The sequence below is a fragment of the Carettochelys insculpta genome, chromosome 10 (assembly GCF_033958435.1).
Source record: "Carettochelys insculpta isolate YL-2023 chromosome 10, ASM3395843v1, whole genome shotgun sequence".
NCBI classification, from domain to species: domain Eukaryota; kingdom Metazoa; phylum Chordata; order Testudines; family Carettochelyidae; genus Carettochelys; species Carettochelys insculpta.
This window is the reverse complement of record NC_134146.1, coordinates 21,778,264-22,288,495: the sequence shown is the minus strand read 5'-3', so window position 1 is coordinate 22,288,495 and position 510,232 is coordinate 21,778,264. Positions and strand designations below refer to the sequence as shown.

The 510,232-nt window shown below is 42.8% G+C and overlaps 7 protein-coding genes across 11 annotated transcripts; 5 read left to right on the top strand and 2 right to left on the bottom strand.

Annotated features, from left to right (window-relative positions):
- The first annotated feature begins 15,815 nt into the window (after positions 1–15,815).
- PAQR9 (progestin and adipoQ receptor family member 9) lies at positions 15,816–17,028 on the top strand. The gene has a single exon (XM_075004477.1). The coding sequence runs from the start codon at positions 15,964–15,966 to the stop codon at positions 17,026–17,028; it is 1,065 nt and encodes a 354-aa protein (XP_074860578.1). The 5' UTR covers positions 15,816–15,963.
- Positions 17,029–63,716: 46,688 nt separating this feature from the next.
- Positions 63,717–110,542, top strand: PCOLCE2 (procollagen C-endopeptidase enhancer 2). Its single transcript, XM_075004149.1, has 9 exons — positions 63,717–63,878; positions 66,112–66,220; positions 76,703–76,958; positions 78,192–78,316; positions 85,160–85,296; positions 101,893–102,044; positions 105,386–105,469; positions 108,238–108,405; positions 109,986–110,542. Exons 1-9 carry the CDS (start codon positions 63,796–63,798, stop codon positions 110,114–110,116), a joined length of 1,245 nt encoding a protein of 414 aa, XP_074860250.1. The 5' UTR covers positions 63,717–63,795; the 3' UTR covers positions 110,117–110,542.
- A 7,356-nt stretch (positions 110,543–117,898) lies between these two features.
- On the bottom strand, positions 117,899–161,583 carry TRPC1 (transient receptor potential cation channel subfamily C member 1). Its single transcript, XM_075004789.1, has 13 exons — positions 161,299–161,583; positions 159,276–159,430; positions 156,871–156,972; positions 153,534–153,736; positions 149,443–149,574; positions 142,962–143,157; positions 141,071–141,407; positions 136,558–136,697; positions 134,154–134,297; positions 128,321–128,496; positions 126,069–126,270; positions 125,283–125,477; positions 117,899–119,732 (listed from the first exon to the last, which is right to left on the bottom strand). Exons 1-13 carry the CDS (start codon positions 161,432–161,434, stop codon positions 119,505–119,507), a joined length of 2,346 nt encoding a protein of 781 aa, XP_074860890.1. The 5' UTR covers positions 161,435–161,583; the 3' UTR covers positions 117,899–119,504.
- An 87-nt stretch (positions 161,584–161,670) lies between these two features.
- On the bottom strand, positions 161,671–247,112 carry PLS1 (plastin 1). 2 transcript variants are annotated; one of them, XM_075004790.1, is made up of 16 exons: positions 247,055–247,112; positions 209,624–209,732; positions 205,823–205,986; positions 202,145–202,274; positions 201,528–201,660; positions 200,445–200,526; positions 198,177–198,342; positions 197,335–197,477; positions 194,897–194,992; positions 191,909–192,104; positions 184,254–184,332; positions 177,739–177,853; positions 173,206–173,339; positions 171,801–171,924; positions 165,799–165,923; positions 161,671–165,332 (listed from the first exon to the last, which is right to left on the bottom strand). In XM_075004790.1, the coding sequence occupies exons 2-16, from the start codon at positions 209,691–209,693 to the stop codon at positions 165,197–165,199; spliced, it is 1,893 nt and encodes a 630-aa protein (XP_074860891.1). In that variant the 5' UTR covers positions 209,694–209,732; positions 247,055–247,112; the 3' UTR covers positions 161,671–165,196. The 2 variants fall into 2 exon arrangements, with proteins under 2 accessions (XP_074860891.1, XP_074860892.1); XM_075004791.1 differs by lacking the exons at positions 161,671–165,332; positions 165,799–165,923 and adding an exon at positions 171,007–171,213.
- Positions 247,113–249,355: 2,243 nt separating this feature from the next.
- On the top strand, positions 249,356–347,759 carry ATR (ATR checkpoint kinase). The gene is made up of 47 exons (XM_075004354.1): positions 249,356–249,415; positions 256,082–256,173; positions 260,115–260,258; positions 261,240–262,129; positions 263,718–263,908; positions 264,805–264,993; positions 265,222–265,439; positions 266,690–266,842; positions 268,178–268,376; positions 268,982–269,241; positions 270,224–270,414; positions 270,527–270,627; positions 271,851–272,022; positions 272,781–272,951; positions 273,840–274,034; positions 275,184–275,369; positions 275,891–275,983; positions 288,374–288,504; positions 288,682–288,825; positions 291,048–291,141; positions 292,709–292,834; positions 296,175–296,381; positions 298,095–298,208; positions 298,474–298,589; positions 299,115–299,235; positions 300,557–300,694; positions 303,868–304,075; positions 306,523–306,701; positions 312,166–312,330; positions 313,748–313,839; positions 320,812–320,903; positions 321,301–321,478; positions 322,228–322,413; positions 322,824–322,983; positions 324,869–325,048; positions 327,402–327,544; positions 328,823–328,920; positions 333,654–333,886; positions 334,812–334,946; positions 335,663–335,863; positions 336,225–336,368; positions 338,755–338,905; positions 340,778–340,934; positions 341,154–341,307; positions 342,451–342,602; positions 343,309–343,414; positions 346,267–347,759. Exons 1-47 carry the CDS (start codon positions 249,357–249,359, stop codon positions 346,438–346,440), a joined length of 7,983 nt encoding a protein of 2,660 aa, XP_074860455.1. The 5' UTR covers position 249,356; the 3' UTR covers positions 346,441–347,759.
- A 3,203-nt stretch (positions 347,760–350,962) lies between these two features.
- On the top strand, positions 350,963–424,495 carry XRN1 (5'-3' exoribonuclease 1). Of its 3 annotated transcripts, none has more exons than XM_075004144.1 (43): positions 350,963–351,082; positions 359,838–360,070; positions 360,994–361,091; positions 361,496–361,605; positions 361,689–361,799; positions 362,026–362,108; positions 364,023–364,110; positions 364,192–364,360; positions 366,014–366,081; positions 368,687–368,821; positions 369,577–369,646; positions 371,347–371,452; positions 371,894–371,983; positions 372,633–372,789; positions 373,137–373,256; positions 374,536–374,705; positions 376,455–376,575; positions 376,673–376,771; positions 377,856–377,959; positions 379,275–379,406; positions 382,542–382,704; positions 383,259–383,372; positions 384,107–384,205; positions 386,572–386,687; positions 388,008–388,154; positions 390,668–390,757; positions 391,538–391,673; positions 396,779–396,835; positions 397,491–397,623; positions 403,580–403,649; positions 408,453–408,678; positions 409,333–409,434; positions 413,174–413,269; positions 413,585–413,699; positions 414,886–414,947; positions 415,467–415,577; positions 416,498–416,623; positions 416,900–417,035; positions 417,558–417,739; positions 418,654–418,767; positions 418,857–418,974; positions 419,844–420,004; positions 420,426–424,495. In XM_075004144.1, exons 1-43 carry the CDS (start codon positions 351,008–351,010, stop codon positions 420,720–420,722), a joined length of 5,310 nt encoding a protein of 1,769 aa, XP_074860245.1. In that variant the 5' UTR covers positions 350,963–351,007; the 3' UTR covers positions 420,723–424,495. The 3 variants fall into 3 exon arrangements, with proteins under 3 accessions (XP_074860245.1, XP_074860244.1, XP_074860246.1); XM_075004143.1 differs by having other exon boundaries at positions 416,495–416,623; XM_075004145.1 differs by lacking the exons at positions 403,580–403,649; positions 408,453–408,678; positions 409,333–409,434; ... (9 more) ...; positions 419,844–420,004; positions 420,426–424,495 and adding an exon at positions 397,831–397,888.
- Positions 424,496–429,994: 5,499 nt separating this feature from the next.
- Positions 429,995–498,812, top strand: GK5 (glycerol kinase 5). 2 transcript variants are annotated; one of them, XM_075004015.1, is made up of 17 exons: positions 429,995–430,406; positions 436,208–436,301; positions 439,595–439,670; positions 441,758–441,851; positions 442,943–443,074; positions 445,179–445,254; positions 448,550–448,611; positions 448,685–448,758; positions 449,096–449,156; positions 451,778–451,904; positions 465,909–466,013; positions 468,968–469,062; positions 479,839–479,942; positions 489,115–489,171; positions 494,458–494,591; positions 496,664–496,774; positions 498,560–498,812. In XM_075004015.1, the coding sequence occupies exons 1-17, from the start codon at positions 430,275–430,277 to the stop codon at positions 498,631–498,633; spliced, it is 1,608 nt and encodes a 535-aa protein (XP_074860116.1). In that variant the 5' UTR covers positions 429,995–430,274; the 3' UTR covers positions 498,634–498,812. The 2 variants fall into 2 exon arrangements, with proteins under 2 accessions (XP_074860116.1, XP_074860117.1); XM_075004016.1 differs by having other exon boundaries at positions 496,664–498,812.
- The last annotated feature ends 11,420 nt before the right edge of the window (positions 498,813–510,232 follow it).

Genomic DNA, 510,232 nt, shown 5'->3' with positions numbered 1-510,232 from the left:
GGCATAAAACCAAAGTATGACTGGAATAAGAAGCCAAGTGGGAGGTTGATAGGGAACTGAAAGTGGGAAGAAAGATAAGAAGGGAAGTTAGTGATCACGGGCAGAAAGTGATAAAGCCAAGGGGAAGGAAGGAAGAGATCAGGGCTAGAGAAGGGAAGGGGAATGAATGAGGAGAAAGACATGTTAAGAATTAGCATGGTACTTAAGTATATGAGTAAATCTGTTAACTTAAGTAAAACTAGATATGTGCTGCTTAAAGTTAATCCATGTTTTACTGAATCTTCACTTGAGAGAGGAGGAAGATATTACCTATGTGACTTTATTATCTCTGGATTGTATTACTGCAACAAGATCTACATGGCTGACTACAAAGGCCAGTAGGGATATGTCTACACTGCAATAAGAGTTGCAGTTGACCTGCGTCAGCTGATTGAGATTTGTAGCGCTCAGACTGTGGTGCAATAAAATAACACTGCAGATGCTCAAGCTTAGGCTGGAAGAGCCTGGGCTCTGACAATACGGGTGCATCTACACTAGCTAGCTACTTCAGAGTAGCTGGCACAACGTCAAAATAGTGCGCGTCGCGTCTACACGTGCCGTGAGCTAGTTCAATGCTGAAATTGACGTTAGGCAGCGAGACGTCAAAATCGCTATTCCTATCGATAGATGGGAATAGTGCCCTACTTCAACATTCAACGTCGAAGTAGGGCGTGTGTAGATGATCCGGGTCCCGCTACTTCGAAACCCCTCCATGGCAGCCATCAGCTGAGGTGTTGAGAGACGCTCTGTCCAGCGCCTGCGGGGCTCTATGGTTGCCACATGCAGCAGCCCTTAACCCAGAGCTTCTGTCTGCTGCTGCTGCAGCTGGGGGTTACATGCTGCGTGCACGGGGTCTGCAACCAGTTGTCAGCTCTGTGGATCTCATGCTATGCAGGCCGAGTGTGTCTGGGAGGGGCCCTTTCAGGGAGCAGCCTGAGGCTTAGGTGGCCCCTTATTTTGACGGGGAGCGCTTGTGTGTGTGGACGCTCCGTATTTCCTTCCTTGACGTTCTCCATTGCTACTTCGACGTTGAACGTCAATGGCACCAGCCCTGGAGGATGTGTAGACGATACACGTCGAAGTAGCCTATTTTGATGTTCTTATGTCGAAATAGTCTACTTCGACGTAGTCTGCTAGTGTAGACGTAGCCTATATCTACACTACCAGATTAGGTCAAATTTATTTAAGTCAATCTGAGTTTGCAAAGTCAAAGGTGCATGTCCCCACTGTGTGCATGAGTTCAACAGAATGCACCCCCAGTAGGATGAGTATCTTTGACAGCAATGCATTATGGGTAGCTATCCCATAGTTCCTGCTGCCCCCCTGAATTCTGGGTTAGGCCCCCTGTATCTGACTGGAGAAAAACAGTGCAGCGGGTGATTCTGGGTACATCAGCGTCCCATAATGCAGTTATCTCCTCTTCCTCCAGCTTGAAAGCAACAGTAAACAGGGCTTCTGCACCCATTTTTCATTGTTTAGATGTGCAGACATCATAGCAAGGCAAGTCTGGACCCTGTTCAGCTTCAAACTGTTGTGGCAAGGATTGTGAACACCGCACATATTATGCGTTCCCCACGTGACCGACTGTCCCGTATTGGGCGGGACAGTCCCATGTTTCAGATGCCAAAAAGGTGTCCCAACCTATTTTTTAAAAGGGACACATTGTCCCGTATTTAGGCCCTCAGGGTGTAGGGGTAGGAGTGTCCGTGGCCACCACTTCCCCAGGACTATGGGGCAGGGAGCATATATCAAGGAGCACTGCTAACCAGAGAGGCTATGTCTACGCTTGTATTCCTCTTGTGAAACAGGTATGCAAATGAGGGAAACTGAAAATGCAAATGAGTGCAGATTTGCATACCTGGCACCTCATTTGCGTATTTTTATTTCAAAAGAGCTGCTTTCAAAAGAAGAAAACCAGGGTAGGCACTTCTCTTTTGAAAGTAAGCCCCATCTTCGAAAGAATCCTTCTTCCCTTTTTTTATGGGAAGGATTCTTTCGAAGATGAGGTTTAGTTTAGAAAGAGCAGTGTCTACAATGCTTTTCTTCTTTCGAAATAAGAATATGCAAATGAGGTGCCAGATACACAAATCTAGGGCCATGTCTACACTAGCCCAAATCTTCAAAATGGCCATGCAAATTACTAATTAGTTACTCATTAGATTACTAGCAGCCATGGCTCTTTGAAATTGCTGCTTTTTGCTGCTGTGCAGCTCATCCAGACGGGTCCTTTTTGAAAGGACCCCAAGAGCTGCAGATAAGCATAAGGGGATTTCAAAGTTCCCAGGGTCTTTTTGAAAAGGACCCCCCTCTGGACAAGCCACGCAGCAGCAAAAAGCAGCAATTTCAAAGAGCCGCAGCTGGTGGCATGGTAACGAGGTGCTCCATATGCATTTAAGCACCTCATGAGTAGGTGCTAGTGTAGACGTAACCTATGCCTCATTTGCATTTTCAATTTCCCTCATTTGCATACCTCTTTCAAAAGAGGAATGCAAGGGTAGACACAGCCAGAGGCTTTGAAAAACAGCTTTGTGAATGACCAGATAGTAAAAGGACAGTCATGGAGGTGGTTCTTAATAAGGAGCTCCCTGTATCATGTGCTGGCCTGTAACCCTCCTGTGCCTCCAGCGTGCAACTCAAGCAATAAAGGTACTGTTGTTCAGAAATGAGGCATTTTTATTCAAGGAACACAAGGAAGCAGAGACAGAAAAAGAGTTCAGGGCAGAAGCTTGGGCGGGGGGTGGGGTCTGTGGAGAGGATGAGCATGGGCAAGTGGCATTTTGCAGTTCCCCTGTTCAGCAATCACAGGAGTGGGAATGTCAGCCTCCTTTCTGGGAGACATCCCTGGAGGTTGAGTAGAAGGCTGCCCTTGACTATCCCCTCCTTCCTGCATTGTAGAGCACCTGGGAGAGGAGGCTCTGGAGCATGGCAAGGAAGGCATGTGGTTCAGCATGGGCTGGAGGGAGGCTCTGTGCTCCGTCTGCCTCTCCTCTGCTCCTACCAGGTGTGTCAGCAACTCCGTTTGCTGCCCCATAAGCCTCAATATCTCCTCCTGGGACTTGGCTTTTTGTTCCCTGAGTGCTCTCTGCTCACACTCCACCCTCCTCCAGCATCATTCTCCTCCATGCATTTAATCACACCCTGTCCGTGCACATGGATTGCATTTGCTCAATGAACATGTCATCCTGAGTACCTTTTCACTTTCAGATCTGTGCTAGCGGAACAGGTGGAGGAGTTGGGGGGGTTGGGCAAGAGGCTTGCTGTTGCACCTGCTGTAACAAAAAATGAAGGGCAGGCTTTAGAGGAGATACATTGTAGACGACACAGAAAAAGCATCTGTCCAAAATAGGTATGTGTTATGCACAAGGCCAAAGTTATGGTTTTAAACAGCCACTATGCATCAGGTACACCACAGAGATCTTAACAGAGCAGCTGGACTTGGTTTGGTGGCAGGCATGGTTAGTAACAGGTTGGGGCTCGCTGTTTTGGTCCAGTTTGAAAGCAGGTGTGACACAGTGGCTGCAAACGGCAGCTTCTGCAGCTATGCAATCTTCTGCATTTGCAAAGGGGGAAGCTGTAGTGGCACAGCAGGGCAGGGGCTCTCATGCTCACTACATGTTCAACACGTCCCCCTCCCCCCTTTGCTGGGAGAGTGCAATTTTGCCTTCCCCCAGGAGCCTGCAGAGGGCAGTGGTGCTGGGCACAAGCTTTGTTGAGGATGAGCAAACAGAGATGTACTGCCTCCATAGTACTGCCTCCATAGTATCAAGTTATACAGCTTCATCTCAGTTGCCATGCATGGTATCGGCCTTCTCCGAATCACACACAATGACAGGGAGCAGATGCTGACTGAATGTGGCCAGAAACCTTATGCTCCAATGTTTTGTGCCGCAGTGATGCCAGATCACTTGCCGATGGCTTGGCCTGGAAAGGCATCAAATGTGCAGGATGAAATAAAGCAAACCTCCCCAGAAACTTTGTGACAAGGACAAAAAGAGTACAGTAAACCCTCGATTTTACGGACCCCAAATTAACAGACTTTGGAACAATGGGTGTCCACCAGACCCCCATTGATCCCAAAGTCCGCTTCACTGGGACCTGTAAAATCCTAAATCCTGCCCCTCCCGCCCCCACAAAAATAAAAAAAGTCAGGGGCTTACCCAAGATGCCACTGCCTGGACCATCACCACTGCCGGAGCCGGCACGTGCTCCTCCCACCAGGGTAGGGGCATGTACGCAGGCAGATGGCACTTACGCATGTCCCCACCCCTGGAGGGAGGAGCATGTGGCAGATCTGGTGGTGGCAGCGGCTCCTCTAGCCCCAAGGTGGGGTCTGGCAGCTCCAGCCACATAGCTCAGGTCCCTCCTGTGTTCGGGGCCTTCTAGCCCTTCCAGCTGTGAGGCGCTGGGGCACTTCCAGCCACATGGTGCCAGGGCTGCCTCCAGCCACACAGTGGGGTCAGGCAGCTCCAGCCATGCGGCACAGGGTCCCCTGCGCAGGGCCTCTTCCAGCCACATGGCACCAGGGCGCCCAGCTCCTCCAGCAGCAAATGAGCAGGGGGATTTTTTGTGGGGAGGAAGTGGGGATGGGGGGACCTGTTGCAGGTGGGTCTTAGTAAACCCTCCAATTTAATGGATGTCCGGGATTAACGGACACCCTCCCCCTGCATTAATCCATCAAATCAAGGGTCTACTGTACCTCCATGAGAGCTTTATGGAGATATGCAGAGAGGATTTTCGCTCTGGAACAGTTTGTTAATGTGTCTGGAGACAAAGAGCCCTCAGTGTGTAGGCAGACTGGCCACCACAAACCACACTCAATTGTCTTACCTCATTTACAGAATGATTAAAAATGTGAACTCACTAAAAGTGCCCTCCCTGTCCTCAGGGTCCATTAACAATACGTCCTGGGAGGAAGGGATTGGCTTCACAGTTTAAAAAAGCTCATGGCTGTCAGTGAGATCAGGTATCCTGCCTACCTACTGATCATTCTCCTTATCCTCCTTATCAACTGACCTCCTCTTTGTTGCCCGAGGCTGCCTAAAGAATCTCTTGAGAGGTATCCAAAGACAGCTTTGGGACTCTGGTCGGGTCCCCCCTAGAACACCATGCAGCTGCTCATAGACGTGGCATGTTTGTGCCAAAGACCCAGACCATCTGTTTGCCTCCTTTGTCTTCTGATGCGCCTGCCTGAGCTCTTTGATTTTCATGTGGCACTTCTGGGTGTCTTTTTCAAAGATAACAGCTTGTGTCTTGGATACCTCCTCTGTCAGCTCCTTGAGTACTCCAGGATGCAGTTAATCAAACTCTGATGAATTAAGAAGTATTTAGAAAAGTTAGATGTCTTTAACTTTTTAGTTCCCTATTTTAACTTCTTGACCTACCCCATTTTCACTAGCATTCACTCTGTTAAGCCTCCAGTCTCCATCATTCTTCCTGGTGAAAACTGAAACAAAGAAATCATTAAATACCTCTACCATTTCCACATTTTCTGTTAGTTTTTCCCCTCTTCACTGAGCAATGAAGCCAGCTACTCACCTGCTGCTGGACAAGCTGGGCAACCCCAGTGCCATGCAACTGGAGCTGGCCCAGGGTCGTGCAGCTGGAAGGGGCCCCATGCAGGGGACACTGTGCCACACGGCTGGAGCTGCTGGACCCTGCCATGTGCCCGGAGGGGTCCCTGTGCCATGTAGCTGGAGCTGCCAGACCCTGCCATGTGGCTGAAGGAGGCCCTGGCGCTGCATGCCTGGAAAGGCTGAAAGCCCCCCACCCCCATGGGGGGCCCTGAGCTGCATGACTGGAGCTACCAGACCCCTTTTCCTGTATCCTTTTTCCATCAAGCCCTACACAATCTTGGCAAAGATATGAGCATTTCTTTTGCTGCTTCATAATTCTACCTGTACAGATTCCTTTCCCCACATAACAATCAGGTCCAGGATCTACTACCTGCCCCATGCTGGAGCTCATCTGCAACCTCAGCATTCATGGTCAGGTACGCTGCTGCAGTGTGCTGCTTGCTCCACTCACCCTGTGGGCCAAACACGAAATTAAATTCAAGCTTTCCTGGGCCTTCTCCTGTGCACCAGGAGAGCAGCAGAGTTGAAAGTGCTGGCCAGAGTGGTCACAGTGGGGTACTGTGGGACACCTCCAGGTGGCTATTCACAGTGAACTACTCTAAAGTCAAAACATGTAAGGTCAAATTCAGCATTACTCCTCAGGAAAAGAAAAAACATTCTACAAGTATATTAGAAGCAATAGGAAGACCAAGGACAAGGTAAGGCCCATTGCTCAACGAAGAGGAAAAAACTAACAGAAAATGTGGAAATGGCAGAGGTATTTATTTTCACCAGGAAGGCTGATGGAGACTGGATGCTTAACAGAGTGAACGCTAGTGAAAGTGGGGTAGTTCAAGAAGTTAAAATAGGGAAAGAAAAAGTTAAAGACATCTAACTTTTCTATGTAATTTTTAAGTCACCGGAGTCTGATGAACTGCATCCCGGAATACTCAAGGAGCTGATAGAGGAAGTATCCGAGACACAAGCTATTATCTTTGAAAAAAGCATGGAAGACAGGAGAGATCCCAGAAGACTGGGAAAGGGAACATATAGTGCCCATCTATGAAAGGGAAATAAGAACCCAGGAACTTACAGGCCAGTCAGCTTAACTTCAGCACCAGGAAAGATAATGGAGCAAATAATTAAAGAATCCATCAACACTGGGAAGATAATAAGGTGATAGGTAGCAGTCAGCATGGATTTGTCAAGAACAAATGATGTCAAAGCAACCTGATAGCTCTCTTTGATAGGCTAACCGGAGCCTTGTAGATAAAGGGGAAGCAGTGGATGTGGAAAATCTAGATTTTCATAAAGTATTTGACACAGTATCATATAACCTTCTCATCAGTAAACTAGGGAAATACAACCTAGATGAGGCTAGTATCAAGTGGAATTCCACAGAGGTCAGTTTTGGGGCCAGTTCTGTTCAATATCTTAATCAGTGATTTAGATAATGGCACATAGAGTATGCTTATCAAGTTTGCAGATGATACCAAGCTGGGAGAAGTTGCAAGTGCTTTGGAGGAGAGTGTCAGAATTCAAAATGATTGGAACACACTGGAGAAATGGTCTGAAGAAAAGAGAATGAAGTTCAATAAGGACAAATGCAAAGTATTCCACTAAGGGGGGGAACAACCACTTTCACATGTACAAAATGGGATGTGACCCCCCTAAGATGACGTACTGCAGAAAGGGATCTAGGAGTCATAGTTGACCACCAGCTGAGTATGAGTCAACAGTGTGACACCATGGCAAAAAAAGCAAATATGGTTCTGAGCGGCATTAACAGGACTGTTGTGAGCAAGACATGAAAAGTAATTCTTCCACTCTACTCTACACTGATTAGGCCTAATGGGAGTATTGTGTCCATTTCTGGGCACCACATTTTAGAAAAGGTGTAGAGAAAGTGGAGAGGGTCCAGAGAAGAACAACTAAAATGATTGAATAGGAACAGAGAGAAAGCCGTGCTAGTCTATATACTATCAAAACAAAAAAAGCAGTCAAGTAGCACTTTAAAGACTAACTCTGTGCCTTAAATATTGAGTCTGTTCTGGTATGGCTATGGTCTGAAGAAGTGAGTCTGTCCCACAAAAGCTCACCTGCTTAATTATTTTGTTAGTCTTTAAAGTGCTACTTGACCGCTTTTTTGTTTTAACTAAAATGATTAAAAGTCTAGAAAATATGACCTATGAGAGATGATTAAAAGACTTGGGGTTGTTTAGTTGGAAAGAGCGAAGGCTGAGAGGGAACATGATATCTTCTTCGTGTAGTCTAACTAGAAAGCTGTTTTGTTTCTGGCCTTAAACAATGCTTCAGGCTGACTTTATTTGGGAGACCTCGTGCCTCTCTCTCTCTCTCTCTCTCTCTCTCACACACACACACACACAATAATACAGAGATTACGTGTTCCTCTTTCACTTTTCAAAGAATCACCTTGCATGGATTAACTTAATCTCTTCAGCATCTCCACATCAGGACTTCTGGTTAAAATTGCTTGCTAACAGTGGAAATTGTATTCCCATAACAAATTCTTATTAAAATTATTTGTGTGAATGTCTTAATTGACTTGTTTGCTACAGGTGGTAGCTAAAAAGCCTCTCAGATAACTTGTTCAAATGACATCCTGGGGTTCTATGTGTAGTTTATCTCGGTGATTACAAACCAAATTTGCTTAGTTTACAAATAGAGAGATGGATGTTTCCTAGCTGCCACCAGCCCAGCAGACTCAGTCAGGTTTTTCAAAGTCAGGACGGATTTTTTCTGATGCATTCATCGTCACAACTAATGAAGATTCTGAAGGAGAAATTCTTCAGAGTTACACCTATTGAATCCTATTATCTGCCAGGTTTGCCCGCAATTACCACTGTATAAATTGAAAGGCTGCAGAGAGGTAACAAGTGAAACTGAGCATAGAATCTGATCCAACTGGAATTTGTTGACGCACAGCAATAACAGAATTCAGCTCACTTGCTGATTGTTGCATTGGCAGTGAAAAAGTGTTCAAAACTTTTTGGAGCCTGTTGGGAGTACAGCTCTGTATACACACAAGGAGTTGATCTGTTGCACAAAGCCACTTTTCAGAGCAGAACCATACTTTGTATTATTATTCAGCTCCCACTAGAGGGCACATATGGCACAATTGATTTTCAAAAACAAAGTGAAATTACATCTAGACATGGCGTGGGTGTAAGCAAGCATATGTGGTGAACACCACAGGATGCAGATTTTAATTCCCAGAGGCAGCATTACTCAGGAATACTGGCAAGTTTTTTTTTTTTTTTTTGGTCAAGAATTTAGTTATAGCTAAGTGCACATGCTTTGTTAGTTCTCATATAAAGCTAAATTAATCCCTCGTGTCGTGCTGTTAACTTTTGTTGAGTTACTGCAGGGATGCATTGGCCCTCACTGTACATTATTGCTGGCCTACATTGGGAGATTATGGGCATGCATTGCTACTATAGTCATAGGCAGCAGATTGGGTATGGGCCCAAATTTCAAATTGCCAGACATACACAGCCTGTCACACATCTCCAAGAAGATGTTTAGAAGAAGAAATTCCAGTTATTCATACTAGTAAAAAGCGTGACAGCACTCATAAGGAAATCAGTTACCTTAATGGAGTAAAGGCCAACAATAAACAGCTAGTTTAAATTTGGAATGGATGTTGGCTTCACATTTTACAAGCATGGTTTCTAACTGGTTATAGTCACAGAACCGATAAACCTGAACAAAGGAAATTTAGCAAAGCAAACTGGATTCTTTTCCAATATGGTAGGGGAGTAGAAGGGTTGCACTAGTGTGATTGAAAAGTGGGTGGCTGGACATAGAAGAGGCATATGAGGGAATGGCCATTTCATTCCTCTCTGACTATGCAACTCTCCTCCACTCCACCCACAGAGAGAACAGCTCCCTAGCAGTGTATCTAAGAAGCTAGGAGCAGCAGTAGGGGCCCCTGCAACTAGCCTGGAGCACAATCCTTCCCTCGGGATTATGCTCCTTATTAAAGCACAAAGAGCTTATATTTAACAGGTCCATTGATTTTATTTAAGCATTATGTAATACAACCACCACCGCCTGCTGTAAACAGCCTGCCACAATCAGTTTGGCTTCCTGCTGTCCAGAACCCCACTGTTCACTCTGAAGAACGAGTCTGATCTTCCCAGCCTCACTTACCTCCTTATATCACCACCTCCATACAAAGACACGAGCCTTCCACTAGTCCACTGAGACCCATCCTGAATTTTGGAATGGAAACTCTGCCAATTCTAAGGAGAGATGTTGAGAAAAGATAATTCTTTTCTCTGACAGAAAGATTTAGGAAAAGCTCAGTCAGGAAAATGGAGCCTTTACATCTCTCCAAATCTGATCATTCAGGAATTGCCACAGGAAAGAGTGATCTGGGTCACGGACTCTTTATGGATGAGTAAAGAAGGATCTTTGTATTTGGGGGGGCTGGATGAAGGTAGACTGATGAAGGTGAATGAGGGTTCCCCCTCGCTCCTGCCTCTCGGCTTTTTAGTGGTTTTTGATGACCTACTCACTTGATACAGGGTTAAATATGCCTTGTCACCCACTCCTTGCCATTTTTTACTATGAAGCTGTGGACCCACATATAACCCTGAATTAGAGGCAGAGCAGAAGGAGAATAGAAATATAAAGGAAGTGCACATGGAGACGATGCAATGGGAGGGCTTGCAAGATGCTACTGGACTAACCTGCTGTTACACTGGCTGAGATACCCAGATTAGCAGGAAGATCAAGGACTCCAGACAAAGACACAGGTCCATCTGGCAGGGGGATTGTATTGTGGGAACATGAGCATTTTGGGGGAGCCCTGCCATTGTGATTATTGCAAGCCCCTTTTTAGCTTTAATCCCTTCATTTAATCCACTTCGTTAAGTCTTTTAATTACCCATCTCCCTGTCTCAACCTAGTGGCTTAATGCTCAGCTTCTGGGCACATGTAATTAGTAAATTGTGCCAAAGTAAAAGCAACATGATCCAGAGTGTGCTTGGCGTCACGGGGGAGGGGGTGATTTGACAAAGCCACAGCCAGCCTTTTAAAGGTTCTCTCTAACAATACATTTCATATTGAAGTGTATTCCTGAATACGTGCTATTTATAAAGCAATGCAGAAGCCCTGTAGTACAATGCCAGTGAGCGTACAGTGAGCGAATGACAATGTCATGCTGTCTCTTGGGCTTAAGTGAGGCATCACAGAGATGCAGAAGTCTACGGAGGATTACTAGTGGGAGGGATGAACTAATAATAAAATAATATTTGACACTTGTAATGAATTTTATATTTTCAGTAAAATATAGCCAGTTTGGAGGATTTAGGTACTGGAGCTGCTCAGTTGTTGTCATCACAATAACAACCGTCATTATCCACTATAGTACATAATAGTTACTAGAAAATTGTATCATAAATAATTAACATTAAACTGCACTGAGTAAAGCACATGCTGTGATGCATTAGCCTTGCTTTTTTACTGCCTCCGTTCACTTACTGGTAGAGTCTTCCACCCGTCTTCCTCCTTGGGCATGGGTGGGCCTGACTGCAGCAGAACAGCTATGATTCCAGTGCACAGGTGGGGAAGAGGAAGAATGTGGAGAGCCAAAGAGACTCCCTATGCCCTAGTACAGATACAACATTTGGGAGCAAACAAAGTCAAGCCAGAGGGCAGGCAAGGAAGTAGCTGATGCAACTGCAAATTTGCATTTCTGTCATGCATTCCCCCACACCCAGTATAGGGCATAATGGCATTAAAGGTGCAGTAATGGCTAAACAGTGGCTCTGCTCTTTCTCCATTTCATAGGAGATAGACAGCTCAGGAGTTCTGCAGAGGGATAAAACATCCACACAACGTGCAGCAGCAGTCAAAAAAATAAACAGAATGGTAGGACTCATTAAGAAAGGGATAGAGAAAAAGACAGCACATCTCCTGTTGCTTCTCTATAAATCCATGGTACACCCACATCTTTAATACTGAGTCCAAATGTGGCTGCCTCATCTTAAAAAGGATATCTTGTCATTGGAAAAGGTTTAGAAAGGGACAACAAAATGATGAGGGGTTTGGAACAGCTGCAATGTGAGGAGAGACTAATAAAGACTGGGACTTTCCAGCTTAGAAAAGAACGACTAAGTGGGAAGGATATGACAGAGGTCTATAAAATCATGCCAGATATGGAAAAAGTGAATAAAGAAAAGCTATTTACTCCTTCACATAACACAAGGAGTCACCAAATGAAATTAATAGGTGGTAGGTTTAAAACAAACAAAAGGAAGTACTTCTTCACATAACGCACAGTCAGCCTGTGGAACTCCTTGCCAGAGGAAGTTGTAAAGTCCACGACTAAAAATGAGATCAAAAAAGAAATAGATAAATTCATGGTGGATAGGTCCATCAGAGGCCATAGGCAGGATGGGTAGGGATGGTGTTCCTAGCCTCTGTTTGTCAAAAGCTGGGCATGGGCAATATGGGGATACATCACTTGACAATTGCCTGTTCTGTCCATTCTGTCTGGGGCACCTGGCATAGGCCACTGTCAGAATGACCCAGTATGGCCATTCGTATGTTAAAACTGTCTCACTACTCAGGCTGTTCCCTGGGAACAGGATTTGGTCTCTATTCTCTGACTGGCAAAACTTAGTAATTTGAAGTGCATCTTCCAACTACTATTGTGGATATCAAGTGAAGGATTGAATCCAGCAGTCCTTACTATGGCTGGTTTTTAGGAAGAGTTTTGCTTTACTATGGACTATGGGGCTGAAACCTATGCATACACTATACATACAACATCTGTTTGGAAGTGGTAATATTCAAAACCAGCGAGAACAGGTTACACCAAACCCTTCCCACATATTGAGTAGGGCTCCCCCTCCCATCTCCCCATAATCAATGAGGTTTATTGTGGCTTTTGTTTGTGTTCTTGAAGTACTTGCTCACTATGGCTATGGATAGGAATAAGGGGATTTTGAAATTCATGGGGTCCTTTCGAAAAGGAGCCCTGTCTGGATGAGCAATCCAGCAGCGAGATGCACCAATTTCAAAGAGTGGCAGGCCCCGGCATGCTAATGAGGTGCTGAATATGTATTTCAGCACCTCATTAGTAATCCTCGAAATGGCCATTTGCATGGCCATTTCAAAGATTTGGGCTAGTATAGACACAGCCTATGAAGCTGAGTCAGCCCACAGATGGACTTGAACCTGGGACCTCTGGAGCATAGTGCATGAGCCTCTATAGGAGTTTGAGTGAAAAGCCAGGTGATGCTCAGCTAAAGCTGTAAAGGAGAATCATTCTTTCCCTGTGTAAGTGGTCTAGGTGTCCCTTCATGGGACAGTGTACCACACCTATGTATGTGGATTACACAGGCATAGCACATGAAGGTCCAGCTATGTCACTCTTAACTGTGGAGAAGTAATATTCTCTTCTGGAGGCATGCACTGGGCTAATTATTAGTTCAGGTCACAGAACTGAGTCTTAAAGCAAGAAAGCACATACAAAATCTACTGCCACTTTCAAGGGCTGATAGCTCAATCAAAACACATGAAACAGTACCTAAATTATTAAAAATTATACATGTTTATATGATTAAACATCAGCAGAGCTGTTTTCTCAGGGAAAACAAAGCCAAATTTCTGATCAGTAGAGAACTGATTGCATCTACCTAAGGACTATGCAACCAAGAAGATATGAGCCACTGAGAAAGGCGTGTGGGTTTCCACTGTGCCCCTCCATCTTGTATATAAGAACCAGGCACAAAATGTTTAGGTCACCCTCCTCCCCTCTCCCTCCCCACTGACAGGACAGAACAAAGCCTGCACATCACTTCAAGTCCCACTTAAGCAATATATTGAGGGCCCAAGAGGTCCTTGACCTCCCCAGGAGTGACTTTCACTGGTCACATCACAAAGAGAACTTTGTGAATCTAAATTACTGGTTTTCCTCACTTTTTCTTCTTCTCTCTCTAGTGCTCTCTTCATATCTCTTATTTCCACTGAATGTTGGCAGGGAGAGAATTACTTACCATTTTAACCTCAAAAATACTGTCCAGAAGAGAGGAGCCATCTGTGGAGGAAAGCATGACAAATAAAGTGGGTACGGAATTTTGAACCAAGCGTGCTCATGTCCCAATCTGAATACGAAGTTAACCAGCTGTCATAAGGTGTGTCATAAAAAAATGTGACAAGTGGGAGCTATAATTTAGATCTGTGCTGATGTACAGACCGAGTGGTTTGAGGCAGTAGGAGTAAATTATAACATGCAGAGATCCCACAGCTAATACAATCTATGCACGTGGGCAGATAATACCAAGGTTGGAGGATGTGCAAACAATTTAGAAGATGGGATTAAAATTCAGAATGACCTTGGCAAATCAGACAACTGATCTGAAATCAACAAGATGAAATTCAGCAAAATCAAGTGCAAAGTACAACACTTACAAAAGAAAAAATCAAGTGCACAACTACAAAATGGACAATGATAGGCTAAGTAAATAGTGTTCTTAAAAAGGATCTGGGATTACAGTACAGAATTCACAAACTGAATATGCATCAGCAGCGTGAGCAGTTGTGAAAAAGGCCAATATTCTGTCATGTATTAAAAGAAGTTTCCTATGTAAGATGTGAGATAATTGTCCAGCTCTACCCTGCACTAGTAAGGCTTCAGCTGGGGAGCTCTGTATCCAACATTGGGTGCCCCACTTTAGGAAAGACACGAACAAACTGGAGAGTCCAGAGGACAGCAACAAAAATGCTAAACACTCTAGAAAACCCGACCCATGCAGAACCATTAAAACAATTGGGCACAGTTTTGGAGAAAAGAGGACTAAGGGGGACCTGAGTATTATGAGGAAAACCTGAAATATGCTGAGGGCCAATATAAAAAGAACTATGACTATCCCTGATTTTGCTGTAGCACATTTGTTCTTTATGTATTAAAGTGTAATAAAGACATTATTTTATAACCTAGATGTGGACATAAGTGTTTTTGAAAGATCTGTTAAAGTTACAAACACAAAGAGGAAATGTACCAGAACAGCAAAGAACACCCTACCCATTTGACCACCACCCTGTACCTGCACGCCTTATCAAACTTTCTGTAGTCGTCTATTATCTTTCCCTGTAGTTACATGCTTACAGGGCATTTTTTCTGTAGCGCTTTTTAATATTCTGATTACGTAACTGTACCAATTACATAACCCTACAGCTGATAAATGTAGGATTTGTCTAAGGATCAACCAAGAGCCTCTGCCGCAAGCCCCTTGCAGATTCTCACTGTCAGCCAGGCTGCAGAAAACTGCTGCTCACGTTGCCTGCCAGAAGTACAGTTTATATACTCTTCCAAGGCATGTGCAATAAATATTTCACAGCAAGTCTTTTACACAGATTGGTATCCATTGCACACTGCAATGTCACCCGAAAAGAAAAAGTAACCCAACCCTCCCGCCAACACCGTACCTTGACATAGCCACTGAAACCCACAGTGGAAAAATCAAACCATTTAAAGTTTAACTGGTTATCTCGCCTGGGGGATGGGGACTTGCCCGGCGATGGCTGGTTTGCTCAGCGATTCCGGGGTTTGGCACGGTTGTGTCTTCTCTCCCAGCGGGCCCCCTTCTCGCTGCGCTCAGGGGTGCTCACGCCTCTGAGCTGCGGCAGTGACTATGACTGTGCATTTACACGCTGCTGGGAAGGCTTTTAAATGTGCCACGGCCGTCCCACGCTGCTCCGATGGGGCCCATTGAAAAAGACAGGACAGTGCCGAGCCCCTCCCAAAGCACCTCGGCTATTGTGCGCCCCGCCCCGCCCCGCCCCACAGCGGCTGCTTTGTGAACAGTTTCCTAGAAGGAGCCGCCGGGGGGCAGAGCGAGGGATGACAGGGACCCGCCAGCCACAGCGCGGCGGGGAGGAGGAGTGGAAAATTCAGCCCCTGCCTGGCAGCGTATCGGGAGCTCCGAGGCAGGAAGAGACGGGGGCTGGGTGGGCGACCTCGGCCGCGCCGATCGATGGCTGTCCCCGCCCGAGCTTGCAGCCGGCGGCGGCCGCAGCGCTGCGATCGCTAAGCGGCGGGGGAGGCGCGCTCGGAACCGGGGCTGCGCCGCGCCGGCTGCCGGGCTCCTCCGGCGGCAGGGGCGGAATTACCGCGAGGCTGGGCGGCTCGCGTTGGCTGGGGCGATGCCGCTGCTGCAATGAGTGATGCTGGCGGGGGCAGGCGGGGGAGCAGCACGAATCCGCCGCAATTCCTGCTCCGGCGGCCGCGGGGAACGCGGCTTTGCCGCCGCCCTCCTCCATCGCCGGCCCCGCTCCGGCGGCGCCTCCCTCCGGGCCCTTCCGTAGCGCAGCGCCGCGCCCGGCCGAGGGGGGCACCATGCCCGGAGGCCGGCCGGCCAAGGAGCCGGCGCCGTCCCCTCCTGCCTCGCCACCCCTGCTGCGCTGGGACGAGGTGCCCGACGACTTCGTGGAGTGCTACATCCTGTCGGGCTACCGGCGGCTGCACTGCAGCGCCCAGGAGTGCCTGGCCTCGGTGCTGCAGCCCACCAACGAGACGCTCAACTTCTGGACCCACTTCATCCCACTGCTGCTCTTCCTCAGCAAGTTCTGCCGCCTCTTCTTCCTGAGCGGCGCGGGCGAGCTGCCCTTCCACCACCCCTTCCTGCTGCCCCTGTGGTGCTACGCCTCGGGCGTCCTGCTCACCTTCGCCATGAGCTGCACGGCCCACGTGTTCAGCTGCCTCTCGCTGCGCCTGCGCGCCGCCTTCTTCTACCTGGACTACGCCTCCATCAGCTACTACGGCTTTGCCAGCACCGTGGCGTACTCCTACTACCTGCTGCCTGGCCTGCGCCTGCTGGACGCTCGCGCCCTGAGCCGCTACCTGCAGCAGCGCCTGGGCTGGCAGCTGGACTGCAGCCTGCCCATTGCCCTCTACAGCGCGCTGATGCTGCCCGTGGCCTTCGCGCTGGCCCTGACCTGCACCGTGGCCTGCTGCAAGAGCCGCTCCGAGTGCTGCGCCTACCCCTTCGCCATCCGCACCTTCGTCTTCGCCATGCCGCTCAGCATGGCCTGCCCCATCATGCTGGAGAGCTTCCTCTTTGACCTGCGGGGCCACAACCCCACACTCTTCGTCTACTTCTACCGCCGCTACTTCTGGCTCCTGGTGGCCGCCTTCTTCAACGTCAGCAAGATCCCTGAGAGGATCCAGCCTGGGCTCTTCGACATCATCGGGCACAGCCACCAGCTCTTCCACATCTTCACCTTCCTCAGCATCTACGACCAGATGTACTACATCGAGGAAGGGCTGCTGCAGTTCCTCAAATCCCCCCCTGCCGCCCCTACCTTCCTGGGCACCGTGGGCTACATGCTGCTCTTGATGCTGTGCCTGGCGCTGGTCCTTAGGAAATTTTTGAACCTTGCAGATCTCTGCAAACAGGACTAGGTGGCCAGGCAGATTGAGTCCTGTTGTGATTCCTCTTCTTAGTCTTTCAGGGGACGCTGCAAACTGCAGGTGAAATAGATCTGCAGCAGAGGCTGGTACCTTTCCCTTGAATGTGACAAGAGGAAACAACCAATCACTGAACTGCTAGTATACTATTTATTAGTCTTAAAACTACTAGGTTCCCAAGGGAAGCAGTCAAGCACTGTTGTTTAATCTACTCTTGCCTTGTTGTTTAGGACGCAAGGTGAGCCCATTTAGCACTACTGTTTAATTTGCTAGAAAAACAAAATTGCATGAACTGTGAAGGCCCCTTTACCTCGACTGTTTAGATTATTGAATTCAGCAATATATAGGTGGGCACTTTGGGCACCATGACTATACCTACAGAGTTTTAATCAGGTCCCATGTGGAATTCCCTAGCAGACTGTGCACTGAAGTTATCCTTCTGTACTACTGGAATAGCCTTCTGAGATCGCATGCACTGGAACTGGATTTTAAACGCAAACTAGATGACAACTCTCGATAATTTCCGCCCCCACCCCGCCCAACACCACCACCAGTGTTATAGCCTTTGTAGTGACTAAGATATTATTAAGATTTTGGGCGGGGGGGGGGCGTGGAACCCAACTGTGAACTATCATGGAGCTATAATTTGATGAAGGGATTTTGATCAAAGCGTGTGACTGAAGCTTGGGTGATTGGTGTAGTCATTGCAGGCCAACACAGAAATACAGAGGTCCAGATTCTTAGCTGGTGTGAAATGGCACACTTCCATTGGACGAGCAGTGGGTCAAGCCCAAAGAAAACTTAGTTCCCTACTCAGGCAAAGCACCAATGGACTTCAGCAGGTATTTTGTGGAGGGAAGAAGAGCATGATTTTGCCCTAAACGCCCTAATCCAAGTTCTGGTTTATTATTTTTTAAGCTATATTGACCTGATTTTTGTTTCCTCTCTTTGACCACTCTTTTAAGGGCCAGATTCTGTCACCCTTAAACTACTTGAAGACTACAATACTACTGAATATGCATTAGAACTACTGAACACGTTACGTTATAGGTAGGGTTACCAGATGTCCTCCACAAAAATACTGGACACAAGCGGTGGGGGTGGAGGGGAGGGGAGGTTGAACAGGGTGAACTGGAGCAGGGGGATTAGCTGGGGGTGGGGGGGTAGAGCCTCATGTGCCTGCAGCGGCTGACAGCTGGAGCCCAGTGGGTATGGGGGAGGCATGAGCTGGGACTGGGGGGTTGAGCCGGGTGGAGGTGGGGTTGAATGGGGGTGAACCAGAGGGTGGATTAAGCTGGCAGTGGGGTTAGAGTCCCTGTGCATGCTGGCGGTTGTTAACAGCCAGAGCCCTGCGCACACAGAAGCTGGGAACCCAGCTGGGGATGGGGAGATTGAGTCAGGCGGGGCGGGGGGATTGAATGGGGGGTGAACTGGGGTAGGGGTGGGTTAAGCTGGCAGGGCAGTTAGAGCCCCTGCGCCTACCTGCAGCAGCAGAGCCTGACACATGGGGACGGTGAGTTGGGGCCACCGGCGAGAGGTTGAGCCAGGCAGGGGGTTGAGTGGGGGTGGGGTGGGGTTTGGAGCTCTGTGCAGTGTGCCGCTGGTTGAAGCCAGAACCCACACATGCAGAGGGGAGGTGATCTGGGGCCACGGGGGGGGTGGTTAAATGGGGGAACACCAGAGCAGGGTGCTTGAGTGGGGATGGGGTTTTGGAGCCCCATGCGCACTGAACCAGCTGTGTGGGTGGGTGAACTGGGGCCACAGAGGGATGGGTGGGTTTGGTCCAGGTCTGTGAGGGTCGTGGCTACGTGGCGGGGGGGTGGTTGGGTCCAAGTCCACAGGGGTCGGGGCCCAGGCATGTGGCGGGTTAGGGTCAGGTCCTGGAGCCCCCACTGGGGGGCGGTGAGTCGGGGCATGCAGGGGAGTTGGGGGGGTTGAACTGGCAGGGGGTTTAATGGGGGTGAACCAGCGCTGCTGTCAAGCGGTGCCACTCTGGGAAGCAGGGGGAAGGGGGCTTTTTGCCTGCCTGGCTGCCTTCAGCTGCTGGAAGCTAGGCAGGCTGAGAGCCCAGAAGCTTCACATTGCACAAAACTTGCGTTAAAGCAAGTTTCGCTCAACATGAAGCCGCGTAAAGTGAGAGATTACTGTAAAATTAAAATACAGGATGTTTACATGTCTGGTATTCTTTGATATTTTTTAATTGGACAGAGCCCAAATACTGGACTGTCCGGTTCAGTATCGGACACCTGGCAACCCGAGTTCTAGCAGGCAGAATTTGACTCTAGATTAAAGTACTCAGTATTACACTTTGACATCCTGCCCGAGCTGCTTCACAATTCAATTTACCTCTGCTGCAGCTGGACATTTTAAAGCCCTACTTAAGTGACTGCCTGATGGCTGTTCCGGAAGGCAGAAATTTTAAGCGGGCAACTCTTCCAGTTTACAGGTTAATACCACCATGAATAGATTTAAAAAAAAATGCAGTGTCTATGTACAGCAGCCCAGGTATTATCAGTAAAGAGCTGGCTTCATTATTGACAACATACTGTTGATACCGATAAGATTGTAAACAGCCAGGATTTTAAACAGAAATGTTTTAAAGTTATATTATTGGACAAACAATAAGTATGCAATAATAAAATATAAGGAAATTATGGTCTAAGTTCAGGTGATAAACTACTTGTTATGTTCCATTTTCAAAATGTATGAGGTTGCTCCTTATTGGAACTCTAGTTTTAGACTGCATGATAACTTAATTGCTCTTTGTACAGGGCAGATTCCTCTCTATCCGTGGAAATACATTTCTGCCTATGATTCGTTTTCATGTATGATGATGCATCAAGCCCCAAATGAGTACTTGGAGCCCAATCTTGTTGTGCTGATTTAGGGAAAAACTCCCATTGTCATCAGTGGGTATTTTGATTGGCTAGGGATCACAGGATCAAACCCTTCATTTGAGGTTGGAGCCTTCATACAACCACGATTTTGAAGGCTGAATACATCAGTGATTCTCATATGCAGGGCAAGCTTTGGGTTCTCAGGGTACCCAGGACAGAATCACCTTGCTGTCCCCTTGCTTCCAGCAAGAGAGAAACTTGCTTGTGTTGAACTGGGTGTCAGCTCCTTGACACAGCCAGCCTTTTAGTCACACAAGCACTTTCCTCTGGTCTACACCAGCCCTTACTTTACCTTGCAGGCTAACAATAGGTGTACTCCAGTTCCCAAACCCCTTTGAACTGTTCCCTTGTAATGTCCAACCCCTTATCTACTAAACTCTCATAGAAATACCAGGTCTGCTGTCCCTATCATCATCCCTTGCTGTGCAATTCAACGCAGGATCAGCAGCTTGCTTAATACCACAGCACACTTATAGTGAAAAACAACCATAAGTTTATTATCAAAGATTCACAAGATGGGGAGTAAGGATGATGGAAATACAAGGCTTGAATGTAAAACACACTCATAACACACTTTCTAGTGATTAAACTATTATCTGAATGGCCTTGGCTAAAGTTTCTCATCCAAAGCCTTTTTCAACATCTTCAGCCAAGGCTGGTTCTGATAAATGTTTACATACCTATAAAACACTGCCTGTTTACTTCCTAAAAGCAGGATGGTGGGATAACTACTCTGTTCACAAATATAGCAAACAGCAAATTTGTGAAGTATATTTCAAGATGAGGTTTTCTTTCCCCTACTGTTTTTTTTTATTAGTTTCTTCCTAAATTTTTACAGTCCATCTGCATTCATCTTAAATGGGTGATGGAAGACCCATTGTGATGCGACAATACTTAATTTACATTTCAACAGATAAACATCCCTTGTCTGACAGGAAACTTGTCTCCTCCCCTCTCCCACTGAGGTACCACAGGACTTCTTGTTGTGTTTGAAGAAACAAACTAACACGGCTACCTCTCTGATACTTGTCCCCCACTGCTGTGATATAGACTATAAAGACATATTAACAGAGGGGTAGCCATGTTAGTCTGTACTCCAACAAAACAAAACAGCAGAAATGTAGCACTTTAACCAAATAATTTATTTGGAGATGAGCTTTCATGGGACAGATGTTTATAAGGACATATGTTCAGTATTCATACATAACTCCTTGCATAGCATTTGTATATACATTTCACAACAGTGACAATAAGCAGTGTCACCCAACTTCATGTAACATTCTCTGTGAACCAAACTGTGCAGGCTAAAAATCAGGATAATCTTGTAACCCCATTGCCATTTGGCATTGAGGGAGTCTTGGATCACTTAAGCACCACCACTCTGATACAACAGGTAGATTTTCACAGCCACAAAAACCCTGTAGATGCTTCACTTCCATTGAAAGTCAATGGAAGTTGAGCATTTAAACTCCCATTTATGCCTTCGCACATCTTCCCCAGAATGCTTATCAGCAGGGTCCTTTATGTCTGAGCAGAAGCAGACCTTTTCCAACGTAATGACTTCTTGGTCCAATGACGACTTCTACTCTCCTCAGATAGAACTAAGCTGGCACTCTTTATGTCCAGAGAACTCTCACTAAAGTCAAAGAGTTTAAGTCTTTGGAGAAGAATTACACCTATCATGAGTTAGGGCTGCTTGAATCCATAGGTAAATTCCCCTCTTCACCACCTACTTTTGGAGTTGTTTGCAGGAGATACTGCATGCTTCCCTATTCCACTACATTGGTGATCACTGAGGCATGTTGGGCCAATGAGATGGTGGCTTTTTCATGACCCAAGAGGTGGATGATAGAAGGACAAAGACACTTCACCTTTTTTCCCTATGTATTTTTTTTACAGTTTATAGCTTTTGGTTTTAACAAGGTACAGTATTTAGTAAGATCTGCCCCAACACAAATATATCACATTCATTTCTGTGTCAGCCATGGGCAGGAGACAGCAACCAAAATAGCACGAAGAGCCATTTTTTCCAATTCGGTAACAAACTCAATAACTCAGAGCTGCATTGCATGTGAATACAAGATGGTCTTTAGTAAATAACGTCAAGCCATACTTTTGGTAACCCCTATTTTAAGAACAGCACACCCAAAAAGATTTCTAATGTAATACATGTTTACTGCAGGATGGTCACAATCTTTTTACATATTGAATAGTAACAGAGAGAAAGCCATCCTAGTCTATATACTATCAAAACAAAAAAAGCAGTCAAGTAGCACTTTAAAGACTAACAAAATAATTTATTTGGTGAGCTTTCGTGGGACAGACCCACTTCTTCAGACCATCTGGTATGGCTATGGTCTGAAGAGGTGGGTCTGTCCCACGAAAGGTCACCAAATAAATTATTTTGCTAGTCTTTAAAGTGCTACTTGACTGCTTTTTTGTTTTTACATATATAATTTCATCACACTTTACAAGTGCATTTGTACCACTGTCTTCCTGTCTTTCACTCCCAAACCCTCTCTCTCTCTGGAGTACACTAGGGGCAGTTATCCAAGTTTCAGGATCATATATTGTTTGCTATTTAGATGTCAGTTGTTAATTTTTCAGCTTTTAGATGTTTACTGTTTATCAAAAATAATCAGGAGAGTTTTTTGTTTTGTTTTCTTTTGTTTTGTTTTGTTTTAACTTTGCAATTATAGCTTCAGAAGCCACAAAGAAGTCCTTAAAGAGCTACATACAGCTCTAGAGCTGCAGTTTGCAGACCCTTGGCCACGGGGTTACTAACACATCACTTGTGGCAGGGCCACATTTGGAGTCACAAAGCATGTGATTAAACTGTATAAATCCATGGTTCCAAAACTGTGGTTCATGAGTATTTACTGGTCTGTAGGCAGCAGGCTGATCCCATGTGCCCGTGTCCTTGTTTAGAGCTGCTAACTTGCAGTAAAAGATAATAAAGCTACATGAAATGCTTTCCTGATATTTCTGTGTAAGTGATTATAGCTGTCCCAGCAGTGTTACTCAGTTGCCAGTAAGATAGGTGGCCTGCCCATTAGTTAGCAGGAGGGAAGACTTGTCCTTCAGAAACTCTTTCTATTAAGAAATGTTCCACACTCTGAAAAGTTTTGAAAAATCCTTTTGCTAAACAAATACAGAGCCAGATTCTGCAGCTGCACCACGCTCCAAACTCTCTGACCCTGATGCGAGTTCTGAGCGTGGAGCCGCTGCAGGATCTGACCCATGACACCGTTGAAACATCTCCATATATTATGCACATATATCCCGATTTGAAGTTAATGTGTTAAGAACAAACCTAATGGTTCCGGTGCGAGGCAACCACTTTAAAAGATGACATATTAAGTGGTTAGATGGCTCATCCAACCTTCAAAACAAATGATTTCTTTTAAAGATAGTTTTACGAGATTGGATTAGAGTCTAAACAGCAATTAAGAAATGTATGAGAAATAAGAAATGCCAGGAAGAACAGCTCTCAAAAACAGCTAAGAGACAGTTCAGAAACAGCTGAGAATATAAGCCAAATGTAAAGAAGGCTCTCTAAACCATATTATATAATGAGATTTATTTGTGCTTGTGTCAATAACAATGTAGAGGGCATCTTGGGAAGCAATGTCAGAAAGGCCATGGCTAATTTGTAAAAATACATTTGATATTTGCAGTTAGGCCATGTGAGATCATCTATATATATCCCAGTTACAGACAACAGTATATGGGGTTGGATTATCTATGGTTGCACGTGTAACTGGAATCTTATTTCCATTCTTAAATGGTGGCTGTGAATCCCACCAGATTTACAAATTTGTGCTTCATAAAGCACCTCACTAGTAATATTCTGGACATTGTCTGATTCATAAACATTTATATTTCAGCAAAGTTTGGAGGTAGAGTGATTTCTGAGTGCTAATGGCAAGGTCAGCCTTCTGATATGTTTGCTCTCTGTGCACTGGCTGTATCAAAGGGTACAGGTAGGTCTGCCTAGCTTTTCACAGTTGTAACCCATACTTTTTTTTTTTACAAATGCACATTAATATAAAATGGTTACAAAGAAAATTGCCATATTTCTCTGCAGCATTTCTAGGGAGCTGTTACTTTAATGTCTACATTCATTTGTTAAAGGGCACATATGTAGATAACACAATTTGATATATTTGCTGTCCAGTTTTCCATGAATGTAGACAAAATATACTTGAGTTAGGAGGCAAAATGTGGGACAAGCCATCCTCATTTACGCAACCCATTCCTACTCTAATTGAAATGAATGGCAAAAATTCTTTTGGCTTTCCATGGTGGTAGGAGCCATCCCTTGGCTTGCATGGATACAAATGAGAATACAGTGCATGTCCAGAGCTTGGATAGCAGGTCTGCTCTCTGATGGCTATGAACTTGATGGACATTTTAAGGGAGAAAATCTTGCAGGGCATTGAATAGGCACCTGCCAGAAACTCACACCTAGCATAAGGAGCAGAGACTGAAAGATTTCAGCTCCAATCCTTATGAACAGCTACTTTCCAGCCCTTATGTGAAAGGAGTCACGGTGGGCTGGGGTCCAGGGCTCATAAAGAAGCATGGCATATGCATTTTATGTGCATTTCCTTTTTTGGCCCAGCAGTGGTCTCTATCCTGACACACTTGTGCAGGTGTACACACACCACATATGAGGCTGCTGCTGCACAGAATGTTGGCACACAACGACATTGCAGTGCATGGGGCCCCAGCACTATTGACATGCCTGCGAGCAATGCCAAGCTTCCCAACTACATGTAGCATGTAAGACAGAGTAGAAATTACTCCCGTGATTTATAGAGCTGGCCCGCAGAAATTATTTTTGGTGCTATTCAGTGCTCTCTGTAAGCTGAGTGATTGGGCAGCCACCCAGCTGATTAGCAGAGCATCGACAGCCAGCAACATTTCCATTGGCGGTGCACATCCACACATGCTTCAGTGCACATAAATTTTCTTCCACACGTGGATGAAAAAATTGAGGGAACATTGGTGCTACGGAAGCATTTCATTCTTCACACGGGAAGTTTGGTGTATTCATCTGAGTGTTGGAATCTAGAATGCTGAGCCAGCTCACAGCTGTTTCACAGCAAAGCTAGCATATGAGCTCTGGAAACAAGGTGAAAGGGTATGGATACACAGAGTTCCAGTCTGCATGCTGTAACAGGAGAGATTTGGCAGCTCGAACTAGAATCATTCTATGTTTTCTCGTGTGAGTGTTGATTAGTTGTTTAAAGTTTCCTGCTCACTGTCTATGCTGAATTCAGCCTCATCTATCATGTTTATGTCAACAGCGCCCAATGAAAGTGCTAGTCTGCCAATTTGCTTTATTTTTATGTATGAATTCTATTCCAGTACAATAGTCCAGCCAGTGCAACTGTAAAGAATTACTGCACTTTGTGACTGGTTAAAGTCATTGGGTTGACATCCATATGCCCTCTAGTACTAACTAATGCATACAATAATGACCCAGATACCCACAGCATGTCTTATTACCTAAAACAGTCAATGTGATCAACAGAGGCTCAAGAACCAGGAGTTCCTGCCTTCTCATCCTAACTCTGCCACTATAGCTGCGTCTACACGTGCACGCTACTTCGAAGTAGCGGCACCAACTTCGAAATAGCGCCCGTCGCGTCTACACGCGTCGGGCGCTATTTCGAAGTTAACTTCGACGTTAGGCGGCGAGACGTCGAAGTCGCTAACCTCATGAGGAGATTGGAATAGCGCCCTACTTCGACGTTCAACGTCGAAGTAGGGACCGTGTAGACGATCCGCGTCCCGCAACGTCAAAATTGCTGGGTCCTCCATGGCGGCCATCAGCTGGGGGGTTGAGAGATGCTCTCTCTCCAGCCCCTGCGGGGCTCTATGGTCACCGTGGGCAGCAGCCCTTAGCCCAGGGCTTCTGGCTGCTTCTGCGGCAGCTGGGGATCTATGCTGCAGGCACAGGGTCTGCAACCAGTTGTCAGCTCTGTGTATCTTGTGTTGTTTAGTGCAAGTGTGTCTGGGAGGGTCCCTTTAAGGGAGCGGCTGGCTGTTGAGTCCGCCCTGTGACCCTGTCTGCAGCTGTGCCTGGCATCCCTATTTCGATGTGTGCTACTTTGACGTGTAGACGTTCCCTCGCTGCGCCTATTTCGATGTTGGGCTGAGCAACGTCGAAGTTGAACATCGACGTTGCCGGCCCTGGAGGACGTGTAGATGTTATTCATCGAAATAGACTATTTCGATGTCGCAACATCGAAATAAGCTATTTCGATGTTGGCTGCACATGTAGACGTAGCCTATGTGAGCTGATATCTTGGGCAGATAATTTAAATTTTCTGGGGCAAAGTTATTGGAAATACACCAGGGATGAATCCCCTCCACACACACACCCCACTACACGCCAGTGAGCATTAACAGTCTTTAACTAACTAACCAACCCACACCACACAAATCTCAGTTTCTCGTCTGTAAAATGGGTTTGATAAACTTCTTCTACCTCACAGAAGGGTTCTGAGGACTAGCTAATATTTGCGATATCTTAATAAAATGTAGGGAACTCTGGAGGTGCTAAATAATATTCCTAGCCCTTCACCATGAGGAGTGTCATATTTAAAAGGGCTTTTTGGCTCCTGGAGAAAGAAGCATGGCTGTTTCCAGAATCAGGAACTCATGGACAAAGAAGTGGGCAGACCCTATCTATATTCCCCATAGTCCCACCTGTAAAAAAGCATGATCCTGCTCCTTTTGAGGTCAATGGCAAAACTCCCCTTGACTTCGGTGGGGGTCTCAGAAGGCCTCAGATGAACAGTACACTTTCTTGTAAAGCAACTAAATGTGAAACAATCAGTGGAGGGGCTGGGAGGAAAGCATAAAAGGTTTGCCTTTTTTTCCCTCATAATGCTGGCTACTGATTTCATTTGTACAGAGCAGCCCTTTAACACTCATGGGGCCTGACTGTTCATTTGGGGCTTGATCCTGTTCCCAGTTATTGTGATGACAATGGGAAAAGGTTTCCATTTATGTAACTAGAAGTAGGATCTGACCCCAAATGCCCTCATGCCCTTTGTGCTCCACCACTAACTCTTATCGTACTGATAAAGACCTGCTGCACCAGTCCTGGTTAAATTAATGTTTAGGGAAGGTTAAACGTTATTTATTTGTTGTATCAATCTAACATCTGTACACGCCAGTGACTTCAGCCGACTCAGGCCTTGGTATTTACATGCATCAAAATGGAACATAATATATCTCATCCTTCTCTTCAGCCACTTTGCTTCTTTCTGAAAATCCTCTGTGAATCAGAGCTAGAAGCACCACAGCTGAATAGGTAAAAGAAAAATGTTTGTGGGAGCTTGTTATAAGTGGTGGTGGAAGAAGTAAGGACAGACATATAAGTCAAACTTCACCCTTTAGTCTTTAAGATGCTACAGGACTGCTTGTTTTTGTGACGCTACAGACTAGCACAGCTGCCCCTCTGAGGATGTGTCTACACAGCAGACTTATTTAAAAATAAACAGCTGTTATTTCGAAATAGCGGTTGACTTATTTTGAAATTGGTAAACCTCATTGCACAAGGAATAACACCTACTTCAAAATAGTTGCTGTTAAGACAGGAAATAGAGCCTATTTTGAAATAAGCCATAGTGCATTCAATGTCTCTATTTTGAAATAGGTTCTATTGCGTGTAGAAGCTATATTTTGTAATAGCTGAGTGTTATTTCAAAAAGCGTAATGGCCTTTTCTACACAGGCCACTTCCTTTGGAAGTGGCATGCAAATACAAGGAGCGAAAGATGCTAATGAGGCGTGGATGCAAATTCCCCGCACCTCATCAGCATAACGCCATGTGATCTGGAGTCTAGAAGACCGTTCTTCTGGACTCCAAAACGCTGTGTAGAAGCGTGGCTGCTGGGAGGGCTTCCAGAAGGAAGTCCTTCTTCCAGAGGCCCCTTCTTCCTGAAATTTCTGGGACGAAGGGGCCTCCAGAAGGAGGACTTCCTTCAGGAAACCCCCCCAGGGCTGCGCTTCTACACAGTGTTTTGGAGTCCAAAAGAACAGTCTTCAGTACTCCAAATCATGCGATGTTATGCTAATGAGGCACGGGGAATTTGCATTTATGCCTCATTAGCATCTTTCGCTCCCTGTAGTAGCATGCCACTTCTGAAGGAAGTGGCCTGTGTAGAAACGGCCTTTGTGTGTAGCAGTGTTATTTCAAAATAAGCTATTCCAGAATAGCTATTTCAAATAAGGCTGCTGTGTAGACATACCCTGAGACTATTCAACCTTTAAAAATTCATCTTACTCTAATAACATCTTGATTAGTAACAGAGAGTAAGCCATGCTAGTCTATATACTATCAAAACAAAAAAAGCAGTAAAGTAGCACTTTAAAGACTAACAAAATAATTTATTAGGTGAGCTTTCGTGAGACAGACCCACTTCTTCAGACCACAGCCACACTAGAACAGATGAAGAAGTGGGTCTGTCCCATGAAGCTTACCTAATAAATTATTTTGTTAGTCTTTAAAGTGCTACTTTACTGCTTTTTTGTTTTAGTAAAATCTTGTCTTCTACGGCACAATTAAAAGCTACGGATATGAAGTATGGGGTACCATCCTTTATGTACTCAGGTGAAATGTAAGATAATAAGGTTTTAAATGGATTAAACGATACAGATCTCCTTTCAGTAGGTTTATGTTTGTTGCGGCTGGGAGCAGAAAGAAACTAAATAATTTCTTCCCCATAGAGTTTGCTAAATCAGGGCCTACTCTCCTCCACTGAAATCAATGGCAATTTAGTAATTGGCTGAAATGGGAGTATGTTTAGGCCCATTATTATTTAAGGAGAAAGCCCACCAGTAGCCTTCCAGTTCCCTGGGAGCTTCTTCCTGGCTGGCTATATACCATAAAGAGCCTCCTGCTGAGTTTTAGAATGTAGAAGAATGCCTTAGGCCTTGCAGTTATCAATGGGAGACAATAGCATGGAAAATGTAGCTACAATTGCATATTTTTATCAGCTAGTGACACAAGCACATTTCAATATAAGAAACTCTTGCATTTTGTTTTGATAGTATATAGACTAGCATGGCTTTCTCTCTGTTACTTAATAAAACAGTGTGAATATTTCAGTTTGTGTTTGTTTTGAGGAATTTGCCGTCTAAAGTCTTGGACACTGTCTACTGTATACATGATTACTATGCACTTTTTAGAAAAGTGTGAGCTATAAATAAAGTTGTTTCTGAACTCCTTGTAGAAAGATATGTGTGTGGTTTATGCACTTCTTTCTCTAAACTAGCGTGAGGCATCTGAGAATAGAAATGCAGTAGATACAACCATTTAGATAAGTTAGATCTTACATTCAAGATGGCAGGGCCTGATGGAATTCACCCTAGAATACTTAAGGAAATATCTGAAGCAATCTCAGACCTTTTAAAATCATTATCTTTGAGAAATCAGAGGACAAGTGATGTCCCAGAGAAGGGTAAACAGCATTTAGCTTTTAAAATGGAAACAGAGCGGATCCAGAGAATTATAGACCAGTCATCTTAACCTTAATTCCTGGAAAGATATCGAAACTAACTAGCAAACAATCAATTTATAAGCACCTATGGGTTATCTAATAATAAGGAATCGTCAAATGGACTTGTCAATAATAAATCTTACCAAATTAACCTAATTTCCTTCTTTGACAGAATTACTGGCATTGTAACTAAAGGGAAAGCTATATGTGTGACACATCCTGAGTCTAATAGGGCTTTTGACATTTTCATTGGCGACAGCGCTTCCTGCTGGTGGGACACCAGCCACATGTCACTGCTCTGCGCAGGCTCCTACTCTGCTCTGTCTTGTGCCCAGTACTAGTCAAATTTTCATTAATGATTTGGATAAAGGAGTGGAGAGTATGCTTATAAAATTTGCATATGACACCAAACTGGGAAGGACTGCTGCACTCGGAGGACACAATTACAGTTCAAAAATGACCTGGATAAATTGAAGAACTGGTCTGAAATCAACAAGATGAAATTTAATAAAGACAAGCACAAAGCACTACACTAAGGAAGGAAAAAATCAAATACACAAATATAAAACAAGGATTACTAGACTAGGCAGTGCTACTGCAGGGAAGAATCTGGGGATTTATAGCAGATCACAAACTGAATGTGACCCAGCATGATGCCAAAACAAGCTAATATTCTGGATCATATTCACGACAAATTTGTCTATATGATGAGGTAATTGTTCTGCTCTATAGTCCACTGATTAGGCCTTAGGTACAGTACTGCATTGGTTGTAGGTATCACATTTTAAGAAAGATGTGGACAAATATGAGATAGTCCAGAGAAGAGCAAAAAAAATGACAGATTTAGAAAACCTGATCTATGAGAGAAGATTAAAGACACCAGACATGTTGAGTCTTAAGAAAAGATGACTGAGGGGTCTGGTAGCAATCTTCAGATATATTAAGAGCAGTTACAAAACAGCTGGTGATAAATTGTTCTCTGTGTCCTTTTTTACTTTTCTGAGACCTATGCTAGTCAATCTATGTTACACAAAACTCCATCCTAGAACTGCTAGTAACAGCTATACTTGAAGGATTCCAGCCAGCACAGTTCAGACTGTAGTAGGAACAGTCCTTTAATACCAACAAAATGTTGTAATTTTTCAAGTTAAAGCTATGAAACGAAATGTAGCTGGGTGAGATAAATGGCACTTCACTTAAATGTAAAACTGAAAAAGAGGAAGCTGACAGCTTTCTAACAAAGTCCAATTTAGACACAATCCCATACCCTGTAGGTATGGATTTGGCATCTGATGGATTACCTTTCTTCAAAAGCTGCACTGGTGTCTGTTACCCACCAACACACAGTAGCTATCTCAGGCCTAGTCTCTACTGGCAAGTTATAGCATAGTAAATCAGCTCACAGCACTGTAACTCTTGAGAGGTCCACACTGATAAGACACTTAGCATGCACTGGCTGTGCAGTGGGTGCACTATAGGCTAGTCACCTTGGCCAGAGACGTAGAGGTTGCTGTGCTCTGGATACAATGCTAGGGAGCCTGCAGACTCCCACAGGCACCCAATACATGCCATCCCCATCCCTGTTCAGTTTAGCCCCACTGAACTGCAGCACCCGTTGCACAGCACAGCTGAACATGATACCCAGACATGCCAGAGCCTCACCTCCTCCATCCTGCACCTTTCTCCCTCCTTAACTCCAGATTTATCGTGCTGCATGTTTTTTCTACATTTGAATTTGGGGAGGGGGTTTAAAAGCATTCTTTTGCCCAGCACGTGAAAGCAAGCAAGCACATCCAAGCAAAGCAACAGGCATACTGTATGAAGTGCATTGTAGGTGCCGACCAGAGTCCCCCATTAGCACATCAGGCATTGCACTCCTGTGCTTGGCAACAAATATTAGTGGTTTTCAGCATCAGAATTGCTGCCTCAAGACTTCTCTGATCTTCCTGGCCCTGCCCTGTGATCCTCTAATGGCCCTGGGCTCTGGCTGTTCAAACTCAGGCTCCAGGTGCTGAACATCAGCAGTCCAGACTTGAGTGAAGCTTTCATCCTTCCCTTCATGAATATTATGGAGGGTACACCACATGGTTACAAGCATAGGGATGTTGTCATCAGCCAGGTCCAGCTTCCTGCACACACCTGGCCTGTGGGCTGTACACACCACAGTTATTGTGCATCTACTCAGCCTGCTGTAGAACCACTCCTTGCTGCTTCAAGGCTCCGAGTGGCTGGCTTCATGAGCCGCAGCATTAAAGGATAGATGAGGTCATCCAGGATCACAATGGGGATTTCAATCATCTTCTGGTCCAGGAAGAAAGTCCCCACTTTCAGCTTCCTGAACAGGCCAGGGTTCTGAAAGACAAGTGTGTCACGCACGCTTCTGGCCCAGCCCACGTTAATGTCTGTGAAACATCTTTGGTAACACACAAGCACCTGGAGAACAATGGAGAAATACCCCTTTATGTAATAAATATCAGAGGGGTAGATGAGTTAATCTGGATCTTCAAAAACAACAAGAAGTCCTGTGGCACCTTATAGATTAACATATATTTTGGTGCATAAGCTTTTGTGGGCAAAACCCACGTCTTTCAAGGGACTGAGTTGTAAGCTCGCCACCAACCTGAGGTACAAACATGGCCAGTGGGCTTTTAAACAGCCAAAATCACACACCACAGTCACTGCTCACCTACTCAGCCTGTTGTTGAACTGCTCCACAAAAGCTTATGCTCCAAAACACCTGTTAGTATAGAAGGTGACACAAGATTTCTTGTTCATATTGGTAATGTATTCAGAGGCTAGCAAGTCTGGTGCCAGAATTGGATTCTCTCTAATCTTTTCCCTCCATGTGTGGAATAATTTTTTCTGTGCACCAAGGTGTGTGCAAATGTGCACTGACAGTAGAAACAAAACCTAGCTGTGGGCATTCTGCTAATCTTCTGGGCAACATTTAGATCTCTCCTGTGTGGCTGCAAAAGTGCACACCTTACAGAGAACGCTGATTATGAGAGCCATCTATCACTGTTAGAGAAATCCATCTGTGCAATGCTATCCACAATTTCAAACGTGGCTCAGAGTCATGGTCTTTTGAAGCAGGATGCAACTGATGGCCCTGCACATTTCCACCAACACAAAGCCAACATTCACCTTTCCAACTCCAAAATGATTGGCAATCTATTGGTAGCTGTCTGGAGTAGCCAGATTCCACAGTGTTATCATCACATGCTTCTTCACCAGCAGAGCAGCCCTCACTCTCATATCCTTGTACCTCAGGGTGGAGGCCAGCTGACCACACAGTCCCACAAAAGAGTTCTCATCTGAAAGTTCTGCAGCAACTGCTCGTCCTCCCAGATCTGCATGACAATGTGATCCCACAGCTCTGTCTGTTTCATGAGCCCAAAAGCAGTATTCCGCTGTGGTCAGCACCTCTGTAAATGCCACAAGAAATCTCATATCATAGGTATGACAACCTCCGTGTCCAATTACTCATCCTCACTTTGCAGCTTACGGGATAACTCAACTGACTTTCCTGATGTGTTAGGGAAACTTATCAGCATTTTCTTCACAGTTCAGGATCCATTCCTGCAAATGGAAGAGGCAGGGTGCACAGCACAAAAGCCATTGAAATCCGGTGCCAAACGGGGACAGAAGCGTAAGGATTGCTGGAACACGAAGTGCTGCATCTCCAGGCCTTGGGGCAAGACCCACAATGTCCTGTGGCCAATCCCCTTCCCACAAGCTCAGAGGAGCTGACAGACCTGCCAGGCTCTGGGCAAGGTGGCAGAGGCCCAATCCTGTGCTCCTGGAATGGGTGGGGGTCTCAAACAGAATGGGTGGGGCTGGGGGCAGTCAGCTGTCAGCACCATCCAGAATGCACTGCACTGCATTCCACTCCTCCCACCTCACCCTGGCAGCCCTTAGAGCCACCCAGGGCACTTGCTGCCCCTCTGTCAGTTGGCCTGCACACCCCTCAGTGGCAGAAGGGGAAGAGGTGCTGCGTGGGGTAGCTGCCCAGAGTGCACCTCTCCAAATGTCACTGCAGGTGCCACAAGTGTGGTCATGTTCATGTGCTGGCATCTGACAATGTGGGCAACTGAAGGTCTCTTTTCCAAGCTGGTGTCCTAATCTTTCTAAGCTCTCCTTCCATTGCCCTTCTTTGTAGCTGTACCAAAATACTTTTTGATGTGGAGGACCCAGGCCTGCACACAGTATTTCAGATTAAGGCAAGCATGGTTAACAAAATTTAGTAAAGCATGTACGCTCTCCAAAGGGCTTGGAAGAAGAAAGAGTTGTGTTAAGAGAAACACTAGGGGGAGCAAGAAGGCCACTCAGTTCGGTGCAGTGATGCACCATCTAGGGAGCACTGGGTGGTTAAAGCTGAGAACTCTTAAACAAGAGCACAGGTTTTCCAAGGTCGCTTGCTTGTTTTTGGTTTTGACCATGAATGAGAGCTAAGAACTACATTGCACTAGACACACCCAATGTGTACGCCCCTCATAGGGGATTGCTTTTGGGAGGGCAGGGTTTGGAGATGTCTGTACACTTGCTGGATGTACTTGGCATATGCAATAGTTGCTGACATGTGACATAAGGACTTGCAGGATCAAACCTAGGGTTTGCCAGCGATACTCTGCTCTACTAAGCATTTCTTTTGTAAATTAGACTTCACTAAGGATTTAAAGGAGGAATTGGCACAAACAGCTTGGAAATCTGGCAGAAGCAACTCCTAACAAGGCAGCTGTTTGGTGATGCAATTTATAATAAATGGAAATTGCTTTAGAGGGGATGAAACTTTAGCTTCCAGGGATGTCTGGGAGGAACAGCAGGGTGTGAATCAATAGCAGGTGGAGTATATGTCTTGCCATGTTGGCATCACAGCTTGGCTTGTTTAAAACTGATTTATCTGATTCCTGTTTCATTAACATGTATATAGCTCAGCAGAAGTTTAACATACATCTTAGAGATAGTCATCAGTCCACAATCACTAATAAAACAGTGCTAATAACCATAGGAAATAAGTGTAAACACCAAGTTAAAATTTTAAAGTAATAAAGTTTCTGGGCTAACTGTATGTTACACAACTCTTCTAGTGTTTGAGATTCATTCTCCTTTACCTAAAAGGTGGTGCTTTGCATATCTGAGATCCATGATCTTAGAAACAGCAACAGAAGTCACAACTATGCTGTTTCATTACTTCCTATGGTTCTAAGAAAGAAGCTATCAGAGCAAACTCAAAGCGATGGAGTAGAACCAGTCTGGATATAGCCTATTGTATCAGGCAAAAAAAGGGTAAATCTTTGGAAAGGTGCCTCCTTTCTTTAGCTCAAGCCTATGATATGCTAATGAACTAGCTGTGCCAGTGAGTGGGTTTTTTTTGAAATTCTAACTCTTTAGTTTCCAAACTGAGCCATTTCTATCCTCAGATCCATGAGATCAGTCTATGCATACAAAGTCTGTGCTTTCTCACATTAATTTTTAAAGCGGATCAGTATAAAGTCATTTAATAGATTTGTAGAATTTTAGGCCAGAGTAGCCAATTATCAAATATACTGACATATCAGATAAGTATAATGGCCTCTGATGAACTTTACTCTTGATTTAAGCCCTTTAACTTATGTTTAGCTAAGCCGTATCTTCCAGAAAGACATCTTGTCTTGACTGGAAGGCATAAAGGCTACGGCTACACTACAACTATCTGTCGACAGAAGTTACTGTTGAAAGAGATCTTCTAGCAAAACTTCTGTTGACAGATCACATCCTCACACAAAAACGGATCAAAAAAATCAATCCATTCCATCCACAAAGAGTGGCCAGACTGCCCAGCCACTCTCTTGTCAGAACGGCCAACTGGAAGCTCAGCAAACAGGGCTGCACCATGAACCAAAAGCCCTATCTGACAGAGGGCCCCCAAAGTGTGTACATGGCTTTTTTGTCAACAGTTTCTGTCAACAAAGGCATTGTTCCTCATCGGGGAGAGGCAGAATGCTGTCAGCAGAAGTGATGAGTTTTGTCAACTGTCAACACACAATGCATTGTGTATGTAGATGCTCTGCAAGTTTTGCAACAAAATCCTAGTTTTGTTGACAAAACTCTGTAATGTAGATGTAGCCAAAGAGATGGAGAATCTACATTTTGCTTGGTAACAAGTATCAGAGAGGTAGCCGTGTTAGTCTTTAGCTTCAAGAACAACAAGAAGTCTTGTGGCACCTTACAGGCTAACAGATATTTTGGACCATAAGCTTTCGTGGGCAAAGACCCACTTCATCAGATGCATGAGTGTGGGGGTGGTTTCAGAAGGGTATTTAAAGAGTGGGGTCCCAGTAAGAGGGAGGGCCAGAGCTGACAAGGTCTATTCAGCAAGGTGGAAATGGCCCAGTATCCACTTCCGCCTTGCTGAATAGACCTTGTCAGCTCTGGCTCTCCCCTCTCACTGGGACTCCACTCTTTAAATACCCCTCTGAAACCACACCCCTCACTCATGCATCTGATGAAGGGGGTCTTTGCCCATGAAAGCTTATGCTCCAAAATATATGTTAGTTTATAAGGTGCCACAAGACTTCTTATTTTGCTTGGTAGTTTGTGCTCATGGTTAATCATCCTTATTGTTAAAAATTTGTGCCCCGTTTTGGATTTGTTTCTAGACAAAACAACCAGTTAATATTTCCTTCTCCAAAAGAGATTTACACACTGCAAGTACCAGAGACACATACCTGTGTAACACAAACAAGAGGAAGGCTCTGCCTTGGTTCTCACCATCTCGAGAGAAAACTGGGCTTCAGAGCTATTCAAGTGGTGCCCAGTTGGGGGGTGCAACCCAAGGCAGCAGAGGTTATATTCAATTGGAGTGCAGGGCTCTGAAGGGGTGAGGCCCAAGGCAACCACCTGGCTCACACTGCCCTAAGGCTGGGTTTCTTAGCCCTGCTCTACACAACAAACTTTTGCTGGTGTAACTATGTTGCTCATGATATTGAAAATTCTGAGTGACGCAGTTGTACTACCTAACTTCCAGACCAGTCTTTGTCAGTGGGGGGAAAGGAGGAAGGAGACTTCTCCTCTCTGCCACTCAGGGAGCAGAACTGATATCAATGGGAGCCGCTCTCCTATCAGTGTAGGTAGCATTTCACTAAGCAATTCAGCCATGCAGTAGTGCAGACAAGCTCCCAGTCAGTGTCTTTCAAGGAATCCAGGATCCTTCTGCCCAGTCTTCCCAGGAAGCTTTTTTTAATGCTTCCTGAAGCATTCTGGGGGTCTTTGTTTATTTTTCCTTGAAAGCTGGAGCGCTAATGAAATGCATGCTACTGAATGGTGCTGGAAATTAGCAAGACACGTGTTCTGCTTCGGCTTCCTTTGTCCCCTTCTTAGTTAATTGCGTTCTTTTCACTTTTTTCCCCTACCAAATGTTAATTCACAGCTTCACACACCAGCAAAAAGTACTGGGGCAGGTGTGGTGTTTATGAAGTGTAACTGCAATACATCACTCTTGCATAGCAGCTCAGTAACAGATTGGTTTAGAAGCCATGGGCCTGCTGCAAGTTTTGACCTCTCTTGTGACACTCTGCTATGATATACTGTCCAAAATGAAGCAGTAATACATGTAAAACCATCAGGAAAGGAGAACACAAAGCATCTGAGGAAAAGAAGTTAAAAAGGTCCTCAACAACTTTGCACACAGCAGGTGGTGGGTTAACTCCTCTAGACCAGCCCACAGCCACATGTTACAGAAGCCCTCACGGTGCTCTAATTTAATGGCCCCAAGAGGCTGGTACAGCAGCCAGAGATGCTGGGGCACAGGACAATCTCATCCACACTTTCTTTTACCCAACCAGTGTCCTTTATTCAGCCACAGGGTGAGGATGTTAAGATAAAAGCTGTTATGCTAGCTAAGCAACCCCTATGTGATCGATTAAGGGTTAGCCATGGGTCTTCAATCCATTCTGCTCCTCTGATTAAAGGTCTAGAAAACGTGACCCATAAAGAAAGATTGAAAAAAATATGGAAAAAGAGGACTGAAGAAGGACATGATAACATCTTTAAGTATACAAAGGTCTGTTATAAAGAGGAGGGTGACAAATTGTTCTCCTTAACCACCAAGGATGGGACAAGAAGAAATTAGCTTAAACTGCTATAAGAGAGATTTAGGTTAGACATTCATTAGGAAAAAAATCCTACCAATAAGGATAGTTATACACTGGCACAATTACTCTGAGCAGCTATGGAATCTCCATCAATGGAGACTTCTAAGAACAAGGTGGACAAATACCTGTCAGAGATAGTGTGATAAGATTTACTTTTGCCTCAATGCAGGGACCTGGACTAGATAGTCAGTCAAAGTCCTCTCCAGTCCTACATTTCTGTGATTTATGATCTTTTCCTACTCAGTTACATGTACTTGAATACATAAGGCCTTCTCTGCTTTTCAAGTAAAAAAGTCACACAATCCTTCCTTTAGGAGTTTCAGCTATGTCAGTTTCATCTAAGATATTCATTTAGCTGGAGAACTTATTTTTTAAAGATTCTGTGCAGTGTATTTTTTATGCTTGGTTCTACACCATAGACCCCAGACAAGACAGCGCCTCAACAATGCACTCCCCTAAATCAGTGGTTCTCACCCTTTTTAATTTATGGACTCCTAAAACATTTCAAATGGTGTTACAGTGCACTTTGGAAATTCTAAATGGTGTTACAGACCACTCTGGAAATTGTGAATGGTGGTGCAGACCACTTTTGTCAATCTATTATCTGTATACATAGCTGAATTCTGTTCAGTCTATTTTCAGCGTAAGTCTTTCATGGACCCCTTAGAAACTATATTTACCCACAGATTGAGAACTACTGCCCTAAGTGACAGTCTAGGTAACAGGTGTGGTTCCTGCAGTCAGTTTTTATCAGATTTCCTGGGCACAGCTTTCCATGTTTCGTGCTTGTTCTGGAGTTTCATCTCTTTGACATGACTGCTATGAATCCATTATGTAGTGAACAAACAGCATTTTGTGACCTTTTTCTAAAGCTTTGCATGCTAAGCAACTTTTGCTGTGCCAAGCAATATATTATAGCTCCTCCATCTAGGATTTGTAGTTTTCAAATTAAAACTCATCATCATCATCAACCATGGGCTCAGCGCTCATTGGTGTCCGATGCCTCCCTCCCTATTTCCTTCCATCTTTCCCTATCCTGCGCAGAGTGGCTTAGTTTCTGTAGACTAGCTCTGTACCAATCTACTATATCATGTGCCCATTCTGTGTGGGGTCTGCCTCTCCTATTCAAACCGTTGTGACAAAGTCAGTCCAGTTCCTTGGCCTCTGTCCTCTGGTCAGTCCATTAGGACCCCTTAAGGGCACTGTTGCCCTCGCTGGGGCTAGGGGTGCTCTGGGGGGGAACCTGGCCCCCACCCACTCATGCCGGGTTCCAGCCCAGGGACCCTGTGCAGCTGCCAATGGAAGGAGCTGACTCCCTTGTTCCTTGGCATGACAACTCCCCTCCCTGGGCCACTTCCCCAAATGATTACCCCCGGTACCTTCTCCAGGCCGTAGCAGTCATAGGCCTTCACTCTTGATCTTGTAGAAGCTCCAGCTCTCTCTCTCTCTGTGATCTCCGGTGTTCCTGTTGTTCTCCTCTGCTCCTCTCAAACCTGTTCTTTCTTTCTTTCTTTCTTTCTCTCTCTTCCCACTGTGGTGGGTTTTAAAGGCCTCTCATTGGCCCAGTCATTGGGGCCAGCTGGCTTTCATTAGGCTGAGCCATCTCCCACACAGCTGCCTCTGATTGCCCTGCAGGTCCTTCTGTTTGTTTAGGCTTCCTTCACCGTGGCCCTGCCACACCGTCCATTATGCCAAATACCAGGGTCTTGACTTTTCACTCATCATTCATTCTGTCGATATGCATGAATAGCTGTAGCTTCCATTGTATAACCTTCTGCAGTAGGCTTTCCTTCGGCTGTACCTTCCTATATAAATTTCTCATTGGTAACCTTCTGCATCCATCCTATTCTCAAGATCTTTCTATAACAAATCCTCTCGAACGACAATATCCTTCTCTTTGGATCTTTTATTATCACCCATGTCTCACATCTGTACAACATGCTGCTAAATACACAAAATTTCAAGACACTCAGCTTCATTCCTAAGCTACACACTTTGTTTTTCCAGATCTTATCCTTTGCCTTCAAGCTTGCCCTTGTTTGCACTATTCTAGTCACTATTTCCTTATTACAATCTAGATAAGAACATTAGAACATAAGAATGGCCATACTGGGTCAGACCAAAAGTCCATCCAGCCGAGTATCCCGTCTGCCGACAGTGGCCAATGCCAGGTGCCCCAGAGAAGGAGAACAGAAGACAATGATCAAGTGATTTATCTCCTGCCCTCCATCTCCTGCCCTTGTTCAGAAGGCTAGGGCACCATACTTTACCCCTGGCTAATAGCCATTTATGGACCTAACTTGCAAAAATTTATCGAGCTCTTTTTTAAACCCTAATAGAGTCCTGGCCTTTGCAGCCTCCTCCGGCAAGAAGTTCCACAGGTTGACTGTGCGCTGTGTGAAGAAAAATTTCCTTGTATTGGTTTTGAACCTACTACCCATCAATTTCATTTGGTGTCCCCTAGTTCTTGTATTATGGGAGAAGATAAATAATTTTTCTATGTTCACTTTCTCCACACCATTCATGATTTTATATACCTCTATCATATCGCCCCTCAATCGCCTCTTTTCCAGACTGAAAAGTCCCAGTCTCTCTAGCCTCTCCCCATATGGGACCCGTTCCAAACCCCTACTCATCTTAGTCGCCCTTTTCTGAACCAGCTGTACAAGGTGTCATGTTGCTCCCTAGATACATGAACTTCTATACATTCTCTAGTTCAATCTCATCTACACTGATCTTCCTTCCTATTTCATTATCTCCAAATACCATTGTTTTCATTTTAATCAATGGTCATAGCCAGTCAGTACCACTTCCCTTCCTCACATAGCATCAGCCCTGTTCTTGATAGCTTCTCGTCATCTTCCTCGATGATAACTATAACATCTGTGAACCTCAAGTTGTTAATTCTCATCCCGTTCACCAATATCCCTTCTGCTTCTTCCTTGATCTTGTCCATCGCTCTCTCTAGGTGCATGATGAAGATACTCAGTAATACCGGATCTCCTTGTCTCGTAACTCTACTCGTTCTAAACCAACTTCCCAACTTTCTGCACATTCTCACCACTGCCTCCACATTGTCGTTGGTATCTTTCAACAACCGCATCAGTCTGCTATCCACGCCATATGATTCCAACAGTGCCCGAGTCACTTTCTGATCCATACTGCCAAATGCCTTCTGAAAAACTGATGAAGCAATTGTAGATGTTCTTGTTCTTTCGTCAAGCTTTCTCCGCTATCAATCTTAGTGCCAATATCTGCTGTACGGTACTTCTAACTTTCCTGAATCCTGCTTGCTCATCCACTAGATGTTCTTTGGTCTGTGATCTCAGTCTCTCCATCAATCTCATCACCAGCACATTCCCTAGAGAACTTGTTAGGGCAATCGTTCTGTAGTTTTTGCACTCCAGTGTGCTTTCTTTCTTGTGCATTGTCACTCACATGGATCTTGTCCATTCCTTAAGTGCCTTCCCTTCTTTCCACACTATATTACATAGTCAGTGTATTTCCTGAATCATACTTTCTCTGTTGCACTCAATCATCTTTCCTGCAATCTCATCATTTTCAAGACTCTTGTTGTTCTTTAGTTGTTTTACTGCTCTTTTTACTTCCTCCTTCAAAATATCAGTCTCGCTCTTGATGCTTGGTGGTGATATCTCCTTCAGTTCTTCAAAGTCTCTCTGAGACATTCGGGTCCATCTGTTGCGTGTACAGATAGGCGCACTATCTTGTCCATCGCTGCACAACCTTCTCCTTGTTCATGAGCAACTCATCATTCTCATCTTTAATCACCATCTGCTTCGGCTGCCACTTCCTATTGACATTCCTGGTCATCTTACAGACCTTCCTGGTCTTACACTTGCTTCAATACCTTTCTATATATTCACACTGCTCCTCTAACCATTTTGCCTTATCCATTCTAGCCTCTTTCCTTACTCTCTCAGAAGTATACCTTCTGATCGTCAACGCTCTCTTCTCTTGTATCAACTTCAGAGTCTCCTGCGTAATCCACTTCTTACTGATCTTTTCTTCTGGAGCTGTCTGCTCAATTGCCTCTGCTATCGTCGTAGCTATCCCTTTGATTCTCTTATTTAGGTCTTTCTCTGTGTTTGCATTCCTGATCTTCTCTTTGACCTCTGCTCTATAAGCTTCTCTATTTTTTCCTCACCTAGCCTTGCCAGGTGTCTTCGCTTCTTGAACTGTGTCTTACACTTTCTTTTGAGTTTCATCTTGATATTCCCAATCACTAGACTGTGGTCCGAGTCCACATCTGCTGTTTGGAAAATTTGGCACTGCTGTACTGATGTTGCCCATCTTCTTATCAAAATCATATCTATCATGTTCTTGGACCTCCCATCGTTCAATCACCATGTCCACTTCCTACAGTACTTTTGTTGGAATCTCATGTTGCAGACTGTCATCCCATGCTCCATAGCAAATTCTAGTAGTTTCTGGCCTTGTTCGTTTCTTTCTCTGTATCCAAGCCTTCCCATAACTCTTTCCTAACCTTTGTTGTCTCCTTCCGACCTTCATGTTCCAATCTCCTCTGATGATCAACACATCTCTCTTCAGTATCTCCTCCAGAGACTTTGTCAAATCTTTATAGAATAGTTTGATCTCTCTCTCCAGGCTATCTGACATGGGTGCATATGACTGAATGACCAAGATGTTAAACAGTTTTGCTTAGACTCTCGCTACCATCATCCTCACACTCACCGGTTTGTATCCTAACAATGCTCCTCTAGCTCTTTTGCTAAGAAGGAATCCAACTCCTGCCTCATGCTTTGTTTTGAGCCCTGACCAAATGACTTCGGAACTGCACATCTTTCCTAATGCCATCCAATGCATCTCTGCCTGTCCAAGCATACCACATCGCTATCTCTCCATCTCCTTCTGAAGCACCTCTAACTTTCCAGATGCCCACAGCATTCAGACGTTCCACGTTACGATTGACAGTATATGTGTTAGTTGTAATTTTCTTTTGTTAGCCGACTTATCTATCCAACCCTGACCACTTGACTAGTATCATGGACCTTGTTTAATCAGGCAATGTCCAAGCCAGCATCTGTTATCAGTTATTTGTACTGACATCAGATTTATTTCATACTATTGTTTTATGATCAGTGCATCAACACTCATAAGACCAACCCTCCTCCTTTAGCCAGGCTTGGGACTGGCATGGAACCCCTAGAGGCTTCATGATGCAGTTAAGACTAACATATTAATAATAAGTCCTTCTACTCTTGCAATAGCTCCATGAATGAGATTTATAAACTCATCTCATACTTGAAGTCGGAGGCAGAGAAACTTAGTCACCCAAGTCAGGACTTAGCACAGTTATGAGGTCCCAAATGTAAACTCAGTAATGCACTCCTGTTAGTCATTGTTGAGTCATATCCTTTTTATTACTCATGTTTTTCCAAACATATTTTCACAAAATACACATCTTCTAGACAGGTTCTCATGATGCCCTTATATATGTTTATTCACAATTCAGCACTAATCTGTTATCTCAGTTGCATTTCAATTTGATTATTTGATACTATCATCTGCTAGGTAACATCTACTAAATTTCACTAGGATGATGTTGCTATTCTGAAGCTATGTAATATTTCACTTTCCAACTAATCACTGAGAGTAAAATATTTATTGTTTTAGTTATTGACATCAGAATCATCCAAAATTGACAGATAGAGCCTGCCTGGCACAAAATCAATTTCACAGTTTTGCTAGGTTGCTATAGTGATTAACTGGTTAATTTTACAGAAGTGTTTTGAGTAATGCAACCCAATAATTTGCAAGAAATTCAATCATTGTCCCAAGGCTATAATACAGCACAAGAACATGCAGTCATACTGGGGTTTCAAATTAGACCACACACTTTTCTGCTTTCCAAGTACTGTGTGCTGTCATTCTTTCTGGAACAGATTGATGCCAGCACCACAAATATGCAGGCTTTGAAATATGCATGGGCCATTTTTCATTCTGATATCTAAAGGAAAGTGGCAAATTCACAAAACAGCATAGGAAATCCACTTAGAAGAGACATAAATCTAATCATAAAACATTAAATAATGCTGCCTGAGTGTACATTTTTACCTGGTTCATACTGTTAGCTATTTTGTTGACTTTTCTAAATAAAAAGTCAGAGGAAGCAAATTATATCTGTAAGGGACAATTACTTACCTGGTAGCTCTAATACAGATTATTACTTTTTCTGCCCTGCTACAGTAAAACCTCTTGGAATTGCAACATGCACTTTTAAGATAATAAATTCAACAGTGTGACATTGATTTGAAAGAGGTTCAGTGTTAAAGGTGACATGTAAACCTCTACATATATTTCTCTCAACTGTGGCATTATGTGGTAGCCACCAGGGCTGGCCATTTTTGGAGACAGGATACTGAACTAGATGACCTGTGAGTTACTCCAGTATGGTAATTCCGAAGTGCTGAATAGCTGACTGCACAGACTGTGACTAGAGACACAAATGTTTTGTTCCAAGAGCTCTGATTACTGATCAAATGCAGCCCTAGAGCCAGGCTGTAGCTACCAGAGCTGTGTTGAACTTCTGCATCTTCTTCTTCCATTGCATGAGACTCCAGTTCCATCTTAACATTGTAATTACTAGCATGAAACTACCAGGACTAAATTTATTTTTAAATGTAAAATGCACAGGGTGACCCAACAGCCAGGCTAATGGGGGCAGTCAGTATGCCACCTACTTCAGGTGCAACTTACCAATGACGGTTAGTACAAGACTTACATACCATTTTAAGCCTTATGTACCTCTTAAGCTTTGAGAGCTTAAGCGGTATCTTTTCTACTGGCCCCTCTGCACAGGGGTGAGTTTCACCCTCAGTGCTTAATGTGCCTCTGAAGGAAACACACATGTGTAAGTGGGAGGGAGATGAGGGCAGACAGAGAAGCATGGCTGGAGATACAGAGTTTGCACATTTTCTTCCATATTCAAGTTCTAACTGCTCAGAATATGCAAGTGAAACCTGACAGCTCTGCCACATGTAAACCAAGCTGCTTGGAAAATTAAAAACAGCAAAATTGCCACTGCCAAGATCTCTGGGTGTTTGTGCAGCAGCACCCAGAAACACACGCTCAGGTGATAACAATCTCAAGCAACACTGTACGTTATATCTCTGGTTGCTTTTACCAATAAGGAGGGGCAGATGCCCAACTTATAGATCAGCACTGCTTTTCTAGTACAGGGTACTGTCCTGCATCCAACCAGAGAAGATGGCACCGACATCTGCTCCTGATATCATTCTACCACAGTGAAAGCCATGGATTTTTATCTTTCAAGCAGATAGAGAGCTCCAGAAAGAAAAATCTGACTGTTTCAGAGTGGAGGAAGCCATGGTTTATCAAGCTGTCAAGCACTTTGAACCATTTGGCTGGGCAGGACTTTGTAGATGCAATGGTGGAAAAGAACAGCATTTCCTGTGTGTCAGTCACAGCACTGGCATATGACTCCATTATCATCTGTATGCCCCCACTTGGAATGCAGGCAAGGCAGTATATATTGCAACAGTTGAGAAAATTTTGTTAAAAGAAAACCAAGCAGCTCACCCTTAAGGGCAGACATGCACTTCTTGAAGGTTCCTGATTGTTTGCATATGTAAAGTCTCTATGCGCCAAACTGCTCTCAAAGATGCATGGCCGAGCCAAACTCTGCGCTGCTCTTTTTATTACCTAGCAAGTGCTGCCTGGATATTACTTTGGACTGGATTTCAGGTTTTTCCTACTCTCGAACAGTCTCCTCTTTTCTGTCACAGTTCCATACCATTTGTAATTCTGTGTGCCCCTACCAAAGCTCAAGTTCATATTGTATTTTTTCCACTCGCAGATTTTTGGTTTGCAATTTCACAATTTACTAAAGTGAAACAAAGGCAACTTCTGTGCCTCTTCACAATTCTACCCTTAGTACAGGTTGTAAATTGGAAAACAAATCACAAAAGTGCACTGGATTTTCCTAAAGCTTTTCATAAACTGTCTTATGCTGACTTGTATGAGGAAGTTTCACCAAAGAACATAAATCCATTGAACACCTTCTGCTCAGCTTCCAATCAGGCCCTGGGCATTCTTCACTTTAGATAGATGTGAACAATTATATTCAGCAGGGATGAGAAAACTTTTTTAGGTTGGGCTCCATTTTTTGTCCCTGCAGTGAGAAGGCCCCCCTCAATCTGTCTAATGTAATCCAAACTGACGGAAATTTTAGTTATGTTCACATGGGGGAGAAAAAAAACGGTTTGGCTTGTGTAAGAAAATAAGTATGGAGAATGCAAAAATGTTATTAATCAGTACAGAAATGTGAATACACAGACATAAAAACAGTAACATATTTCAACATTTTAAATGAGATGGATGAGCCTGAGACCCAGCAGCTGATCGTGTTGCGTCCCCCCCTTATGAAATTTCACACCCCCCAACAGGGCCTGACCCCCACTTTGTGCACCTCTGAATAGTAGCATACTGGTATAGACATCTCTCATCATGGGACATACAAAGCCTGTTTCTTACCTGGTAGTTTTAATACAGATTATTACTTTTTCTGCCCTGCTACAGTAAAACCTCTTGGAATTGCAACATGCACTTTTAAGATAATAAATTCAACAGTGTGACACTGATTTGAAAGCGGTTCAGTATTAAAGGTGATGTGTAAACCTCTGCATATACTTCTCTCAACTGATGTCAGTGGGAGCAGGAACAGAACCATAATGTTACGAGATGCCATGAACTTAAAATATGCCTCTCTGCTCTGGATGATTTCTAATCAAAGAGCTGTTTTGCTGGGAAGGACAAAAAGTTTGTTCACTGAATACTACATGGGGGTGAAAATAACAAATTTTTTACAGGTGCTGTACTACCATAACCTGCTTTAAAGAGGCAACGGAGGTGGCAGGGAGAGGTTGGTGATACAACAGTACCTGTAAGAAATTTAAGTATGGGCTAGAGTGCAGGTGGCTCAGGACAAGGGTTGGAGTGTGTGTGGGGGGGGGGCGGTGCAAAGGTAGGGGAGTGGGGCTGGGGACAGGGATGCAGGAATCACAGGGGTGAATGGGGGCACAGCGCACTGGGTATGAGGAGGGGCTCAGGGCAGAGAGTTGGGGGGAAGGAAAAGAGGCTCAGCCCAAGGGAGATGTGGGGGTGAAGGATTCAGGGCAGTGGGATCAGCCCAGGAGGCTGGGTGAATGCAGGTCAGGGATGGGAATTTTCTAGCTCATTATAAGGGCTCTTTTGCATACTTGCCTTTATCTAATTCTTCACTTCCCCCCCTTCTGCCCCTCTGCGCTCTGATTTGCTCACTTTGGTAATATTTTTCTGATCTGTCAATCTTGATTACTATTTTTGGTTCTCTGTGCCTTAAATATTGAGTATGTTCTGGTACGGCTATGATCTGAAGAAGTGGGGCAGTCCCACAAAAGCTCATAATCTAATAAATTATTTTGTTAGTCCTCAAAGTGCTACTGGACTGCTTTTTTGTTTTGATAGTTTAAACTGATTACTGGCAGACCTTTGGTGTTTATTGTTTCCTTTGCACTCCTCATTCCCATAAAAGGTATTATTAATATTTCTCTCTGATCTGTTCCATACACATTAGAACCTGATACATAAGAGACTCCAATTACCACACAGAGAATAGAAAAACAAGTTTACTTAAAAAGCATTCCATATAATATACTGTTTATCTACACAGGCTTCACTAACCCTGTATTTATTGTCTCAAATCAGACTGAGAGTGAGAAACAGCAGCTAATCTACAACATATCCCTAAAAAGTTATGAACTTTTACGTATTCTCATGAAATGAAGGGCTTCTGTGAGTGGGTGTCCTGGGAATTTATACCTCGGAAAATCGTCCAGTTTTACTGGCAGCTACTTAGGCTACAGCCTTCTGAGGTGGAAAACATTCAGTCCATCTTCTGAAGAAATCTGCAAAAATAAGGGTATTCTGATACCGTCAGTGTTTTAGGTAATGATCCCATAATAACTATTCCCACAAATAACTGAGTGGGAATTATTTTACCATTAGCTCTTTCTTGCAACAACTCAGTCTGTGGGCACCTTACAGAAGCAGCAGCAGATACAGCAGTATGGCAATGTCTGTTTCTCCCATTTTAACTCTCTCTTTTTAAGGGTTTAAGCTTGGATGTAAAAAGTCACACCAAAGGAAAAGTTAGCAACAGGGATCTAGCTGGAGATCAGGTATTTCTTTTACAGAAATTTATTTGGTCATTTTAAGGAGAATTACATAAAACTGCAGATTTGCGGTTTCTTGATGCGTTTTTGGGGTGTAGGGAGCTCTGGATAGAGGTAGTACCCTTGTTTTCTGGCAGCTGCATCCTATTCGTAGGATGGATGGAAACACTGGTCCTCATCCATCTCCTTTCTCTCACGTCTGGCTCCAAGTGCCACACCCTGGGCAACGGTCTCAGCTGGCCGGCTAAATGACGTGTCGGGGTGGTGTTAACACGGCATCACTGGGCGAATGTCTTCCATGTAGAAGTCACCAGCCAGGGCGGAGGGGCTTCAAGATAAGCTCAACGGCCACGCGTTCAGGACCAAGGCAAGCCACAAAGTTACTGTGGAATTTCGGCTGTGGTCAACAGCCTGAAGAGGGATGGGTTCTGTCAGGCTATCTTGCCCATGACACACCACATGATGACATCTACCACTACCCAACTCATACCGGATCGGTCACAGCCCGGGTTAACAATGATCGCGCCCACTGTTGTACACCAGGACGGAGATGAAAAGTATGTTACTGGTGACCAGTCAAGCAGGATCCGTGGGAGAGACAACATTGTTATCAGTACTTGGAATGTTCGCGCATTGAGAGCAGCTGGGAAGTTGAGAGAACTGACCCATGAAATGGAAAGATACCACTGGAACATCTTGGGTATCTGTGAACTGCGTTGGAAAGGCTCTGGTGAACAATCAGTCGAAGGGGGTCATAAGTTGTACTTCAGTGGAAAGGAGAATAAACATGAGCATGGTGTTGGCTTTCTAATACACAGCGACATTGTGAATACCGTCATTGGATGCCGACCAGTCTCCAACAGATTCGTCACCATCCATCTGAAAGTATCCCCTTTCAACCTCACCATCATTCAGGCTTATGCCCCAACATCCGATTACGATGAAAGTGAAGTAGAAGAGATTTACAATCAGCTACAGGATATCCTGGAGCAAACACCAAAAAAGGACATACTTATTGTACAAGGAGACTGGAATGCACAAGTTGGACCAGATGCATACAGTAACTGGAAAGGAACGTGTGGGCCATACTGCAACACTGAAACCAACGACAGAGGCCTTAGACTTCTGGAGTTTGCCAGATATAACGACTTCCTGCTGGCTAATACATTCGGCCCTCACAAGGCGTCCAGACGATGGACTTGGCACAGCCCCAGTGGAGACCATCACAGTCAGATTGATTACATCTTGGTCAAGAAGCACTTCCGAACAAGCGTTAACATTGCAAAGACACGCAGTTTTCCGGGAGCGGATGTTGGAAGTGATCATGATCTAGTGATGATGTCATTCCGCCTACGCTTGCAGAAGATCTTAAAATCAAGGCACACAAGAATTAAGTTTGACCTTGAAAAGCTCAAAGATCCTGAGGTGGCAGAAACCTTCCAAGTAAAAATAGGAGGGAGACTCGCACCACTGCTCATCCTTGGTGCTGAAGAAGCAGATGAGGACATAATGGCCTACATCTTTAATACAGCAGTAGCAGAAACAGCTACTGAGATTCTTGGCAAACACCACCCAAAGAAGAAACCTTGGGTTACTGCTGATCTGCTTGACCTCTGTGACAAACGGCGAGAACTGAAAAAGAAGAAAGGTGAAGCTGGTGGGACTGAGAAATACAGAGAAATCAACAAGATCATCAGGAAAGGCATGAAGGCAGCAAAACAGAATTGGGTAGAAGACCAGTGTAAGGAAATAGAAGACAGCCTTAACAAAAATAACAGCAAGAAGGCATACCAGACAGTAAGAGAGCTGACAAACGTCAGACAACCTAGAGTTTCCATAGTCCAGAACAAGGCAGGGAACTGCCTCACTGAAGAGAAAGAGATCTTTGGCAGGTGGACAGAATACTGTTCTGAGCTGTACAATGATAAGGTCGATGGAGACCCAGAAATACTGAAATGTCCATATGCTACTGAAGAGGACAGCCTCCCAATCCTTCAGAAAGAAGTAGAGGCAGCAGTGCGATCGCTGAAGAAAGGAAAGTCAGCTGGAGTGGACAATATCCCAGCAGAATTGATACAAGCAGGGGGAGAAGCCATGATCAGTGCCCTTACCAACTGTAGGAGTCCTGGGATGCCCGGCCCTTGGCCTAGGGCGGGCGGCAACCAAAAGAGGGTTATAACACCGGCCCAGCCCTCAGTTCGGGGCGGGGCAGCAGTTCACAACAGCAATACAGTACAGGCCCAGCCCTCAGTTCAGGGCGGGCAGCAGTTCACAGTTGTAACACAGTCCAGGCCCAGCCCGCAGTCCAGGGCGGGGCAGCAGTTCACAATTGCAACACAGTGCAGGCCCAGCCCTCAGTTTGGGGCGGGGCAACAGCACAAGGGTTTGAGCACAGGCCCAGCACGGGCTGGCCCTGTCAAGGAGGGGGTAGGGGGTCGCAGGCCCTCCCACTCCACTGCGACCCAGCCCGGGGCCCTGGGGGTCGCTCACACACGACCACAGCAGTGGGGATCCAGGCCACAACACACTGCCATGGGTTCGGGAGCGTCGTTCCCCGGGCCACTTCCTACCTCTACCTCCACCGGGGGAAGGTCCCAGTCCATCTGGTCAGGGGGTCCTGTGGGGTCGGTCTCCTCCAAATCGTCCCCCTTCGGGGGCTCCGGCCTGTCGCTCATGTCAATGTCATTGGGATAGTCTGGCGGCGGTAGCACGGTGGGCCCGAGGCGATCCTGGGCCTGAGGGCTGCAGCGGTCCGCCAGGACTTTGCAGCAGGCCGCTCCTGGGAACTCGTGGTCGCTCACCCTCGCCGGCCTGGCCGCGTCTGGGGCTTCCTCCAAGGTGGGGGTTCTCTGCCAGCATAAGGGTCCTGGCAAGTCTGGGAAGTCCAGGTAGTCCCCCTGGGGCATCTGGATCCGTGGTTGTTCGGGGCCGCTGGGGGCTTGCTCCTCCGGATTTCCATGACCAACATCTGATGAAGTGAGTCTGTGCTCACGAAAGCTCATGCTCAAAACTTTTCTGTTAGTCTATAAGGTGCCACAGGACCCTTCGTTGCATTGATATTATAATTAATAAAATGCTTTCAGATGTAACTTTAAAAATACTAAATCATGTCATGTTTGTGTCTAATTTTTAACATACACTGTCGTTTCTCTAAAATTTTATAGTCTTTATGCTCGTCGTTTTTGAAGCAAATTTTGCCACCCTATGGGAGATCATAAATTTGGCTTATTGCATTTCTCTTCAGATTTCATGCAGTCTTCAATTTTGTACCTACAAATATCCTTAGTGATAACAGAACAAGTTTTTTCCCTCTGCAAGAAAAGTGTTTTAAAAGAATCTTTTTTGCATACATTTATCCCTCTGTTTGGCCGTGTCTACACTAGCCCCAAACTTCGAAATGGCCACGCAAATGGCCATTTCGAAGTTTACTAATGAAGCGCTGAAATGCATATTCAGCGCTTCATTAGCACGCGGGCGGCCGCAGCACGTCGAAATTGACGCGCCTCGCCACCGCGCGGCTCGTCCCAATGGGGCTCCTTTTCGAAAGGATCCTGCCTACTTCGAAGTCCCCTAATTCCCATCAGCTCATGGGAATAAGGGGACTTCGAAGTAGGCGGGGTCCTTTCGAAAAGGAGCCCCATCGGGACGAGCCGCGCGGTGGCGAGGCGCGTCAATTTCGAAGTGCCACGGCCGCCCGCGTGCTAATGAAGCGCTGAATATGCATTTCAGCGCTTCATTAGTAAACTTCGAAATGGCCATTTGCGTGGCCATTTCGAAGTTTGGGGCTAGTGTAGACGTAGCCTTCATGTGTCTTACTTTGCAGTACAGCGGTGCATTTGGTGAATCCCTCAAACTAGGGGTGAACAAAGTGTAGGTGCTCTCCAGGGGGCATGACAATCTATAAGGGTGTGCAGCTGGTTATCAAGCTCATCCATCTCATTAACAATGTTGAAATATGTTACTGGTTTTATGTATGTGTTTTCACATTTATAGACCAATTAATAAAGTTTTTACATTCTACCTCTTATTTTCTTACACATGCCAAAATAGTTTTTTTATATGAACACAACCAAAATTTCTATCTGTTTGGATTACATTAGACAGATTAAGGCAAGCTGCGAATTGCAGGGATGAAAAGTGGAGCCCGACATAAAAATCTTTCCCACCCCTGCTTTACACGGTAAGTAATGATGGCTCTGTGAAAATCATTAAACAGCAACATAATCTATTCCAGATGTGTTTAACACACACACACACACGCACACGCTAAAGGCTAAAAATCAGCCTTAGAATGTATGCGTGCATCTCTATTGCCAGTCCTTTCGTATTTAGAAAATTTAAATTTATCGCTGCAGCACACATAGCTGATAGTTGAGTTTTAACCACTGGTGAAATAGATTGGCCCAAATTCCATATTCCATCCAAACTGCATTTAGAGATTAGGGACAGCCACAGGAAGCCTGATGAAATTCCCTGATTCAGACCTGTCCAGCCCTCTGCAAGGTCTCCCACCCCTCCCGAAAGCCATAGATTTGACAGACGAATAATAGTGAGCCAATGAAGGGATTCAGGGAGATTGATAGCTTGAACAGAACATACCCTGCAGGGGGGTTTTCTCCCCCTCATACTGTCAAATGTAATATTGTACATGGTAAAGGAGGGCTGCCTCTGTCTTCCTTTCCAAAATGCCATATAACTCTCTCTAACCAGCCTCATCTGTCTTCAACAACAACAACAAGTGACATGATCTATAAAGTCTCCTGTGCCGTATGAATATCACAGACAGATTTTCCTCCTGGAGAAAAAATAAAGCTACCAGAATGAGTTAACAGAATTCTCTCCAGTTGCTAAGGCTGCACAGAGATGCTATAACATTGTAGTAGCTTTCTGAGGTGGTATCTCCTTTGAAAACTGCTCTGCAGTGATGAAATAGCAGCTTTCTTGAACAACACAATACAGTATCTCCTCAAAGACATCACAGTTAACACTGTTTTATTATTAGGTTGCTGATCTATTAGAGAACATAATTATTTAAAGTCATGCAATACTTTGTTATAAAGTTGTTGACTCGCCACACATCACTGGCCTGGCACACCTGCAGGAGTATTAGGCAGGAGGAGAAGGGCATGCCTCCAGGTCCTGACCCCACTATGCCCCTACCTCAAACCATGCTTCACAATCATCACTGGTGAGGACTTTAATTCAATTGTTTAAAATTATTTGAAACGTCACTGTATGTGTATATACTGTACTGTCTTTTATCTGGTGGAAACATTCTTTGGAACTTAAACACCCTCCCCCCACCAACATTTACATTAATTCTTATGGGGAAGTTGGATTTGCTTAACATTGTTTTGCTTAAAGTAGCATTTTCAGAAAAATAACTACAATGTTAAGCAAGGAGTTACTGTATTTTATTGTTAGCTCAGTTGTATTACACGTTAAGATGCTATCGGGCTAGTTCGAGTAATAGAAAAATTTCCTTCTAAACATCTTTTCTCTGAAAGCAGTGTATGTCCATTGCTCCTACTGATACACTCATAGAATCTAGAAGTGGAAAACTCATCTAGTCCTGGTATTGGCCAATACACAATTGCTCCCTTTTGCAGTTATTAGGATTTGTTTCAGTCCAGTCTTCCAAGTCAGAAGCTTTGGAGCTTTTAAAACTGCCCTTGGGAAACTATAACGTGGTGTCTAGAATTGAATGCAATAATTCAGCTGTAATTGGACCATAGACAGCGGAAACATTCTTTCTCTACCACCCCACTATGTAATGCATCAGTGTATAGCACTCCAAATTGCGCTGTTCTTTACTTTCTTATCAGTGTACACTGGAGTCTCATCCACCCTTATACTTTTATCCCTTCTAGGGACTTGAAGGCTATGATTACAACAGCAAGTTTTGCCAGCAGAACCCCAGTTTTGCCAACAAAACTCATAGAGCGTGCACACACAAAATGCATTTTGTCGACAGTATCTGGACAAAACACAGCACTTTTGCCAGCAGCTTTGAGGCTGTTGACAGATTCTGTTGACAAAAAAGCTGTGTGGCCAGTCTGTGGGAGGCTTCTCTCAAGGGCAGCCCTGTCTTCTGTGCTTCTGGGTGCCTGTTTTGTCAAGAGAGCAGTCAGGCAGTCCAGCTGCTTTGTCTACAGACCTGAGCACTCTCCCAACTGGCTTTTGTGTGCAGCCACACTCTGTCAACAGAAATTTTCTCCAGAAAACTCTCCCTACAGTGACTTCTGTTGACACAGTGCTGTAGTGCAAGCATAGCCATACAGTTCCAACCATCTTATTATTACCTGTGTATATTCTTCAGCATCATCATTATACGTTTCTCACTCTCATGTAATACAGAGAGTTGCCTTTCATAAAAACCAACTTGCTTTTCCTAATAGTACTTCACTTTATTTTGGCTACATGTGGATGAACATTTAGTGTCATGTCTTACTTCCTTTGTGTTCTTTCAGTCTGATGAAATGTAGGAAAGGTATACACTAGACTGTATAAATATATGAAGAGTATCAGGCAGATAGATATCTGCTACCTCCAGCAGGATTACACCTTTCTTTAGACACTACCTAAAAGGAAGAGTTTATTTTACACTACTATTCAGTATCTTGGCACCCAGGGTGCCAATTGTTTCACCCAGGCTCAACTATCACATTTCTGAAGCTTATATGTGTACTCTCAAGAATTTTTTTGAACCCGCATGATGCAAACGGATCCAAGGATGGTTCTCTTACATATCCCTTTTGAAGATGATTTTACTTCTGATGAATAAACATAAAATAGAAAAGAAGTGCTCTAGCACTTTAAAGATTAACAAAATAATTTATTAGGTGACGAGTGGGTTTCTCCCATGAAAGCTAATACATTATTTTGTAAGTCTTTAAAGTACTACAGAACTAGTTTTTTGCTTTGTTTTGTGAAGATACGGTCTAACACAGCAACCTCTCTGTGACTGTCCAGTCATAAAAGAGATTATTTTTTAACATTTTTGTGACAGGATATCTCCTCTGCTCCCTTCCAATGTCTTTCCCTGAGGCAAAGAATGATTAATGCTCCTTTCTGCCAACACAAATGGATCCAGTTTTTTGGAATTTCCATCCATAATATTAATCTACTTGAATACTTGCCAATTCAAGCTATATTTGGCCTGGAATACCAATTGATTACTGAGACAATCTCTCTTTGTTTTTAGTGCTCCCTTTAGTGCTCCCTCCATTTAGTGCGAATGGCTTTTATTGACAGTGGAGGATACCCTGCCCAGTGCTGCAACTCCAATGCTATCCTACTGAGACTGACACTCCTTGTTTCTCTCTGCTCGTTGATGTATGAGACAGCAGTAAGATCGACATCAGTGACAACATTAATATATTTCTGGTCTTCTAATCTTATGGCTTTCAACTCCAGAGTTTTGTGCAGCTGTTTCTTTTGTGTCTTGACTATTTTCTTTGGACTTGTATCTGTAATTTGCACTGACGAAGTCTTTGGATAAATAGTTGTTATTATGACCCTTAGAAAATCCTACAGAACCCATTACCTTAGTAATTTCTTTTCTCTCTGTGGAACTCTGTAATTTTACATTCATGCTGACAGACTCTTGCATGTCCATTAGAAAATGCTGGCACAGTCTTATATGAAGCCTGGCCTATGATGAAATATCTGTGCACTGTACATCATGAGTCCTGACAACCTGAAAACATCTTGGTAAACATGGATTTCATATGATGCTTCTTTGGCCTCTTTTTTTCTTAGGAATATTTACAAATTTGTACAATAGTATTTGTACAGTAAAACCTCGAGTTATGCAGGGGTTGCATTCTTGCGACCCCTGCGTAACTCAAATTTTTGCTGCCTTGTTCCCAGCTCCCCTTGACTCCCCAGCAGTCAAGAGTCAGACCGCTGCCAGACAGGAGCAGTTTCCCCGCTCCTGTCAGGAGCAACAGTTGCGTTAACCCAAGACATGCAAGACAGCGCACATCTCAAAGGTTTACTGTATTATATCACACAAGTTATTAAGCAATAAAGCAATATTGGCCCTCTCAATCTCTTCCTCTGTCATGGTGACAAATGAACAAAATCAAAACTGACCTGGAACAATGGGAAGTAAAAACGGCTCAGGAAGAAGTGCAATTTTAATGTTGGTGTTCCTTGAAAGGAGAAAGGTAAGAAGTAATGAAGAAATCAAAAACTTCCTGCTTAAATCAGGGAGAGAAGAGCTTTGTTCTGAACACTTTTGCATCAGTTTGAATCAGGATAACTTGCCTGAAGTCAGTAGAGTTATATTTATGTAAAAACAAACATTAAAAAATTGAAAAAGCAATAGGAGTACCATAGTGATGGCTCTTTTCAAAGCAAAGGCAGAACTTCTGATCCAAAGTGTGTGCTGGAACTTACACTGAGTTTTGCATGACCCTCATTCTCCATTAAGAGCAATCTGAGGAAGTGGGTCTTACCCACAAACACTCATTACCTAATAAATTTGGTAGTCTCTAAGGTGCTGCAGAACAGCTTGTTATCCATTAAAAATGGCATTACAAGGTGCTTATATCAAGATTAGAAGACCTGTTGTGACCAATACATTTACAAAGCATGGTTCCTGATTAAAGAGCTATTCACTTCGTAGTGCAGGTGCTAAAAATGGGGAGGACCTCACCCTTTAGAGTGTTGCAAGAGAACAGCATTCATTAGTTAAGGTTTACAAACAAAGGAGACTGCTACATGCAGCTTTGCTTGGAAATCTCTTAAAACCAAATGTATACAGCTCGTGTCTCTGTCCTTCCAGCAGAACAAAACCAGGACTTCTAGTGCTATCATATACACAGCACCAGCCCGGCTCCTGTTTTCTCAGTTATACACACACAGCGTGGGTATTGTTTATAGTGAATGGTATCTATGTACTCTGCAGAATAAGTCTATTTTTATTTGTATGGGCCTTTTAAAAATTGTGCTTAAAAAACCTAACTTGGTGTTGCATGTTATGTAAAAATGCTGATTTCTGATTAAAAAATTGATTAATGTTTAAGAAAAAAAGACAGAGTAGCCAAACAATGGTTTGGAAGTTTTTCTCGTGTATATATCTCCTTTGGATGATTGGTAATGAGAGACACTCTCACTCCCAGGTCACTAGTTTAAGCATGACCCAGCATGGTAGACCTGGAATACATTTTACTCTTGTAAAGCTGTTTGCTTGCTTGAAAAAAATGCTGGTAGAGACAAAGGGAGCTAACTGAATGTGGGAGGAAAGGTAGGTGTGGCAGGGAATGGCTGGTTCTGATACGTTCTATATCAAAGAAAGAAGAATGTAGGTCTCTTTTTTCCAGTGGAGTGCAGCAGAATGAGTTCCGCCACCTTTTTTCCCAGCTCTGCCATTTCAAAAAGGTGGCTGGGCAGCTCTGAGCCCCATGTGGCTCTTTAAGAAGCCACTTGTGGCTCCCTCCACTGCTGCCGTTCTGCCTCCAGCTCCCTGCCTCCCGATGAAACAGCAGGACTCAATTTAACTGGTTTAACAGCTGGCCAGAGGGATCCACCTATTAAACCAACTAAATTAAGTCCTGCTCTTTCAGCATGGCAGATCAGGGAGCTGTCCTTGCTGCATTGTATGTCGGGGGAGCCGGAAGGCTGAGGAGAGCCACGCAGCTGCGCAGAAGTGAACATAGTGGCCAGCAAAGGAGCAGCAGGACGTGGAGCTCCATTTGAAATAGCAGTGAATCCTGGGCTGGGGGAGTTGAAGGCAGGGGGCAGTTTGGGGTGTGTGGGGGAGGAGCTAAAGCCTGGCACTGGGTTGGGGCTGCGGGGGGTGAGGGAGGGTTAAAGGCTGTCTGTGACTTGGGCCTGTGGGGTTGGGGATTAAGCCTGGTGGTGGGTTGGGGCTGTGGGGGACCGGTGGGGGGGTGTGGTTAAAGCGTGGCTGTGAGTTGGGCCCACAGGGGGATAAGGCTGGCACTGGGTTGGGGCTGCAGGGTACCGGGGGTGGGGTTAAGCCTGGTGGCAGTTTGGAGACTGGGGGAGTAAAGCCTGGTGGCAGGTTGGAGCCGCGTGAGAGGAGGGGGTTAAGCCTGGCGGTGCTAAGGCAGTGCAGCGCCCAGGAGCCACAGAAGGAGGCAGGCAACAGAACTGGAGCATATGGGGCTTGGGTGCCCAGGCAGGGGCAGTGGCGCTCAGCAGCAGCAGCTGCCCGGCTCACCTCTGGATGTGCCTCCTGCTGTGCAGGCGCTGAGGAGCCTGCTGGCCAGCCCCAATGAAGGTGACAGGCATGGGGTCCTATGGGGGCTGCTGGCTGTGGCAGAAGCTGGGAAACAACTTGCTTGGAGGCTGTGGGAAGACAGCAGAGACACCCTGGGAAGGCAGCTGACTGGGGGCCACCATCCACGCCCTGCACCTGGGGAGCAACTGTGCCTGGCAGGGGGCAGCTGTGCCCCCTTCACACTCGGTAGCACCGTGACCACCTAAAGCCCTGGGCCACAGCTCCCTAACTGGCCCCGCTGCTGCCTATCTCCAGACCCCTGCCCAGTGCCCTCTGCCCTGTTCTCCCAGCTCACAGCCTGCCCCACCTGCTGCCTGGTGCCCTACATGCGGTTCTCCTTGTTCACAGCCCACCCTGTTCCCCACCTGCTCCATGCCCTGCCCCTCCACCCACTTCTCTGCCTCTGCCCCCCCCATTTGGTGCCACAATCTGCTCTACCCCATCCTACCTGCTTCCCCTCTGCCCCATGCCCACAGCTCACCCTGCCTCACTTGCTCCATGCCAGCTTCCCACCCTTCCTTCCCATGCCCGGTGCCCATCTTCCAGTTACCACTCCCACGCCTCACCTCCCCTTCTCAGATGTAGGTCCCTGGCCAGGCAGTTGCCCTTCCCCAGTGTGCCCAGCTGGCGGCGGCAGACACCTAGTATGGTGTTGCGGGTTACGTGCGGCAGGGATCTAGTCTGAGGCTGTGGGTTTGTGCTTGGCTGTTTGCAGGGTGGGGACATGTGTGTTTGTGTTCCAGGGTGTATGTTTTTTGTAAGGCTTGTGGGAATTTTGTGTATGGGGATCGTGTGTGTGTTGTGTCGAGCACTATGGATTTTTTGTGTATTGGGATTATGTGTTGTGTTTTGTGTCAGGCATTATGGCTATTTTGTGAGTTGGGGGTTTGCCCGCATGTATTGTGTTGTGCTTGTATCTGGGTTGAGTTGTGCTTGCTCTTGTGTTCATTCTCTCTGTGTAGCCTGGCAGCAGCTTGGGCCACAAAGGGGGAGGGGGTTGGGGCTTGAGTTCTGGCACCTTTTTTCCTAGGAAAAAAGCACTAGAAGAATTCCAACCCTAACCCCTGCAGACAGCAGCCATCTCTTGCTACTGTTCACTGCTGTGTGGAAGGGTCAGCATTTTAACCCCCCTGACCAGATGACAGTGCATAATGGCACCAGGGAAGGGCTGCTAAATACAATGGGGTTTGAGTTTGCATTCTTTCTTTGAAGAGAAACTACTTACTTTCCTTTCCCTTGAAAGTTAAAGAAGGTGTGTGTAGGCACTAGGATAAGGTCACTAATTATACAAGCATGTACACATTTTGCACAGAATCCCTACCTCATTTAGTGCATAGGTGTCACACAAAAAGGGAAATAAGACTGAATGGCAAAGCATAAATAAGCAGATTTAACATATTTTGTATGCAATCCCAAAGTTCACTACTGTTCCTTCCAGTTTTCTCATGCAGAGATCTAACCTCCACAGGATTGGTGGCAATGCCAGCTCTAGACTCTGCTGAATTACAACAGCAGGAGAGTTTAAGATTAATACCAGTGGAAACATTTAAAAAATAGTTCTTTTGATTACTGAGTCTTTTTCCCTCTCTGTTCTTTCTACTATAGCTGATGGAAACCAGCTTGTCTCTGTTCTGCACATAGCTGAGTTGTTTGCTGCATAGTTTTAACTGTTTAATGCAATGCTATTTACATTTACCATAAAGATAAAGATATAAAAGGAGCGATCAAGGAAGACAGTGCCATTGCGGAGCGATTAAATGATTTCTTTGCTTCAGTCTTCACGGCTGAGGATGTTACAGAGGTTCCTAAATCTGAGCCAGCCTTTTTAGGTGACAAATCTGAGGAACTCACTCAGATTGAAGTGACATTAGAGGAGGTCTTGGAGTTAATTGATAAGCTGAATAGTAACAAGTCTCCAGGACCAGACGGCATTCACCCAAGGGTTCTGAAAGAACTCAAATGTGAAATTCCGGAGTTATTAACAGTGGTTTGTAACCTATCCTTTAAATCCACTTTGGTACCAAATGACTGGAAGGCGGCCAATATAACGCCAATATTTAAAAAAGGCTCTAGAGGAGACCCTGGCAATTATAGACCAATAAGTTTAAGATCAGTACCAGGCAAATTAGTAGAAACACTAGTAAAGAATAAAATTGCAAGGCACGTAGAAGAGCACGAATTGTTGGGCAAAAGTCAGCATGGTTTCTGCAGAGGGAAGTCGTGTCTAACTAATCTATTAGAATTCTTTGAAGGGGTTAATAAACATGCGGACAAGGGGCACCCAGTGGACATAATATACCTAGATTTCCAGAAAGCCTTTGACACGGTCCCACACCAAAGGCTTTTATGTAAATTAGGTGGTCATGGGATAGGAGGAAAGATCCTTTCATGGATCGGGAATTGGTTAAAAGACAGAAAACAAAGGGTAGGAATAAATGGTAAATTTTCACAATGGAGGAGGGTAACTAGTGGTATTCCCCAGGGGTCAGTCCTGGGACTGATCCTGTTCAACTTGTTCATCAATGATCTAGAAAAATCAGGTAAGCAGTGAGGTGGCAAAGTTTGCAGATGACACCAAGTTGTTCAGGACAGTCAAAACCAAAAGGGATTGTGAAGAACTATAAAAAGATCTCAGCAAACTGAGTGATTGGGTAGCAAAATGGCAAATGAAATTTAATGTGGGTAAGTGTCAGGTAATGCACGTTGGAAAAAATAACCCAAATTACACGTACTACATGATGGGGTCAAATTTAGCTACGACAGATCAGGAAAGGGATCTTGGAGTTATAGTGGATAGTTCTCTGAAGACATCCACGCAGTGTGCAGCGGCAGTTAGTAAGGCAAATAGGATGTTAGGAATTATTAAAAAAGGGATCGATAATAAGACAAAAGATAGCATACTTCCCCTATATAAAACTATGGTACGCCCACATCTTGAGTACTGCGTGCAGATGTGGTCTCCTCACCTCAAAAAAGATATATTGGCATTAGAAAAGGTTCAGAAAAGGGCGACTAAGATGATTAGGGGCTTGGAACGGGTCCCATATGGGGAGAGGCTAGAGAGACTGGGACTTTTCAGTTTGGAAAAGAGGCGATTGAGGGGCGATATGATAGAGGTATATAAAATCATGAATGGTGTGGAGAAAGTGAATATAGAAAAATTATTTACCTTTTCCCATAATACAAGAACTAGGGGACACCAAATGAAATTGATGGGTAGTAGGTTCAAAACCAATACAAGGAAATTTTTCTTCACACAGCGCACAGTCAACCTGCGGAACTCCTTGCCCGAGGAGGCTGTGAAGGCCAGGACTCTATTAGGGTTTAAAAAAGAGCTTGATAAATTTTTGCAGGTTAGGTCCATAAATGGCTATTAGCCAGGGGTAAAGTATGGTGCCCTAGCCTTCTGAACAAGGGCAGGAGATGGATGGCAGGAGATAAATCACTTGATCATTGTCTTCTGTTCTCCTTCTCTGGGGCACCTGGCATTGGCCACCGTCGGCAGATGGGATGCTGGGCTCGATGGACCTTTGGTCTGACCCAGTATGGCCATTCTTATGTTCTTATGTTCTTAGCCCCTCCTTCACTCTGCCAGTGTGAGCATCACTACCCATTCCATTGCCTAGTCTTCTATGCAGCATCTCTTTCCTCACCTGGTACCAGTGAGGCACACTCCCACCTCTACCCATTCATATTCTCCCAAAGATTTGCTCCTTCCATGAAACCAACAATAATCTGCACAAGCTCAGTGTCTTCTTCACTTCAACATTATGCCAGAGGAAAAAGGGGGGAATTATATTTTATTTTTTAATTCTAAATTTAAAGGGGTCTCCTGTGCATCTGATCTCATCTCTGTCTTTTAGAGTGAAAGCTCTTTCACATGGGGACTTCCCTTACTTGCATTCTGTACAGAGGTAAGCATGCCGCATACATAACAGATTACAAAATTAGTTAAAAACATACATTTATGTTATTAACCTGCTAGTTGCTGAATAGTTTTCTGAACTAAGGCAGGTCCGTCTCATTTTTTTCCATACAGTCTGCAGTTGGCTGCACTAAGGTACACACGTCTGTGCTTTGTAACATGACTAATGTGAGTGTAAAGTGTTATCTTCACGTGTACGTTAATAAAAGACTGCATACATTTTAGGTTATAACCATCACTGGTAATCATATAAGAAATATCTGTTCAAGTAAAGTTCTAGATTCTTGCCCAGACAATTTCATTTTACTATTATTCATGTGTGTATTTAGTATCCAATCTATCCTTGGGTTTTCTTTTTAAAAAAAAAATTATTTTAAGGATATTGATTTTAAAGGAAGGACATTGAAGATTATAATGTTGGTTGCAATAAATTGTTCCAAATAAAATACGTGTTTTAACTTCTGTTTGGTTCTTGGTAAACTTAAAATTAGGTACGATAATACTAAGATTTCATTTTTCCACTACTTTTCTCATTTAATTAAGTTAGGCTCCAACTCCACAAACACACATGCTTAACTTTACTAGATGAGTAGTCCCTATGGGGCCTCATAGAGTACCCTTGCTACAGTTAGATCTTAAAAGCTACCTTATTCTGATGAGTCAATATTTATTATAGGAAAACAAAATGACGTTTTTAATTTACTTTAGAATTGTAAAGAATAATTTAAAAGCAGTACCAGTATTTTACAAATATTGACAAAGCTGTACTTAATTGTACAGATGACGACACTGAGTTTATTTGTGTTCCCTATAAATAAAATTGGTGTGCCATGCCACACCAGGCAATGCAAAACCCTGCACTATAAACATGGTGCAATTATTCACTTCTCTGAAATAATTTGAAATTTTTTTAAAACATTCCTGATCACGTAAATTAATTCAGACTTTTTATGCATGTCCATTGGAGGCCATTTGTGTGCACAGTAAATAATAACAAGGATTATTCTCAGAACTAGACAGAGCACAGGCTCAGTTTCTGTTGCAGACTTAGGGCTGACCACTAGTTTCCCCAGGCCCCATATAACTGAACATGACAGTTTCCAAATTCCTTGTGAAATCTGACAGCTGAATTTACATACAAAATCCTCCTTCGGGAAATTATTTCCCCTTTGCCGCTGTTTAATTAAGGGGAAAAAAAGTGATTTTTCCATAATCAATTCCCACCTCTCAGAATCTGTGACTGTAAGAGTTTTATTCCCATCCCCCAGGGGCTATCAGAGACCTGCAAGTTTCTTGTGCAAAAAGACCCGCTGCTGCTGACAGGAAGAAACTGCCAGGACCGGTCCTCGGGACCAGGAGGAATCACAAAGTTAATAACCCCGCACCTCGAGTGACTGGTAACGAGCCCTCCCCACCCGAGCGGGAAGCTGACAGCCCCTGGGCTTTGGGTTGCCCGGCCCGAGCTCCACATAGGACCCCGGCGGCGGGGCTCGGGGGTGATCTGCGCCTGTGACACCCCGCTGGAACCCGCCTCCCTCCGCGGGCAGCCCAGGCCTGGGGTGGGGGCGGGCGCAGGCGGAGCGCTAAGCGGGATGCTCCTGCCTCGGGCGGCGAGGGAGCTTTCCAGGGACGGGACGGGGGTCCGGGCTGGGGAAGCCGCTCCCCTCCGCCCCTCGCCTGGAGCAACAAGGGGACATTCAAGCGGCGCGGCGCGCTGCCAGGGAAACTCCTCCAGGGGCACCGCGCGGCCGAGGCTGCAACCTGCCTTTAAAAGCCCCGCCAGAAGCCGCCGCTCCGCACAGGCGAGCCGTGCCGCCCGCCATGAGGCCAGCCGCGTGCGCTTGGGGCCTGGGGCTCCTGCTGGCCGCCGCGCAGCTGTCCCGCCAGCAGCCGCTGCAACGCAGGTAACGGGCCCAGCGGGGGCCTGGAGGGCGCCCGCTCGCCAGCCACGTGGGACGCGCTGCGCTCTGCCCCCGCCGCCGCGCCCGCCTTGGCCAGAGCGCCAGGGGGCGCCGCCGCAGTGCCTCGCGCTCTTGCCCCGGCTGGCGCCTCCCGCCGCAGCATCTTGCGCCTGTCAGCCCGGGTGAGGCGCGTGAGTCGGGAGGGCGGCGGAGGCGCTGCCCGGGCTCCCTGGCGGTGTCGGACGGCGCCTCTCCCATCGCCTGTAGCGGCAGGAGACGAGAGGTGTTAGCGCCCCTCTGCCCCGCGCCCCACCGCTGTCCTGTATTGGGGCTGAGCCTGGGCTGTGCGAACAGGGCGAGGGTCCAGGGCACCAGTCGCCAGCTAAACGGGGGGAGGGGCCTGCTGGGGTAACAGTCCCAAGGGGCCCCCCAAAAGATACTAACACGTGAACGTAACATCCTTATTGAGGCGGGTAACGTTTCTCCGCGCGCGTTAGTAATGACGCATCATCACAGTGACGTTAATTTTAAAATAATGACGTGACACGTTTCTTCTGCGCCGTTACAGTGATTTTTAAAAAAAAAAAAAAAAAAAAAGACAGGAGTGTGTCCCCAGCCGGCCCCCTGTCCCCGCCGCCTCCCAGCCCAGTCCCGTGGCTGGGGCTGCTGAGGTGCCGGTGCTACTAGCACGGAAAAACACTGGTTTGAATAAAATGGAGATAGGGAGCCTTGGGGTCCCTCCAGCCTCGGGCAACTGGCCCTTTGCCCTTATGTTAATCTGCAACTGCATCTAAACCTCCTCCTGGAATCAACAAGCTACAGTGAACATCACGAATTTACATGGAAAAATTGAAAGGCCCATGGCAGAAACTTAACGTGTCCCATTAGCTTATGAGGGGACAAGAACAGGAAAAAAGCACGTAAATTGCACCACAAGATCTACCTTGTGCATTTATGGCCCCTCACCGTGGTTGTGCAGGCAGTTCTGATCAATGCCTCCCCCTGGCCACTATAATTCAGTTCTCCTTATCTAACATGTACCCTATATGTTCTGCAATATAGCTAACAAAGTTTGGATGAGACATCACCCCAGCTGTTTTATGCTTGATGAGGAATGATCAGCATAATTTACAATCACCTAGTGTAAAACTTAGCCAGGGTCTCTTCTCTTCTACTTGCCTGTAATGAAAAAGAAACAAAGGAGCTCAGAAACTAGCCTTTTCTTGTAACATATGATAGCATGTGTGGGATTGTATAAAAAAGGCCCAGTATCTCTGTTTGTAGTATTTAATATGAAAAAAGATTCTAGTTAAAGGTTTTTGTTTGTTTTTTTTAACTTTTGGAGGACATGAACATTAAAACACAAACATTCTGTTATATAATTTATTGGATAAATAAATTTGTGAGCACTGGATTCAGGGGAAGAAGAACATCATCCACTATGTTGGCTATTTAACAAATTCTTGTCATTTAATACTGATTTTTTTTTCATTTCTACATATCACCTTTCAATGATTTCAAAGAGTTTTACAGCCACGGCAAAGTACTAGAGCATGTGGATGAAGCATAAGGATGTGCTTATCTGAAGCATGCACTCAAGTGCTCTACTGAACCATGACCTAATTACTCCTCAGCACCATTAGGCAAAATTAGGATCTATAATTCCCATCAGTGCAGCTCCAAAATTAATGCTGCCGAGCAGACAGAAGTTGCATTGATGGTGAATCATGGGTCCTGGTAGTCCCAGTATAGAAAAAAAAAAATCTATATGATGACTTGATTTAGAATTTAATAGAGTCAAAACCATAGGGGTCAGAGAATGTAAATTTATATTTTCTAATGATTTAGCTGCTGGAAAAAGTGTGCTTTTTTATAGAAATAAAAATTTGTTATGGAATTTGTCCCTCCTAATTCTGTTTACTATGAGCAGGGCAAAGTTTTTACTTGAATTAACAGTGCAAATATAGCAACATGCAGCATTATATCTCAGCTGTTTAAGGGCTGAGCTGTCAATTCTAGCCAGGCCTTAGTTTATTCATTGAAAGTTATACCGTGAGTTAAAATCTGTTATTGTTATGGGAGCATTAATTTAAAGTTGCTGTATGTTATTGTTTCAACATTTTAACTAACATGCATATCACATAGGTTAACAGCCTTTCCATCCGCAGTATGACATAATGTGTAGATGGAATATATTTCCAAACTAAGTAGTTTTTTGTTTGTTTGTTATTTCCAGGCCTGCTTTTACATGTGGAGGAAGTCTGTCTGGAGAGTCGGGGTTTATTGGGAGTGAAGGATTCCCTGGAGTTTACCCTCCAAACAGTAAATGTACTTGGAAAATCACAGTAAGACTTTAATATCACAAAAGCACTTCTGAAAAGAATGAAGAGCTTCCTGGTTTATAATGCCAATATTTTATATGGGGTGCCAGATCCCTCTGATAATGGATTGTTCGACTTAAAGTATTTCAGCTGTCTGGAACATTTTTAGGGTTATATTAAAAAGTGATAAATAGTGACTGAAAATTGAAAAATATAGGTTTAACCTTGCTCAAGTAAGATCAACAGGTCTCCCACTTAACTTCAGTAAGAGCACAAGCTATGGTTTTTAAACCAAAATTGATGAAATCAAACTTTTCATATAGAGTAGTGCCTTTCAGCCTTTCCATACTACTGTTTCCCTTTCAGGTGCCTGATTTGTCTAGTGTACCCCCAAATTTCACCTCACACGATCTGCTCACAAAATCAAATATAAAAATACAAAAGTGTCAGAGTACACTGTTACTGAAGAATTGTTTGCATTTGTATTTTTAACACATATTACAGAATAAATCAATTGGAATATGCTTATATTTCAGTGAATAGTTTGTGTGTAGTTATATAGTATAAAGAGCAGTATAAACAAGTCATTGTATGAAATTTTAGTTTGTACTGATTTCTCTATTTCTTTTTACATAGCCTTTTGTAAAATTAGGCAAATATTTAGGTGATCTGATCTGCACCCCTGGAAGACCTCTCTGTACCCTTGGGTATGTGTACCCATGGTTGGACTCAATAGGGTAGCATACGGTCAGACATGTTATATTGTCATTTGGGGTACAGAGATTATATGGCAAAATAAAGTTTGTTATTTTGTCAGTCATGTTTTGAACAAAAAAGACCAGGAAACTGTTTGGTTTTGACAGTTTCAGGCTGAAAGCCATTTAAATGTCTTATAGGTACTATCATATTGCAAACTCACCCGGGGTGTTGGAGGCCTCTCAGGGTTGGAAGTTGTGTGGTGGGGGATGATACAACAGTGCCTGTTACATATTTAAGTATGGGGGGCTCAAGGCAGGGGATTGAGGATGGGGGGTGCGGGAGACAGGGCAGGGGCTTGGGGATGTGAGGGCCTCAGGGCAGAGGACAGCAATCAGGGTTGGGCGTCACGACAGGGGCCTGGAGGTGTGGAGAGCTCAGGGCAGAGGACAGGTGTGTGTATATAGGAGGCTGCGTGGGGACAGGCCTACCGGGAAGATGCTTGCTCTTCTCCTTCCTGTCACTCTCAGGGAGCAAGAGGAAAGCGCACAGATTGTCCCCTGCTAGCCAGTGGGAAAGGAATGCAGCAAAGTGTGCACTTTCCCCTCCTCCCTGATGGGAAGGGGAACAGCAAGCAGTTTCCTGGAACAAGTTTTGGGTGGGGTGGGGAGCCCAAGACCTCCCTAACTGGTGCCTTGGGGGCTAGAGGCTCAGGGCTGGGGAATCCTGGGCTGGTAAGAGGGCACACCTACAGCCAGTCCCTTTTACCTACTTTCTGCTTATTGTTGGGCAGCCTGTGGTCTGGGAGTACACCCACCTCCTCTTGCAGCCGAATGCCCCAGTTGGCCAGTTTCTTTTTTCTGGAGTGGTACACCAGCTAACAGTAAAACCCCTATTTGCGTGATTTTGCCTTGCGCGTTACTTGGATTAATGAGTCAAAATCATGAGTGGTGGGGAGCTGGGAACCAGGCTGCAGCCTAGCTCCCAGCTCCCCTCTGCTTGTAACTGCTGGGAAACTGACCAGCACTCCTGCACTGGTCAGTTTCCTGGCTCCCAGGAGTGGTGGGGAACAAGGAGCTGCCTGGTTCCCAGCTCCCCACCACTCCTGGGAGCCAGGACACTGACTAGCACAGCAACACTAGTCAGCTTCCCAACTCCCACCAGTACCAGAAACCAAGAGCCTGGCTGCCACCTGGTTTGCAGCTGCCTACCAGTCCTGGGAGTTTCCTGATTTCCCCAACTTGTGCAAAATTCAGCTTACGCGTGGTTGCTGAAGAATGCAACCTATGTGTAAGTTGAGGGTTTACTGTATTTTCACATCTGGTAACAGTGCTATATTTTGACATTATTGTTGCTCACCACACCCTCTTGTCAGCCAGTCTGTCCTGAGTACTGCCTCATATGCATGTGATGTTCAGTGGTAAAGCAAGATGACAAAGCTAAAAGAGGAAAAAAAGTGATGACGTATCATTCATGAATGACACCGTAGACATGAGTTATATAATACATGGTAATGAAATGAATTTGCAGAGCAGCTACTTTACATCCATGAATGATGCCATTAAATGAGCAAACACTATTAAACTGAATAACCATTCAGTGCTGGACATTTTGTAAAGCAGGGACTACTTAGAGAAGTTTTAAATAAGCTCCTTTTACTTTTCCACGAGCATGATTATACAATTATGCTACTAAACAGATACACATTATTCACTTGCTGCATGCACAACTCCCATTAACGTCAGTGAGTGTCTATGGGGGGGGGTCAGAGTCGAGGGAAATGTGTGCTCTGAAGTTGCCACTAAAGAATGTGTTTTTTAAAAAAAAAAAAAAAAAAAAAAAGAGTGGTAGTGCAATAGGGCATCAGAATAATAGGCTCTTACTGCAGCCTGGTTTCCATCTCCCCGCAACTTGCTCAAAAATCTGAGTTACGTGAGGGGGTGCAGAAACACAACCCCTGTGTAACTCAAGGGTTTACTATAGATAAAAATAATCCTCGAAGTCTGAATACACTGCTTCAAACTACCATCCAGTGTATTGTATTGATATGCACCCACTTACTTGCACTCAGCTGCTCATAGACACTCCTTTGAGCCTACCCAAAGCCCAAATGTGGGATGCCACACAAATGACAGAATCTTCATGTCAGAAGTATAACATGATGTGGGGTTTATTCATGTAAACTTTGTATTTGATGTATGTAATTTACAATGGTAAAAGTTAGAAGACATCAAATCTTTGCAGAACACACATACTTGCTCTAAAGTTAGCTATGCCCTTTCAAATGAGGGATATGTAAGAGATGCTCCTGCCCCACATATCAGGTGGTAGGAAGATTATCCTGTATCTCCTGCACACTTTGAACAGATTATACTGTGGTGGAAGGGGTAGGGCAAGGATCTGGGGATGTACTGCCTCTGACATTCTCACTCGAATTTGCTCCTGTCATACAGAATGCCCTCTGTCACCAACAAGGCCCATGAGGCAAGGCCTGACCACTCTTTGCCAGGTTGTCCTTTATCCTCTATCCACACTCCATTTGTAAAGGAACAGCTTACATTGTTTTTCCATTTTCTGTGGCACCCCTCGACAGGTATTCCAGAATCATAACTTGCAAGGAGTAAATGGCAGCACAGCTAACAGTACAGGTCCTGTAAGAGGAGTGCCAGGGAATTGCCTTGGTGTCACTCAGGGTCAGGTCAAAAATGACAGCAAGTCTAATTAACAGAAAATTCTGGCTGTATTAGCCAGGCAATTATAGCTGTGTGTAGGACAGGAAGCAGACTGGAACAATTTTTAAGAGACAGGATTTGGCTGTGGCAGCAACCAGTAAGTGTCTGATGAAATTGCAAGCTTATAGATATCTGCTATCCTCCCAGAAGACTCCGGTATGTCGTCAGGAGGAGTTTGGTAATTACTATTAGAGATACAGAAGCATATTGGACTCTTTAAATTTCTCCCAGCAAGCAGATGATTTGAATGCAAGTTGAATTGGGACACTAGAGACTGATTTCAACAACAAATGGCCCAGCTTTGCCAGTCTGTTAGGGCTTTAACAAAGAAGCCAACATTTTATTCATCTGGGACTTACTTTATCAAAATTATTTTTTTGATGAGGCAGCATCCTGCAGTGATGAGAACAGCAAACCAAGACATCAGGAGTTCTCAGTTTTGTTCTCAGCTCAGCCATTGACTTGTGGTATAAGTTATTGCTCTGTGCCTTAATTTCCCCATCCCTATATTAGGGTTCAGGATACTGGTCCACTTTTGTAAAGTGGTTTGAACTCTCAACACTGTACTTAAAAGCAAATATCTAGAAGTGTTTGAGACAGTGCTGAGCACTGTGGAAAAGGTAGAATTTGGAGGAACATCTTGGTGTAAGCAAAAAAAAAAAAAAACTCTTTAAAGCTGTAGTAAATTATGATTCTGGAGCTAAAGTTGACTCAGAATGGGCAGATCCCTGTAGCCGGGCCAAGCTATGGAGATAATTACAGACAGAGTCCACCCTACAGATCCAGCTTCAGGATTAGTCCCTAAAAAGGATACACGGAGTTAAGTTAAAATTATTTTAAAGTGTATCACTCATTATACCTTACATTATTAACTTACCCTAGATTTGTGTACTTTTCACCATGTTTAGGTCTTTAATTTATCCCTGTATATCATACTCTTACAAAGCCAAGTATGTCAGGTGAGCTAAAGGGAAATACTAAGTATCAATCTATCAATCCTATCCTCCATTGTCTCACCTTCCTTTCCTCTCTGACCTTTCCCAGTGCTGGAGCAATATGGGAACAGAGGAGTGGAGGCTGGATTGCTGGTGTTTATGTGGTAATTTCTGGTGTACACATAGGAGAGAGGGAGATTGTGTGGCCGCACAAGGGGGTGAGATACCTGGACTGCAAGTCTGTGTACACAAGAGTAAAGAACAACAATTGCACACCCAGTCCTCTCTGTGAGCAAGAAGATGGGGTGTGGGCTGTGTGTGCCCTGTCCCACAAAATACACCATCTAGCAGAGTTCCCAGGAGCAATAGACAAACTGCTACCCCATGAATGAGGTAGACATGGCATAGTAAGGGAGAAGCAGGGGAGAAATAGTGACTTAGCTGCAAGCCCTGCTCAGAACTTAGTTCTTAGGAGTGGCAGTTGTTTTTGCAGCCCAGGCTTAGGACCACACCCAAAGGCTTTTTAGTCTTGTCCAAAGTAAATAAAACTGAATCATGTTTGCTTTTGCTCCATTAGAAAGAGAACAAAAAAGTGATGTTTGGAAAATGAAGTAAGAACATTGACAGGTTTGAATCCAGATTAATTTTCAATCTTTTAAAATGGGATTATCCGTGTGGAGAGCAAAGAATGAGATGCTGCTGCAAGCGAGTTGCATGCAGTGAGTACTGCTGCTGGATCTAGTTGTAGGAGTGAGCTGCTGGGTATTTTTAAAATGAATCTACTGCCCCATAATTTGTATGTGAGTTGAGCATCATGCTGCAGATTTGTTTTCCAAATGGTTTAATAGCTGATTTAGTCTGATAAAATTACTAAAATAAAATATTGACACATTCCTTAAGATGAAGGGTCAAGTTCCTCAGCCTTTACTCATAGATGTCCCATACTTGTCCCATGGACATGCAACTACACATGTGAGTAAGGGTTATTCTTATAACTATGGATTGGATCAGGCTATGTGCTCATTAAAGTTTCATAACTTTAAAAATCCCACTTTAAATGCCTGCTAAAACACACAGTCTGGACTGCTCCTCCCATTGAAAACATTATTGCCCCACCCTGATTTATGCCTTCTGCAGATCTGCCCTAAGTATCTCTTGCTGCAGAAAAGTATCTGCATCAGTACTAATGCACTCTGGCAATGCCTTGCCACTAGATATTGACAAAAAACAAAAAAAGCAGTCATGCAAGACTTTAAAGGCTAACAAAATAATTTATTAGGTGATGAGCTTTTGTGGGACAGGCCCACTTCTTCAGATCTGGAAATTCTGATTGAAGTAAACTGGCACAATGAAAATATAACAAGATAAAAAAAATGAACTGAAAACTGACAAATCAGCTAAATAAGGAGGAGGGGGCAAAAGGTAGGGAAAAGGGAGAAGAAAATTACTGCGAGCATCTGTTAAGTGACTTGCCTGAGATCACTATGAATATCAAAAATGGGGAAGCTGTCTTTGTAATGCATAAAGTAATTGCTGTCTCTGTTAAAACTACGCTGCCAAGTGTCAAATTTGAGAATAAACTCCAGTTCAGATGTTTCCCTTTGTAATCTGGTGCTAAAGTCCTTTGTTTTAGGACACAGATTTTCAGGACTTTAATACTATGGCCTGCTCCATTGAAATGCTCACTGACAAGTTTATGTGTATTCAGATTCCTAATGTCTGATCTGTGTCCATTCATTCTTTGGCAAAGTGATTGTCCAGTCAGTCCAATATCCATAGCAGAGGGACAATGTTGGCACATGATGGCATACATAACATTAGTGGAGGTACAGGAACATGAGCCACTGATTGCATAACTGATTTGGTTAAATCCAGTGATGATGTCTCCTGAGTAAGTAAGTGCATAGAGTTGGCAACAGGGTTTGTTGCAGGGAAAAAGTTCCAGGATTAGTATTTCTGTGGTATGGCCTGTGGTTGCTAGTGAGAAATTTCCTGACATTAGGTGGCTGTCTGCAGGAAAGCACAGGCTTCCGATACTGCTGTGGGGCTTCCACTAGATATTGGTGCTAGATACTGCTTGGAGGCTTCTGAAGCCAATGTAACCAGCAGCCAGTTAGTTGGCTTGCTGTAGGCTAGGCAATTGCCAGCTACACAGGGCTCAATCAGGACAAAAGTCTTTGCAGAGTATTAGATCCTATGTAGGAAGTTTTAGAAGCTTGTATTATAGTTTCTTTTTTCTTTAAATGTGCATATACAAAGGCAAGTCATGAATTACTCAGCAACCGATAAAAGCCAGGGCTGAACTTCCAGTCCTAAATACAGTCCTGGTGGTTTGCCTCTACTCTTTTTATGCACAGTAGTGCAATTTAAAGTTGATGTGCCAATCTAGACTTTCATCCACAGCTTTTAATTTGTTTGCATTTGAGGTTTTAAAGTACACTTTAATGCCTTAATGACACTTCAGCACGTTTGCAGCTGAATAAGTATTTGATAAAACATCTGAACCCTAATCGTATAGTGTTCTAAAAACAGCTCCTCCCCCCTCCCCCCTGAGAATACTTGTGTAGAAAGTGGACAGCACCCTTTGATGCTGCGTCCAATATTGTGGTAGGGAAGAGTGCCTCTCATCATATTCCCTCCAGGTCCTGCCTTAGGGGAAGGCGGTTGCCTTGGGCCCTGTGCATTCAGAGCCCCATCCTCCAGCTGATTTCAGGGTCCACTGCCCACCCACCATCTGGGCCCCTCTGCCAGTGTGCCCTTGGGCAGAGTCTGATTCTCTTTTCCCTCTCCCTCCCCCACAATTTGACTTTAGTATCAAAATTAGTCAGGATGCTGTCTAGCCAAAAGTGAAATGGCATTCCTTTGTAGCTGCGGGTGCTAAAAGTGACTTTTTAAAAGTTAACATTTCCTTTGCAGATAAGACCTCAAGACATCACTTTCCCAGACCTTAATCAAAATATATATTACATCAGTATAGAGACACTACATATTTAAACTATTATAATCAAAATGATACTACAGGATAAGCTGGTTATTACAGAAACTAAGTTTTAAATACATTTCCTTAAAGACCTACTGCATTCACTGCCTCATTTGTAAACACTTAGTATTTTTGTTGTAGTTTAACCTTAAAGGAATACAGGTCAGAAGACCAGCATGAGCTAGCGTAAATGTTGTTCTTCCAGTTTCCTTGCCACTTATCTCAGCAGCCCAAGATTTGACAGTGTTCTACTAATTGACTGTCAACTAATTTAACTATAGTAACAAAGAGGAAGCCGTATTAGTCTATACACTATCAAAACAAAAAGCAGTCAAGTAGCACTTTAAAGACTAGCAAAATGGTTTATTAGGTGAGCTTTTGTGGGACAGACCCACTTCTTCAGACCATAGCCAGACCAGAACAGACTCAGTATTTAAGGCACAGAGAACCAAAAACAGTAAGCAAGGAGGACAAATCAGAAAAAGATAATCAAGGTGAGCAAATCAGAGAGTGGAGGGGTGGGGGGGAAGGTCAAGAATTAGATTGAGCCAAGTATGCAGACAAGCCCCTATAGTGACTCAGAAAGTTCCCATCACGATTTAAACCATGTGTTAATGTGCCAAATTTGAATATAAAAGCCAGCTCAGATGTTTCTCTTTCCAAAACAGTGCGATAATTCCTTTTCTGTAACACACATACTTTTAGGTCATTGACAGAATGCCCCATTCCATTAAAATGTTGACAAACTGGTTTGTGGATCTGGAGTGTTTTGATGTCTGTTTTGTGCCCATTTACCCTTTGTCTAAGGGAGTTAGAAGTCTGTCCAATATACAAAGCATGTGGGCATTGTTGGCACATGATGGCATATATGACATTAGTAGAGAAGCATGAGAAAGCGCCTGTGATTCTGTGGGTAACCTGGTTAGGTCCAGCAATGGTATTTCCAGAGAAGATATGTGGACAAAGGTGGCAGTGGGCTTTGTTGCAGGGAAAGCTTCCAGGACTGGTATTCCTGGGGTATACACTGTGGCTGTTAGTGAGGATCCTCATGAGGTTGGGAGGTTGTCTGTAGGAGAGAACAGGCATGTCACCCAGGGCCTTCTGGAGTGTAGCATCGTGATTAAGGGTAGGTTGTAGGTGTTTAATAATTCGTTGCAGTGGTCTGAGTTGGGGGCTGCAGGTGATGACCAGTGGTGTTCTGTTCTTGGCTTTTTTGGGCCGATCTTGGAGTAGCTGGTCTCTGGGTATTCGTATGGCCCTGTCGGGTGTGTTTTTTTTTTTTTTTTTTTTTTTACTTCTCCTGGTGGGTAATTGAGGTTTATGAATATTTGGTAAAGTTCTTGTAGTTTTTGGTCTCTGTCAGTTGGATCAGAGCAAATGTGATTGTACCTAAGAGCTTGACTGTAAACAATGGATCTAGTCACGTGTGCAGGATGGAAACTAGAAGGGTATAGATAAGTATAGCGATCAGTAGGTTTTCGGTACAGTGTGGTACTGATCAGGCTATCCTTGATTAGTACTGTAGTGAGCAGGAAATGTATTTCTTGCATGTTGTAATGGAGGCATAAACCTGAATTACCAGACATCAAAACACTCCAGATCCACAAACCAGTTTGTCAACATTTTAATGGAATGGGGCATTCTGTCAATGACCTAAAAGTATGTGTGTTACAGAAAAGGAATTATCGCACCGTTTTGGAAAGAGAAACATCTGAGCTGGCTTTTATATTCAAATTCGGCACATTAACACATGGTTTAAATCGTGATGGGAACTTTCTGAGTCACTATAGGGGCTCGTCCGTATACTTGGCTCAATCTAATTCTTGACCTTCCCCCCCCACCCCTCCACTCTCTGATTTGCTCACCTTGATTATCTTTTTCTGATTTGTCCTCCTTGCTTACTGTTTTTGGTTCTCTGTGCCTTAAATACTGAGTCTGTTCTGGTCTGGCTATGGTCTGAAGAAGTGGGTCTGTCCCACAAAAGCTCACCTAATAAACCATTTTGCTAGTCTTTAAAGTGCTACTTGACTGCTTTTTGTTTTGATAGTTTAACTATAGTGTACCTTTGGGTGTAATATAGTTCTTATCAGTAGAGCTTTTCTAAATGTGCTATCCCTTTTCTGTACGCATCCAGAGAAAAAATATTTGATTGTATTCCTAATTAACATTTGTTGCTATTGAAAATTTCTATAGTTCCCCAGTTACAGTATATTTAATAATACAGCAGTGGTTCTAGAGATCAGACAACTTATACAAAGTGATTTACAATCAAAACAAAAAGCAGTCAAGTAGCACTTTAAAGATTAGCAAAATAATTTATTAGGTGAGCTTTCGTGGGACAGACCCACTTCTTCAGACCATAGCTGTAGAAGTGGGTCTGTCCCACAAAAGCTCACCTAATAAATTATTTTGCTAGTCTTTAAAGTGCTACTTGACTGCTTTTTGTTTTGATAGTATATAGACTAGCACAGCTCCCTCTCTGTTACTGTTCAAAGTGATTTACAGTGTGTGTTTATTTGATTCAAACCCATTAAGTAAACCTGTGAATTTCTCCCCCTTAGCACCCTCTAAGGCCTGATTACTGCAGCAGCACATTACTTTGACTCTGTCTTGCTTTACATTTTTCTAAAACATAGCTCTTGTACTATGGGTGAGTTTGCCTGTATTTTGCCTCTCACCCTTTAATTCAACATAGGGAAGTGCTGGCACACTGCTGTCTCTTTATAGACTGTTCTGTGGCTAAAGAAAAAATCTCAGGCTCAGTATAGTCTGTTTAACTGTGTGAATTTTAAATTTAGTCTCCTAAATAGGGAGATGTTTCAGGAACTTCTCTTTTATTTAAAGCCATGCATGTGTGAGCCCTACTAGCCACACTTTCATTGGCGTTAAATATTTAAGACAGGACATACTGGTGACACCTTATGCAATGTGCATTTTTGTCAAAGCTCCATACTGAAGGGAGGATGCTCTGCAACAGGAAGGGATAGAGCTGGAAACAGAGAGGGAGCATCCCTCATTATTTGTTTGAAATCTCATCTGGTTGATTGGTGAGCTGGAGAAAGGAATTTGAAAACAACAACAAAAGTTAGGCAGAGCTCCAGAGCAGCTAGTTCTGTGATAATTGCAGTGTTGTTAAGACACTTTACTTTCTCCCCCACTACAGGTGCCTGAAGGAAAGGTGGTAGTTCTGTCTTTCAGATACATAGACTTGGAGAGTGACAACTTGTGCAGATATGACTTTGTGGATGTTTACAATGGCCATGCCAATGGACAGCGCCTCGGCAGGTTCTGTGGCACTTTCAAACCAGGTGCCCTTGTTGCCAATGGCAATAAGATGTTGGTACAAATGATTTCAGATGCAAATACAGCTGGAAATGGATTCATTGCTATGTTTTCTGCAGCAGAACCACATGAAAGAGGTATTTTACCAGTATGTTAAGGCAGACATTTAAAGGCTGTGCTAGCACAGCAGGGGTGCTAAACAGAAATATTTCTAGGGCTATGTCCTACCTTTTACCCACTTCCTAAATACAAATTGCATTATTTCCACAAACCGAAAAATAGACCGCCACATCACATGTTAATAAACTGTAGTTATTTAAATGTCCATGTTAAATAAGATGAATGGTATTTTAGGGATAAATAGGGTACCCGAAGCGACCGTTATGAATGTTAATTTGTCTTTTATAGAATATACTGAAAGACTGAGGCCAAAGATACTTTACAGTTAAAGTTTTTTACTTCTTTAAAAATGATAACATCCTGACCTCTACATCCTTGTTACTGAGAGGATATAACAATGAAAAACCTGCACCCTTGTGCTGTACCCAAGGATAATGGATTTGTTATAAGTTTTATTATTTTAGGGCTGGAAGAATGAGAAATGGCACCTGAGACTGGCATTTAAAAAAAGGCAACCAGTTAAGTTATAAAGGTTTTTTACTCCCTCCTCCTTTTCCTTCTCAGTCGTGGATATTGATTCCTCTGAGGCACAGATGCCAATTCACAAGTTTTTCCCTCGCCCTCAATTTTGCCAAGGGGGAAAAAGAGTTTTAATTTTGTAGTCTGGGAACAAAGACTTTTGATCAGCAAAGGTAATCTGAAGACAACGACAAGGATCGTACAGTAAAATTGGAGAATGTTAGTCTCCACAAAGTGAAGAGATCTATCACAGCTTTTAGTTTCTTCATTACAGTATATTCAAAATCCCCCACAAGAGCAGGTCTCCAAATGAAGTGAAACCAGCAGGATCATGTTGCACAAGATGCTGTGCCTGCAGAGGGACTGTATACAGAGGTCTCTAACACCCCTTGTACACCATGTGGGTCTGGAGAAAAGTGTCAAGTGACAGTATTTTCAGCTACACTTATTTCTACCAAATTACCCTCTCCTGGAAAGGGAACACTAGGACCAGGGACACTTTTACAAGCCCTAAGTTTCCTGAAATAAGCTTTTGCTGCTCAATCTAATGGTGAAATCTGTTGCTGGACAGAGGAGACCTTCTGGCTGGGAGTATTTTCTAGGGATCTCATTTGAGAACCCCTACTCAAAAACTTGTTTACTTGGGCTATGCACAGGATTGGGAATTAGGCTGTAATGGGAAAGTCTGAGAAACCCTGTGCTTTTGGTCATGTTATCTTTTGTTTTTCTAGGGGATCAGTACTGTGGTGGACGGCTAGACAAGCCTTCTGGGTCATTTAAAACTCCTAACTGGCCGGATCGAGATTACCCAGCAGGAGTCACTTGCTCTTGGCATATTGTAGCCCCAAAGAATCAGGTGAGTTTTGCTGTCTATTTGCCAGTTACCCACAAAAGTTAACATGTAGGCTAGCAAGTTATACTAAGTGGTCTGACACTTCATTATGCCAAAGGAGCATAAAAAGAAAAGGATAAAACTATTTTACAAATATAGAAGTTGAGGGCATTGGAGGTGCACACTATACACATGTACTTTCTCTTCATATGTTGTAGTTTTCTTATTTCATGGTTTTGTGCTTCTTGCATTTTTCTGACATTATTTGCAGTGTTTTCTGTTTCTCAGCTACGTATTACATCTAATCTAATAGGTAGATTCCCATATACTCAACTGCCTATATGCTACTATGTGGCCAGTCAGGTTTTTTGGAAGGATTTTGTTTCTTTTGTTAATTAACGTAAGTCCAGCAGTAAATTAGATCAGAGTGCATGTGATCCATCTCAGAATAAACAAGATTCTGAACATCAGGTTGAACAAAATGTATAAGGTTTGAGGTATATGCTCTAGTGGATCCATCCATGCATACCTTACTGCCTGTTAAAAGCAGAAATTCATTATTTCAATAATGACTCTGCCTGTCTTTTTAAGACATACATGGGAGTTTGTTTTACTGAACTGTTTCTACCATAAAAAACTACTGTTTGTTTCTAATTTCTTATCTTGAAGTCTCCATCATCTTGATCAAGTTAATCAACTGCCTTCGTGCTATGATTTCTGACATTTTATAAGGCTCTAAGCCACTTTTGCCTTGTTGCAGATCCATTTACTTGACTCTTGTCACCCAGTGTTATTCATAGAATACATCATTCCAGGCTGCCTTGGGTTGGTCTGAATCTTTGCTTTGTTGTTGTTGCTGTCCAGGTTTCTGATCCATAAACTGTATCATGGCAGGAAATACACAGTGACTGAGGCATGTTTGGTAGGTTGTTTTTCATAACTACATAAGCTTTTTCTCAGAATTCTTTTACCTGCTATCCAGATTTGCCAGTTAATCTCTGGCCCATGACCATAGTGTGCCCAACAATAAACGTATTATTCATATTTTTAATTCTTTTCCATTTACCAAGGTATTTTTCCTTGAACTAGAGGCTGCATGTCATCTTAATCTTCCCTGTGTTTATTTTTAACCCTTATTCCTTGCTTGCTGTGTACAGGTCATTTAGCAAATTAGGCAATGATTTCAACAATATTATTTGTAAATTGCAAATTAGTTGGATGCTTCCCATTTATCTCCAGATGAGCCTGAAACTTTCTACAAGCTTATAGTGAAGACTTAAGAAGGATTTTCTTTGTTTTCTTATTCTTGAGATTCAGTTCCCATAAATGTTTTACGTCCAAATGGACACATTTTTTCCTCAGTTCCCATAGTGCTTTTCTGAATGCTGTATAGTTTCGAATGACTCATCCTGGCTAACATGAAGGTATTCAGCACTAGAAGTGAACCATTCAATGATTCACCATTCCAATGGATGTATTTTCTGTAGAGATAGGGTTTCTACCTTTTCATTAGACAAGGATTGAATCAGGTGACACCACTTTCCTTCCAGACCAGCATGTGGCCATTAAAGCAAGCCATGCTCTAATTTAGACCAGTAATTGTTTTGTTAACTTCAATTAATAAGTCCTTTTCTATGCTGGCCTCTTCTCTCCTTCTATTTCATCATTAAACTTTCTGACCGAACAGCAAGATGCCCAGATACAACAGACCAGGCAGCTATTGCTTCGCTGCATACACAAATTGTTTTTATTCCTTCACCATTATTCTCTTTCTCCTGTTTTGTGTCCCTTTTTCTCTTCCTCAGTTTGCGCTACACACAATTCTCCAACATGTCTACTATCCTCTTTTCCTACCCCAATTACTCTTTCCCTTATTCTTCTCAGGTCTCTATTTTGTTTCATCTAGTACCGTCCTTTCTCCCCACCCTCCAAACCAGACCCCTTGTCTTCCCCCACTTTCTTTTTATTTTAACTCCATTTCCCCCCCCCCAACACACACCCCCAGCCAACAGAGATTCTGAACTAGAACACCAAAGAAGCAGCTAGTTGAGCAGCACTGGTGAGGGTCCAGTGGTAAGAAAACAAAGGAAACCTTGAATACTCAAGACAGTCATTATACTTTTTATCCCTTGGGTCAAAAAGAGCAGGTTATAGGCATCGTTACAGTCAGAGAGATCCCTCAGCAGCTAAGTAACAGCCAGTAATCCCTGTGTTTTAGAGCTCTGCTTCTCTGCTTTTTACAAACAGTTCATTATTAAAGAATGACTCACTGGAATCAACTCTATGGTTATATAGAATTATGCATTGCTGAAAGGTATTTGATGGGTCCAGTATAAGAACCTAAATACACATCACAACTTGATAGCGGACTCCACTCAGTTATTGAGTAACTGAAGAGCTGTGACATAGAAACTCTGCTATTAAGCCACTGAGAGCTCCATGCCAGACCCAAGCCTGGATGAAGGAGGAGGATTGGTCAGATGCGTGTCGATGCGCTGACCGTCACAACAATACGAATGAAATCTGATGCCAGTACAACTAAATGTTAAAAGACGCCGGCTCAGACATTGCCTGGATAAACAAGGCCCACGATACCAATCGAGCAATGAGGGCTGGGTCGATAAGTTGGCTACTGAAAGAAAATTACACCTAACACATAGGCTGTCCATTGGAACATGGAATGTCTGAGCACTGTGGGCAACTGGAAAATTAGAGCTGTTTCAGAAGGAGATGGAGAGATACCGATGTGATATACTTGGATTGGCAGGGACGCATTGGACAGGATCAGGAGAGATATGTGGTTGCGAAGTCAGTTGGTCAGGAAATGAAATGAAGCATGAAGCAGGAGTTGGATTCCTTCTTAGCAAAACAGCTAGAAGAGCATTATTAGGGTACAAACCAGTGAGTGCAAGAATGGTCACGCAATTCGAAGCAAAACCGTTCAATATCTCGGTCATTCAGGTGTATGCACCCACGTTGGACAGTATGGAGGAAGAGATTGAGTTATTCTATAAAGACGTGACAAAGACGGTGGAGGAGATACTAAAGAAAGATGTGTTGATCATTGCAGGACATTGGAATGCGAAGGTTGGAACAGATAATGAAGGTTGGGAGAGAGTCATGGGAAGGTTTGGATATGGAGAAAGAAATGAATGGGGTGAGAAACTGTTAGAGTTTGCTACAGAGCATGAGACGGTGATTTGCAACATGGGATTCCAACAAAAGGACTGTAGGAAGTGGACATGGTGATTGAGTGACGTGAAGTCCAAGAACATGATAGATAAGACTTTGATAAGAAGAAGATGGATAACATCAGTACAGCAGTGCTGAACTTTCCAAGGAGCGGATATAGACTCAGACCACAGTCTAGTGATTGCAAACATCAAGATAAAACTCAAAAGAAAATGTAAGACACAGTTTAAGAAAAGAAAAGATGTGGTGAGGCTATGTGAGGAAGAAACAGGGAATGCGTACAGAACAGTGCTCGAAGAGAAGATTAAGAATATCACCACAGAAGAAGACCTAGATAAGAGAGTCTCAGGGATAGCCATCGCTACAGAAGAGGCAATTGAGCAGACTGTTCCAGAAGAAGAAAAGAAGTGGATTACCCAGAAGACACTGAAGTTCGTTCAAGAGAAAAGACCGTTGAAGATCAGAAGAGATGTTTCGGAGATGGCAGAACAGCAATATAGGATGAAATGCAGTGAGGTAAGGAAAGCAGCCAGAAAGGATAAGGAGACATGGTTAGAGGAGCAATGTGAAGATATCGAGAGGTATTATGGCGAATGTAAGACCAGGGAGGTGTATAAGACAATTAGGAATATTAATAGGAAATGACAACTGAAGCAGATGGCGATCAAAGATGAGAACAAAGAAGTGCTCATGAACAGGGAGAAGACTGTGCAGCAATGGGACGAGATATTGCATTGACTTATACAAAGCACAGTTGGACCCGAGTGTCTGAGAGACTGATTGAAGAATTGAAAGAGATCTCCTCCAAGCATCAAGAGCGAGACTGATATTTCGAAGGAGGACATAGAAAAAGCAGTGAACAACCTGTGACGAAGTCCCTCGTCAGCCTCTGTGGGTCCCTGCGCTTCCTGGCAGTTCTCTGTTGTGCCTCAGAGACTCACGGAGACCCCTTATCTGCCCAGGCCTTTCCAAAGGCAGGTGTCTCCACTTAGTGAGCCATCCTCATCACAGGCAAGTCCAGAGTGGGGAGGATAAAGCCAGTCCCCTTGCAGGCCCGCGCCTGCTCCAGTGGAGTGATCCCTCTGGGGAAGGGTTGGGGGGGAGTCCAGACCCTCCCTCTACCCTGGACTCCGGCCCAGGGTCCCTAAAAGGACAGGAGGCAACTGGCAGGGCCTTCACCCCTGCCCCAAAATAGCAACCTCCCCCTGGGCCACTTCACCCACCGCTACCCCGGGGTACCTTCTCGCTCGCTCGTTTGTTTGTTCGTTCGTTCGCTCTGCTCCTTTGGTACACCTTCCAAAACCTTCCTTCCTGCAAGGAGCTAGGGGGAACCTTTTATAGGGAGTGCCAGGCCTCAGCTGACCAATGAGGACTGATTCCTAATAAGACCCCAGCTGGCTGTCCTAATTGGCCTAGTCAGGGAACAAGAATGCATTAGCCTGCCACCCTGCATATCTTTGTTCTACAAGGTTCCTGAAGCTTCCAGGTAAGGGGTCTGCCACAAGCCAAAGAACAGCAAGAGCCCTGGAAATGATAAGATCACGGGAGAGATGATCAAATTCGGCGGAGGAAGCATGAATCAGGAAATACACCGACTATGTAATATAGCATGGAAAGAAGAGAAGGCACCTAAGGAATGGACAAGATCTGTGCTAGTGACAATACCCGAGAAAGGAAGTACATTGGAGCGCAAGAACTACAGAACGATTGCCCTAACGAGTCATCTGGGTAAGGTGCTGGTGATGATACTGACTGAGAGATTAAGATCACAGATAGAAGAACATATAGCAGATGAGCAAGCAGGGTTCAGAAAAGATAGAAGTACCATACAGCAGATATTGGCACTAAGACTGATAGCAGAGAAAGCTCAACGAAAAAACAAAAACGTATACACTTGCTTCATTGATTTTCAAAAGGCAATTGACAGTATAGATCAGAAAGTGACTTGGGCGGTGTTGGAGTCATACGGAGTAGATAGCAGACTGATACGGTTGTTGAAAGATATCAGTGATAATGCAGAGGCAGTGGTGAGAACATGCGGGGAGTTGGAAAGTTGGTTTAAAACAAGTAGAGGTACAAGACAAGGAGATCCAATATCACCAAGTATCCTCATCGCACATCTAGAGAGAGTGGTGGACAAGATCAAGGAAGAGGTAGAAGGGGTAGCTGTGCACAGGAAAAGAATTAACAACTTGAGGTTCGTGAATGATATAGTTATCATTGAGGAAGATGAGGAGAAGCTGGCGAAAATGGTGTGGATGTTAAACGAAGAAGGGAAGCGGTATGGACTGATTATAAACATTGATGAAACAAAAATAATGGTATTTGGAGATAAGGAAATAGGAAGGAAGATCAGTGTTGATGATATTGAACTAGAAAATGTAGAGAAGTTCACATATCTGGGGAGCAATATAACGTATGATCTAGACCGTAAGAAGGAAATAGCGACTAGAATAGCGAAAGCAAGAGCGAGTTTGAAGGCGATGGATAAGATGTGGAAAAGCAAAGCAATTAGCTCAAGAACGAAGCTGGGCGTCTTGAAAACGTGTGTATTTAGCAGCATGTTATATGGATGTGAGACAGGGGTGATAACAAAAGATTCGAAAAGAAGAAAGGAGTTGTTATAGAAAGATTCCGAGAATAGGATGGATGCAGAAGGTCACCAGTGAGGAATTATATAGGAAGACATAGCCGAAAGAGAATCTGCTGCAGAAGGTTATAACAACGGAAGCTACAACTATTTGGACATATTTGCAGAATGAATGACAAATGAAAAAAATCAAGACCCTAGTATTCGGCATAATGGATGGTTCAAATAAGAGAGGCAGACCCCATAGAGAATAGATACATAATGTAGTAGATTGGTGTGGAGCTAGTCTGCAGAAACTAAGCCACTCTGCGCTGGATAGGGAAAGATGGAAGAAAATAGTGAGAGAGGCATCAGACACCAATGGGCGCTGAGCCCACGGTTATTGATAAAGATGATGATGATGATGATGCGTCATAGACTAGGGATTAATTTCGTGTTATATCTGTACAGCTTACATCTCTAAATTATACACAATAATCAAAGTAATGCTTTGCCATAATAAGATCCACATATGCTACAATGGGTCTTCTGCATACCTGCAGCTTTGGGGCTGAACTAACATCTGTCAGTCACTGGTTGAAGGATATGCCTCTGACTGTTAATTACTAATTTAGAACATAGTCTATGACAAATATGGTATCCAGAGAATCAGTCAGAATACAGAGGCACAAGTCTGTATCATTATCTGTTTTACCACTGGAATCAAAATCTGTTCACAAACTCCCATAAAACTAAAATACATTCCTTCTCTAGCACTTGGCTTTTTCATAGCAGTCCTGTCAATCAAATCAGGATCTGAATAAGGAACTTTATTCCAAGAGCCCTCTACTGTTGTCCTCTTTACTCCCAACACACACACACACACACACACACACACACACACACACACACACAGTTCTTAGAACAAACCTTTGTATTTGTGTATTTACGACAGCTAATAGCTTGAATATGCAGTCATGTCATTAAACAATTTTGTCAGCTGACAGCAAAGTGAATCAGGCACACTAATATTAGCTTTATTATGCCCCTTTTTATCTAATCAAACTATTAAAAGCCTTAATTAGGTTCTTGTGTTTTTCCTGCAGGTTATAGAGTTAAAGTTTGAGAAGTTTGATGTGGAGAGAGATAACTACTGCAGATATGATTTTGTGGCCGTGTTTAACGGTGGGGAAATCAATGATGCTAAAAGAATTGGGAAATACTGTGGAGACAGTCCACCTGCGTGAGTAACTTCTTTGGATTATTGATATAGCTATTACTGTGTGTCCTTTTGTCATCAATTCTTCACTAAATTTTTCTTGGTTATTTTGGCAAAATATTTTCAACATAAGTGCATGTTGTGGCTTTTCCTGTTTTCTCAGCTATATCACAGGTATTACACTGAGTAAGATTAGATTTTTAAAAGCTTATATATATGGAGAATTAATCACTTAAAAAGACTTCCTCTTTCTTTCACAAGGGCTGCCCTGAATGTGGAACATGCTCCTTAGCTTTGCTTTTATTTGCACGTAACTTGATAAAATGTAGTTGTTCAGTGACAATTTAATTTACTTATTTCTAATTGTGCTTTTCACCATTACACAATGTACATTACATCTGGTCTGACCTCATTTGAAATCTGGTCACATGTCTCAGTCTCCTTTTTCTATTCAGTTAGTTGATGATTTTAGTGATTTGGATCTCTGATGTTCTCTCATTCTGGTCCCAGTACAATTGCAAAATGCATCCTTGGCTTTCTGTGGGCTATAGCCTTCAGCTGTGCTGATGCAGGCCTTTGCTAGTTGACCTTTGCCCTTGCCCAAGCTAAACAATTCCTTGTTCATTTTCCCATTGGTGCTGGGTTGACAGGTCCTTCACTCCTGGGCCAAAGAGGTTTCTACACCACTGAGCAGTAGAAATGTTGAGGGGCTCGATCCATTTCCAGTGCTATTTCCAGCCATGAAGGTCGGGCCTGTGTTCCATCAAAACACAAAAAAAAAAACCACCTACTTCATGGTTTGAGAGTCATTCCCATTGCTCTTTTTAAAAAACATCCTTCCTCCTGACACCTTCCTAGGCTACGTTAGCACAGCACTTACTTTGCAAAGACTCCTCTCCAAAGCCTTATCAGGCCAGCATCTTCCTAGCTTCCACTTCCTTCCAGGCTGCTGCTCAGAGGCATATCAGTTGAATGTTATTATTAACTCCCTCCTAGTCTTGACTTACCCCAGATCTCTCCCTGCAGTTTCTCTTTTATAATCTCTAGAACCTAGTACACCTTGCAGCAATCAGCATAATTCCCAGAGTCCTTTAAGGATCCTCCTTGAATTCTGCTTGGAGTAGGGACAAAGACGTTTGCCCTTAGAAGGCCAGTATGCCCTGTAACAGTATTCTTTCATCATCATCTCAACAACATTCTTTAATATGGTAGTTCTTAGTAATATTTAGGTTTTTCTTTTACTCTGTATACTGAAGCACAAGTCAAGGGTTTAAATGGCATGTGTTTATTTTCTCAATCTGTTATGGGCTCTGTAGCATTCCACATCAATGGTCTTTCCCTGGTAAGACACAACACAAAGCCCATTCTAAAAATAACATTAAGTGGGGCATTAAGTGGCCCTCAGGTCTGTTCCCCCACCCCACAAATGCATACATTATTTTTTGGTCCTCAGCTCTCTGATTCCCCCCTCCTCCTTTTTCAGCAGCTGCTACCTATAATTCTCTATGTACTATTGACCTCCTTATTTTGGTAATTTTCTCTTCAACCTTGTCCCACTCTTTGGGTCCTCTGCTTCCCCCTATACCATAGCTCACCTTCCCTTCACTTAGTGCCTATGCTTGTCCTCTTGCTCCATTAGGTTTTGTGTTCATGAAAGTGCTACATTATTTGGCGCTGCCTGCAGTTGTGCTGGCCTACTGCAGTAGCACCTGTGCTTGTTAACATCAGAGGGTCAGACATTAATGGCACAATCCCATGGCCTAGGATGAACCTGGAAGATACAAGGCAATGAAATAAAAAGAATGTTTCTGATCCAGTTAGTATGTTTGTTACATTCAAATACCTTTAAATGAACTCATAAATGAGTTATCTGAATTTATTAAACCCTTAAACTACCAGAACTTTTCACCTTGCTAGTCAAATGAATATGGTAGAAGAACACAAGCATTTGAGACAACTTGATGGTTACAGCTTACTCTGGTTTTGAAGTAGGACAGTAATTGTTAATGAATGTTTTTTCTCACTGCATATACTAGTTACAGGTAGACATCCATTAGTTGACATAAATCAGCAAGAGGCTGACGTTTCTGGATTCTTAGTTCTGCAATTTACATTTCAACAGTTTTAATTCAACATTCAGATATTGTGAAAATGTGATGTATGCTTGATTTTTCTTCTATTCTGTGACATTAACATGCATTCATATGTCATAGTTACTATAATTCTCATATGCCATTATATTACTGCAAGGACTAAAACCTAGAAAGAATGATTTTTTTAATGCATAACCATAACCATGCCTCCCTGAGAAAAGCCTCTAAAATACAGATCTACCAAGGAGGTGGATGGAATTAAGTGTACTCAGCCTGAAAAAAAAAACAGCCAAAGGCACTGTAAGTATATAATCAGGGCTGCAAAGCTGACAGTAGTAAGTCTGCACGCTAGAAAATGTGCAAAGTTTCTGAGTGAAGTTAGTAATTAAAGTATCTCTCTTCAGCTAAACATGTGACCTCTTGATTCTGACCTGCTTCAAAAGATGCCATGTTGCATTTTGTTCAAGAAATACAAGCTATAAAAAATTATAAGCCTCTTATTTGAAGTGAGTCTTAGACCTGAGAATGGTCACTAATTATATCACCAAGAGGAAATATTTCCTTGCACAATGACTCTTTTAAATGACAAGCTTGGTGGACTGAGACAGATTGTCCTTTGTTTACACTATACCTCCATGAGACTTGTATGTGGTTCCATACAAAAACATAGGTTTGTTAATGAATTATCCCTCAATAAACCTCAATTAGTAACTGCTATTCATGAGACTTATTGTGAAAATGACCTTTCTAAATAAAAAGTTGGCTTGTAGTAATTCCAGAACACAGAACAGTTGCATGTTCTTCCCCCCACATGTAATGTTTTAGTGTTAGCAGCATGAAAAAGACAAAATCTCATTTCCTTAGAAGTAAAGGTCTGCCAACCCCGGGGATCAGTGGAAAGGAAATCTTTTCTAATCTTTTTCTCTTCCGCAGGTAGCAGCCACATAAATAGGTGACCTGTGTATGTAATAATCTGGAGTTAAGATGTTTTACATCAGTTATGGTAGTTACAATTCCTTAGTTGCCTGGCATTACCAGTAATCAAGGGTGAAATCTTGACCCTGTTGAAATTACTGGTTTGATTTCAGTGGGACTCAGATATCATCCTGCGTATCTGGTTAACTTCATTTTTCTCCAACCACTACTCTTGGCTTCAGGTTGAGTTTTGGGCTTTAATTTATAGTTTTCTGAGAATAAAGACTTGGGGTTTTTTCAGTTGTATGGGCAAAGGTCCATCGCTGAAGCATAGCTAAAAACAGTAGCCTGACGTTGATTTAAAAAAAGACCCTTTGCACATACTGGGCTGGCTTCTGCATTATGAGACAACCTCTTCATGATACTCAGAGGGTGCAAAAGGATCAGGTTTGGCTGTAGCTGGAGAGCAGAGTTTCCATGCTATTCGCAGTGATACTGCTGTGTACCTATGTAATCCATGTAGCTAAAAGGGAGATATCTCTTTATGAGATTCCTGCAGGGGAATAGGAGTGACTTGTATCTGGGTTATTGTTGCCAGACAGAGTTAACACTCCACATGCAGAAGGTCCTGGAATTAGGTGTGGTAGTTGTGGGGGTCTGCTCCAATAGGCTCTGTGTCTGTTGCTGGGATCAGACTCCATAGCCGCATCTACACTAGCAAGTACTTTTGGAAAATCTGGTCCTCTTTTGAAAGAGCACATGAGCATCTGCACACACAATGCACTCTTTCAAAAGTAAATAGAAGGTAGCACTGCTTTCAAAAGCGTTCCTCCAGTCCTGTATTAGGAAGAGTGCCATTTTCTGAAAGATTCGTGAAACGTGTAGATGCTCCATGGGCTGCTCTTTCCAAAGAGGAGTCTGCCATGGCACCAGCCAGCTGTGCTACAGAGATGCTCTGGTCAGTAGCAACAGAGCTCTATGGTCCCTGCGTCAGGCTGCCCTTAAAGCCACACAGACCCATAAACCCCGTGGCAAGAAGCTGAGAGCGTGCTGGCAGCAGGCACGAGCCACAAAGCTTTACAGCCAAATCCAAACCCTGACAGCCAGCAATGGCCAGCCTCCACAGGAGCCCCAGGGCGCCCCCCGCCGCCAGAGCCCTCACAGGAGCCTGGGCAGCTGTCTAAAAAGTGGATTCCCTACTGGATGGAGCTGGAGCTGCAGGACCTCCTGGGACTGTGGAAGGAAGAGGAGGTCCTGCAGGAGATGGGCAGCCACTGCCATAATGTGACGGCCTTTGCTCACCTAGCCACTGGACTGGCTACCTGTGGACACCCTCCCTGAACCCCAGACCAGGTGTGGAACAAGGTGAAGGTGCTCTGGCAGGGCTGTGCCTGGACCCACGACAAAGCCAGCCAGCCAGGAGCAGGTCCCACAACCTGCCCCTGCTACTGGGAGCTGCGGAGCCTCCTGGGGCCCCAGGACACCTCACCACCATCTTCCATCCTGGACACCGTGGCAGATGAGCCACACCCAGAGGCTGAGGAGGAACTGGGACCTGAGGACTGCCTCACGTAGCTGGAGCTGAAATCATGCACGAAGCAGTCGAACGAGGAAGGGAACCTCATCATTGACCTCCCCTCACGGTCATCCAGCCACACAACAGCCAGCTGGGCATCGCCGGACCTCAGCAGGGGGCTGTCTGGTAAATACCCGGCAGGGCACACACCCCAGCTCACAGGATGGGGGAACCATAGCTGCCACTAGGCACCCACATGCCCAACAGCCCTGGACTGGAGACGTCCCAGGCAGCCATGGCTCCTGGCATACCTCAGTGCCTGCAGGCGACACTCGGCACCCATGAGCTGCATATGCGGAGAGGGGCGGATGGGACCGGACCATGCCTGAGGCCTGCCCCCATGGGCAGGGACCTTCTCAGCACCCATGATACCCCATGGCCACTGTGCCATTGGACAGGGTTGGGGAGCTGCTCCCATGGGGAGGTGAGGGGCGTGGCCTTTGGGGTGGTACTCAGGGACTGACATGCCATCCATCTCTTCCTTTCCATCCATACAGCTGCACCGTCAGAGAGCTGGGAGAACCCTGTCCCCTCAGTCGTCCCAGACAGCCCATCGGAGGCAGAGGAGAGGGCCCAGCCACCACTCCCACCAGCACCACGACAGGCCTGCACCAGGAGGACCCAGCACCAGTCAGGGGATGTTGAAGCCATCCACTGCTAGACAGGTGGCTGAGTGGCGCCTCCACCTGGAGGAGGAGGACATTGCCTGGCAGAGGGCAGCGTGGGAGGACCTCATGTCTAACCTCAGGAACATAACTGGAGTCCTGAGGGAGCAACCTGGTCTACCTGGTCCTCCCCTGCCCCTACTGACACCACCCCTACTGCCTCCCCCATCAAGCCCAACCCTGCCAAAGCACTCCCACGGCCCTACCTCTCCATGCTTCCTGCCCCATTCCAGCCCCTCCGGGGACCTCGAACCAGGAGTGGGGTTCCTGGCCCACCCCCAGGTTGAGATGCCCTCCCATTCCATAGCCCCCTTATGTATATAGTTTGCTCCTGTTCCTCATTGTACATAGTTCTGGTCCCCGTTTCTAATAACCACACTGTTAACAGTTTTCGTTAAACAGTTTATTTTTGCACCATCCCTGTGTCCTGTGCTGATGGTGGGGGGGCGGTGAGGGGCAGATTTATGGGGGAGGGCGGCAGGGTAGGAGTCACTGGGGCCTGTAAGTGAAGCTCTCACGGAGGGCCTCTCTCATGCAGGCGCCGTCCTGGTGGGCCTGACGACCTGGAGCAACAACTGGCTGCTCATAGCCATGGACAGACTCAGCTGCCCACCCCTGGATGAATGCCTTGCCCTTTCCCTCCACAATGCTGTGAAGGGCGCAGCAAATGCCCACCACCTGTGAGATATTCTGCAGCCTGACCTCCAGGTGCTTGAAAAGGCACCTGAACCAGCTCTTCAGGCACCAGTATGCTCATTTGACCACATTGCGGGTCTGCTTGAGCTGGGTGTTGAAAAGCTCCTGGGTGGGGTCAGGGTGGCCAGTGTAGGGGTGCATTAGCCAGAGCTACAGGGGGGAGCTCTTGCAGGGGAGACATATGTCCCAGCCTCCATGTCACAGCAGGACCCAGAGTTCCAGAAACCTAACCTGCTCAGCCCACATAGATGTCCATAAGTTGGCCCTTGGAGTCCACCTGTGCCTGAAGCACTGCTGAGTGGTAGCCTTTGTGGTTAATGTAGCTGCCAGCGCTGTGTTCCAGGGTGCAGATAGAAATGTGCTTCTTGTCCAGGGCACCAAAGCAATTTGGGAAGCCAACTGCAGCGAATCCTGCAATGGCCACATCCACATCCACATCCCCTGTGTGGATGACCCTAGGCAGCAGCATGGTGTTGATTGCGCAGATGACCCGCAGGGAGGGAGGGCATGCACTCTTGTGAGGGCATGGCAGGATGTGCTCCAGGTGGCTAGTGCTGTGGGATGCTGATGGGGATCCATTGGGTGTTGCTGTCCGCCTGTTCCCTGCACAAGCTCTGCATTGCTTAGAGCAGCTCGCCAGGCCTCAGCGTGCACAGGGTAAGGGTGTTCAGGAGGAGCCCTTTCAGGGAGCAGCTGGCTGTGGGCCCTGGAAGGCATTGTCAACCAGGCAACCCCCTCCAGGGTATTTCCTGCTCTGCTCTTTCAAAAGAGCACCTGTAGCTGTATGGACACTCCCTTTAGAAAGAGTGGAGTGGTCTTTCGAAATAGCGGATTGAAAGCTTGATCAGTTTTCTGTGTGTAGACATGTAGACATGTTCTTTCAAAAGACAATTTTCCAGGAGATATCTTCCAGAAGCTCATCTTTCGAAAGCATGCTGTAGCATAGACATAGCTCATGAGGGACAGCAGACAGGGAGAAGCTGAGATCAGGAGCAGAAAGCAGGTGGATTCTTCACTCCAAAGCACTTTGCAACAGGATTTTCTTTAACCTCTGTACTTGTGACTCATCAGTCACTCAGTTAAATGTGTTAGCTGGCTGTGTGAGCTGGCTGGCTAGTAGTGATCCACAGTGGAGGCAAATCTGCAGGAATCCCCACTGTAGAGTCATAGCAGAAAGTGGAGGGAAGATAGTTCACTCAGCAAATTGTACAGATTTGGTGATCAAAGACACTGAGACTGAAATGAACAAAACCCAAGTTGGGATCTCGGTTTCTGCTTCCTGTGTTCGGTGTAGACAGAACTGTTCAAGTTTTACCTTTGTTTCCCCTTGTTTATGTTCATTGTAACTGTCAAGACAACATCTGTGGATTTATATAATAGTTATGTTGTAAAAATTTATATTTGTTTCTTCAGCATAGATTTTTATAACATTATTTGATTGCATTAGTTTCTTTTGTGACTGGAATGTGAGGATGCTGACCCCATGCAGTCCTTGCAGAAAACTCTAGGTCTCCAGTTCCCTTTCTATGGGAATTGGGGCTTATTTTTTTAAGGCACAGGAAAAGGGAAACGAAATGTCCTCCCAAAGTTACACCTACAAGATGTAAGTTATGACTTAAGACAAAAATGGATTGTAGTTTTTATGCTATAAATGTGAAGAAGTTTGTAGCTGGGCACTGAGGGTGAGTCTTGCTTTGTGTTTGTGCCCTAGCCATTGCTGTGTCGTTGACATACTTACTCGGGTTCTGATCCATTTCTTACAGACTTCAGTGAAAATTTACATGGTCCCCCGTAGACCTTCCTTTTTCACTTTATCCGTCTATAACATGGCACAATATCTGCCTCACATAGCAGTATGAGCTTGTTAATGGTTGTAGATGCTAAAAGAGTGCAACATAACATTTCAGGAAAGGCAGCCCCCTATCAAGCTGAGTTTTCTAATACATGGAGTGTATTTGCTTCACCATCAGTAAACCTTTTCTTAAATGACCAGCACTATCCCCAGACAAGAAGCAGTCTGATCCAGGATGTGTTCAAATTTGTGTGTTGACATGTTTTCATGTATACTGAGAACAGCTGCCTCTGATCAGGAGCATCTTCCCTTTTGAAGGCAGACTCCCACATTGCTGGTTTATTTTGGGAGAGCAGTCTGAGTCAGAATTCAGATTTGCTGGTATGATCCCGTGCATGCTGTATGTTCTGGGATTTACCATGAGCAAGCTTATAGTACATTTTATGGTGTTGTCATAATAATATAAAGGTCAGAATTAGATGGTTTTGCAGAATCATTCATATATCATTGTGCATGTGTTTATTAAGTGTGACAGACCCCCTTAATGCCCCTTAAGGGTTCTGCACTTCCAGGCAGCTCCTTGTGTGCCTCAGAGGCCCCTTTCATTGCCCTGAGACTTCCCCAAGACAAGGGTCTCCCTTTACCAAGCCATTTTCATCACAGGCTAGTCTGAATTTGGGGTGGAGCAGGTCCCTCTCTGCTGGCCTCAAGCTCTGCCCCAGTTAGCCTGCCCTCCAGGGAAGTGGTGGGGGGAATCCAGTCCCAGCCACTGCCCTGCACCCTGGCTGAGGGACCCTAGGGAAGGAAGGAAGGAGCTCATGGGGCTCTTTGCCCCTGCCCCATGGCAGCAACCTCTCCCTGGGCCTCTTCAACCACCACTACCCTCTGAGGTCTCCTCCCCCCAGTACCATGGTGCTGGGGTACCTGGCTGTGCTCTGCATGGCTCAGTTCTGTCCAGTTCCACTCTCCACCTCTAGCCTCCTTCTCTGGGGGCACCACTCCTCTCCCTTCCTACTGCCTAGGGAAAGTCTTTTATAGAAAGCCTGGGGGGCCTTAACTGGTCACAGGTGCTTTAATTACGGTCAGTTGCTGGCTGACTCCTGATGAGCCCCAGCTGCCTATCCAGCCTGCAGGACTGCATCCTCTGTGAACTTACAAGGGAAACAAAAAGGGGTTCCTCCAGCACCCAAAATGTTCCCTCTGCATCAGACACCTGTTGGCTGCAGTCTGTGATCTGCCACATAAAACATAGTTCAAGGTAAGCTGTTCCAATATTCTATGAGTGAAGACTCTGATCCTGCACCTATTGATGTCAATGGCAGTTTTCCCATTGATCTCAGAGACACAGGATTGACTCTGCTTGTAAATGTGTAGATTAATCTGGCCTGCAGAGCTAAATTAATGCTATAGGATAGTAAGTTCTTGACGGTAAAGGTTGAACCTCTCTAATCCAGCATCCTCAGGACCTGAACAGTGCTGGATGAGAGAATTTGCCAGACCATAGGAGGTCAATATTTTCTAGCAGCACTACCAACACTTCTTTGCTTAACCTGTATCTTAGAAGACATTGAGGGGCAACTTACAGCTAAATAACAGTTCAGACCACTGAGGGCCAAGACTCGTGGCTGGAAACAATTTTATGGGACCACAGGAAACTTGACCAGACCCAAGAAAAGTGGTCATCTAGCTAACTAAAATCATGCCAGATTACAGAGAGAGTTCAAGATTAGAGAGATTCAACCTGTAGTATAAAACAAGTATTTAACTGAATTTGGTACTATATAAATATTGTGTGTGTCTGCTATTAATAACATGTTTTATTTGTATTTTATTCTGTGACTGTTTCTAGGTCCTAATTCAAAACCTGTTAAATAGGTATATTTCATAGTTTCATGAGTTTAAGTCCAGAAGGGATCAGATCATCTGGTTGCACCTGCTGTATATCATAGGCCATTACATTTCACCAAGTTACTCCTGTAGAGAGCCCAATCTCTTGTATGTTTGACAAAGCACAGCTCATGTTTGGCTGAAGCATACATAACAAAAAGACATCCTATCTTAACATCCAGAGATGAAAAATCCATCAGTTTCCCTGACAGTTTGACCTAGTGTTTAAAACAATACAGACTGTGGGGCTGGGGAAAGTGCAGCCACACTTATGGGTGGAGCTGTTGGTGCAGGCCACTGGCTCTCACGTGCAGAAGGACCACACTTCTCTGTTAGCTGAAGTGGCTCTTGGAAGTGGAGCTCTGTAGATCTGCAAGCCCACTTTCTATCCACATCTGTGGGTAGACATTTGTAGCCATGCAGGGCTCTATATGTACACACCGTAAACACGTCTACTCAAACTTTTGATACGTTAACAGATTGAGCTCCAGTTTTTTTCAGTAAGTTTTTAAAGCATTTTCTTCATCATTCAAATAATTTTTATGGCTCTTTTCCTCACTCATCTCCAATTTTTTTCACCATCTTTTTAAAAATGCAGCCAGCAGAACTGTTACATGATATTCCTTTTTGCTCCTTCTGCTGCCATAGGCAGCAGTGTCCAATAGAAATTAAAGGATCACCATAGCCACACACCCACCCCCAACCACTGATGATGCATCAGAGCTGTGCTGGGGCTGTCAGAGCTCCAAGAGGAGCTGCCGCCATCAAGTGGTGGAGTGTATGAGCGGAGTGGGTGGAGGCCACTCCATGTGTGTGGCTCTAAGGAGTCACATTTTGCCACACCACGATGTGCAGTTTGTTGCATGTGGTGAATGACAAGCGTATTGAGACTACGGCGAGAGAGAGGTAAAAATCACAGTATTTTACTGGAAGCACATGTTGAGTTGCTTGTCCAACAGGATCCTAAATCCATTTCAGAATTATTGCTTTCCAGAATACAGTTCCTCATTAACCAGGTCTGGCCTACATTTTTTGTTCCTAGATGTAAAACTTTGCATTTTTATTGAGTTAATGCACTTTGTTTTAATAGACTCATGATAAGCAATCCAGATCACTTTGTATTATCACCATGTTTTTCTCAGTATTTACCGCTCTGCATCATCCACAATTCTACAGCAATATTTATTTCTAGATCATCAGCAAAAATGTTGAACAGTCTGAAGCATAGTATAGATCACTTCAGAAATGCAGTAGAAACATCCTGTTTGACAGTTCCTCAATGATGACTGTTATCTGAGTTCTGTCAGATAGTCATTCTTAATTGATGTAATGGGTGTTCTATTGGTATACTATAATATCAAGTTATTTTTAGTCAGACTTACTAATAGACTTAAGTCTATTATATCTATGCTGTTAGCTGCGTCAAACAAACTTGTAATCTCCTTGGAGAGACCAGAAATTGGGTTTGTTATTCAGGATCTATTTTCCATAAAATTATGCTGTCTTGAAAATCATATTTCAGTTGACTGTTGGGCTTCAGATCAGGCTGATATTAAGATATTACATATCCATTTGTATGTTATATATTGCAAGCCCTCCTATTCAAAGGCTATGTCTACTTAAGCAACTGAATGACAGAAGTTCTCGTGTTCAGAGGTGTTAAAATGATACCCCCACAAAAGACAAAAGTTCACCAGCAAAAAGTACCAGTGTAAATAGTACTTTGTCAGCAGGTGTGCTCACTGGGCATGGAAGTGTTTTGTCAGTAAAGGAGCCAACAAACAGCTGTTACACTGCCCAGCTTTCAGCAACATGGAGTGTTGCTGAAAACTGCAACAAAGCCAAACTGCAAACATCAGATCCAGCTACAGGACTTGAACTCAATGGCTGTGTCTACACAGTGCTCCCTTTAGTGCCACTGCCGGCAGAGTTATGCAAAATGAGCTTCTCGGGATTGCAAATGGTTACCATTTGCATACTCCCAAAGCTCACTACCATAGCCCTGCGAGAGTTCGGCGTTGGCACAAGGGGGTGCCGACACTGAAGAGGCCGTGTGCATGTGCCTCTGACAGCTAAAGCCCCACTCTGTAGCCAGTCTCTTATGCCTGAAACATTTGAGGCATAAGGGTCTGGTGACCAAGGGGCTTTTTGCCAGCAGAGGCACGTCCACACTGCCTCTTTAATGCTGTCAACCCCCCTCTGCTGAGACTGAGCTCATGCAGCTATGTTAATGAGCTGCAGGACCATGCTAATAAGCATAAGAATGGCCATAATGGGTCAGACCAAAGGTCCATCTAGCCCAGCATCCTGTCTGCCAACAGTAGCCAATCCCTGGTGCCCCAGAGGAGGTGAACCGAAGACAATGATCAAGCAACTTGTCTCCTGCCATCCATCTCCCGCCTTCGACAAAAGGCTAGGCACCATACCTTACCCCTTGCTAATAGCCATCTATGGACCTCACCTCCAAATATTTATCGAGCTCTTTTTTTAAACTCTGTTAGAGTCCTGGCCTTCACAGCATCCTCTGGTAAAGTGTTCCACAGGTTGACTGTGCACTGTGTGAAGAAAAACTTTCTTTTATTAGTTTTGAACCTGCTACCCATTAATTTAATTTGGTATTTACAAGTTACAATTTCGAGGCCACTCATTGGCATGGACCTGCTGGGAAAGCCGTGCCATGTTGACCCAGCCAGTGCCTCCCTCTTCTGTTGGAAGTACTATCTAGGAAGAGTATTCACCTCATGAGGGGAAGACAAACATCTCCTACCATTCTACACCAGCTTTGGAGAAGAATTACAAAAATTAACCAGCCCAAGCACCAGATCAACTCACTTTCCCTTGGCATGACTTCATAATGAAAAATATCCAAAGAATGTAGTCATGCAGGACAGCAGGACAAATAGAAGTCTGTAAGGTTGCTCTATATTGGTGTGTCTGATGGCTCCATTTATAACATGAATGTGCCATGTCCAGTACTGCTCTAACATAAAGCCAGATGTTGTGAAGCACTGAGGGTGCAGTAAGTGAATGGACTCAAAGGACAGGAATGAAAATATTTGCTTTATGAAAGGGGTTCAGTTGTAAGGCTGCTTTCAATAATTACACAAGACAGAGCTGATTAACCAATTGTTACAAATAATTAACACCACTGTAACAGAATTAATGCAGTTCAGGAGGCTTCAGTGGGGTTCGATCCAGGGCCTGGGCAGTGGGGGTTGGAGTGTGAGCTAGAGCCATGGGAGGTTGAGCAGGACCGCTGGAGCCGGCGGCAGCGAGGTTGAGCTGAGCTGTGGAGGTTGAAGTGGGAGCTGGGGGGTCCGGTACAGTGGAGAGGGTTGAGCAGGTCCGCAGGGGGTGGGGCTGTAACCAGAGCAGCAGCTGCAGGGTAGTGGTGAGCCAGTGAGGAGGGATGTGTGTGAACCATGGCCACAGTGGGGTTGGAGTGGGGCGACAACCCTGTTCCCAGCACACTGATAGGTTGACCATCTGTCCCGTTTTGGCCAGGACAGGGGTCATTCCCCAAGTCCCATATTTGGCTGGGGGAAATATGCCCATCCTCCTCATAGCGAATATTTGGGGTCCTTGTAATTCCACTACTCTGTGCCAACCTTGTGGAAAAAGAGCAAATTCTGTGCAACTCCAGAATCAGCTCTTCAATACAGAACTCCAAATAACCAGTTAGAGTGTATGTGTGTCTTAAACTACACCCAATTAACTGGAGTCATATTTCACTGTAGAATTTGAGCCAAAAATTGAGATATTCACAGGTTTTATTTAAAGAACCTAATGAGGAGTGTTAAGAACAGCCACTGAAGGCTTATGAAAACAAACAAACATCGGATTTGTTGCGAGTGGTAGGGAGGCAGGCAGAAGAATTTTATAAGATTTACTTTTTAAAATTGTTGAATCTTCTTCCTCACACAAATTTTTTCTCCTCTATTTTCTTTCTAATTCCTCCTCTTTCCTTGGGATCCTTCTTTTATATGTAAAATGCACATTGATAATTATTTATGAAAAATCAAACAAATGTCTCCAGGAAATACAAGAGTAGGGGAGAAGAAAGGAGAAGGGACTGCTGCCAGCCTTGCGTGCTACAAGAGATGTTGTAACAGAAGAATCCATAGTCACAAAAGCTTTTACTGAATTACAGTGGTACCCTGAGGTAATATGCACTGCGGTCCCACTTTGGTAGGTGGTATACAAACATTGATGAAATGGCAAATATTACACTGAGGTATCTACAATTATATATATTTAAATTTATACCTTACATTTCAGATTTGGGGGTATGTACCCAATTTTTTTAAAAAAGCTAAACCCATAGAAGGCAATAATACCTGAAGTTTTCCTTTACTTACTGTTTACTTTTCCAGGAGTTTCAGGCTCCTATATCAAATTAAATTTCTCCATCTTTTCAAGAATGGGTAATATTTTTTTATTTAGGAGAGTTTGGGAGAGAAGAAAAAGACTTTGCCCCATATTTGTCAGTTACCAAGGCCTTTTGAAATCAGTTTCCCTCCCTTTCATTAGTCAAGCCGCTCTTCCATACTGCTGTTGTGAAGTCACAGCTGAAATTAACAATACTCATTTTGAAGTTAGTCTCAGAAATATGGGACTGATAGTTAATTGTACAAGAAAACAAAGAGCTGGATCATGAACTAACCTCTGATCCAAGCATGAGTATCTGAAATGCGAGGGAGAACACCAAAAATGAGTTGCATTCAGCCTTGATTTATCCTCCTCTCCATCCTAAGCAGACCCCTTGAAATCACTGGTCCTGAATGGGTGGAAGGCCCTATCTCAATATGACTTATACAGATGCTTAACATTATGCTCAAGAGGAGTTTCCAGTTAACTGCACCATGAAGCCTCTGGGAGTTCCATTCCAGTCCCAAGCCTGGATAAAGGAGGAGGATGAGGCAGATGTGTGGTGATGATCTGACCATGAAACAATGTGAATAAAATCTGATGCCAGTACAACTAAATGATAGAAGATGCCGGCTTGGACATCGCCCAGATAAACAAGGTTCACATCACCAATTGAGAGATCAGGGTTGGGTTGGTAAGTTGGCTACCAAAAGAAAATTACAACTAACACACATACTATAAATTGGAACATTGAACATCAGAACACTGCGAGTGTGCCTGGAAAATTAGAGGTGCTTCAGAAGGAGATGGAGAGATACGAATGCTATATACTTGGACTGGTGGAAATGCATTGGATGTCATCATGGCAGAGAAAGTATGATTCAGGAAATACACTGCCTATGTAATATAGCATGAAAAGAAGGGAAGGCACCTATGGAATGGACAAGATCCATGCTAGTGACAATACGCAAGAAAGGAAGTACATTGGAGTGCAAGAACTACAGAACGATTGCCCTAACGAGTCATCTAGGCAAGGTGCTGATGATGATACTGACAGAGGGACTAAGATCACAGATAGAAGAACATATAGCAGACAAGCAAGCAGGGTTCAGGAAAGATAGAAGTACCATACAGCAGATATTGGCACTAAGACTGATAGCAGAGAAAGCTTGATGAAAGAACAAGAACGTCTACGCTTGCTTAGTTGATTTTTTTCATAAGGTATTTGACAGTTTAGGTCAGAAAGTGACTTGGGCAGTTTTGGAGTCATACAGAGTAGATAGCAGACTGATATGGTTGTTGAAGGATAACAACAACAATGTGGAGTCAGCGGTAAGAACATGCAGAGAGTTGGGAAGTTGGTTTAGAATGAGTAGAGGTACAAGACAAGGAGATCCAATGTCGCTGAGTATCTTTATCATGCATGTAGCAAAAGCTATGGACAATATCAAGGAAGAGATAGAAGGGCTGTCTACGCACGGGACAAGAATTAACAACTTGAGGTTCACAGATGATGTAGTTTGCACTGAGGAAGATGAGGAGAAACTAGCAAAAATGGTGCAGGTGCTAAACAAGGAAGGAACTGATTCTGAACATCAATAAAATAAACAAAACAATGGTATTTGGAGACAAGGAAATAGGAAGGAAGATCAGTGTAGATGGGATCCGAACTAGAGAACAGAGAAGTTCACATATCTGGGGAGCAACATAACGTATGATCTAGACGGTAAGAAGGAAATAGTCACTCGAATAGTGAAATCAAGAGCGAGTTTGAAGGCGATGGAAAAGAAAGCAATTAGCTTAGGAACAAAGCTGAGTGTCTTGAAAACGTGTATTCAGCAGCATGTTGTATGGATGTGAGACATGGGTGATAATGAAAGATTCGAACAGAAGAATATTAGCATTCAAGAGGCGTTGTTATATAAAGATCCTGAGAATAGGATGGATGCAGAAGGTCACCAACAGGGAATTATATAGAAAGAGGCAGCCAAAAGAGAACGTACTGCAGAAGGTTATACAACACAAGTTACAGCTATTCGGGCATATCTGCAGAATGAATGATGAACGAAAAGTCAAGATCCTGGTATTTGGCATAATGGGCCATTCAGATAGAGGCAGGCCCCACACAGAATGGGCAGATGATATAGTAGATTGGTGCAGAGCTAGTCTACAGAAACTAAGCCACTCTGCAGTAGACAGGGAAAGATGGAAGGAAATAGCGAGAGAGGCATCAGACATCAATGGGCTCTGAGCCCATGGTTGTTGATGAGGGTGATGAGCTTCCAGTAGAAGTTTGCTTCAGTGAGTCTTCTGAAAACAGCTTCGCATAACAATACAAGTTACTGTCACTTGCTGAAAATAAAACTGTAGCCTTTCAGAGCACTATGGCCTACTGGAAGATACACAGGGTTGTAACTCAGACCTGGGTTCTATGTCTGCCAGTGTCACTGGGCCTGGTGGCTGACCTTGGATGATTTTCATCACCTCTATATTCCAGTGTGTCTGTCAATTGCGGATGATACTTGCCTGCTTTGAGATTCACTGCTAAGTAGTTAGTCATTTTGTACCACGAATGTGATAATAACTTCCTGATTTAAAGGCATACCAAACTATTTTCTTCTGTTTCAGGCCCATTATATCCGAACGAAATGAGTTGCTTGTTCAGTTCTTGTCTGATTTAAGTTTAACTGCTGATGGCTTTATTGGACACTATAAATTCAGAGCCAAAAAGTTACCCACAACCACAGCTCCAGCTACGACCACCCCTGCTGCAACATCAAGTAAGGTGTACTGGTTTTATTTTATATTGAAGAATTCACTCCAGAAGCAAAGAGGCAGGGAAATGGTAGAAAAAAGCAAAACTTGGTTTTGTGGTTTGTTTGTATTAAAAATGTTGAGGGAGTGGATGAAAATTAATGCACCCCAGGGAGTCACTAGAATCCATTTAACATAATTAAAGAAAACTCCTCCAGTCTAGAGTTTCCTGTGCCTGTAACTGTCACAGGTGAAAAAAATTTCTAGCTCAGAGTCTGAAGTAGCATGTCCTATGTTTACTCATTTTTCTGGCACTTAGCTAACGAATACCTTTCACTGTGGTAATCACATTGTGCAATGCAAGACTGATATTTTTAATGCTAAATGAAATTCTGGTTACTCTTCTGAAAATTGTTCTCATATAGGCTTCCAAGGAAAATATGAAATAGTTTCAGGCTGAGTTTGTACATAAAAATTGACCAAACTCATCTGCAGCTTTCCCTTGGTGCATATAACAAAATTTATTCCATCCATGAATCTAAAAAAATTAGAGGGAACATTGCTTGTCTGTTTGTCTAGCTGGTGAGATCTAACAAATAATGCAGATGCCAGCCAAAGTGTCATTAGACCCTGCTGGCAACACCACAGCAATGCTTTATCTTTAAGATTAGGTTTGCACAAAAGATTGAGGGGCTGTTATAAAATAATGATGCAGTACTAAAAACGAGAGCCCCTTTTATACTTACCTTACTAGAGGCAGAGTGTCTAAGATCAGTAGAAATTTTCCCATATGGTTCACCAAAAACATTTCATTGCTGGGATTCTGAAGGGCTTAATGTTTGCAGTCTTCGTATCCTGAATGAGGGATTAAACGTACAGTAACAGCACACTCACAAATTATTTATCATGCTTTTTTACAGCATGTGGGCTGATTTATACTTAAAACAGATTGAATTGTCATAACAAAGATCTCAAAGGGCTGTCAGACTGGATTCTGAAAATACATCATGAAAAGCTATTAAAATAGTCATTGGGTGAAAACAGGCATTTTAATGTCAAAATAATGAACTATAGAAGCAAGAGCTTTTTGACAGGACGGTGGAGCCCTCGTAACAATGAATAAAATTCTTCTTCAACATTAAAGTTCTCAATTTTTAGGTTGTTACTCCCTATGTCTCCCAGGCCCTAAACTTGTCAGAGGTCCCATTTTACATCAAGGGTCCCATTCATCTATTTTGGTATGTTTTTTGTTTTACTCTTTATAAGATTTGTTAATTAGTTCTTAACTTTTTAAACCTGCCCTTGTGGCACCATTGATGATAAAAAAATAAACTAGTCCACTAATGATTTCTCAGAGTACATAACAGAGTTGAAAGGAACCACAAAGGCAAACTTGTAGGAGGAGACAAACAGGAAGACCCCTCCATTTGTGATCTGCTCTCCATGATTTAGACCTGTGTAAGCAAAAACAATCGTCCACAGTTTAAACTTTTGGTGAATCACCAAATAGCATGTGGAAAAACATTGTGGATATTTTGTCATTAACAGAAGCCTTAGTAATAATAGGCATTTGTTACCTTGCAAATCAAAATAGTCCAAACCTGCATTAGACTCATTAAACCATTAGTGACCTTTAACTTTTATTAGGCACTTCCATTAATCATGTGTAGTTATACACATTTACAGTGCCATTATTAATAAGAAAAAGTACAAAGTAGTGAAAAACCCTGCCTTGTTCAAAGGATTAAAGTGGGTCAGTGATTATCATTCAAATGTTTCACATAATTCTTTGTAATGAGTTGGGTTTATGTTTAATTTAACTGTATAGGAAAATCATGTCACTTCCAGCATAGCTACAAATAAAAATTATAGTGATTAAAGGTTTAATTACAGCCAGATGCTCTCTAGTCCATGCTTTGCTAAATTGTAACATTTCTCATCCACATAAGCATCTTTCCACTTCTGCTATGCTATAGTGAAGTCTCGTACCAACTAGACTATCGTTTTTACACAATACGCAGTATTACTGCATAGAGTACACTTCTTGGTATCTTGAATTGTTAACAGCGGGCATGCACAATAAGTGCATTTCATTCATACTCAAATAGATGAAAGGAGGAAAGAGTAGAGAAACAAATTACTGTTTTATAGATGGGTAATTGAGGCACAGGGAGATTAAATCACTAATTCGGGCTCACACAGGATATGTGGCAGAACTAGGAAATTGAACCCAAATTGCTTGAGTTGCATTGCAGTCCTTAATCTGCAAGATTATCTTTTCTGTCTGAAGGAGGCTGTCTAGTGATAGTACTGTGTCTCACTGGTATTTTAAGTGCTCTGTGGTTGGAGCACCCATAGAGAAAAATTAGTGGAGGCTCAACACTCACCATCAGCCAAGTGTCCCCTCTCCTCCCAGCTCCTCTCACTTGCGGGTAACCCAGCTAATCAACTCCTCCCACTCCCTCACAGAGCCTCCTGCCCACCAGCTGTTTTGTGGGGTGCACAAGGCTCCAGGAAGCAGGAGAGGAGTAGGGACAGTGCACACATGGGGGGGGAAAGGGCAGATGAGACAGGGCGGAGCAGAGAGGGGTTTGGGATAAGCGGTGCAGTGGGATGGGGTTGAGCAGCCCCAGGCTAGAGGGCAAGTTGGTGCCTATTGCACTGGGTAGGAACACAAGGAAATAATCTGAATGCATGTCTCAGTTCACATTACATTGTGAAATACATTTTTGCAAATTGTTACCAAAAAATGAAAAAGCATGCATTACAATAGCATGTAAATCCACAAAATTAAATCTATTCAACAATAAAGCTGCCACCATGTCATCCTGGCATCCCTATTTACTCCCATCACTTTACATTTATATTTGAATGTGTAGATACTGTAAGGATTCATTAACATGGCACTTGCATTTTTCATGAATTTGTCACCAAATGCGTCCTAAAATAATGTCTCATAGACAGATTATAGCATCCTTGATGCTTTATGGTGTGCAGTTATGTAATCTCACAAACAAGTAGGAACATAAGAATGGCCATAATAGGTCAGACCAAAGGTGGGTATCTAAAAATCTCCTTATAGTATGCATACTGGATTGTACAAGGCATTTTCAATTCCACTCAGTTCATATTGCCATTAAAACAGACATGTGAAGACATGAATATAATAATGAAAAAACCCAAAGATCGAGTGATGAAGTTTGAAGATGACAAATATTGAAACATCTTCAGACCATTGAACCCTTGGAATCCCAAATCTAATTTGCAGATTGAAAATACCAGGAGGAAACTTGAAATGATTATTTAAAATGTTTTAATATACTCAGTATCAATTTCATTCATTCACTTTTTTGTCCTATGAAAAAAGCTTTGAAACCTACAGTTGCCCTCTGCCAGCAAAAATGCAGAAGGAATGGGACTCTTGAGAGCAATTACTGTTCAAGTAACTTTGGTAAGAACAAAGATTATTTCTTTATAATTAGTGGCTATGTGTTTAGTCTCTGGAATTAGTCTGAGGAGTTACAGAAAATGTAGCTGTATATTGCTATTAATGTAGAAATAAATGTTTTCATATCACTATCTGTCTCTCTTACGCATCTATGACTCTGTACATTCCTGGTGATGTTTTGAAGCAAAGACAGTCAATCTGTGTCAGAAACAAACACTTTCTCAGTCTAAACACAAATGACTACACAGAAGGAGAACTGTTGCTAAATGAAAGTGTCAATTCAGATACTGCACTGGCATGCTGTCCTGCTGGAACAGCCTGTATGTATTTTATTCACAACGATAGGTTTGTTGTACATACTTGCATTACTCACGATCCATAATTCAGTTTGTAGATGTGCAAACTTTTTGAAAAGAATCTAAGGTGAAAAATGGAGAATCTGAAGACTTATCAGCAGTTTTCCTTATTCAGTTATAATATGATTAAATGGTGTTTTACTGTATTTGCACAGTACTATCAGTTGGTGACTTTTCGTTAGTGCCCAAGGAAATTCCCCTGTATCACTGTTTTAAGCCTCCTCTTAAATCTCACCCCCTTCTACTGATATTGAAAGCTCATGCTGTGGACACCATATTCTCTACCAAAGAAAGTTGCCCACAGTACCCTTTCCAGCTAATCCAGTGAGCATGTTGCTAATTGTCTTTCCTCTGGGTGGAGCTTTGTGACACTTCCCCATAGCAAAACAGTCTTAAAAACAGCAGAGCTGGAGGTCCTTGAAAACCCTGTATCAGAGGTAGATCCTTAGATGATACTGGGCCATTTCATAATGTCTTATACCACTTGCCTGCCTGCCTGCAAGCGTAGAAGGAGGATTGCAGGTGCAGATTGGTTCATGATCAGAGGGACCTAAAAATGGCTTTAAGTTGCATTGTCTGTGCCCCTTATTCATTAGGGTGACTATCCGTCCTGTTTTTACTGGGGGACAGTCCCTTATTTAAGCTGTCACACAGGCATACTGCCTTTAAGAAAACAAGCAAATTTTCTGGTGTCTTGGGTTGGCAGCCACTCCTCCATTGGGTGGCTGCCCTGTTCCTTGGAGCTCTGCACCTTGTGGCAGCAGCTCCTGCTGCAGGAGAGCTCCTCTGTGGGGCAGCTGCCCCATTCCCTGGCACCTCACGGTGGCAGCCCCCACTGCTGGTGAACCCCACAATGGGGTGGCAGCCTTGTTCCCTGCTGTCTTACACTTAGGTGAGGCAGATCCTGGTTCATTCCCTGCCCCACTCACTGGGAGGCTTTGGAACCCCCCTCCACCAGGGGTTTCTGGAGCCCCCATCACCCATTCACCCCTGGTACCCCCCTCTCTTTGGAGGCTGTAGAGCCCCCATCCCTGGTGCCTCTGCCAGAACAGCAGCCCCCATTGCCAAAGAGCCCTGATCTGGGAGAGCAGCCCCGCTCCCATCCCCAGAGGCTGGCATCCCATATTTGCCATAGGGCAATGTGGTCACCTTATTATTGAGGTGTGCTGACAACAACTTGATCACAGCCCAGGCTCTGGGTCAAAGGCTTTTTGGCCATTGGGCGACACAATGCAAGGCACCTTCCTTCTCTCCTGTGAGGTGAATGTAGAGTTTTTGATACTATGCCCAGCTTCTGATAACCTGAAATTTCACTTCCCCCTTGTGATAAGATTACTAAGTATTTACGTAATCTAGGGTATGAATCAATACAGACTTTTTAAATTTTGCTAGATTTGACACCCTTGGAAAATAAGAGTAATTTTTTTTTTTTGTATCTGTTGTATACCTGTAGTATTTGCTGATTATTAAAGTATAGGTTTTTTAGTCTCCACTAATAGAATATCTATAGTCCTATCACAGTGAGTTCCAACACTCATAATTGAACTGCTTGCAATCTAAATTAAAATACATTTCATCAATTCACATCTGAGCTGAAATATTGGTTACACCAATGTTTAAATTATTCATTCAGCACAACTTAGATAATTCCAGCTCTGCTTAAATTGTTAAGCAGAGTATAAAGCAAATCACTCATTAGAACAGTGGTGTATGTGAATTAATATACCTAATGTAAAGAAACAAGGAGAAGCGAGCGTTAGGCCGTCTTTATCTCTCTGAAAGGAATGACAAATGGTACAAGAGTTTTGATCCTTTGCAGTACACCTTTGAATGAGATACGATAGAGCTGGAATATACATTAGGTATATTAATTCACATCTCTGGTGCTGCGGACTCTTTGGAGGATTAGAAATCAGTTAGGATGGTGACATTACTTATACACATTTAAATTTTAAGTAGCAATCTCAACAGAGTTCTCCCCAGTTAATTGGTTAACTGTTTAAACCTACCAGTTAACTGGTTAACCAATTAAATGGGATTTTTACGTACCTAATGCACAGGAAGTCAGACTAGATTGTATGGGGGTCCTGTAGGGCCTTAAACTCTGATTTTTCAAGTATCCAAGCTCAGAATTGGATTTCCAAATTGCTGTTTTTCTAGAAAAAGTTCTGTTTTTAGACAAACCTCAATATGACCCTCAATATTTACCCATAATGTGTGACCCATTCACAGTACTGAACATTTTGAAATGTTGCAGCTCTTGTTTTGGTAGCTGTCAGTTTTGAGTACCATTTTATTCTTCTACTAGGATTAAATTTCTGGATCTGTCAAGTCTTGATGCTGCTGCTTTAAATCTTGCTTATTTCCAAAGGATAAGGTGGTAATCAAAATAAACTAAAATATTCTTTCTTCCAGTCATAACTGGAACTGTTATTACAACAGTCACACGTGGTGGCAGCTTACATGCAACTATATCAATCATAAATGTATATAAGGAAGGAAATTTAGCTATCCAGCAAGCAGGCAAGAATATGAGCGCCAAGATCATTGTTGTTTGTAAGCAGTGCCCTGTCATCAGGAGAGGTAAGTAAACAAGAGAAATAACCACTTTATGTTTCTGTAAATCTTTGCTCATGTTGACTTCTATTTTCATAGCATTTCTAACAAAAGTCCGCTAACATATCAGAATTACTGATTATGAGAAAGAATTATCTAATGTTATAGTACATTTTTAGTTTTAAGAATCACTGGACCTAAATGACAGACTTCACAGCTAAACATCTATTTCATGGGTGAGCAAAGTGTGGAGGGTGGGCCCTTGGGGGGTGTAAAATTTCAGAAGTGGGGGGTGCAGCATGATCAACTGCTGGGTCTCAGGCTCATCCATCTCATTAAAAATGTTGAAATATGTTAACTGGTTTATGTATGTGTATTCACATTTCTCTACTGATTAATAAAGTTTTTACATTCTACAGAGTTATCTCCTTACATATGACAAAAGGTGTTTTTTGTTTTTTTCATATGAACATAACCAAAATTTCTGCCTGTTTGGATTATGTTAGACAGGTGTGTCTGTGGGAGGAGCTGCTAATTGCAGGGATGAAAAGTGGGGCCTGACATAAAAAGTTTGCTCCTCCTGATTTATTTAATTGTCAAACCTACACATAGACTTTTTGAATCTGATAGTAATCGACTGGAATTCGTCTCTGTTTCTAAATAAAATTTAGCTGGATTTCAGTTTTGGATTGAAGTCTTTGGGAGCCTCTTTTTTGCATGCAGTCATTTAGAGGACTAACAGATGAACAGCTTAAACATGAGTACTTAATATGACAGGCAAGACAATCCTTTCTTCTCCAAAGCTGTTTTTACTAATTTATCTAATACCTGCCTACCTCAGCCATCTTAGAGGCAGTGTAGTAGTAATAAATCCACTCGATAGCTGATGACAAGTAACATCACGATGGTTTTGCCAGACTAAATTCTGTATCAAGCATGTCCATGAAGGCAGCATCTAAAATGACCAATGTGGCATTGTAAGAAATGGCTACACAAGGGTTTAAACTAACAAGTAATTGGGAACAAACCTCAGCCCTGCTTCCCAAGTAAACTGCAGTAAAAAGCAGCTCAGAAGTCAAAAATGGAACCAGAACATGGGGAAAAAAATCAAAACAATTTAAGCAGAGTATAAAGCAAATCACTCATTAGATCAGTGGTGTATGTGGCCAAGTGGCCAGCACCGAAGAAGAAACAGTCAAACTAGTTTTTGCTTTTATGTTTTGCTGCTGGAATAGGGATGTCTGGGAGATACAGCAATGTCTTGGGTGAAGCAAATGGATTCTCCTTAGACAGAGCTGGCTCCAGATCACACTGTTCTCTGCTTCCCTCTAAATCATTACTTAAAATGTGTTAATTTGTAATTTGATTTCTAACTGTTCCATCTGTCTTACTTCCCTCAGTCCCTCTCTACTTTGTTTGGTGCCTTACAAGCCCCTACCTTTCTGTGGCCATAAGATATCGGATTCTATTTCATGGCACTGTAGTAACAATTAATTCCTCTGACATATCTCTAAGTCCTCAAAGTTCCTTTTTTCCATCAGTAGTTTACCTGTGATATGGTCTCCTCTTTTTGTTGTCCAATTTTTACGCTAACTTCCTTTCTGTAGGTCTAAACTACATCATCATGGGCCAGCCAGAAGAAGATGGCAGAGGTAAAGTCCTGCCCAACAACTTTATCATGAGTTTCAAGACTAAGAACCAAAAGATTCTGAACACATTGAAAAACAAACGGTGTTAAAATGTGAATTCTGTCACTGCTTTCAGTTATCTCTTTGCAAGAAACAGATTTTATACAGGAAAAAAAATCAGGTCAACAAAATTCATCATAACCGAAAAGAGCTACTGTCCCTTTACATGTAACCACATAACTAGCATTGACTGTCAGTAACATTAAGATACTGAAACTAGACCCCGAATTCTAAACTCCAAGATTCGCAGCATAAGCATCTGATCTGAAACATACCAAGTTTGGATTCCTTTGAAGACGTTAATTTACACTTGTCTCAGAAGGATTTTTTAGGAATGGATTATGTGCTGATGTAAAATAAGAGTAAGTGCAATATTTATAGACGTTCATTTTAACTTCACCTTTTCTTCTAAAGTTGTTTTATTTTATGGATTCTTGCATTATTTTCTATGCTTAATAAAATATGTTAAAATCACACACTACAAAGAATTTTCAAACTGTTTTAAGTGGGTCATCCTAAAAATATAAATGCTCTGATTATGCTGGGACACACTGGCACTTGCATTGCAAGAATTTCAGCACATTTTTTTTGTAGCGTATACATTAAAGACCTGCTGTCTTTAAAGTCAGTGGGAACTGGATTTGGGCTTTAAAAATTTGACACTGTACTACAGTGCAATGCTTTTATCTAGTGATGTTTTATCTAAGTTACTTTATTTTGCAGTGTTTCACAAATAATAAACAAAATTATATAGTTAACCTTCACTCCAGAGGTAAGGACTAAGAACCAGTCCAGGGGCAGGTTGCCCTAACTGTGAAAACCTGTAAACAGTTTGCTGTTTTCTTTCATATTAGCATGTGAAACTAAGATTCAGAGTGACACTCAACTTAGTACTAGGGATACAAGTGATAGAAGATCTGTCCCCATAGGCTGATGTGATGAGAAAAAAATGCCACAAAGTCAGAATGGTTTTCTTTTAAACATTCTTCTCCCATCATCAGTCTTTAAACATAAAGGGAAGGAAATGACTAGCAGGGAAAGGTTTGTGATAGAACACTAGTTACTGTTTTAAGTCGGTTTCATCCACTGCATGCTGTCTGCCATATCACTTCATATTGGTGAGAGTGAGGCCAAGGGGTTTGAGTGTGGAAGAGGGTTCAGGGATGCAGGAATGTGAGGGGCTATAGGCTTGGGCAAAGGATTTGGGTGTAGAAGTGTGAGGACTCCAGATGAGGGTGCAGGAGAGGGCTCCAGGTCCACTATGAAGAGAGAGAGGGGATTCTTCCCCCTCCCCCCCCGCCCCTCTGATCTCCTTCTCCCAGCAGCAGCATTTGGGTTCGGGGGCTGCATCTGCAGGATGGGTGCCTTGAGCCCAGCAGGTTGCAGCTGGGGTTGGACGGAAGCTGAGGGAGGGCTACACTGCCTGCAGCAAATCCTGATGCTGTGGCTGGGCCAGGCCTCTGGAGGGGCCTGGCCTCCTGGGCTGGCCTGCTTTGGTTGTAGTTATGTTCCAGTCATCCCGGCCACAGCTGGGTTCAAGCTGGTGGAGAGATGCTGGATTCAGGCCGTCCCTGCCCTGGTCAGAGCAGGCTAGAGCCTGTTCTAGGTTGTGGGTGAGGTGGCCCTGTTTTGGCTGTGGCAAGTCCTCACCTTGGGACGAACTCCACAGTCAGCTGCACAGCAATGCGACCATGTAACTTACAGGGAAGTTAGGTCTGATCCATGTCTGAAATAAAAACCAAGTTAAAGTAGATGGAGAAATTTAGAGTTCACTGATACATAATGGAGAAACCAAAGAACGGATCTGTGGTCAGGCAGACAAACTGTTTTGATTTTTGGTTCTACAACTACACACAGTCTGAACTTTGTCACTGACAAATTACATGTGGCAGTAGAGGCTCAGGGTTTGCTGGGCACTTGAGATATTTTTCATCCTTTTAAATAAATACTATTCAAATTCCTGGATGCCTCCCATTAAAGAAGTGACCTTACTCTAAGGATAACCAAATAAAAAGTGAGAATTCTTAAAGGGACAACATCAATTTGAAAACCATCTTTCTAGATTGTTCCCCCTGCACCACCACCAGCATCTGTATCGTGGTGGTGCTTAAAGGCACCAACAAAGACAGCCCCTGCTATAGTACAGAGCACACAATGAATGCAGCACTAAAGAGTAAACCGGGTGGGCGGGGGAGGAGGCAGTCAGGGGAGAGGCTGTAGAGGTACAGGGAGTTTATGTATTCAGCATCACACAGCAGTTCAATGAACAGCCAGCAATAGAACCCATGTTACCTGGCTCCAACACTGAACCAAGATGCTGTGATGCTTTGGTGATTTTCAAGTGATATTTGTTTTCAAACCATATTTGTAATTCTCCACTTTTACACTTCATTTTCAGATAGTGGTTGTAGACCATTTGTGCATTCTTGTGCTTGCATGCCTCGGTAGCTGCTTGGTGACACCTTTTCACTCCTGCAGGGCTCTGGAAGCCACGTGTACTTCCCACCGTTTACTGGGCAGGGGTGGGAGGAAGAGGGAAATAGGAGAAAAACAACTGCGCTAATCTCTGTGTTAGAGGCTGTGCACATATTAGATACTATTTTGTTAATCACTGTTCACCTTTGTATTTCCCAGCCCCGCAAATGAGCGCTTGGCTCACTTCCACAGTTAAGTATTTTAGATTGCATCCCTGTTGGGTTTTTCTCCCCTCCCCATCACAGGCAGTTTTATTGGTTTGGTTTTGGTGGTGGGATTCTTTTCCCTAGCAGCTAGAGAAGATCTAACAGCTTACTATAAATCTCTTTTCTCCACTCATGGCAGAAAGGGCTCCTGAACAGGTACTATTTCCTCCACATCAGCAACACAGCCTGAGCATATCACCTTATTCCCTGTGACTTCCCTAAAGATATCTTCCCTCCTCTTTCTGAAGAACCCCTACTCCCCATATGTCCTTCATCTTGTTAGGAAGGGTTTTCTGTAGACTACCCCAAGATATTTACCTATCCCTCCTCATCCCAAAAATCCCAAAGCCCCACTTACAATTGGAGCAAAGTAAAAGTAGTAGACTATTCAGGGGACAGTGATTCCAAATATAAATTTAGGACTAGTAAATTTGAGATGCAGTAACTTAGATTTAATCTGTGGCAGACCAAATGAAGATAACTAGAACAAACCAACTCTGAAACCATGTTAACCAGCAACATAATGAAAGTCAAAAAATCTCTGTTCTTGACTATTTGCTAGAAATTGTATAAGCAAGAAGAAAGTGCTTTTGTAGAAGAGAAGGGAAGCTTCATTTACGTGATACAAAGAAGAAACTAGTTTGATCAAGACAAAAATAAATTTCCTATGAGCCAAAGTGACAACTCACTTGAAAGGAAAAAGATAAAGTGCCTGAAGACATCAGTAAACCCCAACAGTCTCACTAGCAGAAACATTTGCAGCAGTCATGCCTTATATAGTATTATAGTTTGTATGAAGAAATTCCCAATTCCTATAGCTAAATTAGCTCTAATTAAGCATCTTGCAGTATTCTTTTTGTGTCAGTTGGGAGCATTTTTGCTGCAGTTGAGCGATGGTAGAGGTAGTCATGTGGCAAGAAAAAATACCCAAGATTCCAAGTCAATAGGCAGAAGTGGCCACCAAATTAATTTCAAAAGAGAAAATGCTCCTAATAGAAAGAAAATAAGAAACAGATTATAAGCAAAAAGAGCTTGTCATGCTACTGTCCATTACACACAACCACGTATCTAGCACTGACTCTCAATTACATTAATATATTGAGACTAGACCCCGAATTTTAAACGGCAAGATTTGTAGGATAACCATCAGATCTGAAACATACCAAACATACTCTTAACACTGCTAGAAAGCAAATAAACCACAGGAAAAACTAATGGCAGATCCACTAGACTAAGAGTTGTGTTACTATACCAGGTGAAAAAATGTTTCCACATGATCCCATCACTTACAGATTGAAGATTTACCTGCTAATTTCAGAAGAAACAGTATCATGTAGACGAAGGAATTGCTGGTGTTGCATAAGCTCGTCACTGAGCTGTAAAGAGCTATTGTCTCTTCAGAAAAACATTTCAGCCAAGTGTTTCCAGACTTTATAGATGCACATATTACTTAGTAGACCAATAAATGTTGCGTGGATGAAACCCAGAAAATCTGAAAGCCAAGCATCATGTCCATGACAATACCTTGAGGATCCTTTCATCAACAAACCTGTTTGAGACTGTGGCTAGAAGTGAGCCTGGAACATCAATTCCATTGTATGAGAAACACAGTTGTGAGCAACAGTAACTTGTCAAGTAAGAAAAAGCAATCACTCTCTTAAAGCTGCCAGAGAGAGAAAATCTGAAGGCACTGACCACAATGAATATGCATCACCCAGAAAGGTTGTGTGTACACCCCCCGCCCAGAAAGGTTGTGTACACACACACACACACACACACACACACACACACACACACACACACACACACACACCCCTACTTAGAAGTTAAACTTCGAAATAGGGCACTATGCCATTCCGAGGAATGGAATAAGGACTTAGAAGGTGGGCTCCCTACTTCAAAGTTTGCAGTAAGGGAAAATGTGTGTAGACTCTCTGCTGGCTACTTCAATGTAGTGCCTAACTTCAAAGTTAGTTCTAGCGTAGATGTACCCATAGGCTACATCCACACCATAGCGATCTTTTCAAAAGTGATCTTCCAAGAGATGCCTCCTGGAAGATCTCCTTTCGCAAGAGCACATCTACGCACAAAAAGCAGATTGAGCTTTCAATCCACTCTTTCAAACGTACAAGTCACTCTTTAGAAAGAGGATGTCCACACAGTGACAGCTGCTCTTCAGAAAGAATGGAGCAGGAAACGCTGTGGATGGGGTCGCATGGCTGCCAAGCCTTCCCTGGACATTCAGCCAGCTGCTCCCTTAAAGGGCCCCTCCCCAACCCCCCTTCCCTGCACATGCTGAGGGCTGCCAAGCTGTCTGCAGCACAGTGGACCCTGTGCAGGGACCAGACTCCCAACGGAGAGCCCCTGGTCTCCAGCAGCTCGCTGGCAGGGAATTCCTAGATCTCGTGGTCCACCTGCTGGCCATAGTGCTCATACCAGCCCTCCAGCAGGGAACCCCCTCAGCCACAATCCTGCAGAACTCCTCTGTGGGACAACGTCTGTGCCCTCTCCCCTGGGTGATTTGGCGCCTATGGAGCTATCCCATCAGCGCTCAGTGGTGGGACCGGCTTGTGATGGGGGAATGGGACCATGACAGCTGGCTCCAGAACTTCTGCATGCATTCTCCAAGCAGATGTTTCTGGAGCTGTGCCAATAGCTGGGCCCTGCCCTATGGCACCAGGACACCTGCATGCAGTCTGCTCTCCCTCTGGAGAAAAGGGTTGCTATCATGATCTGGAAGGTGGCCGCCCCAGACAGATACTAGTCTGTGGGGCACCAGTTCAGGGTGGGCAAGGTGACCACTGGGGCTGTCCTCATGAAGGAAAGGCATGCTTGGGTCAGACACCCACCATGGTGGACCATTGGAGACGGTGTGTGGAGGTGCGAAGAGTCTGGGAGGGGACAGGGAAGGAGAGCCCTGGAGGGGCCAGAAGGGAAGGAGCATGGGGAGCAGGGACCAGGAGTACCCCGCCATGCAGTCACAAGCACATACCTTCTCCATCCTGTGCAGGTCATCAGGGTGATCAACACCATCCGCCTGTGGAGGGTCATCCGTGTCAAGGACCTTGACGCTGCTGTTGCAGGATCTGCTGCTCTGGGGTTTCCCAACTGTTTTGGCACCCTGGATGGGACCCGCATTACCATCCAGGCCCCAGACCACAGCGCAGGCCGTTTGATCAATAGGAAGGGGCAGCACTCCATGCTGGGGGTGCCCCAAGCCCCCTCTGTAGCTGCTGCGGGGCTCCCCATCCCTTGGACGGGGCTTGCTGGCCCTCAGATGGTGAAGCTGTTGGAGCAGAAGGGGAGAAGGATGATCCATCAGTCCCGCAGCCTAGCCCCGAGGGCTGTGCCCCACCCTGCCCCGCTGTCCACTGGCCCAGCAGCCCTGGGGGTTCCCAGGCACTCAGGGATCCCTGTTTGTGTAGGACGTGTGCTGGGCATGGTCCACCACCTTCCCTGGGCATGCGGCTGGCGCTGTCATCCACAGGAGCAGGTACTGAGTGCTGCGCACCGCCATCTCCATGGCCTGAAATACACAGCTGTTCAAAGTGCATCCAGAGTGGGGCTGGCAGCCATGTGGTTGGCCCGCTGCCAGCTGTGGCACAGGCAGGTGCCCCCTCCCCACATTCCAGAGGGTGCAAAGAGGCCAGTACCTACCCGAGGGTCCCTCAGGGAACTCAGGGCAGTCCCTGGTGGCGGGTGCCAGACTCAATAACCTAGATGGGAGGGCGATTGTGAGTGCCATCTCCTGGCGGGTGGTCCAGCCCAAGGGGCCTGGTAGGCATTCCAGCTCTGGCTCTGGCCCCATGGTGTCCACCATGACAGGAGGGGCTGTTTCTTTGGCCCCGAGGAGGCGGTCGAATTCCTCGTAGTGGGGGCAGCTTGTGGGTACGCTGAGTGGCCAGCCACATCCCTGGCCCTGATGTAGACCTGCCGTGGTTCTTTCGACTTACTTGGTCTCTCTCTCTCTCTCTCTGTGTGTGTGCGCACGTGCGTGCGTGCGCACGTGCGCACACACATGCATGCGTGCACACACACATGCATGCGTGCACACACACAAGGGTGGTCAGGCCAGTAGACAGCCAGGCAAATGCTGCAGCATTCTGGCACTGGCTGGTGGCCTGCAGCAGGACCTCTTCATCCCCCCCACGCCCCTGGTTCCTCAGCTCCAACCATGATGGGGCCCACTTTTTTGTTCCCTGGACGGGCTCCTGTGAGCCCTCTGCTGGCTCAGTGGGGTTCCTGGCGGCACAGGGCTCCTGGTTGCTGGCCATGGGGGTACTGGTGTGGCTCAGCAGGCTTGAGAATTGGTGGGGGTGCTGCCGCAGGCTCAGCTTCCTGCCATGTGGTTTCTAGGTCCCTGCGACTTTACCTGTGGCTGGACACAGGGAGCATAGTGCTCTGCTCGTGCTGGCCACGGCATCTCGGCGCACCAGCTGGCTGGCACCATGGAGGACTGCTCTTCTGAAAGAGCGGTCCATGGAGTGTTTACATGTTTTCTTTCAAAAGTGCCTTTGAGAAGAAGGCAGAAACAAGAGGGGAAGAGAGCTTTCAAAAGGAACACCATGTTCTTTCCATTTAATTTCGCAAGGACACTTTTTGTGTGTAGAGGCTCTCCTGGATGTTTCAAAAGAGCCCCTTCTTTTGAAAACTATTTGGAAAGAAATTGCTAGTGTAGATGTGGCCATAGAGCCTACTTCAAGGGGGCTCCATTCCCTATCTTAACTGCACCTATTTAATAGGTACAGCCCTCACAGAATGAGGTTTACCAATTTTGAAATCAGACAACTGCTATTTTGAAGTTATTTCAAAATAGGAATTGTACTGTGTAGATGCTAGTATAGTTTTTTTTGAACTAACGGTGGTTATTTCTTTGCTGTATAGACCTACCCCAAAAAGCCGTATGTTTAAACCCAATCTGGGATATGCATAATTCCACAGTACAGAAAATATATTATTTTCAGAAGAAATATTTTCATAATAAGAATTTCTTCCAAAAGAGGGAACATTGACATAAGCCTCATCATCTTCCTATCAACCATGGTAATAGGCTGTTGTGGCTACCTGCTCCTTCTGGCCTTAAGACCCACTAATGATCTGCTGCCCAACCCAGTACATTAGAACACTGCATCCACAGGATTACTGACATAACTGTGATAAATATAATCTAGTTTTCATATTAAAAATACAGGCGTTTCACATTTTCTCAATTATAATTTGTCAACTTGAATGATACACAAGCATAAGATACACTATAACCTCTATCACAGAAGACTTGCCCAGAGCTTACTTTCCATTTTAAGCAAACTTCAAGTCACAAATAATTTTGATGATTAATGATGATTCTGATACACCACCTTCAAGTTGGAAGCAATAAATCCAGGAAGAACACAAAATATTAAGATTGTAAAATTAGGGTATGAAAAAAATCCCTCCTAAAGAACATCTACAATGCAGCAGAGAGGGTACTTCTCAACACAAATAGATAGACTCTAGCTCTGCTCAAGCTAGTATGATAGAAGTAGCTAGGTAGTATTGGCAACAGCTTGGGCTAGCTGCCCGATTACAAACTTGCCTGGGCTCCCTAGGTAAACCCCCAAATGGTTAGCCCAGGCCATGCCTCTGTTACCGCGGCTGTGCTGCTCCTTTCAGCAAGCCTGTACATTGTGCTGGAAAACACACTCCTAGCTGCAGCATACACGTACCCTAAAACACAGCCTTCTGAATGCACAGTCACAGTGGCTGCTGTTATACAGAAATAATAGTACAGCACCTCCATTTCTTTTAATAAAGAGGAAATATTTAGCCTGGCAAACACGTTTTTATTTTTTATATATATATATATGTACATGTGTGTGTGTACGCGCGCGCGCGCTCTCTAGACCCATATCTAATTTTTGTTTAAAATTATGTTCTCCTATGCCAAAGATGTGTAATGCATATACCCAATTTTCTGAACACTACTCAAAATTAAGAAGCTTTTTCTTTTCTTTTCTTTTTTTTTTAAAAAAAAAACACAACGTAAGAGTTACCCTCTCCAAATGGGCAATGTGCACACAGTGTGCTACCTGAAAAATCCTAACATGTTTGTAGAGGACTAAATATACTATTTTAAACGGATCAGTTGGAATTCTTGAGATGGACCATTTACTTTGGCTCTATGTCCAAGATTTCAACATCTCCACTACCTTGCAATTTTCAGGGAACAAATCGCAAACTTAACTTCCCAATGTTCACAGTTGTTAATGTTCAGAACATCATGTACAGAAACTGGCACTTTTACCATCATGCAGTCTTTAACTTTCTATTGCAAAGTATTTTAAATCAGACACTGGTTACATTTATACTAAAAAGGCACCAGGTTTAGATTTTTAAGATCTCCATCTTTCCACACAATTTGAAAAAAAAACAATAACCAAGAGGAACAAAAGAGCAAAAATTGGTGGCAAATGCAACATGCCAGTTATGAAGACCTCAAGCCTAACAGCTAAAGTGACCTGTCAAAACCCACATTTTGGGGAACATTTATTGTAAAATGCTATACACATATTTTACATACTGTACATTACATACTTAAAGAGCTTTACAAGAATGACACAGTTCCACATCTTTTGAATTTAGCTGAAACTTGGGCAAATACATTTTCAAATTTAATGTGCAAAGAATTTGCTTTTCTATTTGGTCTAGCAACAGAATTAGGCCAACGCTTTCAACCATGGGTACCTAGAGTAGGACATGTTCCTTTTAAATCTGAGCTTCAGTTTCTTGGATAAAACATAGCGTATTTAGATGTCCGAAAGCCAAGTAGATCCCTCATTTCATTTCGGAATTTTGATAAATCTTGCCGCAGTTCATTGAGATTTTCCACAGTTGCTTGATCCATGCTTTGCATCTTCTGTCTCATGGAAGTTAAGTAACGATGGACTAAACAACACATCACCTTTTGGTAATTCTCGTCCCTCTTTTGCTTCAGATTTCTCCATTCCTTTAAACAGAGACAAAGATTTACTGAACAAAAGGGAATTATTTTTATGTATTTATTTAATTCAGTTTTATCCTTGAAGTCTGTACGTGACTGCATGGACAGCAACACATATGTGCATCCAAATTGGACATCTGTACATAATAATCCTCACCTTATGTACATGTACAACGTACATTATCTGTGCATTGTGTGTGGCTTTTAGCAATAAAAATGAGGCCCACAATGCTCAATTCGTGAAGCAGAAATGAAGGTCTTTTAATCTGTGTGGCCTGGAAAAGGTTATAAAAAAATTTATGTGATTTCTGATTTAATAGTACCACTATACTTAAGTGTATGTTCTGTACAGTCTTTCAATCTGGTTTGCTTGAAATATTTTTGGCTGCAAGAAGGAGCAGTAGCAATTAGTATACATAATTATAGGGTACATTAACTATGTTTTTTTTTTTAAAGAAAATGTAAACCCCAAAAAATTGAGAGACTCCAGTGTTCCTTTTTTGGTTATTTATTTTATGATGTGTTTATAATTAGTCATCCCCTCCACTCCACCTCCAGCATATTTTAACTGCACCATTATCAAAGTTACTACAAAATTTCAGCACTGAAGAAAAAAGTGTGAATAGGATTTACAATAAGCAGCAGGCCACTAAAGATTTTAACAGATTTTGTTGTAAAAGGAAAATTATAAACAGTCTTAATTAAAAACCTCAATTAAAAACTTAAATAAATATATTCCTGTTCTGTGCTTACAGTTATATTTTGGATTCACAGACTAAGAATTTATGATTAAAAGGGACCATTTAATCATCTGGTCTGATTTTTAGAGCCCTGCAAATCCACAGATATCCACAGCTGTGGATAACTGAACTGTGGCTCATTATTATGGATGTAGATACAAATTCGCAAATATTCACAGATCATTTTTGCAGATGTGAATGCACAAACAAATTTTGTATCCGCACTGGGCTGTACTATTTTTATCAACATCACAAGCCATTATATTTCTCCTAGTCAGCCCATGTTGAGCAGAACAACTTGTGCTTGGCTAAAGCATCTTCCAGGAAGACATCCAATTTGATTCGAGGACATCAAGGGACAGGCACTTCACCACTTCTCTTGGTAGTTTGTTCCAAAGGTTATACATTCTCCAATTAGAAATGGGGAACAAATTTTAAACAATGAACTTCCTGCCTTCAGCTTCCAGCTATCCCTGGTTCTTGTCATACCTTTTTCCACTGGACTAAACTGGCTTTTAGTAGTCTATATATTATCCCTGTGAAGATACTTTTGTGCTATATCTTTTGATAAGACATACAGACTGAGATCTTTAAATTGCTCACTGCAGGACATTTTTTCCAGCCCTGGAATCATTTTTGTGGTGCTTGTTTCCACCCTCTTATATAGTTCAACACCCTTTTTGTAGTGCAGGCACCAACACTGTTTACATGGAATTCTATTACTGATTTCACCAATCCCCTGTTCAGAGGTGAAAAATCACCTCGGTATTTCTAGTTACTACTCCCTTATTTAATGAGCTGAATATCACAGTAGCTCATCTCATCACAGTATGACAATAGGAGCTCATGTTGCATTGTTTGTCCAACAGGAACCCTAAATCCTTCACACAGGCATTGTATTCCAGAATTTACAGCCCCCACCCCCCGGGGTCTACAGGAATGGCCTGCACTGTTTGCCCCTGCCTATATGACTTGGTATTGGTTATACTAAAAACATATTTATCCGAATGGACCCAGGTTACCAAGCCATTCCAATCACTCTGTATGACTGGCTGAGCAGTTAAAAATGAGGTCAATCTTTGTGCCAGTTGCCAGTTTTATCAGCAGTGGTTTGTTGTTTACTTCCAGATCACTGACCAAAATGCTGAATAGCATCAGACTTTGTACTGATTATTGCAGAACCCTAGATTTCTGTTCCGCCATTTTATGAGGATTCTGCACTGACAGCTATTTTTGAGCTCTGTCTGTTAGCCAGTTCTTTTTTTCATTCAACATGGGCTCTGCTAATACTCTGCAGTGCTAATTTTTAACCAGTGTGCCACGTGGCACTGCAAAGATCTTACATAAGTATATTACATTTACTCAGCTACCTCCACCAGCTGAACAGATGATCTCTTCAAAGAGTTACATCAGATTTGTTTGACAAGAATGGATTTCCAGAAAATCATATGGATCGGCAATTACATTTTTACTCTTTAATTCTTCATCAACTGAATCCCCTGCCCTCTTGACCATTATTTTGCATATAACTGAGAATATGCTTGGAATATATTACAGTCAAAGCACTTTCTTCTGGAATGATAAGACGGGAGGGGGCACAGGACTGAGTCACAGGAAGGGGAAGGAATACAGGTAGAAGAGAGGACTTGGGGCAGGAGGTTGGAATGTGAGTGTGTTTCAGGTTGCTGGATCCAGAGGGTGCTCACCTTAGGCAGTTCCCTGCAAATGGTGACCTGTCCCTGCTGTGTGTGGTGGAGATGCAGCTAGGTGTCTCTGCGCACTGCCCTCCCAAACTGCTGACTCCACAGTGCTTCTCGGCCAACAGTAGCTGCAAGGGTGGCACCACCAGGCACTAAGCTGTGCCTGCTTTAGGAGCAGCACGGATAGGTTGCTGTCAAAATGAGCATGACCTGCCCTCCCAATCCAGCACCCCAAAATGGTTCCTATGCCCTCATCCCATCCCCTAACACCCTCATATAACCAGCGCACGCCAACCCCAACCATGGGCAGAAACAGGGTTACTTACCTCTGTAACTGTTGTTCTCGAGATGTGTTATTCATGACCATTCCAATTCAGGTGCATGTGCCTGCCCGGGTGCCAGAAATTTCCTCCCCTAGCAGGAAGGCGTTGGGTTGGTGCAGCAGCCACTGGAGTGGTGCCCTTCAATTTAGGCACCACAAATCCCTCCCCTTCCTGTCCTCCCCTCCCCCACCCCCTTCCTTTTTACTGGCTACTCCAACAGAGGAGAAGGCAGGAGGGTTTTGGAATGACCGTGAACAATACATCTCAAAGAACAACAGTTACAGAAGAAGTAATGATTTTTTCTCTTTGAGTGACAGATGCAATTTAGGTGAACGCGAAGCTAACGTTAGGAAGTGGGTTCGGAGTTCTGAACCAACTGGAGCACTGCTCTACCTATCTCAACATCCCCCCTCACTCGCTGCGTGACTGCACTGTGGGCTGGAAATGTGTGAACACAGGAGTAAGTAGCTGCCCTACAAAATTCCTGAATAGGAACATGGACCAAGAAAGCCGCTGAGGATGTCTGGACCCTCGTAGAGTGACCTGTGATAGGAGGAGGGGAAATCCCCGCTAGCTTGTAGCACTCCTTAATACATGCTACAATCCATGAAGAAATCATTTGGGAAGACATTGGGAGACCCTTCATATTATCTGCAACAGTTGTGCTTTCCTAAAGGGTCTGGTCCTGTCAAAATAGAAGGCTAAGGCCCTTCAGAGACCTAGCATGTGTAAACTCTGATCCCTGGAATTGGAATGTGGCTTGGATAAAAAACTGGCAGCAAAGCGTCATGGTTTTTAAATCATGTAAGCTAGAAAAGCACGTAAGTGGAAAGAGGAGACCACCTTCAGTAAGAATTCCAGATGGGGTCTCAGTCTAACCTTGTCTTTGTGGAAAATTGTGTAAGGCAGGTCCACCGTGAGAGCTCTCGGCTTGGACACCGATGTGATAACCACTAAAAAGGCAACCTCGTATGACAAATGCAGAAGGGAACAAGAGGCCAAGGGGCTCAAAAGGAGCACCCATGAGCTGTGATAAAAACAAACTGAGGTAGGGGCTCCCGACTTCGTGGGAGCAACCTATCCAATCCCATAATGAACCTTCTGACCACAAGATATGAGAACACCAATCAGGATCCATAGTCCCCTGGATCCAAGAAAGGGATAACAAGAGCTAGGAAGACCATGCAGAACCTGATTTTTTTTATTTTTTAAACAAACTTTTTCAAGCCTTGCAGGTCCAAAATGGACTGCAGCCCCACTTCTGATTTCAGAATTGGGAAACATGAGGAGTAGAACCCCTGAATTCCTAAGGAACTTCCTCTATCAGCCCTAAAGCTAGGAGCAATTCAATCTCCTGCATAGGATTCTCCTCATGAGAAAGGTGCCTGAATAGGGACAGGGAACATAGAACATGGGTGTGAACTGAACTGGATAGCACATCCCCTTTCTACTAAGCCTACAACCCAACAAGCCAAAGTCATTTGTGAGCAAGCATGGCAGAAAGGGGATAGGTGGAAAGAAAATGTAAGGTGGGAAGGATCCAGAAAAGGAACTGGTGTGGCATCCTTGATCGCACCTTTAAAAGTTCTGTTTAGGGCCTGAGGACAGCTTCTGCTGGCCCTGGCCAGCTTGCTGGGAGCACCACTAGCACCTGGCCAGCTTGATGGGAGCACCTACACCTCTGATGCTCTCTAGACTGCTGATTGAAAGGCTAAGGCTGAGGCAGGGGCCGAAATGCCTACGTTGCCTAAATGCCGTGTGGAGGCCATGTGACCTAAAGGCGATTCTAGAGTCCTGATATTTTCTAATTCTGAAATTAGGACTTCCTGCTAAGGTGCCTTCTGGCCATTTTCAGTCCCACCATCTCCCCACCCATGGAAGCAGGGGATCTATGCCTCATGCCTCTTCTTCTTATGGGACATAGGGGACTGAGACTTGTGTCTCCCCACTGACTGAGCCATCAAAGTCTGGCCATGGTGCTGCAGTCCCTTTTCCTTTGATGGTGCCAATGTGGAACTTGGTGCTGGGGTGCTATACATCAAGGACAAAGTATTCAGTGCCAGATCTGATGAGGGTCTCTCCTGCTACGATGCTACCTCCATCAGCCAAACTTTTAGATGCTGAGCTCTATCCTGAAGTATCATGGGGGTTAAAGGTTTTACAAATCACACAGTGATTGTGTTGATGGCTTTCTCCTAAACACGTCAGGCTCAAAGTGTGGGGATGACTCTTGGGCACATGCTTGCCACAAACAGCACAGACTTTAAAGCCTGGCAATTTAGGCATGTCCTGGAGCTGGGGCCTCAAGAAAGGGAAGAAACCCTCCCACGGGCCCAACACTTAACACTATTCACTAACTAAATCTACAACATCTATTAATACTACAAAGAATTATTTACACTACAGACTACCAGCTAACTGCACAAAAGTACTTACTTGAACAAGCCCGGGGAGTTCCAGCTTGCCAACATGGGTGGCAAGAGGGAACTGAGCGGGGGCAGAGGGAGGCAGATTGGCAGTGCCTCTATTGGGTGCCATGAAGGTGCCACTCCAGGAGGCACTGCAGCAACCCAACGGCTACCTGCTAAATTGGAATGCACATATCACCTGAAGAAGAATAGAGCTTTTGAGTTGGTACAGGAGCTTTTACTGTATTGTGATTTATTTACGATAGCACTCACTGCATGATAGCAGCATCCCGGAGTACAGAAGATAAATGGTCTTGGGTTCATTTTAGGAAGGAATATGTAAATGATTGTTAAAATACATGGAACTTTCCAGACCATTTCTTACCTTTAGACTATTCTGACGCTTGACTTTGCCAGCTGAAGTATGAGAGCTGATCCATTTACTTAGGCTGTTAAAGAGATAGCAGATAGTCTTGGGAGAAGGAATAACATTGAAAGGCGGAGGTAGTGTGCATTTGTCATCAAAGTAGCTAAGCCAAAGCTTGGCACGGGCAAACTTCCATTCTTTGTCTTCATGATTCTAAAATATCAGAAACATTAAGATAACAATTGTAAAATGAGCAAGAAAGTCTGCAAAAATGTTAGCATTTATATTACTAACTTATATGGTTTAAAAATTTCCAGCACTTTAAACACTAACACTGAACATATTCAATAAATGCGATGGCACAAAAAAGGTCAACTACTAGTGTGTATAATTTACATATACAATGAACTTTAAAGAAATATCTACAATAACCAAAAGGTTCAATGCACTGACAAAAATAAATTCTAGCATTAGGTGCCATTAGACTTACTCGTCAATTCCCACAATTCTGCATCTTTAAAATCTTAACATTACTACACTTAATAAAACAGGATAAATTAACAAAAAGCCAGAAACATTCTTATCTGATTACTGCCCTTCAGTGAATGGCCCTGCAAGCATTTATGAATATGAACTGAATGAACCTACTTGCGTGCATAAAATTACGCATGGGACATTTCTACAATCAGGCATTACACTAGAATCCTCAGTACAGAGATTAAGTTTGTATTGTACAGCACTAAGAACATAGCTGATACTTTGACTAATAAATAAATAAATACATACATACATTTCTTTACTTACCGCTATCAGCTGAAAGCTTTTATGAAGCATTGCAACTAAGAGCTTGGTAAGGACAATCACAACCACTACATTGTAGGTACCAACAATAACGGCGCCCACAAAAGACTGCAATTCTTGACCATACCTAAATCTAGTGACAAAGATTGCTACGTGTGCTAGGGAGAAGATGTACCAGAACAGAGCAAAACAGGTCCCAATAAACCTACAAAAAAGAAAAATCATTTCTGGTTAGATAACATTTTTAAGCACCAAAGGGAGAACAATTCTTTACATCCCACTTAAATCAGCTGTGCTTCTTGTAGAGTAAGTTGCTACAGTCCGTCAGCAAGGGTCTCACACTCTGGCCCTAACTAATTATTCGAAATGGAAAGAAATGCTCTGATTTATCATCGCATTTAAAACAGTAATTTCCCCTACAACTCTTTTATCTCAACCCCTCCCATCAATAAACAAAGAAACCCAGACAATATCTAGATGGAACATTGAGTTAATCCAGTGACCAAAACAGTGACTATAAAGACTCTCACTGACTTAACTGAATTTCAGATTAGGTCCTACATGAGTGAGTAAGAGCAAGGAGGTTCAGTATTCCTGATCCACATAACATGGAATGCCAAAACACCATTCAAAAAGTTATAGTTCTCCCAGAGAGACAGCTACCAAATTCACAATCATCAGGTAATTCAAATTTCTAACCTCAGAAGAATATGAGATTTTTATTATTTGCAGATTACCCAGTTCTTAAAACATATTTTCAAGGCACCTTAACTTCAACTTGACACCCAGCATCTGTGGAAACAACAAGAATCCTGTGGCACCTTATAGACTAACAGGTATTTTGGAGAGAGTCCCAGTTAAGAGGAGGGCCAGAGGGATACTCTCCTTTTCATAAGCCAATAATTTAGACCCTCCTATGGAACCCCCAACTCATGCATCTGACAGAGCAGGTCTTTGCCCATGAAAGCTTCTGCTCCAAAATACCTGTTAGTTTATAAGGTGCCACAGAACTTGTTGTTTTTGAAGATACAGACTAACTCAGCTACTCCTCTGATACTTGACCATGCAAAGCATCTTTGGAGACACTTCTCAATATACTAAAATATAATGAACTTCAAATTTCTAATCACTATATTTAAACAGGTATAACTAAAAACAAAAACAAATGTATTTGGGTCTTTTATAGTTCACCTTGAAGCTGTTAGTTTATGAAGGCATATACAGTCAACCCAGAGCATGCCAGCTTTCTGCTTATTAGAATTCCTTATGAAAAACTGTTAGTGTCCAAAATTTAATGTATTTCTCATTCTACAATCTAAAAATGCCAAAGAACTCCAATCTACATTATTTTAACAGCATTGAAAAATATATTAAAACCCACTTTAGTTTACTGAAATGAAAGGAAGAATCTATAAACTGAAACTTGTCTGTGTCTTTGGACAAGAATAAAAGCCAATTGTAAGGCAGCATTGTAGGTTTCCGTAGTAGCTTTCCATCACTTGATATCCAAATACTAATCCAATTTTAGAGTAAAAACAGCACATGATTAAGACATACTCTCAGAGAAGTACAGAAATGCTTGTGTAACAGTTCTTTGCTCAAGCTGGTGATATCAATTCCTCAGTTCATAGGCAGTAAGTTTGCTTATAAAATTTAAAAAAAACTTTACTTACCTAACTAAATTAATATATTAAAGCTTACTAATGGTAGGACTTTTAAGCAAATATTTAATAAACAGAAAATAGAATTTTGTAATAGATTGTTTGTCATCATAGTACTCCCCAGACCTGTCCCCTGCATGGTAACAACAGCGTGCTAGTATTGTTATATTGTTATATAGTATTGTTATAATGGGGCTGAATGGCCACGTTATACATTTTTTTTTGTTACATGTATGGACATGAGAATCAGCTTCTTAATTGAATCCGGAAAGGGTGTTTTAGCCTCCTAGGCCGCATTTACACTGTGGTTTTTGTGTCACTCAAACCACTCAGTCTTGGTGAATCACCAGAAGTGCTAGCATCTGTGAGAGTACTAATATAGACTTGATGCTTGTGTTTCTACCACTTTGATATCTATCCTTTGAGACCAGTCTATACATCTATGTTCAGTTGTTACTATTAATGCAATCACAGTGGTGAATCCAGGTCATAATCTTCCACTATATATGCACACCACACAAGTAAATATCCTGCAACGTCAGAGTAAATGTCCTGAAGCAGATTTTAAAAAATATTTAACATGCCAAAACTCACGAATGGAATGTATCATTGCTTTGCTGTTCACAGAATATCCCTGCACAGTCCTTATCTTCCTCTGGAGGAAATCCTTTGTCATACAGTTGGGTCAATCCAATTGTGAATGAGAACAAAACAAGAAGAAACATCCCTAGGAATTTTCCAAAGTCTTGCAACATCTGGCCCATTGAAATCTGAGGAATAGATTACCAATTTTCATTAACAATGAAATATCAATCACTTATCAGTATTATTCTGCTCAGGTCCTATCAGAAAAAACATTGTGTATGCTGTTTTTTTAATGTCAATGCCATTGTATCAGAATTCAGGACTGTAGTCAAGAATAGGCAATACCTGGTATATTTAAGCTACAGAGGAGAAATATTAACATTGCAACATCCAGTTGATTTGAATAGCTATCACGAGGAGGGACTCTACATCACAAGATGAAACAATTACAGGAGTAAGTGTGTCAAACTGCTAAGTATTTAGGAAGTGTGTGTGTGGTGTTCTATATTATCTATATATTGTGATGTCCCAGAGTATTATGGGGATATTTTCACACATAGTTGTCAACAAGATATCCGATGACTGAGTAATATAAACATTAACTTGTTTGTTCTCCATAAAATTGTTAACTTATGAAAAGTGGAGCATCCCAAAAGTAATGGATTGTCACAGTTCAAATAAGGAAAAGGGGTTGATAGCTTCAGAAATAAGTATGACTTCTGTGGTTTCAGCATAACACATTACAAAAGCTGTATCCTGGTCTGTGTACCTTGTATACGCTAGAATGATATTTGGCAATGAAGATATGAAAAAGATAATGACTGATGCTTATGCTTCAGGTTTCTCCAGCAAGAGAGAAACATGAGTGCTGCCAATCACTAAGCTAAACACTTGGCACCCTCTCTCCTGTTTTATTTCAGTTTTTGTGGGACCATTTATCTACTTTGGTGGCTTCTTCTCAGGACAGGTGATGAATTGCAGCCATTTCTCATATGCTTTATCAATTTTATTCTAATTACATGGCAATCATCTTTATGATGCCATACCCATGTATGAAACTGAACGCTTATTGATTACTGTGGTCTTAGAAATTAATTGATTATGATATGGAATAATTAATGTGTTACAGATAATGTAGAACAACTTGACTGCTGAAAAACAATTTAAGTTCTTACAATCAAACCAAATTTAGTATTTTTTTCAGGTACTAACAAAGGTACTACCTTTCTATGAATTGTAAATAATTAATTTACAAATAATACCCTGCACTCACAAAGTGCAAAAAAAGCAACAAACATCAGAGAATGTGTTGCCTCTAAACAGTAATGTCAATACCAATTTTAAAAAGACAATTTGGACACTGAAGCCACCAAAACTGTAGGTACCATAATTCAGGACTGGCCACCAAGTACCATTCCTACACCCTTTGGGGAAGTACACTCTTACTCCATATAAAATACAGCTAATTTGACAGCATTTCCCTAAGTTATTACTATAAGTGCACCTGAAATAAAAATCTGCACTAGGGTAACTAAATTTTTCAAAACAAATTGCAACATCTTCTCCAGTAAAACTAAGGCCTAAGTGCATTATTAGATTTATGTAAATTGTATGACATTTAAACAAAAATGTAGTATGTGCTGCTTCCCATATGTAAGTACGACAAAGTTATTCCACTGTCTAATATTTACAGCACATACGATGTCCCTTACATCAGTGGCTAAGTGAGCTCTAAAAATACTTCATCATGTAGAAGGACAGCGTAACCCTATATCCATGTACACGATAGGCAGACAACTGACTTTCTCCAGAAACTGCAACATTAACAATCTCGCTCAGAACACCATGCTTGCCTCCCTCTACATCAGTGGTCACAAAGTGGTCCATCAAGATGGACTATTCAATTCTGGGGTGTCCTCCAGCCTGTCTCAGCCTCCTACTGACAACCCATTCCTGGAAGTGGCAAGCATGACCCCACCTGTGGTGAGGGGAGGAGGAGAGAGAAGGGCAGGACTCTTGACTTGATGTTCCTTTCTGCTAGCACTGCCCCCCTCAGTTCCCATAGGCCACAGTTTCCCATTCCTGGCCTCTGGGAGCTCAGGAGGTAGTGCTGGCAGAGGGGGATAATGCACAGAACCATGCACCCCCTGCCCTTGAGGTCAATGAGATGCATTGGGCCCTTCTGGAAGTGGCATAGGGCTGGAGCAGGCAGAGGGAGCCTTCCTCATCTGTGCTGCTGACTGGGAGTGTAGTGGGGAGTTGCACACTAACCTCCACAGCCAGCACCCCATACCCTCTTCTGCATCCCAAGCCCCATCCCTGAGACTCCTCCAAGAGCCAGCACCTCCTGCACCCTGAATCCCCTACAGTACCTCAGTCCCCTGCCCCAACCCTGACACCCACCTTAGAGGCAATACACGCTATCCCCTCCTGCTCTCCTGTATCCAAAGCACCTTTCCCAACCCTCATCTCCTCTCAGAGCCACTACCCCTACCTCCCTGAGCCCCAGCCCAGAGCTCTTTCCCACTGCACCTCAAAACTAATGATATCCCTGAAATGCATCAATGGATGTTTCCATACCCTGGAGAGACAACCAAAGCACCTCTTTAATTTCCACGACATTTTCAACCACCGCCACCTGTCCATTAAACTCTCTGGAATAGTCCTCACCAGTATCAACTTCCTGGACACCATAATCAGATGCAACAGTAAAACCCTACAAACAACCATACAGAAGAAACCCAGACACACTAACCTTCAGAGACTGATAACCACTATAAAAACACACCAAGAAATTGGTTTTCTACAGACAGGCCTACAGAATATGCTCCAAAAAAGAAAGTCAGAAACGCTGTTAAAACCACCTTCACTAAACAAGGACAGCCCATCAAAGAAGCAGGTCGCATCATGGAATGGGCTACTCAAATACCAACAACATAATCTGCTTCAATACAAAAATAACACATTCCCCACCCCCACCTCGACCACACCCCATAACTGTCACTTACAATCTCAGATTGGAGCCCATGAGGAACACCATTACACCACACAACAGAGAACACATCTTCAAAGAAATCTTTCCAGAGCCCTTCCTCTTTTGACCTTCAAACAACGGTCCAATCTCACCAAGCACACCATCAGAAGAAGGCCCAAGACCAGGATCCACCAACTAAAAATAGCACCACACCTTACCATAACATCAGGTACAAAACCTGCAGACATATCTCCACAGCTGCAGAATTCACACTAAAATGATAAAACAGAAACAACATAATCCTCTGTGGGTGAATATTTTTCACAAGATGATCACTCTATCTGACCTCTTAGCCTTCATCCTCAAAAAAAACCTGCAGAACACTTTCAAAAGGCAAGCTTGGGAACTTAAATGTTTACCTTGTCTAGACACTAAAAATCATGGTCTTAATAAGCAATAATTCCAGTGCCTTTATTATGAGAATCTGTAATCCACTAACCCATCTTTTTGTCATATGACTATGTTACTAACGGCACACTACACCTTCAATGACTCCTTAAGAATGTGGGTTAATTACTTATGCTAAACAATCTGTTCCAGTTTACAATTAGTTGTGACACACTAAGTACCTTCCCCAAACATTGAAAAGCAGCTCTGTGTAGAAAGGCCTTTCTGTGTCACCAACAGAAGTTAGTCCAATAAAAGGTATTATGTCACCTGCTTTGTCTCGCTGACAACCTGAGACGAACACAGCTACAATACCACAGAAAGACAGATATAAGGGCAATCATATGTGCTGCTCCATGGTTCACTGTGCTCTAAAAAAGTGGTTTTAGTTTTACTTCCATGCAGATTTCATGGTTGGGGGGGGGGGGGGCAAGATTAGGGGCATACTGCTGTTTCATACACCAGTGGTCTTCAACAGTCCTCCCTCTAGTTTTTTCTATCCATGGGCAGAATAAACTCTGTTATGAGCACCCAGGCACATGGGATGTGCACCACCAGGAGAAACATATTGTGCCAGCTGTGGGTGCTCTGCTAATCAGCTGGGCAGCAACTGAATCTCTCCTGGGCAGCTGCCTAAGCATTCAGCTTACAGGAAACACTGGTCTCCAACTTTTTTAAGCACATCAGTTTTTGAATCTAAGGCAAGCCAGGATCTACCTCAAACCCAAATCACCTTGCCCTGCTTCCTTCCTCGAGGCCCTGCCCCACCCCTTGTCTGAGGCCATGCCTTGCTCATTCTATGCAAATGGGGTACAGGGGATGGGGAAGCCCACTTCTTCTGCCTTCCTAATTGCACAGCAACCAGGAGGCTCCTGAAAGTGAACTCCAAGGCAGAAGGCAGGAGCAACACAACAGTGAGGCAGGGGCAACTCAAGTACTGGCACCTGACAGCCTCCCAGCCAAGATCACTTGTCAGAGGCTCCAGGATCTACCAGTAGTGTATACATACTGGTAACCACTGGCGTATACATATTGGAACTATACGAAACCAAGGGATCCTTCACAAGCTGTGACCTAGGACAGAGTAAGAGCTGTCAGATTTAGGACTTGGAACTGCGTTCACCAGAGTATTTTCCAGACAGTCATAATTCCCATCCTCTGAACACAAGTTACAAAATGATATCATGCGTCCAAAACAAAAAACTCCATGGAAGTAAAGAAAAAAGAAAAAGTCACTTGCTTCAGCATATGGTTGACCAGGCAACTAGTATGCACACCAGATGTCTGTTATGCTAGCTGTAATCAACAGTATATGTTTCCAAGTGCTTATAATTTGCAGGCAACTTGAAAGCTGAAAATGTTGTAATATAAAATGAATTTTTCAAAGAAGCTATTTTTAATATACCTAGTATTAATAAACTCAAGTGACTTTTTTTCTTTAAATAGGTTTTATAGGCCAACAACATGTAAGAAGATTCAGTACTTAAATATCTTGCAGACAACAGAACACAGTGGCTTCCCTTCATTTTTCACCGCTGGGTTGCTCTACCATGTTTAATTGCTACTGTTTGAACTTGTGACCTACTTTCGGAAAATACTGTAAGAGTTGTTGCTCAAGTTGTACTGGTCAACACTAATAACATAAGATTCAGTGTGCAACTGAATGGGGTGACTGTTGACTGTTTTTGTTTACTCAGAATTTTGACTTCACTACATAGCTGCCTAATAAAAATACATAAGAAAGATACTGTACATAAACAAACAGGTATATTAAACAGTAAATCTCTTTAAAATGTAGGAGAGACTTTACTGCTCAGTCTATTTGTACCATAAACATAAGACTCTCACTTTAACAGGAATATGTTAAGCAGCTGCATGAACGTATACAAATACTTTTTCATTGTGTGTGGGGAAGAAAAATGCAAAGAACAAACTTAAAAAAAAAAAGGTGACAAAGTAACTGAGATACAGAACCTAAAGTAGAGAGAGACAGACAAAAGAAAAGAACTGCTTGTTTGGGAAGACAACAGAAAGAGGCTGTTAACATTCATCACCTACAAAACACACAAGTAGTCTTTCTAAAGTAACTTCTATCTTGAATTTTTAAAAAATTCAACATGGGAAATTTCTATTACTTTTCTTTCTCGAAGTACAATTTAAAGGCTATGTTTTATTACACAGCCAAAATAAATTTGTTGAAAGAATGTTAGGTGACAAAGTCATGCACTCTAATGTTAGGAAACACCACATATGAATGCTCAATCTTATTACTGCTCTGTCCTCACTCGTGTCCAGCCTGTACCCTGAATGAGGCAGGGATATATGGAAAAATACTATCTGGATCATGCAATTAAAGACTAGATTATAATACACACGTGCAAGATCAAACCTGTCATCTTCTCTGGATATAATGCTATTTACCTGAAGTGGTCCTAGGATAGAGCTGGTTGTGTACATGAAGAAGAGTCGAAGGTAACTAAGAACGTTAGCAAAAGCAAAAAGACCTTCTGCCACCAGTGTAGGATGGAATGCATCCCAGTCCTTTCTCTCAGCAGAATCATGGAACTAGAGTTTCAAAAGTACAAGCTGAAGTTACTTTTATTATACATACATACACATGCACACGCACACACACGGAAGCTATCACAAGGGTAGGTATGCCGCAGTAAAAATTTGCTTTTGGATTACATTCAAAGTACCTAACACACCACTTTATACAGATAGGTGCCAAAGTGGTGAGTAGATAGGAAATTGAACTGGGAGTTGGGTGACTCAGGTTCAGTTCAAGTTTATGACATTCACCTACACCATATAAGCCAGGACAAGTCACTTCTCTTCTGGGTGTTTGTCTTATCTAGTTAGATTGTAAATTATTTGAAATAGGGACTCTCACTATGTGCATGAACAGTATCTACTACAAGGGGCCCTGATATAGGCACTACTGCAAAACAAGTAAAAAAAAAAAAACTGTAAAACACAGAACAAACCAATCTATGTACCAATGACATAACCGTTTTTAATCGTTTTGGAAGAGGAGATGACTTAAGGGTAAGGGAGTTGCCTCCAGAATGATGGATATCTTACAGCTGTACACATACTTCCACCCTTAATACATCTGATACCTGCCACTCTCCAGAAGTAACACCTAAGACATCATAAGCAATAAGAAAAGGATCCAAAGAGGAGAAGGGCAGGAAGAAGCACAAAAACTTTGGCATTCGTTATTTAATAGCAGGCCATAAACGGACTGTGGTATGGCACAAAGCTGAATCTACAGACAGAAGGACACCTAGCCCAAACGATGGCAATTCAGCACAGGATAACTTATACAAAAGATGAAGGAATACACCAGTGATCAAACAACTGCCCTTCAGCTTTCTTTATGCTCCGTTTCTTTCTGTCCAAGATATGGAAAATGCTCTGATTGAATACACTTTTGTGTCTTGAGATGGACTTCTGCCAGAAATGTGTCCAATGGCCAATTTGGTATCAGGAAGGTTTCTTCACAACTCCCAAGCAGAGATAACAACACATAGGTTTATTTACAACTCCAGGAGCTTACTAAATAATCCTTGAAAAACTCAGCCTCAGAACCTCAAAAGCAACCAAGTTTTGTGAGAGGTTTTGGTGAAATGGATGATAACGCAGAATACTGCTACAGCTCGAAAAGAGGATTTCTGACTCAGTATTCTGATCTACATCAGAGAGGCAGCTGTGTTCATCTGTATCTGCAAAACCTACGAGAAGTCCTGTGGCACCCTACAGAGTAACAGATTTTTTGGATCATAAACTTTCATGGGCAAAGACCCACTTTGTCAGATGCATTGGAATGAAGATTCCAGAGGCAGGTCTAACTATATAGGCACATGAAGAGAAGGGAGTACCAATCAAGAGGAAGGCCAGAGTTGACGAGGTCAATTCAATCAGGAAGGATGTGGCCCTCTTGCAGAAGCTCATGTGCAGATGTGAACGCCAAGAGAGGAGAAACTGCATTTGTAATTAGCTTGCCATTCCCAGTCTTTGTTCAATCCTTGATTGATGGTGTCAAATTTGCAAAAGAATTGTAGCTCTGCAGTTTCTCTATGGAGTCTGGTTTTAAAGAAGGTTTGTTTGTTTTTTTTTTTGCAGGATAGCTGCTTTTAAATTGGCCTTCCTCTTGATTGGTACTCCCTTCTTTTCATGAGCTTGTATAATTAGACCTGCCTCTGGAATCTCCATTCTAATGCATCTGGCAAAGTGGGTCTTTGCCCACAAAAGTTTATGCTTCAAAAAATGTTAGTCTATAAGGTGCCACAGGACTTCTCTTTGTTTTTGCGGATACAGAATAGCACAGCTACCCCCTGATACATGAACTTTTCTGGTTTCCTGGTATCCCCTGCTCAATTTAAAAGGCCTGCTGCATACAACTGAGGTTTTAGAGTTTCTGTAAAAATAAAAAAGCAAGTTTTCTTTTATACTGGCAAGCAACCTAAATATGGGGTCATTAATAATTAAGTGCTAAGGAATCAGGGTAGCTGACGTTACAATTTCCGGCAGAGTCATGTGTATAAGTTCACACCCTATTTCTGGAGTTTAAAAAAGTACAACAAAACAACTTTACATCTAGAAAAAACAATTTCAAAATAGAAGCTGCTTTTAAGCCCTCACATGCTTATGTTCTGCATCAGTGTTAAATAGGTGCAGACTGAAATGAGACTAGGGCCTTCAGTATGTAGGACTGCAGAATTACTTTTCCTAATCCCTTGCCAAAGGGGAAAAAAACAACAACCTGTATTTCTCCCAATCAGCCTTAGATGGGCTTAAGATCTGAGCCATGGATATTCACCTTGTTGTGAGCAACTACTTTGAGAGCAAAAGTTGCCAAATAGAGGGAATTCATGACAAAACTAAGCTGATTACGAGATTCTTCTAAAAAGTCTTCCAGGCCATCATACCAAAGTCTTTTGACATCTGACCACACCATTCCTGGTGAAGAGAAAAAGAAAACAAAATGACATCACCGCATTATAATATACAGGCCAGAGGACAGAAACTTTGCTGAGGTGGAATGTCAAAATTTGACTTTTTGTCCTTTATGTATGGTCTGAACACCGGTGATACTTTTTCAAGTCACTAACAGTCCTACTTACAACACCTTCATTAATAAATAAAGATGCAGAGCTTTACCATTTAGGCACTGTTTGGTAGCACCTGGCTTTCTTCCTGCTGTTATCTTTTGTTAATCCACAGGCAGCATGCCTTTGAGTAAGCTCCTGTCTGCATGGGGGAGGAGGGCCAGGGCTGAGCTCCTGCCTCGCATGCTGATGAAAATCAGTTCACATGCCACTCTTGCCACCCATGATGGGGGTCGCTGACCCCCATATAGGCTTTCTACTAGTTCTAGTTTGTCCTACTTTTTTTGTTTGCTTGTTTTTAACTAAAATAAGGGCACCTATTTCTTTTAAAAGGCTATGTCTACACTAGAGAGTTTGGTCAACAAAACCAGGTTTTGTCAATAAAACTCACAGGATGTCCACACTAAAAATGCTCTCTGACATACTGTCAACAGAACTTGGCACGTCTGTCGACAGCCTTCTGCTTCTCCCCTTTCATTGGGCAAAACATCCTGCTCAACAAATTCTGTTGACAAAAAAGGCTTGTGGACACTCTCGGGGGACCCTCTGACAACAGACCGGGCTCCCAGGTCATCAGGCAGCCCCGTCTGCTGTGCTTCTGGTTGGTCATTCTGTTGAAAGAGTGGCCGAGTAGTCTGGCCTCTGTCTGTCGACAGAGCGATCCTCTTTTTTGTGTAGCCGCGATCTGTTGACAAAAGTTTTGTCAGACTTCTGTCAACAGATTGCTGTAGTGTAGGTGTAGGCAAAGCATCTAAAGTGAAAAGAAGGGATGAAAAGATTTTGTACATCTATCTGAATAGCACTGAGAGTGGTCATAAAATGCCACAGTGAAATGGTAAGTATAAGTAATTATAAATGTTTACCTGCCATAAGTGTACTTTTTGGCTGAAGAAAAATTGTATTAAACAAGAGGGGTGGGGAAGAGGAGTGTCTGATTTAGGAAAAGAGTCTAAGTCCTCACTACAGTTTCCATTTTTAAAAGTCAACTTCACGTCAGAAAGCTTGGTACCACATCACACTATGATACAAATTTTGTGAAGGTATTTGTATTACAAAATGACCCAAGAAAAAACAGACTTAAAACTAAACTTCTCTTGTGACAATTTTCATCATAGTTTCTATAAAATTAATGACAGTAGAATTTTTTCCTAGGGTTTTTGTTTTACCATGCAAAATATATAGGGTTAGCTTAGGACAATATAAATTAACAGATCTAAAGTCTTCAACAGTTTTTCTCCCTACTGACTCAAACACTTCAATCAGATGTTAAACTTCTACCATTATTAACACTACACTGATTCAGAAAAATTCAGCATGACTGAATGTCAGTATCACAACAGGCTACTTCATAATTTGAAATGATCTTTTGTAAAAATATACCTGCACATTTAAGATACATAAATAATCAGTTATCTTATGTTATTCTGATTATTTGGATATTTTAGATGATTGCTATCATATTAAAAATTAGGAGAAAAGTTGCTTTTATATTATTAGCAGCTAAAAACTATTGGACTTGGCACAGGTTTTCAGAAGCTTTCCATTTTGCAGGACATCCTTGTTGTTTGGTGAGAAATATTTTGTAGTTATGAAAAGATCAGCGCCAAGCAGAAGAGAAACCACAAACTTCAAAAAGTTAGAAGCAGAAGGTAAAAGACCTATTCTTCCTGATTATGAGTATTAGTTCAACAGTATTTTTTGGAGTCCCCTTACTTCAGGAAGGAAGGTGGTAGAGTAGACAAACCATTGGTCACTTAAGTGTTTACACTTTCTGAAAGGAAAGGAACTGTAGTTAACTTTATATAATCTATTATTTTTATTATGTTTTTCCACCCCTTTTCATTAAAACTGTGTATATATTAGGCTTCTATTCAGGCTTAAATTCTTCAAAAGGACACTGCCTATTTACAATTTACTAAGTTTCAATAAGTGTGTTAAGGGTACTTTCACATCGTACAGCAAAGAATAAGGAATTAACTTGCAAACAAGCAGCTGGCCTTCATCTGCAGACACTGCTTTCCACTGCTCTCATTGGCTGGGAACAGAGAACCACGGCCAAAGAGAACTGTGGGGGGCAGTATCTGCAGAAGGTCAACACCAGCAAAATGTTCTGAAGTCAACAATCAGATCATCCTGATGAGCCACAGGTTGCTCAACACTGACCTATTCAATCACCAATCCACAATGTAATATTACCTGCTAGCACAGTACTTTTGAATGAATACTATTTAAAATGCTTATGAACAGTTTTTTAGATTTCTCATAAAGTATACATTTTCCTAAAAGGAACAGAATCAGTTTAGGCACAAACTGCAAATTTTGCAGCACTAGTTCTTTTTACAAACTTACAGTCAAACAAAGGAGGATACAGATTACATGACTATGTTCTTGTAGGAGTTAACATACACTAAGGCTGTTGGAATTTGATAATCAAAGTCTTACAGATTCTGTCTTTAAAAGAATACCATTAAAAGGGCTGACACATTCATAAAATAGAGGAGTGAACGTTTTGGAAAGACTCTACCCAAAAGCAATGTCTGTGCTCCCTCTACTGGTCCTGCACAAACCACAATTAACTTGCAAATATGCTTCTCAGTGATGTGCTGATATTATCAATGATACTGGTATATAAAAATGAAGTGCACACAACTGAGACAAATTTAAAATACCACTGTGAAACAAAAGGAGAAAGAGGGAAAAAAATCAATGGTTTTCATGTACTGAATAAGAAGGTTTTGCATGAAAGACTAAAAAAATATTTTTCCTTCTTTATCCATTTTCTAGTCTGCAGTGGGTCTACCTTTCATTTGAAATTGAACTAAAAATCAACTGCCGATCTGGAAATGCAAGGCTAAATTTACCAGTACTTTTCTACACTGCTACACAGTAAACTGGGTTCAGTTGGTGGTCTTTCCTGCGTTGTACAGGATGAAATTTCTGAAAAGGTTTAATTTCTAAATCTTCAAAGGGAGACATTTTGCACTGCTTAGCAGCAAACATTTGAACCAAATTTCATCTTTTTTTCTTTTAAAGCTGTATCAATATGGGGCCATCAATAGAGAACATATAGGTAATTCTAATGACTTCAGAAACCCACATTTCACACAGCAATAAAAGCGATTTGAAATAGAAGAGAAAACAGCATAGGAGTTGACTGAGTTGAAATAATTACATATTTATTCTCTGTTAGTCTGTAGCTTCACAAATAACAAGCAGTTCTGTAACACCTAAAAACTAACACATTTATTTATTAGATCATGTGTTGGAGAAGTGGGTCTCACCTATAAAAGCTCATTACCTAATAAATAAACCAGTTGGGCTTTAAACTGATACAGGACTGCTTGATATTTCTTCCAAGAATCTGTAAGTACTTCAACCCAGAGAAAGTTTATCAACTTTCAAAAAGTGCATGGAAAAATTTCAACCAAACGTGCTTTTCCAAGAAGCTTGTATGACCTTTTTAATGACACTGTATTTTTTGAGACTTTTAGCAAACAATATTGAAATTTTAGCAAACAGATTAATTTTAAACCTTTCCCCAAGTCACTAGAGAACCAAAATCACTTTAAAAACTCTTAATGAAAGTTTTTTGAGAAAATTAAAAGCAAGATACAGCAGAGATTAAACAGCTACTAGACACATGACTGACCAAAAAGCCTCCTGTAACAAACTATTGGCTCACAGTTGTTCATCAGCTGATATAATAAACAAAACTACCTTGTTATGTAAAGGCTGTTAGAAAATCACAATGACCTTTCCTTTTATTTTCAAGTTGGATCAATCAAAAATTGCTAGCAATATCTCACTGTTTGTTATGTAAGCAGCAACTAATCACAGCACTTGTGTTCCTCATACCTGTTATGCTGTTATTGAAATTATTCTACTAAATGTGCGAAGTATGTATTTTAACTATCTTAACCTTCCAAAACATATCCTACATGATCATTCTTGATTGAGACAGCACTTTACCAACCCTTTCAAAACAGCATTCCTGGTACCTCCTGCTGGCAGAAAGCTCTATGAATTATTATTCTCTGTGACTATTAAGAACTGTTAGAAAAGCAGATCATAAATGTCATTTCCTTCACTCTTTATCCTTCATCTGCCAAGGACTGATTGGAATTCTGATTTTCTACAGAGTAGTACATAAAACTCTATTGCTAAATCAGTGAAATAGCTAACGTCAGAAACTTTTGTCTAATTCTTTATCCATCGGATACTTACCAATAAGCCATATTATCAGAAGATAGTCTATCCTCTCAAGTGCTGGCCCCATTGTATTCTTCTTATCCTCATTGTAGACCAGTGAATACAAGTTAAGTAACAGCAGGAATGTGAAATATGACGCTCCATGAATAATGAACTTCATAAAAGGAGTGTGAATTATTCGACCTACTCGAGATTTAGGGGCTAGTAAGTAACAGAGAGACAGAACTGGCCAAAAGATGCCAACTGTCAAAACAGTCAAAATCTTCTTAAACGTGTGCTTGCGTCGGTAGCCTGCCATCTGTCCAAACCACACAGTGTTCAGAAACTGCTGGCAGTTAGACTGGGCAACAAACTGGTGGGGAAAGAAAAAGCCCAAGAAGTCAGGCCTCTCAGCATTATTAAAGGTAACTATTATTAAAATTTATATTCAAACCATTATAAGTTACAGTATGATCTATATTACTCATTTTCTGCTAAGCAAGTAGGAATAATTCTCAAAAGAAAAAGTTACTTTTTAAAATTTAATATGGAGGCAAAAGGCAAAAACTAGTAAGATAATCACAGATATGAATTCCTTCCTCCTCCTTTCCCACCTATAAGTTTAGAAAACATAGATTCCACAACATGAGTCTTCTTATGGTTATCAAGAAGGGATTTCTTCAGAGACCAGGATAAACAGTAACAGTAAGAAAGATTTAACTTTTTTTTTTTAAACAATTTAGAAAAAAAAAACATTATACAGCTCTAAAAGCCACGCCATTCTCTAACGCTTGCTGCTTCCCATGGGACTGATTCTGTGAGGTACTATGTGCTCCCAAAAAATCACTAATCATTGTATAATGCAAGGTGTTGTCTTTGCCATTAAGAGGAATTGAGGACACCCAATGCCTTTCAGAATCAGGGCTAAAATTATCAAATAATCCTATATCAGGCAGATCTTTTTAATTTTTATGGCTATATTTCAGCAAAGCACTTAAGCAGTTACTTAAAATTAACCATTCATCTGGGAACATACAAACAGGAACTTTCAGTCTGAAATATTATGTAGATCAGTGTTTCTTCAACCTTTTGAGACCACAGAACACCAAACAATATGAAAATTTTCTTCAAAAAAATTGTTGTCAGACCAAAAAAACCCAACCAAACAGCAACATATACACAAAATGAAGTAATCAATCAGTTATCATAGCAATGAAGAAGTAACATTGTATCTGGTTTTAATAACAGAAAATATATACCCTCAGTATCTGATATCAAAGTGTCAGATGCTTGTGGCACGCCTGCGAGTTATTCATGGAACACACTTTAAGAAACATTGATGTAGATCAACATATTTAAACTACAATTGTGATGGAAAAGTAGATGTCTCAGAAACTGTTTGTATTTCAGTACATTTTGAAGTTTAATTTCAGGATGAATAAAAAAAATTCCTCCTTCACAACCATAATAGTTCAAAAAGCCTATCATGAAAAATTCTCAGTATAAGAAATCTCCCAGCAATTAAATATTTATTTGTAATAGATGAATAAATAGCTCTATCCATTGATCTTTTCTAATACCACACAGGAAAAAAAGCTATATTCCTCCAGTCACAATGGCAATAAAAGTATGATCAAAAATAAAAGTATATCTGAAACTCTTTTGTGTATTTACTTAACAGTTACCTCATTCTTTAAATGGGCTTTAAAATTTTGGTTTAACTGTTGGGTACAGTATGCGAGTGCTGGTGCTGGCCTGTGATACACAGGAGGTCAAATCATACAATTTACTGTCCCTTTCAGCCTTAACCTCTATGACACTGTCACTGCAAGCATGGAGAATTCACTCACTGTAGCTATTTAACTGTCTATATTTTATACGACCTATCAATTTTTTCTTACTTTACCTATCTCATAGAGATATCTACCTCCTTTTGGTTATACTTGATAGCAAGTTTTAGGCGACTCAAATTCATCCTCTCTTCTAGCAACCCTCGTTTGTCCACATGCTCATCACTAGATGTATGATTTAGGATAACTTCCAGCTCTCGAGAGTTCCGAGCCTGTGCAAGCAAATCTTTGGCAAAGGTTTTACACTGCTGGGCTAGTTCCTCATAGTCATTTCTAGAAAACAAAAAACAAAGAGGTAGCAGATATTAGTGCACTTCTGACTCAGACTTCAATATACACATTCATTATCTCTCTTCAGTGGGGATGGAAGGATATGCTTAACAAAAAAAATTAACTAATTCATACAACTCCATTAAGGCCCAACAGCAGTTCCTAGAGTAATTTACAGTGAAGACAGATCTATGCAAGTTTCTAATGTGGCAACCTACTACGATGGTGTGTGCGCTATCCTCTGTATCTTAGCCTTACAGATCTAAAGAGATGAAATTACTAAACAGAACCAAAGTTTAATATTCCTTGCCTTTTTTTTTAACTCATAACATAGAGTTTTGATCTCTACAGACTATAATGTACACTTCCCAGCTTCCCTCATAAAAATTAACTATTAGCCATATAATCATTTTACGACAATTCAGAGCATGGGAAAAAGTTGACCATTTCTGATGTAAGAATTCTTTTAATCCCATCATCTGAAAGTTAAATCTATTTGTTGGAACTCTTATTAAATTCATAAAAAATCACATTTGCTGCTGATCTTAGCAGGGGAAATGTAATATACTTTGTACAATTATCTTCACATAAGAGCAAGAGATAGAAAATAATGCCCAATGAAGAAACCAGATTTAGAAAATAGGTATTTTACCTTAGACAAACAAAGTGTATCTGTGTGACATTAGGAAAAGATGGCTGAGATAGATTATATTTCTGTGCTCCTTTTAATCACAGGAAATATAAGGAAAGCAAGTTGTAGTTTAATGGATGTGAATATGCAAGGGAAAGCTAGCAAAACTTTCAAATTATCTCATCCTTTATAATGCAGTAGAGAAGTACTTGTGTCTTGGGGAGATAGGACAGAGAAACTCTGAAACAAAAGTTTAGATTGGTTCCATTTGTATCCTCTTTGTTCAAAGAGTTCACTTTTTTCTTTCAATTGTTTTATTAAAACAAAACTGTGTCTAAGATACAACCCCTTCATTTTTGCTGGAACACAGAGACTGAAACAAGCATTACAGAAAAGTCAAGCAGCTCATGCAAAAATTCAAATGTAAAGTTTATAACGCCTTCTTACTGTAACATTTGCAAAAGTACTGATGTTGTTTTAATCAACCATTCCAATGCACGAAAGGTATTTCTGAAAAATTACTAATAATGGTAAATAATAACAGGTTGCATCTCCTTCATCTGGCACCCTGAGTGGTACCAAACAAGGAGATTTGCCAGAAGAGAGGAGGTCAGGCATCCTGGCTGCCCCGGCGGGGAGGGGAGGGGCTGTGAACCAGTCTGCTCCCTACCCCCAGGCTGCCTAGAGCAGGGAACCCATTCCTGCAGCCACTCCTCGCCCCTGCTGGACTGCCAGGCTCCCACACCCTGGTCAGGTTCCCTGCTACAGCAGGGCTGCCAGTGGGGCTCCCCACCCCAGCCAGCTCCCCAGTGTGGGGAAGCTGGGCTCCCTGCCCCTGTCCACTGTGGGACTACTAGGCTCCCTCAGCCCCAACTGGGGTACCTGTCAGGCTGCGGCACTGCTAGCTAGGCTCCCTGCTGGCTCCCCACTACAGAGCTCCTGGCAGGGGTCTCATCTGGAGTTCCCCAACCCCAGCCAAGCTCTCCATAGTGGGGCTCCACGACCTGGGTCCCTGTCACCAGCAGAGCTCCGCCCTGCACAGTTGGAGCAATCTGGTCCAGGTGCTCTCCAGTACACCAACATCCATAATCCTTCTGAACAACGGATGTTGCCAGACAAGAGTTTCATCCTGTAGCTTTTTCAAAGCAACTTAGTATTTTAAAAAAATTGCACTGATGAGTTCAAAATAGATTAGGCTACCAGTATACTTTTCAAAAAAATGGAGACTTCCTAAAGAGCTCTCCATTTACAACAGATAGCAACAATTAGGCACAAGTTAACCTATTCTATCAGAAACACTTCCCAATGGAGGCCAATGAAGACTGATGTACTTCAGCTACTGGTCTCAATATACACTGGTTATATCACCCTGTCACACCCTCATGAGAGCGCACATCCTCCTTCCCTCTCATGCAAGTCATCCATGTGATCAACATGATGCTGCTGCATAGGGTTGTCCGCATGAGTGACCTGGGAGTGGTCGTTGCTGTGCTCAGCTTCCCACAATGCTTTGGCACCCTGGACGGGATGCACATCCCCATCCGCGCCCCGGAACAAAGCACAGGCAGCTACGTGAACCAAAAAGGCTACCACTCAGCTCCAGGCACTGGTGGACAGCAAGGACAACTTCATGGACACCTATGTGAGGTGAGTGGACTGGACAAACAATGCCCATGTGTTCCTGAATTCCGGGCTCTGCTGCCACATGGCAGCTGGAATATACGTTCCCCAGCTAAAGACATCAATATCCCTGTGCATGGTGGCGGATGCCGCCTACCCCCTGCAGCCCTGGCTCATGCAGCCCTACACAGGCCATCCTGACCTCACCCATGAGGCATTTAACACCTGCCTCAACCAGGCCCACAACGTGGTGGAGTGGGCCTTTGGGCACCTGAAGGGTGGTGGCTGTGCCTCCTCACATGCCTGGAGGCTGACCTGCACAACATCCCTGCTGCCTCCTCCACAATATAGTGGAGGGAAAGGGAGAGGCCTTCACGCAGGGGTGGGTGGCTGAGACAAGTCCTGCCCACAAGCAGTCGCCACTGCCCCAAACTGCCAGGCAGACAGGGATGGGGTCCACATCAGAGAGGACCTCTGGGAGACCTTTTCCCATGGGTCCCAGTGACTCAACCCACAGCCACCCTCTATAGGCCCCTCCTTACATGCATCCCCCACCGCCCTCCTTCACTTTCCACCCACCACAACCCCCCCTGCACAGATACCCCCCTCATCATCCACCCACCATGAGCACGTGAAACAGAAATGGTGCAAAAATAAACAGTTTAACCAACAATATAACTTCTGCAATTGTAACAAACATTGAACAGAACTATATACAGCAGGGAATGGGGGCAAACTATGCACATAAGGGGATGGGAACAGGGGGGACCTCAACCTGGAGGGGGGCAGAGGAGAGGGCTCAACCAGGAGAGTAGGTGGGGTGCTACTCTGGGGTGGCGGAGGATGGCCCTGAGTTCCGGATACCCTCCCATCCCTAGTCCTGGGTTCCTGATGGGGCTGAGACGAGCGGGCAGCACAGGGAGGTGGGGTGGGAGATCTGGCAGGGTGAGGCTCGACAGGAGGGGTGGGTCTTCTGGTCCACCCCTACTCCCAAGTGCTCCTGCAGGACTGCTGTCTTGTCCCACAAGTGGGACATTAGATCCTCCCATGCCATCCTCCACCACATGTGGTGGGTCTCGTTCATGTGGACGCACCACTCTGCCATCTCCGCCAGGCGGCAGTGGCGCCCTGTCGCTGCACTCTCCGGCTGCAGGCCCCTTGTGGTGCTGGTGGGGGTGGTGACCTGTCTCCCTCCTCTACCGGGCTGTCCAGGGGGACGGGACTTTCCTGGCCCTCCAATGGCACAGCTGATAGAAAGGGAGAGATGGATGGCACATCAGTCCTGCACTAGTGCCCTGAGGGCCATGTCCCCCACCCCGCAGGAGGCAGAAGCCTCCCACCCCCTCCATCCAACAGCACAGTGACCACAGGGTATTGCGGGCACTGAGGGGGTCCCCACCCATCTGGGGCGTCCCCAGCCACAGTCCAACCCCACCCATCCACTGTCCATGTGCGCAGCTTACAGTGCTGCCCACAGAGGGGGGTGCTGAGTGTCGCCAACAGCACTGCGGTGTCCTGGGAGCCACAGCCATCCAGGAGGTGTCCAGCCTGGGTCCACTGGGTGTGTGGGTGGACCGCTGGCAGCTGTAGTGCCCTTGGCCCAACAGCCCGAGTGTGTATCCCACCAGGAACTTACCAGAGGGTGCCTTGCCAAGGTCTGGTGATGCCCAGCTTGCTGTTCAGCTGAACAGCTGTGTGTAGGCGGGTCAATGACCAGGTCCCCCTCCTCACTGGATCACTCTGTGGGCGGCTCCATCTCCTGCAGGGTGATGCTGCCTTAGGGTCCCAGCTCCCCCACATCCTCGGAGTGTGGCTACTCTGCCATGGGGTTGAGGACAGCGGGTGGTGATGAATATGTTCCGGGCCTATGTGTAGCCCTGCCAGAACTCCTTCACCTTGCTCTTCACCTGGTCTGGGTTGTGAGCCGGGTGTCCCTGGGTGGCCAGTCCAGTGACCAGGCAGGCAAAGGCAGCTGCATTACAGTGCTTGCCGCCCATCTCTCTCAGGACCTCCTCCACCTTCCATAGTCCTAGAAAGTCCCTGAGTGCTGGCTCCATCCAGGACAGTGCTTTTTTTCAGGAGCTTGCCGGGCTCCTGTGAGGGCTCTGAGGGGGGCAGTCATGCTGCCCATGACTATCTTTCAACATTTGGGTGAGGGTGCATGAGGGCACACAACTTGTGGCTCGGGCCTTTGCTGCCAGCATGCTCTCAACTTCCTGACACTTGGTTTCTGGGTGCATTCAGCTTTAAGGGTGGCTGGACACAGGGACCATAGAACTCCACTGCTGCAGGCTAGGTGCCCCAGGTGGTCAGCACCATGGCACTCCTCCTCTTTGGAAAGAGCGAACCCATGGAGCACCTACACACATCTTCTTTCAAAAGAATCTTTTGAAAGAGGGAGCTCTTCCCATTACAGGACTGAAGGAATGCTTTCGAAAGCAGCAATGCGTTCCTTTGATTTACTTTCGAAAGGGCACGTTGTGTGCGTAGACGTTCCATGAACTCTTTCAAAAGAGGGCTGGATTTTCCAAAAGTGCTTGCTAGTGTAGATGTGGCTTCAGTGTTCTGTAATGTTATTTACCCCCAAATGTCTTCTGAGAGCTCGGTAAGCAGTGGAAATGTTGATAATGCTTCCAGACAATATTGACTGCCGGTGGCCTGGCAAATTCTTTCTTTCAGCACTGGTCAAGTCACAAGGGTGCCAGAAGTTCAGAGAAGTTCAACCTGTACTACAGTATTAAAAATAATATTTTGGGAGTGTATTTTTTTTTTAAACTTCCACTGCCTCCCACAAACAAGCAATTATCATCACTAATTCTTTCAAATATATAGTAATGTGATTTTGGCCACTGCTGCTGGAGTTTTCAGCTCCACATCTTCCTGCTCCCTTCCAACTCCATATCAATTTTGTCCTCCAACTTTCCACATCACATCAGTTTTGTCCCTGCCCCAAATCTCAGATTTGCTCCTTCTGCAGCCTGTGAGTGAGTGAGAGACCAACAGAGTCTTTCCAGATTTCTTTATTACAATGAGGCCTTCACAGTTTTCCTCATTACAATTTGTTTTAAGACTGTTCATGCTGGTCGTATGAACTAATATCTAGCAGCAATTCTTTAGTTGCGCCATTTTATTCCCTTCTCTTTACACACAGTTAAACCCAACCTCTATATGAATACCTTAAATAAAAGTGGTAATCTACAGTTGCCGAATATTTGCAAATTTTTAACAGGAAAAAGCCTGGTTAGCTTAACACAAAATAATGCAGTGCATCAGGTTATAATACAGATGTGATACTTATGTTATCAAGATTTATTTATTTTTCACATTTTAGTGTTCATATAGACTAAGCAAAGAGGGAAAAAAACCTATCATTCAGTCCCCATGTGGACAATTCCTGTATACTGTATATGTGAACCCAAATCCGCATTGGTACAATTCCTTGTTATGTTAGTTCTGGCAAGTTACAGAATATGTTTGCTATATGAATCAGTTCAGAATTGTATGGGCTAAGGAACTAGTAGTTTGTGCAACTAGTTTTTAGTATCAATTCAATTCAAATTTCATTCCAGATCTGGAGATACGAGCAGCTGTTGACACTAACCGCGCTGAAATGTCTACCTCCTAAAAATGATTCAAATTATTAAGACCATATCTACAGCAGCACCATTGTGCTGATATTCCACTCTAAGATCTTCTAAAAAACTTCTTACTGCCCAGAGGAGTTGCTCACTTGCTAACAGTGTTGTACACACTACCACTTGTGTTGGCATAATTTACGTCACTCTAGCAAAATACACACACCTTTGACAGACTCAGATGGCAACATGAAAAAATTCTGACAGGCACTTCTCATTATCACTATTTTTAATGTGTTTTATTACGCCTCAGTTTTAACGCATTCCCCCTCCCCTCCAATTATTCTCACTTGGATTCTTTAATAGCTGACAGCACAGTGACAAACACAATACCCAAAAAACGTGAGCTATGTAAAATATAAATAGAAATATAATTAAGTTTGGGTTTCTTTTCATTCCTACCTGAATTCAACTTCAACCAGACTTAGCTCTTTTAAGTCTGCACTAAGTTCAAAAGCTCTTAGGATTGGATCCTCCTCTGTCAACATTATTAAGGCAGGACTGGCCAAACAACGATAGATGTCAAGACGAAATCTGAAACAAAAGTTTCAGAGATTAAGTCAATTCAACATGAAGAAAGCTTTACTTGATTAGCATTTGCAAATCACAGTATATCCTGAAATCTCAGAAAAGCTGAAGCTAATTTAAAGAGAGATCACAGCCATAGATTTGTGGGGAGGGGCTCATAAGTTTCATTAGAGTGGTGCTCACATCTACTGTGAAGCAAACTGAAAAAAGACAAAAGAAATTTAAGTTGAATTTATCTCTCCCAGAGCATTTACGCCTGCTGATTTTTCTTTTTTTTTTTCAGGCCTGAAGACAACGTACTGGATCACTTAGAATTCTGTAGTGAGAAGCATTTAATGTACTACAAAACTCCCATTATTTTAAATGGCGTTTACATCACAGAAGGGCTGCTACAGTGGTTCACTTGCTCCTCCTAACTACTATTCCAACCACCCTCATAGTACAGCACCAAAAGACAACAGTTAAAATCATGTTTGTTCCAGGAAGACAGAGGTGACGTAAGTGACATGAATGTCAAAGATGAACCGACATGGAACATTAATCATGACGCATAACAAGAAAGACAAAAGGAATGTATTAAAGAGGGGAGAGGCCTCAACTTTATTAAATGCATCTCAAAACAATGGAGACCAGAAACTAATATGCCTCTCTCTTCAACTACCAGGCAGCTATTTGGATCCAGTATGGTAAAACTGTTTATAGCAGTGGTTCCCAACCTTTTAAATAGTGTGGACCCCTAATCATCCCCCGCTATGGTTTGCAGACTCCCAATCACCACGGACCCCGCCCCCACCACCTTATCCTCACTGAACCCAGGATGAGAACCACTGCATTTGTGCGCTGCTGAAAACTATAAAATCAGATCTCTTAAAAAAAATGTCATCCAGCTCCCCTCCAGGCTGCTATTGGGTCCCCCTCCTCAGGGCTCAGTGGGGCGGGGAGAGCTTCACCTCCCGGACCCCATGCTGCAATGGGGCAGGTGGGAGCTCCAGCTCTTGGCCCCACTGCTGTGGGGCAGAGTGAGGGTTCTGCTCCCAGGCTTGCTGCTGCTGGGCAGGCAGAGCTCCTACACTGGCCTTAGCCCCAGCCCAGTACTCTCTTGTCTGGCAACATCCATGGTGTGGATGTTCCTGGATGAGAGTGTACTGGATTTGAGAGTAACAGAGAGATAGCCGTATCGGAGAAGTAGCTGTGTTAGTCTGTAGCTTCGAGAACAAGAAGTCCTGTGGCACCTCATAGACTAACAGATATTTTGGAGCATAAGTTTTCATGGGCAAAGACTCGCTTCGTCAGAGACAGCCGTGTTAGTCTATATACTATAAAAACAAAAAAGCAGTCCAGTATCACTTTAAAAACTAACAAAATAATTGGTTAGGTGGTGAGCTTTCATGGGATAGACCCAACTAGGTCTATCCCACGAAAGCTCACCACCTAATAAATTATATTGTCAGTCATTAAAGTGCTACTGGACTGCTTTTTTGTTCAGATATGAGAGGTACAACCTGTAGTAACTGAATTGCTAAGAGAGTAGAAAAATTCTGTGCTGGATCCATAAAGGGTCTTCTTCTTTAGAAGACAGCTATGGCTAATATACAAAAGGACAGTTATGCTCATTCTTTCATCTAATCAAAATTTTATGAATGGCATTGCAATGGAAATTAGAACAAGTTTCTGTGGCAGACAAAGACTTCGGAAATTTCACTGAATATCACCAATACAGAACTGAACAGAACTGAGGCAAACAACGACCATACTTAAAAACAATGGAATCTTCTTCGTAATTTATGAAATGGCACCTACACATTGTCTCTATATTTGTTTAAAAAATTAGTACTCCTAGACAATTTGGCATTCCCTTTGTATACTTATCTCAAAGAAATATCCAAGTCACACTCTTAAAGTGTGGGCAATGAGATGCAGTCATCTATCACTTGTAAGTGCTGCCCACAAACCAAGCTGAGCTGGTTTTTTTTTCCAATTCTTCCATAGTCTTATTTTGTTCAAAATATGAGACTACGCCCAAATATAATTCCAGAATACTTTCCATGTGGTAAAAACATGAAGATAAGGTTCAGTTTAACAAAACAACATTTTATCTCTTGCTAATTTGTGTGTGTGTCTGCAGAACATTTTCAGCACAAAACAGATAATTAAGACATAACTGCTCACATGATCATTTTGAGATTATGCTAACATTTTTAGATTAATAATGATAAACACAATCAAAGACAAGGACAGCTTAATGCCACAGTAAAGACTCTTCATGCTTGAACCATAAACATCCCAAAATAATAAAAAAGATAGATTACTTTTGCCAACTGAGTTGCTCCAAAAGCATACCAAGACAGTAGCAGACTTAAAAGTAGCTATCCTACAGCAAACAAATTCAGGACCAGACTCCAAAGAGAAATTTCTGAGCTACAATTCATCTGCAAATTCCATGCCCTCAGCTCTGGCTTAAACAAAGACTGTGAATGGCTGGCTAAATACAAAAGCAGCTTCCCCTCCCTTGGTGTTCACACCTCCAGATCAATTGCTGGTACTAAGCCTCACCCTTGCTGACTGAGCTAACCTTGTTATCCCCACCGTTGCTCTGGCTTATTTATACCTGGCCCTGCAGATTTGCAAGACCAGCATCTGATGAAGTGAGTCTGTGCTCACGAAAGCTCATGCTCAAAACTTTTCTGTTAGTCTATAAGGTGCCACAGGACCCTTCGCTGCTGTTACAAATCCAGACTAACACAGCTTCCCCTCCGATACAAGACAGTGTAGTTCAAACACAAGCATCTACTTTGTATTTCAAAAGAGACTGCTAACAGCTCTCTTGTTAAATATATGCCTACTGGGACTGTGTGCCACTATGTAATTCACATGTGCCTACAATTAATGTTCCCTGCAGAATTTTTATTTTTTCCACCATACAATTTGTGATTTTCCCCAAGATCCTAGTCAGCCAGGACTGAGAACAGGAGCATGATTATACTGTGTTATTTTGACAAACAATATGTAGAATTTTTAATATTTTGGTGCACAATTTCCCCGCAGAGTACAAAAAGACTACAACCTGACAACAGTACCATAAGTGTAAGGCATTATGGTTCTGCTTCAGAACTGCTTAAAATGAATTTAATCTGATTTTACACTATTCAACTAATATTAAATTATATTGAAGACTCCCCTCCCTCCCCCAAAAACACAGAATCTCTGTCATGGAGTACAAAGTGCTTTCCCCATAAGTTTTTGGCTAAGAATAAGTTCCATAAAAACAAGGAAAGTTTCTCAGGGGCTTGTGTTTATTCTTTTAAGTTAGTGGAGATTCATGTGAGACACTAAAAAGTTACTTAGTGAGGCTAAACCAATTAATGTACCAAATAGCAAGATGTGGATAATTCACCTCTACACTTTGGTGTCTCACATAATTCTCACGGAACCAATGAAATCAAGCACCGACATTAAACATCTTTTGTTTCAATCACGATCTGTCATTTAACAGATTTTGGTATTTTATGTTTGGAATTCTAGTTCTCCATTTTTCAAAGTAAGCTCCAATAAAATGTTTTCTCAGGTTTAAAACCCTCACTTTACCATAAATTGCAACTCCTGAAAGAAATTGGATAACGTAATAGATATGAATGTTCTCTTTTTTTCCTTCATCATATAAGCTACATATTTAAATGCAAACTTTATTTCTATGGCTCCTACTCCCAAATATCCCCAACATTTACAGAAAGACACATTCAAAACAAATCTAAACGAACATCTCCAGATAAGACAATGAAAGGAAACCCACTCACCACCACTAAGGCGTAAGAGCTTAATCTATTCTAAAATAAACATAGGATAAAACACCCCTAAATCCCAATTTAAGGAGAGACATGTTGAACTGACTAAATGATACCACAGATGTATGCAGTTTGGTATACCTTGAGGATTTTTAGCTGTTACAAAGATCTGATATTTCTGACCTGGAGTGTCGTAGGCTATCTTTTTTGTTCTTTGCAGTGCACAATGTACATTCGCAGCCAACAGCATGAGGTTTGGGTAGAGATACATCCTGTTTTAACAGCATAGTAAGGATTTCATAGTTGTTACGATGAGCAGCTAGAATGACAGGTGCTACATCCATAGTTGTTGAGTACTCTGGGTTCTGAATGCGCTCCATAAGTTTCTGAAAGAACATTCAGACAAGTGTTTTAGATTATCACCTACATCTTTACTAAATGTTTATCTGTGAATTAGTCTACAACAAGATTGATCAACATAGGCCCCAGTGAACTTCTAATTAAAATATTCCCCATATCAGTAATTGTGATTTTACAAATTTTAAGCTAAATACTCCTGCCTCCCAAAAAATACATTTACACCGTTGTCTCATTTTAATTCTCAAAGGACAAATATATACTATGAATTATAGTCATTAAGGAATAAAAGACAGAACCCTAGCATCATCAGAAAGTGTTCCTCTGAATTAAGATTAAAGAACATTAGCACCTGTTCTGAGGATAAAGCACAAACTTCTAGTCTTCTGGGTGATCATTTTGGTGCCTTTCATAATACAAAATTAATATGAGCGATGAAGATTTAATTTTTGCGACCTGTATTAACTGCAAAGACCTACTTGAAAATAGCAGCATTTTCTTCCCAAACACTGTAAAGGAGCTCTATAACGTTCCATTATCTGACCCCTTCTATAACATAATTCCCCACTTAAAAGGAGAAAGTTTCTCGAATTCCTAAACATTGGCTACCTCTACCCTACGGAGATCTTTCGAAAGAAGCCCTTCCAGAAGATCTCTTCCAAAAGAACTTCTTTCAAAAGAGTGCATACACACACAAAAAAGCAGATCAAAAGAGTGAACTGCTCTTTTGAAAAAGAGCCTCCATACAGCCCCCCACTCTTCTGAAAGAACATGCCGGGTATTGAAAAAAATCAGGTGCCACAAGCACTGCTCTTTCAAACGAAGGACCCTGAGGAGCGTCTACACACATTTTCTTCTGAAAGAAGCTTTCAAAAGAAGGCATTCCCCCTAAAATGGGAGTGGAGAAGCACTTTTCAAAGGAGCACCACAATTTTTCGATTTACACCCATTTCTCGTTTAATGAGTACTTTACTTATGAGTACTCACTAAAATGAGGAACATATATACCTAACTTTATTCACTATATGAGTGAACTTCCCCCATAGGAAAAAAACCCAAAAACTTCGGCTGGGGGAAGAGAGGGAGAAGGCTCCTAGCCTGGTTCCCTCCCCTGTAATGGCGGGAATGTGAGACTGACGACCCATGAGCTGATCAGTTTCCCAGCCCCGCAAGCCATGCGGAGACTGGAACCAGCCTGCCCCTAGTTCCACACTCCTGCCATTCTGGGAGCCAGGAAACTGACAAGCCCTGGTGGTTCCTGGCTCCACTCCCCTTACAGGAAAATTCAAGTTACCCAGGGGTTGTTCCTGCAACTCCTGCATAACGCCAAGGTTTATTGTATTAGACCCCCTCCCCACCCGCCCCACAGACCTCACCCTCAGCCAGGGTTTAACTGCCAGCCACGGTCCCAAACTGCCTCCAGCCTTAAACTCGCCCAGCAGCCCCAAACCACCTTCAGCCTTACACCCCCCCCGAACAGCCCTAAACCGCATTCAGCCTTACAACCCCCCAACAGCCCCAAACCACCTCCAGCCTTAGATGTAGCCCCAGCAACCACAAACCACCCCTAGCCTTAGAGTGCCCAGCAGCCCCAAACTGCCCCCAGCATTACACTCTCCCTGCAGCCCCAAACTTCCCCCAGTCTTAGACCCGCCCCGCCCCCGCATCCCTCAACAGCCCCAGCCTTAGGCACTTCTTCTCCTACAGCCTCTTTACTGGGGCTGCTAGGCTGGGTGGCTCCCCCAGCCCTCCTGCTCCCAGCAATTAACTCAAGTGTTAAGGTTTCAGCACCTAGGCATAACGTAACTGATACCCTTAGTGATAGAGATAGCTGCCATCTCCAGCAGTTATCACTATTGATAGATATTTGCCTGAGGCAGCAGAGTTAAAAAACTGCAAATGGCTTCTTTAACACTCACGTACAGCTGGGAACTGCCCAGCTGGTGACCTTTAACAAATCTAATGGGACCCATGTTTGGGTCCCAACCCATAGGTTGGAAATCCCTGCTCTACATACATACACTATGTTCTATTTCTGGTGCCAAACTGTTCAAATACATCAGAAAAGTACCTAAACTCAACTGGTTTATGTCAAGTTACAAGCATTTGGAACAAAGTGGAAACTTTTACATGTATTTTAATGGGAATTTAGTGTCGCTCTTATGAGTTTTCGCCTATGAGCAGAAATTTGGGAACCAATTGTGCTCATATAGTGAGGGGTGAGTGTACTTTCGAAAGAATGTTTTTTGTGTGTTGATGCTTCGCATGATCTTTTCAAAGAGCCCCATTCTTTTGAAAAATCTTTCAAAAGAACTTACTAGTGTGGACGTAGCCTCTGTGAGAAACATTAGATAACGACATTAGAGAAATAAAAAGACTTCAGAACTGCAGGAAATCCTGCCTGCTGAGAAGGAAATAATTTATATTTCATAATAAAAGCAGGTGGTCAGAATCACACAGTTTTTATGTTCCTGAGTTAGAGAAGATATCATCCACACTCCCCTCACTCACGACTTTGCTTCATTCCACAGTCTGTGAGTCAGTCATCCCCAACACAAAATGAAATATGCAATTCATAACCCACACACATGCAATCACTCCTGAATTCTGTTTTGTACTGTACTAACATGGAATGGTCAGCTATATAAACTGTAATCAATATTATACTGTCAGGAAACATCGTTAAAGTAAATGACATCTACTTAACCATTTGTGAACCATTTACACAAAAAACCTGCAACTATACTGTAGTTCTGAGGGAAAGCACCTTGCTATCTAAGAATTGTGCAGAAAACTCCTGTGTTATTAGTCTTAAAATCATGATAGAAATCTCAGGCAATTTTTAAGTTCAGTGAAGGTTTATTTTTGTTTTTTTTGTTTTGTTTTTTTCCAGCATTTTGTATTATAGAGAAGATTTACAAGTACTTCTTTTTTTGTGGTGTGTGTAATATGATCATTGTCACTAACATAAAAAAAAAAAACACACCACAAGGCTAAGGGAAGTTTCAAAAATTAAGTGAGGACTACGATCTAAATTCAGTCCTGTTATCAATGCAAGTCTTTGTAGAAGTATCTTGATCTGAATAGTATATTTACATTATTAATTTAATTTCTGGTGTCCCAAACAGAATTCACAAGAATTAAGAGAATTAAGACTACTAACTACAATAGTTGGTCTTGACGATCGTTTTGGTCGATGATTAAGTAATATATCAACAGCTCCCACGACTTCTGAGTCAATTGCCACCAAAAGTGCATCTGTTGACTGAACAGAAAAAACAGGAGGTTAAATATGAAGAAAGAGTAAATTATATTGTACGCAAAAAAGTAGAATTTTGAAGTTAATATAACTAGCAAATTATGGTCTCAAATATATTACAAAGAACTACAAGAGAGTTTTTTAAAGATTTCCCTAAAACCGTGATGATGCAGGAACAAATTACTTTTATTCTAAATTTAATGTAATCTTAAAATCGTCATAATGATGGATAGATAGCTCAGTGATTTGAGCACTGGCCTTGCAAACGCAGGCCCTGAGGCCACTTACTGATCTGGGGCAAAGAGATTTAAAAAAAAAAAAAAAATCTGTCAGGGATGGTTCTTGGTCCTGCCAAGAGGGCAGGCAACTGGCCTTGATGACCTCTTGAGGGCCCTTGAAGATTTATGAGATATGTATAATATGGTGCTAGTGATAATTTTGTTCCACTGCAAGAGTGACCAACAATGATCTGAAAGGGAAATTGATCGCCCTCAATGAGCTTCACTCTTATGCCCTGGATTAAAGGGGTTAAAAAAGGTAAAATTTAAAGAAATACAAGAGGAAGACTTGAGGATTATTTAAAATGCCAATGTTGTATCCTGCCCAGGATGAGATGGAGAGAGATATAAACCATTCTCAAGAAAGGATCATGGAAAAGTCTCTGGCACCTTGCTGTTTTAGCAACATAAAATATAATTCCTGTCTGGACAATCTCTATTTAGTGTGGTACAATTGTAGATAGCCTCCAAGAACCACAAAAGAAAGAAGGCAGCTGTATGAGGTTGTAAGGTTCTCACACTATTCCTTAACTATTCCGTTGCTTTGTAACTCTTCCCCCAGCTTCTACCATTTTTCAACTTTACTCCTGATCAGTCACAAATTTGAAAATCATAAAATTCTAGAACTCGAGAAAGCACCAAGTCCAGGCCCTGCCCTCATGGCAGGACCAAGCACTGCCTAGAGTCTCTAGACCATCCCTGTTAGGCGTCTGTCTTAAATATCTCCAGTGGTATATATTCCACAAACTCCCTGGACAATTCATTCCAGTGTTTAACCATCCTGACAGCTAGGAAGCTTTTCCCAATGTCCAACCTAAATCTTCCTTGCTGCAGTTTAAGTCAATTGGTTCTTGACCTATCCTCAGAAGGCAAGGAGAACAACTTTTCTCCCTCCTTTTAAACATCTTAAGTTTCCAGTAGTCTGCATGGAGCAGATCATTTTATTTGTGAAATGGGAGTAAATATCAATTTCTTTACACTACCATCATGGCAAAGGTGAGAGAGTAGGTTCTGTCAGAGTTGGTAACTTTCCATGAGGCTTCCATAAGGCTAAATTAAACCACCTTTTAAGTCACACGTGACATTTTTTATAAACTTTACATTTTTGTTTAAGAACAGGGGGGAAATTAGAAACTGCCCCCTCAACAGCAGCAGCAGATGTAGCATCTCATCCAAGAAAGCTTAGTAGGCAGGCCATGCTTCAAATCCCTGAAAGACAAGGGAACCAGCTGGCTTAGAGGGAGAGTGAGCCATTACCACAATCCCCTGAACAACCTGAGAGTGAATCAGAGTTGAAGGATGGCAAGCGATTCAGACAGAAAGCTTGTATGTCAAAATTAAAAATTCAGAGGCAGATGCATTTCCACTGTTCTAAGGATTACAAGCACAGTCAGTCAAAGATCTACATCACAGCGTATTTTAACTACAGTATGGGAAAAAAGCAACATTCTGCAATTCTGAAAGTAAACAGGAAAACTGCACTAATTATTTCCTCACTAACTTTTAAGCTATTATAAATAAAATTATTTAACTATACATAGTACATGAATTTGAACTACAGAAATAAATGTTTGCTTTAGACTAGAGTCAAGATATTTGAAAAGAATATTTAATGTTCTAACTCCAAACTTTAAGCATCTTAAAAGTTGTTATAATCTAGTGGCAAAGTGATATTTCCTTATAAATATTTTAAGAATTTACAGTTCCATTGCAGAATACTAAAAAGCAGTCAATAATTAGTTTGGGGAACAATGTGCTCATTTGCTCTGCAGCACAGATTCCCAAATTATTCTCAGAGCACTGCTGACATCAAAGATGATGATGGTGCACCAATATGAAGGGGAAAAAAACCTCAAAACAAATCTTGCAGGTTTATTTAAACTCCACTAGAAACATGCAGCAGGCATGGAGGGGGGGAAATATTTTGTTTACCAGCTGTAAAAGGATAACAGTGATAGCATTTTTCTTCCAGGTTCTGAAAAGATAAAAGAAAACAATAAGGACAATAATGACTGTGTAGTGGTTCTGTACCTGACAGCCATAATCCAAAAGAAGCTGTAGTATGTCCAAATTTTCATTTTCAATTGTAATAGTTATAGCATTTCTCCCAAGCACATCCACACAATTTATGTTCATGTCACCTGCACTGTTCTCCTCCAAGAGTTTCTTAACCATGTAATAGTCACCTAAACAAGAAACATAGGAACATGTCTTAGTATTTTGGATTCATTTTACATGTATATATTTTGAATTTTAAGTGAAACATAATATTTTCATTAATCAGGATAAAATGCAAAACGTGCTCTTTCTAAAATTTAAGATGTCATTAAACATGAAATAATCTTCAAAATAATCTGACCAAAAACATTTAACAAGTAAGGCTGCTAAACATCAAAGCTATAGAAATGGGTTATTCACACTAGGTGTCAAATTAAACAACACAATTAAGCCACTCCTCTGCATCCCCTTATAAATACCAGCTCAGGAAAGCACTTAACGACATGCTTAAATACGTTCCTGAACAGAGAGGCTGCATCTACACTAGCAAGTTCTTTTGAAAGAAGGGTCATCTCTCAAAAGATCCCACTGAGTGTCTACACTCAAAAAGCGTTCTTTCGAAACCAAATCAAAGGAATGTGGTGCTCCTTTCAAACTCACTCTTCCTTTCCTGTTTCAGGAAAAGCGCCCCTTTTCAAAAGCCTCTTTCAAAAGAAAATGTGTAGACACTCCACAGGCCCTTTTTTGTAAGAGCAGTCCTCATGGATCCTGATTTTTTGATCCCTGGCCTGTTCTTTCAAAAGAGTGGGGTCTATGTGGATGCTCTTTTTTGAAAGAGCAGATCACTCTTTTGATCCGCTTTTTTGTGTGTGTATGTACTCTTTCAAAAGAAGTTCTTTTGGAAGAGATCTTACAGAAGAGCTTCTTTGGAGAGGTCTCTGTAGCGTAGACGTAACCAGAGAGTTTTAAGTTACGCTTAGGTCCCATCAAAACAAAAGTGTAAATGCTTCTCAAAAAATGGGGTAATAACTGTATTACAGTAAACTCTTTCATATGGGACATTCTATCACCCAGAACTCTAAAAATAACTGTCATTTTAACTATCAGTAAATTTTAGTTACATTTTCCATAAGTACAGTATAGAGAAAGTGAATGAAAATAAATACAGCAAATACAGCATACGCTTACATTGTACAATACTACTGTTGTTAGTAAATAAAGTACTCTGCATACATTTTTGTTTCTTTCTTACTATCTAATCTGTTTTTTCTTCAGTGTTATGCATTTCTAGGTATTCCTCTCCATTATCCAGCATATTTAAACATCCAGCAAGCTCATGTACCTGAGGCTTCCAGACATGCGAGTTTATTCTAAATGAGACCAAAGAGGAGCCCAGTTAGACACTGTGATTTTCAGTGCTATTCTTTAAAAGACTCTTTCCCAAATTGACTCTTTTTACAGCCCTCCATCTTTTCAATTATAAAAAGGGGGAATACTAGGATTGTGACACAGGATTACTGAACCCACTCCCCCGCATTCACATGGGAAAGAAACCACAGTAAATACAGAACTGCCCCTGATGCTCAGTCATGAATGTTACAGGACAGGAAACAATTTCTTATTCACAAGGGCCTCCAGGGTGCACCCCGCGGTAAAGCCCGGTCCCCGCGCGAGATCGGTTCTTTCCTCTCTATTTTTATTGCCTTTTATGTCCTTCAGGTTTCCCTGCGTGTGCGAGCTGACGTGGTAGCGAGCTGCCTGCTGTGCCTGCTAACTGCGGCGCCGGGGGCCGGGCTTCCTGCCTTGTGCGCTTCAGTAAAATCCGCGACCGCCTCACCGGGCAGGGGAAGGTCTCCGGCAAGAGGCGCGCCGCAAAGATAGGACAACAGGCCCAACCCACTGAGATCTGACAGCGCTCCCGGAGAAACGCGCCCTCGGGCCCGCTGCGCTGCCCAGCCCAGCCCAGGCACAGGCCGCCATCGGCCCCGACCACCACAGCGGAGGCCCCTGAGGGACAGCGGCGTCTCGCACCGGCCAGCCCGGCGCGCGGCCGCACCTTTGTCGCAGGCCAGCAGGAAGAGCTTCTCGTCCAGGGTGGTCTCCTCCTTCACCTGCCTCACGTCCTTCAGCGCCAGCAGCTTGTTGGGGGAGGCCGAAGCGGACGGGTCCGCGCTCTGGTACAGGGCGGCCATGGCGCCGGCTCCGCCAGGCCCATCGAGGTGCGGGCCCGCCTCGCTCGGGGGCAGCGGACCCGCAAGCCCAGCACTGTTGACAGCGAGCGGGGCGGGGAACGACCTCGCGCCCCCTTGCTGCGCAGGCGCGGATGGGCCGAGGGGCTGGATCTAGCGGGGCCCGGGACTCAGATGCCTCAGGCTGGGGCAGCTGTTTGGCTTATTACCTCTCTCCCTCCGCTCAGCGGCACGGGTGGCTCGCAGGCCCGCGCCCCCCCCGCTAGGTGCCTTCACCGCTCCCCGCTGCGTCAGTTCCCCACGTTTGCCTGTGGGCTTTGCCCCTCAGCTCGCTGTCCCTCGGATGAGCCCCTCTCCCTTGTGCCCAGAGGTGTCCCCCCGCCGGGATTTGTCACGGGCTTGGACACACCAGTGCACCCCACTCCCCCCGCCCAGTGCTGGCGCAGCTTGTAACCGCCCCAGTTCCTCGGCCGTTCCATCCCTGCGGTTTGTACCCCAGCCTCAGGCGTGCTCACCTACAGCCACCCTGGGGTGACTGTCTTACTAGCTCACTCTTATCCTGTGCCCTAAGCGGTCATTTCCGTAACCCGCCCAGCTGCCTTCCCTGAAATCCCCCTTCCCCCTGTAGAATAACTGTTACCAGGTACAGTGAAGCCCATGTGAGCGTGCGCCACCAGTATACACCCAGCCTAGCTGTGGTTACTCTGCTAATCAGATGGGCAGCATTTGAGTCTCCTCTGAGCAGCAGCACAGCCACCCAGCTTATAGGGGACACTGCCCTGCCCTCCCCCTCCGAAGCCACACTACTTGGAAGGGTCCCACCTTTCATCAGCCTATATATTATTTTTGCCATGTCCATGTGTCTGGGCATGGTTCTACCACGTTCCCCCATCCCCTCCCTGCACTGTGCTGGCCTCTGTAAAGCACACACACAAAAATAGAACTCTAAAAAGTGGCGGGTGAGGGGGTGTTACTGCAGACCCTGTTCCCTGGCACAAGATGACAGTTCCTGGCTTTGATCTTACATCTGGGCAGTGTTCCTCTGGACCACTGTCTTCCACAGGCTCTTAGATATCTTTGGGTAGTAGGGGGCACTGTTGTTCAGCTATCGATGCTGAGCATAGGTATAGACTTAGTGGGTGTGCTAGGACTGGAGCACCCATGGAAAAAGATTTGTGGGTGACTAATACCCAATGACCGCCAGCCCCCTGCTCTTCACCCAACATCTCCCATCTGCTGTAAACCCACTCATCAACCCCCTCTCCCTCCCAACATCTGCCTACCACAATCAGCTGTGCTGTGGCATGCAGAACACTTGAGAGGGATGAGAAGATCTCTGGTGGAAAACGATGAGGTAGCGGATTGAGGGGAGGGGAGGGGAAGGCCTGAGGTGGAGTGGGTACAAGTACACCTGAGGCCCAGAGGAGGTTGGCCAGTACATGTGCTACAAGTTCCGCTTCAAGTTCTCCAGTTTTGGCTGAGTGACCTCACTCCAATTCCTGTTTTCTTATTAGTTATCCTCCAGAATCATTTGATGCCCAGGTTCAGTTGCTCCTCCCTCATTCAGATGCTCCCCTATATTAAAAGATGGTTATTGCTAGAATGCACATTCACCAGAATGAGTAACTCAGGACATCTGGGAGTGAGCCATGCAGGACTATCACATCTTTTCTAGTGTGACAATATTACAGCTATGGTTTATAATAAATGGTTGGGCACAGAGAGCAACCAGTTGTCAGAAGCCTGGACAGAAACAATATAATCGCTTTGGAGCTTTATATGTCATGAAGAACACTGGCACTGTAGGGCAATACTTCCTGTAGTATGGAGGTTGAGCAAAAAAACCCTCACAATTATCTCAAATAAAAATATCTCGCTATGAACTCGTGTTTCTCCAGAAGTATGCTAAGTGCATCTAATTTTTAGTCAGACGTTCTGTTCCCTGGCTAGGACTTCTAATACACTAAGGATAGAAATAATAATAGAATAATATTGGCAAATATTAACAGCTCTAAAGTAGACCAAAGACGTATTGTCCCTATGAAGCACCAAGCAAAGAAAGGCTCTGTGCCCCATCATTAATTCTCTGAACCATTCTGTATTACCTTATATAATATTAATATTTAGACTAATCCCATTTATTCATTGTGTTTGTATCTTGTTTTTTACTTTTATTGTCATATTTTGGGAGACAGCGGCTCCTTTTACTTTTCTATTTTTCACTACAAAATTATTACTTATTTACTTGGGCATTCAGCCTTATTTGGCTGCTTTTAAAAATAATGTTATTTAATATTAAAGTACCATAAGTGTTTGGCTAAAATTAACAGGAACAGACAAAGGAATATAAATGTTCATTTAAAAATCATAATTAAATAACTATTAGGCAGAAGATATTGCAATGTGTTACTTTCTGATTATTTCCAGGAACAATGTCTTGCAGTAAAGAGACCGTTTCTGTGACAGAAAATTATATATAAATATGTTCATTTCAAATAAAATTCCAAAAAGAAATGCATTAAATCCAGGCTTAGTCCCCAGACTTGACTGGCCAGCTTTCTTTATTGCTTTCTGATAAAACAATATATGAAAATTCAGATATTTATTGCAGCTTCAAGGGGTTAATATAAACACAGATCCTTCAACAATGCCAATTGTACACACTTGTCTTACTATTTAGTTTACTTTGATGCAAGTTTGTTTTGTAAAAGCATTTGTATTTAAGCATTTATTCGCATATGAAAGATTCAAAAACTTTATGCATACCATCATGAAGTTCTAGACAAGACAGAGATCACAGGGTCCAGACTAGCTCCAATAAACTCAACGGCAAGACTGATGAGTTCAACAGGAATTGGATCAGGCCTTCAGAGAATAAGGCAATGATGCTGATTTTTGGTCAGTTTGGGGGAAATATAACAGTGTTCTAAAAGACCTTTACACAGACTATATGTAAACAGCACCCACAAAAAATCAAGTCATTTTCACAGCAGATCCTAAAATAACATTTTAAAAGCCACTGGTCCTTTTTCACACTATGGCTGTGTCTACACTTACAAAACACTTTGAAATGGGCACGCTAATGGCCAAATTGAAGAATACAAATGAGTTGCTGAAACTAATATTCAGCGCCCCATTAGCATGCCACCAGCCGCGGCACTTCTAAAGTGCTATGGTTCGCTCGCCCATAGCTTGTCTACACAGGTCATTTTCGAAAGGACCCTGCCAACATCAAAATCCCCTTATTCCTATAAGCTGACTTCCTATCAGTTAACTTTGAAGTAGGGAGCCCATGATCAAAGTCCTTACTCCATTCCCAGGAATTGAGTAATGCCCTACTTCAAAGTTTAACTTCGAAGTAGGATGTGTGTAGACACAACTTTGAAGTTGCTTACTTTGAAGCTGTACTTCAAAGTAAACAACTTCAAAGTTATTTTTGTAGTGTAGACAAAGCCTATGAAAAGAGTATGTACCACGCTTGATTTACAAGATTTTTTAAAAAGCAATGCGTGAATGTAACCTTAATTTAGTAATGAACATATTCTGATAGAACTATGAACCCATTTATAATTCATGTAATATGAAACTGTTTGCATGAAAACTTCACTAATATAAACAAGCTATTAAAATGTAATTAATTAATATATATCCATATTATGTATACACATTTATCTCTGGTTTTATATCCACTAAATTTCAGAATCCTGAAACGGTGAGGCATTCATCATGTTTTAACATGGCAGAAACTTTTATTAAATGTCTTCATTATTTTATTTTGTTCAGTCCTCTTCCCATCAAGCATGCAAACACTGTCATAACCATTTTTGGCTTCACTTCTACCAGGTCATCTGGCAGTGCATAAATACGCGCACCAATCTTTCGAGCAACTGAAATGGCATATCTTGAAGAAAACAAGAGAGAAAATAATGTTACTAATTTCTATTGTTTTTGTGTTGAGATATACCATAACTATTAATACTTTTTAACAGAAAGGTAAAATATACACATCCCATCAATATTTCATTGTTGGGGAAAATGAATGTAATTTACTGGATGAAAATAAGTATTAAGCAGTAGGACTAAGGCATTTATTTTGCTTGAATCTAATGGAGCATTTATTTTTTCTTTACTAGGGCTCTATCAGACAATTAATATAACAACTTCATTGGAATTGCCAGTTCACAGCAGCAGTGAATTTGGCCTAGTATTTTCAATCTGCTGGAACAAATGTCTAGAAATTTTACCATTTAAAATTTAATTTATGCATAGTTCAAAAGAAAATTGTATTCCCCTACATTTTTAAATTTATCAATAATTTACAGGCTTGATTGCTATGAAGGAAAATAAAAAATATAACAAAGACTTACTTAGCATTATTCAATTTGTCTTCTTCAGAAAGATTTTCTCTCTTGACCATTTCTTGACGAATTGCTTTTGGTGCAATGGCATCTATTAAATCTAATACGGGTAAACTGGTACTAATAGATTTGTCCTAAAAGAAAGGGTTAATTAATTAATTAATTAATATCAATAGGTTTTCTTTAATTCTCCTAGTAATATTTTTACAATGCAAACAAAACAGGCATAGTGGTCTCAATATTTTTTTGCAGATAATATCTTATTTTAAACGCTTTCATATCTGGCGTTCTATCATCCAGAACTCTAAAATAACCGGCATTTTAATTGTAAGTAAATTTTAGTTATGTTTTCCATAAGTGCAGATAGTGAAAGTAAATACAGCAAATACAGTGTAAGCTTACAATGTACAATACTAATGTTGTTGGTGCATAAAATACTCTGCATAAATTTTTGTTTGTTTCTTAATATATAATCTTGTTTTGCTTTAGTGTTATGCATTGCTACGTATACCTCTCTAGTATCTAGAATATTTGAATATCCAGCAACGTTCCGGTCCTGGGTCTGCTGGATAAGAAAGAACTGACTATACTTTATTTTCTCTTCCTACTACTTAGAAACATAAAACAAGGTGGGGCAGTTGCCCCAGGCCCTGTGCTTTTGGGGTCCCACCGCGGCTGCCCTAGCCAGTGTATGGACAGGAGTGGGGAGGATTACCCAGGGCCTGAGCCATGGGATTATTGGGAGTGTGCATTGCACACATGAGTGGCGGTGGCAGCAGGGGGTCACCTCCCCGCCCCCACACACTCACCATACAGGTGGTGGAAGCTCAGCAGCCTGTTCTGCTCTGCTCCACTCCCACTCTCTGCATCTGTCTTCTCTGCAGTAGTGAGAAGCACAGCAGAGCGGAGCAGGCTGCAGCTCCCCTGCCCACATGGGCTCCGTCTACACATGCATGCTACATCGAAATAGCTTATTTCGATGAATAACGTCTTCACGTCCTCCAGGGCTGGCAATGTCGACGTTCAACTTCGACGTTGGGCAGCACCACATCGAAATAGGCACTGCGAGGGAACGTCTACACGTCAAAGTAGCACACATCAAAATAAGGGTGCCATGCACAGCTGCAGACAGGGTCACAGGGCGGACTCAACAGCAAGCTGCTCCCTTAAAGGGCCCCTCCCAGACACAGTTGCACTAAACAACACAAGATCCACAGAGCCGACAACTGGTTGCAGACCCTGTGCATGCAGCATGGATCCCCAGCTGCAGCAGCCAGAAGCCCTGGGCTAAGGGCTGCTGCACACGGTGACCATAGAGCCCCGCAGGGGCTGGAGAGAGAGCGTCTCTCAACCCCTCAGCTGATGGCCGCCATGGCGGACCCCGCTATTTCGATGTTGCGGGACGCGGATCGTCTACACATGCCCTACTTCGACGTTCAGCTTCAAAGTAGGGCACTATTCCCATCCCCTCATGGGGTTAGCGACTTCGACATCTCGCCGCCTAACGTCGATTTCAACTTTGAAATAGCGCCCAACACGTGTAGCCGTGACGGGCGCTATTTCGAAGTTGGCACTGCTACTTTGAAGTAGCGTGCACGTGTAGACGTGGCCATGGTGAGTGTGGGCACGAAGAGGTGACCCCCTGCTGCTGCTACTGCCACTGCCCATCCTCTAAGCCCAGGTTCTCTGTTGCTGTGGAAAGGGGAAAGCAGTGGGGCATGGGTGGAGCAGGGGAAGGGTCTGGAGCATGAATGGGGGGGCGTGCCCCAGGTCTTGCACCTGGGCACTGGGGGTAGGTTGTCCCAGGCCCTGTCCCCCTCTTGGGATGGCCCAAAATCCTGATTTCCTTGTCTGTGAAAAACTAATGGTAAAATCAGCAGGGACTTTCAAAGACCAAGCTAATAATCCGTGTAGTTTCTCACCAAACTGGTACTGCTAAACAAATACAACAGTTTGTTTCCTTTTGTGATGCCTGTCTATTATCTTTTATATTGAAGAACTTTAAGCCAGCCTTGGTCTTAATTTTTATATATCGAGCATATTGTTGATACTAAAAAAATTTAGAAATCCTTAGTTAATTTATTTAATCCTTAGTTAATTTATTCCAAAACTGACTGCAGGCAATGTATTTGTTGAGATTTGAGACACAAATTGGAGTAAGTGACTTGTCTCTTGGGACATAAGGCCACGTGACTCTTTTGTTATATTTGCTGTATAGCAACCAATGAAGTCCAACGTGCTTGGTGGCAAGATAGGCTGAAATACCCAAGAGTCTGTTGTTCCACTGTAAGACCATTATAGTGCTTCAGGAGTTCACATTTGTTACTGGGTTGGTAAAATGTAATTACAGAATGTATAACCCATTTGGAGTTTGTCACCAGCCTTTTCCACAGTCTGCCCTGATGCAGGCATTCATGATCATGAATGACTCCAGACAGTATGACAAAAGCAGAGATGGTGTCTCAGCTGCTCTAATTTATGCCTTGCTGCCAGCATCCCCAAAGACAATTTTGGCCGCTATGGGTTGATAGAGCTTAACTGACATTCAAGCCATGCCCGCAAGTTTATGTCATCTTGTGATTCCTTATGCAAGAAACAGTCACTGTTGTCCAAACAAAGTAGTTTTGTAGCCCTGTGATAAGATCTTGACCCCACACCACCCCTGAAGGAATCAAAAATCACTCTGAAGGGCTATGTGACAGGGTGGATTACCCTTGAGTGAGCTGCAGCAGGGGTAGGAAAGATGCACAATCCCAACTGAACATGAAGCCAGCAGGCACAATAGGCTGGATTTCTGTAAAGCCAATGAGAGGAAAACAGAAGAGTGGGGACTGTCAAGAGTTGAAAGAAAGGAGCAGGAGCAAGCCTAGGGGAAACAAGCAAACGTGAGACCACATGGACCTTAGCTGCTGACTCAGAGATCCTGAGAATGGAACTGAGAGTAGAGGGTAGACCTGGCCACTGGAGGAGAAGCATGGACAGGGCACTGGACTGTGAAGATCTGCCAGAGGCAGTTTGTTTAGAGCCGGGATGGCCAACGAATTAGGGATGAAGAGCTACGTATTATGTGTTTATTTTTATCTATCTATCCATCCACATATATTTATAGATAGATAGATAAAAATAAATATATAATATGTAGCTCAATGCCTCCCTGCATCCTCAGACCCTGTAACCCGCATGCCCCTGCTCTAATCCAATCCTCCTCCCTTCCTCCAGAACCAGGAACCCTCAGCTCCCCACTCTAACCCAATCCCCCTCCTTTCCCCAGAGCCAGGCACCCTCAGCCATTTCCTCCTCCTTCTTGTGACTCAATGCCTTCCCCTTTCCAGGCATCCCATCTGCCATCTGCACTAACTCGATGCTGGCAACTCACCAAAGCTGCCGCCACCACAGTTGCTGCTGCTGCCATGCACTTCTCCCGCCAAGCGGTGGGGTGCATGCGCAGAGTGGCAGATGGCACTCCTGGTGTTCAGCTCTGAGGAGGACCTACATTTAAAGGCCCAAAAAGCTTCATGCGGCTTAAGAGACACGAGTTGGCCATTGCTGGTTTACAGAGAGACTTTGATACCCCACAAGGGAGAACTATAATGACTTGGCTGGAGGATGCTGCAGCTCAGGAGACATAAAAGAGGCTGCAAAGTGTGAACCTGGGACAAAGAGCAAACTATGCAATCATCAAGTATTGTGCTTCTCTCCAGAAACAATCATCTTATGCTATGGTATGACTCCTCATGTACAACCGTGCACTGTCCATTCATTAAATAGTAACTCCTCTACCTGGACTTAATGCTTCTCAAACCAACAGTAACATCTGCAGCAATTTGCTATGGACTTCAATCCTCTATCCCTAGGGGACCCTGCCACTCCGAGATGTTGTTCCTCACCATCTACTGTTACAGTGGACATGAGGAAAGCAGCATAGCTGTTGCTGTCTGTCCAGCCCTTCACCCAAACATACACTTCACATATGCAGCTGTTCTCTTCACTCCACTTATAAAAGAGAGAATATCACTCCTCATTATTTCCATTTTTCCTTTTGCCCTGCTTTACAGAGTCGCCTCCTTTCTCCAAGTTTATAAGCTATTTTCCTTCTGTAAATAAATGACAAAGCTTTGAAAGATATTCAAGCAGTCCAAATACTGTTAAAGATTTTTAAAATCTTTTAAAAATCAGAATGTTAATTCTACATCCTGAATAAAATTTTAATGTACACGAGTATTTTTATTTTTTCCCTTTTCTCCTAATGTAATTATTTTCTGCTCCAGTTTATGGCCTACTCTGTCTATTTCTAGAATTCAGATGGTATTTTGAGAATTCTGCTTCTAATACATGCTTCCTCTTAAACTAAAAATAGCAGGTGCCTTTGAGGCAGTTGCTTCCTTTCAACTTTTACAGCTGATGAGTTGCCTAATGCAAGGTGCCTTCAAAAGATCAATCATCAGGAGGTACAAAGCAGTGAAGCAGTTCGCTCCATTCCCTAAGAGGCTCGTCATATAATCCAAGTGATGTGCTGCCCCTCCCCAACCAGATTAAAATTTAGGCTTCCAGTTCACTCCAATTCTAGTGCCACCAGAACGTGGGCATTTAATCATATCACATCATTCATTTATTTGAGATTAAGCTAAGGTGTGTCCCTTCAAATTCATAGCTCAAAAAAAAAAAAAGAAATCTCTGTAATTCTGATTTCTTGGGTTGTTGCCAGTCTATCATGGTTCTATTTTAACGGTCTCTAATGAATTTCAGTGACCTATGACCTCTTTATTCTACAAATAGATGCTATTTGGTTCTGTTGGAAATCAAGACCGAAGAAGAATTCAAAAATTAAACATCTAATTTTTCTTTACTAATATATGTGTAAAATGACAGATCAGTATATTTTTAAAGTGGAAAGGAAAAGATATGTCTAGTACTATATCCTTAGATCTAAACTGAGACATTGAAAAAACACTTTTCAGCAATGTCAGACCAACCAATTTTTAATAAGAGTTTATTAAAATTAAGAGATTGGGCCACATTATCTTCTCATTTAAATCTGCTTTACATGAGTGCTACCACTGATTTGCACTGACTTAAGAGAGGACACTCAAGCTCACAGAGCAGGACTTGATTTTGAGACTTAATAAATTATCTTCCCTAAAGAAAACTGGATATTTTGTTGAGCAAAATCCTGCATAACTGTTGAACACAGTCTGATCTCAAATATTTAGAGTCAATATAGATGCCTAATAGCTCGAAAGTGTTCAGTGAAGTTGCATGCTTATACTGTGGTTACAATGGCGTGCAAGTGTGGTTATCCGTCTGTCATTTCAAAAGAGACATAAAGACACTCGAGATTTGTGATTGGGCAGATGCGTACTAAATGCCGAAGGATTCACTTTTTCTATCAATCTTCTCCATTTCCACTTCACAGATACATTTCCCCTGTGTTTTTACAAAGTACAAGTTGACATTGAACTGTTTTGTTAGATCTCCTGTACGGTCATAGAAGTATCAGCACAAAACTGAGACACGTTTATGGTTAATTTGTGCTCCATCTGCTGGCCCTTCTACAGCCTGGGAGAAAATAGTTTCAAGGGGCTGAAATATTTCTAAAACACTGAGAAATTGTTTCAAAACAGGAAATAATTTCAAAATTGTAGTCTATGTTTCTAACCCTAAATCTCAGAGTGCCTAAACCTCCATTTTTGCACAGGCAAATCAGGACATGTCTAGTTAGCTGCACTGGCACATGGAAAAAGTTCTGATAAATTAAAAGCCCCTTTGAAAATAATTTGGCTTCATAATCTTACATAAGCCACAGTTAGCATTTGATTTTGCTTTTCATTTCTTATCAGAAGAGTTGTGGAACATTTCTGAAGATAGAATCCCAAAGGAATTTTTTTAAATAAAATTATGATAACTGAAGATAGAACCAATGTTAAATCCAAAAACATATAGCACTGTCCCTTTAAAAATCCCACATCTGATTAATACACTTATCTTCTGCTCTGATATAGGGTTTTGATTACCTTGAAGCTGGTAATTGAGGTCTCCTTATTTGCATTTGCAAGAGTTTGATTCACCCATTTAATAATAGTTTCATCATTTACTTTTTCCCCCTCTCCAAGGTCCGATAATACATTCAGAGTATATCTGTAATAAAAAGAAATCAGTGTTTGACTTTAAACATTAATTATAGATCTATTCACTGTTCCTAATATTATCCAGTAAAATATAGCAAAATATTTCTTCGAGACAAGAGTATGTGGAAACATTCACCTTTTCATCTTCATTTTATACTATAAGGTACTTTTCTACTTTAAAAATATTTTTAATCAGTCACAAGAATATACTCATGTGCTAGATAGCGTGCCATCCACCTTCAGATTTTCTACATATGTTTTATTTGCCACATTATAACTAACTTCATTTAGTGAAATTAAATGTTACATCACAATAACATCTTATCACTTTAAAAAGTGGAATAAAGTTGTGTACACTGCCTTTTAGTCTCTGCCAATTTTTGTGGTTTATAACAACATTTTCGTTTATAAAATAATGCAATTATAATACAAAAATATTGTAGAATTTCTGGCTAGATTTACTGAGAGAACTTTGATTCCACAAACATTTTTCTCAGTCTTGCTTTGGGATCCACCAGAGTGAATTGCTGCTCCACACAATAAAGCAGTGTTTCCCAATTTTATTTGGCCATGGAACCCATTTTAAACTCAAAATAATTTTGCAGAACCCCATTCCCAGGCTCTACCCTCCTCAGCTCCCAAATTCACCCCACATCTCCAGGCTTTATCCCCCTCAGCCCCCAAATCTGCCCCACCCCTCCAGGCTTTACCTGCCTCAACCCCCCCAAATCTGCCCTCCTGTCTCCAAGCTTTGCCCTCCTCATCTTGCACACCTGACTGCCCATCCTCAGGCTTAACCCCTCTCAGCCCCAGCCCCTACCCCATTCCCCAGGATAAACCTGCCTCAGCCCCAAACTGGCCCCCAGGACTAACCCAGCATCAGCAGCAGGGCAGGGAGCTGCAGAGGAGTCAGCTATTGTAATAGAATTTTTTTGCAGAACCCCGGAGTTCTGTGGAACACCATTTGGGAAACACTGCAATAAGGGGTATTGAGAGTAAAATGAAATAAATATACTTTTTGGCATTAATTCTATCCAAGTAAGGAGTTTGTTTTGGGTTTAAACTTTTTTTTTTTTTCAATTATTGCCATAATTTTTCTCAGCATATAAACTAGTTCTTCAATAATGGTGCATTGTAAAAATTCTAAATCTCAAATACGTAAGGCCAGGACTTTTCCAGATTTCCATCATCATCCAATACATAAAAATGCACAAGAAAAAAAATCAGAAATGTCAGAAGAATCATCCAAGAGAACTTCTGCATGCATATAACAATTGTAAAAACTCCTCACCTTCTCATCAGCTGCCATACCAATGCCAAGGTCAGAGTTGGATTGCCATCATTTAGATCCTGTCCAGCAATACCAACCAGGGAGAATTTGGCCTTTGTCTTCCCAATTTCCACTGCGTAATTACAGTTCTCAATCTAAAAATTAAATATTTAAGCTCTATAGCCATGAAAAATACATCACATATAGGCTTAACAATATTTTGAGCTATCATGGTGCTATCCATGCTGAGATTGAGGACCATTTAAGGTCTGTTAACACTTTCAGAACCACTTTTAAGTCATCATACTGCTGAACTATTTTAAAGATCAAAATGCATATATACATATACAAGGATCCCTTGACAATCTTATTCCCAGATGAATGAATGAAAACATGACATTTGCATTGTCTGTCTGACAGAGCTGAGCACATGGAGTCAAAGTGACAGCTAGTATAAACCACTGCACCTCCACTAAAAATCAGTGAAGTTGCACTTGAATATACCAAGGCTGCATTTGTATTGTTGAAATAAAAAAAAAGGAAAAGACAGATCCAGCCTTAGGAAATTGGAGAGGAGGTTATGGAATTCACTGTAAAAATGTAAGATCCTAATTATAGATATTGAGATTCTAAAATATAAAAGAAATATTTCTATTATAAATTCATCTAAGTGAATTCATCTGTGTTGTAATCTAAAACTGCCAATGTACGTATAAAAAACAAGCTTGCACCTCACCATACTCTAATCACAAAGGTCCTTTCTACCTTAAAAATCTATTAATATGTATCCAAAACCATCAGAATGAGTCTATTTTATGTTTAGCATACAAAATCATTATAGGCTTGTTTAAACAACAGCTCATCAATCCAATTTAACTCTGCCATGAAGCCTCTAGGCTAGGAGTTCCATGCCAGTCCCAAGCCTGGATGAAGGAGGAGGGATGATCAGATGAACGACGATGCACTGATCATAAAATAACAATATGAATGAAATCTCATTCCAGTACAACTAACTGATAAAAGATGCTGTCTCGGACATTGCCTGGATAACCAAGGTCCGCAATACCAATCGAGCAATTGGGGTTGGGGCGATATGTTGGCTACTGAAAGAAAATTACAACTAACATATATTATCAATTGGAACACAGAACATCCAAACACTATGGGTGACGGAAAGGTAGAGCTGCTTCAGAAGGAGATGGAGAGATACTGATGCAATATACTTGGACTGGCAGAAATGCGCTGGATGGCATCAGAAGAGATGTGTGGTTATGAAGTCATTCGGTGACACAAAGCATGAGGAAGCAGTCAAATTCCTTCTTAGCAAAAGAGCTAGATGAGCATTGTGAGGATACAAACTGGTGAGTTTGAGAATGATGGTAGCGAGATTTGAAGAAAAACTGTTCAACATCTCCGTCATTCAAGTGTATGCACCCATGCTGGACAGTACAGATGAAGAAACTGAGCTATTCTATAAGACTTGACAGAGACACTGGAGGAGATACCAAAGAGAGATGTGTTGATCATCATAGGAGATTGGAACACGAAGGTTGGAACAGATAACGAAGGTTGAGAGAGTGTCATGGGAAGGTTTGGATATGGAGAAAGAAACGAACAAGGCAGGAAACTAATAGAGTTTGCTATGGAGCACAAGATGGTGATCTGCAACACGGGATTCCAACAAAAGCACTGAAGGAAGTGGACATGGTGATCAAATGATGGGAAGGCCAAGAACATGATAGATATGATCTTGATAAGAAGATGGGTAACATAAGTACAGCAGTGCCAAACTTTCCAAGGACCACAATCTAGTGATTGTGAACATCAAGATGAAACAAGAGAAAATATGATGCTGTTTAAGAAAAGAAGAGATGTCACAAGACTAGGCGAGGCAGAAATAGGGAATGCGTACAGAGCAGCACTTGAAGAGAAGATCAGGAATGTGGGCACAGAGAAAGACCTAGATAAGAAAGTCAAAGGGATCGCCATGGTGATAGAAGAGGTAATTGAGCAGATGGTTCTAGAAGAAGAGAAGATCAATAAAAAGTGGATTACACAGGAGATACTGAAATTGGCAAAGAGAAGAGAGTGTTGAAGATGAGAAGAGATGTTTCAGAGGGGGCAGAAAAGTAATATAGAATGAAATGGAACAAGGTAAGGAAAGAGGCCAGACTGGATAAGGCAAAATGGTTAGAGGAGCATTGTGAAGATACAGAGAGGTATTATGGCAAGTGTTAGACCAGGGAGCTGTATAAAATGATTATGAATATTAATAGGAAGTGGCAGCTAAAGCAGATAGTGATCAAAGACAAGAACAACAAAGTGCTCATGAACAAGTAGAAGGTTGTGCAGCAACAGATAAGATATTGCACTGATCTGTACAAAGCACACTTGGACCAGAGCATCTCAGATAGACCAATGAAAGAACTAAAAGAGAGATCTCCACTGAGCATCAAGAGCAAGGCCAATATTTCAAAGGAGGAAAAATAAAGAGCAGTGGAACGACTAAAGGATCAGCAAGCCCTGGAAATGATAAGATCACAGGAGAGATGATCAAATATGGTGGAGAAACTATGATTCAAGAAATGTAATATAGCATGGAAAGAAGGGAAGGCATTTAAGAAATGGACAAGATTCGTACAAGTGACAATACACAAGGAAGAAAGCATGCTGGAGTGCAAGAACTACAGAATGACTGCTCTAATAAGTCAGCTAGGCAAGGTGCTGCTGATGATACTGACTGAGAAACAGATCACAGATAGAAGAACATCTATCAGATGAGCAAGCAAGATTCAAGAAAGATAGAAATACCATACAGCACATATTGGCACTAAGATTGATAGCGGGGAAAGCTCAAAGAAAGAATAAGAACATCTACAATTGCTTCATTGATTTTCAGAAGGCATTTGGCAGTATAGATCAGAAAGTGACTTGGGTTGTGTTGGAGTCATACGGAGTGGATAGCAGACTGATATGGTTGTTGAAGGATATCACCGACAATGCAGTGGCAGCGGTGAGACCATGCAGGGAGTTGGGAAGTTGGTTTAGAACAAGTAGAGGTACAAGACAAAGAGATCTGATATTGCAGAGTATCTTCATCACACACCTAGAGGGTGCGATGGACAAGATCAAGGAAGAGGCAGAAGGGATATCGGTGCACGGGATGAGAATTAACAACCTCAGGTTAGTGGATGATATAGTTCTTATTGAGGAAGATGAAGAGAAGCTAGCGAGAGCAGTGCAGGTGCTAAACGAGGAAGGGAAGCGGTATAGGCTAATTATGAACATTGATAAAATGAAACAATGGTATTTAGAAATACGAAAATGGGAAGAAAGATCAATGTAGATGGGATCAAACTAGAAAACAGAGAAATTCACGTATCTGGGGAGCAATATGACATATGATCTAGACTGTAAGAAGGACATATCAACTAGAATAGCGAAAGCAAGAGTGAGTTTGAAGGAGATGATAAGGTCTGGAAAAGCAAAGTGATTAGCTTAGGAACAAAGCTGAGCATCTTGAAAATGTGTATTTAGCAGCATGATGTACAGATGTCAGACAGGTGGTAGCGAAATTTTGGGTGTTTAATTTTGTTTAATGATTGCATTAATGAGTCATCTAGGTAAGATGCTGATGATGATACTGATGGAGGGACTGAAATCACAGATTGAAGATTTGAAGAGAAGGATATTGGCATTCATGAGGAGTTATTATAGAAATATCCTCTGCATAGGATGGCTGCAGAAGTCACCAACGAGGAATTATATAGAAAGATACAGCCAAAAGAGAACCTACTGCAGAAGGCTATACAACGGATGTTACAGCTATTCAGGCATATCTGCAGAAGGAACAACAAACAAAACATCAAGGCTCTGGTATTCGGTGTAATGGACAGTTCAAATAGGAGAGGCAGACCCCACAGAGAATGGGTAGATCATATAGTAGATTGGTGTGGAGCTAGACTACAGAAATTAAGCCACTCCGCACTAGACAGGGGAAGATGGAAGGAAACAATGAGGGAGGCATCAGACACCAATGGACGCTGAGCCCATGGCTCTTGATGATGACAATACAATTTATTTTCTTTTTTGGTATTGCAATAAGCATACAGTTGACCAAAAGACCTAGATTTTGCAAGCAACCCTCATCAAATATGTAAGTCCTTTTTTTTTTTTTTTTTTTTTAAACTTTTCACAAGGATTCTAGTGTGAACAAATGGTACTTTCTGAACAAACAAGTGTACCTCACTGAGCAGGACTCAGAGCACGCACTAGCATTAATAAATTAAATGAATTTTCCCAGCTTCTCATATAACCACAAAGTGATGTGTGTAAAAACCAAGAGATATGTTTATCAAAATAGTACTTCTTCTTTGGGAAAATATCCCCAGGGGACTTTTAAGTAGAATTGTCTCCATAAAACTGAAACACATGGCCAACTTAACTATGAGCTAATACTCCAGGGACATAAGGTCATGCAATTCAAAATGATGCAATATGATACAGTGGTAGGTGGCCATTATAACTGGAATGCACAACAGAATATGTACTGACTTTTTTCATGTTACCACCAAGTGCAGGATATGGAGGTTTGTTGACATGGTTCCATTCTACTGGCACACGAATCATTTCATAAAGCTGGAAGATCACTAAAGCATCAGCAAGCCCACTAGATCAAAGCAGAAAAAAAAACAATTGAGTGCTTTGTAAGTATCTTAACAAGAATATGAAACCCCTGAAAATTAACAAGTGACTGAGTATAACAAGTAAATTCAGTTCACATAAATAAAAAACAAAACCCTGCAACAGTTTTTGAACAGGTTTCTTCATATTCATACCTTCCACTGAGTGATCTGTCCCATAAGTTAAATTAATTCCATAGTTTTGTTATATTCACCACTCTGACTGAATAGGTAGGACCACTCACTATCCCTAGATATTTATTGCTGGTGTGGGGAAGCAACCACTAATACAGGTTGCACCTCTCTAGTCCAATACCATTGGGACCGGTGCCAAATGAGATAATTCGCCAAACCCCACAAGGTCAATATTGTCTACCAGCATTAGCAACACTTCCACTGCTTACTGGGCTCTTAGAAGACATTTAGCGGTAAATTAAAGGTAAACAACATCACATAACACTGTGAGCCAGGATTGGTGGCTATAAATAAATTTTATGGAACCATGGGAAACTTGACCACCTCCATGATAAATGGACAGCCAGCTAACTAAAATCACGCTAGACCATGGACATTACCAAACAAGAAACTGCCAGACTAGAGAGATTCAACCTGTAGTTAAGATTGCCAAACGGCTGCCATTAAAAAATTCTCCATTTTGAGTTGTTCAGACCTTTCTGAAACACTCAGGGCTGAAAATCTCCATGCTTGGTTTCAGTCCATAGTGCACACAGTGAGAAAGATTAAGCAAAAACAACGTAACTGTCTTTGAGTAAGAAGAGAGTTGAGAAAACTATTATTTTCTGCATTACAAGTAGCATTTTGAGTTTTTTTAAAGAGGCCTACGTTTGGAAATAAGTCATTAGTTGTAGTTTTTGTCCGTTTTAAAACAAACAAACAGTCTATAGACAACCTCATTTTATATGCATTTTAAAACATGGAATCAGGTCTTTACCAACAACATTTAAACAGACACATCACTGTTGCTCCCTCCCTATATTGTATTTCATTTACTATTTGATTGGCTATAACTGAACTGTATGCACAGTACAATTTAAAAAAATGAGAAATATCAAAAAGTAAATTTCAGGTTCTTTAATCCACTATATATTCAAAAATCTTTTCTAGTTAGCTTGCAGATATTACTGTGAAATTAGTGGAGGCAGTGCTTTTTTTGTAAGGAAAAAAAAATAAAAGGAGCTGGTACACAGCTGCCTTTCCCCCACCCCAGGGTTCCCATGGCTGGGGCTGCTGGCAAGGCTCTGTACCCCAGCTGGGTCCCCACTGCAGGGCTGCCGTGGACCCCTGCTGCCTGGCCATCTCCCAGTCCCTGGGCTGCCAGTGTTCCCCCAGCCAGGTCCCTTGGGCTGGAGCTGCCGGCAGAGCTCTGCACTCTGCCTGGCTTCCAGCTCCGCGGCTGCCAGGATTCCCCCAGCCTGTCTGGGTCCTGAGGGCTGGTGCTGCTGGCAGGCTCTGCACCCCAGCCAGCTCCCAGATGTAGGGCTGGTGGGGTCCGCCCGCCACCCAGCTGGGGATCCCACTTGGGGCTGCCAAGGTGCTGGTACAGCATACCAGTCCATACCAGCACAAAAAAAGCACTGAGTAGATGTGAGCCATATGAACCCTCCAAAAATCACACCACCTTTAACTCTTCTACTATGGCAGTATCAGTATTTTCCGAGGAGTTCAGAAAGGATCACAATTCCCCACATCACTTACTGAAGCAATGAATAATAATAATTTGCACTTTCTAATTTCTTTCATCCAAAGGTCTTAGAAATCTCTTATAAACCTTAAGACTCACCAAAATCCCTTTGAGATAGTTTAAATGGTGAATAAATGGAGACACACAAAAGGTTTGTACATGGTCACTTTTTGCTCAAGACTTCTTCCTGGATTGTCCTCTGGGGTTCATGCCTGGTTGTGGCAGGACAGCCTGCATGCTCTAATAATCCCCAGAATCTGTGTCAGTGGGGGACTTTTTGTTCCTGGCAGGTTCAGCCATGCCAGATTGATCTGTGGGGAAGGGCCCAAACAAAGTAGACACCCTGATCCTCCAGCTGGGGGCGAGGCACAGGGTTAACAACCCTGTCCTGTAAAAAGCGAAGTATGTTACGAAAACAGTAATGGGGAAAGCAAACATTATTGTGTGTCACAGCTGTCAGGAGTCAATGACCCTTATGACTGCCAATGGTGAAAACCAAAAGGAAGACACTGGCTTGAAGACAGAAGTGCTCAACACCAAGACAGAAAACAGCCTTTGATTTTGGAATGTGGAGATAATGTCCGATACAGGGAAACTAGCTCAGGTCACAGCAGAGATGAGATACCACAGTTACACTTCTGGGGTAACAGGGAGAGCAGACAGATGGGATCATGAAGGTTAACAACAGCCTCAGAAGAAACTTTGCTGTATTTTGGACGGCATGATGGACAACACCATGAGGTGTTGCCATCCTTTTAAAGAAGGTAGTGGAGCATTCCCCACTGAGTGCAAGTCCATCAACAGCAGTCTTATGAGAGCCAGACTGAAAGGAAAGCACAATAATATCACCCTGATTCACTGCTATGTTCCAACAAATGTCAGTGATGAAGAAGCCAATGACAAATTCTGCTTTGCATTATAGGCAGAGTTGGAGTACTGCATCATGACCTAACTATTGTCATGGCAGAAGAGAATGCCAAGGTTAGTAAGGACAACACAGACAACAACTGAGCGATCAGAAGACATGGGTGTCACTCTAGGAATGAAAATGGAGAGAAGCTTGTTGATTGCTACAATATAAGTGAAATAGTCATAAGCAGAACCCTACTTCAACATCCTGAAATTCACAAGATGACATGGTGTTCTCCAAATAGTAGAGACAGAAAAAGGCAGAAGATCTTGATATCATCAGACACACCAACAAAGGAAGAGATCATTCAAGTAATCAAAGCTTAGGAAATGGGAAAGCTCTTTTAAAGGATAACTTGAATGCAGAATTGTTCAAAGTAAATACTGAGTTAGCAGCACCTATCCTGGCCCATCTATTTACATCAGTCTTGGAATGGGAAAACATGCCAGATGAGTGAATCAATGAGGTTATAGTGACGATACCAAAGAAACGAACTCTTAGGCTGTGTCTACACTACAAAACTAACTTTGAAGTTGCTTACTTTGAAGTTAAGTGTCTACACAAACCTTACTTTGTAGTAGGGCACTAATCCATTCCTGGGAATGGAGCAAGGACTTTGAAGTAAGGGAAAATGTGTGTAGACCCTCTGCTGACTACTTCGAAGTAGTGCCTAACTTCAAAGTTAACTTCAAAGTTAGTTCCTAGTGTAGAGACACCCTTAGTGATTGTACAGGTTGAACCACTCTAATCTGGAACTCTCTCATCCATCAACATCTGTAATCCGGTATGATTTTGGTTAGCTGGATGACCACTTATCCAGTTTTCCATGATCCCATAAAGTTTGTTTACAGCCAGAAGTCCTGGCTCTCAGTGTTCTGTGCTGTTATTTACTGGTAATTTACCACCAAATATTTTCCAAGAGCCCAGTAAGCACTGGAAGTGTTGGTAATGCTGCTTCCCTGGTCCGGCAAATTCTCTTGTCTGGCACTGGTCCAGTCCTAAGGGTGCTGTATCAGAGAGGTTCAACCTGTAATAACTGGTGTGATATTGCATTTTGATCTGTGCCAAGCTAAGTATTGTTTAAAATTCTAGTCCAGCCTATATCAGAGGCATTTGATAAGTGTTCTCAGAAAAGAGCAAGCTAGTTTTCAGAAATGGCATGGATGCACAGACCAGATCTTCAATCTACAAAATATAATAGAATACTGCTTAGAGTGATAATGGTAACTCTATACAAAACTTCATGGATTTTGAGAAGTCTTTTGATAGCATTCACAGAACCAAGCATATGAAATCCCTCTCCATATCAAAAGATTCTGTTTCCACTTTACATGAAATATTTATCACAGCAAGCTCAGTTTTGAAGTCAAAACAGGGTTAATGTCAGGGGTGTCCCTGCACAGCTTCAGCCCTGGGATGCGGCTCTAGACCTGGGGCCCAGCATGGCTCCACTCACAGCCTGGAAGTGGCTCTGATGAGTCAGTGGCAGTTGGGGGGTGGGAGTTATTTTGGGCCAGGGGAGCTGTGGCAATCCTTTAATTTCTGTTGCACACCACTGTGACAGAGGATTGTGTTCTCACCATTCAGCTACTTGGGCAATACCATCAACCAGGATGATGGGACAAGCCAGGACATCCAGAATAAAATCAATACAGACAGGAACACCAAAACCAAATTCCAAATTTAACAGAGCTGTGTTCTTTCAACAGTACTTTATAGTGCAGAATTCTGGGGAATGAGAAAACATCACAAGTCAAAATGGTTTTCATTCCATACAACCTGCCTCAGAAAAATCCTCCATCTCTTTTGGTCCAAATCAATATCAAAACAAAGACAATTGCTATTGACAGAGTGCAGCCAAGAGGATATTAGCACAATCATTACCAGGCAGTATTGGAGATGGATTGGCCATAAGATTCAGGTGAAACTGATTCTAGCCCTAGATTATCAATAAGATGGAAACTTGAAGGCAAGCCAAAATGAAGCAGACTGAAAACATGGTGAAGAGCTGTGGAAGTCAAGCTGAAAAACCTGGGGCACAACTGAGAAACCAGTAAAAGACCTGTCAGAAACAGACAGGAGTGGTAACAGAGAAGGAGCCGTGTTAGTCTATATACTATCAGAACAAAAAAGCAGCCAAGTAGCACTTCAAAGACTAACAAAATAATTAGGTGAGCTTTCGTGGGACAGACCCACTTCTTGAGACCATAGCCATACCAGAACAGACTCAATATTTAAGGCATAGAGAACCAAAACAGTAATCAAAATTGACAAATCAGAAAAAAAAATTATCAAGGTGAGCAAATCAGACAGCATGGGGCGGTGGGGGGGGGGGGCAGTCAAGAATTAGATTCAGCCAAGTATGCCAAAGAGCCCCTCTAATGTCCCAGAAAGTTTGCATCCTGGTTCAAACCACATGTTAATGTGTTGAATTTGAATAGGAAAGAGAGTTCAGCAGCTTCTCTTTGTAAAGCAGACTGGAAATTCTTCTTCAATAAAACTCAGACTCTTAAGTCACTCACAGAATAGCCCATTCCATTAAAATGTAGACTAACTGGTTTGTGGATCAGGAATGTTTTGATGTCTGTTTTGCGCCCATTAACTCTTTGTCTGAGAGAGTTTGAAGTCTATCCAATATACAAAGCATCTGGGCATTGTTGGCACATGATGGCATATATGATGTTAGTTGAGGAGCATGAGAATGTGCCCGTGATTTTGTGAGTAACCTGGTTAGGTCCAGTGATGGTATTTCCAGAGAAGATATGTGGACAAAGCTGGCAGTGGGCTTTGTTGCAAGGAAAAGTCCCAGGACTGGTATTCCTCTGGCATAGACTGTGGCTATTAGTTAGAATCCTCATAAGGTTGGGAGGTTGTCTGTAGGAGAGAACAGGTATGTCACCCAGGGCCTTCAGGAGTGTGGCATCCTGATTAAAGATAGGTTGTAGGTCTTTAATAATTTGTTGCAGTGGTTTGAGTTGGGGGCTGTAGGTGATGACCAGTGGTGTTCTGTTCTTGGCTTTTTGGGGCCTATCTTGGAGTAGCTGGTCTCTGGGTATTCACCTGGCCCTGTCGATTTGTTTTTTTTATTTCTCCTGGTGGGTAGTTCAAGTTTATGAATATGTGGTAGAGATCTTGAGTGCAATGGAGTAACTTTGTCACTGCCCTAAACACCAGAGACATAACAGGAACATGATGATGATAACAATTCCTCCTGGAATTATTACCAATACAGATCCACTGTTGGTAACAGTAGTAGAAGATGTGAGGTGCTGGAAACAATCACTCTTTTAAACATCATGTTACAATATAGTCATCTACCACATGCCGGCTACTTATGCCATGGGACCAGAGAAAAGTATTAGAGTTAGATGTAAATTTCCTGACGTTCACTCTTATCATTTAATAGTTAGCACCTATTATGATAGCACGTTTAATTGCTGAACAAACAGGCATATCAACGTGTAGTCTGAAATCCTCTTCCCACAGAAAAATTAAGATTACTTCATCTTCACTCCTGACATTCCATATCAGGTTCTGAGTAACATCTAAAAAAATGTTTAGCCTTCACTTCAGTAGGATCACTATTTGATTTTTACATTTTAAAAAATATTAAATGATTCTGTTTTCTGTTAATAGCTCTGTTGGAAATGCAGCTTCATTTCTGGATATTATTTTTGTGTGCTTTTCCAGTGCAACTAAATGTCTATTTTCTTGCATCTATGAAAGCTTATGCCTAAATTCATAACTAAATAAAAATCAGAACACAAAGTTTTACCTGTACAAGTGGTTAACATATGGGTTTACACCCAAAGAATTCATCCAGTTGCGGAATGTCCTCTCTTCCTTACTTTCACCTATAGCAATACATATAATCCACATTAATGATTTGGAGAAAAAGTTTAAATAGCCCAGATTTAAATCATTTATACGTATACACCAGCAAAAGTTACTCCGAATAGATTTTCCTTGAAAATGTGGTATCTTTTCTATAGGTGTAATCTCTATTGGCCAAAGGATGGTGAAAGTCCCATCACATTCAGCAGCTCTGGATTCTGGGCACAAGGCCTGACACATCACAGGGAAGACTACGAGAATTTTTTTCTATAAAAATATTTTTCTATATAATATCTGACATATTATTTTCTCGTATGTTAGACAGTTAATATCTGTACTGTGGAACATGTGCTGAGGAGTAATAGCAATGTTAATGATCTAGTGTAATCCACTAAAAGCTAGTTTGGTTGATACTTTGATAAATAGCATGTTTAATTTTGTTTTATATGGCACCTGTGTATAGCTGCATACTCAATGGCTACATCTACACTAGAGAGTTTTGTCAACAAAACTGGTGTTTGTTGACAAAACTCATGGAGCATCCACATTACAAGGGCGGCGTGTAGACAATAAATTGACAGAAGGCAGCACTTTTTTCGACAGCATTCTGCCATTCCACCAGGAGGCAGAATACCTCTCGACAGAATCTGTTCACAGAAAGCAAGTGTGGACATTCCAGGGGGGGCTTCTGTCGACAGACAGGGCTTCTGGGACACCGGGTAGCCCTGTCTGCTGTACTTCCAGTTGGCTGTTCTCTCAAGGGAGCAGCCAAGCAGTGTGGCCGCTTTCTGTTGACAGAGTGGATCGACAGAGCGATCTGCTTTAATGTGTGGCAATGATCTGTCAACAGAAGTTTTGTTGGCAGATCTCTTCCGACAGTAACTTCTGTCAAGAGATCGATGTAGTGTAGATGTAGCCCATATGACAGCACTTCACAATCAAGGGGGCTAGAAAGTTCTTGCAGTTTTAAACAGAAGCTTTGCTCCTGGGGATCCAGAAAGTTATGTGGAAAGACAAATGTGTGCTTTCCAGAGATTTAAGTTGTCCTTTTTTACATTGATAACTAATACCTAAATTAATGCCCCTTTCTCAATAAGGCTGCTTTCCAACTGTGGCAGAGTAATGTTTGTCTACTGTTCTCCCTTACTACTTGAGACTCTACCCTTCCCACGTTCACTCTTTTTTCCAGCTTCCTCTCTCACACCTCCTTGTTTATTGACCAGGAAGTACCTGGTATTACAGTACCTTTTTTGTGTACTTTTTCATTAAACATCTGTGTTACACCATTTATGATATAATACAGCACATGCCATTTGCTTTTCAATAAATATTGGTGTTTCTTAAATGTGCTAAAAACAGAAGATGAAAATACATGCCTGGAAAATACTTATTTTATTTGGATGATGATCCACACTACACTTTTATTTCTCCCTTCTAGGGATGTTTTTATTTAAAAGAAATGAACTGTTCTGAAACAGTGGAAGAATGTAATCAACAGAATTTGAATGCAGCAACACCTGAATTGAACCTGTTATTTGCTTCTTGTTTGTTTCTTAATAATTAATGTTATTGAGCTGATTCAAACTGGCTTAAGCAATGGCAGAAGAATTCATTTAGTCTTTTAATTACAGCTGGCTGAAGGACAATTTCATTCTTCAATGACTTTCGAAGTTTTGATATTGGTTTTCATTCTCCCCTGGAATAAACTGAGCATCGTCCAAATGTTTTCTGCAATATGGAATTGTGTCAAAATGAAATAAATAATCAAATAAAACGTTGGGGTTTTCAATTCAATATTCCTGGTTTCACTTTCAAACTGATGTCTCCCAATAAAAACTCCCCCTCCACACACACACACACAAAAAGTATTTATTGATCAATGTGTGCTAAAACAAAACAATATGAAACTATTTTAATACTAAACCCACTCCTGATATTTCTGTCCTTTTTTCGCCAATTTTATTGTTGAAGAAATAAGTGGAAGGCTACAGGATGCCAAAAAGTTGCCAAATTTTTGTTGTTGTTGTTGTTGTTAAAAATGCTCAGACTAGAAAGACTATCTATCTATTAAGAATGTAAGAGTGGCCATACGGGTTGGAACAATAGTCCATCCACTCAGTATCCTGTTTTCCCACAGTGGTCAGTGCTAGGTGCTTCAGAGGGAATGAACAATCATCACGTGATCCACCCAGCTTCTGACATGCTGACAGCTACTAATTTGAGGAGACTATAAATGAAATATACTGGACCTACATTGGATTAGTGGAGATTTTAAGATCTATTGATCTCTTGGTTAATTCGGGATAATTAAAAATCAGTCCCTGACTGAAATGTAAGACACTGGCACATTCCCAAGACAGAAGCCAAATTCTTTCAGGAAAACATACTGAGGAAACGTAAATATTAAAAGAAATATTCAGCAGCTCCACTCACACTGAGAAACTTAAAGAGCATGCTAAACACTGCCAAAATAATCCCAAACTAGACTAATAGGAACAATAGCATGCAAGTTGAAAACAGCAGTTCTCACTAATAGAATTCAGGAACTAAAAATAGCTTACTATATTTAATATGCCACTTTAAACAAGATCTCTATGATGTACCACATGAGAATTCTTAAGCTTTCCAGATGGTTGAAAACTGATCAGCCATGTTCCATTTTCTTATTCAAAAACACTTTGTGAAAAACTGTGGGGGTATAAATTCTGCTGCATGGTGGAAAAGAAAGCCAAATCATGGGAAAACCCACAGAAATAGAACAGTGAGCCAGCCAGAGGATAAAGGTGGCTAGGAGATAACTTCCTACAGCCACTTCTCTCTTCTCTGATTCCACTGTACTAGGCAGCTAATTGAGGAGTAGCCAAGAGGATGGCCATAGGAATAGCTATTTAGCCTGGTATAGGCCTGTCTCTGAACCCCAGAACTTTTGGTACAATTTGCATAAGTTACTATTGACCTGATTAGAAATAATTTCCCCTCTTTGGCTTTTAACAGCCAATGGAAGGGGTATGAGTTGCCAGTTGGCCAGGCACTGACAGCACAGCAGAGACAAAAAGCACACTGGAGGAACATGAATGGGCCATGTTTCAAAGACAGCTTTTACTTCCATGGAACACAGCCTGCTATAGCACATAGAAGCCCTGTCCCCAGCTGTTTCACTTTGCTGACAGATCCCCTCTCAGAGGGCACAATGCAAGAGAACAGTAGCCCAGTAAAGTGCATGCACCAAGGGGCTCAGTGCTTTTCTTCTGTGCAATTTTATATGGGAAGGAGAAGACTGATTCTAAAAAAGCACCTTGAAAAGGCCTGCCCTTTGTCCCTGTACATGCTGCTCACCAGAGGGATGATGCATTATCCAATACTTGGAAAGGAAAATAGAAATAATGCTCATCCAGCTTTTATTAATTTAAACTCAACACAGGAAAGGACAGGGAGGCCTACACTGTGCTCTTCCAGAGAGAAATAACCTCTGGTAGGAACAGCAGGAAAATTAAGCCTTTCCTAAAAGTAGATAGCTGAAGTTTCAACCACTTTCCAATGAACTTTTCCTAGGCTTTAGATTCTGGATCTCGGAAGGGTTCCACTTATGTCAGTAATTTACAGAATTTGATTGGTAATTCCACAGAAAAAAGCTAGATGGCATTGGTTGATGATTAATCTGAAGAAGTGGGTGTGTCCCATGAAAGCTCATCACCTAATAAATCCTTTGTTAGTCTTTAAAGTGCTACAGGACTGCTGTTTTGTTTTGTTACAATACAGACTAACACAGAGGCCTCTCTGTTACTATTGGTTGATGGAGTTGAGGAAGTTGTGGCCCCACATTATAAATGCATTATACCATGCCTGTGTTTTTCATGACAGTGACGGCATATTAAAACAAAGATAGTGTAAGAACAATGCAACACCAACCAGGAGAAAAGGACTGAAGTAGTTATAGTAATAGAAAAATCAAAACAATTTCAGGACATATGCATTTATGGAGTACAGAAACTGCTAAATACAGTACCTACATTAGGAGGGGTCAAATCTGCATTTCATGAAGCAAAACAGGAAAGTATTATAAATTATGAGTCAGATTATGACAGTCATCAATGACAAAGCTATAAAGAAATCAGTATTTTATCATATACACAACAATGCTGAGGAGGACCAGTATTAATGTGAATGCTGCTCATACTGCAGTATTTGAAAGGAAAATGAAGAACGGAACAAAACACTACAAGTAATGCCTTCTGTCTGAAATACTTATTTTAATAATGCAAAGGTATATTACCATATAGTTATAATATAGATAGTAGAGGAGAAGAAAGAGTTGTACCATTGCCATGATACATATAACAGATAGAGATATAGCTTGCCATGATCTAGATAACACCTCTAAAATGGATATTATATGATTGTGAGTTAAAGTTGCCTGCCACTTTCCATTATAAGATCCTACATTCAGTAGTTTCTAATTTTTTCCAAATTTTAACTGCAAAGGAAGACATTTTCCATGCCAGATCTCTGACTCAGTGTAAATATTTTTGCAAAGTTTCAGCACGATTCAACTGTTTTTGAGAATGAGTTATAAAAAAAAAATGTTGTTTGTCTACATTTAAAAATAGGTACAAACCATCTTAGTGAGAAGCTTTAGTACATCTCCATGTTTTGGTATAGAGACTTGAAATTTGGCAGAGGTATTACACTAGCATGAGGGATGTGCCTTTTGCTATCCATATGAAAATCCGCCTCAATTTGGCCAGCTTTAGAACCTCTAAAATCTACAGCTCATTAAGGCCACGTCTACATAGGCAGCTTCTGTCGACAAAACTTGCTGACCGTCTACATACAACATAGCATCTCTGTCAACAGTGTTTTGTCAATGGAGTGCATGTGTAGACACTTCTTTGTTGACAGAAATCTTCCAGTTCCCCAGGCAGCCCTGGTTGCAGAGCTTCTGGACAGCTGTTCTATCAAGAGAGGACAGGGCAGTCTGGCTTCTCTCTGCCGACAGAGCTGCTTGCTCTCGCGATCTGCTTTTGTGCGTAGATGCTATCCGTCAACAAAGGCACCACTGAGGTTTCTCTGTCAACAATGACTTTTGTCAACAGAGACTGCCCATGTAGAGGTGGCCTAGAGGTCTCTTAGCATTCAGCAGTGCTCTTTTGTGGAAAAAAAAAAAAGTTGGGGGTGTCAGTACCCATCCTCTGGCTGGGGGGACCCTGCAGCACCCCCACCCCGCATCTGGGAGCCATTTGAAGTGAGGAGCACCGCAAGAAGTCCCAGCTGCGAGATCCCCAGCTGGGGGTGGGGAAAACTGCACAGACCCACAGCAGAGAGCCAACTGGGGCCTGCAACCCCACTGGCAGCGCCAGCCATGAGATTCCCGTCTGGGGCGCTCTGAAAAAAGGTGCAGGTACTCTGTACTGGCACAAAAAAAAGCACTGGCATTCAGCAGCGTTATTTTCTGAAGATTCTAAGAACTGTGCATATTCCATCTCCACAAAGCTGCTACTACATGCCAACTGCATGAAGCACGGGTCTTCCTCACAGAATGACTAAGCATGCAGCACCCCAAGTCTTTGAGGAAGTATGGCTACAAATCCAGCCCCATATTTCCCAGTTGCCACTTATCTCCATACTAGACAAAATCAAAACCCCACCTCCATACTAAGGGCCAAGAGCTGCTATTAAAGTCTGTTAGAGATGGTTGCTCATGAGCAAGAGCAAAATGAGGGCCAAAAGTTGAGAAGTTTATTTGCTATGGATTACATGTAAATGTGAATCTGAGATACAGTAAAACTCAGCAGAAGAGAGAACTCAGTAATGAATTTTGCTTACAGGTTGACCATATAAGGACACCCTCCTCCCCATCCCAGCTACTATCTATAACATATGAAGTGTACAGATATGAAACCACATTCTGTTATATCTGTTTTACATTGTTATAGGCTGTAGCTAGCTTCCCAAGGCCCTTAGCATGAAGATGTCTAGATCTGGGCTTTTTTCGGAAGAAGGGGCCTCCAGAAGAAGGACTTCCTTCTGGAAGCACCCCCAGGCCACGCTTCTACACGGCGTTTTGGAGTCTGGAAGAATGGTCTTCCAGACTCCAAATCACAAGACATTATGCTAATGAGGCACGGGGAATTTGCAGCCACACCTCATTAGCATCTTTCACTCCATGTATTAGCTCTGTGTAGAACCAGCGTTGGTGTTTAAAAGTGCTTAAAAGTAAACGGAATTCTGTTTGTGATGTGAAGGGACCAGCAGGAAAAAAATGCAAGATTATTGCTGCCTTTATTCTGCCCTTTTATGAGAACAGTGCAGTTCTGCTACATCTATTCCCTGTTCCTAAAAACAAGTATGGGTATGTGCAATGAAATGTTTGTATAAAGAGCGTGTCACACAACACGCACTGGATAAGCCCTTCTTGGTATGCCACCCAGGTAACAGTATTGGCATAAACCATGGAGGAAGACACCTGCCCTCCTTCCCATTCCCAACCACAGTATAAACCCTATGGTCATGGCAATCAGACATGAAAAGTGGGTGGGTGGGGCAGGGTGGGAAGAGTTAAAGAACTCAAGGGTGGAAGCTTTGTGTGTATAAACTGAAGTGATTTGAAGGTTATTTGGGAATCAGGGTGTATCTACAATAGAGGGCCTTTGCTGCTATAGCTATGCTTGTATTGCAAAATCAGCAACACCGCCTAATGAAGAGGTGGCATATGTTGACAAAAAGAGCTTGCTGGCACAGCTACACCTCTTCCCTGAATGATATTAACTATGCTGACACAAGCATTTTTCTGTCAGCATTGTTGCTTCTATACCAGTGGAGCTGCTAAGTAGGCTGGGGCAGCTTCCACACATGCCACCTCCAGTTGGAGGTGGCAAGGTAATGAGACAATTGGAAGCAAGCTAATGAGGTGCTAACATGCATATTCAGCACCTCATTAAGATAATGGTGGCCGCAAAAATTTCAAAGTGCAGACTTCGAATTGCAGATTGACAGTGCAGATCCAGGCAGCTTCAAAATAAGCGCCCCAGTTTGACATTCCCTTATTCCACCTTGTTTTGTGGGAGTAAGGGAATGTGGGAGTGGGGCGCTTATTTTGAAGCTGCCTTCATCTACACTGTCAATCTGCACTTTGAAATTCGCGTGGCTGCCATTATGCTAATGAGGTGCTGAATATGCACATTAGCACCTCATTAGCCCACTTTGAATTTACTCATTACCATGTCACCTCGAACAGGAGGTGGCATGTGTAGAAGCAGCCGGGGTCTGGGATTGTTTCACAGTCCCAACCAACATAGCTATATGAGCAACACTTGACAGAACTGACCAAGAGTTAATCACTCTTTTGTGAGGGCCACCACTATTGAGGGAAGCCCCACTTTCTGATATGATATCTCGAACAAGAGAGGATTGTTCAACAGGCTAATATTGAAAAAAAAATTAAATTGTGTATTTATATATGAGTCTTTACATAGTCACAATTACATGGGAATACTATCAGACAATCCAGTCAAAAGACTTAACTTTTATATGTTGTACCTACTCTCTAATGCTCTTATTTCTCAGTGCTCAAAGCCAATATGGGTTGAAAGAGCTTACCTTCTAGTAAATTGAGATCATACGTAGAACTGTCAGGCTTGTGCAGGGCTGGGTATGTGTTAAAGAGATTTGCAACAAAAGCCAAGTTAAGTTTAGGATTGCCTGCAACTACATCAGCTGGAGTAACAAACTGCCTGCAGCCCAATTTATCTGCCTGCTGAAGCATATATTCAGCCCTCTTCAGGTCATTTGTCTCCTAGAAAAAGAAGTAAAAACGTATTTAGTGAATATTGGCTTTTCAGGTTCTTTTTAGTTTCTATAGGCTTATATCTTAATTGCATGATAATTAAAAATTAGGCCCAGCCTATAAAGTGTGGATACAGACCTTGTTCAGAACCAAGGTATTAATTTGGAACTTTTTCATAAGGCGACAGTCTGGCATCCTTTTTTCTTCTAGAACATAATCAAACACTTCCTGAATCCTCTTAATTGCTGTAAAGTTAGTAAACATAATCTGACCATCAAAAATCATGTCGTTAGTGAGTGAGCAGTTTCTACAGGTTGACCATCTCTCATCCAGCACCCTCAGGTCCTGACTGGTTCTGGACAAGAGAATTTGCCAGACAACAAGAAGTCAGTATTTTCTAGCAGAATTACCAACACTGCCACTGCTTATAGGGCTCTCAGAAGACATTTAGGAGTAAATTACAGTTAAAAACAGCACAGAACACTGAGAGCCAGGACAGGTGGCTGTAAACAAACATTATGGGACCACATGAAACTTGGCCACACTCATGATAAGTGGTTGTCTGGCTAACTAAAATCATGCCACATTATGGAGTTTGGTGGACAAGAGTGTTCTAGTTTAGAGAGGCTCAACCTGTATAACCTCTAACAGGGGTTTCTGATGATTTATATTATTATTTTACCTAGAGGAATTAGGTCTGTCCAATCCACATACTATATCGCATGTACATATAGTCCCAACAGTTACTGCTCATCTCTGCTCAGATCATAGTCAATAAATATCCATGGCCATGTAGGTTGTACAAGACCTTGGAAAGCCATGGCCGTCACCCAAAATCCAAACAGGTTTTTCCATTATAGAGCTTTGACACAGAAGTAGCTTGATGGAGAAGAGCGCCTTTACAAAAAGTGAAGTATATATTTAACTCTTTTATTCTTATTGTTGTACTAATTGATATATTGTTTTATAATAAAAATCTTATAAAATTTGTTTTACAACTTAAATAGAGATAAACTTAATATATACACAATTATAAATTGGTCTATATAAGTCCCTATAGTAGAACTTATGAGGCCTGCTAATAGTCATTCTCTTCAACTTTGTGATTTTGATCACATATTTTGAAATAGGTGCTATTCTTCATGGAATGAGTTTTCCCAATTTCTAAATAAGCTGATCACTATTTCAAAATTATTTCAAAACAGCGGTTGTGTTGTGTAGATGCTCACAATGTTATTTCCAAAGAGTGGCTGTTATTTTGAAATAACTTTGCTGTGTAGACATACCCTAACTGAGTTTGTCATTTTCTGAGAGGAGTCTCTCTAAGCTGGTATTGGAGTAAGCCCTGTGTATTCAGCCACAGAGATGGTCAAAATATAAGATGGGAGGCATAGAAAAAAAATCAAATTTTGATAGACATATGAATATTGAAAAATTTCAACAGAAAACAGAAACGTTTTGGGTTTTAGCCAAAATATTGCAGTTTTTTGGACGTGTATTTTTGACAAAAAACTAAAAAATTTCCACAGAAAACAGACATGGTGTTCACGAAAAATTGTATTTAGATTTAGATTTGTCAAGAAACAAACAGTTACAATGGAAAAAATGTCAATCAACTGTACTCAGCACCTTCCAGAGAAGAAATGTTATGACTCTCAGCTGGGTTAAGGCTTAACAGAAGGTTCTGAACACTCCTTCCTCTTTGGTGTTGTGGTGTGAAGTTTCCCATGCCCTCTATCACTGCTGATGAATGGAAGGGAACCTTCCTACTTCTAAAAGCTATTTGGTTTGATGGAGCAGCAAGAAGACACAAGTCTTCATTCTTTTTTCCAGGCTGAGTTCTGGAACAGAACTGGGAAGCTCAGTTAGAATTCTTCAGCTGGGGAAAAGAACAGGACCCCAAAATAGGATGTTAAGTGACACCTATCTTGAGGCTGCATCTACACTAGGAGATAAAATTGATTTTAAGCCCGATTTTTCCCAATGCCTGTCCTCACTGTAAATTCCATTAGTTTGATTTATAGACCACTAAAATCGACATGATATCAAAATCCTAAAATCGCAGTAACTCGGCAGGCGTAGCATTCAATCTGAATTTAAAAATCTAAATGAAGGGTAGTGAGGATGCTGCATGTCCATAAATGAAATTCAATAGCCTCCACAGATGTCCTGTATGTGCCCCACAATGCACCACAGTTCTCCACTCTGGCCTCTTACATCTCCACTGCTCTCAAGTGCGTAAGAATCAGGCAACAGAACCGTTACAACTTGGCACCTGCCAAACTTCTTTGAAGCCATTGACATGTTGTCACAATACACTGCAGCAGCACTCAATTTAAGCTCGATTTAAACTATTTGTGTTTGGCAGCAGTAAGTCGATTTTGTGGGGAGCGTGTGGGAAGGTGAAGATGCTCAGAATCGAATGGATAAAACCCAGCATTAAGAAAACAATTTTAACAAAATCAATTTTAACTTTTAGTGTAGACTCAGCCTTAGAGAACCCAAATACCAAAAAACGGTTTCCCCTGAAATATTTCCACCTTGTACAGTAGAAGACACTGTGACAGATACTGGAATGTTGTAAAATGTCTTGGGGACCCTGTTGTATTAAGCTTATGACTGGTTTATGTACTAGTCTTGTAGAGTTTAAAGCTTTTCCATGGTGCTGGAATTTGATTGTGCTCCTGTCAGCACTACAAAATGAAACCACGTTCTGGGACAACACTAGTTTAACCAAGTTCCTGAATATGCAGATTGTGTCTATGAGACCCAGGTAACTTTTTAACTCTCAGAATACTTACATTAAACCCTGAAAGGTCAATGTTGATGGGAATTTCATCATCTTTGTCTCCTTTGGGTGCAATCTGATTTAGCAGATGATAATAGGCTCTTGAATCCTAAAACAAACAATATAATAGTAGGAAATAAACAAATATTTACTCTGCTAAATATAGTATGTTGCATTTAGGCTCTGATGCAAAGATCATTGAAGTCAATATGACTCACATTAATTTCAATGGGCTTTGGTCAGTCCCTTTGTCAAGATCTATTTAATCAAGAAGACCACTTCAGTGGGACAATTCACACAGAAGAAGTTCAGCTCAACGATAGTGAATAGGAATGACTGCTGTCTAACCATGACAGAATAAAATTCTTCCTCTTGGGAATGCACTAGCCACCTTTAAGAGTTATACAATTTTTTAAGGCAGGTATCAAACAGGAGTAAAATTCTAGCCCGTCTTTTCATACAAAAAATACTGAATAAAGTTTTCATAAAAAGAAAATAAAAATGAAGTGCAGTGGATTTCATTTTTGTGATTCAGTACAACATTTTATTTAATTATAAGTCTTTTCAAATGATCTGATTTTTTAAAAATGGCCTCTCCTCTTAATACGCCAATTAACTGGGACAATAGATGGTGGACCAAAATTTCCCAGTTAAAGGGAGTGTATTATTTCTTTTATCATTCATTATATTTATTAGATGCAATGTTCATACACATTTTAACTTCCCTGTTCCCTTAAAAATTAAAAAGGCAGAGAGATAAACCTGTTCTTTTTATAAAAGCACCTAATATTAAAAATGTTTAATATTTGTCCTGAATAATAAAGACATTTTGACTAAATGTGCACCTGTTCATTAAAATAAAACAAATTAGTTATTTTCTTTGTTGATAGTTTCTTCACTAATATTTCATGAAGAACATAGAGATAGCTACAAAATTATCTCTAATGGTTATTCTGAAGTTAGTGGAGAGATGATCTTCATGGAATCCCATCACTTATTACTCACAGTACACAATGCTCCTTCACTTTTTATTTTAAAAGTACTGCTGTCTCCTATTGCACTTCATGCAGTACTGAGCACACTTTATACTGCATGACTGATACCAGAGAAAAGAGAAGCACACATCCACCAGCTGCCACATCAGAACCAGGGTGTGTTTCAGCACTATGAATATAGTAAACTGAATCAGCAGCCAGGCACAACTATGCCTCCTTTCTTGCCGGATAACTTGGGATTGTGACTTGGAGGGAAGGGCCAATAGGCACACCAGATGTCTTCTTTGGGAGTGGTGTCTTGAGCTGTGGCATGGGGCAATCACCTATGGTTACAGATGAGCTGGGGATTAACTACAAGCCACATTCTCTTCCCCACAAGATAACAAAGGTGAAGAAAAGCCTCACGGCAAGGGCTAAAGGGCACAGTGTAAAGTTGTAGGAGGGAGTGGGCAACACATCCCAAACAGTTCTAAATACAATTTGGAGATTTGGGCTGCGTCTACACGTGCACGCTACTTCGAAGTAGCGGCAGTAACTTCGAAATAGCGCCCGTCACGTCTACACGTGTTGGGCGCTATTTCGAAGTTGAAATCGACGTTAGGCGGCGAGACGTCGAAGTCGCTAACCCCATGAGCGGATGGGAATAGCGCCCTACTTCGACGTTCAACGTCGAAGTAGGGACAGTGTAGACGATCCGCGTCCCGCAACATCGAAATAGTGGGGTCCTCCATGGCGGCCATCAGCTGGGGGGTTGAGAGATACTCTCTCTCCAGCCCTTGCGGGGCTCTGTGGTCACCGTGGGCAGCAGCCCTTAGCCCAGGGCTTCTGGCTGCTGCTGCTGCAGCTGGGGGTCCGTGCTGCATATACAGGGTCTGCAACTAGTTGTTGGCTCTGTGTATCTTGCACTGTTTAATGAAAGTGTGTCTGAGAGGGGCCCTTTAAGGGAGCGACTTGCTGTTGAGTCCGCCCCGTGACCCTGTCTGCAGCTGTGCCTGGCTCCCTTATTTCGATGTGTGCTACTTTGGCGTGTAGACGTTCCCTCGCTGTGCCTATTTCGATGTTGGGCTGAGCAACGTCGAAGTTGAACATCGACGTTGCCAGCCCTGGAGGACGTGTAGACGTTATTCATCGAAATAGTCTATTTCGATGTCGCAACATCGAAATAAGCTATTTCGAAGTTGGGTGCACGTGTAGACGTAGCCTTGGACTCCTGAATAAGGGCTGCTACTTGCGCTATGTGGAAAGTGGTTGGTTTGGACTACATAACTTGAATTGATACATAGCATCAGCAAATGAACATTATAATCATGTGTGGTCAAAAGAATGTGCAGTGTTAGGAGACATTTGGTGAAAATGGATCTATAAAAAGCAGTTCATTAATTCTGATCTCCATCTTTTGTTTTTTTAAAATGTTACATTTTGGCATGACTGTATTCATAGAGTGACATGCATATACCTTAATGTCTTGACTGAAGTTATTGATTTTTTGCCATCCTGCATTGGCCAGATGATAGTTCACCCAACGTAGCAAGAGTTCTTCTGGAGAAAGCTTCAGTAGCTGCTCTAGGTCTTCCCCTTCATTTAGCAAAGCAATAAGAGCTAAAAGCAAATGTGAAAGAAAGCTAAATTATTGCTATCATGTTCACAAAATATTTACTTTCAAATTGCATACTTCATATAATCTGACACCAGATAAGTATACTTTTATATGTACTTAAGAAGCTTAATCAGTGCCAATGGCTCCACCAAGGATGAAGTTCAAAGAAGATGTGCCTCAACCACAAGAGCGACACAGAAAAGGATGAAATTATGTATTGATAAAAATCTTCCAGTCATAAAGTGAAAGTATCAAATCCGTGTACTGGTCTTAAAACAGCTCTGTTAAATTAAGCAGATACCAGGAAATTAGAGGCAGTAGAAATAAGAGTTCTTTGAAAGATGGAAGATGTAAAGTGGATTGGTTTATAAACCAGTGAAGAAGTTAGGATAGTATGATGTGAATTCAGGATACCTGACTGGCTGCAGTCAAAGATTATGATAATGGGCCACAACAGGAGAAAAAACAAGTAACAGGATGCCAAAAAAAAAATGGAAACACAATGAAAGTCAGTCAGACCCGGGACCAACCATCAACCAGATGGCAAGACTTTGCACACAGGGACATGACAGGGCTGGGCTTAAGGGAAAAGCAAGTCATGGGCAGGAATGAAAGTTGACACTACATTGTTCCCCAGGTCTGTCAAATTGCTTTGAGATGGGGGAGGGGGAATGAATACTTGATATGACTTCCTCTCTTACCTTCATTTCGGGAGATCTCAATATCAGCAAAAAGACCGACTTTAATGATCTGCCACAGGAGACCTAATACCAAGTGTGGTTTTCCTTCCTTTAGATCTTGTGATCCAATGTTGACCACTGTACAGCCAATAGCCGATGCAGAATTCAGGGCAAGATTTAGGTTTTCCTAATTGAAACATCAACATTAGCTAAATTAACCAGTCAGTTTGTTAATTTTAAAACAGCAATCACCACTTTTGTTTCTTCTGCTTGTTTATAAAGTTATACAAACCAGCGCGTTAGAAGAATAGTCAGATCAGGTTTTGTAGTTTACTAGAATGCAACACAAAATACCAGTTTTGTGCAAAAATCTCAAGGACAGATCCTGCAGACAAAACTGCTTGAGTGGGCCCTTATTTATATTCAGAGTGCTAATTACTTCTGTGCAATTTCATGTGGGATTGAGTGCATCATTTCTTTGCAATATCCAACATTCAGACGGTAATTGGATAGAAAGCATTAGCAAACTGCAGCAATGCAACATTTGTTGACACTGGAGCAAAACCCCACCGTCATTGCAATAGCATATTCAGGAAAATCATTAAACTCTGATTAGCTCTCATGCCCCCACCCCTTTTTATTTTCCTGTACTACACCTTATCCCAGACCCACAGAAAGCATAAGGACATATACCAGCATCTTCACCGACATGTATTTCTTTAAATAGCAGAGATTACTACACACTTTGGTGAAAGATTTAGAGCTTGGTGTATTTAGAGCATTTAACTTTTCTTAAATTAACCTCAGGTTCATGATAAGCAGTGAGAGGTCCATCTTTCCTTTAAAGGGTTTTAATTGGCATTCTTTTCATTAGGAGACAACTCACAGATTTACCTTTCTGCTCCAGGCCTGGCTCCTGTCCAAACTAAAATCTCAGCACATCTGAAGTCTTTTCATTGATGTCAAGCTGTCAGCTAAAGCTCAGCATGACTAAAACAGAACTTCTAATTTTTCCCACTCAACCCTCCCCGCTACACACACATTCCTTTCTTAATTACTACGGATCATGCTACAGGTTGCACCTCCCTGGTCCGGCATAGCTGGGACCTGACTGGTTGTGAACAAAAGAATTCGCCAGACCAGGGGAGGTTTCCTGTCACTGGCTCCCAAGCCACCAGCTTCTCTCTGCACGCCCCCTGCCCCACTGAGCTGCTCACCCATTCAGTACTGTGTGGGGATCCTATCCTAGGCTGCTGCTGGGGCTCCCACCCCATGCTGGTTTTAGAAAGTGAAACCTGCACTAGCCTGTCACTCAGCCCATAATCTTCAGATCAGTATTCTCACTAGGGTCTTCAGGATAGGTCTAAATCTTGCATAGTCTCTCTGAATAATAGCTCTAGAATATGGCCTTTCCAACCCACATCAGCAGTTAAAACTTCTCCAGGCTCTCATCGTCTCATATCATATTGCACCATCACCTTTTCTGGCCTTGACAAATACAGTCCTGCCTCACGTGGATCCATTCAGCATACTGCTACAAAGACAATCTCCTTGCCCAACCTTTGACCATCTGACCCCTTTCTTGAATGCCTCCTCTGGTTCTCTTTCCCTATTGCTACCTTGCTGGAGGTGTCAACCCCCAGAAACCACCTCCTCAGCTGGGCTACCAGCAAGTCCTTCAGAAGCCTAGAAGGATGAAGAGGAGACACTGGCCAATTAGGAGCCAGCAGGCCAGTGAAGAAGGCTTGCTTGCAGCTGCTCAGGAATAGCACTGAGACTAAGGAAGAGCTGCCTGTAGCAGGGCCTTATTTTCATGTGCTATAATTGAATACTCACCTTTCTGGTTTGTTTGTGTTTCTTTAAAGACACAAAAAGCCAAATTCTGAGCTTGATCTTTCAATTGAATTGTTCAGAGCCTGATAGCTAGCTAATGGCATGGGCAGTCCTACTTCTAAGCTGGTGGCCCAATATATGACTTAACATGGGATGTGCAGAGAGTGCCTAAAAACAGCCCTATATCTGACACCTGGAAAGGAGATAGATGAGGAAAGTAAAGAAGGTAGGTAGCAGCCAATGAATTTATGAAAGACCTAGAAGCTGAGGGGAAAAATTCTGCTCTGTGCATTTCATCAAGTACCAGAGTTTCCCATGTATCTCCAGAAAACAGAATCTACACACAGAACCTGATCTGCTCCCATTTCAGTCTACAGCAGAATTACCATTAAATAAAGCTTTACCAATAGCCTCTCTAATATAATTAGTTTGTACCAGAATATAGTTCAGACTTACAGAAATAGTGAAAGGAGTGAGTTTCTTCTTATTAATAGCTCGCTCATCAATTGTATCTGGTTGGGAAAAGTTGATCATTTTGCTGAGGAAGAAAAAGTCAGAATTTATTCCATCTTTCTGAACAATGGTACTTCGAGCAAAACGCTGGCATCACTTTTTTATGGTAAGTCCAAAAGTGTTGCTTGATATATTGAAAGCACTAAGGGAAATTCCTTTTCTGCCCCTGCTTCAAAAACAACGTCTAATAAAACCAGAAACCACAGAACTTGACATGGGAATAAGAAAGTGGAGCAGTCAGACTTACACTTAGGAGTCCAGCTCTGATTGCTCTGTTAGCAAAGTTCTCTGGAAGATTCCAACCAGCAGAATTGGAAATACTTATGCTGAAGGTCTCTCTAGCATGAGACTGTAAATACTAAAATTTATATATTGTACTTCTGTAGTGCCTTCCACAGAAGGGTCTCAAAGCCATTTTCTATTAATTAATAATGAATTAAGCCCTTAATTATCCTGTGACATGGGCACATACCAGTTTTATTAACTGGGAAAACTGTGGCAGTGAGAAACTTAAAGACCCCCTGCAAATCTATAGGAATGTCTGAAGTAAAACTCAGATCTTCTGACTCTCAGTCACATGACTTAACCACTAGACACTGTTTCCTAATATTGGAATCTGCAGAAATGTCTAACTATGTCTGTTAATGAGCAAGATGGGTGATACAATGATTTGTTTGTGAAGAGTCTTTTTATTCCTGGCATGTGAATTAATGAAGATATAATTCCATTGGCTTGAAGTAGAATTCTCTCCAATCAGATATATAACAACAGCACACACAGTTATGCAAAGCACATAATTTTTAAACAGGACTCTTTAAATAGATTACACCTAAAATATATACACACTAGAGAAGGATTTATAAGATGATGACTTCCCCCAATCCTGTGTTTGTTAGAAATACTGATTAAAGATCGACCCCTGGTGTTATTGAAATCAATAGCAAAACTTTAACTGATTTCAGTGTGATCAGAATTTAACCTTCAGAGAACAGCTATCTTATTTTTTTTCCTTAGTTCTTGACTTACCAAAGGAGTATGCCATCTGCAAGTGACTTAAAAAGACTAGCATCTGATGGATCCATGGGAAGAAGATGCTTACAGTCAGGGTCATCTTTAAGAGCTTTATTTACCCAGTTAACAAAAGCAACCTTTTCTTCTTCTGAAAAACAAATACTGAAATGAACAACCCTACATTGTCCGGGACACAGATTAGATGATCTAAGAGACTTTTCCCATCTCCAACCTCTATCATGAAGTAGTTTTATTTTTGATTCTGTACCACAGAAATTAAAATGTGAGTTCCCTTGTATATATCTCAACAGGAGCATAAATGAAAAAGAAAACATCAGTTCACAGAGTAGACTAACAAACCAAACACAAACTCTTGGTATCAATCATGCTACAAAAGGCTTTCTATTTTTAATTCTTTTTACCTTGAAATCAGAGTTGTCTTTCTGCCTTCTGCCCCGGCAAAAAAGTTTGACACCCAAAGCAGCATAGAACTGTGACAAGCAAACTGAACAGTACAGTCTTTAGACAGTAGAGCCCTGACATCTGCACTGCAGAGGTTCACCTTCTACTGGTTGGTTTTCCAGAGCACTTTCTTCCCCAATGATAGCTTCTAGTACCAACAGGTGTTTTACCTGAGTAAGAGTGCTGTGTCCCCTCGCTGGAAATTGCCGAAGTTCCTCCAATTGATGTAATACCCTGTTTTCTGTTTATTGATTTTCGAAATGATTTGCTAACATCTTTACTTTTCAGTTCATGAATAACCTAGAATAAGACACACAAAAGAGAGCATTTCATCAACGATCATAACCTTAGATTGACTCAAACAATCAACTCATCTAACTACCGAAATATTGATCATTATTTTGACTTTCCTTCTTTGAAGAATATCATTTTGGTATGGTGCAATATAAGGAGGTTATGGAAATATGTTTGTTTTGTGAATAACTAATCCATGATCTTTTCAAAGCTATATTATTAATCTCCAAATTTCAGATTCACAGACAACCAATTTTTTCGCAGATGTTCTGATTTTTTTAAATAAAACAACCTGTTTAAATCAAACAAAGAATCTGCGGAAAACAGATTTTTAATATTTCCTCACTCATTTTGTCTTGCTTCTTATTCTAGGCTCTTACATATCACTTACAGAGACGCATATTGTTAGGGAGATAGTTGGTACATCCCTCCAGGCATAACAATGATAACATACTAACATCAACATGAACATTAAAATTTATAACTCAAATTCCTACCAAGACAAGGAAATTGCCAGATAAAACTCTGTTCTGTATTTATCTGCTGTACCTGTGTGTTGTAGGGATTTCAGGTTTGATTATGAAGTTACGTGCTATGTGGACTGCAATATTGGCACACAAATATTTATGGTTCAGTTATGAGCAGAGGGGCCAACTGACTTCTTCTTATACTTTGCTCCCAAAAATGAAACCCAAGGACCACAAGAGCTGAGAGAACAGATCATGCAGTGTAAAAATTGTATGCCATTTAAAATATTACTTTTAATGCAGTAATTCTTCGGCACCCGACTATGACAGGGACCCCACTAGGCTGGGTACTATACAAACATTGTAAAGAAAGATGGCCCCTGTCCCAAAGAGCTTACAATCTAAATATAAGAAAATAAATGACAGGTGGGTACAGGCAGGCAGGAAGGACAAGAGAAGAGACTATACTAGTCAGCATGATCGAGGCTGTTGTACCACCATAGCAGCTGCTTTGCTGTTGGCATTGGTTAAAATAGTTATTTGTTCCCTTTCCCAATGCACAGATGGAAACAGCAGTTTTCCAGCTTTAGTCTAAAACAGTTATTGAACTGAGAGAGAATAGAGATAAATCATCTAAGTATCCTTAAAGAGTTGCTGCATAATAGTCAATCAACTATCATGCTGTCATAATTATCTTCCCTTTCAGACATCAATGAAGGTTTATAATTACTATATATACAGCTCTCAAAATATTCTCACTTTTCATTTAATTTTGCTTCCCTATCCCATATTCTTAGAGATGACGGGCACTTTGGAGAGTTCTATCTTTTCTTAGGAAAAAAAATTGATCCTTCAATGTGAATATAATACTTTATCTATGTAATATGCTAGAAAAAGAACTAACACTGGAATTTTTGAAGCAGCTGAAGGGAGTGAAGTACCCAATGCCAATTAAGAATTACAGCGTGTAGCATGAAATTCAAAGCGTTGATTTTCTAGTGCCTTATATGTAGTTGTGGTCCTTTCAGAACACTAAACACCAATGAACAGTACTGGAAGAATGGCTTTCCTATACCCTTGAATGAACATCATGAATCAGTGCTTTCCAAAACCCGGCAGCATAATTAAATTGAATGCCCAGTGATACAAAAGATCTGTTTGTGTTCCCTGTATGGCAAAACTATACCATGTCACGCAATATGCCCTTTTAAATGCAGCTTCGTAATTATCTCTGTGACTCTCTGTATCATGGGGGAGCACCTTGTAATCCCTTTATTCCTCATCTAATTATGATATTGCATATGAAGCACCCTGTGTGGTATTGGGAAAAGATTATAATCTGCTGAAACATACTGGTCCATCTACATTTGTTTACCATTGGTGCATATAAAATTATAAGAATTGGGTTGTTTAGTTTTCACTGAAATATGTTGTGAGTTTGGGAAGTGCTCAGAAAACTATCAGTTCAGTAACAAAGGCAAGGGAGGTAACCAACACTTAAGTGGGTATCAATCATGAACAGCCCTTGTCCAGTAAGGGAACTACAATGCAATGACTCACTTGCACAAAGCCACATCAGTGGAATTCTCATCCTTGCCCGGGGACTCAAATGATCACCAGATGTGCTTGGACTTGTGTTCTTCAAACACATGGATTAAGGGTATAAAACAGAACACAACACAGGAGCCACATCCTTTACTTTTCTCCTGCCCTAACCTATGCTGCAAGCAGCTGCAGGTTGAACTTCTCCAGTCCAGCCCTTTTGACACCTGACCAGTGCTGAACGCGATAATTTGCTGGACCACAGTAGGTCAATATTGTCTAGAAGCATTACCAACACTTCCACTGCCTACTGAGCTCTTAGAAGACCTTTAGGGGTAAATTGGAGCTAAATAACAGCACAGAACACTGAGAGCCAGGACTCGTAGCTGTAAACAAACCGCATGGGAGCACAGGAAATGTGGCAACACCCATGATGAGTGGCCATCTGGCTAACTAAAAGCATGATGGATTACAGACGTTGCTAGACAAGAGACTGCCAGTGTACAGAGGTCAACCTGTAGGATGTGCAGAAGACTGCAGACTCCAACCGAGGAGACTGGCCCAGGTTTCAAGAATGAAACCTGTATACTATGAACTGAAATGTCCAGTGAGCAACAAAAACTCCTCAGTCTGGTTGCTGAGAATGTAGGCTGTGTGCTTATATTTTCTTTTCTTTTGATAACTACCCTGACTTTTTGCCCATCAGTTACAAATCACTTAAAATCTATATTTTATAATCAATAAACTTGATTTACTCTTTACCTTTACCAGTGAATGTGCCTGAAGTTTTTTTCATAAATTTGCTCAGGTTTACAAAGGTTGGTAAACCAATTAATAAATGTTCATTGTTCGTCTTGAGTAGTGCAAGATAACATATTCCTGAGGTACAAGGCTGGAAGCTGGGGGGATTTGACTGGTGCCTCTCTCTGTGGCTCTGTCTACACTTGCATTCCTCTTTTGAAAGAGGCATGCAAATGAGGAAATTGAAAATGCAAATGAGGTACAGATTTACATCTGACACTATTTGCATATCCTTCTTTTGAAAGAGCTTCTGTTGAAAGAAGAAAAGCAGTGTAGATGTAGCTGTTTCAAAAGTAAACCCCATCTTTGAAAGAGCCGTGTCTACGCTGCTTTTCATTTTTCGAAAGAATATGCAAATGAGGTGTCAGATATGTAAATCTGCACCTTGTTTGCATTTTAAATTTCCTCAATTGCATACCTCTTTCAAAAGTGCAATGCTCGTGTAGACACAGCCTGTATGATTCATGAGTAGTGTGGGAGCAGTTATGCAATCTAGGTTGGTATGGGCCAACACATACATTTATGCTGACACACAACAGTGCCTGCAGAGGTTTGCTGCTTGTAATGAGCAAAACATTGTGAGAAATAGCCCAAGTTGGTGAATTATGGGGACACAGCACTCCCAGTTCCAGGCTGCACCCTGAAGACCCCATAACAAAACCCATCACAAACCCCAAAACTGCATGATACCAAATCCAAGTAATTCTGAATTGAAGGGTAGCCTGAGAGAACTGCCTTACTTACCGATACAAATTCTTCAAAGTTGATTTTCCCATCTTTGTTGCTATCTGTTACTGCTATAAGTTTTTCTACAATCTCACGCACTTTGTAGCCCGGCAAGGGAAGGCTTGCTTCTTTAAAAAGATCTTGAAGCTCATAATCACTGACATACCCGCTATTGTCAATATCTATAAAATAAAAACATTGTATTTATTCTTTTTACTATAACACAAGCAACAATCAAAGGAATGGAACATAGAACAGAGATGGTATAACATTATGAGAAATGCATGATAGATTACAGACCAATAACTACAAAGGAGTACACATGGACTAAATATCCAGCTGGTATAAATTTCCGTACAGCAAAAATCAATAGATTATGCTGCTTTACACCAATTGAAGATCTGTTCCATACATTTTAAGACATGATTTGTAGTGTGGTATCACCGAGAGACAAAGGCTCAATAGTGCTATAGTCTTCTTAGGCACCTTCTGAAATTTTCATGTTAAAGACATGGCCCAGTCACACATGTTTATTAATAGCAAAAACTTTGGATGTTGAACACTTTCATTTATATCTTGAGACTATGCGAAAATCCTCTATTATCTTCTAAACAGAGTGGATGGTCTGTTGTTAATTCTCTTCTCACAAGATATCATCTGCATACAATAATAGTTTATAGGCTAAATTCAGGGGGGAAGCAATCACTTGCACTAGGACTGAATTTGGACCTCTGTATTTTGTCTCCTCTCCTAACATCTGTTGTTTATTTAGAATGACTGTGGCAAGACAGGCTCCTGAAGCATAAACCCAATCTGGCCTGTGTTTCATTATAATATAGATGACCTGGTTTAACCTCTTGTCCTCTTGCTTCTGGTGGACACTAGTATGTGTTGGGAGTGTTTTGAATATGCTATAACAAAGCTCTGGAAGATTTTCTCTGCAAAGGAACTGACATGGTCTTACCAGACATTAAAGTATCTTTTCTAATTTAAACCAAGCACATTGTTACATAAGCAAAATTTATATGTTGCTAGTGGCAGCACTTTCCTGACATGCAACAAATTGTTTTGCTGTTGGGCATTATTTCCTCCATGCATTATTTATTCAAAATATCAATTAATAAATAGTGCATGGAGTTAAGTCTCAGAGGGGTGGGGAACATATGTTAAACTCCATGAAAAGAATGTCAATCATTTTAGTTTACTAAGTGCTAACGTAGCAATTTCATCAGTTAACCTGTCAAAATGTTATTGTAGACTAAGCCTAATGAAGAAGGAGAACTCCTTTCTCTTCCATGAAGTGGAAGACTTCTTAATAGAGATTTTCTCCAGGGCTTCCCGCACGGGAAACATGAATAAATGAAGGGGCATGCAGTGGTGCCACCAGGTGACATGGGCCTGGGGGCAAGGTGGGAGGGGGCTGTCTCTCCACCTCCAGAAGGGACAGGGCTAAGGGCAGAAGGGTGGGGCTTCGGGCAGTCAGCTCTGACTCCCCCTCCCCGGCACACACATGCACGCTGCCTTTGAGCCCTTCAGAGCAGTATTTCAAAGGGGTCCGGTGGTTCAGATTCAGTGGGGGCTCCAGGCCCTTTTGAAATGCCAGACCCAGGGCAATTGCACCCTTTGCCCCATCATCACCACCACCACCACCACCACCACCACCGGCAGGCCTGGGGCATGATCACTGGGTCTGTTGTTAAATGTATCCACTGGCCAAAATCAATAAAGAAACAACAAAAAACACCACCAAATAAAAACTATACACTTAAGACTGCCATCTGTAATACACAACATGGCATAACATACTCAAGGAAAACATTTTTAAACTTTAGAATTAAACTGTAAACTCAACTGAAATGATAACTGATAACTAATGGGGGAAACAACACTTACAAGGCAGTGAGGGAAAGCATGAAAACAGGGTGAGGAAGAAAGGGGAGAAGAGTCAAAGAGGTGGAGAAAGTGGAAAGGGGTAGGAAGGAGGTCTAGACTGGCCACTTGATAACTGGATGTTCCTTAGTCAATTACTTCTAAAAATGGAGCCTTGATTCCTTCAAACTTGTTTGACTGATCCGCGGGCACTAGATTTGGATGTATTTGTTGTATTCTCCGGATTGATTTACTTTTCAATCTCTATAAAAGCATTTGCTTTGTAATCATGGCTACTCTTAGAAACCACAGAAGCTGTGCTAAAAAAAGGCCCTAATTCAAGGGTAAATACCCCAATGTGTAGTTCCCATCTGATGTTTGATTGCTAATGCCCTAAACCATTTTCACTCCAATGTCAACTTCTTTCCACTTTATTTTGGACCTGGTTGGCACCCAGTTATAGTAGGGAAGCATCTATTATTGGCTTTGGAGGCTTATTAAAATAGCATGCTGTTACAGTGGGAATGTGGGTATCTCAGTGCAGCTCAATAAGCAATCCATGAAAAGTCTCTGTCAGCTTTGCCATATATATTAGCAAGGATCATTTCAGACCTACTCACTGTGTCTCTGACTATAAGATGACTACCCTGACTATCCAAACAGTGGAGTAATATTTAATAGGAAGAACAGAAGGAAAAGTAAAACAAACAAACCTAGATGTTCAGAAAGACACAGCAGTGTAGAGGTGTTGTTGTTAGGCTATGGCTACACTGCAGAACGTACAGGGGTGCCGCTGCACTGCTGTAGCCCAACAAGTGCTGATGCTTTAACGGATGGGAGAGAGCTCTCCTGCCAAGTTAATTACTTCAGCACCCGTAAGCAGCCATAGCTATGTCAGTGGGAGGAGCTCTCCAACCATCATAGGGCTGTCACACCAGTGCTTAGCATAACTTATGTTGTTCAGAGGTTTCTTATTCACACTATGGAGAGACATAAGTTACGGCAATGCAAGCTGTCCTGTAGCCAAAGCCTTTAGCATTTCCCATAGAAACCTTATTAAGCATATGAAATTATACTTAGCTATTTATTAACATGACTTACTCTCTACAAAAACAAGTTCAAGGATCACAAAGTTCAGTTCACTTGGAAATGTAAATCAGGCTTAACTTTGTGCAAGAGAAATAGTTATTAATCCACTAAAACCCACAACCAAATAAAAAAAGGAAATTGTCAGGCTTATGGGCCAAAACCCAATACTAAAATAAAAGTTTTAAAGAGTCTTTTTTAGAATCAACTACAATAAAATTTTAAATATTTTCATTTAAAAATTCCCCTTCTAGGTTTTAAACCATAACATAGCAGCAAAGAGCTACTGTCAAAAATAAATAAATAAATATTGTGTGAAATTCTCATGTTCTTATCTTCTTAGGGTTTATTAGCAATACAAGGGAGGAAATATGTTTTTTTAAACATACAGGCTAAAACTGGTTTAAAACCCGCAGAACATCTACATGCAAAATGTGCCTTGTTGACAGTCTGTTGACAAAACTTGGCACATCCACCAGCAGCTTTATACCTCTCCATGTTGAGGTATAATGAACAGTTTTCTGTCAACCAAAAAGCCACGTAGATGCTCAGGGGCCTTTTGTCGATAGGCAGGGCTTTCGGTTCCCCAGGCTGTGTTTTTTGCAGAGCTTCTGGTCAGCTGTTCTGTCTTGACTGGGCAGTCTGGCTGCCCTCTGTCAACAGAGTGGATTACTCTTTTGATCTGCTTTTATGTGTAGATGCAATCTGTCAACAGAAGTTTTGCCGGAAAATCCCTTCCGACAGTCACTTCTGTAGACACATGCTTCTCATGTAGATGTAGCCATGATGTTTAACTTTACACTATCTCTGTAAGATATATTGTTCATGGCATGCTGATTATTTTCTCACATCTAGAAAACATACCTATTTTATTGAATGCTTCTCTGAGTTCTTCCAGCTCTTCACGAGAGATTGTGGTTATGTTATTTTCCATCTTCTGACAAAGACAGCAATGGCCTCCAATTCCTTATACCTAGGAATAAGAAATGGTCAACATTACCATAAAGAATCAATTACAAAACAGGCACTTACTTAATCATTGAACTTTGTAATGAATATCCTCAAAGAAATTGCTCAAGATTGCCTCCATCTATAGTGCTGTGAATAGAACTTTTGAGAGTATCAAACCTCTAGCATTTTCTGTGTTGTAATAAAGATTAAAAATTTACAATGGCAACATCTATTTCCATACACCCTGCATTTTCACTATCCATAATAAATCATGTACCTATAGTCTGCATGCTTTTCATTGAACAATATTTCACTATGAAACAGATACCTAAATTTTAGAAATTTCAGGCTACTGTGTAATTCATTTCCAAATGCAACAGGTTATTGGTGTATATCAATGACCGGCTCAGTCCTGCAAGGTGCTGAGCATTCTGAGACTGATCCAATGAAGTACTTAATGTCAATGAGGTATCTTATATCCTGAAAGTTAAGCATATGCTTAAGTGCTTTGTTTCAGTTAGAGCCAGCATGCTCAGCATCTACAGGTTGAAGCCCTATAAAATGGACTATGATGGATAGGCTGTGAAAATAATTCTTAACTCAGAATCTCCCACCATATCCATGCTCAGAGGACTCTGCATCCAGCTCTACCCTTCCTGCATGGAGAAAGGTGGCTGCTCGCCTCTTCCATAGCACCTTTCTTCATCTGTTCCAGACCCGATTAAAAATGCTTTGTGTGGTCTGGGGTTCACACTGAATAATGAAAGACAACTGGGCAGTTGTGGAGCAGGCCCTTTGGATATTCCCTGGAAAGACAGTACAGTCTTGGACTTCATTATTTTCTGTCCCCCTTCCCCCTCCCATCACATTCAAGGAGTAGCTGCAGACATGGGGAGTTCCTGGTAGTCTGGCTCCAATCACACTCCCTACTACGTACCATCAGGTTTGCCATAAATCAGGCAGCTAAGCAGGCCCTGGTCTCCTGAGGATCCCAAGGAATTGGGGTGGGCCTCATAGCAGTTCCATGGGAAACCAAAACACCATCCTCACAGGGAAAGACTGATGAACTCTGTGAGGGATCCTCTTGAAAATTCCTCTCATTGAGAGCTTTTCTCCCTGGATTTTAACATTAAAACATTAGACCCTTGCTATTAAGGCCACATTTTCAAAGGAGCCTCGTCCTATTCTCTTCATAATAGAATCCTAGACTACTGAAATGGAAGGGACCTTGTGAGGTTATTGTGTCCAGTCCCTTACACTCACTTCAGAGCCAAGCACCACCTGGATCATCCCTGATAGATGTTTGTCTAACCTGCTCTTAAATAGCTCCAATAATGGAGATTCCACCATCTCCCTAGGCAGTTTATTCCAGTACTCACTACCTGGACAATTATGGAGTTTTTCCTAATGTCCAACCTAAACGTCCCAAGAAATGCAAGGATATATTTGTACCTACAATTGTGCAATATACAAGACCCATTTGTACACACAAATTCAGGCCTTCGGACCACCTGTCTTCTTGCATTACATGCAGCTGTTAGAAGTCTTTACAGTCCCAGCATAAAGCTCACCGCTCTGCCTACAACTAAGCAATGAATCTTTACTTTTTATTAAAAGAAAGAAAGATTTGTATCTTGTTGGCACTTGTCCAGTACATCAAAGCTGCAATGCATTAAGGGTTTTAATTTAGATCAATAGTCATCATCTCATTAATTTCAGGGGGACCAGGATTTGCTCATAATAATCAAATTCAGAACTGCTATAAGCAATTGCATCTCCGTTGCTGGTGCACACAAATAATGATTAAATGTCCTAAACTATACTCTGTATTCAGAACTGGAAAGTGGCCAGTGGACAGGAAACTGGACTCAGAGTTCTATGGGTTCTGTGTCCAGATCTGCCATTGAACTGCTGCATGCTACTGGAAAAGTCACTTCAAAGATGTGTGCCTCTATTTTTCTCCTCCTGTTTATCTGGCTTATCTACTTAGGCTGTAAGTTTCTCAGGGCATCAAGAGTCTGTTTACAGCAGGTGTGTCCAACCTGCAGCCCACAGGCCGCATGCGGCCCTGGACAGCTAGTAATGCGGCCCCACAAGATCGTAAACTTTTAACATTATTATGTGATTTATATACATTAACTATATTATATATTTTGTACGTGGCCCAAGACTATCTTCACTCAATGCGGCCCAGGCAAGCCAAAAGGTTGGACACCCATGGTTTACAGGGAGTCTGTACGGTGTCTCCCACAATGGGGCTCCTCTAGATATTGCTCTCTATATATTTTAGAAATGTGTTTATGTCTGTCTGTCCATCCATCTGTGAGCCTGTCTGCTCAAGAACACCTCCTAAACAGTAACAGCTAAGACTACCAAATTTGGTAGGCAGCTTCCTCTTTTCATAACTTAAAGCAAGGTCGGGGTTTGACTGTGCTAGGATAATGGGATGTGCATGAAATGTGACTGTTTCGTGGCAAATTGAAAAGGAGAGGTGGGAGAGGAGGGATGCAGGACCACAAGGGGCAGCATGGGGGACAGTTATACCATGGGGCACGGGGGAGTTGCAAGCACCCCAGTGATCAGTCACTGTTCAGCAACACAGCCTGTCGCGCCAGCCACTCTTGAGGAGCACCACTGAGCACCTGAATGACTCCCCCAAGCCCAGGGAGCATTGGCTGATGGCCTGTATGACCTATCTAGCCCCAAGGAGCACTGGTGGGTGCCCTGTGCCGCCTCCACTACCCAGGGCTGCAGCTGGACCATGTGCCTCCCATGCTCTGGGCCAGCCCTGGGGGAAAGGCAGTGGGAAGGGTGTGTGCTCCCTCTGACTTCCCCATACATCAGTCCTGGATCCAGGCAAATGCCAAGTGAGTCTTCTAGTAGTATAAATAATAAATACAAGTCTCCCGGTGTAACTGAATCAGAATTTGGTTTATATAAAAATATTCTTGTCCATCTAAAGTCCTACTCACAAAAAAAAGTCCCTATTTTAACCACTTACATTTCCTCCCCATCTTGTTTTCTGTTTTCTTGAGTTTCTATGTTTGGATTGTGGCTGCTTAACCACATTAGGGTGAAAATAGTCAGCAGAAGCAATTCCACAGGCATTCTACCTATTGCAAATGGCCAGATCAATTCCTCCCACTAATGGGGAGGACAGCATGAAGGAGAGGCTGCTGAGGTTTTTGTTTTCTCTGCCAAAAGGGGCATTTTTAAACCCTGTGGATAACTGGTGCCTTCGCTGTCCCGCTGTGGAGAAAAGTCACTTCAGTTTTACCACAGGTAAGCTAGACAAGGTCAGCCATGGGCAGGGTGGGCATCAGCTATCTCCCTCACAATGAACATGATATGTGCTTAGTCTCCACTCAAGAACGTACAGCCACACAACTTGTGAGCTAGTTGTCTTGCTACAAGAACACCACCTTGTTGACATCAAAAGCCTGATACACCCAATAACAGAATGCAGCGTGTGCTCCATACCCACCAATGAATGAGAAAAGAAGCTAGTGCCACAGACTCTTGCTCTGCGTCGTAACTCATGTGGCCAGAGGGTCACCAGGCTCCACCTCTCCACCCAGTGCCTTACTGGTGTTTAGAAAGAGGATATCTTGAAGCCCAATTCAGAGAAAAGATTTCATCCACCCACGGGCTCCAACTGTTGGAATATGAGAACTCCTGATAGTCACACTTTCCATTACATTGGAGTTGGGGGAGAAGTAAATATGTTTAAAAATCCGTGCAAACCTCTTCAGGTCAAGTTGTATTCTGTCTCATTTATTCATTATACTCGTGTTCTGATTTTCCTAATGCTGGCCTCATGTTTTCCTAATGCTGGCCTCATGTTGTCAGTATACTAATATTCCTCACACTTACCGCACCTATCAAGAGAAAGAGGAGCCAGAACACATGCTGACCAAAAAAGATTAAACAAATTCCAATACATATTTTTAAAAATATGAAAAATATCATATTTGGGGGGCATTTAGGTAGGTGGAAAATGGGATTTAGCCAGCCTGTAGGGTCTAACAGCACAGTGGTACAAAAATTGTTATAGACTCTCTAAAGATCATGACCTGGCTCCACCTAGGATTATGGGCTATTTTAATGTGTGTGTGTATAAGTTATATAAAATTAAGGAGCTTACCAGTTTTAGGTGCTCCTTCCTGAAGGCAGCTGCGGTATCTATTTAAATTGCTAGAGGTTTGTTTGCTTGCTTGCTTGCTGCTTTGTGTAGTATTTCTTCAAATGCAAAGGTATTTTAATTATTTTTCTAATGGAGGACACTCGAGGCCATATTCTATTCTTGCCAATATACAACTTCCCCACTGATGTCAATGGAATCAAGCAACCACTGAAGGTACCAAAGAAAGAATCTTTGCTGAATTAGTAAGGAAGGCATACTCAGCAGAAAGTATTGGGATGACCAAAGAAAAAAAGGACGCATGTCTTTGCTACAGATGGTTGGCCATATCACAAAGGCCTTAGCCATGTGAGCAATCGTATGGCTCAGACAACTAGTGTAAGTAAAGCATGTGATACTATATGAATAACATGACAATGAGTGGAAAACATCTGAATGAAGTATAAAACCAAAACATTTATCCAGGCATTACCTCCACCACAAATATATATTAGCTCTTTCACCCTTCAAACCTAGAATTTTTCAGCTTGTAAGGGAAAAATGGTATCATACATCTCATTAACTTAATTTCATTCAAATTGCTTTATTTGTTTAAATTTCTGTTTTTCAAATTTTTTTTTTATCTTGAAAAGTAAATGACTGGAAAAATGTAATTTAGTTAACCATTAACTACCAGTATCTTGCTGTCTCATGCTGTTTACTGCAGTATAGTCAAGTTTTAGTTAGTTTTGAAGTGGCTTGAATACAAGTGTGTCGTGCATAAATCATCTGTACAGACATTATCGCCCCGGAGAGTCAGGGACACCATGATTTTGGCGGAAAGGGGCTGTGTGAGAAAAATCCCCTCAGACACATGAAGCTTCAAACTGTCATTGCTTGCCCGTTGTCAGCACTCTAATGGTTCTTTTTGAACGGTAGCTCCCCCGGGAATTTGAATTGTTCCATGCACTCATCCATATTTATGAATCAAAGGTGTCCAGATTTGCATATGGGCAGTTTGATTGGGTGAGCCTGGATGGTTTCCAGAACCTTCCACCAGGGGGTGTACCTGGTTGAGGACTTTACCTGTATGGTAATGGACTAATGAATAATTCATGAGAACTGTCTATATAAGCAGGGCTCGCAGCCCATTCTACTCGGCCCTGGATGGGAAGGCGTGGCTGAAACAGCGTCCACCAAGTCCCTAGGCCAGCCCTCTGGGTGAAAATTGAAGACTAAAGCACAAGACTGTCACCTTTCACTGAGGTGCAAGACTGTCACCTTCCAGGAGGTGCAAGACTGTCACCACCCAGAGTCCCTGAGCCAGTGTCTTCAGCAGCCAGGCAGTGTCTCTGTGGGCGAACTTGCCAGGGGTTGAACTGACCTTCGTTCGCGCAGGTACTGCGTCCCTGGCGTAGTGAACCCCAGAGCCTGCCAGGAGCAGCCTAATACCGGACCTGACCTTTTCACCAGACAAGTATCCTAACTCACCAGCAGGCCTGCGTTTTGCGCAGGGCCTACAGACACAGCTTCACCACTTCAGCCAGTAGCTGAGGGACCCCTAGTGGGGGAGCAGGGCTGATCCCCTTGCTGTGTGCCTGCCTGGCAGGGCAGGTGCAGTACCCCGAGGACCGACCTTAGGCCAGGTCTTGTTGGCCTCTGGCTGAACTCTAATCCAGAAAGACATTTATTTAGACTGTTTATAATTTCAAACTGTTATTACCTTAATTGATTTGTCCCTTAATAGTAGTTAATAGTTGAATTATTAGTAGTAAGTAGGATTGTTTGTAATAGATAAGATAAGATTATTATATTATTTTAGTAGTTAATTATAGATAGTAATTGTTAGTGATACTTAGTTAGAGGGGAATTTTTAGTAACTTGTTAGCAAAATACATACCAAGGTGAAGGCGTGGTCTCCCTTTCCCTGTTTTCCTATATTTGGCGCAATTGAGAGGTTAACACCCCATCGGCCTTGTATAAAACTATTTGGATCGGAGTAGCGACCCAATCCCGGCAAGGGTCAGAGGAGTAGCGCCCTCTCCCTCCTTTCAAAATATATATATATATTAGATTACTTTCCTTTAAATTTACTTCTGCACCTACTTACTTGAGACCTCGTCACAACCTTGTGTTAAATATGTTCACCTCTCGTTTAATTCAAGTAAGTGTGTACTGTTATTAGAACAAGAACTAGCTATAATATTCCCGTTCCTCCTCTGAGTATTAATAAATTAATTTGTTTGTGTTCCATAAAAAATTCTGTTGCCTGCCTCATTGTTTTCCCCGGCCCTATTCTGCCCAAGGGGGTGCCAGTGTGGGTCCATGTCTCCTGGAGGCGCACCCTCACAAAAGCCAAAGGGGTGGGTTCCGGGACCTGAAAGGTGGTGAGGGGTTGCTCTTTAGCGTCCTCCCATCACCTGTCGGAGGCCCAGCATTGCTGTCAATTTCTCGGCATTGCTGGAGAGTCTCTGGGCAAAGTGTTGGTGTGACATACTACATGGTAAGTGTTGATTAAAATATATACACTGGTGGGTTTTGTTCATTTGGAAATTTTAATTAAAATAAAATATTTCAAATTTTATGAGTATTTTCAACCTTCCACATATGCACCAGATACATGCATAACATAATTATGAGCTATTTGATCACCGAATCATAGAATATTAGAACTGGAAGGGACTTCAAGAGGTCATCAAGTCCAGTCCCTTGCCCTCAGAGCAGGACCAAGTACCACCTAGCTCATTCCTAATAGCAGAGATGGAAAAAGTATTCAAAGGGTGTGTCTACACTAGCTCCCTATTTCAAAGGGAGCATGGTAAGTAAGGTGTCGGGAGATTAATAACGAAGTGCTGCACTGCATATGTAGCACTTCCTTAAGCTAATTCTCCCCCGCGGCAACTTCAAAGTGTTAAACTTGGAAGTGCTGGTGTGCGTGTAGCAGCGGTTAACCCACCGGTACTTCAAAGTGCCTGGGCAACTTCGAAGTCCCTTTACTCCTCGAAATTTTGTGCATATGCAGCACAGCACTTCATTAATAATTTCCCAACACCTTACTTACCATGCTCCCTTCGAAGTAGGGAGCTAGTGTCGACAAGCCCCAAAAGTTACTTGAGTAAAACCTCGGCTTGATTAAGTACTAGTCACCGATGTCCCTCTGGAAAATTACTTGAGTAAAAGTATACACACACCACATCTTGATTGTACTCGAGTATCCAGAAGCAAAAGCATCTGCACTTTTACTCAAGTAACTTTTTGGATATTCTGCCTGTTATTTATCCAACTTGTCCTTAAATATCTCCAGCGATGGAAATTCTACAACAACCCTAAGCAATTTATTCCAGTAATTAACCACCCTGACAGTTAGGAAATGTTCCCTAATGTCCAACCTAATCCTACCTTGCTTGCAGTTTTAGCCTGTTGCTTCTCGTCTTATCATCAGATGGTAAGGAAAATAATTTTTCTCCCTTCTCCTTGTAACCCTTGCACACTTTTAGGTACTTAAAAGCTTCTATCATGTCACCTCTCGGCCTGCTCTTTTCCAAACTAAACAAACCCAATTCTTTTAATCTTCTCTCACAGATTATATTTGGTAGGCCTTTAATCATTTTAGTTGTTCTTCTCTGTACCCCCTTCAATTTCTCCACATCTTTCCTAAAATGTGGTGCCCACAACTAGACACAGTATTTCAACTGAGGAATAAATCAAAGCAGAAGAATTACTTCTCATGAAAAATAATATGAATACAAGTGAAAAGGGTTAAATTTATTTCAGTCAAAAAAGCAGGGGGCATGAGGGTTTAGTGAAAACCAAAATGGGGGGCTTCATGTAAAAAGTATGGGAACCGCTGCTAAAGCAGGTTGCAACTGGAGTACTGCTCTGCCTGCATTCCTGTAGCTTGAGACAGGGGCTTAACAAGCCTCAGTATCCCCGGAATAGCTGTGAAAGTACATTTTGCTTCCTGTCTGTCCTTGCATGAGACGGAGTGACGGGAAGCATGTGCCCTTCTGCCAAATCCTGGCGCCTCTATACAGTGGGCACTAGGACTGTCCAAAGCTATGCTGCCTGCACCTAGCATCCAGAGTGTGGCTGGAGAGCATAGAGGGAGATCCCACCAGTCACATTTCCTGGAGCTGTCCCTATACGGCCATGAGTTGGCAAGAGGGCCCAATAATTTCCCCTCTCCCTGCAGGCAACAGGCAATTTGGGTTTTTCTCCAGCTCTGCCCTAGCCTGTGTTTTAAATTCATCTGCCTGCTTTTCAAGCAGCAGCTGCCTTTCTAACTATAATGGACATGACAAATGCTGCCTGCAGAGACCATTTTCTTTTGTGAGCATTCTTTTTGTCTGCTTCTAATGACACCTCTCCTAGGCCAGGTGCAAATATCTAATCTTCCTCATTATAGCTCTGCTTCCTCCTTGTTCCATATTGGAAGCAAGTAAACATAATTCTCCAGATGAACATTGTACAGACAAATTATAGCTTCTAAATTAAGTATTGAACGTTTGATGCTATTGGTATTTCCAAAAGCCACAGAGGGGCTTCTGTCTCTTTATTGTGAGGCTTTGAGACAGACTGTTGTGTTGTTTAGTACAATGTTGTACTTTAACCTTTGACATCTGTCTTTCAGTTCCCTTATGATTCTTTAATGTTATGGGCTCAGAATTGATCAAACTTTCTAAAATTGCTTTTCTTGGACTCTTTATTGAGCTGAGATCTGATTCAGCTATAGAGTTTATGCTTTCTTAAAAAGGTTGCTTCTTCTAGCCAGCAACAAGAGCATTACAAAATCAGCTTTCAGAGGGATTTTACACAAACCTTGAGTACAGCTTGTGCTGTAGGGAGCCATGCAGATTCTTAGTACTGTACTGAACATGTATTAAAGCTCCAGGGTGACATTCTGGCCCCATTTACAAAGGCTACATCTACACTAGCAAGTTTTTTCGAAAAAGCTGGGGCTTGTTCAAAAAATCCTGTGGAGCATCTACACACGAAATGCTCACTTTCAATATTAAATCGCAAGAATGCAGCACTTTTTCCCAGCAGCCCTCTTCCACTCCCAGATGAAGAAAAAAAGACTTGTGTAGACACTCTGGGGGCCCTTTTTCCAAAAGACTAGTCCTCCTGGTGCCAGATTTTTTGATACCTGGCCTGTTCTTTTGAAAGATCAGGGACTGTGTGGATGCTCTCTATCAAAAGAGCAGATCGATTTTTTTGCGTGTAGATGTACTCTTTTGAAAGAGTTTTTTTGGAAGAGATCTTCCAGAAGAATTTATTTCAAAGGATCTCTGAAGTGTAGACATAGCCAGAGAGTTTTGCCATTATCATCAGCGGAGCCAGAATTTCACCCTGATAAGAATCAGTACTAGGGACTGTCCCCACACAAGTTAAAAATATCTTACAATATAGGTAGAACCTCTCTAATTTGGGACTCTCTCGTCTGGCAACATCCATAATCTGGCATGATTTTAGCTAGCTGGATGACCACTTATCTTGGGTGTGGCCAAGTTTCCCATGCTCCATAAAATAAATAAATAAAAATGCACCAGTCCTGGTTCTCAGTGTTCTGTGCTGTTAATTAGGTGTAATTTATCACTGTGTGTCTTCTAAGAGCCCTGTAAGGAGTGAAAGAGTTCGTAATGCTGTTAGACAATATTGACCTCACATGGTCCAGCAAATTCTCTTATCCAGCACCAGTCAGATCCTGAAAGTGCTAGACTAGAGAGAAGCGACCTGCACAGCTGAAAGATGACCTCAAAAGGAAAAAAAAGGAAGGGGAGGGTTGAACCATTTTTCTTTTACATAATATACAAATGAGGATTTTTTGTTTCAAAGAGATTTGTGTGTTTTTTTTTTTTAAACACATGAAACTTAGGATCTATGTAGCCTGGAAGATGTTATGGATATGCTTACACTGAAAAAACAAACTAAAGGTAGCAGTGTAGATGTTCATGATCAGTCTAGACTCTGGAGCCTTCTAATACCCTCCCAACTCTATGGATAGCAGAACCTAAGCCGAAATATCTGCACTAGTATTTTTAGCCCCATCACACGAGCCCAAGTCAGCTGACCTGGGTCCTGAGACTTGCGGTGGTGAATCTTTTTTTACAATGTAGACAACCTATGATAACTGGAGCATTAGTGAAATAGTGACACATGTGAAGAGAGTAATAGCTAAGCAATTAAGAAAAGATTGTGTTTAACAATTAAAATGCTCTTTTGCTTCTATTAATGTCTTAACTTCACTTAATTAACTTTCAACCTTTGTGAAAGGTTCAGCATCCCTGTCCCTTCATGTAAAGGATCAGAGCTAACCGTAGAGGAGCATTGGAACCAGGGGGAGAAGTGAGGGTCACTGCTCCTATAGTATTGATCTTGTGGGGGCCACTCTCTGTTTCCTCCCTTGTGTATCATTCTTCACTGAACTGCTTCATGCTCTCAGGTGCAGTGGGACTCTGCATCTCCTGGGGAAGAGGCATGGGTAGGACCCAGAGAGGCTGGAGTATCTGAGGCACTGTTGGGGAGAAGCTTGGAACCAGGGTGACTGGGCTGAATCTCAGTATTTGAATGGGCTTCCTACACCATGCACCAATCACCCTCCCATTTCTAGCCCTGACATCCTGACTGTCCCATGCTCCCCACAGAGAGCACCTCATTTCAACTTCCTGCTCGCCAAGCTTAGTGTTGTGCATAGAGAAACCTGAACATCATAAGCACCTCTGTCCTACCATTCAAAGCAAATTTCTGCTGCCACTGGACTGATCACCGAGATCCCACAGGAGGCCCTACAACACAACCATTGAAGCCTGGACTTGTTTTCATATCATAATGAAAGACAAAAGAACTTGTCTAGAAAGAAAAAAACAAAAACTTACAGTGCTTGTGTTATTTTTGGGGGAATTCTGCACCACTGTGCAATGCAGAATTTTGCAGAAATTAAATTTTGTGCATTCACAATTTTCCTTCCCCAACAGAAATGTGCCGCAGAACTTCTGGTCACCACCTGGAGGCTGCTAGAGTGGGCAGTGCCCAGGTCACATATAGAAGATACTGCCGAGGGAAGGACAGTGTTGTGCAGGAAACTCCAAGAAGCCTGGGACTAGTGTTGCCTGGCATCCATTTTTGACCAGAATTATGGGTCAAAAAGAGGCCCCTGGAGGCTTTTGTCAGAACCACGGACAGGTCCACTGTAAGTATGGTCTGCAGCACAGTGGGGCTTCCCAGAAACGGCTGTCATGTCCTGCCCCTAAGCACAGGGGCAGCCATGAAGCACCACATGCTGCCTCTGCCCCATACACCAGTTCTGCAGATCCCAGTGGCCAAGAACCAGTTTTTAAATCTCTCTACTCCTTGCTGACTGATATAGGTTGAACCTCTCTACTCTGGAACTCTCTCACCCAGCAACATCTACAACCTGGCATGATTTTAGCTAGTCGGACAACCACTTAACATGAATGTGGCCAAGTTTTTCATGGTCCCATGAAGTTTGTTTACAACCAACAGTCCTAGCTCTCAGTGTTCTTCTGTAATTTACCCCTAAATGTCTTCTAGAGCTCAGTAAGCAGTGGAAGTGTTGGTAATGTGCTAGACTGTATTGATTTCCCATGGTCAGGCAAATTCTCTTGTTTGGCACCAGGCAGGTCCCAAATATACCAAAATAGAAAGGTTCAACCTCTACTTTGAAATAAATTACCCACATAACTGAAACTGGCATGCCTATCCTTGGATGAATGCATCAAAAATTAATCATTGAATTATAAGACAGCTGAAAAGGTAATTTTAAAAGATTAGGTATATGTTGAGATTTAAATAGGAGAGACACCAATGTCAGGGGCATTTTGATAGAAAAGAAGCTGCAGAAACACAATTAAGGTACATTATCCTCAGTTATTAAGACCCAAGTACAAACAGGAACACTCCTTTTTATACTCTAACACAATATAAAGAACAAGAACATATTCAGTGTAATTGAAAAACAATGCAATAGCAGTTGATCAAGATATAAATTAATCAAAAATGGAATTTTCCCATCTGTTGCATGTCTAGCATTCTGAAAGTAGACAAATACATTACTGAGGGTGGGAAGGTTCGTTTGTTTCTCCTGCTTCCAAAACATTACATATTGGTTTCTAACAGAGGCAGATTAGCCAAATTAATTAAAATGATTAATGACAAATGTATTTTCTGCCAATAAAATGTATTTCTTGCACTATATAACAATGACTGTGTAATTCACAAACAGTTATTCATTCTTTATTCAGCACAGCCATTCTGAGATGTTTAATGTGATCAACATTTTTCATTACACTGTGTGTCACCTTTAAAAGTAAACATGGGTGGGTCAAGAATTAGTATAGTCAAACAATGACCTTTCTAAAGTAGAAATCACAGTTTATGGACCTGATTCACTTATATTGCACAACTGGAAGCAACTCCACTTTAGTTTTTGGAATCACTCCAAGGTAAAACTAATGATTGTTAGACCAGAATCAGGCAATTTTTACAAAAGGGCAAACTATCCTTTTCAAAAAGCTAGCTTTTCATTTAAACAAAACACCGCAAGTCTCCTTTGCCTGCCGAGTACCTAGAACAGCTATGCAAATTCATTAGCAGTATCAGTTCTCACAGTTTCCTTAGCATACATGATTCAAGAGGATCTCAGCATACACATGCTTTGTACTGCTGTACTGCGAAAGAAAGGCTGAGTACTGCAGCAGGACCAACACTTAGACTAGGTCTATATTGGTTGCAGAAGATCAAACACTTACATTCAATCTTCCAGGCATGTTCCTGGGTCAGTGTTGACCCCATAATTCCTTGTGAGACACAAGAATGAAGGAACGTCAGCAGAAGGAGTGTTCCCGTCAACATTCTGCAGTGAGGACAGGGATCAATGTCAATGGTTGCAAAATCAATTTTAGGTATGCAATTGGCATACCTAAAACTGTGTAGCAGCCGTTGACATTCCTGGTAAGTGTAGACGTAGCCCTAGATAACATTATTTCAGAATTATTACTGCAGACAAAGTGGGTAGTGATGACTACTGTTAAGATTATCTGAACACTCTGCATTATAAGATCTTGTTTTCAGTTGCTTATATGTTTATAAAATTTTTATGATCTGGGTTAAAATTTTTCATGTGGGGTGCCTGTCTTCGTCTGACTTTTTGAACAGTATCAGCAAAAGTGGTTTAGTGCTCTCTAATGGGTTTAGGGGAAAAGACATAGTATTTTCTTATTTTGGAAAAACTTTGTTTCATTGAGAAGCTCTATCACCTCTATGCACTGGAGCATGGCTGGAGAATCACATGTCGAGTGCTATCCCTGTGAAAGTTCATTCAAATTTAGCTGAGTTATAAGAGGTCTTTGTACTCCCTGTTTCAGCTGGGGACCAAATCCCCACAGATCCCTGACCAGAAGTCTTCCATTTGCTACCCAGGATACATAAATCTAGAAACTGTGGACATCCTACCATCTCAGGTACTGGCATCCTTACAGCAGGACTATCCTCCTATGTTGACTCTCTCCTCAAATCCTACACTACCAGCACTCCTTGCTATCTTCTAGATACCACTGACTTCCTGAGGAAACTACAGAATATATGTAATCTTCCTGAAAATACCATTCTTGCCACCATGGATGCAGAAGTTCTTTACACCAGTATGCCACGTGGGGATGAAATACAAGCTTTCAGGACCATCCTCCCCATGTCACATCTGATGGCTGAACTATGGGACATTGTCCTCACCCACAACTATTTCCAATTTTGGGACAATATATACCTTGAAGTCAATGGCACTGCTATAGGCACTCGCAGGGGCCCTACAATATGCCAACATTTTTATAGGAGACCTAGAACATTTCCTCAGCTCCTGTTCCCTAGCACCTGTCCTGTACTTATTCTACACTGATGACATCTGACCATGGTAAGGAGACCCCTGAAAAAGTTCCACAGGGATTTCAACAATTTACAACCCACCATAAATCTCAGCTTGGACCACTCTACACAAGAAATGGATTTCCTGGACACTACAGTACAAATCAACAAAGGTCACATTAATACCACTGTCTATGAGAAAGCCACTGACCACTATTTTTATCCACATGCCTCCAGCTTCCATTCAAGACACATCACATCACATGATCATTGTCTACAGCCAACCCATAAGATACAACCATATCTGGCTCAATCCCACCAAGAGAGACAAAAACCTACATGATCTTTACCAAGCACTCTTAAAACTTAATTGCCCACCTGGCAAAGAAACAGATTGACAGAGCCAGATGAGTATCCAGAAATCACCTACTTCACGATAGACCCAACAAGGAAAATAACAGAACACCACTTGTCTTCATGTATGGCCCTCAGATTAAACCCCTCTGACAATTTACAACCTATAGTGGGACACAATCCCTTGCTCCCACAGGCCTTGGGTGACAGGCCAGTCTTAGCCTACAGACAGATGCTCAACCTCAAGAAGATACTCCCCAGCAGACACACAACTTATCAAAGAAACTCTAACCCACGACCTTATCCCTGCAACAAACCCCGATGGCAACTCTGACCAGGTATCTATACAAGCAACACCATCAGAGGGCCTAAACACATCAGCCACACCATCAGGGGCTCATACATCTGCACATCCATTATTGTGATATGTGTCATCAATGCTCCTCTGATATGTATACTGGATAAACTGGACAGTTTCTGCGCCAAAGGATGAATGGACATAAATCCATTATCAGGAATTGGAATACTCATAAACCTGTATGGGAGCACTTTAATCTGTGTGGACATTCAATAATGCATTTAAAAGGAGTCATTCTTCTACAAAAGAATTTTACCAAAAGATTACAGAGGGAGACATATGAATTGGAATTCCTTTGGAAATCTGACACATTTAAATTAGGCCTTAACAGAGATCTCAATTATCTCATGCATTACAAGGGCAATTTCCCCACTTACGATATTTTCATGAATGGGACACATGCTACTTAACTTAATTTGCTCTATCTGTTGGTCCTACTAGTGACAAGAACTTCCACCCCCATTTTTCCCCTCCTTCTTTCGCCTCAGACTCTGTCCCTGCTACATAAACCCTGGATTCTAACTGTCTATTCTAATAATCTGAGGAAGTGGGTCTTACCCACTAGTGCTCATAACCTAATAAATGTTAGTCTTTAAGGTGCTACAGGACTGCTCATTATTCAGCAGACTCTGCTAGAAGGCAGCAGCAAAATTTTCCAAAGATTCCATCTTTATGGAGCATGTTCTATATCAGGACAGCAGATACTTGGAAAAGCTCTCCACGAAATCTCTCCTCCTTGCTTCCAGGAGTCATTGGAGCAGAAATTTAGAATTGAGAACAGAAGGCCAACAGCAGAGAAGGAAAGTAAACTAGAGCTCTGACCACTGGAGCATTCTTCCTTCCTTCCAAAGCAATTCCTGATACGCTACTATGGACACCGTCCACGGAAGAGCTGCAGCATTTTGAAACGGGAACACTATCTGTGGAAATGTGGGCAGCATTGTAGTAGAAAATAATGCTGGGTAGTCCATGTGGGCCTCAAAAATGGTTTCTACAAAAACTCTTATGTACCCTGCAGTCTGCACACCTGATTGGTGCATGATTCAGATCTTTTAACTACATATAAACACAAAGGTAGTTTGAATAACGTATATTGGCTTCAGGATAGCAAGAGAATTTGATTAATAAAATTTGTACAATACCACAGTACATCCTGACCTCCCTGTCTGGCACAGATCTGGAATAAAAGTGATATAAACCATAAAAGATTAGGGTGAGAAGAGACCTCAAAAGGTCATCTAGTCCCACAGTGTCCAATACGCTGGCCACTCACTACATGTGGTGAACACAACACCGCAGTGTGGCGATTCCCAGGCTCTGTAGCCACATGTGGCTCTGGGAACCTTTAAATACGGCTCCTTGGAGCGGGACATGTGACATGCTCTCCATGCACTCCACACATGCAACCCCCGCTGCTTCAGCCCTGGCGCGGCCCTGTCAGCCACAGCTCCAGCAGCCCCAGCATGGCTCCAGTGGCTGAAGCTCCAGTGGCCACAGCATGGCTCCAGCTCCAGCAGCCACTGCAGTTCCACCAGCAGTGGGTCTGGTAACTTGCCGGCATTCACTTGCAGGCTAGGGGGACTGGGAGTACCCGGCTCTGGGAAAGGGGGAGGGCATTCAGTTAGAGGGGGGCTGGGGTACCTGACTCTGGTGAAGGGGTAGGGCATTTTTGGGGGGTTGGTGGGGCTGTGGCAAATATGCAAGGATGACAATCACAAGTGTGGTGACCCCTGAATTACTATTGGACTCCACTGCTCTAGACCAATCCCTTGCTCAAAGCAGGACCTAACCCCAACTAAATCATTCTGGCCAGGGCTTTGTCAAACCTGGCATTAAACACCTCTATGGAAGGAGATTCCAACACCTTCCTAGGCAAATCATTCTAGTGCTTCACTACCCTCCTAGTAAAGTAATTTTTCCTAATATCCAAGCTAGACCTCCTCCACTTCAACTTCAGACCATCGCTTCTTGTTCTGTCATTTGCCACCACTCAGAATAATAGCCTAGTTCCATCCTCTTTGCCACTCACCTTCAGGTAGGTGATAGCTGCTATCAGATCTCCCCTCATTCTTATCTTCTGTAGAATAAGTAAGCCCAGTTCCCACAGCCTTGCCTCACAAGTCATGTGCCCCATCACCCTAATAATTTTTGCTGTCTTCTACTGGACTCTCTCCAATTTATCCACAACCTTTCTGCAGTGGGAGGCCCAGTGCTAGATGTACTTCCCCACATATGGCCTCATCAGTGCCACATAGAGGGGAATAGTCACTTCCCTCAATCTGCTGGAAATGCTCCTACTAATACACCCCAAAATGCATTTGGCCTTCTTGGCAATACTGTTGACTCATATCCAGCTTCTCATTTGGATCCCCAGGTCCTTTTCTGCAGAACTGCTGCTTAGCCACTCAGTTCCCAGCTTGCAGCAGTGCATGGGAGTCTTCCATCATACTGCCTGAGAGGCAGGTGCTTTTTGCTCAGAACAAGCTATTGTATAGTCAGAATAATGTGCTGTACAAAACATGGATTTTCCCGGGCTCCTTGGCATTGTACAGCACAATTTCCTCTACTTCTGCTAAGCTGATTTCGAATTCATTAGAGGTTTTTTGCAAAATGGGACAACATGGCCTTTTGTCTGGAACAACTTTTTCCACAGTAGATAATTCTGGCAAGTTAAACTGCTGAATTTAAAATTTTACTTAATGAAATCTTTCACACAGAAAAAGTGCTTTGAATCATTTTGTTTTTATTTATACAAAATGCACATAACTTACCTTGCATTACAAACATCTAATACCTAAAAAGAATCACACAAAACCAAACAGTTTCTTCCCACTAGCTAAAATAACCAGTGTTCCAGTGTGTCATATACTGCTAATGGTAATAGGAATTTGGTGTGGATGAGTGGTAGTATAAAGCTCCTGAATTACACAGATCTGTAAAAGCTGTTTCAAAATATCAAAATCAAGAACCATTCACAGGCTTTTTCAAAACTTTGAAGTTGTGACATTATGAGGTTACTGATTGTATAAATAATCTGAAAATATCTGAAATAAAGATAAGACAAAGGAACTGTAGCTGGTGCAAGAAGGGCATATTAACTCTTTCTAAGACAATGAGATCTCTTGTTTGGGAGAGAGGTGGCGGGGAGGGGGAAAGGAGTATAAAGGAAGTATAGTTCCTGTTCAGAAGTGCCAGAGAAATCAGCAAGTGGAAACCACTATGGTAATCAACCAGTCTCCTGGCTGCGCCTCTTCTTGGTTGGTGCTAACCACTTCTGACGCTACAACAGCTCAAGAAAAGTTCTATGCTATTTGTGCACCTGCAACTTCCTTCCTGGCTGAACAGAAGCCAGCTTAGCTAATAAGGTGATTATGGCCCAAAGCATTATCTCAGGAGTTTCTGTTATAAAAAGACAAATTAATTAGCATACCTGTACTAGTTGACAGAAAATACAGTACCACCAAGAAATCACTGTTCAGATATATGTTAAAAATCAGTCAAGTCAATTGTGAATCTTGTACCATAGGATTCCAAATAACTCTTCCCCAAACTGACTGTTTGAGAAAAAAAAAAAAAAAGTAGCTAAATGCTCTGTCTACTCTTGATTTTATCATAGACCTTTGCCTTGGTAAAGTCCAACCTACTCTGCGGGTGTGGTAACTAACCTCTGTCAGCAAAAAACACAGAGAAGGAAAATGAAAGAGCAGATATGGTAAGAATCTGAACTTCTTAGGCTTTAAAATAGAATAAATTAACATCTTTCACCATCTACAAATTTAAATAATTTTAACTGTCTTTTTCTTCTAACATAAATAGTTAATGTCATTTTATCAACTGAGGATTCATACAAAAAGTGCAAAGGGTAAAATGGCAAAAAAATAACATCTATTCCTCTTCTGGCTTTGCATATAAGGATCTTTTTCTTAAAGTTTTTTGCCTTTACATTACCACTCAATGGTGGTATTAATGCTGCAGTTTGGGAATAGATACTACACCAGTGCTTTTGCCACCATGTTCTTTAACCGCCCCCCTTCAACAGTAAATTTATGTAACAGGATGACAAAAAACAGTTGTGGCTGGCAGAACCTCATCAGCTTTATAGCTCCCTTTTCTTGTTACTATAAGTAGAGTTACATGGAGCAAACTTCAAGAAAAAAATCAGAAATCACTAGGTACAAATTGATACTAATTAACTTCCTGGATTTCTATAGAGTAAGAAATATCATTAGCTGGTGATTCATAGACAGAATTTCAATTATTTTGATTTTCTGTGTAACCAGACACATGTGGCACATAATAGGTAATATGGTCTCCATTATGGGCCAAATTTCTATTCTTTTAAAATTTACCTTACTTTATATAAATAAAACACAATATTATTTACCAATAAATTGTAAATTTGGCAGGATATACAAATGAACACAGCACAATTTGATTTAATCTACAAATAATAATCACTAATAATTATTTAAAATGAGTATTACTGTTATTTGTCTAGTTAAAGCATGCTGGCATCTCAGTCAGACAAGGAATCTGTTTTACCAAGTAACGTACAAACACAGAACAAAATAGTGATCCCTAATTCAAAGTGTTTATGACACAAGTACTAAAAACAAAAACGAACAGTTCTTTATAATCATCAGTATCAACAAGCGTACAACTTATTTCAATCTGAATTTCTCCAACTTCTGCATCTAGTTATTGGTTATTGTTATACTTCATCTTTACACTGGAAATCCCATGATCAATGTTTTGTTCCCCCCAAAGATACTTATACACTATGATCAAATTATTTCTTCACTTTCTCTTTGTTAAATTAGATATAACTACTTGAGTGTATCACAGTAAGGCATGTTTACCAAACTTTAACTATTATCGTGGCTCTCATATGAACCCTCTCCAATTTATCAATATCCTTTTTGAACTGATGTCACCAGAACTGGACGCAGTATTCCAGAAGTGGTTGCATGAGTGCCAAATACAGAGGTAATATAAATTCCCTACTCCTACTTGATGTTCCCATTTAAACATCCAGGCTACATCTACAATAGAAAGTTTTGTAGACCAAACTGGGGTTTTGTAGACAAAACTCGCAGAGCATCTACGCGCAAACGCTATGTCTACATTAGAATCATTGGTCGACAGACGTTACTGTCAACAAGAGACTCTCGACAGAACCTCTGTCAGCAGATGTATCTACCTACAACTTGCTCTGTCGACAGAGAACTGCCAGACTACTCAGCCCTCTGGTGCCAGAAAGTGGAATGGCAGCTCTAGAAAGAGGGCTGCCCAGCAACTGGAAGCCCTCTCTGTCGATAGAAGTGTCTCCACTACACTTCTGTCGACAGTAGATGGTCGACAAAATGCTATGTAGATGCTCTGTATGTGTGAGCATTCCCTTTCTGCATCCGGAGTGGCCCCTTCCGATGTAGCGTGGGACTACTTTGACATTCAACATTGACGGTGCCGGGCCCGCAGAATGTGTAGACGCTACGCGCCTAAGTAGCACATTTCAATGTTGCTACTACAAAATATGCTACTTTGACGTAGCGTGCTAGTGTAGACGTAGCCTATATTATTTATATAGGCATCTAAGATGAACACTAACATCCTCCCAAGGGTATCTAATACTTGCTAGGCCAGTAAGTGCTTATCCTAATACATTTCACAATCATTGTTTATTGCTGCTACCAGTAAATTACAATGACATATTTTTAGATCCATATAAATCATCTTTTCAGAGCTTCTTACTGGAATGCAAAATCCAGAAAACAACTGTAATTTATTTAAAGGTGCAGTCTAAGATTATCTTTTACAGAAGTTTTTCTGTAATTGGAACATCACTCATATTTCTTTAATGCCTTTTGGCAACCAACAATCCCTCTTCCCCCACATTTTCAAGCCTATATTTGTTTTATAATCAGTACTGTTTAAGAGGTAGAAGAGAGTATACACAGTTAATGTTTTCACTGAAGTCATCCTTACTAGTCAGAACTTCAGAAATTTGTCCCTTCAGACAAAATTATGACCCATTTTTCCTCTTTTTGAAGTATGACAATATTAATGTGGTTAGCCTTAGATATCTTAAAATCCTATGAACAAACCTACCAGTGAATAAGTAGTAGGATAGGCAGTAGGTGGTCTAAGTTTGGCATAGTTTTCATCAATTCCTGAGAAAACACATCTCTCTCTCAAGATGCCTTATCTCTGCTCATTTCTGACGTTCTTAGGTCCCTACAATCATTAGAAATCCTGCTGATACCCCAGGGCTAGTTCTGTCAGCTTGTTTTAAGGTCATCCAAGAAGTTAATTATGTAATGATCATTTAAGTATAGTAGTAAACAGGTATAAAGATCTCCCTTCAGTGGTATATCTGACATATACATATATAGAAACGTAATTAACTGAAAGTATTTTTAACACACAGTAGTACTGAGTGAAGCTATTTTATTTTTTTAATACCAAAGAAAAATGGCCTTCTTTTATCCTGCTAATTCCTATCCAACCCTACCTGCTTCAAAAGATTATTAAAAGATTAGACTGACCATCAGATACTGCACTATCAGCAAGCCAGGATTTTTCGTCATGGAAAATTCATTAGGATTATTTTTCATTGTGGAAGTACCTCCTTCCTCCCCAGCCCATTTGACCAATGTGCAAGTGAAAGTTAGTGGAAATGAGAGTTCTTTAAACCTGTATGTCCTCTGTAGATTTGATGGATTGAGAAATTGTCTATTATTCAGTTTGTAGATATATGTTTATTAAATTTGGCTGGACAACTGGTGTTTGGTGACAAAGACGAAGAAGAGAAATTTTATTGCTCAAAGCCCCAGAAGTCAGTTTGTTTGAAATGCATATGAGGTTCACTTATTGGTACTGTACATAAACAATAAGTTTAATCCTGGTAACGGTTTATAAAATCAGTACTGTCAAACCTGATTATTTTATTGTGAGTCTCGTGATATTCGATGTTTTTCCCCAAAGCTTCAACTCCTCATTATTAGGTGAGAGAATCTTTTACAAAAAAAAAAGAGTAGGTTTTAGCCTCCAGAGATCTGAAGAAAAACTTGAAAATGTGGCCCATGTTCACCCCAAAGATCAGAAAACAGAAGACAAATAAAATGATTCCCGAACTGGTCATTTAAGCAATTCCCAAAATGTCATAATTGCAAGCAAAGTTTACATAGTGATGACCTGATTTGTGATTTTGAATACCTATGATTTGAAAATACTTCAGATTGGCATTCCTCAATATTTGCTACCAGACCACGTGTAACAAAGGCAGCAGTAGGGGAAACATCCTCCCAGGGACACCAGAAGCTCCTGGGAGCTGAAAGGAAGAAATCTATATTACTCAAAAGAGTAGCAGGAGGAATGGGTGGCATTGCAGATGTCTCTTGCCTATTGCAGATCTCTAAAGTTACTGAATACTGAATTCTTTGCCACGTCTTCAGTGAAGCAAACAATAACTATTGAGGAAAATCAGACTATAAGTTTGGCTAATATCCTCTTCTTTCTGCGTATGGAGCATAGGTACTTGCGATAGGGTATATAAACCCCGCACTGTATAACATACAGTTAACAACCTAATGTGGGAGAAAGCTCATTTGGTGCCAGACAAGCAAGAAGAGTAGATTTCCACTCCTTAGCTCCTGAAGAAACACCTGGCCGAAGGCAAAAACTCTTCAGCAGACCACTGCCAAGTGACCTTATCAGAAGAAAACGAAGGAGGAAGGAAAGAGCTGTTGTGACTCCATTTATGGTGGAAACCATGAGGTAGTATGTACACTGAAGACTTAGTGTCACAGCCACTGCTCTGTCACTCCAGCCTTTTAACCACATTTAGAACCCTCAGACGATTTTAAAAATTCATCTTTTTCACTGTTAATCTCACATCCCTTTGTGATGTTTCTTCCTCCTCACTACAGACTAAAATTAAAACAAACACACACCTCAGTTCTCATTTAAACACAAAGATAAGTTTAAAATCTGGCCACATGTGCCACAATGGAAGATGCTAGGCACTGAGCAGTTTGACAATCTGCCCAGTTATAGATAGCGACAACCTGAAAATCTGGTCCTGAGTCCTTGTCAAAACCTGGCTAAACTGATTACTACTTATAGGTGTGCTTGTGTGGGCTGAATTGTTGATTTTTTTAAATGATCACTGCAGCGTTTCTTCTAGAAAGAGTACAGACTCTTTTATCAATGGCTGGAAGGTTGACCAGTTTCAGTGAAAAGCCTGTACAGTTTACTAAAATCTTATTTTAATCTTCCTCACTGAATCACAGAAAAAAAATCAAACATTCAGCTCAAGGATATATTATAACAGCCATGAAAAATCAGGATGTGAATTTACCAGCCTCAGCCTCACAAACTCATTCATCCTCACTATTGCATCCAGTGTTTCAAACACTGGTGGCAAATCAGCAAGTAGAATTTTATATGGCTGGATTAGAGAGGTTTTTTTCTGTTTTCCAGCAGTGGAAGAACATTAACCTCACACAACTTTGTTGCTCAGGACACACAAACTTGAAATGCAGTCTTAAAATTTTTCAAGACATTATTTGATATTTAAAGATTTTATCATCAGTCCTCCTGCCCCATCAGATGCAAAAGGTCTACTAAATGTTTACTCTAAATTAATGACTTAGAGTTCCACCAGATGAGGTAAGGTATGCCTTTAATTTCACCTTACCAATTTTAGAACACAACTTTTTATAGCTCAAATTCTGTAAGCCTGCCAAACCAGATCACTCTTACATTTTGATTTTTCGCTCAGCTAATCTTGGATTCTGAGTATTCTGAAGATCAACATAAATGTGTAATATCCTTGTTTTAAAATACACTTTGAAAATATTTAAAAATGAAATATGTGCCAGTTTGTGCAGATTCACACTCTAAATACAATGCTACAAAATTCCCTGAATTTGCAAGACATAATAGTAATAATTATAGCTTTCCCAAGGTGTGATGTCATTTTGCTTTTTAGTTAATTGATTAGCATTTCTAATTTTGCAATATAAAATCAGGAGTGCTCCAAATTGACATGGAATGTTTCAATGAAGAACAACAAATTTTTCATGACAGCCGTTCCAGATTTTGTAGCACTTGAAGAAGCAAAGTTCCATACATGCAGCAAAACTAAAAGTTCCCCTTGCTGATAAAGTAATAAACTATGCTTTTCATTATCCTCCTACTGACAGCCCACTTCCCTATCAGAGAAAAGATACAGTTTTCAGAGAGAGGACTTTGTGATACAAAATCAGTTCAATTTTCGGTATTTATGTAAATACTTCATCTCCTGCACAGGATGGTAGTTCCTGAATTTCATGCACCCTGGCAATCCGTGTATTTGTAGAGTAAAAGGAAGGCACATGCAGCAATCGTTATACAGATCATGCTGTGGCTTTACACGTTACTGGAGCTTACTGACAAAATGCTCTGTCAAAGCCTCCCTGTTTGAATAATCCGCTTTTGAGCACAGGGGCACCATATAAGAGGAACTAGAGAAGTCTGTGGCTTCCCCTGAAGTTTGAACTCCTGTATTTCATACTTATGTTTTAAAGCACACGCCCTAGCCTAGCCCTAGCAGCAGCTTTTAACTGCAACAGAGTTTGTGCTGCTCCCTGCTTTGTCTTTGGGGCAGGGAGTTTGTTTCTAAACAGAGAGAGAGTGGGCACGGCACTTAACGATAACAAAAGGCTTGTCATTCAAGTAGCTGAAGGATCATTAAATGATCATGAAAACATTGCCAAGTACTCCACTTAAAGATAGGAAAAAAAGAGTAGTCCGCATTGGGATTAGTGCTGTTCAGTTTATTCATAAAAGGGGTAAACACTGAGGTGGCAAAATTTGCAGATAGTATCAATTACTCGAAATAATTAAGCCCAAAGCTAACTGCAAAGAGTTAAAACAAAAAGCAGTCAAGTAGCACTTTAAAGAGTTACAAAGGGATCGCAAACTGCTGGGCATTGGGCAACACAATGGCAGGTAGAATTCAATGTTGATAACTGCAATAGGAAAATATAATCCCAATTCTACATACAGAACGATGGGGGTCTAAATTATCTGTTATCATACACAAAAGAGATCTTGCAGTCACTGTTGATAGTTCCCTGGAAACATCTGTTCAATGTGCAGTAGCAATCAAGAATGCTAAGAGAATATTGTGAATCATTAGGAAAGGAATAGACAATAAATCAGAAAATATATTGCCTCCATATAAAGTCATGGCATGCCCACATTTTGCCTACAGTGCATGTACCTGGTCAGCCCATCTAGAAAAAGACATACTGAATTTGGAAGAGGTATAGAGAAGGGCAACAAATGATTAGAGATACGGAAGAGCTTCTATACAAGGAGAGATTTAAAAGACTGTGACTTTTCAGGTTGGAAAACAAGTGACTAAAGGTTAGAGGCAGTGTTCCTTGTAAGCTGTGCGCTTTTGTGGCCCCTCAGAAAAGATTCATATACCATCTATCTGATCAACAGAACACCCACCACTAAGTTTTCTCCACAGCCATGACAGTTACGTGCCTGAACCAGCAATGAGGGGCTCCTCCCTGCTGTCTTTAAAGATTTATAATGTGTATAATCCAAGATTGAGATCAGAAAGCTCAGAGAAGAAACAGTCAAGAATGCTAAAAGATGATATACTGTACGCACTGACCTAAATAGTCAAAATAAATTGTGGGTCAGTAAGACAAAAGATAACAATGGTGCATGCTCAAGAAAGATCACTGATTAAAACAATTTAGTGGTTGTAAATGATGGCACACCAACTAGATTGCAGCACATAGTGTTTTTTCTTGCTTAGATCTGGGAAGTGTTAGCAGCAGGTATTCCAAAGAGAGGGAACTAGGATATAAATAAGCAATGGGGAGTGATCATTTCCCTATACTTACTGCTTTTCTTGGGTAAGGTAAGGTTGAAAGTAATGAAAAATCACTTAACCTGGAACTTTTAAGAAAGCTAAATAGAAACTATTAACAAGTAAATGTATGAATTTGGGGTATTCAATGAGTAAGTGATGGCATGGAGAATTTCAAAGTCAATGTAATTGAAGGATTATAGCAGCAGCTACAGTAGCTGTAAGAAAAGATACTAAAGTAACTCAAATCTAAATATTCACTTTCATGGTGGAAGGAGGAGCGCAAAATGGCTTTGAAAGAAGAATTGGAAAGCCTTGAGTGAAGTACAGTAAACTCTCCTATTCAGCAGCCACGGGACTGGGAGGTTGCCAGATATTCAAATATTCTGGATAATAGAGAGGTATACCTAACAATGCATATCACTAAAGAAAAACAAGATTAGATATTAAGAAACAAACAAAAATGTATGCAGTGCTTTATTTACCAACAACAACAAGTATTGTACATTTTACCAACAAGTATTGTACACTGTAAACCTATACTGTATTTGCTGTATTTACTCTCACTATACTGTACTTATGGAAAACAGTAAAATTTAATTATGGTAAAAATGCCAGTTATTTGAGAGTTCCGATGATAGAATGCGAGATATGAACGAGTTTACTGTATAAATGAAGTAAGACAACAGCAAAGAAATTAGAAACTTCTCATGGATGAGTAATGATGAAGACCAAAGTTCAGGTTTTCACCAGATTAAAAAAGTTCTCTGAAGAGAGTCATGATCTTACATATAGGTTGAGAAAACATGAAGACACTATACTGAAGAAATAGTTTTGTATCTAGGAGTTGGAGAAATTTATTCAGCAAGAATACATCACTGGGTAAAAATAATATACAAGAAACAATGTTAATAGTTCTCTAAAAGCAGTTTTAAGGTTCTCTAGGAATTATATAATAGTATAAGGACTAAAGGACTCATAGGAGTAGGATCAAAGTATGCAAAACAACAAAAAAGAAACTATCCACAAAAATGGATGCTTATTGATTTGTTACCAAGTTGGTCTGTCTGGCTAAAATTATAGAGAGAATGGTGAATGAAACCAAGTTGGTCTGTCTGGCTAAAATTATAGAGAGAATGGTGAATGAAGGATTGGTTACCTATACGGAAAATAATGGCATTTTGGATTAGTTGCACAATGGTTTTAGGAGAGAAAGATAGTTTACTTATCATTGATCACACTGAGAAACTATAAAATGAAATATAAAGATGTATGAGGCACAAAGATTTCATTATAATTATCTTTCTAAATATTAAAAAGGCATATAATGTGCTAGGGCTTAAGGACTTGTACAAAATATGTTCACTAGGGAAGAACCTATGGGTGGATTATAGACTTTTTGAATAAAAAGACCACACATATCATTGTTTGGAAAGGTATATGAAATAAATATAACAATACTTCCTGTTGGTGTACCATTTTTATCAGCCCACCCTTATTTAGTGTAAACTATCTCCCAAAAGAAATAGGGGTGTCTCTATAGCAGTCATCACTCTATTCACAGATGGCTATGCTCCACAGTGATGTATTCAGGTGACAGAAAAGAGAATCAATGAAGTGTTACAAGAGACTTCTGACTAGCTAAATGCATGGAGTTTCACGTTCTCCTTTGCATAACCGAAGGACAGATCTTTATAAAAAGGAAAGTTACAAAAGAAGACAAACTGTATCTGTTTCTTAGAATAGATATAATTAAAAAGTCTAAATTCCTAGGCATCCTGGAGGCCATTTCTGTCAACAGAAGGCTCCCTGGAATGTCCAGAACAGCGTTTTGTGGACAGATCTCTGACAGCAGTTTTCTTCCTCATGGCGAGCGGGATACAGCTATTGGCAATAGTGCTGGATTCTGTCAACTTAGTGTCAACATAATGTGCTTCGCAATCTGGATGCTCTGCAGGTTGTGTCAATAAAAAGGCCATTTTGTTGACAAAACTCTGTAATCTAGACATAGCCATTGACTATGGCTGCTGACCTATTCGTGGGAGCATGAGCACCTGGTGGCTGGGCCTCACTCGCAAGGCAGAATGACCATACACTCCATCTTGGAACACTATCATACAACGGCGGGAAGGCCTGAAGCCAGGCCAGGAGAAAGAAATCAGGAAGTTGACAAGTAGTGGGAGAGTCCCCAAAGAGAACATCCTGACAAGCAGATAGTAAGTCCCCAAAGAGAACAGCTGGGGCAAGTAGCTGGAGGCCCCCCAAAGAGAACATCTTGGTTGTGCAACATCAGAGGGTCCCAGGGGGAGGTTCAGAAAATGACCAAGGACAGAGGAAATCTTGTAACATGTTCTGACAGGCCAGGAGGATACAAAGCCCAAATTAGGTAACAAACGCTTTAACTGGCCAGGTATTGAACCCCCAAGTAAGAAACAGTATAAAAGGTGATTTAGCAGGAATAAGGGTGTGGGCTCCTGGACACTAGGCGGAGGCTAGCAACTTCCAGTCCAGACAGCAGACCGCGGCCTGATCACCTGGACGTCACCACCACGAAAGGTCCCAACCAAGCCGTATCTCTCACTTGAAGGGCCGCTGTAACGTAGTTGTTGGTGAGATGTGGGAGCATTGGATGTTATTGGTAAGTCACATGTAATTATATACAGCTATATGTAACCTAGTGTTTAGCCTATGCCAAATAAATATATATATATATATATATATATATATATATATAAAGACAAGTGTTAAGTAATTGTAGTTACGAATAAATGAATCAATCACTATTGGTAAATACCACTAGCTGGAGTAGCTGGGACTGTATAGAGAATTATTGGGACTTAGAACAGCCACAGGGCATTGTGGCATTCACAGTTGGAATGTTATTGTTCCTGGTACTCATAATACTGTGGAAACCTAGGTTTTAAAGTAGATACACTGAATCACATATTGCTGCTACACTATATAAGGCTGCTATAAAGGTGGGGTGGTCGGTCCCAGGCCACCCGACTCCCCCCGCTGTATCAAACCCCACGCACACCCACAGGACCTGGAGTAGGTCGGCACATCGTCACTACTGAATCAGCATCAAAACTCAAAACAGATTTAATACCTGCCCAGGTTTTATGGATTGCTTGTGGTACATTTATTAAAACACCAGTGAGAGCAGAAGGTACCATAGGTTGGAGGAGGCTAGTTGCCTACTCAAACAATTGGGTGTAGCCCAGGAATCCATGCAGTGCCCCCAGAAAACTCCTACCAGTTCCCCAGCTGGGGCTTGAGTTGGGGCTGTGACACCTGCCCTTCCAGTCCTCCAGGGCTCAAGGGACTCTGGTCACACTGTCTGCCCTCCCAGGGCTCCAGTGCCAGGGCCACACCACCCATCTTCCTGGCTCTCTTCCTAGCCAGTGTTTCACGCACTGCCGTACTCATATGCAGTACTGAGCTTCTAGTTAAATGCCACTTATCCTACCAATAAAACTATTGGACCTAGTTTTCTAGGCCAAAGTTAACAAGAATTGTAATGCTAGAAGCACCAAACAAATATGAAGATTGTTGGGAATTCGATAGGCACGCTATAACAAAACTCCATATCCCCATTCAATTTAAAGTATGGATGCAGAAACTGACAGATAAGGAAAAGCTGAAATAATGTCAAAACTTTTAGTCATAGGAAAATTTAATTATGGATGGCAAACTGCTTGTCCAAGCATGACTTTAGATTTATTTTATAAACTTAAAGAGTAAAAAAAGAGACATAAGTATAAAAAATGAAGTATACCAGTATACTTATTGTTGAAAAGTGGAGTCAGTTTTGTCTAATATATGCACATGGGTTCAGAAAACAAAACAAAACAAAAAACCCCAGAAATAGTATAACATCTTGCATAGCAAAATTTTGAACAAGTACATTTTTGTAGCTGACATGACAGCTAAACTAATAGCTATTATGTTAGTATTAAACTGAATCTGGGGTGTGCATGGCAGTCACTTTTTTAATACAGTGTCAGGCCTTATGGAGTTTAAAAGAGTGTCTCAGTATGAAGTAGTGATTTAATCAATGAAATTATATTTCTAATAACAGTGCAGTTAAGAGTATGAGTAGCACAATAGCTGAAATCTCAGGCCATGCTGGGATGTAAGGAAATGAAATAGTAGGCAAGGAAGACAAAAATACTACAAGAAATTGAAAGACACAGAGAAATGCCCTTAGGTAAACTGAAATGCAGAAGCCTCATACAGAAAAAAAAATAGAAGAAAAAAAAAGGGACAGAAAAGGATTATTTTAAAAATTGCACTCTAGAATTGAAGATACCATCATTCAGAGCTTGGACAGGAAAAATGAGCTGATTTTGGTTAGAGTATGAATTGGCCTTTGTGGCATAAACAAAAATATATTTTGAATAGACACTAAGATGGACTATTAAGCTGTGTCTACACTTGAATTCCTCTTTCAAAAGATGAATGCAAATGAAAGAATTGGGAAACGCAAATGAAATACTGATTTACATATCTCACACTTCATTTGCATAATTTCTTTTTGGAACCGATTCTTACAAATGAAAAAAAGCAGTGTAGATGGGGCTCTTTTGAAAATAACCCCTGGTTTTGAAAGAACCCTTGTTCTCAATTTTTTTTTTTTAAGTTGGGTGCGTATTTTGAAGCCCCCATGTGTAGACTGACTGTCAGCACTTAGAAATTAACAGCTTCTAAATTTCCATGGCCTTCGTTATGCTAATGAGGTGCTGCATATGCATGACAGCACTTCATTGATATTACCCGGTCTGTGTCATTTCCTTGCCCCCTTCAAAGAAGGGGACTAGAACAGACACGGCCTTTGTGTAATGAGGCTTACACCTGCTGGTGGGGAGGCAAAATCAGTCAGTCAAATGATAATTATGGGAAAGGAATCTGCCAAGAAAATCAAAAAATAATTTTTCTTCACCAAATAAAAATATACATTTTATGTACAACTTATAGCAGTAGCTTAATTACACTGGGCCAGGTTTGAGTTGAAAAGAAGAAATTAAGGCAGAATTTGGCTATCACTTTGTACCATTATACTGAATAACCATGGTTTTATTTAGAGCATTTCTTAACCTTGAATATACTAAGGAATTTGTTTTTTGCTACATCTCTTTAGAAAAGGAAGACTTGTGTTTTTGGCTAATATTGGAAAAAAACACAATTACCTTTAATTCTAGAACAGTAACACTTAATAGGGTATGACTCTCATGGAAATAATTTACTGTGAAGCTGCCTAGCTGAAAAGAGTTATGACACATAATACAGATCAAAGTCCTTACTAACTCTCTGAAATCTACTTATCAAAAACAATTCAATCCTACAGCTCATAGGGCAAAAAAATCCTTTATATTTGCTTGAATGTTAATTTAATCTCCCTGGTAAATCAGTTTTACTTTATGTCAGAGGTGTTACCAGAGAGGGTGGCTCATAAATGTAGACTGAAATTTACCAATGACTATCACAGGAAAAAATATTTAGCTAATTTTAAATGAATTAATAAGCCTACTTTGATACCTGAGCATATTACTTTGGCTACTACCAGTCTCTGATAAAGGAACACACACACAAGAGAGCACCAGAAGAAAGCTGATAATCACCTCTCCACACACACATCTCTGTTGCTTTATAAATAATTTATCCCTGAGGCTCAGTTCGGCTGTAAATGAATCTACAGCAATCTCACTGATGGGGTGTTACCATGCATCATCTTTATTTCTTTAGAAACATCTTACTAGAATAACTCAGAACTCTAAAAACCCCAGGAACTCATCCAATATTTTATATTTAGTAATATGAAAAAGGGAGTATAAGTAACAAGCAGTCCTATAGCACCTTGAATACTAACAGATTTATTTATTAGGTAATGAGCTTTTGTGGGTAAGGGCTCTTGTCGACAAAAACTCTCTCTCATGTAGACGTAGCTTAAGAGTTTAAGAAGGTGATAGCTGGTACATGGGTGGGTGTCTACACTCATTCTGATTTAATGGAAAACATTCAAAAGATCACTAAAATCAAATGGGTCAGTGAAGCAAAACTTAAATCATGTAACTAGTAATTATGTTACACACGTATAGGAGGATAGAAGAGAAGTCCCTTTTACTAAATGTTTGATTCTGCTGCCCGCTCACCCTCTATTCTTCACATCAATAGCTCCAGTAAAGTCTCCCAATAAAATTCAACATGACATATTACAAAGACTTGTAGTTACCCTATAGACTTCAGAGGTGTTATTGTCTTCTACACAACTCCTTACTTATATACAACTCCATGGCTGTGTCTATACCAGCAAGTTCTTTTGAAAGTTTTTTCGAAAAACAGGGCTCTTCCGACAGATCTTGCAGAGCATCTACACACAAAATGGGTTCTTTAGAAAGTGAATCAAAAGAATGCATGCTTCTTTCAAATGTGCTCTTCCGCTCCCAGATCAGGAAGAGAACCATTTCTAAAAAGAATATTTCAAAAGAAAATCTGTGTAGACACTCAGCGGGTTGCTCTTTGGAATGAGGAGTCCTCCATGGTGCTGGCCAGCTGATGCACAGAGACACCCTGACCATCGCTAGCAGAGCTCTATGTTCCCTGCGTCCAACCATGTTTAAAGATGACCCTGCGGGCTGGGCTGCAGAACTGCCGGGTCGTCTTTCTCGCAATATGGGTCCCATCCATCATGCCAAAACTACTGCAGAACCCCAGCGTGGCGAATCCAGCAACGGCTGCCTCAAGGTCCCCAATGTGGACAACCTTCCATAGAAGCACAGCTTTGATTGCCCTGATGACCGGCATGGGATAGAGATTGCACACACTCATTGGTGTGTAGTGGGGTGCTCCAGGCCCCCTCCCTCCAGGGCCCCCCTCTCCTCCTCCCTCCCAGCCCCCTTGCACCCCTTACCGAGGGTCCACCTGGCCTGGGAGCCCCCCACCTCTCCCCATGGTGGGTGTCTGACCTCCATGAGGACAACCCCAACCGTCACCTTGCCCAATCCTAACTGTTGCCCCATAGATCGGCAGCTGTCCAGGGTGGACACCTTCCACACTGTGATAGTGACCACTTCTCCAGCAGAAGAGCGGGCCACATGCAGATGTCCTGGTGTTGGAGGGGTGAGCCAGTGGGACAGCTCCAGAAATGTCCACTTGGTCATGTGGAAGTTCCGGAGCCATCAGATGTCAATCCACTTGCCCATCATGAGTTGGTCCCACCAGTCTGAGCTGGTGGGATAGCTCCATAGGTGCCAGAGGGGGCACGGCTAGAGCCCCGTGGAGGCCTGCACGAGTGTGGTGGGGGGTGTCATCCACTGCAGGAGGTGGAGGGCAGCAATGACCACTGTGGCCTGCAGGCAGACCACGGCGTCTAGGAAGCCCCCACTGGAGAGCTGCTGGAGATCCATGGAGCTCTCCACTGGTGGACCGGTCCCTGCACGGGGTGTGCTCTGTTGTGAATAGCTTAGCAGGACCCAGCCTGTGCACGGCGGGGGGGCTGGGAAGGGGCCCTGTAAGGGAGGGGCTGGTTGAAGCTCGTGGAAGGCCTTGGCAGCCATGCAACCTCATCCATGGTGTTTCCTGCTCCGTTCTTTCGAAAGAGCAGCCAGAACAGTGAGGACATTCTCTTTTGAAAGAGTGGATTGATCTTTTGAAAGAGCAGATTGAAAGATTGAGACGCTTTGAGTGTGTGGACACGCTCTTTTGAAAGAGGATCTTCTGGAAAATATCTTCCCAAAGATCTGCTTTTGGAAGAGCACTGTAGTGTAGACATAACCCATCTGACTAACAGTTTGTTTTTTTTTTAATATCCTTTTCCCGTATCATAATTAGAAGTGGTGAGCATTAATCAGGTGTGTGAAGGTCAAGCCTGAAATGGATTCATGCTACAACATTCTATGGCAGGGGTCAGCAAACCCTGGCATGGGTGCCAAGAGTGGCACACAAGTTGATTTTCATTGGCACGTGAGGCGTGAGCTCAGCCCTGGCCCTCCACCCCCATGCAGCTGGGAGCTTGTTCAAAGCCATGTGGATTAACGAAAGACCAACTAATACAACCAACCACAACTTAATAGTAAAGCTCTGTATCTTAATGTATTTATTAATGAAGCTGTTGTAAGTAGGACTATTAGAGACTTTAAAAAGTATCACCAGCACTGGGACCATACCTAAAGGTCAAAAGGTCAAATTTTGGCACTCTACTTCAGAAGGGTTGATGACCCCTGTCCTACAGGATCCGAGGCAGTGGATCACACATACTAAAGCTTATCACCTAATAAATTTGTTAGTCCTTAAAGTAGTATAAGACTTATTTATGGAGCCACAGATGAATATGGCTACCCCTCTGAGAATACAAACCTCCCCAAATTCTCTATACCGAAAAATCATGGTGTTGGCTTGACCAGACTTGTATAGTATTGCTTGTAGAACATATTGCTCTCTAGCTCCTTAGCTACTGTGATTGTTTGTTTGCTGGAGTCAGCCTACTACTAGTAGGAACCAAACAGCCTCTGTTTGTTGATTAGTTTGAGACCTAATGACTGTTTTTTCTTACAGCAATAATTACCTCCAAGGATGTGAATAATTCCCATAAATATTCCCATTGTCCTTCTGAATGCTAATAAAATAGTCTCTTTAATTAGTCAGTGGTATAAAAAGGCAGGTCTTGCAAGATAGTGGTATGTGATATGAGTGCTGAATGTAAGGATGTGGGTGCAAAATTTTGTATGAAATAAAATCTCTTCCATCCACACAAGCCCCATGTATTTTTGGCTGGTGGAAAGCAGAAGTTCTGGGAAAGTGAAATCCACTCCTCCAATTCAATTGTAAACATGGGTATGATTTGTTGAGTTGAAGATACTTACTTTGTATGTTTTTACATATAATGTAGACAGTTTGTGAAGCTCTAACTCTTCTAGTCTCATTAGCTACTGGTAAATAATAATTCTTCAGACCAACCTTCATAATTGTGAGCAACTCTGAAGCACTGAAATTATCCATAAAATGACATAGGAAAAAAAAATGTAGATAGGCTTAGCAGAATTCAATTTTATAGCACCCAATAAGGGTCCTTGTTCACTGATGGGAAGATCGATGTACTCGTGGTCTATTTTCTGGGGTTCGATTTAAAGCGTCCCCACTAGCCACGCTAAATCAAACTATTACGGTGCCACTGTTGACACCAGCACTCCTGGCAGTTGTGAGGTATAAGGCAAGTCATTGGGTAGCTGGATTTGTATATCTAAAATTTATTTTGCCTCCTAGTGTAGACCTGGCCTCAGATGAGTCCTACACCCAAATAATTTACTAATCATGCAGGCAGCTACACGTTTAAATTTACACTGTGAGTAACCAATTTAATCAGTGGGACTTCCAATGTAAATTAGATTGAGCAAAAGCATACGTGTTTACTAGATTAGGGCTTACAGAGATACCATATTGATATAAACCAAGAGAGACACAAGAAATATCTTTATTTGTGATGTGTAATAGTTTCTTTCCTTGCTATATCTAGTGCAACTGTTTGCTTTTGTCGTACAGTTGAATTTCTATTCACTTGCTTTTCAGTGGCCAGTTAGTTTGCAGTCCTTCACACAATGTTTTATTTTTTAACCTTTTTTTCTCCTAAATTTTTTTATTTATCTCCTATTCTATTTTCAGTAATCAAACTAGTATTACAACAATTGGATTTATTTTAAGGACTGGATTTTACTTTCATTTTTACTTGTGCCAGTCCAGTCTAGTTTTATGATGGACAGGAAACAAGTACAATACACGAGGCAATCAGCCATGCTGTCAGGTAGGTTGGTGCCTACCTTCATGACCATATATGGAAATAAACATTCATGTAATCTCACAGGTTATCAGGTGTATTTGTAGCACTCGTATAACTGATAATTTATCATCAGAACTTTGCTCTCACATTAAATGTGCATCTATAGAGCACCAACCTGAGTGCCCTTGTGCTGAGCAGGTCTGACTGTGATGCCATCCTCCATTCTGACACTATGCCTTACTGCAGCAAATGCTAGCACAGCAGGTGCACTGTGAGTTGGTATATGATGGAGCGTACCAGTCATTCTGTACTCCCTGCCAAAGACCTGACTACTATAGTGCATCCTGCCCTCAGAAGTGGTCCTGAAAGAGGTGAAAAGAAGTGAGTTTGGCCTTTCAGGGGATTGCCTGGGGCAGTACTACTTAATCCGCCTGCAGCAAGAAGTGTTTGGAGCAGGCAGAGGCCAACCAGGGTTCATCAGGCCAGATAAAAAAAGGCAGGCTGCTTCTATTCAAGGTTAATTCTGGGTGAAGTCATGCCTGATCAGAGACTACTTCTGCCTGTACTTTTTGTTTAGATCAATGAGAGACTTGTGATTTATTTTGTGGTGAGTGTGGCCCGAGTGTCTCATCCTGAGTTAGACATTAACTGGACTCCTGAAAATCAGACGAGCTCATTTCTCAGATGCTCCCTCATTCAGGTGAGTCTGTGACACAGTTGTGAACCAGGAACCTCTTTACTTCCAACTGAGAAAAGGCTGAGACATGTGTTACAGGGATCCACTGTGCCTAGTGTCTACACATTAATCTGTATGCACTGAAAGTCTGTGTTACCCTGGTTATGATTAAAGCTTACATTCTGCAGAAGTGTACGTGTGTATCAGAAGATTGTAAAGCTCATCTCTGGTCTTTTCATTCCAAAGTTCAATGCCATTTGGTCCTCCATCAGGCAAACCTTAAGGCTTCTGACTACACACTGGGAATGACACTAAAAAGGGTTAGTGTATATGTTCAACTAGCAGCAAATACTGCAATAAATAATTTTAAAAATAAAGATTGAACACAATTGTTCATGTGAAAATCTGAAATATCCCACTAGAACAAACAGACCCAAATTTAAATTTAGCTGAACATTACATATAATAGAAGGGAAAAATGGTGATCAGTTATGAATGAAAAGTTAGCTCCCTACAATTTCCTCAAGAGCACTCATTTAAAACATGATTCAGAAATTGGGGCAGAAGCACACTGATTTAATTTCCTCGTCTGTTTTACATGCAACATTAAAGCTTCCAGGCTGGGAAACTGGCCCCAGAAACAACCTACAGCAAGGATTTTATTTCAGCATGTTCTTACATTCACCACCATAAACAGGGCAAGCAAAAGCTTCATAGGATTGAAAACAAACACAAAGGCATTACCTCTCAATTAGGAAAGCAAAATCAAAACTACTATTCCCACTTCCTTAGCCACCTGGCTATTAATATCCGCATGTATTGAGAAAACTCATTCTTTGTTTCCATATCCCACAGACTGACTATGTAGAGCAGTACATGATTCCTTGAAGCTCCTGTTCTCCATCATATCCGAGTCACTCTGTTAAAATATACCTTTAATTTGTGCTTGGTGTAAGAAAACAGGTTGTCAAAGCAAGCAGCTCTGATCAGTCTACTTCCTCATGATCAGTTCAGTGCAAGCGCCTTTTGGGGAAATTGTATTCTTTCATACTTTGTGTGTCAAAGTCTGTTTGTCAAAAACAACTAAAATGTGAATCTAAAAATTACCTGAATCTTTTAAATAGATTGGAATATAACCCTCCAATGACAGTAGCAGCTGGCTGGCTAGTCTGAATTGTAAAAAGCGTAAAGTTCACCAGAGCGAGAGATATTCTGGGAACCACATTAAATGCATCTTGTCAGCAAAGCCAAGGACTCCCCCCCCCGGAAGTAGAGTGGCACATTTAACACGCAGGTTTGTCCCAAACCCCTTTACCTGCTGCTGGTCTTGTAGCAGCTCCTCCTCCTGCTGCTGCAGCGTCTGTACCACCGCGGTTATAATACTTGCTGCGAACTAGAAGGCACCTGCTGCCGGGAGCAGCCGACCATCCCCGGGACAGGCAGCTGCCGAGGCCAATCCCATTGCGTCCCTGAAGACAGGGCTCGGCTGCGAGTGGTGAGATCCCTCCGGAGGGCTGGGCAAGGCACCACCCAGCGCCTTGATTAGACTGAGTCGTTGGGAGACACCTAGGAACCTTGCCCTACAGGAAAAGCAGGGGGCTGCCTTTGCTGGGGCAGTGGGAGGTAACGAGGCACAGAGGCATCAGAAGGCAACAGGCTGCCCTGCTAGAAACCCCCTGAGCAGGCAGCGTCCACGCGCCCATTCCGGGCAGTGAGTGAGCAGCAGCAGGACTCGCTGCTTCCCGAAGAAGAGCTCCAGTTTTGCCTTTCCTCGCTGCGCGGCCGCCGAGCACAACGATCAGTCACCGGTCCGCTCGCGCGGAGGGACCCCTTTCCTCTGGGTCCAGGGGCCCGCGCCTAGAGTCAGCTTCCAATTTTAGGATTTCCATAGATTCCTCGGGCTGGAGGGCACCTCCGGAGGTCCTCGAGTCCAGCCCCAAGATTTTATCTCCACCTTAAATCTCCTGGGGGCGGGCCTCCGACTAGCGCTGTGCTACGCCTGCTGGTGGCTTGAAGGGACTTTCTCTGCATAATTATTCCCGCCCAGACCTCATTTTAGAGCCAAGTTTACCTCACCCTCTATCATTCCTAGATACCACACCAATGGGTCGGGGTCGGGCACTCACGAAGTGGAATAATGTTGGTGATCGCTGATTAGTTACCAAATCTGACTTCCCTCTCAGGATGACTCTCCTGTCTGCATTCTTCTTTTTTATGTGGCCGTTTTCGCTCCCTCTTTTTGTTTAACATAACACACGTGATCCCCGCAAAATTGATAGGTGGTGGTTGGTTGTGACAAATCCCTCCAGAGCTAATTAAAACCTGGCATTGAAACTGCATGGCTACTTCTACAGGAGAAGCATCTGTCTGCAGAAGTCGCTGCCAGATGAGATGTTCCAACAAAACTTCCATCAACAGATTCTGTCTACACCTCAAACTGGCTCAATCTTTTGATTTGCTCTCTTGGCAAAAGGGCCCCCTGGAGTGTCTACATAGCTTTGTGACTACAGTTTCTATGGACAAAATACATTTTGAGTGTAGCTGCTCTGAAGTTTTGTCTACAAACCCCGAGTTTTGTCTGCAAAATTCCCTAGTGTAGATATAGATGTACTCTTTGAGTTTTAAATGCGGTGTCTAACTACATAGGCTATGCTTACACTGACCCAAACCGCTGTCAGCAGTATGCAAATAGGTGGGCTAAAAATGCAAATAGTCATTTATTTGCGTATTAACTTATCGGCAGATGCTGCCACAGGCCCAAAAAAAGCTGTGTAAATGTGGTTTTGTCTGCGAAACCCGCTCCTTTGCCAGCAGCCTCATATGCCTGGAAAAAAAATCAGGCATAAGAGGCTACCGACAAAGAGCGGGTTTCGCCAGCAGAACCACAATGACACAGCTTTTTTTTGTGCTGGTTGCAAATAAGCACTGCTTGCATCTTTGAGACCGTCTATTTGCATACTGCTGCTGGTCGTTCAGGTCAGTAACCATAGCCATAGTACTTTTAAACATACTGTCTAGATTGAATGGTTTCAAATATTGGCTGCACGATACCGTAGCCAGTGTAAAAGAAGAGAGCAACTGCAAGCGGTGTGTGTGAGACACTGGAGCGCCGGTATCCCAGTGGCAATACAAGATACGAAGCGCCACCCCACCCCATACTCGCCAGGATGCTAATTTGTGCAGACGGCGAACACATTACCTAGCGACTGCGCTATTTCTGCGTTATTAAGACCTGAACATGCACCTCCTGCAGCCAGCACATGGGTGATCTGCAGTGAATCATCAGAGGTAGTAGATTATGCACGTAGTTGTAAACAAGCCTCTTCTCCAGTCTCCCAGCCTGTACAATAACACGTTCGTCACGGGCCTCTCTCGCCACAGAGCATTCAATGCATTGCTCGCGGGGCTCAAGCAAAGCTCTGCGTGCGCGCGTCGCGTCGCAGTGACAGATCAACCGGTGGTAGCCGCCGAGCGAGGAGAACGCGTTTAGTCTACGGCCTGCTATCAACTGAGTCAGTTTGAGTCCCACCGGCCACCGTCGAGAGTTAGTTCTCCCGCCTCCAAGAGGAGCGCGCGAGGCAGCGTTTTCTAAACAGCCGCAGGGCTCGTCAGTCGCTATGGCCGAGCAGGGGCTGGAGCTGGCCTCTATGATCCCCGCCCTCAGGGAGCTGGGCAGGTAGGTCTGCAGGGCCCCGGCCGCTCAGAGCCAGGCCCCTCCGGCTGCGCCCGCTGTGCTCTGGGGTGGCCCGTGGCGACGCACTGAGCAGAGCCGCGGTTGTCAGCGCTGTTCCCTACGAGCTTTGTAGCAGAGCCGGAGCACGGCTGCGTCCCGGACTGTGACGGTGACTTGCAGGCGGGGCTGTTAAAGCCGCTAGAACTCCCCTTTTGAATGTTCGCTGGAAAAAGTTTGCCAAAAAAAAACCAGAATCCCCTGGTGGTGCTTGTTGCTCTCCTGGCCCAGCCCGCTTCGGTCTTTTCTACCCGCCGGCTCTCACCATCCGTGAAACTGCGTTCGGTGTCGCAGCCGCTGACTGTCTCGCTGTTGCCGTTTGACGGTGCACGTTGTGTTCTTTAACTCTGCAAAGCTTTTTGGACTATTTGTAGCAGGGATCTTGAACTCAGTCTACCTTCGGGCCAGTGCCGGGGTGAAAATAACGAATATCTGACGGGTATTGTCAGGTGAAAGCGGGGGCGGGATCAGGGCAGGGGGTAGTTGTGATATGACAGTATCTGTAACAAATTCAAGTGGGGGGAGGAGTCTGGGGAACTCAGGGCAGAGGGTTGGGTTGTGCGGGGAGGTGCAGGAGTCAGGGCAGGAGGCTAAGGGGGTGTGGGGGAGACCCTGACGACGTGTTACCTGCTGCTGAAGGGCTGTGTATTAAGGAGAGTTACTGAGCATGCTCAGTTCATCTAGCCTGCTCTATGCGCCCTGGGTTGCAAAGCGTTGCAACCAGAGTACCAGAAAGTGAAACCTACCAGTTCTGTCCTTCTGTCTTTAAAAGTGCGGCAGCTTGGGTGGCTCCCTGGCTAGTGCAGTGCAGGTTATGGTAGAGGCAGCCAGCATGGCTTCCCAGGAAAAGTGGTGCATTTTGCAACTAGGACTATGTGTGTGTTGGAGGCCTATGTGTTGCTGAGAGCAGTGTATGTGGGTGAGCCCCTGTGTGCCCCCAGGCCGGCAGGCATGATAGACTAACTTTTTTCAAGAAACTTTGTGGGCTGAATTTGGGAAGTACTTGAGCTGTAGATGATCCTTGGGCCAGGACTTTGAGGCCCTGGTTTATAGGGTTATCTATGATGCTGATTCTCTGCTTTATTGTAGCACCTCAGAAATGCTCATGACTTACCCTGTCAAAATGCTATTATGTAGGAAAGTGCTATATTAATACCATTATACAGAGAGAAAAATTAACATGCAGTGAGGTTAAGGTGTTCTAGGTCACATGACAAGACTAGCAAAGCCAGAAATTTGCTGCTAGAAAATGACGTCTCGGTACAGTCAAGTCTTGATTTACAAGGTGGTTACAGTCTTGAAAGAACATGATGCAAATAGAAATCATGTAAAAAGATACCAAGGGTCTATGAAAAATAAGGGTTTAAGTTCCAGGCTCAAAAGATGGCCACTTTAATTTATCCAATATAGGTTTTGTTTAAAAAAATAATTAAACTTGCTGCTAATCTTTACTGAGGTTGAGGATTAAATTGTTGTGAGGATAAGAACATAACATAAAAATGGTCATACAAGGTCAGAGCAAAGGTCCAGCTAGCCCAGTTATCCTGTCTTCTGACATTATTCATTAAAAGGTGTCCCAAAGGGAATAAACAGAACATATGATCAAGTGACCCATTTCCTGTCTGTCATTCATTCCCAGCTTCTGTCAAATAGAGGCTAGGGACACAATCGCTGCCTTTCTAGCAATTGGTGTTTATATTCTCCATGAATTTATCTAGGTGTTTTTTTTTTTTTTAGCACTGTGATAGTTTTCACTTTCACAACCTTCTCTAGGAAAGAGTTCTACAAGTTCACTGTGCAATGCATGAAGAAATGCTACCTTTTGCTTGTTTTAAACTGCTGCTAATTAATTTAATTTGGTGACCCCGGCTCTTGTGTTATGAGGAGCCGTAAGTAGTGCTTCCTCATTTGTGTTTTCCATACCAGTCATGATTTTATAGACCTAAATCATAATCCTCCTTAGATGTCTCTTTCAAGTTGAAATATCCCCCCAGGTTAATCTCTCATCGTGTGAAAGCTGGTCCATATCCCCATCTCCCTGCTCTACCCTCCTGTTGCTCCTGGTGGGGAACAGAGTCGGGGCTCATCCCACTCCACCAGCCTGACTGGTGTCGAACTGAAGAGAACAGTCAGGGCCTGGGTTTCTTGCCTGCTCCCCAGTTGGAATGCTGGGTGGGTGGAGTGGGTTAGATCCTGTGGTCCAACCACGCTCTGGCAAGAGCACTGGACAGGTCGTACAGGGCTAGTCTCCGTTCCTTGATCGTGCTTCCTGGCAGGAATGCCAGGCAGAACGGGTTAACCCCATGTTCCCGGATCCTCTTTCTAGCTGTGGGTGGGTGGGCTGAGTGGGGTGAACGTTCGGCCTTACTTTCAGGCTGGAGCTTGGGTGGGTGAATGAAGTGGTGCAAGCACTAGGAGTGGAGGACAGGGTTGTGGCAGAAGACTTGTGAAAAAAATAGATGATGATCAGTTTGGCTTTTTTCTGCATGTCTTTGTAAACTTCCCTAAAAGGAGCCAGCGTACGTATGTACATATGCACACAAAATCTTGTACCTTGGCCAATCAGAAATCCTTACCTGGACTCTTCATTGTCAGATAGAGCTTCCATGCCTCTTCCATGTCCTCACTGTCCTTGTCTCTGGTGCTTGATTGAATCAGCTCTTCCAAACTGAGCTCAGTATTGTGGGATTCAAGTAACTCTCTCTTTTGCCTCGAGTTCATCAAATCCCTACCCGCCAACATGATGGCACAGCTCTGAATTTTCTCCATTTCATGACACATTTCAGGACCTTTTACCATAATTTTTTCCAACATTCATTGATGTCATAAAGTTTTATTTCATCCAGACTTATCTTTTTAAAAACACCCTGCTGTGTGTAATCTTTCCAGCACTGGTTCACAGTTACTCTTGGATTGCTGTCCATAGCATTTAGGGTGGGGGTCTGCAACCTGTGGCTCTGGAGCCACTTGTGGCTTTTTAAGGACTTCTTTTTGGCTCCCAGTGATATAATCGCACAGGGGAAAAAACCCCCAACCCTTCTGATTGTTTCTGATCATTGGTGAATGTCTAAAAGCTCCAAAATGAACAACTCATATCTAAATAGCATATGATGTGTTAACTCAAAATGTTGGATACATCCCCTTTAATATGTGTAGTGCATTGTGGGATATGATACTGTATCTGTGTTTTGATTGTGTTAAAGTCTTGATTTTGAAAAGGAAAAGGAAACCTGTGGCATTCCTGCTGTGAAAGGTAACATGTATTTTAAGAAAGAAAACTGAAACTGAACGTGAAATAAAATTGGCATAATTAATGTGGGATTGGAATGGTTTCAGAAAAGAGGAAAATCGAAGATGAAAACAAAGGATTTAAAACCAAATGGACCCAATTCTTCACGTTATATTGGGTTTATCTGGGCTCCCTTTATGTCTCATTTGTATTGAGAAATTTGTCAACAACAAAAATGCACCCTTGAGAGAATATGTAAAAATTTTGTGGACGTCCTGCAGTAAACATGTCTCACATTACAAATCATCGTGTGTGCTGTTTTTAAAATAGGGGTTACGAAAAGTATGGCTTGACACTATTAAGGACTGTCTTGTATTCATATGCATTGCAGCTCTTGAATTATTGAGCTTTTTACTGAATTTAAAGAAAAAAAAAAAGGCTCTTCTTGCTCTTTTGGTTGTTGACCCCTGATCTAGGATATGGCAAAAGGTGTGGTGAGTGTACTGAACTTTAAAGTTGCTGTCATGAATGAATGCCTGTAAAGGGTAAAACCCAGAGGAGTGGTGGTGGTGGTGGGGTCTGTGTAGGAGTCAGCCTGGTAAACCAATGGGAGAAAAGAGATTTTGTCTGAACTGAAGAAGTGGCCTGCTGAAATTCTTTCTGTGTGGCTGATGCAGAGAAGACAGACAAAAATGATTGATCTTAAGCAGCTGGAATGAACCCAGTAAATATTCTGGCCACATCATGATCAGTGCATAGATATGTAAGTGGAAAGGAAATGTTTAGTTAGATGCAATCGGGTTATTTTTATTTTGGATTTGGTGTTGGACTTTTCAGGGTGGTTGATGATTTTCCATGTACTCTGTAATTTCTGAGATAAATCCCAGGGAAGTAATTCTCTGTGCTCTAATATTGCTCTAATATTGATAATTACATCTAGCAACTAAGTATGCTTATTTACTTCCTTAGTATTTTCCATCTTTTGTTTTATGAATAAATTACTTTTTTAAGTCAATGATTTAATTTCTATGTCCTAGAGGAGTGTCTGTGTGTATGCCTAGACCAAAGGGTCAGCTATCATATTACAGCTCTTTGCTTCCAAGCTATCCCTTCAGGAAAGGGTAAAGCTTGGGGGTTACCACACAGGCAGATATCCAAGTTTGTCTTCCTGGCTTTGTAGGGGGGGCTTTTTCATTTGCTGGTGATGGTGAGATTACCCCCTAAGGTCAGGGAATCTGCAACCTTGGGGAGCTTGTTAGAGAGAGCTTATGGAAGCAAGGTATTTTTACATTTTTACATTTCTTCTCACTTTCTGCATACTGTGTGTCAGAATGGGAGTCAGCTCTGCCAGTTGCAATGATACTTTGGACAAGGGAATGGAGGAGTGATGTGTTTGGAGGCAGAAAAAACTCTGCCATACTGGGATGTGCAGCATGGACTGGAGCCTTGTCAAGGATAAGCAGGATCTTAAATGCCCCAGCTCTTTGATGCCAATAATGCATAAAATAGTTATAAAACAAGTCCATTAAAAGAACCCGTGCATGCTGATTAGACCTCCAAAATACTGGTAGCTGATACTTACCTTTGCCTTTGAGTGCTTGGGGTTTTTGCCTCGGTAAAGGAGCATTGGCTTTACTATAAAATCCCCTGCTGAATTTCCACAGCTGAGAAGGGTCATTTGGTCTTTTGCAGCCTTGAGCTCTGCAGTGGATTTTTTACCTTTTGAAAGAGAGGTTCTCTTTGGCTTCCATTTCCAAAATAGGCTAGTCTCATGTGTGTTAAAATTTGCTCCAGCTTGTAACCTTTCTCTCAAATTTGTTCAACCAGCTAGGGTGGGAACGTTACATCTGCTTCATGGCCTGCAGATCAAGCTTCACTTAACAGTTTGACATTATGCAGCCCATGTCTCCTTTTGAACTTTTCAAACTATGCCTTGCTAGCTATAAAAGTAGATTTCTTAGCTACACTTCTGTCCCTTAAGAGTTGATGCCACATACTGCTCTAGGTGATTGTACAGTCTTTTTTTTCTTATCACTGGAACTCTTGCTGTGTTTGGTCCTCAATCCAAATGTTCAGCGCTTAGCTCTGTCTTTCGTGTGGCAGTGTCATGAGTATAGAATGACACTTCAGCATCCTTAGGTGCACTTGCAGCAACATTTGCACCCATTTTTGCCTGATTTCTCTTTGCAGTATGTACAGGTGTTTCATTAAGGTGACAGATGATGGACCTTTGCCCTTAGCTATCCTATATAACATATCCACTTTCTATACTGAAATCAACACTTCACTTTTTTCTGCTTCTTCACATGTGACGTATCACTTTTTGCTCCACTTTGTTAGGTTTCTCCATTAGCATGTAGTAAACACTTATTAAGGGCACTAAATAGCAGCTAAATGCAAGTGGATAATATGTTTGACACAATATCCAATCATACATACAGCTCTGTGGAGGAGATGGATCAGGGAAGCAGCCAACAGATTCAGGCATATGTTTGCATCTTGGTGCAATGTGGAAAGCATGAACCAATATCATGTACAAAAGTAAAGGGTCAGAATTAATTTACTGTGCATAACTGAAACTGTGCAAAAATAAGATTTAAACTGAGGCTTGACTGTACTGCCATTGTAGAAGTTGCAGCCCACTGCATGGGAGCAAAAGTTGAAATTAGGGCTTGGCTATATGATAAGTAAGTACTGGCAAGTCAGGATGTTAATCTGGAGTGTTTGCTAGCTTGCCACACATTAGCTCTCTGTGCTACTACACAGTAAAAATCTTGGATTGCATCTTAGTGTATTGTGCATGCTAAATTGCAGGTTGGCCTTTTACTGCCTAGTAACAGCATCCACATGGTGAGTTAAAGTTTGGTAAGCTAGTGTGCTGTAGATTTACACCCTGGCGTGTTGCCCTATAACTACTCATATGGGTAAAGCCATAGTCAGCTGAACACTTGGCATCACTATGTCCTGTGCTCAGCTGAACAGCTTGAGTAATTCCTGTTATGAAACAGTAGCTTTTTTCTTCCTCCTGTTTAATATCTCTGCAGATGCAGTTAACATTTATTGTAAATCACTCCATCCTAAACTGACTATAAATATTCTCATAAGCTGGAGGCAGACTGAAATGTTTATCAAAATACTTTTTTGCCCAAAATTAATTTCTTCAATACTATGTAAAAACTAATATTTTGGAAACTGATTCAGTTGGTTGGTCTGGTAACGTAGCAGTCCGCAAAACAAAATAAAAATAACCTTTTCTAATTTTAAAGACATAGAAGGACCCAATGCCAAATTCACTGTATTATAATGTATTACTCAGGGATTTTCATAACTGTCTTTAAGATGGAAAGTATTCATTTTATAACTAGCTTTGTTTTTAATTTTAGTGCTAGTCCAGAGGAATATAATACTGTTGTGCAGAAACCAAGACAAATTCTCTGCCAGTTCATTGACAGAATACTTACAGATGTAGATGTTGGTAAGTAAAGTGGGTTTTAGTTGCATAGTCCTTTCTTTGAAATACAGTTGGACCTTGATAATCTGTATTCATGTCAAAATCTTTGTGCTCTCTTTTCCCCATTTCAACACAGATTTAGTAATAAAAGGAAGCTCAAGTTGTCTTGGCTTAATTATGTTTATAAGCTATATAACAAAGTACTTACTAGTTTAATACTAAATAGTATATTTAAACCTGAACTATAATTGTCAGAATAAACGATGCATTAAATATGAAGGTTTCTGCATTGTAAAATGTATCTTTGTAGTCTCGATCCTGCACATCCTTACTTACAATAAGTACGGCCATACCAAATTCATGATCCATTCTAGTCAATTGGTCAATCTCACAGTGTTTACATCTGAAATTTCATGGTGGTGTAACTGGGAGTCCTTATCCAAAATGGAATCATGTGGGGATTGCAAAATTGTTACAGGGTAGTTTCAAGATCACCGCACTCACTTTCTGAGTTAGCAGCAGCCTCTGAGCTTTTGCAGTTATGGGAGGTTCCTTGCGGAAGAGATAGGTAGCATCTTCCCCCATGCTGGTTGGAGCACCCCAGCCAGGGGCTCCTGTTTGCTAGCCTAGGCCAGTGACAGATTAAGGCAGGAGTTCCCAGTCAGTCTGGGGGCCTCCTGGAAAAATAGATCATCCAGCACCAGAAGACTCCTCCCCCCCCCGCCCCAAAGGATGAACACCCCAAGTCACCCCAAATCCCAGCAGGAGCCTGGGGGAAGGATCCATGATCCCAGGTGCCCTGAGTCCCAGGTGCAGCTGCAAGGCTGAAGCTGTGAGTTCAGGCAGACTTGAGCCCAGATTACCTTGGCTTGGGGGAGGCTCTGCTGGGGGTGGTGATAGCTGAAGAAGCCCTGAATCTGGGCTCTCCTGAGCTCTGGCTGAAGCAGCAAGGGGTAGAAGTTCAGGGCCTGGGCTGTCCAGCCACAGTCCACAGGAACAGACCTCCATAGTCCCAGCCAGAGCTGCTGGGGAAGAGGCCCAGAACCGCACCAGGAACCCTGGCTGAAAGGGCTGGGGCAGAATAGAAGTCTGTTTTGGACTGGAATGTGCGGTGAGCCCTGAGAGCCAGCTGGAGCAACATGGAACAGAAGGCACCTTGGTTGGGAGTCAGAGAGGGTGGAAGTCCTTTCCCAACTTTGGTTGGAGCGGGGAGAGAGCCCACGTCTTGCACAAGTGAAAGCCTCTGGCCCCAGGAGCTGCCATGAGAAGAAGACCCAAGCTTGGTACCCTCAGTCGTGGCAGCGGATGTGAGGTGGGGGATAGAGGCCAAGAGCCTGGGCTGCTCCATCTGCCTCCACCAAGAGTAGAAATTCCCCAACCCCGCAACAGAAAGCCCTGAGCTTGTTGCCCAGAACTGTTTGGAGTGGGAGACAAAGCCTAAAGCCCCACTCCTGGATTGGTGTAATGCAGACGTGAGCATGTATCGCCCTCATTTCTGTTCTGCCTTTGAAAGTGGTCTGATCTCTCCACGAAGGCCTGTCCAGACTAGCAGCTTGGAGTGGTGGGCTCCCAGCAACAGGAGAGACCAGATTTCATGGAGAAGGGTTGATTTCATGGTCTATGACATGGTTTTTACAGCTGTGATATTGGTAGAGCTCTGCAGATAGCGAATAGCAACATAAAAAGGATTTGCAAGATTGAGTTCTTATGTTGATACAGTAAACCCTTGATTTAACAGACTAATGGGGGCGGAAGGATGTCCGTTTAAACTTGAAAGTCCATTAAATTGAGGGTTTACTGCCCACCCACTCCCGCCAGGCTCCCCCAGCTTCCTCTGCCCACTCCTCAAAATATGCCAGCAACTCACCAGAGCAGGTGCTGTTGGAGAAGCCGCTGAAGCCCACTGCCACTGTTGGAGGAGCTGCTGGGGCTCGCTGCCACACGTGTCTGGAGTGGCCAGAGCCCCCTGTCACACGGGGCTGGAGCTGCCGAATCCTGCCATGGCTGGAGCCGCTGGAGTGGCCCCACTGGAGCCCCTGCAGCTCGAGCTGCTGGAGCAGCCCCGTTGCTGCATGGGTTTGGAGCAGCCATGTTGGTACAAGGGGCTGGACCTTCTGGAGCAGCCCTGCTGCAGGAGCCACCAAAGCGGCTCTGCTGGAGCCTGCCATGGCTGGAGCTGCTGCCACATGGGGCTGGACTGGTTGGCCTGCTGCACTGCTGGGGGAGCTGCCCCGTGCACCTCTCACCGGTGGTGGGGCACGTACACCAATGTCATTTGCCTATGTACGCTCCCTAGCCCTAGTGAGAGGAGGACATGGCAGCTCTGAGGCAGCAGTCCAGCCCACGGAGGAGGGTTCAGCACTGGCAGCTTGGGTAAGTCGCCCTTCTTTTTTGGGGATGGAGGTGGCATTTAGGATTTTTATGCGCCCTGACTAAGCGGACCTGGGGAACAATGGGGGCACTGGCAGATGTCTGTTGTTCCCGAAGTCTGCTAAACTGGGGTCTGTAAAATTGAGGGTTTACTGTAGCTGTAGTCTAGTTTTTAATTTTAGAATGTTGTTATAATGTGTAATGATTGATTGAAGTATTTTGGTTGTTCGTTCAAGATAACTTCGGCTGTGTCTACACTACACTACACTGTGTCTTTCAGCAAATCCAGCCCCTTTTTTGAGAGAACACATGGAACATCTACACACAAAATTCGCTCTTTTGATCCGATATCAAAAGAATGTGTCTCTTCTTCCAGAAACCCTCTTCTGCTCCCAGATCAGGAACAGCACTTTTTTCCAAAAGATTCTTTTGAAAAAGAGCGTGTGCAGACGTTCCACAGGCCCCTGCTCCACGGGCCGCTCTTTTGAAAGAGCAGTCCTCGTGGTGCCATATTTTTTTATCCTCCTTTTTCCAAAAGAGCAGGGGCTGTGTGGATGCTGTCTATCGAAAGAGTGGATCAAGTTTTCTATCCACTTTTTTGTGTGTTGACGTTATCTCTTGAAAGAAGTTTTTTTGGAAGATCTCTTCTGGAAGCACTTCTTTCACAGGATCGCTGTAGTGTGGATGTAGCCTTTGGGATAATGCAGGATTTTTTAATTATTTTATTAAATGTATTAGATTCAACAGGCTATGGGGGTGGCAAGAAGTGTCCTATGTTCCAGCTTTAGAATAATTTTTACTTTGTTTTCTATGTGGATTTCTCTAAATTTCTTCAAGTTTGTATTGGGAAAAACAGTAAGTCTTACTGTTGGCCATTTTCTACTAGTTGTGACTATAAGGGAGTGTTAAGAATTACATGTTAATATATGTTGACAGTACTTGTTTGAGTATTTAATTCAAATATCTTTTGTATTTTGAATTCTTCATATAGATAGTCATGTGGCATATTATAGAATGTTGTATTTGCAGTTGAGAAAATGTATATTATGACCATTTAGTAATGAAATAGTTTCCTGATTTGTAGTCATACAAAATCCATATTCCATATTTTGTTGCGCTACAGTAGTTTACGTAGCTCAGGGATTCTCAGACTTCATTGCACTGTGACATCCTTCTGACAACAAAAATTACTATATGACCCCAAGAGGTGTAGTCTGAACCCAGTGAATTCCCACTGCCCCAGCTGGGGAAAACCAAAGCCCAAGTGCAAGGGCTCCAGGTGGTGGTGGGGAGAGAATCAAGCTGAAGGGCTTCAGCCCCAGCGAGAGAACCTGTAAACTGAGTCCCACCACCCAGGGCTGAAACCCAAGTGTTTTGTCTTCAGCCCTGAGTAGTGGGTCTCAAGATTCAGCTTTGGCCATAGGTGCCAGCAAATTTAAATCAGCCATGGTAACCCCAGTAAAACAGGGTTGAGACCCACTTTGGGGTCCTGAGGCACAGTCTGAGAAGCCCTGCCATAGCGGAAATGTTTCTTTCTTTGAAGTTTGATGTTACTAAGGTGCATTTGTAATGTGAATCTTTATTTGCTTTTTCAGTTGCATTGGAACTTGTCAAGAAAACTGATTCTCAGCCAAGTTCTGTGATGCTCCTTGATTTTATTCAACATATCATGAAATCTTCCCCACTTATGTTTGTAAATGTGAATGAAAATCACCAGAAGACTGAGGATAGTTCCGTTGGTGAGTTTGTTGAAACACTTTTGCTTAATTTTAAGCACTGAATATGACCTATTTAAATCTCAGTATGGTGTTATATCTAGGAGGTTACACGAATATCTGCTTTCCCGTTTTTGCTCTCTTTCATGTGCTTGTTTTACATATTATGAATTAAATGAATATTTGATAGCTTGTTATAATTGTATGCTGCATTAGATTTCTTTACATGAGGATTAAATAATACATATTCAGGGATAGAATTGGCCCTCTTGTTGATTACTGTAGTTTGTTCATAGTGACACTGGTCAACTGCCATCTGGGAGGTATCCTGAAGAAGTGGTAATTTATTGGGTTTTCGTAAGCATGCTAACACATGACTTGCCAAAAGAAACAAAAGGAGGATCTGTAGCTATTGGGAGTATATATTGAGGCAGGTGCCCTGGCCTAAAATCAGTTTCTCTTCCTGAATCCTTCTCAGGGAAAGCCCCACTGCTGGATGAAACTGTGTCGAGGAAGCGTATGGTACAACAGAGGCTAAGGGAGGAAAGTTCCTTGCATGATATCAAGTACAGATCTAGGCTGAAGAGTAGACTAGTTGCTGAAAACTGTTGGGCACTGAGGCTAATGAGCTACTTGCCTAAAAGGAAGCAGAGACCACTTAGAGTAGTCATCGTGAAGGAAGAAAATTGTTGGAATAGGCTGTCAGTCATGGGCTGTGGCATGAGATGGATGTTTTGAACAAATGTCCTAGTTACCCTAGTACAATTCACTGTAACCAATTATATTAATCTTTGGTGGGTTTATGATATTTAAACATAGTTGTTAATGAACATTATGTTGGTGTCTCTAAGTAGTAAATGCTTTCGCATATGATTTATGGGGTTACGAACTCTCAGAGCAGATAGATCAGATGTCATTGCTGCAAATGTTAACTGGTCAGGAGAGTTAGCGACATGACGTAGGAAATGTTGTAATTCATTTGTATGTTGTTCTTTTTCTGTTTAGAATTTAGTAATTGGATTATAACAAGGCTTCTGCGAATTGCTGCAGCTCCAAACTGTCAAGTTTTACAGAAGAATATCTGTGATGCTATCTGCTCTCTCCTGTTCCTATTTAAAACAAAAAGCTGTACTGCTTTTGAGGTGCTGACAAAAGATTTACTGCAGCTTTTCCAAGATCTGATTTTCTTGCATGAAAGAAATATACAGTGGCAACCTCAGAAGAATTTGTTAGTGTGGCCAGTGGTGGTAAATAGATTTTTAAGCAACACAAACGAAAATCTAAGTTATTTAAGCTCAGCCATGTTACAGCTGATGGACATGCATGACGTGGAATGCTTGGAAATTACATTAATGACCATTCTGATTGATGTTGTTTCTGATGTGTTTTTTGCGAGAGAGGACCTTGTTCTGTGGGGGGTAGGCTGCTCACTGTTGGAGTATGGTAGTCCAAAAATTAAGGCTTTAGCCTTGAACCTTTTAATAAAATTGATCCAATTAGGAGGGCCACCAGAGCAACCTGCCGGCATTTTCTTCACAGTCTTTTTTGGAATCTTACAGTCAATACTTGAAATGGATGTTGGAAAATTAGAACTCTTTGGAGAACCACTATTGCTCTTGGTGAGGACATTATTTCCCTTTGAAGCAGATTCTTATTTAAATATTGAACCTGTGTACCTAAATATGCTATTAGAGAAGCTTCAAGTACTCTTTGAAGCGAACGTGCTTAGACTTCTTCAGTCTGAAAAGTTGAACGCTGCTTTGTGTCATATACTTCAGTACTTTCTGAAGTTTGTTCCAGCTGGATATGAATCTGCTTTACAAGTAAGAAAGGCCCATATCTGCACCATCTGTGGAATTTTTGTTGATGTAATTGGAAGTCAAGAAGACCAACAGGTAGGTTAATCTGAAAAAAGTCTGTTTCTGTAATCCATCTGTGTAAGGAAGCATACCTAGAAACTACATGTTTCAGAAATGCCTTAAGGTAAATTATTGGGGTATGGGTAAATCATGTCCTCCTTTCTATATCTGTTAGTATATTCTACACATAATGCTTAAATTCAGGCATTGATTCTGCAATATGTTATGTGTATGGGTGGACCGTTATGGCTGCATGCAACCGCACAAAGCCAGTAGGACTATGTGCAGGTAGAGTTTTGCCTACACATATCATAATGTAGAAATGAGGTTCATAATTGTTCATGCCCTGCATAATGTACAGTGTATCTGTATTTACATGTCAGTGTCTAACACATATTTAGAGTTCTATTAAAAATATTGTTTTTAATATATGTCAATTGGTCATCTTTATTTATGGATAAAAGATTAAGGAATTAGATAATATTTTTTCCAGGCAAGATGCAATTTAGGTGTTTGTATGGTGGTCGGGGAAATCTTAAAGAACTCATTTAAAATATTCTGTTAAATTTGGGAGAGGCTACAGATGTGCATGTGATTGAATATCTTATGAAAGGGCATGATAACAGTATACAGGAACAGATAACAATTTTATACATCTCTGATAAAATTACCTCACTAAATAAAGACCAAGTCAAAAGTTATCAGTATTATTATCAGCCTAGCAAGCTGGAAGCCTGTTCTGGATTTTATAGGTCTTTAAGCAGTGTAGTTTCTTAACCTGAGTAGAGTACAGGTTGGACCCCCTGGTCTGGCACTCTTGGGATGTGACTAGTCCCAAACAAAAGAGTTTGGTGGACCAGGGAATGTCAGGCCTCTGGGTTCTCTGGTGGGAGAAGTGAGGGGGTGGGGACCTCAACATGCCAGTGGGCTCCTTCCTGGCTGCCATCAGAGCACCCTTCCACTGACACACTGGTTGGGCTCTGCTCCTTGCAGCTGGCTGGACTCCCTACGCCTGGGCTGTTGGTGGGGCTCTGTTTCCAGATGGGCTGCCTGCCCCTGGACTGCCATTTGGGCTCTGCTACCAGCCTGCCAGCAACTTCTGCCTCCTGGGGCTCTCTGGTCCAAGGGCTCTTTGGTCCAGCAACATCCATGGTCCTACCCTATACAAAAATAAGTGGTATAGAAATAACTTGCTTCCCTGATGTTTATTTTATAGGTAAAAGTATAAAATGAACTGAATGGATAATTCTGATTAACTGCTAAATAACAATTAGAGACCTAGTAAAACCAGTCCTCCTTTCAGCAAAGAGCACAGAAAGCTGCACTGATATATGAAAGCTTTTGACACATAACTGAGAGACCTGAAAACACGTATTAGTAATTCTGTGTAGTTGTGCAGAGTTTAGTGGGATTATTTCCGAAAGTAAATTTTCCATCTGCATAACTGTTTGTGGAATCAGATTCTTAAAAAGAAATGCTTTTTCCACTTTCTGGAGCTGCTTAAAGTTGTAAAATATTTTTTCCTTTACAGTGTATGAAATAGTGCCACCATCTCATCTCTTGACAGAGCAAGAAACAACTTACATAATACTACTTTTGTCTGTTGCACATTTGTCTTTTGTAGTATCTAGTGAGTCCACTCTATGCAGCATTAAAAACAGAAGGGCAGGAAATCATTCAGCAACTTCAATCTCGGAACCAGGTGGATACTTCTGATACAGATGGATGGAGCAGCAGTAGTGATGAAATTCCAGAAAAAAGGCAACGACTAAGTTTATCAATAAAGCACCCAAAGAAATCACCTGTGCCAACAGTGTATGATTTTTTTATTCAGTAACTATTTTCTATAGAATTTTGGTTAGATCTTGCCAGTTAACTGGATGGTGAATTAGTTGCATTCATGGTAATTTTTCCTGGCATTGTACAAGGTTACACCTGCATTGGATCTATTTTTAAATTACTTTTTCAAAGTAAAAATGTGTTGAGATCACTTTATGGATTAAATCCATTATTTGCGAAATTTAATTTAAAATAAAAAGAGTAACTTGTTGCTCACTACATCAAAATCAAACAACCTTTAGTAGTTTTGTATAGCTGGAAATTAAAATAGCAAAAGAGAGTATGTAATATTTTAGAATTGTCTGTTTCACACTTTTAATGAGTTTGTATGTGCCATATACAACACACTTAACCTAGTCTTGTTTGTTTTGGCGTTTCAAATACTCCATGTTAACATACAATCTACATGCATTTAATTTTCCTTGTAAAATATTTGTGTAGATATTTGTAATTTTAAAAGCAATACAGTTTTGTTTCTATCTAAAATTTACGCATTATTTGTATAATTGAATGTATATGTTTTAGATCCTGATCTTGTGGTTTATGAACAAAAGAGACAACCAAAAAAAACCTTATTCTATCCAAGGAACAGCATTAAAGCACTTCATTGTTCTATTGTGTCTCAATTAATTACATCTTTGACCCATTATAACACCTTAAAAAAGGTGATTGTATCTGCTACAGCTAATGCTAACATTGTAAATGAATTAATGCTTCTGAAGTTGATGTTTTTTCTCACAAAATTTAAGAACTTATGACAATTTAACAACTACATTAGTGCTTCCAAAACTGGCTAGTTTGAACATTATTTACAAGGAATTATGTTGCTGAATGACTACTATTCAAAACTAAGATAATGTGGTTAATTACAGGTTTAGTCCCTTGAACATGAAAATAAAGAGTATGTTGTGGAACGCAATAAACAAGAAAGCTGCCTCTTTAGTATTTCTCCTGGAGCAAGATGCTCTGAGAACAGACGCTCTTCAGATTGTAGAAGGGATCGCGGTAGTACTACGACTAGCTGCCTTGTGTACGGTTCATTGTTCTCAAAATTCTAACAGGTAACAGACTAAATTGACCATTTATCTACTGATGTCTTGTAAAGATGCAATTAGCCCTTTGCACTTGTGCACTGTATATAAGATTACCTGTGTACATGTCATGCAACTGTGGGAAAGGTGCCTGCATTTGGAATAGCTGCATTTTCATAAATAAGACTGATAATTTAGGAAAAAGCCTGAATATTACAATCACCAAGTGATTTCTAATCCTTTTGCTTTTGATCATAGAATTGCCTATGTGTGCAGCGTAAGCAGACACAACTGTAATGCTGCTTTGTCTGACAGTTCTGAGATGAATGTGCAGCTGATTTGGATTTCTTCTGACTTTGTCATGAGGATAGTGACAGTCTGCAAGAACCTTTTAGAGTCTGCTGCTCAGATTGCAAATGGGGAGTTGGTGATTGACAGAATAGTGAAAATCTTTGATGCTCTATTTTATATGCAAGGTAAGAAATTGTTGAACTTAAAAGCTCTGTCAATTCTGATACTTGTAAATTTATGAATTCAGATAGAAGTTGGTTTATTTTGATTAATTGTCTGGAGTTTGTGCCTGACCTTAATGCTCCGCTTCTCAATGTACAGAATAGGAATCTGGGTTGCCTTAAAGGCAGTTTCATCCACTGAGAGGTTGCGGAGAGGAACTTTCCTCTCTGGAATGCGTCCATCTTGCAAACTGTTAACCTGTATACCTTTTTCACTTTAACTGTGCTTCTGTTTTTGCTGTTCTTCAGACAGAAACAAATTGTGGACAGTGAATATGCTTAAGAAATGAACTTTGTAGATAGAAAACTATGCAAAATAGTACTAACGGTTTTGCTCTAACACATTACAGTAAAATCCCAAGTTACACAGGAGTTGTGCTCCTCACATCCCCTGTGTAACTCAAGTTTTGTGTAAGTAGGGAAAGGTGGACCCCTCCCTCCACCTCCTCCTCCGAGCCCCTTGGAGCCTGGAGCTAGGTGCAGCAGTGCCTGATCTCTTTCCAGGATCCTGCTCAGCCCTGGGGAGCGGGAGCTGGGAAACTGACCAGGCACTGTTGTGCCTGGCTCCCTGCTCCCCAGGGCTGAGGGGCTTCCTCTCCCTCCTCCTCCAAGCCCCCAGGAGCAGCTACTGTGCCTGGCTCCCCAGGAGCTTGGAGGAGAAGGGAGGGGAGAGGAGGGAGATGTGGCGGGGGGAAACACCTCAGATGCAGGGAGCCAGGAGCCAGGCACTGCTGCGCCTGACTCCCAGCTCTCTGACGTTGAGGGGCTTCTCCCTCTCCTTCCCCCACCTTCCAGCAGCAGTGTCCCCCTGGCTTCCCCCAGCTAGAGAAAGTGGGGGGAAGCTGTGAGGCTGCTCCTTTCAGTGCTCTGCTGCTGGTTCTAGTGCTTGGACCCAGCAGCAGAGCACTGAAAGGGGAAGCAGGGCTTCCCTCAGCTGGGGGAAGTGGGCAGCTGGAGCCCGAGATTTGGACATTCACATTACAATGGTTAATACATGTGTCAAATTCGCGTGAAGCGGGGGCATAGTGTATTGCTTTACTGTTCCACTTCTAAAATGCAGAATTCTGATATATGGGTGGATTGTTACTGTACTGCTCTATAGAAAAATACAACGTATTCTACTCTATAACTAAATAAGAAAGTATAATGTACACATTCATTTTAAAAGCCTAACATAGACTAACAATTATGGTTTTATGTGGATTTTTCCTTAGTAAGAAGCCATCTTAATGATCAGACTCTTGAAAATTTATGTGGAATGTTATCTTTGCCATGGATTTACAGTCATTCTGATGACTCTTCTTTCAAGTTGTCTCCTTTCGACTCTGATCTTCTACGTCTGAGCCAACATATTGCAAATAGTTTCTGTAAGTATAGATACTACAAAGTTCTTCTGTCATTACCTGTTTATGTATTTAATATGTAATATATACATTGCTGCTCATTTAATATAGGCTTCATAAATTCATTTCCTAGTGCCTAACAGGAAGCTTACCTTGGTATGTGCTAAGCCTTCTCTATCATCTTATGTTCAACATTAAATTTTAATGAAAATTCTAGCCCAGATGGTTGTTTGTGTAAACTTCTGAATGTGAACTGATGCAATGTTCTGTCTCTGAATATTCAGTCAGCCTGACGCACTAGAGAACAGTGAGTTGGCCAATCAGATAATAAAATTTGTATCTTTTTCCAGCCATATTTTGCACTCAAGAGGAGGTGTTCACAGTGCCAGAAGGTTAGCTGGTTCCTTATGATTTATAAGGACTCCCAAGTCTAACTTTCTTTTTAATACTAAGTGCATTAATTATCTCATTAGACACCAATCCATCGCCAAAAGGATTTTTCACTTGAAAATACACATTATGAGAAAAAAAATCCCTGAACATGTATAAGCATTTTAAATGGTAAAAGTAGAATTGATGCACTGGTAAGGTTTGGGGAAAAAGTTTCTTACAGTGCTCACTTGGCCACACCGAATCCCTTTTTTTTTTTTTTTTTTTTCTGGCATGTGTTAGTTGTTCATTAAAATTGACCTTTTAAGAAGGAAAACAGGAGTAAAAAAGATTAGATGAGAACAATATGACTAAGTTAACAGTGCATGAGGAAAAAATAACTTATTTAAATGAGAAAGCAAAGAGTGTGTGTGTGTGTGTGTGTGTAAGTGTAAAAAACCAAAACACTTTACCTCTGTATGGAAGGAGACATAGGAAACATATCCCTTGTATTAACTGTCTTAAAGAAAATATCTCACATTTCCACAGTGTATTTCTTTCCATCAGTTTGTCTTGTTCTTTCTACCCAATTGGCAACAGCGAAGAAATACGGGTTGAACCTCTCTCATCCAGCAACCTTGGGACCTGACTGGTGCCGGATGAGAGAATTTGGGGGACAACTGGAGATCAATATTTTCTAGCATATTACCGACACTTCCACTGCTTTTTGGGCTCTTAGAAGACATTTAGGGGTAAATTACAGCTAAATAATAGCAGAGAACTCTGAGTGGCTATAAACCAACATACCTTATGGGACCACGGAAAACTTGGCCACATCCATGATAAGTGGTCATCTGGCTAACTAAAATAATGCTGGATTACAGAGTTTGCTAGATGAAAGTGTTCTGGATTAGAGAGGTTCAACCTGTATTATTCAAAGCCTTTTGTAATGTTCGGGTTTTTTTTTTTTTTCCTGTCTCTCCCCCTCAGCACCTCAAACTCAGTCGCACTGTGTATTCCTTCTGTCTCTGTTCCCAAAAAACATCTGTTTGGATTGGAGAAAATGTGTTTACCACTGTGCACTACAGAGTCCCCATGAAGTCATCCGAGCTAGTTGCGTTAAAGGATTCCCCATCCTCCTGCACCACATGAGTGTGACATCATACAGCATAATTCCCAAAGCTCTCTTGTATGTATTAGTGCTGCTTTCACTTTTCTGATTTCATGGTTGAAAAAGAAAGTGAGTATAGAAGTTAATGTTGATGGATTGTTACTTTATTATTTATTGATAACATGTCCAGATTGTGCTAGAAGGACTCTCAGAATATATGAAAAACACGTTTCTGGCCTTTAGATCTTAGTCTAGATAAACAAAAGCAAAGGTGGGAAGGGATTTATTGTGCCACAAAATGTGAATAAGTTATGATAGTGCCTCAGAGCTTTTTATACTGCACTATTCTGCTTTCTTTCATGCCCCACCATACCTTCCTTAACCTATGTTTTGCCCAATTTTACGTGTACAGCCTGCCAATGTCTATGTTAGTTACGCCAGATTAAAGATACCTTCTTTCTCCATGTGCGTTCTATCTTGTCCACTCATCTCGTAGATTTAGCACAGAATTTGAGGCAGTGACAACAAAAAAAAAAAAACCAAAAACCCCAATTTGCCATTTTAGAGAGCAGCTATTTATATAAACACTTTAGCATGTTAAATATATGGAAATATTTGTTGCATGTATTGCATATAAAATTCAAGTGATATGCTGAAGATTTTTCTTTCTTCTTTCATTACAGAGACCAAATCAATGATGTATCTGAATTAGTCAAGAAGGCTTGTGCCAGTATTTCTGGAAAATTAGCTTGCTATATTGCTGGGACATTTAATTTAGGTCCTCACTTATCAGAACCTGACATTGAGCATGTAACTTATGATATTTTATGTGGCAGCCTCACTGTGATCTCTTCTCATGAAAATACACGTTCAGTGAAAGCCTCCATTTTCAAGCCATTTTTCAGTCTTCTTGAAAGCAAAATACCTAGTTCAGTAAAGCTAGGTATAGTGACTTTATTTTTATTTAGACTTTCTGGTCTTGTGTGGTATACTGAAATTACTTGTACTATAATTTTTTGCTACTCGACTTCTGTGTTGTATTCCTTCCTTCTGTTAGCCTGGAATTTGTACAATAGGTAAGAAGAATGTTTGCTCATGGTCTGACAACACATCTCGTGTTAGTAAGTCTAACCTGTGATACCTTACCGCAGAGTGCCTTCAACTCCTGAAGAAGTCAATGAGAATTTTGGTTGCTTAGGATTTAGTACTAAAGGGCATCTCCTTAACTGTTAACTTGTATCTTCTGTTTAATACCTTCCACTAATTCTGTTCTTTTTTTGTCTGCCATCTCATTTTCCCAATCTTAATGTATAACCTATTTAAATTAAAAGCAAATGAATACTAGACTTCTTCTCATACAGGTCAAGTGCTTGAGTTTTGAAATGGTTGATGAATAAATACACAGCTTTCCAGAAACAAAAAAATTGTGCTCATCTTATTTTCCATTGACTTGTGTTGACAGAAGCATCAAAAAATGAATGCTTGACATATATCAGCTTCTGTTGCTCAACACACGCAATTGACATCTTAATATTTTATTACCTAACGTACAGTCAACATACACAAAATTGTTATGGTGATGCACAGTGCAGGCAAACTACAGTATCCTCTTGTGTACCCGATATTGGCTTAACAGGTGTCAGTATAGATGTGAACTTTCAAGAATGGTTAACTTAATATCAAATGTTAGTTTTAGATGCTAAATCCCAATTAAATCTAATACCTACTGCAGTTACTCATTGTGTACATATTTAATGGAAGTTTAACGTTTGATATAAATCTAAATTATAGTAATTTTGACACTTTTTAATAGCTTTGTGAAATATAGAACAGTCTGATGTTTTTGTATGTTATTTCATCATTAACTTATCTTGCATGTTTTAAAAAAATATTAAACACTTATCTAATTTTTCCTTCTGTCTTAGCATTTATAGAAAATATACCTCATCTTTGCAAACATCTGGACTTTAGAGATGATGAATCGGATGTAAAGATTCTTATTGGAGCTGTACTGAATCTAATGGAAGATCCTGACAAGGATGTAAGAGTGGCATTCAGTGACAATATTAGGAACATACTGGCATCCTTGGACTCAGAGGAAGGATTCATAAAAGAGGTGAACCCATGTTTTCTTTACTGATGTCAAGTATGCAAAACTGTTACAACAAAAACAATCTTGTTTTACTAATGAGTTAAATAGTTTGTCCATTTGAAATTTGTCTTTTCAGCTTTTTGTTTCGAGAATGAAAGAGGCCTATACGAATGCTAAAATATCAAGAAATAATGAGTTGAAGGATACGTTAATTCTAACAACAGGGGATATTGGAAGGTACCTTTTGGTTGTATGTTAAATTTTGAACACTGATATGTATTTTTGGTTTATAGTTCTGACACTTGTTGTGCAAGAGTGATTACAAGAACAATACTGTTCAGAGTTCCCATCTTCGCAGATAGATCCACCAGGCACACCCTTACATCTGTACTGAACCTTAGTATATCCTCAGGGGTTCCATGTGGAAGAGTCTTCTTCGTAGGTCCAGTTGTGTAGGATTGGGGCTCAAGTGACAGTATTTTTTTTTTTTTGTTAGAAAAAGATATCATAATGAGGTTTGGAAGGATTAGATTTTTATTGATAAACAGTTATTTCACTGTCCATACACAAACAACAAATATTTCTATCTGTGATTATTGAAATTTATAGATGGGTATAGTTTTAAAAAAAACTGCTTGAGAACTCTAGCTTGATTTAAGGATATGTATTTTTGTAAGTTCTGAGATGTAATATTGATAGTTTGTGTTTTAAAGGTTAAGTATTTTGGTTTTCAAATCTCATCATTTGCTATTACTAAATAATGGTGTGACACTCATAATTTCTTAAAATTGAAAATTTAAATTGATAAACTAGAAAATGCTTAAAGATAAAGATATTATCCTTCAAAATTAATTTAGAAGTTGAATTCTGCCAACCGTAATTATAATTAATGACTCATTGAAAGAGTAAGGCTACATCTACACTACAGTGATCCTTCAAAAGAAGTTCTTCGCGAAGATCACTTCCGAAAAAACTTCTTTTGAAAGAGTACATCTATACGCAAAAAAGCAGATAGAGTGCGTCTACACAGCTCCTGCTCTTTTCCAAATAACAAGCCAGGAATCAAAAAATCTGGTGCCATGAGGACTGCTTTTTCAAAAAAAGGGTCTCCAGGGTGCCTACACATGTTTTTTTCGAACGAATATTTTAGAAAAAGGCACTCTTCCTCATCTGGGTTAGGAAGAAGGTCAAAGAAAAAATGCTACGTTATTCCTATTTAATATCAAAAGAGCGCATCTTGTGTGTCGACGCTCTGGGATTTATAGTAAATGAGAGAGTACTATATGTTCATATGTGTTGAAATCTTTTCCCCACCATCCATTTTGTGTGCGTTAGGAAGATACATGGAAGGAGTAAGAGATTGGGTTTTTCAAGGTAACCTGCATATGTTGAAGTAACGTCATTTGTGTTACTAGCTTCTCATGCTAACAGTATATTTTTTTCTCCTCACTTTTTGAAAGGGCAGCGAAAGGTGATTTGGTGCCATTTGCACTTCTGCATTTGTTGCATTGTTTGTTGTCAAAGTCAGCATCCGTGGCTGGAGCAGCATATACAGAGATTAGAGCACTGGCTGCAGCTAAGTCTCTAAAACTACAAGCCCTTTTCAGTCAGTACAAGAAGCCTATTTGTCAGGTGAGGAAAATGAGTATTATTTTTTGCGAACCCACACTATAGTGCTAGGTAGCAAAGGAAATCATTGCCTCATATATTAATTTGTATGGCGTCATTTTCCCCCTTCATTTTTAATAGTGGTGCTGAAAGTAAAATTTACATAATGATTTTGTTGCATGGAGGGTACAAACAGGAAGAGTCCTATTTGACATGATACTTTTCTGAAAGAAATTAAACTTTTCAAGGAAGACTTTGACTCTTGGATTTGGGATTCAGTTTGTGACACCAGCAGTGCCATTCTGTTTCCCTCTTATGTCTCACCTCCCTAAGTGCTGAAATAGTAGAATCACACAATCTTTTATGTTATATGGCACACTTTCTATTGGGATCTGTTCTTAAAATTGGTACTACATTTGATTTTTAAGTTATAGACCTAATGTGGCAGTAATTTTTTTCCAGAGGTATTTAAAAAGCTATGTTCTTCTTTGGTTTTTAAATATTCACAGAAGGTAGTAATATAACATCAATTTCTAGTTAAATGAAGTGCTGCCACTAAGATTCTCAATGTAAAACTTTAAACTGCAATCTGAATATTATCATATGATCCATGGTTTTCAGTGTGGAGCATCCTTAATTTAGTGTACATAGAAAAAATGTGGACAGAAAGAAAAGGAAGCTATAACTTTTCCCCCTCAGATTAAATGTTTGGCTGGATATCAGTGAGGATTTTATGTCCTGGAGTTGAGAAACCAAATTGAACATTACCTTTTAATGCTTAGTTTCTAGTGGAATCCCTGCATTCCAGCCAGATGGCAGTATTATCTAACACTCCATGCCAGAGTAATGAGATACAAAAACAAGAAGCGGCTCATCAGAGAGAGATGGCCTTGGACACCTTATCTGAAATTGCCAATGTATTTGATTTCCCAGACCTCAATCGCTTTCTGTCTGTGAGTTGATAGTTCTTTTTTTACTTCTGAGCTTGGTGTGGTTTTTTTTTTTTTTTTAAATTGTAGTTGGCTCTCTTTCTGTGAACATTAAATCCAGAAGCTGAGGCATATTGATCTGTAGTGGTGGCTCAGAGTATGAGGGGAGGCACACTGCTCAAGTATTAAATGAGTACTGGTTCACTCAGCGTATTTATTAGCTTCTGCAGCAGATGAAATGTTCAGTCATAAGCCTCTATTTTGAGGTAGTTTTATGAGCCCTCATTCATACTACTACTTTGCTCCTCTCTAAGTATTCTTCTGTTCTTTGTTTGAAACAGAAATTAACAGGATGCTCAAGTTAGATGACATCTTCATTTGTTGCCTCTTGCCCCAATATAAACAATGTTTATTTTCTTTAGAGTCAAAGGGCTTCGGATGTGAAATATAGGTTCCTTGTTTGTATTGTTGGTGTCCTGTTTGAAAAGTATTACTTCAATACAAACTAGGAATATAGCCAAAGTTTTCACACAAGTTCAAACTTTTTTTGATCAGCATGTGGCTTGATGATAGTGGGGAAATATGCAACTATTGAACAGGACAAAGTGTTTTAGCTGTTTTGTTTTGTTTTTTGTTTGTTTTCACTGCAGATTTCCTTTTATTAGACAAAACTATACAATCACTTGCCATTTGTGTGCATTCATGTCTCCTGTCATTGCAGCCCTATGTAATTACTTTTTCCATTAGCCTTTCCATGACTAAGAAAGATTTACCTCCCTAGTATCCTTGTTGATTCATTTTCAATAAACCAATCTTAACTCAAGATGCTAGCTGTACTGGTATATTTTCATATTGGTGTAACAATATTAAATGCAGATTTTTTCCCTAAGTTCTGTATTTTTTATTGGTCAGCGAACCCTGCAAGTTTTACTGCCCGACCTCGCTGCCAAAGCCAGTCCTGCAGCATCTGCACTTATTCGAACCATAGCAAAACAGCTGAATGTAAACCGAAGAGAAATCCTAATCAACAACTTCAAATACATCTTCTCCCACTTGGTCTGTTCCTGTACTAAGGATGAGCTGGAGCGAGCACTTCACTACCTCAAGGTAACTTGAGCATTTGCCAAATTATTACGAGCAATAATAGATGACAAGCTGGTGTGGCCAGTGGATTTACTGCCATTGTGTCCTCATGGATCTTTGGTTCATTGATGATAACCCGGGGGGGTGGGGGGAAGAGAGAGAGGGAGTGTGTGTGTGTTCAGTGATGTGGGACCAATGATTGCAGCAGAGGTCCCCCAAAGACCATGGGCCAGGTAAGGATCAAAGGCACCCAACCAAGATTTATTGCCAAGCAAGGTACAAATAACAGTTGACAAGTATAGCATGCTGTACCAATACCTTGTGTATATGTACCTGCCGCAGGGGACTGGCAAACACAGTGGGAATTCCACTTCCCTCCTTGGTCAGACAAGGATGGTCCCTCGCAAGATACCACGTTTTATATAGGTACAAACAAAGCACACCTCACTGCTGACGTATCAGGTTGTCACCCTGTGATGTTATCAGGTGATCTCCCATCACCCTGTACTTCATGTTTTAGTTAGATCGTATCTTATCCATCATGCTGTCATTTTAGTCTCTTTCCTGAACTTAGTTCTGTATGTGTGAGGAGTAAGTACCAAGGTCTTTTTTAATGAGCTGCTGGTACCTTATGATTTCAACTTGTACCAATTATTGTCTGCACCTGGGCCAATTACCAATTAATGTTCTGTACTTTCAGCCCTATTTGTGCCAAGTTCTATTAGCAGAGGCCTGCCTCTTGCTTACAGGTTACCTTTGCTTTGAGACATGTTTTTGTCCATTTTTGCTAGGCCTTAGGTCTCAAATCAGGCCTGTGCTGCATGGGCTTAGGCCTTCATCTTACTACAGCTGGTGATCTTTTTTTTCCTCTTTAAGCACAATATATTAAAGATATGAGAACTTTATAATGCTATTTTTAATTTTTTTTGTACATAGAGAATAGTTTTTGTCAGCTTATAGTCAGTCCCTTATGGGTTGTAAACCAATGTGTTCAGAGCTGGCAGCTGAATTTGGCAGCTCTGTCTTGTGTCTGTGTGTGTGGGGGGGGGTGTTCCCCCCCCCCCTTAGAACTCTTGGACTCCAAAATACTTTCCATACACAATCTACCGTGCATTATACATTTTGAGTGTAATAAAAATTTGTTTTTTCTCTGCCATCTGGATTGATTTACAGAATGAAACAGAAATAGAATTGGGCAGCTTGCTGAGACAAGACTACCAGGGATTGCATAATGAATTATTGCTACGAATAGGAGAGCACTATCAGCAGGTCTTCAGTGGTTTGTCAATTTTAGCTTCATTTGCCTCAAATGATGATCTTTATCAGGGACCCAGAGACATAACATCACCTGAACTAATGGTAAGGAAGAATAAATTACATATCTTTTTAATTTAGTTAATTTAATTCAATTAATCCCTTTTCATTTCTGAGGGAGGAGAAGGGCAATTTAGCACATTTTGAACCCCTGTAATCTACAATAATTAGAATTTATTTAATGTGGAGACAAAACACACAACTGTTGAAGATACTTCCATATAATTGAAATAATGAAATGGCATCTGTGCAGCTAGTGATATATCTATAAGTGCTTTTCTCAAAGTAAATTTATATATTTCTTTTAGGGGATTTTGGTTTGTCCTTTGGGTTGTGGGTTAAGTCATCTCCATATGTTCTCTTTTTATTTTACCGCAAACGTGCTTACAGTTTAATGCCTTTCCATTCACTTCGGACGTTCAGGCCAAATGTGAAGCTGACATGCTTTTCAAAAGTTATTAATGTTCTGTAAAACTTATTTAAACCAGAAAATATAATGGATAAATTGTCAGTTTAATCTCTAAATATTTCAGAATGTCTTAAAGGTTTATTTTTAAAATTTTTAGGCTGATTATCTACAACCTAAATTGCTGGGTATCCTGGCTTTCTTTAACATGCAGTTACTGAGCTCCAGTGTTGGCATTGAAGATAAGAAAATGGTGAGTGAACATCAGTTTCAACCGTAAAACAAGGACAGGTGCACAGTGTTTTCAGGGAATATGATGACCAACAAATTAGGCTGCCTTGCAATGATTAAGCTGATCCTTTGAAATTGTTGGTAAGATCAACATTTCAAAATTCTGTAATTCTGAGCTGTATCAGGGTTGAGTCACCACTGTGGTGTCTCTTGCTGGTCACACTGGGAGTTAGCTTTAACCCTCAGCAGGGCAGTCGGTGTCTTACTAGTTGTTGCTCTGCTCTCTGATGTCTCCCCGTCTGGTCTGGGCCTGTATTGCGCCCTGGACAGCGGTATCCACTTCAGGACAGTGCTCTCTAGCAGTGCCCACAACTTGGACTCTCACTGGGTATCAGCAGCCGAGTTCTATTCCCTCACCTTGGAGACAAGCCACACACTATAAAGGTCATGCTTTGTGATGGCTAGATGTGGTGCAAGGTAGAAGGGGTGACCAAGGCCTGAGCACTTTTCTGGGTCTTGAGGCAGGGACCTGATGGTGGCAGCGTTGGCCTACCTTTCTTCACTCCCTTTACTGCACGCTCCCCCAGGCCACTTTCCTGTGACCCTTGCATATTCATGGCCCTTGTGTCAAGGCCTATAGCCTGGCAGGTGTCAGGCTGGGGCTCTTATGCAGCTCCTTAGGGCCTGCCCAACAATGCTTTGTCTAAGGTGCTTCTCTTTCTCAGAGAGCTCGTCCTCCATCCTTGCTGGTCAGGACCGAACTGCTCACTGTTTTGCTGAGCAGCTTTTTGTAAACAGGAAGGCACTTTCTGATTTGCTCCTTATGAGCCTTTCCCTGACTGGAGGAGATTTGTGCAGGCCCTCTCCAGCCTACTCTTAACCATTCCCTTGCCAGAATGGGGCAAGTGCCCTGCTGTCTGAAGAAATATCTTTTAGCCTCTTTGGCAGATGAGTGGTGCTGACGGTTTCAGCAGAAAGCTGCTTCCAGTTGAAAATAAAAAAAAAAAAATCTTTATTCTGCTAAATATAAAGGTTACATTTGCACTTCTTTCCTGTCTTTTTGATAGTGCAGAGTTTTTGTTGAGATACTCTGATCTTTTTACGTTATGCAGTAAACACCAGTCTGGAATGCATTAACAGGAGTGTTATAAGCAAGGCACAAGAAGTAATTCTGATCTACTCTGCGCTGATTAGGCCTCAACTGGAGAACTGTTTGTAATTCTAAGCATCATGTTTTAGGAAAGATGTGGAGAAATTGGAGAGGGTCCACAGAAGAGCAACAAAAATGGGTAGAGGCCTAGAAAACATGACCTCTGAGGGAAGACTTAGAAGAAGAGGGGTTGTTTAGTTTGGAAGACAGGAAGGGGACATGGTAACATCTTTCAATACCTAAAAGGGTGTTAACAAGGAGGAGGAGGAAGAATTATTCCCCTTAACATCTGATGATAGGACACAAAGCAATGGGCTTAAATTGCAGCATGAGTGGTTTAGGTTGGATGTCGGTAAAAACTTTGCAGCTCTCAGAGTAGTTAAATACTGGAGTAAATTTTGCTTACTGAAGTTATGGAATCCATTATTGAAGATATTTAAGAGACAAACACCTGCCGGGTATGATCTGGATGGAGCTTGGTCCTGCTGTGAATAACCTCTCAATGTCCCTTCCAGTTCTAGTAGTCTCTCCTTGCCTGATTTTGCCCTGTAGGTGATGAAAACGCTCCTTCTGCTTTATCTGCATTACCTTCTCTTCTTCTCCCTCGCAGTTGTTTTGAGAAGTCTTTCCTCTTGATTTCACATCTTGCTTCCAGGCTAATGAGACTCAAATCTTCCTTTTGATGTGTCCACCTTTGGGCTCACGTTTCTTCCTAGATGCTCTGCTGCTCTCTCAAATGTAGCAAGTCTAAGACATCTGCTAAGCTTTGCAACTATAACTTCTTTTTCCATCTTCACTGGGGCCATTGGTAACTCCACTATTTTCCTAGTCATTCAAGCTCACTAATTCAGTTCCACACGGTTGGTTTGTTATTCATTTTTTTTTCTAGTCTCTTCGTAAATGTTATTACTCTTACTATGCAATTTCTAATACCTGCCTCCTCATCTATCCCATTGTTGATTCATGACAGGGTTATTTTGTGGGCAGGGGGATGGTCACGGGAGTGCAGTAGCAATCACTTTCTATGGCCTTACTGACTCTTCCTTCATTCTGTCAAACGCTGATTCTAAACAAAGTAACCTTGTTTTTGTTGTCACCCCTCACGCCCCTTTTTTGGCTCCCTGACTATTGGAGCATCAAGTTTAAACTTTATTCTCAATATCTAAGTGCTGCATAAATCTGCCCCTGGTTACATCTCAGCCTGTGTTTTCCCTGATCTCCTGTCCTACTTTGTGGCTCTATTCCAGTGAATCTTTCCATTCTCATCTTTTATGGCCCTTTTTGTCTGGAATAACCTCTTTGTGGAAAACCTCTTCAACCTCTGCCTTTTAAAATCAATATATTATAATCTTCTCCTTATATCTAGTGTTTGTTTACCTCTGAAGTTACTTGCATATCCTTCCTTATCCTAACTTATTCTCAGATTTCTTCTTTCATGCTTCATACATATTTAACATTCTTTGTTTATTGTAATCCTCATCCTTCCCTTCCCTTTTTATTTGTCATTTCTCTCTCTCTCTCTCCTCCCTTGAAGAGCTTGCATTTTAAAGTAATCATATTTTTAAATTGTGTAATGTGCCATGCATATTAAGCACATTAGATAAGTAGTAAACAATACTCCAGCATGAAGACTTCTAGAAAGGAGTGAGTAAACTTTGGGGAGTCTGGAAGATTCTTTCCCTGCTTCTTAAAATGTGAAGGGAAAGTTTATTATCTTTCCGAGTAGAAAATTTTTATGCAAATGGTATTTGTTACATGTGTATATATACAAGGTAATGTTTAATGGAAAGATAATGTGGATTTTGTGAAATGTAAATAGTACGTATTCTATTTATACTATTTAACTTAACAACCATGTCTGAAGATTGAAGCTTTAAAAGAAAAGAGTCAAATGAATATTTACTTGAGGATTTTTATTTCCGTTCTTTTGTAAGAGAAGCTTGCTAATTTTCTGGTTATTGTTTTCCAAAGTCTACATAAAGAATGACTATGAATTCTCTAATGGTAAAAGTATATGGCTCTTATTCTGACTGTTGCAAACTATTTTTATTTTGAGAAGAGAATTAGTTGTGATGTTCTTGTAATGGCATGGTTACAGAATCATTATGGGCTTTCAGAAAACATTATAGCTGTGCCTACGTGTGCCAAATGTCGAAATATGTGGCCCTCTTTCAAGAGAACGGGAGGAGCGTCTGCATGTGCAACACCTCCTTTCAAAAGAAAATCGGAAGAACAGGGTGCAGACGTTGAACTCCAAACCCCGATCCTCTATCAGGAAGATCGTCCCCTTTCGAAAAACTAAAGTGAAAGAGTACACAGGTAGATGCTCCACATCCCACTCTTTTGAAAGCGGTGTCTGCCATGGTGCTGGTCAGTTGGAGTGCGGGGGTGCTTCAGCTGGCAGCAGCAGGGCTCTGTGATCCTTAAAGCACCACGCATGCAGGAGCCCTGTGAGAGGAAGCTGAGAGCATGCTAGGAGCAGCCCCAGCACGAGCTTCAGCTGCACGCTCTGTGTGAAGCCTGGGAGGAGCAGCAGGCCACGATGGCCAGTACACAGCCCCCATGGGAGCCCCAGGGACCCCCCAGCCCTCTCAGGTCTCCCAGGGTTCTGGGGCTGGGGGGAAGGGAAAAAAAGGGCCCCCTACTGGGTGGAGCAGGAGCTGAGGGACCTCCTGGGCCTCTGGAAAGAGGAGGAGGTCCTCCTTGAAATGTGTGTTTAAGCATTCGCCCACCTGGCCCAGGACCTCTTGATGAGGGGCCACCCGGAACGTATAGCAGAGCAAGTATGCTCCAAAGTAAAGGAACTTCGCCAGGGCTATGGGATCACTCTGAGGCAGCCCAGCTGCCTGCCCCTAATACAGGGAGCTCTGGGGCATCCTGGGGCCCTGGGACAGCTCCCCACCCCCAGCGGTCCTTGATTATGTCAGCGGATGAGCTGCAGCCTGGACTGAGGACCCAAGAGGGCGAGGGCACCACCAAGTAGTCAAGTAAGGAGGGGGACCTGATCATCTACATCCCCTCCCACTTGTCCAGCTGGGCAACTGGGAGCTGGGCATCCCCGGACATCACTGAGGGACCCTCAGGTATGTACAGAGTGGGGCACACATCCACTCCGTTGGGGTGGGGGTGCGATGCACTGGCTAGCTGGCCGCACACAGGACCAGTGGTCTCAGGTTGTGCACACTGTGGCACGCAGTGGTACGTGGCAACCCATGGTAGCCCGCCAGCTGATTGGGGCTGGACAGCTCCCGGGGACCATACACCACAGGCTGGGAAGGCTCGTTCGTCTGAGAAGCCCCCCAGCCGCCGCATTATCAGATGGGATGCCCAGCCTGTGGGGTGGGGAGATGGGGCGGCCCAAGGCCAGACTCCCCCAGGCCGTAGTATGTTACCGACACGCTGTCGCTCTCTCCATACAGCTGCTCCATCTGTGGGCTGGGAAAGCCCAGCACCATCCCTGCTCCCTGAGAGCCCCCTAGTGGATTTTGAGGGCCGCCAGGCCCCACCGTGCGCCATCGGAGCCGCAGCTGGAGAACTCCCCGCCAGGCAGAGGATGACCCAGCCAGCCGCCAGGCCAAGGTGGCTTAGCGGCACCTGTGGCTTGCAGAGGCTGACCTGAACTGGCAGAGAGTGGCATGGGAGAGGCTGCTGACCATCCTGGCGGGCAGCGGCACAGTGTGCCAGGACCATGTGCCCAGTGTTTCCCACCTCCTGGCCCTCCTGGCTGCCCCCACGCCAGGCCTGCTCCTGTACCCCCTGCCAAGCCCCCTCCCTCGCCTTACCTGCCAGTGCTCCTCACTCCCTCCCCGCCCCACTGGGGACCCAGCACCCAGGGAAGCAGGGGATTCTGGGGGGTGATGGGGCTTACAGCCCACCACGTTGGCCCTGGAATGAGCTCCCCTCTGCCCCTCCAGGTTAGATGCCCCTCCACCCCACTCCGCATCATCTGTCCTCCCCACCTATACATAGCTGCACATACTGTTCAGTTGTGCATAAATGTTTATTTTCCATATGCCCTCTCGTGCTGTGCTCCTTGGCGAGGGAGGGTGGGTGGCGGGTGTGGTGTTGGTGGGGGCCGTGTTGGGGGGGGTGGTTGTGGTGGTGGGGATGGCAGGTGGTGGAAGTGCGTAGGGGTGGGTGCAGGTCACAGGCAGCCATCCATAAAGGCCTGCCTGAGGACCTCCCTAATGTGGAGGCCATCCTGGTGGGCCTGGAGTATGGGGGTGGCACCTGGCTGCTCATAGCCAGCGCCGGCCGCATTGCCCCCTCTTGCACACAGACATTCCCCTTGCCCTCCCCAATATTGTTGAGGATGCAACAGGCGCCTGTCACCTGGGGCACATTGAGGACTCTGACCTCCACCGCCCGTTAAGGTGCCCAAAGGCCCACTCCACAACCTTGCAGGCGTGGTTGAGGTGCTGGTTGAACGTCTCCTTGGTGTGGTGTAGGTGTCCCATGTATGGCCACAGGATCCACAGCTGGAGGGGTAGGCCGCGTCCGCCACCATGCAGAGTGGCGTGTTGACTCCCCCCACAACGGGATCTCCCACTGGCAGATGAATGTGCTGGCCCCCATGCGTCGTCAGAGCCCAGTGTTCTGGAAGACCTGGGTGTCGTGGCCGTGGCCGGCCCAGCCCATGTAGATGTCCGTGAAACAGCCCCTAGCATTCATTAGGGTTTGAAGGACCACCGAATGGTAGCCCTTTCTGTTGACATGCTGGATGGTGCTGTGTGCCGGGACGCGGATGGGGATGTGCATGCCATCCAGTGTGCTGAAGCACTTTGGGAAGCCCAGGTACTTGCAGCCTGTGGTGGTGGCATCTGGATCCCCCAGGCGGATGATCCCGTGCAGCAGCATTGCGTTGATGGCTCTGACGACCTGAATGGGGGGAGAGGGGAACGTGTTCCTATGAGGGCGTGGTGGGCCTGCTGCCTGCCCCCTGCAGCCAGGGCTTCCCTTCGCCCCAGCCCCACCACCCGCCCATGGGGGGGCGTATGACCCAGGCCTGCCTTACCTCTATCAGAACAGCTCTGACAGTGGCCTTGCCCACCCTGAACTGGTGTTCCGTGGAGCAGTAGGAGTCCGGAGTGATCAGTTTCCAGATGGCGATTACAACCTGCTTCTCCAGGGTGAGTTGGCCACATGCACGTGTTCTGGTGCTGGAGTGTGGGGTCGAGCAGTGGCAGATCTCATCAGAGGTCTACCTCAACATGCGGAAGTTCCACGACCACCTCTTGTCATTCCACTCCCTCAGCACCAGGTGCTCCCACCAGTCGGTGCTGCTGGAGTGGGTCCAGAGGCACTGGGGGGGATGGGACCCAGCAGTGCCCTGGGATGGGGGGTCTCATGGCCCAAGGGAGACTACTCAGCCACTTGAGTAAATGAAGGGCATCTGTGGCAACACTGCAGAGCACTGCAAGAACGGTCTCCATAAGACAGTGTCCTCAGCAAGAAGCAGCTGCTGGGACTCCATTCCGGGCCACAGGTGAGCTCTGTCGGGCTGGAATCAGCTAGGCAGCACTCAGCTTGTGCAAGGTGGTGGGGTGGAGGGAGGAGTCCTTTAAGGGAGTGACTGACTGTGGCCCCGGAAGGGCTTGTCAGCCATGGGACCCCGTCTGTGGCGTTTTCTGCCTCCCTTTTGAAGGAGACCTTGCAGCTGTGTGGATGCTCCCTTTCGAAAGACTGCAGCAGCCCTTCAAAACGGTGGATCGTCACGGTAGTCTGCTATTAGTGTGCAGTCATTCCCTTTCAACAGCCGCTATTTCGACCTCCCCATGTGAATTTTCACCCTTTTGACGGAGTGCTCACGTGTAGACCCAACTTTTATGTGACTATTTCCCTTTATTAAATTACTGAGAATTCATTCAAGTACTAAACTGGAGGATGGGAGGTTTTGAAACATCTATAGAAGTTCTCGTCTGGTGTCCTGTGGTGGGTGGTGCCCCCCAGAATCCTCACCCAGAATCCTCCCCAGACCATGATTTTGTTTGCCAACAGAGTCCTTCCCTGTTTGTGGCGCACAGGAAATTCTCTAAATAAAACAGAATAAAATATTTTTTTCTTTACCTCATCTCAGGGTGGGAGAATCAGAATAAAAGAGACAAAGGCGTAATCAGTCTTTTTGTCACTTCTTTAAGGATATATGCAGATATAACGTCTTTAATTAGGGTTAGAGTCTGCCTCCAGCCCCTCCTTTTGTGTCAGTCCCACTTTAAACTTGGTCAGTGAAATCTCAGAGTCACAAGATCCAGTGACTCTTTTCCTTATTTTTGATCTAATCTTATCACTTGCAGTCTTTGGCTACTTCTACACGTGAACGCTACATCGAAATAAGCTATTTCGATGAATGACGTCTACACGTCCTCCAGGGCTGGTGCCGTTGATGTTCAACGTCGAAGCTGGGCAGCACCACATCGAAGTAGGCGCTGCAGGGGAACGTCTACACGCCAAAGTAGCACACATCGAAATAAGGATGCCAGGAACAGCTGCAGACAGGGTCACAGGGCAGACTAACGCTTCCGGGGGAACAGCTAGCCGCTCCCTTAAAGGGCCCCTCCCAGACACACTCAGCCTGCACAGCATGCGGTCTGCAGAGCCATAGGCACGCACACCTCGGGCGACGCAGTCATGGACCCCCAGCAGCAGCAGCAACCAGACGTCCACCCAGCCGCTCCTGCAGGAGCAGTGCTCGCTCTGCTTGATGCCATGCAGGAGGCAGCTGATCACATCCTAGCCACAGAGGAGGAGCTGCCCACAGGGGAGGAGGAAGCAACCCCAAACACTGCAGCCCCTACCGCCCGCCCCCCGGCCGCACATGCCGCCGGCTGTGGAGCTACCCCATGAGCACCGACTGGTGGGAGTGGCTGGTGCTCGGAGAGTGGGATGACGACCGCTGGCTCCAGAACTTTCGCATGAGCTGGCAGACATTTCTGGAGCTATGCCAGTGGCTCACCCCCGCACTGAGGCACCAGGACACCTTCATGCGGCGTGCCCTCAGCGTCAAGAAATGGGTCGGCATCGCTGTCTGGAAGCTGGCTACTCCAGACAGCTACCGATCCATGGGCCAGCAGTTTGGCGTCAGCAAGGCCACCGTCGGGGCTGTCCTCATAGAGGTAAGAGGACCCACGGGGGGAGGGGGAGGGGGAGGCAGCCCTGGCAGGGGAGGGGAGGGGAGCCCTGGCAGAGGAGGGCCACACACACGCTGCACACCCCTCATTGGTGGTCTCCTATGTGCTTCCCCTGCAGGTCGTCCGCACCATCAACGCCCTGCTCCTCCACAGGCTCGTGTGGCTTGGGGACCCGGATGCCACCATCGCGGGGTTTGCCACCCTGGGCTTCCCCAGTTGCTTCGAGGCTCTGGATGAGACCCCACATCCCCATCCGTGCCCCGGAGCACAGTGGAGGATGCTACTTAAACAGGAAGGGCTACCACTCAGTGGTCCTCCAGGCCTAGGTGGACAGCCGGGACCGCTTCCTGGACATATATGTGGGCTGGCCTGGCAGCACCCACGACACCCGGGTATTCCGGAATTCAGGCCTGTGCTGCCAGGTGGAGGTGGGGACCTTCATCCCCCAGCAGCAGATCCCTGTGGGGGACACCACCATGCCCCTCTGCGTCATCGCAGACGCGGCATACCCTCTCCGGCCCTGGCTCATGCACCCTTACACGGGCCACCTGTCAGCCAGCCAGGAGCGCTTCAACATGCGCCTGAACCACGCGCGCCAGGTGGTGGAGCGCACATTTGGCTGCCTCAAAGGGCGCTGGAGGTGTGTCTTCACCCACCTTGATGCAGGCCCCACCAACATCCCCCAGATTGTGGGCGCGTGCAGCGCCCTCCACAACCTCGTCGAGAGCAAGAGGGAGGCATTTGTTCAGGGCTGGGCTGTGGAGACTGGCAGGGCCTATGTGCAGCCACCCACTGCCCCCAGTCGCCAGGTGGACCCTGAAGGGACCCAGGTCCGGGAGGCCCTGCGGGCCCAGTTCGATGAGGCCGCAGGGTGAACGCTGGCAGGCCCCCCACTGCACCCCCCCCCCATCCTCTACAACACTCACTGACCCTACGCCCACACCACAGAGCACCCAAGAGCACACCCCCCACACTTTTCTTGCAAATAAAAACAGACATTTGTTCGTCAAACCAGAATATATGTTGAACTCTTATTATTATCATAACTAACTATTTACAAGCAAAATAAATATTTTATATATATATATATATATATATATATATATATATATATATATATATAATAAATAAGATAAGATGAAAATAAAAAAAGGGGAAGACAAGGAAGGGGAGAACTATTTACATGGGGGGGCAGGTATCAGCATAACAACAGGGGTCTAATACAAACTATTTACAAAAGATGATAACTGAAGGAGATATATACAAAGCGGGGGGGGGCCACGTCTTGGGCCCCACACCCCCTAATGTCCAGCGTTGGGGGTGGGCGGCCGTGACCTGCGCCTCGGCCTCAGCGCTGGCTGGGGCTGGCTGGGGGCAAGGCAGACTGGTAGATATGGTCGGCGGGTGTCAGCTGGCCCCAGGTTCCCCTCGGTGGCACGGCCCTCGGTGGCAGATGGCGGTACGACGGCGGGTGGAGCGGCGGGTGGAGCAGGCAGGGCGGGCAGAGTGGCGGCCAGCGCGGCATGGGGGGGCCAGGTAGTCCGCGATGTGCTCGAAGGTGCGCATAAAGGCCCCCCATGCCTCCTGGCGCCAGGTCAGTGCCTGCTCCTGTAGTTGGAGGTGCCGCTCGTCCACCCACAGGCGCTGCTTGGAGACCTCCAGCTACCGACGGAGGATCGCCAGCAGCTGGGGGTCCATCGCCGTCCGTGGGTGGTGCTGGCTCTGCCGTCGTCCCCGACCTGGGGCCGGTTGGTGCTCTGCCGAGGGGCTGGCCTGGAGTGATGGCCCCGGTGGGCTCTCTGGGACCACTGACACCTCGCTGGCGCTCTCCAGTCCTTCCGATGGTGCAGCTGCAGAACACGGGGGGAAGAAGAGTGGAGACAGCCATTAGTGTGGGCCCCGAGCCGTGGCCCTTGTCCCCCCACCCCTCTGTTGCTGGTTCCCCATCCCCGTCCCCGAGAGATGCTGCTTCTGCTGATGGGTGTCCCACCCCCTCCCCCCTGGGGGACCCTAGGTTTCGCTCCCCCCACCCCCAGGGATGGGGCATGGCACTGTTGTGCTGGGGGGACGGGCTGATGCACTCCTGTGAGGGACATGCCACTGCTGTCCTTGGGGCCGTGGTCATCTGGGCATGTGGAGGGCCCTGGTCATGTTTGTTACCCCCGCCCATCAACCCCAGGGGTGTGCACCAGGAGAGGTACATACCTGATGGTCCGCTCCCACGGTCGGGGGACACCCGGTGGGCGGGCGCCCTGCTGGAGCTCCGTGACGGCAGGATTATTTGGAGCCCCACGTCACTGGAGGAGGACTCCCCCTCCTCCTTCTCCAGCGTCCCAGGGATGGGCTCCTGGGGGGCCCCTGGGGTGCGGGGCTTACCTCCGGGGCGGACTCTGCCTCTGGGGCCTGCTGGGGCTCATCGGCCGAGGTATCAAGAGTGGCCGGAGGGGAGGAGGTGTGCTGGGGGCCCAGGGTGGCCCTGAGCTCCCTGTAAAAGGGGCAAGTGACGGGGGCGGCCCCAGATCGTCTGGCTGCATCCTGGGCCTGGGCGTAACCCTGCCGCAGCTCCTTCACCTTACTGCTGATGTGGTCAGGAGTGCGGGCAGGGTGACCCCGGGCGGCCAGGCCCTCGGCCAGCTGAGCGAATGCATCCGCATTCCGCCTCTTGCTCCCCATTACCTGGAGCACCACCTCCTCACTCCAGAGCCCCAGCAGGTCCCGAAGCTCGGCCTCTGTCCAGGAGGGGGCCCCGCTGCTGTTCCCCAGCCTGGCTGCCAGGCTGGGCGCCCTGGCTCCCCTTGGGGGGTGCCCTGGGGGCTCTTGGGGGGCTGGCGGGCGGCCATTGCAGCGGCGGGGGGGTTTCTGTGGCTGCAGAGGGGCGTGCAGGCTGGCCGTGTGGCTGGGCTGCCGCCTGCACGCGCTCTCAGCTTCCTGCACAGGAAGGCAGGGGGCGGGGACCTTTAAGGGGCCGCTGCACACGGCAACCATCGAGCTCAGGGGCTGGAGAGAGCGTCTCTCAACCCCTCAGCTGATGGCCGCCATGGCGGACCCCGCTATTTCGATGTTGCGGGACGCGCAACGGCTACACGTTCCCTACTTCGACGTTCAATGTCGAAGTAGGGCGCTATTCCCATCTCCTGATGGGGATAGCGACTTTGACGTCTTGCCGCCTTACGTCAATGTCAACTTCGAAATAGCGCCCGCCACGTGTAGCTGTGACGGGCGCTATTTCGAAGTTGGCGCGGCTACTTTGAAGTATCCGGCACATGTAGACGCGGCTTTTGAGTTACAGCAACTTTCACCCTAGCCATCACCCCTTCCTGTGGCAGGCTTTCCTTTTTTAAGCTTTTTCTCCCCAGACAGAGCAAACCTTTGTAGATATTCCTGGTTATTGCTGACTGAGCCCAGAAAGGCTTGTTAGGTTTCACTCACTGGAATGAGGTTGTACCCCCTCATAAGTCCTAAAAAGCTATTAGGCAGAGCGATCTCCTTATGAACTATGTTGTAGTTATAACCATAAGCTGTAAGGAGGGATGGCAGCAGTAAAAGCTTTTCATCAACAATTGCAGTATTCATTGCTGGGAAGACTATGTCAGGTTGGTGACAACATCTGTTACTTTGAGCAGCCAAAAAGATACTCAAGAAAGCTCTGAAATGGAAATTTTCTGAAGTGGTGGTGATAACACATATAGGAGTCTCAGACAATCAGTACAGTGATGAATTCAAATGCTAAATAATTAGCTGAGTAACTAAAATGAAACTGGATTCCAAATTCAGATACAAATTCTCTGTATGGTGGCTAGCCCCATTTTACTGCAATCTTTTCAGATCAAAGAGACCTTTACTCAGCAGCCTTACTATTACAGTTGATCAAGACACTGTTATATATAAATTCAGTATGAATTTAGAAGTTTCTTTAATTGCAAGTTGCTTTAATGGTTTAAAGGAAATGGGAGGCATTTTTAATTTGTACAGTAAAGTTTTAAATTAGTATTAAGTCAGCTGAAGATGTAACAAATGTATAAAACTTTCTGCTGCAAATTATGGACAAAATTTAATGTAACAGTTTTTATTTTTTTCATTATATAGTTAATTTAAAATATCTGCAGTTTTCAAGAGAGCTTTCCTTAATTTTTAGGCATTAAGCAGTTTGATGACTTTAATGAAACTCATGGGTTCCAAACATATCAGTTCAGTGAGAGTGAAGATGATGACTACACTGAGAACAGGCTTAAGATACAAAGATGACTTCCCAGAGCTATGCTGCAGGTGAATTGACAATGTAATCAGATAGCAACTTAAAATTCTGTGTACAGGTGTTCTGATGTATTTTTATGCTCATGAAACTAACATTTTAAAAATACTTAGTGTTTGCATCTCATGATTTGCTTAAAATGCCCAAATGCAGAACATAATTATTTTTTGTTGTTTTTCCTCTTTGTTTAGGTCATGGGACTGTTTTGTTCGATGCCTGGATCATATTTACCTTGGCTCCTTACTCAGTCATGTGATAGTAGCTTTGTTGCCTCTCATGCATGTCCAGCCAAAAGAAACTGCAGCAATATTTTATTTTCTCATTGTTGAGAACAGGTATTGAGAGGAAATATTTTGCATGTGCATTGTGACTGTGAAATTTGTTGGGGAATGATCCGATGAGATGCCTTAGCAAATTCTCATAATTTTACATTCCAAACTGTTGAAAGATTACCATTTTCTTAAATGTGTATTTCTTAATAGGGCTTGATCCTGGCTTGTTGCCAGAATCCATCAACAATTCCATTAGCACAGCATGTACATGGGCCCACTGTCTTGGCTGTATTCTTTTGTCTTGTCATACTGCAACAATTGCGGTCATGTGGTGAGTGCTGGTTTCCTCATCAAACTGCCCTTGGACTAAGGGGAAGTTTGTGCTGGGCTCAGAACCAAAGGCTTGTTTGTTCTAATGTTAGGTTTACAACCAGGTTACTGAGTATGCCCTCATAGCTGACTGAGAGGTCATGCAAACTGGAAATAGAATACAGGTCTCAAACATGATAGACTCAAGTCTTAGTGATTAACTGTACTGCATTTTAGAAAAAGTCTTCAAAATCTTAGTCAAGAATTGTTGCATGTGAAATATGGCAGTTACTGCCTGTGGAGCTTACTCATTCTCCTTTAGTAGTTGGTCCACAGTGGATGTCAGCTGTATTCTCCTTTTTTAAGGTAGTTAATGCTTTTGCTCACGCTGCATAACTGTGTGCTTCATCTGCTTCATTCTCTTCATGACATCTAATCTGTGTGCTAAATGTTGTATGGGGGGAGAGTGATAATTAATTAAAGACTGTGGCATAATGGTCTAAATTAAGATGGGTTTTATTTCTATCACTTCGTAACTTTTGAGTGCTGAACTGTGCAAACTTAATTACATCCCTTTAATCATAGTTTTTATTTTCATGTAATTATTTACAATATACATTTTGATATTTAGCTTTTATAATTTACTGTTTTGGTCTTTGGAAGTGGCAGCAAAGAACCTTCTTCTGATGCTAATAATCTTGTTTTGCCCATGTATTTTAAAGGGCTCCAAAAAGCTCAGCATCCCTACTGAATACAATGGCTATGGTGTGGTGCAGAGGAAGTGGAAGTGGCTGTGATATGTAGGGCTTTGTAACCCAAGACAGGGATATCAGTGATGATTAAGTATAGGTTAAGCAACAGCTGGATAACATTGGTTTGATATATTAGCTCATATTGGGTAAATATTCTCAGAGGGGTAGCCCTGTTAATCTGTGGGTAAGTATGTTTGTGTTATGTGCCTTTTCCCAGCAGTGAATGTAATAAGTGGCTCCCAAACAAAGCTAGATTATTCTCACCCCTTTCCCAGTTCAAGCAGAGCTGTACCACTTTGAGGGTATACCTACTAGGGTGGTAAAATCCTCATTAATTGATTAACCAGTTGAACGGTAGGTAAATCTACCATTCAACCAGTTAATCAATTATTTGGGGGGCTGCCTGGCTGGGCTGGAGAGGCGTCCCCAGAACATCTCCTCTCCCCCATCCTCTGCAGTCAGGGGCTGCTCAGGCCATGCTGGAATGTCCCCCACCTGTGCAGCCCCTTGGGGCTGGAGCAACCTCCTGCCCTTGCCAGACAGGTGCCTGTTCCAGCCATTACCGGTTAACCTGTAACATCCCTATTATCTACAGTTCATCTGGAGAGTGTGCTTCCCTGCTTTGGTGAGGAAACGAGCATTAGCTTTGTGCCAGCTGTTCTAAAGTAGCAGTTGGTCAGGGGTAGCACAGGTGATGTCTCAGGTTAGCTGTCTGAGTACACTCTAATCTACTTGGTTTTGGTACATACTCAAACAGCTAGTCTGAGGCACCACCCATGCTACTGCTGGCTACGCAATTATTTTTAGCACACTAGCTTAAGCAGAGGTAGTGTGTATTTGTCTAAGGGACCTGGAAACAGTGCAGTGTAGCTGTATCTCAAGAGGGGCTGAGTAACTGATGGAGGAGTTAATGTCCTCCCACATTTTGAAAGGATTGTCTTTTAAGAGATGAAGTTGATTATGGAATGAGGAAAGAACAGTATTGTTTCAGATGAAGTCCTGTAGCCTGAGAAGTAAATGTATTTGTTTTGTTAATTAGGTTAACTAGTTAAACAAAATCTCATTTCCAACATATTGAATGCGTTTTGTCCTACTTCATACCAAATCTCTGTTCTATTGCTACTACATTTTATTATTTTATTTTGATGGGACTGTAAAAGTTTCTGACCCAAATTTAAATGCTACTAATTTCTTTCTCTGTAATATTTTCTTAAAAATTACTAGAGATGCAGTACAAGACTTTCTTCATGAAATATATTTTCTGCCTGACCATCCTGATCTAAAAGAAATTCAAATAGTCCTTCAAGAATATAGAAAGGTATAGCTTTATTATTTTTATGTACTGAAAGAATTCATGACCTAAACCAAGACGTGGCAATACTGTATTGTATTTTATGCTGGAGATATATTATTGGTGAGTTTTTTTCAAAGCAATCTAGAGAATTTTGCTAACACAGCTTCCCTTACATTTAATTTAAAAGATGATATGTGTCTAAATCTCTTAGACGAGTGGTTCCCAACCTTGGGTCCTTACTGCAGGGTGGGGAGTCTGGGGGGGGGGAAAAAAAAGAAAAGACAAATAAAAATGGTCATGGAAAATAAGTTTTAAATAAACTGCAAAGTTACAATCTATTATTATTTTTAAATTAAATATCTTCCAATAATGTTATTAATTGCTGTTCGAATGTTTATGTTGTGGTTTCCTTTTTCATTTAATGAAGTGTACCTAGTGATAGAATTAGCTTTGATGAGGGTCTGTGAACAGTTGAGGGGCAGGGTGATTGGGTGTCTGCACTAGTGAAAAGGTTGGGAACCGCTGCCTTAGACTGTTTTGAAAACCCCAGTCATTGTGGGTCTCTTTGAAAAGAATGTATGTTCACAAAATAGCAGGCTAATAAAGTGAAAATGTAAATATATGCATGTGTCATTATTTTAATTGAAATGAAGCATTATCCTTTAGACAGAGCAGGAGACTGGAAACGTAGAGAGAATACTGGGTTCAGTTTCTAGCTCTGCCATGATTCTCTGATGTTAAGGAAACTAAAGTTACATGCATGCACATCTGTACAATGGAGATGAGACTACCACAGATTAAGGAAAACTTGGTAAAGTGTATCACACGAAAGAGCCAGATTCTCTTGATACAGTACATTCCTAGTGTAGTGTGAGAGTTAATATTTCAGTGATTAACTGTATCTTAAATATTTCTTTAATTAACTGTATACCTGTCTCTTATGTGCTTTGTTTAATATTCTTAATTATCTTCAAAATATATTGCTCCTTACCGGCTTAGGTTATATTAATGAAAACCTGTCAGAATAGCTACCACTTCAGAATATGAAATCCTAAACTGGTCCCTATAATATATCATCTTGTAATGATGGCTAGTGTAAAGAAAACCATTACTTTTTGGAATGCCTGTTTGCCCTTGATCTAAGAGAGCCCAAAATTTGTTACTTGCAGGGCACATTGCAGGGACTGGTTCTTTTGCCTGGCCTTGGGGAAGCATTACAAGATTGTGGGGAGGGGAAGGGGGTAGTACCTGTATGAAGAGTTACTGTTTGGTAGGAGGAGTGAGAGTATTTCATTTGGTAATGCTAAATTTTTGGCAGGGTGCTCAGCCTGTGCATTAGAGCTCTTCAGTGTTCTAAATTAAAAGAAAATAAAGCTAAAAATCTTCTGTCAGTATGACACCTTTTATGAGAACTCAGTTACTTTGTTTTTCTCCCACACTGAACAAAAAACTATGGGGTAGTGATCTGGGTTTAGGAGACTTACCCTTTTAAAGGTTGCTAGTGTACAGTTTCTCATGTTTTTGAAGTGCACTGTAACCAGTCTCCTGGTGTGGATAATGATTGTATTATATGTTGTTTATTTTTATCCAGGAGTCCTCCAAAAGCACAGACCTACAGGCAGTACTTCTGCTGTCCATGAAAGCTATTCAGCATGAGAATGTTGATGTTCGTATCCATGCACTGACCAGCCTGAAAGAAACCTTGTATAGAAATCAGGTATACAAAGCTTTTATGATGAATGCACTTAAAGATGAACTAATGGTGCTGTTTGGACCAACTGTATAATTTTCCTTTATCTTGGGATGCTCTTTTCTCTTGGGGTTAGCAGCAAGATAGATGAAGTGACTGTGTGTTCTCCTCAGTTTACCAATACAGATGTTCCTGGGCTTTAGAATGTGTGAAGTGTTAGGTTCTCATCTAACTTTCTCTTCTAACAGGGTTTTCAGACTCTGTGTGTGGAATCCTTGCTGAACCAGTACTAGTTAAAACGTTCTCTTCCTTTGGTGCTTGCTCAGCATTGCAAAAAATAAGTCAATCAAGAGCTGAAAAGGGATTTTGTAATGGGGCTGTTACTTGTAAAAGTAGTCTGCTTCTTTGTTCTCTCTTTAAAGCACTCGCTGATTTAGCAGGCTGCATTAACAGATCCATCATTGACCAGTATCAATTTCTAACTCTCAAATGTAGAATTTCTTTCTTCTTCTTCCTTACCTTCCCACCCCCTCATAACAAAAAGTTTTCTTAAAACGTAATATGAAGATGTCTGCTCTTGGGCTCATTGTGGAATCATAGACATGTAGGACTGGAAGGAGCCTTGATAGGTCATCAAGCCTACCCCCTGCAGTAAGACAGGATTAAATATTATCTAAACCATCTCTTATAGGAGTTTGTATAGCCTGATCTTAAAAGCCTCCAATGGCAGAGATTTCACAACCTATGTGGTAATTTGTTCCAGTGTTTACCAACGCTTACAGCTTGAAAATTTTTCCTAATGTGTAACTTAAATCTCCCTTGCTGTAATTTAAGCACATTATTTCTTGTCCTGTACACAGTGGGTAAGGACAACAATTTTATGGCCCTCCTCCTTATAACTACTTTCTGTATACTTGAAAACAAAGACTCTTGCCAAACGCTCAGACCTCTGTCTTCTCTTAGACTAGACATCCCCAATTTTCTTCTTAGAGAGATTGCACATGTGTATTCCACTCTAAGCATGTGCCAAGCCCTGAGCACAGTTGCCAGAATATTTTTCTGCAGTAGTTCAAGCAAACTCTGCTGTTGCGTGACAATAGTACTGGTACAAAACACCTACACTCTCTGTTCCATCTTACTGCATGTGACAGATGGTTGCTGGAACAGCTAGCTTGCAAAAACAAGGATCTCTTAGTGTTAGCCGTTACCTCCTTTCCCAACAGAATTGTAGTCAATTTTAGCTCATTGTAGTGAAGTTCTGCAACTTTAGGTTTTAGCGGAGTTCTTATCCATTCCATGGTGCCATGGCATGTACTATGGCTTAAGCCCTACACGGAAGGTGTGCACCCAAGGAAACTGCTCTCAAACTGCTTAAGGAGCCTGGGGGAAGCTCACACTGAGGGTCATTGCCAAGTCTGCAAGGATTTTAAGCCTTGTGTAAAAAAAGGGTTCGGAGGCCATTCCTCCTCATGGCAGTGACGTTGAGGCCTCCATTGGTCAGAAGTGACACTGAATGCCCCAGAAACAAGTGCTTCTCCTACTGCACCAGAGTCCTAGCACTGAACACTAGCCCCATAACTTGGAAAAAGGCATAAGAAACTGTCTGCCAAAAGGGGTGATCCCTGCCACCAAAGATCGCCAGGCATGGGAATCAGAGTTAGATTTGATCTCAGCCAAAACACTCCTTTTCTTCAGCACTAGAGAAGTTGGCACCCTTGATGCTGGAACTTATGCAGATTGTATACTAGAAGTCATCTACATCTGCAGCATAGCAAGGTACCGATACTATCTCGATGACAACCTCAAGGGAGGTGTTTGCTGCTGCCAAAGACCTGTAGTGTCACTATTGGAACTGCCAGCACTTCAGGACTCAACGTTATTAGTGCTGGCAGACAGGAGGGAACCCCCTGGATCTTACCATTGTCCAGTGCTGTGCCCTTCTGCACCTTCAAAACAGAAAACTAGCTGTGTTCACCACAATGTGGACATTACCACCATGGCACCAGTCTCTAGCAATAATGGTAGCAGCACCACCATAGTCAGCAGATGGAGACTTGTCATCTCCTGATTTGGAGATTGGGTCTTAGTCCTTCCATTCAAAGAGTTGCTTTTCCCTCTCTTCTGGGCATTTCCACCTATCTGTGGTCCCTTGGCTGACAGAAAAATTCTTCCATCAACCTACCTACTGCCTCTGGGGAGGTACTATGACAAGAAAACTACTTTCATCCACATAAGTGCTTAAGTGCTAAAACATTGTAGTTGTAGCTGTATCACAGTAATACTTCAGTGCAGACGTTCCCTATGCTGATAAGAGTTGTTCTGTTAGTAAAGGTAATCCATCTCCCTGAGAGGTGGTAGTTGAGTTGGTGAAAGAAGTCTGCCATCAACCTATCAGTGTCTGTACACGTACTTAATCCATTGTAACTGTTCTTGGGGACTGTAGATTTTTCAAGCCCCATGTGATGTAATTAAGTCAACCTAATTTTCTAGTGAAGACCACCATCCTAGCTTCAGTAATTCTTAACTTGTTCTTTCATTGTTTAGCCTCAGATCCTACCCATATTGTGTCAGTCATTCATTTCTTGCAACCTTTTTGGAGAAAATTTAAAGAAAAAATTTGCTGCATTTCCTAAATCAACCATATTGTGCACACGTACAGGTAAAAAGGTGGTTGGTGGATGACAGAATGTATTTCCACATATAGTTACTAATGCCAGAACTATTTACAGATGGGCATGAATAATATCAAGGCATTTCTTCTATTTTTGAAACCCCATAAGAGATTAATTTGTTTTTGTGTATTATGACTTTTGTTGTGTTGATACGTTAATAAATGTCTGTCAGAGAAGAGGTCTTTTGTGGTGGAAAATTGTGCTGTGTTACTTCTCTTTAGAACAAATCCTTCCTGTAATTATATACAGTGGTGTGGTTAACAGTAATTTCATGAAATTAAATAGGTAAGAATAAGATTTAAAATAATGTAATGAATTGGAAGCAAACTTTCTAAGAAGGCATTGGACCTTATGCCATGTCCTACCCCATGCAAATAAACTATTTGTTTCTGTAGTACCATAGATGTATATGATTCTTTATAGATAATCCAATAAGAGAGAAACTGAGGGCCAGATCCTGTGACCCTTATTCGCATAATCACTTCCATTTTCTTCCGATGCGGGTAAGAGTTACAGGGACGTGACTCAAGAGTTGAGTTGCAAATTAAATAGTAAATGCAGGAGATGACAAACATAAGGGTTAGTGGATGGTGAAATATGGAGGAAAGAATCTTTTACTGTTGTGTCCCATGAAATACATTTTGCTATAGCCACATTTATGTTTATTTGTTATTTTCTTTTCTTTCATTTTTTAGGAAAAATTGATAAAATATGCAACAGACAGTGAAACTGTGGAGCCAGTCATCTCCCAGTTGGTGACTGTTCTTTTAATTGGCTGTCAGGATGCAAATTCTCAGGCCCGACTACTTTGTGGAGAATGTTTAGGTGAGCTGGGAGCCATAGATCCAGGTAGACTGGACTTCTCAACAAGTGAAACCCAAGGAAACAGTTTTACATTTGTGGTAAGGAGTATTACACTGGAGTTTCTCTCATGAAACTGTGAACTTCTAAAACTTCAGTAAGAGAAGTGTTGCATTGAATTAAATAGTTGGCTAATAAAATGTTGCAGAATGGCACAAATTAAAAGCACCAAGTTTGTTAATTCACTCAGAGTAAAAGTACATCAGTACTCGTTCCAGATGGCTTCACAGCAAGCTGTTTAAAACATTTACAGTAATGTTCTTGAGAGACTAAATCAGTTTATAATTCAGTTTTAAAAAATGAGTACTTTTTTTCAAAACAGTGGTGAAAAGTGAGTATTTTATTGTACACGTGAACATTTCTTACTGTCAGAAAACAGTTAGGTCCAGAGCAATGTTGGTTTCAAAGGCTGCATTTATAAAGTCTTACAGAGGAACGTAATGATAAGGTCTGGGTAACATTAACGGGAGTCATAAGACACCATTTTGTAACATTTATGACTAAATATGAGATGTGAAGATTGCGAATGAACATTAAAATCAATAATATGGATTAATAGAAGTAGAATGGATATGGAGTGTATGTTTTTGTTTTAATATGAATTTCTTCATTGTAAAATACATAATTTGTAGGTGGGGAAATTTCCAGAAAGTTAAGCTCTTAAGAGTAATTCATGCTGAACAGTATAGACAGCTGTTGTGCAGGTAGTTTGTAAAGAACTGCTATCTCAAATGTAGCCAACAGTAACCTTTCTTTGTCAGTAGCTTACTTCCAGGAGTAATTATTTACATTTGTGCTATATTTTATGGTGATTTTTGTAATGACTAATGCCATTAGCTAAGACTTGTTCAAGCACTTCATTTAGGGCTAAACGCTAAGAGGTGCTGAGTTCAGTGTATGCTCTGCACATTTCAGGATTGGAGCATGAATTTGGAATGAATTTACTACTCAAAGAACTGAAGGACTAATAGCACCAGCTTGAGTTAGTCATGTGGGCAATGGTCACCAAAACATTCTCAAAGTACCTCAGTCCTCAACGTGCTTGCTGTTCCAAACTTGGGGTTGCTCCATAGAGACTTACAAGCCTATTAGTATTATAGTAGTCTTGTAATGTGTACAATTTGGGATTAAGATCATGCACCAACTCCTTTTCCGCCCATTTCCCCAGAAACTGGAAAATTTTATTCTCTCACTGTATATTTCATTGGCTATGTCTACACTTGTCCCCTTCTTTGAAGGGGGCATGATAATCAGGCTGATGGGAGATTACTAATGAAGTGATGTGCTGAATATGCAGTGTCAAACTTCCAGGTGCCTGCATGCCATGTAGCCACGGGGGAGAATAAGCCTAATGAAGTTCTGTATATTCATCACAATACTTCATTAGTAATCCCCCATCAGCCTGATTACCATGCCTTTTTCAAAGAATGGGGCAAGTGTAGACATAGCCCTTGTTTTGTTTTGTTTTTTGTTTTCTTTCTGTCTGGATTTTCTAAAGGGCCTAAGGGAGTTAGGTCCTCCAATTCCTTTGAAAATGAATGTGACTTGTGGGCCAAATATATCTTGATGGTCATTCAATAAGGAGTAGGACATCTTCATGTCACCCTCCTATTTGTGAGTCTGTTGAGGGTCCAGATATCATTGAATATCTGACCCCCAAATTGAAACTGGATTCCCAAGGCGATAGACTAAAGTTCTTACCTGAGCGAGTTACCAACTTCTTAAATAAATTTGACTTTTTTTTTGTTACTGAGGCTGGAGTGGAAGATCCAAATTTTGCCCATGGATTATTAATGGAACTAACCAGAGCATTCATGGCTTATGCTGATAACGTCCGTGCTCAAGATTCGGCAGCGTATGCCATTCAGGTAAGACAACCATGTTTGTTAGATCACCTGTTTGTATTATTGACTTATCTTTTTGTTGTATTGAAATGCAGAATCTGTACAACTGACAGTTTAAATAACCATTTATATAATTAACCTTTCTAATATTTCCCTTAAAATACTGGTGGGCTTGTTATGTGATTCAGTACACTGTCAGCATTTTTAACTCTTTAATCCCATATGGCCATTAGAATTCTGAGTAATTTGCAATTTTAAAAGGTAGTTTTTCTGCTAATTACCTTTTTAGGAATTGCTATCCATCTATGACTGCAGAGAGACAAACACTGACTGTCCAGGCTCCAGACTTTGGAGACGGTTTCCTGAGCATGTTCAGGAGATCCTAGAACCTCACCTAAATACGCGGTACGTGTCATTTAAAATAAAAACAGATAAATTCAGATTTCTTTGGATTACAGTTTTCAGACTAAATCTTTCTCCAATTTATCAGTGATTTGGTTTTGTTTATCTGCATGCCAATCATCATAACAAATACACAAATATAGCTCTTTTCTTTCTGCATGCTGACTTGTTTCTCACTTGATTATTTAAAAACTCTTGAGCATTTAAAAGCACAGTAGCCTGTATATCACAAAGAAAAAACATTCTGTGCACACATAGCACATTCAGGTCTGGTACTTTGTCCACAAAGGGAGATTTTAAAAACTTTCATGAAATCATACTTGTCTCTTTTTTTTTTTTTTTTCATTGAAGTACAGGTATGAACTCCAGTAGGATTCAAGCCTTTTTACAAACTGTATGACATTTTTTGATTCTCATAAATCCATAGAAGTTAACTTCAGCTCTTTCTGGTTACTTGTGCACTGTGTTTCCTTTTTTCCACATAGGAATACGATACGTGTTTAGTGAATTTGACTTTATAAATTACAGGTACAAGAGTTACCAGAAGGCTATAAACTGGTCCAAGATGAAGAAGCCAATTTACTTAAGCAAATTAGGCAACAATTTTGCAGAATGGTCAGCAACCTGGGCAGGTTATCTTATAACAAAGGTAATTGAAAATTAATGTTCTGCATATATTTGAGTAAAAAAGGTAACTGGTGAACCAGTGTATTAGCATGTGTGTGGATCATATTTCGTCATCTTCAAATCCTATCTGTTAAAAAAAATGAGGAAAAAACTGTGGGCAAAAGCCTCACTTAAGACTAGTCCGATATCAGACTTGGTGCGCTCAACATCTATTGCACTCAATTGAGGCTAAACTATTTAGCCCTTTGAGGGATTTTTTTTTTTTGCACAAATTTAAAGCAGTTTTTATATGATCAAGCTCTAAGCATGTAACCATCCACAGTCCTTTTATGAAGGCATATTAGCAGCACCATGGTTAAGATTCTTTCAAGCACTAGGCTTTAAAAAGATTTTAACACCTCTCTGTAGATTTTAGAAAACTAAAAATATAAAATATATTATTAGTACCAGGAAAACTAATATCTTAAGTGTGTCTGAGATGTAAGATAAGCCTTAAATCTCCTCAGAAATGTAGGGAAGGAAGCCTGTTGCCTTTTTCATATACCTATAAGTGGGGAGGGATTGCTCAGTGGTTTGAGCATTGGCCTGCTAAACCCATGGTTGTGAGTTCAGTCCTCAAGGGGGTCATTTAGGAATCTGGGGCAAACAGATTTAAAGAAAGAAAATCTGTTAGCAATGCTGGTAGATCCTGCTAAGAATGCAAGGTCCTTTCTAGCTCTATGAGATAGGTATATAAATTGCAAAATCCCAGCACATGGAAACCACTGGTGTCATCCTCCTTTTCCCACATCCACCCTTTGCCATCATGTGTAGGTAATACATTCAAAACTTTTGTTTTTAAATGAACCTCACCAAAAGGGAACCACCCTTATGCACCAGCTGCACTGACTTTTTCCACTTTCTGATAGAAATATGACTAGATTAGTATCTCCTTTTCCTTGCCATCTTTGTGAGATAGAGGAAGTGGTGAGGGTTCTAAGTGTGGCAGCGTGAAGAGTCCTGCTCTCCAGAATTTATTTGTAAGCAGAGTTCTACAGTAGCATGCTAATACTAGTGTGCCAATCCTGAAAACATTCATCATGGTCCAAATGCCAATGTAATTCCCTCCCCATTTCCCTAGCTCTCACATATGTTAGTCCCTAATTTGTGCAAGTGTAAATCAGATGATCTATGGTTCATTGACCTGTGAGTATGAGGTACCAATGAATTGGATAGGATAATTTATCTCCAGCAGTAACAAGAACTGTATTTGTATACCTTGTCTTAAACTTTGAACAGTTTTGATAGGAACATACATTTCACCTATCAAAAACTCTTCCTGAAAAATGCAATTTTTGTTACAGGTACGACACGATCTTGCCAGCAAAGTCTTCAGCTGTTGTAGTATTATGATGAAAAATGATTTCAAAGTGACAATCTACCTTCTACCACACATTCTTGTCTATGTTTTATTGGGATGCAATCAGGAGGACCAACAGGAGGTGAGGTGATGATTTTCAGCATTCTTCATAAGAAATAAAATTGAAACAGCATAAAAGTATATTTGGAGGGCTCCATATAGGGCAACAATGTAGGTATTTAACATTCTTGCATTAATAATATAATTGTTCAGCCAGCTTGAAGTAAACCTTAAAAGTTACTGCTAATAGGTGATGCACCAGCTCCCCAAAGAAGCTGTTTCCTTTGAGTAGTCTACAGCGCTTCGACATCAAAAGCAGGAAACCTGTGTACCCAAATAAGACTGCACTAGCATCAGATGCTAGATTGGCAGAATGAGAAAATAGGCAATATATTGGATTGATGCATCTTCCTGGTTCTCTGTCCTGTAATTTTCCCTGCCCTAGTCATGATTTCCATTTTAATGAAGAAGCTGATAGGCCACAGGCCCCCTGTAGAGGTAGGTTTGTGGGTATCTTGTGCCCCAACCTATGTGTGGACTTATTATTAGGAGTCCACAGGCTGGGTTCCATTTCTGTGCATATGTTTTTGGGGATTTCCTCTTAGGAAAACATGAAATTAAATCTGTCCCTTAACATTGCTGTAGAATATGTTACAGGGGGAAGTAGCAGAAATCAAAATAGGGGAAGAATGGGATAAAGAATATTTAGATAAGTTAGATGCATTCAGGTAGGTGGGGTTTGATGAAATTCAAGGATACTTAAGGAACTAGATGAAGAAATCTTGAAATCATTAACATTTATGTTTGAGAACTCATGGATAGGTGAGGTCCCAGAAGACAGGAGAAGAACAAATAGAGTAGAGTATCAATCTCTGAAAAGAGGAACAGAGATCACCCAGGGAATTGTAGACCAGTTAGCTTAACTTTAATAAATTGGGAAGATATTGGAACAAGTTATTAAATTATCATTTTGTAAGCTTATTGGGATAATAGGGTTCTAAGGAATAGCCAGCATGGATTTTGCAAAGGCAAATCACTCCAAACTAAACTCATTTTCTTCTTTGACAGGATTACTGGTTTAATGGACTCAGCCAGGGGGGAAGGTGGGAGTGGTGGCAGCAGCGACGGGCGGGAGGAACAGTAGACATGGTGTATATTGATTTTAGTAAGGCTTTTGACACGGTTCCACATGAGTTTCATAAGCAAACTGTGGAAAAGTGGTATAGATTGAATTATTATTAGATGGGTGCCTAGTTGGTTGAGAGACATACTCTAAGAGTGTTATCAATGGTTTGTTGTCAAACTGGGAGGTCATATGTAGTGGTATCCAACTGGGATCAATCCTGGGTTTGGCATTGTTCATTAAATTCTATTCACTATTTTCAATACAGATTGAACCTTTCTAGTCCAGCACATTCTCGTCCAGCAACATCTGTAATCTGGCATGATTTTAGTGAGCCAGGCGACTACTTATCATGGGCGTGGCCAGCTTTCCAGTAGTCCCATAAAGTTTGTTTACATCCATCAGTTCTGGCTCTCAGTGTTATTGTTGAGCCGCAATTTACCCCAAAATGTCTTCTAAGAACCCAGGAAGGAGTTGGAGTGTTGGTAATGCTGCAAGACATTATTGACCTCCCGTGGTCTAGAAAATTCTCTGGTTCGGCGCTAGTTAGGTCCTGAGGGTGCCGGACTAGAAAGCTTCAACCTGTAGTGACTTGGATAACAGAGAGGAAAGTATGCTTAATATAAAGTTTGCAGATGATGCCAATCAGGAAGGCATTGCAATCATGGAGGACAGGATTAGAATTCAAAATGACTTTGATACGTTGGTCTGAATTCAACAAGATGAAATTCTGTGAAGTACATAGTTCTGTCCTTAGGAAGGAAAAATCGAATGTACGACTAGAAAATGGCAAATAAATTGCTATGTAGCAGTTGTGCTAATCAAGTTATGACTGTTACTTTGGATCATAAATTGAATATGAGTCAAAATATGATTCAGTTGTGAAAAAGAGGCTATTATTCTGAGATGAAATTGCAAGAATGTTGTTTCTAATACACAGGAGGTAATTGTCCCACTCTATTCTGTAGTCCCGAGAGCTCAGGTGGAGCGTTGTGTCCAATTCTGGTTGCCACACTTCAGGAAAAATGTGGAAAAATTTGAGATAGAGTCCAGATGATAGCACCAAAAATCATAAATGGTTTATAAAATCTGACCTATGAGGAAAAGTTAAGAAAACTGAGCATGGTTAGGCTTGAAAAAAGAAGACTGATTCAGCAGCAGCTAAGTTCTCATACACATTAAAGGATTTTATTAAGTGCTGCTACCATTTGTTTTCCATGCCCACTGAAGGTAGGAAAAGCAATAAATAGCTTAATCAGCAGCCAGGGAGACATAGGGTAGATGTTAGTAAAAGCTGTATTTAGGACTATATCAGTATTTAAGATGTAGATAGGCTTCTAAGGGAAGTTGGGCAATCCCCATCATTGACGGTTTTTTAGGATGGGTTGGAAAAATATCTGTGAGGCGACTTCTGCTTTTATTTGTTCCTTATTTGTTCCTGCCTTAATGCAAGGCTGGACTTGCTGCTTTCTCTAGGTCCCTTACAGCTCTACAAAACTCAGAGTCCACGAAGGTATTGCAAATTAATCAGACTTACCAATGTTTTGTAGTCTTATAGTTAAGATGTCCTTTTTCTTACAGTTAAGATGTGCATGTTTCATTTTTGGGGAAACTTCCATTGTTAAACTGCCAAGTTTCTTGGAACCAGGGCTGAGGGGGAAAGATCATTTTTGCTTGTATCCCTACTGGTCAAAGCTATCAACATCTCATTAACTCCAATTAAAGCAAAAATAAAACTACCCATCCCATGATTCACTGACCAGTAGTTATCTTTTTAGTCATTTTACTTAAGTTGGTGTGTCTGACTTGCATGGAAGTACCATTTACTTACTATATTCTGAAGACATTTATCTGAACAGTAATCTGTTCATAAAGCTGTTCAGAATCCTTCATCATACTTTCTGTGTACAGTGTAACGTGTATAGTGTCTATTGCTACGCTTTCCTTTACTATCTGTCTTTGGACCCTGGGGGCAAGAACTCTACACAGCCAAAACACTGCCAATACTTAACAAATATTGCTGCAATGTGTAATATTGCTAGACTGACCTCTGTTTCATATGTTGTCCCTTAAAATTTTACAGACTTTATGATAAAACCAAACTGATTTTTTTTCCACATTAATCTCTCTAGGTATATGCAGAGATCATGGCTGTTCTCAAAGATGATGATCTGTGTACTAGAAGACACCAGGATAGTGCATCAGATCTGAGTCAACTGAGTACACAGACAGTGTTTTCAATGCTTGATCATGTAACACAATGGGCTAGACATAAATTCCAGATGCTTATTGCTGAGAAAACTGTTAGTAAGTCAAGCAAAGATAGAGCCGATCTGAAAGGTTAGTGATGCTCTTTGTATTGTTTATAAAGGGATTTTTTTAGTCTTAAAATAAGCATTTAGACATATTCCTTCAAACTGCAACCATGTAAGAATATACATCACTGCCAAGATAGAGTTGGACTATTGCTGTGATTTTTTTAAGTCCATACTACTGGCAAACTAACACTGTATACATTTACCATACTTATGTTGTTCTCTAGCTATTTAAAAAACCTATAGATGCATAAAAGAAGTCTTAGAACATATGTTCTTCTTTGAGTGATTGCTCCTCTGCATTCTGATATGTGTGTGTGCATGCTGCATGCATGGTTGCTGAATGATTTTTCCCTAGCGGTACCCACCAAGTTAGCTGTAGCATCCCCTGCAGCGACTTCATTATACACCGGCCAACTCGACTCCTGCTCAGTTCCTTCTTTCTGCCTACTGACGGTTGTTGGAGCTTCTACTGCTGCTTCACAGGTGGTGGCATTCCCTAATTAGCAGTTCTTTTTTAAGCAGTTGTTGATTGCTGTTAGTCTTTGAGCGCCTTTTCCCTCACTTAACTGCCTCAGGATTTCAAGCAGTGTGAGAGATGTGGGAAGCCCATGCCAAAGGGTGACCTGTTCTCTGCTTGTCTTAAGTGCGTAGGGGAGAGCCAACTTCAGGGTAAGTGTTCTCTTTGCAGGCTGTTGAACCCTACAGTCCCAGGGGGATGACAGGTTTGGCAGGACACTCCTGCAGTTGGCTTTCAGATATAGGTAAGATCCAGTTCCACCTATGGGGCTAACTGCTGATAAGTTGTGTATTGGAATGCATAGGAACAACAACTTGAAGAAGCAGTAAAAATGGTTACTCACATTGTAACTCTACTTTAAGATGTGTTGTCCCTGTCCATTCTGACTGCCCCGCACTCCCTTCCCATCAGCCCAACTGGATCGTCCAGCAAGAAGGAACTGAGCAGGGGTTAGGTCATCAGGTATATTTATAGGCAGTGTCAACAGCGTCACCACAGGGGGGCGCTACAGCTGACCTAATGGGTACCCCCTAAGGCAGGGGTGGCCAACCTTGGTATGAGAAGGAGCCAGAATTTACCAGTGTACCGTGTCAAGGAGCCACAGTAATATGTCAGCAGCCCCTATCAGCTCCCATCTCCTGTTGATCAGCACTTCCCTCTCCCTTCCTGTGCCTCCTCTCTACTGTGATCAACTGTTTCACAGCATGGAGGAGATGATGTGGCAGGCTCAGGGGTGGGGCAGGAAAGGGTGGGACTTGGGGAATGAAGAATCATAAAACTGGAAGGAAATCAAGATGTCATCAAGTCTAGTCTCTCGCACTCATTACAAGACCAAGTGCCACCTAGACCTGTGGTGTTCAACTAATTCTGAAGCTATAGAAAACTAGACACATTATTGTGAAAAATATATTTATTGTTCAAGCCAACTAACCACATTCATCTGGCCAAACACCCCTATGTGGCTAGTGTGTTGGACACCACAGACTAAACCATAAAAGATAAAATGGAAGAAGAACCTGGGGTAGAGCTGGAGGTTGAGCCACAAGCACTCTTAGCACATTGGAAATTTGGTTCCTGTAGCTCTGGCCTAGTAGTTGGTCCCTATGCAAGGAGCCACAGGTTGGCCATCCCTGCGCAAGGGACTAATCTGACAACTATGTACACAGTGTGTGTGCACATGTCAGAATGGACAGGAGCAACACAATTTGAAGAATAACAGTTACGAGGTGTGTAACTGTTTCTTTCTTACTGTATTTTGAATTTATTTTTAGTAATTCGCTATAAAGTTGTTTGACATATTTATATATGTATACTGCCTTGAAAAGCTTAAGAACATGAAGTTAAACTGCTTATAAGAAATTATATTGATATAAGAGAAAAACTTAATTATTATCTAAACTAAGGGGCTGTGCCTCCTGCCCCCTATGCCAACCAAACCTCCTCTCTTCCCGAGGTGTTTGGGGAGCTGCGTGGCCAGCACCGGTATTCCCAGGGGCGAGTGGTCAGGGAGCTAGGCTGCCAGCCCCAGCCTTTCCAGGGCCCCCGCCCCAGCTCAGTTCCTCTCCCTGCCTTCAACCCCCGGATGACAGATTGACATGATGGGAAAATATAGATATATTGACAGATTGACATTGTGATGATGGGAAAATATATATCTGTCAACCGGGAGTGGGGGACCTGGGAAGGCTGGGACTGGCAGCCTAACTCCCTGACCACCCGCCCCCGGGAATAACAGGACTGGCCATGCAGCTCTCCAAACACCCTGGGAAGAGAGGAGTTTTGGTGGGCATAGTGAGCAGGAGGCAAAGCCCCTTAGTTTAAATAATAACTAAGTTATATAAAGAGAGAGAGAAATTATTAATTTGGGGTAATGGATGAATGGAACTTTATTCTTTAATAACTTTGTAAATGAAACTTGGATGATAAAAAAAACACAACTGTGTTTTTCATAGCATCAAGTGAGGATTATGCAGAATATCAAAGTGTGACACGTTTTCTAGACCTCATACCTCAAGATACATTGGCTGCTGCTTCCTTCCGCTCAAAAGCATATACAAGGGCTGTAATGCACTTTGAATCATTCATCACCGAAAAGAAACAAAATATCCAGGAGCATCTTGGATTTTTGCAGGTTTTGAATTTTTTTGTTCTCATTCAAAATGTAGAAACAGAGACAGGCCATTTTTAGAGTTGTGAACAGATGAGGTACGTCTACAATATGAAATTGGTCGAATTTGTTAAGGTTGATTTTCTAGCATCCTATTATACAGAGTCAAGAATGTTCATCTGTATGGGCATAGAAAGTTGATTCAGTGTGTTCCCATTAGCGTTGACAGCTTCGACTTTGTCAGCAATAAACTGTTCCTACTGCCCCATTGCATTGTGGTTTTCTGTCAGTATCTGACTGGACAAAAATGGACCACATGAGGTTATGGGTGTGTGTCGTTAGCATCTCACAGTGCACTTATCTTTCAGTAAACTTAACCCTCTTTTAAAATAAATAAAAGCTAGTCATGATTTACATAAGTAAAATATCATAATTATGAAATCTTTTTGCAAAATGGAGTACTTTGTGCCAAAATACAGGATGAGTGCACAACATGTATATTACAAAGATAAGAATTATTTTCAAGTAGCATAGTTAACTTACATTAGCTGATTTCCTGTTACATTTCACTTCTTCTCATGATTGATATTGCCCAATAATTTACTAGTTTGAAAAAAATAACCTAGAACACTACTTCTGTGATGTGTAAGAGTCATAAACATTTGCAACTCTTTATTATGCAACTTATTGCATAATAAGCTAATCTATTTTGTCCTTTGTGCTAGTTGCTTCAAATACATTTGATATAGTATCCTTTCTAAGTAACATGAGGTTTTATTTATTGTACCGTATGAAACTTAAAGAATGATTTGAAGTTCATTTGGAAGTTTGGCCAGCAAAATCTGCTAAGATGTCTAAAGATTTAATCTTTCAGTTATATAATCTTAGGCCTGGTCTACACTACGAGATAAATTTGAATTTAAGGCACTTAGTCTGATTTTATAAAGCATCAGTCTTCTCCACAGGGCTCATTAAGTCGATTTTAAGGGGCTCTAAGGTTGACTTTCGTAAACCTGATTTCCTAAGGAGTAACAACAAAATTGATTTTTCAGTGTTCACCTTATGCTAGTGCTAACAACAGCATTATTAAAATAGATTTTTATTAGCCTCTGAAATTATCCCACAAGGCCCCCCATGCGTCCTTTCTGGTCATTGTTTTCACCTCTGCTGCTCTCTAATTGGGCAGGAAGTCGGTGACAGGAAGCCGGGATCATCAGGTTGGGAAGTTTGAATTCATTTCCTGTCCTTTCTGGCTAGCATGGCTAGCAGAGCTCAGGGGCACACGTACTAGCCATGAGTTCACAGCATTGCAAAAGAGCCCCATCATGGAGCTATCTGGATATCCAGGACCTCATCTCGGAGGACAGGGGATGAATCTGTCCCCATGCAGCTCAAAGCCAGCAAAAGAAATGTAGACACTTGTTGGAAGATATCACATGTGAATGCTTCAGGAAGGGTACACCAGGAACACTCAGCAGTGCCACGTTAAAATCAAGGAGCTCAGGCAGGTGTACCAAAAGACCAAAGAAGCCAATGGGTCTTGGTCATCTCCCCAAGCATGCTGCTTTTGTGAGCAGCTGGATCTTATTCTGGGGAGAGACCCAATCACTTCTCCCAAAAATGCCTGGACTTCTCAATAAATACTGCTCTGCAGACCTCTGGCAGCAGCAAGGAGGATGAAGTGGGATCTGAGGTGGTTGATGAGGAAGAGGTGGATGACAGCAGAGTGCAGTCCAGTGGAGAAGCTGATCCTACAAGCCAGGAGCTATTTATAATTTTGAAATGGATCCTCTCATCCCAGGAGGCTTTGGAGGCAAACTGTGATGCTGGAGAGAACACTTCTGGTGAGTATGCTGGTTTTACAGTGATACTAGTATTGGTGCAAATGTAGTGGGGATCTATGTCCATCTTCCCTAGAACAGCTTGTTAATAGTTCTGGGGATGGCATGGTGATCCTGCTGAGACATCTCACTGAAGGCTTAAGGGACTTTTGATTCTCCTCATGAGATGCTTGGAGAGATCTGACCTATTCCTGCTTCCATGGTAAGACACCTTTCCATGCCAAGCCACCAGAAAGTGATCTGGAATCACAGCACCACAAAGCATTTTTGCAAATTTTCCAGCCTTGTACCCAGACAACACAAGCATTATTTATCTCTTTTTCTTATTCTGTGGAGGCTGATGTCTCTTTTTATAGCCTAGAACACATGGGCTGCCCAGAGATTGGACCCGCAGCACGCACGCACACACCTTGGGCTGGCAGGCGATCGGGTGCATAGCATATATCTTGGCTAGGCTGCTGGGCGATCGGATCCTACCCTGGCTTACACGTGCACCTTCGGTGACTTTAAATGATTTTTTCCCACGTAACCCAGCACTGAGGAATACTCCTGCAGCCTACCTACGATTTTTAAGTAATGGCATGGGTCAAAGTGCTTCCTAGTGCTCAGTGGCATGCCCCATGCCCATGGGGATTGGGGCACTTCTACATTATCTTTTCCCTAATATACAGCAAGCAACCACTTATTTAGCTGAAAACACCTTATCATTGTCTGCAAGGCAAACGTCAGCTGTAGAAGATCTTGAATCCTTCTGGTTAGTTTCATTCATTCTCAGCCTTAAGAATCCAAGAGTGACCTTGTTGTGGACATATGTTCTTCCACAGAAAAAGATGGCCATTCATTCTGTCACTATGCTCATTGTTCTGACTAAAGATGAAAATGTTGCTAATGATGATGTACTTAATATTTCAACATGACTTTCTTTCACAGGAACAGGCCTTGAAAGTAGGAGTGTGAGGAATGGGGGGGCCACCCGCTGCTGAAGTGAGACTATCACAGATACGGAGGAGGAAAAAAGACAAGACAGGAACTCATGGCTGAACACTTGGAAGAGGCGCACAAAGAACATGTTCAAGCCACCCTGAACAGGCAGGACATGACAGAATGGAGGAAACAAATGATTGAAAATCATACAAAAGTGCTGTTCCTAATAACAAGGCAGATAGAGCTCATGCATTCAGTAATTGAACAAAGTAACTTTAGGTCCCCCATGCTATCCATGTCCCATTTTAGTCCTCTCTCCCCATGTTCAATACCCTCCCCTTATTGGGGCCGCAGAACAAGAGGGGGAAGGTCACGGAAATCCATTCCGTCCACTCCCAAGGGATCACCACCCAGCAGAAGGCTTACACTCACCAAACATGAGATCATTATCCTCTTGCTTTCCCTATACTCACCCCTCTGCCATTAGGACCTCCTGAATAAAACAATGTAGGTCAGAAAAACAAAGTTTTGTGTATTTGCTAACATGCTTTGGGGTTGGGTGTGGTGGTGTGGGGTGTCATGCAGTTGGAGGCAGTTTCATAAAGGACAAGCGCACATCATGAGGGAGGACACTACTTAATGGCAGCAGATTCAGGTACCTGCCCGCTCATTTATAAACCTTATTTTCAAGACATCCCTGACTTGCATTGCACCTCTTTGTGCTCTCCTGATTGCCCTTGTGTCCAGATGCTCATAATTACTGGCCAGGAGATATGACTCTGCCTTGCACACTGGCTTGAAATTCTTGAAATTCCCCTTTCGCCTCTCAGATGTCATGAAGAATACATCAGGTTCCTATGACAAGGGGAATGTTGTCTTCACTCAGGTCTAAGCAGGTCAGAAGGCACCTGAACCTGGCTTTTAAATAGCCAAAGGCACATTCTACCACCATTCTGCACCTGCTGAGCCTGTAGTTGAATAGTTCCTTACTGCAGTCCAGGGTGCATGAGCCAAGGAACCAAGAGGTAAGCAGGGTCACCAAGAATTACTATGGGTATTTCCATGTCCCCAGTGGTAACTTTCTGATCTGAGAAGAAAGTACTACTCTGGAGCTTTCTAAACAGACCAGAATTCCTAAAGCTGCACCTTTCCCGACCATCCCATGTTGACGTCGGTGAAACAACTGTGTACTCGGAGGCCAGGTGCCCAGATGGGGATGTGCATTCCATCTATAGCCCCACCGCAGTTAGGGAATCTCATGGCAGTAAAACTGTCCACTATGTCCTGCACATTCCCCAGAATCACTGTCTTTTACAGGAAAAGGTTAGTGATCACCTTGGCTAGCTGGATGACAACAGTGCCCACTGTAGATTTGCCCACTAAAAATTGATTTTCCACTGACTGGTAACTGTCTGGCCTTGCAAACTTCCACAGAGCAATTGCCACGCTCTTGTGAACTGTCAAAGCAGGTCTCATTTTGGTGTCACAGAGCTTCAGGGTGGGAGACAGCAATTCAGAGTTCCATGAAAATGGCCTTACACATTCATAAGTTTTGCAGCCTCTGCTGACCATTTCCTGCCTGCATAATGATGTGGTCCTACCAGTCTGAGTTGGTTTCGCTGAACCGGAACCTCTGCTTCACGGTGTATGATGCATCCAGTGCCGACACCAAATCTGTGTTCCTCCTCTCCATAATGCAGTGTGGGAATACAACAGAAAACACTCAGCAAAAGATTTGAGTGTTTCTGGATCCATGTTATCCTTGTAATGGCATGTGGCAGACAATGTAAAAGCAGCTTGAAAATTCCCTTGGCCTTTTTTTTTTTTTTTTTCCGGTGGGAAGTGGGCGAAATGCATTCTGGGATGATATCAGACACCCAGGACCACTTGTGACTTTTTTTCCCCACAAGACACTGTGAAGAGATGCAAAATGCAATGGTGCTGCAAGAAATGTGGGATAGATGCCCACAATGCACTGCTGTTACAGTCAAACTTAGGTGATTTAATGGGAACATACTGTTGACTTTGTGAGCAGATGTGGACACTCCACTTCAACGTTTTAAATTCTAAAATCTAAAAGGTCAACTTTAATAAATTAAAATTTATTCCCAAGTGTAGACTTACTCTTAGGCTATGGCCGCACTGGGTCAAAACTTCGAAATAGCCATGCAAATGGACATTTTGAAGATTACTAATGAGGTGCTGAACTGAATATTCAGTGCCTTATTAGCATTAGGATGCTTCCAGCCGTGGCACTTCGAAAGCGCTGCTTTCGAACGCTCGCAGCTCGGCGCAGCTGCACGGGGGTCCTTTTCGAAAGGACCCTGCACATTTCAAAATCTCCTTATTCTTCTCAGCGGAGGGGAATAAGGAAATTTCGAAATGTGCAGGGTCCTTTCGAAAAGGACCCCCGTGTAGCCGCGCCGAGCTGCGAGTGTTCGAAAGTGGCGCTTTTGAAGTATCGCAGCCAGAAGTGTCCTAATGCTAATAAGGTGCTAATATTAGTAATCTTTGAAATGACTATTTGCATGGCCATTTTGAAGTTTTGGCCCAGTGTGGCCACAACCTTAGAGTCACAATTTGATTGAGAGCTCAATTTTAGAGTATTAAACAACATGCTTGATTCTTGATGCATTATACAAGTATCTTATTGTTGGCCTTTAAGGCTGAACCACTGTTTGATTTACATTTTCAATTGTGATGTTTTTCATATTTGAAAAAAGAAATTGTATGCTGCTATGCATGAACCAGATGGAGTAGCTGGGGTGAGTGCAATTCGGAAAGCAGAGCCATCGCTCAAAGAACAAATCCTTGAACATGAAAGCATTGGCTTGCTGAGAGATGCCACGGCTTGTTATGACAGGGCTATTCAGCTGGAACCTGACCAGGTAAAATGAAATACACATTCTTGTTCTGTCATCCAACAAAAAGGTGAAAAATATAATGATAAAGGCATAGAATAGATATGCAAATTATTACTGTATACTGCTGCAATTATTGCATATGAGTTACTGTAAACAGTACAGTAGACCCCCTGACTTACGCAGAGGTTGCGTTTTTAGCAGCCCTGTGTAAGTTGAATTTTGCGTAACTCAGTGCTGGTCAGTTTCCCACCTCCCTTGAGCAGCGGGGAGTTGCGAGCCAGGCTTCAGCTCCCCACCATTCACAGAAGACCATTTCCTGTCTCCTGTGAGCTGCGGGTAGCTGGAGCCTGGCTCAGAGCTTTCTGCTGCTCATAGGAGAGAGTTTCCTGGCAGTGGTGTTAACCCAAGATATTTGCATTTGAGTTGTGCTAATCTCGGGGTTTTACTGAACTCGGCAACCTACAGCAAGTCATTCTCTAGGTTCTAAACACCTTTAATTTAAAAGTGAATGTGAGATGTGTGGAGGGGGATCTGGTGTATCAATGCAACAGGAACCTCTTTGACCAAATGAAATGTTGCACCCAAATTTGCTCCATCTGGCCAGGCAGTCAGATCCTCTTCCTAGACTCCCAGTGAGATGTGGGGATTTTTGCTTTCTGACATCATGTGGTCCTGGTCCCCAAGCAGTCTGGAAACCTCCTCACTTCTCAAGTTTCAGAAACTGGTAGGGGAGCCAAGCCAAGGCTCTAACGGGTTTCAGCTATGGTCCCATAAGCCAGAGATGATTTGATAACTCCTGCTGTGCCCTGAGTTCCTTTCTGCTTTTCTTGGTCTGTGCAGGCTTTCCTCCTGTTGAGCAGATCATCCCATCTAAGGGTTCTGTCTCTGTGCAGTTACTCATCAGCTTGCTGTCAGTTTTCTCCTCTCCAGCCTGCTTATTCCACTGCCAGCTGCTCTGCCCCTCTGCTTCTCAGTTCTTTTATTGTCCCAGCTGCTGTGAGGCTGCCAGTCCCCACATTAACCCCTTGATTGCTAGCCAGAGAGGTATATTACCCTGTGACAATGTGTTTGTCACATCATTGTTCTCAATTTTCCCTAGCAGTTCTCAAATGTGTTCTACAAAACCACTAATTTCAAGCCTGATTTATTTTGTTCTGAAACACCTTAGAAATTACTGATATCAACAGATTTTTCCAGGGAGCGCTGTTCAAATTTGATTTTTTTTTTTTTTCTGGTGTGAATTTGGTTATTCTTTTAAGCTGTGATAATTTAATTATTTCAACTTCTTTCTTTTCATGTATTATTCATAACAAGAAAAATGTAAAAGAATAATGAAAACAACCAAACTTGATGTACTTGCAACTAGAATATGTACCAACATGTTATCTCTTGATTATATGTTGTGTGTATTTTGATTTTTTTTTTCTATCTGCATTTCTAGATTGTTCATTATCATGGTGTTGTGAAGTCCATGCTAGGTCTTGGTCAGTTATCTACTGTAATCACTCAAGTGAATGGAGTACTTGCCAATAGGTAATAATATAACCCCTGTTTGAGTAATAAAAAGTTGCGATACTGCAGGTGTGTCTTAACAGCATGGAAATATGATTTTATGGATAGAAAGAAAACATTTAAAATTTTTCTAACTTCAGGGTTTCAACATGGCCAGAAATTCTGCTATTTCCTTTTGTGCATAATACTTAGTGGAGATAGATACATACTTTAATTTATTCAAGGAAAAAAAATCATTCTTTTTTTTTGAGTTTTCCAGTTTTCCTTGCACAGTTGTGAATTTTGAACACATAGTTCATCTTTTTTATTATGCATTCCTAATGAATTATATATACTACTTGCAGACTCAGTTTATAGGATGTTGATTTCAAATTATTATAAATTAATCACATTTTTAGTTTTACATAATGGTATTCATAACAAGTTAACCTGCCTATGATTTTTAAGTAATGTAGGGGTTTGGTTGTTTTAAAGTTAGCTAGTTTATGTCATAGAATCATAGAACACTAGGACTGGAAGGGACCTCGAGAGGCCATCGAGTCCAGCCCCCTGTCCCAATGGCAGGACCAACTACTGTCTAAACCATCCCTGATAGACATCTGTCTAACCTGTTCTTAAATATCTCCAGTGATGGAGATTCCACAGCCTCCCTTGGCAATTTTATTCCACTGTTTGACCACCCTGACGAGGAACTTTTTCCTAATGTCCAATCTAAACCTCCCTTGCTGCGGTTTAAGCCCATTGCCTCTTGTTCTATCCTCAGAGGCCAAGAAGAACAAGTTTATTCTTTTACGAGTGTCCCCATGGGTGCTCCACATTAGGTGTCGGGCTCGCCCCAGCGCCGCAGGTCGGATCTTTCCAGCAGTTTCTGCCGGACTGCGCATGCGCCGGCGCGTGCCGCTCCCTTGCGCGCTCCCAGCCATGTGCGTGATCCGGTCCCCGCCAGTTCCTCTTTAACCACCATCGGCTGCAGACGGAATCCGCTCAGGCTACGGCCAGAGTCAGCGTATTTAACATTCTTAAAGTGTTTTAGAGTTTCTTTTTCAGTCTTTTAGATTAAGTTAGGTTGTTATTGTTTTCCAAAAAAAAAAAAGAGGAAGGAGTAAAGCTTCCAGTCTTAGTAACAAGCGGAGCACCGGAGGCCCGGGGACATAGGGCCATTATGCCTCCTGCCACAGCTGGCTGAGTCAGAGAGGGGAACAGGCACGGAGAAGGTGCTAAGTACCCTATTAACATCTCAAAGACTCACCATAATGTCCTCTTCAGGATTCAAAAAGTGTGAGTCCTGTCGCGAAGCGATGCTGGCCTCCGACGGGCACAGTCAGTGTATAAGGTGCCTTGGGGAATCTCATGTCACCCAGAAATGTTCCTTCTGCGCTAAGCTCACAGCCAGAGCAAGGAAGGACAGGGAGATGCGGCTCAAAATGCTGCTCTTCGACAAGGCCCTCCAGCCAGACGTGCCGGAGCGGCCACAGCAGGAAGGACCCGCAGGGGCCCATAAAAGGAAAGCTGCCTCCCTCACCCCGTCAGTGCAAAAACGGAGGAAGCTTTCCCAACCTGATCCCTGCTGGCAGCCACAGCGAGCGGGACGGGTGGAGTGCATAGCCCCCAGCCGCAGTTACAGCTGATCGGCGGCGGCGCGGAGACATACGTGGCAGAGGCTGAGCCTCTGATAATCAAACAGCCGCCCCACACCGCTGGCAGGGTGGCGGCCAGGCAAGCGCCGGAACCGGCGGCACCGCAGGCAGCAGCACTGATGCCCGGGGAACCGGCGGTGCAGAGTGCACAAGCACGTGGCCTGCAGGCACCGGGGGAGACCACCCGCGCGGCACCGCAGCGGAGCGTGCTGAGTGTGGCGCAGACAACGGGGCCGAGATCCCCGACATGAAACGGGGCGGAGCCAGCCTGGCAGGGAAGGGGAAAGGCAGCACAGAAAACCCGGCACCGCAGCCCTTCTCCAGACAGGGCTGCAGGGCTGCTCGCTCTGAGCCCTCCACTCATGCTGCGGACCCCAACAAGAAGGCAGGGGTCACCCCCAGCCTATCCTGAGCCCCCATCCCCGTTCCTACAGCCAGCCTCACCATGGCTCGGACCACCTTCGCCCTTTTTGGGCTTTGAACCCTTGGAGTACTACCAAAAGTCAGTCTCTCCAGTATCTCAATTATCTAGACGATCTCGCTCCACCAGGCGCAAGGGGGTATGCACCTCGAGAGTGGTCCAGGTTCCCATCTCAGGAGCAGTGCCTGTGTTGCCATGGTCACCCCTATCACGCGGGGCATAGACACCATAGGCATACTCCCAGGGACAGATCCCCCCAGACGGTTCCATATCCCCGAGGGCAATCGCGAACGGGGACAGAGACACAGACATCTCAAGGGGAGGTGATTCTGGAACCCCGAGATTTTCCCTCGCAAGCTTCCAGCGAGCGGATGTATCACCGTCAACAGGACCCAGAGGGGTCCAGAGAGGCTTACCCTAGCGGTTCCTCGCTATCTTCCCCTGACGAGGTCACAGCGCCAGGGGACGTCCATCCTCCGGACGATCTCAAACAGTTCCAAGAGCTGTTTAAAAGGGTGGCCTTCACGCAAGGCATCCAAACAGCAGAGGTGCAGGAGAAACACCATAAGCTCCTTAAAAACGTGAGACCTCCTGCCTCCTCCAAAATAGCTATACCACTCGACGAAGCAATCATGGAGTCCGCCACCACAATATGGCAGACCCCTGCGTCCATTCCGCCTATAAACAAGAGAGCGGACAAGAAATACTTCGTCCCGGCGAAGGGCATGGAGTTCCTGTTCAGCCACCTGCAACCAAATTCTCTGGTGGTGGAATCGTCTCAACAGAGGTCGAGAACTTCTCAGTTCAAGACAGGGGGAACAGACAAAGATGCCAAGACACTAGAGTTGTTTGGCAGAAAGGTCTACTCCTCCTCTACCCTACTGTTGAGAATGGCGAATTACACAGCGCATCTAGCGAACCATAATTTTGACAACTACTCCAGGCTGACTTCCCTCATGGATTCGCTTCCAGAGGACAAGAAACCGGTGCTCAAGAGCATCGTGCAGGAAGGCTACGCAGCCTCGAGGACAGGAGTTCAGATCGCCCTACACGTAGCGGACAAGGCAGCATGCTCAACAGCTACGGCAGTGGTCACGCGCAGGGAGTCCTGGCTCCAAACATCGGGTATCCTGAGGGATTTGCAGGCGAAGATCGTCGATCTCCCCTTTGACACGCAGAAGCTGTTTGCTGAATCAACCGACTCGGTCCTTCATTCCGGTAAAGATTCAAGAGCTACTCTTAGGACCTTGGGGATTTACACCCCTCCATACAGGAAGAAAAAGTATTACCCTCAGCAAAGACAGTACCAGTATCAACCACAGCATCCCCAGTACCACAGGGGTTACGAGCAAGGGCGACATCAACAGCACCAGCAATACAGAACTCCCAGGCGACGTTCCCAACAGAGCCGTGCGTCCTCGGGGCAGGGCCAAAGGCCACAAGTTTGACACACAGATCCAGGGCTGCACCATCACTACCATCGCGCAATGTCATCCGAAGCTATTATTCTACCATCGCCTCCAACCATTCTATGACCAGTGGCAAAGGATCACCACAGACAAATGGGTGCTGGAGATCATAGCCATGGGGTACGCCATCCCCTTCCAGTCGCTCCCACTGCCACGACCTCCACCCAGGCCCCACCTAAAGGATGCCTCCCACGAAGCGAGACTCAAGCAGGAGGTAGACCATCTCATACTCATAGGGGCAGTGGAAAGAGTGCTGAAGCAACTTCGAGGGAAAGGGTTCTACTCCAGATATTTCCTCACGGAGAAAAAGACAGGAGGCTGGAGGCCCATCCTAGATCTTTGGGGCCTCAACCGGTACCTGCACAAGCAACGCTTTCGGATGATTACAGTCGCCTCTATACTTATGGCACTGGACGATGGAGATTGGTTCGCAGTCCTTGACTTACAGGATGCATATTTCCACATAACTATCCACCCGGCTCACAGACGCTTTCTCTGGTTTATGGTAGGCAAAGAACATTTTCAATACAAGGTTCTGCCGTTCGGCCTCTCCTCACCCTCCAGTCTTCACCAAGACCTTGGCAGTGGTGTCAGCCTACCTGCACAGACGGGGGTGTTTATATTTCCATATCTGGACGACTGCCTACTGAAAGGGGCCTTGAAGGAGGAGGTACTTCGCATGATACGCATCACAGCAGGCACGTTCTCTTCGCTGGGCCTGGTCATCAATCTGGCAAAATCAAAGATAGACCCCACACAGGACATAGAGTTCATAGGGGCACGTATAAATTCTATCACAGCAAGGGTTTATCTACCAAAGACACGCTTTTGAGCCATCGGTTCCCTCGTGCAGGTCATCACCTTCAGCCCTACGGTGCCAGTTCTGACGTGCTTACAGCTGCTGGGCCACATGGCAGCAGCGACGTTTGTAGTACAAAACGCCAGGTTACACATGCGCAGCATGCAGCACTGGTTGGCGAGCATCTACAGACCGGCAGCACACACCTTTCACAGGGTGGTGTCGCCCACGACAGAGGTGCGCAGATCCCTGCAATGGTGGGTGAACCCCAAGAACATGCTAACAGGGGTGCCCTTTCACCAACCACAAATATCGTTTTTCCTCACTATAGACGCCTCCCACATAGGGTGGGGAGCACACATGGGCGAAGAGGTGACGCAAGGACTGTGGTCCTTCATGGAACAGTCACTGCACATAAATATACTGGAGCTCAGAGCAGTGTTCAACGCCTGCAGACACTTTCGAGACCATATACAAGGCAAAGTAGTCGGGATCAGTACAGACAATACCTCCACCATGTTTTATATAAATCGGCAAGGAGGAGCTCGGTCCCGTGCCTTATGTGCGGAAGCAGTCCGATTGTGGAACTGGTGCATCGCCCACAATATAACCTTGAAAGCCTCGTACTTACCAGGCGCTCACAATGTGAAGGCAGACCAGCTGAGCAGGCGCTTCGCACTCACGCACGAATGGCAGCTCTGTTCCGATCTGCTACAACCGATCTTTCACGCATGGGGTTTTCCCCAGATAGACCTGTTTGCCACTCAACACAACAAGAAGTGCCCACGATACTGCTCCAGGGAAGGACTGGGATGGGGGTCCCTGGGGGACGCATTCGCGATCTCGTGGAGGGGCCCCCTGCTTTACGCATTTCCTCCCACAGTGCTTATCCACAAAGTCTTGCAGAAAGCCAGGAGAGAGGGAGCCCGAATGATCCTAGTAGTCCCAATGTGGGATCGACAGCAATGGTTCCCCTTACTCCTGCGCATGTCGGACCGTCCACCAATGCCCCTCCCGGTGGCGCCGGATCTGCTCACGCAAGCCCAGGGGTCCATAGTGCATCTGCACCCCCAAGGCCTGCGACTACAAGCGTGGTTAATCCATGGCTCAGCTCCCTAGAGAGCACATGTACGGAGAAAGTGCAGCAAGTCCAAGAAAGCAGCAGGAGGACTTCCACCAGGAAGACCTACAAGCAGAAATGGACTCGCTTCACTGCATGGTGTTCTACCAAACATTTAGCCCCCACTTGCTGTGCCTATCCTGTAATATTAGAGTATTTACTGGACCTCAAGAGAGGAGGACTCTCCCTATCCTCGTTAAAGGTCCACCTTGCCGCTATTTCGGCTTTCAGACGTGAAGAGGAAGGGCACACGTTGTTTACCCATCCCATGGTTACCAGGTTCCTCAAAGGGCTGGTAAACCTATACCCCCCTGGGAAACTGCTTCCACCTTCGTGGAGCTTGGACCTGGTGCTTAGTGCGCTAACGGGACCACCGTTTGAACCTTTAGCCATGGTTTCCCTCCGTCTCCTTACGATGAAGACTACCTTTCTTCTCGCAATCACGTCAGCTCGCAGGGTGAGTGAGCTTGCAGCAGTTATGGCAACACCACCCTGCACAGTATTTTCCAAGGAGGCGGTAACCTTACGGCTGCATCCAGCCTTTGTTCCCAAAGTTTCTTCAGAGTTTCATATTAACGAACCTATAGTTTTACCCTCGTTTTATCCAAAGCCTCATAACTCTAACAAAGAGGCACGCCTACACCTCCTGGACGTGAGGAGGGCGCTGGCTTTCTATATAGACAGGACTAAGTCCTTCCGGAAAATGGATAGACTCCTAGTCTCTCTCGCTCCCAAATCAAAAGGAGAAGGTCTCTCTTCGCAGCACATTGTATCCTGCATAAAAATGTGCTACAAACTCAAAAAGACTCCTTTACTGGCCCCGCCCAGGGCTCGCTCCACTAGGGCGGTGGCGGCATCAACAGCCTTTTTCAAGGGCATTGCGCTAAAAGACATTTGTAGAGCGGCGACCTGGTCATCCTATGACACCTTCGCCAAACATTATGCCCTTCACAGGGTATTCCAAGAGGATACCCGTCTCTCGACAGCGGTCCTCTCGGGGACAAGCTGCACATAATCCAGTTACCCACCTCCTATCTTGGGTTACTGCTGGGTAGTCAACTAACGTGGAGCACCCACGGGGCCACTCGTAGAAGAAAGAGAAGTTACTCACTGTAGTAACGGTGGTTCTTCGAGATGTGTCCCCGTGGGTGCTCCACCACCCGCCCATCCTACCCGCTTCAGATCTCTGTTTAGTGTTTTGCAGGAGCATCCGAGGCGGTTGGTCAAGGAACTGGCGGGGACCGGATCGCGCACGTGGCTGGGAGCGCGCAAGGGAGCGGCGTGCGCTGGCGCATGCACGGTCTGGCAGAAACTGCTGGAAAGATCCGACCTGCGGCACCGGGGCGAGCCCGACACCTAACGTGGAGCACCCACGGGGACACATCTCGAAGAACCACCATTACTACGGTGAGTAACTTCTCTTTCTCCCTCCTCCTTATGACACCGTTTTAGATACCTGACAACTAATGCCTTTTGCACCAAGAAAATATAATGGATATAGCACTGGCTGTTTTTGTATTGGGTTCTGATTGTGTGTACTTTTATAGGCCGGAGTGGACATCTGAATTGAACACATATAGAGTGGAGGCAGCCTGGAAACTAACGCAGTGGGATTTATTGGAAAATTATCTGGCGTCAGGTAGTAACTAGACGTCAATTTTTGTGCAATTATATATGTTCAGAGTTAGCCAGCTTTGACCAGAAGGCATTTGTTGCAGATTTCTTTATGTGTGATGCATCAGCTGATGTTAGCTTTTCAGATTTTGTAAATTTATCTGATCCTTTATAATTTGAAATGTCAAGAGATCACTAGGCCAACATTCTTAGGCTCCTCTGCAGATTCCACCTATAGGATTTCTAAAATCATATATTGGCACAAATTGCTTGAAATCTCTTGGGAATAATAAAATTATAATATTTCACTCCTTTGTAAGTGGTCATAACATTTTTAAATGTATTTGGATCTATTCTGATGAAAGTTGGATCAAAAATTTCTGCCAAACATTTCTCCACATGTTAAATTGTTTGCCCCCTAGATGTGAAGTCAAGTACTTGGAGTATCCGACTGGGACAATTGTTGTTATCAGCCAAAAAGAAAAACAAAGCAGCTTTTTATGAGACCTTGAAAGTTGTTCGAGCAGAGCAGATTGTACCCCTCTCAGCTGCCAGCTTTGAAAAAGGGTCCTATCAGCGAGGATATGAACATATTATCAGGTATTTTGTGGCTTCTGTATATGCTTCACTGTTCTCAAGGACTATAGACCTCACCGTAGAATGCATGTATCTTTCATGTAATAAGCAGTAAGAACTTTTCATTTGGAATGATAAATGGTGCTGTCCCAAGGGTGTCTTGGTTTTTTTGACACTTTCTACATAAGTAATATGTACAATACCAATTGCAATCCTGAAATTAAGTCAAGTGTATTAACTCCACTAATCTCAATGAGATTTTATATTTACACCTCTCTGCGAGCATAATTTGTTCCTTCATTTTTAGACCCGACACAAGTAGAAATTATTTGTCTTTTAATGGAAGTTTAGTATAGTTGACCTGAAGTTTGACTTAAACTGCTGGAGAACTGGTAATGCATAAAGCAAAAGATTCAGTATTATCCTCTACCTCCATTTGGCAATGACATGTGGCTTCATGCAAAATAAACATTTTAACTTGCTTACCAACTCAGTGGGTTTTTTTAAGTGTTTTATGTTTATATTGAAAAATGCCGTTCAGAAGAATTCTGCATTTCCAGATACTCTTGATTATTTCCGAGACTGACTGAGAGCAACACCCTGTTCGCGCTCTCTTATATATTCTTGATGTATTTTATTTTAAGGAAGCATGGTATTTGAATTATTCATGTAGTCAGATTTCGGAAAGAATTGACAAATGCTAAATGTAAGATACATGTATCTGAAAATGTCAAGTAATTTCTAATATACGTTTCTGTATTCTTTCCCCATAGATTACATATGCTATGTGAACTGGAACACAGTATTATACCCTTGTTTCAGCAAATAGATGGTGATCATGGAAAAGAGGGAAGAGATTCTCTGAACTGGCATGCTCGTATAGAAATGACACAGAACTCCTACAGAGCAAAAGAACCCATCTTAGCACTAAGAAGGGCTTTGCTTAGCCTCAATAAAAGGTGAAGCTGTGATTATTTCTTGTCTTTCCCTGTTTCATATCAATCAAAAACTAGTTTTTCTCTTACAGTAGTATTTTTCCACTTGCACATATTAGTGAGTTATGGGTCTATTGACATTTGCATTATAAACAAAACCAACCCTGTTACATTTCAAATACAAGACAAAAGCAGTGTTTTCCAAGTGAGAGAGAATGAGTTCAACAAGGAAAAATAATTACAGTATATTTCCACACTTTAGGGGGATAAAAAACAGAAAACAGAAATATTACAAATGTTCATTTAAATTGAATTTCTTAACAGTTTGTCACGCTATTTGTGTTTTGTGTTTCATTACATCCATGATAATGTATTTGAGATTGTAATCAGCACTCATGTGTGGAGCATTTTGTTTTGGATATACATCACCACAGAGAGGAGTACTGTGAACTGATTGGAGAATGTTGGCTCCAGAGTGCCAGAGTTGCAAGAAAAGCTGGTCATCACCAAACTGCATACAATGCTCTTCTGAATGCTGGGGAATCCACATTATCTGAACTGTATATAGAAAGAGCAAAGTGGCTGTGGTCCAAGGTAAGCCAAAAAGAAGTGAAATGATTCAAATTAAGATGCTGTCTTCCCTATAAGAGAGTAAAATTAAATATAATTTAAACAAAAATACAATAAAGTGTGTAGTGTTAATGCATTTGTAAGGTCTATGAATTGACTCTGAGTGCTAGAGTGTTTGAGAAATGCAATTACAATAAATATGGTAAATTGAACAAGTGCAATTGAAGGAGGTCAAGTATGAAGTAAATAAAAATTTCTAAACATAGTTCCTAGACAAAAATGAAGAAAATTAGTAGATGTTCTATCTTTTGTTATTAAAACTGGTATTTATCAGCGGCTTAGCCTATCCTCGCACTACAGTGTAATTTTGAAATGCAATCTTCTTCTGGAGGGTATCTACACACGAAAAGCAGATTAACCCTTCTCTTCTTGCGAAAGATAGCGGCCACAGCTCTGCATGCTCTTTTGAAAGAACAGGCCAGGAAGTGCTGCAGACGGTGTCGCATGGCGGACAAGCCCTTCTGGGGCTGCAGCCAGCTGCTCCCTTAAAGGGTCCCTCCCAAGCACCCTTGCTGTGGACACATTGGGGGCTGCTTTGCCACACATAGCACTTCAGACCTGGGGCATGGAGCAAAGCCATTGTGGAGACCATCAGGGATTCTTAGCAGCTCCCAATGGGGAAATCTGTGAGTCTGTGGTTAGCCTGCTGGCCACATTGCTTGGGGCCATCCTCCAGTGCTCCCTACCTGCCTTCCTGCAGGCTGCCTCCATGGGGCAATGGCTGCACCCTCTTCCCCAGGCCACAAGCAACTGGGCCAGTTCCATCAGGGCAGCTGTGGGGAGGTCAGCTGGGATCGGGGCAGTGAGATCTGAGACTCGGGGGGAGCTGCTGCAGGAGTGCCTGGCAAGGGAGCGGGAAGCTGGGACATGTGAGAGGGCACGGCCCAGGAGAGGGCACAAGGGGTCTCTGCATTGGTGGGGCACGTGCCAGGTTTGGTCAGGCCCCCCTTCTGTCCCCAGGCATGCAGTCTGTGATGCTGTCCATGGGGGTGGGTGCTGAGTGTCATGCATGGCCCTCTCTGGGGTGCATCTGGTTTGGGGCCAGTGGCTGTTTAAGCCTTTTGCTGCCAGCTGTGTCAGTAGCAGGCGCCCCCTCCCACACCCTGGAGTGTCCGGAACGCCTGGTACCTATCTGGTGGTCCCTCCAGGAACTCAGAGGAGGCCTGGGTGAAGAGGGCCTGGCTGGATGTCTCTGAGGGAATTGCGATGTTGAGGGTGCCATTGCTGGAGCCCTTGTCATTGCTTGGGGAGCTGCATCTTCTTCTCCAGCTGCTGGGGGATGGTGACACCCGAGGGTCCTGGGTGGTCCTCTGGCTCTGGTCCAGTGGTGTTAAGCACCACAATCAAAGGGGCCACCTCTCTCAGCCTGAGGAGGCAGTTGAGCTCCTGGAAGTGGGGGTAGGTGGTGGCTGCTGCCCCCGAGTGGCTGGCTGCATCCCGAGCCCACAGCTCCTTACCTGAATGCGGACCTTGTCAGCTCTTCCCCTCCTGAAATGGGGGAAGACAAAAGGATGTGTTTTGCCTGTAAACGCTCCTCAGGATATTTCAAAAGAGCACCTTCTTTCAAAAATTATTTTGAAAGAACTTGTTAGTATAGACACAGCCTTAGTGAATGACATTAGGAAGATGTTTCAGTAGAGAAAGTTAAAGTGATTTTTGGAGCTTCATTTGTGGAATCGGCTATTGAGGCTTTTTCCTTATCTGTTCCCAAGGTATAATAGCTGTGTTCCTGAACAGTGGCTTGTGAACCTAATATTGTTTTTTTCTTGGTTAGTAAGAGGAAGCTGTTGTTTTCCTTTAAAATAAATAGAAGGCATATGTTGAATGATGTTTTCCCTCTTTCTTTAAGGGAGAGGTGCACCAGGCTCTTATTGTTCTTCAGAAGGGAGTTGAATTATGTTTTCCTGAGAATAAGGCACCATCTGACAGCAAAAGTCAGCTAATCCATGGTCGGGCTATGTTGCTGGTTGGCAGATTTATGGAAGAAACTGCCAACTTTGAAAGCAATGCAGTTATGAAAAAATATAAGGTGAATATAACATAGCTTTTAGTAATCATATATTCAGACATGATTTATTATGTGTATTGAAGTAAAATCTAGAGACCTCAAACAGAGATACAGGCTCCACTATGTTAAGTGCTCCATGAATATGTAAAAATGCATCCCTTGTCATGCAGAGCTTATAGTCCGGTTATTTTACTTACATCTCTTGGAACATATGTTGTATAACTTTCAACAGGAGCTAAACCTGTCTCTGGTGTAACTTCATGAAAGTCAATGAAGTTATATGAGAAATAATTTTGTAGGTTTTGCTACTGAATGTAGGCGGTTGGAATTTTACATTGGTATGTCATTGGGTTGCTGTGTAGGAACAACTTGGCAGATATTCTCTACACTGGACAATATGAGAGCACTGGCTACTGATGCTCTTCGTTCTTACTGTAAGAGTGTCATAGAAGTGATGTTATCACCCTTTGGGGAGCTGGATAAGAGTACAGGATCCCATAACATCGTGAGGGACAATGGTTAAGTATTGGGTGGGAAAGAAAAATGTCACCTACTGAATCACTAGTTTATCAAACTTTTTTTTTCTAGTGCAGGTATAAATATAAGGTATTTCTAGTCACAGTTTTAGGATTTTTGACGTTCATATTTCTGTTTTACTACAGAACTAACAATAATAATTCTGTGACTAAGTCACTACAAAAATAAGAGTAGAGAGAGCCTCAAAATCAGATTCACACTGCTCCCCATTTGGAAAACAGTGGAATCCCATTGGACTATGTTCTAGGAATTATTGACTATTTACTACAAATCCTGTCTGTTTCACTCCAGGTGGTAGGATGAGCTCAGAAGAATCTTACCTTTAATGTCAACCTATTCCTGCAGTATTGCTTTTAAAAAATTAAAAGCATATCTCAGAGTTCACTGTCAATAGCTTTGTCTTTCAGATCACAAGTTGTATGTGGTACTAAATAGATCATGAATTTAGTGGACTGGAGAATCTATCTCTGTATGTTACGTGTACGGAATTAAGAAAGGAAATGTAGGATGACAGTGAAATCTTTGGCTGTCATGTCCCAGAAAGTCTGAAAAAAGAGGCGAAAAAAGAATATTTAAAAGCCAGAATATGTCCCAGTTGAACTGGCTCCTGTCCTTCAAGATGAGCTGGGACTGACTCCCCATTCCAGGCATTGCAACTGGATGCATGAGGTTGCAGTGCAGTTCACTCCAATTTAGGCTGTCCCCTCTTGCCCCAGTCTAGGGCTAGGCCAAACATTAGCAGTACTGAAACATAAACTCGTATACCAAAGGCAAGATGTTATCCAGTCCAGGGAGCTGAGTCTAGCCAGCCCCAAAGGGTGGGAGCCAGCACTGAGGGAGAGTGTAAGTGGGTTCATTCTGTAACTCCCCAACCGCAGAGGCAGGAACCATTTTTTGTTCTTTTGATTTTCTGATACCCTCTCTCACCTTTTAAACCCTTGGGGTGGTTGCAATAACAGATATGAGCCCAAAAGTGGTCACACCATGAAAAATTTGGGAGCCAATGTCTTAAGCTGTGTGCTAGTTTTCAAAGAGAAGGGATGGAAGCGCTTTTTCCAGTAAAATGTGTGTGTGTGTGTGTGTGTGTGTGTGTGTGTGTGTGTGTTTGCACGCACGCACGCTACAAGAGGTATTGTTTGGAACAATTCACCATTATTAGAATCTGGATGACTTACTACACCCTTTCCCCAATTCCATTCATTTATTTGAAAGACCTTACCTTAAAAAAAAGGAACAAAGAACCAACGAGCGATTCTGATGTTGGTCTAGGCAAAAATGAGAGGGAGGGGGAGAAGAAGAGAAGTTGACATCCTGTCTGTAGATGAAACACATGGCTAGTTTTAAAGAAACTATAATTTCCCTTCTTGGAAATATTTCCAAATATCTTTTAGACTTTCAAAGTATGTGAGGCAATATCTTTTATTTGAACCATTTCTGTTAGAGAAGGAAGCTTTTAAATTCCACCTGGAGTCCTGAAGAAGCTTGTCTCTTCTGCCAATAGACGTTGGTCTAATAAGAGATTACCTCACCCATGTTGTCTCTCTCAATCTCCTGGGACTATTACAACTACAGGAGCACTGAATACAGGGATCATTTTGTCACCAAATCATGGAGGTGGACCAAAAACAGATGCAAATGATCTGATACCTCACTGCCTTACATCTTATGTAGTCACATCTGTGCAGCACTGATATCAAGCACTACTTACTGGATATAATACTCTTATACTCACTTTGCACAGAGGTACATAACAAAAGTTTTGTTGTAAAAAGCAAAATCTGTTTTATTTTAAATCCTCTTCTGAGAAATATAACTTTTGTTTTTATTTTTATTGCAGGATGTTACTCTTTTCTTGCCAGAATGGGAAGATGGACATTTTTATCTTGCCAAATACTATGATAAACTGATGCCTATGGTAACTGATAACAAGATGGAAAAGCAGGGAGATCTGATTAGATATATAGTTTATCATTTTGGAAGGTTAGATGATGCAGTATATTTGTTTTGATCTCTTAGAAAGATAATTATATTGATGACATAATCAAATCAATTTATTTTGCACAAATTGTTCTTGTTTTTGAATGCTAGAATTTATTCACTTATTGTCATGGCTCCTTCCCCACTCTAGCAAGACAAATGCAGAAGTGGGGGCCAGCAAAAGTACCTCCAAAACCTTATCTACCAGGTTTTGGTATAAACTCCACCCCCCAAAATCCTAAAAACCTTAGATTTTGGGGATAAAATTCGCTGCCACCACCCAAGTAATAATAAGGAAACCAGGGAGAGACTACTGGGAAATCTCAGCCCCAGAAGTAAAAAACCAGGACATAAACATTAACCAATACCAGGTTTATAAAAAGAAAAAGAGAGAACTTTTATTATTACAACAATATTCATGTTGCAAGCCTCGTGACTAGATGGAAGAGTCACGAAGTAAAACACATGGGGAGTCTCCACCATGGGCCTAGAACTTAGTTACAAGGAGAGTAAAAGAACATTTCTAAAAAGTGCACAGACATCAGATGCCACTTCCCAAACCATAAAACAAGAAAGCCTAACGGACTTATCTAAACTTTACCCTACTTACAGAAGATTGAAGGGCCTGTTCTTGGAGGGAGATATTCCGTGTCTCTCTCCCTCATGGCTGGAAAGCAGAAGAAAGGACAGAGCACAGAAAAAGGGAGGAGCCAAAAAATTCAATTCTTACCTACATTCTTATTGGCCAACCCCACCTGGCTAAGGAAATTAACCCTTTTACTCCCAGGCTGCTGGCTAACCCTCATGATCATGACACTTTTATGTATGACTTCAAATTTTTCTGCAATAATTCTTAAGAAGTATGAAATCTTAGAAAATATTGTTTATTCCAGTTTCTGAATGAATTATATATTGTATTAATGTTATTATGAGGAAATTAAGACTCATGTTTTAGACTCTTGTTTTCATCTATTAAAAATGACCTGGTGTTGTCTCATTTCAATTTTAAGAGAAAGTTAGCCATTACCCCAATGATTATCTTTGTGATCTGAACTGGAGCAAATCTCTGAGTAATAGATGCAGATAATTCCTGAGGATGTCAAAGGGTGAACATGAGGTATTAGAGTTACAGGTGTTAAAAATAAGTAATATAGATATATACAAATACCAACATAGATATGAATAGATATGTACATAATTTTTAATCTGTTTGTTTGCATATTCTTAAATATAGTGTATGACAAACTGAATATTATTATAGGCATGGATATATAATTGCAGGTCTTTGCAGTATGGAAACCAATTCATCTATCAGTCCATGCCAAGAATGTTATCTCTGTGGCTTGACTTTGGAGCAAAAGCATATGAATGTGAAAAAGGTAGAACTTGTTTAGTACTGTTTTTCTGTTACATTACATTTTTCATAAATGGCTATAGAAAGAGCTGTGAAACCAATATAAAATCATGTTGTTTTGGTTTATATTCCATGTATTTTGAAATGCAACCAGACTAACCCAATCCATTGTAGAGTCTAAAACAAGAAAGTGCCTGAGACTATATGCACAAATATATGTGGTAATCTTTAAACTCTTACCCCTAAATTCAGAGCAAAAACAGTTATAAATTACCAGATGTCATCTATGAGTATCTACAAACATTTTTACATGTGGTTATAACCCTCCTTAGAATTGAATTAATAATTTGTAAATATTTGTTAAAGCATGCAACATTAATTTCACATTAAAGTTGCCAAAAGATAGGAAACAAGAAGGAAAAAGAATGTTACATGTACACTTTTGCCAGTATCATGGCAGTTCACTGTAATAAATATTTGCAGTGACGTATTCAGGATTTTTTCACCTTTATGGGACTCAGTAGCTGAATAAGCCTATGTCTACTATACATGATAAAGTTGATTTTAAGGCAGTTAGCTTAATTTTACAATGTCTCTGTCTTCACTCTTATTACCATTAGGTTTATTTTAGGAAGCGCCAAGTTTGATATCATAACACACACAAAGCGAGTAGTGCCAAATGTGAATTTAAATGATTGGATTAATGCCAGTGTGGAAACTGTAATTATTTACATTGACTTTATTGTCCTTTAGAGGTGTCCTGTATGTATTCCATAATGCCCCATGGTTGTCCTCTCTGGCCCCTTTCATCTCTGCTTTTCTCCAGGGGCGCAAGAAGTAGCTAACAGGAAGTCTGCAAATTTGAATTCAGCACCAGGAAGTCTGTGGGGATCATGCTTGTATGAGAGCCTGAGAAACTTCTTTATTATCAGTGTGGTGATCTCATCTAGCCATGAAAAATAGCCTCAACACGGAGTGATGGACTCTTCCCTGTACAAGATGTAGCAGGAGAGGCCTAGATTTTTTTTTCAGCACTGGTGCCAGCCACCGCCCCATATGGCAGCTAGGCCGTGTGTGTCATGCTTGTATGAGAGGCTGAGAAACTTTTCTGTGGCTCACAGTTGTATAGGGACATTCCCCTCCCGTCCCCAGCACCATGCAGTTGAGTAACAACATCATGTAGCTAGCCCCTGGCCCAATAAAAGCTTGTGCATGGTGAGGGCTCCAAAGGCAGGAAAGATTTTCAGGGACTGCCTGTCGCCGGGGAGATGTCTCCCTTCCTTGGCAAAGATTTTTGAGGGCTCACTGTCATCTGGGGGGAAGCCACTGAGGGGACCCTGTCAACAGGTACCTCAACTATACCCAGCTGCTGGAGAAAGCCCCCAAAGAGAGCTGTCCTCTGAAAGGACCATCTCAACAGGGCCCTCAGCTACTTATCCCAGATTAGGGGGAGGGATAGCTCAGTGGTTTGAGCATTGGCCTCCTAAATCCAAGGCTTTGAGTTCAGTCCTCAAGAGGGCCATTTAGGGATCTGGGTCAAATAGATTAAAAAGGGGTGGTGCTTGGTCCTGCCAAGAGAGCAGCGGACTGGACTCAGTGACCTCCCAAGGTCCTTTCCAGTTTTATGAGATATGTATCATATGTGGGGGGCTGCGCCCCCTGCCAGAGAAGGTCTGTGAAGGGACCCTGTCAAATGGCCCTTCTACTACTCTCCCACCCCAGAACGAATGTGTCGGCGGGGAGGGGGAGGGCTGGTCCCTGCACTGAATGAAATTTGGGACTTGGCACCTCCCCTCCCCGCACCAGAGAAAGCTTCAGAAGTTTGGCTTCGTTTCAAGAAAGCAGTGTTTGTTTTCATACCATACATACTGTGCTTTCAAGGGGGGAAAAGTAGCTGTGGGACCAGTTGAGATGGCACAGTCACGTGGGTGATCCCAGGGTGGTATGGACCACCTTTGTTTTCCCAGGCATTGCAGCTCTTGAATTACTGAGCTTTTTACCGAATTGGAAAAAGTGCTCTTCTTCTTATTTTGGTTGCTGACCCCTGAGCTAGTGCATCTTTACAAGAAGAGGCAAGGGAATCTCTGCTATTGGCAGGCAAAATAATACTTGAGTGAGGCAAATGGGTGCCGAATGACCAGGATGCTCCATGATCTCCCAAGGAGCTTCTGACAAGCTCCATGGCCCATGCTGGACACAGCTGTGTAGTGATGTGGGAAGCCAAAAATCCTTTCTAACTCACTGCACCACAAATTGTCTTCTTTCCATTCATGAGTACAGGGAGCGGCAGGCTTGTTACTGTCCTACTCTTTCCTCACTGGGTTACATTCCAGCAAGCAGCCTGAGTCAGGGGCAGGTTTTGGAAATATGGTGTGAAAATTCTTTTGGCTATTTATTTTCAGCTGTGAGGAGGGGAGAGCGGCTATCTCAAGCAGTAATCTGTTCCTGTTATATTTTCAGGGAGGATGTTTCTGGTTTCTGAGGATAGGGAAGTGGCTGGAGGGCCCGTTGAGATGGCATAGTCACTTGGGTGATCTCAGGCCACATTACTTGGCTGATAACATAGAAGTCATAGGCTACGTCTACACGTGCACGCTACATCGAAATAGTCTATTTCGATGAATAACGTCTACACGTCCTCCAGAGCTGGCAACGTCGACGTTCAACTTCGACGTTGGGCAGCACCACATCAAAATAGGCGCTGCGAGGGAACGTCTACACGCCAAAGTAGCACACATCGAAATAAGGGTGCCAGGAACAGCTGCAGACAGGGTCACAGGGCGGACTCAACAGCAAGCCGCTCCCTTAAAGGGCCCCTCCCAGACACAGTTGCACTAAACAACACAAGATCCACAGAGCCAACAACTGGTTGCAGACCCTGTGCATGCAGCATGGATCCCCAGCTGCGGCAGCAGCAGCCAGAAGCCCTGGGCTAAGGGCTGCTGCACACGGTGACCATAAAGCCCCGCAGGAGCTGGAGAGAGAGCGTCTCTCAACCCCTCAGCTGATGGCCGCCATGGCGGACCCCGCTATTTCGATGTTGCGGGACGCGGATCGTCTACACGTGCCCTACTTCGACGTTCAACTTCGAAGTAGGGCGCTATTCCCATCCCGTCATGGGGTTAGCGACTTCAATGTCTCACCGCCTAACATCGATTTCAACTTTGAAATAGCGCCCAACACGTATAGCTGTGACGGGCGCTATTTCGAAGTTGGCGCCGCTACTTCAAAGTAGCGTGCACGTGTAGATGCGGCCATACTGTTCTGGCCATACAGGGGTGGCATGAAGTGGAGACGGGTAAAGTGGCTGGGGGGCCAGTTGAGATGGCATAGTCACCTGGGTGATTGTAGGGCACAGAGTCATTCTGGCATGTAAGTATGACAGTCTCCTGGCTGGCGTGCTTGTTAGCTGATCAGGCAAAAGTCATACCTAAAGGTGTTCTTTCGATGAATGAAAAGCAGCTGAGCAACTGGTTTACATGGGTCAGTCACCTTCTGAAGCTAGCGTATTGGTTTTCTTTTGCCTGGGATTCCCTACTTTTCCTTCTGAAAAAATGACCCTTTGCACTTCCCTCATTCCCATTCTGTGGAAAGCAATGTGGGAAGATGACATCACATACCCACAACCACTTGTGGGGCATTTTTTTCCACACTGCAACAGCAAAAAAAAAAAAAAATGCTGAGGGAACTGTGGGATGGGTTCCCACAATGCACTGCTGCAGCAGTCGATGCTTGGCGATTCAGTGTGGCATTACTAACTTGACTTTGTGGGGAGGTGAGGATAATCAAAACTGAATTTTTATAAAACCAAGAATTATGAAATTGAATTTAATAAAATCAGATTTATATCATAGTGTAGATGTAGCCTGAGTTTTGTTCAAATGTCAATCAAAACAAAACACAGTGTTTTCCTTTAGGTAATGTCCAAGCATGCGAGGTTTTTATCCAGATGTCTGGAAATTTCTCAGCTGGCACAGGGTGAAATGCAAAGGGAGCTGCTTTGGCATATGCCAGATGATTATGGTTCTTCATTGCTTGCATGTCATCATGTGATTTTTCAGAGTGCTGTAGCATTCCAGCCACAGTTCCTCCTATTCCTGATATCTACTGGGTGCTGTAGTGAGCAAAGTGATTAAGGAGCTGGTATGACTGCACACTTTCTAAGGACTCTTTTCTCCCACTCTCTTTGTCTTGTCCACACCAGAATCCCCACCTGGAGAGATCTGATTATTTTCAACCCCCATGCACTGCTTTGGGGAAGTAATCTGACTTTGTGAGTTAGCGTTAATAGTGGTTTTATGCTCTTAACTGTAACGTTATTTCCTATCAAGTAAGGAAATACTATAATAAAATCCCTGTTGGCAGCTCAAACTATATAGCAAATATACTATAAATCACTTATTCTTGCACATACTCCAGTTTAATGTGTGCCATACAGAAAATATAACTGCACAAAAGCTGGTTAACTTAATCTGTTTTCAGGAGCAATAAATGGAGCTGAGAGAAGCAAATAAGTTTTCAATTTAAAGGCTTGGTTATCCGTGAAAATGGAAATTTCTCAAAGCAAATGTAGAATTGTGCCTTGAGTTTGTGTATAATACTCAGTGAAACTTTAGCGGGAAGGATTTTTGTTTAAAAAAGTAAAACAAAAAACCATTAACAAGTGAGCATAGTTCTCTAGGTTTGTAACTGGTTTTTATGAACTCACATTTCAGAGAAATACGACTATAACCTTACTTTAATGTGTTTTTTTTCCAGTTGGTCGTGCTGATCGTGTACAGATGAGAAATGATTTAGCTAAAATAAATAAGGTGATTACAGATCACACAAATCAGTTGGCTCCTTATCAGTTTTTGACAGCATTCTCCCAATTGATCTCCCGAATCTGCCACTCTCATGAGGAAGTCTTTGTTGTTCTGATGGAGATTGTTGCCAAAGTGTTTCTAGCCTACCCTCAGCAAGCAATGTGGATGGTGACAGCTGTATCCAAGGTAATTTGACAAGGATAGCTGTATTTTTTATAAAAGTTCATAAAAAAATCTACCCACAAGAGAGAGATTTGAATAATTTGCTTACTGTATGTTTAAGCTACGTATTTAAATGTGCAGCTACTGAGATACCTTTTGAACCCCTCTTAAACTGGGACACTCTGGTCTAGCAACGTTCATAGTCCTGCAGGACCACGGATGTTCCTGTAACAGAGAACCCTGGCAGCTGGGAGTCTGGCAGCAGGAGGGCCAGGAGCCTGGAGCCCACCTGTGTTGATGGCAGGGGGCTGATGAGCCAGCAGCTGGCAGCCTGTCTGGGGCTAGACGCGGTGACAGAGCTTGTAGCTGAGACCCTAGTGGGGCCAGCGATCCTGGCAGGGACAGTGGTGGTAGGGCCAGGAGCCTGGCCAGGGCTGGAAGAGGAGCTGGGCTGGCGACCAGGGATGGAAGACAAGGGGCCAGCAGCTGGGTTAAGGGGCTGCTGGCAGGGGACCAGTATTGACTTCTGGTGCAGCAAACTCCCTTGATTGGGACTGCTCAGGTCCCTAACCAGGGAGGTCCAACCTGTATGACAATGTGGTATTCTGTTACATTTTACACAATGCAAAGATTTTCATTGTGCTCTAAAGTTCAGACACTGTAGCTTAAAACTATGTACAGTTCAAAAATCTCGTTAGTTTTTTTCTATCACTTTAAGCAGTTTTGTTTCTTTGACAACTTTACTATCTGGTCTGAAAATATGAAGCCCCAAAGAGCTGTGGAATTTTAATGAAAATTAATACTGAATGCCTTTTGATTTGTGCTCCATTTTTTAAACGTCTAACTTCAAATAGCCTGCAAAAATACAACTTATCAGTCACTTCAGGAGTCTGTAATGGAGATTAGGTATATAGATATAGTAAATTTTAACTTTTGTCTTCTTTTACAGTCCTCTTATCCAATGCGTGTGAACAGATGCAAGGAAATCCTAAACAAAGCTATTCATATGAAGGCGTCTTTAGGAAAATTCATTGGAGATGCAACACGCCTAACGGATAAACTGCTAGAGCTGTGCAACAAACCGGTATTTGTCCAAAGTACAAAAGAAACAAAACCAGCCAAACTTACAAAAACAAGACTTTGAGATTGGACATAGTAACTAATGTTACATATTTTTAAATGCACTGTGCAAAATATTTTTGCAGCTTTTATCAGCTAATTAAATTAAATTGTCTTTTAGTAGTTTTATTCAATTGGAGTGTCTTGTAAAATGTTCTCTTAACTTTTGAAATCTGTTAGGAGGAAATTAATGTTATGGAGATAAAATGTAAATAGACAACTAACATGATTGTTTTACAGGTTTAAGTTTTGTTGGACGAGTGCCTGTCAGATACATTTCTTTTGATTTATGTTAACAATATTTTTTAATAATGAGCCATTTTTAGGTTGCTTCTATATTCACTGACCATATATAATTGATTTTTCTCTCCAATAACTTTCAAAAGATTTTTTAACTAAGCTGTCTATAATGTTAGTGGTGAACCCTTGAACTGATTATCTGGGATAAAATTCAACTGAAATTAATTAACTAAGTGGGAGAAGAACTGAAATATAAAGACCTAACAGAGATTAAGATATTCTATTGAAATGGGCCACCGTTAGAACAACTAGAAATATTGAAACATATTTTAAACTGTTTGGTAAAAAGTATTCCATAAATGGAAGAGAGAGACAGTGATATTATGAGGCCCTTTTTATTTTAAGCAAAATGTTTCATGATTGATTTTCTTTTTATTTTAGGTTGATGGGAATAACTCTACATTAAGCATGAGTGTTCATTTCAAGACACTTAAAAAGCTAGTAGAAGAGCAGACATTTAGTGAGATCCTCATTCCTTTACAATCTGTAATGATACCTACTCTTCCATCGATTCCTGGCACACATTCTAACCATGATCCTTTTCCTGGACGCTGGGCCTACATAGCAGGCTTTGATGATATGGTAAACTTCTTTGCTCTAGCTGGTGTCATTTTAATAAATTGCAGCCAAGTTTACTTTTCTGTTTAATTAGCTTGAAGTGAGCTGGGGGACCACGATGAGAAGTTTCTTAATAATTATACTTACTGGTCATATAAGAGTGCATATTATTTATAAGGTGTAGTGAGGACCAGCTTGATGGCTAGCTTTTGGTTCTATGATCTGAAAGTGGCACACTCATACTAAGATCTCATTCTGGCTAGGGACAAATGAGTTGTAAACCAGCTAAAATAGGAAGTGCAAATTAATAAATGTGACTGTTAATATTCCACTTGTTTTGAAGAATAACCCCAAGGTTTAATGATGACTTCCATTTTTCATTTAGGTGGAAATCCTTGCATCTCTTCAAAAGCCAAAAAAGATTACTTTAAAAGGTTCAGATGGAAAAGCGTATATTATGATGTGTAAGCCAAAAGATGACCTAAGAAAAGACTGCCGACTCATGGAGTTTAACTCCTTAATTAACAAGGTTTGAGGATGATTTAGAAAATCTTCTCTGTAAAATCTTCTTGTTGACCAAAACAATGACAAAGTAGTCAGCTAATAAAAGGATTTAACTTCCTCCATCCTTGGGAAAAAAAAAATCTTCGTGGGGAAAAATATTACTTTGGTTAGTGCCCAATCCTGAAAAACATTGAGCGTGTTCAATTTCCACTTATTTCTGTGAGAACTGAGGATGCTCACAAATTTCAATGTCTTTCAACAAAACAATAGCCCATATAATATTTGGAGGAGCTGTTTGTTATCTTTCTGTCCCTACCTACCCTAACCCTGTCTACTGATAATTTTACCCCCAATCTCGTAGTCAGTGATGGATAGATTTAAAAAATTCTTTAAGGCAAATAGGGAGGAGATGTAAGAATTCTAGTTACTTTTAATATACTGCAAATGTGGAATTTCAGATTTTAAAACCATGGATCATAATGGGGCAAATTAAAATGTGGACATGAGTGACCATAGAGGAGATCAGACCGATGGTCCTCCTAGTCCAGTGCCCTACCTACTGACTGAGGCCAGTGACATATACTTCAGAGGGAGTAAATGGAGGAGAGCAATTTCAAGTGGTCCAACTGTTGCCTAGACTTAGATTCTGCCAGTCAGAGGATTAGAATCCTTGGCCATCATGGACCTATCCTCCATGAACTTATCTAATTCTCCTTTGAATCCAATTGTACTTTGGCCTTCACTGCATCCAATGACATTGAGTTCCATAGGTTGATCATACGTTCCGCAAAGAAATACTTTTCTTTTTATTTCAATTTTGTTTGCCTTTTAATTTAATCGGGTGACCCCTAATTGTGTTTTGTGAAGGGATACTTTTTCTGTTTGCTTTTTCCGTAACATTCACAGTTTTATAGACCACTATCAGATTTCCCCTTAGTTGTCTGATGTCCAAGCTAAGCTTTTTAGCATTTCTTCATATAAAAGTTGTTCTATACTTCTGTTGATTTTTGTTGCCCTTCACTGTACTTTTTCCAGTTCTAATGTATGTTTTTGAGATGAAGTGACCAGAACAGCATGCACTATTAAAGGTGTGACTATATCATAGATCTATATGGTGACATTATATATTCTCTCCATTATTATCTATCCTTTTTTCAATACAAATTGAACCTCTCTAGTCCGGCTTACTCGTCTGGCAACATCCATAATCTGGCACTATTTTAGTTACCCAGGTGACCACTTACAATGGGTGTGACCAAGTTTCCCATGGTCCCATAAAGTTTGTTTATACCTACCAGTCCTGGCTGTCAGTGTTCTATGCTGTTATTTTGCTGTAATTTACCCCTAAATTTTTTCTAAGAGCCCATGAGGCAATGGAAGTGTTGGTAGTGCTTCTAGACAATATCCCGTGTTCTGGCAAATTCTCTTGTTCAACACCAGTCAGATCCCGAGAGTGCTGGACTAGAGAGGTTCAACCTGTAGTTCCTAACATTTTTTTAGCTTTTTGACTATGGCTGTATATTGAGAAGCTATTTTCAGAGATCTGTCCACAATGACTCCAAGCATGGGCGGAGGGGAGGCAAGCCTGGTGGCCCCACCCCATCTGCCCAAAGCCCAGCCCCTGCAAGCCAGACACCCTGCCCCACTCCGCCTCTCTTATTTAAAAAAAAAAAGTAGCCCTGAGGGGTCCCCTGGACTGGAGGAGTGCTGGCCTGCCCACCCCACTGTAGTTGGCCAAGCTGCCCGCCCCCGCAGCACTATATAGCCTTCACTTCCCTGACCCCTGAGTACTGAGCTAACCCCAGCAGCAGCCTCTGCAAGTGCAGTGCCAGCCCTTTTTCTTGGAGAAGTTGGGGGTGGGGGAGGGTGTAGAGGGTGGAATTGCAATCCACTGTCCAGCAGCAGGTCAGTGGCAGTGTCAGGGAGGGCATGTGTGGTCACCTCATCTTGAAAATGGCATTAGAAAAAGTTCAGGAAAGAGCAACAAAAATTACTAGGGGTATGAAACGGCTGCCAGATTAGGAGAGGTAATATAAGCCTGGGACTTTTCATCTTGGAAAAGAAATTACTAAGGGGGGGATATGATAGTGATCTATAAAATCATAGCTGGTGTGGAGAAAGTGTGGTTTTTTCAGAGATAAGGGACGGGCAACAAAGGGGTGTTCGCTGGCAGAACCACTTCTACACTGCTTGTTTTCTGCTGTTGATTTGCAAATGAGCCTTGTGAATATGCAAATAAGTGGCTGTTTGCAGTTTTTTGAGCCTTCATTTGCATCATGCTGCCGGCAGACAGACTGAATCTAGATGCAGCCATCATCTTTAAGGTGGCATAGGATTCCTCAATTGGTGAGTTTTGAGCTGGTGGTTTTTGGTCATATTTAGTAATGTTATTTATTTTGTTTTATAAATAGTGCTTAAGAAAGGATGCAGAGTCACGTAGGCGAGAACTTCACATTCGAACTTATGCAGTTATTCCACTAAATGATGAATGTGGGATAATTGAATGGGTGAACAACACAGCTGGCCTAAGAAATATCCTGATCAAATTGTACAAGGAGAAAGGTAACAAAACAAAGATTTGTGTGAGGGGGATAGAGAGGGGGAAGAGCAAGGAGGGGAGATAAAGTGTATCTATGTGAAAATCTTTTAGATTTATGAATTTTTGGCAGAAATGAGATCAGTGATGCATTATCTTACATCTCAAACCTTGAGGTAAGTAGATGATTGTTGCTGCATTTGGATAGGATCGTGTCTCTCAGTAAATGAGACATAAATCACATGATCAGACACCAGACTTCTAGACCAGTGGTAGTAAAACTGTTGCTCATGAACCACATTTGGCTCTTTTGCAGTTAAAGTGCAGTTCACAGACTTCCCATCCCCCTACCCCAGCTACCTGATTTAGGGAGCTGAGATGGAGAGAAAGCTTAGCATTTCAGCCCTGCAGTGGGATGGTGGGGTTAGCAGCTCTTGGTCTTGGGTCTTGAAATCCATGTGCACACCAGCCAATGCTTGGGGCTTTAACAGGGGTGGGGCTGAAGCCCTGACCCTCACCAGCTGGCTCCTATGCAGCTGAAGCCCTCCTATGCAGCTGTTCCCCACCTCTCAAACTTCTGAAGGTTGTCGTATGCAGCTCAGAAGGTCAATAAGTTTGGCCACACTTATTCTAGACAAAACTGAGCTGTAAAAGATGCGATAACTTCAGCCAGCTGCCTCTTTTCATACAAAATAAATGGATAATGACTCTTGTCTGTGGAATTTGGAGATGTTCCAGTATTGTTGCTTGTATCTCTAGAACTAAGCCCTGTCCTTCAACTGAAACCCCAAAAGGAATTTCCTATTTGTTCTGAATGAGGAGAGAAGCTTCTAGCATGGGGGATCCAGATTGTGGCTCAGTGGGAGCCTCAGCCAGGCTCAGTGCATGACTCACCCCTACACACTACTTACAAAAGCTGGGTGCAGGGCCATGTGTGTCTGTGAATGCTGCAAGCCGCCGGGGAGGAGGGAGAGAGGCACTCCATTTCCTCTACCTCTCCAATGATCTGCCCACCTCCTGCATCCATAACTCTTCCCAGACTCTGACCCCCATACCCTGCCCCAGGTTACAACCACCTCCTGCCCTGAGTCATAACCCAAACCCTGGCACACAACCCTGGTGTTTCCCCAGTCCCACGCCCCAGGTCACAACCACCTCTTCAACCCAAACTCCCTCGCAGATTCTACTCTCCGTCCTATATGCAACCCTGGCCAAAGAGTTTGTGAGGCCCATGGTGGCGTGCTGACAGCAGGGCCTGGCCAGGTGATGCAAGCACAGGGCTTTGAAGGTGCAGGGCCCAAGGCCAGTCTTGCCTACACACCAATCAATTATCCCAAGTTCCCTTCCCAGTCTCCACCCCAGACCCTACACCTTTTCCAATAATATCATGGAAGAGTATGGTCCTTGACCACTTCTCAAATTCTTACAGTGGCTCCCCCATCAAAAATTATTTCTCCCTCATCCTTTCCCCCCACCCCAGTCTAGCAAAAAATTATCTTGTACAACATTTCTTTATCCTGTCCTGAATGTGTGCGTGTGTTCTAATTTTGGTATTTTAGGCTACACTTGGACTATGTATAGATTTGCCAACATTTCTGTCGGGAGATGTTTTTCCAACATTTGGCCCATCAATGTGGGGCCAAATGTTGGGGGAAAAACCCTCTGTCGAGACATCATTTCTTCCTCGTGGAACGAGGTGTACAGGGATGTCAACAGAATGCTCGCGACTGGCAGATATCTTCCAAGGTCAACAAATCTCTTTTGAGATCAACAAAAGTCTTCTCAACAGACTCCTGCAATCTAGACATAGCCTTGATGAATGCTAAATAGTAGTTGGGGAGGGGGAGGACACCATATGTAAGACTTGCTTTTTTATTTCTGATTGAAATCTTTTATAGGAGTCTATATGACTGGAAAGGAATTGCGTCAACATATGCTTCCAAAGTCAGCACCTTTGTCTGAAAAGCTGAAAATGTTCAAAGAAACTCTTCTGCCCCGACATCCTCCTATTTTTCATGAATGGTTTCTGAGAACATTCCCTGATCCTACTCTATGGTCAGTTGCTGCAATCGTGATAGCTCAGTGATGCTAGTTTCTTTGCATGTACTTTAGGAAAATGTAAATGAAGACAAAGCAGATAGAAAATGATAATAAAAGTAAGACAGGTGGTTTTCACACAGAGCAGAGAAGCTATTTAAAATCGTTAAATTGTCTGAAAAGTTGTGTAAGGGAAAGTGATTTTAGGTTTTTACACTGGATCCTTATTTTCTGTAGGTACAGTAGCAGATCTGCCTATTGTCGTTCCACTGCAGTCATGTCAATGGTTGGTTACATACTGGGACTGGGAGATCGCCATGGTGAAAATATTCTTTTTGATTCTTTGACTGGTGAATGTGTGCATGTGGATTTCAACTGTTTGTTCAACAAGGTGGGAAATGTCTTGCTGGAATTGCTTCTTATGCTGTAAATATTTGTTAGTTCAAAATCCACAAATCTCTCCTACTTCTTCAGTATTTCTTGTTGTTTGAGATTCGGAATATCTATTATGAGAGCCACGAATTGTTGTTTCTATTCAGATCTATTTTTATCTATTTTTATATATATATAAAAAATATGAAGAATACCTTTTATAAAGTCATTTTCGTCCTGTATGTCTTGATAATTAAAGCAGTCTTTTGCTTCAGCCTGTGTCACATGAGCTTTCTCTGGATACACTAAAATGTCACCAAATGTGAGAGTGCAGTCTTATTAATTCTTTTTGTCTTTCGGCTGTTGTGGATAATGAAGTTCTGTGTATCACTCAATCAACAGAAAAGTTGCCATGGAAGAAATAAGCATTTTCATCTTAACTGTGGCCAGAATGGGCTTTGGGATTTGCGTAATGGGATTTATAGTGCAAAATTTGTTTGGTTTAATTCAGAAATATGTAGTATGGGTCTTGTTCAGCTTGTTTCCCAGTAATGTCTTCTGTTGGTCGGCCTTGTTGGTTTTGATTATCTATAAATTATGAGAATAATGAGGATTTTAAAGCCATCATCATAATTTGTGTTGGTAGTGGAACAAAGATAAATATTTATAAAAATTTAAATCTTGAAAGCTGATATATGATTTGAAACAGAAAAAATTAAAGAACATTTGGTAGTTAGATGAGAAGATTAATGGCATAGGCTAGAATACAGGCACAGACAGACATTTTGCCGATTTTTCTCATCAAATTTTCACCAGACTCCTAGTCTTTGTCACCTTTATGATTATACATTCCATATCTATCTTCAATTCTTTGTTCATGCCAAATTTTCCTAAATGGTGAGCTGGACTTGTGATATGGCCACGTTCCCCTTTGTAGGAAAAGACGTCCTGTAGCAGTGCTAAACTAATCCAGTTTCAGTCAGTGCAGTAGTCACCTGAATTGGATTTACTCTGATGATAATAGTTAGGTAAGATAAGCTAAGTCTTTGACCTGGAGTGGACTGACATACAATTTGGAAAATAAATTGTTAATAGAAATAATAAACAAGAAAACTGTCCTGAAGTTAAGTTCAGATTTAATAAACTTTTTATTCATCGGCAGGGGGAAACTTTTGAAGTTCCAGAAATTGTACCTTTTCGTCTCACTCATAATATGGTCAATGGAATGGGACCAATGGGGACAGAAGGTCTCTTCAGAAGAGCTTGTGAAGTCACAATGAGGCTAATGCGTGATCAAAGAGAACCTCTGATGAGGTATCATAATGATCAATATTTTAAGTATTTTTTTATAATAAAATTATCTGTGGGGAACACGCAGCACTTCATTAGGCTAATTTTCCCCCATGGCAACTTCAAAGTGTCAGACTTCGAAGTGCCAGCATGTATGTAGCCTGTTTGAGAAAGTTATAAATCACTGAGTTCAGTGCAAAGAAGTTTGGGGCAGAAAAAAAGATCTGACTAATTATCTGCTGCTACTGTGGCTATAAAGCTGAAATATTTTTTAGTAGCTTTCTCACCATGAGCTTGAATCCAAACATTTTAAATTGATTTGTTCACAGGTTTTCTTCAGTTGCGTTTAACTGAAAATGTTAATTTTCTTTCTGGTCATGTTGCTGGATGTTAAATGAATAATTTAATTTTTCTCTAGAAAACGTTAGGTCACTTTCTTTTTTTTAAAGCTAGCAAAATATAGTAGTAATCTTTTGAAAGGAGCTCTGGAAAGCTATGAAGAGTAACATTTCTCATTAAACTGGCATTTATAAAATATTCACTTGGACTCAAACAAAATTATCAATTTAAATAAATGTTAGTTTTATTTAGTTGTGACTTGAATCAGTGTCTTGGATTTTAAAAAATTCAAGTTAATAGTCAAAAGAGTCTTTAATTTTTCATGGCCAAAAGAAGTTTATAACTAATTCTTTTTCCATGCAATGTATTTTAATGGTTTGTATGTTTTTAGTGTCTTGAAGACTTTTATCCATGATCCTCTTGTAGAGTGGAGCAAACCAGTGAAAGGTAATACAAAAGCCCAGGTGAATGAAACTGGGGAAGTTGTCAATGAAAAGGTCAGTTGCAAGTTTTGGTCTATTCTGGAACTAACATTTCATTATTTTATATTTCACAGTGGCTATGTCTACACTAGCCCCAAACTTCGAAATGGCCATGCTAATGCAATGCAAATAACAAGGAAAGTAAATTCTTGGACAAATTAGAACAAAACAATTCATACTGGCTGTGTCTACACTAGCCAAAAACTTCAAAATGGCCATGCAAATGGCCATTTCGAACTTTACTAATGAGGTGCTGAAATACATACTCAGTACTTCATGAGCATGCGGGCGGCCACGGCACTTCAATATTGGCGCGGCTCATCCCGACGGGGCTCCTTTTCGAAAAGACCCTACCTACTTCAAAGTCCCCCTATTCCCATCTGCTCATAGGAATAAGGAGACTTTGAAGTAGCCGGGGTACTTTCGAAAAGGAGCCCCGTTGGGGCGAGTCGCAGGGCGGCAAGCCGCGTCAATTTCGAAGTGCTGCGGCCGCCCGCATGCTAATGAAGCGTTGAATATGTATTTCAGCACTTCATTAGTAAACTTTGAAATGGCCATTTGCATGGCCATTTTGAAGTTTTTGGCTAGTGTAGACACAGCCAATATGAATTGTTTTGCTCTAATTTGTCCAAGAATTTACTTTCCTTGTTGTTTTTGTCTAAAGGTATTTTAGCCTTCTTTAAAGGAGTGAACTCTTTGCTATTGTTTAATCGTCTAAATTATGAGACTGGGATTTCAATAAAAACTTTCATAAGACAACTGTATCTTTCTAGCATAATTCTGTAAGCCTGATCTATATTGGTAAAATTAGGATCCATAATGGCTGTTCCACCTATCATGGAATCTGTAGTGTAGAAAGGGCTAATTTGATTTTTACCAACTCTTTTTTTAGGATCGGAAGAGGGTGCCACAATATCTTGGAATCTCTTTTTTAAATTATCCAAATGTAGATCACAAAACTCAAGCCAGCATCCCTATGAGGCACAGAAATTTTCAAGACTACGCATGAATTTTACAGTACTAAGGCTATTTCCATACTAGACATAGGAGGTCAACCACGGATACACAATTGACGTATCTGTGCTCAGCTAACTTTTCTGTCTTTACAGGGGAAGGTGAACGGGAGAGTTTCTCCCTTTTACCTCCCTTACTCCCTGCGTTTCTTCCACGGTAGTGTATATAAGCCTTTAGAAGAAGTGGACCTTTAAACAAAATGGTTTGCTAAAGTTTGTAGGTTCTTTTTTTCCCCCTTCTTTTTCTCCTAGTCCTCCCCCTGGCTAATCTGAAAAACCTAAGACCTGATTTTTCAGAGTTCTTGGCATTATTTAGCATTTTATATGTTTGGAACATACATCCATCGATTTCAGTTGCAGTGTGAGTGCAGTTCATTTTTGAATGGTCTGAACTTCTACAAATCAGATTCTCAGGGTTTCAAGTTAGGCAAGGTGAAAATGAGAAGTGCAAGTGACTTGGCTAGCATCACAAAGAGAGTCTGTGGGACAGACTGGGATAGTAGAATCTTGTCTTCCCAAGCAGTGTTCATCTGTCTTAATTATGAGAGCAGCCTATTTCCCCCTGCAATCACCTGCTTCATTCACAACACACCTTGTGACCTCCTCAGCAAATGAGGCGGAGGCCCTACAGACAAGTCTCTTTTAGTTCACAACCCTGATTCATCCTCAACACATCTGTCATGTCCCTGAATTAGATCCTGTGGAAGATGGTATGTGCACAGCATCAAGAGAGAGAGGTTGCTCTCAGTAGTGACTGATCACAGAACAAGGAGCAATGGTCTAAAGTTACAGAGGGGGAAGGGGGAGGTTGGATAGTAGGAAAACTATTTCACCAGGAGAGTGATGAAGTACTGGAATGCATTACATACAGAGGTGGTGGAATGTCCATCCCTAGAGGGTTTTAAGTCCTGTGCTTGACAAAGTCCTGGCTGGGATGATTTAGATAGGCTTTATCCTGCTTTAGGCAGAGGGCTAGACTCAACCTCCTGAGGTCCCTTCCAGCCCTAGGATTCTATGATTCCAAGCAAGTAATTCAAGTCTGTATCATAGTGGGGGAGTATAAGGGAGCTGAATTACACTTGTACAGTCAACCTTAATTCTGTCATTTCCTAATTTTTAAGAGTTTGACTTTTTGCAATCTTAATATTCCTTTAATGCAGTTTTTGTGTGTAATGCAATATATAAGATAAATGAGTGAATGATCTTTTTAAGGAATATAGTATAAATTCACCAGCCAATGAGAACAGGTGCTGATGCAACAGATGATACCTAAGGAGGGTACCTCACAATAATAGCTGTGTGTTCACCTATTTTCGTGGTTGAGAATTAGTCTGATTCATTTTTGACATCAGAGAAAAATTCTTAGACTCTTGCTCACATTAGATCAGTCAGCCCAATCCCACCCACCATGTAATTATTTACTTGAAAATGTTTTTTTCTGAACTTAAGAAGTCTGAATATTTTCTGGAAAATATTTTTTGTACAGTTGTCTTTTGGCCTCTTTGTTACTGAGCCATATACATGTTGTGATAATGAAAATATTAATATGGAATAAAAAACATTTCATTGCTATCTGTTTCAAGAGGTTGTGAAATAAACTCATTCAATATTTGATAAGTTCTAGTTATAAACTTAATGCAGAGGCTGTAGTTTGTCCAACCTGCAGTCCTTGAGAATGATTTACTTTGTTCATTTTCTTTGATTTTTTTTTAAATAGATTGGATACTTGTATATTAAATCCATTTATGTGGGATCAGGAATACATCCTGTAATTGGCCAAAACTTTATTTGGAAGAACAGGAAATGTTTCTACTACCTATCTGAATTTTAAGTTTTCTTTTCATTTGCTTCTAGGCGAAGACTCATGTCCTTGACATAGAACAGCGGCTGCAGGGTGTGATTAAGACTAGGAATCGGGTAAAAGGCTTGCCCTTGTCTATTGAAGGGCATGTTCATTACCTTATTCAAGAAGCAAATGACGAGAACCTGCTCTGTCAGATGTACTTGGGCTGGGCTCCATATATGTGAAATACTGTCTTCACAATTTAGGCTGCTGTAATATTTTTTTAACCAAAAATTGTTTGTTTCTTTCTTAGTCCCTGCAGTGTTTTCTACAACTACTACTTCTGTTGATTCTGATATTGTGCATGTGTGGTTTGCAACTTAATATGCAGCCTATGTACTATATATTGAAAGTTACGGTACATGTGCTGCGTACATATATAAATGAACTCATTGCATTCTATGAGTTTGTATTTATGCAGACTGTTTTAAATATAGAGAATACAACACATGAACTAGTAGAATAGACAGTCATCTCCCCGATGCAATTGTGTGTTTTCTATATACATGTATATGTTCACTTCCATATAAGAGCAGGGTCTAAATTAGCTTTATAAATATTTTATGTGTGTGTGGGTATATATATTTTTTTTCCTACAGAGTGAAACATTCTATTTTTAATTACTTTTGTAGGAGACATGAGTTGATGTTGTATTGAAATTACTTTTGTATCAACATGGTTGACACGGGATTTGTAACTGTAGTATTTAGTCTCACCTAAGGCTTCTTGGAAGTATTGCTATTGCTGAAGAAAGGCCCCAGGGATACTGAACTAGTGCAGTGGTGTCCAAAAAAAAATCAGTGGATCACCATCGCGCCCCCCCGCTCTACCCCTCCTGTTAGGTGACTCCCTCCTTGCCATGCCGTGTGATGTGCCCTGGGCTGAAGAGCCCACTGGGGCTGGAGGAGCTGCCTCTGCTGCTGCCACCACACGCGTCCCAGCATGTGGTGGGGCACATACATGGAGAGGCACCCCATGTGTGCGGTTGTCATGAGCCATATTCTGCCACTCTCCACTGCCAATACGTGGAGCGTATTAGACACTGCAGAATGAGTCGCACTTGTTTGACCTCTTTTCATTCTAAACCACCCAGTAGAGAATGATATAGATTGTCACCTAGAGGCAGGTTTATAACAGACAAACTCCTCCAACTGAAGACAACAGCATTTCTTGATTTAGCCCACAGAAGTGACTGAGATTATTTCTGCCCTTAATTTCCTTCTTAAATTGGACTTTGTTTTTACACCTCTCCCATATTCTAGAAAACATCACGTGCACTTAGCCTCAGGACCTTACTTTGAGAGGTCCCTCAGCCCCACAAAACCACTATAGCTTTCTACTAAAAACCCACACAAAAAACATTTGTTATACTATGATCATTATTGCCCCGAGCACCATTTGAAAATAACACTCTCTCTCTATTTTCCCCATTCTCCCCCTCCCCTTCCAAAAAGCCCCCCAACCTGGAATTACAAGGTGCTTATATAAACTGAAGTAATCAAATGGCCTATATTCTAATTCCCTGCTCATTGCATGTGTTATCATTTGTATATGAAGTGTCATGAAAATATATCGTAAAGTAGAATTCTTTGGGATCTGTACAAAGACTAGCTCCTCCACATATGCACCTCCATCCATCTTTAAGGAAGGGCATTTGAGGCATTTTTGTTAGTTTCCCTTCCTATTGGAGATGTTTTTGCTGTTGGTGAGAAGCACACTCCTCTCCACCAGCACGTTATTGGGAATCTGCCAAAATGTTAACATATCCTAAAGCTCCACCATTTTCCTTGACCCAGGCAACTCATACTATGAAACACAACTGGGAGAAGTGTAGAAGAGAAGTGGTCAGAGGAATCTTTAGTATTGTGACTCCATTGCAGCTGCAGTATTCTAGAGCTACAGAAGGAAACAGCTCTTCACAGTCAATGCTCAGACACAGGACCCTGTGCTTTTAGCAGCTGGACAGACCCCCTTGGTTCCTCCACTATTGGCAAATCTATTTCCCATTCCTTTCATATAGGGCTTTCCAAGTGAAGCAGTTTTCTAATCTGTTATTTCCCCCTCAAGTCAAAGAGTTTTTCTGGAAACAAAAGTAGGTAATGTGTTTTTGAATGTGTTTAGTTTTCACTGATAGTAGAACCAAACCACCAGGAATCTTACTAAATCAGTAAAAAATAAAGTGTTAGTTTTGTACCACTGGGCTAGAAAATATTGTGAGAAAGCTAGTGTATAATTTTTGCAAGTTTATTCTGTTAAGAGGCAGCTGTACATATGTAATCTTCCTTTATGTAGCAACTATTGCTCTGTTGCCAGATTCAGACAGTTATTCCTAGTTAAGCTGAATTTCAAATTGGCTGCAAAGTACCTCTGAATTTAAATACTATGTGGAACTGTAAATGTCTTTCTGCCATGGTTCTTTTGGAAACCTGAAGGGTCACCTAAAATGAGAGAACATTAAAGACGATACTGAAATGGATTAATGCTGTCCTGTGAATGCACTATCGTGCCCAAAACTGCTTCCAAGAATATTTAATACAGTTTGTAAAATGCTATCACTAGCATCCTGTGCTGCTGGATAACTTCTGTACTTGAAATAAAGTGGTGCTGTATTATATGTCAAACTGAAATGTAAATAATGCTGCTGAGCTGCAGCAAGCTTGGGAATCCTTACACTGTTTCTTTACATATTCCAAGTAAGATCTACAGGACATTTAAAACATAAGGAAGTATTTTTTTAAATAATTCAGAGTCAACCTGTGGAACTCCATGCCAGAGGATGTTGTGAGGGCCAAGACTATAGGAGAATTTAAAAAAAATAATTAGATAAGTTCATACACAGTAGCTCCATGAATAGCTATTAGCCATGATGGGCTGAATGTCCCTAACTGCTGTTGGCCAGAAGCTGGGAATGGCCAGTAGGTGATGGAAGACAGGATATTGGGCTAGATGGGCTTTTGGTCTGACCCAGTATGACCCTTCTTATGTTCGTATGTTTGAATTAGAAACCGTTAACTATGTAGTTTCTACTTAGTCCCTTTATACAACCTGATTTTTCTAACTACCTATGTCCTCTTGTGTGTTGCCTTGTTATTCCTGATTGCTCTACTTTGTCCTTTTTAATTTTAATAGACTTTCTATGTGTTGTTCCCACTTTTTCTTCTTCTTCTCTACACTCTATGTTGTTACCCCTAGAACATTGTGTACAGATGCTGATTTCTCTTTCCTTCTTTCTAGTCTTGATCTTGGTATTTACTCCTTTCATTTCCTCTTTTCTCTTCCTTGAGGTGGCCAAAGGAGAACCTGTCTGGTTTGACTGGTGAAAGAGTAGCCCACTTCAAGGGGAAGGGAATTTATAGGGCTAAGGGACCAAAGGCTAGAAGCAAAGTCACTGTGCTGTAGTCACAGCAACTGCACATCTGTAGACTCTGGGAGGCACGAGCCTAGCTGGTGCTTCTATGATATCAATGTAGGAGCTGCAGTGCAGGAGAGAAGAGGAACTTTTGCACCCAGCTGATGACTGGTGCCTCTGACATGTAGAAACTGGAAAAAATTCCCACTTCAAAACTTCTCCCAGAGATAGGGATATCACTAAACTTTGGTAGTTACTCTGCATATTGTCCTGAAGGAATAAATCTAAAGTCCCAGTTAAACTGATTCCCTTGATTTTCCCCAATTCCCCACCCCCCAGCTTTCTTTTTTTTCTTGGAGAGTATAAGTAACGCTGATTTGGGAAATACAACAGTAGCCTTTCAGTTCTTAGCTTATGGTTCAAATCTAGCTCAGCCCCTTATTTAGCTTTGCCTTGCAACATTCTGCTTCCCAAGCCTGATCAGTAGCACAGAAGTTTTTGAAATGCTTCTTGTTTGCAAGTTCTGTTTTCAGTATCTTGTTCTTGAGGTCTTTTCCCAGTAGGGTTTTATAGCTTAGTTTTTGCCTAGCAGCTGTACAGCCTGTACCCAGGAGCTAAGTGTAGCAGCACTCTGCACTCCTGTGGCCTTTGGCTGGACTGGTGTTAAGTAGGGGGATATTGTCAGGTGTTTCACTAGCACAGGTGAACTCCTCAGAGCGGGGTTTCGTTTTGTACAGGTATTAAAGAGGAAAGTGGATGAATGGCAGCTGGGTTGGTACAGTTATTTTCGTCACCCGTGTGCGAGCTTCACACAAATCATTGTCCCTACTGCAGCGCTGGGACAATGTCTTGCCAGGAGCCTCCAAGAAACCTTGTTCTCTCTTATGGGCGCAAACTTGTACCTCCGGTGCGGTGCCTGCTAGTACGCATGCCTGTTCCCGGCTGCTTCGGGAAGGAGGTGCAGAGTTCACACTAGCCATTAGGAGTCACCGACCCCCCGCACCTCGGCCCGCGGTAGCAGAAAGGGCCGGGTCTGTGCGCGTGGACCGCTACAGTGGGGGCCCCTTGCTCGCAGGAGCGTGCTGGGCTGCAAGCTGCAGCCTCCCCGAACGGGCTATCGGCGGCCGCGGACCCCAGAAGGTTGCGAGTGGGGTGACGCGCTGACTCAATTCTCGGGGGCGGGGAAGAAGCTCGCACATGCCGGTAGGGCTGCCCCAGCCGTAGCCCGGGAAAAGAGCCGCGAGCGAGGACGCTCTGGCTCTGCCTCTCTATGGGCGTGGTGCCGCTCTGCGCCGCTCTCTGTGGTGCCTGGGCGGCCTAGCTGTCAGCAGGCCGCGCCGGAAGGAAGCCAGCCGTGGGGGAGGGGCTGTGTTTGGGTCCGCTCGGGCTTGGAGGCGGCGGCCATGGGGGTCCCCAAGTTCTACCGGTGGGTCTCGGAGCGGTATCCCTGCCTCAGCCAGGTGCTGAAGGAACATCAGGTGAGCGCCGTAGGGCCGGGGGCGGCGGGCTGGGGGCGCGCCCCGTCTGGCCGCGGCTGCTCCCCGGCTAGGGGAGATTGTTCCTGCGTCTCGCTGCCGCCAGCCCCCCTCCCCCAGCGGAGGGGGGCTGGGGTCCAGCGCGGGCCCGTCCTGCCAGTGGGGTAGTGCCCGACTCGCCGGTGACCTGCCTCGGGCCTGCGAGGCGCCAGGGAGCGAGGGCCGGCAAAACAGCTGCTGGGGCTGGCGGCAGCGCTGCAGTTCTGCCGGTCGTTGATTTTCCTTTTCCTCTACGCGCCTTGGTTCTTAGTGCGCCCGTGTAAACGCAGCCCGGGAACCCGGTTAGCCCACAGCGCGGGCTGCGGCGCCCCTAGAGAGGCGCCTTTGGGAGCCGCCTTCCCCGCGACAGAGGGTAGCTGTTCTGCTTCACAGTGTGGCTGGCGGGGGGCGGGGGTTCCGAAGGGCTTACCCGGGGGCCCGCTCTGCTTCGCTGTGAGCAACTGAGAGCAGTCTGAAAACAAGTAAAGTAGGCGTCTGACTAGGAAGTGACTGGGAATGGGGAGATGTATTGCTACAGTCAGCCGTTTTGTTTATTGAAATAACAAACTCCAGATTATAATTTAAAGAGGAAGATACTGAAAATCATATAGTTAGTGGAGAGCCTTCTTTATTAATGTCCAACAAATCAGTTTATCCGTACTGTGGAACAAAGATCTCGTTTATCTGATAGTACTTAATTTGCACATAATCTGCTTGTACCATGAAAATCAACTACAAATTTAACCTCTCTAATCTGGCACCCTTGGGACCTGACTGGTGCTGAGAGAATTTGCTAGACGATGGGAGGTCAGTGTTGTCTAGAAGCATTACCGACACTCACTGCATACTAGGCTCTTAGAAGACTTTGGGGGTAAATTACAGCTAAATAACAGTAGAGAACACTGAGAGCCAGGACTGGTGTCTATAACTTTATGGGACAATGGGAAACTTGGCCACACCCATGAATTGTGGTCATCCAGTTAACTAAAACCGTGCTGGACTGTGGATGTTGCTGGATGAGAGAGTTAGAGATGCTTAACCTTTATTCAGTTTCACTTTTCTTTCTGTTGTGCCTTTTCTTTGGTCTCTTACTTTCTTTTTCTTAAGCACTAAAACAGTGTTACAAAGTTTTGGTTACAAACATCAGGGTTATGTTTAAATCCAAACAAGCATTTCTATAATGTTTCTTTTTAACTTAATGGAAACCTTTATATTAACACTGTTTCTGAAATCTTTTAATTTTTTCTGCAACATTAAAAAGTTTGTAAACTGCCTGATGGCAATCTTTGTAAAATACTTCTAGATGCCTATTTTTTGTGCTGTTAAAAAAATCTGTTTTTAGTTGAATATTGTACCACCAGCAAATGTGTGAATTTTGCTTTCTAGTCCAGTTTCAATAAAGGGATAATTTTAGGCTGGGGATACAAAGTCTATGCTAGCAGTTTTTCTGAAGTGTTTATGGTGTTTTTCTGCCAATGTAGGTACACTGCCCCCCAGAAGAGTCCTATGTGTGTTTGTTGCAGGGGACTGAGAGGGAGACTGTGGCCACCATACTGGAAGGGACTGAGGGCAATAGGGGCGGGGCTGAGGGCAGTCAGTCTTTAGCATCTCCCAGCCTCCTACTTCCGGTCCTCATGGTGGAGTGGTGCTCTGGCAGTAGTTCAGACAGAGCTGAAGAGCTCTGGCCACTGCCATAGAAGCAGTAGCAGCCAGGAGCTCTGGGGTATTTGTGCTCTTAGGGCCCAACCCCCACCCCGTCAGTGAACCTGCTACTGCACAAAATGAAGAGACGGTAATATTGTAGTGTCTAAAATTACCAGAGCCCATGCTGGATGTTCTGAAGGCATTGAAAGCATAAAACAATGTTTGTTTGCAATGCCTCATAGAATCATAGGGTTGGAAGAGACCTCAAGAGGTCATCAAGTCCAAACCCCTGCTGGAAGCAGGACCAGTCCCAGCTAAATCATTTCAGCCCAGGCTTTGTCAAGAGGAGTCTTAAAGACTTCTAGGGAAGGAGTGCTTACCATCTCCATAATTAATCCATCTCAAAGATTACCTACTCTTCTAGTGAAATAGTTTTTCCTAATATCCAGCACAGACTTCTCCCACCACAATTTGAGACCATTGCTCCCTTTTCTGTAATCGTTTACCACTGAGAACAGCCTCTCTCCATCCTCCTTAGAATCCCCCTTCAGGTAGTTGAAGGCAGCTATGAAATGGCCCCTCACTCTTCTCTTCTGTAGACTAAATAAGACCAAAGCCCTCTCCTCATAAGTTATGTACTCCAGTCCTCTCATCATTTTTATTGCCCTCAGCTGGACTCTCCAGACCATCCATTACATCCTTTATTTAATGGGGGGTCCATAATTGGAGGGAATGCTCCAGCCGTGGACTGACCAGTGCCGAATAAAGGGGAAAAATCACTACTTTAGGGTTACATCTACACTTACCACGTATGAGCTCATAGGAATAAGGGATTTCGACGTTGGTGGAGTCCTTTCAAAAAGGACCCTGGTGTAGACAAGCCCTGTGGGAATGAAACACGGCAATTTCTGAGTGCTGTGGCTGGTGGCATGCTAAGGAGGCACTGAATATGCATTTGTGCCTCATTAGTATTTGCATGGCCATTTTGAAATTTTTGGTAAGTGTTAGACGTAGCCTAGATCTGCCGTCAGTGTTCCTACTAGTGTACCTCAGCATGCCATTAGCCTTCTTGGCTACAGGGGCACACTGTTGGCTCACATCCAGCTTTTCACCTACTGTAATCACCCAGTCCTTTTCTGCAGAACTGCTGCTTAGCCAGTCAGTTCCCAGCCCATAAGTGTTTGGGATTCCTTCATCCTAAGTGCAGAACTCTACTCTTTTCTGTGTTGAACCTCATCAGATTTCTTTTGGCTCAATCCTAGGCTATGTCTATACTAGTCCCTTCCGTTTGGAAGGGGCATGGTAGTGAGCCACATTAGCAGATTCTAGGTAAGAGAGCAGTATGATTGCTTAGAGCTCTAGTATATAGAGGGAGGAAAGCATGTTGAGAGTCTCTGGGTTAAGTTTAGAGGCAGGAACAACAGAGGTGATGTTGTGGTTGCTGTCTGCTGTAGACCACCAGAACAGGTGGATGAGGTAGACAAGGCCTTCTTCAGACAACTATGAGACACTTAGAGATCATAGGCTGTGGAGTTCTCTTGGGAGACTTCAATCACCCTGACATCTGTTGGGAGACCAATATACCAGTACACAGACAATTCAGGAAGTTTTTGGAGAATGATGGGGACAACTTGCTGGTGCAAGTGCTGAAGGAACCATCTAGTGATGTGCTATCATGAGTATGCGGTGCCTCATTAGCATAATGCTAGCCGCACTCAGTTCAAAAATGCCGCTTTCACCTCGCATGCCGCCTGTGTAGCTGGGGGTCTTTCGAAAGGACCAACCCCCCAGACTTTGAAAGCCCCTTTGGTTTTAGGAAGAAAGGGCTTTCAAAGTCCAGGGGGTCCTTTCGAAAGGCCCCCGTCCACACTGCCAGCATGCAATTCGAAAGCAGCCCCTTGAAACTGTGTGTGGCTGGCATTATACTAATGAGGTTTTGCATAGTCATGGTAGTGCCTCATTAGCATCTGCCAATGTGGCTCATTACCATTCCCCTTCCAGAAGGCCGCGGCTAGTGTAGACACAGCCATAGAGTGCAACTCCTCCATCTTTTCTACCCATCCTGTCAATCCTCCAGTTTGTCTGGATCTCCCTGGACCCTATTGCTACCCTCCAGCATATCGGCCTCTCCCTGCTAGTTTAGTATCATCCACATAAGAACATAAGAATGGCCATACTGGGTCAGACCAAAGGTCCATCCAGCCAAGTATCCCATCTGCTGACAGTGGCCAATGCCAGGTGCCCCAGAGAAGGAGAACAGCAGACAATGATCAAGTGATTTATCTCCTGCCCTTGTACTGAAGGCTAGGGCACCATACTTTACCCTTGGCTAATAGCCATTTATGGACCTAACCTGCAAAAATTTATCGAGCTCTTTTTTAAACCCTAATAGAGTCCTGGCCTTCACAGCCTCCTCCGGCAAGGAGTTCCGCAGGTTGACTGTGCGCTGTGTGAAGAAAAATTTCCTTGTATTAGTTTTGAACCTACTACCCATCAATTTCATTTGGTGTCCCCTAGTTCTTGTATTATGGGAAAAGGTAAATAATTTTTCTATGTTCACTTTCTCCACACCATTCATGATTTTATATACCTCTATCATATCGCCCCTCAATCGCCTCTTTTCCAGACTGAAAAGTCCCAGTCTCTCTAGCCTCTCCCCATATGGGACCCATTCCAAACCCCTAATCATCTTAGTCGCCCTTTTCTGTACCTTTTCTAATGCCAATATATCTTTTTTGAGGTGAGGAGACCACATCTGCACACAGTACTCAAGATGTGGGCGTACCATAGTTTTATATAGGGGGAGTATGCTATCTTTTGTCTTATTATCGATCCCTTTTTTAATAATTCCTAACATCCTATTTGCTTTACTAACTGCCGCTGCACACTGCGTGGATGTCTTCAGAGAACTATCCACTATAACTCCAAGATCCCTTTCCTGATCTGTCGTAGCTAAATTTGACCCCATCATGTTGTATGTGTAATTTGGGTTATTTTTTCCAAAGTGCATTACCTTACACTTACCCACATTAAATTTCATTTGCCATTTTGCTGCCCAATCACTCAGTTTGCTGAGATCTTTTTGTAGTTCTTCACAATCCCTTTTGGTTTTGACTGTCCCGAACAACTTGGTGTCATCTGCAAACTTTGCCACCTCACTGCTTACCTCATTTTCTAGATCATTGATGAACAAGTTGAACAGGATCGGTCCCAGGACTGACCCCTGGGGAACACCACTAGTTACCCCCCTCCATTGTGAAAATTTACCATTTATTCCAACCCTTTGTTTTCTGTCTTTTAACCAATTCCCGATCCATGAAAGGATCTTTCCTCCTATCGCATGACCACCTAATTTACATAAAAGCCTTTGGTGTGGGACCGTGTCAAAGGCTTTCTGGAAATCTAGGTATATTATGTCCACTGGGTGCCCCTTGTCCGCATGTTTATTAACCCTTTAAAAGAATTCTAATAGATTAGTTAGACACGACTTCCCTCTGCAGAAACCATGCTGACTTTTGCCCAACAATTCGTGCTCTTCTTCGTGCCTTGCAATTTTATTCTTTACTATTGTTTCTACTAATTTGCGTGGTACTGACGTTAGACTTATCGGTCTATAATTGCCAGGGTCTCCTCTGGAGCCTTTTTTAAATATTGGCGTTATATTGGCCCTCTTCCAGTCATTGGGTACCGAAGCGGATTTAAAGGATAGGTTACAAACCACTGTTAATAACTCCGGAATTTCACATTTGAGTTCTTTCAGAACCCTCCGCCACCTGCACAACCTGTTCTGTCTTTCCGATATAATTTATATCCCTGTATGATAGTGTCCCACTGACTGTCCTCATTCCACCATGTTTCTGTGATGCCTATTATGTCAACTTCCTCCTTTGATATGAGGTACTCCAGTTCACCCATCTTATTAGACAGACTCCTAGCATTTGTGTAAAAACACTTTAAAAAAACTACCACTATTTATATGTCCGCCTTTCACAGACGCCTTGGATTTTTTTATATGCGATTGTTTCACATCTGATCTTGCCCATATATTATTTCCCACGTTCCCTATCTGACTAACTTCTAGGGCATCCCTATCTATGGAGCCTCATCTAAGAGAAGTCTCCGTCCGATCCACGTGCTCCCCCACACCAATCGGCTTTACCCCACCTCTTAGTTTAAAAACTGCTCTACGACCTTTTTAATGTTTAATGCCAGCAGTCTTGATCCACTTTGATTTAGGTGGAGCCCATCATTCCTGTATGGGCTCCCCCTACCCCAAAAGTGTCCCCAGTTCCTAATAAATCTAAACCCCTCTTCCCTACACCATTGTCTCATCCACGCATTGAGACTCTGAAGTTCTGCCTGTCAATCTGGCCCTGCGCGTGGAACTGGAAGCATTTCAGAGAATGCCACCATAGATGTTCTGGATTTCAGTCTCTTTCCTAGTAACCTAAATTAGGCCTCCAGAACATCTCTTCTACCCTTCCCTATGTCACTGGTACCGACATGTACCATGACCACCGGCTCCTCCCCAGCACTGCCCATAAGTATGTCTAGATGCCTCGAGAGATCCGCAACCTTCGCACCAGGCAGGCAAGTCACCACACAAATTTGCTGAGTGCAGTCCATTTCCTCATCTAGATCATTAAAGATGTTAAACAAAACCAGCCCCAGAACTGACACTTAGGGTGCTAGATACAAGCCACCAACTGGACATAGAGCCATTGATCAGTAAGGGAAGGAGGCAGGCAGCCCTCAGTGGAGAAAGAACAGGTTAAGAACAATTTAGAAAAGTGAGACGTACACAAATCCATGGGGCTGGATCAAATGCATCTGATGGTGCTGAGGGAGTTGACTGATGTGATTGCAGAACCACTGGCAATTATTTTTGAAAATTGTGGTGACTGGGGGCATTCCCAGCTGACTGGAATGTAGGCAAATGTAGTGCCCATCTTTAAAAAAGGGAAGGAGGAGGAAAATCTGGGGAACTACAGACCAAACAGCCTCACGTCACTTCCCAGAAATATCATGGAGGGACTCCTCAAGAGATACATTTTGAAGCATCTAGAGGAGACGAAAGTGTTCAGGAATAGCCAAGATGGACTCATCAGGCAAGTCATGCCTGGCCAACCTGCTTGTTTTCTATGATGAGGAAACTTGCTCTGCGGATATAGGGAAACCAATAGATTTAACATACCTGCAGTGTTCCTTGCCTCGGTTTGTCAGAGACTGAAAATGGATGGCAGGAGAGAGATCACTTGATTGTTACCTGTTCAGTTCACTTCCTCTGGGGTACTTGGCATTGGCCACTTTTGGCAGACAGGATACTGTGCTGGATGGCCTTTGGTCTGACCCAGTAAGGCCATTCTTATGTTCTTTTCCAGCGTGTATTTTAGTAGAGCATGAGGAGGCATTGCTTGTGGATAGAAACAATTGAACATGAAGGGCTTAATTCTCTTTTCTTGCTGGTGTTAGTCAGGAGCAACTCTGTTCAAGTTGAAGGAATAATACTGGTGTAAAATGTGGGTAAGAGATAGAGAATCAGGCCTGAACAGTAGTAGTACAGAAGGAAATACTATTAAAAACTTAAGCAGATGAGGTGATGTTTATCAGAGATGAATGTTCAGTATTTGATATGAAAGCAAAGAACTTTAACAGATTCAAAATACTAGGAACTATACCCGAAGAGTGTATATAGGTAAGACCTATTTTTCTCGGCGTTCTTTTATATTCATTGTTCATAAGTGAAACTATTAGATTGATGTAAAATATTGGGATAAGTACTCAAATATTGAAGAAACAAGCAACACATGGTGTGTTTTGTTTGAAGTAGGGGGAGGGAAGGCTACTGGACACCTCTGTTTGCTCTTGCTGAGAAGTTGACAGAGAATAAAAGGCAGTTTCTATGTAAAATAATTATTTATAAATTCAGTCAAAGTATGATTCTTCATATGTATTAAATGCCATCTGCTGTCCTTCCATATGTTCTGCTTCATGTGGAAAGGTCAAGTGGATATCTAGATCTTGCATCCTTTTTAGAGTGTTGTCAGCTGGTGTCTGTGTGGATATGGTGGATTATGGACATGCAGTTTTACTCAGACCACAAAATTAGGCTCTTTATTGGAGGGACTAAATACCCATTCCAAGAAATTCATAAAAATAATTACTGAGCACTGTACGTCAGCTGCATTCTAGTATGTTGCAGATCCAGCTCCACACATAAGGTGCTAGAGATTAGACATGTATTAGTTCTGTTATAATCTTGCCTCTTTCTCTTCCTTTACTCCATGTTTTCCAGTCCTGAAATAGAACTCTGCTTCTTCAGAATCTAGAACACAAACACAGAAACAGTCCCCTATTGAGAGGGTGGTTCAAGAACAATACAACAGGTTATCACAGGAAGGGAGGGAGCTATCCTACAGAAGCTGCAAGGGGATTCTCATTATCAGGTTTACATACAAATCAAGCAGTAGATATGCATACAGAATGGATCTATGTTCTTTTACAAACTGGCTTTGCTTGTGTTGTATTTTTTGAACAAAAATATAGTAGTACTATTGCCCCTCGGCCCAAGCAGCTAGCTGGTAATTGTAGCCATGTTGCTTTATTTATAAGAGCAAGATATTTCTTTGCGATTCTGTTTCTTTACAAAGAATGTATACAAAGTGCTGTTTTCTTGAGATCAGTAGGAACAAGCAGCAGACAGCTTCCTTGCTCACAGTTTGCAAGTCTCCCTTTGCAGAGTCTTGTCCCCCAAAGAAGTCTGTCTTTGCTGATACTCAAGACTATGGTTGCTGCATATCTTTAATTGTCTCCAGGTTTTCTGGCAGCTTTTGCACTCTGATAGACTCAGCTGGACCCAGTCAATGCCCAAGGCCCTATGTTTACAATCAGTCCCTAGGAAAACCCCTTGGCTGTCACATGCCAGGAACTGCTGTGGTTCTCCTGCTTGAAATTCAGTGTCCGTTTCAGCTATCATAAAAGAGTGGGAATTTTTTCTAGGTCTGTGATTGGTAGGTGCCATACTAGAGCTAAGAAAACTTCATATAATATTAAATGTGATTTCTTTTTTCCCCAGATTCCAGAGTTTGACAACTTATACCTGGATATGAATGGTATCATCCATCAGTGTTCACACCCTAATGATGACGATGTTCACTTCAGAATCTCAGATGATAAGATCTTTGCTGATATTTTTCACTACCTGGAAGTATTGTTTCGTATTATTAAACCAAGAAAGGTTTTCTTCATGGCAGTTGATGGAGTGGCTCCAAGAGCAAAAATGAACCAGCAGCGTGGGAGACGTTTTAGGTGAAAACATTTTAATAGTTTCCTGTTTATAAATCCTTGGGATAGCTCATGATGATGCCCTGATTTACATATTGTGCTTCATTTGCATAATCCCTTTTCGGAAGAGGTTTTTTTGAAAGAAGAAAGCAGTGTAAATGGGGCTCTTTTGAAAATAAACCCCATCTTCGAAAGAACCCTTCTTCCTATTTTTTTCAGGAAGAAGGGTTCTTTCGAGGATGGGGTTTATTTTTGAAAGAGCCCCATCTACACTGCTTTTTTTTTGTTTTTCTTTTGAAAGAATCTCTTCCAAAAAGAGATTATGCAAATGAAACACAAGAAATGTAAATCAGTGCCTCATTTGCATTTTCAATTTCCCTCATTTGCATTCCTCTTTTGAAAGAGGAATGCAAATGTAGAGGAATGCAAGTGTGGACACAAACTTGCTGCTTATTTGCTGTCAGTTCAAAAACACTTTAAAAATGTTTGAGTGAGAAGGGACTTAACATACTTTTTGTGTGACCCATCTTATTGGGATGTTGTCATTCTAATTTTCTATTGGAAACATTGATGTATATGATGTCTTGCTAGTGTCACTAGATAGGTTTATTCCCCCTTCATTCTAATGTCTTTTACCCGAACACTGATTCTGATGACCACTGTCTGTGTCTCATGTCTCCAGCTGGTTCTTTTTTCCTCCCATTGCCTCCCAGTGGTCTTTTCAGCCCTCTATATGCTACTAGTATGTGCATACTAAGGTGGCAGATATATCTTATCCTTGTTGTAAAAATATTAGGAGCATCTTTTCTATTTTCTGGGTGTACTAAACACAAAATTAAAAGACCATTGGAGAGTTATATTTCTTTTTCTACTGAGAAGTAAATCTAAGTTTAACTGTTGGAGGAAAAATGGTATACCTACAGTGCTGTAAAATGCATTTTTTTTAGGTCAGCAAAAGAGGCAGAGGACAAAATAAAAAAGGCTTTGGAAAAAGGGGAAGTTCTTCCTACAGAAGCCAGGTTTGACTCCAACTGTATTACACCAGGTAGGAAAATTTGCTAATTACTTACAAGAGAATTACTGTGGTAAATCATTTTGCCTTTTGGTCATCTGAAATATTTCCTCTTCTCCATCTCTTGTGTATCTGCTTTGGCTATGTTTGAATTGAAATTATGGTGTTTCTGAAAGTGCATGAGTGAAAAAGGAATGTAAGTCAAGTAATTTTTTAATAAGATTTGTTCTCCGAAATTACTTAGGCACTTTTGAAAACCCCACCCAAATGTAATAATTTAAACCTGAAAACTTGTCAAAGTACTCCACTTTCCATCTTTTCAAAAATGAATTGTTTTTCTATCACTAATATCTCTCATAAATGTCCCAATGGAATTTTGAAAAACTGTTAAAATGGCAGTGTATCAGAAGATGTAACTTACAGATTTCTGTTATTAGGGACTGATTTCATGGCCAGGTTGCACGAACATCTGAAGTATTTTGTAAATATGAAGATTTCCACAGACAAATCCTGGCATGGCGTAACTGTCTACTTATCAGGCCACGAGGTTATTTTGTTTATATTACTGATTTTTTTTAATTATGATTTTGCAGAATGATGTTTATTGAATTGTTTTGTCTTTGAATTTAGACACCAGGTGAAGGAGAGCATAAAATCATGGAATTTATCCGATCAGAGAAAGCAAAGCCTGATTATGATCCAAACACAAGACACTGTCTGTATGGTTTAGATGCTGATTTGGTATGTGCGAATGTAATATAGTCTCATAAATATTGACTTGATGCCCAAGTCACAGATATAATAGCGTTTTTTCATTTGGGACTATAAAATGTTATTAAATAAAAATCTTACTTTACAATTACGGCAATCTAAAATTTACAATGAGGAATCACTGAATATGGAAGTATGTTAGGACTGGTCACTTCTTGAATAATAATAAAAAAACCCTTCTTAATTATTTCCACAGATTATGCTTGGATTAACAAGTCATGAGTCACATTTCTCACTCTTAAGAGAAGAAGTCAGGTTTGGTGGCAAAAAATCCCAGAGGTAAACTGCTTCTAAAAAACAAAACAAAAAACCAAAAACAGCTCACACTATAGTGATGGGCTACATCTGCATTAGAGAGTTTTGTCAATAAAACATGTTTTGTCTACAAAACTCACAGAGCATCTATAACAAGTTGTGTTTTGTCAACAGAAACTGTCCACAAAAAAAGCCATATAGATGCTCCGGGGGTGCCCTTTTGTTGGCAGGGTGGGTCAAAGCATGATACGCTTTATGTGTAGACCCCATCTGTTGACAGAAGTATTGTTGAATCACCTCTTCCAACAGTAATTTCTGTAGACAGATGCTTCGAGTGTTGACATAACCTCGGTGTTTCCCACAATAGTATCCTAGTTCCTGTAGTTCATTTAAAAATGGGGAAATAGACCAGAGAGGTAGAAAGGAACTTCGAATAGCTCCTCTCTGGACATTCTTAAAGGCACTTTCTTCTGGGATTAAAGTGTCTACATGGGAAGCTATCCTTCTCACTATCCCATTGAAATGGTCCTAAACTACTTGGTTGCAGGGAAGGGAGGGAGAAAAAGAGAGAACAACTTTTTTATGTGCAAGAAAATTTTCAGATACTATGGTAATGAGAGCCATGTAAGTAGCTAAAGAAGTACCTAACTCTTGTGGGTGTGCTCTAGGAAAGAGCACAGAATACATTCCAGTGCAAAAAGACTGGATGAAGCTATATAGAATTTAAGGTCTGAAGAGACCTCAGGTCATCCAGTGTGATCTTCTGTACATCACAGGTTCTGATGCCACACACTAAACCCATCAACCAAAATTAGTTCTAGGTAATATAGCCCACAGGAGACTCTATATGTTCAGATGATCCCAGCAAATGACCTGCACCCAGGCTGCAGAGGAAGGAAAAAAATCTCAAAGCTCATTGCTAATATGGTGTGAGGGGAAAAATTTTCTGGACCCTACATCTTGCCAATCAATTAGACCCTGAGCAGGCATACAAGAATCAGCCAGATAAGTACCTGAGAGTGAATGTCTGGTGCATTTTTACTTGCCCGCCTTGTCATGGATCCCATTTCCTTCTGTGGTCTTTCTGGTGTTACAAATGGAAAACAAAAACAAAGAAACCCAAAGCCCAGACAAAAGATACTGAGGAGACGGGGAGAAAAACCCTTCCTGATTGTCTGAAGCCCTTTTGAATTTATTCCCTTAACGTGAAAATGTTATGTAGGGCTTTGTTCACAATCCTCACGCAGGTTTGGCTTTCACACAAATAAATTTCTGACACAGGATATTTTATATTCACAACAGACTCCCAGGCCAAAATCAGTAGTATATTATGTGTCCATGCAGTGGCTTGTCCACAATGGGTGATCCCCAACTATATTAATACTTGAGTTACCTAAACTTTCTTTTATTCAGACCCCTTCGTAGATGCTATCTAGTTTATCTTGTCAGACCTTCAAAGTGGGTAAATATGGATTTTTCACATTTTACTAGTGGGAAAGTCGACACATTATAGTGACTTGTCCAGTGTCATGAACTGTGTCAATGTCAGAGCCAGGATTAGAGCACAGGAATTCCCAGTTACCCTATCTGTGCTGAATTCTTTAGACCATGCTCACTTTTGTGAACTGAGCATCTCAGCTTTCGTAAAAAGAGACTTCTGCAAACAATTTTGAAGTCAGTGTTAAAATTTAGCAAGTGTGTAAAAAGTCTCTTATGGGTAGCCCATAAAGCAAAATTATTTTATTGAAACAGAATCTTATAAAATCCACTTAGTGTTTGTTTATTCCTGACTCCAAGTACTCAGACATCATAACATTTAGCAATGAAGCCAAATATATATGCTTTCTGCTTGGTTTTTTGATAACTATACTGGACTGTTGTATATATAATTCTGAAATATTTATAAGTAGTCGATTTCATGTTTTGAATAATTTGCAGAGTATGTGCCCCAGAAGAAACCACATTTCACTTACTGCACTTGTCGTTAATGAGAGAATATATTGACTATGAATTTTCACCAGTAAAAGTAAGTATTAATGGAACCATAGGCAAAAGAGATTAAAACTTTGTATACAAACTCGATCATAAAGATGTTCTTGTTTTTCAGGACAAGATTTCCTTTGAATATGATATTGAAATGATCATAGATGACTGGATCTTAATGGGGTTTCTTGTAGGCAATGACTTTATTCCTCATCTACCTCATTTACATATTAATCATGATGCACTGCCACTACTTTATAAAACGTATATGGCTATCCTGCCAGAACTTGGAGGTAAGTAATTGAATCTGAAGTATTACCTATACGAACCTTACTATGGTAAATTCTTTCATATCGGGCATTCTATCACCCAGAACTCTCAAATAACCAGCATTTTAACCATAAGTAAATTTTAGTTGAATTTTCCAATAGTATAGTGAAAGTAAATACAAATAAATATAGCAAATACAGTATAAGATAACAGTGTACAATACTACTGTTGTTGGTGAATACAGCACTCTGCATACACTGTTAGTTTCTTAATATCTAATCTTGTTTTTCTTTAGTGTTATGGATTGCTAGGTATACCTCTCTGTTACCCAGAATATTTGAATATCTGGCAACCTCCCACTCCCAAAGCTGCTGGATATGAAAGGGTTTACTGTAGTTACAATATTGTTTCATGGTATTTGCTGAAGTGTGATCCTAAACAGTTTCTTTTAGTATCTGGTTCCGTGGGTATTAATGCTTTTTCGTAGCATTATTGTTTGTTGTTATTGATCTGGCAATAATTAAAGAAACCCCACAGATCCAGGAAGAAAACAATGGGTTGGGACAAACACTACAATGGAAAGAGTGATGTCTGTCACTTTCTCACTGATTAATCTGCGTGCTACCAAAACTTTTTGTCTTTTACTCCGACTACTTACATGATACATCAGTTTTATTATTGATATCGTAATATTGTTAAGATTAGTTTTAGTGGGAGAGCTATATTAGTTTTTCCAATGTGGTTGTAACAAGTTATGAAGTCTATCCATAAATTGTAGTTTTTGAGGTTATTTATTTAATCAGTAGCATGGAGCAACCACAGCTAAATATGTAGCCCTTTAGTGAGATTATTATATTGCATCTGTATTGGGAGAACAAAGAATGTTCAGTTTCAATTCTATGTGCATTAACTGTTCGTCAGTTTAAAAATTATTATGAAGAGTTTTAGCATGTACGTTAACTTCAGATACAGTTTTAGCATGTACATTAACCCCTGACATATGTGGGGGTTGTGTTCTTGCAAGCCTGGCATAAGTCTAATTATGGGCAACCTGGAGGAGCCAGGAAAGTTCTTGGCTTCAATGAGTGGTGGGGAGCTGTGAGCCAAGTGGCAGCCTGACTCCCATCTCCCTTCTGCTTGCAGAGCCAGGAGACTGACCAGGGCAGCTGCCCTCATCCATTTTTCCACTCCCGTCAGTGGCAGCAGCTGAGAGTCTGACTCTTGGCTGCCACCACGGACAGGAGTGGGAGATTCAGGCTGCCACTCTTGACAAGAGCAGTTTCTCTGCTCCTGTCAGTGGTGGCATCTTGGCTGCTGCCACTGACAGGAGCGGGGAAACCTCTCACTGTCAGTGGCAGCAGCCGGGAAACTGACCAGCTCAGCAGCGCTGGTCAGTTTCCCCACCACTCAGAGTTGTATTAACTCGAGATACACACAGCTCGAGTGTACATATCTTGAGGGTCTACTGTATTTGAAAGTAAGGGGATTTAATTTTGTTGCTATTAGATTTGATTGTCATCGTCTGTGTATGTTTTGTTAGGAAACTTTGAAATTTTTCTGGACAGGATATTATTTGGTGCCTAAAAAGGGGGCAGTTGTTGTATATAAAGCTTTAAGTGAGTTTTAGGAATATTTCAATGTAAACTTTGCATATCTACATTATGTTTCTCCAATAGGCTACATTAATGAAAGTGGGCATCTGAATTTACAGCGCTTTGAGAAATATCTTATAAAACTCTCAGATGTAAGTAACTTTTTTTTGTATTATGATATAGGGCTGCTCATCACTACAGTGTCTGAGTTCCTCATTGTTTTAAAAATAAACAATTCAAATACAGTCTTCATGGTGAATTTAAGCCTCCTATTTTGCGGACAAAGGCTAAAGTGCTTTCACAGAAGAAAACTATTTCCCAGCTCCGTAGAATTAAATCAGTAGAAGTCTTGATACTTAGCGTAGGCTGAGAATCTGCCCTTGAGTCTTTTACAAAATGAAGCTATGGAAATTGACATCGGATGATGATTGGTCCCTGAGCTTTATAAAAAAACTGATTTAAACATGCTTTGGACTTTACCCAGGAAAACATCTTCTTGTAGCTCTGATAAAATATTAGATGGAGCATAATCTGTAGATGCGGGCCTTGCTGCCAATTGTAGTTTTGTTGTACAGTCTAATCAATTGCCATCTGATCTGATTGTCATAACAGATTGTGAGGAGAGAAGCAGAAAAGTTAAGTAATTGGTTGTAGATTAACCAGTGTTTTACACTACATCTGAAGTCAAATAGTGAATCAGTTTAGAGTATGGAAGTGTTTGATACTCACAGATATTGGCAGTAGCAGCAGCCTCCACCAGCTGAAGCAATCTAGGTGGCTTTTAAGGTCCAGCCTCTTTACAGTAAATTGTAGTAATCTGTTCTAGAGATGACATGTACTATATCAGTGTGGAGAGGGTGTTATTGTACATGACTGTTTGACCCAAAAGCTATTGCCATTCTATAGTGTACGTAGACATTGAGTGGTACATTATATCACATTGATGAAATTCCAGGGGACTGGAAAAAAAGTAAATATAGTGCCACTGGGTAAAATGGGAAATAAGTACAAGCCGTCTTAACTTCAGTACCTGGAAAGATAATGGAGCAAATAATTAAGCAAACACGCACATAGAAGATAATAAGATGTTTAAAAAAAGCATGGATTTGTCAAAAACGAATTATGTTCAGCCAGCCTAATACAGATTGAACCTCTCTAGTTGAGCTCCCTCAGGACCTGACTGATGTCAAATGGGAGAATTTGCTGAGCCATGTGAAGTCAATATTATCTAGCAGCATTATAACACTTGCACTGCTTAATGGGCTCTTGGAAGACATGTAAGGGTAAATTACAGCTAAATATCAGCACAGAATACTGAGAGCCAGGACTGGTGGCTGTAAAGAAACTTTATTGGATCCTGGGAAATGTGGCCACACCCATTGATAAGTGGTCCCGTGGCTAATTAAAGTCATGTTAGATTATGGGTGTTTTTGGATGAGAGTTCCAGATTAGAGAGGTTCAATTTGTAGCTTTTTTGACAGAATGATAAGCCTTGCCGATAGGAAGGAAGTAGTACATGTAGCATAACTTAACTTTAGCAAGGATTTTATACTGTCTTGGATAATCTTCTCATAAATAAACTAGGGAAATGCAACCTATGTGGGACTACTGTAGAACTGGTGCATAACTGATTGGGAAAATATTTCCAGAGTTGTGTAGTGATTTATAGTCAATCTGAAAGGGCATATTGAGTGGGGTCATGTACACATTGGTCCTGGGTCTGCATCTGTTCAATATCTTCATCAATTATTTAATAGCAAACAAAATTTGTGGTGGTACCAAGTTGGAAGGGGTTGTAAGTGCTTTGGAGGCTAGGATTATATTTCAAAATGGGCAAATGGTCTTAAGAAAATAGGAAAAAATTCAATAAGGATAAATGTGAATTACTCTACTGAGGTAGGAACAATCAGTTGCACGCATACAATGGAAATGACTGCCTTGGAAGGAGTACTGTGGAAAGGGCTCTGAGGGTCAAAGTAGATCACAAGCTAAAAATAGTGAACAGTGGAAATCATGTTGGGGGGCGTGGAAATCATGATTCTGAGCTGTCTTAGTAGGAATGTTGTAAGCAGGACACAAGAAGTAACTCTACTCTATTCCACTAATTAGGCCTCAGCAGGAGTGGTGTGTCCTGTATTGGGTTCCACATTTCTGGAAAGATGTGAACAAATTGGAAGAAGACCAGAGAAAAGTATCAAAAATGATTAAAGGTTTAGAAAACATGACATGAGATAACATTGAAAAAATAGGGTTTGTTCATTGTGGAGAACAAAAAGTGCAGTGTTCAAGTACATAAAAAGTTGTTAGGAGGAGGGAGAAAAATTGTTCTTTTTAACCTCTCAAGATAGGATAAGAAGCAATGGGGTTACATTTCAACAAGAGCAGTTTATGTTAGAAATTAGAAGAAAATTCCTGTCAGGATAGTTAAGTACTGGAATATATTGTCTAGAAATGTTGTAGAATCTCAGTCAGTGGAGATTATTAAAAGCATGTTAGACATGGAATATCTAGATTCTGTGTAGTCCTGCCTTGAGTTCAAGGGTCTGGTCTAGAAGATCTCTTGAGGTCCCTTCCAGTTCTGCATCAGTTCTTGGATTAAACATTCATGTGCCGATAACACTTTATGTAATTCAGTGCAACTCATACAGATGATAAAGGTGGCTTGCACTTTCCATTTCTTACGCTACTATGTTCTTTCAACAATAATTTCATTGCCTTTAAATTAATTGTTCTAAATTTACTTTAATCTCTACACAGTTTGATCGTGAACATTTCAGTGAAGTCTTTGTAGACCTAAAATGGTTTGAAAGCAAAGTAGGCAATAAATACCTCAATGAGGCAGCTGGTATTGCAGCAGAAGAAGCAAGAAACCATAAGCAAAAGAAACAGAAGGTTGGTATTAAGTCTCTAACTTTTAAATGTGGTATTTCATTTTTTTTTTTTATTTCTGGCTTTTCAGAAATGATGGAAAATAGTGTGTGTGTGTGTGTGTGTGTGTGTGTGTGTGTGTAAAAAAATACTCAACATGTTTTACACATACTTATATGTTCATACACACTTTTCATTGCCGTGTTCTCTCAAATTAAAAGAAATCAGAGTGCCTTTCCATCAGCTACTCTGGAACATAGTTCAGAGGCAGAAGTCCTACTGTGAAAATTAGCTTTGGCAGCTCAAAAGATGGGTCTGTCAGTCAGCTGTTGGATGCTGATTAGGTAAATAGTTTGCTCCATCAGAGCTCAGATCTTAGATTTTACATTAAGATGGCATCACTGTGAAAGTAAATTAAATGATATTTCCTCCTTTTTCTCACAGTGACATTTTCCTCTATTTTTTGTCTGTTTTGCCACTCTGGTTTTCCATTTTGTCTACCCTTCCCATATGCCTTCACGGCTGTGATCAACTTGATCCTTGTACTTAGTTCTGCAATTTACTAGTATTGTTTAGGTTTTATAAAAGTAAGACGTCTGCTTTACTGTTCATATGTTTTCATACAACTACCTGTACTCTTGCAATGTGGAGGGTAGTAGCACAAATTTGTTTCAGCATCTTAGTTTTAAGTTACACATTGAATGGTAATGTGCTCCGTTACCTACATATCACCATTTATTTCTTATTTTATCTCAACTGTGAATTCATAATTTTAATAGATTCAGGAAAACTCCATATGTTTGGCTGCTCTAGAGAAAACTGAGGATGGAGTCACGATTTCTCCGAAACGTAAGTGCAAATTATGCTGCTTATGTTCAGCAGCAACCTGTTGATCTGTACAAATATTTGGGAAATCAGTTATGAATTGGTAAGGAAGTACTAACAAATAACAGTTTAAAAAATACAGTCATACCCCAAGATACACCCATTCGGGTTATGAGAATTCAGGTTTACAAGGAGTTTGATTTAAAACCCCGACCTTGTTCTTACGAGGTATTTCCTTGAATTTACGAGGACCGATTTCAATTTTGTGCGCCTGAGCAGGACGCGGACGCCCTGCAGTGGGAGAGAGGCTGTGGCTCCAGGCAACAGCTGCCCACAGCTGCATCCCGCCTGGTGCGTCTGTCCGGAGTGCCCGGCGGCGGATTCTCAGAACCCTCGGCCCAGCCTTTACCTGTGGCTGGTCTGGGTCTCCTTCTCGGTTCTGCAGCAGCGGCGCACTCCAGCTGAGCCGGCAGACGTGAGCTCCCAGGTGCTACCACGAGATGTGGCTGCTGGGCGTGCAACCCATCCCGGCCCCGCCCCTGCCGCTGCCCGCCCTGCACAGCTGTGCCGCAGGCATTGCTTGCCACCTGTGGCATTCCTTTACATTTAGAGCCTCGGCTGCTGCTGGCAGGGCCTCTCCACTGCGTAGCCCGAGTGAGGTATTGCCCCTTGCCAACTGGGGGCCTCCTGTGCCTGCCTAGCTCCCCGCGTGGCCAGCCCCTGACACTGCCCCTCCCCACTTAACCTAAGTTGCGCTCAGGCTGGGCTGCCTCCCCATGCCCTGCTCTGCCCTGCCCTGCCCTGCCCTGCCCACCCCCTTGCACTGGCCCCGCTTCTACAGCCCCAGGCAGCTACCTGACTTTGCGCCCCCCTCGCAGGCGCTCTTTGATTTCCGTTCCCCTGTCTCTGCAGGTAAACAAACATATTGTAGAGTAATTAATGAAGGGAAAATGCCTTGTTATATTGTGTTATGATAACTAATGTAAACTATTGAAGTAATTTTGTTCATTTTAATGGGATTTGGTGGTGTTTTAGTGTAAATGGGTGTAAATTTTGGGGCTCAGGCACGCATAACATTTTTTCCCATTGAAATGAATGGTAATTACATTTTCGACTTACAAGAATTCACCCTAAGAGGAGTTTTTCAGGAACGAATTACCCTCGTAAGGCGGGGGAAGACTGCAACAGCCATATTATTGTTTCCTAATAACCTGTGTGGGTGAACACAGGATAATAGATTTACTTTTTTGCTTGTGAGTTTTTGTTTGTTAAAACTAGTCCAAAGCACCTGTAAAGGCTATGTCATTTTTTTTGTTTATAAATTTGAAATATACCGGTCAATTTATTAAAAAAAAGTTAAGTCATATTAGAAGTCACTATTAGATGTTTTCACATTTTGTTGCAAATTATAAGTGTTCACATTTTTTTGACATTGTTTAGCCTGCTTCCTTAAGTTTTTGATCACAGAACATATAGTGGCAAATATAACACACAAATATATAACATTTATAAGCTTTGGCCAGCTACAGACTCTTAATTCAGTAAAGTTTGGGACTGACTGGTACATGTTTTATGTTTCATTCTCTTTTTATAAAGAAAGCAACATTTCTGCTCAACTGTGCTTTAGTAGTAAAACTACAATAACAAGGTCTACAATGAACAGACTGAAATCTTTTGGCTAAGAAATGATTTGTAATCCAGACTCTTTGTTGGCTTCATTTCAGATGCACTGGAAGATGAACAGGAAGATGAAGACTTATTTGAGACTGAATTCCGGCAATACAAAAGAACATATTATATGACTAAGATGGGTGTTGAAGTAGTTTCAGAGTAAGTCTATACTTGAGCTTGTGTTCAATTTTTAAAATACAGAAAAGTCTCTGCGGATACATTGTAATTAAAGATCCGTGGCTGGTTGGGCCAGCAGACTGGGATGGTTGGAGTTTAGGCTAAGAGGCTGTTTAATTGCCTGAGTTCTGGGATGCTCTCATGTTGCCGAGTCGTAGAGCCTGGATTCCAGTCCAAGCACTGCAAGCCTAAGTCAGCTGGCATAGGCCAGGTACAGGTGTTTAACTGTAGTGTTTACGTACCCTTAGTATTTGGAAACTAAGGCAACATATCCAGTCCTCAGAAAGATTGTTTGATATGATTCTAAGAGGAGCCCATAAGTAGCTGTAGTTGCTAATTGCTCGAGAAACTTTCCCTTGAATCATACGTTAATAAAAAGTATATACGAAGGCAAAACTTGGTATAACATTTTTCTCTTCTAAGTGACTTCCTGGCTGATCAAGCTGAATGTTATGTCCAGGCAATACAGTGGATTTTGCACTATTACTACCATGGGGTGCAGTCATGGAGCTGGTAAGAGAATGATATTTTATGAGAGATCCTGAGTTGCGCTGTGATTATGTAAATGAATTAGTATGTTGGCAGTATTTAATAAATGGTGTTTCATGGAACCCTGGGGTCCTGCGAAGTGAAAATAAGATTTCTGCGGGAAAATTCCATTACAATAACGTTTTATGATTTGAAAATAATAATATTTAAACATTTATCAGTTTTATTAAAAACAATTTTCATGTGTATTTGCCACAATAAATGTCCCTGTGTAATGCCAGCTTAGACAGAGTGGGACCGATGATGTCACTACTCAGAGCTGCAGACACAGTCAGTGGTGAGATTGCCTGTTATATACCAACGTAAATCCCCATACTCACTGTATTAAATGGATTAAATGTGATTTTTGTTTTTAAATATGTGCAATTAAACTAAATGTTGATCTCATGACCTTGTTTAGAATGTGTTTGTTATTATCTTTTATTATTTGTGGTCTACTTTTTCAGCCCCATATATGAATGTTATTACAGGTTCCACAAAATTCTTTTGAGTTTGAAAGGGTTTCGTGGCCAAATAAAATTGGGAAACACTGATTTAATGTATTTTTGCTTGCCTCCATATTGTATATGTTGCAGTGCTGAAATGAACTCAAATGACTTTTTTCCTTCTATAGGTATTATCCTTATCATTATGCACCTTATTTATCAGACATACGCAACATCAGTAAACTGAAAATCCAGTTTGAGTTAGGAAAACCTTTCATGCCATTTGAACAGCTTCTTGCAGTGCTTCCAGCAGCTAGCAAAGATCTGTTACCTAAATGCTACCAGGTAGGCTTTATAATTTCAAGGTACATTCATCTGATCTTTGAGGTTTATTCCATTGCTGCTATTTGTTTTGTTATCTTTTCTGTTCATGTCATCAAACTGAGCTTGATATTTGGATTGTAATTATATGATTTTATAGCATAAAATTTACTAAATTCTATTACAGACTTTGGATGCACTGTGTAGTTTCTGAACGAGACAGCTAAATTATCACTTCCTTCTGGTTTAACCTATACTTTGAGCTGACAGCATGCTTCACCAGTTTTCTTATCCTAGACTGAGTCATAAATTATCTATGAAAAATATAGTCAAGCTGAATTCCACTGTTGTATTCTTTTCCTATTTTTTAGCATTTGATGACTAGTGAAGATTCTCCAATCATAGAATACTATCCACCAGACTTTAAAACAGATTTAAATGGAAAACAGCAAGAATGGGAAGCAGTAGTATTAATTCCATTTATTGATGAGGTGAGCGCTTTCAACTCACGAAAAAAATTGTAAACCAAACCTGACAAAGTGCATAAATTACAATTAAGATTATAAGTAGAAAAAGTTTAAACTGGTATATGATTAGGATATTGAAAACGTGCATGTGTTGCTGGAAAATTCAAAATTAAGTTGAAAGTTTAAAATCTAGTACTTTTGAGTCAGAAGGCTAATAGTTAAGGTTCTACAGCCACCTTAGCTTTGGCCAGAGAAGTAAACTTGAAAAATTAACTTTTTTTGATTGTTGGCATTGTAAATATGTGGCTTGTTCTACTTTGAAATATTTATTCCCATAAAGACTAATTTTTTTCCTAAATATACCAATGTACAAAAACGTAGCGTGGACAAAATCTAGAAAAATGACTTGCTATGAACAAACTGCAATGGACAAGAATTTGAAGACTTCAACTTTTCAATTTGATTCAAAATATTTGTCATTATTTTTAAAGCAAAGGGAAAAGTAGTAAAATGATCATGGATCTGCTTTTGTTTTTTTCGTGCAATGTAAGAATTTACAGCATATCAGATTGCATGAAATTAAAATTGAGTCAAAGAATGACAAATTACCATAACAGGAATACCCAGAAAGGAAAATAATAACTACAGAAAGAAGCAGAGTGGAGTCATGAAGAATCAGATTCTGCGCTGAGATTTGGAAGACTTTGTGTGGTTCTCAGAGCTTGATTAGTTTTGATGAATTTCTGATATAAGGACAACAAATGATTTGTTCACATGGGAACTATTATAGGGAAATTTAGGGGGGGACTATAATGATTACACATATGAGTATTTGCATCTTTAGTAGTCAATACACGATTTCTATGAGGTCTTGCAGCCTTTTTACCTGGCATCGTCCAGCAGAATCTGTTAAGGTTTTGATATGTATGTTAAATTTAAGTGGGAAAGGATGAGGTGCATTTTAAATTGTGGCAAATGTGTGTCCAGTTTTCATGTCCCAGAGAGATTCCAGGTTAGTCATTTTAATTTCTTCTAGATTAGAGCAGGATATAAAGCAGCAAGCACTTATCCACTACTTACGTTGGGCAGTGAAGTGCAGATAACCTGTGGAGATAAATTCTTGAAGTGAGAAGGCTGGGATGATTGACTTGAATAGCAGGTGCAGATTTTAAGTAGGGTGGTGGGAAGCTTGAGTCAAGACAATACTTCTTTCTTTTAACATATTTTTGATTGCTCATCTCACTTTGGCTAAGAGTGTTAAAATATTGAAGAAATTTAACAACCAATGGAATTTTAAATTTAGAAACGATTGCTACAAGCTATGGAACCCTGCAACTTGTACCTTTTGGAAGATGAGAAGCGAAGAAATACTCACAGTGAGTGCTTGATGTACTGCTATGAGAAAGACACAGAGTTCAAATACCTATCACCATGGCCAGAGAAGTTCCCTGTCATACAAAGATGCCACACCAGGTAATTCTGTAGTGATTATTCTATGGTGGATATAGTGTTTGGTGCAGAAGCAATAAAACCAGACACTTCTTGTGCTGCCTAGGATGAACGGTAATAGTCATATTTTCTAAAAGCCAGAGTAGCCACATTTTGCAAAACAAACTAACCAGACATTAAACCACTTGCTGTACATAATGCTCTGCAGGTTTGGTGATTCTCAGGGCACCAATGGAAGCAGATTCCCAAGGTGGGATTCTCCAAGAGTGTTGCTACCAGTCTTATGAAAATAAGACCCTGGATGTGCCTTCAGGAAGATCTCAAAAATTTTATTTGTAGCATGAGCTATAGGGTGAGGACTGTGAGGAGTACGATGAAAGTACCTGGGTAGAGGTGGTTCCTCAGTTGATCAGTTCTAAAGCACTAGTGTGCTAAAGATTATCACTAGCATTCTGAATCATGATCAAAAGTGCAGAGAGTTGAGCTCAGGAATTAAGTGGTTTGTTTGCCTCACTTATGAACCAGACCGCTCTGCTTATAAACTGGAGCGTCCAGGTGATCTTCAAGGTCAGCTCCAAGAGAAGTATTTGTATTATAATCTTGGAAGTAGGGAAGGCAGGAGTTTATTATTGCAAGGTTCCAATTAGAGAGGAATGAAGTTTTGTAGATGATGAAAGATACTGTGTGCCACCTCTACTAGCTTAGAATTTTGTGGTAAGAATGTACCTGAAACTTTGACTCTGTAAAATACTTGGTTAAAAGGCAAGCATTACACTCTCGGTAAAGGATGTATTTATTGTTTCCACCTATTATTGCTATTTCTTCCTCTGATCAGCAGACACTACTTCACTTTTCTCTGAACAGAGTCTGACAAGCTGTCCTTCATCCATATCCCCATGTGGGTCATACATGGAGAAAGAGATGAGCCCATAACCTCTCTGGTTAATTAGCAGTCAACACAACTGAGTAAATCAGTGACACAGAACTGAGTCTCCTCTCCTAGCACTTCACATATTCATTGAAAAGGCGGGATAGCAAGATGAGATTCCACAAGTGAGGGCCTATATGGAGGTTTTTAGTTGACTGACAGTACTTTATGGGACCTTCATGTGTGACTTTATTCATAGCTCCAAGATCCTACGGACTTGTTGGCTATGCATCGAGGTTAATGAAATTAAAAGTTATTAATAGATCAAATAAAATGAACAAGAATTCAATATTTTTGTCTGTTGTGAGGAGATAATTCATGAATAACAGTGGGTCTGTCCCACGAAAGCTCACCTAATAAATTATTTTGTTAGCCTTTAAAGTGCTACTTGACTTTTTTTTTTTTTTTGATAGTTTTTGTTCCGGTCATAGTCAAATAAAATCCCAAATTGATAGGATTCAAAGAAATTGTATGAATTAACTCATCATCATCATCTTGATAACCTTTTAAAAAAGTCAGAGATGATGTCAATTATTGAGACTGTTTAATGTCCAAAAATTGTTTCTTGATCATGGGTCTAGCCACTGCTTGTATAAGCATAACTGGCAGTTTATTGATAAAGAAGTCCTATTATTAAGGTCTCTTTGATGGATTTAATTATCCATGAAGGACATGTTCAATGGGAGAGGGGTTTTTTTTGTTGTTTGTTTTTTTGTTTTAAGGAAGGGGTTGAAAGCAGTTTTCTTCAGTCCACATGTTGAGAACTAATTTTTCCTTGATATCATATTCTTTGGTGGAGCCGTTGTACAAAATACATTGTTTTTATTAATATTTTTATTTTCTAGGTATAAAACAATATCCTTGGATGCCTGGCGTGTAGAAATAAAGCACAATAAAATAACTAAAGTTAACAAGAATGCCATGTATTTTTGTGGATTTCCTACTCTAAAACACATTGCACATAAGGTAAATGATTATTATATTTAGGCATTTTTCTCCAATTATTTTACAAATGATGAGGGAAAGATTTGACACAAGTTTTGTATGCTGCCTTTCTTTCTAGTTCTATCTTAAAAAAAGTGGAGTACAAGTATTCCAGCAGAGCAGTCATGGTGAGAATATGTTGTTAGAAATCATATGTGACAAGGATTCAAAAGAGCACGTAAGTATCTCTCTTCTTAATGATGGTCCTAGTCATGCACCATATGAACTTAACATTAGGTTATTTGTATCACCTTCTGTATTATGTTATCATAGGAAAAGAAAATGAAAGGAGAAAAATACAGGCAGTGAAATACAGGCAGGGACCACCATAGGCAACCACAGGTGTAAATAACCAATTTAAATGCTTATCAAAATGTTTGGTTTAATTTTGTTCAGTCACTGTTAGGCAACCAGTAATGCATGGCATTTATATGGAGTGTTGCATAAATGTGTTGCACTCTTAATTTCTCAAAACCACCTCCAAGGTAAATAAATTGTCCTTACCTTTGTACACAGAGAGAGACTGTGAGGCACACCGAGGCTGCTAGAAGCCCAAGGGCAGAGAACAAATCACTAGACAAGCTAGAATTAGAACTAGGTAGATGTCTTGTCTCTCCATCCCAGGTTCTGACCTCTAGGTCCTATTAGGGCCTATTACCTTCTCATTTATATTGGCTCTTCAGGTATTCTGGTGACTGGTTTCACTGTATGTTTGGAAATTGCTACCTGTATTAATTCACAGCAAAATATAAAAGGCTGTCATCAATAGTAAAAGAGGTCACTTGAGATTGAATGATAAAGCGCTGGAGAAGGTAGAAATTATATGATTACATGTACTGGACTAATGGGTTAATATGTTAGAGAATTTGGATTTTATCCTAATTTCAAAATATTTGAGGTTGCTCTCACTAAAGCTAAGTGTAAGTCTCGTGAAAGTCAGCCTTCTAGTCTGAGTTGCTTTTACACATGGACTTGTGGATCTTACATTACTGCACTAAAAATAGCTGTGTCGGTGTCTGGTTTAGGGTCTGAAGCCTGGGGAGGATGGTGGGCTTCTTTAAGTATGCAAAGTAAGTTCCAGAGTACAAAGTGAATATGTTAAAAGCTCTCCAGGCTTGTCATTGCAATAAATTGCTGCCACTTTCAAATTAACATTTAATATAAAAATTCTGTCATGTTAATTTCATGTTTTATAGACAAATATTGCAGTAATTTTATTTGTTTGATAGAATAGCTGAAGTAGCGTAACTATTTTTTTTCAGACTGTAGAAAATGTAGCCAGTTTGGTGCTTGGAAAGTCTGTCTTTGTTAATTGGCCACACCTTGAAGAAGCCAGAGTTGTTTCTGTGTCAGATGGAGAAACAAAGTAAGAAAAATTGCATGGAAGGTTGTCTGCCTATGTTGTTCATTTACTTTACCAAATGTTACACAGTAGTCAAACTATTTTAAAAGCACCTTTTCTCTCCTCATACCTCATGCAGGTTTTTCACAAGTATGGGGGAATCTGGACTGTTAAGTGGTTTGTGGAATGGAATTCATTCTATAAACCAAGGATGGGGAACCTTTTTTAGGTTGGGGCCACTGAACAATAGAAAAATCAGTTGGGGACCACACGCAAGTGAGAAGCCAAGAACAAACAAACAAAAGCAAAAACCCAGCCCTCGCTGACCTGGTCCCCAACTGAAGCTGGGTTAAAAAAAAACCCTTCAGTCATAAAACTTGAAGTGCCAGGGTTCCCCTCACACTTCAGCCTGTGGGACAGGGAGTGCCCAGGGCTAGTAGATGTTGTGCTGCCCATCTGGGATGGAGCCAAGAATGAGGGCTTCAGTATGTGATAGAGGGCTTCTGGAGGGCAGGTTTGGTATGGGAGTGCCCAATCTGGGTGGTAGGTAGGATGCAAGAAGGGGCCTGGGGAGGGGTTCTGAGTGGGAGGAAGAGTACAGGGGTGGAGATTGGGGGTCTGGGAGGGAGTCAGGGTTCATGGGTGGTGGTTTGGGGTGAGAGAGGGAGGAAGAGGGTTCAGGGTCTGGGAAGGAGGAAGGGTGTGGGAGTGGGATAGGGTCTGTGAAGGCTGGGAGGGAGAGAGGATAGCGGGCTGTGCCAGGTCTGGGGCAGAAGGAAGGTGCAGGAGTGTGCTGTGGGTGTGGGGTCGGGTAGGGAGGGAAGGTGCAAAAGCAGAATGGGGTACAAGATGTGCGAGGGGTGTAGGAAGGGGCAGGGAATAGAGGTGTTTATATGGTGCAGCTTGGGGAGATGGTAGGGCAGAACGCGTGACTCTGCGTGGCCCTGCTCTTGCAGGCACTGCCCTTCCCCCAGTGCTTCCATTAACTGTGATTCCTGGGTCAGGAATGCAGGCAGAAAAGCCTGCAGGTGAGCACTTCTGTGCACGACCTTCTCCCAGCTGGAGGCAGGGGGAATGGCAGCACACAGAGCAACTCCCTCCCCCCCCCACCGCCAAGCAGAGGTGACCACTTGGGCTTTAGTGCTAGCTACTCTTTTGCTTCCCCCTTGTGGGGTGGGGGTAAGCTCCAAGGCTTGTCAGCTGCATCAAGGGAAGCTGAGGGCTGGATCCAGCCTGAGGACCATAGGTTCCCCATCCCTGTTATAAATTTTCCAGTACTTGGGGAAAAAAAAACTAATTAGTGCAGATCTGTCTGTAATAGTTAATTATACACTTCAAGGTTTTATTTGGAAGAGCCGCATGGCACACAGAAGCTTTATCTGGGAACCACTGTGCCACCAACCAAAGTTGCATATGTTGGAGAGAAAGAACAGAACATCTGGCTGAAAGAAGTTCAGGGGATTTCGGAACAGTAAGTAGTTAAAAATTAAATTTGTAATTTTGCTGTTTAAAGCTTATGAACTTTTTGTTGTTTCATTATGGATTTACTTAGAAGACTAGGCTGTTGGATACAGATAATAAAAGACACCACACTAGTAAATAAGGGTGTTGGAAGATAAGAATTAGGGGTGAAACATTAAATACAGTCTCTTAATAGTAACAGAGAGGTAGCTGTGTTAGTCTGTATACTAACAAAAGAAACAAGCAGTCATGTAGCACTTGAAAGACTAACAGAATAATTTATTAGGTGATGCGTTTTCATGGGCAGACCCTCTTCTTCAGATCTGGAGATAGTGCTGTACTGGAAATGGCATGATGGTATTGTAACACAGAGATTAAAAAAAAATTGAAATAAAAACTGACCAATCAGATACATAAGAAAGAAGGAGGGGGGGAAGGTGAAGCCTTGGGAGGAGGGGAGCGAATTAGTAACTGTCTTGCCTGAGATCATTGCAAATATCAAAGATAGGGAAGCTGTCATTGTAATGCGTGAAGTAATTGCTATCTCTGTTAGACCTAGCCTCAACAGATCGAATTTGACCATAAACTGCAGTTCACATGTTTCTCTTTGGAATCTGCTGTTAGAGTGTCTTTGTTGTAAGATGCATGTTCTCAGGTTTTTAACAGTGTGGGCCCACTCCATTAAAACGCTTACTGGCAGCTTTATGTGTATTCAGATTCCTAATGTCTGCTTTGTGTCCATTCATTCTTTGCTGAAGTGGTTTGTCCAGTTTGTCCAATATACATAACAGAGGTACACTGCTGGAATATGATGGCATATATAACATTAGTTGAGGTACAGGAGAATGAGCCCCTGATTAGTTTTGTTAGTCTCTTAATAATTACTTCTCCAACAGTGGCATATAAGTTTGTAAGTCAAACTGGATTTTATTAGCAGTGTTGCCTAATAATTCTTCTGAAAAATCCCTTCTGTGATTAAACGCCTACTTCTCCTCCTGTAGTTGCAGCAACCCTCAGGGATCCTTCCAGAGGATCCCCACATCTAGCTTCATTCACTCTTCACTGTACTCTGGGACTTCCAAGGCTTTCAGAAATGCATGCATTTTCTTCAGACAAGGGAAGTCTATACAGCTGTACAGTGTGAATGACTCCACAGCAGCAGAACCCCCTGCAGATGTTACTGAGTCCTACTGCATATTTGCAGTAAACAGGAAGGAAGTGGGTTTCCCTACAAGGACTGTTGGACAGGTCTTTCAGCTGCATAGAGTTTGAGGCGCTCATGCAGTAGCAAGATAGTTGATTGTATATTGACATACAGGGTGCACTGCCATATTTGGTATCATAACCTACAATTTTTCTTTTTTCTGGAGCCCAGTGTCTCCCAAAAGTTTTAACGTCTGGACTGCTCTCCTCTCTCTGAACCTCATGTAGGTGGTGCAGAATTTTGGAATGCTGTGATCTGGCCACACTCCCTTAAATCCTGCTTACTCCTCATTTCTTTATGTCTATGTAGATAGCAGTTTTTTCCAACCTTTGCATCTGTTCAAGGGGTTTTTAATCAAAATTTGGGTAGTGGTGAGTAGCCCTCCCAGTAACTCCTCTGCCTTGGACCCAGTTTTTAGCTGGATGTTGGAATCCCCCAGAGCCTAATTTGCAGTGCCTCACTGCTGGCTCATGTGCCATTGGGGTACAGGAGTGCAGCCTAAATATCACTGAATGAAATCTAAATGGTGTTCCATCTGTGAGACTGTCCTCCCAGGCTAGGAAGATAGTGTGTTGTACCCACTCTGCACTCAGTCTTCCATCACTAATCTTGTTAGGTTCCAGGGCTATGAGTGAGACAGTCACGTGGGATCCCCGTCCCATCAGAGCAGCTGAGACTCTACTGTGAGACAAATGGACCTGAATTCTATGGGAAGAGCTGGCAGAGTGTTTGAGTATTACTCAAGGATTAAGTTCCAAGGCATCATGGAAGACCATAGAAGGCAGACTTATAAGGTCCAGATCCTTACCCCAAATCCCACGCTGGGTCCTCAGCACTGTGGAAGAAGAAGCAGGCTTTTAAAAACTCCCCAGTTTTCCTAAAAGAATAGCTCTGAAAGCATTTCCCTTCTCCTTCCAGGAAGGAATGGGATCCAGGAGGACTCAGAACAATAGAGGATTTTCAGGCCCTTACCAAATCTAGCTGCAGAAGGCCTAATCCGATCTGTGGTCATGCTCCTGTGCTCTGTAAGCTAGCTAAAAGTGCTTTAAAAAGCAAAGAAAGTGAAAAAGGTGAAGAAAATGTGTCAAAGGTCTCAGAGGTATGAGTCCTTTGATTACTCTTCCTCCTTCCCCTCCTCCACAGAGGGTGATGAATTGTCAGGCTCTGATTCCAAGCAGGACCAGGGAAATAAAGGATTTTTTCCCCTCTTGAGAAATTAAAGGCCCTGTGGAACAAAGTTGTTGTACAAACAAAATACAAAGACTAAGCCTCTTAAGGAAATTTCTCCCCTTGAAATCCTCCTTGGATGCCATGATTCCCCTACACTCCTTCATGTAGGTAATTAGGGATGAATGAAATAAGCCAGATGCAGACAAGCACATTAACAGCAACATCTTTGATTCTACTGGGTCCAGAAATCAAATGTTTCATTTACTGAGATAACAAAGGTTGACAATGCTGTAGCTTCCCTGGTAATATTAGTGAATGATGTTAGCAAGTTTTGCTATTTGGGAATAACTCATCTGAAAGCACGCAGGAGCTGAGGGAATTTGCAAGACCATGTGGCTTCTAAACTCTGATTCACCTTCCTGAGCTGCAATAAAAGGAGAGTAGCCCAAATGTCAAGAATTGAGGGAGATGCTGCTAGCAGAAAGGAAATAGTGATAAGAAATTTTCTGATCTCAGGCCCATATCTTGGAGTTAGTAGTTCTAGGTGTTCACATAGTAGAGTGACTGGCTCACCTAGGATCTAAAATATCTTCTAACTTTAGCTTCCAAGTTGATTAAACCTGTATATAGGTCTTACTTATAAAACAGGAAACAATTATGTACATATTAATAATTTTAAGAATAATTTCTGTTTGGATTTTATCTAACTTCTTTTTTTGTGAGGCAGTTCTGTGTATTTTAATCAAAATAAACATTTTTTTCCCCCTTTAGTTACCAAAGGAGAAAAGGAATAATTATAAATGAAACCTCAGTACTTGTGTACGCCCAGTTACTCACTGGTCGTAGATATCAGCTAAATCAAAATGGTGAAGTTTATTTGGAGAAGCAGTGGTCAAAACAAGTTCTGCCTTTTGTTTACCAAACTATCGTTAAGGTGAGTATTCCACATACTCCTAATCTTTTACAAATTTTTTCTTTCTATTAGGAAAGCATTAGAATGCAGGTTCTTAAAACAGACAGTTAAAAAAAAGTTAATCATGTCTTAATTTTTATGGTACTATTGCATATTTTCAAGTACAAAAAATGAATACTTTGTCAAAAGCAACATTGAAAGGCATATATTTTTCCATCTAAGCTCCCATTTGAGAGCTGGACTGAAGTTTCTTGTCGCAAAAGTTGTGACCCTGCTGAACAGTTTAATTTTATTGCCATGAACTTTTATGATAACATTTCAAATGAGATACAGTAGCCATCTTGGAACAGGTGCAGCCCATTAGCTTCATATAACTTCACTGATAGTTACTTTCAAAAACTGAGCTGATGTGTGTTTTAGGTAGTGAGATCTGCATTCAGGAATAGTTTGTAGTTTTTGATAGTGACTGTTAGATACTTGGTAATCAATATTTATCAGATGTGTTTAAAGAATGTATTGGGATTGACGGATATTTAATGTTAAGACTATAGATGTTTTCTTCTTCTTTCATATAGGATATCAGTGCTTTTGACTCTCGTTTCTCCAACATCAAAACCTTGGAGGATCTGTTTCCTCCTGGAAGTACAGTCTTCATGCTGGGAACTCCTTACTATGGCTGCACAGGAGAAGTTAGTTTCAAACATTTATTCTTGAAAGATTTATTTTCTTCCAAGCTGGTAAATGTCAAAGTCCAGTTTCTCCAGTGCTGTGTGGCAGAACCTAGCTCTGGAGTCAGTCTAACCACCCTCAACTGGATTACTTTAGCAGCTTAGTTGAAATACGTGTGCTTCTGTCTCTCCCCTCTCATGTCCTCACTTAATAGTGAAAAGGGAACCTAACCAGAATGTCCCATCAACATCTAGTTTCTCAGCTATGGTTTTCTTCCTAGGGGTCTGTTTGCAGACAGCCTGAGAGTTTATCTGACCCAGTGCAATGACTTAATGAAGCTGCACCAGAATGTGAAGGTGGGGAGGGGCAAAGTTGAGCTTTAAGGTGTTTTTGTCCTCTCCCACACTTGGGCTATATTCTATATAGATAAAATGCCCTGCTTATCTATACAGAGGATAGACACCAAGGTTTTGTGCCAGGTCTGTGTTTAAATGACCTCTTTTTGTAAATAAAATGTTTGTCTGCCATCTCTTCTAAATATATCTCTAAATCCCTAAGAAATTGATCTTGTAATTTCTGTTTTTAATGGTTACAGATCATACGTTAGATTTTGCAGTGAATTTACATATGTAGCTTAGGCTTCTCAAAAAGTATAAGGTTGTATTTTTTTACCTGAATTATTCCAGCAGAGAGTTGAGTGAAGAAAATGTAGAGAAGTAAATGAGGTTTATGAACTAACTTTGTTTCCTGCCAGGTGCAAGATTCATGTGATGTCATCACAGAAGGTAGAATTCGTGTAGTTTTCAATATTCCATGTGAACCCCAACTTGATTCCTTAATACAGAATCAGCATGTAAGTACTTGCATTTTTCAGTAACTACTTAAATAGTGTACCAGTTATTTTTGTCAATGGCAAATTTCCTTCACAGATTCCAGTTGTCTTCTGTGCAGCAATCCATCTCCTTCTGTAAAAGACTGAAGTACAGGTTGCATCTCTGAAAACCCCAGGTTGGGAGGCTAATAGGGTGTGGGCCAGGTGGAACCCAGTGATAGGGGTTCAGCAGCTCTTGCAGCAGGGGTGGAGGAGCGCTGGGGGGGGCACTGGCCCAGGGCTAGTGTCTGTGTGACCGGGGCTGTGTCTGGCAGTCTGGCTGGGGCCAGAACTGGCCTCCTTGTAGCTGGGACCACATCAGCAGCCTGGCTGGGGCTGGAGCTGGAGCTGGCCTCCATGGGGCTGAGCTCCATGGCTGAGGCTGGTGTCAGCCAAGCAGGGGCCATGGCCAGGCAGGAGGTAAGGGAGCCTGGGGCTGAAGGTGGGTCGGGGTGGGGGGTCAGTGGGGTGAAGCAGAGCCAGCAGCAGGGAGAAACAGCTGGGATTGGAGGGACCAAGTGGCAATGGACCTTCCCTCATCCAGCAAATTTCCTTGTTTGGGATCAGTCAGTTCCTGAGGGTGCCAGACAAGGGAAGGGCAACCTGCACTGAAACATTCTTGTTGAAGGAGACAGCCCCAGCACTAGTGTAGTGGTAAGGCTGAATAAAGGGTTCAGTTCAGACCACTGAACTGCCCTCTTGCTGTGCAGTTTCATACCCCGTCCCATGGCTGGCATCCTGTGTGAGATGATTAGGGCCCTACAAAATGTATGGTTCACTTTGGTCAGTTTCACGGCAATATGATCTTTACAGTTGCTCAGTTTCATGAATTCAGATGTTTACATCTGAAATTCCACAGTGTTGTAACCATGGGGGGGCCCTAATACAAAAGGGGATCATGGGGGTTCCCAAAGCTGGTACAGTAGGGCTGCCATACTCTTTTTTGTGTTGCCTTCAGAGCCCAGCAGCAGAGTTTCTTGCAGCTGGATTAGGCTCCCAGAGGTGGAGGTAAATCTAATTTCACCACCCCAGTTGGGATCTCCTGACTGCTAGTCAGGTCCAGGAGTGGATTAATACCTGGTCCCATGGGTCCATTGCCCACAGGGCTTGGGCACTCTGAAAAATAGGTTTCCCAGCCCTGGCGGAAGCCATGGAATGGAAGCGGGTACTGCAGGGGCAGAAGCCCCATTTGTGGACAGAAGCCGGGGGAGGGTGGGGGTCAGAAGCCCTGCACCCAAGCATCATGAGACCCAGTTGGAGCCATGGAAGAGGGGAGCCGGGGAAGGAACAGCCCCAAGCCTGGACAGGAGCCAAAGGGAGGGGAGGAAGCCTGGAGCTCACGCAGCATCTGTTGGGAGTCGGGGGGAGGGGAGAGGGAGAGAGTGAAAGTCCCAAGTCCTGGTTGGAGTGATGGAGGTGGGACAGCCCTGAGCCTGGCACAAGACACAAGGGGTGGAAGCCCTGATTCATGACTAGAGCTGTAGGGGGTGACAGTCCTTAGCCTAGGTCCTGGAGCCCAGGCAGCAGTCAGGGGGGTAGGGGAAGGTGTGAGATGTTCTTTCTTGGTTTAGCTCAGTGTTTTTTGGAACTCGTTCAGCTCAGGGACTGTATTGTTTTATATTATTCAATATTTATATCACCAAAAGGTCCCAATCTGTATCATTACCTTGTTCTGCTAAGTTTGTGGGGGTTTTCAGGCTTCATTGCACTGCAATCCCCTTTGGATAACAAAAAATATTACACAACCCAAGGAGAGAGGACTGAAGCCTGAACCTGCCTAAGGTCCACCACCCCATGAGCAGGAGACTAAGCCCAAGCCCCAACCTCACCTCGTTGAACTATGAGGCCAAAGCCCAATGGCTTCAGCCCCAGGCAGGGACCCTGTAACCTGAGCTTCTGACCTGGACAGTGAGATTCAGGCTTCAGCCCTGGGCCCCAAGAAGCCTAAACCAGTCCTGCCTACCCCATTAAAATGGGATTGCTACTCACTTTGGGATCCTGACTCGCTGTTTGAGAACCATTGTGCTAGATGCTTTACCAACATAGTCCCTACCCCAAAGAACTTTGTAAGTTGCTCTGGGCCTGGCATGGGATGGGGAAAGGGGACATGTTCATTGTTTGGCTTCTCTCTGGATCCTCTGACTGACGGAGGGGGTCTTCTGCAGCATTCTGGGAATTGGTTTGGTTTTCTTCCCTCTACTCCCAATTCTCAGTCTAAGAATAGCAGAGAAATACGTTGGGTTGGAAGGTAATTTTTAAAGGGAAAAAATGGGTTTTAAAAAATAATTATAGTAATTTATTGCCTCTGTCTTGACCTAGTATATAGTAATATATTTTTATTTTTAAAGAAATATTCTGTGAAGTACAATCCTGGGTACGTTTTAGCCAGTCGTCTTGGAGTGAGTGGATATCTTGTCTCCAGGTTTACAGGAAGCATATTTATTGGAAGAGGATCCAGGAGAAAGTATGTTTGACTGTAATTAATTTCTTTGTAATCAAAACACTGTTAAGTTTGTAAAATTGTAGATTATATATTTGCTATTTTTTTTCTAGTAGCAATCCTGATATTAGCAACTTCTAGTGAATGAGAATGTTTTGCCAGGAAACTGTCCCATCTGTTAACATCAGCTTTGCTTGTAGTAGGATACTGGCACTAGCATGTTGTTTGTTAGCAACTTTTTTTTTTTTAAGAAAAGCCCCACCTTAAGGCAGGCTTTCAAGACCACACCCAGGGAAGGAAGTACTGAGATGTGCTGAGTACTCAGCTCAGATAAGTTTATGAGGCTGTGTCCAAGAATGGAAAAGCTGGAGCATGCTTTCCTCACACCAGCACTGAAAACCTGTGCTAGTTCTGTCTAGGGTTACGCTCCACTATCATGATGCCCTTCCTGCTTCAATCAGAAGAGAAAGAGGTAGGCTGGGAACTAGTACATTTGAGATTGTAATTTTAAAATTTCAAGAAAGCAAGTTACAAAAATAACCCTGAACAAGGTCCTTTAGTATTGAAGGCTTTTCTATCAAGTGAGTTTTGGATGAGAACTTTTCTGTAAATCACCTGTAAACATATTTCACTATCATAACCAACCTTCCAAAGCAAGGGGATCCCAAGAAGGCCAAAGGTCAAAGACCTTTATCATTTTTTGATTGGCTAGAAGGATTACTGTTGACCAGCCCTAGATACCTGAGCTACTTCAGCCCAGGGAAAATGTCTCTAAAGTGCATGCAACCGTTGGTAACTTTGAGGAGAACATGAGAGCAGAACTAGGACTCTATTGATATCCCCTCTTGTAGTACAGAGCACTAACTCCCTGCTACAAAGATGACAGTCTTTGTTTGTAATTTGTATATTTATTGAATAACAGTTACAAGTATGTTTCAGAAGGGTAGCCATGTTAGTCTGTAGCTTCAAAATAACAAGCAATCCTATAACACCTTAGAGACTAACTATTTTATGAAGTTGTCAGCTTTTATGGGTAAAACCTACTTCTTCAGATGAATGGAGTCAGTTATGCAATTGCATAACACTTAAGACTTTTAGATTGCTATCTTTTTCACATTGTATGTTATCCTAAAACTCAAAACACCTGTCATGTATTGCAGCCCACAGGATGATTATACCCAGTTTTATATAGCACACTTCATCAGCAGTTCTCAAAGTGCTTTAGAAAGTAGGCCAGGGTCAGGAGTAGATAAAGATGTTATCAGAAGTAACTTTTCTGAGACTCAAGTTAGACAGTCATTTTTCTGTTCCAAAACCTAATTTTTTTGCATCTTTATTTTGCAGCCCACATGGAGACCACAAGGCAAATGTGGGCTTGAATTTGAAGTTTAATAAGAAAAATGAAGAAGTCCCTGGCTATACTAAGAAGGTTAGAAATGAATGGATGTATTCTTCTGCAGTAGAGCAGCTTCTTGCTGAGTATTTAGAAAGGTAAGAATTGAATATACTTTTGTATGTGTCTGAAATTATTGTACTGAAATTGTCAGTGGGTTTTATTCATTGTGCAAATTTTTATTATTGATGACTCTGGGGCTGGAGGGAGGGTAACTGAAATCCTGGTTTAATGAGAGATAAGTGCATCAAATGAAGATTGTGAGATAATTTTGGCTTTTAGACTTAAAACAGACTATAATTTAGCACAAAATAGCAAAGGAACATTGTCAAGCTATGCCAAAAGGAGAGAAGATGTTTGATATAGGTTTAATCAGGCTGCAACTTTTATTATTAGATGTCTGGGGCTACCTGGCAGATAACATGTATAGTGCAAATTCCCCTGCCCTTTTTTCACCCATAATTAATCCTGGGGCTGGGGGGGAGTCCCTCCCTAGTTTCCCACCCATATCCCTCCAGGAGATCCACTGTTGACACCTTACAGTTCCCAGGGTCTTTAACCAACTCCCTCCCTTTCCATCAGGGTCCCTCTAGCAAATGTATTGCCAGGGCCTTGCCAAGCACTATCCTTGTAGAATAGTATAGTAAGCTATAATGTTGGGGGGTTGTTGTCGTAATGCCATGCTAATCATAGAAGTCTCCAACTACCCCAAGCTCACTCGGTTACTGAGCACCTCTTCTTAAATACTTTCCCCAACCCAAGTATTAGTTACTGTATGTCTTCCTGTATGGAGTATCTACCCTGAACATCCACTATGCACTTGGGCTGTGTCTCAACTGCCTGAGGTCTTTATTAGTTTTCGTATTCTGTGATTTTATGCAGAGCAGTGACATTTCCCAACTCCAGCTGGGCTCCCAGAAGCGGGGCTCCCTGCGCTGGGGCTGCCCAGAGTGGGCTGACAGTGGGGCTCCCTATCACCAGCAGGGTGCTGCTGCACTCTGCACAGCTGGAGCTCTATGGTCCAGGTGGCTTCTGATCCAGCAACTTCCATTGTCCTGGTGGAGGGCAGCCTGGTGGGAGCTGGCTCAGCAAATGCACCTGAGCCCTGGGCCTGTGCCCTCCCTCACTCCTGCCCCACCCCTGCAGAGTCTATGGGGTGAGTGTGTCTTGTGTCCACCTCCCTCCTCCCCACATAAACAGATGGGTGTGTCTTGCATCTGCTCTCCCCCCTCCCCCAGCGTGGACAGGTGGGGTTGTGTCAGGGAAGTCTCATGTCCTCCCTCCACAGATGGACAGAGGGTGAGCAGCCTGAAGGGGCTGGGACATGTCACATTCCCCTTCCAGATGAGGGATGTTGTTGGATCAGAGAATCCAGGATAACAGAGGTTCAGTCTATATTAAAATCCAAGACATTTTTAGATATTTAAAATACCTGTCCAGCTGGAGATTTGAGGACAGAAATGGTAAGGTTCTGCACAGCGGCAGCAGGACCCTGAATATATTAGCCGGCGGGGAAGGCTTCCCCATGGAGGCAGCAAGGCCCTGATTATTTTAGCTGTTGGGGGAGACTTTCCCATGGCAGTAGCAAACCCCCCCAGTATCTTAACCACAGTGCTAATAGCAAAGACAGACATTTTCAGGCTCTTAAACATGAGCCCACAGCCAAAGGCTTGCTGCTCCTGCTTAGAAATTCACAGTCTTCCTGTTACCAGAAAGCAGCAGACAGAGCGGAGCAGTGAGGGGCATTGTGGGTTACATACAGGATACCTTTGGAGGCTAATAAATTTCAATTTTAAGATGTGGCGCTTCCACACTGGCCTTTAATCAAATTTCTGAATTCAAACTTGACACTATACCCGTCAGGTAACTGTGATTTTGTAATTTTGGTATTAGTGCACCCTAAATCAACCTAATGGTATTTACAGTGAAGATACGTGGTAATATTGAGTGGACTGCCTTAAATTCGAATTTATTTCACAGTGTAGACGTAGCCTTCATCATTGTCTAGCCCCTTAGTTATTGCGAGAGGCTGACTACAGTTACGTTTGAAAAAAAACCTGTATAAATGGGGGAAAAAAAAAAGTAGACATCTTAGATATGATAAGCTATCATGGGTGTCTTTTGGGACATCCCAATCTATCCATGTTGCCCTCCAGTAACTTGTTGTTAGAATCCCTCAGCAACAGGCTGCATCTGTAACTAATGTTTACTTTTTGGGGAGGGGGATGGAGCATGTGGGATCTTCTAACTTTATTTTATTTCTTTATTTAAATACTCCCATATCATAGAGATCCAGCCTTTTAGCCAAAGGGGCAGGAGACAGGCCCTTGTGGAACCCACCAGTACTACTTCTGAGATTGCATGATGGGGTTGGGCATATGTAGAGAAAGGGGCGTCTCGTATTATTTCAAATGTGTTCTAAGTTCCAGCAGTAAATAATTTTGGACACAACTCTCATTTTATGTCTTTTGTGAGCCTATTACGTGATCTGTTTGGCCAATAAAATTCTATACATTTATAAAAAACTACTATCCCATGGACTGCAGATTTTTTTGTTTGTATTAAGCACTTGTTTTTGTGATGTATGCGAAACTGTACTCCTTTTTATTAGGTTTCCCGAACTGTTTAGTTATATAGCCAAAAACAGTCAAGAAGATATATTCTATGAAGACGATATTTGGCCTGGGGAGGATGAGAATGGGTGAGCAATGTTTTTGCATTTTTATTAAACAATATTGCGTATGATTAGTTCCGGATATTGACCTCTGTATATTGAAAAACTTCTGAAGTTGCAAAGCAAAGAAAGATGCAATTATTTCAGTATTTTTGAAATCATCCAGTCCAAATACTAAGCTTGAAAGTTTGTTGTAATAAAAATGTGCAGAAATTCGTCAAGTACTGAAATATCTACAGTAAAGGAAACTGCCTAACTTAAAGATTGGTAAACAGGAAAATGGTGGCACGAGGGATGTGACAGTCCTGAGTGGCTACCAATGTGTCATGATGGCCATTCGAAATAACTGAAACCTGGTTTTTTTCCTTCAGAAGCAGAGTCATTAAAGGATGAGTTTGGCCATTATAAGAATATAATACAGCTAGAACCAGCTGTTTATCACACCTATACCTCATATTTGCAGTTTCATTCTCAATCATTTTAATTTTTGCTTTCAAAATAGTCGTCATTAGGTGTTTTTAATCATGTTTTTTTTTAAATACAGCTTTTCAGTCTGGAAGGTAGACTTGCAAGAGTTTGCATTTTAGTCTTTGGTTTTGAAGCCTCATTCTATCACACATTAATTTTTTGTCACTATACTAAATTCTCAGAGCACATAGCAGTGTTTGTTAATAAAGTGTCCAGTTATAAGATGTGCCTTTCTAGTGACATCATAAATCCAGAAATTGGTTGTAGCTCAAATAATATGTAAACCCTCAGCTATTATGATCAATATGGTTTTATTTATTTATTTATTTTTATATATAGTGCTGAGAGAGTTCAAGAAATTGTTGTCTGGCTAAAGTCGCATCCTGTCAGTGCTTTATCTCGCTCATCTTGTGACTTACAAATTCTGGATGCAGCTATTGTAGAGAAAATTGAAGAAGAAATAGATAAGTGCAAGGTACAGAATTTTTATAGATTTGACTAATCATGGACCAAAAAGCAGTTGTTTATTTTGTTCAAGTACTTTATTCAGATTACAGGAAATGTTTTTTTCAGTAGCATGGGAAGTAATAGACTATAAGAAGAAACTAAAGGTAATAAATTGCATCATAAGTTGTCATAGCAATTCAGAAAACATCAGCAGTCTCCCTTCCCTTGGCTCTTTTCTCTCTGGCTGGTTAAGCCAGATCTACTCAGATCTCCTGACTGTGAATGATTTTGTTCAAAAAGACCCTAGACTCCTCACAATCCCTTCTAAACACAAACCCAATCTTCCCTTCCATTTCCCAAATAGTTTCTTTTCCATCTATAGACAAGTAAGAGGCAGTCTGCTCCAGCCTTTCAGATCAGATCCATTTAAGTAAAAACAGAACATGAAACAAACAGGCAAAGGTGTATTAAGTGTTAAACGGGCTATTAAGTCCCACTATGGCCAGGTCTACACTAGGAGATAAAGTCGAATTTAAGGGTCTAAGGTCAGTTTTCTAAACCATCAGTCTACACCACAGTACTCAATATGTCGATTTTAAGTGGCTCTTAGTTTGACTTTTGTAATACTGAATTCCCAGGAGTAACTCCAGAAGTTGATTTTTTTTTCACTGTCTACCTGTGCAAGTGCAGACGGCAACGTTATTAAAATTGATTTTATTAGACTCTGAAAATGTCCCACAGTACCCCTCGGTATTTCCTTTCTGGTCATCGCTTCACCTCCGCTGCTCTCCAGGTGAGTGGGAAGTAGGTGACAGAAACCAGTGATCATCAGCCTGGGCATTTTGATTTGATTTCCTTTCCTGTCTGGCCAGCGTGGTGAGCAGAAGTCTTGAGCACACCTCTTCAGTACACCTGATAGTCATGAGTTCCCAGGGTTACAAAGGAGACCTAGCATGGAGCCATCAGAAGATCACGGACCTCATCACAGTATGGGGTGAAGAAGCTATCTTCCTTCAGCTCAAAGTCAGCAAAAGAAATGCTGATATTTATGTTAAGCTATCACAAGGCATGAATCTGAAAGGGTACACCAGGGATGCTCAGCAGTGCTGCGTTAAAATCAAGGAGCTGAGGCAAAACTACCAACAGTGCAAAAAAGCACATGGTTGGTCTGGAACCTCTCTCCAGAAATACCAATATTATGATTAACTTCATGGTATTCCAGGGACAGACGCAACGTCTTCCCCAAGACGACTCATTGACTCCTTAATTAACAGTGCTGCTTGGCAAGATCATGAGGCACAATTTGATTTGCTGAACAAGGAAGAGCGTGTACGACAGCAAGGCCCAGTCCAGTACAGAAGCATGTCCTGCAAGCCAGGATCTGTTTCTTGACTTGGAGTCCATCCCGTTTTCTCAGGAGGAGGCTTTGAAGACAAACTGGGATGCTGGAGAGGGCACTTCTGGTGAGTGTGATTTTTTTTTTTCCCCCTAATGATACTAGTATATTGCAATCATTTGGGGGAGGGTCTATGCCCGTTGCCCTTAAATCAGCTTGTTAATATTTCTGTTGATGAAGTGCTGATCATGTCTGAACATCTTGCTGAAGGTCTTAGACTTTTGGATTCTCCTTATGAGATTTTTGGGGAGACCAGACTTGTTCCTGCTTCCACGCTAAGCCACCTTACCACGCTAAGCCACCAGTAAGTAATCTGGTGTCATGGCCCCACAAAATATTCTTGCAAATTTTCCAACGTTGCTCATTCTGTCTGGGTAAAATCTTTCCTTATCCCTTTTTTTATTCTGAGGAGGTTGATATCTCATTTGGCAACCTAGAACGCGTGGGAAGTTTTGTGAGCCCTAATGATTTTTTTGCCGTGAACCACCCAGTGCAGAGGAAAACTCATGCAGCCTGACTGGCTTTTAGATCATGGCACAGCAGGCTACCTCCCTTGCCCCCTCACTCCTAGGCCACACTGGCAGGTGATTGAATACACAGCAAAATTTCTTCCCATGAACCAAAGATAACTTACAATTGTGTTGAAGGTAAACATCAGCTGCAGAAGAACTTACATCGTTCTGCTTGGAATCATGTATTCTTCAGCCTTAAGAGTCCATAGAGTGGTTTTGCAGTTTCAGTATGCTCTTCCATAGAGACAGATAGCCATTCATTCTGCCAGTATACTCATTGTTTTGAGTAAAGATAAAAATGTTGCTAATGACAATGCCCATAATATTTCTGCCTTTTATTTTTTTTTTTTTTTTTTCAGGAAGTGACCTTGCAAACAGAAGCAGAGGCCCAGTCCCCCAAAATGAGATTGCCGTAAATGCAAAGGAGGAAGAAGTCACAGCAAGAAATGATGGAGAATTATTTTAAAGTGGCAGCAAAGGAAAACATTGAGCTGAGAGTGGAGGGAAAACATAGTGGACAATCAAGTAAAAATGAATGCTTTAGTCCCACCAATAATGACAAGGCAGACTGAGAAATTCGTGAAAAATCAAAATCCATGAACTCTGCACTCCCTGTCCAAAATATGCCCCATTACATGTCACTCTATCCATACCCATTTCCTGTGTCCTCCAGGCACTCCAGGCACTTCCCTTATATGCCACCCTTGCCACATCATTCTCCTCTCCTGCTTGGAGCCCTGTATCCCCTGGCCGCTCCAGGCCCCCACATTTCAGACATCCCTCCACACCCATCAGTCCCCTCCCCTGCTTGGGTCTTTGCATCTTCCATACAATCTATGCCCGCCTTCCCTGCGCTTCCATACCTCCTCTCTCTGCACATTCTGCCCCCTCCTCTTGTCGGGGACCTGGAACGAGGTGGAGGGGGTCACGGATATCCCTGTACTCTACCCCCAAGTAATCACCCACTGGCAGGCGGCTAACATCCACATGAGCTTATTATCCCTTTGTTTTCCCTATACCCACCACTCTGCCATTAGGGCTCCCTAAATAAAAGCATTGTAGGTTGGAGAAAGAAAGTTTTGTTGATTAGTTTTAGGGTTCAGTGTGGTGGTGAGGGTTGTCATGTGGTTGGAAGGGGTTTCATAAAAGGGCAAGGGTGTGTGGGGGATGCTATTTAACACCCTTCATGCTCATTCATAGACTTGGTTTTCAAGGCATCCCTGATTTTCATGGCCTCTCTTTGTGCTTTCCTGTTTGCCCTTTTGTTTTGATTAATTTCTGGCCAGGATCTCTGCCTCTTACCCCCTGTCTGGTGTGAAATACTCAGCTTCACAAATGTTGTGAAGACTACAGCAGGCCCCAATGACAAGGGTAGTGTTTTCTTTACTGAGGCCTAAGTGGGTCAGAAGGCACCTCAACCTGGCTTTTAAACAGCCAAAGGCACGTTCTACCACCATTCTGCATGTTCTCAGCCTGTAGTTGAGGAGCTCCTTACCAGGGTTCAGGATTTCTACACATGGCTTCATGAGCCAAGGGAAGAAGGGGTAAGCAGGGTCACCAAGAATCACTATGGGCATTTCCACACCCCCAATGGTAATTTTTTGGTCTCGAAAAAAAGTTCCGCTCTAGAACCTGGTAAACAGACAAGAATTCCTAAAGGTTTGTGCGTCGTGCATCCTTCCTGACTACTCCAGCTTGATGTTGGTGAAATGACCTTTGTAATCCACCAATGCTTGCAACACCAGAGAGAAGTACCCCTTTGGTTAATGTACTCTGAGGCCTGGTGGTCCAGTGTCAGGATGGAGTGTGTATTCCATTAATGGCCCCACTGCAGTTAGGGACCGCCATGGCAGGAAATCCATCCACTATGTCCTTCACATTCCTCTGAATCACTGTCTTTCACAGGAGAAGATTATTGATCACCTTGGCTACCTGGATGACAACAGACCCCACTGTAGATATGCTCACTCCAAATTAATTTCCCACTGACTGGTAGCGCTCTGACTTTGCAAACTTCTACGGAGTGATTGTCACACATTTCTAACCTGTCAAAGCAGGTCTCATTCTGGTATTGCTATGCTTCAGGGCAGGAGACAGCACTTCACAAAGTTTCATGAAAGTGGCCTACTGCATGCGGAAGTTTTGCGGACACTGCTGATTGTCCCATGACCGCAAAATGATGCGCTCCAATCTGTCTGAGCTGGTTTCATAGGTCCAGAACCTGCGCTCCACTCTGTGCAGTGACTCCAGTGCTGCCAACAACTCCACTGTGCTATTCTCCAGATCTTCGTGTCCATTAGTATCCCCAGCATCAATGCACTGATAGTTCATGGGCATTACATGCAGAATATACTGCATTGCAGTGTGGGAAGTTATCACAAAACACTGCACTAAACGCTGAAGCATCTCAGGATCCATGTTGTTCTTTGTATGCCAGGCGGCAGTCAATGTAAAAGCAGCGCAAAAATTCCCTTGTCTGTTTCTTTTCAGCAGGAAGTGAGGGAAATGCACGCAGGGATGATGACATCAGAAACCCTGAACCACTTGCGGCGACATTTTTGCCCACAAAACACTGGCACAGAATCCCAAATGCAATCGGTCTGCAGGAACGGTGGGATAGGTATCCACAATGCACTGCTTCCACAGTCAAATTTAGGCAACCTGGTGGGGGACACTGTTGGTTTTCTGAGCGGATGTGGACACTCAAATTCGACTTTATAAAATCTAGTGTTAAAAAGTCAACTTCAATAAATCTGACTTTATTCCCAAGTGTAGACATACCCTATGTGTAGCAAATCCCCATGAGACAAGTGGTTGATATTCTTCCAGACTGTATGGAAGGCTCCAGAAGCAAAAGTGAAATTATTTTGGGTTTGTTTGAGGACTGGTTAAATAATTTAACACAGTGTAGAAAGACTAAGGTGACTTCTTAGATCCAGTTATTTTACAGTATTTTTAAATACACCATTTTGGTATGATTTAAAGTCTTCAAAGCTGTCTTCTCCTTTACAAATACCAGAAGAACGTCTGCAGTGCATTTTCATGAAGCAGAAGCATATGTATATATTCAAAAGTCCTACTGTATTCTAAACCTTGTTCTGCTTGCTTGCTCAACACCTCCAAAATCTGTTAGCATTTCATATCTAAGGCATTGCAAATCAGTGGCATAATTTTTCAGATTTCTTACGCATTAGTTTTAAAAATCCCTTTTTTCCTTTCCTCTAGCAAAGAAAGAGTAACAAGAAGGTGCGAGTGACGGTGAAGCCTCATTTGCTGTATAGAGTAAGTCATCTGAGGGCTGTTAATTATCTGTACAAACTTCATGAACATTCAAAAATATTGTAGAGCACTTCAGTTAGTTGGGAGAGGATTAATTGTCTTCTAGGAAATCAGCTTAATTGTGTGCTTAACTATGCTGCATAAATGGGACAAAAATCAGTTATTGACTCTTGTACTTTAATAGCATAGCCCTTTTGTCATCTTCTGTCTGTTTGCTGATTCTACAGCTTTCATTCCCTCCATAATTTAATACACGCATAAAAAATAGTGAGTGCTTCATAAATGCTGCTCTTTGTCTGTTTTGCTATTTTCATGGCACCAACGTGCTCTGGGTTGCTTTGCAGGCTATCTCACAGATGCCCTTGGTGGTGGTACAGGTTAATATAAACATTATTTCTGATTGTGCTTTCCCTCAATGCCATGGGACCATTCTGTAACATAAGTAGCACTACTAGCATTCCTAGTTAGCAATATTATTAATAAAAAGGCCATTTTCTGGTGATTGAGAACAATTAAAATTGCTTTCCCAGAGTTTTAAAAGCAGTGTATTCTATTTTATAATCATTTTAACTGTAAGTTTTAAATACGTGATTCATTTATTAACATCAGAATAACTTGCATTTTACTAGAATTAAGATAGTCTTTTGATTAATCTCAGCCTTTAGAACAACAGAATGGAGTTGTTCCAGACAGAGATGCAGAATATCGACTGTTTGACCGTGTTGTCAATGTGAGGGAGAACTTTTCTGTTCCAGTTGGTCTTCGAGGTACCATCATAGGACTTAAAGGAGGTAATATTTTCCTCACAATAAGGGCAATTGGTTAGCTACAAAGTTGGCATGGGAACAAACTGCTCTGAACTTCTATTATTTTTCACTTAATTGTGTATGGTATTAATAAAGGTTCATACTGGAGATGAGGCAAAATTAAAAATAGAAATTTGGTTTATAATATACCATGTGGTCGTCCCACTTACTGTGCCATCTGTGGGTTCTCAGGCTCAGTGTAACGGCAAGTGCAGAAGTTTTTTCGGCTCTATTGCTTCAAAATGTGGAGAAAGGAGGGTGAGGATTGGAAAGTGGCCATTGGATTCAGGGTTTAAAGTCTCTGCCCTAACCCCCAAGAAGAGAGTTCATGTTTGTGGGGATCCTAAAGCTTGTTGCAGTGGGAGGTAAGGAAGAAGCTACTCTAGGATTATATGAGATATGATAGTATTGGATTCAGGATCTGAATATTGTCATCTTCCCTCATTAGCGCAGGATCAGTTTTTTGATAACTTTCATGTGATCAGAGAATTAGCATTGTTTGGCTTAAATGTTTATATGCTGTCATTTGAGCAGGATGTTGGCATGCTCTCAAATCAATGAGAGGTATGCTTTTCGGGGTTTCTTTGTTTTTGTTTTTTCTCCTTGGGAGCGGGGAGCCTTAACAGGGTGGTTTCTCCATTTTTCTGAAGCACGAGAAAGTTGTCTCTACTAAAATTTGATCCTCTACCCAAAGAAGGCTAAAGATTATTAGGAACTGAGATGAATATTTTGTTGAATCAGGCCTAATGTAAAGTTTTGTGGATGAATAAGGATAAAATTAGAGAACAGATAAAATCCATTTGGAAACTTTTTTTTTTTTTGCCTGTGATAGAGTGGGGAATTTACAGTGTTAGTTGTGAATAACATAGCACTATTTGTGTGCATAGTGCTTTATAAATTCCTAATGGCCATGGAGAGTTCTTCATGTGTGTATTATAATCTAAAATAAGTAAACAAATCTTCTGTTTTGTTTAGGAATCCAGTCTTGCAGTTGAATAGCTTGAATGGGTGGGAGGGATTAGAGAAGTAGTAACAGGTTTGTCAAGCCTTTCCCTGATGTATATTGTCCCTCGTTGTAATGAATGAAGAGGAAGCCTGACAGAATTTCCTTATACTCCAAAGTTCCTAACAAAGTGATAGAAAACTTCAATTTAAAAAAGATTTTGAATTTCTAGACAAGAGACTTTCTAGAAGCGTGAGAGAGTGTAGATCTATTTAAAACTTCTCCAGTTAAGCAGCACATCCACCTTAAAAACTCCTACAGGTTGAACCACTCTAGTCCAGCACACTCTCAATTGGCAATAGTCGTAATCCAGCATGATTTTATTTAGTTGGAAAACCACTTATAGATCCATCCAGGTTTCCCGTGATCCCATATAATGTGTTTACAGCCACAAGTCCTGTCTGTTAGTATTTTGTGCTGTTATTGATCTGTAATTTACCTCTACGTGATTTCTAAGATCCCAGTAAGCAGTGGAAATATCAGCAATGCTGCTAGACAATATTGAACTCCCTTAAACTAGGGCATATTTTCTGAACCTGTACAAATGGTCTAGGCTTCTCTTCAGTCACTCTCTTGCTGTGTCATTTGTACCCATTCCTCCTCTGATTCAGGATCTCTAGAAACCAGTGTTTTTCAAACTTTCATTTTCAGACCCCTAAAATTTTTTTCATGGCTCCTTAGGACATATAAACTGTCCGTGGACCCCCATGTTGAAAACCACTTCTATAAATCATTAGCACCTCTTTTGAGGCACCTTGGTAAAAGAACCTACCTACTCAAGCAGTGACTACATGAAAGAAGTTTGAGAAACAGCAGCCAAGATTATTCCTCTAGTCTGGTGTTTTAATAGTCTCTTTCATCAAAGCTCTGTCTAACAGGATTTCAGAGAAGCCACACATTTAAAAAAATACCGATTTTCATTCTTTAGATAAATTAGAGAACGGTAAATTTATTAATTTTTATGGAAGTGATATCCTCTGCTGTGAACCAGTTTCAAAACTGTTAGCCTATGGTTGCCTGGATATAAGGATCTTGCTTTTCAAATAATTTGATATTGATAAAACTTTTGTGCGACTGCCCACAGAATGTACAGAGAACGAACTACACATTCTGTGCTAAAAAATGAGTAACAAAAATAAAATCAAATAGGCGCAATGTGTAGGATTAGCTATCAAGAGGAAAGGTTGTGTTCTCTTTTGATCATTAAATACCCAAATGGAAAGTACAGCTGTGTGTTCCGAAAATAGCAGACTCTTAAGCCGTTTCTACATATGGCACTTTTTGCAGAAGATCTCTTCCAGAAGATCTTCTGGAAGAGTGCATCTACACATCAAACAGGACCTTGAAAGAGCCACCCATTTTTCTGGAAGAGTGCATCTACACATGAACTGTCATTCTCCGGAAGAACAGGGCAGGAAACCACATGGACGGGGTCGCATAGCCAGGGATCACTTCCGGGGCTGCCAGCCACATGGCCCCTTAAACGGCCCCACCCAAACAGCCCCTCCCTGCAAACGCTGCCAAGGCCACCCACGTCTCAGCAAACCAGACCCAGGCCCCATCCAGCTCCTGCCAACCAGCAGGCATGGACCCCCAGCAGCTGCAGGACAGCAGGCTTGCCCTCACCCACACACTAACCATACTCCTGGCCAGCCTCCTGTGGGGACAGAGGCCCAGGCCTGTGGGTCTGGACCCACACCACCAGCACGGGCTGGTGGGACAGGGTCGTCACGGGGGAGTAGGACAATGACCACTGGCTGCAGAACTTGCGGATGAAGAAAGAGACCTTCCTCGAAATCTGCAGCTGGCTTGCCCCCATGCTACGATGCCAGGATACCTGGATGAGGCTAGCCCTCTCCCCAGAGAAGTGTGTGGCCATCACCACCTGGAAATTGGCCACCCCGGACAGCAACCAGTCCATTGGGCAGTAGTTTGGGGTTGGCACACCCACTGTCAGGGTTGTCATCTTCCAGGTAAGCCCTGCCCCAGACTCTGCCCCACTGGTGGGAGGGAGGGGGCCTGCAGGCTCGGGGGACCCCAGGCACCGATTGGGAGGGAGCAGGGCCAGGGAGGCGGGCAGGCCTAGCTCAGAAGGGATACCACATGGCCGCTGCCGGAGGGGTCCCTCAGTGGGGGGGCCCGGTAGGGAGGGAGGGCATGGAAGAGGAGGGGGCAGGGACCTCTCTGCGTATGCCCACGAGTGCGCCCATTCCCCTGCGGATCGTGAGGGCCATCAACAATGTGCTGGTGAAGTGGCTGGTGAGCATCGGCGACCTGGACGCAGTTGTTGAGGGCTTCACCACGCTCGGGTTCCCCCAGTGCTTCAGGGAGATTGACGGGACACATATCCCCATCAGGGCTCTGGACCACAGTGGCAGCCGATATGTCAACTTCAAGGGGTACCACTCCATCGTGTTCCAGGCAGTGGTGGACGCCCATGGGAAGTTCACAGACATTTATGTTGGCTGGCCGGGCAGGGCACATGACGGGCAGATCCTGTGGAACTCTGCCCTGTTCTGCAGGATGGAGACCGTGACATTCATGCCCCGGCGGGGGCACACTGTCAGGGATGTCATGATGCCTCTTTGCCTCTTGGGCGACCCGGCCTACCCACTCCAGCCCTGGTTGATGCGCCCATACATGGGCCACCCCACACCATTCCAGGGGCGTTTCATGCACGGCTCACACGGGCCCGCTATCCTGTCGAGTGTGCTTTTGGCCATCTGAAGGAGCAGTTCAGGTGTCTCCTCATGCACCTTGATGTGGGAGTGGAGAATGTCCCGCAGATTGTGGCCTCCTGCTTCGTGCTCCACAACCTCATTGAAGTCCGTGAGGGGACTCTGCCCCAGGGCTGGATGGCGGAGCTGGCCCACCTCTACTAGCAGCCCGCTGCGGCCCCAACAGGCGGCTCGACCTGTGACAGGCTCCGGATCCGGGAGGCACTTCGGGAGGCATTCAGCCAAGGGGATTACTAACCCCCACAGGCTCCCTGCACACACCCCTATGCACACACCCTGCATCCTCACCCCCCCACAGTAATTAGGGACACAGGGTGCTGAATGCTAACATATATTTAACCCTGAACCATAAACAACCACAAGCAATGTAAATAGTAAATGGTGAATAATAAAAATAACAACCAAAACTTTATAGGGAGTGAACTATATACATGGGGGTAAGGGGACTGGGGCAGGAATGTTGGGGAGTTCTAATCAAGGGATGGGATGGAAGGCTGCGAGCCCCGGCACCCGTGGGCGCCCCTCCTACCCTGGGTACACAATATCCTGCGGGGTGCTGATGGGGCCGGAACCACCGGCAGGTAGGGCCAGTCAGCATCTGGTCAAGCCTCAGCGGAGGGGGCAGGTTGTGGCTCGGGCGACCCTCCACGGCCACTGGGGCATGATGCCGGAGCTGGGGTGCTGTCCACGGTGGCCCACCCTGGCAACAGGCTTGTGGGCTGGGGGGTGCTCAGCCATGGGGCGTTCTGGATGCAGTTCTGCTGCCTGGGGGGGCCTCAGCACCTTTGGGGGGCGCTCCATGGGAGAGAGAGCCGGGTGCTGCTTGCAGGCATGGGAGTGCTCTGATCCCTGACCAGGAATGGGCTTTAGGGCTTCGGGGCACACTTACCTGAGGCACACTTACCTGTGTGCACACTTACCTGAGGTGGCCTCATATATATCAGGTGATGCCCAACTGGAGGGGTCCTGGCTGCTGACAGCGGAGGGCACCGCAATGACGAGGGACCTGTCTGTGGACTCCCCACCAGATGGGCGTCCACAGTGGCGAGTCTCTCGTCCTCCTCCTCCGGTGCGGCAGGGGCTTGGGTGTGGCCAGATGCGGGGGAAGGCATTGTCCACAGCCAGGAGGTCCTAAAGCTCCAGGTAGAAGGGGCAGCTGGCAGGGGCATGGCTGGATCTGCGGGTGCTATCCCGGGCCCACATGTACCCCTACCACAGCTCCTTCGCCTTGCACCTGACCTGCTCCAGTGTTCAGGAGGGATGGCCATGGGCAGCCAGGCCCTGGGTGAGGTGGGCAAATGCTGGGGCATTCCTCCGGTGCCCAATGGTGTCCCGGAGCACCTCCTCATCGCGCCAGAGCCCCAGGAGGCCCTGGAGCTCTGGCTCAGTCCAGGAGGGGGCCCTCCTTTTTGGAACCCGGTTGGGGTCTTGGCTGCCCTCATCCAGGTTCCTGGGGCTCCCCTGTGCAGTGCAGGGTGGTGGCCAGCTAGCCATCCTTGCGGGTCTGGACTCTCATGGCATTGCGTTTCCTCAGGGGAGTGTGGCAGGCAGCCCTGCATGTGCTGCTTGTCTCACACTCTCAGCTTCCTGGCGTGGGGTATCTGGGTCCTTGCAGCTTTAAAGGCTGTAAGGACCTGGGGACCATAGAGGCTTGCTGAGGGTGTCTAGAACGGCCCTGCTCTCCAGCAGGCTGCCGCCATGGAGGACTGCTTCTTTCAGAAGAAGCAGTCCAGGAACATCTACAAATGGCTTCTTCCGGAAGATTCTTCTAGAAGAAGGTTCTCTTCCTGATTCTGAAACGGAATACAGAATCCGGAAGAGAGGGCACCTTCTTCCGGAAGAAATCCGAAAGAGCGTCTTCTATGTGTGGACGCTCCTCAGATCTTCTGGAAGAAGGCACCGTTCTTCCAGAAGATCTTGCCTGTGTAGAAGCGGCCTTAGGGATTGCTATCGAAACTGTGACTCTAGAATACTGCTTATAGTGCATTTACAGTTTAAGAATATCCTAAAAGACAATTGCACATGACCTTTTTGAGGAATTTCCTGATAGTGGAATTAAGTTTTGTGTATGAGGGACAGGAATAATGAATGTCACTCTACTAATAATTTAGTTTTATGCCTTCTTCATTACCACTTTGTGCAATTAATTGTAGACAGGCATGTAGACAACTTTAACTGTGCATGTAATTATTTTCTACAGCTAGCAGAGATATGGATGTGCTCTTTGAAGTTTTGTTTGATGAAGAATTCCCTGGAGGCCTGACGATAAGGTCTGTGTTTGCCTATCCTCCCTGAGGTTGAATTGAATTTAAATTACTGGCTTTGTGTTGATGTGTGTGTTTTTTAAACACCTCATGAGAACTTTGATCAACTCAGTTTAGAGGCAGTTTTCCTTCCATAAAGTGTTTTCAGTATTTTTGTCCCTCATTATTTATGATTAGAGACAGTTTCCTGAAACCACAATCTGTGTCTCTGAAGAAGGGCTATTTACTTGTGATACTCAAATCCACAAGTGCAGGTCTTACCTTCTCCAAATCAACTACCCTGATGCTACATGCAAAGCCCTAGAGAACTAGGTTATGTTGATGTGCTTGCAAATAGAATGTTTTCTGAAATGTACTATTTATTATCCGTATGCCTCTAATCACACTGTATGTAAATTAGATTTTGGTTTTATAATAGTGCCTTTCATGTTCTGGTTATAGTTTCTAAAAAGTCCTTTACAAAACAGGGAGAGACTTTGTTGCTGGTAGTGGGGCAAAAGTAGGTGAGTGCAGAAATCATTATAAGCAGTATCTTATATATTCTGCAGCAGCTATACTCACATATTTCACCCTGCCACAACATTTTGAATAATCAAAGCTTTCAGATTTAAATACAATAGACCAAGATTTTCAAAACTAGCAGCGTCTTCTTTGAAGTGTCCCTGTGTGTGTTCCATTTTAGGTGATTGCACACCCTTGCTCTATAAATCAGAGAGATTTGTAGTAGCTGTGCCTGATTGGATCACATGTGCTGTCCCTATCTCATGCCACCTTAGACAATAACATAGCATACCACCACCCTGAGTTTCTTTTCTACCACCTTTCACTTGAGCCCAAGCACTTAGCAGCACCTCTTAGTTTGACCTACTCAGTTTAGTTATTTGGGCAATAATAAGTTGTTAGTTTATATTTACTTCTCCTTAATCTATTTTGTCTCCTTTTATAAAAATTATCTTATATTAGGAAATAAAGTTTCAGTTATTAGTGGAATATCATAGTTGTCCTCCCTGATGGGTGAAATCTCTTCTTTGAGGATCATGCCTGACTTGCTGTGTTTTAAATGCTGCCTTACATGCAGACTCTATCCCAAGCTTGGACAGGTATTCATTGTGTGTCTGGGACCTTGGTTTGTTTGCTGACCCATAGGTATTTTTGAATGTTTTCACAGTGGTGGTGGCTCATCTGTGCAGACAAGTAGTCATCACATTCCTCTGTTTGGATGATTGATTACTCAGAGTCAGTTCAGCAAAGGGCACTAGAAGATACTGAAAACACAGTAGTTATTTCCACTTGTCCAAGCTTAAAAGTAAATGCACAGAAATCAGCATTCACACCGGTGCAGAAGCTGGAGTTCATTGGGACGTAAGCCAGCTTTGCAGGGGCTGAGAACCTCACTGTCCCAATAGCAATTCACATTGGTGGTGAGGGGGAGAGGACTGGGAGCCCTTATGGCACAACCCCTATACACTGCATTCTTCCTACCTACCTAAAGACCACATCCCATGTTCTTACCTAAGCTTACCTCTTCATTCCATCTTAATCAACCTATGTACCTCCCCTCATTCTTCCTCAGACCAAATGGGATTAAATGAGAAGCATCACTTCGCAGCTTGGATATCCGAAGGGTTCTAGCCTTTTACATTGAGGCTGGGTCTACATGTGCCCCTTCCTTTCGAAAGCGGCATGTTAATGAGCGGGTTCGAAAGATGTTAATGAGGCGCTGCAATGAATATGCAGTGCCTCATTAGCATAATGGCGGCCGCGGCAATTCAAAAGTGAGGTTTTTCGAATTGCGTGCCACCTGTGGAGATGGGACCTTCTGAAAGGACCCCCCAGTTTTCAAAAGCATTTCTTCCTATCTGGTGATCGGACGAAGGGCTTTTGAAAACTGGGGGGGTCCTTTCAGAAGGTCCCGTCTCCATGGCCGCCGTTATGCTAATGAGGTGCTGCATATTCCTTGCAGCTCCTCATTAGCATCTTCCAAACCTGCTCACTAACTTGCCCCTTTTGAAAGGAGGGGGCACACGTAGACACAGGGTGAGAGAACAGAAAATGCTCCTTTCCCTCATATAACAATCAAGAGGAGCTGCCATATCTAAACAGGCGCTGCCTAAATGGTTCTTCAGATATACTGGCTTTTGTTAGCACTAAAAGCTACAACTCTTTCAGGGACACTCTCACATTCCATCCGAGCTTCCCTCTGCTTCTGTAGCCTTCCTTAAAATCTCCATTATGGTCTTCTGTAAAGCAGTAATTTTGGTGCCAGCCCATTCATTCATGCAACATTATGCCATAGAGGAGGGGTGAGCAAACTTTTTATGCCATGTCCCCCTTTTAGGTCTTGCAGTTAGAATGTCCCCCTCACACCTCGTAACTGAGGACCACGGGAAGGGGTGCAGGTCGGGGGCACGTGCTGGCCGGGAGCTCAGGCTCTGGGCAAGAGGCGGCTGCCCCTGGGAGGGTAGGGAAGCACTATGGGGTGGGCTGTGGTGCTACGGGGGGGTGGAGTGTGAGCACCATGCTGGGACACCTTCCAGCCAGCCTGGTCCCTGCTGCTGGCAACCGGTTCCTCAGCCTCCTCTCCATGATTAGCTCAGCATAATCGGCTCCCCTCCCTACCCCCATCTTCTGCTGCATCGCCAGCCCTGTGACACAGCGGCAGAGGGCTGGCGATGTAGCAGAAGCTGGGGTGGGAGGGGAGGCCAATCACTCTGTGCCCCCACCTTACAAAGTGTCAGAGGTGCATCCCCCCCCCGTTTGTGCACTTCTGCTAGAGAGGAAAACTCATGCTCAGATGCTATATGTAGACTTGCAGTTTTATCATCTGCCATGATTGTAACTCTGAACCCCTTTTGTTCCACTGAGAGGCATTGCTCTACAGTCAACTAAGGGGAGCATGCAAAGGAGAAGAACTTCAGTTACTGCACTGAGTGAGCAACTTTCTATGGTTATGCTACAGGGTCTTCTTACCTCATCAGATTTCAGACCCTGCTACAACTTCAGTATCCCCTCAGTGTTAACGCACCCAAACCAACCAATGCTTTTGTTTATTCTCCCCTTCTTTAGATTGCACATTTATATTATTAAACCAGTGGGGCACATTCCTAGTATGGAGCACAATTTTGCATTCATACTTAATGTCACTAGTATTCTCAGATGACAAATCTCCTGCAGGCTGTCTGCCTCTCACATGGTCTTCTGTGGCTCAGCCCCTCTGCCAAGTCGCAAAGTTTAACCCCTTTTTGGGGTAATTGAAAGATACAAATGAAAATCCAAATATTTTGTTGTTCTCCCTTAGATCACTGAAGTTTTCTGCTTCTGCTTCCACTTACAGAGCCTGATATCAGGGCTTTCTGACCCAGAAGATAACTGTGCTCCCTGTAGATCTCTTTCACCTATTGTATGCCCTGAATCAGCTCTGTCATCACTGCACTCTTCCAGAAGCATACTCTGCTCTCTGTGGGTTTCTGTCCACAGAAAAGTCCTACCTTATCTTGTCCCTTTTCCATGGCCTGCTGCGGGATCAGTTCTGTCCCTGCAGCATTCCTCAGGCCTCCTGACCCAGGCCTTTTCCAGAGAGAGAAGGAACTCCTTTCTTCCCTCTGTCCTGGGTGTTTAATTCAGTTCTGCTTTGTTTAAATAGTCTCTTCAGCTAGGGTCAGTTACTCATTACACCAAGCAGAGATCACTAATTGCCTCTACAGGGCTAGATCGGGGACAAGGCTGGGTAACTGATAGGTTTTGAGCTAGACTGAGCCCAACATGTTTTATAGGGTAAGCCAACATGTGACGAAGTGTCATTCAGCAGAAACCTGAGCCTCTTCCTACAGGTATAATAGTTAAGTATGCTCTTCATGAGCTCCTAATTCCTTCTAAAATATTTAGCTCATTCTGCCAGTAGCTTCAGACAGGCTTTTCCCTTATGGTGGGTAGAGACAGTTTCTTCCCTGGTCATTCTTGAATGATCCCTTCTGAGTCTCCTGCAGCTCTTTTCTCTTTACCTGTGTATCAAGCATTGGGTCACAGTTCTGCCAGTTCTACTCCAGACTCTGACCACCTGATCTCTAGGTTTTTCGTACCCTATGGTGGTTTCCTACTTTGAGGGAGCAAGCAAATCTTACAGAAGTCTTTATGTTGGGTACCATCCTGTGATGCCAGGTCACACAACCCATATGCCAATCGAAACAATCCCATGGGAGGCAAAGTGGGGACAGGTGGGTTGAATCCCAATTTTCCATTGAGTCATCTCATTCTTGTATGGATACAAAATTTATATTTATTTATTTAGATCAGTAGTCACATTTTCAAAAGCACTGAGTGCCCCACAACTTCCATTTTAAGACCTATTTTAGAAAATTATGTAGTATAGAAGTTTCTGGAAACCAGGATTCTGATGATGTTTTTGACTCTGCTGCTTGCATGAAGAGCATAGGCAAAACACTTGATATATTTGCACATCAGTTTATCATTCTGTGAAATGATTAAAACAATATTGACCTCAAAAGCGTACTATTATCATTAGCTAATATTTGTGACATGCTTTTGAACTCATTGCTTGAGAGGCTATATAAGCTCAAAGAGTAGTATTATGTATTGTGTTTAACTTGCTTAGTCACCAGTGGTAGGCAGTAGAGAATTCATATAGTTAATGTCATAGCCAAAGGACATTACTTCAATTTTAATACTAGGTATGGTCCCAGTTCTTACTGTCCATCTAAAAATGCTATTAATAGAGACGTGCAGAAAATGGACAATGAACAAAATAATTTTTAAAATAATTAGTTGACTTGTTTTTCTCTTTTGGTTTAGGTGCTCTCCTGCCAGAGGATATCGTCTGCCAGCAAGTGCCTTAATTAACCTGTCTCATGGTAGTCGGTCAGAAACAGGAAATCAAAAACTGACAGCCATAGTGAAACCACAACCAGCTGTGAATCATTACAACTCATGGTCATCTGATTCGTCATTTGTAGGCTCACAAAAAGTGCATCTAGGTGGTCTCAACCATTCTCCTCGTTCCCTTTTTGTTCCTACTCAAGTAAGATCTTTATTTTATATATAAAAACTTTTTCCATAGAAGTGGTGTTAGTACATTGATGCTGAGAGAATTGTTTATTTTTCCTAGTTAAGTTTAGACAAAGTTTAGTGACTCAGTAATATATGGAGCATTTTACACTGTCACTATTTCAGATCCATCAGAAATTCAAATGCCCCTAATCTTTATCCCTTTGACAGCAGTTTGAGGGCTGTGAAAGAAAGTTGGTAACTTCAGTCCAGTTACTAGCGGGCACATGTCTAAAGTAGCCTTTGTGTTAGCAATCTTGGCAGAAAGGCAACTATCTTCTTTTTCCTGCCCCTGTCAGTAATGATTGCTCCTCTGGATCAGGTTTATATCCATGCTGAGAATAAAAAGAGGACTTGATTTCCCTGTGCTAGCTATTTTGCACATTCCTGAGAATTCAGCTCATTTTGGAAATAAGCAAGGAAAATGGCATGGATAAGACTGAGTTGTCATAGGCTTAATTTAACTTTTTTCTCTTAATGAGTTTAAAGAACAATGAGAGCTTGAGGGATAATTTATTGTTTAAGGATCCTCTCATTTTGTAAATCCGTGGAAGAAAAATCATTCTACAAAATAACTTAGAAGCAATGAAACATCTACCTTTTTTTTTTTTTTAAATCAATGATTTAGCAACTGATTGGAAGACAACATTACAATCACAGGGCTGAAAATCAGGGCAATTTCATTTCACTACAGAAAGGATCATTTCTGGGAGGCAATCAAAAACAAAAAGTAAGTGTTGTGATTAATTTTCTTATTGGGCATTAAAACTTCATATTCAATTTGTATGTTCAGGGATTTAAACCTTTTGAAGGCATTGGAACAAATAGCGCTCAAAATCAAATGGAAGATTAACCTGGTTGTTATTTAGCAAAGTATACCTCGCCAGAGGAAGCAGTTCTTTAAGTGCTTGCTCATATTAATTCCATTTTAGGTGTGTGCACACCCACATATATAGTTATCCACGGTTTCTGCCTTAGCAGTATCTGTAGGTCCAGCTGTGGAGCCCTCTGGAATGATACTTCCATACAGTGGTATGTTAAGTGCTGCCATCCTGTGCCCTCTTAGTTCCTTCGTACCTACCATGATGGGTGGAGCACCTTCTCTTACGTTGCAAGAACACTAGCAGTTTTTTTCCTATACAGATTTCATTCTGTTCATTGTATATAGTTCATAGTTCATCATAAGTAGTAATTATCTTGGGTTAGTTAATAAAGTTTTGGTAGGGACTTTGCCCCACTACCTGCCTTCAAGTTGTCTTCAGTATGCAGTGGGCCAATGACAGTCAATGATCCTCATGACAGTTGTCTCAAATGTCTAGGACAAAACCATGGAAAGGGCAAGTGTAGTATTTGTAAAAACGTTTGCCTTTGCACCCAGGAGTGGGATGTCCTTCTGAGGGCCCACCTAATGGAAGCAGCTCTTCGGAATCCTCCCCTGCAGATTTTATACTGAATGCATTAGCTTCAGCATATAGTGCTCCACTGGCACCGGACTCAGCCTGGCACCACTCCCCTTTACTGGTGACCAGAAAGTGAGAAGAAAGGAGTCTCAGCACCGAAGGACAGATGGTCTTCAGGCAAAGGTTCTGTGTCAGGCCATGTCCACATTGGGGCACATGGGGGTACTGCTACAGTTGGATCCCCCCAACTCTGGCCAAGGACCTGCAGTCCACCTAAGGCTGTAGCAGGGGCTACCAGCCTTTTGTGGGGTCCTCAAGTATATCAAACAGGGCAGGTGCGAGGGTCATCCTCATAGTGCCAGCATGGCCGCACCAATGCTAGTTCAGCACACTGCTGAACCTCTCTGTGGCAAACCCATTCCAGTTTACTCTCAGGTCAGGCCTAATGTCCCAGAATCGTGGCAGTCTTTTGCATCCCAGATTGTTACGTGGGATGGTGGCCTGGCTGTTCTCACTAAATGTGCAGGAGCAGCAGTGCTCAGCTGAAGTTCAGTATGTCATGTTGGGGAAGTCCAGCAGTGACTTACCTTCCCAAGTGGAAATGGCTCACCTACTGAATGGTTCACCTCTGGCCTTGCACATTACCAGGACCAGGCATTCCGTAAGTCATCGCAAATATTCATCTTCGTGAGACAGGATGAAAAGTTGCTTTGTGTCCACTCCAAAGAATTTCTTCTTGGTCACAGCCTTAATTTGTTTCTGCTCTGACCAAGCAAATGTGCCACCTGCAGGGTTCATTCCTGCTCACTCTACAGGATACAGGTCTTCTCAGCAGCCTTTCTAGTCCAGGTGCCTATTCAGAACATTTCCAGAGCAGCCACCTGGTCTTCTGCCCTTATGTTTATATATGACTATGCATTGACCCAATAGCCCTGGGACGATGCTGGCTTTAGTAGTGCACTATTGTAGGTTGCTAAGCTGTGAATTCTGAGCTCACCACTATGGATACTGCTTGTGACTTTTCTGAAATAGAATTGACATGAGCAAGCACTCGAAAAGAACAGTTACTTACCTTTTCGTAACTGTTGTTCTTTGAGTTGTGTTGCTTGTGTTCATTCCATCTTCTGTCCTCCTACCCTTTCTGTTGGAGTTTCTGGCAAGAGGGAATTGAGGCCTTGCTGTTTCAGCACCTTCTAATACACCACCACATGGAAGCACAACTCCAGAGGATGCTACAGTTGACATTACGGTTACCACTAAGACAGAAATCTCTAACAGCTATGCATTTGGGTGCGCACACACCTAAAATGGAACTGACATTTTTTATACCCTTTTTATAAACCATTTTTATACACTAACTATATCATCACAGTATTAAAAAGTGTTTTCAAAGGAATATACAGTGAGAAGAATTAAGCTGTTGCTGTGGCTATGGCTGCATTTCTGGCTTGCTTGTTAGAGGCTAGTATGTATAATGGCTCATGATTTACAGTGGTGTCCTTTTGCCTTTGGCTTTACAGATTTTTTTAGCATGGCCAGACTGCCCTTATCAAACACAGGTGTCTTGTAATCAATATTCAGAGTGAGTCAGCCTTTAATGAGTCTGTAAGGAAGTGAGTGCATTAACCCATTTCAGTGTGGATAGATTTAAAACCATAGGTTGAACCTCTAATCTGGAAGTTCCTTGTATGGCAACATGCATAAGCCAGCGTGATTTTAGTTAGCTAGACAACCACTAATCATGGATGTGGCCAAGTTTCCCATGATCACATAGTTTGTTTACAGCCACCAGTCCTGGCTCTCAGTGTTCTGTGCTGTTATTCAGCTGTAATTTACCCCCTAAATGTTTTCTAAGAGCCCAGTAAGCAATGTATTGGTTATGTGTTAGACAATATTGACCTCCAGTGGTCTGGCAAATTATCTTGTTCAGCACAGATAAGGTCCCAAGGGTGCAGGATGAGAGAGGTTCAATCTGTGTTTAAATCACCAAGCGGAAAGCCTTGAATTAAATTAATTTTAATCAACTTTTTCATGTGTATTTCAATTATTTTCTAAATAAAGGTACCTTTGTCATTGGTTAATAACCATTAAAATATGTTGATTTACAACTAAATTGAACATTCTCACTAAATTTGGTACATCTTTGTGCTACATTACCTGTATTAATTTATTTAAGTAATTGTACAACTTGGGGGTGAACAAACTTTTTACATCAGGCCCCACTTTTTGTCCATGCAATTAGCAGCCCCCTCACCACGTCTCCTCCCGTCTAGTGTAATCTATACCAATGGAAATTTTGGTTATGGTCACTTTAAAAAGAAACCTTTTCATTGTGTAAGAAAATAAGTGTGTAGAATATAACACTTTATTAATTGGCATATAAATGTGAATACAAATACATAAAAATAGTAACATGTTTCAGCATTTTTAATTAGATGGATGAGCCTGAGACCTAGCAGCCAACCATACTGCAGAATGTATAATTTAAATTACCCAAAGAAAAAAACCCCACAAACCACCAGCCCACTGATTTAAGTAAAAATAAACTTTTTATATGTACTGTTAAAAAAAAAAAAAAAAAAAAAAAAAAAAATCACTGACTTCCTATCCACCCTCCCAATCAGGCCATAAAATCCTCATAGTAATTGTTAACATATGTGAGCCTTATTCTTATGCAACTGCATGCACAGATGTACTTAGAGGTGTCTTTGGTGAGGATTTGCAAGATCAAGGATTTATTAATGAAACACAATTCATCTTGGGAACCTACTTTTGGAGGAAAACTTGAAATGCATTTTGTTACACTTCATTATTGTAGTAAAATTGAGGGGTTATTGGTGAAGGCAAGATGACAAAACTAATCCGCTTTAACATTTTAGGGAAAAATTTAGAGTAAGTGGTAGCATAAGTATTTGTTGCCTAGTTTTCAGAAATTACAAACACCTACAAATGTTGTTCAAGTCATTGAGAAGGGCAGTCACTCAACACTTTTGAAAACTCAAGCCTTAATAATTAATTTGTATCTCTATCAATGCAAAAGCTATATTTATAGTTTAATTTTTTTGTCAGGCTCAGAGTCAACAAGACGATGAATTTTGCAGCATTTGGCAATCACTGCAAGGGTCTGGAAAATCTCAGTATATTCAACAAAATATGAATGAGAAGGTTAGTATATAACAGATTGTGAATAACATTTTCACTGAAGTTTCTTCTGTTCAGAGACAAAATATTGGTTTGTGAGGTTATGTATGGACACTTGGGTAGAAAACAAAATATAGAGGTATTTCTATATTTTATTGAATTCATCACAAGATTAAATATATTTAGACTTATATAAAAATAAGTCTAGCTGTTTTTGTGTACTATGATATAACTTTATTCAGAATTATGGAAAGCAGTGATGACCTGTTATAAAGATTGTAAATGATCGTGTGTCTGTCTTCTGGATAAGATTAAATATGTGAATATTTCAATTCCTAGGTTGCAATTCTACCTCAAGAAACAAAGACAGGAACTGGCAGCCAGTTCTACAAACCAGGCTTCAATGAGACTACCTTTAAAGGGCAGCAAAGAAAACAGGAGACATTTAAAAAGAGTAAGTACTATAATCAGAAATTCAGTTTTGAAAAGCTGGCTTGTGTTTCTGATTGTTATAGAAATATCCACTGAGATTTTTTTGCGATCAAAATTTTATAAACATATGTATTACAAACAAAATGCTGACTCTATTCTGGTCATAAGCTGGTTCCATTCAGCCCAAAGGAACTGTGATGAGCTATTTTTAAGCATCTGATTTCTTTATTAAGCCTGCAGTCTTCAATCAAGTAATTGTCTCACATTATCAACCTTACAGAGGATATTTTTATATATACAAACTTTTGAAGCAAAAGTAACTGCATTTACTAGACACAAGTAAAGCTACCTAAGTAGAGCCCTACCAAATTCACAATCAAAGCTACCTAAGTAGAATCCTACCAAATTCACAATCCATTTTGGTCAATTTCACAGAGAATTTTAAAAATAATAATTTTCATGATTTTAGCTATTTAAATGTGAAATTTCACAGTTTTGTAATTATAGGGGTCCTGACCTAAAAAGGAGTAGTTGAGGGCTTGCAAGGTGATTGTAGGGTGGTTGCAGTACTGCTGTCCTTCTTTCTACACTGCTGTTTTTAGCGGTGCAACCTTCAGAGCTAGGCAGGCAGAGAGTGGCACATACTGGCCAGGGGCCCAGCTGCCAATGCCGAGCCACCGCCAGTAACAGCATAGAAGTGAAAGGTGGTGTTGCTGGGCTCTTGACCAACATCCACCACTCTGCTTGCTCAGCTCTGACGGCAATGCAGAAGTAAGGGTGGCAATGCTACGACTGTCCTAAAATCTTGCAACTTCCCTGCAACTCCCTTTTGTGACGTCTCCCCCGCCTCATCTTGAGAAATGCTGGTACCTCTTGTGAAAACTGTATAGCATAGGGTAAAAGCACACCAAAAACAGATTTCATGGTCTGTGACACATTTTTCATGGCTGTGAATTTGGTAGGACCCTATACATAAGCATTACCACATGAATGTAATGTTTATTTCTTTTATCCTGTTAAAAAGTGCATAAGAACAATGAAGTCAGCATTAACAAGTGTTTGATACATAAACACATATTTAATTCTGATTTCATCTAACTGGGGACATATAATTGTTTCTGGAGTCAATTTGATTATTTTCATATCTTTTTAAAAGAGTAAATAATGTTCCTTTGCTCAGCTGATATTGTGAACTAATTTATTTGTAGTTAAAGAAGATTCTAAAGTTCCAAGATGTGAAGGTCAGACACACAAAATATCAAATAAACAGGTATATCCCTCTTATATTGAGTGTGTGCATTCCAGTAATTCTTTAATTTATTACTATTTTTAGTTTGTCATTTTCCAAATTTTCTCCAGTGAGCAGCTCAGTGAATTCTGCTACCTGCTGTTGGAAAGTTCTTATTTATATTTGTGGCAGTTGGTATCCTTTAGAAATTTTCTATAATGTTATACCATTGTTCTTGGAGCCTTTACAGCAGAAAAGGAAAGAGGTGATGCTTATGGCACACATGATGTGTTTTATGATGGTAGCAAGCATATCGGAAATATTTTTATTTTCAATTTCTTCCATTGTTTTCATTTTTATGAAGATTTTCTGGCTTCAGATATTTAAAGCTGATTTTGTAATTGGAAAAGATAAATGTTATGTACTCTCCATAAGTATGTAGTCCATTGATACAAGAATGATAGACTAGGAAGTACTATTTACAAATTCTTTTCAGATGATCTACATTTTACTAAATGTGAGGGGTTAGTGTTTAATATTTAATATTGCAATTTCTTTCAGAATGTTGCAGGAACAAATAAATATAATATTAAGCTTTTGAAGAGGAATGAAAGTCCAAGTGTGCCTGTAATTCAGATGGCTTCAGTTGATGGCTCCTGTTTAGCTGGGAAGGTAAGAGCTGGCTAGTTAAATCTGAGCAAGCATATCGGAAATATCAGCATGCTTCTGACTAGTTTGGTCTTTTTAATGTAGGCGTGGCCAACCTGACCCTGAGAAGAAGCCATAATTTACTAATGACACATTGCCAAAGAGCTGCAGTAATATATCAGCACCCCTCTGCCCCATCAACTCCCCCACTTAGCGTTCCTCTCACCTGCCATGATCTGCTGCAGGAGGCACTGGAGGGGTTGGGGGGAGGAGCAAGAGTGCAGCAGGCTTAGGGGAAAGATTCTTGAAGAAAGGGGTAGAGTGGTGGGGGCAGGGCCTAGAGCTGAGCCAGCAGTTGAGTAGTGAGGAATTCCTGGCACATTAGAAAATTGGAACATCTAAGTGTTGGAGTTGGTGCCTGTGCAAGGAGCCACATATTTTTTGTAAAGAGCTGCATGCAGCTCTGGAGCCACAGGTTGACCCAGCTGCTCTAACACTTAGATATGTTCAGCCTGGAAGTCACTGTGTGCCCACAGTTCCATGGGCTTGAGTGGAGTTCCACATGAAAGCTATGTTTACACTAGGGTTTTCTCTATAAAACTCAGGGACCATCTACACGCAAAATGCATTTTGTTGACATGTAGACCCTCCAAGGGGCCCTTTTGTCAATAGAGCAGATCAAAACATCGATCCACTTTTATGTGTAGACATGATCTTTCTACAGAAGTTTTGTTGGAACATCTTTTCCGACAGCAACTTCTGTAGACAAATGCTTCTAGTGTATACGTTGCCAGAGCCATGTTATCATCAGACACTGACAAGACTAAGCAGCCTGAAGTAGACTTAATCTTTTAAACCAATTATTTCTGCTCATTGCATTAATCATTTTAATTACGGAGTATTATGTGCATTTTTTGTATATTCTTACCTCTGTTCCTTAGAAGGACTCTGAACTAGAAAATCTTCTAGCATCTTTGAAAATCTCCAAAGAAAATGAAGTGCAATCATCTTATCCCAAGGAAGAAGTAGTGACTGATGAAGAACATCTGTCTCCACAGTCCTTTGCTATGGTTTGTGTATTGTAGGAGCCATTGGGTAGCAATTTAGTATTTTGCTTATACATCATCTTATAAACAAATTAATATATTATTTTATTAAAATAATTACATTTAAATTAACTTTTCTGAAAGCAAATTAACATCTACATTTGTTAATAGTAAAATATTACTGTGCAGGGAAATTAAAAGCTGCAATTTTTGTTACCATTGTGAAGGATTTTTTTATTCATTTTGACTAGTGCTGTCTAAACTTCATTGGATTATTGAATGTTTTCTTTTTTTTTAAAGAAAGGAACACAGATGCTCAAAGAAATTTTGAAGATTGATGGTGCTGATGCAGAAACTAAGAATGAAGTTCCTGTTTCCTCTGCTAGGCAGGATTCCCATGGAGCTACCATGCAGCACAGACCAACAAAAAAAATGGGTATGTACCTATACCAGCTAATTCTCATAAAAATAGTTTAAAAGCCTTATATTATGAGCCTCTGCAGTTAATAAAAAGACTGTTATCAATAGTTGTTTTCCAGAACAAACAGTACAATTTTCCACATTTTCTATCTCTGTTTTATCATTCAGCATTGGAAATTTGTACAGTATGTAGCATTTTCTTGAAAGCCTGCCATAAAAGTTGTTTTGGAGCATAAGCTTTTGTAGACAAAGACCCGCTTCAGCAGATGCATGAGACAGATGCATCATGCATCTGATGAAGTGGGTCTTTGCCCATGAAAGCTTATGCTCCAAAATATCTGTTGTTCTATAAGGTGCCACAGGACTTCTTGTTTTTGAAGATACAGACTAACATGGCTACCTCTCTGATACTTGCCATTAAAGTTGGATATTCTGAAAACACCAGCATCTTATGCAAATGTATGTGCTTCTCTATTGGTGTTTTAGACTTTTCTTTCTTTTTTATATTTTTGCCTAATACATTTTTTTCTTTTAATAGCTGCTTACATGAACAAGCCTCAAAGTGTAGGAGGCCCTCATAATGCTCATGTTCTGGAAATTGGAGGACACCCTCTCCATGGCCCACAGTCTTCTTTGTCTACCCCAGTATCTGAGCTCTCTCGCATTTGTTCCCTTGTTGGAATGGCACAGCCAGATTTCTCATTCCTCAGAACACCACAAGTAAGATTTGTTTTATAATTAGAACTACAGGCTTTGAAGTAAGCTGCATACATGTAAATCAGCGATGGTCAACCTGAGCTAGTGAGTAGAACATATGAGTGGCCCTCCTTCATCTCAGTGGGCCACAAGATAGTTGTAACCAGGATGGTCTCCCAGGATAGGAAAGTTTTGCTAACTGTACTTTGCATACTTAGAATTTGTGGGGTGTGTTATTGAACCATAGCAGTATGCAAAGGAACACGTGGCTCTCGCAATGTTGTGAGCAATCAGCATTCAGCTCATCATCTCACATGCCCTTCTTTACATGCATGTCACTTTATAATACTGATAGGAAAAAAAACTACATTAATGGAAGCCATTAATTTTTGGAATGAACGACAAATACAAAATCAAGACCCTGGTATTCAGCATAATGGATGGTTTGAATAGGAGAGGCAAGACCCCATAGAGAATGGGTAGATGATATAGTAGATTGGTGCAGAACTAGTCTGCAGAAACTAAGCCACGCTGCACTGGACAGGTAAAGATGGAAAGGAATAGTGAGAGGGGCATCAAACACCAACGGGCGCTGAGCCCACGGTTATTGATGATGAATGGAAGCCAGCAGAATCTGGCAAAATGTCTTGTGGGCCACACATAGAACCCTGATGGGACGCAGGCAGCCAACCACTGATGTATATTGTGCACCTTGCTATCAATTTTCACTAACAAATAAAATGCCGATGTAGCTGAGACCTTAGTGCCTTCGATTTGGTTTGGTTCCTTTCCAAAATAACGTACTAAATTTAAAAATATTGTATGTATTTACATTAATCTGGCTCAATGTTTAGCTTGTTTGTTTGTTTGTTTGTTTGTTTGTATATGGCGGTAACAAAAGATTTGAATGAAAAAAATTTGATTTTTTTTTTTCATAGACCATGACAGTTTGTCAAGTAAAATTATCCAATGGCTTATTAGTTCATGGACCTCAGTGTCACTCTGAAAGTGAAGCCAAAGAGAGAGCAGCATTTTTTGCATTACAACGATTGGTGAGAAGAGCATGCTATATAACGTTTTGTATCTTTGTCTTGGTATATTGCATTTAGTCTTTTGTAATAAAAATTATTCTCTTAACTAGAGCTCACTAGGAGTGAACTTTTCTTTGCCACCGCCTCCACCGTTGTTTCCAAATTATCAGTCCATGGGAGCACCTGTACCACCTGGATCTATTCCTCCAGTTTTTAATCAATCCACTAGTAAGTATCTGACTAATATACTTTTCAAATACTTGACTTTAACTCTTAACAGGATTTTTTGAAGATGGGGGAGCTTCCAGAGAACACCATTTTAGTTCCTACCAGATGTAGATGTACCTCTGAGTGTCCTGGGAAAAGGAAATTGGTGAACCTATTTTCATGGTCACACAAATTGAAAACTAAAAATTTCGCACCTTACATTTGTTTGTTCATTCTTTTCAAGACATCTGTCAATTCATTGTCTGTTAGTTTTTCTCCTGAGTACAATGGGAAGCAGTCTAGGTCTGGTAGTTCTGCTCAGTAGGAGGGAAGATTCATCTACTTCTATGACTTGCCAGAAAGCTCTCCTTGTGATTCATCTATTGTCTCAATAGTTTTCTAATATTTTCTCCAAATGCTAACAGTCATCTGTGTCAAGCTGTCCTTTGTTACATTTTTGGAACCAGCTCACTTTAGTATTTTCAGTACTTCCCTGAGATACTGTATAGGAATCCTGTCAGCCTCTTCCAAGCAGTGTTGTGATTTATTTTTAAATCTAACCCCAATAAAGACTACTGAAAATTTCCATAATATCATTAATGCTCTGTTGTGTTTGTAGCTACCAGCAGTTAGTTGGCAATACTGTAGTATATGAGGCCCCCAAGTAGGAACTGTTCTCTCCGTTCTCTTGCTTTGTTAGCTGTTCCAGAGGGAGTGCATTCTGCCCTCCTCAGTTGTAAATCAGTGCCTTGGTGCATGAAAAAAAGCACTTCTTGGTGGTGAAAAGAGCAAAGTATAAAAATATCCTGGAGATATGCTGGATTCAGAGAACTCCCCTCCTTCCTGTAAGGAAATAATATAAACTAAAAGTTATTGGTTGTTTTTCACAGGCAATATGATGCCTCCATCATCTCACATGTTTGGTCCAGTGCCATGGAGAGCTCCAGTGCCGATTCATGGTAACCCTTACTATCCTGGTTCATATCCAGCGAATATGCCTCTTGCAGGAACTATACCAGTTGGTACTCACAATCAGTTTATTCCTCTACAGGTAAGCATGACAGGGACTGCCTTGGTATTGTATTTTTAACACATGCTAAAGTATTAATACACAAGCTTGAAACCACATTCTATCACATGGATGTAACTTATAAAGTCAAGTGTAAATGTAATTTGAAAATGGCCGAGAACTTAACATTTGGTCAGTATCAGATCCTGAATGCCAGTGACACTTCAGCCTGGTGATACTCTTAACAAAAAGAATTCTCAGCTTTGCATTTAGCTGTTCGCATCACTTCACAGTGACTCCACTGATATTCTAAGCTTCAGTGCTAATCTTGTAATCTAATAGGGAGAGGATGGCTGCAAAGACACTCCTGTGATATATTGTTCAGTTTTAGAAGGTTATTGACTAATCTGTTTGCATTTTTACGAAAATATCTTCTGTTAAATAATATTTATTTGATTTAAAGGTAACTAAAAAAAGGGCTGCTAGCAAGAAAAATTTGGAGTTCAAAGAATTCCAGAGCTCCTCTCAAGCTGTACAAATGAAGAATGAACAGCGAGTGTCTTCTGACAACACCAACCTCATTCAACAGGATACTTCAACTCCTTTAAATCCTACTCAAGCTGCTCAGTCAACAGTTTCTTTTCAAGACAACATAATTACTTCAAGTGTTTCTCATAACAAATCAACACCAAACATTTCTAGCAAACGAAAGCCAAGAAAACTGGCCGTCAATTTTGGTGCACCAAAATCTTCAGAATAAATACAGTAGCTAGATTTTTATCTTTCCTCTATCCCCAATTTTTTCATATATATGTTTTTAAGGATCTATACATATCCTTAAAAATGTAAGTACTATTTAGAAAAATCATCCATTTTAAGTATGATTTTATTCTTCCTCTTATCCCAGGGTTTATATCCTTTAAAAATTATAAAGCATTATTTTTAAAAAAAAAAAAGTATAATAAAGAGTGAAAGAAATTTCAGTTCTTAGGCTTTTTCGAAGCTGTTGATAAGTCTATATAAAATTATGTTAAAATTTGATTAAAGATCTTAAATATATAAAAGCCAGAAAATCCTGAATTAAGGTCACCACATGATCCATTGGTGCCTAGATCTCTGAGCAGTGGCTTACAAACTCTACTGGTTGAGCAGCAATAATACTAGAGTGGGAATCCTAATTCAGAATTGCCTTGCTTTTGGGGTGGGGTATGTGGCAGTGATAAGTCAGGCATCGAATATTATTTAATATGATCTTTGTATTTTAACTCCTTTTTTATGGTAACATAATGAAATGGGGAAGGCTTTTATTTACTTGTACATTTTCATATTTATTTGTTTCTATGTCCTTTTGATCTGAAGCAGTGGAAACAAAACTTAATTGTGGGTGGCACTGCCAGAGTTGCTGTTACTACATTCATTTTTAGGCTTCATACCAAAGGGTAGCAGTTCTGAAACTCTCAGAAGACATCATGACATATCTAAAATTACGGTTACAGGATGAATTTTACAGAATGGCAAAGTAGATGTGTCACTGACAGACAACTACAGTACATGAATGGGAAACAGCTGGCTTATAGAATACAGCAAATGCAAATTAACTTGCAAACAAGTTCTCAATTCAAATTATATTAATAAAGTTACTAGTTATGATTCATTTTTAAATCTAACCCCACTTTACTGGTGAACCAACATCTCCAAGATCTCCACTACACATCCACGTGTACTTCTGCATGGTCTCTAAAAGTCACAAAAATCCTGCATTTTTTCCAAATTATAAAATGAGTTGAGCGCAAAGATATTTGGATGTAAAGCATGTTAATCAAACCCATACTCACCCTTTGAGACAATTCCTTCCAGCTACATTTTCCGCCATCAGTTTAATTTTGTAATCTGGCAAGCTCTTTTCTAAATTATTATTTTTCTGTTTGTTAGCTGACTTTTAACAGGTATTTTAGCTGCATAATGTATTGTGGCAGGGGACACTCTAAATTGTCATCCTTGAGTTAGAGTTCCAAGCTAATTCCCTAATACCCAGACCAAACTTTTTTTTAATTTATCTTTTGGGAGGGAATTATCACTTTAACTAGTAATATCTTCATTCTTAATATTAGTCCATCTAAAAGAAAGAAAAAACTCAAAGGGCACTGTACTACCTTGTGATCTACACATTCATGCAGTTGTCATTATCAATGAAAACTCTGTGGATTTGAAGTAAAACTTGATGTCTCGTCTCATCTCATTTGGTTCAAACTAAAGATGTTGTCTCGGTCTGCACCACCATTTTTATTTTATTCTTGTCTGTCCCTATGAAAATACTTTTTCCTTTAAACCTTAGAGAGCTTAGTGGTATGTCAGACTTAAATCAATGATTCAGTACATTGTCTCTAAGACTTCATGCGAGTTTATGGAAATTTCCTTGTTTTCTTGTCTTGCTGCTTTGCCATAGTAATATAAGCTTCACTTTCCTGTAGTAACATCCAATTTCATCTCACAGACGTTTCACTTCTTAGGGTATTTGATTCATCTTCCAAAAACTTTCTGTCTCCTCTCTGCTAGCCTGCCTTTCAGAAGTCTTCGATAGGTTTTTCTACTTCTGTCCTTCTCCTAGAAAGTATGTTACCTGAGAAACTTTGCCTTTTTTGGTCAGATACTTGTCTTCTAGACATCTGATACATCAATACTTTTATAATAGTCTGAACTTAATCATAAAACTTTCAGTGAATGTGGATTGACCAAGATAACAGATTCCGTATGTGAATCCAGTGTTATTTAAATGCTGATTACAGAAATCATGTAATTTCAGGATTATTTTTATGTCATGCCATGTTAGTCATTCAACATACATGCATATCTCCAGGCTAGAATAGCAAGCTGCAGGTCTTCACACTGAACAACTTGTGTGCACCCTTTTTTTCAAGAGAGGGTGTCTCAGTAGCATCTGGCTCATACATAGTCTTCAAAATTCATCTGTGTTCTGCTGTGCTGTGTGCTTTTCCTTAAATCTGATATTTTCCAATGTGAGCTCATTCTTCACAATGTGAATTTTAAGATCTTTAATCATTAAATTGATGTTTAAAAATTATTTAAATTCTTAAATTTATAAGGTTCAAAATCCTATTTCTCCAAGATGTCTATCAACATTATTAACTTTGTCATATTTTTGAGCTTTGCCTTTTACAGGGTCTTAAGGTACATTCCACTAAGAAAAAGTTGGCCTTCACAATGTAGCCGTATCTCATCAGCAACATTAGGGATGATGTTGGCATGATAGTGGTACTGGCATAAATATTTTTAAAACGTTGTTGCTTCTCATAATAAGATTTCCAGCCCTGAATTTCCACTCTCTCGTATTATTTGATCTCTTGAAAAGAGTGGGTGGGGAAGGGAGGGTCTTTTGAGAAACTCCAATCATGAAAGAAACTGGATTATGTACCAGTGACACCTAATAAACTTTTAGAGTGATTCTGTGCGCCACAAAACCTTATTTTTCAATGTTATCGCCAGGATTACCTGGTTAATAGATACTGGATGCAGGTTCTAGAGTCTGTGCTGAAACACTGAATTACATAAATCTTATGTTGTCCTCTTTTGTCTAGAAAGCCACATATGCAAACACTGATTTATGAAGGAGACTCTGCCAATGCCGGTATAAATCAGCCTTTTTTTCCTCATTAAATGGTTTCTTCTTCCAACTTAGCAGCTGAATTTTTCGCAGTGCCACTGAAACTGCCATACCAAGTTTTTATACATAGGTTAAATATTTGTTCTATATCCACAGTATATTATATTAATCCCAATTTCCTAGGCTATGTCTAGGTTGCAGGCTTCTGTCAGGAGACCAGAGATCTCCCAACAGAAGTCTGCTGCTCTGGGAGCCTTCTGCTGACATCCTGGTCATCTTTGTTCCATGAAAAAGGGATGTGTCATTAGAGGGGGTTTTCCCAACATTTGGCTCCACAGAGGCTGGGTCTACACGGTGTGGCTTTCCCAGCAGGTGAGCGCTAATGAGCAGCCTTGAGATTGCAAACGGCTGCTTATTAGCATGGTCCCTTGGCTCATTAGCACAGCCACGCAAGAGCTCAGTCGAGGGTGGTGCCAGCAGTAAAGGGGCCATGTGGACGTACCTAAAGGTATAAGGGTCTGGCAACAGATTGGCTTTTTGCCAACAGGGGCATGTCCACACAGCCTCTCTACTGCTAGCACTCCCCTCTTCTGAGACTGACCTCTTGTGCAGCTATGCTAATGAGCAGAGGGACCATGCTAATAAGCAGCCATTTGCAATTTCAAGGTTGCTCATTAGCATGGACCTGCCATGAAAGCCGCACTCTGTAGACTCAGCCATGGACAGGCCAAATGTTGGGAAAGACTCTCCCGACAGAACTGTCAGCAGGAGATGTGCAAATACATTGCACAATTTACATATCTTTTGTGGACAGTTCTTGACAATCTAGACATAGCCCTAGGCTGCTTCTATACTTGCCCGCTGTCATCAGAGGTGGCATGGTAATGAGGCAATTTGAAGTAAGCTACTGAGGTACGAACGTGCATATTCAGCATCTCATTAGCATAATGGCAGACGAATTTTGAAGTGCAGACTTCAAATTGCAGATTGACAGTGTAGATGCATGCAGCTTCGAAATAAGCACCCCACTTAGACATTCCTTTATTCCACCTAATTTTGTGGGAGTAAGGGAATGTCGAAGTGAGGTGCTTATTTCAAAGCTGCCCGCATCTACACTGACAGTCTGCCGTTCGAAGTCTGCACTTTGAAATTTGTGCGTCTGCTATTATGCTGATGAGGTGCTGAATATGCTTGTTAGTGCCTCATTACCCTGCTTCAAATTGCCTCATTATCATGCCACCTCCGACGGGAGGGAGCAAATGTAGAATAAGCCCTACTTTCCTTTACTGTGTTTTTATCTTTATTTTTATGGGCGCTATAATGTCTACTGCCTAACGCCCAACTGACTTTCATATGTTCTCTTACATCGGATGTGTACATAGGCCTATGCCGTATCATCCATGATTCAGCTCTTTTGTTTTATATCCTATTTCAACTCTACAGTTATGTTTAATTCACACAGGTATAACTTTAAACATTCATTTTCTCATAGATATAAAGTATTTTGTAAGTACTAGAATTTTTCATTAGATCTTATACAGAGCAGTATTTTATTAAAAATCCAAAAGGGAGGACTTTTATGTGTGCATTTTTGTAGTTTGATTTTTTTTAAATAATTTTTCATTCTTTATCTGCCAAGTGTAATGTTTTAAATTTGCATATGAATGGATATGGAATGTATTTTTTGTCCTGTTTAGTGTTAAATTGTGCATCTGCAGATTTTTAGCATGTAGCTACATAAAGGACTGTGCAAAGATATTTTAAAATATGAATATAAGATACACTGAAGGATAAAAAATATTTGTAAAAGCTAAATGCTATACAGAGTTTTAATTCAACAGAATAATTTTATAAACCTGTTTATTGTCTGCATCTGCTTGGATTAAATATTGAAACTAGAAACATTATTTATCTTAAGTGTTTTAAGTGGATTTTATTTTGAAGTGCCTAATACTTGGGAATAATCCTGCTCTTCAATCCAAACTTTCAGAAGTGGGTTAAATTTTTCACTATACCACTTGTTCTGATTCCAAAAAGCAATGATGGTTGCTAGTCAGTTACAAATGAAGCACCTTCTGATCTGCTGAGATTGCCTGAGCTTCTGCTGCAGTTTAGAGCAGCAGTCAGAAGACAACGCTTGATTTTGTAATTGGAAACATAATGCCAGCCACCAAGTGAGCTACTGTGACGCTGCGGACCCTAGAGGTGACTGAAAGGCCATGAGGAGCCCAACAAACAAAGCATGAGAAGTTAACCATTTTTTCCAAGGAGTGTGTGATTTCTTGACATGAAAGCACCCAGAGAAATCAATATCACTGACACGACATTCTGGTATGAAGCTATTTCGCATACTCAGACAGAAGGCTCTGCAGCTCTTTTCCAATCAGACCAATGTAATATCTCCCATATATGTCAGGCAAACATTTAAATGAAGAATGACAGAACGTGCACTGAAGATACAAATTAAGATGCATTTAAACTCCTAAAGAAAAAAACATAATACTGCAGTTGCTTATTTTTTGAATAGACACCCAGTTGCTACATAAAATCAGTATCACAAATTTGATTTTAAAAAAATATTTAAAATTCAAAAGCCTTAAAAAAATTCCATTATTTTCTCTCATTGTTATTTTAGAGGGGGTAGGGGATAGAGGGGAAGAATCTTCTCCTTTGAATGCCTGTCTGTATGTATGAGGAGCAGACATGTAGCACTTTAAAGACTAACAAAATGATTTATTTGGTGATGAGCTTTTGTGGGACAGACCAGTATTGATCTGAAGAACTGGGTCTGTCCCACAAAAGCTTATCACTGAATAAATCATTTTAGTCTTCAAAGTGCTGCTTTGTTTTGCTGGAGTACAGATTAACACAGCTATCTCTCTGTTGTCTATATGTATTTTATTCTTAGTACACATCTCAGGCATTCACGTTTGAATTCTTCTGTGCAGCAGTGATTGCTGGAGCTACACTTGTGTCCCTGAGTCCCCATCTAAGGGCGTAAGGACATGTAATGGGCCCAGCTATCCCTAAGATCCTTTTTGCTGCTTGTTAATGCAAGTAGATCAGGAGGTGGCCACACGTGGCTTGTCCTGAATTTGAAACCCTAGGCACCTGCCCAAAAATCTGTCAACCTTAGGCACCTGCCTAATTCATCCATAGCAAAAGTGGTCCTTGTCCCAGAAGGGACTTCTTGGGAGTCACCAAAAATGAACAGTGGTAAAGTCACTATATTAATATTAGGAGGGAAATAGTCTGAAGTGTAGTTTAATACTGATTATCATGTATCTATGTGAGAGGTGTGTACTGTATCTTAAAAAACAGACACAATAAAGGACACGAAGTGTGAGTGAAAAGAAAGAGGAATGGCGTGTAGTGCACATTGTGTCACCTGTTTTGATGTTAGGTTGTCATGTAAACTTAGCCTAAGTGAAATAGTTATCAATGGCTTTTCCTTTTAAATTAACATTTTTGAATGTCAGAGGGCTAAATAATGTCATTAAAAGGAAAGAAAAGACTGAACTTTAAAAACCCCACAAAACACTCTCAGATTATTTTATTATAAACTCATTTTCTAGGGAAAGCCATATTATCATCATGAAAGAGTAATTGCTTTCAACAGACTTCCTTTTGCTTCAGACAAAGGAGCAGGCATACTATTTTCTAAGCAAGTGCTTTTTCAGATTAGAAATTAATTTAAGGATAAGGAAGGATGTTTTGTCTTCTGAAGGATACAATTACTAGGTTATTAATAATAGTAGGCTCAGTGTATATAGAATTTACAAATAAAATCAAAAATCTTTTGTAGTGACTTCTCTACACCTGCAGCCAGGGACCCTGGCTCCCAGCTGCAGAACTTTTGCAGGCCAGGCAGCCATGCTGGGAATCCCCTGCCTGGGGTTACCTGTCCCACATAAGTTTTCAAAAAATCTGGTAACCCTAGCCCCGGGTCAGAGCGCTCAACTCACCCATAACCTGACAAGAAGGTTCCTTCTTTCCTCCACTGCCTCTTGCTGGGCTGGTACCCTTGGAACACCCAAGACTCACCTGCCCAGGGTGTTAGCCAAGAGTAGCCAAGCCCTGTATCTGCCAAAGTCCTGTGCAGCTCTGGCACACCTTTCCAGCCCTCAGCTAACCTTTGCTGTGGCAAGAGGGGAAAGGGATGAGGGGAAGTGAACTGCAACCTCTTCATGTCCCAAACCTGCAAGCTGCACAGCAAGCCCCAAGGCAGCAACTTGGCCTCCTCTTCACTCATGCCCCCAGCCCCATACCCAGAGCACTGCCCCGAGTGTGAGGCTGCTCCATTGCCTAGGCACCCCGCATCTTGAGTCACTTACCTAGTTCTGTTCACTGAAGCCTTTGCAGTCAGGTTTTCTGGGGCACAATGAATCCTTAGCACTTATCCCCTTCCGGCTCGTGCAGTAGTGAGTTGACAAGAAGTGGCTGGGTTATGTCTGGCTAGCAGCAGCCTTGAGGTGTTAGCTGCCTTCTGACAGTGTGAGTAGGAAAAGACAAACTACTTTCATCTGCACAGAAGTATGCAAAGGGAGGAATTCTGCAACAACGTGGACCAAGTCTCCCTTCCTCCTCCCCTACAGCTGAAAGCAGGTCCCATCCCTTTTCTCCAGCACAATGCTGAAAGGTACCTGCTGCACACATTCTGGTGTGAACCCAGGCAGAAGTAGGTAGAGGAGGAGGAATGTGATCCTGCATGCCCTCTGAATCTGTTGCTTGGAAGATGCAGTGTGAGGTATCAGGAAAGGAAAGTCCATTCTGGGGCCCTGGCCAGGCATGGAGGGCAGAGTTCCAGGCAGGAAGGTTTGAGCCAGTTAATCATCCACCATGACAGAGATGTAGTTGTGCAAGAATCCTCTTCCCATCTGTGTGAGGTGTCATCCCTCCCTGTGTGAATCATAATTCCTTAAAAATAAAAAAATAAAACTCCAACTACACACACTTTCTTCACAATGGGGTCTGACTCAACTTGATGTTAACCTGAATGTGTGTATGATGGACTGCCATTGAACATGTTTGTTTTCAAGTGATTTTACCGGGTGTCCTGTATTCAGAATAGGGAAATAGGGTCACCAGTATAATTATTGATGTTACCACTTTTCCTTTTTAAAAATTAGGACGATAGCTTTCTTTTCATCTTCGGGAACTTCCCTAGTGCTCCTAGACCTATGGAAAAGCTGCATTAATTGTGCACCATTAATGGAACATATCTTTAAAAACTCTTGGATACAAATTATCTGGAGCTGCTGATTTAAAAATGTTGAAAATTGTTCAGCATTGGTAGAATGACTGTCCTCATCATGAGATGAGACTGTATCATGGGATTTCTTTTACATGTACCAAACAGATATATACTTCTGCCTTTTCTGCATTATTATTGATATTTCTACCATTTCTATCTAGTAATGGACTAACACCCTTGTCAACTTCTTGTTCCTAACATTTTAAAAACTCTACCTTACTGTCCGTGACTCTGGTGGTCACAGATTCCTGTTTCCTTTGACTTCCACAGTCAGCATGTCAGTGTGATCTAGGAGCCCTGAGACCAGAATCCTACTAAAGACATGAAACTGAGTCCTCACTCTGACACACCCATGTCCTTGCACTGGAAAACCCCCTTCCCTACTGCTAATATCCATGCCTTTTGGGCTGGGATTCCCCTACTAGGGTTAACTGAAAACTAAACCTAGGAGCCCTGCCAGCTGCAGAAGCTCATGAGCTCAAGCAGCTCCCTGACCAGCACAGTTCACATTGTGATAGAGGCAGCCAGTGCTGCTTCCTGGACCAAGTGGTGCCTCCTATATCTGGGACTATTTGGGCGCAGGTGGCTTGGAAGCTGCTAGGTGCCATATGCAAGGATGAGTCCCTGCATACTCCCCACCCATGTGCCAGCAGCCACATGAGCCTAATTAAACAATTTTTCAACATATATCGGCCAGATAAGCAAAGTGCTCAGGCCACATGTCCCTGGGGCTGGAAGTACAATTTCTGGATTTGCAGCCAAAGATTGCTAGAAGCTGGTACAGTCCATAACACTATTAGTGGACAGCACATCCTTGTCCAGACTTTTAAAACGCAGCACTAGTGGCTAATCACAATCTAGAATTTCGGGAGTTGGGACCAAAAACTGGCAGATTCAAGATGCCAGGTCTGGGCACTGTCTGACAGCTGCCAGAGGCAGCACCATTCCCGTGTGTTCTCCCTTTGCAGAGTAAAATTAGCTAGTTGGCCACACATTGTCCAGCTCAGGAGCCCCACGTGCAGCTCTCCAGCGCCTGTGCCACGGTGCACTGACCTGGGAATTTACCGCTGCAGGAGCTTCTGCTCATCCTGTGGTTGGGCGGGGAGAGGGCGGGTGAGGGAAATACAGGATGTGACTTTTCGCCCAGTGACGTCCTGCTACGAGGCTGGGCCCCGAGGGTTGTTTTGTTACTGTATAAAAGCACCAGCAGCGGCCAGGCTGGGCCTCCCTTCAGGGCACTGGGCTGGGCCTCACCTTTGCCTCCAGCAAGCAGTTCTTTAGTCCTCGGAACTCTGCTTATGCTCGTCCCACCTCCGTCGCCCGGGCCACCCATCGGCCCGCCCATGGCGTAGGGGACGCCGGCTGGCTCGCGTGGCGAGCAGGGTCACTTAGCGCGCGCCTGCCCCACGCCCAGCCGCTGCTTCCCCGTGGGGGAGATGCCGCGCTGCGACGAAGGGCCGGGCGCCGCCGCCGCCACGTACGTGCTGGGGGTGGATGTGGGCAGCACGGTGCTGCGCTGCCACGTCTACGACAAGGCGGCCACAGTCAGAGGCACCAGCTGCAAGAAGGTGAATGGCGGGGGGGGGAAGAAAACGGCTGTGGGGAAGGGGGGAGCTTAGCCCCACCTCCTGCCGCACGTCAGCAGGGGGGTCCCCCCTCGTCCGGGCACCGCGTAACCGCCGCGCGCCTCTCCCCTGAGGGGACTCAGCCCTCGCCCTCCCCATACTCCCACCACGCGCGGGTGCTCCCCGGCCCCTGCTGCCCCCCCTCCCGCTCGTCTGTCGAGGCGCGCGCTCGCCGCTCTGAGCTGCGCCGCCGCCCCAGCCCCGGCCGCCAGGGTGCGAGCGCTCAGCCCCGCCAATCCCAGCGCCGCCGCCCCAGCCCCGGCCGCCACGCACGCGCCGCCGGCGCTGGCGGGGACAGCACTACGGGCGCCCGCAGAGGCGGTTTGGTGCCGGCGGAGGAGGAGTCTGGAGGCGCTTTGTTCCCAGCACTCGCGTCAGGGCTTTCCCAGCCGCTGCAGATCGCTCGACGGGCACCACAGCCTGGTGTGTGCTGGGGGGCGGGGCTGTCCTTAGTCACCCCGGGGCCGAAGAGGCGGCGGCTGGGAGCACCCGCTGGGTCTTCATGTCCCGCCGTGTGGCGCTCGTGAGCTCGGTGCTGTGGCTGCTGCAACCTGGGAACTCGCACTCCGGAGAGGATCTAGCCTCAGGGTTACCGTATTTGACCTTCCAAAAAGAGCAGACCCCAGAGAGGGAGTGCGTCTGTGTCAGTGTCTGCCCGCTCGGGCTGCATTAATGGGCTAGATGTACTGCAGGAGTTGGTAGATACTGATCCGCATACGCTCCTTCTCAGCGGTGTCCCCTCTTTTATGTGGTCACCTTAGATCTACTTAACTTAAAAGTGCGAAGGCCTGCTGGACCTATTCGCACAGCTCACAACCTCTGCAAGTGGCAATAAAGAACCCCAAAGTTAGGGCGACCATCCGTCCCATTTTGGCCAGGACATGCCAATATTTCAAGCACCATCCTGGTATCCCAATTTATTTTCCCAAAGGGACTAATTGCCCCATGTTTCACTTTTTTACACATGCAGGTGGCTGCCCCTGGTTTGGGCTCCCTGTGGCTGAAGGATCTGGGAGTCAGATTGGTGTGGCTGCTGCCCAGCTTCCTCTGGCTGGCAGGAGCCAGATCAGTGCAGTCCCGCACAGCTTCCCGCAGCTGCTGGAAGCCTGGAGCTTTGCTGGTGGGGCAACAGCCCCGTTCCTGGTGCTCCAAGTCATGGAGCAAAAGAGCTGGAGCGGCTCTGCATACTCCCACAGCAGGATGGCAGTGCCCACATGACAGTCACCACCTGACTCCCAGGTGGGGTGACCATCCATCCCATTTTTGCCAGGATGGTGTCATTCCCCTGTGTCCCATATTTGGCTGGGGGAGATATGGTCACCCTACCCCAAATATATCCTGTCTGCTGTAACTGCGTTCCATTTCTTATGCTCACTCGTGTTCCCTCTAATCTTTCCCACCTCTAGGCAGAATGAATTTTTGTTATATACATCAATATGGAGGTGATGTGTGTATCATTCTCCCTCGTAACTATAGGTTGCGAAGCTTAATAATTGTTAGCAAAATGCTTTGATATCCTTTAGCGAAAGATGATACATAATTGCAAATTAAATTATACTCTGAATTGGTGGCTACTGTTTAATATTTTCTTCACATTAGGGTTTGAGTGCAGATATATATTATGATGATGAATGTGACTGGGATGCAGTACAACCACTTAAATGGAATACAATATAACTCACAGGAGCAGCTCTAAGATCAGCACTAGAGATGCAAAGTGCCTGTTGTTTCCTTTGAACATTCCTATACTTTGGATACAAGAATCTCTTAGCCTTTTGTGTTTTTAATTTATTGTACCAATAATATATTGATAAAGTTAATAGTAAGATGAACTTCAAATGTGTTAAGTTCTACAGAAACAGAAGAGAGAATTCTATCTATCCTTGGTGGGAAAGATGTATATTATGTTAATTTTTTGTTAGCCTGCATAGTGTTAAAATTAGTGTGGACATTGGATTTGCTATTTAATGTTCATTTAACTCTTGATAGAAGTTTTTAGTTTTTTTCATACAAAATTGGCTAATAACCAACAAAAATAGCATTTGTTAGTCCTTTGAGAGAACTCTGTGGTTCAGCTTGAGATGCTGAGCTGGTAGCTATGTTCTAATGCAACTAAAACATCTGTGACCCACCATAATGAAGAAACAGCTGGATGATAAGTCAGTTAAACAGCTGGCATAAAATCACTTTCATGTGTTTTACAGTTGAAAGTGGTATGCTCAAGTTTCTTTTTAATTTTCCATTATTATAATTCAGCAGCACTGTATTGGGTTGTTAGTTCCTGTTTTAAGGCCACATCTACGCTACAGAAAGCCCATGGGTTTTGGTTTTTTTTAAATAGCTGGTTTCAGCAAAGTCAGTGTAGATGGGTATACCAGTTGGTCATAACTAGCTTCAAATGCTTTTTTTGAAAAAAATGTTTGAGGCTGCTTGAGACAGTGCTGAATGAAGCAATGTTTGAAAATGGCTGTTAATTGGTGGGGGTTGTGGCTGACTCACAAATATCAATGATATTTTTTCTCTTTATACTCAATTGTGTATATCACAAAAGGGTCAGAGTTTGGTAAAATGGTTTGTTTTTCTTTTCTAAATTCAGCAGCGTGCTTGGGGCCAGCAGCCAGTAGCTGGTGCTGAGTGGCAGGTCAGAATTAAGGTTGTCCAGCTGCACCACTTCCCCTCTGCCAGCTCAGGCCCCTCATGCAGTGCCAATGTCCCCACCATGGCCCAGCTCGTCAGTACTGGCTGTGTTCCCAGTTCTGGGCCCATCCCTCCAGCTCCTGGGCAGTAGGATCCACCCACAGTAAAGTTCCCTCTGATCTTTTACATCTATGTGCAGAATAATGTTTGTGCTTCAAGATATATGAATGTTCCCCACCTAGAAACAAAAAAACCTAGCCATGGGAGCTCTGCCAAATCAGCTGAGAGGCAATTGAATCTCTCCTGAATTGCCACACAAGTGCACAGTGTGCAGGGAACATTGGCCCCCAGCCACTAGGGATGTTAAAATTTAACCTGTTAACTGGTGAGCCTCATGAGGCTTACTGGTTGTGGTTAACCAGTGGGGACTGAAGCAGCCCCCTGCCCACTGTGGTCACAGGGCTGCTCCAGCATGGCGAGAGCAGCACTCATCTATGGTAGGCCAGGAGTGCTGTGGACAGGCAGCACTCTAGCCCGGCTGGTGCAGCCCTGGTCTGCAGCATATCAGGGCAACTGTAGATGGGGCTCTGCAGCCCAGCTGGAGCAGCCTTGATCCACAGTGGCCCCAGGAGTGCCACAGGCAGGGGCCACTCCAGACAGCCTCCAGAGCTTTCCCAAAGGAACTCCATCCTATTAACTGTTTTCAGTGGGGCTTACTCCAAATTAAATGTACTCTGAGTAACTTTTTTCATAATTGGAAATCAGATCTGCATCAAAATGACAATGAAGCAGGGGAAGATGAGAGCTAGTTGTAGAAGTTTTAAGGACAGTGTACATTTAGTGTTCTGAGGATTTGTCTGTTAGAGTTAATAAAATATGAAAATAAAGTTTAAGGACAGTTATCAGTCGGTAACTCAGAAGACTACTGCAGTTATAAATGTGAAACATTTATTTAACATTTTAAAATTTAGTTTAATAAAATGTAAGTGCTGGCCAGGTCCTGCTCTGGGCTGCCCCACCCACCTCCCTGCTGGGTTCTGCCATGGGCTGCCCTGCCCATATCCACCCAGGTCCTGCCCTGGGTTGCTCCCTGTCCATGATTGTGGCTTCGTGGTTGCTGCCAAGAGGCTTCACCGAACTAGCCCCTGCTCCTGGCCACAAGGCTGTCTGATGCAGTAGCATCGGTGGTCCTGCTAAACTACAGCTGTTGCCCAGATCAGAGAGTACCGGATTTCAGAGATGCAACCACCACTAAATTATACCAACAAATGAGAATAAAAGTACAACTGCAAACAAGATTAAAATTTATTTTAATTATGATTTCCAGCCTCCTGTATTAAATCAGTCTATAATATGGAGTGTTATTTGCATAGGAAAAATAAGATCCAAGATGACAAAATCTAAAAAAATTGCACAAAGCATGTTATCTACTTTCCTTAATTTTACATGGGAGTTGTGAATAATGTTGATAAAATAAATGATTGGCTGTTTAGAAATAAAAAATCCCTTTTAATGTGTAGCTTTACATTTTTTTTAATCTTGCAACAATTTTTAAGGTATTTACGTTTAAAACTATACTTAACAGCTACAATTAAAGTCTTATATATTCCTAACTTCTCAGTTTTTGAGCAGAATTTACTTTCTGCTTGTAGTGCAGCAAAAATTATAATCCTTTCTGCATTGAAAACATGAACACACTTAGGGCTGGATTTTCTCCTGCCTAGCAAGAAAGCTTAAGAGAGTTTAGTTGTTCCACCTCAGTGAGCAGGAAGGCCACTTAAAGCTTTGGGGGTGAACCCTACTATTTTGTGCTACTAAAGGGGACAGTTTAAATGGAAAGAAGTGACATCCATTTATAATATTCCTCCAAGTATATCCACTGAGTTATAATATGAATGTCCCTATTGTGTGTACCATCTGAGCCTTCATACTTATAGTTTTCAGAGATAATGAGGAGTCCTGTGGCACCTTAAAGACTAGCATTTATTTGGACACAAGCTTTCATGGATAAAACCTTCTTCGTTAGAGCCATTAAAGTGGGTTTTACCCAGGAAAGCTTGTGTCCAAATAACTTTTAGTCTTTAAGGTGCCACAGGACTCCTTGTTGTTTTTGCAAATAGTGACTAAAACAGCTACCCCTCTGAGTATTCCAAGAGATAGCTGTGTTAGTCTGCTTCAGCAAAAACAATGAGGAGTCCTGTGGCACCTTAAAGGTTAACAGATTTATTTGGGCACAAGCCTTTATGAGCTGTAGCTCACTTTGTCGATGCATGATGTGGAAGCTTGTGTTGGCAGAGGTTTATCCATAAGGGGAAAGGAGTGTTACATCAGTGCTAATCAGGCTAATTCAATCAGTTAGTAGAAAGGTGAGAATATACCTAAAAGGGAAAATTACTTTTCATAATGGGTTAGCTATTCCCAGTTCCTATTCGGATCCATTCTAATGGAGTCAAGTTTGCATATGAATTCCAGCTCAGCAGTTTCACGGTGCAATTTGTTTTTGAAGTTTTTTTGCTCAAGTATAATACTTTCAAGTCTGTAACTATGTGTCCAGGGAGATTATATGTTACTGTTATTGATCTCTGATTTATGTTCATTCTTGTGTGTAGAGATAGTCTGGTTTGTCCAGTGTACACGATAGAGAGGCATTGCTGGCACATGATGGCATATATCACATTAGTAGATGAGCAGGTGAATGAGCCCCTGAGGGTATGATTGATGTGGTTGGATCTTATGATGGTGTCACTAGGCTAGATACATGGACGCATTGCCAGCCGGATTTCTGGTAGGGTTTGGTTCCTGGGTTACTCTTTCTGTTGTGTTTTGTGTACAAAGAGTATTTGTTTCAGATTGGATAGCTTTCTGTAAGTGAAGTCTGGTCTGCCTCCCAAAGTTCTGAGAGTGAAGGATTGTTATCTAGGATAGGTTGTAGATCCTTGATGTGTGGGAGAGGTTTTAGCTGAGGCCATAAGTAATGGCCAGTGACATTCTGTTGCCTTCTTTTGTGGGTCTGTCCGGTAGTAGCTGATTTCTGGATATCTGCCTGGCTCTATATTAACTCATAGTATAATTACTGTTCATGGGAATACTGTATTTCTTTTGAACAGATAGAAACACTTCATCCTCACCTTGGCTGGGTTGAATTAGATCCTGAAGTTCTGTGGACTCAGTTCACGGATGTAATAAAAGAGACAGTACAAGGTAATTATTCATGAACCCAAAGAACAGCAGCTGATGTTAACTAAGCCGTTTCACCTGGTCCTTATTTTTGTACTTATGCTACATGTCATCTTCTGAAAACATATTAATGTTGCTGAATAGAAAACTACAGAATACCTTAATTGCTATTTAACAACCTAATCCTGTAAACCTTCAGGCATCTACAATAAACTCTTTCATATCTGGCAGCCCTGGAACTGGAAGGTTGCCACATATTCACATATTCTGGATACTAGAGAGGTGTACTTAGCAATGGATAACACTGAAAAAAAACAAGATTATATATTAAGAAACAAACAAAAATGTATGCAGAGTATTTTATTTACCAACAACAGTAGTGCTGTACACGTATACTGTAGTTGCTGTATTTATTTATGTATTCATTATACTGTACCTGTGGAAAATGAAAGTAAAATTTACTTATGGTTAAAATGCCAGTTACAGTAAAATTTCTTTTATCCAGCCTCTGATGGTCTGGAAATCATGATGGTCTGGCATCTGTAGTCCCCTGAGATACATGAGGGCTGTGGGATGGTGAAGAAGCTGGAGGAGCTCAGGGTGGTGAAGAAACTGGCTCAACAATGCTGCCCATTTCACCCAATCTCTCCTCACCCAGGCATTGAGATGCAAAGGCCAGAACAACCTTGTTTGTGCTGTAACGGAAGGAGCCAGCACCTGCCACCAGGTTACAAGTGCAACCTTGGCCAGACCCAGCCTGTGGCGCCCAGGCCCTACCCAGGCTGTACCCCTCAGCGCAGCACCCCCGCTCAGCAGACACCGACTGCACGGCCCAGCCCTCTCTTACTGGCTCGGCCCCGTGCACGCAGGGCAGGGGCCTGGCTCTCAGGCGTCTGTTAGCCATGTGCTAAGCAGCCTGCGGAGCCACTGTTCCAAGTACCATGGTGCTGGCCCAGGGCACACTGAGCTCTGCAGGCCTCGGGGCTCTGCTCATTGGGGGCAGTGGCACGCACATGTTTTTTCCTCTGCCAGTGGACGTGCAAGCAGCACTGTAGAGCCCGCGGTAGTGAAGAAGGTGGTGACGTGTGGGGGTGGTGAAGCTGCAGCTGGGCATGGAGGTGGTGAGCTGTGATGGAGGGGATTGAACTAGGGCGTGGGGGTTGTGGTGACGTCCAATAATCTGGAAAATTTGGTAATCCAGCACCTGTCTGGTCCCGGATGTGCTGGATTAAAGGAACTTTACTGTATCTGAGAATTCTGGATGATAGAATGTTCGATATGAAAGAGTTTACTGTAAGTAACTTCGTGCACAAAAACTTTCACATGACCGTGTACTTATAAGACTGGGCCCCTATTTAGTGATTTTAATGAAGCTTTCAATGATAACTTACTAGAGAGTGACAAAAATCTCGAATTAGTACCAGTTTTGGTTCACTGTGTATAGTCCTTCAGTTTAAATGGGATTTCTTAACGTATCCTTTGGGTAAATTCATCGGCACACAAATCCCTTTGAAGTCAATCAGAACTCCCTTCAGGGAACGTGAAGACAAAATGTAGCCCATAAACATTTGTATAATTTATGGAATGCTAATTTTGAACTTAAAATAACTTTGTCTGCCATGAAATATGTTGTATCAAAATTAGTAAGTCACTCAGCAAATACCAAATTCTACAATTTTTTAAATATAAATGAACATTATTACATATGATTTTTAAGTTGTCAGACATGTCCCATATTACTAATATCTTAATTAAAATCCAGTTTGCATCTTGCTAGTCATGCTTTTTATTCGCTTTATGTATTTTGCTTTTTTATTTTTTTCCTCAGAATAAATAATGAAAATCAGTGAAGTCTGTTGCACGTTCAGGTTATTAAGGTTGCAGTGTTTGGGATTAATCTCTATGAGGAACAGTTTGTTTAGAACAGCTGTTTTCTCTGGAATTAAGAAAAGAAAGTTGTGGAGATTTATAGGTTTAATAAAAGTATTCATTTATAAAGTATAGATTTTAGTGTTTCATATGCTTGCTTTTAATTCTAGAAGTATTCACTTGCCTTATTGAGATTGAATGATTATATGAAGTCCTTTTCTATAGCTTAGCAATTATCACTTATTTTTTTCTTAGACCTGTGAGTTACATGGGGGGCAGGGATACTTTGTCTGAGTGCTTCTACAAACCAATAATTTCTCCCCATTGTCCATGCAATACAAAAATGTTTTTGTTTATTTATGGGACTTCATTGTCTTTCATCTAGCCTATGTTGTGCTTCCAAAAGTATCTATAACTTCCATCTACCCCTATGAAAATCTCATGACTTCTGCCATGGAGGAAGAATAGCTGTGGTCTCCTCATGCTGCTTCTGAATAGGCCTATGGGGAATGCCTAATAAAAATACAGTCAACCCTCAAGTTACATGGGGGTTGCATTTCTTCAACCACTGCATAACTCGAATTTTCATGCAAGTCGAATTTGTGTGCAAATCCTGGACTTGCAGGAGCCAGGAAACTGACCAGTTCAACAGGACCGGTCAGTTTCCGAGGTCCCAGGAGTGGCCTGGCTCCCAGCTCTGCTCCACTAGCAGAGAAGGGAAACTGAGCAGGGCAACAACTTTGTTCAGTTTCCTGGCTCCAGCCAGTGGAGGGAGCCAGGAACCAAGGGCAGCCTGGTTCCCGGCTCCCCTCTCTCCCTTGGAACCAGGAAACTAACCAGGGCTTCTGCCCTGCTAGTTTCCCAGCTCTGCAAGCAGAGGGGAGCAGGAGCCAGGCTGCTGCTCCTGACAGAAGTGGTTTCCTCTCAGGGGGGCAGCCGTGTGTCAGGCTGCCATCCCAGACATGGGAGTGGTTTTTCCCTGCTCCTGTCATGGATGGCAGCCAGACTTGTGACTGCTGCTTTCAGGGGCAACAGCCATGAGTGAAGCAGCCTGACTATTGGCTGCCACCCCTGAGAGGAAACCGTGGCAAGAGTCAGGCTCCTGCCAGGGGAAGCAGTCGCATTAACCTGAGACATGTGCAACTTGATTGTGTATATCTCAAGGGTTTACTCTATAGGTAGCAAAAGGGCCAATGTGCAGACATTGCTTTTGTAAAATCCAGGATTACGTGTTCACCTATTTTCGAACAACTGGTTTAGTTCTGCTGATCTATGCTGCTTATTTGGCTATTTCAGCAGTTATGTCACTTTATCAGCTATCCAGTATGTAAAAATCAGTATTTATTGTAGTTGAACAATTTCCTAACTCCCCATAAGGCTTTATATTTCTGTCATAATATTAGTATAAATGTGATTTATCAAATTTTAAAATACATTCTTACTTTTAGCTGCAGGACTACAAACGAATCAAATTGCTGGTCTTGGAATCTCAACACAGAGAGGAACTTTCATAACATGGAACAAGTATGTACAAGGTGTACAGATTAAAATGAATGCACATTGCAAAAATGCATTGGTTTGCACTATCTTTAAGCCCATTACAGAACAAATTATAAAACCATAATGAGCTTACAATTTAATTTGCCTTTAGTTTCCATGCTCATATAACTTGTAGTAGAAAGGGAGCCGAGGTAAGGGGAGGACAAAAGTTACAGCAGTGAAATGATGCAGTTACTTCAGGAATGATTAGCTCTTGATGCCTCAAGTGATGGAGGAGCTGTATACTCGGTTTCACTTTCTGTAGGTAGAGGTCCTGACTGTTGTACAAGTCTTCCAGATAGTTAGAGAACAAAATATGTGAATGAACTATAGATGCCATCTAGTATCTCATGAAGAGCCAGCTGAATGAGCTGTGACCATCTCTAGTTCTGAAAAACTGAACAGGAAAAATCACACTTCAGAAATTGTGTTGTTGAGAAATTAACTCCTTTACAAACAAAACAAAACAAAACAAAACAAAAGCTACTGCTGCAAAATCCAGATATCAGTATCTGTATTGGGGTAAAAATTTGGACACTGACTCACAAGTCCACTCACTTTAGATTTTAAAATTTCAGGTAGGATTATTGTCATTTATAGAGTGTGGACATAAATTTATGCTAGACAAATAATAAAGACAAGACAGAATTGGTAAATGGGCCTGTTATTTACTAACAAAGATCTAAATTTCTGCTAAGCTGTGCAGCTTCCCATCAAGCCCTGCGCAGGGGTTCAGGGCAGCAGTGGGAAGAGATACCTCTCCTCAAGTCCTGAAGCTCTCACAGCCAGCAGGAAGGAGCATCTCCTTGCCAGCCACAGTAAAAAGCAGCCCTGGCTGGTGGGGAAGCACTTCTGCCTATTCCTGCAGCTGGCGGAATGGTGCTCCTCCCTGCCAGCCTGAGCATGGAGTAACTATGGCTGGCAGAGAAACACCCCTCCTTGTCGGCCCAAACAGAGCTGCTGGAGCAGCTCCATGCTCGGGCCAGAGCTCATTACTACTTGTCCTATCTTCAGTAGATGTAGGGAACAGTTTATCACAGTCCTTTTTATAATACCCCTTCACATGCCTGAAGATTGTTTTCAGGTCCTACTTCAGTCTTCTTATGTCAAGACTAAAACTAGCCAAGTTTTTTTCTTTTTCCTCCTAGGTCAAGTTTTCCAAAACTTTTATCTTTTTTGTTGCTCTGCTCTAGAATCTCTCTAGTTTGTCCACATCTTTCCTGAAGTATGACTTCCAGAACTGGACATAGTACTCCATCCAAGGGCTCATCTGTGTTAAGTAGAATGGGACAGTTATCTCCCATGTCTTACATATGGCACTCCTGTGAATACACCCCAGAATGATATTATTCTTTTTCACATCACAGTGTTGACTCTCATTCAGTTCAACGTTCAGATCTCCAGACTCTCTAGCTCCTCCCTCAAAGCAGTCAGCATTAGCTACTTCCTGCTGTGTTTGTATAGGTATAGTTTATAGCAATCTAGAACAGTTTGGCTGCCTAGCTTTTGATTAGGTCTTGATTATGCTTTGTAAAAGTATGTTGTGTTTTGTTTTGTTTTTATTTTTTCCACCGCTACAGTTCTGGCTATGAACTTTATTTATCACCACGTTGTCTAAATGCTTGCTAACTACATAAAATTCTGGTTTTGAGTAATTGTTTTAGGAATTACTGCTAACAAATGTTCTCTTTCTTTAAATACTTTAATGTACAGTAAGAGCTGTGTTATCTGGCACTCGGATAACTGGCACGTGCAGTTAACCAGCATGCCTGGCTGGGGCTGGCTGCTAAGCCAGTGGAACAGGGTGGGCTGTCCAGTCAGGGCTGGAGGCACAGTGGACGACTAACCTGGTTGGAGCCAGTGACCGCAAGGCCAGCTGCCCGCTGCCAGAACAGGACCAGTGGGGGCCAGCAGTCCCAGTTCAAATAACTGGCAGATTTTTATCATCTGCCAACTCCTGGTCCCTGGAGACTCTGGATAATAAAGGTTGTACTGTAGTGTTGTTTTTCAGCAATGTATTTTCTGTGTCTTCAAACTGGAATGTTCAAATCCCATTTCTTACTGGTTTTCAGGAAGACAGGAAAACCATTCCATAATTTCATAAGCTGGCAAGACCTAAGAGCTTCTCAACTTGTAAATTCCTGGAATAGTAGTCTCATATTGAAGGTAAGGCTATTTATTGACTATGCTGCTAAGATACAGCTTTTGTTCATTTACCCAAATTAGGTGTGATAAATTACATTAGTTTACAATTTTAAATAAAATAATAAGGTTAGCACATAAAATAATAAGACACGAAAGCAAAGAAATTAAGCACTGATGCTCTGTGTACCTACATCTCTAGTATATGTGTATAACTTTGAATCTTCTTGTTTTATTAGTCTCTCACATGGAAATGTTGCAAGCGAATGATGTATATTTTTCTGAATTTAATTTTGTTGGTGTGGTTTTTGTGGTTTTTGTAGTTCAAATACAGTAAAACCCCTATTTACATGATTTCAACTTGCACGTTACTTGGATTAACACAAGTCTAAATCATGAGTGCGCGTGAGCCAGGAACAAGGTGGCTCACGGCTCCCCTCTGCTTGCACTAGCTGGGGAACTGACCAGTGCTACTGCACTGATCAGTTTCCTGGCTCCCAGGAGTGGCAGAGAGCTGGGAACCAGGCGGGAGCCTGGCTTCTGGTTTCCCTCTGCTCCCATTCCTGCAAGGAGGGGAGCTGGGAGCCAGGCTGCTGCCTGGTTCGCAGTTCCCCACCAGTCCCAGGAGCCTGGAAACTGACCAGTGCAGCAGCAGTGGTCAGTGTCTTGGCTCCCCCAACTTACACAAAATTGGACTTACATGTGATTGCCCAGGAACACAAACTACACATAAATTGGGGGTTTACTGTATTCATTTATTCTGATTTATGTGTCATAAATGTGGAGGATATGTGTTCTTAAAAACAAAGATTTGTCCATATGTTATGTGGAAAAATTGACACCAACCTTACCTTTTTAAAATACAACTAAGACAGTCATTCCTCTCCGTTGGTTTGAGGCTATATTAAAGTTTATGAAGTGCCCAGATAGTGCATGAATATCTTCTACAAGAATTTGCTGAGTATCTGAATTCATTTTTGCCCAGGAGATATTTTGCCAGTCTGTGGTAGATTCATGTGCATGATCCTTAAATATTATGTGATCAGAGGATTAAAAGAAAGAAGACCAAATGTTAGGTCAAAAATATTTAAATAACATCTGTTCTTTTGGAATAGGTAATCCGCACTGTCTTTACAGTACTTCACTTCTTGACTCAGAGCAGTCGATATTTGACTGCTAGTAACTTGACTTTCACAACACAGCACGTCTCTTTAAGGCTGTCCTGGATTTTAAAAAACATAACTGAGGTAAGAAAGTTGTAGGGCGAGAAAATAATATTCTTTGCACACAATAGCTATAATCGGTGACTTTCCTTGATTATTACATGCTTGATTTTTGCTTTCTTTTTTCCCTTCCCTCAAAGAAATGGAAAGAAATATTTTCTATTCTGTGACACTGAAACATGTTTACGTGGAACCAGTGTTCACTCTAATTAATTCCAACCATGGGAGGAATAAATTTTCTTATATGCACCAAGACATATGCAGATGTGCACTCCCAGTAGAAATACATGCTGCTGGCTGTAGGTGTGCTTCTAATCAGCTGTTTGGCACCTGAATCTCTCTTGGATGGCCGCCCAAGTGCTCAGCTTCCAGGGAACACTGTTTGGAGCAGACATAGACTAATGATCTGTTTATATTTTTTACAAACTTTCCTGTGATCCTGCAAAAAACATGTTCTTGTGCGTAACTACTCACAGGAGTAGTCCTACAGAGCGTAATCATATTATTAGTTTGGCATTTCTTGCTTTAGTCATCTTAATATTATACAGTATAATTTTATTTTATTTTAAAGCTAATTGCACTTTATTTTGTTAGCAATGTGGTATATTTTTATTTTATCTGTGACAATGTTACATTTCCAGTCTGCCTTATGCCAGCCCTTGCTGACTTCTAGAAATCAGTAACGTAACGGGCAACAAACAAGGACCTCCACTTACTCAGCATTTATGAAATTTTAAAGACTAGATTAATGATGTATAGTGTTAGTTGCAGATATGAAAATCAAACATTTCTGTGTATTCTTTTATGCTAACACCAACCCTTTTATAGAACAATGAGTTCAGTGTGTCTCCTTTTTTGTTTCTTGACTTGGCTCTTTTTCTTTTCTTTCTTTTAACGCTTTTACTTCCATTGGTGTGTCTCATTCATTAGTCTGTCTATTCATTCTTCAAGTTTTTTGGTTGACTTTTGAGTCTTTCAAGAAAAATAGAATAGGCAAAATATGAATTTTTAGTTTTAAAGACGGAAGTGTCAAAAGTAAATGGCTAACCAATAAACCTTAGAGCTAATTGATATGCTAACCATGTTCGAAAAAAACATTCTTGCTAATTTTTTTAGGAAGAAGCGTTATTTTGACGATGGTGATTACTTTAGAAAGAGCCACATCTACACTGCCCTTCTTCTTTCGAAAGAAGAATATGCAAATGAGGTGCCAGAGATGTAAATCTGTGCCTTATTTGCATTTTTGATTTCTCTCATTTGCATACCTCTTTCTAGAGAGGAATGCTAGTGTAGACATAGTCATATTCTTTCAGTATTAGTATGACCCTGTTGATGAGAATTTAGATGCGTCTGGGGCTGGGGCTTTGCCTGCAAACTCAATGTGACACAGGCCTCTGTCATTCTCTGAGAGGGCCTGGATGCATGCACAACTCATTGCAAAGCAGCTTATGTCAACCTAGACCATGCAGATTGTGGGATGGGTGTTGGTCTGCTGTGCTGCAGAGAAGAAATGGTATTGTGAAGTACCTGGAAGTAGAGCTTCCTGCGATGACAATATTTCTTCTTGGAAAGGGATTGTAAACTCGAGAATTGTTTTCTGGGACATATTAGCTACATCTACACTAGCCAAAAACTTCGAAATGGCCATGCAAGTGGCCATTTCGAAGTTTACTAATGAAGCACTGAAATACATATTCAGCGCCTCATTGGCATGCGGGCGGCCGCGGCACTTTGAAATTGATGCGGCTCGCCGCCACATGGCTTGTCCAGATGGGCTCCTTTTCGAAAGGAACGTGGCTACTTCGAAGTCCCCTTATTCCCATCTGCTCATGGGAATAAGGGGACTTCGAAGTAGGCGGGGTCCTTTCGAAAAGGAGCCTCGTCTGGATGAACCGCACAGCAGTGAGCCACATCAATTTTGAAGTGCCGCGGCTGCCCGCATGCTTATGAAGCACTGAATAAGTATTTGCCATGCAAATGGCCATTTCGAAGTTTTTGGCTAGTGTAGACACGGCCATTATTGTCCCCCAGTTAAATATGTGGGGACAGGGAATGGGGTAAGAGAATTAAAATATCTCATTTTTCAGATCTACACTGAACACACTTTGTTTGGTTTTTTAATTTTCAGGTGCAACAAGCAGCCAATGCAAATAACTGCTGTTTTGGAACAATTGACACATGGCTGTTATATAAACTGACCAAAGGTGAGCATGGAAGCACTGGTTAAGCAATGCACATTTTAAATCTGAGCCAAGATGTTGAGTGCATCCCTATCATTATTGCCATAAGTCCAAATGCCACATCATTGTGATGGACTTGGGCTACTTATGAATACACAATGTTGGTCTGATTCTTGGGACATTTGCTGTATGAATATATTGTTTTAACTCAGTACTGGGGCTGTCCCAAAAACATGCAGAAAAGAAAAGAGAGAGGTTCAAGAGCGCTACCGATCAGCAAACACTTGACTTGTTAAGGTACCTTTCTACAACTATTAGCTTTAATGGCAGGAAAATCCCCATGAATGGAAAGGAATAAAACCATAGCCAGGATTTGAAATAGGATACCCTCAAGAAAAAGAGGCAGTAGTTGTTTGGGGGACTCATTCAGGGACACAGGATTGTACAGATTTCTGAAGATATTAGGCTTCCCTAAGTTACCATAAGAGAATAGTAAGGGTTCAGTTACGATGTGTATACATGTAGATTGTTTTGTTTTAAAACACATTTAATCTGAAAGCTTTGTTCCTAATGCATATGTAAACAGTACTTTTTGTTTTTAAAAAGACTCTGTGGTCACAGTACACTCATCCCTCATTAAACGAGTACTTTACTTACAAGTATTCGCTAAAATGAGGGACACATATGCCTAACTTTGTTCACTAGCTGAGTGAATTCCCCCCCCCCGCTAATACAAGCCTAACCCCACTCCCTGTAGACCCAATCCGCAGTGGCCTGAAACCCCGCTGGCTCCTCAGCCCCAGCTTGCCTCAGCCTGAATCCCCCGCTGATCCCGCAGACCCAACCTGCAACAGCCTGAAACCCCACTGGCCCTGCAGATCCAACCTGCCTCAGCCTGAACCCACTGCCAGCCCCGCAGACCCAACCTGCAGCAACCTGAACCCTCCTGCCATCTGCATGGGCCCAACCTGCCGTAGCCTTAACACCCCCAGCCCAGCCCAGGGATCCAACCCACCACCAGGTTTTAACCCTCCCTTCAACTCATGGCCCTAAAGTGCCCCCAGTCTTTAACCCTCCCCAACCCACGGTTCACTCACCTTTCAAAAGCAGCTCCACATGCTGCCACGCCTTCGCTGAGTTACGAGCACTTGGAACGAATCAGAGACTTTTACATGTATTTTAATGGGAATTTAGTGTCCCTCTTACAAGTTTTCACCCATGAGCAGAAATTTGGGAACCAATTGTGCTCATATAGCCAGGGATGAGTGTATACTGGTGGTCCCAGACTGCCTGAGGGAAGAACCATAGGTGCCTGAGCTCAGTCAGATCTTCAGGTGAGAATGAGGGATGTCCAGGGCCAAGTCTAAGAATAGGAGATTTGCCAGATTCCATCCCAGAGAGGTAAGGGTGTGAAGCTTGACACCTGAGGGCACTTAGAGAGAACACAGAGAGAAGGGAAGTACAGCATGAGACTTGAACCCAGGGCCACAGAAGCAGCCACTCTTCAACTTTCCACTTGGAATTCTGCTGACTCAGAATCCATAAAGTCAATTCCCAGTTTGAAACACTGCGTCTGGTGTATTATTGATAAGGTCTGAAGGCAGCTGATTGGTCTGATGGCTTTACTTAAGCCAGGAACAGGAAGCTGTCCAAACAACTGGGATCCACCCTGCTCTGCACTGTGTGTCTTGACCTGACTTGTGATTCTCAGCTCCAATATGTTTCCTGCTTCTAACGCCCTGGCATCCTGACTTTTAATTCCTGACTCTGGACTCCAGCTCTGAATACTAGGTTGGGCTGCCCATGAGCCAGTCTTGGACATAAACCTATAATCATGACATAGGGTAATGAATATGGCAATGGTTGCAATGTGTAGAATTGGGCATTAGATGGGTCCAAAATACCAGGTGAATTGACTGGTCAAATACTGTCAAATAATGTCAAAAATGGTCAAATATTTTTAAGCACTAATTAAAATAGTAACAAACAGAGTAAGACTTTATGATCTCCAGTAGTCTAGCAGACTGCTTCACAATACAAGTTAATTAACAGTTATTTTAATTCAGAAAAATGTAAAACACAATGAAATGAAGTTCTGGAAAATGATAGAATAATTGTTTTTTTTAGTAATTTTGAGTTAGCATTTAAATGTAAACATTATTCAAGATTGAACAATTACAAAAGAAGAGAAAAACAAAAACATATAGCCATTAAAAGTATTTTAAAGTGAACTTATGTGAAGTTGGCAGCAGGCCAGCTCTCTAAGCCTCTTAATAGTTGTGCATATAGTCACTTTGTTTTGAGGGAGGATGTTTAATGACCTTGTACCTTTATTTCACTGCTTTCAGAGAATTTCTATAGATTTATCTAATTAGTTTAGGTTCGAAGCTCTTTAGGGTAATGTCTGTGTGTATTGTTTATGTGAATTATAAACTGCCATGTATATTGATGGCCTGGGATATAATTATGGATATACATAATGGCTGGGTCTACACGTGCCCCTCCCTTTCAAAAGGGGCATGTTAATGAGCAGGTTCGAAATAGGCAGCGCCTCATTAGCATAATGGCGGCCGCAGTGATTCAAAAGTGCAGCTTTTCGAATTGTACACCGCCCGTGGAGATGGGACCTTCTGAAAGGCCCCCCCCCCCCCGCCCCTCCACACTTTTCGAAAGCCCTTCTTCCTATCTGGTGATCGGAAGAAGGGCTTTCGAAAACTGGGAGGGGTCCTTTCAGAAGGTCCCGTCTCCACAGGCGACGCGCAATTCGAAAAGCCACACTTTTGAATGGCCACGGCCGCCATTATGCTAATGAGGCACTGCATATTCATTGCAGCGCCTCATTAGCATATTTCGAACCTGCTCATTAACGTGCCCCTTTCAAAAGGAAGGGGCATATGTAGACCCCGCCAACATGTTTGAGCTAGAAGATTCCAGGCAATCAAGAAGCTCAGTTTTTAGTTAATTCATTTTTTCACAACTGATATCATCTAATAAACTGAGTGACCCAGACATTTAGTTGGGCTTGCAAACACATGAAACATGAGGATACAGTAAAAAAGGTAGGCTGATATCTATGTCAGGATTGTTGCTAGAATATTTGATAACATTTGACTTTTATTAGATAATAGACAGCCAATTGACATCATTTGATGTCAATGGAATGTGTCATTCCACTTCTGGGAAACTACATGCTGGTAAAATTAGACCATTATGTGGACACTTCAGAAGATTGAGATAGAATTCCCTCCCCCCATGCTCTTTATAATACATATATTTGCTTCAAATAACTCAGAATACATACTTGTTTCTTTGTTCCCAGGTTCTGTGTATGCTACAGATTATTCAAATGCCAGTTCAACAGGGCTTTTTGAACCCTTTCAGGTACGAGTTTATTAAGATAATGTTGTAGATTGTTCTTTGAAACAGGCTAACTTTTTAAATTCTGTTATTTCAGATGTGTTGGAGTTCTAATTTGAGCAGATTATTGTCAATACCGATGTCCATATATCCTCCAGTGGAGGACACAAAGTACGTATGCAAGCAGAATCTTAAACAAAAAAGTACATCTGAAAACTACATTAATTGTTGTTAGAAATACAAATATCTGCAAATATTCAAAAAGTTAAATATTAAGTAAAGCCAAAAATAATTTAAACTGTACATATTTGTAGTTACACATTTTTGTCTGATTCATAGATACAAACCTGGTATTTTATGCCAGAAAATGATAAAATAAGGATATACGTAAATATAAAATCTAGTACCATTGAATTATGTGTATGCCGAAGACTTATTTTAAATTATATGTTTTAATTTCTCAAAATTGTCACTTCAGTGGAGTGACTTTTTTAACATTTATTTTAAGTCACAGCTTTGGTTCAGTTGATCCTGATATATTTGGGTTACCTATTCCAATAACAGCCTTGGTGAGTGAAAATCTCTGATTTTTTTTTTTGTATTTAAGTTAATAATGTTATTTTTGTAAATAAACTCATGTCTGTCTAACTGTAGAACTGTTAATTTATTGTTGTTTGTGACTTGTGTTTTCCGAAGTTCCATAACTGGAGAATTGGTTGTGAAATTTTTCTCCAAAATTTTTATTTTCATTGAGAACAAAGGAGAAGTTTTTAACCCTTCTGGTTGTGAAGCAAGCCGTCCAAAGAGGGAACATAACCTAGGCATTGAACTAGGACTTACGAAATCAGGGCGGTATTCTAGGTCAGGTCAGTGTTTTAGGGCCCAATCCAGCACTAGATTCTGTCTAGCGTAACTCCATTGGGATTCCATATGGGTGGAGAAGGGTCTATGCTAACAGATTTCAATGGAAGCACTGGGGCATTAATTTCTCTTTATGTTAGTTCTGCATACATAAAGTAGGGATAATACTTCACTGCCTCCATACGGCTGGTGAAATTCATTACTATTTGTGATGTAAAAAACCTACACATAAATAAAATGTGAACTGAATATAAAAGTTGCATTCAACAACTTTAATCTCTGAAACCAGATTAAATGTCATCTTTGATGACTATTTCACTAATTAGCTGGAAGTTTTCTTCCAAAAATAATTGTTTTAGACAGTTGTGAATATAATAAGAGAACTGAGAGTGTCATTTGGGGAAGGGATTAGAGGTTGTCGGCAGAGAAATCGGAATTAACCACTCCAGAATTTCAACTGTCTCCCTACCCACAAAGGGGAAAACAAACCACGTCCTCCCTCTGTCTTTAAGGATTCTGAAAGCCCCTACTGTCCCATTTGCCAGGTGCCAAAATTTCAAACTTACCTCTTGAATGTTTCTACAGTATTTTTGTTGTTAATGTTGTGTATTTAAAAAAAGAATAAAAAATAATGGCACATGAAAATTGGGGCCTGTATAAAGTAAATTGAAGAGCATTGATTTAATTTAATATCAAAATGACTCAGGATATAATGTACTGGTTTTGTTATTCATTGTCACAATTAATTAATTTAAAAACCTCAATTTTTCATTTGTACTTGAAGTTGTTGCAGAATTTTCAGTTTGCTAAACGATTTAGGTCCACTGTTTGGTTCTGGTGGTTCTTGTATATAATTTCAATTTAAACAACAAAAAAATATGAGGTAGAAAAAAATCGAAGCAGGAAGCTGTGTTTCAAAAACTAGGTAAGTGATTGCTGTGGCATAAAATAATTGCAAGTTGCCTAGAGTAACTTGGAATTCAGAGATTTCTCCACTTTATTAAAATCTTATCAAAAAGCTTTGTAACCATGAGGATTGTTACTCTTGGTATTGATCTAATTTTCCCAGTAGGGGGAGATTGCTTGGAAGAAAATAAGTTGTTGTTTGTAATTTATATAGGACGAAGGATAATTATTCAGCTATGCTGCATAGGAGAGGGAACCTCACCCATTAGCATCTCAAAAAATTGGAACTGGGTTATTCTTTATTACTAGTTCCTAACAGATAATGGATGATAAGCAGTATTCTATTTAAGTAGACACTTAACCTCAGGATGGATATCAGCCATTGTCCAAATACAGGTTGAGTCTCTGTAGTCCTGCACTCTCCTATAATACGACATGATTTTAGTTAGCCAGATGACCACTTATCATGAGTGTGGCCAAGTTTCTGGTGATCCCACGCAGTTTGTTTACAGCCACCAGTCCTGGCTCTCTGTGTTCTGTGCTGTTATTTAGCTCTAATTTACCACTAAATGGCTACGTCTACACTAGCCCCAAACTTCGAAATGGCCGCTCAAATGGCCATTTTGAAGTTTACTAATGAAGCGCTGAAATGCATATTCAGCGCTTCATTAGCATGCTGGTGGCCGCGGCGCTTCGAAAGTGACACAGCTCGCCGCCACGCGGCTCGTCCCGACGGGGCTCCTTTTCGAAAGGACCCCACCTACTTCGAAGTCCCCTTATTCCCATGAGCAGATAGGAATAAGGGGACTTTGAAGTAGGTGGGGTCCTTTCGAAAAGGAGCCCCGTTGGGACGAGCCGCACGGCGGCGAGCCGCGTCACTTTCGAAGCGCTGCGGCCGCCCACATGCTAACGAAGCGCTGAATATGCATTTGAGCTCTTCATTAGTAAACTTCAAAATGGCCATTTGCGTGGCCATTTCGAAGTTTGGGGCTAGTGTAGACATGGCCAATGTCTTCTAAGAGCCCAGTAAGCATGCAAGTGTTGATAATGCTGCTACACAATATTAACCTCCCATAGTCCAGCACATTCTCTCACTTGGCATTGGTCCTGCCCCAAGGGTGCCAGACTAAAGAGGTTCAACTTTATTCTGCTAGTTGTACTTCTGAAGTCAACAATGTAAGCAAAGATGATAGAATCTGGTCCATTCTAATTAACATAAGAGATTTGAAAATCAAAGCCAAAATTCCATGTATAACAAGTTTTGCATTCTATCATTGTTACTTTCTTTGGGAAAGGGAAATGTATGAATTCTCAAGTATGAACATGATTATTCTAAAATGCAAAGTACATGTATTTGGTTATAGGGGAAATCTTGTATATCAAAATTTAGCTGCTGTTAATAATATGTATGTTTGCACTGTAGGTAGCTGACCAGCAGGCAGCCATGTTTGGACAATGCTGTTTTCATGCAGGAGATGTTAAACTAACCATGGGAACTGGTACCTTTTGGGATGTTAACACTGGCAACCAACTTCATATGTCTAGAGGAGGTAACCTTTGTCATTTAAAATTTTTGACCTGTTCTTCAAAGCTGACTGCAATGAGGATAAAAATAATTTCTTCTTCCAGTAGTATCCCTGTGGGTGCTGCACTCTAAGTTGTTCCAGTGCCTCAGATTAGATGTTTTTCTAGCAGTGGTCGGATGGGGTCACTTCCTTGGCTACAGACAGAGATTTCCAATGCTCTTTCCTTGAGAGCTCATTTAAAAAAAAAAAAACTCACAAAAAACCCTAATTTAGTCAGTTTTGCTTCTCAGTTAGTTTACAATTTGTTATCATTCTTTTAAAAAAAAACAAAAAACTTGAGACCAAGATAAATTTCTCTTCATTTCTCCCCAGTTGGCATTTCTCCCCCATAACAGATGGTGTAAATAGCTGAGCTGTTTCTCCTCTTGTTGGCAATTGAACACACACACACACACACACACACACACACACACACACACACACACACACACACACACACACACACACACACACACACACACACACACACACACACACACACACACACACACACACACGGGGCTGGTTGTACAATGCCAGGATATCTTGGTTTTAAAAGAAGTGACACTTGTTGTGAATCCATGCCAGTCTTCGGCCATACTTCCTGTGTTCACTGCCTTGGGGAATCACTCATTCCTCAGAAGTGCTCTCACCGCAATAATCTCACCCCAAGGGCAAGATGCAACAGGGAACTTAGCCTCAAAAGGATAATCATGGAAAACTCCCTTCAACCACCCTGCAGACCCCTCAGGAGAGACCACAGACAACACCACCGAAAGACAAAGCTCCTACTTCCAAGGTATCTAGAGAGTGGGCCCATACACCTCCAGCAAGGGATTTTCAGAAAGACTATCTCTAGCAAAATTGCTAGTGGTGTTGCTGACCTCTTCAAAACAGAGCAAAGGGGACATCCCTGGCACCTCATTGCCATGGACCTGATTAGCACCAACTTGGAGCTCAAACACTCAACCTCCTTGGTGGCATCAACCAATACAACACAGGGCTCAGCACTGACAGTAACGCTGTCTCTGATGCCACTGATGGTGACTCACTATCTAGCACTAGGCAATAGGCTTGGCATCACTCAGCTGGTGCCAAAAAGAGTGGCGTGTGGGACCATTTGGGCATTGCCCAAACCAGCACCAACACACTTCCTCAGCCACAGGGACTTAATCTCATCTGTACCTCACTCTCCGCAATTTGGCACCAACCAGTCACCTGGTCAAGCCTCAGACCGCCCTCCCAAGTCTCCAGCTCTCTCCTGTCACAGTGAGGAAGAAATGGAAGAATAGGGAAGTATGTTTTCTTCTCAACATTCTTCTTCCACTGATCTTCATGGCAATCACATCACATGAAGCCTCAACACTTCTTACATCTGCAACCATGGCCATCCCCACCTCCACCTCACCCTATGGGAGTGGCCCTGCTGGGGCCCATGGACACAGTATAAAGCTCCCTCTACCCCAGAAAAGTGGGCATTAAGATCTTCTCAGGCAGCATCAAGCATCCTCCCACAGAGATGCAAGAGTACAAGACTCAGGATAGGGATGATGCTTCAGAAATCCATACAAAAGAAGTCTCCCCAGAGTACAGTTCCTCTTCATTTCCTGATGAGGCAATAATACAGCACCCTCCGCCACTGATGACCTCAGACAGTTCCAAGAGCTCTTCAAGAGAAAGCTCAAGAGTTACAGGAAAAACATTACAGAATGCTACAAATCTTACAGCCCACAGTAGCTATGAAAATTGCACTACCTGTAGATCAGGCCATAGTGGAAACTGCATCTGAAATATGGCACATATCAGCGTCGGCAGCACCAATGAAAAAGAGGGCTAATATTTCATCCCAGCAAAGGATCTGGCCTTTCTCTTTCCACATCCACCCTCAAACCAATGCAACAGCTAGAGGTTATTGGAGCCCTCTTGGATCCCACTCAAGCCTGAGTGTCTACCGCAATAACTGTTCAACACACTGGCTCAAAGGTTTATTCCATCAGGAGCTACACTGCACAGTTTTACATGTTTGGGGGGGCCAAACACAAAATAGCCCCAAACAGCTGCCCTCCCACATCCTCAGGCTTCACCCCTCGCAGCCCCAAACCACCGCCCCCCCATCCCCAGGCTTATCTCCCCCTGCAGCCCCAAGCCCCCAGATTTAGTGCCCCACCACAGCCCCAAGTTGCCCCCAGACTTAAAAGCCCCCCCCCCCAGCCAGGTACTCTACACCTCACCCCCCAGTGACTCACCGGAGCCACTGCCAGAGCTGCGCCGCTGGAGCCCCGAGCACTGCACCCAGCCCTGAGAGCCACCCCGAGAGCCAAGCCATGCCCAGCACTGAGAGCAGTGAGGCCACCTTCTAAAAAATGGTGCTGCTGCTGGCTCCACAGGCCAGTTTAAAAGACCTCATGGGTTGGATTCTGGCCCACGCCATGTGTTGGATACCCCTGCACTAGCTGGACTCATAACCGCAGTAGCGCTCAGCTCTCATGCCACATTGGTGACTGGCCTACAGATCATGAGACATAAGACAGCTACTAACTATATTGTCAAACATGCCAGGTTCCACATATGATGCCTACAGGGATGGCTAGCAACAGTATACAAACCCATGGAACATCCGCTAAGCAAACAGGTCACACTACTGAGCAACATTTTATCCTCCCTACAACGGTGGACAATCCCAGCAAGCATTCACCCTGGCATCCTGCTCCTCCAGGGAACCCTGTCACTACAAATCCCAACAGACACATCACTTCTAGGCAGCAGCATACAGCACAGGGCAGGTGGACACTCACAGATACCCCGTTGCACATCAACCTCTTATAACAGAGTGGTATGAAAGGCATGCCAATATGCTTACAAACAACATGACATGTATATTCAATGCCAACACACAGGGTGGGACTCAGTCCCAGTCTCTATGTATGGAGACAATCCACCTGTGGAACGAGTCTATCTATCACAACATGCCCATTATGGCATCCTGCCTGCCAGTGCTACACCAAACCATGGCAGGTATATTCAGTCACCACTTCTCCAATTACCATGAATGGGAGATACATCATGAGGTCCTCATGACCATGGTCCACAAGTGGAGTCAACTGGCAGTAGATCTAGTTGCATCCTTCAAGAACCACAAATGCACCCTCCTCTGCTCCCAAGCAGGACTAGTACTGGGATCTCTCAAGGACTCTTTCCTAATTCCAGGCACCATGTGTTCCCTCCAGTACCACTGATCTCCCTGCTGATCCCCAAGATACATACAGACAAGGCACATGCTTTTCTTGTTGCTCCAACATGTCATAGGCGGATATGGTTCTACCTCTCCCAACTTTCCTTGTGCTTCCATTACCTTCTCCTTTAACATACAGATCTCCTCTCACAGAACAATGGCAAAATGCTGCATCCACACCCGTTTCACCTTCAAGCATGACTCCTCTCTGGTTCCAAAGTGAGGAGATAACTTTCTCCATTTTTGGAGGTGGGTGGTCGTTGTTGAGGATCACCTACTGTTTGAGAAAATGTGTCGTACAGCATTGGAGCAAGCTATCTGTCTGGTGCATACACAAACAATTCAACCCTTATGAAGCATCGTTGGCACCTATACTGGACTACCTACTTGATCTGAAACAGTCTAGGCTAGCTGTGACCTCATTGAGGGTTCACATGGTGGCCATCACAACATTCCATGTCTAGATTGATGGATCCTCTTTATTTGCATACCCCATTACCAAGCATTTCCTAAAGGGAATCCAAATGTATACTCTCCAATTAGACCACTGATACAAGCATGGGATCTCAACTATCTCCTCACGACTCTAACACACCACCCACCCTTTGAACCATTGTCCACCTGCCCCTTATTGCACATGTCCATGAAAGCTGCCCCATTAGTGGTGATTACCTCCGCAAGGAGCATGAGAGAGGAGTACTCAAGGCCCACCACCATAAACAACATTCATGAAGGACAGGGAGATCATGCAACCATACCCAGCCTTCTTACCCAGAGTAGCCACCACCTTTCACATTAACCAGCCAATCAGTTTACTAGTGTTCTACCCAAAATCCCCACAAAGATCACCAAGAAGCAATCTGTCACACTCTGGATGTACAGTGAGCACTGGCATTCTAGATAGACCAAACAAGATATTTTTGTAAATCACAACAGCTATTTGCGTCTGTTCCAGACTGTTTGAAGGGAACAGCAATTTTTACACAGCAGTTATCTAGGTGGATCTCCACGTGCATGCACACATGATATACTCTTCAAAGGAAAACACCTCTCAAGAACTTAAGAGCTCATTCTACCCAAGACATGGATGCCTTGACTGCCTTCCTTCACAATGTTCCATTGGAAGACATCTGTCATATAGCTATATGGACCTCAGAACATACAGTCACAAAACACTATTCAATCACTGTGGACCCATGCCAAACTCTGCAGTGGGTTTTGCAGTCCTGTCTTCCACTACCCATACATGCCTCTGAATCCCACCTACCACACAGGGTATTGCTCAGTAATCATCTACAGTGGAGAACCCACAGGGACACTATTCAAAGATGGTTCTTGAAGTTGTGGGTCCATTTAGGTGATCCACAACCCACTCTATCATCCATATTCTGATGAAGAGGACACAGATGTAGAGAGAGAACAGAGGAGGGTCAGACCATGTCCAGCTGTGTATGGCCCAAGTGACCACTGGTGGGAAGACCTTGAATTTGTGGCACCAGGACAGCCTGACACAGTAGCGCACCCACAGGGACGTATGTCTCAAAGAACTATTGTTACTGCACAAGGTGAGTAACTTCTGCTTTGTGCTGCTTTTTTATGTGTAAAGAAGGAATGAAGGCATTTTCTTCTTTGAGTAGTGTCCCTGTATGTGCTCCGCTCTAGGTGTGCTTGTGTCCCCTGTGTCTTCAGTCAGTGATTTCTCACAGCAGTGTCCATTCAGCCCTCAAATGCATGTTACTTGGTTTTGTGCCCCATGCTGTTGCTCTATAACACTGCATGGCTGATTATCCTCTGTTCTGTCTCAGCTGCCCCAGCTTGAGATGGAGCCTTAGCTAGGGGTCTGAGTTGACTTTTACCTCAACTGTTTTCTCAAAACTTTAGGGGTGTGTGTGTGTGTGTGTATGTGTGTGTGTTATAGAACTAGTAGTTAGTAATAGTTAGGTTTCCTTAAAAGTACATGTGTGTATAATCTTTTGTAGATATTTTAGATATTTCCCTTCTTCCGTACCAGTGCCCAGGAGGATTTGTTCTTTCCAAGGCTGTGCCTGGTTCTCCCAGATTCAGACATTGTCTGTCAGGCCAGGAGGAAATCTTGGTGAGTGATGGACACTTCCACTTCATCAGTTGTCACAGGGAAATTTGTGTTTCCCAAAAGTGTAACCTCTAGAGACATAACAGGGAGATAATTTTTCAATTTCTTATGATGAAGAGCTTGCATCCAGCCTCTGGTTGAGGCCAGGAGCATTCGCCTGCATGCCAGTCTCAAAGTAAGTCAGCTGCCTCTTCTGTTTCTGATCCACACTTCTTGAGGGCATCTAAGAAGACGACCAATATTCTTCTCATCAGTCTTCCAAAGATCTGGTTGTGTGCCACTACTACCCTCCTTTCCCAAAGACTTTTACAGGCATAGGATATAGCTTAAAGAAATCTAAGTAATCAGCTTCTCCATATTCCATTGCTCCGCAACATCTGTAAACTCCAGCAAGCTTACAGACCCTAAAATATCAGGCTCCAAGAGAACAAGAAGACCACTGTATCAAGAAGAACTCTCCTGTGGTACTGAAAAAGAGTGTTTGAGCTCCATCCAGATTCCCCCTTGGGTGTTCAAAACTTGGGGTATTGTCATCTCTCTCGGCAACTGCTATTTAAGCTCATATCCAGGACATGATACTGACAGTCTCAGTGCTTCAAGAATTCAGGTTTCCCAGGACATCTGGAGTTTCAAAGACTCTTGATTAACCATTGCTCAGCTCCAAGCTCTGCATGATACCTAGAAATTCCAGAACATGGGACACATCTGGCTGGTGCCAATGGTGTTACCTCACACTTCCCTAGTACTGCAAGCCTCCAGATATTTAGATACTCACACATTCTTCTTTGAGTGATTGCTCATGTGCATTCCAATTTGGGTGTGCGCCGTGTGCATGCCCAGTTGCCAGAAGCTTTCTGCCCTAGCTGGTAGCCTTAGGGTCGGTGCGGCGCCCCCTGGAGTGGCACCTGTATGGCCACCCTTATATGCACTGCCCGCCCCACCCCCCGCTCAGTTCCTTCTGTCCCCACTGTCGGTTGCTGGAGCTTAACTCTTGTTGAGAGTTCGCTGGTAGCTTTTGTTGTTTTAATTAGTAGTAAATAGTTTAGATCGTTATCTTTGTAGGAAATTAGCACTTAGTAAGCCGAGGTGGTTCTTTAACCCCCTCAGCGCCTTGGCACCAGGTGATGCCTGGCTCTCTGGGTTTTAAAAACTGTTCTAAATGCAGCAAACGTATGCCAAAAGTGACCCACATAAAGCTTGTCTGGACTGCCTTGGTGAGACTCCTCTCTGAGAGCGCTGCTCTATCTGCAAGGCGTTCAAACCCAGGACTCTAAGAGATAGAGCTCAAAGACTGAAAGTTCTTCTGATGGAGTCAGGCTTGCGCCCGAAGGGTTCCTCGGCGGGAACGCAGAGCACCGCATCTTTGGTGAAGAGCGCTCCGGCACCATTGGTGCTGTCAGAGGGCTCCTGGTGCCGAGAGCTGGACTCAGCACCTAGTGCCTCCAGGCACCATAAGAGCCAGTCTCCGGTGCCTCATAAGAAGAAGAGATGGGACCGGGGCCGTTCCCAAGAAAGAAGAGGGCGAAGACAGGCATTGGGAGAGTCCACCAAATTGCACCATGAACGGGGTCATGAAGTGTGGGCATCGACTTCAGCGCGAGGCAGGAGCCCGCGCTCTCCCAGACTGCACTCGACACCAGACGCCTTTAGTGCTGCTCAAGGCCTTCTCCAATTTATGGTGCTGCTACAAACGCCACACCGGGAGCCTTCATCACCTTTGCTCCAGACACCGGGTCAGGCTCCAGGGACCCCGGCACAGCTCCCGACACTGGTGGGACCCCAACAATCCATTGGCACTGTGCAAATGGGACAGAGCCTGCAGGAGTCAATGAGAGGTACGGGACCGTTGGCACCACCATGGTCGTCGGTGTCAGGGTCCGCGTCGAAATTGGACTCCCTTTACTCTGGCTCGGTGAGGAGCGAGAGTACAAGGTCTTCCCGATGCAGTGGGCACCAGCGCCACTTCCGACACTCCCTGGAAGGAGAGTGGCAAAAGCCCCATCGGGGGCACTATGATGGCCCTTCCGGACCCCGTGGGCGATCCATGAGGAGCAAGGGCGAGTTGCAGGACTCCCGTTCAGGGCATTGGGCACTCCCCAGGTGCCGAGATCGGCTCCAACAGCATCTCTGGGAGCCCCGCCGAAGGAGCAGGCGGAGTCATCGGAACCGGCACCGATGGCAGTACCGGCACCGTTGTTGGTGTTGACATCGGCACCGGGTCAGTTAGAAGCAACCCAGGCATGGGTGCCACCCATACAGGCACCAGGAACTGTGGTGCAGTGGGCACCGGCGCCGACCGAACCGGTACCATCCCAGGTGCAGAGTGGCTCTGGTTTCATAGCACCATACCAGGGACCACTAGGGGGCCCTCCACCCCAGGCACTGAGCACGGCACCACAAATTGTGGTGCCAGGGACTCAAGTAGCGGTGCCAGAATCCTCTGTATCAACAGGTTTGGAGGGTATGTTGACCTCATCTTCGTCTTATCCAGATGAGGCATTAGCTGGATCCTCTGCATCACCAGTATTAGAGGATAGAGGCATGTACCAGCAACTTTTGAGGAGGGTCACCCAGAGTCTGGGGGTGCAGGCAGAAGAGGTCAGGGAAGAAGTAGACCCTGTCACAAACATCCTCTCAACCTCTGGACCGTCCAGGGTGGCACTGCCTATTATAAAGACAATTGCCAATACAGCTAAGGCAGTGTGGCAAACCCCAGCCTCAGCCTTGCCCACAGCTAGGAAAAACGAATGCTGGTATTTTGTCCCAGCACAGGGAAATGAACATCTGTTCACCCATCCTCCCTCTGACTCCCTTGTCGTGGATGCGGTGAACAATAGGGAGAGACAGGGGCTTCAAGGGCCCTCCCCGAAGAACAAAGTTGCCAAAAGACTGGATCTGTATGGTAGAAAAGTTTACTCCACAGGTGGTCTACAGTTGAGAATTGCTAACCATCAGGCCATGGTTAGCAGGTTTGTATGCAATACAACCAGTTCCATGGACTGTTTTGCTGAACTGCTCCCACCGGATGCCAAGTCAGATTTTACGGCTCTGGTAGCGGAGCAGAGGCTCATATCCAGAGCAGCACTGCAGGCCACCTTAGATGCCGCTGATGCAGCCACAAGGGTTATGGCTTCAGGTATTGCCATGCGAAGGGGAGAATGGCTTCAGGGTTTGGGCCTCTAGCAAGAGGTGCAGCAGTCCATTCAAGACCTCCCTTTTGAAGGCCCCTCTCTATTTTCAGAGAAAACGGGTAAGAGACTTCATGGCATGAAAGACTCTCGGTCCACGTTAAGCTCACTGGGTCTATACATACTGGCGACCCAGAGAAGACAGTTTAACCCTAGGCCCCAGTTCAGACAGTTCCCCCCCAGCAGCAACGGGATGGGAACAGGAGAAGGGGCTGCCATAATAGGAGGCATCAGGGTCACCAAACACAGGACCAGGGACACCCTAAAACCCCTCCTGGGCCTAGACACCAATTTTGACGGGTGGTCGGGAGTGATGCACCGTCCACTCCCATAGTTCCAGCCCAGGGTTTATTTCACTCTGCCTATCCCCATTCTACCATGCATGGTGCAGCATAAATTCGGACCAGTGGGTCCTCCGCACGGTAGAAAAGGGATATGTTATCCAATTTTCTTCTTACCCGCCTTCACAACCCCTTTCTCAGTCCCTCTTCAGGGAACCCTCTCACGAGATAGTTCTCAGACAGGAGGTAGGAATCCTCCTCCAAAAGGGGGCTATAGAGGAAGTTACCCAGAAATTCCGGGGACAGGGATTTTATTCCCGTTATTTCCTAATCCCGAAAGTGAAAGAGGGTCTGAGGCCCATCTTGGACCTACGAAATTCTTACAAATTTGTAAGAAAGATAAAGTTTCATATGATATCCCTGGGAATAATTATCCCAATGCTGGAACAAGGGGATTGGTTCACCGCTCTTGACTTACAGGATGCATATTTCCATGTAGCAATTTATCCACCTCACAGGAGGTTCCTCGGATTTGTGCAAGGGAAGGACCATTATCAATTTACAGTCCTCCCGTTCAGACTCTCCTCATCCCCGAGAGTCTTTACGAAATGTAGGTCAGTAGTGGCAGCCTTCCTACACAGGCGGGGTGTGCATCTGTTCCCGTACCTAGATGACTGGCTGATCAGGGGTTGGTCACAAGGACAGGTGTCGAAACATGTACAGCTAATAAGAGCAACGTGACATGTTAGGCCTCCTAGTAAATGAGGCGAAGTCTATATTAGCCCCGACTCGAGTCATAGAGTTCATAGGCGGACATCTAGATGCAGAGCAATCCAGAGTGTTTCTGCCACAGAGCAGGGTCCAAGCAATGGTGGCTTGCATACAAGCCCTAATAAGATTCCCAACCACAACAGCCAGGGGATGCCTCAGATTGTTGGGACACATGGCGGCATGCACGTTCGTAGTCCAGCATGCCAGGTTACGAATGTGCCCACTTCAGATGTGGCTCGCCTCAGTATACAGACCTGTCAGGGACAACATAGACAAGTTAGTCACAGTCCCACCCAAAGTGTCAACGACACTGCACTGGTGGCTGGAGGACGGATCAGTCTGCATGGGGGTACCCTTCAGTCCCCCACAACCCTCCCTCTCCCTAGTCACAGATGCCTCAGACCTGGGCTGGGGAGCACACCTGGGGGACTGCCAGACGCAGGCCCTGTGGGGCAAAATGGACACTCATCTCCACATAAATATGTGAGAGCTCAGAGCAGTTCGTTTGGCGTGCGAAGTATTTCAGAATGAGCTGAAGGGGCACTGTGTGGCAGTCAGCACAGACAACACTACAGCAATGTACTATATAAACAAACAAGGGGATGCACACTCGTCGCCCCTGTGTCTAGAGGCCCTCGCGCTTTGGGATTTCTGCATCCAGCACCAGATGCTCCTGAGGGCGTTCCACTTGCTTGGGACTCACAACTCTCTGGCGGACCACCTCAGCAGGTCCTTCATAGACCACGAGTGGTCATTACACACACAAGTACTGAATTCAGTTTTCCAGAGTTGGGGACGTCCCCAGGTAGACCTCTTCGCCACTCTTCTCAATGCGAAGTGCAGGATGTTCTGCTCTTACCAGAACCGAAGTCCAGGCTCTTGGGCAGACACCTTCAGCATCTGTTGGTCAGGCCCATTGTTGTACGCCTTTCCACCGATACCACTCATCCACCGAACGCTGTTGAAAATTCGGTTGGACCGAGCATCAGTAATCCTGGTGGCCCCGGCCTGGGCTCGACAACATTGGTACTCAGCCCTCTTGGAGATGTCCACTCATGCCCTGGAGACGCTTCCGCTGCACCTGGACCTGCTGACGCAGGAGGAGGGGAGACTGCAGCACCCCAATCTCCAAGCGCTGCATCTGACAGCATGGAGGCTCCATGGCTGAGACTGGTTGAGCTCGCCTGCTCCAAACCTGTCAGGGAAGTATTGCTGAACAGCAGGAAAATGTAGCCAAATGGAAAAGATTTACCATTTGGGCCACCCAAAAGGGGATGCCTCCGGGAGAGGCCACAATACCAAGTGTCCTAGATTACTTGCTGGCTCTGAGCCACACGGGGCTGTCAGTATCCTCCCTAAAGGTACACCTGGCTGCCATTTCGGTGTTCCACCCAGGGGACGGGAGGTTTTCGGTCTTCTCAGACCCAGTGGGAAAAAGGTTTATGAAAGGAATGGAGAGAGTCAGACCACAGGTTCAGGCCCCCTTACCAATGTGGGACCTTAATTTGGTTTTGTTTAAGCTGATGGCTCCCCCTTTTGAACCTCTCACCTCTTGTTCTGTGTTGTTTCTTACCTATAAGGTGGCATTCCTGGTGGCCATTACCTCAGCCAGAAGGGCCACCAATTTATACAGTGTTCCACAAGGACAAGGTTAAACTGAGACCCCACCCGGCATTTCTGCCTAAGGTGGTCTCCCCTTTCCATATTAACCAAGACATCACCTTACAGGTGTTTTACCCAAAGCCCCATGCTTCCCCTAAGGAGCAGAGTCTACACACCTTGGATGTCCGGAGGGCACTGGCCTTCTATATGGACAGGACCAAACCCATCTGGAAGTTGCAGGAGCTGTTTGTTGCAGTAGTAGACAGGATGAAGGGGCATCCAGTCTCCTCTCAGCGGATCTCCTCCTGGATAGTAGCCTGTATCAGTGAGTGTTACAAACTGGCAGGGGTTCCCCCTCTGCCAATCAGGGTGCACTCCCCAAGGGCACAGGCGTCCTCTCCGGCATTCTTGGCCAAAGTCCCAATCCAGGACATCTGCAGGGTGGCCACTTGATCCTCCAGTCAACCATTCGCAGCGCATTATGCAGTTACGCAGCACGCTAGGGAAGACGCTGCAGTGGGCAGGGCTGTCCTGCACTCCTTGCAGGGCTCCGACCCTGCCTCCTAGGCATTGGCTTGCAGTCACCCAAATTGGAATGCACATGAGCAAGCACTCGAAGAAGAAAAGACAGTTATGGGTTCCGTAACTGGTGTTCTTCGAGATATGTTGCTCATGTCCATTCCAAAACCCTCCCGCCTTCCCCTCTGTTGGAGTAGCTGGCATGAAGGAACTGAGTGGGGGGCGCGGGGTGGGTGGTGCATATATGGGTGGCCATATGGGCGCCACTCCAGGGGGCACCGCACCAATCCTAAGGCTACCGGCTAGGGCAAAAAGCTTGCGGCAACTGGGCGTACGCATGGCGCACACCCAAATTGGAATGGACATGAGCAACACATCTTGAAGAACACCAGTTATGGAACAGGTAACTGTCTTGTACTGATGGTGTACCTTTCTGCTTCCCAGCAGTACTTCCTGCAGCCAGGCTCAACATTGTTTTGGATTTGTGTGACTAGGATGCAGCTGTAAAGTGTGAAATAGTGTAGTTTGACAAAGGAACTGTTTGCAGTTTGGGGTCTGCTTAAGACCATTAACATTTGAAGCCATGTTTCTTGGAAAGAACAAATGAAATTTTGAGTAGTGGTTTGTGGTTTATATACCGCACAGTTTGTATAGATAGCAAATGTGTTGACATTACCAGTTTAAGTAATCAAAATTTGTTAATGTTTTCCAAGGCTTTAAGCTTTCTCTGGGGAAAAAAATGCTCAGGTTTTTCTTCATTCATATATGATTCATTTCCAAATGTTGCAACAGCTTTGAAAGTTTCATATTTGCGGTGGATAGCACTTGGAAGCACATTACTCATGATGATTAAATGAACTGAATAAAATCACCTTATATTCACTGTTGCATTTTTTTTATTGTTATTCCTTTTGAGCTGTTGTTAGTACAACTGTGTCCTTTTCACAAAACGATCCATCTTTCCTTTATCACTACTAAGGCAGATATGAGCTCCAACATAGAGGCTACATCCACACAACAGAGATCTTTCAAAAGAAGCTCTTCCAGAAGATCTCTTCTGAAAGAACTTCTTCCGAAAGAGTGCATCCACACACAAAAAGCGGATCAAAAGAGTGAGCTGCCCTTTTGAAAGCATGGGCAAGGGATCAAAAATGAAGACTCTTCTTTCGAAAGAAGGGCCCTGCGGGGCATCTGCACATTTTCTATCGAAAGAAGCTTTCAAAAGAGGTCGCACCTCCTGAAACAGAGCAAGAAGAGCAATTTTGAAAGGAGCACCACATTCTTTCAATTTGCTTTTTGAAAGAATGCTTTTTGTGTGTGGACACTCCATGGGCTCTTTCAAAAGAGCCTCCTTCTTTCAAAACATTTTTCAAAAGAACTTGCTAGTGTAGATGCAGCCAGACTGAATAATGTCATTTGTGCCTAGTACATGCTGTGCATTTTATACTCTAAATATATATTTTATTGAGATTTGTATTTTTTTGTGTAAGGCAGGTCACACAGTACAGTGCCACAGGTGACTTGCAAGAACCATGGTGGGGACAGAGAGGCCAGATTATGAAACTTTCTCTTATATAGAATTGTGTATTGAAAAAACGAATTTTCAGAAATGCTTTTGTCACTACTTGAGTACCTTCAGTGAACTGAACTTTTTTCCTCAGTCGGGACTGTTCTATGTTTCAGTATCTGTGTATTTTCCATTTGGAGTCCAAAGCCTCCTGATTTATATTCAGATTCCTTTAGAAACCATTATGTTAAAGTAGTTTATCTAAGAAAAACATGTACATGTTAAAAAGCTTTAACTGTGGATGTGTATATTTTAAATTGTGGAATTTTACAGCTTTAAAACTTTTTATTGTTCGTAACATACACCTAATGTTTCTAACAAGAATCTGAATGTTTTAAAATCCTAAACTGCTTCATGAAACTCTCAAAGTAACTATTCTTTAGTAGTTATTTTTTATTCTTTCAGTGGCCTTTTTTGTAATTAGATATGAGTCTAAATTGATTTGAAATTTCATTGCATTTCTCCTTTATTCAAAATAAACTCTTGTTCATGTATGATTTACTTTTACCATTTCTTTTTGAAGAATATTTTCTGGCAAGCCGCCACAAAATGGTCAAGCTGTAGTACTGACGTTTAAGCTGAATTTTGTTAAGGAAGCAGGCAAAAATTGCAATAATAGTTTAAGGACTTTTTGTTGTGGTGTTTAATCTTTCTGGAAGCACTTAGTGGAGTTGACTACTTTTCTTTTTTTTCTCTGTGTGTATGTGTGTGTGTACCTGCATGTGCAAAATTTTAAGGTCTGTATCCACTGATTGGTTGGAAGATTGGGAAAGAGGTGGTCTTCTTAGCTGAAGGCAACACATCAGATACTGGCTCTACCATAAAATGGGCTAAGGAATTAGGTATGTAGCTTTTTCATTGTATAATGCTATAAAACAATTTGCCCTGTACAACACTTCTCTGTAGGGTCCTCTAGCTGTCTCCTGTTCATGGTATCAGCCTTCTATTTTTTCTGTTTAATGGATATGTAGGATAGTTTCTCCTGGGAAGTTCCAATGGTGGCAATATCAGTCTCCTGAAATAGCCGGCTTCATTGGTAGGATTTTTTTAAAAAAAAACTATTGTAATATTTAACTTTCATTTTACTTGTTTGATTGTAGGCTCATTAGTTCCAATAGATTAATGAAAAGAATTGATTCCTGATCTTTTTGTAATATTGTTTTTATTTGTATACTCTTAGTCTTTAGTAATCTTTTCTCTTGACTGAACATCCTCAATTCTTTTAACATTCCTTTAGAAGCCTTTATCTTTCAGAAACATTTGATCTTTCTTTTGTTCTCTTCTGAAAACTCCAACGTTTCTGTCATATATATTTTAAATCTGGTGCCCAAAATTCACTATACTGATTCAAACGAAGCGTCGGCAGAGTTTAGTATTGTAGGTCCTGTCTAATCTAGAGTTTTTAGTTAAATTGTAACTTGAGTTCGTTGAGATGACTAACTTGATCATAAATGTCACTCTAGATGCTTCACAAGTATTTGATCTAGAACAAAAATATTTACTCCTGATTGCGGTTCAGTCTAGATTAGCTGACCCTTGCCGATGAGCGATTGGTTTATGGTGTCGTAGGTAGTGTTTTCTGAGAAATAACTAACAGTGAATACTTCTCCAAAAATTTAATAAGAATTTTAAGTATTGTGACCAAATGTTAGAATGACAATTGAGACTGCCTCTCACAAGAGTAATTATAGTATATATCTTGATGTATGCCACCTTAATCTTTTATAGGGTTACTAAATAGAATGTTTAAGTGCCTTAGATGTAGTTATATTGAAATAAAAGGATTTCAGTCACAAGTAAGTAAGGGGCTAAAATCATGCATGTTTGAGCTATGAGTTGGGTGCTGTATTCGGGGATATTAGCCCTTTGTTGAAGAACTACAGCTTTTATGGGATATGGGAAAGGCTATTAAATGATGAGTTGAAAGAAACAACATTATCCAAATAGCTCCTTAGCAGTACCAGTGTCTGTATGCTTTCTTTCCCTCTGTTTCCACTTAGGTCTGTACTAAAGAGTTAGGTAGGTCTAATTATGTCAGAGTACACATTGCAGCCTTGGTCTCACCAGAGTAAGTGTCCTACTACACCAACATAACTCAAGAGGCAGAACCTGTGAGAGGCATAAGGCTTATGTAGGCATAGTTAGAGCCATGCAGTGTCTGTAGAGACCAGGGGTGGCCAACCATTTTTCCATAGTGGGGGGGCACACAGCAAATTTTTACATGTTCCAGGGCCGACCCCAAAATAACCCCAAATGATTGTCCCCCTGCCCCCAGGCTTATCTCCAACCCCAGCTCCAAGCTGTCCCCAGACTTAATCCCCACCCCTGCAGCCAGGCCCCCTACACTCCACCTCGGTGACTCACAGGAGCTGGTGCCAGAGCTGCTCTGCTGGAGCCCTGAGAGCCATGCCAGAGCCCTGAGCACAGTGCAAGCCACACCACCCCGAGCTGCATCCAGCCCAGAGAGCCACACTGCACCAAGCTGTGCCCAGCCCTGAGAGCTGCGTAGCTGCCTTTTAAAAATGGCACTCCTCCCAGCTGCATGTACTGGGTTAAAAGGTTCCATGCGCCAGATTCTGGCTCACGGGCCATGTTTTGGACATCCCTGGCATAGACACTGTTACTTTCATCAGAGGTTGGCCATTATTCTTGTTAATTTCATGGGTCCAGCCTGGAGTGTGAAAATGACAAGAAAGTTGGGCTGTCATGGGGACAGGTGAGGGGTGCAGCTAGAGCCTGGCTGCTCCCACCCATGCTGCAACCACCCAGCTCAGCCTGGAAGCTGCACAGAGGCTGCTGGCTCCCTTTGGGAAGTCCAGTTGCTGCCCGGATACTGGAACTCTCAGCTCCCCACACTGCCCTTGTAAAGTTAATGGAGAAACTCCTAGTGAGGACAGAAAGAATTACTGCAGCAATTGTAAGTCAACCTAACATAGTTTGACATAAGTTTCTAGGGTAGACATGGCCTTAGCCTTCCAAATAGCCTAGTGGTTAGGAATCTGCGCTACCACAGACAAGCCTCCTATTCAATTTGTGACCAGAGCTCCAGATCCTCAGGTTTTAGTGAAGTATGGGACCTCAGCATCAAGGAGCACGGAAAAGAGTGAAGAGACTCAAAGCCACATTTCCACTCCATCTGTGTAGTCTCTTGAATAACTTGATGCAGCCCTCAGGACTATTATCCCAGCTGGTAATTACCGTTTCACAGGCCACCTCAGTCATGCCCCTTCCTCCCATCATGTGCTCTCTACTGGGTGATTGGGAATGGTTGATATAAAGCCCCAAAGCCACTTAGTAATTTCTCCCATCAGTGGAGTCCCCAGCTGTCCAGTTAAAATTTCTTTCTGGTTGGTTGGCACTGCTTGAACTGCACAGTGTACCTGGATCTGGTCTGTAGTCTTGTTGGATCTTGGTTATTAGTCACAGCTTACAGGGGAAGATATCCTATTTTTTCAACATAACTTCCGCTTACTTATAGAGTAGCATTATTAGCTTCCCATAAAAGTCCCATAAATATTTCCCTGACTAAAAGAAATTATCTTTGATACAAGATTTTGAGAGTTAATGGCCTATAGAGGGGTAGAGATATTTGAGGATTGTTGTGGATCTGGTTTTGTGATCCTGGATAGTTCTCTTCCATGGGGCTCATGAAACTGAAATTCAAAATGCTTTGTTTTCTTAATATGTGCCAGATGGAATATTTCATTTAAGAATCTTGACTGTAATAATTTATGAAGAAAAGTGTAAGTAAAATTTTTAGTCATGTCACTTTTTTTTTTTTTGTTCACCCCTACAGATCTTTTCACTAGTGTGGAGGATACATCAAGAATGGCACAAAGTGTGGCTGATTCTGAAGGAGTTTGTTTTGTTCCATCTTTTAGTGGTTTGCAGGTAAAAATGCCATCCTTAATAATATGACAAATGATTTATTGCGTCCTGCTGAAACATTAATATCTGTCAGTTTGCCCATTGTCATGATAGCTATTTTGTTCTATTCAGGTTCTTGTTCCTTGCCCATCATGGTGATATCTAAGGGTCTCTGTGGTATCTGAACATCTAAAAACATTGTGTGTCCTCAAAAAAAAAAAAAAAAAGAAAACCCACAAACACATGAGGTAGGGAAATATTATTCCCATTTTACAGATGGGAAACTGAGGTACGGACAGATTAAGTGATTTGCTCAGTGTCACAAGAACTGAACCCAGATCTCTTGCATCACAGTCCAGTGTCTTCACGGTCAGCTCATTCTTTCAAAGAACTGAACTGGAATCAAATCATTGGTTTCATGCAATTTCTTTTCATAGCCGTGATTCAGGAGAGCATTAATTACATGTATAAGAATAAAGATGCGTACCTGAATCACATCCTTAAAGCATGGCACGAGTGAATGTTTAATCAACTCTATGGCATGTGGATTTAATTTTTAACATGGATTTCTAAGTTTTCTTGTAGTTTTCAGTATGTACACTCAATCATGTAAAATTCATTTTAGAGGGCTGCTCACTTTGTGGTTTTGTAAGTTGAGCCCATTGCACACAGCAGGGGCTTTTGCATTCTACATCACCCTCTTCTCTCCCTGTATTTCAGGCACTCCTTGCAGTTCTCCCTTTCCTTATGCCAAGGGCTCTGTGTATTCCACTCATAACAGTGTCCTGTATTCTCCTTCCTTGCTCCTACACTGTCATACTCTTTTTCCCATTCTTCCCCTCCTGCAAGATGTGCTGCATATCTCTCTCAAGTGGTTCTGTGTGCCCCCATACCTTTACATGCCAGGGTCTCTATATCTTTATTCATACCAAGAGCTGTGGCTGTGTCACTCCCTTCATACCAGACACTCTGTATACTCTCCCATAGCCTCTTCCCCACTCACGATTTGTTTCTTGGATAAGATTTATAGAGGGTCAGCATTGTAAATTGCATCAGGAAGATGGCAGAGCTGTAGACTGCAGTAATGACATACCTATATTGGTCCCAGGATGTGAGATATAAGAAATAGATAAGATAATATCTTTTACTGAACCAACATCTGTTGTCGAAAGGGACAAGCTTTCAAGCTTCACAGAACTCTTCTTCAGGTCAAGGGAAGATAACTAGTATTCAAGGTAAATGCAAGGTGGAATAGATTGTACAGCAAAAAGGGTAGCATGTGTTGTATGAGTCCACTTAATTTTAACTTGGCAATTAACACCTCTGCACTCCTGGAACAAAGGACATGGTGGTAGGCACCTAGGTGTAAAAATTAGTGTATCTGTAAAATCTGTGGGGCTTAGCCTCCAGCGGAATTATGGATTTAAGTTCAGGCTCATCTTCTGGCGATGCTGTCATTTTGAGGATGAGGTCTGAGAGGTCAGATACAGAATAATGATTTTGTCTGAGGTGTTCTTCAAGTAGGGTCCTTCTGGGTGCTCCATTCTGGGTGTCGGTTCATCCTTGTGCCGGCACTTGGAGATTCTTCCATAGCTGTGGTTTCCTGCACTGCACATGTGCAGAAGTGCCTCCTCCTGCCCTGTGGTGTGTGCACAGCGCAGTCTCCTCAGTTCCTTCTCTACCATCCTTGGCTGCAGATGGACCGTCACTAGTCTCTGCAAGAGAGCTGAAGACTTGTTTATTAGTTTGTTCTTAGCCCTTTCCCTAGTTTAAGTTACGTACCCTTGTTCTACGTTATTTAAACTAAAAAAACCAAAAAAATTAGTTCATTATATTTAGTGTGCTGCATCACTGCTATGCTGGGCTCCCTGGGATTCAAGTGGTGCACCATGTGCAAAAACACCATGCCTGCCTCAGATGGTCTTGCATCCTGCACAAAATGCCTTGGAGAAGGCTACTAGATGCAGTCTTGCGTCCGCTATTCCAGCCTGATGGCCAGAGCCCATGAAGATTGGGCTAACAGGTTTAAGACTTCCTTCTACAAGAAGTTCCTGCAGCCTCTGGCCCCAGATAAGCGAACAGTTCAGGCTGCTGCTAAGGGTGACGACTCCCAAGCCTTCCCCAGCCTCGAAAAGGTCTCCTGTTCCTGGCCTCCGGTGCCGTCTGTATGGGCCACGCCAGAAGGGAAAACCATCCTGGGCTCTCCAGCACCGTCACTGCTGGCACTGACCAAACACGCACATCCCACGTTGAAGCAGAAGCACGCTGAATCAAATTCAGCAGTAACACTCCTGGCACTGGCAAGCCCACCATCAGCTAAGGTGCGACAGACCACTCCAGCGTCTGCTCCTCCAGCTGCGCCTGCCTGAAAACGGCACTGCTTGCACTCACCATAACAAGGCTCTTCGTGCAAGACCAGGGTGAATACCCCTCTTTATTCTTGGGTGTAGTTGTGAAAGAGCCTGACAGTCAAGCCTAAAGGAACAGTCAGTGCTTTGCTAACAAAAAGCCAAGCCTGAACAATAGAGGGTTAACTAGGCTAACAGAAAAAGTCTTGTTCACAGGAATTTGGCAGAGGCAGGATAGATCAGAAACAGATCCTAGAGCACCAAGAACTGGGTAGTACACATAAACACATTCCAATAAGGTTGGACATGTTGCATGGTACCAGGACTCTTCCCCCATAGATAACAGCTTAGCAACAGGTACATTCTGACCCGGGTTCAGTACAGGGTTGGGATGACAACATGATGGATAGTGTTGTTTTGATAGTACCACTATCTGCAAGGTAATGGGTAATATCTAGTTACATTAAGGGGTGTCAACATATTACAATTAGGGATTGCTGCGGGCTTTGTCATAGACACATAACTTGTTTGTACCCGGTATAAAAGTATATGTCACCAGGTCTGCGCCAGCCAGCTAAGGGGACTGCAGAATGTCCTAGCCACGTATCAGGGCTGCGTTCATTGTCACAGCATAGGCATGTACCAGTGTAAACTGGTGAGTCATAATGGAGACTCACAGGGTGTTGGAGCCCATGCACTATTGACAGTAAACCTGTTCCAGTTCCTTCGTACCTCACTTGATTTGTAGTTATTGGGAGGCCCTAAAAGGCTGCGGGGTGGGTAACTGTGCAGAGCCAGCGCTGGCAATCAGAGAGGGCAAATACGCATGCAGCCAAAAGTTATCAACACAGCAGGGAGCAGAACAGATGTTAAAACAACACATCGGTGACAGCATCTCGCTACATTGGGCACTAGGGTACGCGGCACGGCATCGTCACAAGCACAGTACATCATCCACACTCTCTGTGCTGCAGCAATCAGCACCGAGACACCTGGCATCAACAGTGGCACTAGTTGGGCAGCCACCCAGGGTGGCGCCATCTTGTCAGCACCGCTTGCCAATGCTGCCTGCTTTGCCATGTCTTTCCCACCATTCGGCATTGTCATTTGCTTCCAGTGCTAGGCCTCCGACACTGGGTGCCAGATCTGATGGTGCCAGCGTATTTTCTTCTCAGTATGCCAGCCCCCTACACTCTTGGCAGGATGTCCCTTTGGTGCCGGCCACCATGCAATACCACCTCCTACCTCCTCCATTATTCCCAACCGGAACAGCAATAGCCCTCGTGGCATGAGGTGTTGCAGCACCGATGTACCCAGTCAGCATCATCAACTGTATCAGAACTGCGCCCACCCTCACAATGGTCATCCATGGCACAATTTCTACCGCTAGTGTGCCCCAGAACTGAGGAGTCACTCTGAAGGGGAAGGAGCCTCTGGATGATGTGCTCCCCTTGTTGCCTGCTTCAGCAGGTGATGCCCGGTCATTCCAGGACCTTTTCTGCCATATAGCACAATCTTTGGATAAGGACACTGAGGAAGTCCCTGCAAAATCAAAGGCCTCCCATTTGACTGCTAACACCTCTTTTTTTTGCAGACAAGACTGATGACATCCTTCACTCCATGAAAGATTCCAGGATGGTGTTATGCACTTTGGGGACATATACACACCCAGCTAACTAGTACTACAACAACTTAACTCTTGTACTGCGAGTGGAGCATAGGTCATCTACTAGTCTCCTCTACTTCACTCTGTCTTGAGACAAAACTTCTACCTAACTCCAGGAGTACCCCAGTTGTTGTCCTTCAGTCTCAGTAGATCTTCTCCATGTTGTCTGAGATCTTCCTCTTTTGCATTTTCCCTGTGGGTTCCATGTAAGAGCTTGATGGACTATCCTGGATGATGGCTTTCTGAGAGTGTGGCCTAGCCATCCCCACTTTCTTCATTTGAACATCAATTGGTTCTCGCCTTGCTCTGTTCCGAAGCTCCTCATTTGCAACAGTCTTGGCATTTAATGTGAAGGATGTACCTCAGGCATCTGTTTATGAATGTCTGTAGCTTGTGGTTTGAAAACTTTTTAGTACACCAGGTCTTGTATACATACAAGAGCACACTCTTCACATTTGTGTTGAAAATCCAGTTTCATCTTCACAGATATTACTTGTGAACTCCAAATGGGATGGCGAGTCCTGAATGTCGCTGTTGCTTTCCCTATCCTGGCACTGATATCCTTGTTTGTTCCTCTGTCTCTGCCCATAATATTCTCCAAGGAGGTGAACTGCTCTATATCTTCCAGGTTGTCCCCTCACAGTGTGATGGTAGTGGTATTGGACTGGTATGTTTTGGTCTTTTCCTTGTTAATGCTCAGTCCAGTCATTGCCGCAGTTTTGTCTAGTGGTGTGACCTTTTCTTCCATGCTTTCATGTCTGTGTGAAAGGAGGGTGATGTCCTCAGCAAATCCAATGTCCTCTAACTAAAAAGTTTCCACTGAATGCCTTGTTGATGGCCATCTGTTGTCCTGTTCATAGTCCAATCCATTGTGATCAAGAACACAAAAGGTGACAATAGGCACCCTTGTTGCACTCCTGAGAGTATGATGAAGGATTCTGTCAAGACACCCCAGCTAAATGGGCTTGATATTCTCCATGCCAATGTCCTCTGGCCCAGTCCCAGTGACAACCTTGATTTCAACAACAGAGGCACAAGCTACAACGCTGATGTTCTGGCAGACAATGTCCCACTCTCACCTTCCAAGCAGCAATTTTGAGGTTGTGGTTAAAAGTCTGATCCATCGTTTCCAGCAGGGCACTACACAACCATTTTGCCACTGTCTCCACCCCCTTCTGCATCAGTGGCAAGCCATCACCACAGACATATGGGTTTTGGAACTGATAGCACAAGGATACTCCATCCCTTTCATTTCTACACACCCCCACCCATCCCCCTACCCCGTTCCTCTTCAGACTCTCATGAGACTCTCCTCAACCAGGAGGTCCAACGCCACCTCAGTTTGGGGGCGGTCAAGCCTGTTCCCAAGGAATTCTGGGGCAGAGGGTTCTGCTCCACATACTTCTTCTCTCAGAAAAAGAGCAGGGGATGGAGACCTATTTTGGAGGAGCCCGCATGCCAGAGAGCACGAGAAGACACTTCTGCACATGTGCAGCACAGGAAACCATGGCTATGGAAGAATCTCTGAGCACTAGCATGAGGATGCACTGATACCCAGAGTGCAGCACCTGTGGGGGCACACGTGTCAAAGAACCATTGTTACTGCACCAAGTGAGTAACTTTCTCTTCATCCACTGGTGATAGGGTGTTGGAGTTCATTTGAGAGTGTAGTAATAAGGTGGGTGAATCAAGACAGTTGTTGAGGTATTTGATGTTCTGGATGGGGTACACCATATGTAGGAAATGGCTCTCGAAAAGTATATTGTAGAAGACCTTGCCACTGTAGCAGTGGAAATAGGACTGTATGTTTTGCATTTGTGCTTGCAGGATGTGGTGTCACTTTGTGTTGATGTGCCCTGGTCAGTGAACAGCTTGCTTCTAATGATGACCGTGATAAGTCTGAGGAATTGTTTGAATGCTAAAAGATGGAGCTCAGGAAAGATTTATTTTGAGATATGGTCTCCACTGAGTACAGATTGCATTTGTTTGATATCCCATATGGGTTCCAGTGTGGGGTGATAGGTGACAAGTAACGGAGTGTGGTAGATGGGAATTTTTCTTTATTGAAGCCGATTCTCTCTGGGTATTTGGGTGGTCCATTCTATGAAGCAATCTGCTTCTATGGTAGAATACCCTTCCAGGTATGTATCTTGAGCTTTATCATTGGAGCATATTCTTTGCTATCTGGGTGTGCAGCTCTAGATAACAGAATTCCGTGTACATCTATGGTTACTGGATCTATGAAGGCCAGGCCATCCTCAAAGACTTATGGTGCCCTCTGTGGGGTAGGAGTGGAGGTGGTGCTTGTGCTCAGGGCCGTAGGGGGCAGGAGCAGGGTAGGGAGGCATATATGTGAGAATTTGGGGGGATGGTACTGCAGTACCCCACATTTTACATGAGGTCAGAGTTGTTTAGTGCTCCATTCCCAGTCCTGTGTCCACCCCCAGCTATGGCCCCAGCCTCTGCCCCCTGTTCTGTCCAGGTCCCTGGCTCCTGGAGATGTGGCACTGCTCCTGGACCCCATGAGATGGAACAGGTGAACAGTGGCTTGGCCACAGCTTGAGGAGGACTGCAGCATGGGGCTGCCAGAGCCAGTCCTACCCATCTTACCTACTTGGTACCTCCTTCCAGCAGTAGCTGTAGGAATATGTAGCATAGAGCACTGGTGCCCCCAATTTAGCGGTGCCCTATGCAACTGCATACGCTAAAGGATGTTCCTGTGTGAAGATAAGTGTGGTGATATGTGGGTTTCTTGTAGATAGTGGTTGCTAATATTCCATTCTTGTGGCCTACTGTGATGTCCCGGAAGTTGATGTTGGTATTGGGTATGTTCTAGAGAGAATTTGAGGGATGCATGAAGTTAGGGTATTGTTAGGCTGGAAGATGTTAATAGTTGCCATCAACTGGTTCTTTGATCTATAGATAGTTTAAAAGAGGTGTTTTGAAGTGCCTGAGTCTACCAGTCCAGGTACAAGGAATTCTTTGTGTCTCCCATTTTTTCCCTTGAAGTTTTCCTTTTTTCATCACAATCAGTAGGATTCTGACCATGGATGCAATAGATTGGACTTGGCATTCAAAAGGTATTATGTTGGATCCAAAGAAAAATGCCATTAGGTTGAACACAGACAAAAAAATAACTTTTTCCTCAACTGTCTAGAAAAGCGTGAGCAACCTGCAGCCTGAGAGTTGTGTGTGTGGCCTGCCAGACATTTTGTTTACTGTTGTTCATGCACAGGGTTGGCAGATACCATTGGTTTCTGTCCATGTCACGTTTTTCCTACCAGTACTACTGAAGTGACACACACACAAAGGAAAGGCACGTGAAGTGAGGAGCCGTGCTCTTTGCACACAACATTGACTATAAGCCTTGTGCTTCCTCCATATCCAATCAAAGTGCTGCTTCGGTTCAGTTGGCACACCTTGCAAATTCTAGTGATGCTAGCAGAGTTACTAAAAGTACCCTATCCTGGGAGAGAGGTTACAACAGTTTTGCAGTTCATTGAGATGGAGGACCATTCCTGTGACCTACTCAGTAGTGTAGGTTGCTTATCACTGGTCAAAAAATAAGATTTGGTTGTTAGTTTTTATATATTTATTTTAAAGCTACATGGCATCCTGTGAAGGTTTTACCACTTTCTACATTCGACAAGCCTTGTCACTAAAAGTCAGCTTATTGGAATGCTGTTTTTCGGCACTTGTGTCAACAAAAATACGTCCACCCCCAATGAAGGGTTTTTGCTTTGTCAACAGCAGAGTGCTTCTACTGACAAAGCATTGTTCACACTTTCACTTGCTGCAGCAAAATTTTATCATTTGGGATGGAGGTTAAGCACTTCCAAAATGACACAAATGTCAATAAAGTACCAGTATAGACATAACCTAACTTTTGAAAGGTATATGCCAAACTGTCACAGGATCTAAATACCTTAAGTCTCCTAGAACCTTGATGATCTTGGTACAGACCTGGGTAAGAATGGAAGCTGCACTGGCAACATAATTAGAGTTCTTTTTAGCAGTGGGTGACGATCTGGTGTGTTTTGATATTGTTGGAGGTAGTAGGTGTTTTCAGTACTGCTGATTGCATTTGACGGCAGCAGAAATGGATGCTGCTGCTCTTGGGTAGCTCCATTCTTTCCTGGATGAATAGCTCCAGATGGTGTTTTGGGGCAGCTGCTTCTCCTCCTTAAAAATATCATCATGTGGAGTGCCACAAAATATCAACTTCTTTTCCCATTCTGTTAAATGCGAGTAGGGGCTTGTTAGGAAAGTTAGTGAAGAATTATGGAGCAGTCATGTTTTCAGTACTCTAGTGATAAACCACTCCATCTTTGTAGCTTCTACCCCAGTCAGTGCAGTTGTTCACCTACCCCAGTTTTATTGAAGCATAAATGACATCTAGTTGGCTGAAATTCAGCCCAGCAAGGACTGGGGTGACACTTAATATATTCGGGGAGGAATCAGAAGATGAGACGTGAAGATATCACTTCGTCCTTTAGTAATGAAGGTGGGAAAGCCATTTGTGACTTGGGTTCGCAATTTAGTGATACTGATTGGATCCTCAGTTGCTGTTGGATAATCATATCTTTGGTTATATTTTATTATATACTTTGTCCATCTACATTTGGTTTGTGAGATTGCACCTGTTTCTTTTGGGTGCAGATCTTACTGGGATTCGTGCCTTTTTCTCACCAAGACTGGTTTAGTTAAGTGGGTTCTACATGGAGCTTTACCTCAAATCAGCCTGAAAGCCAGGTGTTAAAGCATAAAGCCTCTGATGGTGGTCTTTATGGGAGCATGTGACACTAGAATTCTTTAATTTGCACTAGTTTCTTTTTGGAGTGGAGTTGCTGTTTCTAAACTATAAAGGCCTCAGTGGCTTGGGACTTTCTGCTTGGGAGACTAACTCCCTCCCTGTGCCTACTGCTGCATTTTGGTAAGTAGAGGAACCTGAGTTGGATCCCTTTCCATTTAACACAGGATACTGGTCCAGTCATCTTCTAGTGACCTAAAGTTGATTGTTTGGCAAGGTTTTGTAGATATCAGGATATCACTGGAAGCAATATGATCATTTCCTAGGTAGAGACAAATAGTTCTTAGACAGTTCCTGTTACAAGAATGGGTAGAAAGCTTCTTCCCTCTTAACATGAATGACATTGCTGTGATGTGGCACATTTTTCACTCTGGGACAGAAGCATTCCTACTGTGCAAATTTAAAATGCATATTTCCTTGATTTATTATCACTCATTTTACCTACTTTTGTTCCATAGTTTGTGTAAGTCATATATATTGTGTGATATGACATAAAAATGTAAATAAAGCTTTTAAACAAAGTGAACAAAAATTCTTCATTCTCTATCTAGACATTTACCTTTAAAATACATATCTATGAAATATATCCTTCCTCTTCTAGTTATTAGCTTATATTCAACAATCCACAAACTGGCCAGCAAGGAACCTTTCACTTGCTGTGGTTGACAAAACAAAACAGCAGTCACGTAGCCCTTTAAATACTAACAAAATGATTTATTAGGTGAGAAGCTTTTGTCGGACAGACCCGATTCTTCAGATCTATAGAATTTCCCGTCCAGACCCAGTTATGTAGCACAGATGTCCAAAAAAAATTGCAATAAAAACTGACAAATCAAGTACATAGAACTGAAGGAGTGGGGTGAAGGGTGGGAGTGTCTTGTTGAGTGTCTTGCCTAACAGGGCTACCTCTCTGTTACTGTCTGGTATGGTTGAGTTAAACAAGTTGAAAAAGGTGGTTGTGCGCTAAAGTACTGAATATATTCTCTACTGACTTTATACTTAACTGTTTTCTGAATTGAGTGTCAATGTGCAATTTACTAACCTTCATCTGGGCAAATGGGCTATCACTTCATTTACATCCTAATACGCATTGAACATCAACAAATCTTACCAAAGTCTATGAGAGTATTGGGAGTTCAGTACCATTCAGCACAAGGCTTTAGTGCTTTCCCAGTCCTTTTCCCACCTCTCCTTTCCCCTGCCCACATATGTCTACTTTTATATTTGTACTTTCCACTTCCTTAGGTGGGGAATGGTGATGGTTTGTGGGTTTTGCAGCCACAGTATGGTTAAAATTAGGGCTACTTCAGAATTTTTATAGCAGATATTTAGGGAATTTTAAAAAGGGACGTTTAAAAACGTTTTTAAATGAAAAAATATTTAACGTTTTCTTAATGCATCCGGCGAAAGAAAATGATTTTTAATGAGATATCCGGAACTAATGTGTTTCTTGCATCATTATACCATTGAAAACAGTGCAACTATGTTATGTAATTTAAACTGACTAGCCCCCCTCAGTGCTGATGTGTTTATATAAATTAATATTGTTGGTAAAACAAAGTCTGGGAAAAGTCAGTAACTTCTCTTCTCCTACCCCCCAAAAAAACCACCACTTAAACAATACTATGCCCTATATTAGTCACTTGTACTTCAGCGTGTGTGTCCTTTATGAATATTTTTAAAGGTATTACCAATGAGTGGTATTTAATGTATAGAATTCTGAGAGGAAAAAAGAAATGCAGTAATTGGAAACTTTTTGCTATAGCAATAAACTGATTTGGAAAAAATTCTCTGAAATATACACAGCTAAAATAACACTATCTAATGCTTACATATTGTCTTAATTTACTTCTTCTTCTCATTATGCTTCCTGTACTTGTCATGTGTAAGTTATTTTTTCTTACTATTTGTATCCATTCTCAAAAGGCTAAATATGTAATTTAGTAGTTAATTTTATTGTCATATCTTTATTTTAGGCTCCTGTGAATGACCCTTATGCATGTGCCTCCTTTATGGGGTTGAAACCTACTACTACTAGGAACCATTTAATACGAGCTATGTTGGAATCTGTTGCTTTCAGGTACTGTGTAGTCTTTATTATCTTCAGGGGTTGTATTTTCCTCTCTCATTATTCTGTATTTTGGTAATTTAGTGTGTGAAGTCTGATAAGTTACCTGTTACATGAATGCATGGACTTCAGCAATTTATAATATGTTAACAGGTTATTTATTTTATTAATTGACACTGTCCTCAAATAGCTCTTAAATTAAAATGGATTTGGCCCCCCTGCATGTCCAAAATCTGTCTTCTGACTGAAGTTTGTTCTTGTATTTCCTCACTACCTGTATGTGGAAAGTAAGCTTCTCTTCTATCTCGATCTATTTTAAGTAGGCACGAAGCTGGAGGTTCCTGGGTTAATTCTTAGGTCTTCTGTGTTTATATAACATAGGCATTTTAAAAATACATAAGAGAGGCAGAAGATATGTTAGCTGCTAAATTTGGGTAAGTGTCTTTTGTGTACATGGAAAGCTGAAAATCTCAATATAGCTAGCAAAAAAAAGCTTCAAATACATCTTTTCCTTTCAGATTTTGTTTTTTGCTATAATTATTAGGGTTAGTTAAACTACTAATATGAATGATAGTCCCTATGTATGTGTATTTCACACATTGCTACACATGTGCACTGAGTGCCCGAGTCTGGAATTTCTTCAAAGCAGTGTCTGTTGACTTGCACATGGACAGTACCTCTTAGAGCACAAGTAGAGTTAATGGGGGTTGATACATCCCAGTTCCTACTTATTGCCACATGGCCTGAGTTGGAATGATGTCCTTTGTTTCTGCAGAATCTGTAAAATTTAATTGTAAATAGTTTATATCTTAGCTTAGGAATTCTAGTTAGTATACTTTAGTACAGAATAAAATATCCTGCCCCAACTTTCAAGTCCAGCGGCATCCTCTACATTCCAGGATTGTGGTCGGGGTCCCAGGATTGAAGAACTGCATTGCATGCCCTCGTTCCTTCTCCATCAACACTGGAGAATCACTGGTGCCTCTAAAGAAAGGTTACTCACCGTAGTAACGGTGGTTCTTCGAGATGTGTCCCCGTGGGTGCTCCACATTAGGTGTCAGGCTCGCCCGGCGCCGCAGATCGGATCTTCCAAGCAGTTTCTGCCGGACCGCGCATGCGCCGGTGCGCGCCACTCCCCCGCGCGCTCCCGGCCACGTGCGCGATCCGGTCCCCGCCAGTTCCTTGACCAACCGCCTCGGATGCTCCTGCAAAACACTAAACAGAGATCCGGAGCGGGGAGGATGGGCGGGTAGTGGAGCACCCACGGTGACACATCTCGAAGAACCACCGTTACTACGGTGAGTAACCTTTCTTTCTTCTTCGAGTGTCCCCGTGGCTGCTCCACATTAGGTGACTACCCAGCAGTAACCCAAGATAGGAGGTGGGTAATCGGATTATGTGCAGCTTGTCCCCGAGAGGACCGCTGTCGAGAGACGGGTATCCTCTTGGAATACCCTGTGAAGGGCGTAATGTTTGGCGAAGGTGTCACAGGATGACCAGGTCGCCACTCTGCAAATGTCTTTTAGCGCAACGCCCTTGAAAAAGGGCTGTTGATGCTGCCACCGCCCTAGTGGAATGAGCCCTGGGCATGGCCAGGAAAGGAGTCTGTTTGAGTTTGTAGCACATTTTTATGCAAGATACGATGTGCTTCGAGATTCTCTGCGAAGAGAGACATTCTCCTTTTGATTTGGGAGCGATAGAGACTAGGAGTCTATCCGTTCTCTGGAAGGACTTGGTCCTGTCTATATAGAAAGCTAGCGCCTCCTCACGTCCAGGAGGTGTAGGCGCGCCTCTTTGTTAGAGTTATGAGGCTTTGGATAAAACGAGGGTAAACAATAGGTTCGTTAGTATGAAACTCAGAAAGAAACTTTAGGAACAAAGGCTGGATGCAGCCATATGGGTACCGCCTCCTTGGAAAAAACAGCGCAGGGTGGCGTTGCCATAACTGCCGCAAGCTCGCTCACTCTGCGAGCTGACGTGATTGCGAGAAGAAAGATCGTCTTTATCATAAGGAGGCAGAGGGAAACCGTGGCCAAAGGCTCGAACGGTGGTCCCCTTCTCGCATTAAGCACCAGGTCCAAGTTCCACGAAAGTGGAAGCGGTTTCCAAGGGGGGTATAGGTTTACCAGCCCTTTAAGGAACCTGGTAACCATGGGATGGGCGAACACCATGTGCCCTGTCTCTCCGTGTCTGAATGCCAAAAAGGCGGCAAGGTGGACCTTAAACGAGGATAGCGAGAGTCCTCCTCTCTTGAGGTCCAGTAAATACTCTAATATCACAGCCATAGGCACCGAAAAGGGGGGCTAGCTGTTTGGTAGAACACCATGCCGTAAAGCGAGTCCATTTCTGCTTGTAGGTCTTCCTGGTGGGAGTCCTCCTGCTACTTTCTAGGACTTGCTGCACTTCGTCCGTACATGTGCTCTCTAGGGAGCTGAGCCATGGATTAACCACGTTTGTAGTCGCAGGCCTTGGGGGTGCGGATGCACTATGGACCCCTGGGCTTGCGTGAGCAGATCCGGCGCCACCGGAAGGGGCATCGGTGGCCGTTCCGACATGCGCAGGACTAGGGGGAACCATTGCTGTCGATCCCACGTTGGGACTATCGGGATCATTCAGGCTCCTTCCCTCCTGGCTTTCTGCAACACTTTGTGGATGAGCACTGTGGGAGGGAAAGCGTAAAGCAGGGGGCCCTTCCATGAGATCGCGAAGGCGTCCCTCAGGGACTCCCGTCCCAGTCCTGCCCTGGAGCAGAATCGTGGGCACTTCTTGTTGCGCTGAGTAGCAAACAGGTCTATCTGGGGAAAAACCCCATGCATGAAAAATTGGTTGCAGCAGATCGGGACGGATCTGCCACTCGTGCGTGAGTGCGAAACACGTGCTCAGCTGGTCTGCCTTCACATTGTGAGCGCCTGGGAAGTACGAGGATTTCAAGGTTATATTGTTGGCGATGCAGCAGTTTCACGACCGGACTGCTTCTGCACATAAGGCATGGGACCGAGCTCCTGCTTGCCGATTTATATAAAACATGGTGGAGGTATTGTCTATACTGATCCTGACTACTTTGCCTTTTATATGGTCTGGAAAGTGTCTGCAGGCGTTGAACACTGCTCTGAGCTCCAGTATATTTGTGTGCAGTGACTGCTCCATGGAGGACCACAGCCCTTGCGTCACCTCTTCGCCCATGTGCGCTCCCCACCCTATGAGGGAGGCATCTGTAGTAAGAAAAACCAATATGTGTGGTTGGTGAAAGGGTACCCCTGTTAGCAGGTTCTCGGGGTTTACCCACCATTGCAGGGATTTGCGCACCTCTGTTGTGGGCGACGCCACCCTGTGAACAGCGTGTGCTGCCAGGTTGTATATGCTCGCCAGCCAGTGCTGCATGCTGCGCATGTGTAACCTGGCGTTCTGTTCTACGAACATCGCTGCTGCCATGTGGCCCAGCAGCTGTAAGCACGTCAGAACCAGCACCGTAGGGCTGAAGGTGAAGACTTGCACGAGGGAGCCGACGGCCCGAAAGTGAGTCTCTGGTAGATACGCCCTCGCTGTAATAGAATTTATGCGTGCCCCTACAAACTCTATGTCCTGCGTGGGGTCTATCTTTGATTTTGTCAGATTGATAACCAGGCCGAGCAAAGAGAACGTGCCTGCTGTGACGCATATTATGCGTAGTACCTCCTCCTTCGAGGCCCCTTTGAGTAGGCAGTCATCCGGATACTGGAATATAAATACCCCCTGTCTGTGCAGGTAGGCTGACACCACTGCCAAGGGCTTGGTGAAGACTCTGGGGGCCGAGGAGAGGCCAAACGGTAGGACCTTGTATTGAAAATGTTCTTTGCCTACCATGAAAAACCAGAGGAATCGTAGGTGAGCCGGATAAATAGTTATGTGAAAATACGCGTCTTATAAGTCGAGGGCTGCGAACCAATCTCCATCGTCTAGTGCCGTAAGGATGGAGGCGATTGTGATCATCCGAAAGCGTTGCTTGCGCAGGTACCGGTTGAGGCCTCGAAAATCTAAGATGGACCTCCCGCCCCCTGTCTTTTTCCCCGTGAGGAAGTACCTCGAGTAGAACCCTCTCCCTTGCAGTTGCTCCGGCACTCTTTCCACTGCCCCTATGAGCATGAGATGGTCTAACTCCTGCTTGAGCCTCGCTACGTGGGAGGCCTCCTGGAGGTGGGGCCTGGGTGGAGGTCATGGTGGCGGGAGCGACTGGAAGGGGATGGCGTACCCCGTGGCTATGATCTCCAGCACCCATTTGTCTGTGGTGATCCTTTGCCACTGGTTATAGAATGGTCGGAGGCAATGGTGGAATAACCGCTTCGGATGACCTTGCAATGGTAGTGATGGCGCAGCCCTGGATCTGTGTGTCAAACTTGTGGCCTTTGGCCCTGCCCTGAGGACGCACGGCTGTGTTGGGAACGACGCCTGGGAGTTCTGTACTGCTGGTGCTGTTGATGTCGCCCTTGCTCGTAACCCCTGTGGTACTGGGGACGCTGTTGCTGAGTCCGCAACATCCAGGGCGATCTGAACTCCCGTCCTCGAGGCCGCGTAGCCTTCTTGCATGATGGCCTTGAGCACTGGTTTCTTGCCCTCTGGAAGCGAGTCCATGAGGGAGGTTAACCTAATGTGGTTATCGAAATTATGGTTCGCTAGATGCGCTGCGTAATTTGCCATTCGCAACAGTAGAGTGGAGGAGGAGTAGACCTTTCTGCCCAACAGCTCTAGCTTTTTGGCATGTTTGTCTGTTCCCCCACATTGCGACGACTCCACCACCAAGGAATTTGGTTGTGGGTGGCTGAACAGGAACTCCGTGCCCTTTGTCAGCACAAAGCTGTTTTTTTTTTTCCGCTCTCTTGTGGACAGGCGGAATAGTCGCAGGAGTCTGCCATATCATAGTGGCAGACTCCAAGATTGCGTCATCAAGAGGTATTGCTATTTTGGAGGAGGCCGGAGGTCTCAGATTTTTGAGGAGCTTATGGTGTTTCTCTTGCACCTTAGCTGTCTGGATGCCTTGCGTGAAGGCCACCCTCGTAAAACAGCTCTTGGAACTGTTTGAGATCGTCCGGAGGATGGACGTCCCCCGGGGCCGTAGCCTCATCCGGGGAGGAGAGCGAGGAACCGCTGGGGTACGTCTGTCTGGACCCTTCCGGTTCCTGCTGGTGATGGTACACCCTCTCACTAGAGGTTTGCGAGGGAAAATCTCGGGGTTCCATAACCAGTCCCCCCTGAGATGCTTGTCTCTGTCCCCGGTCGCAATTGCCCTCGGGGGTACGAGATCGTTTGTGCGAATCTTTCCCTAGTAGATAGCCGATGGTGTCTATGCCCCGCGTGGTAGGGGCGACCATGGCAGTATAGGCACTGTTCTTGGGAAGGTGACCTAGACCACTCCCTTGGTGCATACCCTCTGCGTCTGGGGGAGGGCTGGAGAGGGCGATTTTGCATAATAGTCCAGCGGTTCAAACCCCAGGAAGGGTGAAGGTGGTCCCAGCCAGGATGAGGCTGGTTGCAAAAAATGGAGAAGGGGGCTCCGGGTAGGCTAGGGGGGACCCCTGCCTTCTGGTTGGAGTCTGCAACATAAGCGGAGGGCTGTGAGAAAGCAACTCCACAGCCCTGTGCGGAGAGGGGCTGCAATGCCTCCTCTTGTGTGCAGCCTTCCCCCTCCCTTGAGGAGGTAACTCCGCCCCCTGACGTATAGGGGATCCCGGCCCCGTCCGCACCGAGCTCGGCACGCTCGAGGGCGGTGCCGCAGGTGCGGTGTCCTCCGGTGCCTGCAGGCTGCGTGCCTGCGCGCTCTGCACCGCCGGTTCCCCGGGGGTCGGTGCCGCTGCCTGCGGTGCCGCCGGTACCGGCGCTTGTTTAGCCGCCGCCCTGCCTGCGGTGCGGGGCGGCTGGCTGAATATCGGAGGCTGAGCCGCTTCCACGTGGCTCTCCGTGCCGCCGCCGATCAGCTGTTGCTGCGGCTGGGGGCTGCTCGCTCCTCCCGTCCCGCTGGCTATTGTTGCCGGCAGGGATCGGGCTGGGGAGACTTTCCTCCGTTTTTGCGCTGATGGGGTGAGGGAGGCAGCTTTCCCTTTTATGGGCCCCGGAGGGTCCCTCCTGCTGCGGCCGCTCCGGCACGTCTGGCTGGAGGGTCTTATGAAAAGCAGTTTTAAGCCGCCGCCCTGCCTGCGGTGCGGGGCGGCTGGCTGATTATCGGAGGCTGAGCCGCTTCCACGTGGCTCTCCGTGCTGCCGCCGATCAGCTGTTGCTGCGGCTGGGGGCTGCTCGCTCCTCCCGTCCCGCTCGCTGTTGCTGCCGGCAGGGATCGGGTTGGGGAGACTTTCCTCCGTTTTCGCGCTGATGGAGTGAGGGAGGCAGCTTTCCTTTTATGGGCCCCGGAGGGTCCCTCCTGCTGCGGCCGCTCCGGCAGGTCTGGCTGGAGGGCCTTATCAAAAGCAGCATTTTAAGCTGCATCTCCCTGTCTCTCCTTAATCGCCTCTGGGCAGGACTCACATTTTTTTTTTTTTTTTTTTTAAATCCTGAAGAGGACATTGTTGGTGAGTCTTTCAGTTGTTAAGCGGGTACTTAGCACCTTCCCTGTGCTGTTTTCCCCGTCCGATGGCCTGCCTCAGCAGGAGGGCTGATGGCCCGATGCTCCTGGCCTCCGGCGCTTGTTACTGGGACTGGATTGAAGCTGTCCCGCTTGTAGTTTGTTTGTTGTTTTGTTTGTTTTTTTTTTTTTTTTTGAAAAATAACAACCGGCTAACTTGCAGTAGCCTAAGTACTGAAAAACTTTAAAGAAAAACAGTTAAAGCCATTGAATACGCTACTTGGCCTTAGCCAAGTTCGGATTCCGTCTGCAGCCGACGGCGGTTAAGAGGAACTAGCGGGGACCGGATCGCGCACGTGGGCGGGAGCGCACGGGGGAGTGGCGCGCACCGGCGCATGCACGGTCCGGCAGAAACTGCTTGGAAGATCCGATCTGCGGCGCCGGGCGAGCCCGACACCTAATGTGGAGCACCCACGGGGACACTCGAAGAAGAACATCTGTATGAGGCACATATCTCTGTGAAGTTCAGTATCCATAAATCCTATCCACCCAGAACTAGAGAGGCCCAAAAGCTCCAACTGAAAAAATTCCTAATGGAGGAAACCCCGCTCTTAGTCCAGCCCTGTACTAGCTGACTAGTAATGCCACTCTGACCACTGGCCTTGGACTGGAGCCTTTGATGTCAAAGCCCAAGGACTCGTAACCGAGGCTTCCCCATGAGAGTAAGAAACATTCACATGGGCATAAGGATTGATCTCCCATGGCAGACTATCCAGAAAAAATCATTTCCTCCCCTAGTAGTGCAGGTTGCATAGAACTGGCTGAAAGTCATTCTCAGTGTGTCTGCTGATGATTTGCCATTTTCATATTAAGTATCAGTAATAGATGTCCTGAGGACTTTAGACTTTGAATGGAGACATCAAAGATTAAAAAGCCACCCATCCTTTCTGTATTTAATGTCAACTCCTTTGGAGAGGTGGTCTTTAAGAGGACCATAATGATTGTGAAATAGATGGAGAAAATAGTTTGGGCAATAACACATCCATGGTTAACCCCAGTTTTGTTGACACAAGGATCCATCTCCAGTCCATTGCTGACAATGGTGGTGGTCATCTGATTACAAAGACAACAGTCAGATCTGGCTAGTACATTCCACAAGGCTTCATGATCAACTGAGTTGAAAACTTTTTTTCAAACAGATGAAGCCCATTTGCAGGTTGGTAAGGAAGCACTACAAACTTTTTCATATCTGGTATAATGAAAAGATTGCAGGAGACTTCAGAAATGCCAATGTTGTTGTAATCTTTAAGAAATTATATGAATCAGAATCTGCAAATTAATGAGGCATTGTTTTCCTATCTACAGCAGGGGAGATTCTTGCCTGTGTCCTCTTAAACTGGTTACTTCCTCATGATGAGGAAATATTGCCAGAATCTCAGTGCAGTTTTAGACCATCCTGCAGCTACAACTGGCATGATCTTCATTGCCCAACCAAATCCAGGGAAAGTCTCAGGAGTCTTGGCAGAAAGGTTACAGGGATAAAGATTTAGAAATCTGAGGATTTCTAAATGGTTTTCGGGGTGTGTCTTTAGAGTGCTGCAAAATAGTAATGTTTCCCCCTCCTGGGCGTATCACAGCCCACTCCACAATGACAGAAACTGCTTCCAAAACATCTTTATCAGAAGTTCCAAGGCAGGATATCTTCAGAATGGTGACTTGGAATTCCATCCATACTTTGATCTCATACTACACTCTAACACAAGAAGCAAAAGTGGATGCAAGCAGAGGAACTGCAATATGACAGACATCTTTGCTGTCAGTTTCCTTGCACCCTTCTCAGGACAGAACACTGCTTTACAATCACTTATGTGGAATGCACCATAGGGACCGTCACTTGAATAACAAATGCAGATTCCTTATTATAATGGGAGGTTCTTTAAGACGTGATCTTTATCAGTATTTCACTACACACCCTCCATCCCCTCTGCTTCATATCCTGTTGGTTTGTTGTAAGAAGAGAAAATGGAGAGGTGCTAACCAACATGACATCTTAATATCTTCATTTGGGAGCATGACAAAAGTTACTGTACCTATGTGGGTCATCAGACGCTGCTTTGAAGAAATGTTGGATGGCGGTGCAAGGTGTGCATGTGTACCTAGGTGTAGAATACAGTTAAGGACCATACATCTCAAAGAATCTCTAGTTACAGTAAGTAACCTGCATTTTATAGCTTTGATAGCCTCTATTTAAAGAGCAGCACTAACTAGTGCTGCTTTTTTTTTTTTTTTTTGCTGAAGCTGTGGTTAGCGTTCTTCTCTATTCTCAGCACTTAAAATTGTTACATTCACCTCCTGTATCTTGTCATAAATAACCTGTAAGCACCTTGGGGAGGAGTCATTCCTCCATATACAGTGCTTAATACAGTTGGTCTTGATCAGGCCACATGAGCACACGGGGCACGTAAGAGAAACCAGTCTGCTTTTGTTACATCATTCAGCCCATGCTGGGAACTTGTCAACTGCTGCAGGCAATTTTAACAAAACTGCTGTCACATTTTATCATATTGCTTACTTGAATACTGTAGAGATATTGAAAACAACTTTTAGAATGTACAATATGTATAAACACAACATTATTTTCTCTACTTTTTAAAGAAACAAACAGCTGTACGATCCTGTTAAAGAGGTGCGGCTTCCACTTACAACTATTCGGTATGTTCATATTATTTTTAGTTTCTCACAAGTGATAAATTTCATTGTGTGTTTGTGAGTTCAAGCAAAACAGATGCACTCTAGAATTTTGTTATTCAGTATTTCTTGCTATGAACATTCAATAACTGGGAACTGGATAGCAGACCTGAGTGTAGCATTCTTGTTAACATAATTTCAGAAGTCAGACAGGTTCTAAATTATCTGCATTGGCAAGTATGAGTTGCTGGTTGAATTGTATGTTTAACTTTCATGCTCAGGTTTACTTTAATAGAAATAAGAACATATTTGTTTTTATTAATTTTTTCCGCAATATTCAGGGGATGTAGGTAGTGATGCCTATAATTGAGGTTGCCTGACACTTCCCATCAGAAGACCTTTTATTTAGTTGCTTATAATTTTGCATAACTAACCATTTAGCTAAAATTTACCATGCTGTGTGTCTGCCTCACACTAATTTTTTTCCCAAAAATTTAACAAAAAATACAATTCTGAGTGTGAGATTAGGAGAAAATACTTCTGCTTTGGTAATGTTAAAAAATTCTTCTAATTGTTTCACTGAGGAACTGTAGCACAATGGTTTCCAAAGTTCCATGATGCTTGGGGGACACTATTTTGCTTTACAGTGGCATCCTCTGCACAGTGTGATCTCACACCAACCATACCTTTGTCCCTATTTTAAATTAATTTTGTCAGCACCCCAGGCAGCATGGAGGAAGCCATTCCGAAGAGAAGAATGGCATCTTTCATACAGCATGACCTCACAAGCAGATGACATCTATCCCAGGGACGCTACCCTTTATATACTGGATTATCTATGAGAACTCAAAAGGTCAGGCCTATTCATGCGCTCAGTAAAAGTCCACCTATCTGCCATCACAGCATTCCACCCCAAGATGGATCACTCCTCCTTTGCTCATACACTAACCAAAAGTTTCCTCAAAGGACTCAGTAATGCCTACTTGGAACTATGTGAGCCTACTACAACATGGGACTTCATCCTGGTCCTTCATTCCCTCACCTCTTTCCATTGTGATATGCTGTCTGCTACATCTTTTTTATGAAAGTAGCACTCCTCGTGGCAATTACATTGACCAGATACATGGGAGAACTTGGGGTTCTTATGGCAGACATCCCACAATCTTCTTTACAGATAGTGTCTCTAAGTGTCCCCAACTTTCTGCCAAAAGTAACTTAAAATATCCACCTTAATCAACACATCTATCAACATTCTACCCTAAATCCCACATGGATAGAACAAATTTATTTCATACTCTTGATATTTGGAGAGCACTGGCTTTTTACTTAGACTGGAGTATATACTATTTTGAGAATCACCTAGACTGTATGTGTCCATCCCTGAACATTGCAGTGGGAGTGCCATGTCTAAACAAAGACTCAACAAGTATGTCTCTGATTGCATAAAACTCTGCAACCCTCCGTGCGACTGAGGTTCTTTGAGATGTGTGTCCCTGTAGATACCCTCCCTCCTCTGGTCTGCTCTGGAGTTTCCTAATCATTCTCTTCAGTAAAGAAGGAATGGAGTGGAGGCTGGTCACACAGCATTAGTTAATTGCTTGCAACAGTGTGAAAAAGGGACCACACATGTGCAACCCAATTGGGCGCTGCTACCAAGTCTTTGATTACAAGCACAGGGTGCATGAATACCTTCAGTGGAGCATCCACAAGGTCACACACGTCAAAGAATCTTAATTACTGCAGAAAGTGAATAAACTTCTCATCTTGACAGCATGCCTATGAGAATACATGGTGGTATTATCACTATTTTGTGGATGGGAAATTGAGGGTTTGTCTACACTGGGAAATTAATTTTAGCCTTCTTATACCATCACAATAATACGGCTACGTAGCTAGTCGTGTAAATGCTTATTAAGGATAACAGACCTCTTTTGGTGTTGCTTTTTGAAGCAGCATAAGCTAAACTGAAGAAAAGCCAGTTATCCTAAATGTCTACAAGAGTATTTGTATAGTAGTACAATTATACTAATATGCTAATGTCAGGTAAGTTCTGTGTGTAAATATGCCCTGATGCATAGAGAGAGACAGGATAACATTGTTAAGTAGGGGTATCCAAAATTAACACAGCTTCTGACACGTCAGCTCAAATTTTCCAGAATGGCAGCATTTTTATAGTGTATCTTATATTTAAAGCACATTTTATTGACTTAAATTGCAGATCTGAACAACCATCTTGTCCCTGTATGTCTCAGAAAGTGAATGTGCAGTTAGTGGGCAACTAATAATATTTAGGTGACTTGCCCATCATCACATAACTCTGGCCCTGTGCAGCATCTATGTGTGACCATATACATAGTGCAGGGATAGACTCCCCACTTCTCCAGTGCAGCCATCAAGCTGCCTTAACCAGAACTCCATCTTTTCACTTCTTGCAGCGATGTGTCTCATTCATTACACATGTTCTAACTTCTGAAACAAATGAGCTAGAAGTCCTGCAGGCATTAGCAGTCTTAAAAAGGTCATTAATGGGACCTGTTTGGCATCTTAACTAGTGCTTTTTTTGTGCTGGTATTTTCTGGTACTGAGTACCGCACCTTGGCAGCCCCAGCCATGGGATTAACTGGGAATGGGGCGTGGGGAGCCATCTGAGTACCAGGTCCTCCTCTTTTTTTTTTTTTTAAATACAAAAAAGCATTGATCTTAGCTGTACGTGTCAATTATAGGATAAGTATCGGAGAGGTAGCTGTGTTAGTCCGTATCTTTGAGAGCAACAAGAAGTCCTGTGGCACCTTGTAGACTAACAGATATTTTGGAGCATAAGCTTCATCAGATACATGAGTGGGGGGGCGGGTTCAGAGAGGTTTTTAAAGAGCGGGGTCCCTGTAAAAGGGAGGGCCAGAGCTTTGGTATTCTAGCCTATTAATCCATAGTTGCTCTGGCCCTCCCTTTTACGGGGACCCCACTCTTACAATACCCCTCTGAACCTCCCCCCACTCATGAAGCTGATGAAGTGGGTCTTTGCCCACGAAAGCTTATGCTCCAAAATATCTGTTAGTCTATAGGGTGCCACAGGACTTTTTCTTGTTCTCAAATAATAGGATGGTAACAGAGAGTTAGCTGTGTTAGTCTGTGTTCTAACAAGACAAACCAGCAGTCATGTAGCACTTTAAAGACTAACAAAATAATTTATTAGGTGATGAGCTTTCCTGAGACAGACCCACTTCTTCAGATCAATATTTGCCACTCACTGTCATTTTCTTATTTTACATTACATACCATACAACATCATGGCCACAGACCACAAGGATGATACCATACATGTATTCCCTATTTTACTTCAGCATAACTTTTCCATGTGAGAATCATTCTCTGCTTGCTTTCTCAAAAAAACAGAAGTGCCATTGAGTTCAATTAAGTGCATTCCAATTAAGTGCAATGTAAGGACAGTCAGTCTTAGCTTTTTCGGTAACTTGATTTAAATCAATGTGGTTTTTTTTTGGTGATTTAAATAGTGATTTCAGTGGATTATTTAAATTGCCTGGATTTAAATCAATGTACCCTGAACTCTAGTAACTCTCTTCAGCTGATTTATAAATAACTGTTTTCCTTGACAGGTCTTAGAGACTTCTTCATGAGGGACTAAATCACCACCTCCAAAATTAATGCAATGGCATCAATTATGGCAGGTCTGGTGAAGATGCAGTAAGTCAATTGGAAAGCGCTCTCCCAGTAGTTTCAGTACTCCAGTGAATGGTGGAAGCTGCATCACTGGGAGATCATCTCCCATCACAGTAAGGTGTAAGCACCACTGTAAATCAATCTAAGATAAGTTGACTTAAGTTACATATATTATGTATCTTGACTAGTGTAACTTAGATAGATTTACCTCATTATTCTCAACAAGACCTATAGTATGAAGGCATTTAGGCAAAAGAGAGAGAATGGAGAGATTGCAGCCGACTTCTCATGCTCCCTTCAGAAGGCAGTAGCTATGAATTAATAGGCTAGAATGCCAACAAAGATTCACTAATAACAAAAAAAATGCCCGTCTAACTCTGAACACAAACTGAATTTATTTGGACTTTCCAAAGGGGATGTTTTTGAGTATTCTGTGATTATGGCTACAGTAAGTAAAAACCATATTCTACTATAAGTCTTAAGACTTCAATCAGAATTATAATTGTATTATTTTAGGAGGCTGAAATCAAAGTTATCATAAAAGCTTAAAAATAAAAGTTGATTTTTCAAAAAAATTTTGGATCTCAGACAGAATTTTTTCCCACAGGAGACTTCCCAGGCCTCTAAATATGTTTCTGTAACTCTATCCACAAATAAAATTGAATACGTATGCAAAAGCGTAGTACAGTAAGGTCTCAGAGTACGTGAACTCAGAGTGTGTCACCCCCCTCTTACGTGTCTGAACCAGACCCCTTCCCCAGCTCTGTTTAAACCACCTGCAAGCGGCTCTGGTTCAAGCTGCTCCTGCCGCCCCGCGGGGCTCCAGTGCAACCCCCCTGCCTGCCCGCCCGCCTGCCCTGCGCAGCTCTGGTGCGATTCCCCCCTGCCAGCTCACAAGCTGCCTGCCTACCCGCCCTGACGCGACCCCCCTGCCCGCTTACAACCCCCACCTGCCATCTTGCAAGCTGCCCACCCCACATGGTTCCAGTGTGGCGACCCGACCCACCCCACTACCCCGCTGGCTCACATGCTGCCCAGCCGCCCGCCCTGCATGGCTCTTGCACGATCCCCCGCCTGCTCACAAGCTGCCTGGTCACCCTCCCCCTTGCCCTGCGCTGCTCCAGTGCAACCTCCCCGCTGGCTCAGATACTGCCCGCCTACCCTGCATGGTTCCGGTGCAACCCCCCTGCTGGCTCACCACCCAGTCATGACTCTGGTTCCGGCTCAACTCTCCCCCCGCCCATGCAGCCCAGCTCACCACTCACACTCAACTCCAGCCCTCATCCCTCTGCAGCCCTAACCCACCCCAGGCTTAGCTCACGCCCCCCGCCCACCTCCCATAGCCCCAACCCACAGCCAGGCTTAACCCTCCCTAACTGCCTCCCCCCCAGTCCAGGACTTACCTTTCAGCTGCTTCCCTGACTGCACAACATGTGTTCTGCTGGGGAAAAAGCCAGAACCCAACTTGCACAAAATCTGGGTTTATGCGAGGGTGCGTGCAACAGAACCCTCACATACTCTGAGACTTAACTGTAGACAGATTTCTGTATTGTATATAAACACAGATTATTTCTGTACATTTGATGCTAAATATTTTATTAAATTCAATCTTCTTTGTTTTCTCCCACACAGAGCAGATGGAGGTGTCAGTAACAACAGTTTTATCATGCAGATGACTTCTGACTTAATAAATAAGAAGATAGATAAACCTATAAATACAGATATGTCTTGTCTTGGAGCTGCTTTTCTAGCAGGTCTTGGTTTAGGTATGTTTATCCTTTGAAAAACTTTCTATCTAAATATTTGCTAACTTTTTTTCTCATTCTAATACAGTACATTCAGTACATTTAGTTGAAAACAACAAATTGATCAGTTGGAACTGGTACATGGCTTTGTTGTTCTTTAATTTGTGATAATAAATTGCCCTTAAATAGTTAACCATTTTCACAGTTTCACTGTCAAGGAAAAAATCCAAGACAAATGATACTCAATGGCTATGTTTACACTAGCCCCAAACTTCAAAATGGCCACTCAAATGGCCATTTCGACGTTTACTAATGAAGCGCTGAAATGCATATTCAGCGCTTCATTAGCATGCGGGCGGCCGCGGCACTTCGAAATTGACGCGCCTCGCCGCCGTGCGGCTCGTCCCGACGGGGCTCCTTTTCGAAAGGACCCCGCCTACTTCGAAGTCCCCTTTATTCCCATGAGCTGATGGGAATAAGGGGACTTCAAAGTAGGCGGGGTCCTTTCGAAAAGGAGCCCCGTCGGGACGAGCGGCGCGGCGCGTCAATTTCGAAGTGCCGCAGCCGCCCGCATGCTAATGAAGCGCTGAATATGCATTTCAGCGCTTCATTAGTAAACTTCGAAGTGGCCATTTGTGTGACCATTCCGAAGTTTGGGGCTAGTGTAGACACGGCCAATAGTGTGTTTCACTCATACATCCTTGGGTTACAGAACAGAGGGGAGAGAACATGGGAAAAGATATACAAAACTAGTTTAATGGGATAGTGCATCTAACACAAAGTAATGCCTTCGTCTTGCAAACACTTATGCACTTGGTTAACTTATACATATGAGTAGTCACAATGATGTCAGTTTAAAAAGTTAGCTCATAGATGTGTGTTTTCAGTCTAAATGTATAAAATAAGTTTAGAAATATCCTCTTTAAGATTTTGAAATAATAAGCAAAAGGAAAGTATAAGGTGAAGTGACAGCAGAGAAAGAATCAGCTCCAGTAAATAAGAATCAATCTGTGTAATTAAATGAGGCTCCAATGAAAACCCAAATTTGTATGCTAAGCCAGAGTACCAGCACTGCTGTGCCTGGCTCCAGGCTTCTCACCACTCATGGGAGCCGGGAGCCAGGAGCCAGGTGCAGCAGTGCCAGTCAGTTTCCCAGCTCCCCTCCGACTGCAGGTGCTGGGAAATTGACCAGCACTTGGTGCGCCTGGTTCCAGGCTCCCTGCCACTCGCAAGAGTCAGGAGCCAGGCAAAACTTGGAGCCAGGTGCAGTAGTGCTGGTCAGTTTCCTGGCTAGTGCAAGTGGAGGGGAGCCGGGAGTCAGGTGCAGCTGCTGGGAGTGCAAGGGCCTGGCTGCTGCCTGGTTGCCAGCTCCTTGCTACTCATGGGGGCCAGGAAACTAACTGGCATAGATGTGCTGCAAGTGGAGGAGAGCGAGGTGTAGCTGCTGGGAGTGCAAGGGCCTGGCTGACGCCTATTTCCCTGCTTCCCAAATATTGCGCAAGTTGAAATTGTGTAGTTTGGGGGTCTGCTGTATTTAAATAATCATACGTTAAGGTGAGACTTATTCAGTAGCTAAAACAGAGTAAAGAAACAACGTGAAGTAGGCAATTGGCCCTTCAGTATATAATTCATAGGTGTGAACTGTTTGTTAGCATAGACTTGTAAGCAACACTGTGAATGATTTGCCATTTATCTATTCTTTTAAGTAAGAGATTAGAAAAATGACCAGTATTGTCGTTGGCTCTCCTGATCCCACCTAGTTGAATGGGCACATGTGGCTGAGGGTGACTGTCCCACTGGTCATTCTCTAACTCTTGAGAGATCTAAATGAACATCAACATACTAAATCTGTTCCTTGGAGACCACTGCAGCGAAGCAGATGTACCACTTGTCAGGATTCCAGTTTAGTGAATTCTACTGGAGTGCTTTCAGAATGTAAAAATAGTTGCACGCTTAATAGAGTTACTGGAATGAATAAGGAAAATCCTAATTAACTTCATCATGCTTGTGAGTGTAATGATCAGTCAGTTTTATGGATTTGTCCCCAGCACAATATTTGCAGTCAAGCTTTAGGATTAACTTTGTACTTACAGGGTTTTGGACTGATAAAGAACAACTAAAGAAACTGAGGCGAACTGAAATTGTTTTTGAGCCACAAAGGGACTCTGGAGAATACAAACTTGCCATGGATAACTGGATAAAAGGTGTACAGCGTTCCTTGAATTGGTACAGCCATGCATCACATGAATGGAAAAATTCACTTTTTTGAAAAGACCGTCTATTAATGAAACTTTGTGGAGTTTACAGAATAAAAACTAGGCCAACACTTTTTAAATGGAGTTTACATGGTTGAATTTCAGCAGGCTCCGTTCTGCTTACCACTGCACTTTGACCCATCATATCCTTCTTACTATGCCTCTTGATCAACTGCAGCATTCATGTTTCTTCAACCTCTAAGTGCACAAAAATCTTGAATGTCACTGCCACATGTAGATGATAGGATCACTGATTGATATGTGGGGGGCTAAGAACACATAACCCAGTCGAGGTGAGCAAAGGTGGGGAGATGGAGATTTGATTATTGTAAGTCACTCTGCACAGGGATACACTTTTCCAGGGCATTTTCCATGAAGGGTTCTCTACTTTGGAACTCACTTCCTTGGTTTGAAAAAGCGTAACTTTCTTAATCTACAGGGCATGCTGCAAGGCAAATCTATTTTGGCATTTCTGGGAAGAACAAAGTGATTGTGTGAGGGATTTTATTACTTATGATGATCTTTGTTTAATATAGGTACTTTATGGGTACATATTGCTGATTCTGAGCTATTATGTCACAACTAAATAATCTGTATTTGTAATAATTTTTTGTCTATGATGGGTGTTTTTACAGTGCCTAGAGCCTGGGCTCTATATTATGTCTAAATATAAATACTATGCAGTACTATACAGTACTACAAGAAATCCTTTTTTTCCATTATTTTTATAGCTACCTGTTCTTATCTGATACGCACCTCAACAAACCTTTAATTTTGCAATAAAAGTTAATCTGATTGCACTGTTAATGAATGCAAGTAGCAGATAAAAGTAATTACATATTATATTCTATTTTTAAAAAGTGTATGTATTAATATTTTCTGAGCCATCATTATTAAATTAGGTGGTGCTAAAACAGAGCCAAACATACTGTACTTTGTTTCTGAAGACATATTTTACTGTTACTATTTTTAAAACTGGAATAAAAACTGTAATGCATACAACACCTTAAGTTATAATTTAGAGCAGCATTTAGCTATAACTAAGAGTCTTTAATAATTTTCACTATAGCCTGTTTTTTGTCAGGAGTAGCTCAACTGAAAAATGTATTCCAAATTATTCCAATCCAACCACTCTTTCAAAATTTAAACTTACTAGGTCTTACCTACAAGGACTGCTTGCTATTAGCTTCTTTTTTAGGATAAATTTTTAACATACTGAGAATTCAAATTACTAAAATTTGCATTGAGATGCTTTAAACAAAGATTAGTATGTCTCTGGTGTCTCAAATTAATCAGTTGTATTTTTTGTTGGAAATATTTATCTATAAAAACTTGCTATGCCAGTTTATTAATACAAAGACCGTGGGTTTGGAGTTAGGATCCAGTGATTGAAGACCAGATATTTTCCACTCTTTTCTCTGGAGTTCATTTAATTCATTTGTGTTAGTTTCACTTCAGATCCGAATAGAACAGTGAAGACAATTTTAAAAACTCATCTACATAAATCTCATTTTGAAAATGCGAGGCCCTTCACACTCTACTGTTGAATTAAATTTAGATTCACTGAAAGGCACAGGTTTTTCTTTAGTATGTAAAGCTTGTGTAATTTCTACTGTTTATCAACTGGGCTTTTTCAGTCATAAAGCACAAATGGCAAATCTTTCCATGTTGTATATGTTTTAGCTGTATTTTAACTTTGTATTCTATATTAGAATTCATGCATATTTCACTTAGGGTTGGGCACTACACCACATGATTCAGAGGTGAGGAAACTGAAAATCCAGGGGACAACCTTTCTACTACGATAATGGCCATCTAACAGTCCTGACTTGACAAGAGGCATCAAGGGTGAAGAAATATTGAAAAGACTGGTTTCAGGTACCTGCAGATACTTTTAAAAAAAATGGTTCAGTAGTTGAACTGTTAATGAATAATGTATATAAGATCACCAGGTTAGCAGAGACTCGCCAATACTAAGTAGCATGAATAAAACCCTAAATCCTCTGAAATGAATGTGAGATGTTTAACTGTTGCAAGGCACGAAAATAGGTATTTATTTCAACTTTAAAACAGCTGTTTACTAATGCTTTTGAAATTTCTTTTCCCCCAAATACCTTGGCCTGCTGTGCAACAAGCAACTATTCTGTCTGGTGGTTCTTCTTTGTTGATCCCTACTATATTCCACTGTGGGTTACACATGTACACCATGTGTCCAGACTTGAAGAATTTGAAATTAGTGCCTCTTTTAGAATTAGATTAAGCTTGCTGCTTTCCCCTCCCATTCCTTTCTGTGCCCAGAACTCCAGGCTTCAAACTCTTTGTCTCCTGACCAAGGTATTTCTTGGGCAGTGACCACCGCCAACATTGCCTCTACTGCTTGGGAGAGGGTCCCATTGCAACTCAGTGCAGCATACATCAATCCTTCCCCAGACATATTTGAGAATATCTTTTTGCCTCCATAAATACGTCATGGAGATGGCCATCAAACTTCACTAAGACACAGGCCACAGAATCTCCCATCTCCTAATACAGGGGTGAGCAAACTTTGTCAGGCCGCACTTTTTGTCCTTGCAATTAACAGCTCCTCCCCACCCCAAGCCTATCTAATGTAATCCAAACCAATGGAAATTTCAATTATGTTCATTTGAAGCTGTACCCCCCCTTTTGGCATGCGTAAGAAAATAAGTATGTAGAATGTAAAAGCTTTATTAATGAGTATATAAATGTGAATACACGTATGTAAAAACAGTAACACATTTCAACATTTTTAATGAGTTGGGTGAGCCTGAGACCCAGCAGCTGAACATGCTGTACCCACTTACAAAATTTCAGGCCCCCCATTTTGTGCACCCTTGCCCTAATAACAGAGGCCTGAAAGAGTACACCTCCTGCTGCTAAACTGAGCTTGGGTGTCCGAGGATCTGCCCTCACAAACACAAAGGCAGGTAATCAGGAAGCACTGCCATAAGCATGGAGACTAAATCTGTAAGTTTGTTTTAAACACAGCACTTAGCCTGACAGTATTATCCCACTCTGTGTCAACAGAAGAATTACTCATCAACAGAGTTCTGTCGACAAAAGTGCAGTGCAGATGCTCCAGGACCTTTTTGTCGACAGATAGGGCTTCCGGTTCACCGGGCAGCCCTGTTTGCAGAGTTTCTGGTCAGCCATTCTGTTGAGAGAGGACTAAGCAGTCTGGCTGCTCGTTGTTGACAAAGTGGATTGCTTTTTAGATCTGCTTTTATGTATAGATGCAATCTGTCGAGAAGTTTTGCCAGTAGATTTCTTCTGATAGTGACTTCTGTCAACAGATTGCTGTAGTGTAGACATAGCCTTTCTGTAAAGGTATACTTCAAGATGGAGATTGCCTAAAAAGGACATGGACAGGTGGCTTGCTCAGGTAACAATCAGCCATTGCCTATTTGCTGGTCTGAACAGACAACAAAGTTCTTCAGATGTGGATTGTCACCAATTAGAGGCCCCATTGTCCGTTAAGTACTAGTATTCCCTGACAGGCCATCCTCCCACAATAGGATAGCCACACCTCTTGTTGAGGTCTTCACAGAAACAAACATTTGGCATACAAATATGTAGATAATATTTTGTTAGTCTTTGAAGTACTACATGACTGCTGGTTTGTTTGTTAGAATACAGACTAACATGGCTACCTGTCTGTTACTACACAATACTTGTAACTTCAAATACAAAATGATACGTGTACAAAAACAGGATTTACCGATCCAGCCGATTATACCATTGAAAATGATAATACAAGAGGCATTTTGTCCAAAGCATCTGAGTTATGCAAATTTTTATGGCATCTTATAGACTAAGTTTTATTGGAACGTAAGTTTCTGTGGGCAAAGACCCACTTTGTCACATGCATCTGATGAATCAGGCCTTTGCCCATGAAAGCTTATGCTCTGATAAGTTTGTTCGTCTGTAAGGGTGCCACAGGACTTGTCATCATTTTTGTGGATACAGACTAACAAAGCTACCCCTTTGATACATGCAAATTTTTATTCACGACTTATTTTCCTTATAGTGTGGGGGGAGGGGAATCTTTTAGAGGGAGGATTTCCAACGTACATGATCCCTGGGAAGTGATGTTCAGAGTTTGGTTGCGGGACAGCTCTGGAGGACTGACAGGTTCAACACAAGTAATGCAGAATCTCTAGTCACACTGCATTGACTTAGGACATCAACCAAGGCATAATACTGCTCAGGAAGGTGGTGTTGGTATTTCAACATAATGAGGTATTCACATTTGTGAGAGAAATGTTTCAGAGTGGACACATACAAGACTAGGCCAATGCAAGGCAGTTTAAGTCAACGTAACTTCGTAGTGTAGGCCAGGGTGCCTGGGGGAAGCATGACATTTCTTACGGGGGTGCAAGCACAATCATCTGCTGGTCTCAGGCTCATCCATCTCATTAAAAATGTTGAAATGTTACTATTTTTGTGTATGTGTATTCACATTTATAGACCAATTAATAAAGATTTTACATTCTACATAATATTCTTACATGTGCCAAAAGTGGTTTTTTTTCCCAAATGATCACCAAAATTTCCATTGGTGTGGATGGCATTAGACAGGTTGGGAGCCCTGCTAACTGCAGGGACAAAAAATGGGGCCTGACATCAAAAGTTTGCTCACTCTGGTGTAGATCAGACTTGAGTCTACTAAGGGGTCCTTGCTTGCTTTCACAAATAGGGGGTTACAAAGATCTTCCACAATATATAACAGAGGAAGAAACAAACTGTGTCGTCTTACATTTGCTCAACCATTAAAAAAAAGACACAGTGGCAATCTTTTTGCACACATACAAGTTTTACTGTTTTAACTGCACCAGTAAAAAACCAATACACCATGAGTTACATGGCGATACTGTAAACCCTCACTTTGTGTCTTCAGATTGCACGAAACTCACTTTAAAGCAAGTTTCACACAAGTTGAAGACACATGGCTGTCAGCCTGCTGAGCTGTCCACAGCAGCGGGCAGCTCGGCAGGCTAAGAGCCCCTTCCCTATGCCTTCCCAGAGCAGAGCTAGGCACCACTCTGGGAAGGTAAGGGGAAGACTTTTAGCTCACCTAGTTGCCTGCCTCTGTGGGCAGCCAGGCAGTTTAACACCCGCTTCCCAAAGCAGCATTGCTGTCAAGCTGACAGTAACCCCACTCTGGGAAGGCAGGGAGAAGGGTTTCAGGCCCCCAACTGCCCACTGCTGCAGGCAGTTAGGGGGGCTAAAACCCTCTTGTCCCCCGTCCCCCCTGATCAGCCTCCCCCACAGTCCCAGCTCAGCCCAAACCCACGCATGGGACTCCCAGCCCTGGGTGCACTACAGCCCTGCATGGGACTTGGGCTCCAGCCCCCTGCCCACCACCCCCGTGAACCCTGCTCCAACCTCCACAGACCTGGCTCCAACCCCTGCAGGTCCCAGTTCAGCTCCACCCCCGCCCCCGCAGCCTTAACCCACCCCAGGCTTAACCCCTCAGCCCCAACACAGCGCCCAAGTCCGTCCCCCCCGTACCCAAAATTTGGGATACGTGACAGTTGCATGGAATGCAACCCTCATGTATCCTGAGGGACCACTGTAAAGCTAAATCACATAGGCTACGTCTACACAGCCCTTTAGGTCAGCAATGCCACCAGCAGCAATATGTTAATGACAGCTCACAAAACTGCAACTGCAGGACCATTTGCAAACTCAGGCAGCTAATTACCATAGCCACATGAGATTTTGCTGTCAGTAGGAGGGCTGCCAGCAGTACAGAGGCTGAGTGAATGTCCCTCTGCCAGCTAAGCCCCCTTCTGTCACCAGTCCCTTATGCCTGAATTTTTTCAGCGGTTACAAAACTGAGCTTGAACTGATGCAGAGCCTTTGTTTCAATTAAGCAAATGGACAGAACCCTCTGTCCAACAGGGCACCCAACCACCAGAGAAGGATTGGAAAGACTTTGGCTTGTTAATACTGATGGGTTACTCTAAGAAATTTTTAGCATGCATAGAGGAACTTTGATTGTGTGCTTTTTGTTTTGTTTTTTGTCCTTGGCTTAAAGTAAATGCACTCTGCTGAGACAGAGCTGTAAAGTAACTTGTAAAAACACTGTCCCCTGGGAGAGAAGGCTCAGGCCAGCTGGTAGCCTTAGGCTGTCTCGCTTTCTGGAGCCATCACACTGTAAGGCAGGGGGCTGTATAGACGTAAAACTTATGTTCAGAGTAGGGATGTCAAATCCCATTTAACTGAGGAACTGGTTAAGTGCCAAGTTTAACTGGTTAACAGATGAAACGGAGTGGGTGACGTCTGGGGGCACACTGGCCGGGCCCAAGTAACCCCAGTCCCTTCGGCCCCATGTGGCCTCACGGGCCACCATGGACGGGATTACTCTGGCACAGCTGACGCGCCCTCTCCCGCAGGGGCAAAGGTGAACCCCTACTCGAGCCTCTGCCGGTTAACCCTTAACAACCCTAGCTCAGAGGTGAGTGGTAGAAGGCCCTTGCCCAGATACGCTGCAGCTGCTGGTGGCTGGCGAAAGCAGTCCGACCGCAGAGATCAACGTCACGGACTCCTTCCCCTCAGCCGGCCCCGCGGTGCTGCAGCGATTCAGGGCAGAGTTGTGACCTCTGCATACAGCCAGTGCGGGGCGATGCGGGGAAGGGGCCTCCTTCCTCACCTGCCGGCGGCGCTACGAAGAGCAGATGTCCGTCTCCTCCCACAGCTGCGGCCCTTCCGGCCGTGCACGCCCAGGCCGTGTGTGCGCTACTCACGCCAGGGGCGTGTGTGAGGAAAGGGAAGGACGGTTGGCTGGGGGAGCCGCCAGTCCTGCCTGAGGCAGTTTCCCTCCGGCTGGGGGGGAGCCCTGCCGAGAGTCATCCCCCCTCCCCACTTTGTGGGAGGAGCCACGTCCACTCACACCCCCCACTCCCGACAGCACCCGGACTGGCGCAGGCAAATCCCACCCAGAAGGTCCCAGCCCGCCCGACCTGGAGCTGCTTGAGGCTCTAAGCTCCACCCCTGCCCTAGCCGTCTCTGGGATTGGTGGGCGGGTTGTGTACACACAAGGCTGCACCAATGGGCGGCAGGCGGCGCCTAAGCTCACGCGGCGGAGCGGCCAATGGCAGACCGCCATTGCCAGACGCCGCCAAGCTTGTGCGGGGGAGAGAGGGAGCCGGGCTCTGTGCGGCTGCGGGGCGAGCCGGAGAGTGGGCCGGGCGGGACGCACGGTGAGCTGGGCTGGCTGGGACCCTGTGCATCCGGAGCCGTTGATTCTCGGTGCACGCCCCGGGCGGCGTGGACCTCCAGCGGCAGAGCAGGGCTGGCTAGGGCGCCTGTCTCCGGGCGGCCGGCTGCCTGCTCCAGCAGCTGGCGAGGGAGGAGCTGTCGCCGGCTCCTTGTCTCGGCGCTGGTGCTGGCCAGGCCCATCCCGCTCCGCCCCCGGGGCCTGTGGCTGCATGGGGCGGAAGAGAGCGCTCCGCTGCTGCGTGGGGGGCAGCTCGGCGGCGGGGCCCCCTTCCGCCCGCCGCGCGCACTGAGGGGCTAATGGCCGTAGAGCTCTTCTCCCTGGGGGCCTGCCCGGCACCCTGTCACGGGCGCCGCTGTCACGGGGTTCGCTGCCCCGCCCCGAGCCCGGCAGGTGCAGGCTCTGGCGCCTGACACCTGTGAGCCGCTGGCCCCTTTCGCTGCCTCAGCGAGGGGGCACGATGTGCGGGGGCGGCGTGCCTGGCCCGCAGGCCTGTGTCTGCAGCTGGGGCGCGCCGTGCGCCCGCTGTCAGCCTGGCTCACTGGGGCTTCCCCGCCTCTGCTTGAAACCCAGCTGGAGGTCACAGGCGTGTCGGTGGCAGTGGGTCCCTCCACCACGCTCCCCAGACCCGTCTCTGGCCCAGGGGGAGAGGAGTTTTTGGTCCAGCCTGGTGTTTAGCTCGCCTTATGACGAGGCTGTGTTCTAGAGGGCAGTGTCGTTTCTGACAGTTGCATTAAAAGCCAACAGGCAGAACAAAATTAAGGTGTTTTGCGCCGTTAATGTGTGTGAGACTCTGAAAGATGTTGTGGGCCACTTGGGGCTGCTTTCTTTTCCTTTTGTTGTGGGGAGGGGAATTTGAAAGGTGGGAAGTGTGAAAAATGGGACGCCTCCTGCTCCCATTTGAGGTCAGTAGAGAAAGGCCCATAATTCATTGCTTAAAGGTTTAGGGGAAGTGGAGGTAGACTTTTCAGACTGCAAACCTTTGTCAATTTAGAATTCATGCTGAAAAACAATGTACAATCAGCAAACCATATGATTTTCCTTCTTTACATATATTTTCTCAAATTTAGTGAAGTCTTCAGATGATAGCTTTGCTTGTGAGAAGGGAGTGAGAGATCATTTTGAACAGTAGGAGGGAGAGTTTGCATGGTCTCTTGCCATGTTTATTTGTTCTATAGAAAGGAATCAGGCTATGTTTTTTTGCCAGTCTGGGAACTCTTGCAAACGTCAAGCCAATTTAACAGAACTTGTATAGAAATACAAGAAGGAAAGAGAAACATTGATTAGTGGGCAGTCATTTTTAATGGTGGAATTAATTGTTTTTTTAAAACACCAACAGTTTTTAATAGGAACTGGATAATATTACCACTAAATGATTAGGTCATATATATCCTCTGTCTTTTAAAGGAATTCTACTACTATTCATTGGTTGATGTATGGCTTGATAAAAATGTTTATATACTCATATATACTTAAGTGGTTTAAAGTGAATTAAATCATGTTAATTCTTTTATTTCTGCTTATGTCCTCTAAGCTGCTTGATCACACAGTAATATATTAGTGTTTATATTGAAAGCCTGTCAGTTTTATGTAAACAGAAGTAATTGATAATCTTATGATACAAATGAGAAACTTTTACAGTTCAGATATGTGTATATAAACACAGGTATTTGCAACTTCAGGAACACCTTGTTTAGAATATTGTATGTACAGTGAACTACAGGAGCAGTGAAAGGGCCCTAAAAGTGTGTGTGTGTGTGGGAGGGGCACCACAAGGGCTGAACTGTGGACCTACCTCCCCTGCTCCTGCCAGTCACTTCTCTCTGTTCCTCCCTGTGTTGCTTGGCCCTATGTCTAGTAAAAAGTGAGGGACCATGATCTCCCTTCTCACTTGTTCTGGTGCCCCTGGTGCAGTGTCTTGAGCAAGTTTTGATAAGAGTTGGGGAAAGGAAAAGAGAAATTAAAAAACAGGATGGAAAAAACGATAGGAGAGGTAGCTACAAGAAAAAGGTATTGAAATCTCCTCTTCCTCCCAAAACAGTTCTTGATAAATAGGAAGCATTCTCCATAGAAGAGACCTTGGATTAAAAGGTCAGGTAATGAAGGCCTGCCTTAAAGGAAGAGGGGAAAACTAGGAAATAATGCTTAAAAGTGACTCCTTCTTCATTATTAAGGGGTACTGTCTAGTCATTGACAAATGACGAAGAGAAGTATTTTTCTGTAAAAATCCTTATGGTTCTCTTATAACCACTTCCTGTGTGCTCAAAAATTGGGGCCCATAAAGAATCAAAAGGAACAGTTTGACTCAAGTTAACCTTCAGTGGACACAGTTAACTTCATATAGTTACAGAAGTTAATTTAACATTTTAATATATGTATTACCAGTCTAAACTTTCTGCTCAACTGTTTTATCACTACTTGTTAAGGTGAGCAGCAGTTCTATCTACATTATCTGGCATTTTGTACACTTTGAATTCCTTTGCAAATTACTACTAGGAAGAACTGGGGGAAAAGACTTTTGAATTATGTATATTTTACATACTTCTATAAAGTTGATTGTTTTGGAGCTTCATTCTTTAGATGCTAAAGTGTAAATCTCTTCCATACGAGGAACCAAGTGTCTCATTGACTTTCTGCACCAGTTTTTCACCTCTAGAAACTTTAGTTCAAATCGAGTTTAGTCTGCTTGTGAAATTAGTTTTGTCATCTCATTGTGGTCTTCAGTGGACACTTTTTGTGGCAGGTTTGCAAAGTGGAAATTTGTAATGGTTTGATGTAATTCTGTTCAGCAAAATCCCCTTGTTTAAAATACTCCAAGTTCTGATCCAAATGAGTTTAGTATTGTATAAAGGCGCTCATTTGAGTTCAAGCTATGAAGTGTTATCTACCTCCAAGAGCTTAGTGTAGACAGGTCAGATGTGGGGAAGTACGCAATATGAAGTACCTGTAGAAAATGAGCACCATTTATCTTGCTATATTTTCCCACTTTGTGTGCTAGGAGGATTAAAACGTGAGAATCTTGTCCGGAGCAGTATTTTTGCCCAGGTGCACAGTTAAGAGCACCCACAGAGTGGATCTGATAACATCTTTTCAGTTTGGTGATACATAAGTGAAGCTTGCAATACAAAGCAAGTTTCTACAGTTGTGCACCACATACAAGAGGACAAAATAGAGATGTGAAGTTGCTGGGGGAAAGGAAGCTGTTTTATCCATGCTGCTTTATTAAAATCTTATGTTTGTTGTCTTGAAGCACAGTGTGGCCTGTTAGCTATAGCACAGGTGGCTCATGGGGCAAGAGCTAATCACAGTTGTCTTAGTGGTATGGTATTGCCTTAAAACAGTGTTCTTTGCTTTGTCTTAATACTCTGCAATACTGTTAATAAGGTTTCTTTTTTTAATGTGCTCCCAGCTTTTTTCTACAATGTTTAAAAGAAAAATCTTTACTTTTACTGTCTGTTCACTGTATCTGTAGGACTTTACTGCTAGCAGGACAAGTGAGCAGATTTGTAGGTGGGTTAGCAGTTTCAGTGAGATTATCAAGTTTGCTCCTTCTTGGTCTAGTGCCAGGAAATGATAATGAGTTCTTGGACTTAGCTCTCAGACATGGCAACACAAGGCTAGTGCAAAGCCAACAAGCTGTCTTGCTTTCAAATGCACCTATCCCGAAATTTATGTAAGTAATTTAATTAAATTAAAAAGAGTGCTTCATATAAGCAAATTAAATCAAAATTGATGTTTAATTTAAGTTGCTATTCTTAAGGTGATCTCAAACAATTAGTGTTCTGTGGTCCCATGAAAAGTCTGTGGTTTTTTTTTATGGCTTGACAATTTTATAATGATGAACTTCCTGTTCTGGTTCCTTTTTATTTAGACTTGCAGTATTGGTAGCCATTATATATTTTTATAGCTATACCTATTAGTAAGGGTGGAATAAAGACTGAACTTCATCTTTAAAAATGCACAGTACAGCTATGTCGTAAGAAGATAAAACAATGAAAGACCATTTAGCACTGCCTTGGTCTAGAATTTTTACTGAAATAGCACTTTTTAGCCACTTGAAGGTTAATACCCAGTAAAACTATCTTCAGCTACTTCAAATTCAGGATTAATATGCCTTCTACTGTTGCAGATATAAAGCTTTTACAAGAAATATGAAGAAAATGAAACAAAACACATCTCAATTCATTTTACTACATCAGTACATAAATATCTAATAACCTGTGATTTTTGGACCAGCTTGTACTGTAAAACTTTCTAGTAAGGCATCTTTAAAATTCTGGTGAGATAAGTAGCTAGTAAATTAATAAAGAGAGGGGAACTAACTTTCACTTGGTTAAATAAGGAGTTAGCTATTGGCAAATTTGAAGCTTTCAGACTTTTAGAACTCTCTTCACAGAAGAAATGTTTACCAAGGCCAGTTCTAAGTTTGAGCTTGCTGAAATTTAGTTCTGAAATCACTCCTAATTAACTGCCATTTAGTAAAGACAATGAATTTGAAAGGTAGTATGTGTGAAGCAAGTAGGCCAGCTGCCAAGGGCCAGCTGGTTAGTATAGTGACAGAATCAGACCCAATTTAAACATATCATTATTATGGCCAACATGTTCTGAATAAAAACTTGCTATTTACTGTAGACTATCAGATAGCTATTGAAACTGACTTTCAAGGTAGACTTTTGCTGCTAGGTGGTGCCATCTTGGTATTTGCTGAGAAGCAAATGTTATAACACCCATCCAGCATTTTGTATTGAGTATCATAATAAGGATGTAGACCCATTTCTGTATCAGTCATTTTTATGAGTGTAGATTGTCTTCATACCACCTCTGTATTAAGCCTCTCCGGATTTAACTTTCATTTTCATATAATTTTATAAGTCTTCTTTTAAATCTCTGTATTAAGTCTTTTTACATAATGCAACGTTATCAAAAAGTTTTATCTTTTTATTAAGGTAAAGAAAAGACCTTTTATACCAGACTATATCTTTGTCCTTTTACTTAACTGATTGCCCTGTTGAGTGAATGAGGTGTGAATGAGAGGCATGGAAGGAAAGCAGCTGCAACAGGAGAGAGGAATAGAACCAGATCCAAGGACACTAAAGACCAGTTAAGTGGGGAAGACCAGACATATTGAGGACATTGGAAATCAAAAGCAAGCACCTTTTTTGAACAGGACATCCAAAAGGCCCTCTTTGAAGATGAACATGTCAGTGTTGAGTCTGCACTCAGAAGATGGCACCAGGGATGACTGATACAGCCCAGTGTTCATATGTTTTTGCATATGCATGGAATGACTCTTGGTGGTCACTTGATAATGAGTAGGATGTCTTCAAGTCACCCTCCTATTTGTGAGTTCATTGATGGCTGACGAGCCTGATGCTGGAGCTACAGGTCTTATCACAGAAGGAGCAGGTTTTGGTAGCCACTGGAAGGACGTGGGGCAATTTTTGCCACACTCTTCTTCTCTGCCTCTCCTTGTCCACGGTGCTGCGGGACCTCTAAAACTGTGCCCCTGCTCAGGGATTACAGTTCTCCAGTGGGGATGGTCCTTGTCAAGGTTCTCACAAGTGTTGACACGGAGGCTGCACTTTTTCATGTATGCCTTCAGCAAGTCCTTATATTGGTTCCTCTGCCGCCTTCCGCCACCCCCATGTTCCTCCGTCCTTCCTCCAACTCTGAAAACAGAATCTGTTTTGGGAGGTGCTGTTCAGACATCCAAACCACGTGACGAGTCCAACAAAGCTGTTGGTGAATGTTAATGACTTCAGTGCTGCTCATGTTCGACTCTTCCAGGACAATAGCGTACCTATCCTCCTAAGAGATATTTAGGTCTAACTTGGATACATCTGCATGAGAGAGGCCACTATAAATCTATGGTGTCTTGCAAGGGGACTCTGGGTCTGATCTTGTCAACATGCACTCCAGGAGGCAGGAAAGGCTCAGCAGAGCCCTAGAGGCACAACAGGCATGGACACCATAAACAGGCCATCACCCCCGTTCCCAATCCTGCCCAGGGTGCCCCAGGAGGCATGTGGGTCCCTGGGCACAAGGATCACATTCCCAGAGGGAGATGGGTTCGGAGGGAGCAATCCCAGGACTGACAGGCTGGAAGAGTGCACTACCAGGGAGAAAAAGATCAGGATCAGAAGCCTGGCTCCACGCTTTCTCCATCT

What these genes read in the sequence shown, in the direction of transcription:
- ATR (XM_075004354.1), top strand. Translation starts at nt 249,357, where the DNA reads ATGGCCGAGCAGGGGCTGGAGCTGGCCTCTATGATCCCCGCCCTCAGG. An exon ending in ACCTAGTTCAGTAAAGCTAG is followed by an intron (nt 269,242 to 270,223) that starts GTATAGTGACTT and finishes CTTCTGTCTTAG; the next exon opens with CATTTATAGAAAATATACCT. An exon ending in CGGCAGCGTATGCCATTCAG is followed by an intron (nt 298,209 to 298,473) that starts GTAAGACAACCA and finishes TTACCTTTTTAG; the next exon opens with GAATTGCTATCCATCTATGA.
- TRPC1 (XM_075004789.1), bottom strand. Translation starts at nt 161,434, where the DNA reads ATGGCCGCCCTGTACCAGAGCGCGGACCCGTCCGCTTCGGCCTCCCCC. An exon ending in CCTGCTGGCCTGCGACAAAG is followed by an intron (nt 159,431 to 161,298) that starts GTGCGGCCGCGC and finishes TTTCTTGTTTAG; the next exon opens with GTGACTATTACATGGTTAAG. An exon ending in AGCAATGATACATTCCATTC is followed by an intron (nt 126,271 to 128,320) that starts GTGAGTTTTGGC and finishes TCTTTTTTGTAG; the next exon opens with GTTTATTGGGACCTGTTTTG.
- PLS1 (XM_075004790.1), bottom strand. Translation starts at nt 209,693, where the DNA reads ATGGAAAATAACATAACCACAATCTCTCGTGAAGAGCTGGAAGAACTC. An exon ending in TGAGATCTCCCGAAATGAAG is followed by an intron (nt 197,478 to 198,176) that starts GTAAGAGAGGAA and finishes ATTTGCTTTTAG; the next exon opens with CTCTTATTGCTTTGCTAAAT. An exon ending in TGATCTCAATTTACTAGAAG is followed by an intron (nt 184,333 to 191,908) that starts GTAAGCTCTTTC and finishes GTATTGCTATAG; the next exon opens with GTGAAAGTAAGGAAGAGAGG.
- PCOLCE2 (XM_075004149.1), top strand. Translation starts at nt 63,796, where the DNA reads ATGAGGCCAGCCGCGTGCGCTTGGGGCCTGGGGCTCCTGCTGGCCGCC. An exon ending in AATGTACTTGGAAAATCACA is followed by an intron (nt 66,221 to 76,702) that starts GTAAGACTTTAA and finishes CCCCCACTACAG; the next exon opens with GTGCCTGAAGGAAAGGTGGT. An exon ending in TTGTAGCCCCAAAGAATCAG is followed by an intron (nt 78,317 to 85,159) that starts GTGAGTTTTGCT and finishes TTTTTCCTGCAG; the next exon opens with GTTATAGAGTTAAAGTTTGA.
- GK5 (XM_075004015.1), top strand. Translation starts at nt 430,275, where the DNA reads ATGCCGCGCTGCGACGAAGGGCCGGGCGCCGCCGCCGCCACGTACGTG. An exon ending in AATAAAAGAGACAGTACAAG is followed by an intron (nt 436,302 to 439,594) that starts GTAATTATTCAT and finishes TCTTACTTTTAG; the next exon opens with CTGCAGGACTACAAACGAAT. An exon ending in CTATTCCAATAACAGCCTTG is followed by an intron (nt 449,157 to 451,777) that starts GTGAGTGAAAAT and finishes TTTGCACTGTAG; the next exon opens with GTAGCTGACCAGCAGGCAGC.
- PAQR9 (XM_075004477.1), top strand. Translation starts at nt 15,964, where the DNA reads ATGCCCGGAGGCCGGCCGGCCAAGGAGCCGGCGCCGTCCCCTCCTGCC.
- XRN1 (XM_075004143.1), top strand. Translation starts at nt 351,008, where the DNA reads ATGGGGGTCCCCAAGTTCTACCGGTGGGTCTCGGAGCGGTATCCCTGC. An exon ending in ACTATGGCTGCACAGGAGAA is followed by an intron (nt 383,373 to 384,106) that starts GTTAGTTTCAAA and finishes GTTTCCTGCCAG; the next exon opens with GTGCAAGATTCATGTGATGT. An exon ending in CCTGGGGAGGATGAGAATGG is followed by an intron (nt 390,758 to 391,537) that starts GTGAGCAATGTT and finishes TTTTATATATAG; the next exon opens with TGCTGAGAGAGTTCAAGAAA.